We start from the raw sequence: 487,587 nt of genomic DNA, 5'->3' as shown, positions 1-487,587 counted from the left end.
ATCTGCCTGTACAGGAGTTGGGATCACAGGGCCCAGTATCTGTGTGTACAGGAGTTGGAATCACAGGGCCCAGTATCTGTGTGTTCAGGAGTTGGAATCACAGGCCCCAATATCTGTGTGTACAGGAGTTGGGATCACAGGGCCCAGTATCTGCCTGTACAGGAGTTGGGATCACAGGGCCCAGTATCTGTGTGTACAGGAGTTGGGATCACAGGGCCCAGTATCTGTGTGTACAGGAGTTGAGATCACACAGCCCAGTATCTGTGTGTACAGGAGTTGGGATCAAGGGGCCCAGTATCTGTGTGTGCAGGAGTTGGGATCACACAGCCCAGTATCTGTGTGTACAGGAGTTGAGATCACACAGCCCAGGATCTGTGTGTACAGGAGTTGGAATCACAGGGCCCAGTATCTGCCTGTACAGGAGTTGGGATCACAGGGCCCAGTATCTGCCTGTACAGGAGTTGGGATCACAGGGCCCAGTATCTGCCTGTACAGGAGTTGGGATCACAGGGCCCAGTATCTGTGTGTTCAGGAGTTGGAATCACAGGCCCCAATATCTGTGTGTACAGGAGTTGAGATCACACAGCCCAGTATCTGTGTGTACAGGAGTTGGAATCACAGGGCCCAGTATCTGCCTGTACAGGAGTTGGGATCACAGGGCCCAGTATCTGCCTGTACAGGAGTTGGGATCACAGGGCCCAGTATCTGCCTGTACAGGAGTTGGGATCACAGGGCCCAGTATCTGCCTGTACAGGAGTTGGGATCACAGGGCCCAGTATCTGTGTGTTCAGGAGTTGGAATCACAGGCCCCAATATCTGTGTGTACAGGAGTTGGGATCACAGGGCCCAGTATCTGCCTGTACAGGAGTTGGGATCACAGGGCCCAGTATCTGTGTGTACAGGAGTTGGGATCACAGGGCCCAGTATCTGTGTGTACAGGAGTTGAGATCACACAGCCCAGTATCTGTGTGTACAGGAGTTGGGATCAAGGGGCCCAGTATCTGTGTGTACAGGAGTTGAGATCACACAGCCCAGTATCTGTGTGTACAGGAGTTGGGATCAAGGGGCCCAGTATCTGTGTCTGCAGGAGTTGGAATCACAGGGCCCAGTATCTGTGTGTACAGGAGTTGGGATCACACAGCCCAGTATCTGTGTGTACAGGAGTTGAGATCACACAGCCCAGGATCTGTGTGTACAGGAGTTGGAATCACAGGGCCCAGTATCTGTGTGTACAGGAGTTGAGATCACACAGCCCAGTATCTGTGTGTACAGGAGTTGAGATCACACAGCCCAGTATCTGTGTGTACAGGAGTTGAGATCACACAGCACAGTATCTGTGTGAACAGGAGCTGGGCTCCCATTCAGTGGTCACGTATTTGCATCACACTTGATGCATGTGATGATACAGAGTAGATGTGCTTTTCTGTGCAGTATGTACAGCTGCCTGAATGAAGTGACAGAGGACATAACTGGAAGGCAGCAGGAGGAGACAGGCACAGAACGGGGAGCAAGGGAGGGACTAGAAAAGAACTGAACTTTGTAACTAGAATGGCTTTGGCTGAACATTCAATTTAGAATTTGCCTTATAAGGGGAAGGAAGACCTTGAACACATTTCTTCCCTTCCTGCCCTGCTCCCCCTCTCCCCTGCTTCCAGTGTAACAGCTGTGTTGTTTGAGGAAAGCCAGATGCTCATACACATTAAGCTCTGTCACCATCACCCCGGGTGAGCACTGATTTCAGTGCAGAGACTTGCGCAGGGATGAGAAAACCCTGTATTAGTGCAGGTCACTAGGTCAATGTGATGCTTGCCCAGCCTATCAGCCAGTGGATGATCTCCTGTGGCCCCACAAGCCCCGAAAATCACTAACAGCGCCAATAGATGAAGATTGGTGCACCTGCCAATATTTGGGCAAGATGAGAGGTAGATTCCTGCCTTAACAATCAGGCCATTGAACCTGATGTGGTAGAACTGATCCAAACTGGCATTGGTGGAGGGGTTGAGAGACATGGTCAGGAGTTCAGTCTGGCATCGAGGCCATACCCTCTTCAAGGTCGTCACCTGGCCAATCCATGACCCAGATCACTCTCCTCCCTCTGCTAAAGAGAATTTTCATGGTGTCCTTGTGGAACTGGGCCCATTTGATTTGCCTGTCACTGGCATACTATGATACATCAGTAAGATTTTATCAAACGATCAACACAGGTTAGTTAAACCTAGCTACAAAAGGACTCTGTCCCACCATCATTGGGTTCTGCCCAGTATTCAGAGTCACAAAGGGAAGGATAGGTGGGAACAGTGTCTGTCACAGTTCTGATGCCGAGGCTACTCGGTGTTGCAATGGCGCAATTCCGAATTGACTGGGATTGGGAAGCCTGGTCTATGACGAGTCCACCTTAAGAGAAAGTATCCTGTTCAAGGCTCCACATTCAGGGAAAGCACAATAGCAGAAATATCGACCGTGAGGTTGGGCCTTGACGATGCCAGGGATTAGACGTGGGTCTGCATCCGTCTCTGCAGTGGTCGGGTTAAGTCTGAGTTTTGGGAGGAGGAGTGGGAGTAGTGGGAGGAGGCTGAGGCCTTGCTGGCCTCATCGAACTGGACCGAGCTGTCCTGTTTGCTGTTGCTGCTGATGCTGCTGTTGCACTGGTTGTCCAGGAAGGAGTTGCTGTCACTCATGGAGCCTCTCTGGTACTCCCGCTCGCACAACTCGATGGAGCTGCTGCCATTACCCAGCACGAAACGCTGCCCATACTCATACATGCGGTTGGCTGCACTCAGTTGCGTGTAAAGGGTGGAGAATGACATGCCCGTGGGTACCCGTTGCTTCACACTGGACCTCTGGTCGGGCTGGCATCCCAAGGTGGCAGTGTTGGCAGCTGGCCGGAGGTCCGGGAAGGTCCGGACGCTGTAATAACCGTTGGTGGGATCCTGTGAGGAAATGGAAATGGAGCAGTTAAAAACAATTCTGGTTTGAACTGGTTGAGTCTGTTTGCCGTTTGAAGGAGTATTAAATCCTTCCAACACAAAAAAAGGGTCTATTTTTTAAGCGCAGAGGAGCTGATGATAATAAGGCTGGGTGTCCATTGTGCTAATGAGCATTGGTTGCCAGTTAACTAGACAAAAAACGCCAAAAGCCTACTCTCGGCTCTGTTTATCTAGCATGCCACAGTGTAACTGGTCAGAAGGGAGCACGCTGAGGGTGTGCGCATTGAGCATGCATTGAAAGAACTTTCATTTCTCCAGCTCCTTTCATGATCTCAGGACATCCCAAAGTGCTTTACAGCCAATGAAATACTTTCGAAGTGCAATTATCATTGTAATAAAGGGAAATGTGGCAACCATTTTGTGCACAGCAGGGTGCCACAAATAGTGATGTGATCATGACCAGGTAATCTGGTTTTGATGGTGTTGGTAGGGTAATTGTGATTCTTATTAAGGCCTCATCTTTTAATTGCAATGAGTCTGCCAGATCCTGTTGCATTTGGGCACTAAAGAAAAATTTATATTTGGGTGACACGGATCCCGTCACTGGGTTGGCCCTGCTTACCTCCTACTCAACCTCTGGGCATCAAGAAGGCTGATTTTCCTGCGGTCTCATGTGATTTCACGAAAACAGATTATCTGGTGATTTTCTCACCACTGTCTGTGTGCAAATTATCTGCCGCATTTCCTACATTACACCAGTGACAATACTTCAAAAGTATTGTCCGTGAGACACTTTGGGACAGCCTGAGATCCTGAATGTTGCTATAGAAATGCAAGTATTTACTTTTTTTCAATTCAAGGCTGAGATTAATTGGCTTTGTTGGGTAACAGTAAGGGTATCAGGGGATATGGAGCTAAGGGGGGTAAATGGTGTTGAAGTACAAATCAGATAATTGAATGATGGACCAAGCTGGAGAATCCCCTTCCATTCCTATGTTGCTTTTCACCCCTCCAATCACCAAAAATAGAAGGTCCTAACTTCACTGGTTCTCCTGTCCCTGTGAACATAGCACTCCCACAACACACCCTGAGTCATGCTCTGGGAACAACATTTTAATATTATAATGATATGACTTGTCATTATAAGGGCAGGGTCAGATCACATCTGGGCAAGGGCCTAGAGTGCCCCTGTAGGAGACAGAAATGCCTCATCAGTTCCAAGTATGCTGAGACCTTCTACTCTGCCCTTATTCTACACAAGTCTTTCCCTCCCCACCCCAGCCTGTCTCCTCTTTCTGCTGCTCAATATTCATCTTGAAAAAGGTACTTGGCCATAACTTGCTCAGGTTGTGTAATGGAGCGACGAGGATCACTCAGTCCTACTGATTTCTCAATTGGAGAGTAGGGCAGAAAGAACAGAACAAGAGTCAAGTCACCTCATTCTTTGACTTTGTTGAACCTGGTGAGATAAGACCCACAATATAGGCATCAACAATCATGTCTATTATATTCAGTTTTGAATTTGAGGCATTAACTTTGATGCAGTTGGTGCCAATTTTGGAAGATTGTGACGGGGAGGTGGTGTGGGGGGAAGAGGGTTCTCCTATCTTCAGGCTCTGCGTGTCCTCAGAAAGCTCTCAAAAAAACCCCAAGCTCTCCAGTCCAGCTCCAAACCCCTCACCAGGGAAGGGGAGGTCACTTCATTTGGGCACTCAGCGTCAAAGAAAGTGAGGTGGGAGAGGCAGGGATACCCGTCATTATGCAGGGACAGCTCCGTTCACTTGGAACATCAGATCTCTACATCCATTTCCCCTTTCCTGTGTCTGTGACGGTGGTTCAATGATCGCAACTACAGTTGAGTTTAAATCAATATAAATTGGAGAACTAAAGCTACATTGAGCACTGGAAAATCTATTGTAAGCTCTTCAAACCTTGATGTGCTGATATTCCTTCTCCTCTTCCTTGAGAACTTCCAGCTGTTTGAGCACTGGGTCCTGCTCAAACTCTCCTCTGTCAATCTATAAACAACACACAATCATCATGATCCCTTTTCCCTCTCACCTTTCCCCCCAATCCCACGCTGGAATTTTACGCCACCCCAGTAAGCCGGATGGTGGCGGAGGGTGGCGTAAAATTGAGCGGGAGGCTCCAGGAGGCCTTCCTGACGTGCTCCTGCCTCCGCCCCACTTTACGTGGGCCGGGTGGGGGGGGGTGGGTGGCCACTTAATGGCCTTCGCCCGCCTCCACGGGGATTTTATCTGTGACAAGCGGGCGTCCAGGAGACGTAAAAGGTGGCCCGTGAAACCTGGCGGCCTCTCAGCGCACTGGGTGGGGGGGGGGGGGGTTGGGGGGAGGGGTCCGGACAAACAGGCACTGGGTGCCCAATTGAGGGTTGTCCCTGTTTCCCCAACCACCTCCAGGACCTGAGACGCCCCCCCCCCCCCACCCCCACCTTCCCCTCACACAACCACCCTTGCCTCGCCGGGACATGACCGAACACACTGGCAAGGCAAACCAAACTTACCTGTAGTCCTGGCTCCATGCCCTTGGCTGGGCTACAGTCCCAGCAGTGGCCACTCCTGGTGGCCCTGCTGGGGCGAAGAACTGCCGGCCCGATGATTGACCGGCAGCTCAATGATGCGGGACCACCTCCCTCAAGCGGGTGGAAGTCCCCCCTCAGAACAATTAAAGCCCGTAAAATGCAGGTCGAATCCCCGGGCCGGGTGGAAGTGGGATCGCCTCCGACCTTTACGTCAGTGGTCAGCTCCTGTCTGCCCGGTGAAAAATCCAGACCCCAGTCCCACTCATCCGCACCCAAGTATTTCTCGGGAATAAGTTTCTGATTTTGCATTAACAAAGAGTCATGCCACACAAACACGGGAATCGTCGACCAATATTAGCTGTCTGGTGTTATCTACTGCACAAGAGGTCTTCAGTTTAATGGATGCCCCCTCTCATACCGCTTTCCTTTGAAGTCTTTCTTACCTGGGTTCATTATCTATGGACAGTGCTGAGACAGGTCATTTTAGATTGAGATTTGAAGAATAGTTAGAGAAGAGGGGGGTAAATTAGCTGAGAAGGTTGAAAGTATAGCAGGGATCACAAGATAATTCGGGATGAAGGAGGCCATTTTAGTTCACCCATTCAAATTAACCCTATCTTCTCCCATTACAGCATCCAATTGATCTTAAAATGCTTCCATGATCTTTCTTTCCATGATTCTATCCAGGATTGTATTTCCATGTGTTAATGACATCTGTCTGCAATGAAGAATTTCTTCATATTAGCACTATTTACCTTTTGCTAGTTTGAATCTGAGTTCCCCTATTCTTGCTCATAACTTTATCTTTCTGTACTGTTTATGATCTCGTATCCCTCAATAAGCTCCCATTTCAGATGCCTTCTTTACAGTTATTAAATAAGCATTTTTGCCCTGGAGTTTCCACTCAGTTGTGCTAGGTTTTTCAGTGCAATTCACTCAAAATTAGTGAAACTAGTGCAAAGGATTGCGGAGTTTTAACTGCAAATTGCAATCACACAGCTCAAACTTCCACAATTTTTTGCACCAGTTCAAAAAAAAAATCACTTTAGGAACTAATTCTGCCCAAAAACTGGCCACGCTCCCAAACTTGGTTTGTATTTTCTGGAGTATAGAAGATTAAGGAGTGATTTAATCGAGGTGCTTAAAATTTTAAAGGGATTCAATAGGGAAAATACGGAGAAACTATCGAGGCCGAGGGGACATAATCTTAAAATTAGAGACAGAGTATTCTGGAGAGAAATCAGGAAGTACGTTTCCACAAAAAGGGCAGGAGAAATCTTTAATTCTCTAGCCCAAAAGGCTGTGGATTAATTGGATCTTTCAAGACGGTGATCTATTGTGTTTGGTTAGGTAAGGGTATCAAAGAAATTGCATCAAAGGCAGCTAAATAGAGTTGAGGTGCAGATCTGCCATGATCTGATTGAATGGCAGTGCAGACTTGAGGGGCTGAATGGCCTCCTGTTCCTATGTTCCTAATGAAAATTGTGTTCAAAGCATGGAGAGTAACCAATGTAACATCGCAGTTCAAGAAGGGAGAGATGGATAAAACCAGATTAACTGTAGGCCATTTAGTCGTATGTCAGGTTTAGAAATTCTTAGAATCCATAATTCAAGAATATATCAGCATCCTGTCAGTTTGATGGAATAATCAAGAAAAGCCAGCAAAGGTTTGTTAAAGGGAAGTCGAGCTTGACAAATTTAATTGTGATGTTGGAAGAAAATGATAGATAAAATGGGATGTAGGTGCAGTGCATATGAATTTTCAGAAGCTGTTTAATAAGGTGTCTCTCTGGTGACTTGTTAGAAAAATTCAAGTGATGGATATAAGAAAAAATGCAGCAGCACAGGTAGAAAGCTGGTTGGCAGACAGGATACAATGGGTTAGGGTAAATGGGTGTTGCTTACAGCAGAAAGGGTTGGAAGTGCTGCTGACCCGGGAGGGGAGGTGGGGGGGTGGGGTGGTCAGTGCTGAGTTAATTTATGTTCTTGTTTGTTTTTTTCATTTGTTCAAAGGATGTGAGCATCACTGGCTAAGCCAGCATTTATGCCCATCCCTAATTGTGTTTGAGAAGGTAATGGTGAGCTGCCTTCTTGAAGCGCTGCAGTCCTTAGAGTGGACTTGCAGGTGGTGGTGTTCCCATGCATCTGCTGCCCTTGTCCTTCTAGGTGGTTTTGGAAGGTGCTGTCGAAGGAGCCTTGGTGAGTTGCTGCAGTGCATCTTGTAAATGGTACACACTGCTGCCACTGTGCATTGGTGGTGAAGGGGGTGAATGGTGAAGGTGGTAGATGGGGTGCCAATCAAGCAGGCTATTTTGTCCTAGATGGTGTCAAGCTTCTTAAGTGTTGTTGGAGCTAGACTCATCCAGGCAAGTGAAGAGTATTCCATCACACTCCTGACTTGTGCCATGTAGATGGTGGACAGGCATTGGGGAGTCAGGAGGTGAGTTATTCGCTGCAGAATTCCCAGCCTCTGACCTGCTGTTGCAGCCACCGTATTTATGTTGCTGGTCCAGTTCAGTTTCTGGTCAATGGTAACCCCCAGGATGTTGATAGTGGGGGATTCAGCGATGGTAATACCATTGAATGTCAAGGGGAAATGGTTAGATTCTCTCTTATTGGAGATGGTCATTGCGTGATGCTTGTGTGGCACAAATGTTACTTGCCATTTATCAGCCAAGCCTGGATGTTGTCCAGGTCTTGCTGCATCTGGACATGGGCTGCTTCAATAGCTGAGGAATTGTGAATGGTTCTGAACATTGTGCAATCATCAGTGAACATCCCTATTTCTGACCTTATGATGGTGGGAAGGTCATTGATGAAGCAGCTGAAGATGATTGGGCCCAGGACACTACCCTGAGGAACTCCTTCAGTGATGTTCTGGGACTGAGATTATTGACCACCAACAACCACAACCATCTTCCTTTGTGCTAGGTACGACTCCAACCAGCAGAGAGTTTTGCCCCTGATTCCCATTGACCTCAGTTTTGCTAGGGCTCCTTGATGCCATACTCGGTCAAATGCTGCCTTGATGTCAAGGGCAGTCACTCTCACCTCGCCTTTGGTGTTCAGTTCCTTTTTCCATTTTTGGACAAAGGCTGTAATGAGGTCAGGAGCTGAGTGGCCCTGGCAGAACCTAAACTGAGTGTCATTGAGCAGGTTATTGCTGAGCAAGTGTTGCTTGATAGCATTGTTGATGGCCCTTCCATCATTTTACTGCTGATCGAGAGTAGGCTGATAGGGCAGTATTGGTCAGGTTGGATTTGTCCTGCTTTTTGTGTATATGACATACTTGGGCAATTTACAACATCCACGGGTAGATGCCGGTGTTGTAGCTGTACTGGAACAGCCTGGTTAGGTGTGCGGCTAGTTCTGGAGCACAGGTCTTCAATATTGTTGCTAGAATATTCTCAGGGCCCATAGCCTTTGCAATATCCAGTGCCTTCAGCCATTTCCTGATATCACGTGGAGTGAATAGGATTGGCTGAAGTCTGGCATCTGTGACGCTGGGGACCTCTGGAGGAAGCCGAGAATCATCCACTCCACTTCTGGCTGAAGATGGATGCAAATGCTTCAACCTTGTCTTTTGCACTGATAAGTTGGGCTCCCCCATCGTTGAGGATGAGGATATTTGTGAAGCCTCTTCATCCTATTAGTTGTTTAATTGTCCACCACCATTCACGACTGGATGTGGCAGGACTGCAGAGCTTAGATCCGATCCATAATGATGGAAGATGACTGACTGCATAAGGGAGACCTGTCTCCCTCGTTTCTAACTTAGTCCAATTGAGACCCAGGACCGGTAAAGTCAGTAAGAGAGCAGAGACGTTCCCCAGGTGCAGAACAGGGGCCCATGTTAGCATTGTCGTGATGTAGATACATTTGGAACTTAACAATAACAACATCCTAGATCTTTCAGGAGAAGAGGGCCCACAACAGCAGGGAGGTGTCCTGCACCGGTGGTGCGGTGCCCTGTGACCATTGTCTTAAGCCGAAGAGGAGGTGCTAATTCACCAGGATCCAAGGAGCACGTGCCATATATGACGTTGAGCTCTGGGTCCCAGTTGAAGAGAGTGATTATTGCCAAACAGAGAATGAATTGAAATTACTGTCATGCTCAGCCATCACCTGCCAAGAATGAGGCACAGTAATTTTGTCATGAACATTGATTTTAAACTGTTACTGGAATGAAGGAAGGACTTGTTAAACAGATCAGCTGTGGTTGCAAAAAGGCATTTGCATATTAACTGACGGTGCTTGGAAAGACAAAGAACCATTCCCTGACACATTCAACCCACAATGGACCTTGATCACCAGGTATTGTGTGTAAGAGGAGCATTCCAGAGACTGCTAAGGTGATACAATCCAAGACGTTGTCAGACCAGTTAGTCACATGACTAACCTGCTTGGCAACCTGGGTTTTTCTGTATTGTACAAACAGTTTGAACTCAGAAAGACTGTTGTGCTGCTGGACTGAAAGGATCATTCCTATCTGCTCCCATCTCTTTCTCTGAATCCACTGAAGGCACATGAACCCCAAAAGAGAAAAGTCTCCTACAGTGAACAAGGTTTAAGAAGAATACTGGGCCCAAATGAAAAGCAATATCTAGCGACAACAAGGACTCTACAGTGAGCTCGAAGAACCATAACAAAAACTCTTCAGATATTGCCTCAAACTTTTCCACTTTATTTTTTGTCTTCTGCTCTTTTCTGTCTCTATTTGCATGTGTGTATCACGTATGCATGTTAGCGTGGACGCATCGTGTATCCGTAGGCGTTAACCGAATTAGAATTTAAGTTTAAGTTTAATAGATTTCAACTTTTCTTTTTTAAACATAAGAAAACCTGTTTGTGCTTGGTTTCTTTGCCTTATAATTGGAAAGCGGTGAGCAAGGATTCACCAAGGGAGAGCTAAAAACACGGTGTGTTTAAAATTAAACCCTGTTACAATAAGACCAGGTGAAGGCTGAAAGGGAAACCTAGACCTCTTTCTCACTGGGTTGTAACATTACATTTTGTAGAAAAACGCAATGCTGACGTTGGCACATGTGTACCATAACACCTAAATGTCTATTCTTTACATTGTATCTTGCAGGGCGCCACTCGCAAATGATTAAAGACAATGAGGAAATCACGACAACCTCTGAGGACAAGGAACGCTTAGAGAAGGCACCATCCCATGACTCTCCTGCACCTTCCACCAGCACAAATACTCTCACCTCAGTGGGTATCCAATCGGCATTAGATTCAGGGTCACAAGCTTGTGAGAGCACCACACATGTGCCCAAACAGCTGGCTGAGGTTGAGACAGCCAAGGCCTCTGACAGTCGGAGGACTGTGGAAGGCCAGTCTGTGCTGAGCCCCAGGCTGATGACAAAGAGCTCTGGTGTCGACAGCCCAAGTTATGCTGGAGTTGCAGGGAGAGGTAAGGCAACATCTGGTAGAGATGCCAGAGGCCATGCATAGCCATGAATGGATGATGGAAGAGTCCATCCTTGCCATGACTGCTGCCATGTCCTAGACATGTGAGCGCACGTCTTCATACATCAACAGGTTGGTGACGCTCTTGGAGAGCCACATTCCACAGATGTGCTATGATCTGCAAAACCTCGTCTGGGCCATGACTTCAGATCAGCAGTGGCAGGGCAAGAGAAGGACGAGGAACCTGGAGAGTTTTTCCACTCCTAGTCCTTCTCCAGAGAGCAGGGAGGTTCCAACGAGACTTGAGAGGGAGGAGGAGAGGCTGTGCTCCACATCAGGGGTCACCCTCAGTGTGATTCGAAGTGCTTTCTGTGGTCGCATACCAGTTGGACATGAATTGAATGAAACCCCTTCCTGTTTATGAAGCTGGCTGGTTGGTCTGCGGGAGCCTTGAGGGCCACATGCATGCAGTCAATCACACCTTGGATCTGTGGGAACCCTGCAATGGCCCCAAATCCAATGACCCTCTTGGCCTAACTCTCAGAGCCTGTCCTGAAGTGGACATATTTGCTGGCCCTCCTGAACATAGCATTGGTCACCTCCTTGATGCAGCAGTTAGCTGTGGATTGAGAGACCCCACATGTTGCCAGTGGATCCCTGGAATGATCCAAAAGGCATAAAAGTTTAGGGCCATGGTAGATTTCGAGGGCCACAGGCATAGGGTGACCGCAAAAACCCATTGTTCACAAACCATCGTTCAGCAGCCTGCAGAGGTCTGTGACGGCCTCACTGGACAGCCACAGTCATTTCTGGCAGTTGCACTGAGACATCTGCAAGTATGCCACCCCTGTCCTATGGACTTGCTGGTGTATCTGGGCTCTTCTTTGCCTTGGTGGCTGCTGCTACTCGCATCTAGAAGCGTCCTCTTGAGCTGCAGCTGCTTCTTGTGCCCGTCTCTGGAGGACTTGCCTCAACATGGCTAGGGGATCCAGGAAAACAAGGTGAATGATACCCATCTCTATCCTCCTTGTAAATTCCTTCAAAAACACAAGTACACCTATCTGGACAAAGATTTGTGTTAATTTTGGTTCTGCAGGATTCAGGTATGAGCTCAATGGTACGGATTGATACTGCTCTCACGTGACCGTACCAATACCATTTAAGTTACCTGCACTGGACCCCCGAGAAAAACAACCTATGCATTTGCAGAGTTTCACCCTCCCCCCACAACAGTATCCACTTGCAGAATTCCACCCGCCCCTTACATCTGCAGATTAAGCTTAGTGGCAATGTCTGATGTGAAAAAAATTCCACAAGATAACAATGGATAATTTACCTAACCTTTGCAGGCACCAATGACTCTCACCTTGGTGGCGCCAACTTTTCAAAGACGGGAAAGTGAAGGCACGTGTGTGCCGCACGTCATGGGTAAGATTGTGAACGGCTGGTAGGGTTGTGGTGAATTACAGGCAAATTCATGCAAAAGAGTATGCAACATATTTAAGTTACGATCCCGCCGTGTTGCGGCAGAGGTGCCGCCACGGAACCTGGCCGCCTCTGAGAAATTCAGAAACTGCCGTTGAGTTCTGTGGTAGATGACTCCATGCCCAATTTCTGGCACTACCACCCTCACACCCCCCGCTTTCTAACGGAGCATAAAATCCAGCCCATGTGTGTGTACTGTGGGTCTGTGTTTTCACACTGTGCCTACTGTGCGTTCATACTGAGTGTGTATGGTGATACCATGAGTACATGCTGATTGTACATGGCGGAGCTGTGAGCACTCACTATAGTAGTGATCAGAAGCAGGAACCAAGGCTGACTGGAAAGCTCTCTAGCCCTCGGATACTACTGACGTCAGTAGGAGCTGCTAGTTTAGCACAGACAGGCCTGGGAACTGGTTGCTGGACCGTGTGCTTCTTGTTGTCTGTTTCACATTGTATGGTCCATTTACCCACTGAGTCACCGTAACAACAGCTGAACGAGAAATCCTGAACTCACCATCACGTTTTTAATTGCTGTTTGTTCTCCTGGTTGCGGAGTTCCATTGTGGTCCTTGTGGACAATCTCTACCCGGATGTCATTCTTAGCAGAGACATCACCTTTACCATCTGGAAAACAGTCACAGCAGAGAAATCAAAACATCCCCTCCCTCAAACATTCACATTTACACATAAGCAGTGAGACACTGCAATAGGCCTGGAGTGTATGCTATTGTCTGGAATGATAACCAGTCGACAAACTCAGGCTCATCCATTGGGAAAGAACCTAAACCCCTTCCCCGTCACAGTATCCGACTGCTCCTTAAGCGATCCTGTGGATTCCTGCAGAAAGTTCTCTCCCTGTGTTGACCACTCATAGTGGGGTGATGGACTTCCTGACACCAGTTCTAAATTTACCTTAGCCTACTTTAACACTGTGACCTTTCTCCTATTGATCCTGGTTTCATTTGGTGCAGTGATATGCAATTTTCTTTTACCGAACATCTGCTATCTTGCATGTCTCTGTGAATTTGAGCTTGTAATCCCCATAATCTAGGATGACACCCTCACTGCAGTACTGAGGAAGTGCTGCATTGTTGGAGATGCCGTCCTTCGGATGAGACCTTAAACCGAGGCTCAGTCCAGCTCTTCTGATGGTTTGGATGGACGTTAATGATTCCATTGAAGAGCAGGGAGTTCTCCTGGTGGCCTGACCAACCTTTCTCCCTCAACCAGTCACACCGGAAAGAACACAGATAAACTGATGCTTGTGGGATCTTGCTGAGTATAAAATGGGAAAGATGTGCTAAGGTACTGTATAAGTCTTTCTTTCCATGAGATCCCTCTTAGACTACTGTCAGCCGGTAGAGACCAAGTTTCTCTAATCTTTCCTCATAACTCAATCTTCTGATGTCAGGGATCAGCCTTGTGGCTCCTCTGTGTGAAGCTTCCAGGGCTTGAATGTCTCTCTTGTGTCTTAGTGACCAAAACTGGACACAGTTCTCAATGTTTGCTCTGATCAGAGCAGATTTATTTTTTCATTCATTCTTGGGATGTGGGCGTCACTGGCAAGGTCAGCATTTATTGTCCATCCCTAATTGACTTTGAGAATATAGTAGTGAGCTGCCTTCTTGAACTGCTGCAGGTCGTGTGGTGAAGGTGCTCACACAGTGCTGTTAGGAAGGGAGTTGTAGGATTTTGACTCAAAGACAATGAAGGAATGGTGATATATTTCCAGGCCAATACGATATGTTACTTATCACTCCACCATTGCGGCCGTGTCTTCCACTGCCTTGGACTTGAAGCTCTGGAATGCCCTCCCTCAGCCTCTCTGCCTCTCTACCCCTCTCTTCTCCTTTGATACTCCTTAAAAGCTTCCCTCTTTGGCCAAGTTCTTGCTTAGCTGTCATAATATATCCATGCCTCAGTGTCAAATTTTGTTTGATAATGTGCCTGTGAAGCACCTTAGGACATTTTACTACATTAAAGGCCAAAGTGTTGTTGGAGGGGATCCTGAAAGTGATGGCACACCATGTACCCGCTGCTCGATTTCCTTCTAGGTGGTAGAGATTGTGGGTTTGAGAGGTCCTGTCAAAACCTTGGTGAGTTGTTGCAATGCATCCTGTAGATACTACACACTGCAGCCACAGTGCACCATTCTACAGTTGGAGCAGTTCTGGCACTCTAATGGTTCAGTGATACAGTTCTGCATTCCCTTTGCAACTTCTGACCTCTGGTCTTGCTGGAAGCCTGTTAAGTAAAGATCATAGGAAATAGGAGTAGGAGCAGGCTATTCGGCCAATCTAGCATGCTGCGTCATTTTAAACAGATCATGGCTGATCATCTACCTCTATGCCATTTTTCCCCACTATCCCCATATCCCTTGATGTTATTAGTATCCAGATATCTATCGATTTCTGTCTTGAACATGCTCAATGATTGAGCTACCACAGCCCTCTGGGGTAGAGAATTCCACAGATTCACCATCCTCTGAGTAAAGAAATTCCTCTTCATCTCAGTTTTAAATGGCCTGCCCCTTATTCTGAGACTGTGTCCCCTTGTTCTAGACTCACCGGCCAGAGGAAACATCCTATCCACATCCACCCTGTCATGCCCTGTAAGAATTTTATAAGTTTCAATGAGATCACCTCTCATTCTTCGAAACTCTAGTGAATATAGGCCCAATTTCTGCAATCCCTCCTCATAAGACAATCCTGCCATCCCAGGAATTAGTCTGGTGAACCTCCAATGCACTCCCTCTATGGCAAGTATATCCTTCCTTAGATGAGGAGACCAAAACTGTACACAATACTTCAGGTGCAGTCTCACCAATGCTTTATACAATTGAAGCAATATATCTTTACTCCTGTACTCAAATACCTTTGCAGTGAAGGCCATCATACCATTTGCCTTCCCAATTGCTTGCTGCACCTGCACACTAGCTTTTAGCAACTCATGAACAAGGACACCCAGGTCTCTTTGGACGCCAACACTTCCCAACCTTTCACCATTTAAGAAATACTCTACCAAAGTGGATCACTTCACACTTATTCACATTATATTCCATCTGCCATGTTCTTGCCAATTCACTTAGCCTATACCCCAGGGTTCTCCACTCACATCTGCATGGTTTATGCCTTCCAGCACAGTAATAATTGGCATGTACAAGGAAGTGTTTCCCAAATGTCTGGTGCCCTGCAAGTGAAAGCACAGGTAGTTAAGGATCTTAGCAGAACAGGAAGATGATTGACAGGGAATTGCGGGGGTAGTTGGGGGGGGGGGGGGGTGCGCAGGGGGTGTGTTGGTGGGAGGGGAGAGGGCATGAAATTAGAATCTAAATATTGCTTCAGAGCGGCCCACAGGTCAGTTGTTGCTACTGACTGAGAGCTTCTCTGATCCCTCTGTTAGTGACATTGTCAACATAGTGAGTACGTGTAGGTTTCCGATATTCGCTATTTCTGCTGCAACAACTTGCACTGATGGAGCACATTTAATGTCAGAAATAAAAACTGCCCAAAGCATTTTATAGAGGCGTGAGGCAACAATGAACAACAAGCCTTAGAAGGCAATATTAGGAAGTGTGACCAAGAGGGAGCAAGAGAGGTGACCCAATTGAGGTTTTGAAAATTCTGAAAGGTTTTGATAGAGTGGATACAGAGAGAGTTTCCAGTTGTGGGAAAGAGCAAAACTAGAAGCCAGCAATATAAGATAGTCACCAAGGAATGCAATAGGGAATTCAGAAGAAACTTCTTTCCCCAAACAGTGGTGAGAATGTGGAACTCGCTACCACAGGGTGTTGTTGAAGCAAATAATATTTAAGGGGAAGCTAGACAAGCATATGAAGGAAAAGGGAATAGAGGATGATGGATTTAGATGAGGAAAGATAGGAGGAGACTGGATTGAAGCATAAACACTGGCATGGACTTTTGGGCCGAATGGCCCGTTTCTGTGCCATATATCCTATGTAATCCCACGTAAAGCTTGGTACAAAAGTGGGGATTTAAGGAGGGTCTTCAAGCAGGATAAGACGGTGGTGAGGTGGAGGGGTTCAGGAAGGGAATTCCAATGCATGGGACCTAGGATGCTGCTGCCAATGCTGTTGTGAAGATAAAGAGTTCTAAAAGAATAGGAAGCAGAGGAGATCTCAATCTCTCCTCCGAGCCATGTGCTTTAATGCAGGAGCTCAGGTGAGCTGCACTGAAGTAAGCAGAGAAAAGTGGAATCATTACCATTGTATTCCATTCTTCAGAGTCAAATAATTATCCATGCAGCACAGGACACTTATTCCACCCATTATGTGTTTCATGGTTGCTGTCATTGTGAATCACTGCAGTGCTTCCTTTGTGCTGGTGAACTGTGACACCTAACTCACTACTTCTCAGTAATTCTGCTTCATGCTTATGGCTGCTAGGGTTGTGGTGACCACATATGTGGTTTGGTATGCACTCCTGTGGCACAGGGATGTTTTCTGGACTGGATGGGGCATTGGCCCAGTATATACCTATGCTCATACTGCTGGGCACTGCCTTAACATGTCCAGTGACCTCTCTAAGAGCATAACTTTGAGAAGAGGTGCAAGTCTGTGAATCCTTTGCTCAAGCCGGTCTCCAATCGCATTAATGCTTGGGATGTGGACGACAGTTGCAACGTTTCACATATTGCCCATTTTTAGTTGCTCTGGGACTGGTGTCCCAAGTACATCAAACCAGGGTAGGGATGGCAGGTTTCCTTCCCTGAAGACCATTAGTGAACCAGTTGGATTTTTATGACAATCTGGCAGCTTCTATGATTATTTTTTCCTGGTGCCACAGATTACCAGAATAATTTGATTTGATAACTTGCCATGGTGGGGTTTGAACTCATGCCCTCTGGTAGTTCAGTTCCATAAACATTCGGAGTCAATAAGGAGTCTGTCTGTGAAAATGGAGCTCAGGACTTCTTGGGCTAGCGATGTGAGTTTCGATGAGGGATGTTTCCACTGTGCCTATGATGTCCAGCTGTGAAGGCTCTGCTACAAAAACATTGCATTTGTCATGTTCCCCATGGTAGTCTGCGTTACAGACAATCATTCTCCAATACAGAGAAGATCTGGGTAACGGACCACACCACACTCTTCTCCAGTCATTGCATTGTGAATTCTACGGACACAACTGACTCATTTGGAAAATCCTGTGGAGACAGCAATCTCTGTTAGAAGGAGGGCTGAATCCCCAGATGCTGAACTGAGCCACAAGAACACAATACAAGAACACTAGATTTAGCAGCAGAAGCAGGCCATTTGGCCCCTTGAGCCTACTCCACCATTTGATAAGATCATGGCTATTTTGATTGTGGTCTCAACTCCACTTTCCTGTCTGCCCCCATAACCCTCGACTCCCTTGTCGATCAAAAAGTTATCCAACTCAGCACTGAATATATTCAATGTCCCAGCCTCCACTGCTCTCTGGGAAAGAGAATTCCACAGATGAACGATCCTCTGAGACAAAAAATTACTCCTCATCTCAGTCTTAAGTGGGAGACCACCCAATTTTTCAACGGTGTCCCCGAGTTCTATACTCCCCAACAAGGGTAAATATCATCCTCTCAGCATCCACCCTGTCAATTCCCCTCAGGATCTTATGTTTCAATAAGGTCACCTCATTCTTCTAAACATTTTTTGTAATTCTTTCATGGGATGTGGGCATCGCTGGCAAGCCCAGCATTTGTTGCCCATCCCTAATTGCCCTTGAACGGAATGGCTTGTCAGGCCATTTGAGAGGGCAGTTAAGAGTCAATCACATTGCTGTGGGTCTGGAATCACATGTAGGCCAGACCAGGTAAGGACAGTGGATTTCCCTCCCTAAAGGACATTAGTGAACCAGATGGGTTTTTATGGCAATTGATGGTAGTTTCATGGTACCATTACTTTCAATTCCAGATTTTTATTAATTAAATTCAAATTTGAACCCATGTTCCCAGAGAATTAGCCTGGGCCTCTGCATTACTAGTCCAGTGACATTACCACAATGCCACCATCTCCCCTAAGCTCCAATGAGTACAGGCCCAACCTACTCAAACTTTCCTCATAAGATAACCCCTTCATCCCAAGAATCAGTCGAATGAACCTTCTTTGAACTGCTTCTAGTGCAATTATATTCATTCTTAAGTAAGGAGACAGAAAACTGTACACAGTACTCCAGATGTCGTCTAACTAAGGCTCTGTACAGCTGCAGCAACACTTCCCTACTTGTATACTTGATTCCCCTTGCAATAAACACCAACATTCCATTTACCTTTCTAATCACTTGCTGTACCAGCGTAATAACTTTTTGTGATTCATGTACCAGGACATCCAAATCCCTCTGTACTGTAGAGTTCTGCAGTATCCCTCCATTCAAATAATATGCTGCTTTTCTATTCTACTTGCCAAAGTGGACAAGTTCACATTTTCCCACATATGCTCCATCTGCTAAATTTTTGCCTACTCACTTAACCTATCTATATCCCTTTGTCGACTCGTTCTGTCCTCTTGATAGCCTACTTTCCTTCCTATCTTTGCATTAGCACATTTAGCCACCAAGTCATTGATGTACCTTGTGAATAGTTAAGGCCCCAGCACTGATCCCTGTGGCACTCCACTAGTTACAGCTTGCAAACCTGAAAATCACCCATTTATCCCCACTCTCTGCTTCTTGTTAGCTAACCAATCCTCTATCCATGTTAATATGTTACCCCCTACAGCAGGAGCTCTTACTTTGTGCAGTAACTTTTGGTGTGGCACCTTATCGAATGCCTTTTGGAAATCCAAGTACACCACATCTACAGGTTCCCCTTTCACCACCTTGCTTGTTACTTCCTCAAAGAACTCTAATAAATTAGTCAAATATGATTTCCCTTTCACAAAACCATGTTGGCTCTGCCCAATTGCATTATGCTTTTCGAAATGTCCTGCTATTACCTCCTTAATGATGGATTCTAACATTTCCCTATGACAGATGTTAGGCTAACTGGCCTATAGTTTCCAGTTTTCTGTCTCCCTCTTTTCTTGAATAGAGGTGTTATATTTGTGATTTTCCAATCTGCTGGGACCTTTGCAGAATGTAGGGAATTTTGGAAGATTACAATCAATGCAACCAGTATCTCTACAGCCATTTCTTTTAAGACCTTAGGATGCAGACCATCAGGTCCAGGGGACTTGTCAGCCTTTAGTTCTAATAGTTTTCCCAGCACCTTTTCCATGGTGATTATGATTTTAAGTTCCTCCCTCCCTTTTATCGCTTGATTTTCAAGTATTCTTGGGATTTTTTTTTGTGTCCTTGACAGCAGCCATTTTGGACTAATGATCATCAGGTGCCTGGTCTAGACTAGTCATAAAGAAAGACTTGCATTTATATAGAACCTTTCAAGGTCTCTGGATGTCCCAAAGTGCTTCACAGCCAATGTACTTTTTGAAGTGCAGTCATTGTTGTAAAGTATGAAATGTGTTCATGGGTAGTTAATCTGTTTCAGTGCTTGGAATATAGGAACATAGGAGCAGGAGTAGGCCATTCAACCCATCGAGCCTGCCCTGCCATTCAATATGATCATCGCTGATCATCCACTTCAATGCCTTTTTCCCACACTATCCCCATATCCCCTTATGTCATTCTCTGCTTTACACATACTCAATGACTGTGCTTCCACAGCCCTCTGGGGTAGAGAATTCCAAAGATTCACAACCCATTGAGTAAAGAAATTTCTCCTCATCTCTGTCCTAAGTGGTTTCCCCCTTATTTTGAAATTGTGGCCCTGGTTCTAGACTCCCTAACCAGGGGAAACATCTTACCTGCATCTACCCTGTCTATCCCTTTAAGTATTTTGTAGGTTTCAATGAGATCACCTCTCATTCTTCGAAACTGTCGAGAATACAGGCCCAGTTTCCCCAATCTCGCTTCATAGGACAGTCCCACCATCCCGGGAACAAGTCTGGTGAATCTTTGTTGCACTCCCTCTGTGGCAATAATATCCTTCCTAAGGTAAGGGGACCAAAACTGCACACAGTGCACCAAGTACAGTCTAACCAAGGTTCTATACAATTGAAGCAAGACTTCACTACTCCTGTACTCAAATCCTCTTGCGATAAAGACTAACATACCATTAGCCTTCCTACTTGCTTGCTGCACCTGCTTTCAGTGACTTATTGACAAGGACACCCAGGTCGCTTTGTACATCTACACTTTCTAAAGTCTTACCATTTAAGAAATACTTTGCACATCTATTCCTCCTACCAATGTGGAAAAATTCACATTTTTCCACATTATATTCCATCTGCCACATTCTTGCCCACTCACTAAGTCTGTCCAAATCCCCTTGAAGCCACTTTGCATCTTCCTCACAACATACATTCCCACCTAAATTTGTGTCATCTGCGAACTTGGAAATATTACATTTGGTCCCCACATCAAAATCATTGATATATATTGTGAACAGCTGGGGCCCAAGCACTGATCCTTGCAGTACCCCACTAGTCACAGCCTGTTAACGTGAGAATGACCCGTTTATTCCTACTTTCTGCTTTCTGCCTGTTAACCAATCCTTAATCCATGCCAGTTTATTACCTCCTATCCCATGTGCTTTAATTTTGCTAACCAATCTCCTGTGGGGGACTTTATCAAAAGCCTTCCGAAAATCCAAGTGTACCACGTCCACTGACTCCCCTTTATCAATTCTGTTAGTAACATCCTCAAAAAGCTCTATCAGGTTCATCAAACATGATTTCCCATTCATAAATCTATGTTGACTATGCCCAATCAGATCATTATTATCCAAGTGTCCATTTATCACATCCTTTAGAATAGATTATAGCATTTTCCCAATGACTGATAGATCTGTAATTCCCTGTTTTCTCTCTCCCTCCCTTCTTAAATAGTTGGGTGACATTTGCGACCTCCCAATCCGCAGGAACCGCTTCAGAATCTATAGAATTTTGGAAGATGATCAGCAATACATCCATTATCTCCATTGCTACATCTTTCAACACTCTGGGATGTAGAATATCAAGTCCTGGGGACTTATCAACCTTCAGCCCCATTAATTTCTCCAATACAACCTTCTCACTGATACTAATTTCCTTCAATTCCTCATTCCCCCAACCCCGTGGATCTCTAATTCTGGAAGATTTCTTGTATCTTCCTCAGTAAAGACAGACACAAAGTAATCATTTAGCTTCTCTGCCATTTCTCTATTTCCCATTATAAATTTTCCTGACTCTGCCTGTAATGGACCCACATTTGTCTGAGCCAAATGTTTCCTTTTTACGTACCTGTAGAAGCCTTTACAGTTCACTTTTATGTTTTTTGCTAGCTTACATTCATATGCTATTCTCCCTTTCTTTATCAGTTTCTTGGTCCTCCTTTGCTGCATTCTAAAATCCTCCCAATCCTCAGATTTACTACTATTTCTGGCAACTTTATAGGCCTTTTCTTTTAATCTTATGTAATCCTTAACTTCCTTTGTTATCCACGGTTGACTGCCTTTACTTTTGGGGTTTTTGGGGCCTTGAAGGAATGTATAGTTGCTGTAAACTATGCAATATTTCTTTCAAGACTATCCACTGCCTATGTACTGTCATCCATTTTAATGTATTTTCCCAATCCACCTCAGCCAATTTTCCCCTCCTACCTTCATAATTTCCTTTGTTCAAATTTAACTCCCTGGCTTCAGATCGAACTACCTCACTTTCAAACATAATGTAAAATTCTATCATATTATGGTCACTTATCCCTAAAGGTTCTTTTACAATAAGATTATTAATTCGCCCTTTCTCATTACATAATACTAGATCTAAAATAGCCTGTTCTCCAGTCGTTTCCTCAACATACTACTCTAGAAAACCATCCCTAACGCACTCCAGAAACTCATCCTCCACAGCATTAGTGCTCATTAGGTTTACCCAGTCTATATGCAGATTTAAATCACCCATGATTACTGTATTACTTATGCCACATGCTTCCCTAATCTCCTGAATAGTACCATGCCCCATACTACCAGAACTGTTTGGTGGCCTATAAACAATTCCTATCAATGTTTGCTGTCCCTTGCTGTTTCTTAGTTCCACCCAAACATATTCCACATTTTCTTCTTCTAATGTGAGATCCTTCCTTACTCATGTACTGATCCCGTCCCTAATTATCAGCACAACACCACTCCTTTTCCTTTTTGCCTGTTCCTCCTCAGTGTCAAAGATCCAGTTCCCAGTCTTGGTCATTCTGTAGCCACATTTCCGTATGGCAAATAGATAAACCCATTTACCTCTATTTGGGCCTTTAATTCATCTACCTTGTTGTGAATGCTGTGTGCATTCAGGTAGAGTGCCCTTAACCTTGTCTTCTTGACATTCTAAGCCTAGTTGATGCTCACCTTTGTTTTGCCTGCCTTCAAATGTCATTTGCTACTTTTCTACCTCCTGTTACCAGCTTTACTTCCTTCCAATTTGAGCTACCCTTCAAGTTCCCATTCCCCTGACAAGCTTGTTTAAACCTCCTCAACAGCACTAGCAAATCTCCCTTGGGGATATTAGTTCCAGTCCTGTTAAGGTGCAGTCCATCCATCTTGTATAGGTCCAACCTGCCCCAGAACCGGTCCTATTGCCTCAGAAATTTATTGCCCTCCCTCCTACAGCAATTCTGCAGCCACATGTTAAATTGATCGATTCTCCTATTCCTATGCTCAGGGGTAAATATTGACGAAGGAGTATATTGATTATTGAGGGGTTAATATTGGCTAAGACACCAGGGAGAACTCCCCTACTTCTCCCTGTGTCTGCGTGGGTTTTCCCCGGGTGCTCCGGTTACCTCCCACAAGCCAAAAGACTTGCATGTTGGTAGGTAAATTGGCCATTATAAATTGCCCCTAGTATAGGTAGCTGGTAGGGAAATATAGGGACAGGTGGGGATGTGGTAGGAATATGGGAAAAGTGTAGGATTAGTATATATGGGTGGTTGATGGTCGGCACAGACTCGGTGGGCCGAAGGGCCTGTTTCAGTGCTGTATCTCTAAAACTCTAAAACTAAAACTCTAAAACTCTAAACTACTTCTTTGAATGGTTTCATGGGATCTTTTATGTCAACCTGAGAGAGTAGACAGGACCTTGATTTAAGATCTCATCCAAACGTTGGTACCTCTGGCATTGCAGCACTTCTTCACTGAACTGAAAATGCCAGTCTAGATTTTGTGCTTAAGTTTCTGGCATGGGGCTTAAAACCACAACCTTCTAATTCATAGGTGCAATTGCTACCGACTAAGCCACAGCTCTTCTTCACCCAAAAAACCTATGACTCATCTGATGCTTGCATCTCAGCCACCCTGTCTATAACCCTCGCTGTGTGTATTTGTGTGTACATGAAGGTTTGCTTCAGAGAACTGTGAAAGTACAAAAGGTAGTGAGGTAGAAGCAGGTTGGTCAGTTTGAAACTATGCCTACTGGAAGAGTTAACACCAACGAACAGCAGAAAGTTTACTGTGCATTCCCGGACAGCTCGCTGTCCAGGAGGTAGGTTAGGCTGCTGCCAACACCCTTGGGTAGGTCCAGTGGAGGGGGTTTCAGGGGGAAATGGGGTTGGCAGAGGCTCTCAGGAGTGCTGTGGAGCTGGAAGGAGCATCCCTCCTCTGCTTGGCTCTACTTCGTTAAGTATCTTTTAAAAAAATGTACCTTTTTGGAGGCAGCCTCCAGCAGAGCCATTAAGGGTTACTGTTTAGGCTTTATATAGACTATGTAATCAGTGCCTGACACTTTGGGGTGGGATTGAATGGTCACTCATCCCATATATTCCTTGTTTTCCTTCTTGTAACACTTCCTTAGTTTGCTACAATCCTTGGTCACCAAATGGCCGAGTGAGCAGCTGGACAGGGCTCCTGTGAGCTATTTCTAGGGTTTCTTAGTGCTGTTAAAGGGTGCTGGCTGTAATTATTGATCCTTATGCTCCATTGGATGCCCCAGGACATGTTACATCACAAGGAAGTAAATTGGTAAAAGTAAAGAATCATAAGCACAATACATAGTCACTGACAGTTTTAGCCATGCTGAGTGAAGCCTTTAATACCACACACACAGTCATCTATGGCCTAGATTGACTCTGCACACCAATTCTAATACAGAATTGCCAGTTAGTGTGCAGTTCAAAGGGAAGATGAATGCTGACAAGCTGTGACTGCCTGAACTTACTTTGATTGTGGTTCTTTGCTAGAATGCTCTGGGAATTTCAATTTTTTACAGACTGTCTGGAACCTTGTCGAATATGTGCAGATTCTGTGCTGTTGTGTTAATGGAGCTCTTGCTAACATTTGCCCAGAGCAAGAAAATTTTTGATGGATGTTAACCCACTGACCCTACACTCATGGTGGGTTTTCTTGTTAAAGGTTCTCCTGAAATTCCTTGGGTTTTTAACGAAGAAGGTGCTTTTTGCATCTGTTCAGGAGAAGTGGGAGGAACAGCATGGTGCACAAAGTCACCCAAAACACACGAAACAAGGGAAGCAGGGATAAGTGTGGCAAGAACCCAGCGGAAAAACACAGGCCGTGAAACCGGACAGGGTCTGAAAACGGGTGGTGAAATCATGAAGTGGGATTACCGTGCACCCATTGCTTCTGATGCGGACAGCTTGTAAACTTTGTTCAAATGATTGTAGCTTGCAGCCCAGTGCTAAATCCACTGTTGATTGGCTGAACATTGAGCACGGGGCATAAAATGACAGGCTGGCATAAGTTAAAACAAGCCTGCACCTCTTAAAGGGGAGGTACATTATGGCTGGAGGAGATGCTGACAAGCATTCTACAACTGATTATGACCTGTGAAAAACACAACAATGACACAACATGGCAGTGAATGGGCTCCAAGATTTTCTGATATTGCACTGGAGACCTTGGCACAAGAGCTGGAGGGGAGGAGAGATGTCATCATCCACAGGGAGCCTTGGTGAAGGCAGAGGGCCAAGGACTTTGGCGAGATGGTTGCAAGATGTAACGAGTAGTGCGCCACAGGGATCTGTGCTGGGGCCTCAACTATTTACAATTTATATAAATGACTTGGATGAAGGGTCTGAAGGTATGGTTGTTAAATTTGCTGATGACACAACGATAGGTAGGAAAGTAAGTTGTGAAGAGGACATAAGGAGGCTACAAAGGGATATAGATAGGTTAAGTGAGTGGGCAAAGATCTGGCAAATGGAGTATAATGTGGGAAAATATGAAGTTGTCTATTTTGGCAGAAAGAATAAAAAAGAAGCATATTATCTAAATGGTGAGAGATTGCAGAGCTCTGAGATGCAGAAGGATCTGGGTGTCCTCGTGCATGAATCGCAAAAGGTTAGAATGCAGGTACAGCAAGTCGTTAGGAAAGCTAATAGAATGTTATCATTTATTGCGAGAGGAATTGAATACAGAAGTAGGGAGGTTATGCTTCAGTTATACAGGGCATTGGCGAGACCACATCTGGAGTACTGTGTACAGTATTGGACTCTTTATTTAGCGAAGGATGTAAATGTGTTGGAAGCAGTTCAGAGCAGGTTTACTAGACTAATACCTGCAATGGGCTGGTTGTCTTATGAGGAAAGGTTGGACAGGCTAGGCTTGAATCTGCTGGAGTTTAGAAGAGTAAGAGGCGACTTGATTGAAACATATAAGATCCTGAGGGTTCTTGACAGGGTGGATGTGGAAAGGATGTTTCCTTTTGTGGGAGAATCTAGAACTAGGGGTCACTGTTTAAAAATAAGGGGTCGCCCATTTAAGACAGAGATGAGGAGAAATCCTTTCTCTCAGAGGGTCATGAGTCTTTGGAACTCTCTTCCTCAAAAGGCAGTGGAAGCAGAGTCTTTGAGTACTTTTAAGGCAGAGGTAGATAGATTCTTGATAAGCAAAGGGGTGAAAGGTGGTTGCGGGGTAGACGGGAATGTGGAGTTGAGGTTACAATCAGATCAGCCATGATCTTATTGAATGGCGGAGAATGCTTAAGGGGGTGAGTGGCCTACCCCTGCTCTAGTTCATATGTTCATATGTAGCCTTAGCCACAGGTCAATTCACCACATCCCCATCACTCAACTACCACATTCCATGTCAATCACAACTCATACCAAATGTAGCTTCACCTCACCCTCACATACTTTGTGCTGCTACAAGCCTCACACCCACATCTCACTGCACACACTGCCAGATATTCAACCATAACAGCCAGATCACCCAAACAGATTGCACCACACTCACTGACACACTTCCCTTTCTCGTGTAGGGCAAGGTAATGCACAACCAGAGGCAGCAGTAGCTAATCAGTGTGGGACAGGCACGACTGCATGTCCTTACCCCCATGGAGGAAAAGGTGCTCGCCACCATTGACGCGGCCATGACTGAGGCCGTGGTCAGTGGTGGGGCTAAAGCCATTGAAGATGCTGGTATGCTCATACCTAACTCTTTTTCTCACATGCCACTAACCCCTTATCCGACAACCTCTTCTGATTTACAAGCTGCTGTTGGTGCAGATTTATCATTTTCGATCCAAAGACAGGTGTCCTGTTGCACCTATAGGAGTATATGTTTGATTGGCATCTGTATTTTGCGAGGAAATACAGTTTTGAATCCTATGAATGGCTGATCAGATAAAAGGAGTTTGAGAGATACATGTTTAATGTCCTTTATTCCAAAATGATCGTCAAAGGGTTTTGAGGGTGTTTTGTGAACTGACATTCTGTCATCAGTCACTCTGCACCTGGTAGTGATGGATGCACAGCAGAGTGTCTGTGATACTGAGCAGTCACATAGCTACTGATCAGCTTCAAGTTGAGAGTTAGTACAGGAGACACATTCGATGTACTGAGAATAATAAAGTGTGTGATTACATTTGTATTTAATTCTGTTCATTTTTGTTTACTGTTCAATAAAATGAACAGCTAGTTTAAAGAAAGAATTTAAATTTAAACAGCAACTTTCACAACCCTAGGAGATTCCAAAGCACTTTACAGTTACCACTTTTTGAAGTGTAATTGCTGTTGTAATGTAGGAAACCTGGTGGGCAATTTGCGCACAGCAAACTCCCACAAACACCAATGAAATAAATGACCAGATAATTTATTTTTGATATTGACTGAGGGATAAATAGTGACCAAGACACCAGGGAAAACTCCCGTGTTTTTCTTCAAAATAATATCCTGGGATCTTTTACAGCCCTCTGAGATGCCAGAAAAGGCCTCGCTTTAACATCTAATCCAAAAGGCAGCACCTTTGACAGTGCAGCACCCCTCAGTACTGTACTGAAGTATCAGCCTAGATTTTGTGCTTGTGTCACAAAATGGGAACTTGAACCCAAAACCTTCTGCCCCAGAAGTACAAGAGCTACCCACTGAACCATGGCTGTCAGCTTTATAGCCTGTGCCATGCTAATTGGTGGTCCCTTTGGCCTGAACATATAGGAACAATTAGAAGTAATCTTTTACCTTAAACTCACTAAGTTTCTCTCTCTTTCGCACTGTCTTTCACACGCACAATTTGGTATTAACAAATTACAAACTTGTTCTGTTCCCAATTACTGGTTCTTTTTTCATTTCCCCCTGCTACTTGTCTCTTTCTGCAAGGTGACTTCACAGACGCTGTAAATCCAAGCTCTGGATTCTCTGATTTTGCTCATTTACTTTCTACTGCATTCCAGTGAAGATTTCTCCAACCTGCTTCCTCGTCATGCTGCCTTTAAAACCTTTTTGCTCAATTTTGCTTGCCCCTGAAGCTTATATTGCCTTTTCTGATTCTTTAATCAGGATCGGTCTAGTATTCAGAATCTGCTTCTTAATCCTCTGATTTCAGGTACAGCTCCTTCTCTCTGTGGAGCTCCTTCTAAACACTCATCACGCACCAGTTCCGGTCCTCAGACTATTGCTGCGAGGGATTGTCATTATTCTCTTAGCTCATATGTTTTTCAATTTTCTCAATCTTTTCTCTCTCCCTGGTCTCTGGTTATCCTAGGTTCCAGTGACATAAGAACATGTGACATAAAGTTGCAGAAAAGATCACTACAATGTGTTATGCCAATGTGCTTTGTTGAATGACAATTTTCTTTAATCCACTAACTGGAGATCTGAATTTGTATTTTTTGAAGGCATTTTAAAAGACATATAAAACAGGATGACTGCTAGCAGTTCAAGATGATCACCTAGTTTGCGACACTGTATTCAACTTTGCAAAGGACTGTGAGGAGCGAGACAAAATGTCTGTTCATTTTCCAACAAGAACCAAGACCCCAGAAGTTTAAACGAACTACCTGTTCTTTTCAGCAAGCAGAGAAATACTGTTAACTGCTATGTTTGGATCACTGAGTGACTGTCATGTGACAAGCCCCTCCCTATCTGTGTTTTTTTAAAGCTGGTGTATTTTCAGAGGAGCAGAGGAGAAGTAACTGGACTCTGACATGTGCCGACTCGAAGTGGGGTCGCTCTCTCTTTCTCCATTCCAGCTTGAAAGCTTTCAAATCCTGCCTGCTGACTGACCAACCAGAAACCTCCGTTGGAGGATATCATCTGCATCACTGTTTCCATGAGACCCACCAAAACAGTCATCTACCTCTTCAAACTAAAAGCCACAGGACCACTGAATTCAGCTAGAAGCCAGCCAAATCAACAAACTCCACAGACTGTATACCTTTTTATGGACTCTACCTCAACCAATCTACCTTGCCCCACTCTGTAACCTATTTGTGTGTGTGTAAACCTCTAGTGTGTGCGAGAGTGAAAGTTGGTGCATTGTTTATTATTTTATTAGTTTGGCTTAGGTACAGTAAAGTTAACCTATTTCTTTATTAACTCAAGAAAACCTGTCCGATTGTTTCTTGTTATGATCATAGCAAGTAAGTAATCAAACACCTACTGAATTGGCCAATACATCCACTTTAAGAAAGAATTAAATTTGTTGTGGTCAAACAAGGAGAGGGAGACGAGGGAAGCCCTTCAACCCCTCCTCACTTGACCGTAACAAGTGCACCAGTCAGTTACACTCTTCATGTCCCTACTGACAATCTGTTAAAAACAGGAGGAAGGAAACAAGAAAGGTTAAAATATTCAGAGTTGGAATTTAAGGCCTGCAGCAATAAAAACAATTTTCATTTGCATAGAACCTTTAACATAATACATTTCCCAAAGTGCATCACAGGAGTGTTATCAGACAAAATTTGACACCATGCCACATAAGGATATATTAGGACAGGTAACCAAATGCTTGGTCAAAAAGCTAGATTTGAAAGAGCGACTAAAAGGAGAGAGAGGTTTAGTGACATAATTCTAGGACTTGGGGCAGAGGAAGGTGAAGGCAGGGCCAACAATGGCGGAGCAAAGAAAATTGGGGATGCTTAAGTGGTCGGAATTGGTATTCCCTTATCTTATTGGATGTCTGCTCCCATCACAGGCATTAGATACACGTCCACAAAAGGCAAATCATCTGAATCTGGAGTAACAGGTGACTTCAGGTGTGTTACAGTCAGACACAATCCAACAGCGCATTGTCTGGCTCATATTAGGTAGGAAGGGGTGTTAAATCAGCCACATTATTGTGGCACAGAGTATATAGATTTAAACAGAGAAGTGATTCAATCAAAACCTCTTTGGGTTGAGGCGACAAACAACAAGGAACTGGTGTTAGAACTGGGAGTATATTGAACAATCTACACAGTTGGAAGGAAATTGAGGTTGACATTTGTCAACAAATTAGAGAGGTTTGTGTTAATAATAGTTTTAATGAGTAGTTATTTCGACTTGTGTGGAGCATGGATGTGTTGATTTGAATGGCCTGATTCTATGCTCTAAATGCTATGTAATGATATGAAATATTATAGTATTCCATGCCCTGTTTAAACCTGATGTTAACCTAACCATCCCATTGGGAATAGGGAAAGGTTCAAGTCCGATGCCTGATTTTTACGCTCCATTGAAATTAGGTGGGATATTCAGCAACAACAACAACTTGTATTTGTGTAGTGCCTTTAATGGAATAAAATGCCCCAAGTTGCTTCACTGAGCATTGTAAAACAAAATATGACAGTGAGCCACATAAGGAGATATGAGGGCAGCTTAGTCAAAGCGATAGTTTTAAAGTAGCATTTTAAAGGCGGAGAGAGAAGTAGAGAGGCGGAGAGGAAGGGAAGTCTAGAGTTTAGGGCCTTGGCAGTTGAAGGCACAGCCACCAATGGCAGAGCAATTAAAATTGGGGATGCTGAAGAGGCGGGAATTAGATGAGCAGATAACTCAAAGGGTGTGAAGCTGGAGAAGATTACAGAGATAGTGGAGGGGGGGTGGGGGTGGGGGCGGTGGTGAGTAGGTGGGGGGAAGGGGGTGGCAATGCCACCGAGGGATTTGAAAACAGTATGAGAATTTTAAAATTGAAGCATTGTTTAACTGGGCACCAGTGCAGGTCACTGAGGACAGGGGTGATGGATGAACGGGATTTGGTGTGATTAAAGTGACAGGCAGTCAGGGGTCCCACTGGGATGGATCGCTTACATTTAGGGCATGGCATACTGGAATATTTCATATCATTACATAGCATTTAGAGTATCTAATCAGGCCATTCAAACCAACACGTCCTTGGTCCACACAAGTCTAAGTAACTACCCATAGGAAATGTCTGTAGTGAGAATGTAAAGGGTTTTTGTTTATTATTCAGAGCTGTTTTCTCACTTAATGTGGCTAGTTCTCATCTGTTGGTCTAAATTTAGTTCTAAATTGCTTAGAATTGGAGCAAATCCCACCACCACTCAATTCTCCAGTTTAAACTTATTTAAATAATATTCAAATGCTTTGTTGGCCTTTATTGCAAAAAGATTTGAGTACAGGAGTCAAGAAGTCTTGCTGAATTGTATTGAACCTTTGTGAGACCGCACTTGCAGTATTGTGTACAGTTTTGGTCTTTTTACCTAAGGAAGGATATACTTGCCAGAGAGAGAGTGCAACGAAGGTTCACCAGACTGATCCTTGGGATGGCGGGATTGTCCTATGAGGAGAGATTGAGGAGGCTGGGCCTGTATTCTCTAGAGTTTAGAAGAATAAGAGGTGATCTCATTGAAGCAAACAAAATTCTTACAGGGCTTGACAGGGTGGAAGCAGGAAGGATGTTTCCCCTGGCTGGGGGGTCTAGAACAAGGGGACACAGTCTCAGAATAAGAGGTAGGCCATTTAGGACTGAGATGAGGAGGAATTTCTTCACACAGAGGGTGGTGACTCTTTGGAATTCTCTACCCCAGAGTGCTGTGGAAGCTCAGTCATTGTCTATGTTCAAGCCAGAGAATGATAGATTTCTAGATATTAAAGATATCAAGGGATAATGGGATAGTGCGGAAAATGGTGTTGAGGCAGAAGAAAAGCCATGATCTAGTTGAATGGCCGAGCAAACTCGAGCAGCCGAATGGCCTACCCCTGCTCCTAATTCCAATGTTCCTATGTTCACAACTCCAGGTGCAAACACAGCCAGGCCACAGAATTACAAGATAATTACAGTTCAGGAAGGCCATTTGACACATCAACACATCTGGAGTCGTCCATCTGTATGCCACCCACATTGCACATCTAACTGAATCTTAAATAATTCCAGGATTTTGTTTCCGTTACTCTATCTAGGAGCTCATTCCATATGTTTGCCCTGCTTTTTGCAGAGAATTAATTCCTGATAACAGCCCTAAATTTACCTTTAAATAGTTTAAAGCTTTGTTTTACACATACTGTCCATACTGTTTATCATCTTGTGTGCCTCTACAAAATCAACTCTGACATCTCCTTACAAGGCTGAAAAGCCAAAATTCCTCCCATCTTTCTTCATAACTGACATATCTAAGACTGGGATTAACTTTATAGTTCTTTTTCTGAACTACATCCAAAACTTGAAGGTCTCCCTTGCGTCTTGTTGACTAGAACTGGATACCATGCTGAAGGTGTGGTTTGGTGTGAGCACCATGAAGTTTGATTATGATTTGCCTTGACTTGTCTTTTACTGTTTTGGTTCTATAGGAAACATTACACTGGCTTTGTTGATTGCATCGGCTGGACATGTTGAACTTCAAGACTACTAAGGTCCTGGGTCTTTCTTGACTTGATTCTTAGTCATTTCGCCATCATTCATGGAGTATGTGCATTGCCCATTCCTCCTTCCTGTATGCAGTACATTACATTTGGCTGTCGTAAATTTCATCTGCTATTTCTCCACCTACCAGCGTATTTTATGCAACCTATTCTGTTATTTATGATCTTCCTTCGCCAATTAATTTGGCTACCTTCCACAGTTTGGCATCATCTGCAAATTTGACACATTTGCATTGGATTCTTGAGCCCAAACCATGACTGACAATTAGCAACCATGTGCTTCAAATACACCCAGATGCACCTTGCTCATGATTCCCACCCACTGACAAGTACCCATTGTTTTCTATCCTTCCACCATTTTTCATCATCTACACTGCTTCCTCAAAGCTTTGAACCTAACTGATGGCCTTTCATGTGGAACTTTGTCAAATGCTTTCTGGAAGTCCAGATACAACATGCTTTGTAGGGCTTGCACAGTCCAGAGAAATGCATGATAAGGAAATTTAAAGGAATGGAGACAAGTAAAGTGGAGAGCCACAAGCTCGAAGTACAAGCGTCTGGAGATGTGGTGACATTCATTATTTATTTGTTTCCAATCATCTTTCATCGTCATGAAAGCAGTCATTAGAATTCAAGCCAGGGCCTCTGCACCTACCTTTCCCATCTAACATACCCTCTGTCTGATTTTACACATGGGCTCTGTTTCAGTATGTTTCAGTGCCATCACAGTTCGTGAAGAATTCACTCCAGTTTAGGAGATCCCACTCTTAGACAACAGGTTCACTTGTAAGAGGTTGTGATAAATTGAAAACAAAGGGACAAAGAAGCAAGCACATGTTGGAAACACACAAATCGATTGAAAATGTTGGACTCCAACATTCGCTCATATTTCTCTGGCATCTCTTGGTGCTCTGTTTGTGGTTTTAGAATTGCTGATTACAAACTGGGAGCAGCAATGTTGGACTCCAATTTTCTATGTTATCAGAAAGTTCTTTTCCAGTGACAATACTCATGAAGAATTTAATCCATCATTTGTCCCATATTTTTCAGGGAGTTGTAAACAAAGTGTGTGCGGCTAACCAGAGGCTTGTAAACTTAAAACAAGGCACTATATTCTGGCCTGTGGGTAGGGATAAGGATACTCTACAAAAGCAACTGAGGAAAAAATCCCCTTCACCTCTGTCTCTCCCTCTCCTATTTACAGTGCATTCCCTCCTGGAGCTGTCCTGGGCTTTGTTCAATAGCTACAGGCACACTGTTTGTGTTTGTGTTTCATCAGTATCCCATTCACACCTCAAAATAGAGGGGCTGAAATAGTTCATCAGCAAGTAAAGAAAGCAAGAATCCGCATTTCTCTAGCACCTTTCACAACCTCAGGCCTTCCCAAAGTGCTTTGCAGTCAACAAAGTACTTTTGAAGTGTAGTCACTGTTGTAATATAGGAAATGCTGCAGCCAATTTGCACACAGCAAGGCACTACAAACAGCAATGTGATAATAACCAGATGATCTGTTTTAGTGAAATAAAAGCAGAAAATGCTGGAAATGCTGAGCAGGTCCGGCAGCATTTGTGGAGAGAGTAACAGAGTTAATGTTTGAGGCCTGTGACCACCAGACCTGAAATGTTAACTCTGTTTCTCTTTCTACAGATGCTATCAGACCTACTGAGTGTTTCTGCATTTTCTAGTTTTATTTCAGATTATCAGCATCCACAGTATTTTGCTTTTGTAATCTATTTTACTGATGTTGTTTGAGGGATAAATATTGGCCAGAACATTGGCAAGATATGCCAGGCTCTTTTTTGAAATAGTGCCACTGGAGTTTTTACGTCCACCTTAGAGGGCAGAGGGGTCCTCGGTTTAATATCCCATCCAAAAGACAGCACCTGCAACAGTGCAGCATTTCCACATGTCTGCCTGAAGTTTGAGCTTAAGTCACTGGATTGATGCTTGCACACACAACTTCAGAGGCAAGAGTGCTATTGACTAAGCCATGATTGACACTGCAATCTATGACTATTGTGCAGGCGCAACTAGTTTTCAAAGAAATTGAGGGGAGGACCACCAAGTTTGAAAGGAATAAATGAGAAAATAAAGTAACTCAAGATGTATTGGTTCAGTGATGTCAAGCACTGGTCTTAAAAACCTGTGAACTGTAGGGGCGAGGGAACACTGTGAGGAGCAAGGTGTCAAACAGTTTTGAGCTCTTGATAGAGAATGAGTATGAATTGGAGATGGTGCAATGAATCTTGACTTTCACAGAGTGGGGAGAAGAATGCAGGATGGTCTATTTGGAACATAGGAGGAATAATAGAGAAAAATTCAAAGGAACTCTACCTGTGACAGATCTGGGATTGAAGCATGATTTCTGACCATTGAAAAGGCCAAGTCAAAATCAATTCATGCTTCACATCCTTGAAGAATTATGCTTCTATTGAACATTTTTTGGTTGAGGCTTTGAGGTGGAATGGCGTGGATGCGAGATTGTCTACCTACGACAGAGGTTTGGGGAGCAGGATGGGGTATAGAAGGGTCTCGGGGAGGTAGCATCTGGTCTCATTGACATGATGAGAAAGAAGCTAGTCTACAGTCACGTGGTATGTAAGAGATGGGTTTGGGTAGTCATTACCTGAACTTTGTTTTCTGTTGATGAAAGGAAAGTGCTGTCGTCTCAATGGTTTAATCTCTCTCAAACAGTTAGTCTTTGTGAAGGATGGAAGTATACTCTTCACCTGACAATTGTCAATGCGTATACCAGATGGGATTTTCGTTATCCACCATGAATGTTTTTTTCGAGCTCTAATGAAGCACCCTGGAATATTAAAGTGAGCGGGAGTCCAATTAATCACCTGAAAAATCTTTAGCTTCTAATGTTTCTGCTCTAGTCTCCTTAAGGCGGCGACTTTTACTGGGATTCGGGCTGAGTGGGTGCCAGCAGCCCAATCAAGCATGAACCAATTGCGGATGGTATCAGCCAAGCCCAAACCCATCCTCTTCAGTTCTCTACAGACAGTTAAATACTTGGTTCAAAAGTACACACCCACCTTTGTACAACTTACCTTCTGCCCCTTTTTATTGGTCCTACACTGGTTGTAGTTGAAGGGCCTGGATGAATGGTAGGTGTGGGTGGGAGGGTGGACATGGTAGGTGTAGCTGGGATAAAGGGGTGGAGGGGAGGGTAACTATGAGGCTGTGGGTAGCTGGAAGGGTGAGCGAGTGCAACCAGGACAATGAGGCCTGGGAAAGAGGTAGGTGAGTTGGAGGAAAACATAGGAATATCGGAACAGGAGTAGGCCATTCACCCCCTTGAGCCTACTCCACCATTCTATTGGATCATGGAGATCTGCATCTCAATTCCTTTGACCTGCCTATGCTCCTTGATGCCCTTACCCAACAAAAATCTATCAATCTCAGTCTTGAAATCTCCAAGTGAGCCCCAGCATTCAGACTTCTGGGGGAGTGAATTTCGGATTTTTGTTTCCTTTTGTGTGGAAAAAGTGCTTTCAATTTCACTCCTGAACGGCCTAGCTCGAATATTAAGATTATGCCTGCTCCCACTTGATTCCCCCACAGAGGAAATAGTTTCTCAATATCTACCCTATTGAACATGTTTAACATTTTAAGCAACTTGATCAGATCGCCCTTTCATTTTCTACACTCAGTGAAATACAAGTCAAGTTTTTGCAACCTGTCCTTATAATTTAACCATCTAAACCGCGGGATCACTTTGGTGAATCTATGCTGTGCCCCCCTCCAAGGCCAATATTTCCTTCCTGGGGTGCAGTGTGCAAAACTGAATAGTACTCCAGATGGGGTCTGAACAACGCTCTGTATAACTGAATTGCAACTTCCATTCCTTTGTAAACCAGCCCTCTTGAGATAAAGACTTGACATTTTATTAACCTTTTGATTGCTGTTTGTTCCTGTCCACTAGTTTTAACTGACTTATGTACTTGGACTTTTCTACAGTTCTTAGTTTCACACCAATTATGAAACACAATAATTTATCTTTCTTAGGCCCAATGTGGACTCACTCACATTTGTCCACATTGAACTCCATCTCGCCATAGTATTGCCCTCACACTTAATCTGTGGGGTGGGGTTTCTTTACTTCTTTAACATAAGAAGCTCCCATTCCACACTTACTTCTCTGGGAGCGCGAGCAGCAGATGACTGTGATGGTTGCCAAGACGACAATGAATGCCACTCCAGCGCCAACTGCCACGCCGATGACGACAGCCAGCGAGAGCGCCTCTGTGGGAAACAAGCACAGGCCACATCAGAATACAAACATACGATTAGGAGCAGGAGTAGGCCACTCAGCCCCTTGAGACTCTCCGGCATTCAATAAGATCATGGCTGATCTGATTGTAACCTCAACTCCACATTCCCGCATACCCTCAAAAACCTTTCACCCCCTTGCTTTATCAAGAATCTATCTACCTCTGCCTTAAAAATATTCAAAGACTCTGCTTCTGCCAATTTTTGAGGAAGAGAGTGACAAAGACTCAAGACCCTCTGAGATAAAAAAAATTCTCCTCATCTCTGTCTTAAATGGGCGACCCCTTATAATTAAACAGTGACCCCTAGTTCTAGATTCTCCCACCAGAGGAAACATCCTTTCCACATCCACCCTGTCAATCAAGCTGCCTCTTACTCTTCTAAACTCCAGCGGATACAAGCCTAGCCTGTCCAAACTTTCCTCATAAGACAACCAGCCCATTCCAGTAAACCTTCTCTGAACTGCTTCCAATGCATTTACATCCTTCCTTAAATAAGGAGACCAATACTGCACACAGTACTCCAGATGTGGTCTCACCAATGTCCTGTATAGCTGAAGCTTAACCTCCCTACTTTTGTATTCAATTCCCCTTGCAATAAATGCTAACATTCTATGAACTTTCCTAATTATTTGCTGTACCTGCATACTAACCTCTTGTGATCCATACACTAGGACATCCAGATCCCTCTGCATCTCAGAGCTCTGCAATCTCTCACCATTTAGATAATGTGCTTCTTTATAATTCTTCCTGCCAAAATGGTCAATTTCAAATTTTCCCACATCATATTCCATTTGTCAGATCTTTGCCCACTCACTTAACCTATCTATATTCCTTTGTAGCCTCCTTATGTCCTCTTCACAGCTTACTTTCCTACTTTTCTTTGTATCATCAGCAAATTTAGCAACCATATCTTCAGTCCTTTCATCCAAGTCATTTATATAAATTGTAAAAAGTTGAGCCTCCAGCATTTATCCCTGTTGCACACCATGCGTTACATCTTGCCAACCAGAGAATGACCCATTTATGCCTACTCTCTGTTTCCTGTTAGCTAGCCAATTTTCTATCCATGCCAAAATGTTACCCCCTACACCATGAGTTTTTATTTTCTGCAATAACCTTTGATGTGGCAAATGCCTTCTGGAGATCTAAGTATAGCACATCCATCAGTTCCCCTTTATCCACAGCACATGTTACTTCTTCAAAGAACTCCAATAAATTGGTGAAACATGATTTCCCTTTCACCAGATTGACTCTGCCTGATTACCTTGAATTTTTCTAAGTGCCCTGCTGGAATGTCTTTAATAACAGCATCTAACATTTTTCCCAAGAAAGATATTAAGCTAACTGGCCTGTAGTTTCCTGCTTTCTATCTCCCTCCCTTTTTGAACAAAGGAGTTACATTTGCTATTTCCCAATCTAATGGAACCTTTCCCAAATCTGGGGAATTTTGGAAGATCAAAACCAACACATCAACTATCTCACTAGCCACTTCTTTTAACACCTTACGATGAAGTCCATCAGGACCCAGGGACTTGTCAGCCTGCAGCTCCAACAATTTGCTCAGTACCACTTCCCTGGTGATTGTAATTTTCTTGAGTTTCTCCCTCCCTTCCATTTCCTGATGTCCAGCTATTTCTGGGATGTTACTTGTATCCTCTGTGGTGAAGACCAATGCAAAATTCCTGTTCAATTCATCTGCCATCTCCTTATTTTCCTTATTAATTCCCCAGACTCATTTTCTATCGGACCAACACTCACTTTGTTACCTCTTTTCTTTTGTAAATATCTATAGAAACTCTTTCACTATATCTTTATATTTCTCATCAGCTTTCTCTCATACTCTAATTTTTCCCTCCTTATTAAATTTCTAATCGTTCTTTGCTGCTTTTTATATTCTGTCCAATCTTCTGACCAGTCACCCATCTTTGCACAATTATATGCTTTCTCAGCAGAGTGAGGGTGATCAATGGCAGTCAAAACATCGACACCCTACAGGATTTGATAGTTCAGTCAGTGCAGGCTTTGGGAATCAAGCTGTGAGCATTCCACTAAAGGACAGAACTTATAAATGTGACCTAGAAATTGGTCCATGTAGCTGTAGATCCCATTTTCCAGGCTTTCTGCAGCTTACTAAGGCCCCACGATGGCAGACAGGAAGGAAGCCCACACTTCTGCCCATGAATGCACTGACTGCTGTATTAGTTAAGGACAAACAAGGCATTCTTTAACCAGGCCTAAAGTCGGTCTTGGGTGTCCACACTCCCTCCAGTCTTTGCTGGTGGCACGTTGTTTTGTGCCAGTTCTATGATGATGAATCAGTGGCCCTCCAACCCACCCCTTTCTGAGTAGCAAAAATGGACACTCCTGAATTTCTAGTTGTGGACTCCAGTCAGGAGCCTTGTCCATCTGGAATTTATACCAGCATTTCATGCTTCCAGATATTTTACTGAATGCCCAGGAAATCACTGGACACTGTCAGGGACTTCAGTCCTGGAAGCAGTGCTAGGAACACTGCTTTTTTGACATATATAACTGACATGGATATTGGAATGCAGAGTAAAATTTCTAAATTTACCAATGACACCAAACTTGGAGATGTGGTCAACAGTGAGCATGATATCAATTGACTGCAACAGTACATATATAGGCTAGCAGAATGGGCAGACAAGTGGCAGCAGGAATTTAATACAGAGAAATTTGACGCGATTCATTTTGCAAAAGGGATTGGGAGAGGCAATATAGACTAAATGGTACAGTTCTAAAGAATGTTTGGGGGCAGAGGGACCTGGGAGTACATGTGCATAGATCTTTAAAGGTGGCAGGAGATACTGAGAGAGTAGTTAGCAAAGCATACGGGATCTTGGGCTTCGTAAATAGAAGCATTGAGAACAAAAGGAGGGAATGTTATGCTGAACTTGTATAAAGCTCTGGTTAGGCCACAATTAGAGTATTGTGTCCAGTTCTGGTCACCACACTTTAGGAAGGATGTGAGGTTCCTTGAGAGGGTGCAGAGGAGATTTACCAGAATGGTTCTGAGGATGGGGGATTTTAGCCTCAAAGTTAGGATGGAGAAACTAAGGTTGTTCTCCTTGGAGCGAAGGAGAGTGAGGGGAGATTTGATAGAGGTGTACAAGATTATGACAGGTTTGGATAGGTTAGACAAAGAAAAACTATCCCCATTAGTTGATAGTACAAGAACTAGGGGACATGGATTAAAGTTTTTGGACAAGAGATGCTGGGAGGATGTGAGGAAGCACTTTTTTACGCAGCAAGTGGTAATGACCTGGAACTCGCTGCCCACAAGGGTGCTGGAAGCGGAGATCATGAATGATTTCAAAAGGAAACTGGATGGGTACTTGATGGAAATAAACTTTCAGGGGGACAGGGATACAGTAGGGGAATGCAAGTGATTGTATTGCTCTACAGAGAGCCAGCATGGACTCGATAGGCCGAATGGCTTCCTTCTGTGCCCTAATGACTCCATGACTCTATGAGATGCCGAGGCCACTCGCACTGGTGAAGGCTGAAATGACCAAGCTCATTACAGACCAGACCTCCAAACTGGGATCTTCTTGGCCTTTGCAGCTCAGCACCAAACCACGTGGCACATAATCCACTCGACTTAGAGTGGGACTCACCACGTTCAGGGGTGTAGGTGCTGGGAAGGTGGGATAGGTTCACAAATCATGCACCCTGGTCAGCATCAAGCACAGCCAGCTACAGTCTGAAGCTGAGAGCAGCACTCCTTCAGCATTAATGTTTCCAAACCATTCCTCTTTGAGTAAGATTGCCAATTAAGGACAGCTTGGCACTTTTCACCTACACTCGTTCAGTGACACCTTCATCCCAGATATCTAAAATGGATTTGAACCTAAGTCCATAAGGGAAAAGACCAGTGTCTAAACCATCACCTAAACTACAGAGAGAGTTACTCAGTAAATGAAGCTTGGCATCTGTGAAGGTCTGATACAACATCAGAAAAGATAAATGAGACACAACTGAGAGGTAAGCGAGCCATAAGTCAGATAAATATCTGTTATCTGGGCATAAAGTGATTACAGCTAAAATAAACCAGCTGATGGGCTTGAGTATAATGGTTCAGGCTTGGAAGGTTTTGGGAATTTCAATTTCTGTTCACAAATATATTCACTTACTACTATTCACTGAAGCAGAGCTGACTGCACAAACTGGCTGTGAATGAAAATGACAACAAGTGAATGTGCATTTAAATAGTGATCCCATCAAAAGGATGGTGGGAGGGGGAGGTGGGGAGAGAGGCAGTAGAAAGGAACAGGATGAGACAGGGAGACTGGAAACACAGTCTTCGTCTTGGAATTCTAGGAATATCCTGAAGGCAGGAGGAGAGTAGTTAGGTGATGTGAGAGATCCATGGGACAGGGGCAGGGGATGGAATGGCCTCAAAGGTTGACCTCCAGTGAAGTGGGTAACTAGAAATAATCTAAAGTTAGAGGAATAGAGGGTGTAGACTGAGGGTGGGAGTAAGGTACGACTGGGAGAATTACCGAATAGAGTGGGACGAGGCATCTGAATATGAGAAGAGCTTGAAATGATACACTGGGACACAGGGTTCCAGTTGGAGTTGGTTGAGGATGGGGTGATAGCTATGGGGGATTCTGTGTGGGCACAGAGATTTGGATTAACTGATGTTCATGCTGGGTGGAAACAAGAAGGCCAGTGAAGAAACCATTGGCGAAACTGTCCCTCAAGGCAATGAAGACATGGATATGGGTTTTGGCCATGATGGAGTGAGACAAGAGCTCAGAAATTTGTACAGCAGGGCATCTCGAGGTGAGCTCACCTATTGGATTATTTTCTCTACCCTTCAGATTGTACTATTTCTGTGCTGTTACTTGCTGAAAATGTGAGCAGAGAACGGCACGGTGTGGGAAACAGGGCATCTGTGATTTCATGAAGGTTGGGTCCAATGGCCTATTTCCTTTACCAATTAAATTTAAGGAAAGAAACAGCAAAGGAGACAGAAACAGGGCGAATTTGAATCAAATTAGATACAGAAAAAAAATAGAGCAGGAAAGAAAGAATGGATTTAGAGATAAAAAAGAGACAGAAAGGAAAAGTGAGAAAATAATTTGAACAAAAACCTCTCAGAACAATTTACTACCTGCTGGAGTGAGACTCTGCAGTTTCAATTGTTCCATTCCTGGGCCTCCAAGGTTGGGTTTTATGTCAGGCCTATAAATCATCTCATTATCAGATTTCTTACAACATGAATTGCCAACTGTTTAGGTAATGCACAGACCTAACACGTTGGCTCCAGTGTGGCTAATGTTGAGCTGCAGGAAGTGACAACTCATCTGGGGCTTGATGTTGAGTTTTGGAGTTGAACAGTAGAGTAACAAACGTGAAGGGGTGGAGAGACAGGAGTTGGGTGTCAATGGTGTACACTTGGAAACTGACCCCAGGGTTGTAGATGAATCTCTTGATGAGTAGCATGTAAACGATGAAGATGAGAGAGAAAAAAATGGGATCTAGGCTCTTTTCAAGGTGACCAGATGGTTGTGGGAGAAGATACGGTTTGAGGACATGTAGTGATATAGTGTAATAGACAGCAATGGAGCCATGTGGGATCAGTGCCATGGATCTGGATCGTGGAAGAGAGATAACGGAGAAAAACAGATGGTCAACTGCGTTGAAGACAGCAGAGATGATGAAGGGGATGAGCAGGATAGTCACACAGAATCTATCAGATGACTTTAGTGAGGGAGATTCTAGTGAAGTGGTCTAGTGAAGTGGGTTAGAAAAGGCTATGTTAGAGAAATTTGAACAGGGGTGGTCAGTGATAAAAAACCATGGCGAGGAAGAATAGGTTAGAGGTAGCATGGTAGAGGGACCAGAGTGGACTTTTTAAGGAGGCAGTAGTAGGAATGAGCCAAGCACTTGAACTGGAAAAGGGAAGACTGACAATCACAACAAGCATTGACCAAGAAAGGGAAGTTGGGTGGCTAGTAGCCAGGTTAAAAATGGGTCAAAGTACAAGGTGATGGACCTCATTGAAGAAATCTTGCCAAACTTGTAACAAAACAGCAGTGCTGTATGGGGGTGAATGCTAGATTAGAAAGAATGGAAGAATGGGGAGTGAAGGGATGGAGAAGGCAGAAGGGTGGACTTCAATTTGGAAACAAAAAAAAATCCATGATCTCTTGACGTCTAGCTGGGAAATCTTGTCAGAGGAGGTGAAATGAGTTTGGAATTCTCCTCATGTTATGATCCTCTAGCTCATGGTTTGTATTGATATTTGTTTATAGAGGTCACTTTTAGTTTTCGGGAAATTAAATTGATAGATGTCAGGCAATTGAAATTCTGGAATTCAAAGGGTTGCCGGACCACCCAAGATATTTACACTTCAAAGATCTTTCCATGTGTATTAAAGAGTAAATGTTAGAGGGGTCAGACCCAAAAAGCAGCAGGTGGGCTCATTTAGTTGGGAAACAGATGCCAGTAAATCTGAAGAGAATTGTCCTGTCTTGGTGAGCAATGTGAATTATTCATGTGATTATCCAGAACGAAAGAGATGTTTTGGAGTTGGAGGTAGTTAGCTTGAATGTCTATCTGGGATTACTATGGGGATGGATTATCCAGGGAGATGCCGTTTGATCAGGTGTTTTAACGCTGTGTTTTGCTCACAGAAAATCAGTTGGCTTTGTAAGCAGCTGGACTCGGTAGTAAAGGGCTATTGGGAGCCAAGGGGTGTTTCTGATTTCAATGAAGCCCATGCTCAGGCTGGGGATTCGTGAGGTGTTGAAGGAGAGTTGAAGGGTTCGCCTAGCAGATGCTGGCGGAAGGACCCCAAGAAATCTCATACCTCGGAAAATAGCTGGGAAACTAAAGAGAATCGAAATGAATTCTTAAGAGCTGTGATACATTTTGGAGAAGTGAATGAACACCAAGACCCTCCAAGTATAGTGGTGCTCTTGGGTGGAAGGAAAAGTCATATGGGGAATGATCTGTTGAGATTTTAAGTTTAAAGTATAAGACTTTACATTTGGTTGAGATTTGGTGAGAGTTCACCGGGAAACAGTGAGGGAGGAATGGGCCATAAAGAGTCCGAGAGAGAGAGCGACCAGGAGAGAGTTCACCAGGAAACAGCGAGAGAGGAGTGGGGCATAAAGAGCCTGGGAGAGAGAGAGTGAGCGAGAGTTCACTGGGAATCAGCAAGAGAGAAATGGGACATAAAGATCCCGGGAGAGAGAGAGTGCGAGAGTTCACCGGGAAACAGTGAGATCAGAGCAGGGCTAGATGCTGCTGCTGCTGTTATCACTGCCGCCAGTCTGCCGGTGTTTGGAAAGAAAAATCGAGGTGTGACATCACAGAGAAGCAAGTAGGTGATTGTCTGGGTGAGACTTTGGAGCTACAAACAGCGCAAGAGGGGAGAGTGAGCGATAAGGCACAGGGAACTAGTCGGTGAGTATCTGGTGGGTATTTTCTTACGTCTTATTTTCATTTTCTGCTGATTTTTATTTCTTCTCTAACATTTAAATCTATCTACTAAGTAGAAGCTAAAATACCAAAAGTTGGTACGTGGTTACTCGTTTGTTCATTCTATTTATAACCACTTTATTGTGTTTATTTAACTTCCAATTTTAGTGCAATAAATAAATAATTTGAGGCATGACAAGGCTGTTCACACCTGTTGAATGCACACCTGACCCATGTTCTGGACAACTACAAGTGCAGAAAATACCACCAAATGCAAAAACTTGAGCATCGAATCTTGGAACTTGAGGAGCAACTGCTGTCACTGAGCTGCATTCGCGAGGATGAGAGATATATGGATAGCATGTTTCAGGAAGTGGTCACCCTGCAGCTTAAGAGAGCGCAGGCAGAGAGGGACTGGGTGGTTGCCAGGCAGACAAGAAGAACGAGGCAGGTAATGCAAAAGGCCCCGGAGGGTATCCCACTTTCTAACCATTCTGAGTACCAATGGAAGTGAGGGTTCCTTTGGAGAGTACAGCGAGAGTCATGACCAAAGCACCATGGGTGGCTCAGCTGTGCAGGGTGGGAGGAGAAAAGACAGGAGAGCAATAGTGATAGGGGATTCTATAGTTAGGGGAACAGACAGGCGTTTCTGTGTTTGCAGATGTGATTCTAGGATGGTATGTTGCCTCCCTGGTGCAAGGGTTATGGATATCACCGAGCGGCTATACAGAGCATTCTGGAGGGCGAGGGTGCACAGCTAGAAGTTGTGGTCCACATTGCTACCAACGATATAGGTAGACAGAGGGATGAGGTTCTGCAGGCTGAGTTTAGGGAGTTAGAAAAGGGATTAGCAAGCAGGACCTCAAAGGTAGTAATCTCTGGATTACTCCCAAGGCCATGTGCTAGTGAGTGTAGAAATAGGAGAATACATCAGATGAATGTGTGGCTGGAGAGATGGTGTAGGAGGGAGGGCTTCAGATTTCTGGGGCATTGGGACTGGTTCTGGGGAAGGTGGGACCTGTACAAGCTGGACAGTCTACACCTGAATAGGACTGGGATGAATATCCTTGCAGGAAGGTTTTCTGGTGCTGTTGGGGATGGTTTAAACAAGCTTGGTGGGGGATGGGAAACTGAAGGCAGTTTCAGATAGAACAAATTCAGAGCAGGGAATGGGAGGCAGAAAATGAGTGACTGCCTAAAAGACAGAAGAAGCAAAGGGTAAAAAGTGTACAGTACAAGAACTTGGCAGTGGTAAAAGGTATTTATTGAAATGCAAGGAGTATAGAAAATAAAACCAATGAGCTGAGGGCACAGATAGACACGTGGCAGCATGATAGCATTGCTACAACGGAAACTTGCCTTCTAGAGGGGCAAAAATGGCAGCTCAACATCCCTGGATATTGAGTACTCAGGCAGGATAAAGAGGGGGATAAAAAAAGGAGGGGGCATAGCATTATTAGTTAAAGAATCAATTACAGCTGTGAGGAGGGATAATATGCTAAATGAATCATCAAATGAGACCATATGGGTTGAGCTCAGAAATAAAAAAGGGGCAGCCACACTACTAGGAGTGTACTATAGAACCCTAAATAGTAAGAGGGAGATAGAAGAACAAATATGTAGGCAAATATCTGAGTGCAAAAACAATAGGATAATAATAGTTGGGGATTTCAACTACCCTAACAGTGTGAAGGGTACAGAGGGCAAAAAATTCTTGAACTGTATTCAAGAGAACTTTTTTCGCCAGCATCTAACAAGCTCAACGAGAGGGGGTGCAATTCTAAATTTTGTCTTAGAAAATGAAACTTGAAAAGTGGATGAAGTACCAGTGGATGACCATTTTGGAGAGAGAGACCATAACACAGTTAGATTTAGCATTATTATGGAAAAGGACAGAGATAAAACAGGACTAAAAGTTCTAAAACAGGGAAAGACAAATTTTACGAAGCTGAGAGGTGATCTGGCAAAAGTGGACTGGATACAGTTACTTGAAGGAAAATCAGTGGCAAACCAGTGGGAGGCATTCAAAAGCGAGATTCTACAGGCACAGTGTAAACATGTCCCGACAAAGAAAGAGGGTGGTACTGCCAAATCTAGAGCCCCCTGGTTATCTGGAAGCTTACAGGGTAAGATAAAACAGAAAAAGAAAGCTTATGACGATCACAAAAAGCTTAATACTTTAGAAAGCGTAGAGGAATATGAAAAATGCAGGGTGAAGTAAAAAAGGAAATTGGGAAAGCAAAGAGAGGACATGCAAAACTATTGGCAGGTAAAATCAAGAGAAACTCAAAGATGTTTTATCAGTACATTAAGAGCAAGAGGATAACTAAGAAAAGGGTAGAGCCTATCAGATATGTACTAGGTAACTTATGCGTAGATGCAGAAGATGTGGGCAGGATTCTTAATGAGTACTTTGTCTTTGTCTTCACAGAGGAGAGGGATGATGCAGACATTGTAGTTAAAGAGGAGGAGTGTGAGATATTAGATATGATAAGCATAATGAGAGAGGAGGTACCAGAGGGTCTGACATCCTTGCAAGTGGATAAATCACCAGAGCCAGTTGGATTGTATCCCAGGTTGTTAAAGGAAGCCAGGGAGGAAATAACAGATGCTCTGAAGATCATTTTCGAATCCTCACTAGGTTCAGGTGAGGTACCAGAGGACTGGAGGTCTGTGAACGTTGTACCATTGTTTTAAAAGGATCCGAGGGATAGGCCAAATAATTATAGGTCAATCAGTCTGACCTTGGTGATGGGTAAATTATTGGAATCAATTCTGAGCGGTGAGATAAACGGTCACTTAGAAAGGCATGGATTGATCAGGGATAGTCAGCATGGATTTGTTAAGGGAAGCTCGTGTTTTACTAACTTAATAGAATTTTTTAAGGAAGTAACAAGGAGGATTGATGAGGGTAGTGCAGTGTACATTGTCTACATGGATTTTAGTAAGGCATTTGACAAGGTCCCACATGGCAGACTGGTCAGTAAAATGAAAGCCCATGGGATACAGAGGAACGTAGCGGGTTGGATCCAAAATTGGCTCAGTGACAGAAACAAAGGGTAATGGTCGATGGATGTTTTTGTGAATGGAAAGTGGTTTCCAGTGGCATTCCCCAGGGCTCAGTGTTGGGTCCCTTGCTGTTTTTGGTATATATTAATGATTTGGACTTAAATGTGGGAAGCAAGATTGAGAAATTTGCAGATGACACAAAAAATTGGCTGTGCAGTTGATAGTGAAGAGGATAGCTGTAGACTGCAGAATGATATCAATGGTTTTGTTGAGTGGGCAGAAAAGTGGCAAATGGAATTCAATCCGGAGAAGTGTGAGGTAATGCGTTTGGGGAGGGCAAACAAAGCAAGGGAATAAACGGGAAGATATTGAGAGGGTAGAAGAAATGAGAGACCTTGTCCACAGGTCCCTGAAGGTGGCAGAACAGGTAGATAGAGTGGTGAAGAAGGCATATGGAATCCTTTCCTTTATTGGCCGAGGTATAGAATACAAAAGCAGGGATGTAATGCTGGAACTGTATAAAACGCTGGTTAGGCCACAGCTGGAGTACAGTTCTGGTCACCACATTACAGGAAGGACATAATTGTTCTGGAGAGAGTACAGAGGAGATTTACAAGAATGTTGCCAGGGGTTGAAAATTGTAGCTATGAGGAAAGATTGGATAGGCTAGGGTTGTTTTTCTTAGAACAGAGGAGACTGAGGGGTGACTTAATTGAGGTGTACAAAATTGTGAGGGGCCTAGATAGACAGGAAGGATCTGTTTCCCCTAGCGGAGAGGTCAATTACCAGGCAGCACAGATTTAAGATGATTGGTAGAAGGATTAGAGGGGACATGAGGAAAAACTTTTTCACCCAGAGGGTGGTGGGTGACTGGAATTCGCTGCCCGGTTCGGTGGTGGAGGCAGAAACCCTCAACTCATTTAAAAGGTACCTGGACCTGCATCTGCATCTGATGTGCTGTAACCTGCAAGGCAATGGCCCAGGTGCTGGGAGGTGGGATTAGAATAGGCGGCTAGTTCTTTCAGCCAGTGCAGACACGATGGGCTGAATGGCCTCTTTCTGTGCTGTAACTTTTCTATGGTTCTATTTTGGCTGTAAAATATAAGTGATTGCAAATTGTTGCATTATTGGTGCTTGCTTTTGCTCTTGTAAAGTTTTTTTGTTTAAAATGTGACATCTTGTGGCATAATTCTTTCAGTAATAACTGGGAGTACGAATTTCTTTTAAAAAAAGTTACTGGTCTCCAAGCAAATCATAACACACACTCTCAGGGATCAGGCTGCAGTATGGCTGTGGGGAGGGTGGCAGTACCACACAAAATGGGCAGTCAGATCTGGCAAAGGACACCAACCAATTGTATGTCACATGTCCCTGGTCATTGATTGACTGGAAGAAGTCTCTGTTGTTCTAGGGGTTTGGGAGACCATCTGGAAATTGTTGAGGGCCTAGGATATGTAATATTAGTTTAGATTGCAGACTGAAGAAGAGGCAGCTGGGAGTCATTAGTAATAGAGTTTGGGGATAAATCCTGGAGCAGAGAGGTTGGAAGGGTGGAAAGTAGGCACAGGAATGCCTCTAGGGACAATGAAGACATGGTTGCATTTGGCCCTATTGCAGATGGTGAGCTTGGAGATGGTGAGACCATTGCCATTGATTTCCATGGAGATTCTCTCAATTGTCCAACATAACTTCAGCAGAGGATCCGCTGACATGTTGGAGAAATGGCCCTTTCTCTACAGAGCTTCTGACATTTGGGGGACCCCCCAGTGGATATTCAACCCTGGGTGGTCCCAAATGTGGGTGGGATATTATACTTGGACGGTGGGTTTAAGGGAGAAAAGGAGGGCAAACATTTTGGAGTAGACAGGGCAGGTGAATTCAGGTGCAGGTTGATGGCGCCGAGGGCAGAAGCTAATTGTTTTCTTGTGGGCCCCACCTTGTTCTTTCAAGCGAATAATTTCCGTGTCGGAGCCAAAGCTGTTCCAGGCCGTGCAGTTGTAAATTGTCTGGAAGTCCGCACGCACGATGTTGCTGATGGTCAATGTGGAGATCACGCCTTCCTCCATGCTCACTGTCTCCACTGTGTAACGTCCTGAAGTCCCTGATTCTAGAACGTTCTCCTTCCATGACCAGGCCTGCGTGTATCCAGTGGAACAAAAGGACAGATTAGATTATCAACTGCTTTCGAAGAACATCAATCGTGCCAGAACATTCCTGAGTTCCACGAATGTGAAAGAGCTGTAACTGTACCTAATTTACTGTGAAGCACTTTGGGACATGCTCAGGTTGTGAAAGGCACTATACAAATGCAAGCTCTTTCCTTCTTACTGCAAATATGCAACACTGGGCCTCAAATTTGGGTTGGGATTCTCCTTGGGGAACACTGGGAGTACATAATGGGAGATTAATTTCCATGCACCAGGAGCGTGCAAATGGAAAATCACGCCTCTAGCAACATTAAAGACGAACTCATCAGAGACACTTTTGCTGTTTGAGAAAGATATTTTAAATATCCCCTTCCCTCCCCATTGGTAAACACACCAGCTGGTCACAGATTCCCAGGGAATTGGCTCTGGTGTCTCCAGGAAACAAGGGGAAATGCAAAAGAAATTCTGTCTGGTTCCTGATTCATTGCTATTGAGTGACCCCTGAAGGAATGCACACATCTGGACATCAGCATCAGCTGCCGTGCACTCCCACCTTGGTCGAATAAGCTACAGACAGTCCATTGACAATCGGAAGTCAGGTGATGTGCAGTTTGTTGACGTGAGCTCCCAGTAGACACGTTCTCCATGGGATTTTAATCACTCCACCACTGGCAGCCATGCCTTTAGCTGGCTATGCCCCAAAGTTCTGGAATTCCCTCCCTAAACCTCTCCACCTCTCTACTTTTCCTCTCCTCCTTTAAGACACTCCCTAAACTTACTTTCCCCTGTCTTAATAGCTCCTTATGTGGCTCGGTGTCAAATTTTGTTTGATTACAATCCCTTGAAGTGCCTTGGGATGGTCTGCAATGTTAATGGTGCTATATAAATATAAGTTGTTGGCAGGAGGTGGGAGACTCTCTCCCTCACTATCTAAGCCTTATCACAAAGAATGGTAGGAGAGGTAAGGGGTCAGTGGGTATCCGTATCTTTGGGACCATTACCCAGCACCATTGGACAGGCAGGGAACCTGGGCGGAGGAGAGGGGACATACCAAGTAAAAGATTGTTTGTGGGCTATATGTTAAGCTTATCACCAATGTAGGTGGTAATATTGAATAGGAATGCTCCCAGAGAATTTACTGACATCTCGGGTGCAGATCCTCTCTGCTGAGAATGCATATCTGGGAATTGGAGGTGCGGGGGAAGTGGGGTGGGGAGAGCTCCCTGTCATTTTCCAGGCTGTGGCTTGGTCCCTGCAAGAGAGGGTGCCAAAAATCAGCAAGAAAAATCAGGGAAATTGGGCAAAAAGATAAAATATTGCAGAGTATAAAAGCATAATTGAGTCCATTTATGGAGCCCAAAGTCAATCCACAGCATCGGATCCAGAGTGAACCTGGAGCATAGAGTCCAGAGTAAACACAGAACATTGAGTCCAGAGTAAGTGCTGAGCACAGGATACAGAATGAACACACAGCAGCAAGTCCAGAGTAAACCCTGAGCACTGTCCAGAGTAAATCCAAAGCATCGAGTCCAAAGTGAACACAGAGCATTGGATCCAGAGTAAACACAGAGCATCGAAGCCAGAGTGAATCCAGAGCCCAGAGTGAGCTGAGGGCACTGAATCACAAAAGGAGCCTCACTCATTATTCTGGGAAATCTCTCACTGGTCACTTCCACATCCTGACCAAACCAAGCAGCTGAAAACTGCAGCTATAAATCTTCCCATTACACAGTACATCATTAGAGAGGATCCTTCGGCAGGACTGACGTATGAAGAGAGGTTGGGTCGATTAGGCTTGTATTCGCTAGAGTTTAGAAGAATGAGAGGGGATCTCATAGAAACCTACAAAATTCTAACAGGACTGTATAGACTAGATGCAGGAAGGATGTTCCCGATGGCGGGGGAGTCCAGGACCAGGGGTCACAGTCTAAGAATAAGGGGTAAGCCATTTAGGACTGAGATGAGGAGGGATTTCTTCACCGAGAGAGTAGTGAACCGATGGAATTCTCTACCACAGAAAGCAATTGTGGCCAAGTCATTAAATATATTCAAGAAAGAGTTAGATATAGTTCTTAGGGCTAATGGGATCAAGGGATATGGGGAGAAAGCAGGAACAGGGTAATGAGATTGGATGATCAGCCATGATTGTATTGAATGGCGGTGCAGGCTCGAAGGGCCGAATGGCCTACTCCTGCTCCTACTTTTCTATGCTTCTATGTTTCCATGTTTCAGTAATCACTGGGTGAAGGCATCAGAGAAAACCTCCTAATTTTGACTTTCCACAGCGCTTCCCCCTGTTTGCTGTATTTCCCTGAGCTGATTCAATTAGAGTGACGATTTAACAGGCAGGTAATAATCGCACACAACAGTGGTGTTGTGTGTCGCTCGGGAGCAGGGATCCTCCTCGTTTTCACGCCCCCTCAAACTAATCAAAACAAATCTGAAACCAGTGCAGTGCATTGGAGACCTCCAGCAGACATTTGAGAGAATGGGCACCATCCATTCCTATTTCTGAAATGATTCATTTTTATTTCTGCTGATCCATAAAGACTTCTCACTGCAATAAAAAAAGCCATTAGCCGGGGAACTAATTAAATATTGAGCATCTGTACGGCTGTTGCACGTTGGTGGGCGTTCTACATGTCTAATCACACATTGTGCAGGCTGCACCAGATGTTTTTCAGTGATAGTGCTGCACTAGGCTGTGCACCCAGAAATTATATTGCTTTTTATCTCTTTCCCTTTTCTTTCTTGCAACCATGACCTAATTTTCTCTGCACTGCAGCTTGCTGCTAGTGGCTTGTGCTATTGGGAGGGGAGTGACCGGATGATTGGCCTTAGGAAGGGAGCAAGGAGGAAATTCCCAATATTTAGTGTACTGCATTTATATAGCACCTTTAATGTAGTAGGTAAGGTAACAGTAGCGTGATCAACGAGAATTTGACACCGGACCTCCTAAGGAGATGTTAGGACAAGTGACCAGAAGCTCGGTCAAAGAGGTAGGTTTTAATGAGCGTCCTCAAGGAAGAGAGAGAGTGGTAGAGGGGTGGAGCGCTTTAGGGAGGGAATTCCAGAGGTTTGGGCCAAGGTAACTGAAGACATGCCCACCAATGGTGGAGTGATTAAAATCAGGGGTGCGGAAAAGGGCAGAATTGGAGGAGGGCATTAATTCTCAGAGGACTGTAAGACAGTAGGAGTCTACCCCCTTCTTGAACATACTCTATACTTTCTGCTGATGGACACTCCAGTGCACCTGATAGTTCATCTTTCTTCTCACTTCTGCTCCTGAAGGCCCTGTCTCTCACTGGGGCACATTTCCTATCCATTCCCCACCAGCCCCATAATCCTGCCTTGATCCTGCCCCCACCCAGCTAATTATGAGGAAAGACATCCCGAGATGGGGGTGGAAGTGAGCTCAAAAGTAACTTTCAAAAGGGAATTGGTTGATTACTTAAAGGGAGGAAATTTGTAGGGCTATGGGATTAATTGGGAAACTCTTTCAAATGCCGACATTGGCGTGATGGGCCGAATGGCCTTCTTCTGTGCTGTATGATTCTATGATTCTAGTGTGTAGTTTCAGCCTAACGACTACCCACATCAGAAAACCTGCTCTTGACTTTCTGCTGATTAGCTTTAATAATTACAGTCCACATGGAGGTATCAATGAGTAGGAATGGCTGGTACAAAGGCTGCACTCCTGTAAGAGGAAGCCAGACCTTGCCAGCATCTGGGGTCCAAATCAGACAGCAGGGCACATTTTCATACAAGGAGTGCTAGAAACCTGGAACTCATTCCCCCAAAAGGCTGGGGGAAAATGAAATTCACAAGACTGAGAGTTGGATTCGGGGATTGAGAGACAGGGAGCAAGGCGGCTAAATGGAGTTAAGATACAGATCAACCATGATCTGATTGAATGACCGAGCTGAATGGCCTCCTTATGATTGGATCTCCTTTCTAGTAAATCATCAAGTGTGAGGCTTGTCTGCTTGCAGACTGTTTGAATGTCAGTATGTCCCCGCCAACCCACCTGCTTAATGCTTTAAGTACAGTTAGGAATCCCAGAGAGTGGAGGGGATGCATGCTCTAGACAGCAGAGGGGGATTGAGTAGAGAAGAATAGAGCTGCATGGCAAGGAAATGGGATGAGTCCATTAATTGAAATTCACTTGCTTGTTGCTTAGCAACTGGTACAGTCTGACAGATCACATGGTTTCCCCCCCCCCACCCAACATCCCCAAACACTTCTCACTGGACAGTGATCAGGAGCTGTGGCTATTTTCCATTAATCCTCAGCTAGTGATGCTGAGACTAATAAAAGTGCCCCCGTTTCAGTCAGTTGACTCAACGCAGCACTTCGATCAAATGTGGCTCAGTGAGTAGCATTCCTGTTTTTTTTTAGTCAGATGGCTGTGGGTTTAAGTCCCACTCCAGAGACTTGAGTGCAACAATCTAGCCTGATGCTACAGTGCAGTACTGAGGCAGTGCTGCATTGTCAGAGCTGCTCTCTTTCAGATGAGACATTAAACTGAAGCCCTGCCTTCCAGCTCAGGTGGATGTAAAAGATCCCATGGCACTGTTTGGAGGAACAGCGGATGAGTTCTCCCCGGTGTTCCAGGCAACGTTTATCCCCCAACAATCACCACTGTTGTTTGTGAAATCTTCCTGTGCGCAAATTGGCTTTCATATTTCTTACATTACAACGGTGGCTACACTTCAAAAATTATGCTATTGGCTATGAAATGCTTTGGGACGTCCTCAAGTTGTGGAAGGCATGATTTAAATGCAAGTCTTTCTTTTCCCTCATCAGCTGAGTTCAGCTCCTCACTTGCCAGAATTATTGAGACATTGGAGAGGTTTTCTAACAAGGCACTTGAACTGATATGACAAGTCAATAATGAGAGACAATAGGGCGGCCATTTTGTCGATGAGAGGAAGTGTCTGTTTCGCTGAGTCACTCACTATTCGGTCGGGAGGAGGCGTACTCCGGATGAAACACTTGATCTGCCCTTTCTTTCCCTGTAGAGCGTGCTGCATCTGTGTGCTGGAAATGATGGGGGGCCCTGAAATCCAAAATACAAACAAATCACGCAAGCACGCACACACACACAATTCATCAAACAACTTTATTAAATTAGACTCTTCATCCATCACAGCCCTCCTTGTAATACACCTTCTCCAAAGGAACAAGCAACACCGCACATAATTAAACTGAATATAATTGCTGTTTATTAGTGGTCTAATTAAAATAAATTTACATTTTAATGAATATTTTAAAGAGTAATTGCACACACAATGTGTAACAAACAAACTTGCAGCAATTCTCTTCTCAAAGGTAGCGAGTTTTTCCCCCCATTTGTTTAAGTTCACCGAGCAACAATTGTGGGAACATCAGCCACGATCTTATTGAATGGCGGGGCAGGTTTGAGGGGCCCGAATGGCCTGCTCCTGCTCCTATTTCTTATGTTCTTTCGTGAAAGGTGTCAAAAAAGCTGCCAAGAGTGCACAGGAAGTTTGATGTAAATATGTGCAACCAGCTGAACCGTACAGACTTCCCTCTGTGTTTCTGGTAATGTTTGATTTTATTCTCCAGGCATGTCATTATTTTTCTCCTGATTTAATTTGAAAGCAATTTTTGTTTTCTCAACCAAATTTGAGCTGTGCGACTTTATTTGTTTTTCTCTTCTTCTTCAAGGAGAATATTTGACCTCAGAGGATGCTAATTGACCAACATGTTTTCAGAAGGGGTTGAACACTGGATCAGTGATTCTGCAAATGAAAGCTAGAGTTTTGGGAAGGATGTCAGGGAGGAGCTATGAGCAGTGTGCTGAAATCAGCAATAGCACCATTGCTCATCTCACCGAGCCACAGACTCTTATCAAGCACTCTGTTCTTGGTCAATAACAATGTCCTGCTCATCCGAACAAAGCTTATATGTACTTTTATTTACAGTGGTATGCGTGTGTCAGTATATTGGTACACGTGTGTCTGTAAACCTACACACGAGTGTCTGTGGACATGTCTGCATGTGTCAATTGTGTGATTAAGTATGCCTGAATACTTAATCACACATCTGTTCCCATGCCTGTGTATATGTGCTTGTGTAATTAAGTGTATCTGTGTGTGCCCATAAGTGTGTGTGCATGAACATGTTTGTGTGTGTGCATGTCTTTATGGATATGTGAGTGCATGTAGCTGTATGTATGTGGGCGTGTGTGTGAGCATATGTGTGTGTGTGAACATGTGTGTGTGTGCATATGTATGTGTGTGTCTATGTATGAGTGTGCGTGTGTAAGCACAGGCTGACTCAGTACATTATAGATTTGTAAACTGGGATCAGAGGAGCATTTTACCGTTGACCGTCAGGCTGACCTCCCTCTCCCCGGCACCAACTCGCGGCACAACCGCCCTGCACACATACTTCCCAGCATCTTCCTGGGCGACGGCCTTTAGAGTCATGATGTTGTCATTGCTGAGAACCTAAAGGAGGCAAAGGGGAGAGGTCAGAGTTCAATGACAGGAGTGGTGCAGGGTATTCACCGCATTACAGGACAGTGGAAACACCAGCGGTAGCGCTCCATCGCTCCCTCTGGGGCACCTCCTGACAGCGATGGGGTGAGGCTGAAAGCTGTGTGTGAAGTTCAAACAGAAAATGCCGGAGAGACACAGCAGGCCCATAAGCGCCTGAAAGAAATCTGACAGATCGTGACCCTTCAGTGCCCTCAGACACCACTTCCTCATTCAGATGTCTGTGGATCCATCACCCATTTTCCACCTTTTCTGATTTTTTTATTCAGATTTCCCAAACTCCCATTTTTTCTTTTGAATTCTCATGGGCCTGTGGATGACGGTGCTGCAACATCACCACTCACCACCATGTGGTGCTGTTTACTCATGTTTCAATTCATCAGTGGCCCAGTGAAATGACTGAGAAAGGGACAGATGATTGCCAGTGTTCCAAGAGCACCAAGGGCCAGGTCACATGGTGGAGGGGGCTGGGGGAGGGGAAGGCTGCCATCTTTAGTGCATCCTGAAAGGTGCTGGCTGCCTCTCCCGGTTGTGTAAAGGACCCTGTCCTTGCTATTTGGGAGGGAGTTCAATATCCATGAGCATGGGCAACCAAGAGTTCTGCTCCACCATGTGTGCTAGTCAGTGCTGAACTCCATGCCTGAGTCCCAAAGGAAGAGATGGGCAAAGCTCCTTGGTTTAGTGTTAGCATGCTCACTTCTGAATCTGAAGGTTGTGGGTTCCAGTCCCACTCCAGGAGTTTGTGCATGTAATCTAGGCACACACTCCAGAGCAACATTTGAGTGATTGTTGTACTGTCAGAAGTGACGTCTTTCAAATGCAGCGTTAAATCCTATCGGGTCTCTCAGGTGGATATAAAATGTCACATGGCATTACTCAAAGAAGAGCAGGGGATATTCTGATCAATATTTACCCCTCACCCAACATCACTAAAACACATTATCAAGTCATTTATTTCACTGCTGTTTGTGGGAACTTGCTGTGCATTAAATGACTGCCATTTTCCTACATTAAAGTGATTATATTTCAAAAATACTTTGTTTGCTGTAAAGTTCTTTGGGGTGTCCTGAGGATGTAACAGTGGATACATAAATGTGGCAGGGCATTATATTGTAAAATTGATCTCTTAGAAATAGTACATAGAGAGACAAACTGCGCTGAGTATCAGGAACAAGTGACTCGCCATTTTTACCACTGTCTGCGTTTTATGGTATCGCGGGGTCTTCCTCAGCGGTTCTTGCAATTGGCCAAGGAGTATTGGTAGGCCATTGCACTACAGGGGGCATCGCAGATGGATCCTATGCGAAACTCACCCACTATCCACATACACATGGACGGTGATCAGAAGCAGGGACCCTGGCTTATTTTGCTCCCTTTTAAACTAGAGACTCCTTAAGTCGTTCACATTGCCCAACAACAGTTCCCAGCTCAAACCAGCCGACTCAGAGCACAGTGGCTTTTGTCAAAAGAAGAATCAAAGTGTGAAATAATTGGGAGCGTGTGAAGGATTAGAATGTCCCCCGGGGCTGCTTTCTTTGCACTGCATCCACAGGATCATAAATCATTGGTATAATTGGGCAGGACGATGAAACACAATGTACACACCATCCTGACTTGGCAATAGATTGCTGTTCCTTCATCATCGCTGGGGCAAAATCCTGGAACTCCCTCCCTGACTGCGGGTGTACCTACACCCCAAGGACTGCAGAGGTTCAAGAAGGCAACTCAAGGGCAATTAGGGATGGACAATAAATGCCAGTTGTGCTGGTTCAGCCAAATCCCGAGAATGAATATTTTAAGAAAAACTTATTGTACCAGCATCCCAGTTAAGGTGCAAAGATGGCAAAAGGAGGCCCCAAGACTGTGGTAGAATGAGTTTCTCACATCAGTCTCCTCATGTAGTGCCCCTGACCTCACCCACACTGGTGAGGAGGCTGCAGAATCTGTGGACAGACTACGTTGTGATGTGCCCGCTACCTGGCAGTCGCCAGTTACCATACTCACCACCCCAGAGCCTCGCTTCATCCACACTATGGTGAGGGACGGGTTTCCGGTCCAGGCACAGTTAAAGATGGCACTTGAGCCCAGGTCCACGGCCAGAGATTGTGGCTCGGAGGTCAGCCGGGGTCCAACTGCACAGGGAAATGGAGAGAAAGGGTGAATGGAGGTGAAGGACGAGTCTGTCTGCATTATCAGCAAAGCTAGGGCAGCATCCCAACAACAACAACAACATTTGCATTTATATAGCCCCTTTAATGTAGTAAAACGTCCCAACACATTTCACAGGAATGTAAGAAGACAGAATTTGACACTGAAACACATAGGAAGATATGACCTGACTCCTGGGAAACCTCTGCTGCAGCAGTGAATTTTAAATCGGGCTCCCACATAGCAATTGGGAGTCTGGTTTAAATATGCTAATGAGAGACCTGCCTCTCCATGGAGGGAGATGGCAATGGGCACGTGAATGGTAGGTGGGGGTCACATTTCGTGCATTTGATGGTTAAACCTAGGCCCAACCATCTTCAGCTGCTTCATCAGTGACCTTTCTTCAATCATTAGGTCAGAAGTGGGGATGTTCGCTGATGATTGCACAATGTTCAGCACCATTCACGACTCCTCAGATGCTGAAGCAGTCGTGTAGAAATGCAGCAAGACCTGAACAATATCCAGGCTTGGGCTGATAAGAGGCAAGTAACATTCGCGCCAGGCAATGACCATCTCCAACAAGAGAGTATCTAACCCTCTCCCCTTGACATTCATGGCATTATGATCACTGAATCCCCCACTATCAACATCCTGGGGGTTACCATTGACCAGAAACTGAACTGGAGTAGCCATATAAATACCATGGCTACAAGAGCAGGTCAGAGGCTAGGAATCCTGAGGCGAGTAACTCACCTCTTGTTCACCATCTACAAGGCACAAGTCAGGAGTGTGATGGAATACTCTCCACTTGCCTGGATGATTGCAGCTCCAACAACACTCAAGAAGCTCGACACCATCCAGGACAAAGCAGCCCGCTTGATTGGCACCCCATCTACAAACATTCACTCCCTCCACCACCGACGCACAGTGGCTGCAGTGTGTACCATCTACAGGATGCACTGCAGCAATGCACCAAGGCTCCTTAGACAGCACCTTCCAAACCCACGACCTCGACCAGCTAGAAGGACAAGGGCAGCAAATGCATGGGAACACCACCACCTGCAAGTTCCCCTCCAAGTCACACACCATCCTGACTTGGAACTATATCTCCGTTCCTTCACTGTCACTGGGTCAAAATCCTGGAACTCCCTTCCTAACAGCACAGTGGGTGTACCTACCCCACATAGACTGCAGCGGTTCAAGAAGGTAGCTCACCACCTCCTTCTCAAGGGCAATTAGGAATGGGCAATAAATGCTGGCCTAGCCAGCGACGCCCACATCCCATGAATGAATTTTTAAAAATCACCCTTGCTATGCCTCCCTGAATCTGTCAAGCCCATAATGGAGTGGGGTGTTTAATATTGTGATGGTAGAGGTGCCAATGAAATGCCCAGCGATCCAGCTACGGAGGAACTGGTGTGCAGCTGTACTCAGCTATCTTCCAGTTGGCAAACTGGGAAATGGCTCAGAGAAGGGAGACTGGAGAATGATAAACACGGGTTAAACATTCCTTACAGTACACATCGACGGTTCGGCTGATGTTCGTACTTCCCAATGGGTTGGACACGGCGCAAGACACGGGCTCCGTGAAGAAGGTGTAGTCCACAACTGTCTCGTACGTCTCGCCCAGAACTCCTCTCAGCAACTGGCCGCCCTTTGCCCATCTAAAACACACAGCAAATCAAACCCCAAAATTAAACAGCCTGCGAGTAAAGAAACCTGAATCATTGTAGATATCCCTCACACACTGTCCTCTCACTGGAACACTGTCATATAACCCACACAGCCCACTGTAACACCCTAATATATCCCACACCCTCACTGTAACACCCTAATATATCCCATTCCCTCAATGTAACACCTAGATATACCCCATTTCCTCACTGTAACACCCTGATATACCCCACTCCCTCGATGTAACACCCAGATATACCCCATTCCCTCACTGTAACACCCTGATATAAACTACACCCTTCACTGTAACACCCTGATATGCCCACACCCTCACTGTAACACTCTCTGATATACCCACACCCTCACTGTGACACTGTGACATAACACACTCCCGCACTGTAACACCCTGATATATCCCACTCCCTCACTGTAACACCCTGATATATCCCACTCCCTCACTGTAACACCCTGATATAACTCACTCCCTCACTGTAACACCCTGATATAACCCACTCCCTCATTGTAACACCCTGATATACCCCACACCCTTCACTATAACACTCTCTGATATACCCCACACCCTTCACTGTAATACCCTGATATAACCTAGATCCTTCACTGTGCCAACCTGATGTACCCCACTCCCTCACTGTAACACTTTCATATAACCCACATGCCTCACTGTAATACTCTCTGTTACACCCCTACTTATCTCTGATTTGGTGACAGTTTATGCACTGTTGCTTTTACTAGATGGAAACAGAATGTATTTTTCAGTACCGAGAGCTCAGAATACCTGCATCTATTTAAGCTGGCAGTATGTTATAAACGGATTGTAAAGGTATAATATGATAGACTGCTGGGTTGAGGATGGCTTAGGGGAGAGATTTTTATGTTGTAGTTGGGGATGTGTTGTGGGATCAAAAATAGACTCATACAGTTCGAAGTAATTCACAGAATGTTTCAAACAGCATTCAGTTGAAGAATTGCCGACCTTGATAAGATTTCGCTTTGTGATACGAGGAGTATTTCAACTCTGTGTCCATGGATTAAGAGACTTTGGGAGATGGTCACGATGATCAGATCATCCTGTGTAGGGCTGATATTTCAGAAGGTTCCCAGCCTCAATATTCCAGGTGATTAATCCTTTTTAGTCTGTATTGATCAGCCAGGCCCAGAGGGCAGTCAGGAGGCTTTGATCTGACAGCTCATCACAAGATCAAATCTCTGATCATTTTAGCACCTCTCTGGTAGGGTTAGAATAAGGTGAGAGGGTAACTAACTCTACAGCACTGTCCTGGAATCTCCATGAACTAAAGGTTAATCTCCTGACTCTGCTTCGAGAAAAAAACAGGCGAACAATTACAGGGGCATTAAAAAAAAAACGGTGCTTTTTTTCCAATTCTATGAACACTTTCGTTGATTAATTCCATAAGTACTGGAAATGGGGAAAAATAGCTGTTTGACTGACACATCAAGAATCATCCAATTGTGCGACCAAGAGCCTGTTCGCTTTCCAATCAGTGCAGGAAGGCGGAGCTCCGTGATAATGGACGTGTCGGGTGACCAATGGTGGGACGGTTGGAGGCTAGAGTTCATATTCGAACATCGTCGACATGCCGAGGCAGCGACCAAGCGCAAACAGTGGAAGGAGCATTCGGAAATTCGAGCATCCCGTTCACTCGCCTCACCAAACACCAACTATTCTGCCTGTGGTAGAGTGTGCGGATCCAGAACTGGACTATTCAATCACCTAAGGACCCACAACCCTGGAGTGGAAGAAAATCATCCTCGTTCCCGAGGGACGGTCTGAGACGAGAGTGTGATGGAATCTCCAGGAATACATCCAATCAGAGTTGCCAACTTGACCTTTTGCAGACTGTATGCTGTGCTGGGCCCATCACATGGAGTTACTAAAACTAAACATCCCGCAAACCAGGGATGGCTGGGAGTTTGTTTTCGCAAAGTCTAACACTTAACCCTGAACTGAATATGGGGAGCTGAGGAGAGAGGGAAATGGGTCATGGTATGAGCTCTGCTGTACTGGCGGTGTATATTCACAGTAAAGTTTAACAGATTGTCCCCTCTATATCACCAGACAGAAGAATGAGTGGCAGTAAAGATTTTTAAAGAAATTTGAATTTGAATCCCCCCAGAATGGATGGGTTTGGGTTGGGTGAGAAGCTAAAATTCTGTAAATTTCAAACCCGTCTCGAAGTCGCCGATCTCTGGCTTTAACAGAGGGGGAATGGGTGACCAATCTGTTCTCTGGAGGTGAGTCAGTCGGTCAAAGCTTTTAAGGAGGCTCTGCACCTCCATTTTAACACATGTTTTGTTTTTAACCCATTTTGTCAAGGACTCCCAGAACTCAGGAAACACGGCAGGTAAAAGGTGGTGAGAAGGGCTGGATCCATAAGGTAAACGTTTTTATACCGTTGATTATGGGCCTGCAGAAGCAGGACTGTCCATCCCATCCCAACAAACATACCTGATTCCAACAACACAATCACTGACTCTACCCAATCTAACCTCCCCCTCCCCAACATCTCCATGCTCTCATCCCATCCACGAGCATGATCTGCAGCACCCACCCCGCATTACAATTTGCCCTCCCAACCACCATCTCTACCCTGCCCCCGATCTCTCATCCCCATGACCCCTCACCCCATGACCTTTCATCACACGATCTCCCACACCACCACGATCTCTCACCCCCACGATTTCTTACCCTCGCAATGTCTCATACATACATATGAACATACGAACTAGGAGCAGGAATAGGCTATTCAGCCCCTCAAGCCTACTCTGCCATTCTATAAGATCATGGCTGATCTGTTTGTGGACACAACTCCACTTTCCTGTCTACCCCCGATACCCTTTGATTCCCTTGTTTGTCAAGAATCTGTCTTCCTCTGCCTTAAAAACATTCAATGACTCTGCCTCCCCCGCTCTCCGGGTAAGGGAGTTCCACAGACTCACGATCCTCTGAGAGAAAAAAATTATCCTCATCTCTATCTTAAATGGGAGACCCCTTATTTTTGAACAGTAATCCCTGGTTTTAGTCTGTCCCACAAGGGGAAACATCCTGTAAACACCCACCCTGTCAAGTCCCCTCAGGATCTTAGATGTTTCAATAAGATCACATCCCATCCTTCTAAACTCCAATGAATACAGACCCAGCCTGTCCAACCTTTTCTCATAAGATAACCCTCTCATCCCAGAAATCAGTCGAGTGACCCTTCTCTGAACTGTTTCCAATGCAATTATATCCTTTCTTTCCCCACAACCTTTCACCCTGCAACCTCTCCTCCCGCAACCTCTCCTCCCGCAACCTCTCACCCCGCAACCTTTCACCCTGCAACCTTTCACCCCGCAACCTCTCCTCCCGCAACCTCTCACCCCGCAACCTTTCACCCTGCAACCTTTCACCCCGCAATCTCTCATCCCGCAACCTCTCACCCCGCAACCTCTCACCCCGCAACCTCTCACCTCGCAACCTTTCACCCCCGCAACCTCTCACCCCCGCAACCTCTCACCCTGCAACCTCTCACCCCCGCAACCTCTCACCCCCGCAACCTCTCACCCCGCAACCTCTCACCCCCGCAACCTCTCACCCCGCACCTCTCACCCCCGCAATCGCTCACCCCCACAACCTCTCACCCTGCAACCTCTCACCCCGCAACCTCTCACCCCCGCAATCTCTCACCCCGCAACCTTTCACCCTGCAACCTTTCACCCTGCAACCTCACATCCCGCAACCTCTCACCCCGCAACCTTTCACCCCGCAACCTCTTACCCCGCAAGGTCTTACCCCGCAACTTCTCACCCCGCAACCTCTCACCCCTGGAATCTCTCACCCTGCAATCTCTAAACCTTGTGATCTTCTCTCCTTGCAATCTCTCCTCATGATCTCTCTCCCCAACAATCTCTCCCCGCAACCTCTCACCCCTGCAACCTCTCACCCCTGCAACCTCTCACCCTGAAATCTCTCTCCCCGCAATCTCTCCCTGCAATCTCTAACCCTCCCAATCTCTCACTCCTTCAATCTCTAAACCTCGCGATCTTCTCTCCCTGCAATCTCTAACCCTCCCAATCTCTCACTCCTTCAATCTCTAAACCTCACGATCTTCTCTCCCCGCGATCTCTCCCTCCCGCGTCCTACATGATCGGTCCCCCTATAATCTCTCTTTCTGTGATATCTCTCGTCCTGATCTCTCCATGCCTGTAATCTCTCCCCCCCCCCCCCCCCCCAAACCTCCCCCAGCCCCCTCCTCCCGCCATCACCTGATGATCTCTCTCCACTATGAGCTCCCCCTGGACCATAATCTTTCTCTGCTGCTCTATGCCCCCTGGCTGCACTCTTCTGCTGCAGATTTTCCTGGCTGATGAGGCAAGCAACAGGTTTCCTGTCTAGAACTTCACCCACATTCCATGCTCCAAATGTGAACAGGCTCCATGCTCCTGTCAGCATCGGAGCCTTGGAATCCAGTTTAATACTTTAGAAACTATTGACAGCACACCAGACAAAACACTGGACAGTCCTGTTCCAAACAGCAACAACATGAATCTATATAGCACCTTTAGCAACAAATATCGCACCTTTAATGTAGTAAAACATCACAATGTACTTCACAGGAGCAATTATCAAACAAAATTTGACACCGGACCACATAAGGAGATATTAGACCAGGTGACCAAAAAGGAGAGAGAAGGAGAGAGGCAGAAAGGTTTAGGGAGAGAACTCCAGACTTTAGGGCCTAGGCAGCTGAAGACATGGCCACTGATGGTGCAGCGTTTATAACCAGGGATGTGCAAGAAGCCAGAATTTAAGGAGCCCAGATATCTTGGAGGGTTTTGGCATTGGAGTTTACTGAGAGAGGGAGGAACGAAGCCATGGAGGGATTTGAAGAGAAGGATGAGAATGGCAGAGCCGCAGCCCCAGCGAATCATCTGACTCCAAGATCAAGCTCCAGAGGAATTTCTAACTCCTTGGGATTCACTTTCTGAGTGTGTACCAGCTACTGGGGAAAGCTTCAGGTGCGACTCAGGAAACTTAGGCCTAGCTCTCTGAGTGACGAACTGCTCTGCTAACTAAGCACAACTAAGGAGACCTCCTTCAGGCAGTGTTCCTGGCATAACCATAAAAACTGCTGCCTGTGTTCTAACTCGCAGCAAGTCCCGTTCACCCATCACTCCATATTTACTGACTTATATTGGCTTCCAGTTCGAACACAACTCGATTTTAAAATTCTCATCCTTGTTTTCAAACAGTAACTGGTGATGCATTCAAGGTTACAAAAGTGTATTTTAGCCTTGGTTTTAGCAGTTCAAGTCTTACTGAATGTCCCAGTAACACGTGTTGCGATCCCTTTTGTTGAAATGCTCTGCCCAGCTTTAGCTTCTCTGTTCCACAGTGTACCAGCGGTGATAGCGTCCACTACGAACGCAACTTCCCATTGATTTGTGTCTGATATTTGGAGATGGATGTGTCTGAGAAACAGAACGATTTAAATGATAGAAGATTAGGCTTTGAGAATCGGAGAACAGAACAGGGAGAGAGCTCCAGCCTTAAACAGTTACCAGTGACTTCTGGACAGGGGCAGACTGGGAATTTGGGAAATCAGGAGAATTCGCGAAATCAGGAGAATTCACAAGTGCCTCCATGAATGGTTTCATAATGCTGCATTATCAACGCCTCCCCTTTTCTTTAGATTCCCTCATTCTTTCAGATCTGCCCCAGTTACTGTAGTCATGGTTCTAATTCTCAATTGCTAACTTTTTAATCTGTCCTTTGCCTCTTCCCATCCCTCCTCCTGTGGCTGTCTGGTAAGGGTGACTCTGGTTTACAGAGTTATGCTCTCAGATCTTCATTCAATCTTATAACGATCAATATGAGCATTTATAGATGTGCCTTTACTACAGTAAAACAACACTTGCTTTACATCATTCTGAGTAGGACATTTATAGACACTCCCTTAAACAATCAATCTTTGGCAATGTTTCAATTAGCAGTTCCAGCTTGTTTGGCGGTCCATCATCTCAACCCTAGGGCGTCGCTGCAAGAGTTCCTCAGGGTAGTGTCCTAGGCACAGTCATCTTCAGCTGCTTCATCAATAACCTTCCCTCCAGCAAAAGGTCAGAAGTGGGGATGTTCGCTGACGCTTGCACAATGTTCCGTACAATTCCAACTCCTCGGATACTGAAGCAGTCTGTGCCTGCATACATTCAGCCCTGGAAAATATTCAGGCTTGGACTGATAAGTGGCAAGGCAACATTTGTTCCGCACAAGTGCCAGGCAATGAGTATCACAAACAAGAGAAAGTCTAACAATCTAAGAATGATAACACTGCCAGCACTGAGTCCCCCATCATCAACACGCTGGGGATCACTATTGAACAGAAACTGAACTGGATCAGACCTATAAATACTGTAGCTACAAGAGCAGGTTCAGAGCTGGGAATTCTGCAGTGAGTAACTCACCTCCTGACTCTCCAAAGCCATCTGTCCACCACCTACAAGGCGCAAGACAGGAGCGTGATGCAATATTATCTATTTGCTGGGATGAGTGCAGCTCCAACAAGAAGCTCAATACGGTGTAGGACAACATAGCTCACAGCCCACATGATTAGCAAACTGTAAATATTCACTTCTTCCACCACCGGCGCTCAGTGGCAGCAATGTGAACCAACTGCAAGATGCACTGTAGCAACTTGCCAAGGATCCTTAGACAGCACATTCCAAACCTATGACCTCTACCACCTAGAAGGAAAAGGGCAGCAGATGTATGGGAACACCACCACCTGCAAATTCCCCTCCAAGCCACGCACCATTCTGACGTGGAACTATATCGCCATTCCTTCACTGTCACTGGGTCAAAATCCTGGAACTCCCTCCCGGACAGAACTATGGGTGTACCTCCCCCACATGGACTGCAGCGGTTCAAAAAGGCGGATCATCCCCACTATCTCAAGGACAATTTGGGATGGGCAATAAATTCTGGCCTTGCCAGCGACACCTACATGCTGGGAATGATTAAATTATTATTTTTTTTAAAACACAGCCCTTGACATTATATGGCATTACCATTGGTGAATCCCCCCAACATCAATATCCGAGTGGTCACCCTTTGACCAGAAATTCAACTATAAATACTATGGCTACTAGAGAAGGTCAGAGGCTGGGAATTCTGTGGTGAGTTGCTCACTTCATGGGAATAATGCAAATTTCTTTCTTCTCTCAGCATTTTCTCTGGTGTCAGCTGTGGTTTAGGAGGTAGCTTTCCTACCTCTGAGTCAGAAGATTGCGGATTTATGTCCTACTTCTGGACTTAAACAGATGACCAAGGCTGACAGTTGAGTACTGCACTATCGGAGGTGCTGCCTGTTGGATGAGATGTTAAACCTCTCAGGGTGGATATAAAAGATCCCATGGTGCTATTTTGAAGAAGATCAGGGGAGTTCTCCCCGTTATCCTGGCGAATATTTATCCCTCACCCAATATTACTAAAACAGTTCTGGTGAATGATCACAGACCTGAAAAGTTGTGCTGAACTTTCTAAACGTTGAAAGTATTCAGGAGGCGGGATCATTTCCAAGTCACTGCCACAGCGTGCTCACCAGCTTAATTTTACAGGAGGTGGCCAATTAGTAGGCCATGTCTGCATTAGCTTTCCAATTAGAAGGACGGGCAGGTTCTGGAGGTGGGAGTGTATACAGAATGGCCCAGTGCAAAGGAGGCCAGTAGCCCTCACTGTGTCACCAGTGAGAGTGCTGCTGAGAGCCAAGCAGCAGGAATGGCAGGAAAGTAATGGGGTTGCCATCAGTATCAGGGGAGCATTCATCCCATGATGGTGAGAAACATCTCTCTCCAGGAAAACCTCACTCAATCGCAAGGCTGTCACATGGGAAGCCAGAATCCTTGCCATTTTCTGCTGGTAACCATGAAAACTCTGTCAGCTCTCATGCAGCTCCGACTGTGAGTCACCTCCACTTCGTTGCCGGGATGCGGCGCTGGCAAAATTGCCGTGTGGTGTGAAAGTTGCTAATAATTAGTCACTCGATTTGATTGGCATCCCACTGGAGAAGTGTGGATTGCCAGTGTCGGACCCAGCCTTCCCCTGGGAAGAACAGCCAGAGGTGGGAACTCATCGGCAAATCGACCCAGCACCTTTTTTTCCCAATTTTCTTCCCTCCCCCTACCCCCCACTGCCTCCATTCCTGCCTCCAAGGCCTGGGAAAATTCAGCCCATTAGCTCTCTGTCCACAGATGCTGCCAGACCTGCTGAGTGTTTCTAACATTTTCTGTTTTTATTTCAGATTTCCAGCCTCCACAGTATTTTGGCTTTGTTTCACAAAAACAAGTTATGCGGTCATTATCGGGGAAGATGGTGGTGTAGTGGTAAGTCACTGAGCTAGTGGTCCATGGGTTCAAATCTTGGAGTTTAAATTTAATTAATGAATAAAAGTCTGAAATTGAAAGTAGTAATGATGTCATGCAACTATCATTGATTGTCATATAAACCCATCTGGTTCACTAATCCCCTTGAGGGAAGGAAATCTGCAGTTCTTACCTGCTCTGGCCTACATGTGACTCCAGACCCAAGCCATGTGGTTGAATCTTAACTGCCCTCTGAAATGGCCTAGCAAGCCAAGGGCAATTATGGATGGCCAATGAATGCTGGCCTTGCCAGTGATGCCCACATCTCATGAAAGTACAAAAGAAAAAGTACTGAGTGTTTGTGGGAACTTGATGTCCACTAATTGGCTTCTGTGTTTCTTATAGTGGCTATACTTCAAACGTGCTTTTGAATGTCCTGACGTTGTGGAAGGTGCTATATAAATGCAAGCTGTGGTTGTGAAAGCAAGGCTTTATGCTGGCTCAGTGCTGTTCCATTGGAAGTGCGAACCAACACTGCTTATGTGGAGCCGCACTGGCAGAGAGCTAGACCAGAGATGCTGGTGCCCCATCACCAACCCCTTACGTTTTTTCTTCAATGTGTAAGACATGTTGGTAGTTGTTGTGCTTCACCACCACTCAGGCTCCCTCACCTTGATCAACTGTGTTTTGAGTTTCCACAACAGTGACTCCACTTCAAATACACTTCGTTGGTTGTCAGGTGCTTTGCAGCATCTTGAGGTTGTGCAAAGTACTATAAAAATGCAATTTCTCTCTTTCTATCTCTGACCTACGAGTGCTGAGGGCAGCTGTAGTAGTTCCTACTGCTAGCCAAGGTGAGATCAGCCAAAAGACTCTCCTTGTCTGTTTGATTCAATATTGAAGCAGGAAGTAGAAATTCCATTGAACTGTCCGAAGAAGAAAGGTGTCCGCTCTCAGCAGGTGAGGACTACCCGACAGGATGAACCCTGGAAAAAGGAATCACTGGCACCTCCACCAGGCTACGATGATGTGTCTGCTCCTCCCACAGTAATGGTAGATGTACAGTAGTCAATGAAATCTCTCTCACACTGTCAACAGAATAATGGGAACAATAATTCACTTTAATATTTGCTTGAATAAAAGGTCTGAATTATGGATGAAAGTGGTGTCTTAATAATTTTTCTAGGCCACACAGATTTTATTTGTATGAATTTTAATAACTGCTTTCATTAAAAAAAAACACAGAAATGCAATAACTAAACACAGGCCATGAATCTAAGGAATATGTCAGAAATCCCTCGGCAAGTGGCAATAAATTCAAATTATGCTGAAAAATGCAGCCTCCGTGTTTACAATATATTTCATGAATGTTTTAAATAAATGGATGTAATTCACTTTTTAGGAGTGAGACCTCGCCTGAAAGATAATAACTGAGGTCATAGTGTAGCAGGCTGGCAGGTAATGACAGTGCAGTCTATACATGAGGGAGGAACTGGAATCCATCACCTGGACGTCTCCCCCACCCTCGTGCGGTTAGTTGGCAAGTGGGATTGGAGACAGTGTGCCTGCACTTGCCAGTTTCCCCTCCCTTGCTAGTGAACAGGCAGAAAGTCACAGGCTAGTTGTTGTTGTAGTGAGTGTAGAGGTGGAAAAATCCAGTTGTAACAAGGAGTGGCTCAGCCATGGTCAGTTGATGGGATTATGGGAGTTCTGCACTGTTGGAGGTGCAGTCTTTTGGATAAGATGTTAAACTGAGGTCCCATCTGCTGATTCAAGTGGACATAAAAGATCCCATGGTACAATTTCAAAGAAGAGTTGGATGAGTTCAGCCTGCTGTCCTGACCAATATTTATCCCTCAGCCACCATTAAAAGCAGGTTATCCAGTCATTATCTCACTGCTATGTGGGAGTTTGCTGTGTGCAAATTGGCTGCCACAGTTCCTACATTACAATTGTGAGTACTCTTCATTGGCTGTAAAGCACTTTGGGACATCCTGATGTCATAAAAAGTAAATTTTCGGAGGAGCTTATCACACCTCTAAAATTCATTTTGATAGGTAGTTCTGCTGGCAGAAGCTACCTGAATAAAGGAGTAAATATGGAAAGCTTTCCTTGGCTGATTAGTTCAGCTTATGCAGTTCTACTACAGTAAGGCAGAGTTTCATGGATCCAAAGACATGCACTTCCATAAAATGCACCACATGACCTTTGGTATTATGGATTGAGAAGAATAGTTTTAAAGAAATGGTGAGAGCTAAGAAAGTATCTACCAATTGATTTTTGATTCTGTATAATTTTATTTCTTAATAAACTACACTCATATTTTATTTAGCCTGATGTGTATTGTCTGAAATCCTAGTGCCTTCTGTCAGTTCAGAGAGATCTGGAAGAGATCTATGCACCGATTATTATTTCCAAACAGTCAATCATAAACTGTGGGACTGAAGTCACCTGTAACCAAGACCACATAGTGATGACAGCTTCCTTTCACTGATGGGCGTGGGCAAACCAGTTAGGTTTTAGTACCAATCCCAGCAACTTTCATAGTAATTTTCTGGTGCCAACACACAAATTACCTGATTTATTGGATTTGACTTCTCACAAATGCTGGGATGGCAGTTCTCTGTTCATTTGATCTGAAGGCTCTGAATCTCACAGGGTGCAGTTCCATGGCAAGGCTAGGGTGGTACCCGACCTAAGTGATAATATGAACCTAACACTTGGGGCTTGTAGACTGTTTTTCTTTGGGAGGGGAGAAGCCAAGCTTGATTCTGTCTTCCTATGAGGTCAACTCAGAGTGATTCTCCAGCAGGTGTCACTGGACAGCGATCAGAAAGGGGAGCTCTCACTCATTTCCCCCTCCAGAGCCCCGGGATACAGAGACCAGCTGGAGCAGCTCAGTCATTGGCCAGGATCTGCTAACTCAGCACAGGCCAAGGATGGAAGCTGGTCTGCATGGCTCATTCCCACAAGGGAGGTTGTTTAACAGAGCAGAACCTCTGACATCTGTCAGAACCTGTGGGTACGTGGCCCTCTTTGAACACTTAATGTTAAGCACAGAGGACTGAGGGGCAATCTGATTGAGGTGTTTAAAATTGTAACGTGATACGATAGGATACATACAGAGAAACTAGTTTCTCTGATGGGGGAATGCAGAACAAGGTAACAATCACAAAATTAGAGCTAGGCCATTTAGGAGGGAAAATAGGAAGCAGCTTATTAGACATTTAAAAATCTTATTTGGCACAACTGTCAAAGAATATGGAGTGAAGACGGGTAAATGGAGTTAAAGGTACAGATCTAATTGATTGGTTGAGCAGGCACAAGGGGTTGAATGGCCTCCTCCTGTTCCTATTGAGGCCACTGAGTCAACCAATAAACTGCAAGTATCCTACTAGCCTGTGGTTGGGCACAAGAGTGTGCCTGTGTGGGGATCCGTGAGCAATATTACCCCCAGTACTGGAGCAGCAGGCAACAATTCCCTTCGAGTGCATGTTGTTGTAAGGTGACTGTTGTGGAGCATATGTTTATTTTTATACTCTTGATATAAATTGAAAGGTCTGCCGGTGCTTCCATGAAGCATTTAGCACCTGAAGCTTCTGTCGTACTCAGGAGTTGCCCAACAGTGCTTACCCATCACTGTGTGACTGATCCCAGGACACTGCTGACCCTGCAGGGAGAATCGATGTGGGAAGAATCGATGGAGGGAGAATCAATGAAGCTTACTTCAGGCGGTTGATCTGCTTTGCCTTGTTACTGCCAGCTTATTAATGTTGGAAGCTACCCCCACAATCTTATGCTAGGCTCGTTCACAAGATCCAAGGTCTCTGGGCTGTGAACAGCAGTAAACAGAACAATGGCTTCCTCTCTCTGATCATTTCTGATTCAAATGCAATCCAGCAATTTTTTAAATAAATTACGAAAAATGCAATCTGACTGCGTTACTTGATTTTTCCGCTGGATGTTTTATTCAAATCCTTAACCTGCGAGGGTTTCAATGATGTATGATATGAATTAATACTTTATTAATATCAATTTGCATAATTTATATAATATTGTGCTATTCTGCTCGGTTCTGGCTGAGGGAGATGTGGGACCTCCAAGAGAAGGGAGTTTGGCAGCACACAGCGATGAATTACAAGGTCATTGCTCACCTGTTGGAGTATGCAAGCTGTGGCTAATTGCCAGCCCACGTTTAAATGGTCTGGGCTTCAAATTACATCAGATTGTAGAAAATTAACTGCCTGAAGGACAAATGCCAAATTTGGTAATTGTCCCTTAGTTGTAGGATATATGAAGGATTTACACAGCTCTCACTTTTTAACCTCTTTCATTTTGTCCAGTTTATTCGAATCTGTTAATAATCTGGAAATTGGTGGATATTGCACTCCTTTAACAGGTGTAGAACAGGTGCCTAAGGCTATATGGTGGGTAGCATTCTTGTGTACTTTCTGTGCCAGAGGTACACCACTCGCCATATTGGTAAAGGCAGAAAAGAAGGCATCCAGTTCCTGCCCAATGCAAATAAGGGGCTTAACATCAGTTTGAATTGGGCTGTGTTGAATGCATTCAGTGTGGGTCAGCTGCATTCAGGAAAGCCAGGGCCTGCATGCGGCCTAACAAGTTTTCCTTTAAAGGCATCCCTGGAGGCTGCTGCCACCTCCTATTTGAGGGCTATTGTTGGGGATGCAGCTGTTGATTATTCAGGAGAAAACTCTCTATGATTAGAAGACAATTATTAATCCAGCAGAGAAGCAGAGTTAACGTTTCAGGTCAGTGACCCTTCTTCAGTTCTGATGAGGGGTCACTGACCTGAAACGTTAACTCTGCTTCTTTCTCCACAGATGCTGCCAGACCTGCTGAGTATTTCCAGCATTTCTTGTTTTTATTTCAGATTTCCAGCATCTGCAGTATTTTGCTTTTATATTAATCCAGCAGTGCAGTTGTCATGGTACACTGAGTGTGTGCAGAGAATCCAAATCCTGCAACATAATGGCAGTGATGTGAATATCAGCACTGATCAACAGATGATCATAGAATACACAAGTCTTATAGTTGTGGTTAACTATGGGTTCTGGGGCTTTGGGCCCCAGCTGAGCTCCGATCACTGTTGTACAATTCTCTCCTGGAAACCAATGATTGTTTAACCATTGTCGCAGGAATCTTTCACTGCCAGACAACAGCTATGTAAAGATATTATCTGTATTTCAGTTATCATAAAACAGAACTACTTGTTTTTTCAGATTAATTCTTGGGATGTGGGCGTCCCTACCAATGTCGGCATTTATTGCCCATTCTTAGTTGTCCTTGAGAAGGTGATGGTGAGTTGCTTTCTTGAACCTCTGCAGTCTGTATGATGAAAATGCTCCTGCAGTGCTGTTTCGTTGAGAAATTCCAGGATTTTGATCCAGTGACGAAGGAAAGTCGATATGTGTTCAAATCAGCTTGGAAGGGAACTTAGAGGTGGTGGTGCCCCTGTGTGCCTGCTGCCCTTGACCTTCTTGGTGATGGAAGTCAAGGGTTTCAGAGGTGCCAGTGAAGAAGCCATAGTGAGTTACTGCAGTGCATCCTGTGGTGGAAGGTGTGGTTGTTTAAGGTGGTGAATGGAGTACCAATCAAGTAGATTGTTCATATACCCTGGTGTGGAAGGCCAGACATGCACTGAATTTAATGGCAGAGATTAACTCAACATATCTGTTTTCTAATGTTCTCACTCCCCTTCTGAAGGTGCTGACTCTTGCTGGAGGAAAACTCCAAAGGCTTCAGTCACCCAGCAGCACCTTGTTCCAGTGGCCACATGTGATCACTCAAGTCTGGTTCTGCCCTGAACGAACACCCGCACTTCCAGGAGGCGCCACTAGTTAGTGACCAAGAGTGGGATCCCTGGTAGATTGTTAGCCCTCTAGCCCAGAGATACTGACGCCAATAGTAACTTCCCAACAGCTGCCCTGGCTGAGATTAGCTAAATAAATGCTTGGCCAGGAATTATACCAGGGGCTGTGCAGCACATTGGGCCATTGAGAGGTTCTGCTGTAATTACAATAACCAAAAAAGCCTAAAGTATTTAATTTATTCTCCACTAAATGTAGCAGTTGATGACTTTGCTGGGGAGCCACATGCTGTTAGACCCTTCTCATTCTGAATGTTAGTTAAAAAAAAATCAATCATTTAATAGGCAGCATCTGCTGAGCCAGACTGGGCAATCCACATTCAGTCTGCTGTATTAGTTTGAGTTCATCTCCTTGTTTCTTATTTCAAAATGAAAGCAGCTCCCTCGTAGTGACTTGCAACAGTTGAGATCGTTGCCTCCACGAACTAATAATCTGCTATTCCCGTATTCCAGTCCTTACTCTTTCACTCACCCTTGCATGGTGGCAGCTTTAGTTCTCAAGGAGATATGGGATGATCAAGACTCCTAAGGCCAGGTCTCCATCTGGGCATCTCAGACCCCATCCCAGGGAGACCAGTAAGACACTTCCAGTGTTACAGTCCCTGTGCATGCAGTGTACCTCAGACACACAGCTCAGAAACATGATAACAGAAGTGGGCTGTTCAGCATCTCGAGCCTGTTGTCCCATTCAGTCAGTTCATGTTTGATCTGTACCTCAAATCCATTGACCCGCTTTAGCTCCATATGCCTCGATACCCTTATATAACAAAAATCCACCACTTACAGTCTTACAAGCTTCAATTGTCCCTCAGCTTCCACAGCCTTTTGGATTTCCATTATCGTCTTGTGTAGGTAAAACATACTTCCCGATTTCCCTCCTAACTGGCCTAGTTCTAATTTTAAGGTTATACCCCCCCTTGTCCTTGACTTCCCCGCCAGAGGAAATAGTTTCTCTCAATCTATCCTATGGAATGCTTTTAAAAACTCCTTTTAACATTTTGGGAGTTATTTTGGTCAAAAGGTGCTAAATGGGTGCAGTGATAGTAAGACTAGCCTGTTTGAAAGTCTGGGTTTAGCACACAATTTTGGTCCTAATTGCTGATAACCACAATCTGAATTTGCCTACTAAAGACACCTACAAGTTTAGCACTCAAGTGCTGCTCAGACACAATTTCCGTGGAGTAGTAAATGTGGGGCCCTCCCATCCACCATCCACCTCCACTGAAGTAAATGTGGGGCCCTCCCATCCACCTCCACTGAAGGTGTGGAGTGCTCTGGCTGACACAGCGGCAGGTTGCGGGATGGCTCAGGAATCAAAGGAGAGGGCACGCAGGTTCTCAGATACAACACTGGAGGTTTTGGGGAGGAGAAATGTCTTGCACCTGCAGAGAGAAGGACACCACCTCGTCCTTCTGTCCCTCTCTCTGCCAGGTCTCATCTCCTCCTCCCATTTCTCATCCAGACCAAGGGGACCCCTAGCAAGATGCTCATTACCAAACAATTCCTTTTTCCTGGTGACTTCTATAAGGTGTCCAATAACTTGGAGTAGCATAGCATTCACTCTTTGCAGGTAAAGTCCTCTGACAAGTTCCGGAATAAATGGTGCTCGAGTGTTGGTGAAGTCTGACAAAGTGGCCCAGAAAGTGGACAGATGTGTTTCAGGGGTTCTCTTTACAGTTCCAGTATCAATGTGAAATGGTCAGCATCCCTTTGGGTGGCACACAAAATCGACATCAACACCGTGTTTACTCCCAAACAGCTGGTCGCTGTTAGGACAGGGCATTCGTTGAAGAGTTAGCCACCAGAATGCCTCCTTTATGAGCATTAGCAGGCATTTTAAGTGCCAAACAGCTGTTTACCAGCCTCTGGGCAGTCGTTCCTAGTGCTGGCTTTAACTGCTTTTCAAGGATTGTGCTAAACTCGGGCTAAACTAACATTTCATCTCATGACCCTATCTTGGCCATCTCTTTAGTGCCTGAAGTATTTGGTGAAAATCACCCCCCAGTGACTCTTGAGCATTGAAACTGGCAGAACCTAAAACACATTGTCCCACTCTTCCAGCCATCTGCTGACGTCACCCATTGATCAAAATCACTGCCCAGTCTCTGCTTGATGCTGTGGCCCAGTCAACAATTTGCACAGAAGTGAGAAGTGTACAAGGTTTTCTCACTCCTTCTCGACTGGGTCACTCTAATGTCCTTCAGTAAAGGGGGCCTGACACCTCTAGTATCAGGCCTACATATGACTCCAACCCCATAACACTTGGCCTCTGGAATGGCTTGGCCTTGCATGCTTTGCAGTTGCAAAAAGAAAGCAGCCCAGCATCACCCTGTCAGGCCAATGAGGGATGGTTAATAAATGTGGCCTTGCCATACCATAATTTTTTAAACACGCTGGCTCATTGTCCTGGTAACTTGGTCAGGGAACCAGGGCCCTGCCTACCCAACCTACAGCAATGCAATAGAAGGTGTGGTACAGCAGTTTATGGAGTCTTCCTCACTGTTCAAGCATGAATCTACTGCAGCTTACACTCAGTGCTAGATTTTGTGCCTTGCTTCCCACTTCAGTATTTCCCATTCTCCCAGCCCCCTTTCCCATTGGTCCATATGTGAGCAAGGGCAATGAGCACTGACAGACTAATTCCATGGCCTGGGGTTTGGGGGGGAAGAGGCAGGCTAACCAAATCTTGTCCTTAGCCCATATTTACTGTCCACCAAGTAGTTGTTGAACATATGAACAATACGAATTAGGAGCAGGAGTAGGCCCCTCAGCCCCTCAAGCCTGCTCCGCCATTCAACAAGATCATGGTTGATCTGATTGTAACCTCAACTCTACATTCCCGCCTACCCCCAGTAACCTTTCACCCCCTTGCTTATCAAGAATCTATCTACCACTGCCTTAAAAATATTCAAAGACTCTGTTTCCACCGCCTTTTGAGGAAGAGAATTCCAAAGACTCACAACCTCTGAGAGTAAAAATTTCTTCTCATCTCTGTCTTAAATGGGCGACCCCTTATTTTTAAACAGTGACCCCTAGTTCTAGATTCTCCCACAAGAGGAAATAACTTTTCCACAATGACCCTGTCAAGAACCTCCAGAATCTTATATGCTTCAATCAAGTCACATCTTACTCTTCTAAACTCTAGCGGTTACAAACCTAGCCTGTCCAACCTTTCCTCATAAGACAACCTGCCCATTCCAGGTATTAGTTTAGTAAATCTTCTTTGAACTGTTTCCAAAGCATTTACATCCTTCCTTAAATAAGGAGACCAATACTGTACATAATACTCCAGATGTGGTCTCACCAATGCCCAGTATAACTGAAGCATAACCTCCCTACTTTTGAACAGTGGTCATCAGCAGGAACTCTGCTTTAGTAAGCTTAATTAAGTCTGGTAACAGAGTGGTTACGTTATAGGGCCACATAAACCACAAGGCCTGAACTAGTGATTGAGCTATGAGTTCAAATTCCACCACCACTAGTGCAGGGGAATTTAAATTTGGTTATGAAGTGGGACCAGCAGGGCAACATTCATAGATTATTTAGCATTTGGATATGTTAACAGAATATGGAAAAACTGTAGTTGTGAGGAATCAGGGCATAAAGAGATGTGTGGCAATGGTCATGGGAAAAGTTGTACAACTCAGAGCCTAATTGCCTCTACATCTGTGTAAATATGCTGTCCTTGCTTCACTAATCAAAGAGATAAGGGTGCAACTGCAGGAGGGACATTTTGCCATAAACCATGGGAGATGCCAAGCTTCAAGACTGGGGAGGAGATGGCAGGGGAATAATTAGTGGGGCAATAAATCCAGTTTATTGATCAAGCTGTAGACTTGGAATGTGTCAGGGGTAGTGTGAACAAATGAGTAATGGTGATTGTATCCTATAAATGTGAGTTTTAATTTCTATTTCACTGAGAAGCTGTTTGGGTGACCGGAGAACTTCTCCCTTGCACGGTGCTTGATGATTAAAAACCTTTATTTCCTTTAATCCCGTGGACTTGAGAGTGGTTATTTTCTCCACAATAGTTAATTAAATGCATCTGCAATAAAAAGTCAGTGTCAGTATTGGAACCAAGAATCTACAAGATTGTCATAAAAACCCATCTGGTTCACCAATGTCCTTTAGGGAAGGAAATCTGCTGTCCTTACCTGGTCTGGCCTGTATGTGACTCCAGACCTACAACAACGTGGTTGACTCTTAATTGCCCTCTGAAGTGTCTAGCAAGTCACTCAGTTGCCAAGACGGTGGCTCATCAACACCTTCACAATGGCAATTAGGGATGGACAGTAAATGCTGACTTTGTCAGTGACACCCATGAATGAATTAAAATAATAATAGATCACCAACTCCAGAACTGTTCTGGTCAATATGGCTCAGTTTTACCCTGCACTGGTTTGTGAACAAGGTTAATCCTACACAGCAGGAGATGATGTGATACCTGTACAGGCTGACAGCAGGGTTTGCTTTCGCAGAGCAGCGGAATCTCACTGTGCTTCCTTCCAGGACAGGTTGTGGCTCCACAGTCAAGTTCACCAGAGGCGGGTCTACAGGGAGAAAAGAAAAGAGGTAGATTGTTGTCAGCTCCATATGGTAACTCTCACTCAGAATGAGCAAGTTGTTTGCAAAAGTGACTGCCATGCAGTATAGTGAATGCAAAATCAATTGAGATAGACTGTTAGGCAGCCCAGTGAAAATGGAGTTAGTTGGTATAGACTGCTTGACAGTATAGGAAATGTAGAGTCAATGGAGTCGGAAACTACAATTCCAACTTGCATTTATATGGTACTCAGATGGTAGCAAAATGTGCCAAGCTTTGCATTGGAATATTATCAGACACAAATTGTCACTCTGCCAAACCATGATCAAAGAGTTGGGTTTTAGGAAGGTTCTTAAAGGAGGAAAGAGAGGCAGAGAGGTTTACGGAGGGAATTCCAGAGATTGCTGAAGACACGGCTGCCAATGATGAGGCAAAGGAGTTGGGGGATGTGCAAGAGGAAAGAATTTGAGGAATGCAGAGTGCTTGGAGGCTTGTAGGGCTGGGAGAGCTTACAGAGATAGGGAGAGGTGATACCATGGGGAAATTTGAAAATGAGGATGGAAATTTTAAATCTGAGGCATTTGTAGACTAGGAGACAACATAGGGCAGGGGTGATGAGTGATTGCAACTTGGTAGGGGTTAAGATACAGGCAAAAGAGTTTTGGATGAGCTTAAGTTTGTGTAGGAGGAAAGTTGGGAGGCCTGCCATTTATATATATAAAGTCAATGGGTGTTGATTAAAATAGGAAACATGGGCCGATTTTCCTCCTGTCTACAGGGCGATAGTGCAATTAAAACAGCAATGCAGCATTTACTGCTCTTTTTTATTTTTTATATATTCTTTCATGGGATGTGGGCGTCGCTGGCAAGGCCAGCATTGGTTGCCCATCCCTAATTGCCCTTAACAATCGAGTGGCTTGCTAGGCCATTTCAGAGGGCAGTTAAGAGTCAACTGCATTGTTGTGGGTCTGGAGTCACATGTAGGCCAACCAGGTAAGGATGGCAGATTTCCTTCCCTATTCCCAACAAAGTCCAGATCACCAGCATTGTGGTTGAGGCCTTGAAATGGGATATCCAATTGCCTCCTGGTATTGGGTGGGCTCCTCATGGAGATCTATGACATCAATAGGACTCTGATGCGATTTTGAAATACCAAAGTGGGTAGTGTGCAGTGTGCAGACTCTGCCCATTGGTTGTTGGCATTGAGCAGTCAGACCATTTGTGCTTAAAGAAGCTGTTGCAGGCCACTCATAAAATTTTAAAACACAGGTTTACAAAGGACTTTTAGAGGGTCAGGAGAGCCTATATAGCCCTGCATTGAGATTGCCACTTTTCCCTGTTAATTTCTCTGAACCATCTGGAAGACCCGGTAAAGATAAAAACAGAAAACGCTGGAAACACTCAGCAAGTCTGGCAGCATCTGTGGCGAGAGAAACAGAATTAACGTTTCAGGTCTGTGACCTTCCAGAGACATTGGGTTTTAGGTCATCTCTGATTTGCAGGAAACCTAAACTCTCCTCCTGCCAAATGAAAGTAGTCACATGAAAATCAAACCCATGGAATCATTTGGGTTAGAGTGTAAATTAGAATAGGGAACATGGACTCAGTTGGTGAAGATGTTGACGTGTTAACTCGTCTTCTGATGGCTGAGGTTGCCTTTGCCCAGATGTAGGTGGAACAGTCGATGGCAGGGCTCCAAAGGCGTAGGCCAAGAGTCAGGGCAGGGAATGAGCAGCCTGTCTGTACCTTGCTGAAACCACATGGGATGCACCACATGGAAGCAGTGGGAAGCATAAGAGAAATCCCAATGGTAAATATATGGGTGTCTGGCAAAATGCTATGTTGCCACTTTTCCTTTTCTTATAACAACACATAAAATTTATTCAAAAGCAAAATACTGCAGATGATGGAAATTTGAAATAAAAACAGAAAACACTGGAAATACTCAGCAGGTCTGGCAGCATCTGTGGAGAAAGAAACAGAGTTAACGTTTCAGGTCAATGACATTTCATCAGAACTCACAATCAGGGCTCTGATGAAAGGTCACCATTTCCATGCCTTGCCCATTATTGCATCTGGAAGTGACAAAACATGCCGGGACCCATTGGACAGATGTGCAATGGATGGATAAATGGTTGAGGATTGATTTTTTTAATGAGTGGGGGAAAGAGGTGGTTATTGCTGGTGGTAAGAACAGACCACAGGATTTCATTAGTGACCGTTTTTCCTGTGTGAGTCACCTCCAGTTGAACCTTAGGGTATTCCTGGCACCCCAGATAGCAATATATGTGGTTAGTCTGGCAATTGGTGCCCAATTTTCATATTCCTCCTCTTCCTCTTTAATGCTCATCTTATGATGAGTGATGAGCCCCTTCATCTTCCTTCACCTACAACCCTCTGCTTTGCAGTGTTGAGCAGGATGCAGCACACCATTGTTATTCCAGAGATAAAGACAAGAAATACTCAGCAGGTCTGGCAGCATCTGTGGAGAAAGAAGCAGAGTTAACGTTTCAGGGCAGTGACCTTTCATCAGAACTGGCAAATATTAGAAACGTAAAAGGTTCTAAGCAAGTAAAGTGGGGGTGGGGCAAGAGATAACAAAGGAGAAGGTGCATATAGGACGAGGTCACAGAATAGCTGACCAGAAGGTCGTGGAGCAAAGATATGTTAATGGTCTGTTGAAAGACAAAGCATTAGTACAGAAAGAGCATTAACGGACTGAAAATTGAACAGCCGCAAGTACAAACATGAAAAAACGGTGGGTAAGCAAACTGAACAAACTAAGATGAAATAAAATAAAATAAACACAAAAAAAATATTAAAAAAGAAAAAAGGAAAAAATAACTAAAAATAAAAGTAAAATGGGGGGCCCGTCATGCTCTGAAATTATTGTACTCAATGTTCAGTCCGGCAGGCTGTAGTGTGCCTAATCGGTAGATGAGATGCTGTTCCTTGAACTTGCGTTGATGTTCACTGGAACACTGCGGAAATCCCAGGACAGAGATGTGAGCATGAGAGCAGGGGGGAGTGTTGAAATGGCAAGCAACCGGAAAATCGAGGTCCTGCTCGCAGACTGAGCGGAGGTGTTCCGCAAAGCGGTCACCCAGTCTGCGTTTGGTCTCCCCAATGTAGAGGAGACCACATTGTGAGCAGCGAATACAGTATACTACATTGAAAGAAGTACAAGTAAATCGCTGCTTCACCTGAAGGGAGTGTTTGGGGCCTGGGATAGTGAGGAGAGAGGAGGTAAATGGGTAGGTATTAAACCTCCTGCGATTGCAGGGGAAGGTGCCGCGGGAAGGGGATGAGGTGGTGGGGGTAATGGAGGAGTGGACCAGGGTGTCACGGACAGAACGATCCCTTCGGAATGCTGACAGGGGAAGGGAGGGGATGATGTGTTTGGTAGTGGCATCATGCTGGAGGTGGCGGAAATGGTGGAGGATGATCCTTTGGATATGGAGGCTGATGGGGTGGAAAGTGAGGACAAGGTGAACCCTGTCACGGTTCTGGGAGGGAGGGGAAACGGTGAGGTAGAGGTGCGGGAAATGGGCCGGACATGGTTGAGGGCCCTGTCAACCACAGTGGGGTGGAATCCTCGGTTGAGGAAATAGGAAGACATATCAGAAGCGCTGTCATGGAAGGTAGCATCATCAGAGCAGATGTGTCAGAGACGGAGAAACTGGCAGAATGGAATGGAGTCCTTACAGGCGACAGGGTGTGAAGAAGTGTAGTCGAGGTAGCTGTGGGAGTCGGTGGGTTTATAATGGATATTAGTAGACAACCTATCCCCAGAGATGGAGGCAGAGAAGTTGAGGAAGGGAAGGGAAGTGTCGGAGATGGACCATGTAAAGGTGAGAGAAGGGTGGAAATTAGAAGCAAAGTTGATAAAGTTTTCCAGTTGAGGGTGGGAACAGGAAACGGCACCGATACAGTCATCAATATACCGGAAAAAGAATTGGGGGAGGGGGCATGAGTCGGACTGGAACAAAGAATGTTCGACATATCCCACAAAAAGACAGGCATAACTAGGACCCATAGCAGCACCTTTTACTTGAAGGAAGTGAGTGGAGTTGAAGGAGAAGTTGTTCAATGTGAGAACAAGTTCAGCCAGGCGGAGGAGGGTGGTGGAGGATGGGGACTGGTTGGGCCTCTGTTCCAGGAAGAAGCGGAGAGCCCTCAAACTGTCCTGGTGGGGGATGGAGGTGTCGAGCGATTGGACGTCCATAGTGAAGAGGAGGCGGTTGGGACCAGGAAACTGGAAATTGTCAAAATGACGTAGGGCGTCAGAAGAGTCACGGATGTAGGTGGGAAGAGACTGGACCAGCGGAGAAAAGATAGAGCCAAGATTGGAAGAAATAAGTTCAGTGGGGCAGGAGCAGGCTGACACAATGGGTCTGCCTGGACAGTCCTGTTTGTGGATTTTGGGAAGGAGGTAGAAGCGGGCTATCCGGGTTGCGGGACTATGAGGTTGGAAGCTGTAGAGGGAAGATCTCCAGAGGAGATGAGGTCAGTGACAGTCCTGTGGACAGTAGCTTGATGTTCGGTGGTGGGGTCATGGTCCAGAGGGCGGTAGGAATCCAGAGGAGGTGTTATTCCAGAGACCCTGGGAGGCAAGTATTAAAGGCCAACTCCAAACCTTTCTAAGTACCTGAAGCGCATCTTCGGCATTCCAATGTCTTTCTCAATGATAAGTGGTTCACGTCGTAGCATTCCTGCACCTCACTGGTGGTTCCTCACTAGTGTCATGAGCCAAGTTTGAAGGGGGTATTCCTTGTCTCCTATGAGCCAACTATTTAATTTACATCCCGGAACAGAAAGGCCTGGGATGTGGGACTGCCGCAGTATGACTGCATCATGACAGCTCCCAGGGAATCTGGTGCAGACCTGCATAACCATCTTCTTGTGGTTTCATACCCACTGCACACTGATGGATGAACATCCCTTGTGTTTATAAAAATTCCTTGTGCTTGGATTGCCACGTGTGCTATCAATGGCACCCATAACTACTCATCCTGGCTATTGCCAACTCAGGAGAGTTTATATAACTCCCAGCTCTGGAAAACAATTCATCTGTCATCTGCCTTATCATTTATGTGCATCCGACTGGGAGGTCCTCGATAGAGCATGGCTACCTGACCCGAACACGATGTGACCCGATGACATTTGTCGGTTTTGGGTCCGGTCAGGTCGCTCTTCCGGGTCCGGCATTCGGGCTCGGGTCCAGCCGGGCCGGGTCGAACACACTCTCTCACCACCTCCGGTACGTGGCTCCAATCTTAATGTACTTTTTAAACAACCTTTCAAGTCCAGTTACAGTTTTTGTTGCTTATCTGCACAAGCTTAAAAAGCGAAAAACGGAAGATAGGTTAACTGAACATCCCGGTGGTTGGATCGGGTCGGGCCGGGCGCAGGAAAAAAATGAAAGGACTCGGGCCAGGTCGGGCTCAGGTTGGATGTGGTTCTGTCGGGCTTGGGTGGGGTTTCATTTGCAGACCTTTAGTCCTCAATTTGTCTCCAATAGCATCCTGGAAGGAACCAGAGGCAAAAACACTTAGGGGCATATTCACAGCCACTGGTAATATGCATCTGCCAGGACCAGCAGGGAACATATATTCTTCTAAGAGGCTGCAGATGTCTGCCACCATCTTACTTGGTGGCCATGCCTGTGAAAGCACTGCTCTTCAGAGAGGTCAAGAAAGCTGCACCTCTGTCTGCAAACCCTGTTCCGTGGGGAGGGCTTCCTGTGCTCTTGGCCCCTCTCCTGTGCACCTGCTGGTGCCAGCACAGTTAGGTTGGTGTATATTTTTTATTCAGTCATGGGATGTGGGTGTCGCTGGTAAGGCCATCTCTAATTTCCCAAAGAAGATGATGGTCAGCTGCCTTCTTGACTGCTGCTATCCATGTGCTGTAGGTACACTCACAGCCAACACTCCCCCTAAGCTATGCAGCTGCACAGTAACCCAAAAGTGCCCTTGCAGGCCACGCACAAGTTACCCCCTTTAACTTACAGTGGGTGCGCAGGTGCGCAAAAAGTCTGAAGAGCCCACGCACTTAAATAAATCACCTGCACGCTAAAAAAAAGTGTGTTGCTCACAGTGCAGTTTGGGAGGGAGTTCCAGGTTTTGACTCAGAGACAGTGAAAGAATGACAATATATTTCCAAGTCAGGGTTTGGTAGGTGCTGTTGAACGAGGCTTGGCAAATTGTTGCAGTGCATCTTGCAGTTGGCACACACTGCTGCCACTGTGTGCTGGTGGTGGAAGGAGTGAATATTTAAGGTGGTGAATGGGATGCCAATCAAGCAGGCTACTTTGTCCTGATGGTGTCGAGCTTCTTGAATGCTGTTGGAGCTGCATTCATCCAGGCAAGTGAAGAGTATTCCAACACACTCTGGACTTGTGCTATGTAAACGGTGGACAGGTTTTGGAGAGTCAGGAGATGAGATTGTTGGATAACATAGGAAATATGGCCTCAGTTAGTTTCGACTGTTTCATTGTGCACTGAACGTGCACTTAATTGAAGCAGTAAAAAGAAGTTATGATTTGGTGTACCAATAGCTTAGTTTCAATGCACAAGAGTTGTGACAATACTTTCAGGGAAGAGAGTCTAGTTGCCACACATAATTGACAGGCTGAGCAAGACTGGCGGAATGGGTTTTCCTTTTATTAATATAGCTTTATAAATTACTTAAATACCTCATAGAGAGTACAAAAATATTGAACTAATGTCTGTCGCTATTGTTTGGTAGGCTGTCTACTTTCATCCATCGTTAACCACTGCATCAGGGATTGAATGCCGTCTCAGAGGCAAAATCCAATGAATATTCATGTAGCACATAGACTGAGCCTGTTACTGCTGAAAAGATATTCTCAGTGTGAGAATTCCCACAGTGCCAGATTGGCCATAGGCTCTGCTCCTGTCTAATAGTCTGCAACTATGGTATGCTGCAGTTAGAGCTGCTCTTTTTAACTACGAGCCTGAAGCTAGGCGTTTTATAATTCTCTGGTTACAGCATTCGATCAAGTCAAAGGAATGGTTATTTCTGAGGGTGAGACACTCACCCTCATGCCAGGGTAACTGTTCCATGACTGAAATTTTGCACCCACATCATTTAAATTTTTTTTTATTTCAGTGACTCTTGTTTCCAAAGCTGAAGAATGGAATATTGGACATTTCAAATATACAGGCCTCGATTTTAAACCCATTCCCCACTCCCAACCCCTGACACACTTCCAGCTCTGTTACTCCACATACTGATCCATGCACTCTCCAAAATAATCCCCGTGCTCTAGAAACTTCCAAAACACCACTCTGGACACTTGATTTTAAATCTCCCATCACCCCCACCCCAGATAGCAGGAAAGGGTTGACTGAAGGGGTAAAATACAAAAAATGGAGCTCCTGTCTCCAAGTCGCTGTGCATCTTGTAGATGGTACACACTGCTGCCACTGTGCGTCAGTGGTGGAGGGAGTGAATGTTTGTGGATGGGGTGCCAATCAAGCGGGCTGCCTTGTCCTGGATGGTGTCGAGCTTCTTGAGTGTTCTTGGAGCTGCGCCCATTCAGGCAAGTGGAGAGTATTCCATCACACTCCTGACTTGTGCCTTGTAGATGACGGGCAGTCTTTGGGGAGTCAGGAGGTGAGTTACTCATCGCAGGGTTCCTAGCTTTTGTCCTGCTCTTGTAGCACAGTATTTATATGGCTGCTCCAGTTCAGTTTCTGGTCGATGGTAACCCTGAGGATGTTGATAGTAAAGATTCAGCAATTATAATGCCATTGAATGTCAAGGGGGTTGGTTAGATTCTCTCTTGTTGGAGATGGTCATTACTTGCACTTGTGTGGCTTAAATGTTACTTGCCACTTATCAGCCACTTATCAGCTCAAGCCTGGATACCTATTTAAAAGCCATATTGTGCTTTCAAATTAATATTGGTCCAACCCTGTACTCCCACACTGGTCCAGCCCTGTGACTCTCCATATTGGTCTAGCCATGCTGCTCTTCATAGTGATCCAGGCCTGCTACTCCCTAGCCTGGTCCAGCTCTGATACTCCTCATACTAGCTCAGTTCTCCAATTCCAGCCCCCTTACTCTACACACTGGTAGCTGCTCCCAACACTCCTGATGCCAATCTGAGCCTCCCTACTATGGATACCTATGTATCGACATTAAGTGAGAACAGCATTGTGCTGTGCTGTAATGCTACCCACTGTTGATTGGCCTGCTGGCAATCACTATCCACATTCCCAGGTGAAGAAAGGCCTGCTGAATGACAGACCAGGCCCCTGCTGTGGCCTGTGGAACTATATCCTAGCAAGCTTTGCTGAAAATTGGGTAAGAAAGTTTCAAAATAAAGCATTTAAACAAATGATTTCCTTTGAAAAGGCAATTATGCAAAGCAATCAGGTCTGATAGTCCTAACAGGTTAGGTCTATTCAACATCTATTAGAGAAGATCTACCACTTTATCACGACCTATATTTACAGCATTTCTAAAGGTGTCTACAGTACAATTCCAGATTCTTTGCAAGGAAGTGGCTTTCACACAGTATTTAAATTTTTTAGCTGCCAGATGGTTCTCTATCTCTCATCCCCGGTGGTCCTATTTGACATCTGTTTGCCATTAATATTAAACAGTTACTCAGAAGATAGATTTCCCCCTCTGATCACATAGCGACTCAGTGCAGCACAAGCTAATAATGTGCCAGGAGCCCAGCGGGCTGCACAGCCTCTGTGTCGTTCCACTCTGCATAATTGTTGCATAAGAATTTTGTTGTGGTACAGAGGAATGGAAGTAGGCATTCAACACTCACCAAGTTACTGTAACACATTCCACAGCAGCAACTTCATAACAGTGTGAAGAAACTTTAATATCAGCAACATGCTTTGGATGGAAGGCTGCTGCCCTTTCTGGGATTACTTCAGCGCACAATGATTCAATGGCAAGAACATCACCAACAACACCTTACATTTATATAATGCCTTTAACTGAGTAGAAGTCCGAAGGCACTTCACGGGAGCTTTATCCAATAACATTTGCTGTGGAGTTACATAAGCAATGATAGTATTTGGGTGAACAAGACTTTGTGCGAGTTCGGACATGGGCAGCAGAGTTTTGAAAGAGTTGAGGTTTACAGGTGATGCAAGGTGAGAGGCTGGCCAGGAGAGCATTGGAATAGTTGAGGCTAAAGGTAATGGATTAAGATTAATTTTAATAAACAGGCTGGCCATTATCAAAATCCTGGAACTCCCTTCCTAACAGCACTGTGGCTGTCCCGACACCAAATGGACTGCAGCGATTCAAGAAGGCAGCTCACCACCACCTTCTCAAGGGCAATTAGGGATGGGCAATAAATGCTGGCCTGGCCAACGACACCCGCATCCCATGAATGAATAACAAAAACTACAAGACCTCACTGTCATATCCTTATCTTGGTCAGTTGCAGAAGCTCTCTTTCTTGAAGGTTCATCCACAGTCCCATCAGCTCCACTTTGATATTCCACCTGGTCTTTTCCAACTGGCAACCATTCCATCATCTTCCGAGACACAGGTAAAACTTCACATTGTAATCCTATCACTGTAACACTCTCGGCTCTGAGTTAAAAGGACATGGGGCCAAGCCCCACTCTCAGACTTTAGCACATAAATTTAGGCTAAGCTGCAGTGCAGTACCGAGGGAGTGCTGCACTGTCAGAGGTACCTTCTTTTGGATGAGACATTAAACCAAGCCCCCATCCGCCTGATTGGGTGAATGTGAAAGATTCCAAGGCATTGTCTCGAAGAAGAACAGGAAGTTCTCTCAGTTTCATGGCCAGCATTCATCCTTCAATCAACACCAACAAGACAGGTAAATTGGCAATTTATTTCACTGTTTTTCCTGGGAACCAGCTATGTGCAAATTGGTTACCCTACATGACAACACAGGCTACACTTCAAAAGTAATTTGGTTTTATTTGTTCCGAGGTGTGGGCAATAGATGGTCTACTCCTGAGAGGCCTTCTCTATGAACCACTGGTGGTGTTCCCACCAACGTATTAGGTAAGGAATTTCAGCATACTGACCCAGTGACGATGAAGGAACAGCAATAAATATTCAAGTCAGTTTGGTGTGGGACTTGGTGAAGAGCCTAGAGATGGTGTTTCCCTGATATTGCTGCTTTTGTACTTCAGTATGGTAGAGGTTGGATGGGAGGGAGAGGCTGGTGAAATAACCTTAGTGAATTGGTGTAGTGCATCCCTGCAAATCATACATACAGCAGTCATAGTGCGCCAATGGTACAGGGGGTGGATAGTGAGTCCAGTGGCGTGAGGGTGAATCAAGTGAACTGTCCTGTTCTGAATAGTGTCAAGTTTTTTGAGTGGTGTTTGTGATTGCACCTGTGAGTGCAGAACATGCTGCCATGCTCCATCACAACTGAGTTTTTTGTAAGTTGGATAGGCTTGAAGGGCAATGAAGTGAGACACACATTATCAGCCTTCACTTTTGCCATTATTGCCACAATATTATTAATGATGGCCCAATTAAGCTTCTGGTCACTGGAGACTTTTTTCTTACTCATTCATGGGATGTGAACATCATTAGCAAGGCCAGCATTTATTGCCCATCCCTAATTGCCCTTGAGAAGGTGGTGGTAAGCCGCCTTCTTGAACCGCTGCATCCATGTAATGTAGGTACACCAACAATGCTGTGAGGGAGGGAGTTCCAGGATTTTGACCGAAAGACAGTGAAGGAGCTGCGATACAGTTCCAAGTCAGGATGGTGTGTGACTTGAAGAGGAACTCGCAGGGGATGGCGTTCCCATGTGCCTGCTGTTTTTCTATGTGGTAGAGTCAGGGTTCCCATCATGTGCTAGGGCTCCTTGATGTCACACTCAATCAAATCCTGCTTTGATGACAAGGGCAGTCACTCTCAGCTCACCTCTGGAATTCAACTCCTTTGTCTATGTTTGGACCAAGGCTGTAATGAGGTCTGGATCCAAGTGGCCTTGGTGGAACCCAAACTAAGCATAGGTGAGCAGGTAATTGCTGAGTAAATGCTGCTTGATAGCTTAGTCGATGACATCTTCCATCACTTTGCTGATGATTGAGAGTAGACTGATGAGGCAGTAATTGGTCAAATTGGATTTGCCCTGTTTTTGTGGGCAGGACATACCTGGGCAGTTTTCCATATTGTTCGGTAGATGCCAGTGTTGTAGCTGTACTGGAACAGCTTGGTTAGGGACGTGGCTAGTTCTGAGGCACAAATCTTCAGTACTACAGGCAGGATGTTGTTAAGGCCCATAGCCCATCCTAAGATGGTGATGGTGGGGGTTTCAGCCCAGTCTGAGATATGCAAACAAATTCCATCTTTACTTCTCTGGAGCTCTTCTGCCCAATTTAGCTTGTTCCCTTGCTCTCCTGGTGCTGCAATGCATACATCCTCCTCCCTGAGATTGGTGGTCTCTTACCTGGCAATCCATCTAAGAGCCTGTCCTATAATCCTGCTCCAGAACAATGGGTCAGGGTCACACTGGTGTCAAAATCCTAACCAAGCTTCCCATAGCAGGAGGGTGGAAATTTAGGGTCTATTCTCTCAATGCTTTCTCGTATCCCTCTTTAATGGGTTTTCCCAAATAAACCACATCTAACTCCTCGCAGGCAACGTCCACATTATTCCTTCCTTCAGCTTTCTGTGCCCCTCGTTACACTGTGCTCACAATCCCACACAATCCTTCATGGAGTTGGGGCCTAATCAATTTTCACCCGCTGACATTGAACTGAAGGCAACTTTGTTTGTTTCCAAATCAACACATTTCCCAAGTGCCCAAACTCACCAGGAATATTCCAGAAATCCATCAAGTGAAAGCAAATTGTGGAGCAGCTGGAAAACCAGCTCACATCAGAGGGCAAAAAGCAGATGGGCAGTCTGATCTCTTGTGTTCTGATCATTGGAGAGACTCACACTGCTGATCACTAAGTTCAGGAAATACAGTGCCCTGTGCCACATACTCAGCATCTGTTCCCATCATTCTTAAAATTCAGCTCAAAAATCAGATGAAATAATTATTGTAAAGTTTTAACAATAGCATCATTGGTAGAACAGTTTGGCAGGAACTGTAGAGTGAAAGTGTGAGGGAGCTGGATTGATGTCAGTAGAGGCACAGGGCAAAATCTTCTGTACCTGGAAGATTCTCAGGCATTAGGAGTATTTCTAGATACCGACCCCAATGGTTTTTGAGTCCCGCTCACCTGTGCTATCTTCCCGGTGGCTGCCAACTAACAGGCCGGCTCCGAGTTCACCATCTAGTTAGGGATAGCGGGCATTTTGCATAGACCGGAGGCCAATTGCACTGCCCAAGGCTGTGGATGGCTGGCAGCCCCACTGGGAGAGGTGGGCACTATCGATGTAGTTAGGAGACTGCTAGGGTGCCTCAAGATGGAGGTGCCCAGTAAATGCTTCTAGAATTTTACAAATTAAGTTTGTTCACAGTTACCAGGCTATCATTGTGGTGGGGGAAACCCCTCCAGAGGATGGCCTGCAGCCATGGCTATAGCCCTCTGATCTCCCCAGATCTGGGACAGGGGGACTTAAAACAGGCATCAATGGCCCCCTGGCCTGCCTTGTGGGGGGAGATGGGGGGTTGCCTCCAGGAACCTGCTGGACTTCTGCCTCAGCGGAATGCTCATCTGCCATCGGGAAGATCCCAGTGGCCTCATCAATTTACTGCCAAATGGGCACTTACTGATTAGCTAGTTGCCACTGCTGGATGGGTAACCAGTGCCAGTCAGACCCCATCTCTGACATGATTGCTCAGGGGAAGAATCGCTTCAGGGAGCCGCCCCAAATCAAGATTTTTGAAGTTTGCTCCCGGTCCTGCCTCAAGGACCTGTCTCTGCGGGAGCAGGAAGATTCCACCCATGCTCAGTAACCCAGGGTGCTGGGGATAAATGGGTTACCCCTCAGCCTGGGCTGTGTTGGCTGATCTCAGCCAGGGCAGGAAGTGTGGGAGTGATTTGTACGTTCATCTCTTCCTCTTCTTTTGGGACTCCTTATCTCGAGAGACAATGGATACGCGCCTGGAGGTGGTCAGTGGTTTGTGAAGCAGCGCCTGGAGTGGCTATAAAGACCAATTCTAGTGTGACAGGCTCTTCCACAGGTGCTGCAGAGAAATTTGTTTGTCGGCGCTGTTGCACAGTTGGCTCTCCCCTTGCGCTTCTGTCTTTTTTCCTGCCAACTACTAAGTCTCTTCGACTCGCCACATTTTAGCCCCGTCTTTATGGCTGCCCGCCAGCTCTGGCGAACGCTGGCAACTGACTCCCACGACTTGTGATCAATGCCACAGGATTTCATGTCGCGTTTGCAGACGTCTTTAAAGCGGAGACATGGACGGCCGGTGGGTCTGATACCAGTGGCGAGCTCGCTGTACAATGTGTCTTTGGGGATCCTGCCATCTTCCATGCGGCTCACATGGCCAAGCCATCTCAAGCGCCGCTGACTCAGTAGTGTGTACAAGCTGGGGATGTTGGCCGCTTTGAGGACTTCTGTGTTGGAGATACGGTCCTGCCACCTGATGCCAAGTATTCTCCGGAGGCAGCGAAGATGGAATGAATTGAGACTTCGCTCTTGGCTGACATACGTTGTCCAGGCCTCGCTGCCATAGAGCAAGGTACTGAGGACACAGGCCTGATACACTCGGACTTTTGTGTTCCGTGTCAGTGCGCCATTTTCCCACACTCTCTTGGCCAGTCTGGACATAGCAGTGGAAGCCTTTCCCATGCGCTTGTTGATTTCTGCATCTAGAGACAGGTTACTGGTGATAGTTGAGTCCAGGTAGGTGAACTCTTGAACCACTTCCAGAGCGTGGTCGCCAATATTGATGGATGGAGCATTTCTGACGTCCTGCCCCATGATGTTCGTTTTCTTGAGGCTGATGGTTAGGCCAAATTCATTGCAGGCAGCCGCAAACCTGTCGATGAGACTCTGCAGGCACTCTTCCGTGTGAGATGTTAAAGCAGCATCGTCAGCAAAGAGGAGTTCCCTGATGAGGACTTTCCGTACTTTGGACTTCGCTCTTAGACGGGCAAGGTTGAACAACCTGCCCCCTGATCTTGTGTGGAGGAAAATTCCTTCTTCAGAGGACTTGAACGCATGTGAAAGCAGCAGGGAGAAGAAAATCCCAAAAATTGTGGGTGTGAGAACACAGCCCTGTTTCACGCCACTCAGGATAGGAAAGCGCTCTGATGAGGAGCCACCATGTTGAATTGTGCCTTTCATATTGTCATGGAATGAGGTGATGATACTTAGTAGCTTTGGTGGGCATCCAATCTTTTCTAGTAGTCTGAAGAGACCACGTCTGCTGACGAGGTCAAAGGCTTTGGTGAGATCAATGAAAGCAATGTAGAGGGGCATCTGTTGTTCACGGCATTTCTCCTGTATCTGACGAAGGGAGAACAGCATGTCAACAGTCGATCTCTCTGCATGAAAGCCACACTGTGCCTCAGGGTAGACGCGCTCGGCCAGCTTCTGGAGCCTGTTCAGAGCGACTCGAGCAAAGACTTTCCCCACTATGCTGAGCAGGGAGATTCCACGGTAGTTGTTGCAGTCACCGCGGTCACCTTTGTTTTTATAGAGGGTGATGATATTGGCATCGCGCATGTCCTGGGGTACTGCTCCCTCGTCCCAGCACAGGCATAGCTGTTCATGTAGTGCTGAGAGTATAGCAGGCTTGGCACTCTTGATTATTTCAGGGGTAATGCTGTCCTTCCCAGGGGCTTTTCCGCTGGCTAGAGAATCAATGGCATCACTGAGTTCTGATTTGGTTGGCTGTATGTCCAGCTCATCCATGACTGGTAGAGGCTGGGCTGCATTGAGGGCAGTCTCAGTGACAGCATTCTCCCTGGAGTACAGTTCTAGGTAGTGCTCAACCCAGCGGTCCATTTGTTTGTGTTGGTCAGTGATTATGTCCCCTGATTTAGATTTGAGAGGGGCGATCTTCTTGATGGTTGGCCCAAGAGCTCTCTTCATGCCATCATACATTCCTCTGATGTTTCCGGTGTCTGAGGCCAGCTGAATATGACTGCATAGGTGTTGCCAGTAGTCGTTTGCGCAGCACCTGGCTGTTCTCTGTGCAGTGCTTCTGGCTGCTTTAAGTGCTGCGGATGTTAAATCGCTGAGGGCTTTCTTGTAGTTCAACAGTGCAATGCGCTTAGCGGCTATGACAGGTTCCAGCTCTTCATTATGAGATTGAAACCAGTCTGCATTTCTCTTCGCACTTTTGCCGTAGGTGGTCAAAGCTGACTCATAGATGGCGTCTCTGATGTGGGCCCACTTGGTCTCAGCATCCCCTGTGGGAGTGTTTTGAAGGGCTGTTACAAGTGAATTTAGAAAATTTTTGTAACAGCTGTGGGTGAGAAATTCTGCTAGTGTTGATGCACGGGTGGCCCTTCTGCTTGGAATGATGCAACTTCTTTGGTCTGAGTCTCACCTTGCTGCACACCAGGGAGTGGTCGGTGTCACAGTCTGCACTGTGGAAGCTGCGTGTGATTTGAACACTGTTTAAGGCAGCTCGCCTTGTGACAATGAGGTCTGGCTGGTGCCAACGATGCGATCTTGGGTGCCTCCATGAAACCTGGTGACAGGGTTTAGTATGAAAGAACGAGTTGGTGATGCAGAGGTTATGATAGGTACACAACTCAAGCAGTCTCTGCCCGTTCTCATTCATCCTTCCAACGCCATAGCGCCCAAGGCAGGAGGGCCATGAGTCATGGTCGGCCCCAACCCTGGCATTAAAGTCCCCCAGCAGGAATAGGTGTTCGGTGTTGGGGATGCTGCTAATGATGTTATGGAGTTGCTCGTAGAACTGGTCTTTAGCTTCAGGTGGGGAGCAGAGTGTTGGAGCATAGATGCTGAGTAGGTGTACTGGACCAGAGGTGGTGAGCAGTCGGATGGACAGTATGCGTTCCGAGCCATTTGAGGGAGGCCCTATCATGCTGAGCAAGGAGTTTCTGATGGCGAAGCCCACTCCATGCTGTCTTGGTTCTTCAGGATCCCTGCCCTGCCAGAAGAAGGTGTAGTTTTGCTCTGCTAGAGATCCACTCGCGGGGAGGTGTGTCTCCTGAAGTCCTGCAATGTCTACATTGAGTCTACTGAGCTCGTTGTTAATGATGGCGGTCTTCCGAGAATCGTTGATTTGTGTAAGGTCTTCCGACAGGCCAGGACACATAGTTCTGACGTTCCAGCTTGCAAAGTGAAGGGCTGGTACCTTCTTTCCTTTTTTCGTGTTGTTTGGTGCGGTGTATCAGTCCACCTTTCGGGCAATGACCCTGAGCTCCAAGCACCCATTGAAGCAGGTAGACTGTGGCGGGACAGAACTTTATTGACCGGGGGCTGCCCGGTTTGAGGCGGGCGGTAGCTGTCCAGTGAGGTGCAATGACCTCTCCCACGGACAAAGGCAACCCGTGGCTCCCAGTTTCTACGCCAATTTATCTGGACTTATAACCCGTAACTGCTGCCTTCCGTGTTGTGTCAGTCGCTGTGAGGCAACTATGGAGTGACCTCTCCATGGCGCATGCCTGGGCAAATTTATGGAGGTTGAGAGTTTCCCAGTCGTCAAAACCCCCCTCTCGGCCTTTCTGGTGGGGTCCAAAGGAGTGCAGTGCACGATGTTTGGCACCAGTATGGCTGCAGGAACTGCCGGAAACATGCCAAAGGTGACACATTGATCTTTATGTCGTCATTGTCGACAGGAATAGTGCCGGAAGACTGGAGGATAGCAAATGTTGTCCCCTTGTTCAAGAAGGGGAGTAGAGACAGCCCTGGTAATTATAGACCTGTGAGCCTTACTTCGGTTGTGGGTAAAATGTTGGAAAAGGTTATAAGAGATAGGATTTATAATCATCTTGAAAAGGATAAGTTCATTAGCGATAGTCAGCACGGTTTTGTGAAGGGTAGGTCGTGCCTCACAAACCTTATTGAGTTTTTCGGGAAGGTGACCAAACAGGTGGATGAGGGTAAAGCAGTGGATGTGGTATATATGGATTTCAGTAAGGCGTTTGATAAGGTTCCCCACGGTAGGCTATTGCAGAAAATACGGAAGTATGGGGTTGAAGGTGATTTAGAGCTTTGGATCAGAAATTGGCTAGCTGAAAGAAGACAGAGGGTGGTGGTTGATGGCAAATGTTCATCCTGGAGTTTAGTTACTAGTGGTGTACCACAAGGATCTGTTTTGGGGCCACTGCTGTTTGTCATTTTTATAAATGACCTGGATGACGGTGTAGAAGGGTGGGTTAGTAAATTTGCGGATGACACGAAGGTCGGTGGAGTTGTGGATAGTGCCGAAGGATGTTGTAGGGTACAGAGGGACATAGATAGGCTGCAGAGCTGGGCTGAGAGATGGCAAATGGAGTTTAATGCGGAAAAGTGTGAGGTGATTCACTTTGGAAGGAGTAACAGGAATGCAGAGTACTGCGCTAATGGGAAGATTCTTGGTAGTGTAGATGAGCAGAGAGATCTTGATGTCCAGGTACATAAATCCCTGAAAGTTGCTACCCAGGTTAATAGGGCTGTTAAGAAGGCATATGGTGTGTTAGCTTTTATTAGTAGGGGGATCGAGTTTCGGAGCCACGAGGTCATGCTGCAGCTGTACAAAACTCTGGTGAGGCCGCACCTGGAGTATTGCGTGCAGTTCTGGTCACCGCATTATAGGAAGGATGTGGAAGCTTTGGAAAGGGTGCAGAGGAGATTTACTGGGATGTTGCCTGGTATGGAAGGAAGGTCTTATGAGGAAAGGCTGAGGGACTTGAGGTTGTTTTCGTTGGAGAGAAGGAGGAGGAGAGGTGACTTAATAGAGACATATAAGATAATCAGAGGGTTAGATAGGGTGGATAGTGAGAGTCTTTTTCCTCGGATGGTGATGGCAAACACGAGCTAACATAGCTTTAAGTTGAGGGGTGATAGATATAGGACAGATGTCAGAGGTAGTTTCTTTACTCAGAGAGTAGTAGGGGCGTGGAACGCCCTGCCTGCAACAGTAGTAGACTCGCCAACTTTAAGGGCATTTAAGTGGTCATTGGATAGACATATGGATGAAAATGGAATAGTGTAGGTCAGATGGTTTCACAGGTCGGCGCAACATCGAGGGCCGAAGGGCCTGTACTGCGCTGTAATGTTCTAACTTCTAACCTCTAACATGACCGCCTACGGGGTTCCGCTCCGGATTATCTGTTAGGGTTTACTCCCTTAGCTTTGGTCTCTCCCGAGACGCCCACAAGGCAGTGGGGTTGTTAGGGCCCCTACACAGGTGTAGGATGGTGCCGGTGGGAGGAGGGGATGTGAGGGGGAGGGGTGGAGGGAGGTGGGGTGCGAGGGGGAGCTGGGAAGGGGGCTGTAAGAGGGTGGGGGGGGTGCAGGGGAAGGGGGTGCGGGGGGAAGATGGTGCGAGGGGGGGTGGCGGGCTGGGACGGGGTTGTTGGGGGGTGAGCTGAGAGGGTGGAGCAGGGAAGGGGACGGGGGGAGGATGGGGGAAAAGTGGGGGGAGGAAGGGGGGAAGGGGGCGGGGGGAAGCGGGTGCAGGTAATAAGGTCCCTAGTGCCCACCATCGACGTCCGGAAAGCTCATCCATGTCCTTGAGGAGGTGAAGCATCTTTTGCAGATTTACAGAGGTGATTACATTCACTAAGGGTTTTTTTTCCAGTGGTTTAAATAAAGGCATGCAGCATTGCCGACAGTGCGCTGCAGATGCTCTCCGAGCCATCTCCCGCGGGCTCTTTGAAGTTGCCGTTCGTGGATTTTTTGGGTGATCGGGGCACCTTTTCTCAAGACTTCTCTAGGGTCCCGCTGCTCCTTCTTCACCTCAATGGACTTACCGCACGCCGTGGCTGCAGACGCTCTGGGCGGTGAAGACAGCAGGATCGGAGATTAAAGTATCGGCAGCTGTGCTCGTCAGTTTCGTCCGGATCAATTTCATTAACAAATAAGTTCAAATATAAAGCGTAAAATACAGGTCTGCAGTAAATCTAGGACAGTCGTCTGCTAATTGAATATTTTAAAAAAGGAACCAAAAGAAAGCCTTGCATTTATATTGCACCAATGAGATACATTTTGGAGTGTAGTCACTGTTGCAATATAGGAAATTTGGCAGATGATTTGCACATAGCAAGATCTCACAAAGCTGTTTTGCTATTGTTGGTTGAGGGACAAATATTTACCAGGATACCAGGAGAACCCCCCTCCGCCCCCCGCTATCTTTGAAATAGTGCCACGGGATCTTTCAATTCATCTGAGAAGCCAAACAGGATCCTGATTTAATGTCTCATCTGAATGACAGGACTGTGGCTCCCTCAGTCCTGCGCTGATTTGTCAGCCTGGATTTTATGCTGAAGCTCTGCAGCAGGAATTGAACCCACGATTTCCTCACCCATGGGTGAGAATGCTACCGACTGTGCCTTGGCTGACACCCAGTCTGCAACTCCGACATTATAAATAGAAATGAGCAGAGACTCAACAGCTATTAACCCAGGGCATGAGCTGGGTGCAGATTAATTAAAAGCAGAAAAAATATACTTTTCAAAAAATACTGAAATGAAAAGAAGCTTTTGGTCAGCTAACAAGTTTATAATGTGAAGAGGCCGTGACGGATATATCGGGAGATCCTTCAATAACTGGTGCTCAAAAGGAGCAATTTAGAACTCTAAATGGAGTAGCAGTCCTCCAGGTAGAGAAAGGTACTAAAAGCAATCACTTTGAACAAGAAAATGTATTGAGATAGCTGAAGTGAATCTAGCAAGGCAGATAGTGGAAAATAGGACAATGGGAAGGCATGTTTTGCTTATGTTACGAGCCAAAGCTCAACGATGGAATAAGTTAATGGTATTACCAGATGGCCTGAGGATGGCTATAGATGATGTTAGAGGCATAGCAGAAGATTTGAGTAGATAACTGAGAAGGTTAGATATGGCCTTTGCCGAGCAAACAGGGCTTAAATCCAGATAGAGTGCTTGAAATTAAAAGGGCTCAAGGTAGAAAAATTATTTAGTTTATTGTAGGGTGCTAATGGGAATGGCCAGGGTTTTATATCATGCCCAAGTGGAAATTTTCAGCAGCTCACTGTGAACTGAGATAGTACCTCAGGGTCGAAAGAGGTTGAGGATCTTAAAGTAATTAATATCAATAAACAGTCCTGGATAAATTAATGTGACTCGAAGCTGACAAATCCCTGGAATCTGACGGCCTACATCCTAGGATTCTAAAAGAGGTAGCTGCAGAGATAGTGGATGCATTGATTAGATTAGATTAGAGATACAGCACTGAAACAGGCCCTTCGGCCCACCGAGTCTGTGCCGAACATCAACCACCCATTTATACTAATCCTACACTAATCCCATATTCCTACCAAACATCCCCACCTGTCCCTATATTTCCCTACCACCTACCTATACTAGTGACAATTTATAATGGCCAATTTACCTATCAACCTGCAAGTCTTTTGGCTTGTGGGAGGAAACCGGAGCACCCGGAGAAAACCCACGCAGACACAGGGAGAACTTGCAAACTCCACACATGGTTGTGATCTTCCAAAATTCCCTAGATTCTGTTCCAGTGGATTGGAAGGTGGTAAATGTCACATCACTATTCAAGAAAGGAGGGAGAGAGACAACAGGGAACTACAGGCCACTTAGCCTGACATCAGTCATCAGGAAAATGCTGGAATCCAATATTAAGGAAGTGGTAACGGAGCACTTACAAAATCATAATATTGTTTGGCAGAGTCAACATGGTTTTATAAAAGGGAAATACTGTTTGACAAATCTATTAGAGTTTTTTGAGGGTCCAACTGTACAGTACAGTGTTTGTCCCTTGTAGTCAAAGATGACCATGACATCAACTAGAATTCATTGAGATAAGTTTCAGGCGCAATGTGTTCAAAGATGACTAATCAGTCCAATTTGAGCACAAAAAGATCCGTTGCATGTTGTTCACACATCTACTGTTGGTGTGGAAGATGTGCTTGCGATTTTAGACATGCAAAGCTCACCTTTCCATGAGGCCAATGCAACTCTGTTCTGTTCATAGAAGGTGGTGCCTTTGCTGCTGAGACTGTGCCATATAGAGCAATCCTGTGCGATGTTCTCCCATGTCTCAGGAGCGATGTTGAAACATTTCAGTGACACCTTCAGGGTGTCCTTGAAGCGTTTAAGTGTTTTTTCTGGCCTCCATATGAACGTGTGCCTTCAATTAGCTCATCGTAGGAGAGCTTTTTTGGCACGTGCTCATCCGGCATTCTGGCAACATGTCCTGCTCATCTTATCTGAGCTCTTTTCAGCAGAGTGTGGATGCTGGGCATACCAGTCAGGGAGACAATTTCAGTATGAGGAACCTTGTCTTGCCATCTGATCCTGAACAGTCTCTGCAAGCAGGTCACGTGAAAGTGGTGTAGCTTGTTTACGTGCCTGGAGTAAACTGTCTATGTCTCACAAGCATACAAGAGAGTGGGAAGGACAATCACTCTGTATGTCTTCACTTTCGTTGAAAGAATCATTCTTCTTCACTCCCAGACAGTTTAACATAGCTTGCCAAAGGCAAGACAGGCCTTAACTATTCTGTTGACTGCGTTGTCAATGTGAACTGCTCTAGAAAGGAGCCTGCCGAGGTAGGTAAATTTGTCGACTGCTTCAAGCCTTTGAGCATTGACTGTAATAGTTAGCTTCACATACTGCTTTTGTGGGCCAGGCTGATACATGACTTCAGTCGTTTTGGTGCTGTTGGTGAGACCGAAGCTATCACATGCAGATGAGAAACGAGCCATATTGTGTTGCCTTTCTTGTTCTGAACAGGCATTTAGGGCACAGTCATCAGCGAAAAGGCAAGTCACAAACCACAGCTTCATGCATTTCGGTTTTGGCTTAGGGTGTCCTCAAATTGAAAACTTTACCATCTGCACGCTATCTAATGTGGATGACACTTTCACTAACACAGAATGCTTCAGAAAGCATGGCCGAGAACATCATACTGAACAGGGCAGGAGGCAATTCACAGCCCTGCTTCACTCCATTTGTGTCTGGGAAGGTGTCGACTATCCAGGGCACGAGCAAGCTTGCTGTCATGGAATTGTCGTACCAGAATGATGAATTTTTCTGGACAACCAAATTTTGCCATGACCTTCCATCGGCCATCATGACGAACTGTGTTGAAGGCTTTAATCAGATCAACAAATGTTGCGAACAAGTTGCAGTTCTGCTCTTGGCATTTCTCCTGGAGCTGTAATGCAGCAAACACCATGTCAACTGTACCATGACATTTTCTGGAATCACATTGACTCTCTGGTAGAAGGTCTTGTTCCAGATGCAGTGTCATGTGGTTTAGCAGGACTCTTGCAAGCATTTTCCTATCAATGGACAATAGGGAGATTCCTCCTTTTGTAAAGGTAGACAATTGATGCATCTTTGAATTCCTGAGGAATGGCTTCCTGCTTCCACATTATCTGGACTAGTTTGGTGAGTTTTTCAGTGAGTATTGTGCCTTCTGTCATGTATATTTCAGCTGGTATTGCGTCTGGCCCTGCTGCCTTGCCGCTGTACAGGAGACTGATCGCTTTTATGATCGCAGCTTTGTTGGTGGGGGGATGTCAACAAGTGACATGTTGACTTCAGTTTGGGGCAAGAGGGCAATTGCCTCATTATTGATTGTTGAGGGTCAATTCAGAACATTGTCAAAATGTTCTAATCATCTCTCCAGGATTCTGGTCTTGTCTGTAATCAGTGCGGTTCCATCAGCTCCTACGGACCGTAGATTCTCCTCAGAGCATCATAGAAGCTTTTAGTATCATTTCTGTCCGCATCTGATTTTTTCTCTTCAGCCTGTTTGCGTAGCCAGCAATCCTGCATCTCTCTAAGCTTTGATTGGATGATTTTATGAATGTTGTTGAAGGTGACTTTCTTTGAAGCAGACAGACAGTCATTTTTGGTAGGCTCGAAGGAGATGGTATTTTTCATACAACAGAGTCTGAATGTTCTTTTTTCTTTTTATTCATTCATGGGATGTTGGTGTCGCTGGCCAGGTCAGCATTTTTTGCCCATCCCTGAATACCCTTGTCGATTGTTGTAAAAATCCATCTGGTTCACTGATGTCCTTTAGGGAAGGAAATCTGCTGTCCTTACCTGGTCTGGCCTACATGTGACTCCAGACCCACAGCAATGTGGTTAACTCTTACATGCCCTCTGAAATGGCCTAGCAAGCCACTCAGTTGTACCTAACCACTACGAAGCCAATAAAAAGGAATGAAACTGGACGGACCACCTGGCATCGAACTAGGAACCCGAAACAACAACGGCAAACCCAGCCCTGTCGACCCTGTAAAGTCCTCCTTACTAACATCTGGGGGCTTGTGCCAAAGTTGGGAGAGCTGTCCCACAGACTAGTCAAGCAACTGCCTGACATAGTCATACTCACGGAATCATACAATGTCCCAGACACTGCAATCACTATCCCTGGGTATGTCCTGTCCCACCGGCAGGGCAGAGGTGGTGGGACAGTGGTCTACAGTAGGGATGGATTTGCCCTGAGAGTCTTCAACATCGTCTCCGGACCCCATGAAGTCTCATGGCATCAGGTCAAATATGGGCAAGGTAACCTCCTACTGATTACCACCTACCGCTCTCCCTCATTACTATCAAGCCAGGAGACCAACCCTGGTTCAATGAAGAGTGCAGGAGGGCATGCCAGGAGCAGCACCAGGCAGACCTCAAAATGAGGTGTCAACTTGGTGAAGCTACAACCCAGGACTACTTGCATGCCAAACTGCATAAGCAGCATGCAATAGACAGAGCTGAGCGCTCCCATAACCAACGGATCAGATCTAAGCTCTGCCACATCCAGCCGTGAATGGTGGTGGACAATTAAACAACTAACTGGAGGAGGTGGCTCCACAAATATCCCCATCCTCAATGATGGGGGAGCCCAGCACATCAGTGCAAAAGATAAGGCTGAAGCATTTGCAACAATCTTCAGCCAAAAGTGCTGCGTTGATGATCCATCTTGACCTCCTCCTGAAGTCCCCAGCATCACAGATGACAGACTTCAGCCAATTCGATTCACTCCACGTGATATCAAGAAATGACTGAAGGCACTGGATACTGCAAAGGCTATGGGTCCTGCCAATATTCCGGCAATAGTACTGAAGACCTGTGCTCCAGAACTTGCCACACCCCTAGCCAAGCTGTTCCAGTATAGCTACAACACTGGCACCTACCCTGCAATGTGGAAAATTGCCCAGGTATGTCCTGTACACAAAAAGCAGGACAAGTCCAACCTGGCCAATTACCGCCCCATCAGTCTACTCTCAATCATCAGTAAAGTGATGGAAGGTGTCATCAACAGTGTCATCAAGCAGCATTTACTTAGCAATAACCTGCTCAGTGATGCTCAGTTTGGGTTCCGCCAGGGCCACTCAGCTCCTGACCTCATTACAGCCTTGGTTCAAACATGGACAAAAGAGCTGAACTCAAGAGGTGAGGTGAGAGTGACTGCCCTTGACATCAAGGCAGCATTTGACTGAGTGTGGCATCAAAGAGCCCTAGCAAAACTGGAGCCAATGGGAATCAGGGGGAAAACTCTCTGCTGGTTGGAGTCATACCTAGCACAAAGGAAGATGGCTGTGGTTGTTGGAGGTCAATCATCTCAGCTCCAGGACATCACTGCAGGAGTTCCTCAGGGTAGTGCCCTCGGCCCAACCATCTTCAGCTGCTTCATCAATGACCTTCCTTCAATCATAAGGTCAGAAGTGGGGATGTTCGCTGATGATTGCACAATGTTCAGCACCATTCGTAACTCCTCAAATACTGAAGCAGTCCGTGTAGAAATGCAGCAAGACCAGGACAATATCCAGACTTGTGCTAATAAGTGGCAAGTAACATTTGCGTCACACAAGTGCCAGGCAATGACCATCTCCAACAAGAGAGAATCTAACCATCTCCCCTTGACATTCAATGGCATTACCATTGCTGAGTCCCCTACTATCAACATCCTAGGGGCTACCATTGACCAGAAACTGAACTGGAGTAGCCATATAAATACAATGGCTACAAGGTAGGTCAAAGGCTAGGAATCCTGCGGCGAGTAACTCACCTCCTAACTCCCCAAAACCTGTCCACCATCTACAAGATACAAGTCAGGAGTGTGATGGAATACTCTCCACTTGCCTGGATGGGTGCAGCTTCAACAACACTCAAGAAGCTCGACACCATCCAGGACAAAGCAGCCCGCTTGATTGGCACCCCATCTACAAACATTCATTCCTTCCACCACCGATGCACAGTGGCAGCAGTGAGTACCATCTACAAGATGCACTGCAGCAATGTACCAAGGCTCCTTAGACAGCACCTTCCAAACCCACGACCTCTACCACCTCGAAGGACAAGAGCAGAAGATGCATGGGAACATCACCACCTGCAAGTTCCCGTCCAAGTCACACACCATCCTGACTTGGAACTGGATCGCCGTTCCTTCACTGTCGCTCGGTCAAAATCCTGGAACTCCCTTCCTAACAGCACTGTGGGTGTACCTACCCCATATGGACTGCAGCGGTTCAAGAAGGCAGCTCACCACCACCTTCTCAAGGGCAATTAGGGATGGGCAATAAATGCTGGCATAGCCAGTGACGCCCAAATACCATGAATGAATTAAAAAAAATTTAAATGGTGCGAAACTATTAAATGTTGGTGTTCAGAGGGATATGTGTGTCCTTGTACATGAATCACAGAAAGTTAGCATGCAGGTATACCAAGCAATTAGGAAGGCAAATGGCATGTTGACCTTTATTTCAAGAGTAAGGAAGTTTTTCTGTAATTGTATAGGGATTTGGTGAGACCACATCTGGAGCACTGTGCACAGTTGTGGTCTCCATACCAAAGAAAAGATGTACTTGTCTTAGAGGGGGTGCAAAGAAGGTTGACTACATTGATTCCTGGGATGAGAGGGTTGTTTTATGAGGAAATATTGAATGGGCCTATACTCTCTGGAGTTTAAAAGAATGAGAGATGATCTCATTGAAACATATAAGATTCTGAGAGGGCTTGACAGGGTGGATGCTTCTCCTGGCTGGAGAGTTTACAATTAGGGGGCACAAACTCAGGATAAAGGATTGCCCATTTAGGACTGAGCGGAGGAGAAATTTCTTCACTTAGAGGGTTATGAACATTTGGAATTGTTTACCCCAGAGAACTGCGGATGCTCAGCTGTTGAGTATATTCAAGGTTACTCTTAAGTGAACCAAGTGATATGGGGGTTGGGTGAGAAAGTGAAGTTGAAATCGAAGATTAGCCAAGATCTTATTGAATGGCAGAGCAGGCTCAAGGGACCATATGGCCTACTCCTGCTCATTTTTCTTACTTTCTATGTATCAGCTCTTCAAAAAACTGGATCAAGTTTGCCAAACATCACCTGCTTACAGAATCCATGTTGGTAACCTCCCAAAACACTCTCAAAACCTTCCATTAACCATCCCAGAGGTTGCATACTGAGCTGTAGAACCAGGATTTTACTTTAATCACAAGTGATTCTCTCTACCCTTTGGTACATAAGAACGTAAGAAGAATGAGCTGGAGTAGGCCATATGGGCCCCTGAGCCTGGAGCTCTGGAAATATTTGAAGGGCAAGTGGCCCTCGTGGATAGAGTTTGCAGTTAAACAGAACACGGGCGAGGGGTCCATTGGGGTACAGCATTGGGAAGATGCGAGTACCCACCAAGCCAAATGGGCACCTAAGTAAGTGAAAGCTATTGCTATAGCGTCTTGTCTGAGGGAATTAGATGAAAAGGAAAGGGAGAATGATAGGTTGGAGCAGGAGTTACAGAAGTTAGAAAAAGAAAAGAATGAGTGGCATGATGGTTACAGTCCTTGGGATGTCCACCATCAAACTGCTCAAACTCCCAATCGAGCCTTCGGCCCCCACCCTGGCCTTATCTATGGCCCATTAATAACTGGGCGCCAGACGGCTCCATAACTAAGTTTCTGGCAGAGAGACATAAAAAGACTATGTTTTAGTGAAATTTCAAGTGAGTAAAAACAAGTTACTGCATCTTTTGATTCAAATGTGTGAATGTTGGAAGCTTTCACGAATGAAATGAATGTCCTTGGGATGTGTTCTGTCGAACTTACAGTCATTAACTATTTGTTGTCTAGCCTCAATGTTGAAAGCATGAGTCTGTTACTTGTATTTATTTTTACACGCGTATATTTTGTGGGAACCTATTTTGGTTGTGAACTAGTTGAACCTGTGTGTTCCTTGGCATCGGGACAGGGAATTTGACACAGATTTTGGTACTTTGAATTCATAACCCATTATAGGAATCAATTTTCTAAGTTGTTTGGAATTGAATGAGTGTGAAAATGATCGTTGAGTATTTAGTTCAATTTAAGATTGTGCACAGAAATGGGATAAAAACTTGGATTATATTTTAAGTTAAAGTTTTATTTTTATTTTAAAGATTGGTTTTGCAACTGTGAAAAGGCAATGAACAATTTTCTAAGAGATAAGCTTCAGCCTTGAAGGTCTGATGATGTCTGGCAGAAATCCAATTTGAAGCTTAAAACACTGTTTTAATTGGAGTTCCAGTTTAAAATCTGTTTTTTTTTTGCAGTTACTGTCTATTTAAATAGCAAATGTCAGGAATTGGATATTGGTTTAAGGGAGAGAAGGATAAACAAAGGAGATATGGGAAAGATTCTGTCTGTTTAAAGTTTGTTTAAGAAGCTGGTGTTAAATCTTTTGTTTTAAGAATGTTAAATAACTTTTTCTTTAGTTTTTGGTTTAATTACAGTCATTTGAAAAGGCGCCTGAAGAAAGAACATAGTGTTAGGGCGGCACAGTGGCGCAGTGGTTAGCACCGCAGCCTCACAGCTCCAGCGACCCGGGTTCGATTCTGGGTACTGCCTGTGTGGAGTTTGCAAGTTCTCCCTGTGTCTGCGTGGGTTTTCTCCTGGTGCTCCGGTTTCCTCCCACAAGCCAAAAAACTTGCAGGTTGGTAGGTAAATTGGCCATTATAAATTGCCACTAGTATAGGTATGTGGTAGGGAAATATAGGGACAGGTGGGGATGTGGTAGGAATATGGGATTAGTGTAGGATTAGTATAAATGGGTGGTTGATGGTCGGCACAGACTCGGTGGGCCGAAGGGCCTGTTTCAGTGCTGTATCGCTAAACTAAACTAATCTCTAAACTAAAAAATGATGCAATTTACCATCTTTACAAAAAAAAACACGTGCTATTTTGTTCTGTGTGCAGTTCATAAGTATTATAAGTTAATAAGTCTGAATTAAGTTTATACTATTAAGGTTAATGGAACTGTAAAGTTGAGAAAACTGGAAATTTCATTTGTGGCCACAATGAACTTTCAAGTTTATTATGTCAAGTTTTGGGGGACTCTTTAGTTCCGGACATAAGACTCATTCATATAACATTGGCAGTTTTGATTTTTAAATATTTATTGCAGTGAATTGGAATTTGGAATCATCTTTGTTATATAAGATTAGAAACCTCTCACAAAAGATGCTAAAAGTTTGGAAACAATTGGAGTTTAATCTAAAATGCTGTCTTTCCTGATGGAGATGCTTTCCTTTGAAGTTGATAATGTTACTAATTATTTTGTTGTTTTCAAACTCTAAGGATACCAAAAGAATAAAAAAAAACAGTTTAAAATGGAGTGTAGTGCTTTTCGATTCGAAAAAAAAGTTATGTAAAGTGACGCAGCTTAGAAGGTTTTGCTCCGCCCCCTTGGAGACAAGCAAAAAATTAACCCTGCTGAAGCTATTGTTTTTCCATTTAATCCACCACACAAGTTTTGCATTGCTGAGAATAAAATTTATATATATTGGACATTATCAAATTTTAAACTTCTAAATTGACAAGATAGAATTGGACATATTCACCCATTGGGCTCAGGGGCAAAGTGACAATGGATTCTTTCTGTTTTTTTTAAGCAGGTAACGGTAGGTTCCAAGGCCACATTAGAACTGATGCCACAACAAGAGATCCAGCAGCTTTAAGAATTTAAAAACTTAATTGCAGACATCAAATGTTACAGCATCTTTATCAATGAAACAAAGTGCTTGAGAAGGAGAGATAGTTGCAAGCACTTCTGTCTTTAATGTAAAAAAAAATGCAATACCACCAAGTTTGGACATAAGAAATTGGAATCGATAAACACAATTTAATTGATATGAGTGATTATTTAAAGCACTCAAAGGGAAATTTATCTGACATTTAACAGGACAAACAAAGTTTTAGAAAAAAAAAACAAGAACTGTCTAAGTGCGTTTACTGTGTTGGACATTAACAATGGGTTCTGGTCCATACTGCTGGCACAAAAGTGTCAATATAAATTTGCGTTTACGTTCCAGGGACAACAGTACACCTGGACGTGTCTCTCCCAGGGATTTCATTATAGTCCGTCGATATTCCACCTTCCTCTGGAAGGTCGGAGCGAAAGTTAACCCTAAAAAGGCACAGATAATGAAGGAAAAGTTTTCCTATTTGGGAATAGTAAAAATACAGGGAAAGCATGAGATAGAGCAGATGCGAGTACAGACAATCCTCAAACACCCCCTATCACAAGATATTAAGGCTCTGAGTCATTTTTCGGCCTTGTTGGGTATTGCAGGAACCATATGGATGGATTTGCCTTAAAGGCAGCCCCTTTATATGATCTCCTAAAAAAGAACAACTACATGCCTGGCGGACAATTTAATCTACCAGGCCGAACCCCATGAGTGTCAGGTTTTGACAGCAAAGGCCCTCAAAGGACCTTTTGTGTCAAAATCATTGGGGGCTGTCCAAGGGAAGGAACCACCAAGCAAACCAGCAATTAAAATTTTTGTTGACGTTTCCTCTACAGGGGAGGACGGGATTAGGCAGACGGGGTTTGGGTTACATATACAGGAAGATGGAAGTCCCAGACTCAGGGACGAATTGCAGTGGGTCTTTCTTGTAAATGTTACTATCGGACAGTGGGTATGTGTCGGATGCCCAAAAGTGACCACCTTAAGGGACCCACCAGGGGGTCCCGAATTCCCTGTATGGCAGTGCGATGATAAAGACTGTAGAAACCAATCAATATATGTAAAACCACACAACGATAGTGGCTATAGGCTCTATTGTGTTGGGAAAAGTAAAAAAGGACAGTTCCTATTCCAGGTCGTGAGATTAAATGGACAAGAAGCACCAACCACCTCAGTTATCCCCACATCCGAATTACCAACGAGTAGGGTTACGACCCAGCAGCCACAAGTGACTGATCTCCCTTGCCCTCTCTTAACTGCAGGACCAGAAAATGGACTTGCAATAATAAAAACAAATAAAATGGTATATGATAATATACAGCATGAGTTGGTACCGGTAATATTGAATATCTCAGATATCCAGCTGCCTGACTGGTGCCCTGAGAAGACCCGAGAGTTGTTCAAGGTATTACTACAACAATTGCTGAGACAAGAATTCGGTGATGAGGGAATAATAAAGGGAAAGAGGCGTAAACATAGTTTAGTGAATGACGCAGCTACAAGTTTTAATATGGGAACTTCAATTGTCAATACCATAGATTTGGAAAATGTGGACCAGAAGGTTAGAACTCTCAGTCAGATAGTGAAGGATAGTTTGAACAAGGAACAAAAGAAACAGAGTTGTGTAGCTAAAGTAGGACAGGATTTGAGGAACACAGTGGTAAGAGTACTAGAAGGTCATGCTCATACTATTAATGATATAATAGAAAAGGTAAAGGAGATCCATGATATTTCAAATAATGGAAGTGTTTGCAGTATATACGGTTCGTGGCTGTTAGAACAAACTCGGGAAAATCTGAGGCAAATTGATGCAGGACAGGTGTCAGGTTGGATAAATGACACCCAGTTGGAGTACTTACTAGTCACACAAATGATAAAATTACCAGGTGCCAACTCAGAAAGCTTGTTAAGGTATGGAAAGGTCAGGAGTGTGTAAATACAAGATCTATAAGTATTGGAGTAGTATTGGGAATACCTGTAATTCCAAGAAATATGTTAGGGATGCAATTATGTGAAGTAGAAAATATAGGGGTGATAAGGGAAAAAGATTCCATAAAATATTATGATATATTACCCTATGTTGTGGAAATTGGAAAAGAGATAGTTGGAACAACATTGTCTGAGTATAGTCTGGAAAACCAGCTGGTCATATGTCCTCATCCTTTATATAAAACAGCAGAGTCAAAATGTAGATTTAATGCCACTGTAAATTGCACCATGGAAACTAGGGAAGCATTGTCAGGGCTAACCCATGTGGCCTATATGGGAAAGGGGAGATATTGTTTAACCACTTCGGCGAAGGAGTACCAGTATGGACATAATCTGACGTGTCCGGTGAGCAACAGTACGTTTTGTTTCAACCCACAAATACCAACCAGAGTAGGAAAGATGGAGTTGGTCGACATACATAAACAAAAGACAGAAACGATAGCTTTGATAGAAAGTATTAAGGAGCACTTGATAAATTACCTCTGGGAATATGAATATACTATTCAGCCATTGCCCACACGCTTGGGTAATGAGAGACAGCAGTTAGAAGCCATTGCTGTAGTGTACTACAATCTGGAACAACAGTCAAAGAAGCTACAAGATGAGATTGACGAGATAAATGATTCTATCTGGTGGGAGGACTTATGGAACTGGGGATCAAACGTGGTTTAGAATTATCTCCCATGTCCTGATAGTGGTTTTGAGTATCCTGGTGTTATATGTGATATACTTAATTTGGAAACTTAAGAAATTGATTAAGCAATGTGAGAGGATGTATGAACACAGGTTGGACAGCTACCTTAAAGGCAATCAGTATTTGAACTTGCCCTATAAAAAGATAGACAATTGATTATGTAACACAAGCATAATTGTATAACCTATTGGTGGATACTTAAAATGAATTAATGAAAGTTCAATGTACTCTAAAATGAAGTTGCGACTGTATTATGTTCACAGAGGTGATTGATTATGTAATAGTGATGCTTAAATTGTGCTTTCTTTAACATTACACTGTTTATGCTTTTGCTTTGAAAATGAAATTGTAATTGCACAAGTGTATTACCTAAGAGACATAAGAGTGTGATCCCTTGGGCATAGCCCTGCAGGATCAAAGGGGGGACCGTAGACTCAGTAAAAATACATACAGTAAAAACGCATACAGTAGAAACACATATAGTAAAAACACATAAGAACTTAGTTGAAACAAAGGGGCTAGTCACACAACAATGAACAGTGTGTTGAAGCATAGCGGGGGCTGGGTAGAAAGGGGCCATAGCACACAGATGGCTGAGGAATTGTAGACAGTATATAAAAGACATGTTGAGGATCCCAGACACTGTCCTTGCACATACCAGATAAAGGTGCCACTATGGACACCAGATATGATTAGACTCATAGTAGACAATGGGAAACTGTAAAGAAATGACAAAGTGCAAACCAGGTTCTCACTGAGCCAAATAAGGAATTATCATTATGTCATTAAACCAGACCCCAGTAACTAAGAGGGGAGGGTCTTGGAAACAAGATTTAACCCCTGACTGAAACTGGGGAAGGCATGAGAACCCTGGGGAAGAACACTCAAGAAGATACCCCTGAGCCAAGGGCTCAAAGAACAGAAGAGCAGCCCCAAGTCCGAGACTGATCACCTCGTGCCTCGACGGGTAGTATACTGTGCAAGTAGTGAGAGCTTGTACTTGATGATTCTTGATACTGTGCAAGCTAGTGAGAGTTTGTATTTGATGATTTAGTGTGTGAATAAAATATTGATATACCTTTCATCAATTATATTCTGTGGATTCTTTAAGAGTAAGTGTGTAGTAGGCACAACAGGTACCCCAGGGTTCAGTGCCAGATTCCCTTCTGTTCATTATATTATGAATGACCAGGAGGAGGGTACTGGCTGCACAATATTACACTTCCAGATGACACCAGAAGCAGAAGGCGATAGAAGAAAGATATAGAATGCAAATGTATTTGGATAGACTTGGAGGTAGGACAAGATTGGTATTTAATATATTTCGTATAGGTACATGGGCAGTTCTGCATGTAGGTACACTTAAGGACATGGAATAGAACAGGACTGTGTGCCAATTAAATGTAACTGGCATACACTCCAGTTCTCCTGATTAATTATTGATCAGTCCATCAAGGTTTGAGTGCAGTGCCAGGAGGCTGTGGCTAAGGCAAGACTGGACTATTCATTACAAAACAAGGGCCATATTAACAGGATTATATAGAAGGCTTTGGCCAGACCTCGTCTGGAGGTCAGTTTTGGTCCTCTCAAATGAAGGATATAGTAACTCTGCAGCAGGAAGGGCAATTAGGGCAGCCCCTAGCCTGAGAGCAATGAGCTATGAAGATAATCTTAGGAGTGATCATGGATTACGGCTTCAAAGTTTTACTGCAGTGTCAGAAGCCATGATGAAGGAAAACAGGGTCCTGGGCTGCCTGGACCATTCACTAAAACACAAAGGCCGCAAGGTTATATATCAGGCTTTGCTCAGACCTCATTTGGAGTACTATGTCCAGTTTTGATCACCTCACCTCAGAAAGGACATTATGAGTCTGGCGAAGGTACAGGAAAGGACACTAAAGGTGATCCATGATCTGAGAGCAATGAGTTACGAAGATAGAAGTGATGCCTTAGATTTTTACTCACTGAAAAGATGAAGATATGGAAGGTGTAAGATAATTCGCTGCTTGGCGTAATGTCTTAAAATGTATTGTCATGGTCCTATAGTTTTTTGGGGGGAATATGTGGTTTGTTTTTAAGTCTTGCAAAGGAACAGTATTGCTTTAAGAACCAGCAAGCCTCAGGAGTTATAGGAAGGTGCATTTTCATTGCCTTAGAAACAGCCATTTGGAAACTGTGATTCAAAGGGTGCATTCTTGTTACCATAGATACAGCCACTGGGAGTGAGTATTAAGCGATACATTTGTTACAATTCAATTTTGAACTGGCTTTTTAGTTGAAGACAGTTTCTTTTAACAGAACACAGACTGGGGACACGGCTGTGGTGTCAGCACCTGGAAAAAGAGCTCTCAACTATTTAAACTGAAGGAATAGGAATTTAATCTGTTTAATTATTATCTCTCAAATTCTAAAACATCAAGCCAAAACAGAGATCTCTGGTAATTTAAACTGAAGGGAGGGAAGTTAGACTGTGACAATCTTTTATCCTTCAAAAACTCTAAAGTCGGATTGATTCTGTTGAAGGTGTTTGCAAGTCGTTATTTGTTGAAATTCGCTGGAGAAGGAAAGCATCACCTGGAGTTAGACTACGGACTGTTCTACTGTGGAAGAACCTTTTTTCCACATCAGACGACTGTGAGGACTTCAAGCAACATTCTGTGAGGACTTCAAGCAACATTGGACTGTACATTTGCAAGGACTCTAATTTTTCTATTTTAAATGTTGTTTATATCTTCACAGTGTTTAAGAATTTAGTTCTTCTAATTAAAGAGTTGATTTAAAGACACCTGGTTTGGTTAGCCTCATTCGAGGGTTAGTAGTTGGTACAATTTGGCAGGGTCTTTCTTTAATTTGGAAAGTTTTAAATGATATGTTAGGCAATCTGTGGAGTGACGGAATTGAATTATCAGTGCGTTTCTCCCACCACAATCAGAATCGTATATTTTGATTGGGGGCTTTGACTGGAGCGGTCAGTCGTAACAGTATAAGCTTAATTAGAAGTGATTATGACAAGTATTAATGCTTTAAAATATTGTTAAAGTAACGACAATATGTGTAAACTCCTTTAAACATGGTATGAGGCTAAAAAGCAAGCCTGATGCTGAGTCAAGGTTATGTTAAAAAAAAACTGGCAGTGAGAAACAAACCTTGAGTTAAATATGAAAAGAATGTAGTGGTGTGTTTGAAACTAACAGATAATGAAAAGCAGAATATTAATTAAGTTACAATTAAACAGAAGGTTTAAAGCTTCTAAGATCTGTTATCACTAGAGTAAAAGACATTGCTGTAACTCATGTAACAACTGTTTGTATGAAGTTTCTAGATAAGGAATAACTTAAGTTGCAAGAAAATGGAACAAAGTGATACCAGAAAATTAAGCATAAATTTAATGTTAACGTTTAAAAAAAACTATGATTAAACAGAATAAGTGAGCTAGTCCAGGCAATTGTCAGTTTAATGTAAGCTCGAAGAGGAAAAGGGGGATAAAAGAGCAACTGTTGAACATGAGAAGCAACACAAAAAATCCAGAGGAATAAAGAAGAGAATTTTCAGTCAACAGGACACAGCAAGAGAAAGAGAGAGAGACCACACCACAGTCACTCGGAGGTCTACTGTCGAGGTTCTGAGCAACAGACTGTGACTAATGTCTTTGTTAAGTATTACTTCTTTGTACTGAATGTAAACTACTTAATAAATCTGCTACACTTATAGCCAACATATACATCTACCCATAGTGGTTTGTTAAAGTCAAAGACAAGCCACTCTTGTTAGATTAAATTGAATTCTGAAAGTAGCAGGAAAGCTATAAAGGGATCTGATGCAGGAATTTTAAGGTATTAAAGGCTAGGACAACATGCAAGAAGATACCATGCATGAGGTTTTGGAGCCTGCCCATCACCTGCGAAAGCAGGAAGTAAGGTTGGAAGGCTGAGGTCCAGTATAAGGATGGAGAGTTGGGGTTGGAGGGTGGGAGGAGGGGTATGTGGTGGTGGTGACAGTCTAAATCAGTCATAGTTATCTTCAGGACAGAAAATTGAAGGGGCAAAAGTAGCCATACTAACCCTGAGAAAAGATTATTTTCATTGTAGCTCTCGCTCATGTCACTTACAACTGCACTTTAAAATTGCAACTGTCCAGCCTTTGGCTTTCCATTCACCATGACATTTCTGCAGCTATTGTTCTGTTCAATCATGTCATCACCACCACCACTGATGCTTATGTCCCCACTGAAACCATTACACTCTCTCATCCTGGTTGTTCCCCCAGAACGGGCTTCATCTCCACTCCCTTAAATACAAGGGACGCAGACTTGAAACTTTATCACCGTCACTACCTGGCAATCAGGTTAATAACCCCCCAAACTCTATTCCTGGTTGCTGCCCCTTCCTCACTTGCCTAAGCAGCTGTTGTAATGCCAGCAGGGCCCAATCTGTGATTGTACGTTTCCATTGTTCTGGACTGCTCACTACCTCAGTGTAAATGATGTGCCTTGAGCTGCATTTGGGCATGGGGATCGTTCCCTGTGCCCTATCCAAAAATGGACGTTCCCCAACTTCCAGGCCATTGTTCGACTCCTGAGGCGCCATCGTAAACAACCAAACAGCTCACAAACTCAAAACATTTGGACACTCTTGCTGTATAATGTAAGTCTAAACAGCACACACTCATGTAAATTGGGATTCTGTCTTCATTGGAGATAAGGTGTTTGCTTTTCAACATATCTGCCAGGTGTGAAACTGGCAGTGTTTCAACTGCCCATTATAGAAACTTGTCAATTTTCATCTCTACTGTTGTCAATGGCTAATGCACAGCAAGATTTATACCCTTGGGGCATACTGAAACTCTGCCCCAAGAGGTCCATCAGATTTGATGCATTGACTATGGGCAGAAGCTGTAATGTACATGAAAGGGTGAGATACTAGAATGGCACTGGTTTAAATTCAAGTGGAAATGATAACTCACGTTGGATATCAATCGTGACCTCGGCCTCTCTCCCCTCCGGGACCGCTGCGTTCTTTGCTCTGCAAATGATGCGCTGCCCATTTTCGATTTCAGATGGTGGGATGTGCAGGCTGCTGATGATGCTCTCTCGCTTCCCATCCTTTAAGAGTCTCTGTGGGAAACAGTGCTAGTGTGTTATTTGTGGCTCAGTTGGTAGCACTCTGACTCCTTACCTCAAAGGTTATCAGTTCAAAACCAACTTGAGCACATAAATCAGCAATTCTAAGGGTTTAGTACACTATGTTTCAGTGAAAGGCATGTAATATAACATTCCATTTTGAATATTTATCAGTGATAATCAGGATCCCAAACATATTGGGATTGCTTCCTTTTTTCATTTTATTAAGCTCAGGATACAAGTTGATATCATCAAGCTCCAGTCCAGAAACTTCAGCCTATTATTTAGGCTGACATTCTGGCGTTGTACTGAGCCCCATCGTCCACCTCAAGTGGACGTAAAATATCCCATGGCACTATTCCAAAATAGAGCAGGGGAGTTTCCTGGCCAATAATTATCCCTCAATCAACACCACTTGACCAGATTATCTGGTCATTTATTATTTTGCTGTTTGTAGGGGCTTGCTGTGGTCCAATTGGTTGCTGCATTTCCGACATTATGACAGTGACTACACTTCAAAAAGTACTTCATTTGTTTTAAAGTACTTTGGGATGTCCTGAGGTCATGAAAGGCACTACATAAGTAAAAGTTTTTTCCTTTTTTTCCTTTATGATGTGTGCACTGAGAAACTCTGCAATATCACGATAATTATGTTTATACACATTGTGAATTTGTGGATGGAATGGCAGAACATTGCTGAGGATCAGAGACAAGTAATGCAAGTGAGGAATGCTGAAAAATGCAGAGCTGGAGATGTTTTGCCTGGTTTAGGACTGCTACGAGCTTCAGTATAATGACTGACTGTTCATCATCCTTCGTCCCAATGCTATTAACTTGCTCACTCAATTCAGACAAAAATACTCAGAAAGAACCTAAAATCTGGGAGGACTACTTTTGTTCAAAGTCATAACAGTTTAGGTGTAAATAGATTCATTATCTGTCCGAGATTACATCAGTATTCACTATTCAACCTCCGCTTTGTGCTGCACTTGATGACTGAGCCTTTGATTCTTTCCCATTCTCTTTCTTCTCCATATCAATGGCCTCTTTCATTCATCATCTAACCCTTCCCACTCTTTTGTTGGTGATCCATTCTATATTCATTAACTATCTTCAGATAGCGCATCAGTGTTCTCCTCACAATACAGTGGCTAAGTCACGACATCTTGATCTCCTCCATATGTCCCATGTCTCTTGCAAGTCCAAGCAACAATGACCAGCTCTTTGCTCTTCTTAAATTGACATTCTTGTCTTTACAATATCATTTGGTCTCAAGTTGAATCCACATCTGCTCCATTGTTGAAGAAACTTTAGGTTGGAAATTTCCTTAGAGGCCAAAACATTGTATGTTTTCAAGAAGGAGTTAGATATAGTTCTTGGAGCGAAAGGGATCAAAGAATATGGGGGGAAAGCGGGAGCAGGTTACTGAGTTGGATGATCAGCCATGATCATAATGAATGGCAGAGCAGGATTGAAGGGCCGAATGGCCTCCTCCTGCTCCTGTTTTCTATGTTTCTTTGTTTCTCCCACTTTGAGAATAAAACTTTGCCGGAAGTGCAGTTGGAAACCTGATCATTAAACATTTGTGTGAAAGAGCTTTAAACCTCCGTGGGTTCATGTCTCACTCCGATGCTTGAGCCCATAATCTAGGCTACGAGGTACGTGTTTGAGTTTTTGATAGGGGGCCTGAGGTGGGAAAGTGTTCTGTTCTCCAGCAATACCATCCCCTGCCCCGATGAGCACTAAATTCATGACGAAGGAAAAGCTAAGAAGAATGTAAGTTAATTTAATTCTAAAATGAGTTGGTGAGAGGGCTGCTTAATCATTTATATTTAGCTATGTCTGCCTCACAACCTCACCTCAGATATGATAAATTCACAAACAGTAAGAAAAGACAGATGCTATATTAATCCACAGCAGTTGGATTGTGAAAGAGGCTTCCAATTTTCAGTACTTCTACCTATATTGTGATTGTTGCAGAATCCAGAAATATATGTTGGCAGAGCGATTTGATCAGGCACTCTGTCCTTTCTGAGGTTGCTATGGGTGACCTATTATATTGTTAGAACCCCCCAGCCCACCCAAATGTACCTCTCCCGACCCAGTCCCACGCAACCATACCCCACCCTACCGCACTCAATCCCGCCTCACCCAACATACCCTACCCCACCCATGGCACCTCACTCCCCATCTCACCCTCCCAATGCCGTCCAACCCAACCCACCACAGCCCAACCCATTAAATCTTACCCCACACCACCCTATCTCACTCATGGTCACCCAACCTAACCCCATCCCCGCCCATCCGGGCCTACCCCAAACCACTATATTTTCCACCCCAACCCACTTCATCCCACCTCACTCATCCTTAACCAGCCCCACCCTATTCCACTCCAACCCACCCCACCAAACCCCACTCAACCTCACCCAATCACCCCATCCTGCCCTGTGCCCGACACCACCCCACCACACCTCACCACAAACCAGCCCAACGCATTACATCCCACACCACCCTATCCCATCCCACTCAACTGACCCCACCCCACCTCACCTCACCTCACCTTTATGTAGGTGGCCCCACTTAGGGGCTCTCCATCTCGTATCCAGGTGATGACGGCAGCTGGCTTGGCGTTGTCTGCACGACACGTCAGGTTCAGGGAGTCTCCAACTTTCAGGCTGACGACAGGCCCACTGCTGATCACTGGGCTGTCTGGAGGTACTGCAACAAACGGAGCAGAAATACAAGAATGAAACTACTGACCATTGACAAGGGCATCTCAGCTACCACAAGATTAGTAGTTGGGGTAACTAGAATTCTCAATATTATTATAGCCTTGCAAATCAGTCAGAGTTCTAAGGTCCACTAAACCTCCTGCCAGTCCTCTATTACCCACTGTGTCAATCAGTGCCAAATCCCCCATTATCCTTTGTGTCATTCAATGCCAATCCCTCTATAATCCTCTCTGTCAATCAGTGCCAATCTGTCTATTACCCTCAATGCCACTCAGTGCCAGTCCCTATAACCGTTTGTGTCACTGTCAATCCCTCTATTATCCTCTGTGTCACTCACTGCCAATTCCTCTGTTACCCTCTGTGTCACTCACTGCCAATCCCTCTTCCCCTCTGTGTCACTCACTGCCAATCCCTCTTCCCCTCTGTGCCACTCACTGCCAACCCTCTATTACCCATTGTGTCAATCTGCGCCAAACCCTCTGTTACCCTTTGTGTCACTCACTACCAATCCCTCTATTACCCTCCATGCTAATTATTGCAAATCCCTCTATTACACTCTGTGGCTTTTAATTTTGGAAAAGAGGCATCTGCGAGCTGATCTGATGTAAAACACTATTTAGTTAAACCATTCAAAATAGCTTCAAAATCATGAAATGTAATTTTAGTATTGATATCAGGAAATTCTTCATCACACAGAAAATAATCAACATATGAAATAAACTTCCAGATAAATGTTTATTTGCAAAACAATTGTTGAACATTAAGATATCTCTGGATGGATAAATTAAGATAGGCCAAACGCCTTACATCAGAATTGCCAGACGAGAAATAACCGAGGTGTATCTAGTTCACCCATCTACTATCCTGGTTATCACATGATATTGAGATTATATTGTTGACTAATCATAGCAATCAATCTCTCTATCAATTAGTCTACAACAGGCCCAGACATGACTCGAAGTTGACCCCAGTGTGGAAGCTTTGGGAAACATAGGTCCAAACTCACCTGTTTCTCCCAAGCATGTTAGACTCACCACATGTCATGCCTCAAATTACTCATATACTCGATTCCAAAATATGGCCCATTCCATCTATTGTTGTGATCTTATGAAACCAACAACTACACCCCACTACAAGCTATTAGGAGAAACCAAGTGAAGAAAGGCAACAGTCACAGAAAGGCTAAGTCTGCACAAGAGATTTTAGGGTGGGGGGGGGGGGGGGAGGAAATATATAATAAATATTAAAGAAATAGTTTTTAAAACATCTTACTCACAAATCAAGCCATCCATGGATAAACAGTTTAAAATTTGCTGCCTGAGCTCGTTTTGAAAAGACAAAATTTTCATGAAATGGGAAACAATTGGCGTGAGAATGTTCTGTTATGGAGAAGATTAGTGTGATATTTTAAGAAATCACCTAAAGCTCCAATATGTTCCAGTGCTGGTTGTATGATTATGTTAGGCTGAATTTGTATTCATTTATGCACTCTGATCTGAAATTGAGCTCACCAGGGCAATTGTGGGAAATAGACACCAAACACTTCAAGATATTAACTTCGACTCAATGTGTTAACTTCATAGCACAGCTGTTAACATCAGCCAAAGCCTGAGGGCGAGACTCTCAGACGCGAGCCATACCCTGAGGCATCCCCTCAGCAAAACGTTCCATGGTTAAATGCAACATGCTGCATCTGTCGCATTGGCTGCTGGAACACGCAAGCAGCATTAACAAATTATTCCTCTTTCCTCTTTTTCCTGTCTTATTCTTCTTTTCTTTCTCTATCTCATACTTAGCTGTGGAATTTTCCAAAGCAAGTTATGGGGTAAGACTATGCCAACATTCATATTTCTGCTGAATCGTTTGTCATTTCGTTTTAATAGAGGACTTTCACTGTTGCTATGCATCCTGGGACATTCTTGTCTCCATAGGGTTTCTCGCTTTCTCTCATTCTTCTGAAGATAATGTGTGAGGAATGCTGGAAGTTATCAGCATAGTGAGTACATGTAGGATATCTCAATCTTCAGGTGAGAAATTGAAATGGTTGTGTGTGAGATCCTGATCTTGAGGCAGAGACCTCAATCCTCCAAGCAGGAGATCCCAATCCACAGAAGAGAGATCCCAGTCCAAGCAGGACATCCCAATCAGCAGGTGGGAGATTCTGTTCTTCAGGTGGTTGTTCCTGGTCCTCAGATGGGAGAACAGGTCATCACAACCTCAGTGTGACATTCCTGTCGATCGCTGGAGTGTTGGTGGATCTTTTTGGTGTTTCATAACTACTGATAGGCTAATGTCCACTTTACCTTATTGCTCTTAGGACAATTACGGTGCCTGTAAAAGACAGAGATGATATAGGGAGTGGTGTGAGAGCTGTGTGTCATGATATATTTACTTTCTCAGAAAACAAAATTAATTGAGTGTGCCAAAAATAAATCACTTTTGGCTGTGGTATTCATGGTATTGACTTTTATCTTTCTGTTATGGTACATAAGTGGTTAAAACCAGATGCACTGACAAAACTCGCCAAGTTAATTTTAATAAACAACAGCCTCAGAACATAAATATTTCATCAAATCAGGTTGTGGAGAGAGGGGATAGGTCATTCAGTCAAATATGAGAATCTTGTAAGATTTGTTTGTATAAATGTATGATTGCTCTTCCTTTTGAGTTTTGGAGACGCATATTTTAAATTTCCCTTGTCCCGATCATTTTTCAAAAAATAGTTTTTCTCAGGCTTTCTTGTTTCAATTGGGACGTCTGTCCAAAGGTAACTGTCTATATTGCAGTTTAGCATTGCAGATACAATTGATTTTCTTTTTTACCTTCCAAGGAGATAAGGTTAATTGTGTAACTATTGTAAATCTACAATGTGTCTTTGCTTTCGTTCATATATCGATTTACCATTTAATAAATCCACCTGGAAATTTTTAGCCTAAGCCTTGCTCTAGTGAAGTGTTAACTGCTTCCTGAAGTCCTGGGAGATCATGTGATATATCCAATCAGCCAAAACACAGTAACGAGACGTTTCTGCTCAATCCCCAGGTTTCTTACACAGAGCCGCATAGCGGGCAGGAAGAGGAACATCCAGCCTTTGAAGAGCAAGTAGGATTGCCAACCTTCCAGGATTGTGCTAGAGTTTCCAGGAATTGAAAATTAATCTCCAGGACACTGTGACAAGCCACCCAGGAGGAAAATCATAGGGGCATTAGAAGAAACAGCATTTTATAAAAATGCACTTTGAACACATCTGTTTACTAGTTATAAAAATATAGCACATGAGGAAAAGGCTGTTTGATTAACAGTCAAGAATCATCTAATCAGGTAGTGAAAAGTCTTTTGATTTTCCAATTGGAAAGGGAAGGCGGGACATGTCAGGTGACCAGTGGTGGGCGTGTGGGGGGTGGGAGGTTTGAGGCAGGTGGTCATTTGATGAAACTTCCAGGAATACATCCAACCAGAGTGGGCAACCCTAGGGGCAAGGAGGTCACCAACGGGAGCCCAAAAAAAGTATAAGCCTCAAAAACATAGCACTGAAGATTGAGATTAACACATGAAAGGGCAATTACAGCAAGTGTTCCACAATGCCAATAGAAGTGTTAAATTAATAGTACTGTAGAAAATAATGAAACCCTCCTGATGGAAAATATTTGTCCTGTTTTACTGTAATCTTTGAACATTGTAATTACACAGCTCACTGACTGCTGCTATTAGCAACTTCTATTTCTCTCTGATGATCCACAAGTTCCTCAATGGCCTGCAGACAAATGCTTGATTTTTATTTTTGATATATCCCAGTGGCATCTCCAGACCCTCCTTCATTCACTTTGTACTTTTCCTTCCCCTCTCAAATTCCCTCTTTTATTCACCTGAAGGTGCTGGCTCATATTGGACCCTGGGGTTACCAATTCTGATTGGACCTATTCCTGGACCTCCCACCTTCAACTACTTCACCCCCATGCTCCTGCTACTGGTCATCTGACATGTTCCTCCCAAATTGGGGACATGGTGGTGTAATGGAAATGTCACTGAATTAGTAATCCAGAAGCCCAGGCTAATGCCTGGGGACACAGGTTCAAATGGCAGCTGGTGGAATTTAAATTCAATTGATTAATACAAATCTGGAATTCAAAGCTAGTCTTATTCATGGGGCCATGAAACTATCATTGATTGGTGTAAAAACCCATCTGGTTCACGAATGTCCTTAAGGGAAGGATCCTTATCTGGTCTTAACTGCCCTCTGAAATGGCCTAGAACACCACTTTGTCAAGGATAATTAGGGATGGACAACAAATGCTGCTTGCCAACAATGCCCACATACCATGAAATTAAAAAAAAATGGAAGCACACAGGTTCTGATTGCATAGGGTTCCATCCTTCGTCTGGGCCTTGTTAAACTGGCCATTCTCCACATATGAGACTAGACAGCAAGGCCTTGAAATTCTGCCAGTGCTCATCCCAGTCTCCTGCCATGAGCCCCAGGGAGACAATGGGAGATTGGACAACTGGATTTTAGGGCAGAAGTGTTGGCAGAGTGTGGGGTGATGCAGATGTTTGGGATTAAGAGTCTACCTTTCACTTCAGGGACCTGGGCTCCAATCCATTGCCGACAGATGAGAAGCTTCTAGATACAGTTCCCACCACTTACAACATCCCCCCTTGTCCCAGTCAGTCACCTGCATCAGGAAAATGGCGCTAACCATTTGCTATTATCATATTCGTCAAATCCAAACTGCCTAAGGCAATTCTGAAGAACGGTCACAGACCTGAAACGTTAACTCAGTTTCTGTCTCCACAGATGCTGCCTGACCTGCTATTTCCAGCACTTTCTGTTTTTATTTCAGATTTTCAGCATCTGCAGTATTTTGCTTTTATTTTGCCTGCTGTGTGATTGCCTTTAAGAGTAATATCCCTTTAAGATCTTAGTATGCTAATGAGCTAAGTGCCAGCATGCAGTCAGGTGAGTACATGCCAGTAGGGCTCTGCTGCTGTAACACCAAGAGGCAAGTCCTGTAAATAGATCACTCTGCCATGTATATACTTGTTAGCTGTTAATAAACCTGTTTGAGATCTTCAATCAACTGAACTCCAAGAAACTAATTTATGTTGCATTAGAAACATAAAAAGCTTCTCGTTACAAAACCGTATTAAGCACAACGGCTATTCAAGCGGCTGTTTGGACCTCCTTAATGTGCAATTACCTGCCATTAAGTTCTACCACCATCAGGTGAAACTTACCAGACCATTATCTCTCTCGCTCTCCTCTTTGGATCATTACTGGTGAAGTGAGACAGAGCAAAATGTACAAAGACACAGGATGAAGATTCCATCTGCGCCTGTTAGAAATTTCTAGTTTACGCAAGCCACTGCATAAAGTGGGCAAATTGCGTTGACACCAATGGGCCTGCTATAAGCGATGAGGACTGTACAATGAGTCCACAAGACTACAGCTATAGAACACTGGAGCCCATGACGCCAGAATGGCTGACCTTCCTCCTGCGACCATTCGAAATTAAATTGCCATAGATTTTTTCCCCTGTTTGGGTTATTGTCCTGGCACAGGATGGTTGCAGTGTTTGCCGCCATAACACTTCAGAGTAAGTAGCTGTGTGTGAAGTGTGTGGGCATATTCCTAAGCGATGCGATAAGATGCTATTACGAATGCAAGAATAATTTTCTCATGAAATATATTTCAAACTGACAGTATTGCAACCTCCTTCTGTGCAACTCAGGATCTCTGAATACTAAATCCTGCACCTTATGGACAACATTCTGGTGTTCACCAATCAGAAGTGGTCTTGTAAGGCATGATATCATGAGCTGGATGGGCAAGAAGGGTTTCATTGCTGTCAACCCCACAACTTCCACTCAGAGCAGGGCCAAATACTGAAGTGAGATAATAAAGTAAATATAAGGGGATTAGCACTTTAAAGAATGTAATTTTAATAAGAGACCCAATGCTAGACTCGGATGGGTGACCTCGGGTCAGTTTTCTGTTAGGAATGTTAAGGAACTATTTAATTTCAGGATGTCAGGTGAAATAAATTTTAAATTGTCTCATTAAATGTTCCCGGTGGACATGAACTCACAGCACAAAATTGTCCACAGTGAGAAACTAATTGGCAAACCTCCCTCAGAAAGGATAGGGGTTGGATATGGAAGGAACCACAATCACTGCTCTGGGGCAGTTTTCACAACAGACCCTCATCTCAGATCACTAGCTTTCTGTCAACATTCTCATTGGTGTTAGTAGGCCCAGCCTGAGCAACAGAGAGGATCAGCACCGTCTGCATTCAGCTCAGACTCAATCACGAACGGTAATTAAGACGTTGCTTGTCTGAATGGATATTAGACAGCTTCAGCAGTGGTAATCTTTAGGATAAATCATCAGAAACAGCTTTCAGAACCTGACATCACCTGATCACTACCCCCTGACTTACCCAGTTTCCTCTCCAATCCTGTTCACTGTTGCTGCGGGCCCTGCACTGTGGGTTCCTGAATGCCTCGATTTTTAAATTCTCATCCTTGTTTTTAACTCCCTCTATAGCCTCATCACTGCCCACCACCCCTCCATCTCTGTACCCTCTTCCAGCTCTACAATCCTCCGAGAGCTCGGTGCTCCTCCAACTCTGGCCTCTTGTCCATCCTTCATCTCCTTTGCTCCACCATTGGTGGCCGTGCCTTCAGCTATCAAACCCCTTACCCCTAAACCCCTCTGTCTCTCTAACTCTCTCTCATTTCCTTTAAGATACTCCTTAAAGCCAGCCTCTTTAACCAAGCCTTTTGTCACCTGACCTAACGGTTTCTTCTTTGGTTTGGTGTCAAATTTTGTTTGATTAGACTCCTGTGAAGTGTCTTGGGACTTTAAAGTGTTATGTAAATTCAAGTTGTTGTTGCTGTTGATGTTGTTCTCTTAAATTCGCTACACATTGAAGACAGCGCTCAATGGCTCAGTGTATGAATATACCACCTGGTGTGTGACTGAGACATGAGCACTCTGTGTCGACTGATGTCAGCAAAGCTGGTGATGGGAGGACTCTGTCTAACCTCAACATCCTGGATCAAGGAAGGGAATGATCAGCTTCTGCTTCTGATCCCTATCCAGGGATCCCTGCTGGGATGTGGCAAAGTGTTAACATTGAGTAAGAATGACATTGGGACCAGCTGTAATGCCCTTATAGTCAAAATAGAGTGTATGGATTGCACATAGTTCACACAGAGGCACTTTTTGGAAAGCTGTCATGATTACCCACTATCTATGCTGTAAGGGTTCAATACATATTGACTACAAATCTTAAAGTAATCTGACAACTCAATGTTATTTGAAGGTAATTTTTTAACTAATTCTTGGGATTTTGGCATTGCCTGCAATGCTGGCATTTAATGTCCATCTCTACCTGACCTTCATCTTGAGCTGCTGCAGTCTACGTGGTGGAAGTGCTCCCACTGTACTATTACGGAGGGAGTTGCAAGATTTTGACCTGGCAACGATACTATTCTTTGTAGCTGTTTATAGCTTATTCAGCCACTTCATAGGACAGTTAAGAGTCAACCGTGTTGATGTGGGACTGGAGTCACATGTAGGCCAGACCAGGTAAGGAGGGCAGATTTCCTTCCCGAAAGGACCGAGTTGGATTTCTACAACGATGCTTTTACAAAATGTAACAAACAGAGGGAGTGAAATTGGTCTTAGACAGTAATGTAGAATGGGTGATAACAACTCAGCAGCCCATTTTACACCTCGCCTGATTTTCTTTTGATCGCAGTCAAGCCCATCAATTTCGCACCTAGAATCCTTTGAGAGCTTTCCAATACAGCGAGCAGTATGATTCAGTTTACCCTGTGACAAGATGAGAGCTGAGTGAAGCCTTGATAGCACAGGGTTATGGCTCATCTGGAGCATAAACACGAGCATGGACCTGTTGGGCTGAATGGCCTGTTTCTGTGCTGTAAACAGTATGTAGAAGTGAACTATTCATCCCCCTGAACTTGTTCCACCATTCAATTAGATCATGGTCGATCTATAGCTGATACTTCAACACTCCCACACATCTAGCACTTCCTCTTTCTCATCTCTGGAGAAGCTGCCCCCACCCCCCCCCCCACCCCACCCCCCCAGTCCCAGGTCCAGTCTCAGGCCCAGGGATCACATTCTCCACAGCAACCCCTGTCCAATATTGAAAGCCCACAGAAGTGCTCTTCAACCTGTCCTCAAAGTGAAGAAACAAAAGGATAGGGGACAAAAAAATCTGGGACTTGGGTGACAATCGGAGGCAGCTGGCTCTTCATTTTCTGAGGTCTGACGTTAAAAAATCATCAAAAACCTTATTGGCCTCTGTAACTAATGCCTCAGCATCACTGAATGAGGCAGTGAGAAAAATTGAGTTGTATTTTCTGAAAAATAGATGTTTTGTGTCTGGTTTAGCTTTTAGAAATTTTCAGTTGCAATCCTCAAAAAGTGGACTATTTGGTCCAAAAATTGGATGGTGCTTTCACATCCAGGGTTGTGCTGGTGGAGGTCTCAGTCCCTCCTTCAGAACTTTGGTTATGTATAACTGCAGGCCATTGCTCAGAATAAATCTAGGGAATAAAGCTCACATTTCTATCACGCCTTGTAGACGTGCTCAAGCTCCCCCAATGTACTGTGGCGGTGAATTGCTTTTGGACAGCAGTAATTGTCATTACGCAGGGAAATAAATGAATCTGTCGGGCTTCGATTTCCTTGTGGAGACCTATCGCATAAACCATCTGCTCGAGCATGTGAGGAGAGCTGAGTTCTATTTTGAAACGGATTAATTCAGCTGAGTAAATAAAAGCTTTGTGGAAGTGATGGACACGTTGAACTGGCAGCAGAGCACAGGCTGGTGATTTGAAGCCTCTCTCTGATCCATTGTGCACACACACAAGTGACTGCCTGATGTGAAGCTTGGGCTGCAACATGCAGACTGTTAGAAGTCAGACAGACTGTTTATTTTTAGGACAGAAGTTGGGGTGAGCTGTAAATCAGCTTCAGTGCTCTTATCAAGCATTCTGGCAAACTGTCATTCACGTAATTTATTTCAGCAGACTGCAGGATGCAAATATTGAGGGTTCCACCCACTTAGAGACAGGAGCGAAGAGAGGTACATCCAGAGACAGAGATATACACACAGATACACACAGAGACAGAGGTACACACACAGATACACCTAAAGACAGAGATACACATACAGCCACAGAGCTATACCCACAGAGATACACACAGTGACAGAGGTACACACACAGATACACGCAGAGGCAGAGATTCACATATAGCCAGAGATATATACACACAGATAAGTACATAGATACACACAAAGATAGAGATACACTCTCACATACAGAAACAGTGATACACATATGCAAAGAAAGATATATACACACATAGACAGAAAAATACACATAGATACGCATAGAGACAGATACACACAGAGATAAACACATGCAAAGACAGAGATATAGACACATACACAGAGACAGAGATACACACAGATACAGAGACAGGCATATACACAAATACAGCCAGACACAGAGAAATACAGACATGCAGAAACAGAAATACACACACATACCGGGATATACACACACAGGTATACATATACATAAACACACACAGAGACAAAGATATTCACATACGATTGGAGATATACACACAAATACTTAAAAGAGAGATACACAAACACATACAGACACAGAGATATATACACACAGAGATAGACACACACAGATATGCACAGAGTCAGAGATACTAATATACAGACAGAGATGTACACACAGGCAGAGGCAACAACAATAACAACTTGCATTTATATAGCACCTTTAACATAGTAAAACATCCCAAGATGCTTCATCAGAGCTGCATCAGACAAAGTTTGACTCTGGGCCACATAAGGAGATATCGGGACAGGTGACTAAAAGCTTAGTCAAAGATATCGCTTTTAAGGAGCAACTTAAAGGAGGAGACAAAGTTTGTGAGGCAGAGAGGTTTAGGGAGGGTTTTCAGAGTTTAGGGTTGTACTATCTTGTCAGTGTGCTGTATTGAATGAGGAAAGTAGACTCAGGATCAAAGTAACAGGAGTGTATTTATAGATGGCTTCTTACTAGAGCATCCACATGAACACCGAGCAGCACAAGGTCCAGTTTTGTGACATCACATCCTGTGATGATGCGTAAGGTCTCGATCATAATCTACCCAGCAACAGCTTTGTACATTATACTACATCTCCAGCAAAGTCTCTGACTTCATTCATCAGGTCTGTACACGGTGGGGTTCTCACGACTCTGCCATAGTGTGTTCTTCTTTCACTTGTTTGGGGTATTGAGTCTCAGCTCTTTTTCCTCACTTTCCTGTGAGTGAGTGGAACTATCGGATGACTCATGTTCTCTGTCTTCACTTTTGTCTGGGTGATCTGTTGTTGGTTGTGTCACCAGTTCATCAGCTCTCTCTGTAGCTGATCCCCTTGATCGTTCATTAATTCTTTATTCATAGATGCCTTTACCAGAGATCTTCAATTTCTCCTTATCTATCCTTGGTCTGTCTGGACTATCGACTATGACTGAGGAGAAGGAGATTTCTCCATCACTTCCCCATATCGACATGGTCTTTAATCCAAACCAGATTTCCAGGTTGTAGGTCTGTTTGGTTCTTTGCTCTGTAATGCCAATCATTATTCTCTATCTTAGATGATCTTTCTTTCTTTTCTCTCTCCCTCACCCTTTCCTGGTCCTTAGCACCGACACATGGCTGAAGGGTGCTGGGGAGTGTGGGTAGTAGTGTCCTCAACCTTCTACCCATTAGCAACTCACATGGAGTCAGCCCATTCTAACCTGACCCCCTCTGAATTTGCCGCACTCCATTCTCTCAGGTCTAACCCCAACATTTTCATCAAACCTGCAGACAAGGGTGGTGCTGTTGTTGTCTTGCAGAGGCTGAGTGCCAACTCTCAGACACTTCTTCCTACCTCCCCCTAGACCATGACCCCATTACCGAACATCAAGCTACTGTCCACAGGACTGTCACTGACCTCATCTCCTCTGGAGATCTTCCCTCTACAGCTTCCAACCTCATAGTCCCGCAACCCTGCCAGCCCGCTTCTACCTCCTTCCCAAAATCTGCAAGCAGGTCTGTCCCGGCAGACCCATTGTTTCAGCCTGTTCCTGCCCCACTGAACTCATTTCTTTCTATCTTGACTCTATCTTTTCTCCCCTGGTACAGTGCCTTCCTACCTACTTCACTGACACTTCCTACGCCCTATGTTATTTTGACAATTTCCAGTTTCCTGGCCCAAACCACCTCCTCTTCACTATGGATGTCCAGTCTCTCTAAACCTCCATCCCCCACCATTATGTTTTGAGGGCTCTCTGCTTCTTCCTTGAACAGAGGCCCAACCAGTCCCCATCCACCACCACTCTCCTCCGCCTGGATGAACCTGTTCTTACATTGAACAACTTCTTCAGCTCCACTCACTTTCTTCAAGTAAAATGTGTTGCTATGGGTACCTGCATTCCTTGTTCCAGTCCTAATCAGGCCCCCTGCCCCAACTCTCTTTCTGGTACATTGATGACTGTATCGGTGCCATTTCCTGCTCCCACCAGGAATTAGAAAACTTCATCAACTTTGCTTCTAATTTCCACCCTTCTCTCACTTTTACATGGTCCATCTTCGACACTTCCCTTCCCTTCCTCGACTTCTCTGTCTCCATCTCTGGGGATAGGCTGTCCACTAATATTCATTATAAGCCCATCGACTCCCACAGCTACCTCGACTACACTTCTTCATACCCTGCCTCCTGTAACGACTCCATTCCATTTTCCCAGTTTCTCCATCTATGACGCATCTGCTCTGATGATGCAACCTTCCACGACAGTGCTTCTGATCTGTCTTCCTTTTTCCTCAATCGAGGAATCCCCCCCACTGTGGTTGACAGAGTTCTCAACCATGTCCAGCACCTCTATCCTCACCCCTTCCCCTCCCTCCCAAAACCATGACAGAGCTCCCCCGTCCTCATTTTCCACCCCACCAGCCTCCACATCCAAACAATCATCCTCCGCCAAATCCAACATGATGCCACTACTAAATGCATCTTCCACTCCCTTCCCCTGTCAGCATTCTGAAGGGATTGTTCCCTCCACGATCACCCTCATCCACTCCTCCATTACCCCCACCACCTCGTCCCCTTCCATCGCAGGAGGTGTAATACCTGCTCATTTACCTCCTCACTATCCAAGGCCCCAAATACTCCTTTCAGGTGAAGTAGCGATTTACTTGTACTTCTTTCAATTTAGTATACTGTATTCGCTGCTCACAATGTGGTCTCCTCTACACTAGGGGCAATTTATAATGGCCAATTTACCTATCAACCTACAAGTCTTTGGCTGTGGGAGGAAACCGGAGCACCCAGTGAAAACCCACACGGTCACAGGGAGAACTTGCAAACTCTGCACAGGCAGTACCCAAAATTGAACCCGGGTTGCTGGAGCTGTGAGGCTGCGGTGCTAACCACTGCACCACTGTGCCACCCATGTTTGTGCTTGGGTTCAGGGCTGTTCATTTTTCTATCAATTCACACCCTCTCTGTAATAACACTTTGTCTTTCACCACACCATCAACATACCACTCGCCTTTGCTGCATGACCTTCTGGTCAGTTATTCTCTGTGACCTTGTCCTGTCAACACCTCTTTTGTTATCTCTTGCCCTACCCCCACTTTGTTTGCTTAAAACCTTTTACATTTCTAATATTTGTCAGTTCTGATGAAGGGTCACTGACCTGAAACGTTAACTCTGCTTCTCTCTCCACAGATGCTGCCTGCCCTGCTGAGTATTTCCAGCATTTCTTGTTTTTATTTCAGATTTCCAGCATCTGCAGTATTTTGCTTTTATATTTGTCTTCTATAGGTTTCAAATTTGGCATAACCTTTGAGCAGTTGCCAGCAAATCTTCAGTTATAGCTAAAGCAAAGACTTCCATTTCCTCCAAGATTGAGACATCTCCCAGTTCAGGTAGATCACGTGAAGCTCTTGATAATGTGTCAGCTGTCACCTGATGCTTCCCTGGGACATATTCACTTGTGTCATATCTCATTCGTTGTAGTCGTAATCTCTGTACCCTTGGGGGTAATTTTGCTAACTCCTTGGAATTAAGCAACTTTACTAGTGGCTTGTGGTCAGTTTCGATCTTGACCTTGAGGCCCAGTATGTAGTGTAAAAATTTTTCGCACGCCCATGTTGCTGCTAATGCTTCCTTTTCAATCACTGCGTACCTTTGTTCTGTCTCTGACAGCAAAAGGGAGGCAAAGTACACACGCCCTGCATCCTCCATCTTTTTAAACCTGGAACAGGACTGCATCTAATCCTGTTGATGATGCGTCTGCTGAAATAATGGTCACTAGTTCTGGATCATAATGTGCCAAAAACTCTGGTGAAGTCAACATTTCTTTGAGCTTCTCAAAAGAATCTTTCTGGCTGTCTCCCCAGCACCAGGCATTGCTGTTCAGCAGTTGTCGTAAGGCTAGATTGGGTAGAAGTTTCCCTACCCCGTTAACCATATCCATGAATTGCTGTAGATCTGTTATATTCCTTGGCTCTGGGAAATCTTTTACTCCCTCCGTCTTCTGTGAATCTATCAAGTTTCCAAATCTATCAATTACGTGGCCAAGGAACCTCACTGTTGACTGTGAGAAAACACGCTTGTCATTTAATGTGAGCCCTGCCTCTTGTAATCTGTCTAATTCAGCTCTTACCCCTGCGTCATGCTCTTCTTGGCTTGCTCCATGAATCAGAACATCATCCATGTGGCAGATGATTCCCTCCAAGCCTTCTGGGATTGTTGACATTGTCTGCTGGAATACCTCTGGTGCCGACGCAGTACCGAATGGCAGCCTCTTGAAGCAGAATCTGCCGAAGGGCGTGATAAAAGATTTGGACTCCTCAGCTAAAGGCAACTGCAAGAACCCATAATAATTGTGTCAAACTTTGTGAATATGGAGCTTTTCCCAATTTGGTAAGGCTGTCGTCAACTGAGGCCATCGGGTGAATTTCTCTCTCTACCACTTTATTGATTTGGGTAAGGTCTACACAAATCCTTATAGACCCATTTGGCTTCCTTACTGGGACCTTCCCAGAGCACCTAGTGGGTTTAGTTATTGTGGAAATAATTCCTTGGTTTAGCATGGCATCAATTTCCTTTTTCACCTTTTCTAGGAGTAGGTGTGGGACTTTTCTCAGTGTGAACAAACTTAACAGTTCTGCCTCTTTATTGTGGGTAATATGGAACTCTGTTTTTCATTTCCCTAAGCCCTGGAATAGTTTGGGAAATTCTGCTGTAAAATCGCTAAGCTGTCTCTCCTGTCCCTTGATCTCTTCCACCCTGCACAACAGCTAGAAGGCTAGGCACGCTTTTTTACTAAGGAGCAAACAGGCCTGGTTCCTAATAATATATAGGGTTTTCGAGAGCATGTTGTTTCTCTGTGTTAAAGTTGTCTGCATTTCTTCCAAAACCTTCAACTGAATCCCTCCTGGCCCGTATAATATTCTTGTTGGTTTTTCTAAGCCTTTTTTTCTTCAGCCAAGCTGTTTTATCAGGCAGGATAGAAGTCGCTGCTCCTGTATCTAATTTGAATGTGGTTTTATTTTCTCCCACTAAAATTTCTGCTTCCCAGCAATCTTTGTTTTTTTCCCTGCACTGCCCCTAGAAAGCAAGTATTAATTGTTTCACCCTCCTTTATTTCCTCTATCTTTTTGCCCATCTGCAGTGTTTGTTTTCTGCTATGACCGACCTACTGAAAGTGCATCTTTCTCTTAAACCAGAAACATTCAGCTTCCCAGGCTGAGCAATTTTCTTGCTGGTACTGCTCCCGGCCACACCTACAGCAATTTAATGTTGCTGTCTGTAGGTGTCTTTCCAGCCTCTCGGGCTTTCTGGCGCCATTACTCTCTGCCTTCTGAACCGACCTGACTGATTCCAGAATTTTCGAAGCTGCACTCCCCCGAACCCCCTGAACTAGTACTCGATTATTCTTCCGTATTTCTGCCTGCCTGCTTAATAAAATTGTCTTTCTAGAAGTCCAATCTTCTTTTGACTGAAGCTCGTCTGACAGTGCTTTGTCTCTAGCTCTGACTACTATTCTGTCCCAAATCAGTTCCTCTTGCAGACTCACATAGTCGCAATCCTCCAGTACTTTATACAGATCATTAATAAATGACTTGATACTTTCACTGACTTTCTGGGTGTGCCTGTTCAACTTAGCTCTCTCCACGATTACATTTTTCTTGATCTGAAAGTATCCTTCTCAACTCGCCATATGGGATTTCTTTATCACCGATCCCCGGGGTAGTCAGAATGTCATCCGCACTGTCTCACATGGCTTAAAGCAAAACACTGACCTGTTCTTTGTCTGATCGTACTGTTAAACTTGATGCAGAACGGTATCTGTCAAATCTTCGAATCCATCTTGGCTACACTTTGGCCTGGTTGGGCCCCGCCGCTCACCTGAAGCTTTCTGGTAATGGTATTGATTTTTCCACGTTTCTTCAAAGTCTTCAGTCGCTTCTGTTTTCTTTTGCTGGAAAAGTCGCTTTTACTGCTGCCACCATGCACTATCTTATCAGAGTGCAATTAATATTGAATGAGGAAATCAGACTCTGGGTCAAAGTAACAGGAGTTTATTTACAGGGGTATTCTTGGGTATCTACATGAACACTGAGCAGCATGAGGTGCAGAACTGTGACATCACAACCTGTGATGATGCTTAAGGCCTATATACATAATCTACCCAGCAACAGCTTGCACAATGTACAATGTACATTATACTACAAGGCCTAGACAACTGAAGGCACAACCAGCTATGAAGGGGCGAAGGAAATCGAGGGGGTGTACAAGAGGCCCAGATTTGGAAGAATGCAGAGATCACGGAGGGTTGTAGGCTGGGGGAGAAACAGAGATAGAGATGGGCGAGGCCCTGGAGGAATTTGAACACATGGATGAGAATTTTAAAATTGAGGCATTGCTTAACAGGGGGCCAATATAATTCAGTGACTACAGGGGTGATGGGTGAACAGGACTTGGTGCAAGTAACGATAGGCATAATAGAGTTTTGGATTCGTTGAAGTTTACAGAGGGTGGAAGTTGAGCATTCAGCTAAAAGAGCATTGGACTAGTAGAGTCTGGAGGTAACAGAAGCGTGGTTTAGGGTTTCAGCAGCAGATGAGCTGAGACAGGCACACAGACAGAGACACACATGCACACTGCTACACATACAGATGCACACAAAGAAGGAAAGACTTGCATTTCTATAGCATCATTCATGACTTCAGATGGAAGAGTTACGGGACTAGTGAAACAGGCTTTAATGAGACAGTTTGTGCATTTGACAGATGGGATTCAATGAGGGGGACAAGGGAATGAGAGTAAGAGTATACTAGTGTGTTGGCTTCGGTGGGATTGAGGGTACTAGGTGGATGAGGTTCAATGGATGGAGAAATACTAGAGGGATGGGTTTCAATGGGGGAGTGGGTACTAGAGGCATGGTCTTCAGAGAAGATAATAGAGGATTGGGCTTTGTTGAGTTCTTTTGTTGTCAATAACCCTTTCTATAATTAGAGCAAATGCTGCAGAGAGCAGAAACATCCGAATCTCTGCTAATTCTTGAACCGTCTCTGCGCTGAGTCCTCACATGGTTAAACGAGGACAGGTGATGACAGGAACACTCTCCCACTCTGTGACTGCCCCCATTCAGTTAGAAATTGACTGATGAATGGAAATGGCTGCTGCTGCAGACACACACCTCATTTTCAAACTGGAATTACATTGCATCAGATAAGTGAGAAAAGATTTAATACAATTTTCTTAAAATTGCAGAGTTGTGAAGTATGATTCTTTCACTGCTCAGGAGGCTGTCTGCTGCTGATTAAGTGAATGTCCCGTGATTGAAATTCACTTCTGATTAGCGTCTCACTCCTGCGCCTCATCCTGATTTCATTGCAATTCTCTGCTCTGCATATCACTGATAAGTTTTGTTTGAACTAATCACAGAGCTTGTCCTGACAGCTGGAATTCTAATGAAGCAGTGAGGGGCCCCATGTTTTCATGGATTGCTGGAGACCATGCCCAGCCCATTAAATCCAAACATTGTCCATGATGCTCCCACTTCCGAATAACTTTGGGATAGAGCTCAAGCTTAGTGAAAAACAGGTGACCTAGAGTCTCCAGCCCATTTTACACAGTCCCATCACTCCCCATTATAATTGCTATTGGGCTCAATTGAAATAAACATCCATTGATGGGAGATTTAATAGAGGGATTCAAAAATAATGAAGGGTTTTGATAGAGTAAATAAGGAAAAACTGTTTCCACTGGCAGGAGGTCAGGGATAAAGATTCAAGGTAATTGGCAAAAGAACATAAGGGGAGTTGAGGAGAAATACCTCTACTCGGTGAGTTAGCGTGATCTGGAGTTCACTGTCAGAAAGAGTGGATGAATGAGAGTCAACAATAGCTTTCAAAAGGGAATTGGATATATACTTGAAAAGGAGAAATTTGCAGGGCTGTGGGAAAGAGCTGGGGAGTGGGACTAATTGGGTCGCTCTTTGAAAGAGCCAGCACAGGTGCAATGGGATGAATGCCCTCTTTATGTGCTCTAGGTATCCCTGATAACGCTATCAAAGCTTCATTGATTACTGCAGGCTTTGGGGCCTAAGTTAGGCAGTTTTCTGCAGATGGTGGAGGAATCCAACAACAATATGCACATTGGAAGGCAATGTAACAGCAGTTCAGTCCAGCTCAGAGTGTATAATAGCTGAAAGAGGGATGGGCATCATAGGTTTCCATGCCAAAGGCTCTAAAGGCAGTCTTTGCTTCCTCAATTCATTGTCAGACTACTAGCCTAGAGACCAGATTAGGAAGAGCTGCCTCTTCCATCTCTGACAAAGGTGAGACCTGAAAAATATCGCGCAGGGTTTCACTAATCTCAGTAGAACCTTTGTCCTGGAGATCAGCTGTCATGCCCAGAACCAGTGTCATGGCTGGAATGTGCATTGATGATGGTGCTATCTCTCGGGATAGCAGCACATGCGTTCCCTCCTGTCTGGCCTTCCCAATATCTGGACTTGTAACTAAAAGGGAATTGGGATAGCTCAGTCCATACAGCAACACAAGAGGTGCGACTTGCAACAGGTCCATCTCAGAACTTAGTTGCTGTAAGATAAGTCCTTCTCAGCCCTAAGGGGCTTCTCCTGACAAACGACAGCCATCTATTTCATGTTCTTCTGTCACTCTGGTAGCACCTGGGAGATGAACCAGCCTTAAAAGTTCATACTTCCCACAAATTATACCGAGAGGCTGGTTCTCCTGGCTGGAGAGTCTAGAACAGGGGACATAGTCTCAGGACAAAGGGTTGGCCACTTATGACAAATGAAAAGCCAAGTTTCTTCACACAGAGGGCTATGAATATTTTGAATTCTCGACCTCAAAGGGTTGTGACTGCTCAGTGGTATCAATGGATGCCAATGGTATGCCTAATTATGACTGCTGGCTGCAAGGACCTCAGTGTACTGATGCCCAGGTCAGTCCCTCGAGGTGAGATGACAGTGACTGCCCTTGATATCAAGGCAGCATTTGGCAGAGTATGGCATCAAGGAGCCCTAGCAAAACTGGAGCCAATAAGAATCAGGGGGAAAACTTTCTACTGCTTGGAGTCATACCTAGCACAATGGAAGATGGCTGTGGTTGTTGGAGGTCAATCATCTCAGTTCCAGGACACGACTGCAGGAGTCCCTCAGGGTAGTGTCCTAGGCCCAACCATCTTTAGCTGCTTTATCAATGACCTGCCTTCCATCATAAGGTCAGAAGTGGGGATGTTTGATGATGATTGCACAATGTTCAGCACCATTTGCAACTCCTCAGATACAGAGCAGCCCGTGTCCATATGCAGCAAGACCAGGACAATATCCAGCTGATAAGTGGCAAGTAATATTCACTCCACACAAGTGCCAGGCAATGACCATCTCCAACAAGAGAGAATCTAACCATTTCCCATTGACGTTCAATGACATTACCATTGCTGGATCCCCCACTATCAACATCCTGAGGGATTAACATTGACCAGAAACTGAACTGAACTGGACTAGCCACATAAATACTGTGGCTACAAGATCAGGTCAGAGGCTGGGAATTCTGTGACATGTAACTCATCTGCTGTCTCCCCAAACCCTGTCCACCATCTACAAGGCACAAGTCAGGAGTGTGATGGAATATTCTCCATTTGCCTGGATGGTGCAGCTTCAACAACATTCAAGAAGCTCGACACAATCCAGGACAATGCAGCCTGCTTGATTGGCACCCCATCCACCACCATCACCATTCATTCCCTCCACTACCGATGCATATTGGCAGCAGTATGTACCATATACAAGATGCATTACAGCAACTCACCAAAGCTCCTTCGACAGCACCTTCTAAACCCGCGACCTCTACTACCTAGATAGACAAGGGTAGCAGATGCATATGAATACCACCACCTGCAAGTTCCCCTCCAAGCCACACACCATCCTGACTTGGAACTATATCGCCATTCCTTCACTGTCATGGGACAAAATCCTGGAACTCCCTTCCTAACAGCACTATGAGTGTACCGACACCCCTAGGACTGCAGCGGTTCAAGAAGGCTGATCATTGCCACCTTCTCAAGGGCAGTTAGGGGTGGGCCATAAATGCTGGCCTAGCCAGCGATGCCCACATACCACGAACGGATTAAAAAAAAATCACACATGTGTTCTCAGTCATGGCCACAGAGGATGGCCTTGATCTCCTTGAGGCAACCCTGAGACTTCCCTTTCAGAATGGAAGCGTGCTGGATTTCCTGATAAGGAAGCCATTCCGGCAGATGTCAAGGAAGTGAGCACTCACTTGCAATGACCTAGCACTGTTAGTCAGACATTGAGAGAGTGCCATTCCTACCCATTGACATAGGTGGGGACACTGGATCAGGGAGCACGTAGGCCCAAGTGGGTGCAACTTATGACTCTGTGGGCCTTCAGGAGTCCTGTCACTGGGAAATTGCAGTACCTTATTAAGCTGCCACTAACTGGGAAATTGGATCAAATTGCTTGCTCTATCTAACAATCGATGACTTGCTTAATGCATCTGTGCAGAGCTGATTGACAAATATCAGTGACACCTCCAGTGGCAGGCGAGAGTAACCCTGTAACATGGAAGTTCAGGGTAGTTGTGACTGTTCTTTTTACATTTTCTTAACCTTTGTTGTTCACTCCAGTTATTCTTTTCCTTCTGTATTTCAGACTGCTCTTGCAAGTGAATCCTCACTCATTTTGTCTTCCAGCAGATTTACATTACCCACATAAAAATAAAAACAAAATACTGCAGATGCTGGAAATCTGAAATAGAGTCATAGAGTCATAGAGTTTTACAGCACAGAAACAGGCCCTTCGGCCCAACGTGCCTGCGCCGATCATCAAGCACCCGTCCTAACTAATCCCATTTCCCCGCACTTGGCCTGTAGCCTTGCATGTTATGGCATTTCAAGTGCTCATCTAAATATTTCTTGAATGTCGTGAGTGTTCCTGCCTCTACCAGTCTTTCAGGCAGTGTGTTCCAGCTTCCAACCACCCTCTGGGTGAAAAAATTCCTCCTCAACTCCCCTCTAAACCACCTGCCCCTTACCTTAAATCTATGCCCCCTAGTTATTGACAGATTTAGATGTGAATATAAGAGGTATGATCAGTAAGTTCGCAGACGACATGAAAATTGGTGGTGTCGTAAATAGTGAGGAGGAAAGCCTTAGACTACAGGACGCTATAGATGGGCTGGTAAGATGGGCGGAGCAGTGGCAAATGGAGTTTAATCCTGAGAAGTGTGAGGTGATGCACTTTGGGAGGTCTAACAAAGCAATGGGATATACAATGGATGGTAGGACCCTAGGGAGTACAGAGGGTCAGAGGGACCTTGGGGTGCTTGTCCATAGATCACTGAAGGCAGCAGCAAAGGTAGATAAGGTGGTTAGGAAGGCATACGGGATACTTGCCTTTATTAGCTGAGGCATAGAATATAAGAGCATGGGGGTTATGATGGAGCTGTATAAAACGCTGGTTAGGCCACAGTTGGAGTACTGTGTACAATTCTGGTCGCCACACTATAGGAAGGATGTGATTGCAATGGAGATCTCCACAGATGCTGCCTGACTTGCTGAGTATTTCCAGCACTTACTCTTTTTATTACATTACCCACGTTTCTAGGTAAGTAAAATCACATGCACAGGATAGCGAGCAAAAACCTTTTTGGATCACTTTAGCTATCAGTTCTACCCTGTATTCCCACAGGAAATGGAGGAATTGGCAGAATAATACAACTTCAGATCTTGCCTCTGGCTTCATCTCCAAATGAACTGTATGAGCAATAAATGAAGAAGTAAATAGATAGGTATTTTCATTAACTCCTCTCATCAGAAAAAATAATAAATACCTCACAGCTCTCTGGAAAATTAAATAAAACCAGCTCCTTATGAAGCAATTTTTTCCCTCTTCAAATGAAACTGTAAGAATTATCGCTCAAGTTACAGATAGCCTGCCTTGGAATGCTCCAGGTAAAATTCTGTGGAAAAAAAAAGACTTGCATTTATGTAACACTTTTTATGACCAACAGATGTCTCAAAGTGCTTTATAGCAAGTTAAGTACTTTTGAAGTGTAGTCACTGTTGTAAGGTAGGAAACATGGCAGCCAAGGTGCGCACAGCAAACACCCACAAACAACAATGTGATAATCTATTTTTTGTGATGTTGATTGAGGGATAAATATTGGTCAGGACACCAGGGATTGAGTATGCAGGTGCAGCAGGTAATAAGGAAGGCAAATGGAATTTTGGCATTTATTGCTAAAGGAATAGAGTATAAAAGTAGGGAAGTGTTGCTGCAACTGTACAAGGCGTTAGTGAGACTGCACCTGGAGTATTGCATACAGTTTTGGTCCCCTTACTTGAGGAGGGATGTAGTTGCATTGGAGGCAGTTCAGAGGAGGTTCACTAGATTGATTCCAGGGATGAGGGTTTTGTCTTCTGAAGAGAGATTGAGCAGTTTAAGCCTTTACTCTCGAGAGTTTAGAAGAATGAGAGGAGATCTAATTGAGGTATATAAGATGATTAAGGGGATTGACAAAGTAGACGTAGAGAGGATGCTTCCTCTGGTGGGGCAATCTAGAACGAGAGGTCATAGTTCTAGGATAAGGGGTAGCAGATTTAAAACAGAGATGAGTAGAAATTATTTATCTCAAAGGGTTGTGAATCTGTGGAATTCACTATCCCAGAGTGCAGTGGATGCCGGGACATTGAGTAAATTTAAGGAGGAGATATACAGATTTTTAATTAGTAATGGATTGAAGGGTTATGGAGGACGGGCAGGAAAGTGGAGTTGATGCCGAGATGAGATCAGCCATGATCATATTGAATGGCGGAGCAGGCTCGAGGGGCTGAATTGCCTACTCCTGCTCCTAGTTTTTATGTTCTTATGATAGCTCCCCTGTGCTTCTTCAAAATAATGCCGTGGGATCTTTTACATCCAAGCGAGCAGGCAGATGGAGCCTCAGTTTAGCATCTCATTTCAAAGATGGCACCTCTGACCGTGCAGCCCTCCCTCAGTACCACACTGGAGTGTCAGCCTTGATTTTTGTACTCCAGTCTTGGAATGGGACTGGGATCTAGAACCTTGTGACTCCGAGGCAAGAGTGCGACCAAGTAAGCCACGGCTGACACAAAAGTACTATAAAATAAATATCCTGAAACTCTCATTGGGACTTTACTGAATTTAAATGACTATCAGCTGAGTACAAAAAAAATGATTGCCAATTAGTCATATATCTGAACAAATGAGTCCAGAGGCTGGATTTTACCAGCCCTCTGGAGATGGGCTGGGAGGCGGGAGGCTTTGGAAAATGGCAGCAGAAGACGTCAGAAGGGGATCCCAATGTTTTCCTGCCACCATGGGAGACCACCAGTGGTGGGAGCCTCAGCAGCACAGCCGCCCGCCGACTGGAGGCCGGTAGTCAAATTAAACCAATTAATTGCCCAATTAAAGGCCAATTGCTGCATTCACCGGCATCAGGAGGAGCCATCGCCACATGGGAAGATGGCCAGGTAAATCCTGGTGGCCTCCCAGTGGTTCCCGGAGCTGGAGGGCGAGCCCTCCTTTAAGGCTGCTCCATGGCCCACAGAGGGGCCACCCAGCAGCAATGGCTGCCCCTGCGGCTAGGTTCACTGCTGGAGGGTGCACACCCTGATCGCCCTGGCCTGCCTGCCTGGCCCTGGCTCGATTTACAAAAAAAACTTAGCTTGCCTTCAAGGGTGCCTTAGCATGGATGCACCCTCTCCTTCTTCCTGTTGCCTCAGCAGTGCCCGCCTGTATTGGTGGTGCTGCCAATGCTGCTGAGGCTGCTGAGCTATTGGCCCTCTGATTGTGTTGACAGCTCTAGGAAGCGAGTTGCCATGCTCAACTGGACAGCAGTCCCGGCGGCGGTCTCTTAATTGGCCACTGCTGGCAAAATACCGCCCAGAGTCCTGCTGCCCACCTGCGCGGGGTCAGGTCCTGCATTCGGTCTTGGCAGTGGGATAACCTCTGAGGTGAGAAAATTCCGGCCCCAAGCAAACTGAGTGAAAAACAACTGATGCTGAGTTCGCAGGCAAATGATTTCTGAGTGAACCTGCTTTTTAACTCCTAATGTACCATGATTGAATTAAAGAAGGTAACATAAAAATTCTTCTATCTTGTCACAGTGACCTTGACTGTCACCAGCTATATGATGCCTGTGGTAGAGGAAGGCTAACACTCAAGTTTCAGCTTTCTTTCTACATGGAGCTTTCCACAAACAGAGGAAAATAGGAACATTAAGAACAGGAGGAGGCCATTCAACCCCTCAAACCTGTTCTACCATTCAATTAAATCTTGGCTGCTCTGCACCTCAACTCCATTTTCCTGCCTTTGATCCCTATCTCATGATATCCACATCCAACAAAAATCAAAAGTCGTGAAAGCGCCAATTTTTGCAACATCCACAGCTTCTTGGGGGAGGGAGTTCCATAATTCTACTAGCCATTGTGTGAAAAAGTGCTTCCTGATTTCACTTCTGAACGCCTTAGATCCCATATTAAAAGTGTTCTTGATTCTTCCGTCATAGTTTCTATTTATCTCTATTATCAAATGTTTTGAACATCTGAATGAGTTTGATTAGATCACCCCTCAATCTTCTATACTACAGGGAACATAAGCCAAATATTGGCACTTGTTCTCAGGATTTAACCCTCTAAGCTTCCAATATAATTCTGGTGAATCTGTGTTGCTCCCACTCCAAGACTAATAATTCCTGAAATAAAAGCAAAATACTGCAGATACTGGAAATCTGAAATGAAAGCAGAAAGTGCTGGAAATACTCAGCAGGTCAGGCAGCATCTGTGGAGAGGGAAGCAGAGTTAACGTTTCAGGTCTGTGACCTTTCATCAGAACTGGCAAAGGTTAGAAAAGAATTAGGTTTTGAGCAAGTGAAGGGGGTGGGTGCGGGGTTGGTGGGGAGGAGAACAAAAGGGAAGGTGTGTGATAGGGCAGAGGGCAGGAGAGATTAAATAACAAAGCTGTCATGGGACAAAGGCAAAGAGTGTGTTAATGCTTGTGGTGAAAGACAAAGCATTCGACCAGAGAGAGTGTTAATGGCAGAATAATGAGCAGCTCCGTCCACATGAAAAAACGGGCACACGGTTAAAAAAATTAAAATAAAATAATAAAAAAAATAGAAAAATAGAAAAAAAGGCCAGTCATGCTCTGAAATTGTCGAACTCAAGGATGAGTCCGCAAACTGTAGAGTGCCAAATCGAAAGATCAGCCTCTGCTCCTTGAACTTGCATTGATGTTCACTGGAATACCGCAGCAGGCCAAGGACAGAAATGTGGGCACTGGGGGCATTCTGAAAGGATTGGTCCTTCGCGACACCCTGGCCCACTCCTCCATCAGCCCCGACACCTCGTCCCCTTCCCACGGCACCTTCCCATGCAATCGCAAGTAGTGTAATACCTACCCTTTTACCTCCTCTCTCCTCACCATCCAAGGCCTAAAACACTCCTTCCAGGTGAAGCAGCGATTTACTTGTATTTCCTTCAATTTAATATACTGTATTCGCTACTCACAATGTGATCACCTCTACACTGGGGAGACCAAACACAGATTGGGTGACTGCTTTGCGGAATACCTCTGCTCAGTCCGAAAGTATGACCCCAAGCTTCTGGTTGCTTGCCATTTCAACACACTCCCTGTTCTCATGCTCACATTTCTGTTCTTGGCCTGCTGCAGTGTTCCAATGAACATCACAGCATGCAGGGGGAGGTGGTGGTGTAGTAGTAATTGCACTAGACTAGTAATCCAGAGCCCAGGCTAATGCTCTGGGGACACAGGTTTGAACCTCACCATGGCAGATGGTGAAATTTGAATTCAATTAATACATCTAGAATTAAAGAGCTCATCTACTGATGACCATAAAGCCATTATCAATTATTGTACCAACCCAACTGGTTCACCAATGTCCTCTGGGGAAGGAAATCTGCTGTCCTTACCTGGTCTGACCTACATATGACTCCAGACCGACAGCAATGCGGTTGACTCCTAAAAAAAACACTCTGAAATGGCCTAGGAAGCCACTCAGTTCAAGGTCAAATTAGGGATGGGCAATAAATTCTGGCTTAGTTAGCAACACCCACAATCTACAAAACAAATAAAATAAAAAAAAAGTGGAGGAGCAGCACCCGATCTTTCGATTAAGCACTCTACAGCCTCGCAGACTCAACCTTGAGTTCAACAATTTCAGAGCATGACACTATTTTCTCTATTTTTCTATTTTTTATTATTCTATTTTATTTTTTAACCATGTGCCTGTTTTTCCATGTAGACAGAGCTGCTCATTATTCTGCCATTAACACTCTCTCTGGACTAATGCTTTGTCTTTCACCACAAGCATTAACACACTCTTTGCCTTTGTCCCATGACAGCTTTGTTATTTAATCTCTCCTGCCCTCTGCCCTATCACACACCTTCCCTTTTGTTCTCCTCCCCACCAACCCCCCTCCCACCCCCTTCACTTGCTCAAAACCGAATTCTTTTCTAACCTTTGCCAGTTCTGATGAAAGGTCACAGACCTGAAATGTTAACTCCGCTTCTCTTGCCACAGATGCTGCCTGACCTGCTGAGTATTTCCAGCACATTCTGTTTTTATTTCCAATAATTCTTTGCCAAAAACTGAACACAGTCCTCCAGCTGGTCCGACCAAGGATCTGTAGAACTAAAGGACTGGAAGACTCTAAAACACGTGGGAACACCACCACCTGCAAGTTCCCCTCCAAGCCAGATACCATCCTGACTTGGAACTATATCAGTGTTCCTTCAGTGTTGCTGGGAAAATCCTGGAACTCCGTCTCCAACAGCACTGTGTGTGTACCAACACCACGTGGATAGCAGCGATTCAAGAAGGTGGTGCACCACCACCTTCTCAAGGGCAATTAGGGATGGTGAACAAATGCTGTCCTTGCCAGCGACGCTCACATCCCATGAACGAATAAAGAAAAACACCAACCAGTATGTTTTGTGCCTCTCAATTGCCAGCTACCAGCTCCTCCATTGTTCCTCCATTTCTTTGCCCAAAAAGCAAAAGCGAGGGGATTTCCAATAGGAAATCCACTGTTACCCCATCTGAAATGGGAAAGGTGTGAACGGCAGCCCCACACTTTAGTTGAGGGAAAGGAAAACAGTCAAAGATAAAAGTACTTGCATGGATAGAAGCAAATTTGTTAAAGGCAACTTGCCCAGTTCATTTGGAAAGAAGCAATAGGTGGCCAGTGGGAAACTCAAAGACGGATGAAAGTAGCTGAACTAAGGCTAGACTTACTGCATAGGAAGAAAGGGAGTGGAGCAAATGCAGGACTTCCTTGGACGAGAAGGACATCGTAAGTCCAGGGATAATCATACAGAAAAAAATCTAACGTAGTTGGGACAGTATAAAGGGGAAACGCATAAAAAATAAAAAGACTAAGATTAATCTGAAGACAGAGTGACAGGAAACATAAAGGGAAATATTAACAGATTTTATAAACACTTAAGAAGTTAAATAAAGATTCGGGCTGAATGGAGATGTGTAAGATTTCCTTGTGACAAAATGAGGGTATGAAATTAGTATTTTGCCTCAGTTTTCACAGAAGAGTGTTATTGTGAGATGAACTTATTTCTCACTTAGACAAGATATGGTTAAATTAAGAACAACCAGATGGATTTGTAGAAAGCAAAATGTGTTGACAAATTTAATTGAGTTTTTTGCAGGAAATAACAAAGTGCATTGATCGACGAAGTGCAGTGAATGCTAAATACACACCATTTTAAAAAAAAATTAAAATTAAGATGCAAGGTATTAAAGGGACCATGACAGTCTAACCACCCTTCATTCTCATTCTCCTCGAGAAGACAGTGGTAAAAAGGCATCCCCATTGGGAAACCCAACTTGTTTCCTGTCTGAAGGGGTGAGCAAGAGATGGGAGTCAGTTCCACGGCAAATGGCAGAAAAGCGAAACAAAAGCGGTGGGCATCCAAGAAACGATGGCCCCAAAGGAAAGGAAAGGTGAAAAAAGAAGCGGGTGGTGAAGTTTCCCAGTGGAATCTTGCGTTGGTTGGTCAAGTCATGGTGAGCAGGTGGGGTGGCTGGCCATTCAGTGGCCAGAGGCGGGGTTTTCAGGTGGTGGCCGTTTCATCACTTGATGCAGAAGAAAGTGCAGACGCCATGTTTAAAACCCGAGTCCTGATGCGGATGTCCATTACTGCAGCATTCCTCCCAGTAAGTATCCTCTGCAGATTGAGGCTTGCAGCATCCTGCGACCAGCAACTCCTCCAGCATCCCGCAACCCATGACCCCTCCAGCATCCCGCTACCAGTGATCCCACCAGCATCCCACTACCAGTGACTCCTCCAGCATCCCGCTACCCGTGACCCCTCCAGCATCCTGCTACCAGTGATCCCACCATCCTGATGCCCATGGAGGTGGAGGGTCTAGTGCTGGCAGGTTCTCATGGCAGCTGTTCCATCATGCACGGTGAGGCCGGAGTGCAGCTGCAGGAGGGTGCGTCGCCTCATCAGTGGGCATGAGGGAAGCCTCAGGTAAGCATGAGGGATGGTGTTCATGTGCCCCCCAATGTATAGACATCAATGTGGGATGCAGGCAACTCTGTGGGCTCCTGTCTGGAGGGGCGAGAAGCGCTGACCATTCTGTTTTCTCTCACAGGTCAACCACAAGAATGGAGAGCTGTCATCTCCAGGGACAACCTCTGAGGAGGAGGAGGGGACATCAGAGGGCAAAGCATCACATCATTCCCTTGCACCCTCCGCCAGTGCAGATACTTTGGTGGGTATGTGTTCACGAACAGATTCGGGGTCAAAACCTGGTGAGAGCACTACACCTGCGCCTTACCAGCTGTTGGAGGCTGCAATAGCTGAGGCCACTGATACTCAGAGGAGTGTGGAAGGGCAAGCCCATGCTGAGCCCAGGTTGATGATGTGCCTCTGGAGGCATCAGCAAGGTGGCACATACTGGAAGTCCAGCGTGAGGTGCGTGAAGATATGGCGTAAATTCCAGAGGGTATGCGCACCCTGGCTCGATGCTGCGATCTCCCACTCGTCTGAGTGCGTGGCCTCCTCCATCAATGGATTGGCTCTGACGGAGAGCCACATCCAGTTGGTCAGTCCGTGGATGTGTGCAGAACTGCATGCCATCACTTTGTCCATAAGCTGTAACCAACAGTGACAAGGTGAGAGAGGGAACGAGGCAACTGGAGTCTTCATTATGTCCTTGTCATTGTCAGGTCAGCAGGGAGGTGCAAATATGCCTTGCGAGGGAGGAGGAGTGGCTGCCTTCCGCATCCGGGGGCTCCTCTCACGGCTCTCCTGCTGTGGACTGCGCCTCCTCAGCCTCTCTGCCAGTGACATGAGCGCCTCAAGTTGCCGCGACAACAGAGGCAGTTCCTGCACCCTCCTCAGCATGATGGGCCAACAAGGCCTGAGGCAGCGAGAGGATGGCCAGCAAGGTCATACCAGACTGTAGTGTTGTCGTGTTTTGAAATTGCAATTGCATTGTGCATTGTGTACACTTGCAGCTGCTGTAGAACACGCACACTTGCAAAGGAAAAGTGAAAATAAAACAGAATAAAAAAGAAGCCTTTGTGTTTAGCAGTCTCTGTCTCACATATCTTATATCAAACTCGGCTAAACCTCACTCCAGTCCCGAGGACATCACACTGGCAACAAGGTGAAAAGAAAAAGGATGGTGATAAACAGGAAACACTGCTTTCAGGTATGACATTTTTGGAAGGTTTGTGTCTGCTTTTCTGAAGACAGTTAAGTTGAAGACTGTGTTAGAATGACACACAGGAAGCTTGTGCAGTGTATACACACACTGATCTCTCCAAAATAATATCCTATTAAAAAATATGTAATCTCGGATCATTGCAGAGAATTTTCCTCTGAAAGGAACGTGATCCCGGATCCTTGATCATGCACAATTGCTGTTTTGCTGATCAATATGCCCAATATGCCCAATCTACCACCTTTTGATGTGCATTCAGAACCATCAGCTATATCCCCATGTTGGCAAAAGTGGCTGCGACGTATCGAAGGCCGAGGGCAGGTTTTGCAATCACAGACAACACAAGGAAAAAGGAGGTGAAGAATTAGAAGGTATCTTTGAGACACTCATGCCTGAGTGCAATGACTATGACTCAGCAAACAATGCCTTGAAAACCTACTTTATGCCTAGAAAAAAACATATATGAAACCATTGTCTTCCGACACACTAAACAAGAATCAAACGGGACAATTGACCAATATTACAGCGATTAAGGCAACTAGCAACCAAATGTGACTTTGGTGATGTTGAACGTGTTGAATGAGAAATCAAAACACAAGTAATTAAAGATTGTCTCTCTAGTCAACTATGCCAAAAGGCACCCGAGAAAGACAGAAAGTTGCTGGAGTTAACAAGATCATTATCAGTCTCAGAAGCTCGAGCTACTGAAGTTGAGGCTGCTAATGGTAACTATCATACTCCAAGTTCAACTCCTGTGAACATTGATTATTGCACAGAAAACCATCTGTAAAGCAACAAACAGAGCTGCCACTTATCCAAAGAATGTTTCCACTGTGGCGATACTTACCCGCATCAGACAGAGTGTCCTGCTACTGGTAAACAGTGTAAAGCCTATGGAATACCCAACAACTTTACTCATGTTTGTCGCTCATCAGCAAAATCGACAACTAAGACCAATACCAACAGAAAGGTGTCACATATGCGTACCACAGCAAAAGGGCAAGAGAATGTGGCCAATGAAGAGGTGATTGACCCTGAATATACTTTTTAGCTCTCTCTGAGACACAGCAAACAGCCACGTGGGGCAGTGACCATTGGCTGCTCAGACATAGATATTCTCATAGACACAGGAACGCCTATTGAAGTCATGGGAGACAAAATGTTCAACAAACCTCAGGATTGTCCATTCTCTGCAAACCAAGGAATATGATATTTTCCTTTACAACAGCGACAAACTGCTAAAAATCCTCAGAGCTTTTAAAATGCCAGTCTCATTCAAAGATACTAGGAAATAAGCTCTATTCTATGCCATATCTGGAGAATGCAACACACTTATCAGGTTCCACCTCGCAATAGATCTGTATGATTGCAGTCACATATGTGATTTCTGCGCATAATAAAAACATCTGTGAACTGTATACTTTTTTTTTATTCATTCATGGGATGTGGGCGTCACTGTCTATGCCAGCACTTATTGCCCATCCCTAATTGCCCTTGAGAAGGGGGTGGTGAGCTGCCTTCTTGAACCGCTGCAGTCCATTTGGGGTAGGTAGACCCACAGTGCTGTTAGGAAGGGAGTTCCAGGATTTTGACCAAGCGACAGTGAAGGAACGGCGATATAGTTCCAAGTCAGGATGGTGTGTGACTTGGAGGGGAACTTGCAGGTGGTGGTGTTCCTCTGTATTTGCTGCTCTTGTCCTTCTGGTTGGGAGAGGTCGCGGGTTTGGAAGGTGCTGTCTAAGGAGCCTTGGTGCATTGCTGCAGTGCATCTTGTAGATGGTACACACTGCTGCTACTGTGCGTCGGTGGTGGAGGGAGTGAATGTTTGTAGATGGTGTGCCAATCAAGCGGGTTGCTTTGTCCTGGATGGTGTCGAGCTTCTTGAGTGTTGTTGGATCTGTACTCATCCAGGCAAGTGGAGAGTATTACATCACACTCCTGACTTGTGCCTTGTAGATAGTGGACAGGCTTTGGGGAGTCAGGAGGTGAGTTACTCGCCTCAGGATTCCTAGCCTCTGACCTGCTCTTGTAGCCACACTATTTATATGGCTACTCCAGTTCAGTTTCTGGTCAATGGTAGCCCCTAGGATGTTGATAGTGGGGGATTCAGCGATGGTAATGCCATTGAATGTCAAGGGGAGATGGTTAGATTCTCTCTTGTTGGAGATGGTCATTGCCTGGCACTTGTGTGGCGCGAATGTTACTTGCCACTTATCAGCCCAAGCCTGGATATTGTCCAGGTCTTGCTGCATTTCTACACGGTCTGCTTCAGTATTTGAGGAGTCACAAATGGTGCTGAACATTGTGCAATCTGATCGCTTCACTAGTATTGGAAAGCTGAAAGGTGTTACATGCAAGCTGCATGTTGACTCTAATGTACCCCCAGTTGTGCATCAACAGCGATGAATACCATTTCATGTCAGGAAACAGACAGAGAAGGAACTTCAACACCTACATAACCTTGACATTATTGAGAAATTTGGGGATGAGTCCACCCCTTGGGTCTCACCCATACAAGTCATCAAGAAACCCAAGAGTGAGAACCAGATTAGATTCTGCGTTGATGTGCAATCACCAAACTAAGCCATACAACGAGAAAGACACGTGAAACCAACAATCGATGATATCGATTGGTGCTCAACACTTCACTAAAATGACCTCAATGCAGGCTACCATCACATTGAACTTGCAAAAGAATTGAGATATCTTACTGTATTCTCTAGTCACATCAGACTTTATTTATTTATTTAGAGATACAGCACTGAAACAGGCCCTTCGGCCCACCGAGTCTGTGCCGACCAACAACCACCCATTTATACGAATCCTACATTAACCCCATATTCTCTACCACATCCCCACCATTCTCCTGCCACCTACCTACACTAGGGGTAATTTACAATGGCCAATTTACCTATCAACCTGCAAGTCTTTGGAGGTAGGAGGAAACTGGAGCACCCGGCGGAAACCCACGCAGACACATACAAGAGGCACAACTTTGGAGTCAGTTCAGCATCCGAGGTATTACAGCATTCGATTCAATTTGTACTTCAAGGACTTGAAGGCACGCTGAACATCAGTGATGACATTCTCATCTGTGACCGCACTGAAAGGGAACTCGAGACATACCTACATTCATGCCTACAATGTCTCAGAGAATGTAACTTTACCTTGAACAAAGAAAAATGCTTGTTTAATGAAAGCAGAATTGAATCCTTTGGTCATGTGTTCAGTGATGAAGGAGTATCACCAGATCCATGGAAAGTTGAAGCTATTGTAAGCACTTCAGATCCTATAAACATGCAGGAAGTCTGGAGTCATCTAGGACTCATCACATACTGCAGTTGTTTCATTCCTGGCCTTGCTACGCTAGCTGCCTCTCTATGCGATCTGACAAAAGTGATCACCAATTGGGAATGGACTAAATCACTCAAACAAGCGGTACACCAGATCAAACAACATTTATCAGCAAGTTGCACAAATGCTTACTTTGACCCTGAAAAAACCACCCAGCTAGTCATGGATGCAAGCCCAAGTGGCTTAGAAGCAGTTCTCATTGAGAAAGACAAGACAGGTAACCCATCAATCGTTGCAATGGCAAGCAGATTGTTAACACTGTTAGAGCAACGTTATTAGCAAACAGAGAGAGAAACACTCTCAATCACATGGGATATTTTACACTTTCATCTCTACTTCTATGGAAGTGAGTTTAAAGTAATAACCGATCATAGACCACTAGTGAGCTTCTTCAACAATCCACATAGCAAACCACCCACTCAAATAGAACATTGGACACTCAAACTACAAGAGTACGAGTTCCAGGTTGAGTATCAGCCAGGCAAGCTTAACCAGCAGACAACCTTTCACGACATCTGTTGCCGACAGTTAGTCCTACTAGTCATGAGGAAAAGTTTGCCAAATTTGCTAAAACTTGCTGACCTCAAAGTAGCAACAAAACAAGATGAGGCTTTATAACTGTGTATGAAGGCTATGGAATTATGAAACTGGAAAGGCGTGATCGAGAAAGTGTCTACAAATTACATCGCTCACACAATACAATGTTTGAAATGAGCTCACTGTTATTACAACCACATCTGGTCTTGTATTATGCAACAACTGTATTGTCATTTCACACTCATTGAGGGAATGTGTTATCGATGTAGCACATGAAGGACACCAGGGAATAGTCAAAACCAAACAACTCCTTAGGGAAACGGTACGGTTCCCAGGAATGGACCGCATGGTAGAGCACTGACTAATTAGTCAGTGTTTGCCGTGTCAAGCAACCACAATGTCAAATCTTCACGATCCTCTCAAGCTGTCCAAACTCCCTCCAGGACCATGGATTGAAGTCAGCAATGACTTCGCAGATTTGCCCAGAGGTGAACACCTGCTTGTAGTCATTGACGATTACAGCACATTCCCAAAGTTATGTCAACAGCAACAAAAGCAGTTATACCAAAACGTGACCAGATCTTCACTTTGTTTGGGATCCCTCAATCGGTAAGAAGTGACAATGGACCCCCATTCAACAGCAATGAGTTCAGTAATTTCGCGAACTACCTAGCGTTCAGTCATAGGAAAATCACACCCCATTGGTCAAAAGCTAATGGTGAAGTCGAAAGATTTATGCAAACCTTGAAAAAAGTGATATGTACAGCTACAGCTGAAAACAATTCATGGAAGCACTTTCTTCATAATTGCAGAGCGACTCCTCACTTGAATACTGAAAAATCTCCAGCTACACTCACCTTTTCACCTCCTGTGTGCACACCTCTTCCTGAGCTACTCTTATAAGCTAATGATCAACATGGACGTGAACGCGATCGAGAACAGAAGGTTCGAATGCAGATCGAAACATGAAACTTAGAGCTACACCACATAGCCAGGAGATGGAGTACTTGTGAAAAGTAATGGTCATGTTGGAAAGCAAACAATCTCTTATGACATTCAACCATTTGTTGTGACCAACACGAAAGGATCAATGATCGCTGCTAAGCGCAGTTCACAAATCACCAGAAGAAATGCGTCATTTTTCAAAGCACTGAAAATACCACTTGTAAGCATTGAATCCGATTCCAACATCGACATCTCAGATGCTGAATGTGATTCAAATTAATCTACTTCTGATGTCAGATGACATCCTACTCATGAGAGAAAACGCCCACCATATTTAAGTGACTATGTTACAAAGTAAGCTATTTATGCTCAAGTTTATTGTTACATTTTAGAAACAAATCACTGAAACATGCTGTGTCTCTCATTTAGCAAGAAGGGAAAGGGTGCAGTGTTGTAGTTTTGCATTGTGATTGTGTACACTTGGAGCTACACATGCTAGCAAAGGGAAAGTGAAAGCAAAACAGAATAAAGAAGAAGCCTTTGTGTTCAACAGCCTGCTTTCTGTCTCACGTATATTATACCAAACCCAGCTAAACCTCACTCCAGTCCCAAGGACATCACACAGACCACGGAGTAACAAATCTGCAGCCTGCTTCCACCACAGCTGGCAGCAAAGGTGGAGCACCACGTAGGAGCATTCATAAAATAATGAAGAAAAAAAACACGAGATGCACTTGGGTCTCACAGATGAATAGATAGTTAAAGATTTTCTGCTTGTGTGTGATGATTTATGGAATAAATGTCAGATTTGTTTTCCATCCTTTGTTGGTGGCCCTCTGGCAGTGGCATGGGCCAGCCCAAGGGCTGGCTGGGAGCAACATTGGTTTGTGTGTTCATCCTTTTCATATTGCAGAAGAACCAGGTGCCAGTGGCCGAGGGGGTCTGGAATAAGAGCAGAGGTGAATGAGATTAGTGTTGGTGGAATGTAGCTCCTTGTTTGGCTGGTTGACTGCAGTGGTAAATGTCAGCCGAAATGAGTGAGTATAAGAGCCTCCCGAGCCTCCCTTACGCCTGTCATTGTGCCCTCCATTTGGCCCCTCATGTTTTTCAGGATGCTGCAGCTCGTCATCAGCTTCCTCACTTTCCTCCTCTTCTGAGAACTGCTTGCACTCCACTAAGTCCTCAGCGGCCAAAGCCTCTCCCCTCTGCAGTGGCAGGTTGTGTAAAGAGCAGCAGACCACCACTATCTGGGAGGCCCTTGCTGGGCATCTTGAAGTGCCCCACAGGAATGATCCAGGCATCCTGAATCTCATCTTGAAGAGACCAATGGTCTGTTTGATGGTGGCACGGGTTGCCACATGACTCATGTTGTGTGTCCCTCAGCTTCTGTCCTGGGGTTCCTCATAGGTGTTAGCAGCCATCCTTTCAGTGGGTTTCCCTTGTCAAAGAGTATCCATCCTTGAAGACGTGCAAGGGGGTGAAAAACTGAGGCACCTGGGAGTGCCAGAGAATGTAAGCATCGTGGCTGCGCCCAGGGTACCCTGCAGGATCTGTTAATGGGCAGAGATCAGTTGCACATTGAGTGCATGAATTCCCTTCCGGTTAATGAAGGCCACTGGCTAGAGTGTGGGAACCTTGATGGCCACATGGATGCAGTCTAACACACTTTATGCCTGGAGGAATCCTCTGGCTCTCTCAGCCGGACTATCTGCATCAATTCGGTAATGTTTATACTAGCTGGACCTCCTGAAGAGGGCATCTGTCACTACCTTGATGCGACTGATTGGGCGATGCCACACATGTCTCCAGTGGGCCCCTGGAATGAAGCTGAGGCATAGAAATTCAGGGACAAAGTGATCTTGATGGCCACTGGCACTGGATGACCATCACTGCAATCAAAGCTCACCTCCTCGACCATCATGGCACTAAATGCAGTCACGGCCTCTCGAGAGAGGGACAATCCTCAGTGACATTGGCTCTCTGACATCTGGCGGTAGCTCTTCCACTGTCTGTATACCCTTGCTGCAGGGTACCTTTGTCTCCAAGCTGGCACCTGCTCACGGTCCCTGCTCGGGCCTTCTGCCACTTCCCCAGGCGAAGGCGGCTCCTGCTGGTGACCAGGAGGTTTCTGCTGTCCCAAACCATATGTTCACGCCTCCCCCGTCTCAGCTTCTCCTCCTCGCTGGAGGATCCTCCTCCGGAATGAAAGATGCCCATGGCACTTAGGCACTGTCTGTCTGACTGGCACATCTTGCTGGTCCAATGCTGCCCAACCTCCCCCCTCTCTGGACCCTCTCTAGTGAGCCCCCTGTCAAGAACACAATCTCATCAAGGGGGCCCCAAAGCAGTGGCTGGCCAACTGCTTTCAACCAACTGAAGAAAAAAGCCTCACTGCACGGTTGATGCCCTTGAAAAGCTGCTGAAACTCCGATGCCTGTGTCTCCTGTGCGCTTACCGTTAAATCCAGAGGGGCCTGTCAAATCACGGTCAATTGCCTCATTAATGAGCTTGAATGCCTGTCAATTGCTACTTTGGAAAACGTAAGCGGGATCTTCCCTTCCACCGCTTGTAAAATTAAAGTCTGACGCAGGGGGCTGAGCTGACACCATCCCATGCAATTTTACAGCCCCCCCCCCCCACCACCCACTGCCTCCATTGCTGTCCGTTTCTGCAACGTCCCAGCCAAAAAACAAATCTAAAATTGGTTGGGAAATAAAGCCTCTGCAAAGCTTTCAATTTTGAGGTGTTCCCATGTTCTTGCTGCCCTTGTCTTTCGAGGTGGTAGAGGTCGTGGGTTTGCACGGTACTCTCTAAGGAGCCTTGGTGCATTGCTGCAGTGCATCTTGTAGATGGTACACACTGCTGCCACTGTGTGCTAGTGGTGGAGGAAGTGAATATTTAAAGTGGGGGAAGGGCTGCCAATCAAGCGGGCTGCTTTGTCCTGGATGGTGTCGAGCTTCTTGAGTTGTTGGAGCTGCACTCATTCAGACAAGTGGAGAGTATTCCATTATACTCCTGACTTGTGCCTTGTAGATGGTGGACAGGCTTTGGGGAGTCAGGAGGTAAGATAACTGCCACATAAAACCTAGACTCTGATCTGCTCTTGTAACTACAGTATTTGTGTGGTTTGTCCAGTTAAATTTCTGGTCAATGGTGATGTTGATAGTGGAGGATTCAGTGATGGTAATGCCATTGAAAGTCAAGGGGAGATGGTTAGATTCTCTCTTGTTGGAGCTGGTCATTTCATGGCACTGTGTGGCTCAAATGTTACTTGGCACTCATCACTCCAAATCTAAATGTTGTCCAGGTCTTGCTGCCTGCAGGCACGGGCTGCTTCAATATCTGAGGAGTTGTAAGTGGAACTGAACATTGTGCAATCATCAACGAACATCCCTACTTCTGACCTTAATTTGGAGGTAAGTAAGTTAATTGATGAAGCAGCTGAAGATGGTTGGGCCAAGGACACTGCCCTGAGGAACTCCTGAAGCGACGTTCTGGGCTAAGACGATTGACCTTCAACAATCACAACCATCTTCCTCTGTGCTAGGTATAACAGCCAGTGGAAAGTTTTCCCCGTGATTCCCATTGACTTCAATTTTGCTAGGGGTCTTGATGCCGCATTCCACCTTGAAGTCAAGGGTAGTTATTCTCTCTAGAATTCAGCTGTTTTGTCCGTGCTTGGACCAAGGCTGTAATGAGGTCTGGAACGGAGTAGTTCTGGCAGAATTCGAACTGAGCATCAGTGAGCAGGTTATCGGTGAGTAAGTGCTGCCTGATAACACTGCTGATGACACCTTCCATCACTTTTCTGATGATTGAGAGTAGTCTGAAGAGGTAGTGATTAGCTGGATTGGATTTGCCCAGCTTTTTGTGGACAGGTCATACCTGGGCAATTTTTCTCTTCTGTGTCTGACTCTAAATTTACTTCCACCTTTTATCCATAGACATATTTATATATATATATTTTTTTTTTATTCATTTTTTTTTAGAGAAACAGCACTGAAACAGGCCCTTCGGCCCACCAAGTCTGTGCCGACCATCAACCACCCATTTCTACTATCTGTCTTTATATTTCTAGCTAGCTTTCTCTCGTACCCTAATTTTACCTTCCTTATCAAACTTTTAGTCATTCTTTGCTGTTCTTTATATTCTGTCCAATCTTCTGACCTGCTTCCCATCTTTGAGCAATTATAGAATTGCTCACTGATTCAATTAACAGAGATTGGGCTGGGCAATGGTGATCCATATCCTGTCGGGGTGGGAGACAGCACTACACCCTGCCACCACACCACTCCACCCCCACCCCTCCCACCGAGAGCTTTGAAATCCACAAACACAAAAGTGGTTAAACCGGCTGTACACATGACTAACCTGCTGGTCCAAGCTTTCTGAACTATACACAGGACAGTTTGGGGTCAGACGGCAGCTTGCAACTGAACCTGGAACAAGACAGCCTCTCTCCTGGCTGGCTCTCTCTTGCTTTCTCACAAGCCTCCGGACCCACTGAAGACACGTAAACCTCAAGAGAGAAAAGACTCCTACATCGAAACAAGTTTTAACGTGTTCACTGGGCCCCAACCAACAGCAAGACTTAACGGCAACCAAAGACTCCACATCAAACTCAAAGGACTGTAACTACAATCCATCTATTACTTCAAACTTTTCCCCTTTATTCCTTCTACTTTTTCTCTCTCCATCTGTGTGCACGTTTATTGCGTATGCATGCTAGCGTGGTCGTGTCGCGTACTCGCAGGCGTTAACCGAATTAGAGTTTAAGATTAATAAACTCCCACCTTTCTTGTTTAACTCTCAGAAAACCTGTCTGATTTCTTTGTCTTACAATTGGAAAGTGGCGAACATGGATTCACTGAGGGGGAGCTAAAACATGGTGTTTTTAAAATTAAACCCTGTCACACTTAGACTAGGCAAAAGCTGAGAGGGAGCCCCTGGACCCATATCTCACCCGGTCATAACGCAGCCAATTCCCACAAAAAAACAATGTGGTAATGATCAGATAATCTTATTTTATGATATTCATTGAGAGATAGATATGGGCCAGGACACTAAGGAGAACTCCACTGTCCTTCTCTGAAATAGTGCCACAAGATCTTGTACTCCCTCAGTACACAACTGGAGTATCTGCCTAGATTATGTTCTCAATTCTCTAGAGTGGGACTTGAAACCCCAATCTTCTAACTTGCCAGTAAAAGTGCTACCCACTGAACTATGGATAACACCTCCCTATCTCACATTCAGCTCAGGCCTGATGCTGATCTGTGGAACGCCTGTCAATGTTTCCACAGCATTAAAGACTCAGGCTTTTAGATGTTGTGGTGCAGGGGAGAGAAGCGGGTGAGGGGTGGTCAGATACCGAGACTCTGAATGGAAAATGGAGGATCCCCTGTGTAAGTTCAGGGCCACTATATAAATGGAGGCTGCTGTTAGGAAGACCCAGATTAGTATCATAGGAATGGCGATTCAGAACATTGGCAGTGAGTGAGTGTGTGTGTGTGAGTGTGTGTGTGTGAGTGTGTGTGTGTGTGAGTGTGTGTGTGTGAGTGTGTGTGTGCATGTGCATTTTCCTCAGAAAATGCAAGTTTTTCAAATTCCTGCATTTTGGAATTAAAATAAAGCTATAGGCTGGGAAATTCCTTGGAGCTGCTTCCAGTCTACTGGTGTTACTTCACTCTTCACTGAGATTGTGGAGACGACCGAGTGGGGTTCCTGCTGCATTTTCTGAAGGGTTTTAGTGCTAAAACGCATGATGGAAACAAAGAGGAAGAAATTTGAAGCAAGCCAACCCCCTTCCCACCACCCAACATCCCCCCCAACCCAATTGCACAGGCTACCTACCCTGCTGACAAATGCTGAGATCCAAGCCGTCCCAGATATTGGGCCTCAGCTTTCATTATATTGAAGATGGTGATGCAGGAGGAGGCCTGAGCGGGTAAGTGGCAGCAGCTCACAGGTAAGTGATGGGGCTGTGTTTGTGGAGTTTGGGCCTAGATCAGGTGGCTCAAGGAAAGAGACATCAGGAACTGGATAGGCATTGGGGACAGGGTGCAGGTGGTGGGGGGGGATTAACATCAGTGAGTGGGGATGAGGGACAGTGGAGGTCAGAGAGGTCTGGAGTTTGGGGATCTTGGGTTTGGGAGTGGTGGCAATCAGGTTGGGCAGTGTGGTAAGTCCGTACTTTTTTAAACACTGGTGATGATTAAGGTTGTTTTTTTCCTCAGCAGGTGGCACACTTCCATTGGAACTATGTACACATGTCCTCCCCAAAATTTAGGGGAAAACATCCTAGTTTAATCCACATTTCTGTGAAGAATTTTGAGTGTTGTGATATGGGATTTTTGGTACCTGCTCTTAAGGAGGACCCTAGAACAATAACTGTCAGGCTGACACTCGACTGCGAACTGTGCAATGGATAAAGGAATAGACTTGATACCCTGGATTAGCTGAGTGAATACTGGATAAAAATATGAACAGCAAAATAAGGATAAGTCATGAGCGGCCAATACAATAGAAACCAAATATCAGGTAGGCTACCGAGGAGTGACTCTTTATATCACAACACCAATGGAGCAAAGGCCTCTGGGTAGTAATTACCAGCTTGGCCAAAATCAGAGGGCACTATGGACTTGTTATGGCTCAAAGCTGCTTGAAAGTGCATGTACTCACTGTAACTGACTGTACTTTCCACTGACTGCTGACAGTGAGAAATAAACAAGGGAACAAATACGACAGCTGTTCTGCTGGACCGTGAGTAAAGGAAAACAAACAAGTCTGTTCTGCCCAGCGGGAAAGATACAAAGCAGCATTCGAGGGAGTTGTCAACAAAGAATTAATCCACTCAACTCTCCCAAAATAGGGTCTTGATCACCCATGCTTCTGAGGTGTGCTCACTGGATAAGGTTGCGTGACATCTTAATGTGGAAAAACTGTTGGGTTTTAATGCCAATATAATTAGAAAAGAATTCTCAGATCTCAGATGAATCTGTCAGGCCTGATAAGAAAATCCTACAGCTGATTTTGGCATGCAGTCACGTGGGAGGATGGAGCAATATAATCCCACGGAATTTGCCATTCTGTTGCTGATCCTGCTTGCGATGGAGATTGATCTGTGTCCTGTGATCACGGTGTCTGCTGCAGTTCAGTCTGGGATCGAACATGCTCCATCTCTTGGCCCAGCCCCACACTCCAGTCTATCCTACATTCTGGACTCCAGCCTCATGCTCTGCTCTCTTTGGCTCCCAATCTCGCACTGGCACCACTTCACACAACACGGTCAACAACAACTTGCATTTATATTGCACCTTTAACATAGTTAAATGTCCCAATGCATTTCACATGGGTGCTATCAGACAAAATTTGATACTGAGCCAAAGGAGGTGTTAGGAAAGATGATAGGCAGGTTTAAAGGAGGATCTTAAAGGAGGTAGAAAGGCAGAAATGTTTAGCAAGGAAATTCCCGAACTCAGGGCCGACACAGCTGAAGGCAGAACCACCAATTGTGGGGCGATGATAATCAGGAAGGTACAAGTGACCAAAATTAGAGCAACATCAAGTTTTCAGAGGATTTTGGTGGGGCTGGAAGAAGCAGGGTCGAGAGCATGGAGGGATTTGTATACAAGGGTGAGAATGTTAAAATAGGGACATTGCCACATGCATGCCAATAAAAGACAATGAGCACAATGGTGATAGGTGAACAGGATTTGGTGCTCGCTAGGCTATGGGCAGCAGAGTTTTGGATAAGTTTACATTTATGGAGTGTGGCAGATGGGAAGTTGGCTAGCAGAGCATTGGAATAGGTGAGTCTGGAGATAGCAAAAGCATGGATGAAGGTTTCAGAAGCAGATGGGTTGTGGCAGAGGCAGAGAAAGGTGCTGGAGAAGGAATAAGAAGAAACTGCAGTTGGAGCTTCTACAACATTGGGGCAAAATCAATAAGGATTTTAAAATCAAATTCCATGGATTTCTCCTGGTCCTGGTCCTGGTCCTAACTATAATTGGAAAGTGTCAAAAATGTATGGAACAGGTTGGCACCTGAGCTGCAGAAGCCTTGGAGAGTCCTGTCAAGGAACTTAACTATCCATTGCAAAGAACGTAAGACACTTACAGTCACTTAGATATTCCAAGGTGCAACCCTGTGACACTGGTACCTCCATTTTCAGGCTAATTAGGGAACCTTCTCTTGAGCCTGGAATATTCCAAGGGGCCAGAAGTGAGGATTCCCAGTGGGCACATAATTTCTGGGACCGCTATTCAGCACTGTAGTTAGCAGCATGAGGTGCCCCTTAGATAACAGCATTCCATATGTGTTTTGTGTTACTTAGCTCTTCCACTCCCTCAGCCTTATTTACTTCACAGCCTCCCTCACCTCTGCTAATGGCCCTTTCTGCTAACAGAAAGAAACAATAAAAGCTGCACAGACATAAATCCGAGAGATTAAAGTGGAAGGGAGTTCTGATCACCTGATTGATTTTCAGTAGGGGAGCCAGCACATTGTCCGGCAATATAGTCCTCGCTTTCTCACACATGATTCTGTGAGGGGAGGGTGGTGTCAGTGGGTGTCAGTCACTTCAGCTCAATAGGTATTTTGGAAAGGTGACAGATACATCATCAGGGATAAGTCAGTCTTGGCCTTTGATGCAGCAATGAGATTTATCTGACACAGGCTTTTTTTTAATGCAGGTTCCATCATTGCTTTATAAACATCAGGGTTGGGTAAACACCTCATTCTACACAATGCAACCATTGCTGTGGGGCTCACATGGCTGGAAGGTGCTGACTCAGGACCAGAGCTGCATGTCATAACAAATTTAATTCCTTTTGGCTTCAGTGCTTCCCTAGAGAAGTGCGGCTGTTTATTCTGTTTGTTCAATTTTACTGCCCCAATCATAACAGGAACTATCAAACATTGGACAAAATGACAGGACTGAGATAATTTTCTTGCATTAGATTTTTCTGTGACATACACCACACACTGCTTGCCCAACATCCAGTACTGGATGAGCAGAGATTTCCACCAATTAAATATGTCCCTGCCATATACTCCATTCCCTCGCCAGTGGCTCCATCCCTCTCCCTAGCAACTATCTGAGGCCGAGCCAGTCTGTTTGCAACATTAGAGTCATATTTGACGCTAAGATGACCTTCCGACCTCACATATTTGCACCGTCACTAAAACCGCCTATTTCCATTTCCATAACATCGCCTGATTCCACCCCTGCCTCAGCTCATCTGTTGCTGAAACCCTCATCCAAGCTCTTGCTACCTTTAGACTTGACTATTCCAATGCACTCCCGGCCAGTCTCACATGTTCTATCCTCCATAAACTTGATGCCATCCAAAACTCTGCTGCCCGTGTCCTAACTCACACAAAGTCCGGTTCATCCAGCATTCTGTGCTCTCTGACCTACACTGGTTCCTGTATAAGCAACTCCATGATTTAAAATTCTCATCCTTGTTTTCAAATCCATGCCCTTGTACCTCCCTATCTCTGTAATCTGTTCCAGCCTTACAGCTGTCCAAGATAACTGTGTTCCTCTAATTCTGGCCTCCTGAACATCCCCCATTTTAATCACTCTATCATTGGTGGCTGTGCCTTCAGGTGCCTGGGCCCTTAGCTCTGCAATTCCCTGCCCAAACCTCTCCACCTCTCCACCTCGCCTTCCTCCTTCAAAACACTCCTTAAAACCTACCTCTTTGACCATCTTTTCGCCATCTGCCCCAACATCTACTTATCTGTCTTGGCGTCATATTTTGTTTTAAAATGCTTCTGTGAAGCACCTTGGGGTGTTTTATTATGCTTTATAACTCCAAATTGTTGTTGTTATTGTTGGATATGGGGATAGGGCAGGGGGGTGGGACTAATTGGATAGCTGGGATGGTGGGATTGTCTTATGAGGAGAGATTGCAGAAACTGGGCCTGTATTCTCTAGAATTTTGAAGAATGAGAGGTGATCTCATTGAAACCGACAAAACTCTTACAGGATGTGACAGGGTAGACGTGGATAGGATTTTTCCTCTGGCTGGTGAGCCTAGAACCGGGGGACACAGTCTCAGAATAAGGGGCAGGCCATTTAAGACTGAGATGAGGAGGAATTTCTTTACTCAGAGGGTGGTGAATCTGTGGAATTCTCTACCCCAGAGGGCTGTGGAAGCTCAATCATTGAGCATGTCCAAGACGGATAGATTTCTGAATACTAACGACATCAAGGGATATGGGGATAGTGGGGAAAAATGGTAGATGATCTGTTGAATGGCAGAGCAGGCTCGATGGACCGAATGGCCTACGCCTGCTCCTATTTCCTATATTCCTATGTTGCTGTGATAGCTCTTTCAAAGAGCCAGCATTGCTGCCATGGGACAAATAACTTCTGTCCTGTATTATTGTATGTTTCTAACTTGCACAGGCCTGTGTTAGACTGCATTTGGAGTATTGTGTAGAGGTTTGAACAACCATTTATGGAAACGATAGAAAGAGAATGGAACAGGTGCAATTTAGATTCACCAGGATGTTCACAGAAATGAAGAGTTTCAATTACAAAGGGGGCTCTTTTCTTCAGAGTTGAACATTTCAAAGGTTGATTTGATAGAATCTCCTAGATTATAATAGTGTTTTCACTAATTAGAGAGACAGTAACAAAAGGACACAAATTTAAGAGAATCATAAAAAGAACTAAAGGGTAACTTAGAATACAATTGTCTTGTCACAGATGGTACTTAGTGCAATTTTCTGTCACAAACCATTGTTGAAGCAGAGCCCATAAATTATTTTAAAAGGAAATGCAATAGTTCATTGAAACTCAATATTGAAGAGCGTGGGGAGTGAACAGGAGTGTAGGTGGCTCATATGAAGAAAAAGCACTGGCATTGATTTAATGGACTGAGTGATCTCTTTCTGTGTTGGAATAGTCTCTGGCCCTGCGATATGGTGCACTAAATGCTGGCCAAAATCCAAAATTGGCTTCCAGTTTGGAGAAGAGTGCCGCTTTTCCAAGTTGAACTTGAAGCCTGGTCTAGCGCGAGGAGTATGTATTTCTCATGGCGTCTTTTAGCTTTTTAACAAATCACACCAATTCAGATTTTGCCATTAGTCTAGGACAATAGTACCACCCCAGTGTTTGGCCGTTGATGCTGAAGATATCATATAAAGCCCTGCGATCCCAGCGGATCCCTTGATCACTCACACCAGCATGGGGCTTCAGTTATCTTGACTCTCGCCTGAGAGCTTGCCCAATCAGTTAAAACTTGAGCTATTCTATTTTGTATTTGACTTCCTGATTTCTACTACTTCTGTTCTGGACACTAGACTGGACTCACACTGGAAATAACTTTCACAACATAGATTCGCTTGTCCAGCTCCAGGATCACTAACATTTCCTGCCCTGAGTCACTGGATCACCCTTAGTACTGTCCATCCTCCCCAACCTGGGTAGGGCTTGGTGCCAGTTGAAGGGTTAGGAAGCTGAGGCACGGCTTTAGGGTACCTTAGGCCTTTAGCTGCCTCTTGGGGTTCAGAGAAGATGATGGAGATCAGCAGCCAGAAGATCATTTTAGTAAAACATTCTCAGTGTGAGGGAGGGGGTTAAAAAAGTTTTAATACATCCCTTACCTGCAGTTTGTCAGTAGGTGGGAGTCTAAGTACAGGCCACTGTGCCATGTTCTTTGGGTGCCCCTGCTCTAGGGTGTCCAGCCAACAAACAAACTGCAGAATAAGGAAAGAGTCAGCCTTATCTACAACACTGTGCTGTATTTCCTGACTTTTGCACCTGAGCATTCTGAGGGGGCAAAGATCAGGACAATTTTTCCATTCTTGTTCTACCAAATTCTCATCTTTGGACATATATATGTAACAACTAACTAGTTACGATCCTCTTTGGGAGGAGAGGTCAGTGCAATCACTTTGGAGTTCAGGTGGCTTCAAAATGATCTTGTGGTGACGTAAATTTGCAATCAAGTCAACATTCTGTGTCAGAATTGGTAATTTAATACATAAACCAAAATGTGCACCATGTCAGAGCAAGGCTAATTATTAGCAAGAAAAAACCAGTGGAAAGGTGAGAAATCATTTTTTACATGGTAAGTTGTTAAGATCTGGAGTGCACTGACTGAAAGGGCAGTGAAAGCAGATAAAATAGTAACTTGCAAAAAAAATTAGATATATACCTGTAAAGGAAACATTTGCATGGCTTTGTGGAAGAGCAGGGGAGTGGGATTAATTGGATAGCTCTTTCAAAGAGCCAGCACAGAAATGATGGGCAGAATGGTCTTCTTCTGTACTGTATTATTCCATAATTGACCAATCAGCCTGGCTTATTAATAGAGGGGTAGGACTAGCATTGTACCCTTGGACTCTTCCTACTCAGCTCCTGATAACTCTGCAAGTCCAAGCCTCAAAAGGTAGGGTATGGTAGGTCTGGCTACAGAAGAAATGGGAAGCTGCTCTGGTAAAGCGCAGGGTTTTAGCTGATTAAACTACAGCAGCACTCTGCTGCACAATTGGGAATCCCAATCCCTGATTCAGTCAACCTGCGTATCAGCTGATAGGTTTCAGGCCAGTGTGATGTGTTTGTGAAAGATGTCTTTTCACTGCATTTTGAAAAACAAAATCCCCACTAGTGGTTGCAGATTTCTCAATAACTTGAATTAGAAACTCTTAAAAATGGTGATGGGATTCTCTGTATACCTGCCACCCAGATACTAAAAAGAAGACAGATATTCAATTAATCTTCCATGTACATCGAAGGAATTGTATGTTGGTCTCAGAAAGATATTGGTCCGTCGCGGTAAAAGAAAGACAGATTTGCATTTATATAGCAACTTTTAACACCACGGGATGCTCCAAAGCACTTCAGAGCCAATTAAGTCATTTTGAATGTAGTCACTGTTGTAATGCAGCGAAATCTGACAGTCAACTTGTAAACAACAAGATCCCACAAATAGTAATGAGATAAATGACCAGGTATTCTGCTTTAGTGATGTTGGTTGAGGGATACATGTTGACCAGGACACCAGGAGAATTCCCTGCCTTTCTACAAATATTTCTGTGTGATCTTTTATGCCCAATTGAGAGAGCAGACAGAGCGTCAGTTTAATGTCCTATCTGAGAGATGTCACCTCTGACAGTGTAGCACTTCACTGAAATGCCAGCCTAGAATGGGCTTCAGCTAAAGCCTGGCTCGGGTATAAAATTAAAATCCGACCCGGGCCCAGCCCGACCACAGCCAACCTGAACCCAACTCGGGCCTGAGTCCTTTAATTTTTTTTCGCGCCCGACCCGACCCGACACGAATATCATTCATCCGTTCCGGCAGCAGGCTGTTCCTGCAGCTGGAGTTGTGGGGAATGATGGGTAAACTTGATCCCATGACTTCCCAGAAGCAGCAATGTCCAGCCTGACGTGACCCGAGCCCGAATGCTGGACTCGAAATTTCGATCTAACCCAACCCGACCCGAACCCGACACATGTAGTCGGTTCTACTCGGGTTCGGGTCGGGTAGCCAGGCATCAGCTTGAGCTGATGACCTGTGTCAGATACAAGACTGCTACCAATTGAGTCAAGACTGACACTACAGTATTGGCTTCTGCGGTTCAGTCTCTAGTTTTTCAGATCCTGAATGTTAAATTCAGGCTGCTTCCCAGAGATATTTATCCATATTTTCTCCAAAAGTGGACTTGCATAGAAAAGGCTAGGAGCTGGAACCTGACCTTATACAATTGTGTATAATCTTTGATCATTGGGGAATACAGCAGAAGGAATATGGCCATCTCAATATGTTCTCCCAACATCTTTGAAATAATGGCAAACACCATGCTGAGAGACCATATAGACCAGGCTAAAAAGTAATTTACATTTATTAAAAAAATACAATTATGCAAAACACTGATTAAATGATCAGACTACAAAAGTAATATTGTCCTCATTTCCCACTGTTGCTTCCAAACTGTCTTTCTCAAACCAAATTAAAAACCAATCCTTTGACAACATTTTTGCATTAAGTATGAACCAGATTGCCTAACAGTATGTGAGCTGCATACACAATGGAACTAAACATTGGAATTAGGGGAAGTTTGTTTTATTGATCCACAAATTCCGTCAGTTTCTGCTTACTGAACTGTCAATGAAGAATCACAATAAAGTCACACTGAGAGGAATTAGCTCTCACACTGTGCTGATTGGCAGTGACGTCTTGGACATATATCAGCATTCCTTCATGGCACCGGGTCACAATTCTGGAACTCGCCACCTAACAGCACTGTGGAAGTACCTTCACCACACATACCGCAAGAAGGCAGCACACCATCACTTTCTCAAGGGCAACTAGGGATGGGCAATAAATACCAGACTTACCAATGATGCTCACATCCCAATAATAAATTTTGAAAAAAGAAGATATGGATTGTGGTACAGTTCCTATCAAGCTTCTGAACAACAAAGCTTATGTTTGATGGTTTCATTGTCATCTTCTCTCCCAGTGACAACTGTATCTATACTTACATATTACAAGCCTGCCTCATTGGGTCCAAATTGACAAGCAACATGAAGACCGATCTGCCCCCATTGTTTCACCCCAACAACCCCACCCAACCGCACATCACCATCAAACCATCTATGTGTTCTCTGCTTTAGAAAAAAACTGCAGGGATCTCTTCTTGAAAGCAGTCCCACAGCCATTCTTAAATGGCTGCAATAAATGGTCACAGATTCCTGTAACAATCCATGTTGACGCAGGAAGAATACTCACTGAGGTCAATGGAATGATTGCCTCACCCAGTCCCTCTCAATCTTGAAATTGAATGGGATGTTACTAAGAAGCAGTTTCACTGGGATTGGAAATGCTGGTCAAACTTCTTATAATTCAAGTAAAAACATGTATTTTTCTGCAGACTCTCTGTCTGATTCTGACTTACTGCCTGCAAACATCCCTTGTTTTGACACATGAGGCCCTTCGTAACCCTGGCAGGGCACATCCATCTGGAGTGATGAACAGTCATACTTCAGCTTGCAGTTTGTCACTGGCTTTTCCTTCTCTTTATGGCATTAGCTTAGAAGGGATTCTTGCCAGGACTGCTTTTGGAGGCTGATCTGATTTTCTCTCCACTTTTGCCTAAGTGACATTTGCTTTCCAGTCAGCAAAGTTGCCCTTGCTTTTTAAGAAATTTGTTATTCATTCTTGGGATATGTGCATCTCTGGGATTTATTGACTATCCCAAGTTGGCACTGAGTGGCTTGCTAGGCCACTTCTGAGGGCATTTAAGCATCAACCATAAGGCTGTGAGACTGGAGTCACATACAGGCCAGACCAGGTTACAATGGCAGGCTTCTTTCCCTCAAGGGCATTAGTAAACCAGTTGGGTTCTTGCAACAAATCGAACAGCTTTACGGTCAGCATTACTGCTACTAGATTTTTATTAGGAGGCATTTTAGACTGAATTCACATTCTTAAATTGCCATGGCAGGATTTGAACATATTTGTTTGATTATTAGTCCATTAGCTTAGCCACTACACCACTGTACCCTATCGGGCTATCCTGCTCAAATGGGCAGCAACTCAAGCATAAAATAGTCAGCTTCAGTGGTGAGTGCCCCTCCATAGCTCTTATAATAGAAGTCAGTCATAATTATAAGTGATTCTGAACTGTCCTCGGCACTCTCACATCCTCTTAGAGCAAGACTCAAATTAGGTCCGATGTCAATCTCAGTGATGACTGCACACTGTCCACATTCAGGCTTCATGGGATACATGTGTCATTCAGACAGGAACAAGCAGGCTTCTCTCCATCCAGTCCTGGTTCTCAGTCTCTGAGTTGATTTCCTCTGGTGCAAATATAATGAATGACCCTTTTGACAGCTGATGAAAGATATTACCCACATGAAGTGTACACCCATCGTCAGACCACAAATCCGACAACTAGTCCTTCCAACTCCTGTAACAAGACACCGGGGAATCAGTCTGCTTATTGCAAAATCTCAGCTGAAAGATGTAGGTAAATTGGCAGATTCTGGCCAGGGGATTGGAGTCTGGCCAGCACTGCACCCTCTGTTGACCAGAGAGAAATACAAGAGTCTTTCTCTGTATACTGTTACAGACAGGTGGTAAGGGGTGTGGGTGGTTCCCACTGTTCACCTTCCAACTGACTGCAATTGTGTTTTGTTAAGTTGATATGTTAGCCCCTGAGTGTATTTAGAGTCATATAAACAGAAAAATGGCAAGTTTTCTCACAGGTTAAAAAAAAGATAACTATTAATTTTTACACAATTGCTGGGTTTTTCCCTCTCCCCTTTTTTTGAACAGCAGTGTAAGATTTGCATTTCTCCAACCTTTTGGCATAACTCTGTATCTAAGGAGGTTTGGAAGATTGGGGCCTCTGTGATTTCCATCCTAACTTCCCTCAGAAACTTAGGATGCTTCCCACCCAGACCATGTGACTTTTCTACTTCCGAGGGCAACTTTTCTAGAATTGTTGACTGATTGAGGAGTAACTTTGAATCACAGATTCATGCAGCACCAAGGGAGGCCAGTCAACCCATCGTGCTTGTGCTAGCTCTTTGAAGAAGGGGCAGAGAGTTCAAGAGCAAGGAAGTTATGTTGACCTTGTATGAGACATTAGTTTGGCCTCAGCTGGAGTTTTGCATCCGTTTCTGGGTGCTGCACTTTAGGAAAGACATGAAGGCATTGGAGAAAGTACAGAAAAGATTCACACAAATGGTTCCAGGGATGAGGAACTTCAGTTGTAAAGATAGATTGGAATAGTTAGGACTGTTTTATTGGAGAAGAGAAGACTGAGAGTTGATTTGATAGAGGTATTCAAAATCATGAGTGATCTGGACAGAGTAGGTAGAGAGAAACTGTTCCCACTCGTGAAAGGATGGAGAACGAGAGGGCACAGATTGAAAGTATTTGGGAAGAGAAACAAAAGTGACATGACAAAAGCTTTTTCACGCAGCGAGTGGTTAAGGTCTGGAATGCACTACCTGAGAACGTGGTGGAGGCAGGTTCAATTGAAGCATTCAAAAGGGAATTAGACAGTTATATGAAAAGGAAGAATGTACAGGGTTATGGGGAGAAGATGGGGGAATGGAACTGAGTGAATTGCTCTTTCGGAGAGCCAGTGCAGACATGATGGGCCGAGTGGTTTCCTTCTGTACTATGACGATTCTGTGATTCTGTGAAGCTATTCAATTAGTCCCACTCCCCTCCTCTTTCCTCCAATCCCTGTAAATCTTTCCTTTTGAGGTATATATCCAATTCACTTTTGAAAGCTACTATTGAATCTGCTTCCACTGCACTTTCACAATGCATTCCAGCTCATAACGACTCGCCATGTGAAAACAAATTGCCTCATCTCCCCCTGGTTCTTTCGACAATTATCTTAAAACCATTGTCCTCTGGTTATAGACCCACCTGCCAGTGCAATGAGTTTCTCTCTATTTCCTCTTCAGACACCACAAGAGCCCATTCAATATGAATCTCATTTAGTGATGAGAACCACCATTTCTTTTCTCATTACCATTCTCCTGAGGTCTCTGGATCTTGTGGGTGGAGTGATGTTCTGCTGATGTTGCCTCTATCTCACCAAAGTGGTCATTATATTCCACAAAGTCCCAGATTGAGCTCCTGACTACAATCATCATTCAACACAAACACACCTGAGCTCTTACTGTCTGTTTATATATGTATATATTGTTATATTATCTGTAAAGTGTTAGGAACTAATTAGCTAGGAACTAGTTGTTATGTGTAAGTGTTCCAGTGGGGGGCCTCATTCACAGCTGCACTGGGGAGTCATGCTATATGTAACACAAGAACCAGTTGAACCAGGTTCTACAGCACAAAGCCTGGTGCTGAAATAAACAAGACAGACTCCAGCTTTTCCAAGATTAAAGTGTGATTCTTTCCAACATCTGGGAATCAGAAAAAAACATAACGATGAAACATGGTGGCAGCGAGTGGCTGTGAGTAAACCTACAACATTTTTAAAAGCATCAGATTGAGAAAAGTGACCCAAATTAGTGCCAGAGAGAGAGAGACAGAAAAACTGAGTGACTCGTGCAAAAACTCTAAAAAAAAAGATTGAAATGTCAGCTGGGACAGGAATGAATGCATTGCTACAGCTCATCATGAATTGGGGAGCTGATGATGTCATAGAGGCATTTGAGAAGTTTAAACAAAAGTGCAATTTGGCATTCAATAGTTTCCTAAAAGGCACTAGTGAAGAGGAGAGGGTCAGCTATATTCTTCTGTGGGCTGGAGATAAAGGATTAAATTTATTTACCACCTGGGACCCAAGCGAAGAGGACAGCAGAAACCCAGACAAAATTTTTGAAAGATTCAGCACCCAAATCAAATCATCGGATATACTGATATGAATTTCAAGACCTCAGACAGGAACTAGATGAGCCTATTGACAATTTTGTTGCAAGATTGAAAAATGCAGCCAGAAAATGTAAATTTAAGGACACAGATGAACAGCTGATAGATCAGCTCATTTGGGGTTCTGAACATCCTGAAGTACAGAAAGCTCTAATCGGACAGGACAAGCTCACAATATCACGGGCTGTAGACACGGCCAGAGCATATGAAGCTGCGAGCAGACAGATGAAGAGTCTGACCTCCTAAATGGCTAACCTTCAGTTAAGCCAAGAGACAGGCAGCAGGGTCGATGCAGTGAAACAACAACTAAAGAATGTACACCAAACATAGAGAAAGACATGCAGGAGCTGTGGACGACCACATGAATTGACAGATAGAAGGAAATGTCCCACATATGGATCAATCTGCAGAGCTTGCGGAAAGACCAAACACTGGGAAAAGATGTGCAGAACAAAGCAAAAAGGTGGTAGACGAGTCATCAGATCCAGAGTAACAGGGCGAATGAGTAGTGAAAGAAACCAAAACATCCATACCCTGGAATATGGCGATGGGTTTGAGAACATGATAGACATAGGAACCATAGAATTACATGAAATGTCTGGATGTGATAGTTCCCAGAGAAAAGAAATTCACACAACCATTCCCATCAGGAAGAGGCTGAGAAATAAACCCACAATGATAAATCTGAAGGTGAAGATTGATACTGGAGTGCAGAGTAACATCATCCCACTCAGACTATACCAGCAGATCGTCCCTGAAAATTTGGAGAAAAATGGTTATCCAAGGGAAGCTGCTCTGAAACCAAACAACGTCATGCTAACAGCATACTGGGGAACTGAGATTCAACAGCTAGGAACAGCCCAAATCAGAGGGACACACAAAGGAAAAGATGTTAACTGTATGTTCTACGCCACAGAAACAGATGATCCCGCTACTCTGGGGTTGAGCAGTTATGAAGAGCTGCAGATTATTTCAGTAAACCATGAGGTGAAGGTGGTGACACTGAAGGTTGAAGATAGTACACCCGTTGATAAGCACCCTCCGATAAGAAGCAAAGAAGATCTGGTACAAATGTACCCAGAATGTTTTGATGAGACACTTGGATGCTTCGAAGATTTTGAGTATCACATCACTATTGACCCAGCAATGAAACCAGTGATTCATCCCCCAAGTAAAGTAGCAGTAGAACTAAAAGGAAAGCTTGAAAGAGAGCTCCGAAAAATGGAAAAAAAAAAGGTGATCGCCAGAGTTAGAGCCTACAGATTGGGTAAATTCCATCGTGGTGAGAGAGAAGCCAAACGGATGGCTAAGAATTTGCCTAGATCCCAAAGATCTTAACCAAGCAATAAAAAGGGATCACGACCCTATTCCAACACTGGAAAAGATCACACCAGTACTGGCAGGGGCAAAAGTTTTCAGCAAGCTTGATGTCAGAAATGGCTACTGGAATGTGAAACTAGATGCAGAATCTTCACTGTTGACAACATTCAACACACCCTTTGGACAGTACAAATTCCTGCGTCTAACTTTTAGCCTTAAAGTGAGCCAGGATGTGGTCCAACAGAAAGTAGACGAGACATACAGGGGATGCAAAGGAGCAGTCGGCATAGCTGGTGATATTCCGAAAGATAGTGTAGATGGAAAAGATCATGACAACCATCTACATGAAGCCATGGAGAGAACCAGGAAAGCTGGCATTAAGCTAAATGCAAACAAATGCATTGTGAAAGTGACAGAATGCCAGTTCTTCGGAATAGTGTACACACCTGACGGAGTTAAACCGAGCCCTGAAAGAATCTCAGCCATCTCGGGGATGGAAGCCCCAAGAGATAAGAGAGAGTTGAGAAGTTTCCTTGGTTTGATGCAATACATGAGCTCCTTTATTCCACACATGTCGGAACACACAGCAAACCTGCGCGAGCTGATGAAAGAAGATGTAGAGTGGCAGTGGTCAGAGTCACATGACAGAAGTTTCAACAAACTCAAAAAGGTAGCATGCAAGGAGACAAGTCTGTCATACTACGACAGAAAGAAACCTGTCACTCTGCAAGTAGATGCTTCCACAAAAGGACTGGGAGCAGCCTTGGTACAAGAGGGAAAGCCAATTGCATTTGCATCCAAAGCTCTGACATCAGCTGAGACAAGATATGCCAACATAGGAAGAGAGCTTTTGGCAGTCGTGTATGGATGTGAGAAGTTCCACACATATCACGATGGAAGTTCACAGTGGAGAGTGATCATCGTCCACTGGAGCAGATCTACAAGAAAAATCTATGTAAAGCACCAGCAAGACTGCATAACTTACTCTTGAGACTTCACAGTTACGATTTCACTCTGAAATATAAGCCAGGAAGAGAAATGATGCTGGCAGACACCCGATCTCGGTTGTCACCACAGGGAGAAACCCGAGATAGAAGATCTAGGTATAAAGATTCATCACCTACTGAATGTAACACCACCGAAACTGAGTCAGATTAGAGATGAGACCAGCAAAGATGAGTTACAGATGCTATCTCAGCAAGTGATCCAGGGATGGCCTGATAAGATACAGCATACACAGCTAGCAATACAGCAGTACTGGTCTATCAGACGTGGTCTCTTCGGACTACTAGAAAAGATTGGATGTCCACCAAAGATACTAAGTATCATCACCTCATTCCATGACAACATGAAAGGCACAATTCAGCATAGCGGCGCCTCATCAGACCCCTTTCCTATTCTGAGTGGCGTGAAACAGGGCTGTGTTCTCGCACCTACATTGTTTGGGATCTTCTTCTCCCTGCTGCACTCACATGCGTTCAAGTCTTCAGAAGAAGGAATTTTCCTCCACACAAGATCAGGTGGCAGGTTGTTCAACCTTGCCCGTCGAAGAGTGAAGACCAAAGTACGGAGAGTCCTCATCAGGGACCTCCTCTTTGCTGATGATGCTGCATTAACATCTCACACTGAAGTGTGTCTGCAGAGACTCATCGACAGGTTTGCGGCTGCCTGCACCGAATTTGGCCTAACCATCAGCCTCAAGAAAACGAACATCACGGGACAGGGCGTCACAAATACCCCATCCATAAATATCAGTGACCACACTCTGGAAATGGTTCAAGAGTTCACCTACCTAGGCTCAACTATCACCAGTAACCTGTCTCTCGATGCAGAAATCAACAAGCGCATGGGAAAGGCTTCCACTGCTATGTCCAGACTGGCCAAGAGAGTGTGGGAAAATGGTGTACTGACACAGAACACTGAAGTCCAAGTGTATCAAGCCTGTGTCCTCAGTACCTTGCTCTGCGGCAGCGAGGCCTGGACAATGTACGTCAGCCAAGAGCAACGGCTCAATTCATTCCATCTTCGCTGCCTCCGGAGGATCCTTGGCATCAGGTGGCAGGACCTTATCTCCAACACAGAAGTCCTCGAGGCGGCCAACATCCCCAGCATATACACTCTACTAAGCCAACGGCGCCTGAGATGGCTTGGCCATGTGAGCCGCATGGAAGATGGCAGGATCCCCAAGGACACATTGTACAGCGAGCTCGTCACTGGTATCAGACCCACCGGCTGTCCTTGTCTCCGCTTTAAAGACGTCTGCAAATGCGACATGAAGTCCTGTGACATTGATCACAAGTCGTGGAAGTCATTTCCCAGCGATCGCCAGAGCTGGCGGGCAACCATAAAGGAGGGGCTAAAGCGTGGCAAGCCGAAGAGACTTAGCAGTTGGCAGGAAAAAAGTCAGAAGTGCAAGGAGAGAGCCAACAGTGTAACAGCCCCGACAACCAATTTTATCTGCAGCACCTGTGGAAGCGTCTGCCACTCTAGAATTGGCCTTTATAGCCACTCCAGGTGCTGCTTCACAAACCACTGACCACCTCCAGACACTTACCCATTGTCTCTTGAGACAAGGAGGCCGAAGGAGGACAAAGGAGGTCTATCAGAGATGACATCTCACGAGAAGATGGTCGGATCCAGAATAATCATTCCCAAAACAATGCAGGAAGAAACTCCAAATGGTACACGAAGGCCACATGGGAATGGAGAAGTGTAAGCTCAAAGCCAAATCAGCTGTGTACTGGATAGGCATATACAAAGATATCGAAAATATGGTGTCTATATGCAATGTACGCCAGAAGTACAGAAACTTACAACAGAAAGAGGAGATGATAGCTACTGAAGCACCACCCAGACCATGGAATACTGTAGGATTCGATTTATTCACACATAATCAAGAATGGTATCTCATAGTTGCAGACTACTACTCAAAATTCCCTTTTATCCAGAAGGTGAAAGACTTGAGAGCCACAACAATAATCTCAGCAGTACGAGTTCTGTGCGCTGAGCAAGGGATTCCTGAAAGGTTAATATGTGACAATGGCGCCCAATTTACATCCAGAGATTTTAAGGAATTCGCTGACCAGTGTGGGTTCAACACCATCACCTCATCACCATACTACCCACAGGGACATGGATTTATAGAAAGACATGTCCAGACGGTCAGAAAAACACTTGTGAAATGCCAAGAGCCGAATGAAGACCCAAACCTGGCCTTATTGTCACTCTGATCCACACCTCTCAAGGCTGACATGACATCACCTGCAGAGTTGTTAAATGGAAGAAAATATAAGACAACTCTGCCAAGTAAAATACATCCTTCAAATGACCAGGAGGAAGTGAGACAACAACTCACTGAAGCACAGGTAAGAGGAGAGCAACACGTCAACAAATATGCTAAATCCCTACCCGAGCTGAAGGAAGGACAAACTGTACACATACAGGATCCAATCATAAAAACCTGGAGCCCAGCAAAATTTGTTAGTGAAGTTGAGACTCCAAGGTCATATATCATTGAGACCGAAACTGGTAACCAAGTGAGAAGGAACAGAATCCATATTCGACCTACACCTCAGCTAGCACTGCAGCCTCACAGCTCCAGCGACCCGGGTTCGGTTCTGGGTACTGCCTGTGCGGAGTTTGCAAGTTCTCTCTGTGACCGCGTGGGTTTCTGCCGGGTGCTCCGGTTTCCTCCCACAGCCAAAGACTTGCAGGTTGATAGGTAAATTGGCCATTGTAAATTGCCCCTAGTGTAGGTAGGTGGTAGGAGAATGGTGGGGATGTAGTAGGGAATATGGGATTAATGTAGGATTAGTATAAATGTGTGGTTGTTGGTTGTCACAGACTAGGTGGGCCGAGGGGCCTGTTTCAGTGTTGTATGACTCTATCTATCTATCTATCTAAAAGACCATCAACAACACCGGAACCAGCACTATCCCGTAACTCCACATTATCAACATCACCAGCAAGTGACACAACATCGCCTGTACAGCGTGACAACTCACACTGAGAGCAACAAATGCCAAATCTATAAGATGGAGGCACAACATCTTAACACCCAAGCGATACCGTGAATAATTTTTTTAAAAAAGAATACACGCTATCAAAGACTCTAAAAAGGGGTTCAGATTATAATGATAATCTGATGATAATCTTTATTTATATTGACAGTTATATTGATATAGGGGCTTTATGTTTTAAAGAAAGAGGGATGTTATTTCTGCATATATTGCTGTACTATCTGTAAAGTGTTAGGAACAAATTAGCTAGGAACTAGTTGTTATGTGTAAGTGTTCCAATGGGGGGCCTCATTCACGGCTGCACTGGGGAGTCATGTTATATGCAACACAAGAACCAGTTCAAATAGGTTCGATAGCACAAAGCCTGGTGCTGAATAAACAAGACTGACTCCAGCCTTTTCCAAGATTAAAGTGTGATTCTTTCCAACATCTGGGAACCAGAAACAACATAAAGGCGAAACACTGTCACCAGGCTTTTCTTAACTTAATTCTCAAGATGTAGGCATCGCTGGCAAGACAAGCATCTATTGTCCACCCTTAATTGCCCTTGAGAAGAAGGAGCCTTCTTCTTGAACTGCTGCAGCCTGTAAGGATTATAGATTTTCATCCGGGTTTTGAGACAACTGAGTAACCTGCTAGGCCATTTCAGAACATTATTATGGGCCTGGAGTCACACGTAGCCAGACCTAGATGGGTTTTTATGTCAATCCGGTAGTTTCATGGTCACCATTACTGATACTAGCTTTTTATTCCTTTAATTTAATTTCCCAACTACTGTGGTGGGATTTGAACTCACATCTCTGGATTACCAGACCAGTAACATACCCATTCTGTCTCTATGAGAAGTCCACACTTCTTTCAGCAATGACAGGACAATGATTAGGAACTGACATTGTCAGATTTCCCCTCTCACCCAGACCAACTGCAGCCCTAACAGTTCCCCTGGCTGACATTGGAACAAAAGATTGAAGTTAGGCCCTCGCTGGTCCGTCCCACAAAGTGCCATGCTGAGTAGGGTGTTTGAACACACATGTGCTATTGGCCTGTATTCACTAGGCACTGGTTCAAAGCAGTGATTTGCCTTGACAGCTTTTAGACAGCACAAGTCATCAAGCAGAATGGGTTCAATTCCATGTCCCAGAGATGAGAGAAGTATCTTAAACCTTCACTGTGTTGTTCCATGGATGAGAGACATCAGATACATGGATAGATTGGAAAAGCTGGGACTGTACTGCTCAGAGAAGAGAAGGTTGGGAGATTTGATAGAGGTGTTCAAAATCATGAGGGACAGAGTAGATAGGGAGAAACTGTTCCTGTTGGTAGAAAGATTGAGAACCAAAGGACACCGATTTAAAGTGACTGTCAAAAGAATCAAAAGCAACATAGGGATAAACATTTTTACACAGCACTTGATACAATCTGGAATGCACTGCCTGAGAGGGTGGTGGAGGCAGATTCAATAGGGGCTGAAGGGAACAGATTTGCAGGGCTATGGGGAGAGGGCAAAGGAGTGAGACTAGCTAAACTGCTCTTGCAGAAAGCCAGCACAGACCCGGTGGGCCGAATGACTTCCTTCTCTGATTCTGTGTATGTTGCTCAGGCTTCCTTTCAACAGTAGTGTTTCAATCTGTCCACATTTAACATTGCAATGGTGCAGACCAGAAATCGGGGGAATGAGCAAAGCTAAACAGGCTATTTTTACATATTATTATGCACTGTTTCTAGTCTTGTTGGAAACACATTATCTGTTGCGTTTGTGTTTTGATAGCTTTAACTGCCTTATTCCTACACTGAGCTGTCATCTCTCAGATTTCTTTCCGTCTTTATGTAGCATTGAAAACAAATGAATCCTTCTTATGGAAAGATCGTTTGCAGGGACACTCTGCTTTGGTTCTGGGAAACTGCTCAGAGTTCAGGTACAGCATGCATGTGACGGCATTTCAGTTGTGCTGTGGTCAGTTGTCAGCTTAGATTCAAAGAATTCAGGCAACCTGCTTTCTTTATCGGTGTCTGATTAGATTTAAAGTAGAATATTCCAGATCAGCAATAAAGGAGGGAGACAAACATAACAATGAGTGACACAAAAATAAAAGCAAAATACTGCAGATGCTGGAAATCTGAAATAAAAAACAGAAGGTGCTGGAAATACTCAGCAGGTCAGGCAACATCTGTGGAGAGAGAAGCAGAGTTAATCAGGTCTGTGACCTTTCATCAGAACTGGCAAAGGTAAAAAATGAATTAGATTTGAAGCAAGTGAGGGGACGGGGTTGGGGGGGGTGGTGGTGGTGTTGGCAGGGAAGAGAGCAAAAGGGAAGGTGTGTGATATGGCAGAGGGCAGGAGAGGTTAAATAACAAAGCTGTCATGGGACAAAGGCAAAATGCGTGTTAATGCTTGAGGTGAAAGACAAAGCATTAGTCCAGAAGGAGTGTTAATGGCAGAATAATGAGCAGCTCTGTCCACATGAAAAAACAGGCACATGGTTAAAAAATAAAACATAACAATAAAAAAATAGAAAAAAAGGCCAGTCATACTTTGAAATTGTTGAACTCAAGGTAGAGTCCGCAAGGCTATAGAGTGCCTAATTGAAAGATCAGGTGCTGCCCCTCGAGCTTGCGTCAATGTTCACTGGAACACTAAGCAGGCCAAGGACAGAAATGTAGGCATGAGAGCGGGATGGTGTGGTGAAATGACAAGCAACCAGAATCTTGGGTTCGTGCTTTCAGATTGAACTGAGGTGTTCCGTAAAGCGGTCACCCAATTTATGTTTGGTCTCCCCAAAATAGAGGCAACCGCATTGTCAGCAGCAAATACAGTATAGTAAATTGAAGGAAGAACAAGTAAATCGCTGCTTCAACTGGAAGGAGTGTTTGGTGCCTTGGATGGTGAGGAGAGAGGAGGGAAAAGGGCAGGTATTACACCTCCTGCGATTGCATGGGAAGGTGCCGTGGGAAGGGGACAAGGTGCCGGGGTGATGGAGGAGTGGACCAGAATGTCATGGAGGGAATGATCCCTTCGGAATGCCGACAGGGGAGGGGAAGGGGGAACGTCTTTGGTGGTGGCATCACGCTGGAGGTGGCGGAAATGGCGGAGGATGATCCATTGGATATGGAGGCTGATGGGGTGGAAAATGAAGACAAGGGGAACCCTGTCACGGTTCTGGGAGGGAGGGAGAAGGGGTGAGGGTAGAAGCGTAGGAAATGGATAAGACATGTTTGAAGGCCCTGTTAACCATAGTGAGTGGAATCCTTGGGTTGAGGAAAAAGGAAGATATGTCAGAAGGTTGTATCATCAGAACAGATGCATCAGAGATGGAGAAACTGGGAGAATGGGATGGAGTCCTTACAGGAAACAGGATGTGAGGAAGTGTAGACAAGGCAGCCATGGGAATCGGTGGGCTTACAATGAATATTAGTGGACAGCCTATTCCCGGAGACGGGGACAGAGAAGTCGAGGAAGAGAAGGGAAGTGTTGGAGCTAGACCATGTAAAGGTGAGAGAAGGGTGGAAATTGAAAGCAAAGTTGATGATGCTTTCCAGTTCAGGGTGACAGCAGGAAGCGGCACCAATACAGTCATTGATGTATCTGAAAAAGACGTGAGGGAGGAGGGCCTGAGGAGGACTGGAACAAGGAATGTTCGAAATATCCCACAAAAAGATAGGCATAACCAGGGTACTCATAGAAACACCTTTTATCTGAAGGAAGTGAGTGGAGTTGAAGGAGAAGTTGTTCAATGTAAGAACAAGTTCAGCCAGGCGGAGGAAATTGGTGGTGGATGGGGACTGGTTGAGCCTCTGTTCAAGGAAGAAGCAGAGAGCCCTCAGACTGTCCTGATGGAGGGATGGCAGTGTAGAGAGATTGGACATCCATAGTGAAGCGGAGGTGGTTAGAACCAGGAAACTGGAAATTGTCGAAATGATGTAGGGCATCAGAAGAGACTGGACCAGGGGAGAAAAGATAGAGTCAATATAGGAAGAAATAAGTCAGGGGGCAGGAACAGGCTGAAATGATGGGTCTACCAGGACAGTCCTGTTTGTGCATTTTGGGAAGGAGGTAGAAGCGGACTGTCTGGGGTTGCAGGACTATGAGGTTGGAAGCTGTAGAGGGAAGATCTCCAGAGGAGATGAGGTCAGTGACAGTCCTGTGACAATAATGCTCTGTGGTGGGGTCATGGTCCAGGGGGAGGTAGGAAGAAGTGTCGCTCAGCCTCTGCAAGGTAGAGGTCGGTACACCAGACAACAACAGCACCACCCTTGTCAGCAGGTTTGATCACAATGTTGGGATTAGACCTGAGAGGACAGAGTGCAGCAAGCTCGAAGGGAGACAGATTAGAATGAGTGGAGCATTTGAGACGGCCGATGACACACCGACAGTTCTCAATGAAAATATCAAAAGTGGGTAATAGGCCAGAGGGAGGGGGTTCAGGTGGCGGGAGAATACTGGAGGTGGGCGAAAGGGTCCACGAATCGACTGGAGAACTCCTGGTTAAAAAAGTGAGCCCGGAGGCGAAGACAACAGAAGAAGATCTCAACGTCATGCCGAGCGTGAAATTCATTGAGGTTGGGGTGTAAGGGGATAAAACTGAGTCCTTTGTTAAGTACAGATCATCCAACATAGATGGGAAGGTCAGAGGGTATTGTGAATACACGGCAAGGGGTTAGATTAGGAGAAGGGATAGGGTCAGAGGGAAGTGTAGGGGAAGAAGCATCTGGAGGGTTGTTGGTACCCATGAGCTGTTGGAGCTTGTGTTCCTTAACACCTGATAGGAAGAGAAAAGTTTTTTGTTAATGTGTCGGATAAGACGAAGGATGAAATGAAACTGTGGAGCATAACAGCTTTGAGATAAGGTGAGTCAGTGCTTGTTTCAGTTCTACTCAGGCTCCCTCCCTCACATCTTTTTCCAGTACATCGATGATTGTATCAGTGCCACTTCCTGCTCTCACCCCAAACTGGAAAACTTCATCAACTTTGCTTCCAATCTTCACCCTTCTCTCACCTTTACATGGTCTATCTCTGGCACTTCCCATCACTTCTTTGACTTCTCTGTCTCCATCTCTGGGGATAGGCTGTTTACTAATATTCATTATAAGTCCACCGACTCCCACGGCTACCTTGACTACACTTCCTCACATCTTGTTTCCGGTAAGGACTTCATTCCTTTCTCCCAATTTCTCCGTCTCCGACGCATCTTTTCTGATGATGCAACCTTCCACAACAGCGCTTCTGATATATCTTACTTTTTCCTCAACCAAGGATTCCCCCCCACTGTGGTTGACAGGGCCCTCAACTATGTCTGACCCATTTCCCACACTTCTGCCCTCACCCTTTGCCCTCACTCCCAGAACCGTGACAGGGTTCCCCTTGTCCTCACTTGCCACTCCACAAGACTCCACATCCAAAGAATCATCCTCTGCCATTTCCGCCACCTCCAGTGTGATGCCACTGCAATGATAAGCTTTTTATGTTGTCTGATGCTACATAAATTAGGTGCATGGAGTTCAGTGGATTGAAGATCTCAAACAGGTTTATTTACAGTTAACTATTTACAGGGTTTGCCTCTTGATGTTACAGTAGCAGAGTGAGACTGGGACATAGTCACATGACCACATCCTGGTACTTAGCTCATTAGCATACTTAGATCTTAAAGGGACACCACGCTTAAAGGCAATCACACCACATAATTTTCTTTCCAAAGATAAGTCTTGTATCCTGAAAGCAAGAAGCACACAAAATTAGATAACATCAAAATTATTTACACACAGATAGAGATTACAAAATTCACAAATATGGAGGCTCAAAAAGTCCATGTATCATCTCGGTGGTTTGACAACTCTTAACGGCGTATTTGTGTCTCATCTGTTGCTATTTTTTATGACGTTTCTCCCCATGCATTCAGTTTCTCCTGCTCTGGTTTCAGCCTGTTAACATACTTCGTTGCTTTTCTGAAGTTGACCACCTTTGAGGTCTTGTAATTCTTGGAAAATTCTGGCACCTCATCTCAAAGAACCAACAGACAATGCTTCAACTCATTCCTTCTCTGCCTCTTCAGGACATTGCGTGCCCTTCACCTCTCCTCATGCTCCGTATATGAAGGCTTGGGGCTCATGGTCAAGGACTTGTTGGGGGAGGAGTACTTGGTCTCATGGAGATACCTGTCCGTTCTGGCTCGTTGTGGTGCTGGCAGTTCTCTAGAGAGCAGAATTGAAGGCGCGGCATAGATATTCTGTTGCTGGGTTTCCAGACTGCACCCGTATGATGTTGGTCAGAGTCTGCGAGCGGGTTCCGGACCTCGGTGATTTCCTCTTGGCATTGCTGTTGTGGATAGTTGTGATTTTGAGGTCCTTATACGCTGGTAGTCCTGCTACTGTTGGTCCATTCATGTCTACTAGGTAGAATGGTTTCCATGCCGACTTGCCATAGCTGTATTGCATTGTTAATGTGCCACTGCACAGGATGGGTGACCCATTATATGCAGATAACTTGGCAGTTGTCTGTTGTGTCATTGATCTCCAATGACTCCAGTACATATCTTTGAGGATTCGGACTGGAAGGATATTTGCACTAACGTTGGTGTCAGTCTTGACCTTGAGTGTATGTTTGTCAGCTTTTTTTGGGCACATGATGTTCATAGTGGTGAAAGCTTGCAATTGTTTGACTTCGTCAACATGATGTGTACGATTCACGATGTGGAATGCTTGCACGTCTTCTGACGGAAAATTACTTCTCTCTGAGTTTTGTTTCAGGTCCGTTTTGCTGTGGACTTCATGTATTGGCTTGTGCTTATACAGGTCTCTGGCACTTTCTTTGCTGCTGTTGCCCTGTTGTCTGTTTGTTTGTGACCATGACTTCTGGCTGCGTCACTGGAGCCAGAATTCTTGCACAGGTGGGCCGAGTATCCTTTTGCACCACATGCCTTGCACAGGTCACGAAATCTAGGACAACTTCCCCATGAGTGGGACCAACCACACTTACTACACAGTTTGCTTGCTCTTTTCGACCTGGTTATGGTGCCGATATTGTTGGCTGCACCTGGTGCTTGTAGGTGCTGGTGTCCATCTACAATGGCTTCGTACTTCCTGCCATCTTCCAGAAATGCATCGATGCTGTAACCTGTCTTTTCCCTAAGTGGTCTTTCTGAAATGCTTCAATGGGTGTTGATAGAATAACCAGCTCCATTATTCGGTCTGACAGCTCAGCTTCTGAGAAATCGCATTTAATTGCCCTTACTTCGGCATGTACTGATGAATATGTCTGTTGATTCCAGTGGCTGCTGCCTGTAGGACATCAATTCCAGGTGATGAATTTGAAAATTCACTCTCAATCGGAGTTGATCTTCCAGCACTTTCCATGTCTTTGCGGGATCTTTCTGGTGCTGTTCAGATAATTCAGAGGTATTGATTTGTGCAATCCCTCATTTCCAATCGCTCTCATTATTTTTACAGCCTGTTTTTCTGGTTCTACAATTACTTGGTCTGTAAAGCATAATTGCAATCTTTGTTGGAGTAGTTTAAACTCGGATAGGATATCCAAGGATTTCCAGTTTATGCTGGGAAAATTGGTATCCATGTTCTCACTGTTATTTTGCTTTGAATCTTGTTTTAAGACCTGGTTCTGTGATTTTACTGCTTTCCCTTTAAAAAATTCTCTGTTCTGCAGACTGGCTGGTTTGAATGACAGGAGCAGTTTGTCTGTTTATCCAACTTCCAACACTCTAGCCTCTCTGTTTATACAGCTGTGCAATAGGCACTTCAAGTGACTTTTTTTTACTAGAGTTTGTTCAATAGGCAATTCATCACACTTGAGTGGTTTGTGAGTTTTTTAAAAAACTCTGGCTGAGTGAATGAAAGCCCTTCAGTGTTTGAGTGATTTAATGATTTCTTTTTAATAGCTCTAGCTGCGAGTTGTGTGAATGGAGGATCCCGCGCTTTTTGCTGTCATGCGTCTCCTGTAATGGTGCCTACCAAGATTAGTATAAGAAAGGGATTGGGTCTTTGCCATTTTTTTACTCCCCCTGGGAGCTTTGGATAGAAAAACATCAATTTTTTAGGGACTTTCAAGGCTTCTCTTTTGTTTAAACTGGGATTTCTCTACCAACATCTCACAGCCTGACCTGATCACAGTGATTGATTTACAGCCTGTTGTTCAGCGCGCTGTCTTCTGCAGATGGAAGTGAGTTTTTTCCTTTATACTGCTTGGGTCAGTATTTTGGTCAGTTGTGCTTTTGGACAGAGCTGCTCATTATTCTGCCATTAACACTCTTTCTGGACTAATGCTTTGTCTTTCACCTCAACCATTAATACGCTCTTTGCCTTTGCCCCATGACATCTTTGTTATTTAATCTCTCCTGCCCTCTGCACTATCGCACACCTTCCCTTTTGTTCTCTTCCCCACCACCACACCCATTTCACTTGCTTAAAACCTAATACTTTTCTTACCTTTGCCAGTTCTGATGAAAGGTCACAGACCTGAAACTTCGGCCGGAATTTTCGTTGGGCGGGAGACACCGTGCACTGGCCGAAAAGTTGGCGGCGAGCTCGTCTGGAGAGCCAGACCAGAACTGATCGCTCCCCAGGCCTTTAATTCTTGGGCAGAACTTCCACCTCCTTGAGGAAGGAAGTCCCACCTAATGGAGCTGCTGGCCAATCAGCGGGCTGCAAGGTCTTAGTCCCAGCAGCACCACCAGGAGTGTAGCCACAGCTGAGACTGCAGCCATCACAAGCAAGGTGAACAATGGCCTTGGAACTAAGATAAGTTTTAAGGCCTCGCCTGGGACAATCGGTCGGCCCCCAGCAAGGCAAGGTGGGAGTTGGCTGGGGGAGTGGGGGAGTGTTGTGTGTTGGGGGCTGGTGGTGTTTTGGGTCCGGCCCTCCGTGGGACACAGGATGCCCGATCAGGAGGGCCACGCACAAGCCCGCAAGAAGGCCACTTGGTTTCACCAGGCAGGCTTTTTGAAGTTTCTGCCAACTGGCTGCCAAGGGTAAAATACCCATGTTGGTGGGTGGAGGTCCTTAAGTGCCAGTTAATTGGCCACTTAATGGCCTTGATTGGCCAGGGGCATACAACCCATTTTTCACTGCTGTCGCCCCGCAGAAAATTGCAAATTGCAGCAGGAGCGGGGGGGTGGGGGGGGGGGGGTGGGGGGTGCGGGGTGGTGGGTGGATGTGTCGGGAATGTCCCCTCCCCTGCCTCCCACTCAATTTTACGCCCCAACCCCGCCACCAGCCTGCTCTTTTGGGGGGGTGTAAAGTTCTGGACGTTAACTCTGCATCTCTCTCCACAGATGCTGCCTCACCTGCTGAGTATTTCTGTTTTTATAACAATGAGTGTCTACTGAGTGCCGATCTCCGAGGGCTTCCTCGCTACATGTGACTGCGTGTGTAAATGTGTGTGTGTGTGTGAATGCCTGTGTGTGTATTTGTGAGTGTGTGTGTGTGTCACAGTGGAAATATTACATTAATTCATTTCGATAGAGTCAGTTGGTGAAGGAATGGATTGAGTGCAAGTGATAATTAAAAATCAAAACCTCTCCAGAAATCCGTCAGGGAATTGGCATGTCTGATGCCAAGAGCAGTACAGAGCTGGTGTTACATTAACACAAGATACTGGTAGATGGATTTAAGGGTTGGGACAGCACCAGCCTCTAGGTGAGCCACCTTTCCACCAAGTGGCGGACTCCAAGGTGGACAGAAAACCATCCGCAACCTGGAAGAATAGTAAAATAAATTACAATTAATGGACTGTGTCATATTCACTGACGTCCATGAGACAGGTTCTTGCTTTGCCACACACAAACCAGCACAGCTGGTACAGAGTAAAGTCTCCACCCGCTACTCTTTCCATCTTCCCACTCTAATCTTATTTCCCCATTTTTTCCATATATCCTTTTACATAGAATTTACAGAAAAATTGAAGTCATTCGGCCCAACTGGTCGACACCAATGTTTATGTTCCATTTGAGCCTCCTCTAATGTTATCAATATATCGTTTGATTCCTTTCTCCCTCATGTATTTATCTAGCTTTCCCTGAAAAGTTTCAACACTATTCCCCTGAACTACTACACATGGCACTAAATTCCAATCTAGCCACTCCTTGGGTTTTATTATTCTTTTATGGGAGGTGAGCGTCATTGGCAAGGCCAATATTTGTTCCCCATCCCTAATTTCTCTTGAGAAGGTGGTGGTGAGCCACCTGCTTGATCCGCTGCTGTCCATAAGTTGTCGGCACACCCACAGTGCTGTTAGGGAGTTCCAGGTTTTTGACCGAGCGGCAGTGAAAGAACAGCAATATAGTTCCAAGTCAGGATCGTGTGTGGCTTGGAGGGGAATTTGCAGGTGGTGGTGCTCCCATGCACCTGGTGCCCTTGTCCTCCTATGTGGTAGAGGTTGCAGGTTTGGAAGGTGCTGTCGAAGGAGCCTTGGTGAATTGCTGCAGTGCATCTTGTAGATGTTACACACTGCTGCCACATTGCACCAGTGGTGGAGGGAGTGAATGTTTAAGATGGTGGGTGGGGTGCTGATCAAGCGGAGAGCTTTGTCCTGGATGGTGTTGAGATTCTTGAGTGTCGTTGGAGCTGCACCCATCCAGACAAGTGGAGAATATTCTATCACACTCCTGACTTGTGCCTTGTAGCTGGTGGACAGGCATTGGGAAGTCAGGAGATGAGTTACTTGCAGCAGAATTCCAGCCTCTGACCTGCTCTTGTAGTCACAGTATTTTATGTAGTTGGTCTAGTTAAGTTTCTGATTAATGGTAACCCCCAGGATGTTGATGGTGGGGGATTTAGCAATAGTAATGCTGTTGAACATCAAGAGCAGATTCTGCCAGGTTGCTGGCACTTGTGTGGCATGAATGTTACTTGCCATTTATCAGCCCAAGCCTGAATGTTGTCCCGATCTCGCATATTGTGGACACAGGCTGCTTCAGTATATGAGAGGTCTCTAGGCTGTTCAGGCCTCGGACTCTACCCTGAGGAATTCCTGCAACCATGTCCCAGGACTGAGCTAATTGGCCTCCAACATCTTTCATTGTGCTAGGTATGACTCCAACCACTGGAGAGTTTTCCCACTGATTCCCATTGACTTCAATTTTGCTAAGACTCCTTGATGCCACACTCAGTCAAATGTTGCCTTGATGCCAATCACAGTTACTCTCACCTACTCTCCAGAATTCACCTTTTTTGTCCATGGTTGGATCAAGGCTGTAATGAGGTCAGGAGCCGAGTGGCCCTGGCGGAACCCAAACTGAGCATTGATGAGTAGGTTGTTGATGAGTAAGTGCCACTTGATAGCAATGTTGATACCCTCCATCGCTTTGCTGATGATTGAGAGTAGACTAATGGGGTAGTAATTAACTGGACTGGATTTGTTCTGCTTTTTCCAATGTCAGGTAGATGTGAGTGTTGTAGCTGTGCTGGAACAGCTTGGATAGGACTGTGACTTGTTCTCCAGCACAAGTCTACAGTACTACAGTTGGGATGTTGTCGGGGCCCATAGCCTTTGCTGTATCCATTGCCTTCAGCCCTTTCTTGATATCACATGGAGTGAATCAAATTGGCTGAAGACTGGCCAATTCCTGCCCCATCAGTTGACTCTCAATCATCAGGAAAGTTCTGAAAGGTGTCATTGACTGTGGCACTTACTCAGCAGTAACCAGCTCATCAATGCACAGTTTGAGCTCTGCCAGAGCCACTAGGCTACAGATCACATTACACCCTTGGTCCAAGCACCAGCAAAAGAGCTGAATTCCAGAGGTGAGGTGAGAGTGACTGCCCTTGACATCAAGGCAGCATTTAATTGAATGTGGCATCAAGGGACCTTAGCAAAATTGAAGTCAATGGGAATCAAGAGGAAAACTCTCCACTGGTTGGAATTATACCTAACACAAAGGAAGATGGTTGTGGTTGTTGGGGGTTAATCATTTCAGCTCCAGAACATCACTGTGGGAGTTCCTCAGGGCAGTGTTGTAGGCCCAACAATCTTCAACTGCTTCATCAATGACCTTTCCTCCAACATAAAGACAGAAGTGGGGATGTTGGCTGATGATTGCATAGTGTTCAGTTCCATTCGCAAATCTTGAGATACTGAAGCTGTCCATGCCCGCATGCAACAAGGCCTCCTTCTAGGCTGTAAAGTTTATGACCTGGAAAACATTCAGGCTTGGGCTCATAAGTGGCAAGTAACATTCATGCCACACAAATGCCAGGCAATGACCATCTCCAACAAGAGAAAATCTAACCATCTGCCCTTGACATTCAACAGCAATACCATTGCTGAATCCCCCATCAGCAACAGCCTGGGGTAACCATTTACCTTCTGATTCCCCAAAGCCTGTCCACTATATACAAGGTACAAGTCAGGAATGTGATGGAATACTCTCCACCGGTCTGGATGAGTGCAGCTCCAACATCACTCAAGAAGCTGAACACCATCCAAGACAAAACAGCCCACTTTACCGACACTCCATCCATCACCTTAAACATTCACTCCCTTCACCACCAGTACACAGTGGCAGCAGTTTCTACTATCTACAAGATGCATTACAGCAGCTCGCAAAGTGGCCTCCGCTAGCACCTTCCAAACCCATGACCTCTACTATGTAGAAGGACAAGGGCAGCAGATGCATGGCAACACCATCACCTGCAAGTTCCCCTTCAAGTCACATACCATTCTGACTTGGAAATATACCAGCATTCCTTCACTGTCACTGAGTCCAAATCCTGGAGCCCCCTTTCTAACAGCACTGCGGATATACTTGCACCACATGGACTGCCGTAGTTTTAGAGGGTGGATCACCACCACCTTCTCTAAGCCAATTAGGAATGGGCAGCGAATGATGGCCTTGGCAATGACGCCCGCATCCCATGAATGATAAAAAACCCTGAATAGACCACATACTACTGACTATGTGCAATCCCCAATAATAGTCTTTCTCCATCCTCCTTAGATTTACTGTTTTTAATCCTCATTAATTTATATTCCATAACATACTTTTTTTTATTCATTTGTGGGATGTGGGCACCACTGGCCAGCATTTATTGCCCATCTCTAATTGCCATTATTGGAGAACCTAGCTAGGCCATTTCAGAAGGCAGTTAAGAGTCAACCACATTGCTGTGGGTTTGGAATCACATGTAGACCAGACTGAGTAAGGACAGCAGATTTCCTTCCCCAAAGGGTCTTAGTGAACCAGATGGGTTTTTATAACAATCGGCTATGGTTTCATGGTCACCATTAGACTAGCTTTTTATTTCCAGATTTATTTATTTTCACCATGCATCATGGTGGGATTCAAACCCATGTCCCCAGAGTATTACCCTAGGGGTCTGGATTACTAGTCCAGTGACATTGTCACAATGCCACCACCTCCTCATTATACTATGCTTAATACTCTTTCATATACTTTCCACTATATCATTACATTCACATTCTATTCTTAATTCTCATAAACCTATCATCAACATATCCATTTCAAATTATTTTTCCTCCTCAATTTCCTGTCATAAAAATTACTTATGCAGGCTGGTAAGAAATCCATATACTGCTTTTTAATGACATATTCTGTACGGGTTGTCATACTGTAATTGAATAATCCCTAAGAATTGATCAATTCTGGCATGTGATTACTGCTCGAGATACATATAATAAAAACACTGAGGCAAACTTGAACTACCCTCGACACTAATATTATATACTAAAGTGATGGGGAAAATTGTGCATGCATGGACAGACACAATGTGAGGCGAGTGAGCACGTGCAAAGACACCTTCACGTCGCCGCCAGGAGTTACAGTGAAAGAAAATATAGTGCTTTTCATGACTTCAAGTTGTGGCAAAGTGCATTAGAGCCAATAAAATACTTCTGAAGTGTAGTCACTGCTATAATGTAGGAAATGCAGTAACTGATTCCAGATGTGATAATAACCTGATAAGCTGTCTTTTTATGATGTTGGCTGAGGGATAAAAATTGGCCAGGACAGCAGGGAGAACTCCCCTGCTCTTCTTCGAATGCTGCTAGTCATCTGAGAGGACTTTGATTTACTGCCTCATCCGAAAAACAGCACCTCTGACAGTGAAGCTATCCCACAGTACTGCACTGGAGAGTCAGCTGAGATTTTGTGTTTAAGTGTTTGGATTGGGGTTTGAACACACAATCTTCTAATACAATACAGAGAGTGCTACCAACTGAGCCATAGTTAGACAGGGCAATGACACAGCAGGTATTGGTTTGTGAAACATGCCTTTTCTGCTTTCAGTATCTCAGCCCTCCCTATAACTGTGGTTTCCCATCTCTGGCATCATCCTGGTGAATCCCTGCTGTATGTTCTCCCCAGCGATAATGACCTTTCCATAATAAGTGCCCAAAATTGCATTACTCTAATTGTGGTCGTGCTGATATTTTCTTCTAATGTATCTTGTTCCTTCACTCTTGTATTCTACGCCCAAATGTATAAAACCCCAAATGCTGTTGGCTTTTATTATTGCTTTATCCACCTGCACTCTCACTGTCAGGGAATTATGTATTTCACAAGATAATTACACATGAGGAAAGTGATTTGGCCCATCTTAGTCCATCCATCGAGATGAAGTCTCCACTTTCCCCATTGCAGCATTAAATTCTTCAGTGTTTTCTGCTCCAGCACTCCACTGTGAAGGTGATTTTATCACTGTGCATGCGAAACCTCCTGATACCAGCCCTAAGGTTAGCTTTTACTAGTTAGATCCTGTGTTTCCTTGTCCGAGTCCCACAATTTAATTTACATTACACTCGGGATATATCGTTTCCATGTCATTTATGATCTTGTATTTTTCTATAAAACCATCACGCTTCCTTTCAAGTCTCTGTTATCTTTCCTTGTAACTCAGACCCTCTGATGAGCCTCCTGGCTCTTGCCTGCCCTGCCCCTGGAGCTTGAATGTCTCCCCTGTGTCTCAGTAACTAGCACTGGACACACAGCCCAAGGTGTGTGCTTGACCAGAACCCTGTATAGTTTGATCATGACTTCCAGAGCAATATATCCTGTAAAGATAAACAGTGATCTGCTATTGCTCTAGCTTTTAGGTAAATAATTTATCTCCAATATAAGGCACCAAACATGGAAATTAAAAACAAAGACTTGCATTTGTATAGCACCTTTCATGACCTCTGGATGTCGCAAAGCACTTTTCAATCAATGAAGTACTTTTGAAGTGGAATCACTGTTGTAATGTAGAAAACACAGCTCCAGCTTGCAGAAGTTTTCTTTCTTTCTACACTATTCCAGTGTGTGGATTGGTCAGTGTGATTAAGAAACCCGTTATCCTCTCTTACACTGCAGACTGGGGCTAATTGCCGCTTCAGCACAGAGATCCTGTGCTCCAGAAATTCAAAGGTCTGACAAATAAGACCATAATAATGGCCCCAAAAAACCACTGTAGTTCATTTCCAGAGGGCTAGAACTGAAAGTCAGAGAAGTTGAGTTAAATTTGTATTGAACCTTGGTTAGATCAGACGGAATACTGTGTAGAGTTCTGGTGTCCATATTACAAAAAGGATATAGATGCCCTGGAGAAGATCCAAAAAAAAAATTTACAAAAATGATACCATCTTCAGCCAGAAGTGCCAGAAGAATAATCCATCTTGGCCTCCTCCCCACCATCACAGATGCCAGACTTCAGCCAATTAGATTCACTCCACGTGAGCACAGTGGATACAACAAAGGTTATGGGCCCCGATTACACCCTGGCTGTAGTGCTGAAGACCTGCGCTCCAAAACTCGCTGCACCCTTAGCCAAGCTGTTCCAGGACAGCTAGAACACAGGCATCTAACCAACAAAGTGGAAAACTTCCCAGGTATGTCCTGCTCACAAAAAGCAGGACAAATCCAATCTGGCCAATTACTGTTGCATCAGTCTACTCTCTATCATCAGCAAGTTGTGGAAGATTGTAATTGACAGTGCTATCAAGTGGCACTTACTCAGCAATAACCTGCTCACCAGTGATCAGTTTGGGTTCTGCCAGGGCCACTCAGCTCTGGATCTCATCACAGCGTTGGTCCAAGCATGGACAAAACATCTGAATTCCCAAGGTGAGATGAGAGTGACCGCCCTTAACATCTAGGAAGCATTTGGCCAAGTGTGGTATATACTTGCACTGGAGGCGGTGCAGTGGAGGTTTACTAAATTAGTCCCTGGGGTGAGGGGATTGTCCTATGATGAGAGGCTGAGTAAATTAGGCCTATATTCTCTGGAGTTTAGAAGAATGAGAGGCAATCTAATTGAAACATATAAGATTCTGGAAGGGATTGATAGGATTAGAGAGATTGTTTCCGCTGGTCGTGGAATCTAGAAGGTGATGGCACAGTCTCAGGATAAGAGGCCGATCATTTAGGACTGAGATGAGGAGAAAATATTACACTCAAAGGGTTGTGAATCTTTGGAATTCTCTACCCCAGAGGGTTGTGGATGCTCCATCGTTGAATACATTTAAGGCTGGGATAGACAGTTTTTTGGTTTTGAAGGGAATCAAGGGATATGGGGAGTGGGCAGGAAAGTGGAATTGAAGCCCAAGATCAGCCACGATTGTATTGAATGGCAGAGCAGGCTCGATGGGCCATATGGTCTACTTCTGCTCCTATTTCTTGTGCTCTTGTGTAAGGATGGCAGATATCCTTCTCTAAATTGCATTCGTAAATGGATTTTTAACAGCAATCGAGTAATTTTAAGGTTACCATTATTACTAGTGGCGTTTAACTGCAGATTTATTTAATTAATTGAATTTAAATTCCCCAGCTGTCATGCTGGAATCTCCAGATCATGAGGCGAAGCCTCTGTATTACTAGTCCAGTAACATAACCACTGTGCTACCGTGCCCTGGTTAATGTAACACTCGTGAACCTCCCTTGGCATTGTTTGTGGTTATTTGAATGAAATGGTAAGTTTTTTAGCTGTGTGTTGTAAGAGGATAAAATGACACTGGTTTGAATGAAATGGTAAGTTTTTTAGCTGTGTGTTGTAAGAGGATAAAATGACACTGGTTACTCATACCACAGCGCCACTAGTGGTAGGAGGACTGAATAATTGGCATTAACAGTAATAACGTATAAGAAGTAATAAAAGCATCAACAGCAGCAACTTTTATTTATATTGTGTCTTTTACATAGAAAATGCACATTACAGATGAGGAAAACAGACACAAAGCCAAAGGTGGTGATATTGAGAGGTGACTAAAAGCTTGGTCAATGAGGTAAGTTTTAAAGAGGTTCTTAAATGAGGAAGGGGGAGATGGAAAAACAGCAAGGATTTAAGAAGGGAATTCCAGAGATTGGGAGCCTTCTGGGTGATGCCACAGTCACTCATGGGGGAGGGGTCTGCACAAGTAGCCAACATCAGGGGAACCGAGATTTTGGAGGGGAGGGATATTGGGCCTGGAGGAGGTTGTGGACATAGGAAAGGGTGAGGACTTCTCTAAAAACAAATAGGAAAATTGAGGTATTCGAGGATTGGAAGCCAATGTGATTTATTGAAGATAGGGGTGATGGGTGAGCAAGACAATCCAGTATAAGATAGAATACAGGCAGCAGGAGTCTGGATGAGTTAATGCTTACAGACAGTATTGGGTGGGCGATATTATTATTGTCTTTAGGCATCACCTGGAGGTTTTAACAATGCCATTAAGGCATAACCAAATCATCACAACAGGAAATAGGTGTGATAAATACCTTAAGAATTAGATATTTATATTTCTTTTGGAGTAGGGGGGCATATCCTGATTAAAGGACATATTCCCTCGATCATCTTTCACAATGCTAGTTTCCGTAACCAGGTTATACCAGCTTATTCGGTAGTGAGCCTTATATGGCGAAGGCTTTTTTGGGTTCGCATAACTCATCGATGAGGAGGGGGCCATCCACAATCACAAGAAAAGAGCAATCTACTGGATGCCAACCCAGATTTCAGATCTAGAGCTCTGATCTCTAATCACTGTGATTGTCTGGAGCAGAGCTCACACCTTGCACCTACTGACACCAAGGTGGGAATGATAGGATTTAGGGCATAGGCTCATTATCACTCTCTAAAACAGCCCCTGTTTGTACTCTGGCAATATTCAGATTCAATCCTCTAAGAAAGTACGAGTGATCAGTTCCACACTGAAGTGTGTGTTGGGCATCAGCTGGAACTAGGGAGGGTTGTGAGCAGAAGTGAGAGTGCAAGACTCACTAAAATATCATTCTGTTATTGAATTAATTACCAAACCTCTAGCTGCAGCCCTGAGATTCTTTGTAAAAGACTGAGTGAACCATTGTGCAAACGCTCGTTTCCCGATTTAAGGCAAAATATTCCAATGAGTCAAAAACTGCCTTTCAGGAGATTGTTTTTAATTTAAACTACTGAGTGAAGCACATTGTACAAGGACTATAAAACGCTTGATTTTATTGTTCCCACAAGCACTGATTCAAAAGCTTCTGCAATTAAAATAAAATGAGAGAATTCAGAGGGATTTTTTCCCCCGATTATGTCTTTAATCAATTTCAGGTACATTTCATTCATCCAACTATTGAATTTTATCCAATCAAGAACATTGGTAAGTGAGGGGGCTATGAGGTTATTAACGACTGTATTACATGTTAAATAATCTGAAGTAATAATAACACTGCTGGTTTAATTGCAGCAGATTCCTGGAGCTTTGAGAGACTGTTCAGTGCAAGGCTCAGAACGAGGAAGCCCATGACCTCGGCAAAAGTCTTTCAATTAAAAAAAGAATAGTTTTCCTTTCCTGGCTGTGCTAATATTGCAGTGAGGAGCTCTCCTTTTGAAAAGTTATGGTCTCCAGCTAATAGCCATCCAGGAGTGAGTTTTTTCTTCTCCATTAAACACATTGAATGCTGCTCTATTATTCTCAAACATATTGGATTAGCGAGGCTTCAAATTAAACGACATGGAAATGGGGTTCCAGCAAGAATAGACTGTGATTGTGCGAGTCACCAATATAACTGCTTATCAGCCTCTCAGCCCACTTTTTATTCACGCTGTGATGAATTATTGATTGACTCACGTCTCGTTAAGCATGAATCAGGAGCTGAATAGCGGCTCAGTTGCCATTTTAATGGGCGCAGATAGAACTAGTCTACGTTTCTGCACTGGGAAATGAGAAACAGTGAGAGGAAAGCAGTCTCCTCCTTATTAACCATTAATCAGGGGTAAGGCAGAACATTAGTTTCTGTCACCTGAATCCAAACTAAAGGTTCAGAATGGGTAGCCGATACTGATCAACTTCTCAAAGAATGAGGATCCCATTTCTTATTTAAATCTTTGCACTGATAGGAGCACAGGAACAGAAAGAGGTCATTTAATCCTTTGAGCCTGTTCCACCATTCAATGAGATCATGGCTGATCTGTGACCCAACTCCACATACCCACCTTTGTCCAATATCTCTTTCTACCTTTGGTTAACAAAAAATCTATCAATATCGGTTTTAAAATTAACCATTGCTCTAGCATCAATTGCCATTTGCAACACAGGTTTATACAGGACACCAATAGTCACATTCTGCCAATTAGACTATTATCCCAATCTCTTTCTCCTGCTACTCAGCCAATTTCCTAACCAGGTCAATAATTTGCCTTCAATTCCTTGACCTTCAACTTTATCTCTTTATAAAATGCCTTCTGGAACATTTCTTTGTGCACCACTTCAGCGACCTCTTCAAAACATTCAATCAGATTTGACAGGCATGACCTACCCTTCACAATTCCATGCTAACACTATCTGATCAGCTGAAAAATGTCAATGTTTTCAGTAGGTATCCTTAATTACAGACTTCAGCAATTTCCTGACAACAGATGTTAGGCTAACTGATCTACAATTTCCTGGTTGCCCTCTTTCGCATTCTTATATAGCAGAATGACATGCATAATTTTCCAATTTAAAGGAATGGTTCCTGGAATCGAGAGAATGTTGGAAGATTATAGTTAGATTGTCTGTAATGTTCTCACCCACTTCCTTTAAAACCCTGGAATGGAAACCATTTGGTCCTGGGATTTGTCACTCTTTAGTGCCATTATTTTCTTCATTACTTCATTAATTCTATTGAGTCCCAGTCCCTGATTCAGTATTAGTTTCCTAATGATGAATGGCATAATGACTTCTTCCTCTACTGTCAATACTGACACTAAGTAATTATTCAGCATGTCCAACATTTCCTTATTTTCATTGATAATATCACTGTTATCAGTTTTCAAGAGGCCCACCTTGCTCCTGACCACTCTCTTTTTCCTAACATAATTGTATGAATTTTTTGTGCTGATTTTGCAAGTTTCTTTTCTCATTCCCTTTTTCTTAGCTCTTACCTTTGGATGGGCTATAAAAGTTGGGAAGTCTTGCTACAACTGTACAGGGCATTGGTGATACCAAGAGTACTGTGTGGAGCTTTGGTTCCTTATTTACGGAGGGGTATACTTGCATTAGAGATAGTTCAGAGAGGGTTCATTAGGTTGATTCCTGTGATGAAGAGATTGTTTTATGAGGAAAGGTTGAGCAGGTTGGGCCTATACTCATTGGAGTTTAGAAGAATGAGAGGTGATTTTGTTGAAACATATAAGAATCTGAGGGGGCTTGATGCTGAGAGGATGTTCCTCCTTGTGGTGGAATCTAAAACTAGGAGGCACAGTTTCAGAATAAGAGATCTCCCATTTAAGATGGAGATGAGGAGGAATTTCTTCTCTGAGGGTCATTAATTTTTGGAATTCTCTACCCCAGCAAGCAGTGGAAGCTGGGTCATTGAATGCATTCAAGGCTGGGTTAGACAGATTTTTGATCTACAAGGGAATAAAGGGTTATGGGGGCAGGCAGGAAAATGGAGTTGAGGCCACAATCAGATCAGCCATGATCCTATTGAATGGCAGATCAGGCTTGAGAGGCCAAATTTTTTTTAAAAAATTCATTCATGGGATGTGGGCGACACTGGCCAGGCCAGCATTTATTGCCCATCCCTAATTGCCCTTGAGAAGGTGGTGGTGAGCTGCCTTCTTCAACCGCTGCAGTCCATTTGGGGTAGATATACCCACAGTGCTGTTAGGAAGGGAGTTCCAGGATTTTAACCCAGCGACAGTGAAGGAACGACGATATAGTTCCAAGTCAGGATGGTGTGTGATTTGGAGGGGAACTTGCAGGTGGTGGTGTTCCTATGTATTTGCTGCCCTTGTCCTTCTAGTTGGTAGAGGTCGTGGGTTTGGAAGGTGCTGTCTAAGGAGCCTTGGTGCATTGCTGCAGTGCATCTTGTAGATGGTACACACTGCTGCCACTGTGCGTCGGTGGTGGAGGGAGTGAATGTTTGTAGATGGGGTGCCAATCAAGCGGGCTGCTTTGTCCTGGATGGTGTCGAGCTTCTTGAGTGTTGTTGGAGCTGCACCCATCCAGGCAAGTGGAGAGTATTCCATCACACTCCTGACTTGTGCCTTGTAGATGGTGGACAGGCTTTGGGGAGTCAGAAGGTGAGTTACTCACCTCAGGATTCCTAGCCTCTGACCTGCTCTTGTAGCCACGGTATTTATATGGCTACTCCAGTTCAGTTTCTGGCCAATGGTAACCCCTAGGATGTTGATAGTGGGGGATTCAGTGATGGTAATGCTGTTGAATGTCAAGGGCAGATGGTTAGATTCTCTCTTGTTGGAGATGGTCATTGCCTGGCATCTGTGTGGTGCGAATAGCCTACTCATATAAACTTTTTACAATTTACATAAATGATTTGGATGAAGGGATCAAAGGTATGGTTGCTAAATTTGCTAATGACACTAAGATAGGTAGGAAAGTAAATAGGGAAGAGGACATAAGGAGGCTACAAAGGGATATAGATAGGTTAGATGAGTGGGCAAAGATCTAGCAAATGGAGTATAATGTGGGGAAATGTGAAATTTTTCATTTTGGCAGGAAGAATACAAAAGAAGCATATTATCTTAATGGTGAGAGATTGCAGAGCTCTGAGATGCAGAGAGATCTGGGTGTCCCAGTGCATGAATTGCAAAAGGTTAGTATGCAGGTTCAGCAAGTAATTAGAAAAGCTAATAGAATGTTATCGTTTATTGCGAGGGGAATTGAATACAAAAGTAGGGAGGTTATGCTTCAGTTATAGAGGGCAATGATGTGACCACATCTGGAGTACTGCTTCTAATTCGTATGTTTGTTCGTTCGTATATGATTGAGTTCAATGTAGTGTTTGAAAGGGAGAAACATACAACAGCTACTGACATTCTAGATTTAGGTGAGACTGACTTCAATGGGATAAGACAGACTGTACATAGTAAACTGGGTAAAATGACAGAAGATCAATGGGAGATGTTCAAAAAACATTTAATGTGATATTGGATCAGTTTATACCCCTGATGGGACAAGATCTCTACTTGTCAAAGAAGACAGTCATGGATGACTAACGAGGTCAGAGTCAACATAAAACTGAAAGAAAAAGCATACACAATGCAAAGAGTAGCACAGATCCTAGTGACTGAAAAAGATACAAAGAACAGCATCAGAACTTAAGAAATATTATGATGGCTATTAGGTAAATGTTCATGCATTGTTAGGCTGTTAATTAATTCTGCCTCATTGCTAATATGACATGCCCCCTTACAAGAACAAACTACTGTGGATGCTGGAAATCTGAAATAAAAAGTGTTCCGAGGAAGGGTCAGCCACCTGATACATTAACTCTGTTTCTCTCTCCACAGATGCTGCATAACCTGCTGAGTATTTCTGACATTTTCTGTTTTTATTTTCTGGTATGCCCCCTTGGTGGTTCTCGAACCTACTGTAGCAAAAAACTATTTCGGACACATTCAAGGAGTTCACTATGTTTCTGACTTGTGCTTCTGCTTGTCCCAATCTATACGAAAGTTAAAATCCCCCAGTAAAACCACACTAGCTTTGCTACATGCTTGTCTAATCTCTGCATTTATATAATCTATCAGTTCACAGCTGCTACCGGGAGCTTATTCTACCTCTAAAGACTCCACTGCCTGCTCACCTCTTATTATATCCTCTCTTATCATTGAAGTGATTTCATCTTTACTCTTTAACGGGCGGCACAGTGGCGCAGTGGTTAGCACTGCAGACTCATAGCTCTAACGACCCAGGTTCAGTTCTGGGTACTACCTGTGCAGCGTTTGCAAGTTCTCCCTGTGACTGCGTGGGTTTCTGCCAGGTGCTCTGGTTTCTTCCCACAACAAAAACTGAAGACTTGCAAGTTGATAGGTAAATTGGCCATTGTAAATTGCCCCTAATGTAGGTAGGTGGTAGAAGAATTGAGAGAAGGTGGGGATGTGGTAGGGGACATGGGATTAATGGGTGGTTGATGGTCAGCACAGACTTGGTGGGCTGAAGGGCCTGTTTCAGTGCTTGTATGACTCCCCCTCACTCTCTACCATTTTCCTTATCTTTCCTGTAGACCTTATAACCTGGTATATTTAGTTCCCAGTCCTAACCATCTTGCAGCCATGTCTCAGTAACGGCTACCATATTATATCCTTCAAGTTGAATTTGTGCCTGCAATTCATTCAATTTGATCCTTACGCTCTGTGCTCTGTGCATTTGTATAAAGAACACTTCTTTGGGCCACATACCCTAACCTGCCTTTCTGCTCTCATGTTTTACTCACATGTTTCTAATTTCTGCCTCCTAGTTTAATGATTTTACATCTTTTGCTTCCCCTTTACCTCAAGGCCTAAATCACTAACTGTTACTTTACTCTGTTCCCTTTTGTTTCTTTTCAAACCAAACTATTATTCAAACTACCTTTTCCACTTGAGCATTCCATCACCACCCCACTGCACACCCCACCCCCGCAAAACCAATTTACTAGAGTAAAGTCCTCATGACCACCGTACTTCTCTTTTGTACTAGGTCCCAGCCTGGTTCAAATGGAGCCTGTCCCAATGTTACAGTTCCTCCCTGTCCCAGTACTGGTGCCAGTGTCCCATGAAATGAAACCCCTCTTTCCTATGCCTTTCCTTCAGCCACATTTTCATCTCCTTAATCTCCAGATTATTCCCAGTGTCAGGTACTCGTGATTAGAGAAATAGGAGGATAGAGCAGATGAATGTATGACTGGAGAGATGGTGCAGGAGGAAGGGTTTTAGATTCCTAGGACATTCGGACTGATTCTGGGATAGATGGGACTTGTACAGGCCAGATGGGTTGCATCTAAACAGAGCCGGGACCAATGTCGGGGAGGTGGTTTGCTATTGCAGTTGGGGAGGGTTTAAACTAGCTTGGCGGGGGATGGGAACCAGGACGTAACATTAGAGAGGAGCACCCAGGTGCACAAAGAATTGGGAGAGACAGATAGCACTAGAGTAAGAAATAATAAGGCATTCGGTGGGGTCAGAGTAAGAGGGGATGTAATAAGGTCTAAATTAAGTTTACTGTGCACACATGTGAATGCTTGGAGTGTAGTAAATAAGGTTAGTGAGCTGCAGGTGCAGATAGCCACGTGGGAATATGATGTGTTGATCATGGATACCTAGCTCAAGAACGAACAGCCTCTGCCTCAGAAGGTGGTGGAGGCGGGGTCATTGAATATTTTTAATGTGGAGGTAGATAAATTCTTGTTAGGCAAGGGAAACAAAGGTTATCGGGGGTAGATGGGAGTGTGGAATTCAAGACACAAACAGATTAGCCATGATCTTATTGAATGGCGGAGCAGGCTGGCAGGGCCAAATGGCCTACTTCCGCTCCTAATTCGTATGTACGTATGTACGTAGGATTGGGCACTAAATATTCCTGGATACAAGGTTTTCAGGGAAGATAGGGAGGGAAAAACTAGGAGGGTGGCAGTTTTGATTAATGAGAATATTACAGTGCTGGAGAGAGGGGATGTCCTGAAGGGGTCAAGGACAGAATCTATTTGGTTAGAGCTAAGAATCAACAGAGATACCAGTACACTACTGTGTGTATTCTATAGGCCACCAAACAGTCAAAAGGATATAGAGGAAGAAATTTGCAAGGAAATTACAGAGAGATGCAAAAACTATACAGTAGTTAGAATGGGGGACTTTAAATGTCCTAATGTAGACTGGGATAGTTATTGTATAAAGGGCAGAGAGGAACAAGAGTTTCTAAAGATTGTTCAGGATAATTTTCTATGTTAGCATGTTTCCAGTCTAATGAGGAAGGAGGCATTGCTGGATCTGATTTTTGGGAGTGAGGTGGGTCAAATGATCAAATCTCAGTAGGAGAACATTTCAGGGACAGTGATCATGATATCATAAGGTCCAGGTTAATTACTAAAAGGACAAGGAGCAGTCCAAGGTAAAAGTAATTAATTGGGGGAGGGCCATCTTCAATGGGGTGAGAACGGATCTGGTCCAGGTATATTCGAATCAAAGATTGGCAGACAATACTGTAATTCCAACAATGGGCTGCCTTTAAAGAGGAGATAGGTCGGGTACAGTTGGGGAACTTTTCCATGAAGGGGCAAGGTAAGATAGATAAAGCCAGAGCTTCCTGAATAATGCAAGAGATAGAAAATAAGATGAAGCTGAAAAAGGGTGTCTAAGGCAGATGCCAGATTGATAATATAAGTCAGAACCAGAAAGTTCAGAAGGCAAGTGAATAAAGAAATGAGAAGCAATGAGAAAGCATGAGAAGAGACTGGTAGCTAACGTAAAAGGGAATACTAATGTCTTCTATAAACATATAAATAGTAAAAGTGTGGTAAAAGAAGGAGTGGGGCCAAAATTAGAAACCAAAAAGGGGATTTGCACATGGAGTCAGAGGGCACGGCTGAGGTACTAAAAAAATATTTTGCACCCGTCTTTATCAAAGGAGTAGTGACAGAAGAGGTAATTGGGATACTGAATGGACTAAAAATTGAAGAAGAGGAGGTATCAGATAGGCTGGCTGTACTTAAAATTGACTGGATGAGATGCATCCAAGGTGACTGAGGGAAGTAAGGATGGAATTTGCATAGACATTGGCCATAATCTTCCAATTGTTCTTAGATATAGGAGTGGTGCCAGAGGACAGGAGAATTACAAATGTTTTACCCTTGCTCAAAAAAAGGTGCAAGGATAAGCCCAGCAACAACAGACCAGCCAGCTTAACCTTGGTGGTAGGAAAGCTTTTAGAAACAATAATCTGTGACAAAATTAACAGCCACTAGGACAAATGTGGATTGATTAAGGGAAGACAATATGGATTTGTTAAAGGCAAATCATGTTTAACTAATTTGATTGAGCTTTTTGATGAGGTAAGAGAGTAGGTTGATGAGGGCAATGCAGTTGATGTGCTGAACATGGACTTCCAAGAGGTGTTTGATAAAGTGCCACATTACATGCTTGTCAGCAAAGTTGAAGCCCAGAAAATAAAAGGGACAGTGACAGCATGGATGCGAAGTTGGCTGAGTGACAGGAAACAGAGAACAGTTGTGAATAGTTGTTTTTCAGACTGGAGGTATATCGTGGGGTTCCCCGGGAACATGTTACAACCCCTGCTTTTCTTGATATATATTCATGACGTAGACTTGGGTGTAGTGGCCACAATTTCAGAATTTACAGATGACACAAAACTTGGACTTATTGTAAATGGTGAGCAGAAAAGAGAACATAGGCTGGTGGAATGGGCGGACACGTGGCAGATGAAACTTAATGCAGAGAATTGTGAACTGATGCATTTTGGTAGGAAGAATGAGGAGCGGCAATATAAATAAAGGATACAATTCTAAAGGAGGTGCAGGAGCAGAGGGACCTGGGGGTATATGTGTACAAATCGTTGAAGATGGAAGGGCAGGTTGAGAAATTGGTTAATAAAGCATATGGGATGCTAGGCTTTATAAATAGAGGCAGAGGACAAAAGCAAGGAAGTTATGCTGAAGCTTTATAAAACACTGGTTTGGCCTCAACTGGAATATTGTCACTAATTCTGGGCACTGCACATTAGAAAGGATGAGAAGGCATCAGGGAGGGTGCAGAAAAGATTTACAAGAATGGTTCCAGGGATGAGGGACTTCAGTTATGTGGATTGGAGAAACTGGGGCTGTTCTCCTTGGAGAAGAGAAGGTTGAAAGGAGATTTGATAGAAGTGTTCAAAATCATGAGGGGTCTGGACAAAGCAGATAGGGAGAAAATGTTCCCATTGACAGAAGGGTCGAGAACCAGAGGACACCAATTTAAGGTGAATGATAAAAGAACCAAAGCTGCCATGATCAGCGAGTGGTTAGGATCTGGAATGCACTGCCCCAGAGGGGGGTGGACGCAGGTTCAATCGTGGCTTTCAAAAGGGACTTGGATAAGCACCTGAAGAGAAGAGAAAATTGCAGGGCTAGAGGGAAAGGGCAGGGACTGGGACTAACTGAGTTGCTCTTGCTTGGAGCCAGTATGGACATGATGGGCCAAATGGCCTCCTTCTTTTCTGTAACTCTTCTATGATTCTAAGCTGCTTATCGCAATACCAATTTGCAGGTGGTTTGAGTATAATCCAGAGTTTATTATCCTTGAGGTCCTGTTCATTTATTTAGCTCAGACTTCCTAGTATTCTTCAAATGAGACCTCTTGTCTACTCTCCATTGTGTTGTTAGTTCCAACATGGATCGCAATGACTGGATGCTCCCCCTCACTCTCCAATATTCTGGTTTGAGATGTGCCTCACCCTGACTCCCAAAATGATTTTGGAGGAGGTGGTGTGATGGTGATGGTGATGGAAGATGTCAATGTCAGGGCTCAGCCCAGCATGTGACATAGTCAGTCAGGAAGATGGCGGGTGGCAGCCACCGTCCGCACTCCAATACAGGACTTGGCTTCAGTGACCCCTGTGGTAGAGAGAGAGAAGAACAACCAAGGCTCTCACTCCTTATCACTGTCAAGTGACACTTGCCGTAAAGTGGATGTGTATTGATGACGGTTGAGGAGAGGATCAGCCTCGGCTGTGACACCCCCACAGTTGAACAACATGTCTGTGCACCCTGCTGTACAATGGGCATGCAGATGATCTGTATCTATGGAATCGTGCCCACCAAAGGGGAAGCACCTCCAGGATCAATGGGACGGGGGAAGGTATCAGTTTTATATTGAATGAATGCTCAGTTCTGACTGGTAAAAATCATTGAAGGAACTGCCAGCCATGGCGGGAGTCTTGCCTCTGAGTCAGAAGATTGTGTATTCAAGTTCCATTCCAGGAATTGGAGTACATAAGTTAGGCAGACATTCAATGAAGTATTAAGAGAGTGCTACATTGTCAGAAGTGTCATCTTTCAGATAAGACATTAAACTGAGGCCCTGTCTGCCCTCTCAGGTTGACATGAATAGTCCTATGTCACCATTGGAAGAATGGCAGCAGAGCTGTCCCTGGTCTCCTGGGCAATATCTATCCCTCAAACAAAACAGATGATAGAATGGGCAAAAAAGATGTGGATGAAATTCAATGCCAGTCATTCTGAGGTGGTACATTTTGGTTTTAAACAAATTTTAAAATTATATTTGAATGGGAGAATGCTAGCTGATATGGAAAAGCAAAGCGATTTGGGAGTTTAATATCAGGAACTTAAAATGAGAATGTCAGTGGATGAGGCCACAGAAAAGCTAATGGAATACTGTGTTTCATGGCAAGAGGTATAGAATGTAACAGTCGGGATGTGATGGTGAATCCTTAGTAAGGTCACATTTGGAGTACTGTGTGCAGTTTTCAACTTCACACGATAGGAAGGACGTTGAGGCAATAGAAAGGGTATGCACAGATTGACTAGGATGTTGCACAGTATGAGGAAACACAAATGCAAAGAAAGATTAGAAAAATTGGGGCTGTTCTCATTAAAGAGAGATTATGAGTGATTTGATGGCGATGTTTCAAATTGTGAAGGGATGGGACGGAGTAGGAGGAAACAAATTGTTTGCAGTGATTGAGGGATCTGAAATGTAGATGTAGATTGACAAATAAGAACATAAGAAATAGGAGCAGGAGTAGACCATTCGGCCTGTCGAGACTGCTCTGCCATTCAATATGATCATGGCTGTTCTTGGGCTTCAACTCCACTTTCCCACCCAGTCCCCATGTCCTTTGTATCCCTAAGAGACCAAAACACTTTCTGTCTCAGCCTGAAATATATTCAATGATGGATCATCCACAACCCTCTGGGGTAGAGAATTCCAAAGATTCACAACCCTTTGAGTGAAAATTTCTCCTCATCTCAGTCCTAAACGATCGGCCTCTTATCCTGAGACTGTCCCCCCGCGTTCTAGATTCCCCAGGCAGGGGAACATCATCTCAGTGTCTCCCCTGTCAAGCCCCTTCAAAATCTTGAATGTTTCAATGAGATCACCTCTCATACTTCTAAATTGCAGAGAATACGGATCCAATTTACTCAACCTCTCATCATAGGTTAATCCCCTCATCCCAGGTACTAATCTAATTTAATATGAGAGATTTAGGACAGAGAGCAGGCGAAAAATTTTTTGCACAGGGTTGTGAGGCTGTGGAATGCATTATTGGAATTTGTGATTGAAGCAAATACCATGTCGACATTTAAGAATAGATTAGATTAGATTAGAGATACAGCACTGAAACAGGCCCTTCGGCCCACTGAGTCTGTGCCGAACATCAACCACCCATTTATACTAATCCTACACTAATCCCATATTCCTACCAAACATCCCCACCTGTCCCTATATTTCCCTACCACCTACCTACACTAGTGACAATTTATAATGGCCAATTTACCTATCAACCTGCAAGTCTTTTGGCTTGTGGGAGGAAACCGGAGCACCCGGAGAAAACCCACGCAGACACAGGGAGAACTTGCAAACTCCACACAGGCAGTACACGGAATCGAACACGGGTCCCTGGAGCTGTGAGGCTGCGGTGCTAACCACTGCGCCACTGTGCCGCCCTAAATTAGATAGGCGGCTGAAAAAAACGAGCATAAATGAGTAAGGGAACTGGATGGGGAAATGGGATTAGGTGCTGCTCGTGTGAATGATAGATACCAGCATGGACTGGATGGGCTGAATAGTCTGCTTCTGTGTTGCAATGTGTTGGTCGGCAAATATAGAACTCCCTTCTCTCCTTCAAGTAATGCCGTGAAGCATAGAGGCTGGGCAATTGGTTTGACGTAATCCAAAGGATGGCACCTCTGACTGTGCAGCACTTCCTCAGTATAGTACTGGGAGTGAGCCTTGAAACCATTAAGCGGTCAGAGTACAACCAAGCTGATATTATAGCTGAAATTTTGTCAGTATTAGTTGGTCACCCCCTACTTTAGACCACAACACTGGGGGCATGCTGCCTACGATTGTTTGTTGTTCTTTAATTTAGCTTCTAATTCCTGGTACTCTCCAGGCAGGACCTCTTGCCTACTTTTCCCTATGTTGTTGATCCCAACATAGATCACCACGACTGGACCTTTCCCCTCCCTCCCCAATATCCAATGGCAGATGACAGTGTTAGGGCTCAGCCCAGCATGTGACATAGAGAAGAAGGGGCAGGTTTCAGCTACAGTCCGTTCTCCATAACAGGATTTGACTTCAGTGACGCCTGTGTTAAGGAAAGGGGAAAACAGCCAGTACACCAAGGAGTAGGCTGGGCTCTTCACTACCACCTCATACTTGGAACCTTTTCCCTCCAACCACCTACCCCTCCCCCCAAATTTTGAGTTTGTTTATTAATTCAATCCTTAAACAAGGTGCAAGGAATCACTCATTGTTAGAAAGGTTTTCATATTTTGCTTAAAATCAATAGTTAGTACTTTGATTGCCGACGTCTATTTCAATTATGTATTAACCTTCCCTTCCTGACAGTAACTTAAAACCACACAAATCAATATCAGGCCTTTTGCAATTACTTCTTACATTCAGAGATTTCCGTCTCCTAAAAACTTCCAGCATTGATTAAATGTTCCAAGTTTCCATTTTTAGTTTGTATTTCACTGTCAAGTTACACATTTCAATTGGACCCTGTTAGGTTTATGCTTGGAAAGACAGAAAGACTTGCATTTATTTGGCGCCTCTCACGACAACCGGATGTCACAAAGTGCTTTACAGCCAATGAAGTACTTTTGAAGTGTGGTCACTGTTGTAATGTCGGAAACGCAGCAGCCAATTTGTGCACAGCAAGCTCCCACAAACAGCAATGTATTAATGACCAGATTGTTTTATTTTGTGAAGTTGATTGAGGGATAAATATTGGCCAGGACTCCAGGGAAAACCTATCTGCAATTCTTCAAAATAGTGCCATTGGATCTTTTATATCAGAGGGCAGGCAGAGCCTCAATTTACTGTCTCATCTGAAAGATGACACCTCCAACACTGCAGCATTCCCTCAGTACTGCATTGGAGTATCAGCCTTGATTTTTTTGCACTCAAGTCATGGAGTGGGACTTGAACCCACAACGTTCTGAGTTAGAGACAAGAGGGTTACCAACTTAGTCATGGCTAGAACATACAAGCATACGAACTGAAAGCAGAAGAAGGCCACTCGGCCCCTCGAGCCTGCTCCCCCATTCAATAAGATCATGGCTAATCTGTTTGTGTTTTGGATTCCACACTCCCATCTACCCCCGATAACCTTTGATTCCCTTGCCTAACAAGAATCTATCTACCTCCACCTTAAAAATATTCAATGACCTCGCCTCCACCACCTTCTGAGGCAGAGAGTTCCAAAGTTGCACAATATGCCCAGCAGTAGTTTCACTTTTTGCCCACGCACCGTTATCCCCAGAGCCTTCCAGGGATTTATCCTTGGCCCCCTTCTCTAATCCTCATCTACAGGCTGCACCTTGTTGATACCATATACACACATCAGCTTCCTCCATTATGTATCCAGCTCAATCTCTCCACCACCCTTCTCAATCCCTTTGCTGCCTCTATGTTGGCAGACTGCTTAGTCAATACCCAACCTTGAATGAGCTGCAATTTCCTCCAATTAAATGTTTGGAACATTCAAGTATGTCTTCAACCCCCATCAGCAATTATTTTGCCACTGATCCCATGCCACTCCCTGGCCACAGTCGCAGGTCGAACCAGACTGTTCACACCTTGGCATCTGATTCCACCCTGAGCTGAGTTTCTGACCCCGTATCCTTGCCATCACTGACACTGCCTCTATAACATTTCCCATCTCCATCCTAATGTAGGCCCTCTGTTGCTGAAAGCCTCATTTGGACCTTTGTCACTTCAGTACTCAGCTGGCCGGTCTCCATCCTTCACCCTCTGTATACTTCAGCTCATCCAGAACCTGATGCCCATATCCTATCCCATACCATGTCCTATTCACTCAATCATCCCCTGTGCATAGCAACCTACATTGACTCCCGCTCCTCTAATGTCTCATATTTAAAATTCTCATCCTTACATTTCAAACACTCCATGATCTTGCCCCTCCCTATCTCTGCAAACAACTCCAGCCCTGCCGTCTGCCCCTCCCCGCTGTAATGCTGAACTCTCTATTCCTCTGATTCTGCCTTCTTATGCATTCCCCCTTTGCTTCACCCCACCAGTGGTAGCCATGCTTTAGCTGTCTAGACCCTGTGCTCTTGAAATCCCAACTTAACCTCTCCAGCTCCTCCTCTTCCATTAAGATCGCTGTTTGAGCATATCTCTTTGACTAAGCTTTTCATCATCCCTCCTAATATTCGTTCTTTGATTCAACATTTAATGTTCTTCTTATACCTTGGAGGAGCACCTTGGCATGTTTCTTCTATGTTTACGGCACATTATCAATGTAAACCTTTGTAGGTGAGATGAACCCCATGCTTATTTTTGTTGTTATCATGTTTGGTGTTTGAAACATTAAATGTTAAGTCCTGAAAAATTACAATGAAACAGGAATATCAGTCTAAGACTATAGAAAAATGGGGTGTGCCAATAGGACAGCATGCCTTTGTAGGAGGTACATGCAAGTAGGACTCGGACACTAAGGAAGATAGTGAGGAAGAGACCCTCATACTGGAGGGAGAACATGAGGAAACGAACCTCACAGCGAGGGAGGGCAAGAGGAGGAGACCCTCACATCGATGGAGTGAGTGAGGAGGAGGCCCTCATACTGTGGGCGGCACAGTGGCGCAGTGGTTAGCACCGCAGCCTCACAGCTCCAGCGACCCGGGTTCAATTCTGGGTACTGCCTGTGTGGAGTTTGCAAGTTCTCCCTGTGTCTGCGTGGGTTTCCTCCGGGTGCTCCGGTTTCCTCCCACATGACAAAGACTTGCAGGTTGATAGGTAAATTGGCCATTAGCAATTGCCCCTAGTATAGGTAGGTGGTAGGGAAATATAGGGACAGGTGGGGATGTGGTAGGAATATGGAATTAGTGTAGGATTAGTATAAATGGGTGGTTGATGGTCGGCACAGACTCGGTGGGCCGAAGGGCCTGTTTCAGTGCTGTATCTCTAAACTAAACTAAAAAAAAAGAGGGACCGAGGAGGAGCTCCTCACACTGAAGGAAGGAGTGAGGAGGAGACCCTCACACTGGAGGGAGAGCATGAGCTTTTGAATCATTGAGAATCCATCTCACAGCTCTCAGACTGTAAATAACCAACGCTGAACATTATAGGACAGAGTTACAGACAGTCACACTCTTGGCATTTCCACTGTGTCGCTCTTTGTACAATCCAGAGGTTTAACCGTTTGGACCGCCACAAACCTAGATTTATCACAGCACTCTCCTTATGCCACTCTCTAGTCTCCTGGTAAGAGGGTGGGCAGCACAACTCCCAGGCCTCTGTTAGTGATACCAACCCTCCAGGAATTAAAAGATTAATCTCGCGGGCACAGCTGCGAGCAATCCAGGGAGAAAATTCATAGGGGCAATAAAAAATTATTTATTTTCATTTTCTTTGAAAACTTCCATTTATTAATGATAAAAATACTGAAGATAAGAAATAGGCTGTTTGGGCAGGGCAGTTGTTGTCAAGCGATCATGTGATGAAGCCTCCAACAATACATCCAGAGTCGGAAACTCTAGCTGCTGCCAATGCAGCTGTGACAGGGGCATGGTGGGACTGGCCCTCTGGTATTTCCCTCCTTAGTTGGGACCATGTGTCCTCTCAGCACTTCCTAGGTCAAGAAAATTTCATGTAGTAAAAACTGCAGATAGATCACCCAAATCCCAATACTCCACAAAATGTTATTCACGAGCTGCAGATCCTGGTTTACTCCAGCAATTTGCCCAGGAATGCATTTTCAGGGCAATTGTGGAAAAGGGAGATTGAGTTGCACCGAAGGACTGCCATTCTTCTGCCCTCCAGATCAACACTAGCACTGGTGAGGGCTAGCGTGCCAATCAGCTGCACCTTTTCTCCGCTGTGAAAGACACATATGTTGCTTTTTCTCCTTGGTTGAGTACAACTAGATGCCCTCTGACGTCTTGCTGAACTGGTCAGTTATAATCTGTCTTCTTTCGGGTTCCTTTTTGATCCATGGTTTCAAATTGCTGAACTGCTTTAAGAGCAGTAAAGCTTTAAATGCAGCATTTCCATATTTACAAGGTCTTCCTCTGTCCACCAGGAGTGAGCTTTGAATAGTGATTGTCGGCAAGATATTCAACTGTAGGGAGCTTCACACCTGAGCCTGATCCTCTCCTCGCCTGTTCTTAACATACATATACTCTGCAAGGACAACTGAATAGTGACTGTTATAAACAGTCCTAAATACATCAAAAGTCTTTGGGTGTTATAAATGATAAAATCACTGCACAGTCCTTGTTCCAACAAAAATCTCTTAGTCCCACTCTCATGTCTGGATACTTACACCTCTCTCTTCCTTTAAGATAGACTGACAACATGGGGCAGATTTTCCTGTTTCCCTATACCTGGATGTAGGAGGTAACCTGAGAGCAGCATATCAAGGAAAACAGGTCTACTGTCTAAAATGTACAAACTATACATGAAAAGCAGCTTGCAGACATGAAACTTATCTTAACTGACTTTGTGAGGTCAATAAACCTCATTCTGCATTGAAAAGGCGCCCTGGGGTTCATTACCTTGCCACTTCCTTCAATAGATGGCCCTCTCTGCTGTATTGCAGGTCTCTTGCCAAGTGCACCCATTATTCTCTCCGCTGGATTTTACTCAGAATTATATTCCTGTCACTCTATGAGAAGCCTCAGCCCTTCTTCTTTCTGCTTCCTTTTTGATTCCATGATTGGGTTTGAAATCAGGATCCTGGAATCTACAGCGACTTGAATGGATGGAAGTCAAAGATACATTGCTGTTGTTGGCTCATTGCCCCTTACTGAATTAATAGTGTGCTGTTGTGGTGAGATGAACGAATACGTACTATGCTTTCCAGCATTGCGTACAGTAGGATCTGTTTCACTGCATAGTGATCTGTTACCACTGGCTATATCTCTGTGGATGTGTAACAGATTGATGGTTGGAATACTGACTGCACCGGGAGAAGTGATTTGACTTCCCACACATCTGACTTTTTTTGCCAATTGCTGAACAATCCCCGGTTCAAAAGAAGAGTGTGCATATCTGTCGCATATTTTACAACCTCAGGATATCCCAAAGCACTTTACAGTCAATGAAATACATTTTAAAGTGTAGGCATGATTATAATGCAAGAAACGGAGCATCCAGTTTACGCACAGCAAGCTCCCATGAACAGCAATGTGATAATGACCAGATGACCTGTTTTAGTCATGTTAATTGAGGGATAAATATTGGTCAGGACACCACAGAGAACTCCCCTGTGCTTCTTCATATAGTACAATGGGATCTTTTACATAAATCTGAGAGAGCAGATGGGCCATGTTTCAATGTCTTACCTGAAAGACGGCACCTCCAACAGTGCAGCACTCCTTCAGTACTGCACTGGAGTGTCAATCAGGATTATGTGCTCATGACTCTGGAGTGGGCCGTGAAGTCAGGGGCAAGAGTACTACAAACTGAGCCACAGCTGACAGCTAGCATCACAGATTGATACTACAGTAATAACACATGTATGGAGGTGGTCTGTTTTGCCACAGTGTGAAATGATTTGCACTTGACAGTTATACAATTCATATCAATTTACTGCTTGGTTTCCACATCTGCTGCCAGACATTCAGCCAGATCGAATACTCTACAGATTCCCATCCAAGATGCGCACTTCCTCTAGCTTGAAGTGGCATAAACTTTTAGATGAACATTCTACACCAATCTGTGGTTTGATTGAATGATTTGCACCAGTGAAATTACATCTCGCGGCTTGTCAACATAAGTGTGTGAAAAATGGCATCGACCGATTCATTCTTGTGTTTCTCAGGCAATCAAAATGTGATTGACTCATCAGTTGTATTTCACCCTGAATGAAATGATCAGTGAAGATTCTCAGCCTCCTCACAGTCTCCAACACGATTGTGAAAATCTCCCACAAACTGTGTCCTGGCCAGCCTCCCACATTCTACCCTCTGTGAAATTGAAGTCATCTGAAACTCTGCTGCCCGTGTCCAAACTAGTTCCAAGTCCTGTTCACTCATCACTGCTATGTTCGCCGAGCTACACTGGCTCCCGGTCAAGCAATGCCTTGATTATGAAATTCTTGTCCTTGTTTTCAAATCCCTCCATGGACTTGCCCCTCCCTATCTCTGTAATCTCCTTCAACCCCGCAAGCCTTCAAGATATTTATTGCCAGCAATTCTGGCCTGTTGAGCATTCCTGATTTTTAGTGACTGTGCTTTCAGCTACCAAGGTCCTAAGCTCTGAAATATCCTGCCTACACCTCTCCACCTCTCGATTGTGGGAGGTGGTGGTGTAGTGGTAGTGTCACTGGACTAACAGCCCAAAGGCCCAGGCTAATTCTCTGGGGATATGGGTTCAAATTCCACCACAGCAGATGATGAAATTGGAATTCAATTAATAAATCTGGAATTAAAAAGCTAGTCTATTGGTGACCATAAAACCATTGTCGATGGTTGTTAAAAAGCCATCTGGTTCATGAATGTCCTTTAGTGAAGGAAATCTGCCATGTTTACCTAGGCTGGCCTACTTGTGACTCCAGATACACAGTAATGTGGTTGACTTTTAAATGCCCTCTGAGATGGTGTGGCAAGCTGTTCAGGTCAAGGGCAATTAGGGATGGGCAACAAGTGCTGGCTTAGCCAGCGACGCCCACATCCCATGAACAAATGAAAAGAAACCTATCCTCCTTTAAGGCACTCCTTAAAAAACAAGGATACAACTAATTCTTCTCTCATTGTTGCAATCTTAATCCAATTGGCTCATCCTGAAAGGGTTAAAGTCAGGGCATTGTACAGCAGTACATGAGGCAAGCACAAGACCATGTTATTGGTCGAACTTCACTTGAACTCTGAGATACAATATTTGGAGATCTGGTTAGTGATTCATTCTTAGACACAATGACAAATTGCCTTCATACAGCACCTTTAGCATAATAAAACATCCCAAGAAGCTTCACAGGAGCGTTATTGAAAAACATTTGACACCAAGCCACATAAGGAGATATTAGGGCAGATGACAAAAAACGTGGTCAGAGGTAGCTTTTAAGGGGTGTCTTAAAGGAGGAGAGGTAGAGAGGTGGAGAAATGTAGGCAGGGAATTCCAGAGCTTCGGACCTTGGCAGCTGAAGGCACAGTCACTTAAAATCGGGAATGCTCAACAGGCCAGAATTGGAGGTTATAACTATCTTGGAGGGTTGTAGGGTTGAAGGAGATTACAGAGATAGGGAGGGGCAAGTCCATGGTGAGACTTGAAAACAAGGTCGAGAATTTCACAATGAAGACATTGCTTGACTGGGAGCCAGTGTACGTCAGTATGAGTACAGGAGTGATGAGTGAACAGGACTTGGTGCGAGTTAGGATACAGGCAGCAGAGTTGCGGATGTCTTCAATTTCACGGAGGGTAGAATGTGGGAGGCTGGCCAGGAGTACATTAGAATAGTCAAGTCGAGAGGTAGGAAATGCATGGATTGAAGGTTTCAGCAGCAGATGAGCTGAGGCAGGGGCCGAGTCAGGCAATGTTACAGAGGTGAAAATAGGTGGGCTTAGAGATGGTGCAGATGTGTGGTTGGAAGCTCATCTTTGGGACACCAAGGTTACAAACAGTCTGATTTAGTCTCAGCTGGGAAGGGGAACATAGTCAGTAGCTAGGGAATGGAGTTTGTGGTGGGGACTGAAGGTAATGGTTTTGATCTTCCCAATATTTAGTTGGAGAAAATTTCTGCTCATTCAGTACTGTCGGTCAAGCAATTTGACAATTTTGAAACAGTGGAGGAGTTGAGAGAGGTGGTGGTGATGTGGAGCTGGGTTGTCAGCAGACATGTGGAAACTGATGCTGTGCTTTTGCATGATGGCACTGAGGGACAGTATTTAAATGAAAAACAGCAGAGGGCCAAATTTGATCCTTGCAAGACAAGAGCTAATCATGCGGGAGTGGGAAGAAACATCATTCCAGGTGATTCTATGACTAGGATTAGACAGATAAGAATGGAACCAAGAGAGTGTAGTCCCACCCAGCGAGACAACAGTGGAGACATGTTGGAGGAAAATGGTGCAATAAACCATGGCAAAGGCTGCAGACAGGTAGAGGAATAGTTTACTGTTGTCATAGTCACAGGGGTGATGATTGCAGCTCTGAAGGAGAGGGGGACAGTACCTAAGGAGAGAGAACTATGAACAATATCAGCTAACATGGGAACCAGGAAAGGAAGTTGTGTGTCAGCAGTTTAGTGGGAATAGGGTTGAAGGAGCAGGAAGTTGATCCGATGAGCAAGGTGAGCTTGGAGAGAATGAGAGAATATGGGAGAAACTAGATAAAAATATGAGTTCAGGGCTCGGCAGGGAGGAACCATAGAGGAAGTTTGGTCTGGCGGGCGAGGGGACAGGAGAGACGCGGCAGAGGCAGCTGATCTCAATCTTAGTGACAAAGAAGTCCATGAGCTCCTCACACTTGTTGCTGGAGGTGAGGATGCAGGAGATAGGGAGTGGGGTTTAAGCAGTTGGTTTGCAGTAGAGAACAGAAGCCAGGGGTTATCTTTGCATTCCAGGTTGAGCAGTTTTGTCAGATGAGAGCAGGATCTGATATGTGGTCCAGCCAGATCTGGTGAGGAATGGCTAAACCAGTTGTCCACCATATCCTTTAGGTCTGCGTCCCTTGGAGTTAAAGGAGTAGAGATGAGACACATACCAGGCAAACGATCAGGGTGAGATTGAGAGAGTAATGGTTTTAATGGGGACTAGGGTATCAGAGGTGGAGGTGAAGGTGTGGTTGAACAGATTGGTAGTTACAGAAGTATCACGGTGAATAGAAAGCCAAAGGCTTGACAGTTGGGATTTTGAAAGTGCAGTAGTAAATGAATTGGGAGTAGGAAGTTGGGTTGGGAGGGGAAAGGGAGGTGTGGGTGGTGTAAACTTCAGGAGTTAGTTCATGGGATTCCTCTTACACTGATTCCTAATTCCTGCTTAATCATCCACAAACCTCCCCTGAATACTCAGCAACCATGCTCATTGCCAAACTACCATGCATGTCTTTATAAATGGTGATTATATATTTGCAGAGATGATCATGATTATCACACAGTCTTTGTTCCAGAAGACAGCTCCTAGTTCCTACTCTGGTGTCAATTAAATACAGGGCAGTGATCAGGAGCATAAAACTTGGCTGTTCTTCCTATTCTTCATACAGGGGTCATTCAAGCTGATTACAGCAAGCCTTGTTGCCATTACTCAGATCAGCTAACTCAGCTCCACCTGAAGTTAAACCAGAGGATTTCCTGTTGAGTACAGTGCAGCAGGATAAAAGGCAGTATTCTGGTAGAATATACTTGGCCTTGGAGGGGGTGCAGCCCAGATGCACTGGGGTTAAAAGGGTTAAATTATGAGTTGCATAGACTGGATTTTTATTCTCTTGAGTTTAGAAGTTAAAGGGGTGATCCAATTGAGCTGTTTAAGGTCATTAAACGATTTGACTGGGTGGATGCAAAGAAATTATTTTCTCTGGTGGGAGAGTTCGGAACAAAGAGGCATAATCTTAAAATAAGAGCTAGTCTGTTAACCAAAGTGTAGTGGAATACCGGACCTCTCTCCCTCAAAGAGAGTAAATTGGACATTTCCATAAACTGAGATCCATAGATTTTGTTAGGTAGGGGTACTGAGGAATAGAGAACCAAGGCAGTTATGTGGAGTTAAGGTATAGATTAACTCTGATATAATTGAGAGGGGGAACAGGCTTGAGGGGCTGAACGGCCTTTGCCTGTTCCTATGTTCCAGTGCTGTTTTTGTACTGTGTGACAGGCTGATCTGTTCCATTGGCGGTCCTGCGTGGAGGGGAACTGCATTTGTTGTTGTACTGTGAACTGACTGACTGTAGACAACACTCCTGTGCTGTAGTTTAGCGATTCCAGCCTCTGATTTTCAATTTATGCAGGACCAGTGTTTAAATTACTTGAGCTCTCAATGTGAGGATCAACATACCGATCAGACTCCTGTTGTGTCAGCTAAATAGTTCTCTACAAGAGAGAGTAAATCCTTCTAATTTGTTGCTAACGATACAGAATTTATTTCATGCAGGTGCTTGCGTAGAATCTGAATTCTGGGCTATATGTGGTCACTCCGACTGACAGCTGATACTAGAAAATGTCAGATCCAAACCTCCCAGCATAAAACTAGCAAATGAAGTCCCTTTCACTAAAGGTTGGGGTCACAGGGACATGTCAATCACTTTAAAACATTGTTTTATGCACCATTTCTTTGCCACTGTAAGCAACCCCCACAGAGAGCAGGGGAGGTGATTTGATGATTAGCTGGTGCTCAGAGCTCCCCTGACTGACCAGCTCCATTCAAACTGTGACATTCCCAAAACATGCAGCATTTACTGAACAGCAGGACTTTCAGCAAAATGGGAGAGCCAATCACAAAATGACAGCAATGTTCAGAGATCACCCACGGACAGCCAGGAATTTAGGACAGTTTGACTCCCTACCCAGGAGAGCAGACTGCTGGTTAATGATCAGGCCAGTTTTCCACATTTATATCACAGACATTCGGCTACTCAGCAGCTGATGAAAAACTAACAGCACTGGTATCACCAGGGCCCCTCGGTTTAAGGTTCGACATACTCTGTCACCAGGGCCACCTACAAGGCCTTAAAAACTCAAAAGCTTGTGAGTGCATGAGACGGAGATACTGTGGGCTGAATTTAGTTAACCTGTCGTGGGTTCCGGTTCTGCTTATCACGTGTGCCGTGGGCTCACCAAGATCATAAGGTGGGCAGCCAATTAGAACCATAGAATCATTGAATCAGAGAAAAATTACGGCACAGAAGGAGGCCATTCAGCCCATCGTATTATAATGGAGGTGCAGGACCTGTCCAATTATGCGATGGGGGCAGGCTTCAAGGTGTTGATTGCAGCGTCAGATGACTCTGGAGCAGGTGGTGGCGCCACATCTAAAGTCCTGCCAATCATGCTTGCATTGCTGCCTTTGAGTCATTTTCTACATACAAACATATGAAAGTATGAATTAGGAGCAGGAATAGGCCACTCAGCTCCTTGAGCCTGCTCCGCCATTCGTGGCTGTTCTGATTGTAACCTCAACTCCACATTCCCGCCTACCTCCAATAACCTTTCACCCCTTTCTTATCAAGAATCTATCGACCTCTGCCTTAAACATATTCAAAGACTCTGCTTCCACCGCCTTTTGGGGAAGAGAGTTCCAAAGACTCATCACCCTCAGAGAAAAAATTTCTCCTCATCTCCGTCTTAAATGGTCGACCCCTTATTTTAAAACAGGGACCCCTAGTTTTAGATTCTCCTACAAGAGGAAAAATCCTTTCCACATCCACCCTGTCAAGACTCCTCAAGATCTTATATGTTTCAATCAAGTCATCTCTTACTCTTCTCAGCTTCAGCGGATACAATCCTTGCCTGTCCAACCTTGCCTCATAAGACAACCTACCTGTTCCAGATATTAGTCTAGTCTGTTTGCTGTTCACTGCTGAAACTGGTGTTGGAATGATTCCTTGACCCCCCCCCGCCCCTCCACCCCGCCCCAGCTCCTGGAAAAGGATGCCACAGTATGGCAGAGGCAAGACATCAGGTGGCCCCACAATTTAGCAATGCCTCCATGGAGATTGTCCTCCAGGCTGCAAGGGAAAGGCAGGAGGCCCACCAGGGATGCCAAGAAGAGGTCCTCCCACCTGACGAAGCAAGCCTGGATGAAGATCACAGAGGAGGTCAGCAGCCGTGGGGTCACAACCCGAACATGGGTGCAGTGCAGGAAGAGAGTCAATGACCTCCTCCGTTTTACCAAGGCGAGTGTTCCATACCTCTCTGCTCTTTGGGGCTATGTGAGAGGCAGTGCGACATGGGGAGGGAGGCACCACAAAGGTGATAGCAAAGGGGGTTAGGCTTTATCACATTTTGTCAGATGCATGGTTGCATCTCGACCACAGATCACTATTATACAAAGGTCACCTTCATTTAATCCAATGAAAGCTGATGTGGGGATGAGCCATCTAGGAAACCCCAGTGGGGGACGAGGGGCTACTCCTAGCAGAGCTGCTCTCTCGCTCTTCCAACGAGCTCTTACTATCTCCCTCTTGCTGAACAAGAGGGTCCATAACAACAGGGAGACCTCAAGGACTGGCGGAGAAATTCCAGACATACAGCCTCTCTCTACAGCTGAGGAGGAGGCACTGGAGTTAATGGTGGCCCAGGGTGGCTGTTCATTAGTGGATGATGAGATGCGAGCAAGAGAGTGAGGATTGTCTTCAATCAATATCCGACACACTTCTGGAGATCCACATCATGCATGGATATCATGATGAGTTCTGCACAGCCTAACCCACAGATGTTTTTGTTTTCTCATGCAGGTCGGTGACCTTAGGTCACTCCATCAGAAGGGGAACTGCCGTCAACCTCTGAGGAGGAGCAGTCAGAGGATGCCCCGTCACATGAATCTCTTGCACCTTCCACCAGTGCTGATAGGTTCACCTCAGTGGGTTTACACTTGACTGTAGAATCAGGGCCACAGGCTGGTGAGAGCAACACATGCGCATGTGATCAGCTGGCTGAGGCTGAGACAGCTGAGGACTCTGACAGTCAGAGGACTATGGGTGGCCAGGCCCATGCTGAGCCCCAGGCTGACGACAAGCCTTTGGTGTAGACAGCACAGGACGTGCTGAGGTTGCACAGAGGTAAGGCAACAACTGGCGGAGATGCCATGTACAGCCATGAGCGGACAATGGGAGGAGTCTATCCATGCCATGAGTGCTGCCATGTCTCAGGCGTGTGAGCGCATGGCTTCCACTTGAAGAGCCAGATCCCAGAGATATGCGCAGGCCTGCACATTATCACCTTGGCCATGAGTTCAACACAGCAATGATAAGGTGAGAGAAGGACTAGGTGCTTGGAGACTTCTCCAGGTCCTTGTTCTTCTCTGATCAGCAGAGAGGTTCAAGTGAGATTTGAAAGGGAGGAGGAAAAGCTAACCTCTACAACTGGGAATTCTGCTCAGGGCACTCCAAGTATGGACAGCGGCTCCTCAGCTCCTCTGTCAATGAGCCCAGCTCCTGTAGCTGCGATGCCTGAGGAGAGTCCTCCAACTGTGCAGGAAACCGTCAGGCAGCCGGGGCCTTCCAGACCTCAGGAAGCCAGAGAACGGCTGCCAAAGTCATCACAGGCCAAGGGGCAGCCTGATCAGCAGCCCTGCCTCCAGCCTAGTTACTATCGCAGGGATCACACCTCATAGAAGACTCAAAAACGTATAAAGAAAATTATCTAGACACACTTGGAGTTTCACGAATGTCTGATATTTACTATTTGTTTTCTGCTATGAAGGTTTCTTGCTATTCAAGTGAGCATTCATTGTATAAATGCTTATATTTTCATGCCTTATTTGTGAGATGTTGCCTTCACCCTTGCTCCCTCATTGGGCTGCCAGTGTAGGCACAGCCCTCCTTTGGTTAGTGTCTCAGATGTGCCAGAGTGCATGGATGAGCTGGGCGCTAAGCACGGAATCCAGATAGAAAGGAGGTGACACACTGAATGCATTGAGGTGAGAGTTTATTGATTTTATTTTGAGAGGCCTTCATGGTGGCTGGAAGCGGATAAGTACGAGACTGTCTGTTGCCTCCTGGGCCCGTTGCTCAATGTGCCTGGACTCTAGTCCAAGAGGTTCCAGTGCTGTCGGCTCATCACCCTCCTCTGCATTCTCCTCGTCAGTTGAGGAGTGACAATCAATCATGTCCTCTTCATGCAAGGCTTCCCCCCTCTGCAGTGCTAGATTGTGCAGAGCACAACATACAATACACGAGACCTTCACTGGAGCATGCTGCAGGACTCCACCGGATCGATTGTGGCAACAGAATCTCATCTTCAGCAGCCCAATGGCCTGCTTGATGGTCGCTCGGGTGGAGCAGTGGCAATTGTTGTACCTCTCCTCTGCTACAGTGCGAGGGTTCCTCACAGGCATCAGTAGCCATGTCTTCAATGGGTAGCCCTTGTCCCCGAGAATCCATCCCTGAAGACGAGCGGGGGGGCCTGAAAAGCTCTGGTACCTGGGACTGTCAAAGTATGTAGGCATCGGGTCTACTTCCCGGGAAGCGGGTACACACCTGCAGGAAACAATATCAGTGCTCACAGACCAATTGAATGTTGATTGAATGGAAGCCCTTCCTGTTGATGAAGGCAGCTGGCTGGTCCGTTGGAGCCTTGATGGCCACATGTGTGCAATCTATCATGCCTTGGACCTGGAGGAATCCAGCGATGGCCCCGAATCTGATGGCCCTCTTAGCCTGTCAGGGTTGGTCCAGTAGCGCACATAGTCGCTGGCTCTATTAAACATGGCATTGGTCACCTCCTTGATGCAGCTGTGGGCTGCTGCCTGAGAGACCCTACATGCCCCTGATGAATCCTTGGAATGACCCAGATGCGAAAAAGTTAATTGCCATGGTGATCTTTAGGTCCACTGAAATAGGGTGACCACCAAATCCCATAGGTCACAACTCATTCTGCAGCCTGGCACATATGTCGGCGACGGCCACGCTGGAGAGCTGCAATCTTCACTGACAATGCCGCTGAGATATTTGGAGATAGCTGAATCGAGTCTGGTACACTCTCTGATGCAGGTGGGCCATTCTTGGCATGGCCGGCTGCAGTTGCTCTTGTTGTGGAGCTTCACAGGTAAGCGCAGCTGCTTCCTGGTCCTGCATACATTGGAGGCACTGCATCACTCCATGGGCGTCCTCAAATATAGGGTGTATGTGGCCCATACCTGGTGAACAGAAGGCCTCCATAGCGCTGTCCTTGGAGAGACAAAGTTGCCTTGGCACCTTGGCTTCCTTGATAATGGCCTTCAATGCCCATCCTTGCTGAGAGTCAACTCTCTCACCCGATTGTATGGCCATTTGTGCAGATCACTTGGCACCAAGACCACCTGTGCAGATCACTCTGCACCACGCCTACCCGGTACTGCCAATGGTAACACGCCTACCTGGTACTGCCAACGGCACCACAACCGCGCAGCAATGCCACCCAGCAACACGCCTACCTGGTACTGCCAATGGCAACACACCCATCTGGTAATGCCACCCAGCAACACGCCTAACTGGTACTGCCAATGGCAACACACCTACCTGGTACTGCCAATGGCAACACACCCATCTGGTAATGCCACCCGGCAACATGCCTACCCGGTACTGCCAATGGGAACATGCCCACCCGGTAATGCCACCCGGCAACACACCCATCCAGTAATACCACCCGGCAACACACCCACCTGGTAATGTCAACTGGCACCATACCCACTCAATAATACTACCCAGAAACACGCCCATCTAGTAATGCCACCCGGCAACATACCTACTTGGTACTGCCAATGGCAACACACCCACTTGGGAATGTCACCTGGCACCACACCTACCCAATAATGCCACCCGGCAACATGTCCACCCAATAATGCCACTCGGTAACACGTCCACCTATGCAGAATGCACAGCACTGCAGGCTGACAATGGCATCCCCTCCCCCCTGTTCCCCTATCCGCTGATGGTCATGGCTGCTTTCCTGTCACGGCATTGAGGTCTCGCCTCGGGTGCCACCACCTTTCAATAGCTGAGAATCTGAAGGCACGTGAAGCCGCCTGTCGTCCACTTAATTCCAAGCCCCCATTGAATCACTTTCAATTGCCTGCAAATGTATTATATCTGTCACATCTGATTGCCAGGCAGGCGCGTCCGGCGCTGATCTCAGGCCCACCATGCCTCGATTCCTGCTCCAAACGGCCTCACTAAATTCAGCCCCATGTGTGTCTGAGAACAAGTTTGCATGTGACTGAGTGTATCCATTTCTTTGACTCTCTCTCTGAAAATGTAAATGTATGTATCAATGTGTCTGTGTTAACTCAAACATTGGCACAATAAAAGGCTTATCAATTTTTCTTTGTTGATTCTTCTGTTAAATAAGGAAGCTGGTCCCTATTTCAGCAGCACGAGAACACGAGAAAGAAGGAACATGAGATCTGGGGGGTGGGCTATTACTTCAGTAAGTCAATGCAGTGATCAAAACACAGTGCTACAGAGGATTGAGATGTTGCCTTCATCTCCGTACCAGTGACATCAGCCAGGTTGTTGTTTAGTGACTAACAAGGGCTTCTGCAAAGAATGGGAGAAGAGATCAGAGGGAGAGTTCCTCTCTCTCACACCTTACAGCAGCCTGCTCCCAGAAATGCTGAGAAAAGGTAAAGAACAGAGACCCTCTCTGTCATCATAGTGGTTGCAGATGAGGGACCTTCCCTAGTCCATGGGCAATCTAATTCACCATGGACAGTAACCAATTCACTTAATCTGCCTCAGGAAAGGATCTCAACGTTTTCATTTCAAGTTAAGTTAAACTCCAGGATCTAACCCTATGTTTCACAGCCTCAGCTGACATGACATCTTCATCTTGCCAGCATGTTCCACCCAACATTTGACTATCCCAAACCTGCTCCGTTTTATTTATTTAGGGATACAGCACTGAAACAGACCCTTCAGCCCACTGAGTCTGTACTGACCATCAACCACTCATTTATACTAATCCTACATTAATCCCATATTCCTACCACATCCCCACCTTCCCTCAATTCCCCTACCTATACTAGGGGCAACTTATAATGGCCAATTTACCTATCAACCTGCAAGTCTTTGGCTGTAGGAGGAAACCAGAGCACCCAGCAAAAACCCACACAGAGAACTTGCAAACTCAGCACAGGCAGAAACCAGAATTGAACCCGGGTCACTGGAGCTGTGAGGCGGCAGTGCTAACCACTGTGCCACTAACATGCTATCTCATTAATAAATGGATGTTCAATCAGGTTTTTTTAATTTTAAAAATGCATTAATAGAGATTCTATCCCACATACCCAGTACTGTGTGGGGAGATTAAGTTCCTTCAGATCTCCAGTTTTGCCTTAAAGTTCCTTCTGTTGTTACTGCATGTCCCGTAGCTCTGTGCTCGCAGCCCAGGTTAAATACGCGACACACGTCGCAGTTTTGGTATTTTAAAGAACTGGATTCTGTCCCTGCTTAAACTTTTTTTTTCAAATGAAAGCAAGTTCAGTTCCTTGAGTTCCGCCTCATAACACAATGTCCTGAGATTTGGAATCATTCTTTCTACTCCATTTCAAACCCTTCTTCAACACACAGATGGCCTTAGTCAAGCACCAGTAGTAACTGTGCCCTCATCTGTAGTCTGCATAGGATAGAATAACTTCTAGAAAGAATTAGTTCCCTATATTTTAGATAAATATTTGATGTAAATTTAATGAGCTGTGACCTTGTCCATCACAAGGCGAAGTATTCTGCGAGTTAGTGTACCTTTCCAACACTGCCCAGCAATATCATGTCATTTATATATCAGGCTTTTACCTTAACACATCTGCAGCCTCTGGAATCAAGCACAAATCTCCCCGATAATCTCTCTGGCTCAATGCACACTCTGAATTTCTGCAAGTGGAGCAGATGGTATGGTTCAATGCCAACAAAAGATACACATCGATTAAGTACATGTGTGTTGACATGACACGGTAGAATTGAATTGAGCTATGGTGTCCTGTCCAACACAGAATCACAGAGTCACAGAATGGCTACAGCACAGAAGGAGGCCATTTGGCCATGTCCATGCAGGCTGTCTGAACGAGCAACGCAGTAAATTCCACTCGTCCGCTCTTTCCCCATAGCCCTGCAATATTTTTTTCTTCCGGTATTTATCCAATCTCCTCTTGAAAGCCCTGATTGAACTTATTTCCACAACACTCGCAGGCAATGCCAGGTCTTAATCACTTGCTGCATAAAAAAGGTTTCCTCATGTCGCCGTTGCTTCTTTTGCCAATCGCCTTAACTCAATCTACTCTGGTTCTTGCTCCTTCCAACAATGGGAACGGTTTCTCTCTATTTACTCTGCCCAGACCTCTCATGATTTTGAATGCCACTATCAAATTTCCTCTTAACCTTCTCTTCTCTGAGGAGAGAAAACCCCAGCTTTTCCAATTTATCTCTGTTACCGCAGTCCCTCATCCCTGGAACTATTCTTGTACGTCTTTTCTGCATCATCTCTAAAGCCTTCACATCCTTCCTAAAGTGTGGTACACAGAATTGGACACAATACTTCATTTGAGACCAGACAAGTGTTTTATTAAAGGTTCATCATAGAGTCATTTACGGCATAGGAGGAGGCCATTCGACCCAGCGAGTCCATGCTGGCTTTCTGCAGAGCAGTCCAGTCAGACCCACTCCCCTGCTCGATCCGAGCAACCCTGCGAGTTTATTTCCTTCAAGCGCCCATCTGTCATGCTACGCCCCCACCTGCCAAGAATGAGGTACATTAACGTTGTCATGAACATTGATTTTAAACTGTTACTGGAGTGAAGAAAGGACTTGTTAGACAGATCAGCCGTGGCTGGAAAAAATATTTGCATATTAACAGACGGTGCTTGGAAGGACAAAGGACCATTCCCTGACACATTCAATCCACAATGGAACTTGATCACCAGGTATTGTGTGTAAGCGGAGCATTCCAGGCCTTGCTAAGATGATATAATCCACAGAGCCTAGACGTGGTCAGACCAGTTAGTCACATGACTAACTTGCCTGGCAACCTGGAGTTTTCTGAATTGTACAAGCAGTTTGAACTGAGAGTGTCTGTTTGCTCCTGGACTGAGAAGATCTCTTCTGTCTGCTCCCATTTCTTTCTCACAAGCCTCTGAATCTACTGAAGACACAATGAACCCCAAGAGAGAAAAGTCTCCTGTAGCGAACAGGTTTAAGAAGAATACTAGGCCCCAATGAAAAGCAGGATCTACCTACAATACAATCACCTACAGTGAGCTCGAATAACCATAACAAAAACTCTTCAGATATTGCCTCAAACTTTTCCACTTTATTTTTCTTCTGCTCTTTTCTGTCTCTATTTGCATGCGTGTATTGCATATGCATGCTAGCGTGGGCGGGTCGTGTATCTGTAGGCGTTGACCGAATTAGAGTTTAAGTATGAGTTTAATAAATTTCAGCTTTTCTTTTTTAAACTGAAGAAAGCCTGTTTGTGCTGGTTTCTTTGCCTTATAATTGGAAAGCGGTGAATGAGGATTCACCAAGGGAGAACTAAAAACACGGTGTGTTTAAAATTAAATCCTGTTATGGTGAGACCAGGTAAAGACTGAAAGGGAATCCTAGACCTCTTTCTCACCTGGTTGTAACAACATCCAATTTCCTTTTGAAATCATTGATTGTCTCCCCTTCCACCACCCTCTTGGGCAGCGGGTTCCAGATCATTACTACCCGCTGCATTAATAAGTTTTTCCTCATATTCTCCCTGCATCTCTTGCCCAAAACCTTTACTCTGTGTCCCCTAGTCTTTCTACCACCAGTTAATGGGAATAGATTTTCCTTGTCTAACTTATTGAAGCCTGTCACAATCTTGTACACCTCTATCAAATCTCCCCTCAATCTCCTTTGCTCCAAGAAGAACAACCCCAGATTTTCCAACTTAATCTTGAAAGTAAAATCCCCCATCCCTGGAACCATTCTGGTAAATCTCCTCTGCACCCTCTCACGGACCCGCACATCCTTCTTAAATTGTGCTGACCAGAACTGGATTCAATACTCTAGTTGTAGCCTAACCAGAGCTTTATAAAGGTTCAGCATAACCTCCCTGCTTTTGTACTCTATGCCTCTATTTATGAAGCCCAAGATCCAACATGCTTTGCTAACCACTCTCTCAATATATACTGCCACCTTCAACTGCACATGCACCCCCAGGACCCTCTGTTCCTGCATACTCTCTGGAACTGTGCCATTAATCTGTATTGTTTCACCGTATCCCTTCTGCCAAAATGCATCGCCTCACACTTATTAGTATTAAATTCCATCTGCCACCTGTCTGCCCGTTCTGCTAGCCTATCTATATCCTCTCGCAGGTGCTTCCTCATGGTTTGCCTCACTTCCAAGTTTGATATCATTGGCAAATTTGAAAATTCTACACTGCATTCCCAGATCCAAATCATTTATATATAACAAAAAAAGCACTGACCCTTGGGGAACACCACTGACTACCATTCTCCAATCGGAAAAACAGCCATTTAACTTGACTCACTGTATTCTGTCCTTAAGCCAATTTTTTTTATCCAATTGGACACTGACCCTGCTATTCCAGGAGCCTCAGTTTTGTTAACCAGCCTTTTATGTGGTACTTTATCAAACACTTTCTTAAAATCCATATAAACAGCATCCACCATATTCTCTTCATCTTCCTTCTATACTACTTCATCAAAAATTTAATTATATTCGGCAAGCATGATCTGCCTTTTACAAATCTGTGCTGGTTATCCTTAATTAACTGAAACCTCTCCTTGTGCCTGTTGATTTTTTTCCTTGATTGTTATTTCTAAAACCTTACCCAGCACTGATGTTCTACTTGTGTCCGCCAAAGGATACATGGAACTCTACAGTATTGTTATGACCGATCGCTCCAGTCAAAGCCCCCAATCAAAATATATGATTCTGATTGTGGTGGGAGAAATGCACTGTTAATTGAATCTCGTCCCTCCACAGATTGCCTAACGTATCATTTTAAACTTTCCAAATTAAAGAAAGACCCAGCCAAATTATACCATCTAGTGACCCCCGAATGAGGCTAACCAAACCAGGTGTCTTTAAATCAACAAATAAACTATTTAATTAGAAAAAATAAATTCTTAAACACTACGAAGATGTAAACAACATTTAAAATAGAAAAAAATTAGAGTCTTTACAAATTTACACTTCCAGATGAACAATCCTCTGATTAAAGTCCACGCGCAATCTTCCAGGATCTGATGAGGAAAGGAAAACAGTCCATCACCTGAAGTTTCAAACTCCTCTTTCTTCCAGCGATGACCACAGTAGATCAACAACTCGTAACCATTTTCAATAGAATCAATCTGGCTTTAGAATTTTTGAGGGATAAAAGATTGTCACAGTCTAACTTCCCTTCCTCCAGTTTAAATTATCAGAAATCTCTGTTTTGGCTTGACTTTTTAGAATTTTGAGAGAATAATAAATAAACAGACTAAATTCTCTTCCTTCAGTTTAAATGGGCTGAGAGCTCTTCTTTCAGGTGCTAACACACAGCTGGCTGGCTGTGTCATCTCTTAGAACAGGCTGTTTGCACTATAAGCCAGTTCAAAATTAAATTGTAACAAATGTATCACTCGATGCTCAGTCCAAGTGGCTGTATCCAAGACAACGAGAATACACCTTTGAATCGCAGTCTCCGAATGGCTGTATCCAAGGCAACAAGAATGCATTTTTTGACTCAGTCTTTAGAGCTTGCTGCCTTGAAGCAGTACGGCTCTTTTTCCAGCCTTAAAGGCACACTGCATTCTTCCCGGAAAAAAGAACTACAGGATCATAACAGTATGGGTGGTTGGAATGTCAACATGGGAAACCGATAACCCTTTAATCTATCTGTTCTCTTATGCAGGCTATGCTCATGGACAGCAATAAAGAGCTCGAGAGACTGGGGGACACCTGGCTGCCTCTAAGGAGGAGGAGGGAGCCTCAGAGGGTGCACAGTTAAATCATTGCCCCACACCCTCCACCAGCGCAGATACTAACATGTCGGAGGGTATCCAGTCGCAGCTAGATTCGGGCACATAACCTTGTAAGCACATCAGATACATGCCCGAGCAGTTGCCCGAGGCTGTGACAGCCGAGGCCGCGACAGTCAGAGGACTTTGCAAGGCCAGGCCCGTGCTGAGCCTCAGGCTGATGATGTGCCTCTGGAGTCGTCGGCAACACAGGAGATGCTACAGTTGAAACGAGAGATAAGGCAACATCTGGCAGAGATTCCAGAGGCTTTGTATACCCAGGGTGTAGATGATGGAGGAGTCCATCCAGGCCTTGGGTGCTGCCATGTCTCTGACTGGTGCACGCATGGCTTCCTCCATCGAGAGACTGGCGACTGTCATGGAGAGCCTGCTCCAGCAGACCACTCAGTGGCTGCTGGAGATGTGTGCAGACCTGTATACCCTCGCCTTGTCCATGAGCTTGGTGCAGCAGTGGCAAAGCGAGAGGAGGACGAGGCACCTGGACTCTCTACCAGCTCTTCATCCATCTCAGATCAGCAAAGAGGTGCAAGTGTGCCTTACAAGGGGGGAGGAGCAACGGCCTCGCACATCTGGGGTCTCCGCTCAGGGTGCTCCTTGTGTTGGCAGCAGCTCCTCAGCCCCTCTGCCAGTAACACCAGTACTACTATCTCCCCACTGACAGAGGAGGGTCAAGCACCTTTGTAGGAGGTGCTCAGTGTGCTGGAGACCTCTACGCCCCAGGCAGCCAGAGGACGATCACCAAGGTCATCCCAAGCCACGGGACAGCCAGGTTAGCAGCTTGCCTCCACACAGCTGACAATGCAGAGGCAGCAACCCATAGGAGCACTTGGAAAAGACTTAAAAAAAGAACTTAGATGCACTTAGGGGTTCACGGGTGAAGGTACTTACCCGAAGACAGAAGGTGCATTTGGTGTCACGTGAAATAAAGATATGCGTTGTTCTCACTATGCTTCCTTCCTATTGATGATGTCTGTTGCGACTTTATGTAGACCCTGTCTCTCAAGGGGTTGGACATGGGTTCCCAAGGCGCAGCTACGCCACACTTCAGCCTTGCCATTGTGCAAAGTGCAGCTAGACACTGGAGTGCAGAAGGAAGAAGGCAACAACAGGGCTATTTAATGGTAAGGCTTTATTAGTGCAGTTCCAGAAGGTGGTAAGGGTCATAGGAAACGTGAATGTATCAGGGCATCTCGAGTGTCCCTTGTGCATACCTCATGGCGCCTGCCCACTGTCCCTGTGTCCTTCATCCTGCAATGCCAGGGCAACATTCTCCTCTGCATCCTCACTGGTCAACACCTCCCTGCTCTGCAGTGTCAGGTTGCGCAATGGACAGCAGACCACCAGAATAGGAGAAACCTTTTCTGGGGCATACTGATGGGCTCCGCCAGACCGATTCAAGTAACGGATTCTCATCTTGAGCAGACCAATGGCTTGCTTGATGGCTGCTCACGTTGACCCGTGGCAGGTATTGTACTTCTCCTCTGCATCTGTGTGTGGGTTCCTCATGTCATGTCATGTCCTCAGTGGGTAGCCCTTGTCTTCAAGTATCCAACGCTGATACTGTCACTTGGTGCTGGCAAAGTATATAGGCGTCGTGGCTGCTTCCTGGGGACCTTGCACAGACTTGCAGGATGCTTCTGCGGTGGTTGCAGACCAGTTGCATATTCAGCAAGTGATGCTGATGAAGGTTGCTACCTGGTCTGTGGAAGCTTTGATGGTCACATGTGTGCAGTCGATGACACCCTGCACCTGAGGGAATCCAACGATGGCCCTGAATCCTATATCCCTCTCAGCTTGACTGTTTGAATCAGTGCAGAAAGGCACATAGTCACCGGCCCTCCTGAACAGGGCATTAGTGACCTCCCTGATCAGTGATGCACCACAGATTCCGCACATATCTCCAGTTGAGCCCTAAAATGATCCAATGGCATAGAAGTTCAGTGTGAAGGTGACATTCAGCGACACTGGCATTGGGGGTCCACCATGTCCCATGGGTGTGCACCATGGCACACAGGTCAGCGATGGCCTCCCTTGAGAGGTGAAGTCTTCGGAGATCAGCAGGTAGTTGAGGCTCAGCTGGTAGACCCTCCTTGAAGGGTAGCTTCTTCTGCGCGCAGAAGGCTGTTGACGTGTCCCTCTGCATCCTTCTCCAGCCTCCTGTTCCTGAGGCTGGCCTCCTGTGGCTGCCCAAGTTGCTGGTGTACCACTGCCCATCCCTGTACCTCCCTCCCTCTAAGTTGCTCCTACTCCTCAACCCAAGCCAGGGTGAATGAGGCCCATGACAGGTTGGCTGTTCCTGAGCGTAAGGTCCTCACAACAAACTACCCCCTCCACACTTCTCACATCTGCTGAGATGGCACTTCCCTGATGACAGCCTGTTATGGCTCCCATACAGTGTTTGCAGCTTTTCCCCCACTCCTGACAGCAATTCGCGATGCTATCCCTCCTCCACCTTCACTCCCATGCTCGGCTGCCACTCCCGATGGCTTTCAGTAAAGCCAACACTGAGATGCCGTTTCCTTCTCACCTCTTTTAGAATTAAAATTAGAATTAGAATTAGAACATTACAGCGCAGTACAGGCGCTTCGGCCCTCGATGTTGCGCCGACCTGTGAAACCATCTGACCTACACTATTCCATTTTCATCCATATGTCTATCCAACGACCACTTAAATGCCCTTAAAGTTGGCGAGTCTACTACTGTTGCAGGCAGGGCATTCCACGCCCCTACTACTCTCTGAGTAAAGAAACTACCTCTGACATCTGTCCTATATCTATCACCCCTCAACTTAAAGCTATGTCCCCTCGTGTTTGCCATCACCATCCGAGGAAAAAGACTCTCACTATCCACCCTATCTAACCCTCTGATTATCTTATATGTCTCTATTAAGTCACCTCTCCTCCTCCTTCTCTCCAACGAAAACAACCTCAAGTCCCTCAGCCTTTCCTCGTAAGACCTTCCCTCCATACCAGGCAACATCCTAGTAAATCTCCTCTGCACCCTTTCCATAGCTTCCACATCCTTCCTATAATGCGGTGACCAGAACTGCACGCAATACTCCAGACAAGGATCTGAAGCCCAGTGGTTACCGTTCGCCATCAGTTAAATCTGACCCTGTGAGTAAAATTGCTTTCAATTAGGCTCTTAAATACCTTAACTGCCTTCCCACTGCGTGGATGTGTGAAATCCACACTCCACGTCGGCTGCGGGCGGTAAAATGCGGAAAGGATGCAAGACATCGGACTTCCCGTCCAACGTCTTCCATCCCAATTCTATGTACCCCCCCCACCCCCCTCCCCCCCACGTCTCTGTTCCCATTTGCATTGGTTTCTTAAAATTCATCCCTGTGCTTCTATTTATAAAGCCCAGGGTCACGTATGCCTTTTTAACCACTTTCTCAACCTGCCTGCCACCTTCAATGATTTCTGCCTATAAAGCCCCAGGTCTTTCTAAACCCCCTTAGAATTGCACCCTTTATATTGCCTCTCCTCATTATTCCTACCAAAATGCACCACTTTGTACTTGTCTGCATTAAATTTCATCTGCCACCTGCTCACTCATTCCACCTGCCTTTCTATGCTCGCTTGAAGTCGATCACTATCTTCCTCACAGTTCACAATACTTCCAAGTTTTGTGTCATCTGCAAATTTTGAAATTTTGCCGTGTACACCTAAGTCCAGATGATTAATATATATCAGGAAAAGCAGTAGTCCTAGTTGTGATCCCTGGGGACCACCACTGTACACCTTTCTCCAGCCTGAAAAACAACTGTTCACCTCTACTCTCCATTTTCTATTCCTCAGTTAACTTTGTATCCAGGCTGCTACTACCCCTTGTCTTCCACGGATTCAACTTTGCTGGCAAGTCTATTATGTGGCACTTTTCAAATGCTTTTTAGAAGCCAAGTACACCACATCAATCGCATTACACTCACCAATCCTCTCTGTTACCTCATCAAAAAATTCAAGCAAGTTAGTTAATCACGATTTGCTTTTAACAAATCTGTGCTGGTATTGCTCAATTATTCCACACTTGTCCAAGTAACTTAATTTTGTCCTGAATTATCGTCTCTAAAAGCTTTCCCACCACCACTATCATTCAACTCCCATCACTGAAAAAAAGCAGATTATCTGTTCATTATCATTATCACATTGCAGTTTCTGGGAGCTTGCTGAGTGCAAATTGACTGCTACACTTCCTACATTACAATAGTGACTACATTTCTTTAGCAGTGCTTCATTCATTATAAAGTGCCTTGGGATGTCCTGAAGTTCTGTAAAGCTCTTAAAAATCCAAGCTCTTGCTTTCTTCATCACTCATTGAATGGCTGGCTCCACTTCCAATGACATACAGTCATTAATTGGAGAAATCAGACTACATTGCTGATAGGAGATCTCATGATCTGTGCTTCTCCATTAGCTCCACTTAACTGGCTGGAGGTGAGAGAAGAATCATTTTGTCTTTCCTCCTTGATGTTTAGTGTCATTGAGAACACGTTTAGCATTTAATAAGTACGGGCCACAGATTTACACTGACCAAGTAAATCAAATTTCAGTTACACACAATTCTGGAATTGCCAGTGTTTTGGGGATTGCACAAACCCCAGATTAGTGGCCTTGATACAAACGCCTCTCCAGTTCACAGGTAGCACTTGAGCCTTCAGAGCAGACACTCCTATTCAACTTGATTGAAATAAATGAACTATCTCTGCCTCTCAGCCATTGCTCTTTAGAGACACTAGTTTTCCCATTGAATTAATGGCCACTTGTAGCTGGCTTTATGCAGCATCCATTCTTATATAGGCCTTATAATTACCATTAGCTTCAACAAGAGCATTAAAATTCAAGATTTACCACCTTATTCAAGAGCAACTTAAGCAGTCGATTTGGAGTGCCGGCTATGTTAGCAATTCTCCACCATACAGAGCAATAAAAGGAGTCGGCACAACTATATTTTACAAAAGAAATACGGCACCTCCTTGGCAGGGGCCTGTCCATCACAATAACCCTCTTGCATGGTAAAACACATCATAATACCACCCTGACAGCAGTACCAAACTTCGAGAGCGACTGAATGTTGCAGAGAAAGGTTCTGCCAGGCCATGTGATGCAGCGGTGATACACATCACAGCAATAGATCCAGATCTGGCAGCATGTTTCTATGGCATACCAAGGCTGCTCTATATTTTGAGAAGGGAACTCTATCTAACTGTACCACTCTGGTAATGCTCACTTTACTCAATTTCCAATTTCAACCACTTCACAATAGGGAGATGCTCACTGGAGGTTAAGAAGAAAAAAAATAACTTGCATTTCTATAGCACCTTTCACAAACTCAGGACACCTCAAAGAGCTTTAGAGAGAATGAAGTACATTTGAAGTGTAGTCACTGTTGTAATGTAGGAAATGGGGCAGTCAATATGCAAGACAGCAATTCCCACAAACAGCAATGAGATAAAATGACCAGATAATCTGCTTTTTAGGTGTTGGTTGGTTTAAAATAATTGTCAAAAGAAGCCGGAGGGAGATAAAAAACTTTGTTTATGCAGTGAGTTGTTATGATTTGCAATGTATTGCCTGAAAGGTTAGTGGAAGCAAATTTAATAGCAACTTTCAGAAGAGAATTGGATAGCTCTTTCAGAGAGCTGGCACAGGTACAATGACCTCCTTCTGTGCTGTATGAGTCTATGATTCTATGATTAGCACGGACAACTTGCGAAATGTCACAGAAAGATCATAGAGCACAGAGAGGGATAACACATGCAGTTACACTCACAAAGGGCACCTTCTGTGATTTGGACAGTTTCTGTGCTGGGAGAAAGGGAGTTTTGGGAGAGAAGCACCTGAAGTTGGGCGGTTCAAGGAGCATAGAGCAGTGGGAAGTGAGAGAATGAAGCTGTAGTAAGAGCGAATGAACAGATCAAAGGTGGGCTTTCTAAAGAGGACAGTGGCGGTCAAGCTGAACATATGAGCAATGACCACGTGGGTATAGACTGGAAAGTGACCACCGAGGCACGGGCTGTAGAATAGCCACAGCCTGCATAACTACAACCGATCAAGAGTCAGAACCTTCCAAAGAGGAGGGCAAAAAAACTGAAGGGAAACAGATCAGGAAATGAGTGCATGCTGAAAGGTGGGTCACTCCGTTATATTTATTGTACCACGAGGCATTTGACTCCAGAGCAGCAGATGCGGGAGGAAGGTCGCCATACCATTGCCATATAAGGGGAATGACACATGACCCAAGAGGGACAGACAAATGATCCCTGAGTAAAAGCAGCACTGAATAAAATTAATCAAATGGGTGGGAAGGGCAGGAATGGCAATGAAATGGTCAGGAGAGGATGGAGAGGGATTCAAAGGAACTGGAAGTGCCTCTTATGGTAACCTCTTACTGGTTTCATAAATGAACAAGGCAGATTCCAGTCAACCAATGGAATTCAGGGTTATTAGAAATACCCCGAGTGAGGACTAAATGGACCGAAGGTCTTCTGTCAGAAACTGCTATCATGTTACAATGTAAGACTTCTTTTTAAACAAATAGCAGTAGGCCTATTGGATGTGAAAGGTTTAATGCTAACAGATGATCTTTGACAGAACTTAATTAGAGAATTTCAACTGGCAGTCACCGGTCTGGGGCATGAATCTCACAGGGACAGATGCTGGAACTTTGCTCCTTCCATATCTTCTCGGAGCCTCGCCCCATGCTTCCCCCACCCCCAACTCCATGATTTCACTGGCTGTTGCTGCAGAAAAGCCTCTGGTTCAGTGACCATCCCCTACCCTCACCATCATGGACAGACATCCCCCATTTAAGGATGACTGGAAATAGGATTGGCTGGTGGAGAAACCGCCAGGAGTTTGGGGAAAGATGGGGTGAGTTTCTGAGTGTCAGCAGTATTACTATTGATTATTGAAGGAAATACAGTCAATTATTATTAGTTACTGGTGGAATCCAAGTGCCTGCCACCTCTGGTCTGCCCCCTTCACCCGCTCACGGGAGCCCTCCTGGTTATTGGAACTTCTGGTACAATCTAATGTGAAACCATGAGCAAAGGTTCTCACCAATAGGGGACCCAACCTTTATGAGGCAAATGCAATGACATTTGTAGACACCACGTAAGCAAACCTCAGGAAATTCATCCAAATTCTGTTAACATTCCGAAGCTCAATCTTTCTGATTGAGGTGGTGCCTGGGACCTGTGCTGGAGTCAAGCAAAGTTTCACCGAAGACAGGAAATTTAAAATAAACCAAAACAAAAGGCCCTAGGGAAGTAATGGTGGCCTTAGGGCTGGAAGTAGTCGCTGGGACTGCATGAGGAACACAAGAGCATTGGAGAAGCACAGATAGTACTGAGGGAAGCCTGGGGGAGCAGAGTAACACTTGGGATTACCTCAAGGGTGCAACACTAGTCTCATGAAGGAAACTGTTAACAGGTGAATATTGTATCAGACATTGCCAACATCACACGGAAATTTTTCTGCACAGCTGAAAAACAAATGAACTACAAGTGAGAGTGTTTCATAAACACATCGCCAACATAAATAGCAGGGCTACTCGCCAGATGGACGACAGCCAGCTATCTGCCTGCTGACAGCCCTCTTTGATGTGTGACCCCATGTCTGAAGGTCCCAGACAGGTCTCAGGAGTGAATGTGTTGCACAGAGCTCCAGGTAAACTGGGGTAAGTGGGAACTGCTTTTCACCTCTGCATAAATAAGCTGTTCAGAGACAAAGTCAGAAACGCAAGAAAAGATAATTGTTTGGAGAACTACTGAGATTTGAAAGAAGGTGATCTGGAGAGCCATATACTTTGGCCAGAAATTTCCTCGAACTCGAACTCACTCTGCAGCTTTGTTGGAAGTGAGGTGTAAACCCTTACGGAGGAGGAGCAGGAGCAGCTCTGAGGAAATTCCAAGTCTTTGTTGCTAGTAAAAAGAGTCATTGATATACAGCCTGATCACATCTCTCAGAAAGTCCCATTGCCCTTCGGATATAACAAATCAGATTGAATCGCGGTGTTGATGTCATGTGGGAACGTGCAGAAGCCAACTAATGCACAGCAAGAGGCCACAAAGAATAAATGAGATGAATGACCAATCAATCTGTTTTTTGGTGGTGTTGGTTGTGTGAGAAATGTTGTATCTGGACACTGGGAGAATTCCCTGCTCATCCGGTCGTGTCATGAGATTTTTTACACCCAGTTCAGCCACCAGGACAGACAGATCGAAGCCTTGGGTTTAATGTCACCAACTGTGCAGCACTGCCCCAGCACTGCACTGAGGTGTGAATCTAGATGAAGGATTCAGATCCTGGTTACAAATTTTGGACCCAAAAATGTTCCGACTCAGTGGCTCCCAACTGAGCCAAGATGAAGGATTCAAGATGGAGCCATTATATTACAACAAGGAGTAGAAACTGGCTGATTTCCAGCCCACCACCGTCCAAACACAGGCATCGAAAATGAATCCTTCCTGATCCATGTGGTTCAGTTCATAGAATTATATGGCATAGAGGAGGCCATTCCACCCCTTGTGCCTGTGCAGGCTCTTTGAAACAGCAATCCAGTTCGTCCATTCCCCTGCTCTATCCCCACAGCCGTATAATAATTTTTTCCTTTTCAAGTATTTATCCAATTTCCTTTTGCAGCTACTATTGAATCTGCTTCCGCTATCCTGTCAGGCAGTGCCTTCCCGGTCATATCAACTTGCGGCACAAAAAAGCCCCATTCCACCCTGGCCGTTTGGGATGCCACTAAAGGAAGTTTTTTTTAAATTAAATATGGCAGTGTAAATAAAGTCTGTTATCAGAAAACATAGAAGGCAACAACTAACTGGGTGAACGTCTAATCCAATGCTTGAATTTGGGGCTTCACCATAATCATCTGTTCACAGGCTGCGATATTCCACAATGCACTCCCAATGGGCCCCATTTTCTCACTGGGAGGGTTGGATTGTCAGAAGATTGGTGTAAGGAGAAGTAATCATTGGTCACTGCGCTTATTCCTTAGCTTTATCGCCAGTGTAGGAGAATAGGCAACATCGAAGGAGTTAAAAGCACTCCCCATAAAATGGTCAGGCAACATTACGGATGCAGCAGCAAGGCAGATTGCTTGAAGGCGATAAGGACAAGCAGCCTCATAGAAAACCAAGAGGGAGCCAATCTGGGAGGCAGCCAAGTGAGGAGAGGCAAGCTAATTAAGAGTGAAGGGTCAAGAGAAATAGATTTGCCTCTCGAACCAGGAGGATGATCTCTCAAACAGAAAGAAAGGGAGGAAGGGTCACTACAAGAAGAATGACAATGTGTTTCTTTCTCAGTCCCTCTCCTTTGTGTTCAGATGGCTGCTATCCTGCCATCTACACCTTATGCAGACACATCTGTTATTTCTTTAATAAAAGCAAAATACTGCGGATGCTGGAAATCTGAAATAAAAACAAGAAATGCTGAAACCACTCAGCAGGTCTGGCAGCATCTGTGAAAAGAGACGCAGAGTTAACGTTTCGGGTCAGTGACCCTTCTTCGGCTTTGTACCATGAATCTTTTGCCATTTAATGTCTCCTGCCCTCCACCCTTTCTTCTTCCACCCCTCCCCCCTTTCACTTGCTCAAAACCTATTACACTTCTAACCTTTGCCAGTTCTGAAGAAAGGCCAACAACCTGAAACGTTAACTCTGCTTCTCTCTCCACAGGTGCTGCCTGACCTGCTGATTATTTCCAGCATTTCCTGTTTCTGTTTCAGGTTTTCAGCATCTGCAGTAATTTGCTTTGCACAATGTGTAGTGCTGCTTCCTGAGAAACACACGCCATGCCTAATGAGGAAATGCAGAGTACATATATACATAATAAAGTCTTGATTAGACCAGGGTGGATTTCACAGGGTTACACTTCCAGCTTTAGGCACCGACAGTGCGAATTCTAGCTGGAATTCCATCCTGGAAATTCATGCTGACCTCTGCCGTTCGAATTCCCGGGTATGTGCTCCCGACACCTTTGGAAAGCAAGTGCATCAGATGAAGTCAGTGAAGGTTAAACTGAGGAAGAAATTACAGCATAGCCTGTGCACACAGGAGGTCAGATTTCCTGGTTGCATCTACAAAGGTAACCCCAAAGAAAATTAAAGAGAGTCACCCTGGCATTCTGAGATGGGAATGAACTAAATGTATTAACTGACACCAGCCCCTTGGCTAAGCAGGGCACTGGAGTGAAACTGAAGTGGTCTTCGGTAGGAAATCAGATCAGATCCAAAGCAATAACATTTACAAATAATCCTACCCAATGTTACAAATAGCATTGCGCTGTCTTTCCCCTCGAGAACCGTCACAGGGTTGCAGTGATAGATGAGTCAAGGCGATGCACTTAACCAGAAGGGAAGGAAGCCTGAGTCTAGTCACAGAAAGAAAGAATTTGCATTTATAAATCCCCTGATCACAACTTCAGAACATCATCACTTTACAGGCAATTAACATTGGCTTCTAGTCACTGTTGTTATATAGGCAAGCACAGCAACTGACTTACACAAAGCAAGATCTCATTGACCGTAAAGGGACGAATGACCGTTGAAGCTGTTTTTGGTGACATTATCTGACGAAGCAACTTTTTCTAGTTACCCTGAGGTGATGGTGGGCCTTCTTGCATAGCGCTTGTTGAGTGACTTGCTAGGCCACCTCATTGGGCATCAGGATTAGTTGTAGGTCAGGCTGGGTAGGGCTGGCTTCTCCTGAAGGAGTCTCCTGCACCAACTAGGTTGTTACAATAATCAGCAGCATTCAAGTTCTTCAAGATCTCAATCCTGCCCCTCTTTGTGGGAGGCTCTCGTGAAACCTCTCTCACACTCCTGGGTAGAATGAAAAGGAGCCCATCAAATGACTGATGATACCTCTCTCACCTCCAGACTCCAACCTTTTTCTCTCTGTCCTAACATAGGGACATACACTTATGAACATATAAAAATGAGGGACAGGGGGAGACCAGCTGGTCCATCAAGACCATCCCATACCATTATGGTGCTACTTAACACCTTGACTTTCATCACCACAGCACTGCCCCCAATAGCCTCATAATTTCCTGAGAGAGTTAAAAAAAGGGAAAAAATCCTGACCCAATTCAGGAAGAAAAGCTGGGAACTTCCTCTTTGACCATTGAAAGGGATCCAACAAGTTCCAGGAGACACGTCCTCCAAAACTCCACCAACATTTGTGCACTGTTATCTACAGGTAGGAACTCATCCAATTACCTTCCTTGCCTTTCTCTCTTTCATCAATACTATGATGCTCATTGCTGATTGCAACTTAGCCCTTCCAACCCATTCAGGTCCCTCCTCCTCCTCTGTCTCCCTACAACCTCACAGTTAAAATCCAGACTCATCTGACTATCTTCTACATAAACACAATCATTCTCAACACCTTAGAACATTGTGGAACCATTTTGCTCCTTCCTCCAATACTCTATAAGCTTTTAAATTCCAAGCTTGGTGTAAGCTAAATGTCCCTACTTGATTTATCTTGTCACACTTATTCGATTTCTTTTTAATCTTGCCAGAGTCCTGAATACTGTTTCTAGTTTGCTTGCTCAAGTTACTTAATTTTCTTTCTTCCAAAAGCGGGATCCAGCTTTGGGCCTTGGCCTTCGCTGGAGTGGTAGTCGGGTGTGGAGAGGGTACAATTTGCCATTGTGTAATGATATGGTCCCCGTGGAGACCACCAACAACTAAAGAATTAAATCAAACATGAAGCAACAGACAGATCACGGTCAATATATATATTATAATTTACACCTCAACTATCAGATACAACAGAGATGGGTCTCACTGTTTCACTGGGCAGCCCACCCAGCATATATGGCAACAATTACAGTCACACAGTTCTTCACAACTTTAAAGGTCCTCAGGTAGATTTTCAGCTCTTTTCTTTAAGGATTTAGCTGCTGTTCTTCTTCCAACAGCAGTTCCCTCTCAATCAGAACTCCATGGGTGCGGTCTTCACCACAAAGCGCATTTCTCCAGAGCCTCCTCAGCTCTGCTCACGACAGTCTTGATGCTTGGATTTACCAGTCTTCCCTGAATCGAGTTCTTTAGTGACAACCTGCACACTATATGGCTGAGTCTGGTTAGTTGGCTACTTTAAGTAACAGAAACTGCTCCAGGATTCAGTCTTCACTTTCTTCTGCTGAACAGTACTACGCTCTTACCTGATCAGCCTGGTCTGTCTCCTTTTATCTGGTTCCAATGTGACGTTTTTCCGGCTTCTGCTTCAGTTTTGGTTTCTGTTTCAATTCTAGTTTCCATCTCATTTAGGGTCTTAAAAAAAAACAAGCATTGCAACCATGGACTCCACCACAGTACCCTGAGAAAAGCAGGAGAAAAATATATCTAGGGTTCCTATTTCTGATCATCATCCCTCAACTGTCTTGCTGCAAAGTGTAGGTATGTGGAAGTTGGGTGAAAACAGGATCATGCTCAGCAATGAGGACTCCCACAGTCAAATTGCGTGATGACTCTTAGGTGAGGTATCTGAGGGTTTTCTGTGCCTAAAGAGCTAAACCTAAATGCCACCTTCAGGAAATGAAAGGGGAAAATTGTGGGGAAAATAACAGATCTGGTATGAAATCATTGGGGGACATCTGAAGCTGTCCTGATCCCCAGTAATCACCCAAAAAAACAGAGGGGCAATTTCCTGCAGGGATCAGGATAGCAAGCAAGGACACTGAGGCTAACTGGGGCACTCCCACTGCTGTTCTAGTTCAAATCAGCTAACTCAACACAGACCAGGGCCAAACCTGGCACCTTCCTATTTCAAGGTTCAGAACCACATTGAGTCATCAAGGGGTTTTTTCTTGACAGAAATGATGGCACGTGCCAAAGAATCTGCTGGGAGATCTGTACAGAGAAACCAGATCTCAGACTCCAGTGACAACATCTCCATTTACAGACATAACACGAGCGTTGAAACAACACTGGGATTTACTCATATCGGCAGCGCTAATGGATTCATGACAAGCTGCTTTGCCCGCTGACAAATTCCTTCCTAATACCGCAACACAGTTTCTGCACAGTGTTATTACAATTTTTAAGCTTTTGGGTCCACTGACAGGAAACAGTCCTGACAGTATTAATGGTTCATTCTTAGAGGTTTGCTGCTACTTTGTACAACACAAAACAATGAACAATGTTAGTGCTGGTTACTAACCAGCAATTACAGTGAGACTCATGAACTAGCACTTGCTGTGAGGCTCCCTTGACTAACTAGCACTCACTGTGAGGCTCCCTTGACTAACCAGCACTCACAGTGAGGCTCCCTGGACTAAGCAGCACTCACAGTGAGGCTCCCTTGAATAAGCAGCACTCACTGTGAAGCCTTCTTGACTAACCAACACTCACTGTGAGGCCCTCTTGACTAACTAGCACTCAATGTGAGGCTCTCGTGACTAACCAGCACTAACTGTCAGGCTCCCTTGACTAACCAGCACTCACTGTGAAGCCCTCTTGACTAACTAGCACTCACTGGGAGGCTCTCTTGACTAACCAGCACTTAATGTGAGGTCCCATTGACTAACCAGTACTCACTGGGATGTTCCCTTGTCTAACTAGCATTCACTGTGAGGCTCCTTTGACTAACTAGCACTCACGTATGGCCTCCTGGACTAACCAGCACTGACAGTGAGGCTCCCTTGACTAACTAGCACTCACTGTGAGGCCCCCCTGACTAACCAGCACTGACTGTGAGACTCCCTTGACTAACCAGCACTCACTGTGAGGCTCCCTTGACTAACTAGCACTCACTGTGAGGCTCCCTTGACTAACTAGCACTCACTATGAGGCTCCCCTGACAAACTGGCACTCACTGTAAGGGTCCCCTGACTAACCAGCACTGACTGTGAGACTCCCTTGACTAACCAGCACTGACTGTGAGACTCCCTTGATTAACTAGCACTCACTGTGAAGCTCCCTTGACTAACTGGCACTCATTGTGAGGCTCCCTTGACTAACCAACACTCACTGTGAGGCTCTCTTGACTAACTAGCACTCACTGTGAGGCTCTCTTGACTAACCAGCACTCACTGTGAGCCCCCCTTGACTAACCAGCACTCACTGTGATGTTTCCTTGTCTAACTAGCATTTACTGTGGGGCTCCTTTGACTAACTAGCACTCACTGTATGGCCTCCTGGACTAACCAGCACTGACTGTGAGGCTCCCTTGACTAACTAGCACTGACTGTGAGGCTCCCTTGACTAACTGGCACTCACTATGAGGCTCCCTTGACTAACCAGCACTCACTGTGTGTCTCCTTTGACGAACTAGCACTCACTGTGAGGCCCACTTGACTAACCAGCCCTGACTGTGAGGCTCCTTTGACTAACCAGCACTAACAGTGAGGCTCCTTTGACTAACTAGCACTCACTGTGAGGCTCCTTTGACTAACTAGCACTCACTGTGAGGCTCCCTTGACTAACCAGCATTGACTGTGAAGCCCCCTTGACTAACCAGCAATCACTGAGGCTCCCTTGACTAACTAGGTCTCACTGTGAGGCTCCCTTGACCAACCAGCGCTCACTTTGAGGCTCCTTTGACTAACCAGCACTGACTGTGAGGCTCCCTTGACTAACTAGCAATCCCTGTGAGGCTCCCTTGACTAACTAGCACTCACTGTGAGGCTCCCTTGACTAACCAGCACTCACAGTGAGGGTCCCTTGACTAACCAACACTCACTGTGAGGCTCTCGTGACTAACCAGCACTCCCTGTGAGGCTCCCTTAAATAAGCAGCACTCACTGTGAGGCCTTCTTGACTAACCAGCACTCAGTGTGAGGCCTTCTTGACTAACTAGTGTTCACTGTGAGGCTCTCGTGACTAACTGGCACTCACTGTGAGGCTCCCTTGACTAACTGGCACTCACTGTGATGCTCCCCTGACTAACCAGCACTGACTGTGAGACTCATTTGACTAACCAGCACTGACTGTGAGAGTCCCTTGACTAACTAGCACTCACTGTGAGGCCGCCTTGACTAACTAGCACTCACTGTGAGGCTCCCTTGACTAACTAGCACTCACTGTGAGGCTCCCTTGACTAACCAGCACTCACAGTGAGGCTCCCTGGACTAAGCAGCACTCACAGTGAGGCTCCCTTGAATAAGCAGCACTCACTGTGAGGCCTTCTTGACTAACCAACACTCACTGTGAGGCCCTCTTGACTAACTAGCACTCACTGTGAGGCTCTCGTGACTAACCAGCACTAACTGTCAGGCTCCCTTGACTAACCAGCACTCACTGTGAAGCCCTCTTGACTAACTAGCACTCACTGGGAGGCTCTCTTGACTAACCAGCACTTAATGTGAGGTCCCATTGCCTAACCAGTACTCACTGGGATGTTCCCTTGTCTAACTAGCATTCACTGTGAGGCTCCTTTGACTAACTAGCACTCACGTATGGCCTCCTGGACTAACCAGCACTGACAGTGAGGCTCCCTTGACTAACTAGCACTCACTGTGAGGACCCCCTGACTAACCAGCACTGACTGTGAGACTCCCTTGACTAACCAGCACTGACTGTGAGGCTCCCTTGACTAACTAGCACTCACTGTGAGGCTCCCTTGTCTAACTAGCACTCACTATGAGGCACCCTTGACAAACTGGCACTCACTGTAAGGGTCCCCTGACTAACCAGCACTGACTGTGAGACTCCCTTGATTAACTAGCACTCACTGTGAAGCTCCCTTGACTAACTGGCACTCATTGTGAGGCTCCCTTGACTAATCAACACTCACTGTGAGGCTCTCTTGACTAACTAGCACTCACTGTGAGGCTCTCTTGACTAACCAGCACTCACTGTGAGCCCCCCTTGACTAACCAGCACTCACTGTGATGTTTCCTTGTCTAACTAGCATTTACTGTGGGGCTCCTTTGACTAACTAGCACTCACTGTATGGCCTCCTGGACTAACCAGCACTGACTGTGAGGCTCCCTTGACTAACTAGCACTGACTGTGAGGCTCCCTTGACTAACTGGCACTCACTGTGAGGCTCCCTTGACTAACCAGCACTCACTGTGTGTCTCCTTTGACTAACTAGCACTCACTGTGAGGCCCACTTGACTAACCAGCACTGACTGTGAGGCTCCTTTGACTAACCAGCACTAACAGTGAGGCTCCTTTGACTAACTAGCACTCACTGAGAGGCTCCTTTGACTAACTAGCACTCACTGTGAGGATCCTTTGACTAACTAGCACTCACTGTGAGGCTCTCTTGACTAACCAGCACTCACAGTGAGGCTCCCTTGACTAACCAACACTCACTGTGAGGCTCTCGTGACTAACCAGCACTCCCTGTGAGGCTCCCTTAAATAAGCAGCACTCACTGTGAGGCCTTCTTGACTAACCAGCACTCAGTGTGAGGCCTTCTGGACTAACTAGTACTCACTGTGAGGCTCTCGTGACTAACTAGCACTCACTGTGAGGCTCCCTTGACTAACTAGCACTCACTGTGAGGCACCCCTGACTAACCAGCACTGACTGTGAGACTCGCTTGACTAACCAGCACTGACTGTGAGGCTCCCTTGTCTAATTAGCACTCACTGTGAGGCTCCCTTGACTAACCAGCACTCACTGTGAGGCTCTCTTGACTAACCAGCACTCACTGTGAGCCCCCCTTGTCTAACCAGCACTCACTGTGATGTTCCCTTGTCTAACTAGCATTTACTGTGAGGCTCCTTTGACTAACTGGCACTCACTGTATGGTCTCCTGGACTAGCCAGCACTGACTGTGAGGCTCCCTTGACTAACCAGCACTGACTGTGAGACTCCCTTGACTAACTGGCACTCACTGTGAGGCTCCCTTGACTAACCAGCACTCACTGTGAGGCTCTCTTGACTAACCAGCACTCACTGTGAGCCCCCCTTATCTAACCAGCACTCACTGTGAGGCTCTCGTGACTAACCAGCACTCCCTGTGAGGCTCCCTTAAATAAGCAGCACTCACTGTGAGGCCTTCTTGACTAACCAGCACTCAGTGTGAGGCCTTCTGGACTAACTAGTACTCACGGTGAGGCTCTCGTGACTAACTAGCACTCACTGTGAGGCTCCCTTGACTAACTAGCACTCACTGTGAGGCACCCCTGACTAACCAGCACTGACTGTGAGACTCGCTTGACTAACCAGCACTGACTGTGAGGCTCCCTTGACTAATTAGCACTCACTGTGAAGCTCCCTTGACTAACTGGCACTCACTGTGAGGCTCCCTTGACTAACCAGCACTCACTGTGAGGCTCTCTTGACTAACCAGCACTCACTGTGAGCCCCCCTTGTCTAACCAGCACTCACTGTGGTGTTCCCTTGTCTAACTAGCATTTACTGTGAGGCTCCTTTGACTAACTAGCACTCACTGTATGGTCTCCTGGACTAGCCAGCACTGACTGTGAGGCTCCCTTGACTAACCAGCACTGACTGTGAGGCTCCCTTGACTAACTGGCACTCACTGTGAGGCTCCCTTGACTAACCAGCACTCACTGTGTGGCTCCTTTGACGAACTAGCACTCACTGTGAGGCTCCTTTGACTAACTAGCACTGACTGTGAGGCTCCCTTGACTAACTAGATCTCACTGTGAGGCTCCCTTGACTAACTAGCACTCACTGTGAGGCTCCCTTGACTAACCAGCACTCACTGTGTGGCTCCTTTGACTAACTAGCACTCACTGTGAGGCCCACTTGACTAACCAGCACTGACTGTGAGGCTCCTTTGACTAACTAGCACTCACTGTGAGGCTCCTTTGACTAACTAGCACTCACTGTGAGGCTCCTTTGACTAACCAGCAATCACTGAGGCTCCCTTGACTAATTGGATCTCACTGTGAGACTCCCTTGACTAACCAGCACTGACTGTGAGGCTCCCTTGACTAACTAGCAATCCCTGTGAGGCTCCCTTGACTAACTAGCGCTCACTGTGAGGCCGCCTTGACTAACTAGCACTCACTGTGAGGCTCCCTTGACTAACCTGCACTCACAGTGAGGCTCCCTTGAATAAGCAGCACTCACTGTGAGGCCGCCTTGAGTAACCAACACTCGAAGCGCCCTTGCAAGTTTTTGTTCACTGCACTATCTTTCTTCTTTTTTTTTCTGTCTTTTCTTTTGGGCCTCCTTATCTCGAGAGACAATGGATACGCGCCTGGAGGTGGTCAGTGGTTTGTGAAGCAGCGCCTGGAGTGGCTATAAAGGCCAATTCTGGATTGACAGGCTCTTCCACAGGTGCTGCAGAGAAATTTGTTTGTCGGGGCTGTTGCACAGTTGGCTCTCCCCTTGCACCGCTGTCTTTTTTCCTGCCAACTACTAAGTCTCTTCGACTCGCCACAATTTAGCCCTGTCTTTATGGCTGCCCGCCAGCTCTGGCGAATGCTGGCAACTGACTCCCACGACTTGTGATCAATGTCACACGATTTCATGTCGCGTTTGCAGACGTCTTTATAGCGGAGACATGGACGGCCGGTGGGTCTGATACCAGTGGCGAGCTCGCTGTACAATGTGTCTTTGGGGATCCTGCCATCTTCCATGCGGCTCACATGGCCAAGCCATCTCAAGCGCCGCTGACTCAGTAGTGTGTATAAGCTGGGGGTGTTGGCCGCTTCAAGGACTTCTGTGTTCACTGCACTATAAGCTGAACTAAACTGAGATTGTCTTGAGTGCAGTCGTTTATGTTTAGGGGTCCATGCAATTAACGATTTCACAGAAATTGCGAAATGCAGGATTCTCCAACAAGTTAAAAAATTACCCTTCGAAGTATCATCCTAAATAAAATGTGAATACTAACAATATCATTTTGTTTAAAACTTTTCTGTGGCGATCGTGATGCAAAATCACATTACTTCCTTCTTTATGTGATCATGTGACAATGGTTGAACAAGTGTGCATATATTTATGACGCACAGCACATTTTGGTTGAAAGCAAATGCATCGACAATGAACGCGCTGGTTACTTGGCCTTCATCAGCGTGCCGGGTGTTTTTAAAAGTGACTGAGCTTTGGGGCAATTTTTCCAATCGCTTTCCCTATCTCTCCAAGTTGGCAAAGTGCTGCCTTCCAATTCCAGTAAATTCCATGGATGCAGAATATGCGATTTTAAAGTAGAGTCAAGTATTTGCACCCCAGAGGCTAAAGATGTTCAGCTGCAACTGCTGGTAACATTCAACAAAGAAGACAGCCGTTTTCTGAAGGTAAGCATAAATGTGTACGTCTAAACTTTTGCGGTGAAATATTAATATACTTTTGTGTTTCTGTTGTATAAAGGTAGCCGGGAAACATCTGTGAATTTTGCTACTTATGCTGTGGCAGACACTCGAAAAGTGTTCAAATCCTCCATGATTTAAGTAGACTCCTACTTAGTTTTGTATCTATTTGCAGCACTCAGATTGAATCACAAAATATAATTGAAAGACAGCTCAGTGAAAGAAGGAACAGCCACGAGTACGTGTGCGTGCACATTCGTGTGTGTGCCTGTTTGTAGATATGTGTGCATGTGAGAGAGTTTGTGTGAGATATGCGTTGACGATATTTTTAAAATTAGACTGAAATATGTAGAGGATAAAAAGACTTATGTTTATAAAGTGCCTTATCAGGTTTTTCAGACAGGTCTCCAAGCAACTGAGCAATAAATTACTTTCAAGTTCTGTAACGGTAGGGAACTTGGATCCGATGCTTCAATTTGGATTCTTAATACTGCCTTTGAACTCCTCCTGACTAAACAGCAGGCTACTTACTTATACTCTGCTCCAGCATACAGCAGTCTGCAGCTAAACATAACGCACGTGCACGCAATGTGTTTGGAATTGTCATCGACTTACTCAGTACCGTCAGCCGAGCTGGCTGGGATCGCAGGGCTGCGTGTGTTGCTTGACATTCGTACACCGCATCATCAATAAGCTCTGCTTTCTCGATCCGGAGGCTATATTCACCAGCTGCATGGTCTCCCACAATGGAGTAACGCGGAAAGCCTACAAGAGGAAAGGAACAAGCAAAATGACTTTCAGTACAGCTCTGGGCATGGCTCTACATGTCCTGGGGAATGTTTAGTTCATGTCATGAGTTCTTTATGTTGACTGATGCAATATAAATGAGATGCGTGGAGTCCAGTTTTCTGAAGATCCCAAACAGATTCATTACAACTAAACTGTTATACAGTACAGAGCTAACTATTTGCAGAACCTTACTCTGGGTGTTACAGTTGCAGAGTGACTTTGGCTTCACGTTACATGACTAGATCCTGGTACTTAGTTCATTAGCATACTGAGCTGTTAAAGGGACATCACTCTTAAAGATACAACATCCCACTTCTTTCCAAAGATAAGTCTTGTGTGCTAAAAGTAAAAACACGTAACATTAGATAACATCAGAATTAGTTATACGGAATACAGATTATAAAATTTACAAGTATAGGGGCTCAAAAGTCCATATATCGTCTCGGTGGTTTGACAACTCTTGCTCGGGCTATTTGTGTCTCATCTGTTGCTGTTCTTTCTGAAGTTTCCTCCTCTCTGCATTCCGTTCCTGTTGCTCTGCCTTCAGCCAGCTAACATACTCTGTTGCTTTTCTCAAGTTGACCACTTTTGAAGCCTTGTCATTCTTGGAAAGTTCCTGCACCTCATCTTGAAGATCCAACAGACAATGCTTCAACTCATTCCTCCTCTGCCTCTTCCGGACATTGCGTGCCCTTTGCCTCTCCTCATCCTCCACATCTGCAAGTCTTGGGCTCAAGGTTGAGGACTTGTTAGGGGAGGAGTACTTGGCCTTATGGAGATACCTGTTCGTTCTGGCTCATTGGGGTGCTGGCAGTTCGCTAGGAAGCAGAAGTGAAGGCGCAGCATATTTGTGCTGTTACTGGGCTTCCAGACTGCACCGTTTGATGTTGGTCGGAGTCCGTGAGCAGGTTCCAGTCCTTGGAGATTTCTCTTTGGTCTCTTCTGCAGTAATGGGTACCTTGGTGACCTCATGGATGGTTATGAAGGTGAGGTCCTTACACGCCGGTAGTCCTGCCACTGTTGGTCCGCTCGTGTCTACTAGATAGAACGTTTGTGGTTTCCATGCTGACTTGCCATAGTTGCATTGCATTGTCAGTGTGCCACTGCAAGAGATGGGTAACCCATTGTATGTAGATAGCTTGGTAATTGTTAGTTGTATCATTGATCTACAATGACTCCAGTACATATCTTTGAGGATTCGGACTGGAAGGATATTTGCACTAGCGTGTCAATCTTGACCCCGAGTTTAAGCTTGCCAGCTTTCTTTGGGCACATGATGTTAATAGTGGCAAAAGTTTCCAGTTGTTTGACTTCATCAATGTGATGTGTCAGGCTCATAATGTGAAACGCATCTGGCTGAGAATTACTTCTTGTTGAATCTTGTCTCAGATCTGTTTTGCTATGTACTTCGTGTATTGGCTTGCATTTACACAGGCCTCTGGCGCTCTCCTTGCTGCTGTTACCCTGTTGCTGCGCCTGTCTTCTGTTTGCCTGTGTCCTGTTGCAGCTTCTGGCCATGTTTTTGCAGCCAGATTTCTTGCATAGTCGGACCCAGTGTCCTTTTGCACTGCATGCCTTGCACAGTTCACGAAATGCTGCGCAATTTCGCCGTGAGTGGGACAGACTGCACTTACCACACAGCTTGCTTGCTCTTTTCAACCTGGTTATGGTGCTGATATTGTTGGCTGCACGTAGTGCTTGCAGGTGCTGTTGCCCAGCTACAGTGGCTTTGTATTTCCTGCCATTACCAGCATCGCATCAATGCTGTGACCTTTTTTTTTCCCCAAGAGATCTTTCTGAAATGCTTCAATGGATACCAATATGATCACAAGCTCCATTATTTGGTTTGACAGCTCTGTTTCTTAAGATGGCATCTACTGATGAACTGGCCCATTGATTCCTGTAGGTCCTCAATTCCAGGCGATGAATTCTAAAATTCACTTGTAATCGGAGCTGATCTTCTAGCACTTTCCATATCTTAGCAGCATCTTTCTGGTCCTCTTCAGATAGTCCAGAGGTATTGATTCTGTGTAATCTCTCATTTCTAATTGCTATCATTATTTTTACAGCCTGTTTTCTGGTTCTACAATTAATTGGTCTGTAAAGCATAATTGCATTCTCTGTTGGAACAGTTGGAACTCAGACAGAATATCCAAGGCCTTCCAGTTAATGCTGGGAAATTTGGTATCCATATTTCTGCTATTCTTTTGCTTTAAAACTTGCTTTAAGATTTGTCTCATGATTCTGCACTGTTTCTCCTTTAAGAGAGTCTCTATTATTTATGCTAGCTGCTTTGATTGATAGGAGCAGGTGTTTGCTAGTGCTGTGTGTTAATCTTGTTTCCAGCACTTAAGCCTGTTCTGTTTACACAGCTGCTCACTAGTTACTAGAGTTTGTTGATGTTCTTCATGCTAGCCTGGTTTTAATGGTTTTTTGTGGCTTCGTGAATAGAAGCTCTTATTCATGCTTGAGGAGTTTAATGTTTTTTAAACTTTGGCTGCGTGGATGAAGGCTCTGAAGTGATCTGGGTTTTCCTGCATTTTTTCTAACGGATGCCTCCTGTAATGGCGCCGACCACGATCAGCTCGGGAAAGGGGTTGGGTCTTTCCTGTTTTTTCTACACAGAGCTTTTGAAAAAAAAAAGATCTTTTGAAGGACTTCAAAGCCTTCAAAGCTTTTTTTTAAAGCAGTATCCTCAACTGTCGGACCAATGACTCACCCGATTTACTTGCAGCCTGTCGTTCTGAGCTCTGTCTTCTACAGCTTGAGGTGAATTCTTTTTTCACTGTTTGAGCCAGAATTTTTGTCTGACTTTCCCTCTACCGGCTGTAGGAAAGGTCGTTTTCAGAGCTGTTTTAACCACGGTCATCAACCTCAAACTTTGTCTTCTCCCCATGGCTACCACCATGTAATGGATTCTTTATGTTGTCTGATGCAACATAAATGGGATGCATGGAGTCCAGTTTGCTGAAGATTTCAAACAGGTTTATTACAGCTAAACTATTATACAGTACAGTACCTTACTCTGGGTGTTACAGTTGCAAAGTGACTCTGGCTTTGAGTCACATGACTGTGTCCTGGTACATAGTTCATTAGCATAGTAAGATCTTAAAGGGGCATCACTCTTTCAGGCAATCATACAACAGTTCACAAGCAGCAGAAAACCTGAGTGTAAATATCAGTTAGAAGGGTGCAGCAGAGCGAAATGTGCCAATATCTGCTTTCCAGCACTTGGTGCGACTCTGCTGTATAGTCTTATCATTGACGGTTTCTATTGGCATTATTCAGTCCTGCAGGGTCATAATGTTAGGCAGAAACTGCAAACTGCCCTAAACACTAATTAAAATTTGTTGTTTTAATAGGAATGATTACTAAGTCATCGATTATTGGGCACATCAGGCAATGTGTGCCTATTAAAAAGGTTCACATAGCTGGAGGATTTGTTTAGAGTTCTATTACTGTGCTACTGGTTGATTCTCCCTAACTTAAGCTATTGCTGATGTGTTACCCTATTCTGTAGTCATCCCAGTTTGACCTGTAAACTCTGCTCATTTGATCGGGTCAACCTCAGCTTTATTGGCTGTAGGAACTGCACACCCTCCACCCCCTCGTCATCTCCTACAATACCCCCTTCCCACTGCTTCATTCAACTCCCCCTTTTCCAGAGGGTTGGCATGTCCTGGACTCTCCTAAATAAAGCTTAATCTCCTGGTCATTACTGTGACCAAACCGAAGGAGAAAACTCATATGGCATTGAAACATGGCGTTTTATTTTCAATTTCTTTAAATATTTATTTATTAATGATGAAAGTATTGGCAATGGAGTAAAGGCTGTTTGAATGACAATCAAGAATTACCCAATCGGGTAATGGCAAGTCCCTTTACTTTCCAATTGGCGTGGGAAGCTGGTGCCCTGTGAGGATGGACATGTCAGGGGAAGGTGATGAAACCTCTAGAAATACAGCCAACCAGAGTTGGCAACTCTACCGCCCCCTCATTGTTCCCCCGGGCTTGGGATATTTTTCCCTCAGGAAACTCAAATGTGGGTGAGTCGTGAGCAGGATCCCAAACACACAACACTTTATGATCCGCCGCATGCTAACATTCCACAACAGTTCATCAACTCAGCAGAACTGTCTGGATCAGTTCGGAGGTATGACACTCTGGATTACTGACTGTGATTGGCTGCAGCTGAATGTCATCTTTCAGTAGTTAGCACCTTACTGTGCCATGTAGGTTCGGTGCCCGATGCCAGTGTGAACTCCTTACCTGGCAGCTGCTTCTCGACCCCCAATCCCAGGCCGTCCTTTGTCCACAGAACAATCCCATGATACCCTGCGACCGCACAGGACAGTGTGACCGGGTGACCTGCGACCACAACTCTGTCCTCAGGTTGCAGGGTGAACGAGGAAGCATGGCCTGATGGGAAGAACAGATAAAAACATTGTTTAAAAGTGAAAGAGTTTTCATTCTGACAATTTCTCTTCATGTTTCACAACCTAATTCAATTCCTCTCCCCTTTTCTCGCGCACATTCACAGACCCACATAAACATACAACCACAAACATATCCACATACATCAGATGGTATTATCATTGACAACTCTGGTCCCGTGTATTCCTGGAGGTTTCAGCATTTTGATTCTGATGCGAATGCCAATGCATTACTGGAGAAGGTGTATCAAGGCTGACTTTCTCACGTTGTCACAAAGCATTAGCTCTCCGGCCCCTGGAACCCTCTTTAAATTTTAGCTTTCGTAGATAAAATTAGCCAAAGTTGGACTTGGATCCTTCCCCAATCCTTTGATCACATCTCCACCACTGTCCTGATAATTCTATATTCACTCTGATTTAATTATGAATTGAGGTTGAAACTCGGAGCTGGACCAAGTACGGATACCATGCTCGAGATGGGATCCTGCCAACCTTTCACCCTAGTTATGCTCGCCTGTGATCCAAAATAATGCTCATCCTTAGCTTAGGGAGTGAGGGTGCTATGAGTAAGGTGCAGGCATAAGGATCAAAGTCGTTCACAACTTATAAGAAGTGATAATAAAAACAAAGTGCTGGAAATATTCAGGTCTGGCAGCATCTGTGGAGAGAGAAGCAGAGTTAACATTTCAGGTCTGTGACCTTTCTGAGTATTTCCTGTTGAGTATTTCTAGCACTTTCTGTTTTTATTTCAGATTTCTAGCATCTGCAGTATTTTGCTTTTATTATAGCAAGTGTTACTTTGCCCAGCTACATATTCTATATGGATTGTTTATGTGTGATTTTGTTATATCATTAAATCTTTGAGAATACTAGGAGCATAGAATCATACAGCACAGAAGAAAGCCATTTGGCCCATCCTGCCTTTCCTGGCTCTTCCAAAGAGCTATCCAACTGTTCCCTCTTCCCTGCTCTTTCTCCATTGCCCTATACATTTTTCCTTCCCAGGTATAAATCCAATTTCCTTTTGAAAGCTACTAATGAATCTGCTTCCACTACTATTTCAGGAAGTGCATTCCGAATCATAGCAGCTAGCCGCATTAAAAAAAATCTCCTCATTCATCCCCTGGCATTCAGCCTATTACCTTAAATCCGTGGTTACTGACTCTCCTATCATGTCTGTCAAAACTCTATGAATTCATAGTTTTGAACACCTATATTACAATACATTCCAATGCACCATTTGAGGTCTAACCAGTGTTTTATGAAGCTTTAGTATAATGGCCTTGTTTTTGCACTCTACACCTCTATTTATAAAGCCAGTGATCCCATACGCTTCCATAGTAACTTCATCAACTTGTCCTGCCACCATCGATGATCTGTGTACATACACCTCCACGTCTCTTCGTTTCTGCAGCCCCTTTAAAATGTTTAATTGATATTTCCTCTCCTCATTTTTCTTTCTAAGATGCATCACTTCACACATCTATGCATTAAATTTCATCTGTCATGTGTCTGCCCATTTCACCAGTCTGTCTGTGCCCTCTGAAACTATTCTCCATGTTTACTACATTTCCAAACATTGTGTCATCTGCAAACTTTGAAATTATGCCCTCAATAGCTAAGTCCAGGTCATGAATATTTATGAAAAAGACAGTGGTGCTGATACCAACTGCTGGGGGACAAGAATGGGATAGATAAATCCTGACTACTACCTTAAAGGAAATTGCAGGAGTGAACTGAGGACACAAGTTCATACTAGTAAAAAGTAAATTCAGGAAGGTTTCCTTCCCAGATAGAGGAGTGGAAAGAAACACCCTGGAATCATTTAAGAAATAACTGGAAGCCTCAATGGGTATGTTAGCAATGGGGGCCTTAATTATCTTTTGATTATCTTATGATGACAATCCATTTTCAGCTTGGTGTGTGAGTGGAGGTGAGAAAACTGTTGGCCCCGCCCTTTAACTCAACAGCTGGTTGAAGTGGCACAGTGTGATCTGGAAGAAAGGCACAGAAAGACTTGCATTTATATAGCACCTTTCACGACCTCAGGATGTTCCAAAGTGCTTTACAGCACTATTGGAATGTAGGAAATACAGCAGCTAATTTGCACACAGCAATCTCTCATAAACAGTAATGTGATAATGACCAGATAATCTGTTTTAGTGAAGTTGGTTGAAGGATAAATATTGGCCTGGACATTGGGGAGAACTCCCCTGCTCTTCTTCAAAATAGCACATGGGATCTTTTATGTCCACCTGAGAGGGCTGACAGGGATTCAGCTGAATGTCTCATCTGAAGGAGGGCACCTCTGTCTCCTTCAGTATTGCTGAAGACTCTGGAGTGAGGCTCAAACCCATGACGTACTGACTCAGAGACAATAGAGAGCACTACTCATTGAACCAAGGTTCACAGCCAATCAAATCAGGATCTCCCAGATGCAATTTCTCCACTGTCTATGATGAGTTTGATGATCCCAGTCATTATGGCAACACAACTGATAGCACAATTCCCAGGGTAGTGATTGGAAACATTCCTGGGGTTCCCATTTTTTATCACTGCCCAGTAAACCCTGCTGGGAAGTCCGGAGATGAAAACATCAGCTGAGGACAGGATTGAAATTGGTTGTGATGCCACACACGACCAAATAACCTGCTCACCCCCACAATTCAGTGTACCATGTGAAAATGACAGAGGGAACTGACTCCTGTTCTTCAGGAGAGGAGTAGAGTGGAGAAAGTCAGAGAGAAAACTAAATTGAATCCCAAACCATGGAGTCAAGATAATCAATTACTTATTTTATTTCCATTTATATTGCACTCGTTCTTCACTTGTCACCTGTAGTTCTACTTTCACACATTGTTGCTGGAATCGACAACTCTGTACTTTAGAGATACAGAGAGATGGAGTAAATTTCAGTATATTTTATAGCCCATACATGGGGATCCCTTGTGTGGCTGCCCATTGCAGCAGCGTTCATGTTCCTAGCATGATTTTGGCTGGGTGAGAACAACAGCTGTGGAGTAGGCATCCGTCTATTTGTTGCCCAGGTTACATGTTTACCTCAATTGGTGCATGCATGTGCTTGTATGAGAGGAGTATTTTTAAGAGTTTGTGGTATGTGTGTGTATGTGTGTGTGTGTGAAAACATGTGTGTGCACTCATGTGTCTGTGTGCACATGTGTGTTTGTGCATGTGTGCACGTGTGCTTGTGTGTGTGCGGACATGTGTTTGTGCACGCTTGCTTGTGCGTGGCTGTGTGTGTGTTTGCATGGCAACTCTCACATGGACTCCTCAATTCAATTCAGAATGTAGCTGTGAGTATCCTAATTGACAAGCTGAGGTTTCTTAAATATTGCTGCACAAGCACAAATCATCCTGCACTAGCTCGTGCCACCCCCTTCCCTTGTGACCTGTTTTAAGTAATGACCTGGTCTTGCCCTAATCCCCCCACACAACCTTGTAATGTTTCTCTCTCTATTGTTCCATCAATACGATGTTTGCCCTTTCAACAAAAGCCACAGCTCTAAAATCTTCCTACAGAAAATCAAACTGTAATTAAAGATGCTTATCCTAATTTCCCAAGCATTATAGAGGGAATCAGAGGACAATTTGCTATATTAATAATTATAGCTGAGCCACAGGCTGCAAGGTCACTTTACTACAATTATTCCCTTTGATTCTTTCTTCTTCCCCTTTCTCCTTCAGCCAATTTCCAGCTCTCTCTCCTCCGAAGGTATTAACTTCTGGCTGTTCTATACTCTTCCTGGACCCTCCAATATCTTGCTTAGGTGGCCTTCCTTCCATGTCAGCGGGCTGTTACATCCATGCATTTCCCAGTGTGATCAGGAGCAGGAATACTATCTGATCCTCTTGTCCTCAGCATGTGGGATGCTCAGGTCAATGGTAGTGCCTACACCATCCTAAACCAACCCCTTACGCACCTGTGACTAGCTTACCGAGCACAGAAGGGCAATGAGCCTCACCACATGCGTCACAAAGTCTGCCTGGCTCACACCAGGCAGAGGAATTCTATGCACAAATACACACTGGTCAGCTATGGCTCAGTGGTAGTATTCATGCCCCTGCATTAGAAGCTCATAGGTTCATGCCCTAAACCAGAAGCTTAAGCAAATAATCTAGGCTGACACTCCAGTGCAGCGATGCACTGTCAGAGGTACCGATGTTCAGATGAGATGTTAAACTGCTCTCTCAGATGGATGTAAAAGATTCCATGGTGCTCTCTCGAAGAAGCACAGGGGTATTTTCCCAATGCTCAATCCAATATTTATCCCATAACCGATGTCACTCAAACAGATTATCCGGTCATAAACAGATTGCAGTTTGTGGGACCTTGCTGTGCACAAATTGGCTGCTGCTTTTCCGTACAAACAGTAAAATGCTTTGGGACATTCTGAGTGGTGAAAAGTGCGATACAAATGCAAGTTTTTTTTTTCTTTGGTCTACAATTTATTCAGCTCCATTCAATCATCTGAGTGACAATCTGAGTTGAGGGACCATTTGATGATTGCCAACTCTAATTGGACCACATGGAATAGGAGGGTCAATGTCCAATTTGATACAAAAAAAATTGGCTAAGGACAGGAAACAGCAAGTCATTGTAAATGGTTGCTTTTCAGACTGGAGGATAGTAGACAGTGGTGTTCTCCAAGGGTCAGTGATGGGACCACTGCTTTTTTTGCTTTCTTGTGTTCTTGGAAGACAGAGTAGAGTCTCAAAGTTTGCTAATGACACCAGACTTGGAGGTGTGGCAAACAATGAGGATGATATGAACCACCTGCAACTGGACATAGATGGGCTAGCAGAATGGGCAGTCAGGAGGCGGAAGAAATTTAATACTGACAAATGTGAGGTGATGCACTTTGGCAGAAGGACTGGGGAGAGGAAATATATGCTTAATGGCATAGTTCTAAAGAGTGCGGAGGAACAGAGGGGCCTGGGGGTTGTTATGACCAAGGCAGGTGTAATGCACTGTTAATTCAGTCCCACTACTCCACAGATCACAGAATATTAGTAAAGTTTCTCACCCACCAGAAAATAGCCAAATTAAACACTTTATTTATCCCTCAGAATAAAGCACACCAAACCAGATTTCCTTAAACAACAACAAAATTAACGATTTATTGATAAACTAAATCTTAAACAATAATGGGATAAATTTACATATATGAAACGATTTTATAACTTCTTATTCTTCCTAACCCTCATGCACACACATATACATTCAAAAACCGGTTAACTGTGGAAAAAGGCTTGCTGGTGTTCAACTGCTTCTTAGGAATAATAAAATAATTAATTGTCACGGTCTGGTAGGATATTTCTGGATTGGTGAGGTTTCCCAGAGTCGAATAGTCAAATGCCACTTGAAGTCTCTCCAGGTGAGATTGATGAACAGTCTATGATGGGTAGGCGTTTAAGGCAATTCGTCTGCAGCAGGCATCACAAGGTCTTCCGTCGGGGTGCAGCAACAGGTGTCAGTTCTCACATTCAATGCAAAAGCCCATTTTTTTTCAAAAAAATGCGTCTTCTGCCAATTCAGGACTTATTCAAACACAAGAGGCAGCTTGATGCAGAGACTCAAAGCTTAATGCAAAGGTTCTTCAGAGATCTGAGGCAACAGTAATCAGCAACACACAAAATACAAGGCTTCATCTCTCCAGGCAGACAGAGCAACAGGGGTTCAGCTCCCATACACTTGATATGCAACTCCTTCAAAGTTCTTTTAACTTCATGAGAAAATTAGAATTACACTTGATACAGGAATTATTTTCAAGAGAGAGATTCTGGGCTGACTTTCTGGCAGGTCTGTAGCAGCAACTGAACTCAATCCAAAAGTGAAACTAGCTTTCAACAGTCAAGTCATAAGACAGTCATAAATATTCCTGGTTGCTTGGAAACAGGTCTTGCTGTCTGCACTGTTCAAACGCCAAGTTTCAGCATTCAATGTTCACAGAAAATCCCTTTTCCCAGCTTTCAACAAAAAAACTCTTATGACTATATTGGATGTGCATTGATCTTTGAAGGTGGCGGACATATTAAGTGAGTGGTTAGTGAAGCACAGGGGATCTTGGGCTTTATAAATAGAGACATTGAGTACAAAAGCAGGGAAGTTATGCTGAACCTTTATAAAGCTCTGGTTAGGCTGCAACTGGAATATTGTGTCCAGTTCTGGTCACCACACTTTGGGAAGGATGTAAGGGTCCTTGAGAGGGTGCACAGGAGATTTACCAGAATGGTTACAGGAATGAGGGATTTTAGTTACAAGGTTAGATTGGAAAATCTGGGGTTTGTTACCCTTAGAAAAAAGAAGATTGAGAGGATATTTAATAGAAGTGTACAAGATTATGACAGGCTCAGATGAGTGAGACAAGGAAAAACTGTTCCCATTTAAAAAATGGTAGAGGGACAAGGGGACACAGAGTGAAAGATTTGGGCAAAAGTTGCAGGGGGAATATGAGGAAGCACTTTTTTTATACAGCGGGTGGTAATGACCTGGAACTTGCTGCCCGTAAGGGTGATGGAAGCGAGACGATCAATGACTTCAAGAGGAAGTTGGATGGCCACCTGAAAGAAATAGACTTGTAGGGCTACGGAGATTGAGCAGGGGAGTGGGACTGACTGCATAGCTCTGGAGAGCTCACATGGACTCGATGGGATGAATGGCCTCCTCTGTGCCGTAAATGACTCTATATTCTTGGAGGTTTCATCACATAACCTCCCACCTCCAACCACCACGTCCACATGATCCCATCATTGATTGGCCAATAGGTCAATCCACGCAGCAAGCAGGCAATGGTGATGGCTACAATACCCACAATCCTTTGCACACCAGAATTCGCTCTATCTATCACATGGTGTTACTGGAGTGTGCATGCAGCATGGCCGCATTGCATCCTGGGCATGTTGCATCCCTGGCGTTTGTTGTGAGTCCATCTGGAGTGAAATTGGAGAATCTCCCAGGTCACTTACAGGAGTCTCTGGGAGAGTAATCCTTAATCCTGAGAGACTACTGGACAATCCAGGAAGGTTGGCAACTCTAGTACATATCCGAAAATACAGAAATTACAACATTGGCAGACAGATGTTCAGCGTGCTTTCAATTTGCATTACTTGGTTATTTTAAGTGGTTAATGTATCTGCTAAAATATCAGATCGAGGAATGGCAAATTGTGGCAGATGGAGCTCGATGTGGAGCAAGTGTGAGGTCTTCAACTTTGGATCCAAGAAAGACAAATTCGAAGATTTTCTTAATGGTGAGAGATCAGGAACTGTCAGGAAACAAAGGGATTTGGGTGTCTATGTAGATAGCTTAATAAAAACCAATGCACAAGTTCAAAAGGAGTTCAATGAATAATGCACGGTTGGCCTTAATCTCAAAGGGGAGGATGTTATGCTTCAATTGTACACAGCTAGACACCATCTGAAGCGCTCCATTCAGTTCTGGACATTGCACCACAGGAAGAATGGAGGGGGTGCAGTGCAGATTCATCAGAATGATACTGGGGCTAAAAGCATCAAAATATGAGGATAGATTGCATAGATTAGGCTTGCACTCCCTTGAGTTTAGAAGGTTCAGGAGAGATTGAATTAAGTTTCTTTGTAAATGGTAAAGGGAAGAATCCAGAACAAGAGGCATTATCTTAAAATTAGAGCTAGGTCATTCAGGAGTGAAATCAGGAAGCACTTTATCATACAAAAAGGGTAGTGGAAATTTGGAACTCATCCCCCAAAAGTCTTTAGATCCAATTGAAAGTTTCAAAATTGAGATCAATACATTTTTTGTTGGGTAAGGGCATCAAGCGAAATGGAGAAAGGACAGGTAAATGGAATTGGGGTAAAGATCAGCCATGATTTGATTAAATGGTGGAACAGACTTGAGAGGCTGAATGGGCTCCTCATTCTGATGAATGCAAGAATTGTCTGTCCTTAGTACCTTAACCAATAATTTCTAGTTTTTTTTGGAAAAAAAATCCTTTCATTTTACCCAAAACAATATTAGTTTTGAAAGCTTGTGCTCTCCAGCAACACAATAAGGAGGGAGAGGTGAGGGAGGGTCACGGACAGTGCCAGGATATAACAATATCCAAAGGCCTGCCCATGCACAAGCACTGTTGCTAGATCTCCATTCACTGATGAGGCCTGCAGCCCATTTCCAAATCCAACCCAAAAAGACAACTTCGAAAAATGTTTTGCTTGTGGTTTGAATCTCATTTTGAAGTGTTACTTTCTGCCTTCTGTTCATAAATGCTCCTTCAATAAATGGCAATATGCAATTATCATAATTGTGTTTAAGCAATCTTTTGCAGCTCTCTGAATTTCCCTAATTCTGCTGCATAATTATTTTAATTGATTCTCAGGATGTGGTTTTCACTGGCAAGGCTGCCAATCATTGCCTTTCCCGAGTTGCCCTTTGAGGAGATGGTGGTCAGTTGCCTACTTCTTGAACTTGCTGCAGTCCGTGTGGTGAAGGTGCTGTTAGGGAGGAAGTGCCAGGATTTTGACACAACAACAATATAATATTCACCAGTTACAATTTTACAGGAATTATTTTTTCCACGCATTGTTGTGTGGTGGGGTGAAGGTGTTGTGGATTGGAAGCAATGATGGCTTCTGTCAGGGAGGATCAGGTCCTGCACTGAATTAATTAGACCAGATTGAGTGGTTGAATGCAAAAGTGGGCACTGTTTCATGAGTGGTACTTGTATTAAAATATCACTGATTTAACTTGGTAAAACATTGCTTAGCTGCAATGAAGAAGGGTCTAATCTCGAAGGGATTAACTCTCTTCAATCTCCGAGCCTGGAGCCCTCCTGTTGAACTGCTATTTCCAAGGGGCGTTACTAAGACATCAGTTGGGTTGAAATCCCTATTTTAACAATGGGACAATGATATCTTTCGCTGTAATTAGCAAGAGCACAGGAATCACATAACAGGAATTAAATTCAGGAAAAGACAAGAATTGTTCTGATTTTTAATTAAGGAGGAATTTCATTTTAGCGTGTCAGAGAGTGGTTACAGATGGAAAGTGTCATTGACAGTGCTATCAAGTGGCACTTGCTCAGCAATAACCTGCTCGGTGATGCTCAGTTTGGGTTCCACCAGGGCCACACAGCTCCTGACCTCACTACAGCCTTGGACCAAACATGGACAAAAGAGCTGAACTCAAGAGGTGAGGTGAGAGTGACTGCCTTTGAAATTGAGGCAGCATTTGAACAAGTATGGCATCAAGGAGCCCTAGCAAAACTGGAGTCAATGGGAATCAGGGGAAAACACACCACTGGTTGGAGTCATACCTAGCACAAAAGAAGATGGTTGTGGTTGTTGAAGGCCTATCATCTCAGCCCCATGATATTGCTGCAGGAGTTCTTCAGGGTAGTATCCTAGGCCCAACATCTTCAGCTGCTTCATCAATGACCTTCCTTCCTTCATAAGGTCAGAATTGGGGATGTTTGCTCATGATTGTACAATGTTCAGCACCATTCACAACTCCTCAGATACTGAAGCAGTTCATGCCCATATACAGCATGACCTGGACAACATTCAGGCTTGGACTGATAAGTGGCAAGTAACATTCCCACCACACAAGTGCCAGGCAATGACCATCTCCAACAAGAGAGAATCTAACCATCTCTCCTTGACTTTCAATGGCATTCCCATTACTAAATCCCCCACTATCAACATCCTGGGAGTAGCCATTGACCAGAAACTGAACTGGACCGGCCATATAAGTACTGTGGCTACAAGAGCAGGTCAAAGGGAGGGATTCTGCAGTGAGTAACTCACCTCCTGACTCCTCAAAGCCTGTCCATCATCTACAAGGCACAAGTCAGGAGTGTGATGGAATACTCCCCACTTCTCTGGATGAGTGCAGCTCCAACAAGAAGCCTGACACTATCCAGGACAAAGCAGCCACTTGATTGACACACCATTCACCACCTTCAACATTCACTCCCTCCACCACCAATGCACAGTGGCATATGTACCAGCTACAAGATGCACTGCAGCAACTTACCAAGGCAACTTCAACAGTACCTTCCAAACCTGTGACCTCTACCTCTTAGAAGGACAAGGGCAGTAGAAACATGATGATGCATGGAAACACCACCACCTGCAAGTTCTCCTCCAAGCCACACGCCATCCTGACTTGGATCTATATCACCGTTCCTTCACTACCACTGGGTCAAAATCCTGGAACTCCCTTCCTAACAGCACTGTGGGTGTACCTACACCCCAAGGACTGCAGCAGTTCAAGAAGGTGGTTCACCACCACCTGCTCAAAGGCAATTAGTGATGGGCAATAAATGCTGTCCTAGCCAGCGATTCTCACACTGGGTGGAGTGAGTTAGACACTGGGTGGAGTGAATTAGACACTGGGCAGAGTGACTTGGATACTGGATGAAGTGAGTTGGATACTGGGCGGAGTGAGTTGGATACTGGGCGGAGTGAGTTGGATACTGGGCGGAGTGAGTTGGATACTGGGCGGAGTGAGTTAGACAGTTATGAAACTGGCAAAATGAATGTGTTATGGAGTGACTGTCCAGTGTAACAGTCCTGCTACTTAGGCTCCTACAATGGGAATGCAACTTATAAATTTAAACCGAGGTCAGTGTGATGTAAGATGCACACTGGTTCTATTTGCATGGTGTCTGGGTCATGGGATTCATCATGTGATTCCTAATTCCTTTGTATTCTCTTTCTACTCTCATGTGATTTGGTTAGCAGCAAACTCTTGTAGCTCCTGGAAATTACCGTAAGTTTACTTTTATTTTACATATTGTCATGCAAGGCCAAGATTGTGGCACATCAATTTTGTCATGAACATTGATTTGTAACTGTTGTTGGAGTGAGGAAATGACTTGTTAAACTGATCAGCCGTGGCTGGAAAAAGGAAATTGCATACTAACAGGCATTGAATGTGAGGAAGCGCATTCCAGGGCCTGCTAAGGAGGGTACAATCCATAAGGACCAGGACTCGTTAGACCAGCTGGTCACATGACTAACTGGCTATTCCAGGGTTTTCTTTTGACCTGGCCACAGAGAGCTTGAACTCGAGAAAGACTGTTTGCTCCTGGACTGATAAGATCTCTCCTATCTGCTCCCACTGGGCGGCACAGTGGCGCAGTGATTAGCACCGCAGCCTCACAGCTCCAGGGACTCGGGTTCGATTCTGGGTACTGCCTGTGTGGAGTTTGCAAGTTCTCCCTGTGCCTGCGTGGGTTTTCGCCGGGTGCTCCGGTTTCCTCCCACATCCAAAGACTTGCAGATGATAGGTAAATTGGCCATTGTAAATTGCCCCTAGGGAGGTGATAGGGAATATGGGATTAGTATAGGGTTAGTATAAATGGGTGGTTGTTGGTCGGCACAGACTCGGTGGGCCGAAGGGCCTGTTTCAGTGCTGTATCTCTTAAAAAAAAAATCTCTTTCTCACAAGCCTCTGAATCCACTGAAGACACATGAACCCCAAGAGAGAAAAGTCTCCTACAGTGAACAAGGCTTAAGAAGAATACCGGGCCCCAATGGAAATCAAGATCCACCTACAATCAAGGACTCTACAGTGAGCTTGAAGAACCGTAACAAAAACTCTTCAGATATCACCTCAAACTTTTCCACTTTATTTTTCTTCTGCTCTTTTCTGTCTCTATTTGCATGTGTGTATCGCATATGCATGCAAGAGTGGGGCACGTCGTGTATCCATAGGCGTTAACTGAACTAGAGTTTAAGTTTAATAAATTTCAACTTTTCTTCTTTAAACGTAAGAAAGTCTGTTTGTGCTGGTTCCTTTGCCTTATAATTGGAAAGCGGTGAATAAGGATTCACTAAGGGGGAGCTAAAACACACGGTATGTTTAAAATAAAACCCTGTTATGGTAAGACCAGCTGAAGGCTGAGAGGGAACACTAGACACCTTTCTCACCAGGTCATAACAATATGTAGATAAAATATTGATACCATTTATAATAACTCATGCCTGTACCTTCTCTTTAAAGAGGTGTCGACACATGATGGTGGAGTTGGTAATGATTGGTTAAAGCATTTTTCACTATTTTGGCGGACAGCTCAGTAGCTGGCGCTGGTTTTAAAGTCACTTAAAACTGAAGGGTGTGCACATTGGCGTTGGGAAGTGCTCTACTGCCACCTCGGGCTCTCAAAATTCACAACATGATTGTTGCAGAGAAGTGGAAAACATTCGAGTGAGCCTGGAAGTCTTATGCTGTGGTGATAGAATTTCAGTAGAAGCCAGAATTGATGCAGGTGTCGATGCTTCTCACAGTAATAGTGAAGAAGCACATGAAGTCCACTCCACGTAGTCAGACTGGGCCGAGGTTGGAGACAGACACAAGATGGAGCCAGTGCTGGGGAGTTCACTCAATACTGCCAGATGAGCACGAACATTCCCTTTGAAAGATATAAGTTCAACAGCAGAATGGAGGATTCTAGTCGCTCCAAAGACTTGGCGAAGGGTGTAAATTCCACCATATAATGCTGGAAGAAATACTCCGAGACCAACTCATGTTTGGAATTGTGGATTCGAGGGTGTGAGGGAGGCTGCTTCGAGAGGGTAATCTATCCTTGGTGAAGACGGATGAGACTTGTCACACAACTGAAAGCATTTATGGTGCACCTTAATGTAATCAGGGAGTCAAATGGACAGAACGTGAGTTTAGCATGACAGAGCCAAGCTTCAGGACAACATTAAAGAAAACCCAAAGACTAATAAGTGCTGGAACTGCGGCAATAAACAAGCAGGGTTGTGTTCTTGCACCGACACTGTTTGCCATTCTTCTTTTCCTGCCTCCTCTTGTATGCTTTTCAGGATAAAGATTTTAGAGAAGGAGCATTACCATGCACAAAATCAGATGGAAGACTGTTCAGCCAGTCCAGATTGAGAGCAAAGTGAGCCATGTTCCAATACTTGAACTCCTGTTTGCTGATCATGCAACTTTTGTAGCGCATTCATCTGAAGGTCTGCAAACAGTTCTAAGTGCTGCAGAAGAATTTGGGGCAGGACCAGACCACAAAAGTGACAATGACTCAAAGTGGTCAGTCCAAAGCAGAATTACAACTAGGCAATACTGAATTGAACAATGTAGACAAATTTTGTTGCCTGGGGTGAACGGTCTCAAGTGAAATGAAGTTTGATGAGGAGATATCAGCTCATATTGGAAGTGCTGCCCTGGCATTTGGAAAGCTTCAGGCAAGAGCCTGGAAAAACTCCGAACTCACAATTGCCACATGACTAAGAATCTATAATGCCTGCGTATTAAGTAGGCTGCTGTATGGCGCTGAAACTTAGACTACATATCAGAAACAGGAACACAGATTGAATTTATTTCATATGTGTAGCTTGAGAAAGATCCATTGGCAGTATAGAGACCTCAACACTGCAGGTTTCTAATTCACGAAGTATCATAGCAATGCTCATGCAACATCAACTACGATGGCAAGGCCATGTTGTAAAATGGATGATGGTTGCCTACCAAAAGATGCACTCTAAGGAGAGCTTGATGATGCCAGTAGACTCATTGGGCGGCCAAAGCTAAGATACAGGGACTCATGCAAGCGAGACATTATTTCACTCCAGATTGACTTAAACAGCTGGGAACAGTTTGCACATGACTGAAGCACTTGGCACCAACATCGCCACACTGGAGTACAGAAATTTGAAGAACTATGTCTTCAGATTGTCACAGAAAAGTGCCATTGCAGGAAGGAGCCTGTACCAATAGCCCCTGCATCAGCGAGTTATGATCTACGATGCCTCCAATGCAACAGGCACTGCTTTGCTTAAATTGAACTGTATTCCCACCTTAAGACTCACAACAAATGAGTGGTAGATGTGAATCATCGGGCAACACGAAAGCCAAAGAGAGGTATGCAGGTGGAGGGCATTAATTGGGGTCTCACCTGAGCACAGAAAAGAGACACTTACTGAAACTGTTGGGGGAATGGGGGGTTGGGGCGCAGGGGATTGAGTTAGGAGGTATATGCTTATAATGTTTCACCCTGTAAATAAATATAAGACTGAGCAAAGATTGGCCCAGGTAACATCCTTCACCAACTGGTTTTCTGGATTTTAGCATGGTAGCAGAGAATGGTTGCCTAAAGGTGAAGGTTGGAAACTAAGAAAAAAAACCAGCCAGAAGATTATGACCACTATAAGAAATGGCAGAAAGCGAGTGTAAATTGTTAGGGTATGATTACCCTCTGATGTTCTCGGAGTCTGAACCATATGACCAGTGGAAGAATGAAATGGTTTTTTGGATACGGGCTATGTTCCTAACAAAGAGCAAACAACAATATGGCCTTGGCATTGTTGCTTCCTACCAGAAATAAGGTATTTTTTGAGCGCTGTGCCCAGGTTTGGATCTTCTATTAGAGTTTTTGGATGAAATTTACAAGAAAGATGATCTATTAAATGCCTATGAGGCATGGTCAGAGATTGATAGATTTCCGAAAACAGATGGTATTCAATAGAGGAATAAATCATGGAATGTAACAGACTGTATAGCAGATTAAGGAAATTCAATTTAGCGATCCATGGTTCAGTGCCAGTATTTTTAAATTTCTGGATTGTGCTAAGGTGTTGCATTTGGACAGGCTCCTGGTTTTAACTGGAGTTCAATTTTTGGAGAGAGACTTCCTGTTGGATCAGATGTCTGTGCCTTGAAAAGATTCCTGGGGAACAGTCATTTCCTGCAGTCTTAGTGGAACAAATGGGACATTCTGTGGTGACATAAAGCATAGAGGACTCAATGATTGCTGGATTTTTAAATAGTCCAGATACTGGAGGCAGGTGTCAGTACAATGGAAGAGATACCGACAGGTGGAATAAGGATGAAAGCACCTTTAGCAGGTTTTGGCTATTACAACAGAAGACAGAATTGGAACAACAATAATAGACAGTTGAATCTCAAAAATGCTGAAGGAACAGTTACTCAGTGCTTCAGGTATGACTCAAAGCATCATTATGCGATGAACTGCACAAAGCAGAGAGGCAGGCTCTTTGAAATGACACATGACACAGAGAATTCTGAGGCAGAAGGTGAATAAAATGATGGATCTGAATGAATTGTACTAGTCACAAAGAGTTTTAGTGCTGTGAAGTATGCGTTAGTTGCGGACTTATTCAACTGTGCTGTGCTAGATAGTGTTTGCACTTCAACAGTATGTGGAACAGATTGGTCAGAATGTTACCTAGATTAACTCAGAAGTGAAGCTTGATAAAAGATTAAGGAATACAAAAGTGGTGATGACAACACATTGAGGTCACTAAAGAGAGTTGTAATTCCATGTAAAATAGCTGGAGTAAGCCACTTTATCAGGACTGATGTGGTCTTTAGTGAGATACCTTTGCTGTTGAGGAAACTTCTATGAAAAATGCACAAACGAAACTTGACATGGAGTATGATGAAGCAATTATTTTTGTAAAGTCAGTCAATCTGCAGTTTACCAAATCAGGGCATCATTGCATCCCCTAAACAAAACCTGATGTTTTTCATCAGAGTGTTTAGAGAAGTATTAATGGAATCAGGTGATAAGAATCAAAGATAAAAACCAAATTGTCTTAAAGTTACACAGACAATTTACTCACCCTACTTGTCAAAAATTAAAAACCCGGCTAAAGGATGCAGCTGTAGTTGATGAGAATATACAAGGCTAATAGAAGAGATTAATGAGAAGTGTGAAATCTGTAAAAAGTATCGGAGGATGCCATCATGTCCAATTGTAAGCCTTCCATTGCCACGTAACTTTAACAAGATAGTTGCCATGGATCTAAAGATGTGGAACAAAGACAGAAATAATTTATTTCTGCATTTTTTAGATATGGCAACCATATTTAGTTTTTCTACAATAAGTCATAGCAAGGAAAAAAAGGGTTTATGGACAAAATCATAGAGAAATGAATAGGGAATGTACTTAGGGCACCAGCTAAGTTTCTGACTGATAATGGAGGGGAAGTTGTCAATGACAAGTCATGTGTGAAAACATGAATATCGTGGTCATGAATACCACAGCTGAAATTCCTTTATGCAATGGACTCTATGAAAGGAATCATGTGGTGATTGATGTCATGCTGCATAAAATCGTAGCTGATCAACCAAATTGCAAGTTGACAACCACCCTGGTATGGGTGGTTCATGTAAAGAATTCACTCCAGATGGTTAGAGGGTATAGTCCCTATTAATTGATCAATGGGTTGTTATGACCGAGGCAGGAGAAATGCACAGTTAATTTAGTCCCACTTCTCCACGGTTCACAGCATATCAATAAATTTTTCCACCTACTAAAGAACAGCCAATTCCATACTCTATTTGTCTCCCAGAATAAAGCACATCAACTAGGTTTCTTTAAGCAACAACAAAATCAACTATTTATTAATAAACTAAGTCTGAACCAATAATGAAACAAATCTATATACAAAAAGCTCCTTATTTCCTTAGCCCTCATGTACACACACATACATTCAAAAAGAAACTGGTTAACCAGGGAAAAAGGATTTTGGGGTATATAGTTATTTCATAAGAATAGAAGGAATAATAAAAATAATTCAGTTTGTCACATTCTGGCAGGAAATTCTTTGGTTTGGTGAGGTGTCCCAGAGTGGAATAGTCACATGCCACTCAGTCTCCCCAGGAGAGGTTGATGAACAGTATATGGTCAAGGCAATTCAACTGCAGCAGGCTTCACGTAGGTCTTTTAGCAGGGGTATAGCAACAGGTCTGTTTAGGTCTTAAAGCAGCAGTCTAGCAGTAGAAGTCTTCTTCAGATTTCAGGATTTTTGAAAACACAGGAGGCAACAGGAACCACATTTGATGCAGGGATTCTTCAGAGACAGGAGGCAATAGGAATCTGTTACCTCTGATATACAGGGGTTGCTTCTCAAGAGATGCAGGCTTCCTTCACAGAGAGTGGTAACACTTTTTCCTGGGTCTTCCTCTCTGGTCTCCAGGCCAAATTTCAAATACCTGCCCTTGTCCAACTCACTTTTTTTTTTAAAGGGCCCAAAGTGAAAGCAAAACCTTCCTGAGCAAATCACATGACCAGACATAGAATCTCCCCTGTCATTCAAAGTGTTGCTCTGAGGAGATCAAAACTCCTTGCTGGTTTCCTTGAAATTGCCTGATTTCCTATTCTTGTATATAAAGTACACATCTAAAATTTTCAGCTATTTGCAGATGTCCACTGAAAAATCCTTTTTCAGGTTTTTTAAAACACACAAAGTTCTAAGTTGTTAGTACAAAAACAAAATCCTTGTAACAGGGTGAAATCCCAAATTGCATCCTGTGCTGTGTGATAGTCCTCCTACTCTAGAAGATACTACAATTAGTTCCATTTTGTTCTGCATATTTGAATGCTTTTCATGCAGGGAGATGGGCTTTCATCAAGGCTGAGGTCTCGGAGAAAGTTTGGAGAGTTCTGAGGCATCATATAAGACCATCTTACACAGAAATTAATTTAGGACACTTGGTGTATTCTAAAAGAGAGGGTCATAGGGAATGGAAAGGCCCTGGTAAGATAACAGGTGATAATGGTAAGACAGTGCTTACCAAACATGGTAATCAAACTATTAATGTTCATTCTTCATGATTAATTGAAATGAATTACAAAATCTCAGATTCTGAGCAGCTGATAGAAGTGTATGAGGCACCTTGCACCTCAAATGTTCATGTGTTTTGTGATGAAGGTCCAGAGGAACAGAATATGGTAGATCAAGGGTTGTATAATAATGTAAGTGATTATGACACATAGGACAGAGCTATCATATCCACAGGCCAATTGCCCAGAGTGGGTGCTCAAGTGACATATATTCCAGAGGGGTCTAATGAAGGAAGGTTGCAACAATTGTGGGAGGTGCAGGAAAAGTCACTGGCTGGTTTAAATATTGATTGAATGTTCAGGATGATGGCCAAGAAGCGAGGTCCACGAACTGGCAGAATGGGGTGAAAGTGTGGACAGTAAGAAAGTGCAATGGGTCTGGAAGTGTCTCTTGCATCAGAAAATGATCATGTACTGGGGAAAGACTCTCCGATAGTGCAAGAGGGAGATCTTACAGTAGTATTCCCAAAAGATATCAAAGTGCAAATAGAGACCACAGCTTGAATATATTACACAATGAAATGAAGGCTACAGAGTAGTTTTGGAGCAGAACTAAAAACAGAAGTACTCATGACTGGTACCAGATATGGGGCAGCCTGCCTTGTCACATAGCTGGGTTTTTATTAAAAACATACTTGCAGATAAGGATAAAGTGAGGTTTAACAAAGGTTAGAGTGTATTCTCCCATAGCTGGAAAAGTAATCCTGAAAATCTTTTTAGCCCTTTTGGCCACATATTCATGAGAATGTTAAAGTAATGTTTCTGTAGGGCATTACTTTTCAGAGAGAAGTATTTCTGAAACTATCCAAAGAAGCAGCAGATGCAGAGGAAAACTATAGAAACTAAACAATTGTGTCTATGGCCTGAATGATGTCTCCAGGGTGTGGTATTTTTTGGTGAGATCTGTTTTGTCGAAAATAGGTTGTGATCAACTAAAAGAAGACCCCACAATGTTTTATTGATATCATAAAGGTAAACTTTCAGGTATCTTCATGATGCATGTTAATGATTTCTTATGGGGTGGTACTGCGGAATTTAAGAAATTTGTTTTTAATAAGATTAGAGTATAAGATTGGGAGTCAGGCTTCTAGGGCTTTTAAATATATTGGTTTAGATATTAATCCTATTTGGAGAGTGTTACTCCCATGCCGGTTACTGGGTCATCACAGAAAGATGATGTTATATATAAAGAAGGGGCAGAGCAATTGCAAAGCTTGATTGGTCAGTTGAACTGGTTGTGCACTCAGCCTAAACCCAATACTAGTTTTGATGTGTTGGAGTTAAGTATGACGATGAGAAACCCTAAAGTCGAGAAAGTTTTAAGGGCAAATAAAACATTGAGAAAATGAAATCTGGAAAAATACATATTTAAGTTGATCCAAAGAACATGAAACTAGTCATTTTTAGTGATGATTCACATGCTAATCTTCTTGATGGGTATTTGTGTGCAGCTGGTTTATAATATTTCTTATGGGTGAGAATGGGAAAGGTTATCCTTTCATTTGGGAAGCTAAGAAAATGAAAAGGTTGTTAAAAGTACTTTAGCTGCCAAAACATTGGCTCTCGTGGAGGCAGTGGATATAGGATTTTATTTGTCAAATATTTTAATTGAGATTCTATATGAAGGGCATACAGAAGATAATATACCCATTATCTTATTGAAACATATAAGAATCTGAGGGTGCTTGGCAGGGTGGCTGCTGAAAGGATGTTTTCCCTTGTGGGAGAGAGTAGAACTAGGGGACATAGTTTAAAGTTAAGGGGTCACCCAGTTTAGACAGAGGTGAGGAAAAATGTTTTTCTCTCAGAGGGTTCTGAGTCTTTGGAATTCTCTTCCCCAGAGAGTGGTGGAGGCAGGGTCATTGAATATTTTTAAGGCAGAGGTAGATAAATTCTTGACTAACAAGGGATTCAAAGGATACTGGGGGTAGGCGGGAAAGTGGAGTTGAGGCCACAATCAGATCTTACTAAATGGTGTAACAGGTTTGAAGGGGCTGAATAGCCTACTCCTGCTCCTAATTCGTATGAATGTTATGTAGATAATCATTCCTTGTGGGATAATGTACACTCTACAAAAAGTGTGAATGAGGAAAAAGTTCCGCATTGACCTTGCTGGCTTGAAACAAATGCTGTAGAGAAAGGAAATCTCCAAAATTAAATGGGTAGGTGTAAATCATCAACTATCTGATTATTTTACAAAAATGGAATATTTGTATGAAGAAATTGTTAGGGATCCCGGACGAGGAGCTTTTTGCAATGCAATGCTTTGGGAGTTGTTTTTTTAAAAATTTGTTTTGAAATGCTGCTTTTGCTTAATAACTCTAAGTTTTACTTAAAGAGAAAGGAATCTATCAGTTGCATATCAATTGTGTTTAGTTATATGTAGGTGGAGGTCATTAATTGGGGTCTTGAGCACATATAAAGAGACACTTACTGAAACTGTGTGGGATATTCTGTTAGGAGATATAATGTTTCACTCTGTAAATAAATATAAGACTGATTAAATATTGACTCCAGTGTCACCCTTCACCAACTGGCTTTCTGAATTACAATATTTAATTCTGAAACATCCTTGGGCATTCAGTGATGGGCTAGGACAAGCCTCAGCTTATATCCAATCAAGCTCAACAAAGCAATGGATCCAATCCTGCATGTACCAGTGGCTTTAAGGGATAAGCTGAAGAAAAGCCTGGATGGTCTGTTCAGATAGGACATCATTGCTCCTGCAGGGGAAGGACTGTAAGGGATAGAGGTCATTGCAGGTGATGTTCTGGTGGTTGGTTTTGGAGAAGCACTTGAAGAAGAGATTCAGGACCATGATAAAAATTTAAAAGATTTCTTAACATTGATGCAATGATCATGGTGTGGTGCTAAACACTGACAAATTAAACTTTGTAGGCAAGAACTTCCTTGTTTAGGGCACGATGCTACAGGAAGTGGATTGTGTGGCTTCGAGCCAAAGTTAAAGTGGTTATAGAGATGCTGATGCTCACTGATGTAGCAGAGATCCACTGACTGCTTGGACCTCCTCAATTTCTGCTTCAGTTTCTCCTGCATCTGTCAGACATACAAAACCACTCAGAGGCTTAACATAGAAAGGATTAGAGGCAGCAGCAGCAGCAGTGTACATTCCACAGTGTATTCCAAATAAAAGCAAGGAGTGACATCACAGGGCCACAGATAATTGAAGGGTGACCTGATTGGAGACACCAGCAATGGCGGAGAATAAAAGAGAGAGAATAGGGGAACAGTGTACTTCCAAATAAGCAAGGAGTGACATCAGAGGATAGCAGGTAGGTGATTTGTTGGTGAGTATTAGGGGTTTAGTTAAAAAAAAATCTAGGGCAGTGGTTTAAACTAGGACCGGTAATCTATAAAGTACTGTATTAAGTTTCGAGCTTAACTAGTTAAATTAATCGATAAAATTTCAATCAGAGTAAAAGTATAACAGCAAGGGAAATAGTATTGAGTATTAGCACAGAGCAGCTCTGGAAGCATTAATTAAATTTAATAGTTTATTCAAGGTTCTAAATTGATTAGAAAAGAGCGAAAGAGATTTTTTCTTAAATCATGGATGGGCAGCTAAGACCTGTTGCGTGCAATTCCTGCACCATATGTTAACTTCAGGACACTTCCTGTATCTTGGGGGATCACATGTGTAGGAAGCGTCTCCAACTGCTTGAGTTCAAGCTCAGGATTTCCGAGCTTGATGGGCAGCTGGAGTCACTGCGGAGCATCAGGGGAGATAAGACTTTCCTGGATCGTACGTTCCAGGACATGCTCACCCCACAGGCAGTGAGAGTTCAGAATAGTAGAGTGTTGTGTGATTGCCTTGAAGAGTGATGCCCCTTTAAAATCTTAGTATGCTAATGAGCCAAGCACCAGGATATAGTCATGTAACTATGTGCCAGTCTCTCACTGTACTGTAACAACAAGAGACAAGGCCTGCAAATAGATAGCTCTGTACTGTATATAGTTAGCTGTTTAATAACCCTATTTTCAGATCTTTAACTATCTGAACTCCACATATCTCATTTATGTTGCATCAGACAACATAAAAGAAGCATTTCATTGCAAGGAGTGAGCCAGAAGTTGTAGTATATGTGGGTATCAATGACACAGAGAGAGTAGGTATTGAGGACCTACGGTCAGATTTTCAGGAGCTAGGGAGGAAGCTAAAAAGTAGAACCCGGAAGATAGTAATCTCTGGATTGCTCCCAGTGCCGTGCGCTAGCAAGAGTAGAAATAGGAAGATAGGGAGGCTCAATGTGTGGCTTGAGACATGGTGCAGGAGGAACAGCTTCAGATTCTTAGGTCATTGGGACCAGGTCTGGGGCATGAGGCACCTATTCAAGAGGGACAGGTTGCACTTCAACAGGACGTGGGGTGATTCACTGCTGTTGGGGAGGGTTTAAACTAAATTAGCAGGGGGATGGGCACCAGCATATAGAAGTAGACAAGAGGAATAAGGTGACTAAAGGAGTGAGAGTGTTGGATAATACTAAAGAAGGAAGTCATACAATATTAGATAGGAACAGACTAAGAAGGTCTATGAGGAATACAGGTTTACAATGCATGTATGTAACTGCACAAAATGTGATGAATAACGTTCGTGAGCTACAAGTACAAATAGCTTGCGGGAATATGAAGTAGTGGCAATAATGCAAACATGGCTTAAAAATGTTGCAGAATGATTCATTAATATTCAAGGATACAAAATGTTCAGAAAAGATAGGGAAGTAAGAAAAGGAGGTGGGGTGGCAGTACTGATTAGGGAAGACATTGTGGTGTTGGAAAGAGAGGATGTCCTTGAGGGGGCAAAGACAAAATCCATTTGGTTAGTGTTGAGAAGTAAAATGGGTATGATCACACTACTGGGAGTATTCTATAGACCTCCAAATAGTGAGAGAGAGATAGAGGAGCAAATCTGCCGGGAAATCACAGAGATGTGAAAGAACTATACAGTGGTGATATTGGGGTACTTTAATTATCCAAATCTCGATTGGGATAATGTTAGAGTAAAGGGAAAGGAGGGGGAGGAATTTCTAAAATCTGTTTAGGAGGATTTCCTTAACTAGTATGTTCTCACTGCAACTAGGAAGGAGGCATTGCTGAATCTAGTGCTGGGGAATGAGGTTGGCCAAGTGTCTGTGGGCAAACACTTAGATAATAGTGATCATTGTATCATAAGGTTTAGATTAGTAATGCAGCAATCTACAGTAGGACTTTGAAATTGGAAGAGGGCTAACTTCAATGGGATGAGAGGGGACCTTGCCAGGGTAAAATGGAACCAAAAATTTGTAAGGCATTTTAATATCTCTTGTATTTCTGTTTACAAGTAAAATGTAACCAGTTGTGGCGTGGACCAGCATGTGGAGCTGACTGAGTGGCAGGAACATGAGTGCGGAGGATATCGGGATGAAAGAAGTAAAATTCTGACTGAAGACACCATCGCTGGGGCTCATATTGGACTTTTAAAAATAAAGACAGTTTTAACAGAACAGGCACGCGCACACACACACACACACACACACACACACACACACACACACACACACACACACACACACACACACACACACACACACACACACACACGTCATTAAGGTCGTGGCCCAGACTAATTACAACCTCAGACACTCTGTCTATAACAACTCTCATAGACAACGGCCTCTCTGGATATGTGTAATAGCTTTCTTCCTGCCTTATCAAGATGAAGATATCACAATCATTGCCAGTATGCAGCTGGAGGCACCCCTCCCCGCAGCACCCACCCCGCAATCCCCAACTGCTGAGAACAGGAAATGACATGGTGGGATTGATAAAACACTGAAACCTGATTGGATGACCTGATTCGAGATGTTCCCTTTTTCTGTCAAGGGGCCAGAGTCAGAAAGGGATATAAAGCCACAGCCCACAAGGACATTGTTGCTGCAGCCAGGAAGCGTGACTTGGGCAGTCACAGGAAGTCATGCAGAAGAATGCGTTCAGTTGACTGACCACCTTTGAGCTCCTTCGCGTGTGTCTAACTAAGCGACTGGTGTTGTAAGTATACTATTCCTTAGTGGGTTATTAAAGGTGTTTCCCAAGTTGTTGTGTGCTGTTGATATCCAGAGTAAAGGCAAGAAACTTTCGACCAGAGAGGGCCTTACAGATTGACAGGAAAAACTGTAATGGAACAATAAGAGATCTTTACGGAGGAGATGTTTCAGCTACATGATAGGTACATTCCAACAAGGACAAAAGGTAAGGGAACCAAAGCCAGGGCTCCTCGGATGATGAGAGAGACAAAGAATATGATGAATCAAAAAAAATGATATATGATGCAAGGCAGGTGAATTCTTCAAGCGAAAACCAGGCCAATTACAATAAGTTGAGAGGGGAAGTGAAGAGAAAAATAAGACTGACAAAGAGAGAATATGAGAATTGAATGGGAGTTAACATAAAAGGGAACACAAAAATCTTGTAAGCATGTAAATAGTAAGCAGGTAGTAAGAGGTGGGATGAGGCCTATTAGGGACAAAGAGGAACATATATGCTTAGAGGCACAGGGGAAGGGTAGAATACTTAATGAGTACTTTGTATCAGTGGTTACTAAAGAAGAGGATGCTGACAAAATATAGGTAGAAGTGGAGATGGTAGAGGTAATAGATGGGGTGAAAATTGATCGGAAGGATGTACTGGATAGGCTGACTGTGCTTAGAGTGGATAGGCTGCCTGGTCAGAAAGGCTTGCATCCCAGGTTGCTCAAAGAAGTTGGGCTCAAGATAGTGGAAGGGCTTGCCATAGTCTTCCAATCTTCTCTAGATATGGGGGGAGGTGCCAGAGGCTTGGAGAGTGGCAAATGTGACAACCTTATTTAAGAGAGGGTGTAAGGACATTTATAGTGACTACAGGCCAGTCAGTTTAACATCAGTGGTGGGTAAGGCTTTAGAAAAAATAATCAGGGAAAAAAATCAACAGGTGCCTGGAGAGGTTTGCATTAATTAAGGAGAACCAGCATTGATTTGTAAAAAGTAGATTGTGCTTGACTAATGTAATTGAATTTTTTGATTAAGTAACAGAAAAGGTTGATAAAGAGAAAGTAATGCATGTTGCTTAGATGGATTTTAAAAAAGCCTTTGACAAAGTATCACATAAAAAGCTGGTGAACAGAATGGAGGCTCATGGAATAGGAGGGTCAGTGTCAGCTTGGATAAAATATTGACTTAAGGACAGAAAACAGTGAGTTGTGGTAAATGGTTGTTTTTCAGACTGGAGGATGGTAGGTAGTGGTGTTCCCCAAGGTTCAGTGCTAAGGCCACTGGTTTTTCGATCTATAAATAACTTGAATATTGGAATATGGAATAAAATTTCAAAACTTGCCAATGGTGCCAAACTTGGAGGTGTGTAGGCAGTGAGCATGATACCAATCAACTGCAACAGGACATTGATAGGCTAACAGAATTGGCAGAGAAGTGACAGATGGAATTTAAAACAGAGAACTGTGAGGTGATATATTTTGGCAGAAGGGGTAGGGAGAGGCATTATAGAATTAATGGCACAGTTTCAAGCGTGTACAGTGACAAAGGGAGCCAAGGGTGCATAGATCATTAAAGGTGGCAAGACATATTGAAAGAGTAGTTAACAAAAGATATGCAATCTTGAGCTTCATAAATAGAGGCATTGAGTACAAAAGCAGGAGGTTATGCTGAACCTATACTAGAGTATTGCATCCAGTTTTGGTCACCACACTTTAGGAAGGGTGTGAGGGCCCTTGAGATGGTTCAGAGAAGATTTACCACAGTGATTCCATTGACAACCTCCTTAGACATGAGGTTAGGTTGGAGAAGCAAGGTTTTTTTCTCCTTGGAGCAAAGGAGATTGAGGGGAGATTTAACAGAGGTATACAAGATTATGATAAGATTAGATAAGGTACATAACGAAAAGCTGTTCCCATTAGCTGATGGTACAAGGATTAGGGGACACAGATTTAAGGTTTTGGGCAAGAGATGCAGAGGGGATGTTAGGAAGACCTTTTTTACACAGCATGTGGTAATAATCTGGAACTCTCTGCCTATGAGGGTGATGGAAGCTGAGATGATGATTGATTTCAAAAATAAATTGGATGGTCAGTTGAGGGAAATAAACTTGCAGGGCAGTGGGAATACAATGGAGGAATGGGACTGATTGGATTGCTCTGCAGAGAGCTATCATGGACTTGGGCCAATTGGCCTCCTTCTGTGTCGTAATGACTCTATGGCTCTGTGAACGCAGAAGTTTGGGGATAGTTGCAAGAATTAACCTTGCAATTACTTAAAGTAGCAGTCACCAGCATGCCAGTCCTTAGGGATTATCAAGGAAGAAGTCACTGTACAATGTGATGCATCTCACTTGCACTTGGGGCAGTATTGATGCAGAATTGACAGCGAGTCACATATGCATCAAGGGTTTTGCCAGCAGCAGAGATGTGATATGCACAGATCGAGAAAGAAATTCCAGTGATTGTGTTTGCCTGTAATAAATTTGAAGCTTGCATCTTTGGCCGGAATGTGAATATCGAAACGGCTCACCATTCATTAGAATCAATAGTTCTCAAGCCACTAAACAACCAGCCTAAGAGACTTCAAAGAAAGCTGTTAAGATTCCAAAAGTTTTGTCTGAAAATGTTTCATAAGAAAGTAGAAAAGATGGTCCTAGCAGATACACTGAGCAGACCATACCTGCCAAATGCAAACACCTGTGATTTTACATCTGAGCTGCAAGAAATTGATCATTGCCAATCCCTTCCAATTGGTGATTCATGCTGGCAACAATTGAACTATGCTGCAGCAGATCATCCAGTTCCAAAGCAACTGCGCATTATTATTCGGCAAGGCTGGCCTGAAGTTAAGCCAGAAGTGCTTGACTCACTCCACTATTACTTTGACTTTTGAGATGAACTAACTGTCCAAGGGGATTTGATATTAAAGGGACAGTGAATCATAGTACCAGCTGCATTGCATAATGAATTACGTCAGTGGCTCATTCAGCATACATCAGCATAGAAGGTAATATCTGTGAGCCTATGACAGCCTCTATTGGCTCAGGATGTCAACAGAGTTTAAAAATACACAGCAAAGTGTGATAGCTGTTTGGGTCATATCAGAGTTCTCCAAGTAAGGAACCACTACAACAGCACGAGATTGCAGGTAGGTCTTGCTCAAAGGTTGGGACTGATCTTTGTGAGTTACATGGCCATACCCTGCTCATTGTGTGTGATTATTACAGTAACTTTATCATGGTAGTCAGTCTCACTTCTGTTACTGCACATGGTTTTCTGAGAGATTTGAAATATTAGATACTACAGCAATGGAGAATGGTCCACAATTTATTTCAGTGGAATTTGCAGCATTTGCCAAGAAGTGGGGTTTTAGACCTGTGATGCCATCATTTTACTACCCACAGTGCAATGACAAAACTGAGAATACCTTCAAGGCCATTAAATGAAATGCAAGGAGTCCATTCAATCAGAGTTTTTAGCTCCATTAAATTGGCACAGCATGGCAAGTGGAAGTATAGGCTCTGAACAGAAACTTATGGGTCATAGGTGCAAGACCTATAGCAGGATCATTCCTACAGCCTAGATATTTAACTGAGGAAGCCACTTGTGTACATGAAACAACATCAGCAACATTACTATGACAGGACTGGTAGGCCACTGTGATACAGTGTGAATGAAACTCCCTGGCCAGAACACTTGGAGTGCTGGAACATGCACATATGTGTTGGGTCCTAGAAGTTACGACGTACAAGTCATCGTACTGCAGGAATCGGTGTCAGTCGATTTATACCTGTAAGTAAAGCTCCTGAGTTTGAGGACTTCTCTGAAACGCGGCTTCTCAGCAAGTCCTCTGAACTGCACACAGCCTCCAAAGAAAGAAATAGCACTACAACAGCTGAAACTCCTGATAGACAGATACAAATCACCAATTGCAGATCTGGAAGACAGCATCAACCTCCATCTCGATTGAAGGACTATATGTTGTGCCACTGCCTTCTAGACTGCACTTGCAGAGAGCCTGCATGGGCTTGATGGGTCCAACAGCCTCCCTCTGTGCTGTAACCATTCTATGATTCTGATTATAAAAGCAAAATACAGCAGATGCTGGAAATCTGAAATAAAAACAAGAAATGCTGGAAATACTCAGCAGGTCTGGCAGCATCTGTGGAGAGAGAAGCAGAGTTAACGTTTCAGGTCAGTGACCCTTCATCGGAACTGACATATATTAGAAATGTAAAAGGTTTTAAGCAAGTAAAGCGGGGGTGGGGCAAGAAATAACAAAAGAGAAGGTGTTGATAGGACAAGGTCACAGAGAATAACTGACCAGAAGGTCATGGAACAAAGGCAAATGGTATGTTAATGGTGTGCTGAAAGACAAAGCATTAGTACAGAGAGGGTGTCAATTGACTGTAAAATGAACAGCCCTGGCTCCAAGCACAAACATTAAAAAAAAAACAGTGGGCAGGCACAGTAGAAACAAACTAAACAAACTAAAATAAAGTAAACAAGTAAAAAAGAAAAACGAAAAAAATAACTAAAAATAAAAAGTGGGACCCGTCATGCTCTGAAATTATTGAACTCGATGTTCAGTCCGGCAGGCTGTAGTGTGCCTAACCGGTAAATGAGATGCTGTTCCTCGAGCTTGCGTTGATGTTCACTGGAACACTGCAGCAAGCCCAGGATAGAGATGTGAACATGAAAGCAGGGGGGGTGTGTTGAAATGGCCAGCAACCGGAAGCTCGGGGTTATGCTTACGGACTGAGCGGAGGTGTTCCGCAAAGCGGTCACTGAATCTGTTTTTATACTATGATTCTGATTGATTTGGTTACGTTTCAGAGCTCCTCTATGTGTGTTTTTTTTTAAATTCTGAAGTGGTATATTCTGTTTTCTTTGACGGGAAAGATGTGATGCAAGACGGACATTGGTTGTTAGTGCGTGGCATCTGAGTCATGGGATTCATCATGTAACTCATCATGTGATGAGTCAGGTGCTTCCTTTGTTTTCTCTCCTCTGGTGTAATATGGTAAGCAACAAACAGTTGTAGTCCCTGGAAATTACTGTAAGTTTACTTGTAATTTTATATCTGTAATTAAAATGCAGATACTCTTTTTTTTTAAACTTGCGGCTATGTCTACTGTTTGAGAGGTATTGAAAAAGTCAAAGCAGAAAGAGACAGTATGAGGATCGTTAGTGAGTAGTAGCTATGTGGATTCCAGGAATTGCTTTGTGATCCATTGTGGAGAAATAGTTCAGGTTCACATCCGCAGTGTGTCTGGCTGCATACTTACTGATGTAATGAAATTTTGATTCATTAATCATTTTATCCACATGCATAGATTTAAAGTACAGGATTAATCAGCTGTCCCAGAAGGTAACTGTGGCTTCATCCATAGCCGAAGACCCCAGGTTCAATCTTCGAAGCTGGCATTTCGGTGCAGTACTGAGGGAGTGCAGTACTGTTGGAGGTGTCATCTTTCAGGTGAGGTATTTTAAACCAAGGCCCTGTCTGGCCCTCAGGCAGGTTCAAAAGATCTTCAGCTCCTGGTCAATATTTATCCCTCCAACAGTATCATTAGAAATAGATGATTTGTTAATTATCACATTACTATTTATGGGATCTTGCTGTGTGCATATTGGTTGCCACATTTCCTACACTTCAAAAAGTATTTAATTTGTGATAAAGCACTTTGGGACCACCTGAGGTTGTGAGAGGTGCCATAGAAATAAAAGTCATTCTATTTTTCCTTTATTACTTATATTATTGATGATCTTTATCTCACCTCGCCCTTATCACACCTCAGCCCCTCTCTTTGGAAAGGTATCCAATGTATCAAGCTGTTTTGATGAAGGATCAAAGACCTGAAACATTAACTCTGTTTCTCTCTCCACAGATGCTGCCAGACCTGCTGAGTATTTCCAGCACTTTCTGTTCTTATTTCAGAGTTCCAGCATCTGTAGTATTATATTCTTATTTAAGATATCCAGTTGGATCTCAAATCCATTTACACTATACTGTTGTAAGGTGACAGACTGAGCAACCATTTCCCATCATTGTGTAGAAAAGTGTTTATGCAACATTGAGGTGGTTGACAATAACAGCAACCAGAGTATGTTCTATGCAGAAGCCATCTGGTTTCCTCAATTAGATTACTTCCTACAATCACCGACTGCCAGCACTTGTTTTCTCTTACACAATGCAGGAACGGGCTGAGGCCCTCGATTAGATTGCAGCTCTTGTAATTACACCCAGATTGCTATTATTCTCGGTGTAACACTCACTGCTTGTTCCTGCTGACTAACTGGATATTATAATTCAATAACCAGCAATGATAAGAGTCTGACTGCGATATTATCATTTTATCAGCTGTACAGAGTGCATTTAGTATCAGTGTCTGCCCAAATCCTGAAACCAGCTAAATAATAGATTCATACATCAATCATAGTCCTCCCGAACTTGAAGAAAATCTTACATTTATACAGCCCCTTATCATTTAGAATGCTACAGTTTTAGAGCACAGATTACAACCTATGAAGCACCTTGAGATGTTTTATTACGTTAATGGCGTTAGACAAATATAAGCTGTTGTTATTTACCCAGTAAGCCTGGGTCAGCTCTCTGAAAGAGCTATCCACCCTTTTCCATTCCTCTGGCCTGTGCCAATATCCTTACAGCATTTTTCTTTTTCAAAGGACTTACATTTCTATAGCGCCTTTCATGACCACACCACGTCCCAATGGACTTTACAGTCAATGAAGTACTTTTGAAGTGTAATCACTGCTGTAATGTCCAGAAAGCTGCAGACAATCCCATAAACAGCAATGGAATCATGAGCAGATCATTTGTTTGAGTGATGTTGGTTTAGAGGTTAAAAGTGACCAGGACACCAAGGATAACGCCCCTGCTCTTCTTCAAAAAGTGCCATGGGATCTTTTACATCCACCTGCAAGGGCAGACAGATCCTCGGTTTAACCTCTTATCTGAAAGACTGCATCTCTGACAAGTTTAGCACTCCCTCTGTGCAGCACAGGAGAGTCAGCCTAGATTATGCGTTCAAATTCCTGGAGTGGAACTTGACCCCACAGCTTCTGACTCAGGTGAGGGTGCTACTCACTGAGCCACTTTCCTTTGAAAAGCTGCAGTGGATCCTGCTTCCCCCACTGTTTTTGGTAGGCCATTTCATGTCCTAACAACCCTCTGCATAAAAAACCTTCTCCTAACATTTCCCCTCTTTAATTTATTCCCTCTGGTTAGTGACTTGCCGAGCAGTCTCTCTCAAATATCTCAAAGAGGTTCACAAACAGTAAATTAACACGCAGCGACTCGTTAAGGAGGCAATGTGGCAGCCATCTTGTGCATCCCATAAACAGCAAGGAGAGGGAAGAGCAGTTAATGGGTTTTTGGCAGTGGTGGCTTGAAGGCAAAATGTTGGACACGAGGAAAATACCTTCCTGTTCCATGAATAGAGCCTTGGGATATTTAAGGCAATTCTGAATTATCAGGAAGACAATAAGCCACTCCAAGGGTTGTTATCACTGTATGTAGTGTATCTACCAACAGACATACCTCTATATAATCAGACCTCTGACACATAGGGCTGAAATTTATGTTGACGCCGCCTGTAAACTATGGCGTTCCGCCCACGATATTAAATACGGCAGCTCATTTAAATGGCCAGTGTGGACCGCCCCATGATGTGGAGGGGGTGGGCGGTCCATCTCCGGCAACAGCGTTAGGCGCCATTACACAGGCACCAACAGCATTTTTAAAGGGCTTCAAGCCCTTCAATTTAGTTTAAATATTAAAAGAGATAGGCCTTTTAAATTTTATTTAAACATAAACATACAATTTATTCCTTGCCCTGTCCCCACACAAAATACCTAACTTGTGTACCTGACCTTCCCTCCCCCCCCCACCCCCGTAAAATTTATGAACTTTTCATTTCAACCCCATTCCACCATCCCTTATAACAATAAATGTCTTTGCCCCCACTCCTCCAGCCCCCCACTCTGCACAGAAATACTTACCTTCTCCTCCCTCACCACCAGTGTCCCACATCATTTCTCCTGCCACCGGCGTCAATATCAGAGTGGGACGGATGGCGGGAGTGGGTAAGTGATTAATTCTTCAATTTGCATATTTAAAATATTTAAATTCTGCTCCTGTCGCCGAGCAGCGGGGGGGATGGGGGTGCCGCCAGGAGGCCTCGTTGCTGCTGGCAATATGGGGCCGGGCCTTCCCACCGTCGAGGCCTGTGGCGTCATCTGCCAGAGACATTTTCTGGCCCCCCCACCATGACCCCCGACATCAGGGGGGGCTGTAAAATTCTCGCCATAGTGTAGTTTGCTCAAAAGAACTTGATATTTTGATAGCCGTGTTAGGAACTTGTTGTAATCATGCACCTTAATACTGTTTGGCCTAGAATCTCCCAATGGATGAGTAGGTAAAAGCACTCCATAGTTCATGTTTAGCACAGTACGGAATAGAATGTTTGATTCCTACTCTGTATGCGTTTAGTCAATTACAGCTAGGGCCGGAGCTGAAGACAATTGTTGGAATAAGGTTGGGCATACTGGGCTAGGGAGGGGAATTAGATGGACCTGCATTCTTGCCTCTGGTCATTATCCAGTAATCCTGCTAGAATGTGTGAAATATGTATATGGTCGGACTTGGCCATGATGCCCTATGCAGTTGAATGGCTTGTAGCCACAGAAAGGGTGAGTGTCATGGTGTGCACTGCCGGCATCATATATTGGAACCGTGGGTGTGGAATATATGGAAAATCATGAGCAGGAAGGCATCTCACCAAGCGTGCCAACTGAAAAAAGGAAATAGCCCATTGTGTTGTCTTACATCTGGAGAAGGGTAACCTGAGGGCAACACTGAAGGGAGCCTGGTTCTCTTGCATCCTACCCCAGCAAGCAGCCAGCAGTTTCAGAAGCAGAACGAACTTTACGGGGTCAAGTTTCTGCTTGTTTGCACCAGTTATATCTGCTCAATCCATGTGCAGTTGGCCAAATCAGCACAAAAGATCTCAGAATTTTAAATGCAAGTGAGCCGCACCCAAATCCACTTACACTTGTGTTTTCCGCGCTCCTTTATGCTGGTTCAAGATTTAATCGGCCCAAATCAAGGCCCTGTCCACTAAATGGCCCCACCCTGGAGTCAAAATTGCAAGATTTCACCAATTGTGCTGGTTTGGGAAAACTCAGCCTGCCACTGGCCTTTGCAATATGGTATGCCTTAGTTTTTGTCTTTATGTTATCCTTAACTTCCTTGCTTAGCCATGGATGTTTTTTCCCCCTCTTACAGTCTTTCTTCCTCTCTGGAATATATTTTAGTTGGGAAGTATTTATGGTATATATTAATGATTTAGCCTCAACGTAGGGGTCATGATGAAGAAGTTTGCAGATGATGTGAAAAGTAGCTGTGTGGCTGATGGTAAGGAAGAAAGCTTTAGACTTCAGGAAGATATCAATCCACTGGTCAGGTGGGCAGAACGGTGGAAAATGGAATTCAGTCCGAAGAAGTGTGAGATAATGTATTTGGGGAGGGCAAACAAGGCAAGGGAATACACAATAAATAGTAGGATACTGTCATGCAGGCCCCCACCTGTCAAGAATGAGGCACATTAATTTTGCCACATGGACATTAAATTTCAAATTGTTGCTGTGAAGAACAGCAGGCCCATTACAAGGGGTTGCCCGGCCCCTGGCTGGAAGGACATTTTTGCATATTAACAGACACTCCTTGGAACAAAGGAGCTATCCCCTGCTCCAACATGGGGCATATGAATTAGTACCCGAAGCCTATCGCCAAACGTTTAGAACCCTCAAGAAGCAAGCTAATCAAATTTATCAGGAGTTTGAAGGAAGTAAGCGGCTGGCTTTTGACCAATGGCTGAGGGCTCTTAAAGTACAGCTCAGCTGTGAAAATCTCAGAGAAGTAATTCTGTTAGAGGAATTTAAACAGTCTCTTCCACTCTCCATAAAGACCAATGTAGAGGAGCAGAGGTCTCAGAGAGCCTGGCAAGCGGTTGTTCTGGCCGATGAGTTTGCTTTAGTTTATAAGTTGGTTTCCCAGGGGAGAACCTTTCCTAATTACCTCCAGAAATCCGAAAAGGACAAAAGGTGGGAAGGTCATATCCACCCAGGCAGTCCTGGGAAAGAAAGGAAAGCAGGAGGCACAGAGGGCCCTCCTCGAGCCAAAAAGGAAGTTGCTGTGAGCGAGAGTGAAACCCGGAGACCTGCGTGATTCCATCATAATAAAACTAGGCATTTAAAAACTAACTGCTGGAAACTAAAGGGAAAATTGGTAGGGTAAATCAGGGCACACCTGCTCAGTGAAGAAGAGAGCCTAATGGAAAGCACAGCAGAACAAGCTGTGGCTTTAACTGCAGTAAGAGTGAAATCCAGGAAGTCTACCGGTGCAAGTGCAGGAAAATTTAATAGGATTCCTGAGGGTTAGCAAGATTTTCTGTCTGAAGGGAGAGTAACCCCAGACTCCTCGAGTGGCGCCAGCAAGCCCATAGTGATTCTCAGGACCACAGAGGCCACTAGATCCCTTTTACTGGGAAAAGGCCTGACCTTTCCCCCAGAGAGGGCAGTGAACAGCAGAATGGTGGTGAATGGTATTGGAGGACAGTGTATGCCTGTACCTGTACACCGGGTGCACCTAGAGTGTGAACTAGTTTAGGGACCAGTGACCGTCGGGATGATCTGGCAGGGGTGAAGGTGGTAGCCCCCCCCCCAGTAGTGAAAGAAGGACTGCAGGAGGTCAGAGCGACAGGGCAGTGGCAGGAGACGGTCCCCTGCAGTTTCCCTGAATGTCTAGTGGATCAGGCCATGATCAAACCAACTCCCCCAGAGGAGACTGATTTGGCACAGCAGGCAGATGAGCATGAGGTCTACCTGTCTGAGACTTTCTTTGGAAAGTTAGTTGATCCAGGGAATGAATAAAATGGATTTTCCCTAGCTGAGGCTCAACGAGCCGACCCAGTATTGCGAGAGTTATCACAGGCTGCTCAGACTGTAAGTGAAGCAGAGGGAGTCCCTGATTGCTACTATTTAAAAAGATTGAGGTACTGATGAGGAAATGGAGTTCTCCTCACAGTCCTGAGAGCAAGGAGTGGACAGCAGTTCACCAGTTAGTGGTGCCACAAAGGTACCAGAGAGAAATATTAAGAAGGGCCCTCAGGACTACAGTGGCTGTACATGCTGGTATCTTCTTTGGCCTCCTTATCTCGAGAGACAATGGGTAAGCACCTGGAGGTGGTCAGCAGTTTGTGGAGCAGCGCCTGGAGTGGCTATAAAGGCCAATTCTAAAGTGACAGACTCTGCCACAGGTGCTGCAGAAAAATTTGTTTGTTGGGACTGTTACACAGTTGGCTCTCCCTTGCGCTTCTGTCTTTTTTCCTGTCAACTGCTAAGTCTCTTCGACTCGCCATACTGGCAACTGACTCCCACGACTTGTGATCAATGTCACAGGACTTCATGTCGCGTTTGCAGACGTCTTTAAAGTGGAGACATGGACGGCCGGTGGGTCTGATACCAGTGGCGAGCTCGCTGTACAATGTGTCTTTGGGGATCCTGCCATCTTCCATACGGCTCACATGGCCAAGCTATCTCAAACGCCGCTGACTCAGAAGTGTGAATAAGCTGGGGATGTTGGCCGCCTCGAGGACTTCTGTGTTGGAGATACGGTCCTGCCACCTGATGCCAAGTATTCTTCGGAGGCAGCGAAGATGGAATGAATTGAAACGTCGCTCTTGGCTGACATACGTTGTCCAGGCCTCTTTGCCATAGAGCAAGGTATTGAAGACACAGGCTTGATACACTCGGAATTTTGTGTTCCGTGTCAGTGCGCCATTTTCCCACACTCTCTTGGCCAGTCTGGACATAGCAGTGGATATATACAAAAGGCCAAAGCCCGCATAAGACAGCAGTTTGACTGGCCAAAACTCCACAAATTTGATGGAGTGGAGTACTGCAGAAGTTGCCACATGTGCCAGGTTGAGGGGAAACCCCAACCTACAGTGAAACCTGCACCCCTAATTCCTGTACCAGTGTTAGGAGGACCCTCCAGCAGAGGGCTGGTGAACTGTAAGGGACCCCCGCTGAGAACAAAAAGGGACAGGCAGGCACTAGGCTGGAAAAAATTTAGAAAGAGAAGGTGACCGAGAGGGCAGGTTAAAGGAAGTACGGGAGGAAACCTGGATGAAAACCCCGACTGTCCGGTGAGCCAGCCTCGAAAAATGTGAAAATTTAGTCCCCATATCTTCCGATGTAAATGCAGACACTAGAAGCACCCCACCAGAGTTGCTAACAGCATTTACAGGAACCTGCAGAGACAAAGAAAGACCTCAAGGGGGCAGAGAAACTGTGAGGGTGATGCCTCACCTAGTCGAAGTGCCACAGGAGCGTGCAGCAGAGTCTGCACAAATACCGGCAGGCAGGATTGTCCCAGAGAACAAAGGAAATATTAGTAAAGAACCTTCCCCCACAGCCAGAGAAAAAGGGAACCACCCATCCCCTGAAGTCAAAAGCCTTTGCATGACTCAGCAAATCACTGAAAGAGAGTTCAGGATAGACCCGCTCACCACTAACTCTCCCGAAAAATAAACCTCAACAGAAACAAAGACCCTAGGCCATCATGGCAATGGGCAAACTGAAGAAAAACTTCCCCAAAGAACCACATGGTTACTGGGATGCCAAAAAGGGGAAATTAAAGCAGCACTGGCACCAAAAAAAGGCAGTTTTAGTAAGTTTTAGGATTCATTAATGAATGGAAATGAATGACAGAAATGCATGGTTTTCTGTACCTTATATATTTTCTCACAACCCTTTTTAATGAAGTGTGTCTTTTTCTCAAATTGCATTTCATTCCCCTGGGTGTGGAGGTGTCATGGAGGCCCCCACCTTCCAAGAATGAGGCACATTAATTTCACCATATGGACATGAAATTTCAAATTGTTGCTAGGAAGAACAGAAGGCCTGTTACATGGGGCTGGAAGGACATTTTTACGTATTAACAGACACTGCTTGGAACAAAGGAGCTACCCCCTGCTTCAATACAATACACAAAGCTAGAAGTGGTTATACCAGTCGGTCACATGATTACCCTGCTGGCCAACCTGGGGAGTTTTAAATTGTAGAGACAGTGTTTGAACTGGCAGAAAGCTGTTTGCTCCCGGATTGAAAAGACCTCTGCTGGCTGGCTCACCACAGCCTCTCCTGGAACTCCAAAAACAGACTGAAGACACATGAATCCCAAGAGAGAAAAATCTCCTACAGTGAACAAAGTTTAAGAAGAATACTGGGCCCCAATGAAAAGCAAGAATTTACCTACAATCAATGAGCTTGAAGAACCGTAACAACAACTCTTCAGATATTGCCTCAAACCTTTCCACTTTAATTTTTCTTCTGCCCTTTTCTGTCTCTATTTGCATGTGTGTCTCACATATGCATGCTAGTGTGGTGTGCAGCGTATATACGTAGCCATTAACCGAATTAGAGTTTTAAGTTTACGTTTAATAAAAAAAATTCTTTTAACTTATGAAAGCCTGTTTGTGCTCTTTACCTTGTGTTTCTTTTGCTTATAATTGGAAAGCAGTAAACAAGGATTCCCCAAGGGGAACTAAAAACACAGGGTGTTTAAAAATAAAACCCAGTTACTGTAAGACCAGGTGAAGGCTGAAAGGGAACCCTAGACCTCTTTCTCACCTGGCTGTAACAAATCATTTTCTTAGGCGCACAGGCACGTTTTAATTTACTAAGAAGCTGACTAGTGTGCACCAGTGAAACTATAACAAGGTTCATTGTAGTTTATTTGGTATTTTTTAATGATTTTAAAGTTTTCTCCCAGGCTGGGGACTGAATCCACTTATTTTTCGTGAGAAACCCCTTTGCAGCTGTATGAATAAAACTGCACCAGATTACCATTCTTAAATATATCAAAGAATACCTTTAAATGGAAAGTGAAGAAAAATAAACCATTCATTTCTATTACACTGTCTGATTAAACTGCCTCATGGACGATTTTACACCAGAATGGAACAAAAGCTTATCGAGCTGAAGTGTTAACTTCGTTTCTCTCTCCACAGATGCTGCCTGACCCGCTGACCGTTTCCAGCATTTTCTGTTTTTAATTTCAGATTTCCAATAGTTGCAGTGTTTGGCTTTTGTTACAGTCCGAGAGACACTGATTCAGTTTGGATTTCACAGAAAGCTTTTGCAATTTCACACTGGTTATTTTCCCTGCCAACCAGTTGGAAACGGCTGCAGCTTGCAGCCTGAATGTGATAAATGGTATTATTGCTTTGTGTAAGCAGCCAGCCGAGCTCGCAGCCTTAAGTCAATTCCCCAGCCCGTGTAATCACCGGTGACGGGTAATCAGATAGAAAAGTTTAGTCAGGTGGAAAGTGAGATGCACAGATCTATAGCATTAGTGATGGGCTACTGCTTCTGAACAGCATGTTGCCTATTGGGTAGGGTTGCCAACTCTGCTTGAATGTATCCCTGGAGGTTTCTTCACATGACCTCCCATTGCTAGCCACCCACCATTGGCCTCCCAACACATCCATCCTCACTGTGTCCCATCTTCTCCCTCCGACTGGGAAACGTAAATACTCTTCTTGATCTGATTGGATGATTCTTGACTGTCAGTCAAACAGCCTTTCTTTCCCATCTCCATTATTTTCACAACAATAAACAAAAAAGTTCAAAAAATGAAAAAAAAAATTAAGTGCTTCTATGATTTCACTCGCAGGTTGTCCTGGAGATGAACATTCAATTCCTGACGACTCCAGGCCGATCTTGGCAGGTTGGCAAGCCTGCAAGTTGGTGAAAAGAGGAAGGGGATTAGAAGGGAGAGTACAGAGAACGACCTCAGTGAGGGTGATTTGTTGCCATGTCATGCACAGGAATGTCCCTTCCCTTTGCAAAGTGTGGGAAAGGGGAAACGTGCTTGTCCATTCCTGCCGACACTGCACCTTCTCCGTGCATCCTGTTTCGGGAATGACAGTTGCTGCCGCTCTCCGCTGGGAGCTCATGATTGGTAGATTGTGTGTTTTCTCGACTGTGGAGATTGTACCCACTTTGGAGTCTGCATAGGAAACGATAATCAAAGGAAACTTGGCTCCTGCAACACTGACCCAATATATCCTGCTCTCAGATATCAGCTCCTTGACATTAGTGGACATATACCCAGAATACACAGGAGCTGACAGATGCAGATTTGCTCAGAGTACCAAGATGTTGACCATGACAAGTTATTTCACCTTGTCCAGAATGGTGGAATCAGAGGACACGGCCTGCGCCTGAATGGGAGTAAATTCAAAACTAATCTGTGGAAACAATAGCTCAGTGAGCAAGTGGTAAATCTATGGAAAAGGTTTCCTAGAGAGGCGGTGGAAGCAAATAGTGTGACTCATTCGAATGCAAATGAGATAGATTTCTTTCTGTAAACAATATTTTGGGATACAGTAGCTGAGTAATTTGAGGTATGACATTTGGTAAGTGTAGCATGTGTGGGAGGAACAGATGATTTTGGAACTATATGGTTCCCAAGTGTCTTCACCAGTAGTGCTTTCCTCACCCCATGTCTGGGTCTGCTGTTGACTAATTGATAGAGATTGATTGCCGTGATTAGTCAACAATTCCATTCTCATTGTATCATGTGACTACCAGGATGGTAGGAGATGAACTAGATGGACTGTGATCTTCTTTTGTTCAGCAATCCTCATGTCCCAATGGGCACAGAGCGACAACATTGTAGCCTTGATTCTGTGCCCTTTGCTACTTCTTTGAGCCTGGGTTTAAAGAAAGAACATTGAGGATGTCAGTATGTTCCTGCCTTATGCCCCTTCTCAACTCCCAGCCTCATCTTGCTGATTGGCTGCGCAAACTGTTAATGGGGTGACCATAGATTTCTTGCTTCTAATCCCATCTACCGAGTCCCGCAACTTCCATCACACCAACCTTCCCTTTTTGAGTTCCTGCTTTCAGACACCCGAGAACTGCTGCCTGCCCAGACATAGCAGCCCAAGGAGAAAGTAACAGCATAGCATTGGTGAAGAGGCCTCATCACTTGATTTGACACTCACAGCCACAAGTTCAGACACTCGCACTGCACGTACCTTGGAAGCTAGTATAGAATTTGGATCAGCATGTGGTGGGTCATCTGGGCATGCATAGGTTGCAACCAGGCCAGGGGAAAGGATGATACACTTGCCAGCTCACCAGAGGGTGAGGTCGCAGAGAGGTTCTGCTGCAGAGGACTCAAATGAGGATCTCGATGGGGTGGAATACATGACAGTGCTAAATGAGCATGCACACTGAGATGCTGGTGCATTACCTGGCCAGCCAGACAGCCTCCTGTCACTGTCAAAGAGCATGGAGGAGTCCAGCTCAAACATGACAGAGGGCCTAGCACAAAGCTTGACCTCTCTGCAGTCTCTGCTCCATCTGCCTGTCATCCTGCAGACCCAGAGGCACTGCAACTACTGCCTCCACACCTGTTGGAACCTTTGTGCGGGTAGCTCATTTACTCCTCTGTCCCCTACCGCCAACACCCACCCCCAGTGAGGATGTGGCAAATCCAGGAATTCACCACAATACCTCCAAAAAACACTCCAGAATCCTTCCAGACACTTTGCAATAGAAAACGTTCCAAAATTTACCTTGCCTGTAATTGGGGTGCCTGATCCTTTAAGTAACATTAGTGCAGGGCCCATCTTGTAGCTTCACGCTCGTTGTTAGTGGAGTGAAGAACGGAGACGCTGCGTACTCACACACTGGAATTTTAGTATCACATCAGCCGGTTGGACTGTGATGTCAGGATAGTGCCGATTCAAGGCCTTCTGGCGCACACTGGGGTTGCACCTGTGTGCACCCTTCTCCTTCAGCAATGCTGCACGGGTTGTGCAGAAGTTGCCCAGTGATGCATGGCCCTGTGCACCCCGACCCCCCATAATGGGAAGCAGTGGTAGGTCTCCGTAGCATCCCTCAATGCAGTGCTCTGCAAAGAAATTTCTAGCCCAGAATGTTCCCTGGATGGGGTCGTCATCACCAAGGGTGGCTTTGTAGCACCACTACTGACCAAGCCCTGGATGTAGCTGCCAGACTTGGCCTGTGGCAAATGATGAAAGAACCAACACGAGGGAAAAGCCTACTTGACTTCATCTTCACCATTCTACCTGTCGCAGATGCATCTGTCCATGACAGTATGGGTGGGAATGACCACCACACAGTCCTTGTGGAGATGAAGTCCCATCTTCACATGAAGAACACCCTCCATCGTGTTGTGTAGCACCACCACTGCACTAAATAGGATAGGTTCCGACAGATCCAGCAGCTCAAAACTGGGCATCCAGGCATCAACAGCAGCAGAATTATATTAAACCATAATCTTTAATCACATAACCTGGCATATACCTCATTCAACCATTACCATCAAACCAGGGAACCAATCCTAGTTCAATTAGGAGTATAGAAGATCTTGCCAGGAGTGGACAATTAGCAACTAACTGGAGGAGATGGCTCTACAAACATCCCCATCATCAATGAGGGTGCAGCACATCACATTAGTGCAAAAGACAAGGCTGAAATGTTTGCAACCACCAGCCAGAAGTGCTGAAGTGGATGACCCATCTTGGCCTCCTCCTTATGTTTCCACCATTAGAGATGCCAGTCTTCAGCCAATTTAAGTCATTCCACATGATATCAAGAAATGGCTGAGTGCACTGGGCACAGCAAAGGCTACAGGCCCTGACCATCTCCTGTCATACTGAAGACTTGTTCTCCAGAAGTTGAGTCTGAAGGCTGTGGGTTCAAATCCCACTCCAGTGACATGAGCACAAAATCCAAGTTGACATTCCAGTACTGAGGGAGTGCTGCACTGTAGGGGGTGACGTTCTTTCAGATAAGACATTAAACTGAGGCCCAGACTGCCCTCTCAGATGGGCATAAAAGATCCCATGGCACTATTAGCAGAAGAGCAGGAGAATTCTGCTTGGTGCCCCGACCAATATTTATCCCTCAACCGACATCATGAAAACATATTGTCGGGCCATTATCATGATGCTGTTTGTGGGATCTTGCTGTGCGCTAATTGTCTGCCCTGTTTCCTGCATTACACTTTAAAAGTACTTCATTGGCTGTAAAGCATATTGGGACATCCTGAGTTCGTGAATGGCACTATATAAATGCAATCGTTATTTGGAAAAGAAAAACCCAGAAGAATATTGACACATGCCAGGGTATTGAGACTCAGTGGATTATTCTTTTCGCGAGATGACACAGTGGTTGTATTCTGTGCTGTAAAACTGTACTGTTATAAATGATAAGGAGCAATATTAGAGCAAGATTTTCTTTAAGTTCATGGCTTTCTTTCTTTTCTCAGTGCCTCCCATCTCAAAGATGATTTAATTATGACAAAGCTTCACGGGTTAATGAGTGGGGTAGTGCCACTTTAACAAAAGTGCCAGTGACTTGATTTTCTCTGATGTGACTGATGTGTCAGTGCTGACGTGCTGTTAAGTGGCATAAAATAAGGCATTTCCACCCTGATTAACACAGTGGTCCATCAGCTGTCCCCAGTAAGCAATTTTGTCAATCTTTACCTTCAAGGCTTTTCACCAGTGTTTAACTCAGAAAGACATTTCTGGTAAAGGACCAACACTCCTGGAGAATGGCCTTTACTGACAGCTGTCAAATATTCAGTAATTATATTTTCAGTCAGTGTGTGGGCTGATGGGAAGCCCCTGAGCACCAAAGCCAGGTAGCAGAGCCCTCTCTCTCTCTCACTACAGACAATCCAACAAAAACATTGTAAATCAGTATTGTACTTGGGAATATGTCCTTTTCCTTTCCTCACATTACCTTTGCACATTCTCTCATTCTCCACCGTACCATTTAATATTTTCTGATTTAATTCCTTGAGCAGTCATAGCAGAACCTTGGTGATGGCCGTTGGTATATGCCCCGGAATCCCATGCCAACCACAGGCACCTTTTGATCTAAAGGATGGCACGGTATCTGCTTATGCTCAGTTTTCTCATATTTCTTTTATAAGCCTTTCACCATGGCGATCCTTTACAGAAGAGGGAGTCAGCCAAACAGGCCCTGTAGGTGCAATAGGTGGGGAAGGGGGAAGGGATTGATTGGCAGCTCAACTGGTCAATTCCTGGATATGAGGAGCGAAGACGACTGAGAGGTTTCTCATTTAACTAAGAGAAAACATAGAGGGAAAGTCAATAGACAGTCTCCTGAGATCAGGTAAGGAAAAGACCAAGAGGGTGAAAGCTTTCTCCTTAAATTAATGCCAATCTTTTTCAGAGACAAGACAGGTCAGAAAAGAGCGCTTAGCTCACCAACAGGGACAATATTGTAAAATAATTCAGCTTTTATAATTGGCCTTGGCTAAGTATTATTGTACATTTGTTCACCTTTCAGAGGACAGGACATACACATGGAACCATGTGTGGATTTTCAGTAATGAGGATTTTTTTGTCATTCCAACTCCCAGGCCTTACTATCCTATGACTAAATATTGGGCAGTCTGGGTAAACTCTTGATCATAAGGAATACGGGATCCAATTATGTGAAAGACCAGTAATGCTGATTTCAACTGAATATCTAGTGCATACCAAAAATTTTAACACAAACCTACTGTATGAATAATGCTGAGCTAGGTAAAGGTGAAAGAGGGATATTAGTGGTCTCATCAGTTAAAGTATCAAGCTATTGTGGCCAATTGGCACAGCAAATAGAATGTTGAAATGCAATGCTAAATTAGCACTGTGCAGGTCATAGGATCTATGCTGATACTATACAGAGATCTGGTCAAACAGCATCTTGAGTGCAGCATCCAGTTTTATGATCAGAAACACATTGGAGATATTCAAGTCCCAGAGATGGTGCAGAGACGAACTGCAGACAGGTTGCTTATGGCAAATGAATGAGTTACGAGGAGAGACTAGAGAAACCGGCCTTGAATTTCCTCGGTAACCACGTTGGAAGTGAAGCAGGAAGTCTGAGGAAATTGAGGGCCCGAATTTCTGCAACTGTGAAAGAGGGCGGGAAAGTGGAATTAATGTAAAAGATCAGCCATGATTTTATGAATAGCAGAGCAGGTTTAAGGGGCTGTATTGCCTACTCCTGCTCCTGTCTTCTTACGAAGGAGGATCTTGTCAATGTTCCCCTACCTTACAACAGTGACTACAGGGAAAATAAAAAGTCCTTAATTGACTGTGAAATGCTTTGGGATGTTCTGCAGTTGTGAAAGCTGCTATAGTAATATAAGTCTTTCTAAGATGGTAGGACAAGAGGACAACAGGTTGAAACTGGCAAACGGTGAATTTCAGGCTGATGTTAAGATTTTCTTTGTGCAATAAGCTTGTGCAAAGCTTGTAACAGATAAACTCATTTAAAAAAGAACAGGAAATAATGAACACACTGAGCAGATCAGGAAGCCTCTGTGGTGAGAGAAACATAGGATTTACATTTCAGAATGGCCATCTGTTTTGAAGAAAGGTCATCAGCCTGAAACGTTAACCCTCCATTTCTCTCTGCGCAGATGCCGCCTGATCTGCTGAGCATTTCCAGCCTTTTATGTTTTTATTTCTGATTTCCAGTACCTCTGGTATTTCTGCTTTTCATTTAAGAAACAGTTGGAAGCTTCAATATGGAGGCTGTGGGATTTTCCAAATGGATAATTGAGGATGGGTCGAATGGCCTTGGTTGTCTGAATTTATCTGTGAGCCCTCAGGGCATTGTTGAAATGAATGTAAAGTGCACTGGGGTGAGGAGACCCGATGAACCGACAGATGCAGCTCAGGTGTGCTGAAGAGATGCTTCAGTGGGTCTCAGCTGTGCTGTCTCGTCTCATGTTTACACACCGATGACACTGCAGAGCCTGTCAATATGAGCAGCATCTGCCCTGCGTGCGCTCTTTCAGTCTCAAAGCAGCCAGAAATAATCAAAGTGTTTAGTTGAATACAGCGAGAACACGAGCTGGGCCACCAGATAGCCATGACTGCAGAGAACCTGGACACATATTAGAAGCATGCTCAGCACAGCAAGATGACTTCAAACCCAGGTAACAGATAAAGCTTTTCACACCATCCGCAACCTGTTTTTGTTTTAGCCAGATACAACAAGCCAGCCTGCTGACGTTCATCATCTGTGACATGATGAAGACTTCCCTTCCCCAACACTTGGAAACACAAACTATTCCTACAGATGATCTATCCCAGATAAGTGCAGCTGTTTCTTTTTGTGCTTGGTCCAGTTCATTCACTCACCATTACTCAGAGATCTGCCTTCGTCACAATTATGATCTTCACTTGTCACAATCTGTATAATGGGAGAGGGACAGAGATTGGGAAACTCAGCTACAGACCCGACACTGGCCAGGACTCAGGAAAAAGACAGATAACCTATGTCGGACTAGGTGTGAATTTAAGAACTGTGATCCAGTGATACTCGGAGTAATGTCAGAAGCCTTTAATGATGAGACAACACTGCATAACCAGAACCCCACCATTCACAGCAGTCACATCACCTCCTTCACTGGTCTGGCACGAAAATGGACTTGATTCCATTCCCCTCACCCCTCAAAAAAAAATGATGCGGCCGAGCTAATTTTTGTTTCTGAGAACAATGCCAAACCAGAAATGGACGATCTGCTCAATCTTCTGAACATTTGGGGAGTGAAAATGGGCTCTCTCTTTAACTCCAGCTCCTATATCCACATTCCAAATACATGCACCATGACTCAAATGATGTCTTTCCAAGCTGTTTGATTCTGTGATCTTGAACCAGACATATCAATGACATTCTGCCAAGCACATGGCATCCAGCCTCAAATTGGGCCAAAGACTAAACTGAAGCACTCCCCAGGAAAGAATTTGCTAGAGACTGGCTAATATTTGGAGAAAATTTGCTAATAAGTCTCTTAATCAAGGTACCAGGCACTCATCAGGAAATGAATCTTCAAGTTTGATTCTCCCAAATATTTCCTCTTCCAGCCGGGTCCCATGCCTTATGAGGAACCACAATCTACTTGAGCTTTATGAATGGCACTGTGGGGTTAGAGAGGATTTTCTCAGAGTTTTTTCCGAAAGGTTTTTTTTATTCTCTGACATTGGGGAGGAGTTTAGGATGGGTCAATGTACACAAAGCTGAATCATGTCTGGGGTGGGTTTGATGGATCCGTAGAACTTTTCCAAATTTTCTTCAATTCTTCTATTGCAAGGCACATCCCACAGTTGAAGCACTGTAACTAACATTCCATACACTAGTCAGACTGAGAATAAACCCATGAAACATGGGTTGCAGGTCAACTAGTGTTAACCAGTTTATCCTAGAACTCCCTTCCTAACAGCACTGTTGGTGTACCTACACCCCAAGGACTGCAGTGGTTCAAGAAGGCAGCTCACCACCACCTTCTCAAGGGCAGTTAGGGACGGGCAATAAATGCTGGCTTAGCCAGCGATGCCCACATCCTCCGAATGAATAAAGAAAACCAAGAACAATGCTTTCAGATATAGGAGGATGCAGGACAGGGTTGTAAAGGAAAAGTTTAGAACAGATGTCAGGAAGTATTTCTTTACAAAGAGGGGATTTTCAACGCAGCAAGTTAGCCAGAAGATGGGTCGGAAATGGGACTAATTGAAGAAATTGTTTGATGTTGTAATGTGGAGATATTAGAAGGATGGGATCAAGTGGAGCAGAGAGTTTTCATCACCCGAACAACCTTATACTCTTGTGAGCACACGGTTGCCACTCACTAGGCATTAACAGGTGAGAAATAACACATCAAGTGAGATGGCCAATGATTGTGGGAGCCAAATCAAATGTGTAATACAATAAATTAGAGTGCAGAAGAATGGAATTAAAAACCCCATTTTCAAAAAGCTGCATGTCTACGATTTCTTGCGGAAGGTTCCCTGCAAGTGCTGCATTGCAGTATTACCCCAACAATGTCATAAGCAAAATGTCCCCAGCTATGTCCCATATCCTGTTATTAGAAGTGTGTCGTTGGCTGGAGATGGTACAGCTGTTCGGACTTCACCAAACAGGAGCATCTGGAGGCTACATTTTCCTCTTGTGCATTCCCAGAATATAGCCTTTCTCTCCAGGAGTCAATCAGGGAGTATTATTCCAGCACACTCCAGAATTTAATGTTTGGAAAACCATGGGCTGCGATCTGTGCTCGATGGGAGCACTCTGCCTGTGGAAAACTTACTCTGGGCTGCAGTGCTATGGTCTACCAGCTAGATCCATCCCACTAACCCGAGGCAACTCATTTGTGTTTATATTTCTTACTGGTTTGCCTTGTTTGAATTTTCTGTTTGAAGGTTTGGAAAAGGTTGTTCACGACTCGTTGCTTCACTGACGGATAAATCTTCAATCGGAACGTCAAACTCTATTAGCAGTCACAGATTGAGATAGAGGCTAATTAATGGATTTAAACTTTGTATGTGACTATGAGGCTCCAAGCTATGGACAAGGTTGAAGAGCTTGGACACTACTGCATTTAACTGTCCCTCAAAGCAAAGACTGTACAATGGCAGGTCCTCATCTGTATGGCACTAAAACCATGGCACATGACAAAAGCTACACAGGAGCAACTTGATATGTTCACCAACAAGTGTTTTCTAAAGATGCTGAGTTGGACAGGCAAAGTGATGAGCAAGGGTTTAAGAGAGAGCAAGACAGCTTGTGAAGAGTTGGCGGACAATATGCTTTGCATGCACGACTTCAGAACATGATCCCAGGGTATGAAATGGCAGCCAAATGGAAAGGGCAGGTGTGGAAGTCCAAGTGCTACACATCGCTGTATGGTAGGTCCTCTGAGAATCTAATATTACCTGGTGAGAGGACAGCCGCTAGCCAAATACAGGTCAGGATAGAAGAGACTGAAGTTGTCCTTGTGTATCCAGGGCACTACATGACCCAGAGGAACCTTTGCTCTTCAGATTTACAGAGTTCCTGGTTGAGCTGTAATTAATCGATCAACTCTTCTTATTAGCATACTCATGCGTTATCAGAAAAGTGTAATAAGCCAGTCCATTTCATGTTTTCTTTCTCAATTTCAGCCTGTCTTGTAGATAATGACACTCACATCTCTATCTCATTTTAATTTCTGGACTATCCAGATGCTTTATCATTAAATAATTTTCTTCAGCCGCTTCTGCTGAGCCACATGCAATTGACATTACACAGGCCGTAACGTGAGGGGAATAAGCAATGTAAACAGATCTTGAATACTAAGGAGAAAGTAACCAGCCCAAAATTGCCAATGAAAGCGAGTTACTGATGGAACGATAGAAAGAACAAAGAAAGAACTTGCATTTACCGAGCACCTTTCACAAGCTCAGGACGTCCCAAAACAATTTACAACTAATCAAGTACTTTTGAAGTGTGCAATGTAGGAAATGGTGCAGCCAACTAGTTCGCAGCAAGATCCCACAAACAGCAATGAAATAATGACCAGATAACCTTCCTTTTCTGTGATTCTATTTGGAGAATAAATGTTTGTCAGGACACTGGGGAGAACTCCCCTGCTCTTCTTCAAATTGTGCCATGGGACCTCTTACATCCACCTGAGAGGGCAGATGGGGCCTTGATTTCACATCTGTTCTGAAAGATGGCACCTCCAACAGTGCAGCACTCCCTCAGCAGTGCACTGAGGTGTCCGCCTGGCTTATGTACTCAAATCTCTGCTGCAGAAGTGAGAGCCCTACCAGCCTCTGTTTGGTACCTGCAGTATAACTCAGGACAACTGGTATCAGTTCTGAAGAAGGGTTACTGACCTGAAATGTTAATTCTGCTTCTCTCTCCACAGATGCTGCCAGACCTGCTGAGTATTTCCAGCATTTCTTGTTTTTATTTCAGATTTCCAGCATCCGCAGTATTTTGCTTTTATTATTATGGTATCAGTCCCAGGCTGGTATCTGCAGTATAACTGACCTAAAATATTCAGTAGGGAGTACAAAGGCTCCCAAATGCTTCACTTACCTCTCAGTGTTGCTGCTTCTCCATCACTGAACATGTCTGTAACTCAGTGACAATAATGTTAAGGAATGATTCAACCAGATTTGAAAAGTGTCAGCTTCAATCCTTTACTGGTTCTCCCGGAGCCGAAGAACAATTCCTTAGAGGGAAGCTGTTCTCTGGACTCCGTACTGCTGGTAACCTTCATGGTTTTCATTGAGATTGGCTGAAATTCCAAACACATTCTTTCCATGTTCCCATTTTTATATGGCTCCCGTATCCTTTTTTTTGATGGATCAGTCCAAACATATGAAAGAAAGACTGGGAAAAGATCACCTGGTCCCTCGAGTCAAACTTAGCCAGATAATGCTACTATCACATGTTCCACCACCTGCTAAATCACACAATCTCATGGGAAAGATACAAAGATCATATGGCCAATCAAGGAAAACATTCCTCTCACATTCTGTAACAGAGTCAAAAAAAAAACTGCAGGAGACTTTAGAGAACCTATAACTCCTCATATACATAGCGAACTAGCAACCGAGAACTGGAAATGTGCTCCATCATTCCAAAGGGCCTGCAATTCTGATATATAGTTCCTACTGACATCTATGTACGGATATCCCCCCAGCGGCTCACTGTGGTATACATGAGTAGCTCCCAGTTTCAGTTCCTGGTTGGAGCTGAGTTAGGTGACCACAACCAGCTCACAACTGCTTCACTGCAATTGGCCTCAGTTACCTGGGCTACAGAGGAGCTGCTCCAGCCAGAATTCCAGTTTAGTGTGTTGGTGATGGTGAATACAGGTGCAGTCTTGGTTTGTCAGTTATGGTGAATACAGGTACAGGCTCAGTGTGTTGGTGATGGTGAATACAGTTACAGGTTCGGTGTATTCGTGATGGTGAATACAGTTACAGGTTTGGTCGAAGCATTGTCTGATAACAGGCAATTAGCCTGCAGACAAAAATTATCCAGATGCGGTAAATCATAAAGTCCTAGAATCATAAAGCTTAGAACGAGGCTATTCAGCCCATCATGATGTGCTTGTATTTTGGAGGAGCTGCTCAATTAATCCCATGCCTTGTCTTTCTCCACAGCCCTGCAAATCTTCCCTTTTCAAGTATTTATCCAATTTCCTTTTGAAAATTATTACTGAATTTGCTTTTGCCACCCTTCAGGCTGTGCATTCCAGATTAACACAACTTGCTGCATAAAAAAAATTCTCCTCATCATCCCCCTGGCTTTTTTCCAATTATCTTAAATCATTATCCTCTTGTTACTGATCCTCCTGCCAGTGGAAACAGTATCTTCCCATTTGCTCTATGAAAACCCTTTTATAATTTTGAACACCTCTATTAAATCTCCCATTAACCTTCTTTGCTCTGAGAACAATCCTAGCTTCTTTTCAATTTTCCACATAACTAGAGTCCTTCATCCCTTATACAATGGTAGCAAGTCTACCCTGTAGCTTGACATCCTTGGAAACGTTCCCCAATAGATGTCATCACCTTCAGTCAAAGGGAGATTAACCCTTCAACAAATAGCATCTCTACAGATGCGGTGTGCATCTATCGCTCCACTTGTTTTAAACCCATAGAAGAACCAAAATTGGAGTCAAAATGATTGCTGATGATATGATTCTAATGAAGGCATTAAGCACCATTAAAATGGGGAATGGAGGGAGGTCAAGCCAATGCATTTAGTGCTTGCACATTAAAATTGGTAACTTTAATTGCTGTCCTATTTATAGCTAGTTGTGATACTAAGCTGCTCCAAGTCTAAATATTGGATAGTTTACCTTCAACAAAGCTTGGGGTCTCCAGTGAGCACTCGCACGATAAACAAACACAAGTGCACAGCCATACAACACATTTATTGTGTCCACTCACAACTATATGGTCTCCCACCTTTTGTGCACCATATAACAAGAACACATGTGCACACACACACATATGCTCAGACACACAGATGTACACATACATTCACATGTGCACACACGCATATGCATTAGTACAAGCACAGAAGCACTGGAGCAGTGTTTTTACAAGGCTCACAGAAACGTAGGAATAGGAGTCAGTCATTCAGCCACTCAAACATGTTCCTCCATTCTATTAGATGGTGGTTGATCTGTGCCTCAACTCCATTTCCTGCCTTTTCTCCATATCCCTTTACCCTTACCTAACAAAAATCTAGCAATTTCAGTTTTGAAAATTTCAGTTGTCCCTCATCATCCACAGCTTTTATGTGGACAGAGTTCCAGATTACTAACCTCTGTATGGATAAAGGACTTCCTGATCTCACTGCTAAATGGCTTGTCTCTAATTTTAAGATTACGCCTCCTTGTTCTTAATTCCCCCATCTGAGGAAATAGCTTTTTCTGTATCTACCATATCAGATCCCCTTATCATTTTAAAGACCTCGATTAGATCACCCCTCAATCTCCTAAAATGAAGTTGAATTATGGCTGCAACAAATCGTAACACTAAGTTGTATCTCCCTTGACCTGAGACTTATACACGCTCTGCCTCCCTCGCAGACAACGAGGAAGTGATGTTGGAACTCAGTCAGTGCAGCCAAAGGAATTGGCTCACGGATCTTTGGGGGAGAGAAACACTGAAAGATGGCATCATTTGTGATGTGTCTTACCACAGCTGTGGAATCGATGAGCAGGAATGCAACTAATGAGGCGACAGCTTGGTTTGACATCACCCATCTGCTGCCCATCTCCCTGCCATTACCTGTCGTATAAGGGTTTGAAAGGGGTACTGTTTGAGACAGTATGAGGAACACCTCCCACCATGATGATGTGAGAGATCACATGTGAGAGAGACTGGAAGGGAAGCAACAAGCCTTTAAAGGAGTCACACAGAATTATGCAAAGCTGTATATAGTTAAATGAATTAATGTTAAAATCACTGAAGATTCAGTAATTTCTCCTAGCTAGATGTACTAAACATACAAAGGTTGGCAGCAGACTAACCAAACATACAACATTACCCATCAGCCACTGCGGGTCAGGGCCTAGTGATGGCAGATAGTATGTCTACTTCAGCTGTGCTGCTTACACCCTTGGCAATCTGGGACAGAGATTGGGAGTTGGTAACTATTAAACAGTCACAGCTGGGATTCTGATAGTGCAAACTATTATCCATGGATTCCTTCTGAAATAATCACAGCAGCGTTTTAGAAATTAGGACATTTAAGCACTCATAAAAGCATAGTGTCATTATTGCAACCCTTTGAGGTTTGGGGAAACAATTTTGGATCTAAATCAAACAGTATGAATGGGCTTATTTATTACAGTAACTCTTATTCAGAAGTGTTAGGGTTCTTTGAATTTCCATAATGTTATTTTAAGTTACTCAGCAATTATAGTCAAGCCAAACATGTTGTCGGTAGAGATAGAACTACCCAGGCTAACCTCATGCAGGTTCGGCCTACTTACGAGCAGCACTACTACAGGCCTTGAAGTAAACCCTTGGGTTCAGAACAATGCCTGGCAGTGTGGTGGGAGGCTTGGGGTGGTTTAGGGAAGTTTTTTTTTTAGTTTTAATAAACAAAACACTTTAGAGCAGATGTTACTGGGATTGAAAACAAAACACTTAAAGGAGTAATGATAGGAAGGAAAGCCGCCCCTAATGACTTGAGCAGCTAATAAATGAAGCAAAGAGCCCAAGTTCAAGCTCTGCTCTGTGTTATTTTTTATTTATTTATTTATTTATTTTAATTTATTTTTTTATTTTAGAGATACAGCACTGAAACAGGCCCTTCAGCCCACCGAGTCTGTGCCGACCAACAACCACCCATTTATACTAACCCTACAGTAATCCCATATTCCCTGCCACCTACCTACACGAGGGGCAATTTACATCAATTTACAATTGTTGAGTTAGATGATCTCAGACTGGTCAGCAGTAGGGCCACTGTTGCATTATTCTGTACCCAGGAGTCCTGTTCTAGGCATGCAGTAGTTCTATCATGAGTAGGCCTGAACCTGCAAGAGATCAGCAAGGGTGATCATACCCCTATAGAGAGCATGTTTGGTCACTGTTCATTGCTTGCCCTTAATGCCTAACTATAATTACTGGTGTTTTAAAGTAACACTGGTGGAATCATACCTGAATGTAAGTCAGCATTTTCAGGGTGGAGAGAAAGGAGGTTTGGGGGAATTATGTACAAACACTGTGGTGAGCTACTTACGTCAGAATATGGGAGAAATGTTGGCCTGCTTTTTTCCTACAGGTTCTGCTGCTACTGCATTATACAGCAAGGGTTCAATCCCATGAGTCCACCTTAAATATCAGCCAAGGCTCAGTGGTAGCAATCTTGCCTCTAAAGAATTTAAGGCCCACTCCAAAGATTGAGCACATAAGCTAGGCTGACACTCCAATGCAGTACTGAGGGAGTGCTGCAATATCAGAATTGCCATCTTTCAGATGAATCTAGGCCCCATCTGCCCTCTTAGTAAAAGATTCCATGGCACTATTTTGAAGAAGAGCAGGGGAGTCCTCCCCAGTGTCTTGGCCAATATTTATCCCTTAGTCAACATCATTGAAATAGATGAGCTGGTCACTATCTCATTGATAAATGTGAATCTTGCAATGCACAAATTGACAACCGTGGTTCCTACTTTACAACTGTACAAACATTTCACAAGTACGTCATTGGCTGTAAAGTGTTTTGGGATGTCCTGAGGTCATGAAAGCTGCTATATAAAGCAAGTTCTTTCTTCCTTTCTATTTTACCATTAAAACCATTGCACTACTATATCCATTGAACCAGGACACTACCATATCCATCCATCATGCCAGGGCCAAATGTGTAGTAAGTCCATTTGACATTCTCCAGCCCGCTATTGCTTCTCTGACCATTCAAACACACCAAGCATTGGGCACTTGTAATAGGAAATATGTGGGGGTGGGGGGTGGGGGTGCTGGGTTTCCTGTTCCCTCAACCAAGAGGAGTCCACGAGTCTGGAACAAGGGAACCGGACTCAACTCAGAAAAAGAAACAAGCAGACAAGAGATCTCGGAGCATCATCTCACACACCAGGTTGTAAATCCGTCTTGCGCGGTGACATAAAATAGGCTGTATTGCATTGGCCGCCTGTTATACATCCAGCCTGATATTCGCCTAATCCGATATTAACTTCAATCGGATGGGGTGTATAACAGGCAGCCTACTGCCTGTTTTACACGACCATTCAAGATGAATTTCTTCTCCACCAATTTTAATTCTGCCTGGTATTAAATGTGACGAAAAATGTTGGCGAGGAACCTTTCAGAATTGGAAACAGATCAGTTCATTTCTCCTCTTCAGTTTTCTGTTCTGAAGACAGTAGCCTGGAAATTAATGTTGGCAATAATAGCAGCCATTCATTTAACACACTGATATCACATTTAACCTTTAGCCAAGCACAGTAATAAGAAAAATAGATACCCATGGTTCTCATTAGACCCCTGCCACGAAAGAAGGCTAATTCAAACAGAAACAAATGGTATCAGATACAGTTCAACTCATCACTCATCACCTTGTTTTCACCTCTAACACAAATGGTCTTCCCTCCCTCCTGCTATCTACAGGCTTTGAAAATCCAAGCTTTTCATCAGTCAATCACTAATTAGTTATCTCATCTTCTATCCTATTTTCCTGTACAATGGACCTTGGCCTTCACTTGGTTTGTTAAGAACATAAACAGTTTCAAACATGCTTTTCATTTGGTCATCTTGTTTGTGCTGTTATACATAATTAATGTTCACAGCATCAGCGTCAAACATTCCCAAGGGTAAGTACAGCGTGGGTTAGATACAGAGTAAAGTTCCCTCTACACTGTCTCATCAAACCACTCCCAGGGTAGATACAGCATGAGTTTTACACAGAGTAAAGCTCCCTCAACATTGCCTGATCAATGTGTCAGCCCCAACCTCTGGAGTACACTACCATCAAAATTATGTGTTCTCCACACCTGATATCTCTGTCGCGCTCTCTGACTGCGATCATCAGTTTGTGTGAATTGGGAAAAGTTTTGTATTGTGAGTCCTTTATCTGGACTGTGACAGCTAAAACTCACAGTGAACACTTACATCCATGGGAAACAAAGGACTTCAATACTATGAAGTAAGTTCATAAGAGGTAACAGGGCAGCATGCTGCTAGCAAGCAAAGTCCACGGCGCATGGGTGCCGCTAGCTGTCAAATATACAGGTGTTTCAGACACTGACTCTGGAGCTGAAATATGCAAATACAATTTGGAGAAGAAAAAAGACTTGCATTTATATGACATCTTTCATGACTGAGGACACCTCAAAGTGCTTTACAGCTATTGAGGTATCTTTAAAGTGTTGTCACTGTTGTAATGTAGGAATCACTGCTACCAATTTTTGAACAGCAAGCTGCCACAAAAAAGCAATGAGGTGAACACCTGATAAACTGTTTCATTGATTTTTATGGGGGGATAGACATTGACGAGGACACGGGTAAGATGGTGGTGTAGTGGTATTGTCAATGGACTTGTAATCCAATGGCCCAGGCAAATGCCTTGTGGACTCAAGTTCCACCACAGCAGTTGGTGGAGTTTAAATGCAATTAATTAATAAATAAAAAATGTGGAATTGAAAGCTAGCCTATCAGTAATGGTGCCATGAAACTATTATTGATTGTCATAAAAGTCCATCTGGTTCACTTATGTTCTTTAGGGAAGGAAATTTACCATCCTTACCTGGTCTGACCCTATGTGTAACTCCAGTCCCACAGCAATGTGGTTCATTCTTAACTGCCCTCTGAAATGGCCTGAAAGTCACTCAGTTAACTTCTCAAGGGCAATTAGAGATGGTCAACAAATGCTGGCTTTGCCAGTGGTGCCCACATCCCATAAAAGAATAAAACTTCCCCTGCTTTTCTAGATATAGTGCCATGGGACGTTTTACAGACAGGGCCTCAGTTTAATGGCTCATGTGAAAGACAGCACCTCTGACAGTGCAGCATTCCCTCAGTACTGCACTGGAGTGTCGGCCAGGATTATGTGCTGAAGTCTCAAAATTTAAGGAGAGAGTTCCAAAATGGATTTGTTTCTCTCAGACTTGTTCCTAAAACACCGTTGAATGATTTGATTATGCTGGGACTGGCACCGTTAGACCATCTTTCACTCAATACAAAGTTAATTAAGGTGAAAGCTGCTGGTGGGCGTTGTATTTTGTACCGCAGCAGCATTTCCTGTATTGGAGCTCGAGGGCAATCCTGGCGTGATTCAGAATAATTACAAAGTATATCTTACACCTTTGTATCGATTATGAAACTTGTAGTTGTGCACTCATAAAAATAAACACATCTCTCTTATGATCCAGAACAGTACTGGAGAATTTTAAATTAAAAGCAGAAAACCTGCCAATAAACAGATGATAAGCTACTTAGCTTTGTTTGAGTAAGCAGGTCAGCAGGTCAGCAGGTAGGCAAAATGAAAGGAAGACTTGCATTTATATTGCACCTTTCCAGACCTCAGGATTTTCCAAAGTGCTTTACAGCCAATAAAATACTTTGAAGTGTAGTCACTGTTCTAAGATCAGATTTTGACAGCCAATTGTGAGCATAGCAAGATCTCACAAACAGCATTGCAATATTGAGCAGATAATCTGTTTTAGTGATGTTGGGTGAGGAGTAAATATTAGCCAGGGCACCAGGGCACCACTCCCTTGCTCTTCTTTAAAATAGTGGCATGGGATCTTCTAGATCCAACCGAGAGAGCAAACGGGGGCCTTAGTTCAACGTCTCATCTGAAAGACAGCACCTCTGACAGTGCAGCCCTCCCTCAGTACTGCATTGGAGTGTCGGCCTAGATTTTGTGCTCAGGTCCCTGGAGTGCGACTTGAACCCATGGCCTTCTGATTTAGAGGTGAGAGTACTACCATAGTTGACACTAGGGTGAACACTGTTTCCAATTCACAAGCACCGACACAGGAGTGCTTGTACAGGAGCAAATAGTGAGGGGAAAGCTAAGAAGAGAGAGGCTAACCCTGAGAGACTAAGACAAGCTCACTTGTTACAGAATGGCACTGAAGGAAACGAAGGACTGGGATGTGTACAGGCCCCGTAGAACACAAGAACACAAGAAGTAGGAGCAGGAGTAGGCCATTCAGCCCCTCGAGCCTGCTCCGCCATTCAATAAGATCATGGCTGATCTGTCCCAGGCCTCAACTTCTCTTTCGGGCCTGTTCCGCATAACCCTCGACTCCCCGAGATTTCAAGGCCTCGCTGTGTGTGGATGGGGGTTATAGGACTCCTTTCAGCACCAGACACTGATTTTCTATCTCAATCTAGTCACAAAACACATGGAACCGGAGGGCTGTTAGGCAGTGGACTGAATCCAACTCTGGGCAGACAGCGCTGGACAGCTCCACTCATCGAGGGATCATGCAGCTGCAGTTCTACACACCCAACATCAATCTTCTCATTAGAACCATACGGCCTACACCAGATGGGAAAAAAAACCACGCGACAGTAGAGGAATGGATCTTCCCCTGGCCAATACTGCATTGGCTGAACTTATCTGTGGAAGGTGAAGAAGGGGAGCAACAGTAAGGGTGGTCCATGTCCCCGGGTTAGGGAGTGAGAAATCAGGCAGGACTCTTGCTCCTTACAGCTGTTCAGCAAGAATTGCTCAAGGTGGAGGATGGAGCAGGCAAGGGGGCATGTGGGGGGAGGGGGGATTGAACTCAGCTATGTTGACCCATTCACTGCCAAATAGCCTTTGCAAGAGGAAGGGAGCAGATAGACACGAAAATTAAAGAAAAGGGGAATACTTCATTGATTTCAGAATCATAATTGGTTTTAAACAAGCTAATTTTGTGGAATATTTATGTGAAATAAATGTATCCTCAAAACAGAGAGCGAGACATTAAGGAGAAAATGCTGAAGGCTAAGCAGAATCTGATTGGTTTCTATTGGTTTTGAAAAAAACAATTTTAAAATTATGGATTTTTTTTCATAAGTAGAGCTTGTAGCCAAATCTTGGGAGGAGGTGTCTGTTACAGTTGATGGTAGAAATTGCCCTATCTATCAAGGTTTTCATTGTAATTAATGTTGACTCAGGTATCACCGATGTTGGAGAATAGCCACTGTGCAGGTGTTAATCTCTCTGAGCACCCCATCAGTAACTGGGCTTAATGGCATTACAGATATTGCAGAGACTCTTCAACAAGTCAAATTGGAATGAGGCCAAGGCTTCCACTTCCATGGAATGCAACCTGTGACTACTGCAGGGCATTTTCACATCAATGTCACAATAAATATTTAGATATCTACTCAGCTCAACCCTGGCATTTCTGAAGCAGTGTGTAGCTCTGTTTGCCGTGTAGCAACTGACTTTAGCACTGTCATCAGGAGTACGAGGAAGTGAAGGCATAAATCCTTCAGCCCCAACACTTTCTGGGACAATCTGACTTCCTTTTTTCCCACTTGCTACAATTTAGTTTCCAGGCCATTGGCTCAGAGACCGAAAGGAGTTGCTCCCTCCCCCGGGCGGGACATCAGTTGTGTTTTAATCGATCACCATCATGCAGTCAGAGTCTGCAGCAGGGTCCGAAGTTACCACATGCCACCAAGCTAATGTGCGAATTCAGTGACCTTCCTTTTGCCCCTCCACTACCATTCAGCTGGTTAGCATGACCAATTCCTATGGGCTGATCAGTCCCACATCTTCCTTGTGATTTCTCGAGCTACTGAGCATTTTGACGCCATCACAAGGGCTTTCGGAGCTCCTTCCAATCTTTGTGGGTTAATCAGTGTTCCAGATTTTAACATTTCTTTGAAGAACTCTCGCAACAGGTTCTGGCATCTGAGCATTAACTGGCTTCTCAGTGAGGAGGGGGCACAGATGGTCTGTTGGTGGCTGTGGGCAAGGGATGGCATATTGGGTATAGCCCCCTCAGTGGAACACACTTCTGAGGGAGTGGGTAGTAGATCCAATGTTGCTCTGAAGATTTGAGTCATTCTCCTTTTTTCACTGCTGGCGGACTAACTGCACATGTGGCTGCAGTTTCCGGACATGCCTGACTCACATACACTGTGCAGACAACCAAAGGAATGTAACCGCAAAATTGGAGCTAAGTTCAGGGCTGATGTCAGGAAGCACTTCTTTGTACAAAAGGAATTGGAAATCTGGAACTGTCTCCCCCAAAAAGCTGGTGAGGCTGCAGATTATTGGAAAATGTCGAAACTGAGATTGATACTTTTTTGTTCGGCAAGGCTATTAAGGGTTACAGAACCAAGGTAGCTGAATGGGTTAAGATACAGATCAGCCATGATCTAATTGCTACTCCAGCTACTATGTTTCTAGATGGGATTCTTATTTGTGTAGGTCAGCTAATGTGAACATAATGATGCAAAGAACTCTTATTTTACTATAATAAAAACAGACAATTCTGGAAATACTCAGCAAGTCTGGCAGCATCTGTGGAGAAAGAAACAGAGTTAACGTTTGAGGTTGATGTCCTTTCATCAGACATGTTACCGGGTCTCCTTGCTCCCCCAGGAGACTACTGCCATGTCAGGCAGTCTGCAATGTGATATCAGGAAAGTGATAATACGAACATACGAATTAAGAGCAGGTGTGGGCCACTCGGCCCTCGAGCCTGCTCCACCATTCAATAAGTTCATGGCTGAACTGATTATTTCACATTTCCACCTACCCCAGATGACCTTTCACCCCCTTGCTTATCAAGAATCTATCACCCTCTGCCTTAAAAATATTCAAAGACCCTGCTTCCACTGCCGTTTGAGGAAGAAAATTCCAAAGACTCACGACCCTCTGAGAGAAAAGGTTTCTCCTCATTTCTGTCTGAAATGGGCGACCTCTTATTTTTAAACGTTATTTTAAAAGTGACCCCTAGTTCTAGATTCTCCCACAAGGGGAAACATCCTTTCCACATCCTCCCTGTCAAGACCCCTCAGGGTCTTATATGTTTCAATCAAGTCGCCTCCTACTCTTCTAAATTCCAGCAGATACAAGCCTTGCCTGTCCAATCTTTCCTCGTAAGACAACCCGCCCATTCCAGGTGTTATATATATATATATATTGTTATACTATCTGTAAAGTGTTAGGAACTAATTTGCTAGGAACTAGTCGTTATGTTTAAGTGTTCCAGTGGGGGAGCCTCATTCATGGCTGTAATGGGGGAGTCAGGTTATATGTAAGACAAGAATCAGGCTCTACAGCACAAAGCATGGTGCTAAATTAAACATGACTGACTCCAGCCTTTTCCAAGTTTAACTGTGATTCTTTCCAACATCTGGGAATCAGAAACAACTTAAAGGCAAAACACCGATATCAGTCTAGTAAACCTTCTCTGTACTGCCTCCAACGCATTTATATCCTTCCTTAAATCAGGAGACAAGTACTGTACACAGTACGCCAGATGTGGTCTCACCAATTCCCTGTATAGCTGAAGCATAACCTCCTTACTTTTGTATTCAATTCCTAATTACGTGCTGTACCTGTATTCTAATCTTTTGCAATTCATGCACTAGGATACCCAGATCTCTCTGCATCTCAGAGCTCTGCAATCTCTCACCATTTATATGCTTCTTTTTTATTCTTCCTGCCAAAGTGGACAATCATGAAGCTTGTAACACTTTTTAAATTTCTCCTATGAAAAAGTGGCATTTACTAGGCCGGAAGCACTGTCTTCACTGAATGGCAAGTTTCTCTTGGGTGAAAAGAGTCACACATTGACCCCCAAGAGTCTTCATACCTTCAGGAAAAGATAGGGTCTACACTTAATTTATAGTCAACTTGACCACATAAATATCACCAGGTACACTAAGTGCTGGGACCTCTATTTCTCTTTTCCTTTCTATTTACAGAAACATTTTGGAGACAAAATGATTGGGGGGAGGCAGTGTCATAGGTCATATCACTGGACTAGTAATCCAAAGGCCCAGGCTAATGCTCTGTGGACATGGGTTCGAATCCCACCATGGCAGATGGTGAAATTTGAATTCCATTAATAAATCTGGAATTAAAAGGCTAGACCAAATGATAACCAGGAAAGCATTGTTGATTGTTATAAAAACCCATCTGGTTCACTCAGGCCCTTTAGGGAAGGAAATCTGCTATGCTGAACCCGGTCCAGCCTACATGTGACTCCAGACCCATAGTAAGTGGTTGACTCTTAAAAGCCCTCTGAAATGGCCTAGCAAGCCCCTCAGTTTCTCAAGGGCAATTACGGACGGGCAATAAGTGCTGGTCTTGCCAGCGACGCCCACATCCCTTGAATGAATTAAAAATAATAAACACAAGAGGAACAATATCAAAGTTTGCCTATGACACCAAACCCAGGGACATAACAAACTGTGAGGAAGAACACAGGAGGACAGTGACAGGTTAGTGCAATCGTTAGGTACATAATGCCCATTCCTGGGCAATGAACTGCAGTTGCTACTCATTCGATGGAATGCATTGTCAGAGTGGCTATTGGGGAAGAGAGTACAACATTTTAAAAAAGGAAGTGGATTAATACAAGAGAATGTGGAGAAAGGGAAGGGAAATGGGATGACAGCAGATTTCTCCAGTTATACAACTAGCTCTGGGACATGAGCAGTGAGTACTGCATGTCCTCCTTCAGTGTTGTAATTTCTTTCATTGTCTACAGTCAGGAAGCGTGAAGCATCTGTGCTTACTTTTGCCTTCCCCCCCTCCCCCGCCAAATATCGGTATTCACGGATAATGGAAATCACACCATGTGAATCTCCTTTGTCCTTTCTCTGTAATAAGATGCTACTGTACATGACTTACGTACAGAGAGAATATCTAAACAATAATTAGGTGAGATTCTTCTCTGTCAAGACTAAAGTACAATATGTTAATACACCTATCAAAGGCAAGTGAAGATAAGGAACAGCGTGAACTTGTCATTTTGAATTCTAAGGCAGCCACAGAAATCTATTTCAAAGTCATTTCTCCAGTAGCCTCACCACAGTAGCCTTGAGGTACTGACTCTTCTGATCAAAGGCCCAACATTAAGCATCAAAACCCATCTGTCAACATGTAAATCAGCAATTAAAACTCAAACTGGCAAATGTCAATGGTAACCTAAAGCACAATAGAACTGAAGACAAGTCCAAACAAATAAAGTGATAATTAACATGTTGATGTGCACAAGAGATTAATTACTTGACAGTCCTTAAACTGTATGATTACATTTCCACAAAAAAAATGCTTTTCACATAAATCAGGGCTGAGGTTCAATTTCCAACCTATACCACTAACCTCATTGTCACCGTCTCCTACATCCTCTCACATCTTGATATCTAACAGTGTAAAGGAGCATGTGTCAGAGCCGAGGTCCAATGTACAGGCAACTATTGGTATTCTCGCAGTTTGACCAGTGAGAGATACAAGGAGTGATGAACTTATAGCTGGAGGGCTCCAGCTTCCCATGGACCTTCATCAAAGCTCATTCAACCTCATTGGGACAATTTCTCCAGTGTTTGGACAGGTTACTGCAGGGAATACTGTATAACAGCAGGAGACACTTTTCAAAGTAGATGAGACAGGGATAATGCACATTAGATAAAAACAGCCATGAAAACATACGAAACCTCAATCTTTCCAGAGACTGAGGACACTTTACACGATCATGGATTACAGTATCAGGGTGGAATCCCATTTGTGCACATGAATGGGGTTTACGTTACACTTTTGGGTAAGTTACGACACACAAGTGGAAGCAGTTCCAGGAAGTTCAGCTGCTATTGGTTCCGCTCAGGCTAGATCTAGTGCTATGAAAACTCAATATTTTGTTCAATTCTGAGCTGAGCTTAAACAGACCCCCTTCCGCAGAAAGTCAGTTCATTTCTTGGGCATACCTCTGCCACCACTGGAATATTGCATGTCTACTCTCCTACCTCACCTCCCCTCTGCCTCATCATCCTGGAGGATGATATTTTCCAATGATCTCCTCACCAGCCTGCCACCTTTCACAAACTTAATCTGATTTAGAAATGCCAATGAAGAAGACTAAGAGGGAGTTTGAGGGAAAAAAATGATGATCAACGTCAAGGGAATCAGCAAGGGGCTTTACACAGATTAAGAATTGATAGGGAATAGCTTAGTTCTCAAAAATAAATGCTGAAGTGCAATGGTAGGTTTACCTGTATAGAACACCAACTAACCATTACTGGAGATGAATATTCAAAGGGAAACAGTATTAAAGGCTCAAAAGATAAACCACCCTAAATATCCATGCTCTCCATCACCAGTGCACTGTGGCTGTAGTATGTACTATCTGCAGGATGCACTGCAGCAACTTGCCAAGGCTTCCTTGACAGCACCTTCCATACCAGTGGCCTCTACCGTCTAGGACAAGGGTGGCAAGTACAAGGGAACATCATCACCTCCAAGTCACTCACCATCCCAACTTGGACATGCATCTTTGTTCCTTCATTATTGCTGGGTCAAAATCCTGGAATTCCTGTCATTCCAGAATACTGAGGAAGGTTGGCGAGGGGATAGAAAAGGTACTAACCATAGTTTTTCTAAGATCTATGGAAATGTCCCAAAAGATTAGAAAATGGCAAATGCTACACCCTGTTTAAGAAAGGGCAAAGGGGTAAACCAGAAAATTAGAGATCAATTAGTCTCACCTTAGTGATGAATAAATGTCTGCATCCATAACATTGGCTGAAAACAGTGAACACTTAAAGAGATCTGGGCCAATCTGGAACAGTCTGCAAGGTTTATAAAGGGCAGGTTGTGCTGGAATAATTCAACTAAATTTATGGGAAATCGTATAATGTGTAGATAAACAGAATGTGATGCATGTTGTATATATGGGCTGTCAGTAGGTATTTGACAAGGTGTTACATACGAGACTAGTTGCAAGAATCAAGTGCAAATGAAAACTATGTTTCTGGCGCTGCCTGAGGCAGCTAGCCAGACCCACAGGCTATGATATGGGGACAATATTTTTTGATATGCCAGACCCTGAGGATTTAACGGTCATGAAGGATATTCTGACTTATTTTGCAAATAAAGAGCCTGACCCATCTTCTCATAGATCTCCACTACAATTATTGCATCAGCAGACTGTTGCATTGGGCTGGAGGGTGGGACTTTATCACAAGAATCACCGAAACAAAATTAAGAATTTATAATAAAAGCAAAATACTGCGGATGCTGGAAATCTGAAATAAAAACAAGAATTGCTGGAACCACTCAGCAGGTCTGGCAGCATCTGTGGAAAGAGAAGCAGAGTTAACGTTTTGGGTCAGTGACCCTTCAGTTCCGAAGAAGGGTCACTGACCCGAAACGTTAACTCTGCGTCTCTTTCCACAGATGCTGCCAGACCTGCTGAGCGGTTCCAGCATTTCTTGTTTTTAAGAATTTATGAAACTGATCTCTAGCTCTTCTTTCCTTCTCTGCTTTGCAGCATATATTGTTACTAAAGAGCACCCGAGACTGGCCAAAGAGTTGTGAAGGACGATGTCTGGATAAATATCTTCCCTATCTCTCCACTCACGACATGTCTGCCCTCCAGTTGGGAACTTCCTGGAGTCAAAGCGCTGACATTGGCTCATACAGGACTACAGGCCCTGAACCTGCTCCATCCTACTTTGTGCTGCAGCAGGCCCAAGCTCCAGTTAATTATTGGTGAGAGATTCTTGGTTAGAGGGAAGTTGACAAGGCTTCAGCCCAAGCAAAAGGTTCCCTGTCAATTAGCCTGTTAGTTACAGCTGAACTTTATGCTCTAAAGAAAGGCTTTAGTTTAGAAACCACCTAATCATAATAAATCATGTCTCTCAGAAATGTCTCAAAGTTCTTCATGCACAGCACAATACTTTGAATTGCAGTCACTGTTGTTGTGCGGGCGAACACAGTAGTCCAACACTATCCCACAATGTCATTGAGGTAAATGAAGGTTAATTTATTTTCCATGATGTTGGGTAAGCAAACAATACTGGCTCTGACTTTGGGAGAACTCTTAGTTAGTGCTAGAGGGTGGTGAGTGCCTGGAACTTGCTGCCGGGGGAGGTGGTGGAAGCAGGTACGATAATGACATTTAAGAGGCATCTTGACAAATACATGTATAGGATGTGAATAGAGGGATACGGTCCCCGGAAGTGCAGAAGGTTTTAGTTTAGGCAGACATCAAGATCGGCGCAGGCTTGGAGGGCCGAATGGCCTGTTCCTGTGCTGTACTGTTCTTTGTTCTTTGTTCTAGTTGGTGCCAATTTTAATTGTTTACCAGAGCCACCAGAATAGGCAGATAGGGCCTCAGTTTGTATCTGACACCTCTGACAATGCAGCATTCCCTCATCACTCACTGCAGTGTCAGTCTATAATGCGGTTTTAACTGACAATCTTCAGATTTTGAGGCGAGAGCTGGTGCACAGTTTAACCAGATGTTTGAAAACAGTTCTCTACATGTTAATGTGTGACAAGTTCTCATCGGCATGGTTTTCCAAAGCACCTTTCTCATGCTGTCGCCACTCATGATCCACTCGTAGATCCCTGACAATTCAACAAATGAAAGCATTAACCAGCGAGTTGGTCAGAGCTGGTTGTGTAACAGACCTGATGCAGATGAACACAAATGTAAAAGCAGAACAATCTGAGGCTCTCTGGCCCTATTTTCACAGAGTCTAGGCTGATCATCTTTGGGATATGGGTCACTGTCTTACTGTCTATCATATCAGCTCCTCGAGAAGCATCACAGTGTAGGCACTGAGAGCCTGGTCTTGAGACAAATAAGCAATTGTCTTGAAAAGCATTTACTTAACCACCCAACTAATAATTCTGGATAGATTTTCTAACTCCTTGCTTCTGAAGAATGATTAAATGATTCTATTTGTCTGGGAATCAGGATATATCTCTTTTTTTAAGCATCTTACAGGCAGCAGCGATTCCCTCATAATCCCGGACTCATTCATGAACTCGTGACAGCCAGGCCCACCCTGTGGAGAAGATCAGTTTCACAGTGGATTTGCACTCCTACTCCTGTAGAGAAATGCCACTGAATTATCCAAAACCTGGAGTTCAGCTGAGATTAGAGGGCTCTCCATGACCCACTGAGAGTAATGGGGCTTGTGTACTCCCAGAAAGACTTTGTTTCAGCTCTGAATCCCAGGTCAAGTGCAGCTAAATGTGCCTTCAGTCACCTTTTGATGGTAGCAAACTGGTTGAATTTGTATTTAAATCAAGCCCTACAGAGAGGTCAAGAAATCTCCTTCAGGTAGGGTGGCACAGTGGTGCAGTGGTTAGCACAGTGGTGCAGTGGTTAGCACCGCAGCCTCACAGCTCTAGCAACCTGGGTTTGGTTCTGGGTACTGCTGTATGGAGTTTGCAAGTTCTCCCTGTGACTGCATGGGTTTCCACCAGGTGCTCTGGTTTCCTCCCACAGCCAAAGATTTGCAGGTTGATAGATAAATTGGCCATTGTAAATTGCCCCTAGTGTAGGTAGGAGAATGGTGGGAATGTGGTAGGGAATATGGGTATATAGGATTAGTATAAATGGGTGGTTGTTGGTCAGCACAGACTCTGTGGGCCAAAGGACCTGTTTCAGTGCTGTATCATTCTATGACTCTAGGTAGCACAGAGGGAGAAAGAGATTGAGTGGAATGCCACATTGCACCACTGTTCATTTACTATTCAGGAACTGGTTTCAAATACAACCCAGTCAGAGAATGAAAGGTTCCTCTCCTTTCACTTGGTGCTATGGGTTCAGACTCTGTCCAGTTGTCAGTTAAGAGACCTGTGCAGTGCAAAGCACTTTGGATGATTGTCTTTGGCATTGGTGATTAAAAAGGAACAGAAAATGCTAGCAGTGCCAGGTATGGCTCAACAGTAGCACTTGCCTCTGCGTCAGAAGATTCATAGTCCCACTTCAGAGACTTTAGCACATAGGCTGGCACTTCAGAGCAGTACTGAGGGAGTGCTGCACTGTTGGGGGTGCCATCTTTCAGACGAGATGTTAAACTAAGGTCCTCTCAAGTAGATGTAAAAGATATCATGGTCCTCCTGGAAGAAGATCAAGAAGTTCTGCTGGTGGCCTATCTCTCAACCACAAACCAAATGATCTGGTCATGTATTTAATTGCTCTGTGTGTGGGAGCTTGCTGTCCACAGATTGGCTGCTATGCTTCCTACACCACAACAGTGACTACACTTCAAAAGTACTTCATTTACTGTAAAGCATTTTAGGATATCCTGAGGTTATGAAGGATGCCATATAAATGGAAATTCTTTCTTTAGAAATATATACCAGTCTAGCCAGAACCAGTAAGGATATATATATATACTATATATACACACACATATATTTGAGATGCTAACAGACTTGCCTTGTATTTCCAACATTTTCTGCTGTGATTCCATGTTGACATTAGTTTCATAACCTCACACAGAGACATTTTTATATGATGCTGCTTGATCATACTTAGATCCTTGCATTCAGAGAGTGATTCAGAACAGCAAAGCAATGAACATCGGCTGGGATCTGAATATGCAGCAGGTGCCCTCAGGGTTCTCCTGCATTTGAGGCTCCACAGTCCATTGGTTCGTGTGGCACCAGGACAGTGACACAAGGGTATAAATCAGAAGATGGCATCAGGTATGGTAGCATAGTGGTTATGTTAGTGGGGTGATAATCTAGAGGCCTGGACTAATAATCCAGAAATGCAAGTTCAAATCCCACCATCGCATTTGGGGAAATTCACCAAGGCTCCTTAGACAGCACCTTCCAAACCCGTGACCTCTACCAACAAGAAGGACAAGGGCAGAAAACACATGGGAACACCACCACCTGCAAGTTCCCCTCCAAGTCACACACCATCCTGACTTGGAACTATATCGCCGTTCCTTCACTGTCGCTGGGTCAAAATCCTGGCACTCCCTTCCTAACAGCACTGTGGGTGTACCTACCCCAAATGGACTGCAGCGGTTCAAGAAGGCAGCTCACCACCACCTTCTCAAGGGCAATTAAGGATGGGCAATAAATGCTGGCCTGACCAGTGACGCCCACATCCCATGAATGAATAAAAAAAAATTCAGTTCATGAAGTAAATCTGAAATTAAAAGCTAGTGTCCACTGGATTGTCATAAAAACTCATTTGGTTCACTAAAATCATTTAGGGAAGGAATTCTGTTGTTCCTACTGGTCTGGCCAATATGTTACTCTTGACCCACAGCAATGCAGTTAACTGGCCTCTGAATGGCCTAACAAACCACTCAGTTATATTCAAGAAGGCAGCTCAGCACCACCTTCTTAAAGTCAATTACAGATGGGTGATAAATGCTGGCCTTGCCAGTGATGCGCACATCCAGTGAATAAATAATAATGTCTCTCCACTCAACTGCACCCAGCTAACAAAAGGTCCCACCAGTGAAGTGATAGCAGTGATGATGGATTTCAGTAATGTGAAGAAATTAGAGTAGCTGGGATTGTTTGCTTAGAGCCCAGAAGGTTAAGGGAAGACTTAAGGGATATGTTCCAAATGATGAAGGATTTTGATAGGGTAGATAGGGAGGAATTGTTTCGAGTGGCAGAAGGGCAGCAACTAAAGGAAACAGAGTTAAAATAATTGGCAGAAGAACCAAAAAAGAAATGAAGAGAATTATTCCTCTGTAGCGAGTTGCTATAATCTGAAATGCCTTGCCTGAAAGGTTGGTGAAAGCAGATTCAATAGTGACATTCAAAATAGAACTGGAAAAATACTTTAAAAGAGAAAGCTTGAGTGCTAAGAGGAAAGAGCAGGGGAGGGGAACTAATTGGATATCTCTTTCAGAGAGCCCGCAAAGGTACAGTGACCTGAATGTCCATCCAAAATCTGTAACTCCTTTAATTCTGTTTCTTATTCCACTTGTTTGATTCCTGCTCTTTCTTCTTTTCTCAGTTGGGCAGAGAGGGAGAACTGCACTGTCGGAGATGCTATTTTTCACAATGGACATGAAAACAGCTCGCTTCTGCTTGTCCTGTTGGTTCAGATGAATCTTAATAATTATGTAGTATTATTCAAAGAAGAGTTGAACAACATTCTCCCCTGAACCAGCACCGCCCAAAACTTGCTAACTAGGTTCTGCCTGGGCCATTGGACTCCAAATTTCATTACAGCCTTGGACAAAACATGGACAAAAGAGCTGAATTTCAGAGCTGAAGTGAGAGTGATTGCCCTTGATGTCAAGGCAGCATTTAACCAAGTGTGCATCAAGGTGCCCGAGTAAAATTGAAGTCAATGGGAACCAGAAGGAAAACTCTCCATTGTTTGGATTCTTTCCTAGCATAAATGAAGATGGGTGTGGTTGTTGGAGGACAATCATCTCAGCTCCAGGACATTGCTGCAGGAATTCCTCAGACACAACCATCTTCAGCTGCTTTATCAAAGCTGCAACTTCCCCTCCAAATAGCACACCATCCTGACTTGAAACTATATCATCGTTCCTTCACTGTCACTGGGTCAAAATCCTGCAACTCCCTCCCGATGAGTATTATGAGTGTATCTACACCACACAGACTGCAGCGGTTCAAGAAGCGGCTCACCTCCTTGAGAGCAATTAGGAATGGGCAATAAATGCTGGCCTTGCCAGCGGTGCTCACATTCCATTAATGAATAAAAAAACTGGCCATTCATCTTGTTGCTATTGGTTGGACTTTGCTGGGGGAAAATGGCTTCCGCATTTACCCACATAGCAACAGCAACTGTATAGTGTTGCTTCGAAATATGGGAAGGTGCTACGTTCAGTGCCAAGCCTTTTCATGTTTCTTAGATCATTGAAGTGCTGCTGTACTGAGAGGTTTAGATCCTGGGGCGATTTTAACTCTCAACTTGAAACTGATTTTGAAAATGAATTTTGCCACAGTGACTATGTCACTGGTTCTCCAATGGAAAACAGTTTGGAGCCACCAGTGATTAGGTGTGGAACTTACATAATGGTTTCCTGGTCGCTCATTCGTATACCCATTGGAGCTGTGATTGGAGGGAATTCCAGTGTAAACTGGGTGTTATTTTCCAGTTCCAGCTAATACTGCAGCAGCAAACTGGGTAAGGAAGTTACAGTGCTTGGCTCACTCACTTAACTCTCAGAGAACTTCACTGTGTGTCTCATCGATATTCTTCTCATACTTTTCAAGAACACCTACAGCAGAAATCAATGGAAAATGTAACCAAACAAGTCAGCAGAGCATGGCACTGGGTACAGAAGACGACAGAATTCTTCTCACTTGGACCTTTATGCTGTCCTTGAAGAAATTGAAGTAATGAGGCACAAACTCCTGGGTGTGCTGCCAGGTATATCATCTGTGCCACCTGGATGCAGGTAATGAGTGCCAGCTCTCTCACCCCATATTGCCAACCATAATCCAGAAAGTTCAATGTCTTTACCAGGGCAGGCAAGCTAACAGATGCTCTTCCTTTTCTTCCTTGTCCACCCTGAGAACCACCCTCTCAAAGCACAATTAACGTTTCACACTGCAGTTTGATTAAGGATAGCTCTAATTTGATATCTTGTGATGTAGCTTCCAAGCTTTAATTACAAGCACAACCCTTAAAGCTCTTCCCTCACTTTATCTGGATCAAGTTTCCACAATTCTGCCATGCCCCTGGCACATACTCCTCAGACGTTAGCCTTCCCCTTCTCTTCTTGAAGGAGAAACTGCTGCACAATGCCTATAAGATGCAAAGCACTAGAGGGGACATCCCTATCTTTATATATCCGATGCTCTAAAGGCAGAATGCCATGGAGCCTGGGGGAGGCACTCTGCCCTTGCTGTGGGAAAAGACAAGGCCAGCAGCAAATTGCCAGCACCAGATTAATGACTGAACACCTACAATGTCACCCTAACACCCCTGTGAAGTACCACACTGACACAACCTTCCATCCACTTCTCTGTTTCCTTATTCCCAAGGGAGTAATGCTCACCCATTCATAGCTTCTATCCTCCATTCCTGCAGATCAAGCACAATAATAGGGGGCACAGAAGGCGTGCCGTCTACATGGTAACAATAATAAATTGGTTTAGTTCAGAGTATGTGGCCGCAAATCCAGATTAGACTTCAGTATAAAAGAGATAACTCTTGAGTAAACCAATGAGACCCAGAGCACAGTTTACCACTGACCGAAAGGAAGGTGAGTGCCGCTAAACTGGCGTGGGATCGGATGTAGGGAGTGGGGTGGGGGCTGGGTTTAGTACATGGGAGACAGTGGGCAAAGAACATTGGGAGGAGTTTTAGGATTGTGGCTGAGGATGGGGTTTAAGACACGAGGGGGTGCAAGATGGCCCTCAAATCACATGGGAGGGGGAGTGGTATTTCGAGGATGGGAATATGCAAATACTTGGTGTGAGTGGAGTCTGGGAGCATTGTAAGAGGCCTCTGAGAGTAATCAGGGGTCTGGGGCACTGGTGGAGGGTATGAAAGCAATGGGAGAATTTGCAGTCTGGAAATACAGGAAGGTGGGAGCTAGCAGCAATGTGAGAGAGTCAGAGTTAGAACTGACCAAAAATGCTATCCTCGGGGCATATGAATGAATACCCGAAACCTACCGCCTAAAGTTTAGAACCCTCAAAAACAAGCTAATCAGTCTTATCTGGAGTTTGAAAGAAGTAAGCGGCTGGATTTTGACCAGCGGCTGAGGGCTCTAAAAATACAACTCAGCTATGAGACTCACAGAGAAGTAATTCTGTTAGAAGAATTTAGAAACTCTCTCCCACTCTCAATGAAGACCCATGTAGTGGAGCAGCGGGTTCAGGGAGTCCGGGAAGCGACAGTTCTGGCTGATGAGTTTACTTTAATTTATAAGTTGGTTTCCCAGGGGCGAACCTTTCCTAATCACCCTCACAAATCCAAAAAGGACAAAGGGTGTGAAGGTGATCTCTGCCCAGGCAGTCCAGGAGAGAAAGAAAAGCAGGAGACACAGGGGGCCCTCCTTCAGCCAAAAAGGAAGTTGCTGTGAGCAAGAGTGAGACCCACAGACCTGTGAGCTTCCATTGTAATAAAGCAGGGCATTTAAAAGCTGACTGCTGGAAACTAAGGGGGAAATCAGTAGGGTCAATCAGGCACACCTGCACAGTGAAGCCAGGGACCTGATGTAAAGCAAATCAGTACAAGCCATAACTTTAACTGCAGTAAGAGTGCAACCCAGGAAGCTTACTACGGCCAGTGCAGGAAAAGTTAATAGGATTCCTGAAGATTTTGTGTGTGATTGGGGCAAGCAAGCCCATAGTAATTCTCAGGGTCACAGGGGCCACTAGATCCCTTTTACTGGGAAAAGGCCTGACCTTTCCCCCAGAGACTGCAGTGAACAGCAGAATGGTGGTGAATGGTATTGGAGGGCAGTGTATGCTTGTACCTGAACACCGGGTGCACCTGGAGTGCGACCTAGTTTCGGGATTGCCCCTAGTTTGCCAGTGGAGGGGTTGACCTGCTCTGAGGTAATGCTGTGGCAGGGGTGAAGGTGGTAGCCGCCCCAGTTGTGAAAGAAAGACAGCAGGTGGTTACAGAGACAGGGCAGTGGCAGGAAACAGTCCCCTGCAGTGTCCCTGAATGTGGCGTGGATCAGGCCATGATCAAACCAACTCCCCCAGAGGAGACTGCATTGGCACTGCAGGCAGATGACCATGAGGTCTGCCTGTCCGAGACTTTCTCTGGAAAGTTAGGAGACCCAGGAAATGTATTAAATGCATTTTCCTTAGTTGAGGCTGAGCAAGCCAACCCGTATTGTGAGAGTTGGCACAGGCTGCCCAGTCTGAAAGTGAAGTAAAGGGCATCCCTGATTGCTACTATTTAAAGAATGAGGTACTGATGAGGAAATGGAGTTCTCCTCACAGACCTGAGGGAAAGGAGTGGACAGTAGTTCACCAGTTAGTTCACAGAGGTACTGAGGAGAAATATTAAGGGCCCACGAGACTACAGTGGCTGTACATGCCAGTATACAAAACACCAAAGCCCGTATAAGACTGCATTTTGACTGGCCAAAACTCCACAAAGATATAGTGGAGTACTGCAGGAGTTGCCACATGTGACAGGATGAGGGGGAACCCCAACCTACAGTGAAACCAGTACTGCAACACCCCTAGGTCCTATACCGGTGTTAGGAGGACCCTTCAACTGAGGGCTGGTGAACTGTAAGCGACCCTTGCTGAGAACAAAAAGGGACAGGCAGGCACACGGCTGGCAAAAGTTTAGAAAGAGAAAGGGAAAAAGTGACTAAGAGGGCAGGTTAAAGGAAGTCCGGGAGGAATCCCGGATGAAAACTCCTACTGTCCAGTCAACCAACCCCGAAAAATTTGAAAAGTTAGACCCCACATCCTCCTATGCAAATGCAGACTCTAGAAGCACTCGACCAGAGTTGCTAAAAGCATTGACAGGAACCTGCAGAGACAAAGAGAGACCTCTACGGGGCACAGAAACCGTGGGGGTGATGCCTCAGCTAGTCGAAGTGCCACAGGAGATTGCAGTCAAGTCTGCACACATACCTGCAGGTAGGAGTGTCCCAGAGAACAAAAGGGAGATTAGCAAAGAATCCTCCTCCACAGTCAGAGGAAAAAGGAACCACGCATCCCCTGAAGGCAAATGCCTTTGCATGACTCAGCAAAACACTGAGAGAGTGTTCAGGATAGACCCACCAACTACTCACTCTCCTGGGAAAAAAAATGACCTCAACAGGAACAAAACCCTAGGCAGTCATTGGCAATGGGCAAACTGAAGAAAAGCTTCCCCAAAGAACCACATGGTTACTGGGATGCCAAAAATGGGAAATTAAAGCACACAGAAAAGACAATTTTAATATGCTTTAAGAGTGATGAATGAATGGAAATAAATGAGAAAAGTGCCCTTTTTTTCTGTATCTTATATTTCTCTCAAACCTTTTAATGAAATGCGCCATTTCTTTTCAAATCGTATTTCATTCCCTTGGGTGTGGAGGTGTCATGTAGGCCCTCACCTGCCAAGAATGAGGCACAGATAGTTCACCATATGGACGTTAAATTTTAAAATTGTTGCTGGGACGAAAAGAAGGCCTATTGAAAGGGGTTGCCAAGCCCCTGACTAGAAAGACATTTGCATAGTAACAGACAGTGCTTAGAAAGGACAAGGGGGCCACTCCCTGCTCCAATTTAATCAGAATGGACTTTTGATTACCAGACATTGAAGGTGGAGAAGTTAACTGCTAAGATGGGCGAATACACAAACAGACTTGGTCAGACCAGTTTAGTCACATGACTAACTGTTGGAGTTTTTGAATTTGTACTTGCCACAGAGAATTTGAACTCAGAAAGCTGTTTGCTCCTGGACTGGAAAAGACCTCTCTCCTGTCTGCTCATCTCTTTCTCACCAGCTTTGGAATCCACTGAAGACACTGGAACCCCAAGAGAGAAAAATCTCCTACGATGAACAAGGTTTAAGAAGAATACTGAGCCCCAACAAAAAGCAAGAATTACAAGCAAGAACTACCTACAAAAGGACTACAGTGATCTCAAAGCACCATAACAAGAAATTCTTCTGATATTGCCTCAAATCTCTCTACTTTATTTTTTGTCTGCTCTTTTCTGTCTCTATTTGCATGTGCCTATTGCATATGCATGCTAGCGTGGGGCGTGGCATGTATTTGTAGGCGTCAACTGAATTCGAGTTTAAGTTTTAATAAATTTCACTTTTCTTCTTTAAATCTAATAAAGCCTGTTTATGTTAATTTATTTGCTTATAATTGGAAAGTGGTGAACAAGGATTCATCAAGGGGGAGCTCAAAACACAGTGTGTTTAAAAATTAAATCCTGTTACAGCAAGACCAGATGAAGGCTGAAAGTGACCCCGAGACACCTTTCTCACCAGGTCGTAACACTGTTCATTGACCTCCGTGCTTGACACTGCCCAAGCCAAAATAAAATGGACGACCCAAAAGGAGGCCATTCGTGCTATCATACCTGTGCTGGCTCTTTGAAAGAGCTATGCCACTCTCCTGCTCTTTCCCAATAGCCCTGCACTTTTGGTCCTTTTCGAGGATTTATTCAATTCCCTTTTGAAAGTGACAATTGTATGTGCTTCGACCACTCTTCCAGGCAGCACATTCCAGATCATAACAATTCGCTCCCCTTGTTCTTTTAAATCTGTGCCCTCTGGTTACTAATCTTCGCTACCGAAATGCTTCAAACCATCGAACGCCTCTATTACATCTCCCTTTAACCTTTTCTCTTCAGTTGGTTTTTTAAAAAAATACTTGTGGGATGTGGACAATGTATCATTTATTGTCCATCCCACATAATGTGAGACTGGAATCACAGACAAGTTCCCTCCTCTGTATTTTACAGTTGGATTTTTATCACAATATGGCAGCTTTCATCAGCATTTGTTCTGTTGAGTGAGACCGGCAGAGTTTAAAAGTGCAGCAGCAGTGGGAAGGAGCGAGACTGAGTGAGACCGGCAGAGTTTAAAAGTGCAGCGGCAGCGCACCTGAGTTTTGAAAAAAAAAATCCAACAGTGATGTCACAGGAGAGCTGCAAGGTGATTGGTTGGTGAGTCACTGCTGTTAGGGAATAGCTCTAAATAGCGGTATAAGTATCTCAGGTAAGAAAAGTTTAAAGTTTATTTCAAATATAGTAAGTAGTTTTTTTTTAAGGGAGTCCTGCGGTAACGAGAACCAGGGAAGAAGGGCCCTAGAGTAACTGATATTATTGGACATTAAGATCTTCCAGAAGGTTTAATTTAATTTAAAGGGTTAAGTCATGGCAGGAGAGCTCAAAGCTGTGGTGTGCTCCTCGTGCTCTATGTCGGAAGCCGGGAACATTTCCAGTGCCCGGGACCAGCATGTGTGCAGGAAGTGTATCCAGCTGCAGCTCCTGGAAGCCCGGGTTTCGGAGCTGGAACAGCAGCTGGGGACACTGTGAAGCATCCACGAGGTGGAGAGTATCGTGGATAGCACATATAGAGACGTAGTCACACCGCAGGCTCAGACCCCACAGGCAGGAGAGGAATGGCAGAGCAAGAGGACTAGGCAGGCAGTTCAGGAATCTCCTGTGGCTATTCCCCTGCAAAACAGGTATACTGCTTTGGATATTGTTGGGGGGAATGGCCTCTCAGGGGAAAGCAGCAATAGCCCAATTCATTGCATCACGGTTGGCTCTGCTGCACAGGGGAGGAGTAAAAAGTGTGGGAATGCAATAGTTATAGGGGATTCAATTGTAAGGGGAATAGATAGGCATTTCTGTGGCCGCAAAAGAGACTCCAGGATGGTATGCTGCCTCCCTGGTGCTAGGGTCAAGGATATCTCAGAGCAGTTACAGGACATTCTGAAGGGGGAGGCTGGTTGTGGTAAACATTGGTACAAGCTACATAGGTAAAAAAAAGGATGAGGTCCTAAAAGCAGAATATAGGGAGCAAGGAAGTAAGTTGAAAAGTAGGACCTCAAAGGTAGTGATCTCAGGATTACTACCAGTACCACGTGCTTGTTGGAGTAGAAATAGCAGGATATATCGGATGAATACGTGGCTGAAGAGATGGTATGAGGGGGAGGGTTTTAGATTCCTGGGGCATTGGGACCGGTTCTGGGGGAGGTGGGACCAGTACAACCTGGACGGTTTACACCTGGGCAGGACCGGGACTGATGTCCTAGGGGGAGTATTTGCTAGAGTGGTTGAGGAGGGCTTAAACTAAAATGGCAGGGGGATGGGAACCTTTGCAAGGAGTCAGAGGAGGGGGGATCAAAGACAAGAACAAACGACAGTAAGGGGAATAAGAAAAGTGATAGGCAGAGAAATCAAGGGCCAGAATCAAACAGGGCCACAGTGAAAAATAGTGGGAATGGGACAAGTAATGTTAAAAAGACAAGCCTTAAAGCTTTGTGCCTTAATGCGCAGAGCATTCGCAATAAACTGGATGAATTAATCGTGCAAATAGATGTAAATGGGTATAACATAGTCGGGATTACGGAGACATGGCTGCAAGGTGACCGGGGATGGGAAATGAACATCCAGGGATATTCAGTATGAAGGAAGGACAGACAAAAAGCAAAAGGCGGTGGAGTTGCATTTCTGGTTAAAGAGGAAATTAACGCAATAGTGAGGAAAGATATTAGCTCTGACAATATGGAATCTGTATGGGTATGCTGAGAAACTCTAAGGGGCAAATAACGTTAGTGGGGGTTGCATATAGACCCCCAAACTGTAGTGGTGATGTTGGGAATGGCATTAAACAGGAAATTAGAGATGCATGCGATATAGGAACATCTGTAATTTTGGGTGGCTTTAATTTGCATATAGATTGGGCAAATGGATAGAAAATTGGTTGGCTGACAGGAAACAAAGAGTAGGGATAAATGGGTCTTTTTCCGAATGGCAGGCAGTGACTAGTGAGGTACCGCAGGGATCGATGCTAGGACCCCAGCTATTCACAATATACATTAATGATTTAGATGAGGGAACTAAATGTAATATCTCCAAATTGCACAAAACTGGGTGGGAGGGTGAGTTGTGAGGAGGATGCAGAGAGGCTTCAGGGTGATTTGGGCAAGTTGAGTGAGTGGGCTAATGCATGGCAGATGCAGTATAATGTGGATAAATGTGAGGTTATCCACTTTGGTAGCAAAAACAGGAAGGCAGATTATTATCTGAACGGCTATAAACTGAGAAAGGGGAATATGCAGCGAGATCTGGGTGTTCTTGTACACCAGTTGCTGAAGGTAAGCATGCAGGTGCAACAGGCGGTAAAAAGGCAAATCGTATGTTGGCCTTCATAGTGAGAGGATTCGCGTACAGGAGCAGGGATGTCTTGCTGCAATTATACAGGGCCTTGGTGAGGCCACACCTGGAATGTTGTGTGCAGTTTTGGTCTCCTTATCTGAGGAAGGATGTTCTTGCTCTCGAGGGAGTGGCAGTGAAGGCTTACCAGACTGATTCCTGGGATGGTGGGACTGACGTATGAGGAGAGATTGAGTCGGTTAGGATTATATTCGCTGGAGTTCAGAAGAATGAAGGGGGATCTCATAGAAACCTATAGAATTCTCACAGGACTTGACAGGGTAGATGCAGGAAGGATGTTCCCGATGGTGGGGGAGTCCAGAACCAGGGGTCATAGTCTAAGGATGCAGATTAAACCTTTCAGGACTGAGATGAGGAGAAATTTATTCACCCAGAGAGTAGTGAGTCTGTGGAATTCGCTACCACAGAAAGCAGTTGAGGCCAAAACATTCTTTGCTTTCGAGAAGGAGTCAGATATAGCTCTTGGGTCTAAAGGGATCGAAGGATATGGGGCGAAAGAGGGAACAGGCTACTGAGTTGGATGATCAGCCATGATCATAATGAATGGCGGAGCAGGCTGAAAGGGCTGAATGGCCTACTCCTGCTTCTATTTTCTTCGTTTCTCTGTTTCTATGTTCCCAGGCCATAAATTGTTAGCTGTATTAAATTCAATAAATAGTCATTGTCAGTTTATCAGCTCATGATATTATGTTGCTAGGCAACACTAGGCCACCTTTGGATTCTTCAAGCTGTCTTTCCATTGTTAATGCCATGCCTGTATTGCAAAAGGCACAAATATTTCGATTAATTTCTTTCCTTACATTCAGGCTATTTCAATGTATAAGTGGTCACATGTTATTTCTTTCCCAATCTTTCCGACAGTATTGATATTGCTGATTGCTGGGCTTAGCTCGTGTAGAGCGTGTTTTCTAGTCACTAGCAGTCTGTTACAATTCGGAGGTGGGGATAACTTTGCAATGTTCAGAGAGGCCCAGATAGCCACTGCTGGCATAGAGTGTGACTGCACAACAGACTGGCAGAGCTCAAAGATTCTCAACTTTGCAAACTCAGAGCTGTAAACCTCTAAATGGAAACAAAATGTCTGCAAAGGTCCCTTTTCTTTGGATAAGTAAGAGCTAATCCTAATTGCAAATGTAAATGTTTAGTGCAGAACTTGGTGACCTTTCTTATGGCCTCCTTCATTTGATTTGCACATGCTGTCAGTTCTTACTGCTCGTGAAGTTCTTTGGGGCTTTGCTCTGTTAAAAAATGCAAGCTTATTCTGTCTTTTTAAAAAATCTTCTTCAGGTCCTGAGCCCTCGAGTTCAGACTGAAGCCACTCTCTATTCCTTAGGAGGCTGTAGAGATGATTCAAAATATGAACGAAATTCATATATTGTTGCCACAGAATGTTACCTTTTAACCTTTTGCTGCTGGCCTATGCCAACCTTTCTCACTCAACCATACAGCTTCCTCACGACATCTCATACATACACACACTATAGCAGGGCATGTATTGAAGCTGCAACTTACAATTGAAAGCCTTGGCACATTTGTATCCTCGCAGAGCTTCACACATCGAACAACTGCAACACGCTCACTTACTGACACACACGATGGACGTCAGCCATCACTGACATGCTGCACTCTGGGAAATGGGACAAGTTGGGGGCGTTGGGCAACTGCTAACCATTGGAAAAAGTGTTGAAAGTGCAGGTCACGCTAACCGATGCATCAGCTTATTGTTTGATCTGTGAAGGCCACATTAGCTGATATTGTAGCTTTACAACAATAAGGACTCGTATAGTGACTTCAATAAACGATACGCCCCAAAGTGCTTCAGGGGTAAGGTGAACAGCTGGGAGAGGGAGATTAGAAGGGGTGATGGACAGCTTGGTCAATGAGGTGGCGACGCCTAGGTCCCAAGTTCCAAAGAGTAGCCTGAGGCATCTGAATGGGGTGTCACTAATGCAGGGAAAAGGAAGGGAGAGCTTCACCAAAGGCTGGAGACAGCAGAAGCATTTGGGAGGGGATATCAGACTGGAGGAGGCAGCAGAGAAAAGGTAGAATAAGTCCACAGAGGGATTTCCAGACATAGACTGACCAGCAATGAGCCACAGGTGTAACAATTAAAGGCAGGGCCGCTGCTTTGTGGTGGTTTGTCTGGAGGAGTGTTTGCTGCAGATTGTAAAGATCTGCAACAGGCCCCGATTGACCCCCAGGATACTGTGGCAATCATTGGCAGGTAGATATATCAGCACAGGTGGTCTGGGGCTGTTCTGACATCACCTGTCATCCTGTACCACCAAACCCATGAAGAATTGTATTTTGAGCCACTTTAAACAAACTTACAAATAGCTGCTTCCCTCTAAAAAATTGTTCTGAAATAAATATTCAAAACATGGAAAAATCTGTCATAATAGTAACATTGCACTAAAATGCACTGTAAAATGAAAAATTAAAGACATTAAGAACTTCTGCTTGCTCAGAGCTTCCTTTGCTTCAAGTCATAATGAGCGCTAAGGGAAAAACTGCACAGCCAGCAAATACTATGGTATGATGATTTGTGCTCTCTTAAACATTTTTGCATGAAATCTGGGAAAACTGCCTAGGATTGATGCAGCTGTCCACCTCCTTCCTTTCCAAAGCACTTCCCCCTGCATTAGACTGCTTTGAAGACTGTAGGAACACACTAGGCCTCAGGCATCTGGCCCAGGTAATGAAGTGAACCAACACCTGTAACACTACTGAAGCAAGGAGCTTCATCGGCCCTAAAGCAGGTTGCAAGGTCTGTATCTATGGTAACCATGGAAAAATCAAGGGGCTCATTAACCTGTCCAAAAATGCAGTTACTGAATTATTGTAGAGTATCTTTTTAACATTTTCTGAAACTTGATTTTTTTTTAAAAGAATGTTGCTTGAGTCTGATTTTAATCTACAGGAAATAGGAGCAGGAGTAGGCCATTCGGCCCATCGAACCTGCTCCGCCATTCAAACAGATCACAGCTAATCCTCTACCTCAACGCCATTTTTCCCCACAATCCCCATATGCCTTGATGTCATTAGTATCCAGATAACTATCGATCTCTGTCTTGAACATGCTCAATGATTGAGCTTCCACTGCCCTCTGGGGCAGAGAATTCCACAGACTTATCACCTTCTGAGTAAAGAAATTCCTCCTTATTTCAGTCTCAAATGGTCATCCCCTTGTTCTGAGACTGTGTCTCCTGGTTCCAGACTCACCAGCTAAAGAGAACATCCTATCCACATCTACCCTGTCATGCACTGTAAGAATTTTGTAAGTTTCAATGAGATCACCTCTCATTCTTCAAAACTCTAGAGAATACAGGCCCAGTTTCTGCAATCTCTCCTCATAAAATAATCCCGCCATCCCAGGGATTAGTCTTTAATCTCCTTTGCACCCCCTCTATGGCAAGTATAACCTTCCTTAGATGAGGAGACCAAACCCGTACACAATACTCCAGGTGCAGTCTCACCAAGGCTCTATACAATTGTAGCAAGACATCTTTACTCCTGTACTCAAATCCCTTTGCAATGAAGGCCAACATACCATTTGCCCTCCTAATTGCTTGCTGCATGTGCATACTGGCTTTCAGTGACTCTTGAACTAATCTATGTGGCTGGTGGGAACAGGAGGGGTTCAGAATCAAACACTCATTTCACACTGCATCAATTTTATGCTCCTTTGAAGTGAATAGAATATAAAATTGGGCGGGGTATAAAATGGTCATATGACCCCAAACACACTCCATTCTTGCTGGGGAAGTGGGAGAGGTGGGCTTTGGTTAGAATCGGGGCTTAGACAAACCCAATGCCTTATCAGTGCAAACTCGTTTAGGTAGGGAGGCAGGAGAGAGAAGCAGCAAGTCTTCCAATGGGTGTAGTTTGTATAGTGCAAGTTTGGCTCAGTTGATTGCATGTATGTCAGCCATGGCTCAATTAGTAGTACTGTCTCCTTTGACTCATGTAGTATGGATTCCAGTCTGATTCCAGCGCGTAAGTGGGCTATTGAGACTTTTGAGCAGTACTGAGGGAATGCAGCGCTTTCAGAGATGCTGTAATTGAGACGTTAAACCGAGGTCCTTTCTGCCTTTTTACATGGATATAAAGGATTCCACGCTGCTATTCAATAACGAGCAGGAAGTTCTGGTGTCCTGGCCAGCATTCCTCCTTCAAGTAATACTACCAGAATCAGAAGAAGTGGCTGTTAATCTCATTTACTGTTTTTGGGACTTTGCTCTATGTAAATTGACTGTCACATTTGCCTACATAACAACAAAGACTATACTTCGAAAGAAAGTCATTGGTTATGAAGCACTTTGGGATGTTCTGAGGATGTGAGAGGCACGTCTACAATGATACAAGCTTTACTTTTCTATTCTTAAGAACGTTTCAGCTACTCTGCTACTGAGGTGCACTGGGGCCTCAGGATAGCAATTGTTTGAACAAGAGTTTTGTAATAATAAGGCTTGTTATCCTAAGGCTGAGTCTTCAAAAAGCCATTTTCAGAAGTCAACAATACCTTCCCAGGACACAAGAATAAAAATCACAGCTGGGACTACTGTCTTTCCTGTGGAGCATCTCAATCGGATGGAGATGTGAATCACAGACTCTGTACAACTCCTGAGTGAAGACGTGGACTAAGTTTGCAGTACATGAATCTAAAATCATTTATGCTACTCAAGTGCTAAGCCACTTTGTGACAACACTCCTTCTAGCTGAGAATACACGTGGGGGCTGAATTTCATCTTTACAACTTGAGGGTTTAAGCTTCACCTGGCCACACAGCAAGAGGGAAAAAAGTAACTGGGAGGATCCCAGGCCACTGACAGAACACATCAAATTTTCCTCTCACCAGCTTCAAGCATGCCCACCAGATGTTCCTTTCTTGTGCGTCCCGATGATGCTTATTGTCTAGGTACTGAAGCCAATAACTTAAACCATGCTTTTTAATGGAACCCATATAGTTGGGGTAGTTTATATATAAAATAACAGATACCTGAGTGTCAGGTAAGCCCCCTTCCTGCCAAGACTGAGGCACGCATTATTTTGCTCCATGAACATTCAAACTTATAATTGCAAGCCCTTGACTGAAAAGAATTTGCATAGTAACTGACAGTGTTGGAACAAGAGACAAAGGACCATGCTCTGACCCACTCAACCAACAATGGACTTTTAATTACCAGACGTTGAAGGTGGGGGAGCTAGCATTCCAGGTTGACTGCTAAGACAGCAGAATCCACAAACACAGATGTGGTCAGACCAGTGTTTAGTCACATGACTAACTGGCTGTTGCAGAGTTTTGAACTGAGAGTTTTAAATTGGAGAAAACAGTGTTTGAAGTCAGAAAGCACTTTTTCCCTGCACTGAGAACACCTCTCTCCTGTCTGTTCTCATCTCGCTCTCGCCAGCTTCGGAAACCATTGAAGACACACGAACCCCGAGAGAGAAAAGTCTCCTACAGTGAACAAGATTTAAAAAGAATACTGGGCCCCAACGAAAAGAAAGAACTGTCTACAATCAAGGACTCTACGGTGAGCTGGAAACACAGAAACAGTAACAAGATACCCCCTTTAGAGACTGCCTCAAACCTCTCCATTTTATTTTTCTTCTCTTTTCTGTCATTATTTGCATGTGTGTATCGCATGTGCATGCTGGCATGGGCGAGTCATATATATGTAGGTTAACTGTATTAGAGTTTAAGTTTAAGGTTAATAAATTCCGCTTTTCTCCTTTAAACCAGACAAAGCCTGTTTATGCTCTTTTCTTTGCCTTATAATTGGAAAGCTGTGAACAAGGATTCACAAAGGGGGGAGCTCAAAACACAGTGTGTTTAAAAATAAACGCTGTTACAATAAGACCAGGTGAAGACTAAAAGAGACCCCTTGACACCTTTCTCACCTGGTCGTAACAGAAATCTGGGGGCTCGTCTGGGATTTTACCCACAGACAAACAAGTGAAATTGGAAGTGGGAAGCCAAATTGTTCTCAATCAAAAAGAGCAAAATTTCAATACAGGTTTTCATGGGGTTGTGTGTGATTGAATACTAACATGTCTGCAACTGAAGCGAGTAGCTCTCCAAGCCAGGCTGAAATAACTTGGGATAAGTTAAAAGCACTGTCTATGGAGGAGTTGAGAAAAAATTGGCTGAACAATGTGGGATCACTATATGTGGCAAGGCTAGGAAGTCTGAACTCCGAAAACTAGTGGCCAACCATTTTTCCCTTGAATCTGAAGTTGCAGAAGAAGAGTTAGAAGCAGACCCAAAGAGGGTATTGTTAGCAAAGTTACAATTGGAACAAAGGAAACTTGAATAAGAGGATAAAGAAAGAGAGAGACAGGAAAAAGAGAGGCAGGAGAGGGAGAAAGAGAGAGCCTTCCAAAAGGAATGTGAACAGAATGAAAGGCAGGAGAGAGAGAAAGAAAGAATATTCCAGAAAGAATCCGAAGAAAGAGAGCTGAAGCAGCTTGAGTGAACTAGGGAGTAACAGAGTAACCCTAGTAAAAGCATGGCCAATCTGGAGCAGCAGAATTCAGGGCTGGGTACAAAATTGCTAAAACTCAGTCAATTAATTCCAAACTTCAATGAGGAAGATGTGGAAGCATTTTTCGCGTCTTTTGAGAAACTGGCAAGGCAGCTAAAATGGCCAGCTGAGACCCGGTCTCTCTTATTGCAAAGCAAACTAACCGGAAAAGCCCATGAGGTTTAATCTTTGTTGCCAGTTGAGAATTTATCAAATTATGAACTGACCAAAAATGCTATCCTCGGGGCATATGAATTAGTACCTGAAGCCTATCGCCAAAAGTTTAGAACCTTCAAAAAGCAAGCCAATCAAACTTATCTGGAGTTTGAAAGAAGCAAGCAGCTGGCTTTTGACCTGTGGCTGAGGGTTCTTAATATACAGCTCAGCTATGAGACTCTCAGAGAAGTAATCCTGTTAGAGGAATTTAAAAACTCTCTCCCACTCTCAATAAAGACCCATGTAGAGGAGCAGTGGGTTCAGGAAGCCTGGCAAGCGGCTGTTCTGGCCGATGAATTTGCTTTAATTTATAAGTCTGTTTCCCAGGGGAGAACTTTTCCTAATCACCACCATAAATCCGAAAAAGACAAAGGGTGGGAAGGTGATATCCTCCCAGGCAGTCCTGGAAGAGAAAGGAAAGCAGGAGACACAGGGGGCCCTCCTCTGCCAAAAAGGAAGTTGCTGTGAGCAAGAGTGAGACCCGGAGACCTGTGTGCTTCCATTGTAATAAGGTAGGGCATTTAAAAGCTGACTGCTGGAAACTAAAGTGGAAATCGGTAGGGTTAATCAGGTCACACCCGCTCAGTGATGATGAAGGCCTGATGCAAAACATAGACCAAGTTGTGCTTTAATTGCAGTAAATGTGCAACCCAGGAAGCTTACTAAGGCCAATGCAGGAAAAAGTGAATAGGATTCCTGAAGGTTATCAGGATTTTGTATTTGAAGGGAAAGTAACCCCATCCCTTCAGGTGGGGCCAGCAAGCTCATAGTGATTCTCAGGGATACAGGGGCCGCGAGATCCCAATTACTCTTCTCTGGCCTAAGAAGACCTCTCTCCTGTCTGTTATCATTTCACTCTCACCAGCTTTGGATACTATTGAAGACACATGAACCTCAAGACAGAAAAGTCTCCTACAGTGAACAAGGTTTAAGAAGAATACTGGGCCCCAACGAAAAGTAAGAGCTGTCTACAATCAAAAACTCTACGGTGAGCTGGAAACACAGAAACAGTAACAAGAAACCCCCTTTAGAGACTGCCTCAAACCTCCCTATTTTATTTTTCTTCCCTTTTCTGTCCCTATTTTCATGTGTGTATCATGTGTGCATGCTAGCATGGGCGAGTTGTATATCCGTAAGCATTAACCATATTAGAGTTTAAGCTTAAGGTTTAATAAATTTCACTTTTCTCCTTTAAACTGACAAAAGCCAGTTTATGCTCATTTCTTTGCCATATAATTGGAAATCTGTACAAGGATTCATAAAGGGGGATCTGAAAACATAGTGTGTTTAAAAATAAACACTGTTACAATAAGACCAGGTAAAGACTAAAAGGGACCCCTAGATACCTTTCTCATCTGGTCATAACACCGAGAGTGAATTACAGGCTGGATTCTAAACGAGAGGTTCAGCTGGGTTATATATAAAACAACAGTTACCCAATGGTGAGCTACAGGCTAGAATCTAATTGAGTGGTCTGGGTGCTTAATCTGTAGAATATTGGATAACTCAGTTGTGAACAATTGCTTTTGCTTCTCAGAAAATTTTTGCAGTATTCGTGCACTTAGAAAGTTTAAGAAGTGATAATAAATTGAAAATTAATTAATGGGGAGTCTGAAATGATTCCGGGCTCTATGCCGTTTAAAGACAGTGTGGCAAGACTGGTGCTGTGTCCCCTCAGTGTACAGCAGCTGGTCACTGAGATTAATTTTCTGTGGCAGTCCCAGTGTCACACTATCCAAACAAATACATCATATCCTGTCAGAGTGGCTGTTGACTGCTCCCCTTCCAGTACAAGTCCTGCAACAGAAAGCTATGGTGACTGATGTGTTTACAACTCCCCTCAGTTCTTTGTTCTGAAGTATCACTGTCACCTTGATTCTAGCGGAGAACTACCCCAGATGGCCGCGATCATGTCTGATATTGGGGAAGGATAAGAGCAACAGGAGGACAAGTGTTCCACTGGTTACTTGCCCACACTTTTCCCTCCTCCCATAAAGGTGCAGCCTCTTTCCAAGGTACAATTTCCATTGGCACTGGTCACCTACTGCTCCCTTACCCCTGATGGCTACTTGACTGCTCACCGATGGGTGACCCAATAGCTCTGCCCAATTCTGTTCTCACTGAATGCCAGCACACATGCATTTCCCAGCAGAGGTGAATGGATGGTGATTAGGAACAGGAACTCCGCCCGATTTCCCCCCTCCTAAGCCCAGGAACAATGAGGTTAATTATGGCCCTCCAAAATGTCACTCCTCTTGATATCAGTGGGCTCAGTTACAGAGCATGGGATCCTCCTCGTCGGTAGTGATTAGTGCTATATAATTGGCCCGTAGTATTCACATTATCTGATCATTTATTTCATTGCTGTTTGTGGGAGCTCGCTGTGCACAGTTTGGCTGCCATGTTTCCTACATTCCAACCGTGACTACATTTCAGAAGTACTTAATTGGCTGTAAAGCTCTTTGGGTTGATGTCCTGAGGTTGTGAAAGGTGCTATAGAAATGCAAGTTCTTTTTTCTCTTTCACGCATATTACATGAACCAGGAGGCTGATGTTATCGTCGTGGCTTTGGTTGTTTCACTGTCCCAGTGTCATACTGTATCTCTCTGCTCACTGCTTTCAATTGTCACTCACCACTAAGACTGTCACTGGTTCTGACTGTCACTTGTAACCTCCCTGACCCTAATCGCAGCTTCATGCCAAAAGTCAGTCTTAATTTCCCCATCATCCGTGGACTACTCATCCCAGCATGACAGAACAATCCGGTCTCACTGATCAATAATGGATTTCAGTTCTATCACATTGCAGTGATCTTTCTATAATTCCAGCACCAGTGCACATGAATAATTACTTCATCATGACTACTGATTACTAGCGTTGTCAAGTGATTAGTGATAGGTTCAAGCAAAAGGCATTTGCATGCGAGGTTTGGGATGGATTTGGAAAGGAATGGAGTGAGAAGTGTGCAATAACCCATTATAAAGGACAGGCTCATTTGCAACTTAACTGTCAGACCCACAGGCAGCACTCCTTTCCTTCCTCACACTACAATCGATTGATCGATCAATCGTAAGCCCATTGTGCTGCTTATTCCTGGACTGAGATTAGAAGACAACGTGTCTGGGTTTCTCACTTGCACAATAAACAGCTTGCAGACATGTCCTTGAAGACTGCACTGAATTGAAAGAAAAAAAATAAAGGCAAGTTCAACTTTTCTTTATGAAATTCTTTATCAAATCCTGCCTCAAAGACATTAACGCTCACTAGGGATGGTTCCATGGATACACTCCACTGCCTCCCCTTTCTTGAGGGGAGGGGGGATGGAGGTCAACAGCCATCAGGAGCAGGAATTCTGGCACTATTTCCCCTCCTGCAGGACTGAGGGTGATTGCAGTACACTTACTGCTGCTCTGTTTCACAACTTTTCAAATGCGTGAATCGACACTCTTTTAAAGTTGTGTTCATATTTTAACTCTCCATTTCCTTCCTTGTTTCAGTTCCATTCACCAAACCAACCATCTGAGGTTAAAATGTCCCTGGATCTCCTTGCCCCCATTAACTTCGTATGAGAAGAGGCAATGGCTGCTGTAGGCACATTCCATCTGATGACTTAATGTTAAACCAGATTGAAAATGGAACACTTTCCAACTTCAGTCGCACAGGGTCACCACCACACACAATCCCCACACGGGTTAAATGTGCAGTAAGGTTCCCCCTACACTTTGTCATCAAACACTACCAAGGCAGGTATAGCATTGGGTAGACACAAAGCAAAGTTCCCTCTACACTGTACCATGAAAGACTCCCAGGGCAGATAAAACACAGATTAGATACACAGAAAAGCTTCCTCTACACTGTCCCATCAAACACTCTCAGGTCATGTACAGCATGGGTTAGATACAGAGTAAAGTTTCATCTATACAGCCCCATCACAGAGCTGGGACAGCACAGGTTAGATACAGAGTAGAGTTATCTCTACATTGTTCCATCAAACATTGTCAGGTCGGATTCAGCACAGGTGAGGTAAAGTTTAAAGTTCTCTCTCACTGTCCTATCAAACACCCGCAGGTCAGGTATGACATGGGGTAGATATAATGTAAAGTTCCCTCTACACTGCCCTGACACCATGTTTTAATTCAACTTGTTTTGCACCAAGCATGACATTTCCATTTCCCACACCAGCTGTCCTTTTGACCTCCGTCAACATGACTGACAAGTTAGAATGCATTTATGGACAGCTTGCACCTTGGATTGTCATCCCTTGAGGACTGCGGCTGGTTTTCACCAGGGAAAGCGTTATACCTGGACCAGATCCCACCCAACAACCTCCACACTCGGCTGTCATTTAGTCTCTGATCCTGACAGCCCTGTTCTGTCAGAGAAGTCGCAGACAGGAGCCGTTGACAGGCCTAACTATGTGGTATTAGCCTGTCAGGAGCTGAGAAATGAAGACAGTTGCATGTTATTAGTGCCTTCATTGCATGCACTCCCTCACCCAACACTTCAATCTCACCACACTGCAGAGAGCAGAGTAGAGCCACTAAACTTTTCATGAGCTTCTGTTAACTCCTTGAGGACCACAGTGTACCAAAAAATTAAACCACTACATGCTGGAGATTTTGACTTTCAATGTTCTCCCTTCCTCTCCTTGGAAGGGGTGAATCTTGGGGCAAGACTTTCCAATGTGCCACCCAGAGAGAGAACTTGCCAATGTGGATCAGCCGTTTGTTATAGAAAACGTAGACAGCAATAAGTAACTGGACGCCAGGCTGATTTCTCCCTATCCTAATCCAGGGGCACTGAGGCCAACTGTAGCATCCAGTTTGCCTTACTCAATCACCTAAGGTTGCAGGGAGCTAGGAACTGGACCTGAGGCCTGCCTGCTGCAAATAACTCAGTTTCACCCTGGATAGCGGCAAATATCAGAGGAGCAGGAGCATGTCATTCTGCCCCTCCAGCCCGTTCTGCCATTCAACTAGATCACGGCTGATCTGTATCCCAAACTCTTTAACTGCCTTGGTTCGATATCCCTAATACCATTACCTAACAAAAATCTATCAATTTCAGCTTTGACATTTTCAATTGAGCCCTTGCCTCAACAGCTTTCTGGGGGATAGAGTTCCAGATTTCCTTTGTGTGAAGAAGTACTTTCTGCCATCACCACTGAACAGCCTAGCACTAATTTTAAGGTTACGTCCTCTTGTTCCGGACTCTCCCACCAGAGGAAATTATTTATTTCTGTCTGCCCTATCAAATCCCCTTTCATCATCTTAAAGACCTCAATTAGAGTACCCTTAATCTTCCATACGTGAGGGAATATAAGTCTAGTCAATGCAACCTGGCCTCATAATTTAACCCTTTCAGCCCCAATATCATTCTGATGAATCTGCACAACTCTTCCTCCAAGAGCAAAATATCCTTCTTGAGATGTGGTTCCAGAACTGAACAATTCTCTATATAAGGTCTGACCAGAGCTTTATATAACTGTAAAACAACTTCCTTCCTTTCGTTGTCATCATGCACCCCATAACATTTTGGGCAGATTCAAAATAGAAAACATTTCTTGCCTATCTGTTATTTCAGCTCCAGGATGGGTCACTTAGTATTTGCTGAAATTGGAGGAAGGAGCCTATGTTTACATAGAGCCTGCTGTGCCCCAGAAGACATCCCAAAGAACTGAGCATACACTGTTTGAGCCAGTTTTTTTTAACTTTCTCTCGAGTGGCTGTAAAAAAGTCGTTTTTAAAGCTGTTTTACCTTCAACTTAAGACTTTTTTTTCTCACCACAGCTGCTGCCATATCACTAGTTATTTTTATGTTGTCTGATGCAAAATAAATGAGATGCATGGAGTCCAGCTGGTTGAAGATCTCAAACAGGTCTATTACAGCTAACAAGTATATACAGTGCAGAGCTAATTATTTGTAGAACCTTGCGCTGGGAGTTACAGTAGCAGAGTGCCTCAGGCTTCGTGTCACATGACTACATCCTGGTACTTGGCTCATGAGCAGACTAAAGGGACATTATTCTTAAAGGCAATCACACAAGTCTCAGTAATGGTACCGTAAAACCATCATCAATTGTTGTAAAATCCCACCTGGATCACTAATGGCCTTTAGGGAAGGAAATCTGCTGTCCTTACCTGGTCAGGCCTACATTTGGCTCCAGACCCACAGCAATGTGGTTGACTCTTAACTACTCTCTGAAATGGCCGAGCGAACCAGTTATTTGTCAAGGGTAAATAGGGATGGGCAACAAATACTAGCCTTGCCAGCGATGCTCACATCCCATGAAATAATAACAAAAAAGCACGACTGCCCTGCTGCTCAGTGTGATTCAGTGATTCAACAAATATGTTTGGCATTTACAGGGAATTTTATCTCATCTTTGTCATCGTGAACCCTGTAGTAGTCACCACCACAAAGTCCCCCTACCACCACCAACCCCCCCTGCCGTCCCCACTAACCACCTAATAAGTGCTTCCCACTGAGTCAAACTGTCAGAGTAAATTGTAGTTAGCCAATTTCATTGGGGTATCAGCAAAGGCCTGAAAGGCCTTGGCTAACTTAACTATTCTCGAGCGAGGCAATGTCATGGCTTCTGAGCTGGACAGAGTATTCCTGGACAGGGGAAGGGGGCCAAAAATCAAGCAGGATTTCCAGTAGATTACTGTTATAAGTGGTTAGGTTTGTTCATCTTTACCTCTTGAAACAGAGGGTTACATGTTCACCATAAACGTCCACTCCCAACACCATTGGCATACCATGGCTCGAGTGTGTACTATATACATGATGCACTGTAGTAAGTTGCCATGGTTTTTTGACAGCACTTCCTCAACCTCCACCACTTAGAAGGACATGGACCTGGTCCCCTGATCCGGATGGATTGCATTCAATAATATTAAATGTAGTTAGGGAGGAGATAGCAGAGGCATAATTATATATATAAAATTCATTAGAAAAGGGAATAGTACCAGAGACCTGGTGGATAGCTGCTATGATTTTTATATATAAAGAGTGAGATAGAACAAGTCCAGGGAAATACCGACCAATTAGCTTAATGTCAGTAGCAGAGAAGATAATAGAATTCCTACTCAAAGATGTAATAGAAAAGCACCTAGAAACTGAAAATATAATCAGGAATAGTCTGCATAACTTTCAAAAGGGAAGGTCATGCTTGACAAACCTTATTGAATTCTTTGAAGAAGTGACAGAAAGAGTAGGTAAAGCTGATGTTGTGGACAGAATATATTTAGATTTTCAAAAAGCCTTTGATTAGGTACCACATAGTAGACTCATGATTAAGTTAAGAACATGTGGAGTTGAGGGGCAAGTAGCAGAATGGATAGCAACAAAATGGAAAACATGGAGTAGGAGTTAAAGGCAGTTACTCAGATTGACAAATGGTGGGAAATGGTGTTCCACAAGGATCGGTAATGGGAACAATGTTGTTCATTATTTCTATAAATGATTTGGACTCTGGAATGGGAAGTACAATTTCAAAATTTGTGGATGACACCAAATTGGGGGATATAGTTAATACAGTGGAGAACTGTAACAAAATACAGGAAGTCATTAATAAATTAGCAGAATGGATGTGCATTTGGGAAATTAACTTCAATATAGGTAAGTGCAAGGCAATACATATTGCTGGGAAGAATAAGGGGGCAACATACACCTTGGAAAATAAGTGTAGAAATGAGGTAGAGGAGCCAAGGGATCTGCGAGTACAGATACACAAATCACTAAAAGTGCTGATGCAGGTTAAGAAGGCCATAAAAAAGTAAATAAAGCACATTCTACAGCAATAGAATTGAGTAGCAGAGAAGTTATGTTAAACTTATACAGAACTTTAATTAGACCACATTTGGAATACTGTGATAGTTCTGATCTCCATACTATAAAAAGGATATAGGGATACTGGAGAGGGTTCAAAGAACATTTACTACTAAGATACCAGAACTAAGAGGTTGTATCTATCAGGAAAAATTGAACACACTGGGGCTTTATTCTGTAGAAAAGGTAAAACCAAGGGTGTGACCTGATAGAGCTCTTGAAGATCAAGAAAGGATTTTAAAAAATTCATTCCTGGGATGTGGGCATCGCTGGGTTGGCCAGCATTTATTGCCCATTTCTAATTGCCCTTGAGGTGGTGATGAGCTGCCTCCTTGAACCGCTGCAGTCCATGTGGGGTATGTACACCCACGGTGCTGTCAAGAAGGGAGTTCCAGGATTTTGACCCAGCAACAGTGAAGGAACTGCGATATAGTTCCAAGTCAGGATGGTGTGTGACTTGGAGGGGAACTTGCAGGTGGTGGTGTTCCCATGCATTTGCTGCCCTTGTCCTTCTAGTTGGTAGAGGTCGCGGGTTTGGAAGGTGCTGTCTATGGAGCCTTGGTGCATTGCTGCAGTGCATCTTGTAGATGGAGAAGGGAGTGTATGTTTGTGGATGGGGTGACAATCAAGCGGGCTGCTTTGACCTGGATGGTGTCGAGCTTCTTGAGTGTCGTTGGAGCAGCACCCATCCAGGCAAGTGGAGAGTATTCCATCTCCCTCCTGACTTGTGCCTTGTAAATGGTGGATAGGCACTGGCGAGTCAGGAGGTGAGTTACTCGTGGCAGGATTTCTAGCCTCTGACCTGCTCTTGTAGCCACAGTATTTATATGGCTACTCCAGTTCAGTATCTGGTCAATGGTAACCCGAGACTGTTGATAGTGGGGGATTCAGCAATCGTAATGCTGAATGACAAGGGGAAATGTTTAGATTCTATCTTGTTGGAGATGGTCATTGCCTGGCACGAATGTTACTTGCCACTTATCAACCCAAGCCTGGATATTGTCCAGATCTTGCTGCATTTCTACACGGACTGCTTCTGTATCTGAGGAGGCGTGAATGGTGCTGAACATTGTGCAATCATCAGCGAACATCCTCACTGCTGACCTTATGATTGAAGGAAGGTCATTGATGAAGTAGCTGAAGGTTATTGGGCCTAGGACACTACCCTGAGGAACTCCTGCAGTGATGTCCTGGAGCTGAGATGATTGACCTCCAACAACCACAACCGTTTTCCTTTGCACTCGGTACAACTCTAACCAACAGAGAGTTTCCCCCCTGAATCCCATTGACTTCAGTTTTGCGAGGGCTCCTTGATGCCATACTCAGCCAAATGCGGCCTTGATGTCAAGGGCTGTCACTCTCACCTCACCTCTGGAGGTCCATGTTTGAACCAAGGCTATAATGAGGTCTGGAGCTGAGTGGCCCTGGCAGAACCCAAACTGAGTGTCTCTAACCAGGTTATTGCTAAGCAAGTGCCGCTTGATAGCACTGTCGACAACACCTTCCATCACTTTACTGATGATTGAGAGTAGACTGATGGGGCGGTAATTGGCCGGGTTGGACTTGTTCTGCTTTTTGTGTACAGGACATACTTAGACAATTTTCCACATTGCAGGGTAGATGCCAGTGCTGTAGCTGTACTGAAACAGCTTGGCTAGGGGCTTGGCAAGTTCTGGAGAACAGGTCTTCAGTGCTATTGCCAGAATGTTATCAGGGCCCACAGCCTTTGCAGTATCCAGTGCCGTCAGTCGTTTCTTGATATCACACTCAGTGAACCAAATTGGCTGAAGACTGGCATCTGTGATGCTGGGGACTTCAGAAGGAGGCCGAGATGGATCATCAACTTGGCTCTTCTGGCTGAAAATTGTTGCAACTGCTTCAGCCTTATCCTTTCCCCTGATGTGTTGGGCTCTCCCATTATTGAGGATGGTGACATTTGCGGAGCCACCTCCTCCAGTTAGTTGTTTAATTGTTCACCACGATTCATGACTGGATGTGGCAGGACTGCAGAGTTTAGATCTGATCCGTTGGTTATAGGAGCGATTAGCTCTTGTCTATCGCATGCTATTTACGGTATTAGGCATGAAATTAGTCCTGTGTTGTAGCTTCACCAGGTTGACACCTCATTTTGAGGTATGCCTGGTGCTGCTCCTGGCATGCCCTCCTGCACTCTTCATTGAACCAGGATTGGTCCCCTGGCTTGATAGTAATGGTAGATTGGGGGATATGTCAGGCCATGAGGTTACAGATTGTGGTTGAATACAATTCTGTTGCTGCTGATGGCCCACAGCGCTTCACAGATGCCCAGTTTTGCATTGCTAGATCTGTTCAAAATCTATCCCATTTATCACGGTGGCAGTGCCACACAATACGACGGAGAGTATCCTCAATGTGAAGATGGGACTTTGTCTCCACAAGGACTGTGCTGTCGTCACTCCTATCCATACTGCCGTGGACTGATGCATCTACGGCAGGCAGATTGGTGAGAATGAGGTCAAATATATTTTCCCCTCTTGTTGGTTCTCTCACCACCTGCCACAGGTCTTGCAGCTATGTCGTTTAGGACTCGGTCTGTAGTGGTGCCACCGAGCCACTCTTGGTGATGGACATTGAAGTCCTCCACCCAGAGTACATTCTGCAGCCTTGCCACCCTCAGTGCTTTCTCCAAGTGCTGTTCAACATGGAGGAGTACTGATTCATCAGCTGAAGGGGTTGTGGTAGGTGGTAATCAGCAGGAGGTTTGACCTGATGCCATGAGACTTCATGGGGTCTGGAGTCGATGTTGAGGATTCCCAGGGCAACTCCCTTCTGACTATATAGCACTGTGCTGCCACCTCTGCTGGTCTGTCCTGTGGTGGGGCAGGACATACCCGGGGATGGTGATGGTAGTGTTGGGACATTGTCTGTAAGGTATGATTTTGTGAGTATGACTATGTCAGGCTGTTACTTTACTAGTCTGTGGGACAGCTCTCCCAACTTCAGGACACAAGCCCCCAGATGTTAGTAAGGGGAACTTTGCAGGGTCGACAGGGCTGGGTTTGCTGTTTCTGGTCCATAGATCGATGCTGGGTGGTTTGTCTGGTTTCATCCCTTCTTGACTTTGTAGTAGTTAGATACAACTGAATGGCTTGCTAGGCCTTTTCAGAGAGCAGTTAAGAGTCTGTGGGTCTGGAGTCACATGTAGGCCAGACTAGGTAAGGACAGCAGAAGAAGATTTTCTCCCCTAAAGGGCATTAGTGAACCAGATGGGTTTCATGGCCATCATTAGACTAGCTTTTTAATTCCAGATTTTTATTATTTGATTAATTGAAATTAAATTCCACCTTCTGCCACGGTGGGATGCAAACCCATATCCCCAGAGCAATACCCTAGATATCTGGATTATTAGTCCAGTGACAATACCACTATGCCACTGCCACCACCTCCTCCTAATAGGATAGACATAGAGATGTCAAGAAGATGTTTCTATTTGTGGTCAAGACCAGAGCTAGAAGCCATAAATATAAGATTGTCACTAATGGGATTATTAATAGGGAATTCAGGAGAACCTTCTTTACCCACACTTACAATGTGACACTCGCTACCATATAGAGTAGTTGAAGTGAGTAGCATAGATGCATTCAAGGGAAAGCTAGATAAGCAGATGAGGGAGAAAGGAATAGAAGAATATGTTGATAGGGTGAGCTGAAAGGTGAGAGGAGGCTCCTGTAGAGCATAAACACTGGCATGAACCTGTTGGGCCGAATGGCCTGTTTCTGTGCTGGAAATATTATGCAATACTTTGCAATAGCAGGCGCATGAGAACACCATCACCTTCAAGTTTCCCTCCAAGTCACGCAGGATCCTAACTTGGACATATATCACCATTCCTTCATCAGCACTGGTTCAAATCCTGGAACTTCCTCCCTGACAGCATTGTGGGTGTACCTATACCACCCAGATTGTCGTGGTTCAAGAGCAAGGCCCATCACCACCTCCTCAAGATCAACTAGGGATAGGCTATAAATGCTGGCCTTGCCAGTGATGCCCCCATCCTGAGAATGAATAAGCAAAATAAAACCCAATCCAGTATATGGGAACATAATAATCTAAACTGACATTCCAGCCTGGTAATGATGGAATGCTACGTGCCTGGAGCTATTATCTTTTGGAAGAGACACTAAACAGAGGCCCAACTGAGGAAAAGCCGAGCATATTCATAGTGTCTCAGCCAACATTCCTTCATCAACCAGCACCACCAGCAACAGATTAATTTGTCGCTGGTCTCATCCTTTGTCATGCACTGAGCAGTGGCCGGCAGTAGATCAGAGGTGACTGTTCTTATTGATCTGAGTCGGGAAGAGTGAGCTTGCTGGATCCTCAGACTTTCTGAAGTAATGCCATGAGAAGGGGATAGTCTCCCATGTACTGTCTGAGTTGACCTTGTATCTAAACTGCTTTCTGTTTATGTTTACACAACTTTACACTTCAAAGATTCATTTGTTGTCTGTGGAGCACTTTGGAATGTCTTGAGGATGAGATCGGATGCTATATAAATTCAACTTATTTATTTTGTGTCAAATAACATTTCCTGGGTACAGGGGTAGACAAATCTGGACTGTGCGTTGGAGTCCACTCAATCAAAGTCCACGTTTGGTTATTTTATCATGGGCTCTACCTCTATAACCTTGATCACTGATTTTTTATAGTCACCACATTCCTTCCCCCAACTTGCCTGAAGAAAAGTATCAAGCCAGTATTACTAATGATTGTTTCATTCTTATCCTGTGTGAGTTTGGCTGTGGTGCCCTCCACAGGACAATAGCCCACTGGAACCCATGGTCTAGGCTCAGATATAAAGAATGGTCACGGTTGAGTTACTGCAGGGCGTGTGCACTTGTGAGATCATCAATCATTAGAGAAGGGAGTGGGGGAATGATACAGATGGAGGACAAACTCGGTCAACTAGAGGCTCACTTCAACTTTTCTATTTATGTGGGGAAGTGTGAGAGAGATAGAGAGATGGGACCAGGAATCTAACCTCGGGTTTGTTCACTCACTTCACACGCCAATGTTCAGTTGGTAGTCCTCTCACCTCTGAAGCTGTGCCTACAAGTACCATTCCAGAGACTTGAGCATAGAAATCCAGGCTGACACTCCAGTGCAGATCAGAGGGAGTGCTGCACTATCAGAGGTGCCATCTTTCAGATGAAACCCCATCAGCCCTCTCAGGTGGACATAAAAGATCCCATGAAACTATTTTGAAGAAGAACGGGAATTATCCCTGGTGACCTGGCCAATATTTATCTCTCAATCAGCATCACAGAAAACAGATTATCTGATTATTATCACATTGCTCTTCATGGGAGCTTGCTGTGCAGAAGTTGGCTGCCTTGTTTCTGACATTACAATAATGACTACCCTTCATTAATTGTAAAGCATTTTGGGATATTGTGAGGTTATATAAATGCAAGTCTTTTTTCTTCTTAAAATGGTTCACAATTTACAATCAATTTCTGGCTGTACCATGATCTCCAAACATACTGGGAATGTTTCTCTGAGAATATTCTGCGATTGTTACATCCTATCTAGCTGCTAACACCCGCAGATTCAAAATGAGAGCCGCTAATATCAGCGTAGCTAGAGAACCCATTAGCACCTCATCAACTCAGACTGTACACGAGAAACTATTGCCTTCTCATGGCATTGCTTCAGAAAGTCTGAAAATCCAGCAGGCTCAGTGTTCCTGACTCGGATCAATAAGGACAGTCACCTCTGATCTACTGTCAGCCACTGCTCAGTGTGTGACAGAGGCTCAGAGGCTGGTTAAGGCAAGTGGAGCAGAAACTGGCGAACCTTGGGAGCTGAGGAACAAACTGGAATCATCACAAAAAAAAGCTCCCTTTTTTGTTAGCCATGGTTCTCTTGTCTCTGATTCAGAACGGTGTGGTTTCCCCACGACAGAGAAGCTGACATGCCAGCATAGTACTGAGGAAGTGCTGTACTGTTGCAAGTGCCATCTTTCGAATGACAGATTAAACTGAGGCCCTGTCTGCCCTCTCAGCTGGAATAAAATATCCCATGGCACTATTGAGCAGAAGAAGAGGGGAGTTTATTGCAGGAGTCTGGTCAATGTTTATCTTTCCACCAACATCACTAAAAAAAAAATTACCTGATCATAGAAATCAAAGTAACTTACAGTACAGAAGGAGGTAATTTGGCCCATTGTATCCATGCCAGTTGATAAGTAACCATCCAGCCTAATCCCTCTTTCCAGCTCTTGGGCTGTAGCCATGTAGGTTATAGAACTTCAAGTGCATATCCAAAGTAGTTTTCAAATGCTATGAGGGTTTCTACCTCTGCCACCCTTTCAGGCAGTGAGTTCCAGATCCTCACCACCTGGCTGAATAAATGTGCCCCCAAATCCCCTCTGAACCTCCTACCTTTTACTCTAAATCAATGCCACCTGGTTATGGACCTCTCAACCAAGGGGCATAGTACTTCCTATCCACTCTGTCGAGACCCCTCATAATTTTATACACTTCAATTAGGATCCCCTCAGCCTCCTCTGTTTCACAGAAAACAACCCTAGCCTATCCAGTCTTTCCTCATAACTAAAATTCTCCAGTCTAAGCAACATCCTTGAAAATCTCCTCTGTACCCTCTCTAGTGCAATCACATCTTTCCTCTAGGGCGATGACCAGAACTGCACACAGTACTCCAGCTGTGGCATAACTAGTGTTTTATATAACTCCAGCTCTTATATTCTATGCCTCAGCTAATAAAGGTAAGTATCCTGTATGCATTCTTGACCCCCTTATCTACCTGTGCAGCCACCTTCAGGGATCTGTGGACATGAACTCCAAGGTCCCTCTGTTCCTCCACACTTCTCAGCATCCCTCAACAACAGCAACTTATACTTATATAGTAGTTTTAATGTGTAAAACATCCACAGGAGCATTATAAAAGATAACACTGAGCCACATAATGAGCCATTAGGTCAGTTGACCAAAAGCTTGGTCAAAGAGGTAGGTTTCAGGAGGAAAGCGAGGTCGAGAGGCGGAGAGGTGTAGGGAGAGTATTCCAGAGCGTAGGACTAGGCAACTGAAGGCGTGGCCGTTGATGTTGGAGTGATTAAATTTGGAGATGCACAAGAGGCCAGAAGTAGAGGAGCGCAGAAATCTCAGAAGCTTGGAGGGCTGGAGGAGATTACAGAGATATGGAGGGCCGAGGCCATGGCAGGATTTGAAAACAAGGATGAGAATTTTAAAATCTACCATTTAATGTGCATTCCCTTGCCTTGTTCACCTTCCCCAAATGCATTACCACACACTTCTCCAGATTGAACTCCATTTGCCACTGTTCCGTACCTTGACTTATCTTCCTGCAGTCTACAGCTTTCTTCTTCACCATCAAACACACAACTAATTCTTGTATCATCTGCAAACTTCTTATCATACCCACTGCAGTCAAGTCCAAGCCTTTGATATATACCACAAAAAGCAAGGGACCTAGTACTGAGCCCTGCAGAACCCCACTGGGAACAGCCTTCCAGTCACAAAAACACCCATCAACCTTGCTTCCAGCTTCTGAGCGAATTTTGGATCCAACTTGTCACTTTGCCTTGGATCTCAACGGCTTTTACTTTTGCGACCAGTTTGCTATGTGGGACCTATCAAAGCCTTACTAAAATCTATATAGACTACATCAAATGAACTACCTCATCGACTCTTCTTGTTACCTCCTCAAAAAAAATCAATCATATTAGTCATGACCTTCCTCTAAATCTGTGCTGACTGTATTGATTAATTCGTGCCTTTCCAAGTGAAGATTTATCCTGTCTCTCAGAATTTTTTCCAATAATTTGCCCACCGAGGTTCGGCTGACTGGTCTGTAATTACTCGGTCTATCCCTTTCTCCCTTTTTAAACAATGGTACAATAGCTGTCCTCCAGTCCTTTAGCACCACACCTGTAGCCAGAGAGGGTTGAAAATTATGGTTAGAGCCTTCGTTATTTCTTCTCTTGCTTCCCTTAACAGCCTAGGACACATTTTATCTGGGCCAGGAGATTTAACCACTTTCAAAGATGTGAAATCCCTTAATACTTCCTCTCTCACTATATGTTAATTTCATCCAATATTTCACACTCCTCCTCCCTGATTGTAATGTCTGTATCATCCCTCTCTTTTGTGAAAACAGAGGCAAAATATTCATTAAGAACCATGCCAACATCCTCACACAGGTTATCCTTATGGTCCCTAATAGGCCCTGTTCTTTCTTTAGTTATCCTCTTGCTCTTTATGCATTTGTCAAAAATCTTCGGGTTTTCCTTGATTTTACTTGTCAATATTTTTTCATGCCTCTCTTTGCTTTCCTAATTTCCTTTTGACTTTCACCGCTGCTTTTTATACTCCTCTAGGTTTTCTGCAGTATTGAGTCCTCGGTCTCGGTCATAAGCTTCCTTTTTTTTATCCTCCTCTTTAAGTCATTATGACCTTATTGTTTGCGGGAGCTTGTTGTGTGCAAATTGGCTGCCACATTGTCTACATTACAACAGTGACTACACTTCAAAAGTTCTCATTAGCTGTGTAGTGCTTTGGGGGTGGGGGGAGGTCCTGAGTCCATAAAAGGTTCTGTGTAATTGTAAGTTCTTTCTTTTTTCTGACTGCCTTGTCAGACTAATATCAGCCAAATGCAGTGCTCCCTTTTGCCAGTACTTTCACAACCATTGTTTGTCAGCTACCTATCAATGCTCCCACTGACAGTAACAAGCCTTGGCCCTGACAGGCTGCTTTAAGGGGCAGTCAGTATGAAGTGTGATTAAGATCCTGCAGATGCCTAGGCCTACAAATGCACCTCATCTTGCTGTAGGAAGACAACTCGCCTCTCGTGTGAAAGGCCAACACAGTGGTAGCGAACAATAAAATAAATTTGTTTTAAACTGCTGATTCAGGACAGGGCTGCACCTCAGCATAAGGAAATCAAAGAAGATAATTATCAGTTCATTCCTACAGACGAATGCCTATAGTGAAAGGTCAATGAGCTGAAACTGGGACATTTGGCTCGTGGCAGGGCAAAGTGAAGGAGGTGGAAAAGAGATTCCAAGAGATGCACAGGCTGTTGGACTGGAAGAATTGCCAGGAGGAATTAAGTTTGCTGTTTCTTTGAAGATGTTCTGCCAGTTCTGATGAGAATCTGGAGCAGAATAGCTTCATCTGAGTTGTTTATCTTTCTTCCGACAGCTGTGGAATCGATGAGTGGGAACGCAGCTAATGAGGCATCCACTTGGTTTGACTTCACCCATCTGCTGCCCATCTCCCTGCCGTTACCTAACAACCACAGCAGGCCGCGGCCCAGCGACTGCAGCTAGAACGGTTTGCTGATTCCATCGCTGGCAACTACTGCAACCCAGGAGAGAGAGAGAGTGTGGGAGTCAGTAATGGCTCGACAGTCACCATCACAGCTGGCCCTCTGGCAACATGGATCATAATCCAGCACACTGCAGTTAGTGGTCCGTCTCTTTACCAGGCAACAAAATACACAGGATCACCTTTGTGCTAGGTAACAATCGATGGGCTAGATACCAAATTAGTCCAAATTGCAATCATGAGTCAGCTGAAAGATTGCGTCCATTTCAGGTTTACTGAGAACTGGTATTAGAAGCTGTGGATGCAGAACCAGAGCTGTACAGGAGGATACCAGGTGGGAGGAACATTGGAATTGCCAGTTGAAGAAAGACTAAAATTAGTTCTACCATCCTGGTATTCACATGATTCAATGATAATGGAGTTGTTGACTAATCATTGCGATCAATCTCTAATAATTAATCTACAACAGACCCAGACATAAGGTGATGGACAGATTTGAAAATCATAGGTTCAAAGTCACCAGTTCCTCCTAAGCTTGTTACACTCACCACGTCATGTCTCAAATTACTCATACACTATATCCCAAGTGGGATATTTTCCACAAATGGTAATGTACTTATGGCACAAAAGAAGAGACATCTCTGTAGTATAGGATCTTGAAATCACTGCCACTGGTCCTCTAGGACACATAGGTGACACTCCCATTGCTTGGGTTTTCCAGTCTCAGACATCCCTCTCTCAGGGGATGCAGTCCATTCTCATTTGGTGCTTGTCACAGAGCAGCAGATATTGCTTACAGTCTTCAGGTGATATGTAACCAGGGATACTGGCCAGCAAAGAGTGATGCCCATCCAGGACAACATCCTGTTCCTGAACCCTGGGCCCTAGACTAATTGTAGGATGGTGATTGCCAACTCGATGAACTAAGTCAGCTGGCTGTTGGAATGGAACCTGTGACTCTCCTGGCCTGAATGGCTCAGTTGCATTCTGGGAAGGGCCAAGTAAAGCATTGGAGAGCAGCAGTCTGACATTTGCCCTGTAGAGAGCGCTAGAGGAGAGAGAGAACATATATCACAGGCTCTGGTGATAGCACTCCAGTGTCAGATTTCACAAAGCATTTTCAAACTTATTAGCAACATCGGAACAGGAGTAGGCCATTCAGTCCCACAGATCTGTCTGCCATTCAGTTAGATCATGGCTGATCTGTAGCTTTAACACTACCCCTTGTGTGAAAAAATGCTTCTTGACCTCACTTCTGAAAGGTCTAACTCAAATTTTAAGATTTTAAAGGGGCTAAATTGAGTAACCCCCCAAAACAGGGATGCTCATATACCTGTTCAACACAATGCAGGCACTCCAACATTGCGTTGGTTTCTGTGTGCAGCCAGCACTAACCATGTTATTGATTGGCTGCCCACATCAGCATGGGGCCTAAAATCACAACTTGCTAGCATTATCATAAAAGGTGCAGAGGGCGTAGAATTCTTAAAGTGCATTCAGAAAATGAATGAACCAGAAAATGGCTGCCATGAATGGCTGGTTCATTCCTCAGAGCAATGCCTTGACCAATCAGAGTCAAGCTGCCTGGTGTAAATTTCAAACAAAGTTAACAGTTAGTCACCGTAAACCGGTACATTCTCCATGGCAGCACCTCTACCAATCACAGTTCACTTGCTAACCAACCAACACGCCCTTCGTAGGCAGTATAAGTTGTTGTTTTCCCTTACATTGGAAATTCGTGCGGATTGTACTGATGAGTGCAAGACGAAAAGCTTTGACAACATGTCTCTATTTTCAGCAATACACAGTTAGATTTAGAGTTATGGAAAAAGGTTAAAGATAGACTAAGAGTACAAGTTTTGACTTGGGCAAAGGCCAATTTTACTGAACTGAGATGTGATTTGGCAAAAGTGAATTGGAAACAGCTTTTTGAAGGTAAATTGGTGTCACAGCAGTGGCAGGCATTCAAGAAGGAGCTAAAGTGGGTTCAGAACAAACATGTTCCCATAAACAAAAAGGGTAGGACTCCCAAATATAGATCCCCTAGATGTCAAGGAGAATACAAAGTAGGATAAGGCAAAAAGGAAAGTTTATGTCAGATAATGAGGAGCCTAGAGGAGTATGGAAAGTGCAGGGGTGAAATTAAAAAGGAAATTAAAGTCAAGGGAAACCCAAAGATCTTTTATAAATACATAAAGAGCAAGAGGATAACTAAGGAAAGAGTCAGGCCTATATAGACCTAAAAGGGTACCTGTGTGTAGAGGTGGAAGAGGTGGACATGGTTCTAATACATACTTTATGTCTGTTTTCATAAAAGAGAAGGTCGAAGCAGACATTAGATTAGATTTTAAATTAGAGATACAGCACTGAAACAGGCCCTTCGGCCCACCGAGTCTGTGCCGAACATCAACCACCCATTTATCCTAATCTAATCCCATATTCCTACCTGTCCCTGTATTTCCCTACCACCTACCTATACTAGTGACAATTTATAATGGCCAATTTACTTATCAACCTGCAAGTCTTTTGGCTTGTGGGAGGAAACCGGAGCACCCGGAGAAAACCCACGCAGACACAGGGAGAACTTGCAAACTCCACACAGGCAGTACCCGGAATCGAACCCGGGTCCCTGGAGCTGTGAGGCTGCGGTGCTAACCACTGCGCCACTGTGCAGTTAAGGAGTGTGTGACATATTGGATGGGATAAACGTTGGGCTGAATTGGCCACATGCCAAAGAGCTTCCGCGATTCCAAGCGCGGTGGCTCATTAAATAGCTGGGCTGGGCCGCCCCACCCTCCCAATCACATGGGGAGGGCCGGCTGTCCGTCTCCGGCAATGGTGTCAGCTGCCTGCGTGCAGGCGTTGACGCCATTTTTAAAGGGCTGTCAGCCCGATTGGGAAATTTAAATATTTAAAGGGAAATTGAATTTAAATAAATAAAAACATCTCTTTTGCCCCTCCCCCTCCAATAACAATTAAATTAATTATTTGCCCTTCCCCCCCACTAAAACACATACCTTTACCATCTGGCCTTCCTCCTCCCCCCTCCCTCAACCAAACTGCACAAGATTTCAACTTCAACCCTTCCCACCATCCCCTACACCCATGACTTTAATTTGACCACATTCCTCCCCCTCCCCCCACCGCACTGATAAACTTACCTCTTCCCCTCCCCACAAGTGTTCCGTCTCGTTTCCCCGGATGGGGATTCGTAGGCGCAGCAGTGCCGACTGCCACGCCGAAGATCGTAGCGGGACATCAGGAGGCGACGTGAGATTCATTAATGCAATTATTTTAATTAATTTAAATATTTAAATTGCGGTCTTGTCGCTGAGCAGCAGTGGGTGTTGCCACGAGGCCTCGCTGTTGCCGGGATTATTGGACCAGACCCTGCTGGCGTTGAGGCCCATGACGGGCCTCATCCGGGGCCATCTTCAGACACCACCCCACCCCCACCTCGCTACGGATCCTGGCGCGCGAGGGTTCCTTAAAATCCAGCCCATAATGTGGGGGGAAATATTAAGAAACAAAGTAAAATTGACATCACAGAAGGATACCATTCGGCCCATCATGTTCGTGCCAATGAAGAGTTATCCAGCCTCAACCCACTTTCCAGCTCTTGGTCCATAGCCCTTGCAGGTTACAGCATTTCAAGTGCATATTCTAGTGCTTTTTAAATGTAATGAGGGTTTCTGCCTTCTACCAGCCATGCTGCAGCCACTGGACCACAATCACTGTGTAGGAACATTAGGACAGACAAAGGCACACAGAAGACGGGCACTAAAGAAATGCACATGGGTAATTGTTTAAGTTTATATACAGCATGGAATGATTTCAGTTATAAATTTGGTTTGGAATGTATATTTTGAATTGGCCTTCATTTTTGCATTGTACCAAGAGGACAATTTGATGGTCAGTGACGGACGGAAGGTAAGGAGTATGGGTTTGTTGGTGAATGGGGAATTGGGGTTGAGGTTATTGGTATCACATTTAAATTAGTTCCTCACATACAGCCCGAGCTGAAAGCTTTCTAGATTACTACATCCCTTCCTCTTTCTCCTCTTCAACATCCTCCCCTTCTTCCTCCTCCACCTTGTTCTCCTGCTCCTCAGCTTCTCGTCTCACAGCTGGTGGCAAGGGCTGTTCCCTCATGATGGCGAGGTTCTGCAGAATGCTACATACTATCACGAATCTTGAAGCCCGCTCAGCCGAGTACCATTACTCCTCAGAGTGGTCCAGGCAGTGAAATCAGTGTTTTGGCATGCCAGTGGTCTGCTCTATCACATTTTGTGTGACAGCATGGATCCCATTGTGTGTATGCTGCGCATGCGCGCATGGGTTACCAACTGGAATCATGAGCCATGCCGTCAGCGGACAGCCCTTGTCGCACAGTAGCCACCCTTTGTTTTGCCGTGGTGGTTGCAATACAGCTGGCACAGCGGACTGCTGCAGAATATAGGCATCATGACTGCTTCCAGGATACGGGGCATTGATCTCCTTGATGCTCTCGGGTCACACACGGGCTGCACGTTGAGGGAGCGGAATCGCTTTCGGTTCAAGCACATGACAGAGTTGACTTGTGGCATCTGCAAAGCAATTTGTGTGCTGTCAATGGCACCCTCCACCGTGGGAAATCCTTCAAATCTTACAAGTCCTTGTGCTCACCCTGCCTGCTTCTCTCTGGCAAGAGTAAAATTGAATGGAGTTAATATCTCTTTAAATAGAGAGCCTTAATCTCTTATGCAGAAGTGTGCTGTAAACTGTAGGATGTTGTTAATATATCCAACAGCATCTTGAAAAGAGCTGAATGCAGAAAAGATCACAGCTACTGGCAATGTGGTCCTTGCCTTCCCTCTTGGAACTTTGGCTGCAGCTGGCAGATTTCAGTGATGACCTCCTTCGTGAAGCACAGGCTTCTCAAACATTTGTCATCGCTGAGGTTCAGGTAGAAGAATTGCTCCCTCAGTACCCTGGAAGGATGTACTCTTTTGCTGAGAGTTCTTCTCCCCGTCCTCCCTCCTTCCTCTTCCAGCAGCTTGTCCTGCTCTACATGAACTCTGCTCATTCTCCCAGTCATGCTCGATTCCAAGATGAAGGCCCACTTTTGCACCCAACTTGAAGTTAGCAAAAAGTCCTTCAGCATCTGCCACACCACTGCCTGTACAGTATTGAAACTTTCACCAGCTACAGAAAGCACACAAAACTCATAGAATTGTAGCAGAAGAAATCTACCAGCAACTAAGCAGTAAGAAGTTGATGATTGCTTTAGCTAGCAATGGTAGGGGATCCTCCGTGCTGTTTAATGTGTGTTCAGCTGTGCAAGGTTAAAACAGAACATCGGCTCCCGCATGGAGATTCACAAATGGTAGCACTGGCATTGAATCAGCATGCACACTAACTGGACATCAGAAATCTGCATATTTCTGGGGACGTGCTAGCGCCTTTAATAAGGCAGCATCTGGCACACATTGCCTCAGAATTGTGTCTGACCACGAGCATTATTTTGGATTCCTAACAGCACTCATAGTGCTCAAACATGGGACGCTTCTGAGACCGATTTATCTCCCTATGTTCTGGATTCCTCCACTAGAGCAAATAGTTTCTCTGTATCTAGCTTATCAAATCCTTTTATTATTTTAAATACCTTGATCAGATCATCCCTCAACCATCTAAACTTCAGGGAACACAAGCCAAGTTTATGCAATCTGTTGTAATAATGTAACCCTTTAAGACCCAGTGTGTTCCCTGAGCAGCTGAGTTGAATTTTACCACTGGCTTCGGGACCCCGACCTCAAGGTCAAACGGGGGTCCCGAGTTTGCACTTGCAGGTAGTGGGACCGGCTCGGCAATTTTACCAGAGGGGACCTCCTAATTGGCCACCGTCCAATTAAGGACGATGGGCGGGCTTCTGCTGTCCACCCAATCAGAGGGCCGGCAGCTCTGAAACCTCAGCAGTCTCACAGGGAGAGATGGGCACTGCTGAGGCAGGTTGGAGACCTCGAGGGCATCTCAGAATGGAGGTGGCCTCGAACAGGTAAGTAGCTGTAATAAATTCAGGATGGTTGAGGGCAAAAGGTCCCGTCGTCCCCCAGGCTGCAGTGAGACCGCCTCCATGAAGCAGGCGGCCTCCCCATGCTGTGGTAGGCCGCTCTGCAAAATGCTGGAGGCCCTGTTTAATAACCCCTAATTATGCAAATTGATGCCTGCTTCCATGGAGTGGGCAGCTAATCTGCATTCCGGTCCCACCTTCTGCCCAGTGCTGTGAAACTTCCTGGGGGCAGGACTGCATCAGGGAGCCATTCCAATGAGGCTCCCTGCTATTTTACCACCCCCTCCCCCTACCTCACCACCCCCCTACGCCCACTTTCCCCCTGCTCCACCTCTGTTTCTGCCACCTGGGGGCTGGTGAAATTCAAGTCACTGTTTGCAGAATTTGTAGACTAGATTTTGGGGTGGTGGGGAGGGGTATGGACGGGGCAATTTTCCCCTGTACTTTAGGCATTATTGCGCCTCCAAAGTGGTCAAGATGGGGTCTTAAGCTGAACCACCGATTTAACCCTTGTTTAGCGCAAGACACCACCTTGGTAAAGGAGTTGAAGCAAGCGTTTGGAATGGCCACTCGGAGGATCCTTTAGGGGTTAATTGCTACTTAAATTGCCTGCCCGTGCTCATTAAAGCAGCTGCATGGCATTTTGGTGGCTAGCACTTGACCTACCACCCTCTGCTAGCAGCAACCAGCCTCGTTACTGAGGATTTCGAGTGCTACTTAAAGGTATATCACCTTTTACTGGCTGCTTGCTACTGGGGGTTTGAAGAGGACTTTTGAAACGCATTGGAAGACTTTCTGAGCCCCTTTGTCAATCATTCACCAACACTTTATCAATATTTATTCGCAAATTCTCTGAGGACTTCACCTAAAAGGACTAAGTGCTGACCTACTTGACCTGATTGTCTGGATGAGGAATGGGAGGAGTAGATGAGGCCAGGCAAAGCAATACCAGCCATTGCAGGAGAGGAGGACAGGAGTTTGGGGAGAGCGAAGTGGACTGCTTCCCTCTGCGGGTACAGGATATCCTTCTTCCTCAGGGCCTCTTCTGCCAGGACCTAGCCATGCCCTCCCACTTGTCCCTGAGCCATTCTGAAACCTGTCACTGTGTGTAAGTGGAAGTGGATGAGTATGAAAATTGAATCTAACCTGTGCTTGAGTGCTAATCCTGCAGCTGGCCCACTCAGGCGAGTAAAACGAGTCTAGGAAAGCACAGCAAATAAATGCACAAAAAGATAGATTATTTTAAAAACTGCAAACATTGTTCCACCTCAGCTAAAAGCCCAACCAACAGAAAAGAGAAGGCTGATTGGTGATCTGATAGAGGTCTTCAAGATTATGAAAGACATTGATAGGGTACATGTAGAGTTGGCCTGGATTTAATGCGGAGGCAGTGGCTCCCCCATTGGCTGGAAAGTCGGGGGCAGCCCTAGAAGCCACAAAGCTATCTTGCGTGGCCCAGGCAATTAATTAAGGTCCTGACTTCTGCCCGTCTGAGGCAGGAGGCTGCGCCTCCAAAAGATGTTGGCCAATCAGAGGGCTGCCACCAGGACAAGCCTGTGATGGAGGCCGGAGAAGAAGGTGAGTGATGTGGGCTCGTGCGGCCAGCTGGGCAGACCCCAGTGAAGTGTTGTGGGGGGCGAAGGTCAGCGTTCGAGAGGCCAGGGGGGTCATCAAGTGTGTGCCTGATCAGGATGGATCCCCCCACTCTGAGCACCCAGGGAGGCTGCCAGGTTTTACTGGATGGCCTCCCCAGATGGCAAAATACTCGTGGCGGTGGGAAGAGGCCCTTAAATGGCCATTAGTTTGTCACTTAAGGGCCTCAATTGGCCTAAGGGCAAGCAGGCCGCCCATCTCCTTCCCCACCGCTGGTAAAATACCAGCAGAGCTGGGTAGGCAATGGGCATGTCATCACACCCGATTTTACACCATCCCATGCAATTTAGTGACCCTTCACTAAACTGCCTCCAGTCCAAGTATATCCTTCCTCAAATGTGGAGACCTAAACTGAACACAATACTCCAGATGTGATCACATCAAAACCCCGTACGATTGTAGCAAGACTTCTTTATTCCTGTACTCCAAACCCCTTGCAATAAAGGCCAACATACCCTTTGCCTTACTAATTGCTAGCTGTACCTGCGTGTTAATTTTTTGCACTCCTTGTACGAGCATACCTAAGTCTATTTGAACAGCGACACGTACAAGTTTCACACCTTTTAAAAAATGTTCTGCTTTACTATTCTTACGACCGAACTGAATAACTTTACACTTCCCTACATTATACTCCATCTGCCAACTTGTTGCCCACTCACTTAACCTGTCTATATCTCTTTGCAACCTCTCTGTGGACTCCCCACAGCTTACCTTTCCACCTCGTTTTGCATCATCAGCACATGTAGATACATTACTCTATGTCTCATCATCGAAGTCATTGATACAGATTGTAAATAGCTGAGGCCCCAGCACTGATTCTTGTGGCACTCCACTATTCACTGCCTGTCAAATTGAAAATGCCCCATTTAGACCCACTCTTTGCTTCTTGCCCATGAAAGGCGTTATATAAATGCAAATCTTTCTTTTTTCAGTTTGATTCTGGTGTAACTAAAATTGGTAGATTTCTGAAATAGAAAATCTGCAGCAATCTGCCACGGTGATGTGCCCACTGCAGGAAGCTATGCCAAGGAGCTGCCTAGGTATTGCTGGATAATGAGCTGAATGCAGGTTTCCGGCTGTTTAAATATCCTGGTGGGTTAGTTACATATGATTTGTCAGATCTGCTCACAAAAACACAAAGGAAACTATTATAGTATGCAAATTTTTTAGTTCATCCGTAATTATAGGCAGGGGTGAGTTGTCCTTTCAGAAGCAACATGCCGATAATCACAAGGCTCTTTAATCCTATTAATCCACCATTATGGCCAAAAACTAACCATTGCACTGCTGGTATAAACCAAGCTAATGCCATTTCTATTATAATGATGCAAGGATAAATACTTATTGATTGCAGTCAAGGTTCAGTGGGTAGCACTCTCTCCTCTTTGTCAGTTCAAGTCCTACAACCAGAAATTTAATTACAAAATCAAGGCTGACACTCCAGTGCAGTACTGAGAGAGTGCTGTACTGTTGGATATGCTGTCTTTCAAATAAGACATTAAAACTGGGCCTCATCTTCTCTCTCAGGTGGACATAACAGATCCCATTGCACTATTTTGAAACAGCAGGGAATTCTCCCCATTGTTCTTGTGCATATTTATTTATCCCTCTGTCAACATCAGTAAAATAGATTATCTGGTTATCTTTGCATGTGGGCTCTTGATGTGTGCAAATTGGTTGCCATGTTTTCTACATTATAATAGTGACTAGTCGCTATTAATATTTCACCAATTGTAAAGTGCTTTGGGACGTCTTGAGGTTGTGAAAAGCACTATATAAATGCAAGTGTTTCTTTTATTTTGAGAAACCTAAGGGAAGGTGTAGGAGACCAACAAAGGTTGTAAAGAGCAGCAGAGGAACTTAGGTAAATCAAGAGATGCTTATTGGGTGATACCCAGCTTGCATTTTCAAAGCCTGGAGAATGTAGGATGAAAGGGGAGACTGAGGGAGGTTGACATTTTTGAGATTCTTGGAAAGAATTAGAGTGGAACGTGGCAGAGTAAGTCTTCATCCACAGAGCAATGATGAACAGAAGAGTGTGGATTTTGTGAGGAACAAGTTTAGAGGATAACCCACCACAGTGATGTTAATAAAATCAAGGAATGAAGAAAAAATATGACAGAATGACAGAGAGGTTGTCGGATAAAGCCAGAGGACCACAACCTATCACAGTATCATCCAATCAAAATTAGTGAGCAACCATAGATGAGGCTACAGCAATGCCACTTTTGTCACATTCATGAATTTTAATACAAAACACCTCCCTCACACCCATGCATGTAGGTAAATAGAGTATATTGAGTTAACAAATACCCACCACCATTCAGTCACCAAGGAAGTAAAGCAGCCACAACAATCAAGAAACACTTGCACACGCTACCATTTTATCAGCAAAGGTTAAGGTTCACATGCGCACTTCTTGTATTATCAGTATTGGGATCACATGACCAACAATGGCATCTGTTAATTAATTTTTAAATTACTAATTAGCTATCCAATTAACCACACCTGGGTTCCTAAGTAGCCACTTTGGCTAGTGCCTAATATATTGGACCAATCAGAAACAAAACAAAATACTGTGGATGCTGGAAATCTGACACAAAAGCAGCAAATGTTGGAAAAACTCATCAGATCTTGCAGCAGCTGTGGAGAGAGAAACAGAGAGAATGTTTCTCTGTCCACAGATGCCGCCTGACCAGCTGTGTTTTTTCAGCATTTTCTGTTTTTATTACTGAGTGATCTGACGTGACTCTGTCATTGAACTTGGCCCTGGAATGAGCGAGGGGACTGGAAGAGCTCCCAGCAAGATTCAAACCTTGTCTGCACTTGGGCTTCAAAGCAAGCTAAAAGTTTTTGAGGGAAAGTGAAAGCATTTAAGATATAAAATCTACGAGAATGTTTACTGAAAGCATCAGATACAAGGTCAAAAGCATTGGCATAGTGTAGAAAATACAGTCAACCCTACTGTTGTACAAATGTTTACTGCACTCGAACCAAATTTGTATCTCAGCATCGACTCAAACCTGTGGAATTGGGGAGTTGTCCTCGTGCCCTGAGCAACATTTATCCTTCAGCTAACAGATTATTTGGTCATTTATTTCATTGCTGTTTGTGGGAACTTTCTGTGCACAAATAGACTGCTGTGCTTTCCGACTTGACAGCAATGACTACACTTCAAATGAACTTCATTGGCTGTGGAACACTTTAGGATAGCCTGAGGTTGTGAAAGGCTCTATTTAAATGCTTGTCCTTTCTTTCTATAAGAACAGCATCACAGTTTTCATTATGATATCTGCGGCATTCCACCCTGACTGATGCATGTATCATGGTATCAGATGTCTGATATTACTCAGTGAGTCTCTGGCACAAGCTAATCTCCCAGCTGAATATGTGTGCCGCTCTGTAGCGTGCTCAAAAAATTACAGATGAGGGTTTTCCCCGTTCACTGGTGACTGCATGTTAAATAGGATCACAAGGGCTTAATAATTTGTCTACTCAAGCAAAGATACAATCAAAGGCTGCCAGAATCTCAGATGGTTGATGACAATAACTTGACATCTGCACAGTTACAGGGGGGCTGAGAACATTACATAACTGTACACAGCCATGCTGCACTGTGAAGCATTTACTGAACCTAAGGGTTCTCTCTGAGCTGGCCTTACTCTAAACACAAGGCCCATCTTTTTCTCCTTCCCCACTTGGTGATAATCAATTTAAGTAAAAATCGCTCAAAGTGTATAACAGGCAAATGGTCCTCTCACCACTGCACTGCACAGTAAGAGAAATTGACCCAGATGTGATCATTACACTTCAATAAGAGGTTATATAGATCAGACTAGCACTGGCGCTAAAATACGTCCCTCACGTACTTCTCATGCACATCACCTGTTGATTGTTTCCAAGGAAAAAAACCGCAGCAAATCAGAATTGAGGAGGTAAGCAAATTAATTCATCAGGAATGTGAACTTCCAATAAGAAACCACCAATGATAACCATTCCTGAATGAACAGGCTGAGAATCTACTTGGAAAGAAGAAAATGAATGAATCGAAACAAGAGCTACATAGGTACACTACAGCCTGCTGGACTGAACATTGAGTTTAATAATTTCAGAGCATGACGGGCCCCCCCATTTTACTTTTATCTTTAGTTATGTTTTCTTTTTTCTTTTCTTTTTTGTGTTTATTTTACTTTAGTTTGTTCAGTTTGTTTCTACTGTGCCGACCCACTGTTTTTTTTTCATGTTTGTGCTTGTGGCTATTCAGTTTTCAATCCATTAACACCCTATCTGTACTAATGCTTTGTCTTTCAGCGCACCATTAACATATTGTTTGCCTTTGCTCCATGACCTTCTGGTCAGCTATTCTGTGACCTTGTCCTATCAATACCTTCTCTTTTGTTATCTCTTGCCCCACCTCCGCTTTACTTGCTTAAAATCTTTTACATTTTGTATATCTGCCAGTTCTGAAGGGTCACTGACCTGAATCGTTAGCTCTGCTTCTCTCTCCACAGATGCTGCCAGACCTGCTGAGTTTTTCCAGCACTTTCTGTTTTTATTTAAGATTTCCAGCATCTGCAGTATTTTGCTTTTATTATGCAAGAGCTACATTTGGTGGGTTTTGGTCAGTATTGCCTCGAGTACATTGAAACTCAGTGCTGGGAGTGATGGGAAGTGATCACTGCTTGGAAATTGGGCGACTGCAGCAATTTAAAGGGCCAGGCATTCTCTCAGATTGCAATGGTGCCTCCGATAAATAAAATAAAAAAGACAGATTTGCATTTATATTGTCCCTTTCACAAACTAAGGAAGTTCTAAAACACTTTACAGCCAGTTTGATACTTTTGAACTGCAGTCACTGTTGTAACGTAGTGGCAGCCAGTTTGCACAAAGCAAGATCCCACAAAAAGGAATGTAGTAGTGACCACATGATCTGGTTTAAGGATGTTAGTTCATGGATAAATGTTTACCAGGCCACCAGGGATAACTCCACTGCTCTTCATCGAATAATGCGATGGGATCTTTTATATCCACCCAAGAGAACACATTGGCTCTCAGTTTAACATCACATCCAAAAGACGGCATCTTCAAAAATGCAGCACTCTTTAAATAAGGGAGAATCTGCTGCTGTGGAAGTGGTTGATGGATCATCAATTTCACTGACCGATGCAGTAATTACATTTTTATAATGCTTTACACATTTCCCAGGACTATTGTGTATAATCATCAGTAACATTACATGCCACTGAAGCATCAATGTCAGAAAACGTTACACAGTCATTACTGTCTTACATGAATAGGTTGTCCAATCAAACACCCATAGAGAAGATACAATGCAGGATAGATACAGAGTAAGACAGACTGCACAGTCCCATCAACCCCTCCCAAAACAAGTACAGCATGGGTTAAATACAGAGTCAATCTCCCTCTACACTGTCCCTTCAGGCACTTGCAGGTAAGGTACAGTACAGCATAAATGCAAAGTAAAGCTCTTTCTACACAGTCCCATCAAATTCTCCCAGAACAGGTACAGCATGGGTTAGATACAAAGTATAGCTCCCTCTACACTATCATTTCAAAGACTCCAGGGCAGGTACTGTGTAGGATAGTCAAAGAGCAAAATTCCCTCTACACTTGCAGCTTTCTGCCAATCTGGCCATCGAAATGCAGGGGCTCAGTACTAATTGCACTTAATGTTTATAGGTTGGTTTGTCTTGCATGGACAGTCCTGCTGTCCACAGGGCTGGTTACATTCCCTATTGCAATGATTGATCACTCAGTCTTGTTATACATATGGCTGGACTACTACAATCTTTCTCTGTCCCACACTGAGTCGATTACACAGAATGGTGATTTATTTTGCATGATGAATATAAAGCAATGCAGATTGAGACAAGGGCCATGTGTTTCTGTTTGCTAATGAGTGTGATTATTGAGTGTTCAATTAATGTGGTGTTGTTACCAAGAAAACAAAATGTACACTGTGATGCATCTCAAGGGTCCTTATTGCAGTGGAAGGGTCTTTAATGGATCTCAAGGGTCTTTACTATATCTTATGGCTATTTAACCATATAGCAAAACAAGTCTTTTGTTTAAGTGGGTGATAAAATCCAGAATACTTGGTGCAGTTGAGAGGGAATTAGGGAATGTTTTAGCAAGACTTAGTTGATTTATTTTTTTATTATAATAGTCTTCTAAAGTTTTACATTTAAAGGGTTTAGTCATGGCAGGAGAGCTTAAAGCCATGGTTTGCTCCTCTTGCTGTATGTGGGAATCCGGGAACATTTCCAGTCCCTGGGACCAGCATGTGTGCAGGAAGTGTGTCCAGCTACAGCTCCTGGAAGCTCGGGTTTCAGAGCTGGAACAGCGTCTGGAAACACTGTGGAGCATCCGCGAGTCTGAGAGCATTGTGGATAGCATGTTTAGAGAAGTGGTCACACTGCAGCTGAAGAAGGAAGGGAATGGGTGACCACCAGGCAGTCCAAGAGAAACAGGCAGGTAGTTCAGGAGTCCCCTGGGGTCCCACTTGCAAATCGGTATTCCATTTTGGAGGCTGATGAGGCTGGTTCCTCCAGGGAGTGCAGACAGAGCCAGGCTTCTGGCACCACAAGCAGCCTGTCTGCACAGGAAGGGGGAAAGAGAGGAAAAGCAATAGTAATAGGGGATTCTATAGTCAGGGGAACAGATAGGCGCTACTGTGACCGTCAACGTGACTCCAGGATGGTGTGTTGCCTCCCTGGTGCCAGGGTCCGGGATGTCACTGAACGGCTGCAGGGCATCCTGAAGGGGGAGGGAGATAAGGCAGAGGTCATGGTATATGTTGGTACCAATGACATAGGTAGAAAGAGGGATGAGGTCTTGCATCAAGAATTCAGGCAGGTAAAGCAGGACCTCTCGGGTTGTAATCTCTGGATTACTCCCAGTGCCACGTGCTAGCGAGTATAGAAATAGGAGAATAGCACAGATGAATGCGTGGCTTAAGAGTTGGTGCAGGAGGGAGGGTTTTAGATTCCTGGACCACTGGGAACGTTTCTGGGGAAGGTGGGACCTGTACAAGCGGGACGGTCGACATCTGAACCAGAGGGGGACTAACATCCTTGCTGGCGGGTTTGCTAGTGCTGTTGGGAGGAGTTTAAACTAATTTGGCAGGGGGCAGGGACGCAGACTCCTCGCAGAATAGGGCACAGCTAGACACAGGAAAGCAAACAAGTCAGAGGGAATACAGCGGAAGTAAGTTTCAAGGGAGGAAGACCAGGATGGATGGCCTCTACTTTATTGCCAGGGGTATGACAGGTAAAACAGATGAGTTAAGGGCAAGGATTGACACGTGGAATTGTGATATAGTAGCCGTCACGGAGACATGGTTGAGGGAGGGGCAGGATTGGCAGCTCAGTATCCCGGGATATAGAATCTTCAGGTGAGACAGAGGAGGGGGTAAAAGAGGAAGGGGCATTGCAATATTAGTTAAGGAGTCAGTTACTGCAGTAAGGAGAGATGATATCTTGGAGGGGGCATCTAATGAAGCTTTATGGGTAGAGTTTAGGAATAAAAAAGGGACAGCCACATTGCTAGGTGTTTATTATACACCCCCAGATGGTCAGCGGGAAATTGAGAAGCAAATATGTGCGCAATTTGCAGAGGTGTGTAAAAATAATAATAGGGTAATTATATTAGGTGATTTCAACTTTCCCAACATTAATTGGGATAGTCATCGTGTTAAGGGCTTAGATGGCGTGGAGTTCTTAAAATGTATACAGGAGAACTTTTTAGCTCAATATGTAAAGGATCCAACAAGGGAGGGTGTAGTGCTGGACCTAATTCTGGGGAATGAAGCCAGACAGGTGGTTGATGTGTTGGTGGGGAAGCATTTTGGTGATAGCGACCACAACATGGTACAATTTAAGCTTGTTGTGGAGAAAGGAATAGACAAGTTGCAAAAAAAGGTTTTGGATTGGGGAAGAGTGAATTTTAGTAAAATAAGGCAGGATCTGGCCAAGGTAGACTGGAAAGAGTTACTTGTCGGGAAATCTATAGAAGAGCAGTGGGGGGCATTCAAAAAGGAAATGGGGAGGGTACAGGCCCAACATGTTCCCTCTAGGGTAATAGGTAGGAGCAACAAGCCCAGAGAACCATAGATGACCAGAAACATTCAGGGTACGATGAGAAGGAAAAGAGAGGCTTTTAGCAAATACAAGGAGAGCAAATCAATGGAAGCATTCGTGGAGTACAGAAAGTGTAGGATGGAGCTTAAGAAAGCAATTAGGAGAGCAAAGAGGGGATATAAGAAAGCTCTGGCTGGTAAATGTAGGGAAAATCCCAAGATATTCTTTAAGTATATCAATGGGAAGAGGATACCAGGGAAAGAGTAGGACCCATTGGGACCAAGGTGGAAAGCTGTGGGTGGAACCAGAGGACATTGGTAGGGTGTTGAACGAATACTTCACATCTGTCTTCACCCAAGAGAATGAGGATGTAGATATGGAACTCAGAGAGCGAGACTGTGAGGTTCTTGAGAAAATTGTCATAGGGAGTGATAAAGTATTGGAGGTTTTGGCAGGCTTAAAAGTGGACAAATCTCCAGGTCCGGACGATTTGTGTCCCAGGATGCTGTGGGAGGCAAGGGTGGAGATTGCAGGGGCTCTGACCAAAATTTTTAATTCCTCTCTGGCCACGGGAGAGGTGCCAGAGGACTGGAGAACAGCTAATGTGGTCCCACTATTTAAGAAAAGTTGTAGAGATAAGCCAGGGAACTACAGACCAGTGAGTCTCACGCCAGTGGTAGGGAAACTATTGGAGAAAATTCTGAAGGAGAGAATCTATCTCTACTTGGAGAGGCAAACTTTAATTAGGAATAGTCAGCATGGCTTTGTCAGAGGGAGGTCATGCCTAACAAATTTGATTGAATGTTTTGTGCATGTGACCAGGTGTGTAGATGAGGGTAGTGCAGTTGATGTAGTTTACATGGATTTCAGCAAAGCCTTTGATAAGGTCCCACATGGGAGACTTATCAAGAAAGCAAATGCACATAGGATACAGGGTAACTTGATAAGGCTTAGCTATAGAAGACAGAGAGTGATGACAGGTGGCTGTTTTAATGACTGGAAGCCAGTGTCCAGTGGCGTACCACATGGATCTGTGCTGGGTCCTCTATTGTTTGTCATTTATATAAATGACATAGATGACTATATGGGGGGTAGGATCAGTAAGTTTGCGGATGACACAAAGATTGGCCGAGTGCTTAACAGTGAGGTTGAGTGTCTTGGGTTACAGGAAGATATAGACGGGATGGTCAAATGGGCAGAAAAGTGGCAGATGGAATTTAACCCTGAAACGTGTGAGGTGATACACTTTGGAAGGAGTAATGTGACACGGAAGTATTCAATGAATGGCCTGACACTGGGAAGTTCCGAGGAACAAAGGGACCTTGGCGTGTTTGTCCACAGATCTCTGAAGGCAGAAGGGCAGGTTAATAGGGTGGTGAAAAATCATATGGGACACTTGCTTTTATCAATCGAGGCATAGATTACAAAAGCAGGGAGGTCATGTTGGAGTTGTATAGAACTTAGATAAGGCTACAGCTAGAGTACTGTGTGCAATTCTGGTCACCACATTATCGGAAGGATGTGATTGCACTGGAGCGGGTGCAGAGGCGATTCACCAGGATGTTGCCTGGCATGGAACATTTAAGCTATGAAGAGAGGTTGGATAGGCTTGGTTTGTTTTCGCTGGAGCAGAGAAGACTGAGGGGTGACCTGATCGAGGTGTACAAGATTATGAGGGGCATGGACAGGGTGGATAGGGAGCAGCTGTTCCCCTTAGTTGAAGGGTCAGTTACGAGGGGACACACGTTTAAGGCGAGGGGCAGGAGGTTTAAGGGGGATTTGAGGACAAACTCTTTTATCCAGAGGGTGGTGATGGTCTGGAATGCACTGCCTGGGAGGGTGGTAGAGGCGGATTGCCTCACATCCTTTAAAAAGTACCTGGATGAGCACTTGGCACGTCATAACATTCAAGGCTATCGGCCAAGTGCTGGCAAATGGGATTAGGTAGACAGGTCAGGTGTCTTTAATGCATCGGTGCAGACTTGATGGGCTGAAGGGCCTCTTCTGCACTGTATTATTCTGTGATTCTGTGAATTTGGAGTATTGTATTTAATTTCATTAAAGGCTTAGATTGGCAGTAGATATGATGAGAGTTTAAACACAACAAGGTATATATAATGCTCAAGTAATCAAGCTGTTTGACTTGAACAGCAATCATACAAAGGAGAAAACAGAAAAGAGTGAAACATAGGAATAGGAATAAGCTATTTAGCATTTGCAACCAGCTTCAGACAGAAGTGCCAAGTCAATGATCTATCTTGGCCTCCTCCTGAAGTCATAAATGCCAGTCTTCAGCTAATTCGATTCATTCCCTGTGATATAAAGAAACGGATGAGGGCACTGGATATCTCGGATTACATAGGATATAGGGCACAGGAAGAAGCCATTTGGCCCAACCAGTCCATGCCACCGTTTATGCTCCACTCAAGCCTCCTACCATCTTTCCTCATCTAAATCTATCATCGTAACCCTCTATTCCCTTCTCCCTTATCTGCTTGTCTAGCTTCCCCTTAAATGCACACATACTATTCATTTCAACCACTCTCTGTGGGAGAGTGGTAGCGAGTTCCACATTCTCACCACTCTTTGGGTAAAGAAGTTTCTTCTGAATTCTGTATTGGATTTGTTGGTGACTATCTTATATTGATGGCCTCTATTTGTGCTTTCCCCACAGTGGAAACATTCTCTCTATTCACTCTTTCAAAACCTTTCATGATTTTAAACACCTCTATTAGGTCACCCCTCAGCCTTCTTTTTTCAAGAGAAAAGAGATCCAGCCTGTCAATCCTTTCCTGATATGTATACCCATGCATGTCTGGTATCATCCTTGTAAATCTTCCTGCTTCCTCTCTAATCCCTCTCTCTCTATATGGTGACCAGAACTGCATGCAGTAATAAGTGTGGTCTAACCAAGGTTTGATACTGATTTAGCATAACTTCCCTACTTTTCAATTCTATCCCTCTAGACATAAAGCCTAGTGCTTGGTTTGCTTTTTTTTTAATGGCAGTGCGAACCTGTGGCGTACCTTTTAGTGCTCCAGGCGCATATCCATTGTCTCTCGAGATAAGGAGGCCCAAAAGAATACTCTGAGATCCTTTTTTTCCTCTACCCCACCTAGATTTGCATGTGCAAGTAATAAATGACCTCCCTATTCTTCCTACCAAAATGTGCTACCTCACATTTATCTGTATTGAACTTCAATTGCCAATTATTTGCCCATTCTGCAAGTTTATTAATGCTCTCCTGTAATTTGTTGCAGTCCTTCTCAGTATTGACTAACCCCCGCAATTTGGTTTTACTGGCAATTTTAGAATTTGTGTTTTTGATGCCAAAGTCCAAATTGTAAATGTAAATTGTGAATAGCAGTGGTCCCAGCAATGATCCTTGTGGAACTCCATTTCCCAGCTTCTGTCACTCTGAATAACTACCCTTTACTCCCGCTCTCTGCTTTTTGTCTTGAAGCCAGCTAGTAATCCATTCTGCCCCTTGTTCCCTGACTCCATATTCACTGACCTTATTCATTCTTCTATTATGGGACACCTTACTGAAGGCCTTTTGAAAATCCAGATACATTACTTCTACTGCATTACCATTTTCTTTATTTCTATAGGGATAGAATTGAAATGTAGGGAGGTTATGCTAAATCTGTATCAAACATTGGTTAGACCACACTCTCTGTTATGCTGGTCAAGCAAGATTTTCCCTTTTCTAGTCCATGCTGACTATTCATTATTATATTTTTCCTTTTCTAGATGTTCTTCTATTCTCTCCTTTCGTAGGAATTCCATTATTTTTCTATCACTGATGTTAAGCTAACTGATCTGTAATTCCCTGGGCGCGTTCTGTCCCCCTTCTTAAATAAAGGAATTACATCAGCATTCTGCCAGTCTTCTAATGAATTATTAAATATGTGTAGTAATGCCTCTGCTATCTCTTCCCTAGATTCTTTGAAAATATGTGGAAGCAATCCATCTGGACCAGGGGTTTTCTCCTCTTTAACTTTGATTAGTCCCTTTCTAAATTTTAAATACATCTATCTCATTGCTCATCTCTTCATTCAATATCATGTCTACCTGTTCTATCTCCATGGTAAACATGAAGAAAAATAATTGTTAAATATTTCTGTCATCTCTCTATCGTTATCTCTGGTATTATCCTGTCTAACCCTTATGGTCCTATTCCCAACACACCCTTCCTTTCTCATTGCAATTTTTTTTTAATGTTCCTTGATAATTTAATTTCATAGTTTCTCTTTGCCTTCCTAATTTTTTTTTGGACTTCTCTCCTAATCTCTTTGTATTCTCTCTTATCATGCACTCCTCTGCTGTCTATGTACTTAACGGAAGTCTCTTTCCTAACCCTCAATGTTCCCTTCTGTCTTTATTCATCCATGGAGTCTCACCAGTGTTTAGTTTGTTCTTTCCTTTTCGCTGAATATATTTCTCTTGTGCTCTGTTGAACACTGTTTTAAATGTTTTCCATTGTTGTCCTCCCCCATTGTTTGCCAATATTATTGCCCATTTTATTTTCCCAAGTTCTATTCTCAGCCTCTCAAAATCAGCTTTTCTCCAATCTATTCGCTGTTTTTGTCATGCTTATGTCCTTCTTTATCATCATCTTAAAACATATATCATGGCCATGATTGCCCAGATGTTTCCTTACTTTTACTTCTCTTATCTGCTCTGGTTCATTCCCATTACTAGATCCAAGAGCGAATCTTCCCTGTTGGGCATTTTACCTATTGGGTTAGGAGTCCTAAACAGCAAAGGCTACGGGACCTGACAACATCCGAGCTGTAGTACCGAAGATGTATGTTCCAGAACTAGCTGCGTGCCTAGCTAAGCTGTTCCAGTACAGCTACAACACTGGCATCAGCCCGACAATGTGGAAAATCAATCAGGTATGTCCGGTCCATTAAAAAAAGAACAAATCCAATCCAGCCAATTACCACCCCAACAACCTACTCTCAATTATCAGCAAAGTGCTGGAAAGTGTCATTGACAATGCTACGAAGCACTTACTCATCAATAACCTGCTCACTGCTGCTCAGTTTGCATTATACCAGGACCACTCAGCTCCAGACCTCAGTACAGCCTTGGTCCAAACATGGAGCTGAATTCAAGAGCTGAGGTGAGCGTGACTGCCCTTAACATCAAGGCAGCATTTGACTGGGTTTGGCACCAATGATCCCTAGAAAAACTGAAGTCAATGGGAATCAGGGGGAAAAAATCTCCACTAGCTGAATTCATACATAGCACAAAGGAAGATGGCTGTGGTTGTTGGAGGCCAACCATCTCAGCCCCAGGACGTCGCTGCAGGAGTTCCTCAGGACAGTGTCCTAGGTCCAATCATCTTCAGTTGCTTCATCAGTATTCAGTTCCATTCACAACTTCTCAGGTACTGAAGCAGTCTCTGTCCGCATACAGCAAGACATGCACAACATGCAGGCTTGGGCTGATAAGTGGGAAGTAACACTTGTGCCACACAAGTGCCAGCCAATGACTATTGTTACGGACAGGTGGGAAATGGCATGGCTGGCTTCCATTTTTCACCTCTCCACTGACTGCAGATAGTGTTTTTCTTAAACTAGTGTTTCAGCCCCTGTATTTTGTTTGGCAAATGAACAGACAGTGACAGGCTTTCTCATAGGTTTAGAACAGAAGATTAAATATATATTGAACAATAATCACCTATAATGATCACAACACTACCCGCTCATACATTCACACTCACATGCACACTCAAGAAAAGATAGATAGAAGGTAAAGGGTAAGAAGCTTTAAGAGTTCAAGGTGTAAATGTCTGCTGTTTTCAGAAAAAAAACCTGCGGGATCCTCTTGGAAGGTAAGTTTTTAAAGTTGCAGGCTTGTTTGCTGGTTGTCTTGTACTTGCTGAGTTGCTGAAGTCTTCTGGCATTCAATACTTTGGTTTGATGACAGTGCTGGTGTTTCTTGGTTCAATTTTCACAGATAGAGGAGTTGTTTAAAACCCACTCTCTTATTTCTCCACTGCTGTTGGTTGCAAATTCATTTCAGCAGGGTTCAACTGTCTTACTGGCAATCAATCGCTCTCACTCTCTCTCTTAGTCTTCTGCTGAGATTGAAAATGGCCTTTCAATGTTGTCTCTGTGGCTGGAGATTTCTGGCTGATGTCCTGATGCTTTTTTTTGTTCATTCATGTGATGTGCGCGTCGCTGGCTAGGCCCGCATTTATTGCCCATCCCTAATTGCCCTTGTGAAGGTGGTGGTGAGCTGCCTTCTTGAACCGCTGCAGTCCATGTGAGGTAGGTACACCCACAGTGCTGTTAGGAAGGGAGTTCCAGGATTTTAACCCAGTGACAGTGAAGGAACAGTGATATAGTTCCAAGTCAGGATGGTGTGTGACTTGGAGGGGAACTTGCAAGTGGTGTGTTCCCATGCATTTGCTGCCCTTGTCCTTCTTGTTGGTAGAGGTTGCGGGTTTGGAAGGTGCTGCCTCAGGAGCCTTGGTGCATTGTTGCAGTGCATTGTGTAGATGGTACACACTGCTACCATTGTGTGTCAGTGGTGGAGGGAGTGAATGTTTGTAGATGGGGTGCCAATCAAGCAGGTTGCTTTGTCCTGGATGGTGTTGAGCTTTTTGAGTGTTGTTGGCGCTGCACCCATCCAGGCAAGTGGAAAGTATTCCATCACAGTCCTGACTTGTACCTTGTCGATGGTGGACAGGCTTTGGGGAGTCAGGAGGTGAGTTACTCACCGCAGAATTCCTAGCCTCTGACCTGCTCTTACAGCCACAGTATTTATACGGCTACTGCAGTTCAGTTTCTGGTTAATGGTAGCCCCTAGGATGTTGATAGTAGGGGATTCAGCATTGGTAATGTCAGTAAATGTCAAGAGGAAATGGTTAGATTCTCTCTTGTTGGAGATGGTCATTGCCTAGCACTTGCTTGGGGCAAATGTTACTTGCCACTTATCAGCCCAAGCCTGGATATTGTCCCTGTCTTGCTGCATTTCTACACGGACTGCTTCTGTATCTGAGGAGTCGTGAATGGTGCTGAACATTGTGCAATCATCAGCTAACATCCCCACTTCTGACCTTATGATTTGAAGGAAGGTCATTGATGAAGCAGCTGAAGATGGTTGGGCCTAGAACACTACCCTGAGGAGCTCCTGTAGTAATGTCCTGCAGCTGAGATGATTGACCTGCAACAACCACAAGTGTGCTAGGTATGATTCCAACCAGTGGAGCCTTTTCCCCTCTGATTCCCATTGACTTCAGTTTTGCTAGGGCTCCTTGATGCAATACTCGATCAAATGCTGCCTTGATATCAAGGGCAGTCACTTTCACCTCACCTCTGGAGTTTAGCTCTTTTGTCCATGTTTGAACCAAGGCTGTAATGAGGTCAGGAGCTGAGTGGCCCTAATGGAACCCAAACTGAGTGTCACTGAGCAGGTTATTGCTAAGCAAGTGCCACTTGATGGCACTGTTGATGACACCTTCCATCACTTTACTGATGATTGAGAGTAGACTGATGCGGCGGTAATTGGCTGGGTTGGACTTGTCCTGCTTTTTGTGTACAAGACATATCTGGGCAATTTTCCACATTGCCGGGTAGATACCAGTGTTGTAGCTGTACTGGAACAGCTTGGCTAGGGGCGCAGCAAGTTCTGGAGCACAGGTCTTTAGTACTATTGCCAGAATGTTCTAATGTACTCTTTGTTCTCCAAAAGGTTTGCCTTTAAAGATAAAACTCATTAAGTGTTAGTTTTGCCCATGTGGCTTAGGTTTTGGTTCCTGAGGGGCTATACAATAGCTTCTGATTGCAGCCCATTTTGATAAGATGTGGTACTTTCACACTTTATTGTAGTGATTGTGGCTGGAGACAGGGCATCTGATAGTGCCTTTGTTTTAGCTTGTTTTTGTAGATAGCTCACATCCATGTCTAATTAGCTGTTTACACTTTCAATGCAGATGGGGTTAATGAGTTTTAGTTCTCACAGACATGAATGTGCATTTCAGTACAGGCGAAGGTAGATGTCATGTGACTTTGTCCTCCATCTTGTTGAAGGAACGTGTACCAATCTTTTAAATTGGTTTTTTATATAATTCTCCAGTTTATTTTTGTATTTCCATTGCTGCACTTCCTATGACTGTGACACCATCTCCAATAAGAATGAGTCTAACCACTGTCCCTTGACATTCAATGGCATTAATATTGCCAAAACACCCACCATCAGCATCCTGGGGGCTACCATTGACCAGAAACGTAACTGGACCAGCCACACAAATATTGTGGATACAAGAGCAGGTTAGAGGCTGGAAATTTTGCAGTGAGTGACTCATCTCCTGACTCCCCAAAGTCTTTCCACCACCTACAAGGCACGAGTCAGGAGTGTGATGGAATACTCTCCACTTGGATGAGTGCAAGAAACTGAACCCCATCCAAGACAAAGCAGCCCACTTTATCGGCATTGCATCCACCACCTGAAACAATTACTCCTTCCACCACTGACACACAGTGGCAGCAGTGTGTGCCATCTGCAAGATGCACTGCAGCAACTCACAAAAGCTCCTTTGACAGCACCTTCCACACCTGCAACCACTACCACCTAGAATGACAGGGGCAGCTGGTGCATGGAAACACCACTGCCTACAAGTTCTTCTCCAAGTCATGCATCATCCTCATTAAAAATATATCACCATTCCTCCACTGTCGTCGGGGTAAAATCCTGGAACTGCCTCTCTAACAGCCCTGTGGGAACACCTTTATGACATGGATTGCAATGGTTCAAGAAGGTGGCTCACCACCGTCTTCTGAAGGGCAATTAGAGTGGGCAATAAATGCTGGCCTTGTCAGTGATACCCACGTCCTGTAAATGAATAAATAATAAATGATCATTGAGCATATTCTGCCATTCATTGAGATCATGGCTGATCTGTGTCCTAATTTCATCCACCTGCCTTGGATCTATATGCTTGTATACTCTTGGCCAGCAAAAATCCATCAATCACAGATTTAAAATGATTAATTGAGTTACCAGCTACTGCTTTTTATGGGGAGAGTTCCGCACCTCTATTACCCTTTGCATGAAGAAGTATTTGCTAACTTCTCTCCTGAATGAACTGCCCTTATTTTAAGGTTATGTCTCCTTGTCCTTCCCCACCAGTGCAAAAGTTTTCTCTCGATCAACCTTATCAATTCCTATCAAAATACTATAAACCTCAATCAAATGATGCCTTAATCTTGTATATTCCAGGGAACACAAGCCCAGTTTATGCAATCTCTCATCATAATCTAACCCTTGAAGCCCTGGTAACTCTCTGTGCTACACTCCTTCCAAGACCAATAACACCGTTCTATGGTGTGGTGTGCTGCACTTTACAAGTACTCCAGATGTGCTTTAACTAGGGCTATGTATAGCTGTAGCAAAACTTCCTCCCCTTTACATTACAGCCCTTTAGTTATAAAGGCTAATATTCCATTATTATTATGATTATTTTTTGTACATGATAACTACATTTTAGTGATCTGTGTACATGGACCCCTCTATCTTGTTGGACCTGCAGTGTTCCTCGCCTTTCACCATATAAATAATCAGATTTATCCTCTCAGTCCAAAATGGATGTTCTCATATTTAACTGCATTGAAATCCATCTGCAATAGGATTGCCCACTCACTTAATTTATCAAAGTCTCTTTGTAATTTTATGCTCCTGGCTATCCTATTTACTATACACCAATCTTTGTGTCATCGGCAAAGTTGGATAATTGGCTCTCTATTGCATATCTAAGTCATTAGTAAATATAGTGAATAGCTGAGGCCCCAAAACAGACCATTTTGGGACACCACTAGTCACTTCTTTCCAATTTGAGTACCAACCCATTATCCTTAGCAGGCTAGTTACAAAACAGAAAACTGAGAGTAGGGGTTAAGGGCAGCTACTCAGATTGATATAATACCCCTTATCTCCTTGTCTCCCGCTTGACCTGCATGACAGAAACAAAGACATGTAAGGGTCAACGGCCTGCCAACCCTCCATTGCAGACACAATGCAGACCCCTGTGTGCACCAGATGCCTGATGAGCAACATGGCTCCTTCATTGCAGATACAACATTGTGCCCCATGTAGATCTTATTTGCTATCTTGGGAGGATGCCCCTGTCTGTCCATCTGCAATGCTCCTTCCATCCTGTGGTCCAGCAAGCTCCATGGCTTCCTCCACCATTCGCATGCAGCAAAGGCAGTGCAGCCCAGTTTTCGCCTGCTCCCTACAATTATGTGATATCTTCTCCCGCAGACAGAGGGAAGGGAGATTTTGGAACCCTAGCAACATCAATCCCTACACATGGGCTTCTGGCAATGCAGTTTCCACTGATGGGGGCACACAGATGCCTGCTGTATGTGTTCCCCTCCCAGGCATCTCACGAGACTTAAATATGATAGGGGACCTGCTTTCAGGGCCACAGTGACAGGCAGCTGGCAGACATGTTGCATCCCCTGTCCCTTTGCCCATGTCTGGGGGTGGATCATTCTCATCCCAATGCAACATCCTACTTCAACAGACGTAAGGCTCAAGAGGATGAAGGGACTAAATGATACTCACTTCCGCAGCCTGGATGAGGTCATTGAGCCGCGTGCAGCATTGTAACCATGTGTGTGGGGTTACACCACGGCTGCTGAGCTCCTCAGCGATCTGGAGCCAGTCCTGCTTGGTTTGGCTCACTGGTCTCCTCCTCCTGATCCTTGGGAACAAGATGTCCCTCCTCTCCCTGACAGCCTGTAGTATCATTTAGAAGGAGGCATTAGGAAAGCTGAATCGTATGCGGCCGGCTGCTCCATTCTCCAATGTGCCTTGTACCCGACTCCATGCCCGACAGCAGGACCGGTGTTCAATGCATAAAATTCAGCCCCCCTGCCGAATTTTGTGCCATGGGATCTTTTACATCCACCTGAGAGGGTAGGCAGGGCATTCGTTTAAGATCTGATCTGAAAGATGGCACCTCCAACACTGCAGCACTCCTTCAGTTGTGCACTGGGAATGTACTCTTGGATTTTACGCTCATGTCTCAGGACTGGGACATGAACCTACAATCTTCTGACTCAGAGCTCTGAGTGCTATCAACTGAGCCAATATATGATATCTGAAATACCACAGATAAGGTTATGCCAACATAGTACTGCAAAGTAAATCACTAAAGCAGAACTAAAAGAAGCAAATGGAAATTTCTGAAAAGTAAATTTGAAACGGATTATCAGGAAGAGTGTTTGGAATAATTTGTCAGGGAGAAAAAGAGAAACCAAAAGAGTGGGATCTTTTGGTTAGATGTTGGAGGCAGCAAGTTTGAGACGGGAGGCAATGTGCTTCAATGGCCTAAATGAGTGATTTTTCAACCCTAAAGCTTCTCATTCTCCTCCATTAAGAATAGAATGGACTGATATAAACCTATATAAAAAAACAAGTTAGGCCCCAGCTGGAGTATTATATCCAATTCTGGACATCACACTATAGGAAGGATGTGAAGGCTTTGAAGAGAGTACAGAAGAGATTTTCTAGAATGGTTACAGGTGTGAGGGATTACTGTTATGAGGATAGACCTGAGAAGCTGGGGTTATTTTCCTTAAAGCAGAGAAGGCTAAGAGGAGATTTGATAGAAGTGTTTAAAATCATGATGGGTTTAGATGGCGTAAATAAATAGAAACTGTTTAAAATGGCTAACGTGTCAATAACTAGAGGAGACATATTTAAGGTGATTGGCAAAAAGAACCAGAGGCGATATGAGGAAAAACATTTTTATGCAATGAGTTGTTAGGATTTAGAATGCACTGACTCATAGGGTGGTGGATACAGATTCAATAGTAACCTTCGTAAGGGAATTGGATGGACAATTGAAGGATGAAAAATTGCAGGGATATTGGGAAAGAGCAGGGGAGTGGAACAAATGGGATTGCTTTTTAAAGATCAGGGCTGAACGGCCTCCATTTGTCTTGTACTATCCTATGATTCGAGAGGGTGGGTTTACAGGCATGGATTCTCCCCATTGGAGGCTTGTGAGTATAGCTCCTGGTATTCCTGTCCAGTGGGTGAGGTTCTAACTGTAGGAGTAATTTAAATTTGAGCTGAGATCTATTTGACTGCTGTTATTTCCATCTGTTTTGCTGCTTATTTTCCCCATTAGGGCCTGATCCCTGGCAAATTGTGGTCATTCCTTCTGTTGATTTAGTTATTAATTGGACCCCCTGCCAGTGCATATAAGCTATTTGCAGCTAAAGTAGGCAGAATTTAAATATATAATTACGATTCAGCATTTGCAAGCTTTCTGCTTCAAAGTGGAAAAAAAAAGATTTCCACTGGGTTCTGATTCCTGGAGGAGGCGACAAAAAGTAATGCTGTGAAATGATAAAATATTATCTACTTGTTGTCTCATGGAGAGAAGGGGGTGGATTTTCAAAGGGCCGCAAGGTTGGGACCTGGTGCGGGCACCATTTGATAATCACGGTCCCGGAGGTTGTCCCAGGATCCTGACGCCTCCGGGACAGTTTCGAATTTTCAAAATGCTGGCCGGGGTGGGGGGGGGGTGGTGGGAATGGGGAGCACAACGCTGCCAAGTAATAGCCAATTAAATATCTTTATGAGCTCATTAAGGGGCTGGGGCATTGGGTAAGGCAATTTTTAAACTTTAATTCATTGATCCCGACTAGTCTGGTACACGTTAGTGCACAGTGGTTGGGTTGGCTGCGTGGCAAGACAAAAGTTTGTTTCTATGTGTGTTGTAATGCAATTTGAGCGGCCAACTAGTGCCAGGTCAGGCGTGGTGTACCTTCACTTGGCGTCCATGGCCACTTTCCACCATCTTTATCGTCTTGGACCTTTCATGAGGTGTCTGCTCTCCTCAGAAAGGCAGCGACACCCCCAACATGGCTGCCACCTGCCTTTGTCGGTGGCTCCCGCCTCCTGGAAGCGCTCGGCTCCTCTAATTGGGCGCTGAGCTCGCTTCCTGCTCAATCAGAGCATTAGCATTCAAAGATCATGTTGCAAGAGCGACGCAGCTGAAGTATGAGGTCAGCACCCAGAATTCATCAGCAGTCTACCGCTGCCTTGCCAAGGAGAGCAGGCAGCTCATGAAAGGACCAGGATGATAAAGACGGTGGAAAGTGGCCATGGATGACAAGTGGAGGTACAGCGCTAGACCCAGCGTGAGTTGGCCCCTCAAATTTCATTACAACACGCATAGAGACAACCTTTCTCTTGCCCTGCGGCAACCACAACCGCTGTGCACTAATGTACCAGATTAGTCGGGGTCGCCGAATTAAAGTTTAAATCAGGTTCTGATGAAAGGTCACAAACCTGAAATGTTAACTCTGCTTCTCTCTCCACAGCTGCTGCCTGACCTGCTGAGTATTTCCAGCACTTTCTGTTTTTGTTGCAGTGGTGTAGCTGTCATCCCCAGTGTTGCTGTCAGCCCCAGTGTCAGTCCCAGTACAGCAGTGTTACTGCCAGTTGCGGTGCAATGGTGTTGCTACATTCTGGTAATCTTTCTGACTCTTGACTCTCAGTCAAATCTCCAAAAGCCAGCGACACATTTACTAACTGCTGTGTTATTGGCACTGAATACAAATGTCACAGAGTCAATTTTAATAACTTGACTGAAATGCAATATTTTTACAAAAGTAAAGTTGATTTATAAGCATATCATTCGGCAAAATGTGGACCAAGGAAGGGTGGGGCCGATCAGGGCCCAAAAAGATCTTATGGAGGCAGAGGGCACAGCTGATGTACTAAATGAGAAATTTGTATCTGTCTTCACTACAGGCAAGAATGCTGCCAATGTAGCAATAAAGGGGGTAGTAGATTGACAGTACTCAAAGTAGGAAAGTCACCCAATCCGGTTGGGATGCATCCTAGGTTGATGAGAGACGTAAGAGTGGAAACTGCAGAGGCTCTGGCCATCATCTTCCAATGCTACAGTGGCGCCAGAGAACGGGAGGAATGCAATTGTTTACCCCTGTTCAAAAAAAGGGGAGAGGTATGAACCCAGCAGCGACAGACTAATCAGCCTAACATTGGGTGAGGGGGCAGATGGTAGGATGAGGACACTTTTAGAGGCAATAATCTGGGGCAAAATTAACTGCCAAAAAATATCAACTAGTAAATGATAGGCAGCACAAATTTGTTAAAGGAACATCATGTTTGACTAATTTGAATGAGCTCCTTGATGAAGTAACAAAGATGGTTGATGAGAATGGTGTAGTTGATGTGTTTATGGATATGGACTTACAAGAGGCACTTGATAAAGAACCACTTGGTAGATTTGTTAGCAAAACTGAAGCCCATGGGTCTAAAGGGACAGTAGCTGCATGGATTCAAAATTGTCTCAGAGACAGAAAGCAGAGTGAAGTGGTGAATGGTTGTTTTTCTGACTGGGGGCGGGGGAAGTACACCACTGTTCTTTTTAGTATATATTCATGACCTAGATTTGGATATTCAGGGCAGAATTTCAAACTTTGTTGATGACACAAAATTCATCAAAGTAGCAATTAGTGAGGAGGATCGCAACAGACTCCAGGAGGATACAGGCAGACTGGAGAAATGGGCAAACACATAGCAGATGAAATTTATGGCAAAGAAGTGTGAAGTGATTCATTTTTGTAGGAAGAATTAGGAAAGGTAATATGAACTAAATGGTACAATTTTCAAGGGGGTGCAGGAACAGCAAAAACTGAGGCTGTATGAAGACAAATCTTTGAACGTAGCAGAAGAAGTTGAGAAGACTGTTAAAAAGGCATACAAGATAGAAGTTTAAAGTAAAAAAAAAGCAAGCAAGTTATGCTAAACATTTATAAAACACTAGTTAGGCCGAAGCTGGAGTACTGCAGTCAGTTCTGGGCACCACACTTTAGAAAGGATGTCAAGGCCTTAGAGAGGTTACAGAAGATGTTTACTAGAATGGCACCAGGGATGAAAGACTTCAGTTATGTGGGCGGACTGGAGAAAATGATGTTCTCCTTTGTGCAGAGAAGGTTAAGGGGAGATTTGTTAGATATGTTCAAAATCATGAAGTATTTTGATAGAGAAAATAAGGAAAAGTGTCTCCAATCGCTAATGGGTCAGTAACCAGAGGACATAGGAATATAGGAACAGGAGTAGGCCATTCAGCCCATCGGCACGGGCCGCACAGTGGCTCAGTGCTTAGCACCGCAGCCTCACAGCTCCAGCGACCCGGGTTCGATTCTGGGTACTGCCTGTGCGGAGTCTGCAAGTTCTCCCTGTGACCGCGTGGGTTTCCACCGGGTGCTCTGGTTTCCTCCCACAGCCAAAGACTTGCAGGTTGATAGGTAAATTGGCCATTGTAAATTGCCCCAGTGTAGGTAGGTGGTAGGAGAATGGTGGGGACGTGGTAGGGAATATGGGATTAATGTAGGATTAGTATAAATGGGTGGTTGTTGGTCGGCATAGACCCGGGCCGAAGGGCCTGTTTCAGTCTGTATCTCTATGACTATGAATTAGATCATGGCTGATCATCTACCTCAATGCCACTTTTACGCATTATCTCCATATCACTTAATGTCCTTAGTATCCATATATCTATCAATTTCTGTCTTGAACATACTCAATGACTGAGCTTCCACAGCCCTCTGGGTAGAGAATTCCAATGATTCACTACCCTCTGAGTGAAGAAATTCCTCCTCATATCAGTTTTAAATGACCTACCCCTTATTCTGAGACTACGTTGCCTTATTCTAGACTCAACAGTCAGGGGAAACATCCTACCTACATCCATCCTGTCAAGCCTTGTCAGAATTTTGTAAGTTTCAATGAGATTACCTTTCATTCGTTGAAACTCTAGAGAATACAGACCCTGTTTGTTCAATCTCTCCCCATAAGACAATCCCACCATCCCAGGGATTAGTCGCGTGAACCTCCGTTGCACTCCCTCTATGGCAAGTATATCCCTCCTTAGATAAGGAGACCAAAACTGTACACAATACTGCAGGTGTGATCTCACCAAGGCGCTATACAATTGCAGCAAGACATCTTTACTTCTGTACTCAAATCGCCTTACAATGAAGGCCAACATCCCATTTGCCTTCCTAACTGCATGCTGTACCTACCTGCATGCTAGCTTTTAGTGACTCATGAACAAGGACACCCAGGTGTCTTTGGACATCAACACTTCCCAAGCTCTCTCCATTTAAGAAATATTGTCTTTCTGTTTTTTCGACCAAAGTGGATCACTTCACACTTATTCACATTATATTCCATCTGCCATGTTCTTGCCCATTCACTTAGCCTGTCCTTGAAGCCTCCTTGCATCTTCCTCACAACTTACATTCCCACCTATTTTTGTGTCATCAGCAAATTTGGAAATATTACATTTGGTCCCACATCCAAATCATTTGTATAGATTGTGAACAGCTGTGGCCCCAGCACTGATCCTTGCAGTACCCCCGATTCGGATTTAAGGTAGCTGGGAAAAGAATCAGAGGAACAGGAGGAAAAACATTTACACAGCAAGCTGCTGTGATCTGAAATACACTGCCTAAAAGGGTGGTGGAGGCAGATTCAAGTGTAACTTTCAAAAGGGAATTGGATAAGTACTTGAAGAGGGAAAATTTGCAGGGCTTTCGGGAATGGGACTAATTGGATAGCTCTTTCAAAGACCCCACACAGGCAGGATTGTCCAAATGACCTCTTTCTGTGCTGTTCATTCTATAATTGCTGCACATTAGTTACAGGGAGAGGAATTGAATTTTTGTGCTGGACAATTGAGGTTTTCTGTGCTAGAAATTAGACACAGAATCAGTATCAGACACTTGCACAGTTAGATACAGAGTAAGCCAAGTATTTTCACTCTCAGAAGACAGCTGCCTGATGTACTAGTGCTATATTTCCATTTCCTTCAACTGCTGTCCTAATGACCTCTAAACTGGCAAATTATTTTTCGTCATTTAGCATTAAATCATTTGCAGTTTTTTTTTTTGCTGTGGACTTGAGCCCTTTAAGGACCTTGAGAATCAGCAGGAAGTGGAGAACGTCATTCCATTAATCTGGGCCTTAATTTGATCCTGTGCTTTAAACGTGAAAGGACAGTGTGCTGACCCACTGCATAAAGGTTACCTGTCTTGTGTACATGGCAAAGAAGTATTGTATTTGCTGATTTATTGGCTTCTCCTGCATTTAGGCTGCCTCCCTAATCTGAGCCCTCTTCCTCTTAGGAACTAAAACTGATTGTAATTGATGAGGCCCCTCTTGAAGCTTGAACAAAGTGGTGCAGCCTATATCAGAGTAAATAAGGCACTGGGCATAGCAAATCACCCTGGATTGATTGGCCTCGAGGTGCCAATACCTGGGCTCTGGGGCTGGTCTCCCTCCAATCCCCGTGTTTGTTGGGTTTCCTTGTGGAAGCCTGGGAGCTCAATGAAGTCAGCTTTTAACAGCAGTTCCTCTATCTCGGTGAGAGGCAACAGCATCAACTGAGTGTAACAAATACAACATTCAAAACAGGATTTCTGCAAGTTCTTGAAACGATGTAATGTGCCACCTACAATCTGCCCTGGAATATTTCACAGCTATTGATTCTTAAGTCCCTATAGGTTTAATTAAAATCTTCCTGGACCTCATTAAACCAACATTTGGGTTTTGCAAGACCAGATTGTCCAAAATGTCAGAAAAACCTTAAGCCCCAACTGAGGATCTGGTTAGAATAGAATTTACTGCCTCATTTGTTTTCTCTGACATTGTTTCCACTTTGTCTTCCTGCTTGACTTTCTCTGATCCACCAAGGCCGCAGGTAGCCAGAATGTTCTGGAACCTGGACTTCTCTTTGTCCATTGCTGGGTTAATGGAAAGCCCTGGGCTGCATTTTACAGATTCCACCCCTATAGGATTGGGTCAGGATTACTGCCCATCATTCCATCTTGCTATGACCTGACCTGACCGTGACTCGACCCTGCTGCAACCTATCCCCACCGTGACTGTGACCTGACCACGCTACAACCTGACCCCATCGTGACCTGACCCTGCCGCAATCTGACCCTATCATGACCCAACCCCATCGTGATCCGACCCCACGTTGACCCAACCCCGCCGAAACATGACCCCGCCACAACCTGACCCGACCATGACACAAATGCAGCATTATCCAACCCCAGCATGACCGACATTGAGGCTATGAAATGGCGGTAAGCCGTGCCAGCCAATTTCTCTGCCTATTCCACTGCTATCCTGCTAAATTTTAACCATAAGGGTCAGGTTTAAGTTCTCTCCTATCATGGAATGCTCAGAAACCAGATTGGCTGGGTTGGCTGACAGTGGCGGGAACAGGCTGGAGTTCTGGGGTGTGAATTTAATCTCTGCAGCATTACTGGAGATGGCGCAAGTGAGGCCTAGTGCTGTTTTGCTGAGTCGCACGGTGCCCTATTGAGAAGGGTGCCCGCGCTGGCATCCCCAGCGTGCGTCAGAAGGCTGTGAAGGAGCATTATTTTAAAACATTTTTATTTTAGAGATACAGCACTGAAACAGGCCCTTCGGCCCACCGAGTCTGTGCCGACCAACAACCCCCATTTATACCAATCCTACATTAATCCCATATTCCCTACCACATCCCCACCATTATCCTACCACCTACCTACACTAGGGGCAATTTACAATGACCAATTTACCGATTAACCTGCAAATCTTTGGCTGTGGGAGGAAACTGGAGCACCCGGCGGAAACCCACGCGGTCACAGGGAGAACTTGTAAACTCCACACAGGCTGTACCCAGAACTGAACGTGGGTCGCTGGGCTGCGGTGCTAGCCACTGCGCCACTGTGCCGCCCGATGTCACACTGCCCAACCGGATGATGCAGTGCCAGGATACCTTATCTGCACCATGCAGGTCCAGCCAATAAATTTGTGCATCACTCTGCAAACAACAAGCGCTAAGCTGTGAGATGGAGCCCGCACTAACATTCCGTAAATGTCCAGGAACCTAAATTGCTGGGAAGGTTCTCTTCAAGAACATCAGGTGTCTGGAAGTACTGTGCACTGTTTTTGGAGGTGTTGGGGTGAATTCCTGGATTTGCCGCAGAGTGTTGTTGCACTCTCAAGAGAGAATGGAGGATTTGTGACCTGTCCACAAAAACTTTGCAACAGATATGGGGGCAGTGGAGGCAGTGCCTTGGGTCTGCAGCACGAAAAGGAAATGAAGCAAAGGTTGCAGAGAGGGCAAACTCTGCACGATACTCCCTGCCAACTTGGAACTGTAGTCCTCCATTCTCCCTGACAGTGTCAGGAGGTGATCTGGCGGACCTGCCAATGTGCCCAGCATCTCGGTGTACGTGTTCATCAGCGTTCTCCAGTATGCTGCCCCATCGAGGTCCTCACCTGAGTCCCTTGCAGCAAAACCAGTCTGTGATCTTGCCCTCCTGTGAGTTGGCAAATGAACCATCCTTTCCCTCGGCCTGGCTACAGCTAACCGGTGCCCAGATGCCTTACCATCTGCTGATCCCAACTCTATGCCTGCCTCCAAAGTACATGAGATGCCAGTGTCTGAGCTGGTGCCTGTGAGTGTCGGATCAAGTGATGGGGCCTCTTCATCAGTGCTGTGCTCTTGCTCTCTCTTTCTCCTTGGGCTGCTATGGTTGGGTAGGCAGCAGTTTCTTTTATTCGTTCATGGGAAGTGGGCATCGCTGGCTAGGACAGCATTTATTGCCCATTCCTAATTGCCCTTGAGAAGGTGGTGGTGAGCCACCTCTTGAACTGCTGCAGTCAATGAGGGGTAGGTACACCCACAGTGCTATTAGGGTTATTGGGTGTCTGAAAACGAGAAATCAGAAAGGGAAGGTTAATGTGAGGGAAGCGGGGTGAGGTAGGAGGTCAGGAGCCATGGTGACACCATCAGCAACTTGCTCATCATGCCCGACAGCAGGATGAGGGTGTGCTGGGAGTTGAAAAGGGGAATAAGGCAGGAACACACCATCATCCTCAATGGTCTCAGCAACATGGAATGCCACGGGCTTTGGTGCAATCAAGTCCCATGATGTTTCGAGCCATCTCCTCCATAGGGCTTAGGACTCGAAGGCATCCTTGCCCCTGCCAACTCTGCTCTGCTCCCTTCTATTGTGTGCCACCTTCTCCTGCAGGAGAGAGAGCAAAATGTTAGTGATTGTGTAGCACTCTGTTTGGGTGTTGTGCATGCCATAGCTGAATAGCTGAAGGTATGCAGAGGCAGTGAGAGGTGGGTGCGAGGCTGGCATCACAGGTAGGTGTGTGAGCGTGAGGTGAAGTATCTGGATGTTACGTGTGAGTCCTGAGTGCCAGTGAGTGCTGCTGGGTGAATGATGGGGGTGTTGTGCATTGAGCAGCGGGAGAGTTTGGTGGTGCCGTGGGCAGGAGATGTCATGTGATGATGCATTCTCTGACTTGTGCACCTGTATGTGGTCATTAGACTTCTTGTGGCACTGCTGCCAGGTCTTCAGGTTCAGAATCTGGGTGTTGAACTCCCTGGCTCCCTGCTCCCACTCCCTTCTCAGATTGGTCCTCGAGGGCCTCCTGACTTCCTGCGTAACCATGGCATCTCTCCTTCTGCCCACCTCCACCACTAATGCCTCCAGCACTACATCCATCACCCTGGAACCTGCTCTCTGCCCTGGCGTTCCATTTTCCATGTTTTAATTTTCAGTAACATTATTCAGGGCAGCTTTCCTTTAAGAGAGACAGCCGCTTTTAAGAAGAGCAGGCTGGCTGCACTATGTGTTCTCAGTACAACACAATTCGGCCCCCTATTCAGCGCAGAGGCAGCTGGCAGCATGAAGAGGAACCCAGTTGGCCCTGTGCTAAAATCAAATAAATGAGGTGGGAGCACCAAGTTTACATGTTGCTCAACTCCAACGGAACAACCATCCGCAGGTCGCGAATCACGACACCCGCAGCCAATAAATCAGGACAGACAAATCTTTAGCCCTGGTGCCCAGATTTGTGGATTATCCTGACACCCAAACCCACAACCATTTGGCACTGGAGTCAGAGAAAACTGTTGTCTGTCTTGGGCAGGTGTTAGGGATTTGAAGGGGATGTCAATGAAACAGCAACACAGAATCCCTTTATGACACACAGAAACTGAAAGGACCACAGAATCTTATAAGAGAAGGAGATACAGTAATGTAATGCACATTAATCCTTTGTGAAAGCACTCATAAAAAAAAAGTTATGAGCAGGTGAACCCCAGACCAACAAATTGAGGAGTGGTGTTGAAGAAATGTGAAACGTTGGGTTAACAAACATCAAAAGAAGGAAGGGACAGACCAGTTGAATATTTCAATTTTTCATCACATATTTGACTTCTTGCCTCCACTCTTTATGTTCTCCCTCCTCCTCATCCTTTCCCCCATCACCACCCCCCCACCTTCATCTTTCCCAGCTATGATATGTGGCCTGACCTTTTTGCTGCTGAAAGGGTTTATTTGACATTTTCCTCACAGCTCGATGCCATTGATACGATCGTGTGAAGGGGATGGTCCTTCCTAAAATTCTGGCATTGATTATTGTGCCCTCTCTCAACTCCACTGCAAATAAGAGAAGTTCTCCTGATTCACCCCCATCCAACTCTTTATATGTACTTACACCTTAGATTAACATTGAACGACAAAGGTTAAGATAGGAGGCTGAGTTTTCCTCATCTATCCAACCTGAGGTTTTGCTGGATAACAGAGGAAGCAGCAAAGAAAATTGGGCAGCAATTACATCATTGCCTCTCTGCCCTTAGCTCCATTTCCCTTCTCCCTCCCCTGCCAGGATCACTGCCACCTCCCCTTCCCTGTCAGACAGCTGGAAATGCCAGTGGGGGAGGAGTAGGCCCAGCCTTCCACCCCATTTCCTGCCTGCCCATTCCTCGTACTGCCAAGTGGAAGGTGGCAGTCGTCCCAACAAAGCAATAAAGATACCCAGTTGCAGAAATGGAGGGAGAAGGTCAAGTATATACAAACATACGAATTAGGAGCAGTAGTAGGCCACTCGGCCCTTCGAGCCTGCTCCACCATTCAATAAGTTCATGGCAGAACTGATTACTTCACATTCCCACCTACCCCCGATAACCTTCCACCCCTTGCTTATCAAGAATCTATCTACCTCTGCCTTAAAAATATTCAAAGTCTCTGCTTCCATTGCCTTTTGAGGAAGAGAATTCCAAAGACTCACGACCCTCTGAGAGAAAAAAATTTCTCCTCATCTCTGCCTTAAATGGGCAACCGCTTACTTTTAAACAGTGACCCCTAGTTCTAGATTCTCCCACAAGGGGAAACATCCTTTCCACACCCACCCTGTCAAGACCCCTCAGGATCTTATGTTTCAATCAAGTCGCCTCTTAGTCTTATAATTTCCAGTGAATACAAGCCTAGCCTGTCCAATCTTTCCTCATAAGACAGCCCGCCCATTCCAGGTATTAGTCCAGTCAACCTTCTCTGCACTACCTGCAACGCATTTACATCCTTCCTTAAATAAGGAGACCAGTACTGTACCCAGTACTCCAGACGTGGTCTCACCAATACCCTGTATAGCTGAAGCATAACCTCCCTACTTTTGTATTCAATTCCCCTGACGATAAATGATAACATTCTATTAGCTTTCCTAATTACGTGCAGTACCTGCATGCTCACCTTTTGCGATTCATGCACTGGGACACCCAGATCCCTCTGCATCTCAGAGCTCTGCAATCTCTCACCATTTAGATAATATGTTTCTTTTGTATTCTTCCTGCCAAAGTGGACAATTTCACACTTCCCCACATTATACTCCATTTGCCCAGTCTTTGCCCACTCACTTAACCTATCTATATCCCTTTGTAGCCCCCTTATGTCCTCTTCACAAGTTACTTTCCTACCTATTTTGTGTCATCAGCAAATTTAACAACCGTATCTTCCGTCCCTTCATCTAAGTCATTTATATAGATTTTAAAAAGTTGAGGCCCCAGCACAGATCCCTGTGGCACACCACTCGTTACATCTTGCCAACCAAAAAATGACCTGTTTATGCCTACTCTCTGTTTCCTGTTAGCTAGCCAATCTTCTATCCATGCCAATATGTTACCCTCTACACCATGAGCTCTTATTTTATGCAATAAGCTTTGATGTGGCATCTTATTAAATGCCTTCTGGAAATCTAAGTACAATACATCCATGGGTTCCCCTTGAGACAGCACATGTAACTCCTTCAAAGAACTCCAATAAATTGGTTAAACATGATTTCCCTTTTACAAAACCATGTTGACTCTGCCTGATTACCTTGAATTTTTCTAAATGCCCTGCTATAACGGTCTTCAATAAGAGCTTCTAACATTTTCCCTAAGTAGAGGGTTCCTGGGTGCAATTGGCTGGCATTCGCTTGCTGGCATTAATATGTAAGGACAGGTGTCTAGCAAACTAAGCCAGGGCCATGGCAGGACAGTGGGTGGAAGATCAGTCCCAAAACTGGAGTGTTGGTGGAGGAAAATCTAACCTGTAGATTAATCATGGGAGGGGGACAATAAATCGACAGACTATAAAAATGAAGTGACAAAATATCACAGCAGGATTAGAACATACAGAATGAAAATCTTTTTATGAACCATTCCTTTACAAAAACAACTGATGTTTATATAGTGCTTTCAACGTCATAAGGAGCATTATACAACAAAATATGATGCCAAGCTACATAAGTAGATATTAAGTCAGATGACCAAATGTTTGGTCAAAGAGGTAGTTTTTAAGGAGTGTCCTAAAGGAGGTAAGTGAAGTAGAGAGGCAGAGAGGTGTCGGGAGAATATTCCAGAGTTTAGGGCCAAGGCAATTGAAGTTGTGGCCACCAATGGTGGATGATTAAAATCAAGATGCTCAAGAGGCCAGAATTAGAGGAGTGCAAATATCTTGGAGGGTTGTGGGGCTGGGGGAGATTACAAAGATAGGCAGGGGTGAGGCCATGGAGGGATTTGAAACCAAGGATGAGAATTTTAAGACCAAGATGTTGCTTGACTGGGAGCCAATGTAGGTCAGTGAGCACAGGGGAGTGGGACTTGGTGCGAGTTAGCAGCCATTTGGATGACGTCAAATTTACAGAGGGTAGCATGTGGGAGATCAGGCAGGAGTGCATTGGTATAGCCAAGTCAAGAGGTAATGAAGGCATGAATGAGGGTTTCAGCAGCAGATGACCTGAGACGGGGCGAAGTTGGGTGATATTTCAGAAGTGGAAATAGGCGATTAGTGATGGCGTGAATATGAGGTCGGAAGCTCATCACGGGGTCAAATGTGACACCAAGGTTGTGAACAGACTGGCTTAATCTCAGACTGTTGCCAGGGAGAGGAATGGAGTCGGTAGCCAAGGAACAGAGTTCCAAAAGTTGCACAACTATTAATCTATGTTTGTGCAGGATGGTGGGTGGATAGCTTCATTTTCTCAGTGTTACCACCACCTTATTCCACATGGAATACTTTCAGAGAAGCAAAGCTGAGAATTCCAAGGCTATGAGTAGCCTGTTCCCAAGCATTTGTCCTGTAGTGTATCATTTTCCTTATAGTGGGGAGATTATTTCTAAATCTATGTTATACACGCCTGTTCCTGGGCACTTTAGTGATTTATCTTTCAAGCTTTGGACATCTCTCTTTGACTGGGACTGACAATATGAACTTCTGAACAACTTATCATCATGTAGCCTCTACCAACATTGTCTTGATGACTTTCCAGTTTCCTCTCAAATCACTCTATATTCCTCTGGATGGCTCATCTTGAGTCTCATTTTCCATTTCCTCAGATGTTCCCATGGGGCTCTACTCCCTCTCCCACTCCATGGAGGAGACCCACTCCATTGTACCTCTAACTCGAGCCACTTTCTGGTGATGGTTCACCTCTGCATTTATCAACTTCCTTCAGATCACAGTCAACATTTGCTATCTTCATTGCCTCTGAGAGTGCATTGATTGAATCTTGACCTCCTATATATACTCTTCAGTAAGGGAAATCATAAATAATAGCTTCTATTTATTTATATGGAACTTTTAATGAAGACAAACATCTCAAGATACTTCACGGGGGGAGGGGGGGGTGTGGGTAGAAAGAAAAACAGGAAGCAAACGGGAACTAACACCAAGCGATATACAATAGTTTCTCTCTATCATATCTATTTTCCTCCGAAGGGGCAGTCCAGAACCTCAAAAATTAGAGCTTGGCCATTCAGGGTGTTGTTAGCAGGAAGCTCTTCTTCACACAAAGGGTCGTGGAAATCTGGAACTCTATCCAAAAAAAGCTGTTGAGGTTGAGGGTCAATTGGATTTTGAGATCGATAGAAGGGTATTAAGGCAGGTAGATGGAGTCAAGATACAGAACAACCATGATCTAACGGAATGGCAGAACAGGCTCGAGGGGCTGATTGGCCTCCTCCTCTTCCTATGACAGACAGATTAGAAGGTGTAACTGAGAGACGAAGAGAGGTGGTGTGTTTAGGAAGCAAGTTCCAATGAACAGGGCTACTGTGTCACCAGTTACTTTAATGTTTTTAAGGACGCAATTTCTCCAGGACTCAAGTCCAATCAAGAACTCCCATCTCTTATGTTTGATGGGTTCACCCTTAGATCCTCTTCCTTTATTGATGCGTGTAGTCTCACTACCTCACTCTGATAGAGCCCCCACACCTCGTGCTTCGGTAAAGTTGCACCCAAGTGGTGTAGAGACTCTTCTGACACCTCCCTGCCTGGGTAGAATACGAGAAAGTATTCCTCTTCTAACCTTTCAAGATGTTAAAAGCCTTCTTGATTTTACCTTGTTTTATGGTCAATGTTCTTTTCAAAGATTCCCTGCTACATCCTGCACACTCTCTCTTCCCTGCAACCATGCTGAGGGCATGAAATAAAATTGTGTAATGCTGCTTGGCCTAGCTGGCTGCCCCATGGAGTAGGCTGTATCACGGGAGTTACCTATGTGGCTACATGGTGATCTCCTCGGATATGGGCACACACAGCATGCACCCGAACATGCTGAATTGACATAATCCTGATGTCACATATCCTGACTGGCTGATGTGATGCCTGGATTCCAAATTTGGATGACCCAGGTCCTAGCAACACCTGTGTTGCCACTCTTGAAAAAAGTGAGAAGCTGCAAGGCAGGCCTTGCAAGAACATTATTTAAAGGGCCAGGCACCCTGATTACTGTAAGTTAAATTTTTGAACTTTTTCCCATTGCAAAGTATCTGGGGGTACTTTGGAGTGTTTCTGTATTTGCATTGGAAGCAATTCAGAGAAGGTTCACTAGGTTGATTCCTGGGATGAAGAGGTTGTCTTATGAGGAAAGGTGAGCAGATTGGGCCTATATTCATTAGAGCTTTGAAGAATGAGAGGTGATCTTATTGAAACATGTAAAATTCTGAGGGGACTTGACAGAATAAATGCTAAGATGTTTCCTCTCATGGGAGAATCTAGAACTAGGGGGCAATTTCACAATGAAGGGTCTGCCATTTAAGACGGAGATAAGGAAAAATTTCTTCTCAGAGTGTCGTTACTCTTTAGAAGTCTCTACCTCAGGCAGCAGTGGAGGCTGGGTAATTAAATATATTCAAGGTTGAGTTGGACAGATTTTTAATCTACAAGGGAGGCTGGCTGGTAAGTGGAGTTAAGGCAACAATCAGATCAGCCATGATCTTGTTAAATGGCAGAGCAGGCTCAGGGGGTCAATAGTCTCCCCTGCTCCTATTTCTTATGCTCTTAGGGAGTAGTGTAGGCTCCTGCATCTGCCAGAGACCATTGCCTCATCCTCACAAAGATGGCAGAGGAGTCGGTGACCTGTCCACACAAAGGTTGCAACAGGTGCGGGGGGGAGGGGGTGCAGTTGGGGGGGTGGGGGGTGGTGAGGCAGTAGTTGCAGTGCCTCTGGGTCTGCAGCATGACAAGGAGATGGAACAGAGGCTGCGGAGAAGTCAAGTTCTGCATGATGCCCTCCGCCAGGCTGGAGCAGAACTCCTCCGTGGTCCTTGACAGTGACGAGAGGCTGTGTGGCAGGCCAGCCAACGCACCCAGCATCTCGGTGTGCATGCCCATTCGACATTCTTTTGTGTGCTGCCCCAATGAAGTCTTCATCAGAGTTCTATACAGCAGTACTTGTCTGCCACATTGCCCTCCAATGAGCTAGCGAACAAACCAGCATTTCACAACCATCTTTTCACCCGGGCCTGGCTGTAGCCACTCATGCCCCGGTGTTTCACCATGTGCAGTGTCAGAGTCTGAGCAGGTGGCTGTGAGTTTCAGATCAAGTTGACAGGCTTCTTCATCGGTGCTGTGCTGTTGCTTTCTTTCATCGTCCTGGGGTTCCTGTGGCTGGGCAGACATTAGTTTGTGGGTAATAAAAACAGAAAGTGCTGGAAATACTCAGCAGGTCAGGCGGGTGGAGCGAGAAGCAGAGTTAACGTTTCAGGTCTGTGACCTTTCATCAGAACTGACAAATGTAAGAAAAGGTTTTAAGCAAGTGAAGGGGAGCGGGGTGTTCGTGGCAGTGGGGAAGAGAACAATAGGGCAGAGGGCAGGAGAGATTAAATAACAAAGATGTCATGACACAAAGGCAAAGAGCATATTAATGGTTGTGGTGAAAGACAAAGCATTAGTCCAGAGAGAGTGTTAATGGCAGAATAATGAGAAGCTCTGTCCAAAAGCACAATGTGAAAAACAGACACATGTTTTAAAAACATTTTTTTTTTAAAGATATAAAAATAAAAAAAATAAAAAAGTCATGCTCTGAAATTATTGAACTCAACGTTGATTCCACAAGGCTGTAGAGTGCCTAATCGAAAGATCAGGTGCTGCTGCTTGAGCCTGCGTTGATGTTCACTGGAACACTGCAGCAGGCCAAGGACAGAAATGTGGGCATGAGTTCAGGGGGGCAGGGGGTGTTGAAATGGCAAGCAACCGGAAGCTCAGGGTCATGTTCTCGGACTTAGCGGAGGTGTTCCGCAAAGCGATCACCCAATCTGCGTTTGATCTCCACAATGTAGAACCGACCACATTGTGAGCAGCGAATTCAGTATACTAAATTGAAGGAAGTACAAGTAGATCACTGCTTGAAGGCTGTTTTTCATGTTTGTGCTTTTAGACAGAGCTGCTCATTATTCTGCCATCAACACTCTGTCTGGACTAATGCTTTGTCTTTCACCTCAACCATTAACACACTCTTTGCTTTTGTCCCATGACATCTGTTATTTAATCTCCTGTGCCCTCTGCCTTATCACACACCTTTCCTTTTGTTCTCTTCCCCACCACCATCTCCCCTTCACTTGCTTAAAACCTAATACTTTTCTTACCTCTGCCAATTCTGATGAAAGGTCACAGACCTGAAACATTAACTCTGCTTCTCTCGCCACAGATGCTGCCTGACCCGCTGAATATTTCCAGCACTATCTGCTTTAGTTTCTGATTTCTAGCATCTGCGGTATTTTGCTTCTGTACTAGTTCCTGGGTGTCTGAAAGCAGAAAATCAGAAGGGGAAGGTTGTTGTGAGGGAACAGGGTAGGGTGGGTAGCAAGAGGACCATGCCCTCACCATCTGCAACTTGCTCATCATGCCAGATAGCAGGATGAGGGTGTGCTGAGAGTTGAGCGGGGCCATAAGACAGGAAGATGCTGTAATCAATGTTCTCAGCAGTGTTGGATGCCAAAGGCTGTGTTGCAGCTGATATCATGATGCAGAGAACCGTCTCCTCTGTAGACCTCAGGAGATGCAGGTGCTCTTGTCCTCTGTTGGTTCTGCTCTGCTCCTTTCTCTTGTGTGCAACCTTGTCCTGCAAGAGAAAGGGAAGAATGCCAGTGATTGAGTAGCATTGTGTTTGGGTGATGTGCCTTCCATAGCTGAATAGCTGAAGGTACATCGAAGGTGGGTGTGGGGTGGCAGCATTGGTAGGTGTGTGAGGGTGAGGTGGAGTATCTGGATGTTAGTTGTGAGTCCTTGGTGCCAGGGAATGCTGCTGGATGAGGGATGGGAGTGGGGTACATTGAGCAGCTTGAGAGGTTGGTGGTATGGTGGGTAGGAGATATCATGCAATGATGGATTCATTGATGTTGACCACCCGCATCAGGTCATTCAACCTCCTGCGGCACTGATGCCAGCCAGGTCCTAGGGTCCAAACTCCAGGAGTTTATCATCCTGGCCACCTGCTCCCACTCCCTTCTGATCCTTGATGATCTTCTGGTCCCTCAAAGGACCATGGCGTCTCTCCCTCTGCCCACCTGCACCATCAATGGCTTCAGCGCCTCACCCATCAGTCTGTCTGTCCTGGTGCTCAGTTTGCAAGAAGTCAATTGCAGCAATTTTATTTTGCAGCTTCCCTTTAACAGGCAGCCTACTTTAAGTAAGAGCAAGCTGCCTTTGCCACAATGCTGCCGGGGCCTCCTGCTGTGTGAACAGCTTGCCGGCAGCGTTGAGAAGGAGACAGCAGTGCCGGAGGTGCACCAACTAGCGTCAAAATCATTCAGATGAAGCAGGTCGATGAACTTTGTGTCTTACCCACCTCGATGTGAATGGGTGCGAGCGTGTCGCGAGTTGTGCCCTCAGCCCCCATAAATCAGGGCAGATGAACGTTGTGCCTTGTGTTTCTCGTCAAGACTTGTTGCACCGTCTCCAACTCTCACTTATTGCTTCCCTGAATCACAAACAATGGCCCTCCTTACCTTGCCCCTCGGCTTTTCAACTCAAACTTGATGCCCCCTCAGGAATTGCTACTTGATGTGCCTCATCTCTCCTTGTTAATGTTGTACTTTGTGGACCTTGGCCGAGGTAACTTAATTTTAAAAAGTACAAGGCAGGGAGCCTTTACTTTGTATGTATTCCCCTGCCTTCCTCAAAGATGACCCAAGTACGAATGACTTGCTGTGTAAAAAATTACCCTGGAAATAACGTATACATCACTGTTTGCACTGCGACCTTGCAAGTAGTTTGAAATTTAGGAGACCTTCAGGGAATAATCTCCATCAAAGCAAAATTCAATTTGAACACATTTCACTGTGAACAATAATTTACATATGTACAGTGTGTAATGGATAGCCCATAAACTGTAGTCTCACAGCCCCACAGGCAGAGAGCTGGTAGACAAGCACACTTCAAAGATCTTTGAATGGAATGCAGCACTGTAGGAATTAAGACACAATGATTAATAGCAGTCCTAGCATACAAGTGTTAGCAACTTGGGTAACGGATGATGGATTCCGAAATGATTGCCACAAACAACATACTGTTAAATTAAAAGGTTTTGTATTGTCCTGTCTAAATCAATGGCCTCTGGAGGTTTCAGTAACCTGTACCTTCATACATTGATTTTTCTCATTCATCTGAAGAATTAACTGAGCTCAAAATAGCTGCAATGACAAAATGTTCTTCAATGAAATGTGGGATGCATCAGCCGAACCAGAGGAGCTGTTATATAGACTTTTATGGACAGGTTATAGATAAAATTAGCTTGTGCAAACAGAGGCCATTCAAATATTGGTTGCTTAAATATATTCGCATTCTTGCAGGTTTAGAGGAATCAATATTACATTCATTACATTCCTGTTCCAGACTATAATATTCTTTTGCACTGTTTCACAACAGGTTGCGTTTTGTTTCATTCACAGGGTTTGGTTTCTCTATTCTTCACCTGTTTTCTTGAACCTTTCCATGTCACATACCCCCCATCAGCTGAGCAGTCAGTCAGCCTTTTGCCTCTGATGTGTTATACTTCGTCACTGTCTAGGAGGTACATGCATTTTCTCTTTGGTTTTTCCTCCCTCTGCCTGCCTGTAGGAGCTAAATCCCTTTTACCTATCACCCCTGTGCTCCCTTGACATCCATTGGCTCCCAGATTGGCAATGCCTTGATTATAAAATTCTCATTTTTGTTTACAAATCCCTCCATGGCCTCGCCTTTCCCTATCCTTTTCCAGCTCTACAACCCTTTGAGATCTCTGCATTCCTCTAATTCTGATCTCTTGAGCATCTCCAATTTCCATTGCATCATCATTGGTGCCTGTGCCGTCTGCTGCCTTAGCCCTAAACTCTGGGGCCCATAAACCTCTCCGCCTGTCTACCTCTCTCTGCTCCTTTAAGATGCTCATTAAAGCCTACCTCTTTGATCCTGTCCTAGTCTCTCCTTATGATACTCAGTATTACGTTTTGTTCGATAATGCTCCTGTGAAGTGCCTTGGGATGTTTTCCTGCATTAAACGTGTTATATAAATGCAAGTTGCTAATGTAAGAAGGAGGCCAACCTTTGCTTGCAGCCTCAGCTGTGCTTCTGAGATTGGGGGAACTCACTAAAATATTGGGGGAAATGGGGGAGGGAGGGGAAAGGATCAAATCAGATTGCTTCCTATTTTCCCCATGGGCAACACAATCCCCATGATTCAGTAAATGATAAGAGTAAAATTAACTATTTCAGTGCTGCTGGCTTCTTAAAAGGTCTAATTTCTGTCCCTCTCCCTCTGTCTGTTGGCCAGGTGCCATCCTCAATCGGGGAGACAACCAGGCTGCTGACAAGGAGCACCCCACCCTGGCCTTGTCCTTACCCTCTTGTGGAATTCATAAGGGCAAGACCTTATATATTGCCAGATCTGGAGAGATGAAGAATTACTCTTTCAAAAAACTCTGTGCTACCTCAGGAATACTCCACTCATGGCGAATATTTATCCTTCGACAAACATCACTAAAACAGATTATCTGGCAATTTATCTTATTGCTGTATGTGAGATCTTACTGTACGTAACCTGTTGCAGCACATCCTACATTACAACAGTGATGACACTTCAAAGAAGTACGTCATTGGTTGTAAAACACCCTGTGATATCCTGAGTTTGTGAAAGACGCGAGATAAATGCAAGTTTTTCACTCTCTTAGCCTTATGCTCTTGATTAGTTTGAAGGTAATGAAGGAGTGTTGTGGAATAACTGAGGGCTTTTAATTGAAGGTTTGGCTGGAATGTGACTTTCAGCATCTGCCAGAAACTTTACCAAATCATGATTTTTTTTAAATGATAGTAAAGGCTGGGGATGACCCCTGACCTGTGCCCGGTCTGCCATTGTAACCTTGTTGGACGTGCAGCAGAAACCTATGCTTACTCGCTCACATAAACTTGTTTCCATTGCACTTCTGGTGAAGTTATGGCAGTGCAGTGCGAGCAAGTCAGAGATCACCCCGACCAAATATTTATTCTGGAGCAAGCTCAAGTCCATGAAGGCACAACTTTACTGCCTTAGACTCCATCCCAGAATGAATATCAAGGCCAACAATTAGAACATTGCATTTACAAATGAAATACAGTAAGATTAGAACACTGAACAATTAGTCAGGGTCTCGACCTCAACTACTGAGCGAGGCTGCCAATTTTGTGTCAAAGTGTGCCACACTATGGACGCATGCCAACCAAGAACTGGATCAAAGCTATTCCACTCTCCTTTCATGTAGACAAGGGGGGAGCTTTCACCCCAACAGCCTGAATCTGAACTCATAACCCAAAGGGGAGAGGCCACCAGCAGAGTTCTCTACCCCACTTATTCTGCCTAGGATAAGGTTCAGTTTGGTGTTGGATTCAGGAACTCTGCTTAGAGCCAAGGCTCTGTCAAGACTGGAGACATGATCTCATTGATGAGGGTTGGACTATAAATCAGGAAGCTTCGTGCCCTCTGTACAGTACAGAATAAGGAGTATATTACCCCTTTTCTCCTGATAACACTGGCTGGGATTTTACAAGCCCCCCTGAGGCAGGGCCGGAAGCAGAGGGATATGGGGTATCGTGATGGGTGGCAGCGGTGCAGAGGGCTCGTCACCTCCCCCTCACCCAGCAATCTTCCCAGGGGTGGGATAGGCTGACATAGCTTTCCCGCCCAGAGGCCAATTGAGGCCCTTAAGTGGCCTAATAACAGCTAATTAAGGGCTTTTTTGCGCCGCCGCTGGGATCTTAAGAGCAGTGGGGTGGGGGATGGGAGATCCTCTGCCACATGGAGAACAAGACGCCCTCTCTGTGGGCTTGGGGTGGTGATCCCTCCTTCGTGGGCAATTTGTGGCCCATGGAGGACCCCCACTGGGAACAATACCCCTCAAAGACCCCCCTCCGACTTGACTGAATGACCACCTCCTCCCCCCCACCCCCCCCCCCCCCACATCCACCCTCACCAGGGCCTTCTGAACTGGCCCCAGAGACCCCGCCTCACCTAATAAGGGCCTTCTAGACTGGTCCCGGAGACCCTGCCTCACGTAACTCTGTTCCTGGGTTCCAGCGCTGAGCCTGGGTCTGAAGCCTCTGTAGTACCAGCAGTGGCCACTGCTCCCGGTGGCATCTGATTGGCCGGCAGCTCTTGGAGGCGGCATCACACCCCTTTCAATCTTTAAAGGGATGTGGATTCTGCCTCCTAAAACTTTGACTCAAAGGGTGGGGGAGTGGGAGGTGGGAGAGGACACAAAAAGGTAGAGGCGGGGTTCCCCCCACCTTTTTGGCCTGGTGCCAGGAGCCCCGCCTCCAGCACAAAATCCAGCCCACTGTTTCTGTCAACAGTTCACAATAATCCATAGAATGGTTACAGCACTGAAGGAAGCCATTTGGCCCATCATGTCTGTACTGGCTCTCTGCAAGAGCAACTTACCTAATTCCATTCTCTTGCCTTTTCCCTTTTCCCTGTAGCCCTGCACATTTTTTCCTCTTCAGATAATTATCCGTTTGTCTTTTGAGGGCCTCGATTGAAATCTGCCTCCACCACACTCTCAGGCAGTGCATTCCTGATCCTAACCACTCGTTGCGTAAAAAAGTTTTTCCTCATGTCACTGTTGTTTCTTTTGCCAATCACCTTAAACCTGTGTTCTCTGGTTCTGGATCCTTCAGCCAATGGAACAGTTTCTCCCTATCTACTCTGTCCAGTGCCCTCATGATTTTGAACACCTCGATCAAAGCTCCTCTTACTCTTTAAGGAGAATAGACCCAGCTTCTCAAATCTACCAACATAACTGAAGTTACTCATCCCTGGAAGTATTGTCTTGAATCTTTTCTGCACCCTCTCTAATGCGTTAACATCCTTCCAAATGTGCGGTGCCCACAGGAGTATGTTACCCTTTTACTCTTGATAACACTGCTATTTAATTGTCTCTGGAGTTACCTCTCTTTGTTCTGTGTGCATCCATCATCATCTATTTCAGATTTCTCATAATAAAGGGATTGTTCTGCAGTTTCTCATCTCCCTCTGATTCCAGATGCTGCAACTGATTGCTAGAAGCAGTTTGTCTGGGCTAATCTCTGTTATGGTCACACTATATCAATTTCATGTACTGATTTCAACCTGGTAATCTGTCCTTTCTGCTTGCATCAGTTTTAATATATACAAATTAAAATCAGATTTTCATACATTGTGATAAACACCTGGAATCCCATCATCCAAACATGTTCTGTTTGCTGCTTGTTTTTGAGTTTAATCTTTTTCTTGTTCCTAAACTTCCATATCTCCCTCCACATGCAGACGTAGATAAACCTCTGTAAATAACAATGGAGTAAAATATTTGCCTGACACCAAGTGATGTGCTGGTGAATGATCTCTGATAGCATAACACTCAAACACCTTTAGGAAAAACTTTCAGAATGAGACAAGGATCAGCTCAATCTGAGTGTTGTATAAACACAACAAATCCACATCAGCTGATGGCTTATTTACTGTGAGCAAAGGGTGAAAGCAGAGCCTGATTATTCCTCAAACTTGACACGTACTACTCTTGATTTAAGCCAAGTGCACACTGGACTGTGGAGACAAACAGTCCATCGGAACAAAACGTTGTGTTTGTTGTGTTTGTATTAGTAGCGTTGTCGGGTGTTTTAGAGAAAGTTTTAGACTCTGGTAAAGGTTAGCTAACAACTTTTTATTATTTACAGTTACTATATACACTCTCGGCAAGCCACATAAACTAGCATCTTTTGTGCTGCTATAATGTCTTCTCCAACCTATCTCATGTGACTGTTACATCATCACTCTTACAGTGGGAGGGGTCTCTCACTGTCTTTGGTAGTAACCCTTTACATTCTTATACATCTCCCCCCAAAGCTTTATCCAACAATTTCCCTAGCAGATATACATTTATGACATCTCAATGACGGTCTGTCCCCCCCAAGTTTCTGACTTTACAGATTTGGTCTCATTGGAGGTTTGACAACTCTCCCCAAACTGGTTTTAATCTGTCTGGGATGATCAGTAGCCTTTGTAGGAAGTCTGGGTGGCTGACCTGGTTATTCGTTTCTACGGGTTGTAGTACAATATTCCCATTGTAATTCCGGGTTTGTTTCCTCCTGTAGGAGTTTTCTCTTTCTCAAACTTTCTCGTAGTCTTGAGTCTTCAATCCAGGAATTAATTGTTGAGGCAATACTGGAAGCTGTGTTCTTAACTTTCTTCCCACTAGAATTCTGCTGGTGATAATCTGCACAGCAGTGTTGTTGAATGATAAACTAGGAGTGAGATAGGAAGATCTTTATTTTTCTTGAGTAAAGATTTTATGGTTCTCACACCTCATTCTGCCTCGCCATTGGACTGTGGATACCTCAGTGAGTTCGTAAAATGCTGAAAGCCCATCTTCATGGCAAACTGGGCAAAACATTTGTTCTCAAACTGTAGTCCCTTGTTTAGTTTAGTTTAGAGATACAGCACTGAAACAGGCCCTTCGGCCCACCGAGTCTGTGCCGACCATCAACCACCCATTTATACTAATCCTACACTAATCCCATATTCCTACCACATCCCCACCTGTCCCTATATTTCCCTAACACCTACCTATACTAGGGGCAATTTATAATGGCCAATTTACCTATCAACCTGCAAGTCTTTTTGGCTGTGGGAGGAAACCGGAGCACCTGGAGGAAACCCACACAGACACAGGGAGAACTTGCAAACTCCACACAGACAGTACCCAGAATTGAACCCGGGTCGCTGGAGCTGTGAGGCTGCGGTGCTAACCACTGCGCCACTGTGCCACCTAATCTTAAAAAGTCTTGTCGATCCCTTGTCAAACAATTACGCCATCTGCATTCACCCCTACTGAATATAGAAGGGTGTTCACTTGCTCCACTTCAGATTTTGTATGGAGTTGTGAAGCAATTCTAAACCTTAGGAACCTTTTTCTCCATGATAGCCAATTTTGAATCTGATTGGGTCCCTCTTGATTCTGGAAACTCTCAGACATTCCCAATTTTGGATCCTTATTGTTCTCTTAATAGACTTTTTAGGGCATTCCTCTTTCTTTAAGAAATCCTGCTTGTTTGTTTTTTTTTTTCAGGCTTGGCTGCCTTCGTGGAGGTGGCCCAGCTGTTTTCGAGAGTTCTTTGCTGTTTTATTAGGCTTTTTATTTTATTTTTTTATTTTTATTTTTATTTAGAGATATAGCACTGAAACAAGGTTTTACCCTTTCTTTGAGAAATGCAGTTTGTTTGTATTTTTGGTGAAGAAACATGGTGTTTCTTCCAAAGGTAAGATCTTCAAATTCTCCTGTTCACTTTCACCACTGTTTGTCATTGTTTTACCAATGCCACCATGTTGGTTTGTTGGGTTTGTATTAGTAGCATTGTAGGATGTTCTAGAGAAAGTCTTAGACTCCGGTAAAGGTTAGCTAACAACTTTTTATTATTTACAGTTACTGTATACACTCTCCACAAGCCACCTATGCTAGCATCCTTCATGCTGCTATACCTTCTCCTTCTCAAGCCTATCTCGTGTGACTGTTACGTCATCACTCGTACAGTGGGAGCGGTTTCTCTCACTGTCTTCGGTATTAACCCTTTACATTCTTGTACTACACAAAGGAAGAGGAGGAGGCCATTCAGCCCCTCAAGCCTGCTTTGCCATTGAATTAGATCATAACTGATCTGTATCTTAAATTTATCTATGAGCTTTGGTTCCATATCAACAGCAAGAGCAATTTACATTTATATAGCACCTATTACACAGTTAAATGTCTCAAGGTGCTTCACAGGAGAATTATCAGACAAATTTGACACTGAGGCACATAAGGAGACATTAGGACAATTGGCTAAATGTTTGTTCAAAGAGGTAGGTTTTAAGGAGCATCTTAAAGGAGGAGAGAAAAGGAGAGAGGCAGAGAGGTTTAAGGAGGGAATTCCAGAGCTTAGAACATTAACATCCTTGCCGAACAAAATCTATCAATCTCAATTTTAACATTTTCAATTGACCTAGCCTCAAAAGCTGTTTTGGGAGAGTTTTCCAGAGTTTGAATACCCTTTGTATGAAAAATATGCCTCTTGACAACACACTGAACAGCCCAGCTCTACTTTTAAGGTAATGCCCTCTTGTTCTAGACTCCCCCAACAGAGGAAGTAGTTTCTCTCGATCTACCCTATCAAGTCCTTTAACTTAAACACCTCAACCAGATCACCCTTAATCTTCATTACAGGAGAATAGAGACCCAACTTATGCAACACTTTTTCATAATTTAACCCCTTTAGCCCCAGCATCATTCTGGTGAATCATTAACCATTGCACGAATGTTCCCCTATATTGTTGCAGCTAAAGCTAGAAACCATGCTTGAACAAACATTCTGTCAGAATCTTTGTTGAAAACTGGGGTTGAGTAAAGGTCACAGATAAATTGAAAAAAGTCTGCGCATCAAAAGATAATTGCTTAACCTCACAAGATGAATTCCTTTGTCCTGTCATTAAATACATGTCCTGGAGGCTGACACAGCATCACCAACTGAGTACCGGAGAGAGAGAGAGGGAGTGTGTCTCGCTGAGGGTTTCACACAGAGAGAGAACATGGGTGAGAAATTGGATCATTTGTTCACCTGTTTTTAGGGTGCTATGAGTTCCTTTAGGACTTCAAAATGGCATCCGTGGCACAGGTGTATACTTTTGGGGTGAGTGGCAGCGGACGCAATATTGGCACAGCACACGCTGAATGACTCGAGAAGGTATGCGGAGCAGGCGGATCTTGACGTCAATCAGGGTACAAAACTGATCTGATGCCAGTGGTGCCATTTTGGAGCTCACACAGCTAAACAGACATTTAACTGCTTGAAGGAGCTCTCCCGCCAGCAGTATGTATAGAGATCAGCAACTACTTACAGGTTAGCTGCTGGTTGATTTCTTCTGTATGTTGCTTTAATTCTACAAATGTTTGGTGCTTTCTATAGTGGTTTCAAGTTGCAAGAGTTTACAGGGACTGGTATGGCAAGTGCGGAAGGCTTTTTTGCTAACTTTGAGATTTCTGCACAAAACTGTTGCACCCAGACATGGGTGCACTGGTAGGAACTCCCCTTGGAAAACAGCATGCCTTGGAGAATGAACATAGGACACGCAAAGCAGGGCAAGCTGCTGGAAGAGGGAGGAGGAGGGGGAGAAGGTCTCTCAGCATTCCCTTAGTGCCTGTCTTCTGTGTGTCTTTGCCTGACCTAGTGTCGCTATGCAGTGCTACCCCAGTGGTTGCTGAATGGCTGGTGGAAAGCTGTTGACTTTCAGTGAGGGAGACTGTAAATGGCCTTGCAGGATGCCCTCATGCAGTTCTGGGTGTGGTAGGGTGGCAGTAGTCTGTGCTGGCTGGCTGACAGGCAACAGAAAGGGCACTGGCAGAGTGGCAGTGGTAGGCCGATGAATGCTGCCAATTTGAGAGGGGACAGCAGGTTGGTGCTCCATGACTCCACTGCCAGTCCCCTTGGCCTGTGCCTCAACAATCCTCATAATCTGTTGCAGGAATTGCTGGACTGCTGTGACACCCTGCAAGTCCCTTTGCACACTGTAATCCATAGCCATGGTGGCAGAAGTCTGAGCTTGTACTCCAACAAGCTGACCTTGCATGAGAGCAGTCTGACCTTCCACTCAGAAACTTAACTAGACCAGCCACACAAATTCTGTGGCTACAACAGCAGGTCAGAGGCTGGGAATTCTGCAGCGACTAACGCACCTCCTGACTCCCCAAACTGTCCACCAGCTACAAGGCACAAGTCAGGAGTGTGATGGAATACTCTCCACTTGCTTGGATGGGTGCAGCTCCAACAACACTCAAGAATCTCGACACCATCCAGGATAAAGAAGCCTGTTTGATCATCACCCCATCTACCATCTTAAACGTCCACTCCCTCTACCACCAGTGTACAGTGGCAGCAGTGTGTACCATCTACAAGATGCACTGCAGCAACTCGCCGAGCTACTTTGACAGGACCTTCCAAACCCATGACCTCTACAACGTAAAAGAACAAGGGCAGCAGATGCATAGGAACACCACCATTTTCAAGTTCTCCTGCAAGCCATACACCATCCTGACTTGGAAATAAATCATTGTTCCTTCACTGTTGCTAGGTCAAAATCCTGGAACTCCCTCCCTAACAGCACTGTGGTCGTACCCACAACACATGGACTGCAGCAGTTCAAGAAGGCGGGTCATCACCACCTTCTTAAGGACAATTATGGATTGGCAATAATTGTTGGCCTTGCCATCAAAGCCCACGACCCATAAGTGAATTTAGAAAAAGAACCCATATCTACCCAGAGTGTTCAGAGCAATTCTCCTACCCGAAACTCAGTGAGAAACAATGTGTGTGATGTCCTCATTGAAATCTGCAACCTCGGAGCAGGGCAAGGACCACATTGTCCGTAGCTGTGAAGCTGACCGTGGTGATGATCTTTTATGCTGGAGCTGGAGATATCAACAACATCTCACAATTTGCTATCCATTGTTGCGTAAGGGAGATATCTGAGGCTCTCTATTCATTGAGAGCTGACTATATTTCATTCCCTTTCACCAGAGTCAAGAGGGCAAGGTGAGCAAGTGACTTCACTAGGACTGCAGGTTTTGCATTGTGCAGGGTGCCATTGATTGCATGAACATCAGGTTTGGGGAACCGCATGTGAACTCTGCCCTATATGTAGAGTCAAAGAGTCATTACTGAACAAAAGGAGGCCATTCAGCCCATTGAGTTCTTTCCAGCTCTCTGTAATGCAAACCAGCCTGTCCCATTCCCTCGTTCTACCCCCGCAACCCTACAAGTTTATTTCCCTCAAGTGCCCATCCAATTTCCTTTTGAAATTATTTATCACCTCCACTTCCACCACCCTCGTAGGCAGCGAGTTCCAGGTCATTACAACCCACTGTGTAAAATAAGTTCTTCCTCACATTTCTTGCCCAAAGCCTAAATCTGTGTCCCATCATCCTTGAACCATCAGATAATGGCAACAGCTTTTCTTTGTCTGCCTTATCTAATTCCATCATAATCTTGTACACCTCTATTGAATCTCCCCTCAGCCTCCTTCGCTCCAAGAGAACTGGCAGAGATTCCAGTTCCTCAACATCCAGCTGGTGTGTGGCCATGCAGGCCACTGCCTGGTATTCTGGCAGCAGTCATGATGTCTTTATTCTTTGGCAGTCCGCTGTGCCACCTGTATTTGAGCTGCCACAGTAAAGCAAACAGTGGCTACTGGGCGACAAGGGATACCCACTGACGACATGGTTGATGACTCCACTGCATAACCCACGCACATGTGCACACCCTTTGTACAATCAAAGCCATGGTGCCACACAAAATATGAAAGAGCCAACCACTGGCATACTGAAATAACACTTTCGCTGTCTGGACCACTCTAGAGGAGCCCACAGTACTTGACTGAGCCGTTCTCAAGATTCATGGTGGTCTGTCGCGTGCTGCAGAACCTCGTCATAATGAGGGGACAGCTCCTGTCACAAGCTACATAGCAAGCAGTTGAGGAGCAGGAGCATGAGAAGGAGGAAGGGGAAGAAAAGGAAGGAATGAGGCAACCTATACAGCTCCTTTCTGGCCGGGCTGTCATAATAAACTCATCCATATAACTGCAACCCCAATTCCCCAATCACCAACAATCCCACTTCCTACCTTCCATTCTGCTATCACAGCATCTGCTTGACTTCAATGCAAAAATAAAAGCCACCACAAAATAAACATTCCAAACCAAATTTATCAATGAACTCATGCTATATTGCATACAAAACACTGTCTTCAATGAGCTTTTGCCTGCCCTAGTGCTCCTACACAGTGCTTGCCAAGTGGCTGCAGCCTGGCTGTTAGAAGGCCTTTCAGTGGGGACGTCTGCAGATGTCCTTGCTGGACAACCTCATGCAGTTCTGGGTGTAGCTGGGCGGCAGCAGTCTGGGCTAAAAAAAAAATTGCTGGAAATACTCAGCAGGTCTGGCAGCATCTGTGAAGAGAGAAACTGAGTTAACATTTCAGGTCTGTGACCTTTCATCAGAACTCAGCAGTCTGGGCTGTCTGGCTGACAGGTAACACTAGTGGAGTGGCCATGGTGGGATGGCCAAGAGAGAACAGCAGGTTGGTGCTCCATGGAGCCACTGCAACTCCCTTTGGCCCATGCCTCAACAATCCTAGCAATGTGTTGGAAGACAGATTGCTGCATTGCTGTGGCCACCCTGCAAGTCCTTTGCAACGCTGTAATCCACAGCCATGATGGCAGCAAGCTGGCCTTACATGACAACAGTCTGAACTTCACCTGCAACACTCAGATGTTGGATGGCTGCTGTTTGTGTGACATTGGCCATCAGATGTTTCATCATGGTTGGGTCCACAAGTGTGCAAACAGAGTTAGCTACCACTTCCATGCTGCTCTGCATGAAACCCTGTGCTAAGTTGATGCTGGACCTCTACATGCCCCTTGACATTACCTGTAGGCTTTCTGTCAGTCTTCCCAATGCGCTAAGCATTTCATTCTGTACATCCCTCAGCTGCCTTCTTTAGGCCGCAGCATCGAAGTGCTCATCTGGCTCCTCTGCAGCAGAAACCATGTGCGACCTTGCCCTCCAACAAGCTGGCACCTGTGCTACCCTTTCCCCCTGCCCTGGGTTCAGCCCAGTCATATCCATTATCTCAGCACATCTCAGATCCTGCTTCTCACTGTCCTCTAAATTACCCATAGTGTCAGTAATTGAGTTGGTGACGCCCAAGAGTGAAATGGCGTCATGGGGCATCTTCATCATCACTGTCTTCTTGCTGTTCCTCCACCACCTGACTAGGTTACATTTCTGGGTATCTGAAAGGAGAAAGGCAATGGGTAAGGTTTTAGGACAGGGATAGGGTGGGAGGAAAGTAAGAGGTTTCTACTTACCCCATCAGATGAGATTGTGGGATGGTGGGGAAGTGGAAATGGGAGGAGGATTAGGTATGAGGACACTGTCATCTATAACGGTTTAAATCCTGCCACTGTCTATGGCTATTCCAATAATGATCAATACCATCTCCTCCATTGGGTGTAGTACATGTAGGCTGTCCCCCTGCGGTTATCTCCTGTCTCTAGTTATGTGCCATCTTGTCTTGCAAGAGAGAGGGAAGTGTGTCAGTGAGTGTTGTGCAATCAGTTGGGGTAATGTGATTGGCATGATTGAATAGCTGGCAGTGTGTGTAGGCTGCAAAATTTGGGTGTGAGTACGTATGTGAGAGTATGGTGAAACAATGAATGGTGGGTATGAGTCATGATTGATAGAGACTGTTGGTAGGTGAGTGATGGGGGTGTGGTGCTTTGAGCAGTGGTTGAGGCTAATGGTGCAGTTGGTGGGATATGGCATTTGAAGATACATTCACTGACATTGACCACTCATGCAAGATCATTGAACTGCTTGTGACACTGCATTCAGGTCATCGTGGCTTGACTGCTGGCATTGACCGCCATGGTTATCTGCTTCCACTACCTTCCGAGTGTGTGTTTGAAGAGTCTCCAGGCCCACTACGGATGCAGGACATCTATCCTCCTTTCCACATCCTCCACGAAGGCCTCCAATGCAGTCTCTGAAAACCTTAGAGTCCGCATTGTGCCATTCTTCAATGTTCTCCATGTCTCAATGACTTTTGGAACAACTTCCAGCACCTGCTCCAACCACAATGTGCCTGCCCTTTTTCAAGATGCAGGCTAGCTTTAAGTGATGTTAGTCAATCATGATATTGGCCTCTTGCTGATGCATCCAGACAATAAACAGTGCGGTTAGCGCTAGCTGGACACTGAAATCATTGAAATAAGCGGGCAGCATCAAATTGGCATGCTGCTTGCATTGCAATCACTGGGAGTGGGTTAATCATGCATCACGATACCTGTATCCATATTCAGGCACTAGTGAATGAGGGAATCAGAGAGAGAGAGGAAGATAAAAAACATGTCACACTCCTGGTATGAGAGGTGCGACAGAAAGCAAGCAAGAGTGAGGGACAGGGAAAGAGAGAGAAGGAAAGTCTCCCACTGAATGTATCAAAAGAGAGAGAGAGAGAACATCTCCTTCTATAAATGCAAGTTATAGTGGTGGTAAACAACTCAAATTCCACTTTTCCCTTGAAGCTCAACTTATAGTTCCACACTAACTCATTCTCTCCCTGGGCCTGTGAACTCCTTATTCCTATTGAGTTTTCTTCTTCCTACAATCTAGGCACCACTTCATTTCCTTTCTTTTCTCTCCTGTTCTTTTCTGCCTGTACAATGCCCTGCAATCAGAACCTGGACCTTTTACCTGGGTCTCTCAAGGCTTCTGGGCATGTTAGGTGTCAGCCTTGGCTCAGTGGTAGCACTCTCACCTCTGAGTCAGGAGGGTATAGTTACAAGCCCTACTTTAGAGAATCAAACACATAGGGGGGATTTTTATGCACTCCCCGCGTCAGGTTTGGAGGTAGGGAGAGCATATAATCAGGCAGGATGGTGGTGGGGGGGCAGAGGTGGTATCCTGCCACCTTCCCGTCACCTTCCCACCTCCACCCAAATGAAGGCAAGTGAATGGTTTTCCTGCCCCACCACCAATTGAGGCCCTCAAGGCAATTAATGCCCAATTAAGGGCCTCATTGTGCTACCGCTGATATTAGCCCAGTGGCAGGCGGGCCTGTCGCTGCAGACGGAGCCTGCCAAGCAAACTTGTGTGGGTTGTTTGCCAGCTCTGGCTGGGGGTGGGGGGGTCCTCTCATAAAAGGCACTTAGTGCCTAAATGAGGGACCCAGCATCAGGAAGGAGGCGACCTACTGAGAGCTAAAGGCTTGCTCGGGTCTGCAATTGAAACTCGACCTGAGCCCGACAGAACCACATCTAACCTGAGCCCGACCCGGCCCGAGTCCTTTAATTTTTTCCCGCTCCCGACCCGACCCGACCCGACCCAACCCAACCCGACCACTGGAATGAAGTTGATTATAGTAAAGAGGTTGTGCTCTACCTTGGATGGAATCGCTCACTGCAGATTAGTGTGGAGTCCAGATGCACGTTTCCCGCCTTGACATCCTGGCTGTCACTGTGTCTGACCCGGCCCGACCCAACCCGAGCCCGAATGCCGGACCCAGAAGAGAGACCTGACTCGACCCGACCAGAACCAAACCCGACGCATGTCATCAGGCCTGGTCGGGTTAGGGTCGGGTATCCATGCTCTACTGGAGCCACCCTCTGCCCTTACTGTCAGCACCTCTACACTGCTTTCCCCTGAGACCCCCACCCTAAGAAACCCCTCCTGCCCTGACCTCCCTCTGGCCTGGTTCTAGTGCCTCAGGTCATTGCTCTACCAGCAGCAGCACCGCCTGCATTAAAGAATTGCTGACCTCTGATTGGCCGGCAGCACAGAAAGCAGAATATGTCAGCAAATTGCTGAGAGGTGCAAAAACAATAGGGCGATAATGAGGGTTTTCAACTATTTTAATATTAACTGGGATCATATCAGTGTAAAATGTATAGAGGGTGCAGAATTTTTAAAATGCATTCAGGAGAACCTTTTAGCCAGTAGATAGAAAACTCAACAAGAGAAGGGACAGTTCTAGATTTAGATTCAGGGAATGAAGCTGGGCAGGTGGAAGGGGTATCAGTAGGAGAACATCTTGGTGGTAGCGATCATGATTCAGTTAGATTTAAAGTAGTTATGGAAAAGAACAAATATAGACCAAGAATAATAGTTGTCAATTGACGAAAGGCCACTTTTACTAAGCTGAAATGTGATTTGACAAAAGTGAACTGGAAACAGCTACTTGAAGGTAAATCAGTGCCAGAGCAGTGGGAGGTATTCAAGGACAGGATAAAGAGGGTTCAGAACAAATATGTTCTCACAAAGAAAAAGGGTGGGATTCCCAAATCTAGACCCCCTCCCACCCCCACTGGATGTCAAGGAGCATACAGGGTAGGATAAGGCAAAAAAGGGAAGTTTATGTCAGATACCAAGGGCTCAGTATTACAGAAAACCTGCAGAAGTATAGGAAGTTCAGGGTGAAATTCAAAAAGAAATTAGGAAAGCAAAAAGAAAGGCAATTAAAATCAAGGGAAACCCAAAGATGTTTCATGAATACATAAAGAGCAAGAGGCTAAGTAAGGAAAGAATAAGACCTACAGAGACGTAAAAGGGAACCTGTGTGTGGAGGTGGAAGACGTGGGCATGTTTCTCAATGAACATTTGCATCTGTCTTCACAAAAGAGTGGGATGAAGCAGACATTGTAGTTAAGGAGGAGGAGTATGAAATACTGGATGGGATAAACAATGTGAGAGAGGAAATATTAAGAGGTTTAGCATTTTTCGAGGTAAATAAATCACCAGGCCTTGGTTGAGATGTATCCCAGGCTACTAAGGGAAGAAAAGTACAAAGTAACACAGGCTCTGACCATCATTTTCCAAGCCTCTCTGGTTACAGGCACGGTGTCGGAGCACTGAAAGACTGCTAATATTGTATTGTTGTTTAAAAAGGTAGGAAAGGATAGACCAAACAATTACAGGCCAGTCAATCTAAACTCAGTGGTTTGCAAGTTATTGGAAAAAATTCTGAGTGACAGTAAAAATCGTCATTTGGAGAGCCACGAATTAACAGCAGTCAGAATGGATTTGTTAAGGGAAGGTTGTGTCGTACTAACCTGACTGAATTTTTAAGGATGTAACAAGGAGGGTCGATGTGGGTAGTGCATTTGATGTAGACTATGTGTACTTTAGTCGGGCTTTGACAAGGTAGACTGGTCGGAAAAGTAAAAGCCCATGGGATCCAAGGGAAAGTGGTAAGCTGGATCCAAAATTGATTCAGTGGGAGGAAGTGGTAATGGTTCTGATGAAAGGTCACAGATCTGAAACGTTAACTCTGCTTCTTTCTCCACAGATGCTGCCAGTCCTGCTGAGTATTTCCTGCATTTTCTGCTTTTACTTCAGATATCCAGCATCCGCAGTATTTTGCTTTTGTGTTATGGTTATGGTCGACAGGTGCTTTTGTGACTGAAAGGCTGCTTTTAGTGTGATTACGCAGGGCTTAGTACTGGATCACTTGTATTTTACATAAGAACATAAGAACATAAGAACTAGGAGCAGGAATAGGCAATTCAGCCCCTCGAGCCTGCTCTGCCATTCAATACCATCATGGTTGATCTCATCTCGGCCTCAACTCCACTTTCTTGCCCGTACTCCATAACCCTTCAATCCATTACTAATTAAAAATTTGTCTATCTCCTCCATAAATTTATTCAATGTCCCAGCATCCACCGTACACTGGGGCAGTGAATTCTGTAGACTCACGACACTTTGAGAGAAGTAGTTTCTCCTCATCTCTGTTTTAAATCTGCTACCCCTCATCCTAAAACTATGACCTCTTGTTCTAGATTGCCCCACCAGAGGAAACATCCTCTCTACATCTACTTTGTCAATCCCCTTAATCATCTTATACACCTCAATTACATCTCTTCTCTTTCTTCTAAACTCCAGAGTGTAAAGGCCTAAACTGCTCAATCTCTCTTCATAAGACAAACCCCTCATCACTGGAATCAATTTAGTGAACCTCTTCTGAACTGCTTCCAATGCAACTACGTCCCTCCTCAAGTAAGGGGACCAAAACTGTATGCAGTACTCCAGGTGTGGTCTCACTAATGCCTTGTACAGTTGCAGCAACACTTCCTTACTTTTATACTCTATTCCTTTAGCAATAAATGCCAAAATTCCATTTGCCTTCCTTATTACCTGCTGCACCTGCATACTAGTTTTCTGCGATTCATGCACGAGGACACCCAGATCCCTCTGCACTGAAGCACTCTGAAGTTTCTCTCCATTTAGATAATAATTTGCCTTTCTATTCTTCCGACCAAAATGGATAACCTCACACTTATCCACGTTAAACTCCATCTGCCAAATTGTGGCCCATTCACCTAACCTATCCATATCCATTTATAAATTTCTTATTTCTTTATTGCAACTCACTATCCCTCCTATTTTAGTGTCATCTGCAAATTTGGCTATAGTACCTTCTATCCCTGCATCCAAGTCATTTATATAGATAGTAAATAGTTGGGGTCCTGAACCCTGTGGCACCCTACTAGTTATATCTTGCCATCCAGAAGAGGACCCATTTATCCCGACTCTCTGTTTTCTGTTGGTTAGCCAATCCTCTATCCAAGCTAATAAATTACCCCTAACCTCATGTGATCTTACCTTGTGTATTAACCTTTTGTGCGGCACCTTATCAAATGCCTTCTGGAAGTCCAGATATACTACATCTACAGGATCCCCATTATCCACTTTCTTTGTTACATCTTCGAAGAACTCCTGCAAATTAGTCAAACACGATTTACCCTTCATAAAACCATGCTGAAAGGTCTGATGAAATGTCACTGACCTGAAACGTTAACTCTGTTTCTCTCTCCACAGATGCTGCCAGACATGCTGAGCATTTCCAGTACTTTTTGTTTTGATTTCGGATAGGCTGGGGTTATTTTCTTTGGAACACGGGAGTCTTGAGAGTTTTAATTGAGGTGTATAAAATTATGAAGGGGCCAAGATACAGTGCATAGGAAGGCCTTATATCCCTCAGCAGAGTAGTCAATAACCAGGAGGGTTGGATTTAAAATATTTGGGAAAAGGATTCGAGGCAGTTAAGGAAATTTTTTTTCACCCAGATGGTGGTGGGGATTTGGAACTCACTGCTTGAAATGGTGGTAGAGGCAGAAACCCTCACTGAATTTAAAAAGAACTTGGATATGCACTTGAGGTGCCATAACCTACAGGGCTACAAACCAAAAGGTGGAAAATGGGATTAGGATGGATAGCTCTTTTACATCTGGCACAGAGACAATAGGCCAAGTAGCCTCTTTCCATGCTGTAAATCTTTCTCTGTCTCTATGTCAGGCAGCTGATTCCCCTGGTACATATCTTAATCTAACCCTCCACAACCTGAGGCTTTGCCTCCTTGCCCTGCTGTCCTGATGCAGATGACAGTATTACTTTGGGTCTACTTTCTGTGACCCTCTCAGTATCTTCAGCATCTCTGTCAAGTGCGCTCTGAGACATCTGTTTTGGAGGTTCATGAGCTCCAGTTTACTCAGTCATCCATCTTAGCCCAGACTGTGTGAGTTTCTGGACAGGTAAACTACATTGTGGTTTGTGGATAGCTAATGCAGTTAATATTTAACCCCTATTAACAGCTTTTCAAGATGTCAGAAATCACTGAGAGAGATGGAGAGTCATACCCTAATAAGGAATATTAAAGCATTTGTTGTCTGTCAACAGGCCAACAAAATAAAACTAAATAAAAATCAATAGCTGGGCAATTTAACTCTAAGATCATTCATTCAGTATAAGCTATGAGGGGATAGCAAAATGGGAAGTTTATGATTATAAGTCACTCAAAACTTTATTGCACTTGAGTTAGCGATTCTGCCACAATCGATGAATGATCATTTTTCACTCCTCCCAGGGCTCAGCCACAATTTATTAGAGAATATTTTTTGAAAAACCGACCATGCAGTAATATTATATATTTAAAACAAATATTGAGAAAGAAGTAATTTATTGCTTTTAAAAAAAAAATCTATTACTCATGGCACACTGCCAGAATAAGATAGGAATATTATAGTTATATTTTTCAGATACTTCCTTAATTTGAATGACGATAGCTTCTATGTTCTTTCTCACTATTGGTGCAGTATAAATCTTCAATCAGCTTGCTGGTTTCTTTGCCTGTGAAATTGCATGGTGAGATGTCTCTATTTTAAACTGGTTAACCCGGTCATTAAAATAGGGGAATGGAAAGAGGGTTTCTGGGCAAACGTGTTGTGCTTGCACATGAGCTTTTCACCGAGCAACTTCAAGACTTTAACATTGTGATCTTCAGGAGTCTTTTAATGTGTGGACACACTCCATGCTAAACCAGATTTTCCTCTTTCTAAATTGAAGTGGGGTGGGGAGTGGTGGTAGGACAGTTGTTGATCACCTGCACTGATGCCCTGATCAGTTAACTCAGTGCAGAGTAGAGGTCCAACTTGGGACCTTCCACTCACTGGATGAAATATAAAGACTGGGAATATTCAATGCTTGGTCTGTGTTGAGTTAGTTGATCTCACCTAGAGTTGGGGTAGGGGGTGCTACAATTGTACCCCACTGACCCATGAGTTGGGAGGAGAAATCAGCCAGAATTCCATTCTTGATTCCCATCCTGTGACCCCAGTTTCAAGACCACATAATAAAGAAAGAACTTGCATTATATAACAGAGTTCATGACCTTATGGCCTCCCAAAAAGGCAGTGGATGCAGAGTCTGAGAATATTTTTAAGGCAGAGGTAGATAAATTCTTGATAAGCAAAGGAATGAAAGGTTATTGGGGGTAGGCAGGAATGTGGAGTTGAGGTTACAATCAGCTCAACCATGATCTTATTGAATGGCAGAGCAGGCTGGAGGAGCTGTGTGGCCTACTCCTGCTCCTAATTCGTACGTAAAATGCTTTACAGCCAATTAAGTACTTTTGAAGTGCAGTCACGGTTTTAATGTAGGGAAACTCAGCAGTTAATTTACACACGGCAAGATCCCACAAACAGCAATGCAATATTGACCAAATTTTTCAGTGATGTTGCTGAGAGATAAATATTGACCAGGATACCAGGGAGAACTCCCCTGCTCTTCTACAAAATACTGCAATGGAATCTCATGTGCACCTAAGAGGGCAGAAAGGGTCTCAAGGGGTCTGGCAGTGCGGCACCCATTCAGTTCTACATTGAAGTGTCAGATTGGATTATAGGCTTGAACCCACAACCATCTGATTCAGAGGTGGCAGTGCTATTCACTGAGCCACAGCTAACATCGAAGTGGTGTGGATGTTGGATGAGAATGGAATTGGATTGGCTAGGATGCCCCTACAAGTAAATAGCCTAGCAACAGTAACCAACGAAGGGAGTCAGAGTGTGCAGTGTCATGCACTGCCGCCTGTAAAAGGAAATCACACGTGGCCTTGCATGATTTTTGTTCCCGTAATTCGTATTCAGAAAACCACCTCAGCACCAGTGGAAATGGGTCATATTGCAAGAATAATCAGCACGTTTTCAACGAGGGGAGTGGGAGAAAATCAATAGGCAAAAAGGAAACCAAGCTGTACGTTGTGATAACATATGTTGTTTATGGACTGGATCACTGATAGAAAAATCTTTTGCAATCCTCTGCTGCTCATTCATATGACATTTGGCCAAGGAAAAACCAAGTTTCATAATATAAAAGGAGCACTTCACTGATTTTCAGTTACAGATGAAGTGAAGCCTGTCGTTCAGCCAAGGTTTATCCATGAACAGGTCATCCAGCAACAGATGGTTTCACCTCAAAGTGCATCACAAACCATGTTAGCAGCAGCTGCGACTTAAACTTCTCCTTTGACTCCACTCACTTCCTCCAAATAAAAGGTGTTGCTATGGCAACCCATATGGGTGCTAGCTATGCCTGCCTTTTCGTGGGATATGTGGAACATTCTTTGTACCAGTCCTGCTCAGGTCCCTCACCTCTTTCTCTGGTACATTGATGACTGTATCAGCACTGTTTCCTGCTCCTGTCACAAACTGGAAAATTTCATCAATTTTTGCTTCCAATTTCTGCCTTTCCCTCGCCTTCACATTGTCTATCTCTAACTCTTCCTTTCAGTTCCTCGAGTTCTCTTTCTCCATTTTTTGGGATAGGCTATTGACCAATATCCACTATAAAACTACTACTCCTACAGATACACATTCCCACTCCACTTCCTGTTTGGACTCTATTCCATTCTCCCAGTTTCTCCGTCTCTATTGCATCTGTTCTGACAATGCCACCTTCCACACCAGTACTTTTGATATGCCTTCCTTTTCCCTCAACCAAGGACTACCCTGCACCATGGCTGACAGGACCTTCCACTGCGTTTGTTCCATTTTCTCAGTCACCCCCGACATCCACTCTCCTTCCCTCAGCACCTTCCCATGCAAGTGCAAGAGATGCATCACCTGCCCTTTCACCTCTTCCCTTCTCACCATCCAAGACCCCAAACACTCCTTCCAGCTGAAGCAATGATTTACTTGTATTTTTTTTCAATTTAGTATCCTGTATTCGCTGCTCACAATGCAGCCTGTTTGACATGGGGAGACCAAACACAGGTTGGGTGACTGCTTTGCTGAACACTGCTGTTCAGTCTGCAAGCATAACCCCAAGCTTCTGGTCACTTGTCATTTTCATTCTCTGCCCTATTCCCACTCTGACCTCTCCATCCTCAGCCTCCTGACATGTGCCAATGAAGCTCAAAGTAAGGTCTAGGAACAGCACCTCATCTTTTGACTAGGTATTTCACAGCCTTCCAGACTCAATATCCAGTTCAACAATTTCAGATCATAACCTCACACAGCGGCTGTTGGTGATGATTCACCTTTTCCCATTTACTCCTACTCTAAACCAACTTTTGTTTCTTGTCCCATTACCACTCCCTTTGGCCTTGCACCATCAACTCTTTTGTCATTTAATCTCTCCTGCCTTCCACCCTACCACAGACCTTCCCTTTTGTTCTTTCCTCTCCTTCCCCCTTTTCCCTGCCTCTGTACTTTCTTAAAACCTGTTATATCTCTAACTTTTTCCAGTTCTGAGGAAAGGTCATCAACCTGAATGGTTAACTCTGTTTCCCTCTCCACAGATGCTGCCTGACCTGCTGAGTATTTTCAGAATTTGTTGTTTTAATTTGCATCTTAAATTCATTGGCCAGCAACAATAACTTGCATTTATATAGCTCCTTTGGTGTAGCAAACCATCCCAAAGGACTTCTCAGGAGCATTGTCAGACAAAATTTGGCTCCAAGCTACATACAAAATATTAGGGCAGATGATAAAAAGATTGATCAAAGAAGCAAGTTTTAAGGAGCATCTTAAAAGGGGAGCGATAACAAGAGAGCAGGAGAGGTTTAGGGAGGGAATTCTAGAGTTGAGGTCCTAGGCAATGGAAGCCACTGTCGCCAATGGTGCAGCAAGGAAAATCGGGATGCACAGAGGCCAGAATTGGAGGAGTGCAGTGATCTTCAGAGAGGCCACTAGCCACTGCCAATGAACTCACTAGGATAAGTACAGTATCCTATCTGAATGAGAAATGCCAGTCAAGACTATTCCTGTGAAGCTCAATCTTCTTATGTACCAGTAAATATCTCTGGAGACAGGTACAAGGATGGTCTGAATCTCTCTCTCTCTCTCTTCCCCTCTGACTGTTAACAGTACACAGGGTTAAGTTATATGTTACATGCTTAGGTTTTCACATTTGATTTGTTGCTTTAATTCAGAGTGACTCTCTGCCTATCTGATATCAAGATTAATGATACCAAGCCACTGTATTTGATTACTGGATATGTCATCTCCCACCAAGTGATTGCCTTGCCCTTTGAATATCCTTTCAACCAAACCAAGGATTAGGCTATAAATTAACAGGTGAACTTATTTAACATTAAACAGGTAAATGAACAGTTCTCAATATAACTCAGTCAGCGAGAAACTGATGGAAATGGATCAGTTGCCAATTTTACACTCAACCTGATTTTGTTTGTTACTGTGGTCCTACTGCTAAACTTGCGGAGCCCTGTTATTAGGCATCCCAGGCAGATGCCTAAAACAGGCCATTTAATTACATAAATTAGGGGTCTAAGGACCCCATCAAGAAATCTGTCAACGATGAGCCGGTCAGGCTTTCGGCCTATCCAGCTCAGGATTGTTCAACAGCCTCTGTAGCCACCAATGAAAGGTGTGTGATTTTTAAAAAAAATGTCCTTATGGAGCTGGTATCGTTGCGATCAACTCCTTGACAATCCTTCCATAGCCCCCTACACAACCCCTTCCAACACCTCTTCCAGATACCATTCAACACATAGCATCATAAAATAATACAGGATAGAAGGAGGTCGTTCGACCTATCATGCCGATAGGACTCTTTAAAAGAGCTGCCCAATTAAATCCATTCCCCTCCCCTTTCCCCACAGCCTTGCAAATTTTTCCCTTTCAAGTATTTATTCAATCCCGTTTGAAAGTTACTACAGCTTTGAAAGCTATTGAAACTGCTTCCATCATCCTTACTCACTATTCACTGAAGAAATACTAAAATGAAGAGCATTAGCCAACTGTATCCCTCACAACTATCTTAGAGTAATAACCATTTGTAGGTTAACAATGAACTTAGATGTTTGTTCCAATGCACTGTGTATAATCTGTGGTAACTGATAATTCATACATTGTTAAACCTGCTATTAAGAACACTACTCAGCTGATTGACACCACTGATTCTCTATTCAACTGATATTTTCCTACTAAGCTCTCTTTTGTTGAGCGGAAACAGAGTCTCTGGCATATTTTGGTGCCTTTGGCCCACTAGGCTGTAATTTATATTCCTGCAGTTTCTAGAAAAAAGACAGCAGACAATAACATTAATGCTGTGTGCTTTGCACGGCACAACAGAATCTGAAAACTGATCTGCAGAGAGAGAAAAATGTTTTATTTTTCATAACATTACCTTGGAAACTAGGGTGGAGCGCTGGAGAACAGCCACTGTCTACGGAGAAGGAAGAAACTTGCATTTCTGTTGTGCCTTTCATGACCTCAGGACATCGCAAAACACTTTACAGCCAATTAAGTATTGGCTGCTGTGTTACCTACATTACAACAGTGATAAAACTTCAAAAGTAATTCATTAGCTGTACAGCACTTTGGGACATCCTGAGGTTGTGAAAGGTGCTATATAAATGCAAATTCTTTCTTTCAATTAGGACAGGGTTCAGAGCACACACCCTTTCAAGTGCAAGGGCGAGCCAATAAAGAAAGAAAACTGGGCACTGAAAGGGTAATATTCCCTGTACAGGCAGAGAAAAATATGTCATGTTTTCAAAGCAAGAGCCTTTTAAAGCACTGATCCAATGTTATCTGATGTACAGGACTAGTTCTTCAAATTGAATGAGTAAAGGAATAGAGCAGAGCCTGATTACTTGGATTTATTTTAATGTGCATGGCACTCTCCTCAAACAAGGAGGTTAAAAAAAGGATTTTTTTTTTACCTGTTTCATGAAAAGGATATTTTCCTCTTGAGAATTATGGCCCTTTAGTCAGGTTTCTTGAGAATTATGGCCCTTTAGTCAGGTTAAATTTCAATAACAGCAAGACTTCATCGGTTGGAATACTATACTTTGACCTGAACTATTCCATTCAGAATGTTGAATATTTGACATCCAGCGAGGTGTTGTATTAATTTTGTTGCTCTGTGCCAATAATGCCCAATTTGCCTGGTAGCACGTTCGAATTGGCCAACTGTGACTGCAGATACTGAAGTGTTAAACGAGTTATTCCTGACAATGTGAGTTTACTATCTCATTAGCATTCCTTGGAGATTTCTTCATCACTTTGTGGTTGTAATTATAAGAAAATCACAAGAATCTGCTACTCTCACATGTCAAAACATCATTCTGTCTTTGATCATGATTGATTGACAGCTCATTTTAAAAGCCAGTGAGGATATGAAACACGAGGAGTTTTTTTTATTACTTGATTTCCATCAACAATGTACATATTTCCATGTAGGAAGTAACGAGCTAATAATTCTGTTGCTGCACTCCCGTCACTTGCCAAGGGGATATGCTGCAGAACTGGGCATGACAGAAGCATGGAAAAGGATTAGGATGTTTCAAAAGACTGAAAGCAAAGCTGAAGAGAGTCTGACATTTTGGAAGGACATTGACACAGCATAAATTTCTGCTTGCGCTATAATCACTTTTGAGCTGTGTTTAACCCTAACCCTAAACCTAAGCCTAACCGTGGTGGTGGCAAACAGGCTGTAGCTGGCCATGATACATCCTGCCTAATTGTCCACTCCACTGACTATAAAAGGAAATGAAAATCGGGGCAGGTGTATGACAAATGGCCAATGCACCAATGCCTGTTTCCACCATCGCTGAAATATCTGTTGTGCTGCGAAGTACTTAATTGGGAATCAGCCATTGCAGTTATTGCAGCCTGTACAACTTAATGTAACACGTGAGGGCCAACTTTCATGAGCCTGTGCTCCCAGCTGAATATTCACCCAGCGGGAGGGCATTGTGGGAAATAGTGAACATGGTTCCCCACCATTTTGCAAGCCAGGGAGCCCATTCTCCGCCGGAGGTCTGGCAGGACATGAATGGCGTCCCCTGATTGTGAACGCTGACCCCACTGTGATTTCTTGTAGCACTCTTATTTGAATAATTTGGACAAGTCCCGGTCCTTTGATTAGGACCATGCCCATGGGGCGATGTAGTCTTGTGCAGAAGAATTGCGAGTATTGAAACAGCTGGATTGTAAGCATTGTTTTGGCTACATAAACTCAGGGAGGTCTACCGGGCACACCCCTCCACCCCTAACCCTGCTTTCTGGATGTGGATGTTGAAGTGTTGCTACAGGACATTCAGCAGAGAAAGGAGTTTTTTTGGACCAGCCAAATGGAGATCCCAAGAAGAACAGTTCAGTGAGAGTCTTGTGGAACCCCAAGGGAATTCGGTGCTAATAATTTTGCACAGGAAAGGAAAAAGATGTAGACAGGAAGTTAAGAGAAGGCTGCCTGCATGAGAATGACATGAATGCCTCTTGCAGCAGCCAGCAAGTTGTCCTCCACTTCCTCTTCAGGCTATTGCTCCTTTGGCTAATTCTGTCAATGGGTGGCTTGCTCCTTGAAAGTCTCCACGAGGAGGCCTCTGTGTAAAGCAAAATTTTGCAACAAGCAGGACACAGCCTTGATCTTTGAGTTGTCAGCTGGGCTGCATGCAGGGCACCCACAGATTGATCCAGGCAGTGCTGATGGTCACAGACGAAGTGCACATTGAGAGGATGGAATCTTTTACTGTTGGTGTAGATGCTGGCATTGATCAAGAGAGCATGTAAAGACCGGCCTATAACTCTTTGGACCTTGGGCCATTTGGTATCACTGTCTGCCCTTGGACAAATGGCTGGAATTGCTCACTCTAGCAAGTAATTCAGCCATCTGCAGTGCAGTGCAGTGATTCAGTGCATCTGCACTCAGCTGATTGGCTGATGTTAGTGGCAATCCCAGTTGCAGCTCAGCATAAAGGATTAGGGTGATTGTGATCTTAACTGCCACTGGCAGTGGAATGGTTATGGTGGCGTTGGGCTGTGGCTGGGTTGCAACATGTGGTATAACAGGATTGGTATCTTTGTAAAACATAGTCTCCCCAGGACTGCTCCTGGGACAATTGGAGGTTGGAGTGTCTCTGCATGAATATTCTGCTGTCGGGGTACACTGGTATTTGTATCCAAAGGTGCTCAACCAACCTGGCATTCCTTCATTGCTCCTCCTTTCACCAAAAGCACAGGTACAGGGGTATTCCCAATAGGAAACCCATTGTACCCTCTGTGCAATGGAGAGACAAGGAATAGGTGGTAGCTTTATAGCAAATGGCAGAAAGGCAGATGAAAAATGAATTGGTCACAGCAAAACAACAAAAGCACAATTCAGAATGAAAGTACCTCTAAATCTAAGGAGTAACTGATGACCTCTTTAAATTCCTTTCCAGCATTCTTTTATGGATCTGCAACCCGAGATGCCCATTTTTTTCAGAAAAGGATATGACCAAAAGAGACCTCCTCGTAGAGTTAAAAGGAAGGAAAGAAAAATGTGCATTTATATATCGCCTTTCACGACCTCAGGACCTAGCAAAATTTATAGCCACTAGGAACAGAGGAACATAGGAGCAGGAGTAGGCCATGCAGCCCATCGAGCCTGCTCTGCCAATCAATACAATTATGGCTGATCATCCACTTCAATGCCTTTTTCCCACACTATCCTCATATCCCCTTATGTCATTTGCATTTAGAAATTTGTCAATCTCTGCTTTAAACATAATCAATGACTGAGCTTCCACAGCCCTCTGGGGTAGAGAATTCCAAAGATTCACAAACCTCTGAGTAAAGAAATTTCTCCTCATCTCTGTGCGAAGTGGCTTTCCCCCTTATTTTGAAATTGTGTCCCCGGTCCTAAACTCCCCAACCAGGGGAAACATCTTGCCTGCATCTACCTTGCCTATCCCTTTAAGTATTTTGTTGGCTTCAATGAGATCACCTCTCATTCTTCGAAACTCTAGAGAATACAGGCCCAGTTTCCCCAATCTCTCTTCATAGGACAGTCCTGCCATCCCAGGAACAAGTCTGGTGAACCTTCGTTGCATTCCCTCAATGGCAATAATATCTTTCCTAAGGTAAGGGGACCAAAACTGCACACAGTACTCCAGGTACAGTCTAACCAAGGTTCTATACAATTGAAGCAAGACTTCACTACTCCTGTACTCAAATCCTATTGCGATAAAGGCTAACATACCATTCGCCTTCTGAATTACTTGCTGCACCTGCATGTTAGCTTTCAGTGACTTACTGACAAGGACACCCAGGTTCCTTTGTACATCTACACTTTCTAATCTCTTACCATTTAAGAAATACTCTGCACATCTATTCCTCCTACAAGAGTGGAGAACCTCACATTTTTCCACATTATATTCCATCTGCCACGTTCTTGCCCACTCAGTAAGTCTTTCCAAATTCCCTTGAAGCTGCTTTGCATCTTCCTCACAACACACAGTCCCACCTAGCTTTGCGTCCTCCGTGAGCTTGGAAATATTACATTTGGTCCCCACATCCAAATCATTGATATATATTGTGAACAGCTGGGGGCCAAGCACTGATCCCTGCAGTACCCCACTGGTCACAGACTGCCAATGCGAGAGTGACCCGTTTATTCCTACTCTCTGTTTTCTTCCTGTTAACCAATCCTTAATCCATGCCAGGATATTACTTCCTATCCCATGTGCTTTAATTTTGCTAACCAACCTTTTGTGGGGGACTTTATCAAAGACCTTTTGAAAATCCAAGAATACCACATCCACCGGCTCCCCTTTATCAATTCTGTAGTAACATCCTCAAAAAACTCTAACAGGTTCGTCAAACATGATTTCTCATTCATAAATCCATGTTGACTGTGCCCAATCAGATCATTATTATCCAAGTGTCCATTTATCACATCCTTTAGAATAGATTCTAGCATTTTCCCAATGACTGATGTAAGGCTAGCAGGTCTGTAATTCCCTGTTTTCTCTCCATTGTAGTGTAGGAAATGCAGCAGCCAATTTTTTTTTTTATTCGTGCATGGGATGCGGGTGTCGCTGGCAAGGCCAGCATTTATCGCCCCTGAGAAGGTGGTGGTGAGCTGCCTTCTTGAACCGCTGCATTCCACATGTGAGGTAGGTGCACCCACAGTGCTGTTAGGAAGGGAGTTCCAGGATTTTGACCCAGTGACAGTGAAGGAACGGCGATTTAGTTCCCAGTCAGGATGGTGTGTGACTTTGAGGGGAACTTGCAGGTGGTGGTGTTCCCATGCATCTGCTGCCCTTGTCCTTCTAGGTGGTAGAGGTTGCGGGTTTGGAAGGTGTTGTCTAAGGACTCTTGGTGCGTTACCGCAGTGCATCTTTGTAGATGGTACACACTGCTGCCACTGTGCATCAGTGGTGGAGGGATTGAATGTTTGTGGATGGGGTGCCAATCAAGTGGGATGCTTTGTCCTGGATGGTGTCGAGCTACTTGAATGTTGTTGGAGCTGCACCCATCCAGGCAAGTGGAGAGTATTCCATCACACTCCTGACTTGTGCCTTATAGGGCACAAGGGCGGCATAATGGCACAGTGGTTAGCACTGCAGCCTCACAACTCCAGCGACCTGGGTTTGGTTCTGGGTACTGCCTGTGCGGAGTTTGCAAGTTCTCCCGATGGCTGTGTGGGTTTCCACCAGGTGCTCCGGTTTCCTCCCACAGCCAAAGACTTGCAGGTTGATAGGTAAATTGGCCATTGTAAATTGCCCCTAGTGTAGGTAGGTGGTAGGGGAATGGTGGGGATGTGGTAGGGAATATGGGATTAATGTAGGATTAGTGTAAATGGGTGGTTGTTGGTCGGCACAGACTCATTGAGCTGAAGGGCCTGTTTCAGTGCTGTATCCCTCTTTCTCTCTCTACATGATGGACTGGCTTTGGGAAGTCAGGAGGTGAGTTACTCGCTGCAGGATTCCTAGCCTCTTACCTGCTCTTGTAGCCACGGTATTGAGATGGCTACTCCAGTTCAGTTTCTGGTCAATGGTAACCCCCAAGATGTTGATAGTGGTGGATTCAGTGATGGTAATGCCATTGAATGTCAAGGGTTAGGTTCTCTCTTGTTGGAGATGGTCATTGCCTGGCACTTGTGTAGTGTGAATGTTACTTGAGGCTCATCAGCCCAAGCCTGGATATTGTCCAGGTCTTGCTGCATTTCTACATGGACTGCTTCAGTATCTGAGGAGTCACGAATGGTGCTGAACAATGTGCAATTATCAGCAAACATCTCCACTTCTGACCTTATGATTGAAGGAAGGTCATTGATGAAGCAGCTGAAGATGGTTGGGTCTAGGACACTACCCTGAGGAACTCCTGCAGTGATGTCCTGGAGATCAGATGATTGATCTTCAACAATCACAGCCATCTTCCTTTGAACTAGGTATGACTCCAACCAACAGAAAGTTTCCCTCCGATTACCATTGACTCCAGTTTTGTTAGGGCTTCTTGATGCCATACTCAGTCAAATGCTACCTTGGTGTCAAGCGCAGTTACTCTCACCTCACCTCTTGAGTTCAGCTCTTCTGTCCATGCTTGAACCAAGGCTGTAATGTGGTCAGGAGCCGAGTGGCTCTGGCGGAACAGCATCTACACCAACAGGAAAAGATTCCATCCTCTAAATGTGCGCTTAGTCTGTGACCATCAGCACTGCCTGGATCAATCTGCGGGTGCCATGATGTGTAGCCTGCCTAACAACTCAAAGATCAAGGCTGTGTTCTGCTTGTTGCAAAACTTTGCTTTACAAAGAGACCTCCTCATGGAGGTTATCAAGGAATTGGTGCAAAGTAAGGCCCCTCAAACAGATGGGGGCCTCTGTTTAATGTCTCCACCAAAAGACAACACCTCCGATAGTGCAGCACCCCCTCAGTACTGGCACTGCAGTGTCAGTCTAGATTATGTGTTCAAGTTTCAGGAGTGCAGATTGACTGAGCCAAGGCTGAATGCTCATTTGATGGCCCAAAAATGCACTTGCCCTCCCTGACAGAAATGAAGTCAGAAAATATAGTGGGCACTAAAGTGGGAGGACTTCTGGCACAATAGGTCTCCCACCCATAATTTCCATTTCCATTTTCAGCTACCCTATTTACACAGCTATGGTGGGTGGGTAGGAGCAGAAAATACAAGCCACTAAACATCAAGCTGGCTGCAACCAGCTGTCACTCACCTCTCTCACTAAATTACATACAGAATCCAAAACCACAATGGGACCTAAATTCAAGAACTGCTGAAAACTGGCATGGGGATCGCAATGCGTGATGCGTTCACGGGTGTGATTACAATGCACGCAGCACACCCACTTTAGTCTGCCTGTACATTTCAATGATTTCAGCATCCAGCCAGAGTGAGCCACGATGTTGATTGGCTGGATGCAGCAGCAAGGGGCCAACATGCAAAGTGCTATTTCCACTTAAAAATGACCTGCACTACTTAAAGCTAGCCTCACCTCCCAAAGGGGAAGTGCAATGTTACTAGAGCAGGTGCTGGCAGTCATGCAGGAAGCAAGTCTGACCTGGGAAATATTGAAGGATGGCACAATGTGGGAGAGATCAGAATCCAAGGTATTCTGATGCTGCACTGGAGGCTTTGCGGAGGAGCTGGAAAGGAGAAGAAATGTTCTGTACCTAAAGGGGGCCAGGAAGCCCTCCAGACAAACTCTCAGAAGGCAATGGGAGCACCTTGCTGTGGAGGTTAATGCTAAGAGACAAGCCATGAAGACCTGCATGCATTGCCACAAGAAGTTCAATGATCATAGAATCATAGAATGGTGATAGCACAGAAGGAGGCCATTCCACCCATCGTGTCCATGCTGGCTCTCTGCAAGAGCAACACAGCTGTTCCAACTCCCCTGCCCTTGCCTCGTAGCCCTGCATATTTTTTCTTTGCAGGTTCTCATCCAATTCCCTTTTGAAAGCCATTATTGAATCTGCCTACACCACACTCTTAGGCAGTGCATTCCAGATCCTAACCACTTGCTGTGTAAAACATTTTCACTAACCATCTTAAATCAGTCTCCTCTGGTTCTCGAAACCTTCGTTAATGGGAAATGTTTCTCTCAATCTATTTTTGATTTTGAATACCTCCAGCAAATCTCCTCTCAACCTTCTCTTGTCAAAGGAGAACAGCACCAGCTTCTCCAATCTATCAAATAACTGAAGTTCCTCATCCCTGGAACTATTCTTGTAAATCTTTTCTGCACCTTCTCTAATGCCTTCACATCTTTTCTAAAGTACTGTGCTCAGAATTGGACGCAATACTCCAGTTGAGGCTGAACCAGTATTTTACAAAGGTTTATCATAACTGCCTTGCTTTTTTAATGTATGGGGGGAATTCTATGCTCTCCCCCGCAGTGGGTTTGGAGGTGGGGAGAGCATAAAGTCAGGTGGGATGGTGGTGGTGACAGGGGGCGGTGGGGGGGAGGGGTGGTTCCTGCACCTTTCTGCCCCGCTGCTAATTGAGGCAGAACTAGGCAATTAATACCCAATTAAGGGCCTCATCCCACCTGCTGCCAGAATTAGCCATGCACTGGGTGGCCCTGTCGCCGCAGGGAAAGCATGGCATGAAAAACCGTGCTGGCTGCTTCCCAGCTGTGGGTGGGGGTGGGGGGGGGGGAGGTCCCTCATTAAAAGGCACTTAGTGCCTGAACGAGGGGCCCTGCATCAGGAAGGGGGGTCACTGAGAGCCATCCCCTTGCCCTTTCTACCGACCCACCTCACCCCTCCCCCATGATTCTCACCCCACGTGACCACTCTCGCCCTGACCTACCAGTGGACTGGATCCAGCGGCGCTCCTGAGCCTTTAGTAGGTGCTCCTCTGGCAACTCTCTGAGGGCGGGAGGTTTGGCGCCGGGTCCTTGATCGCATTGAAGGCCTGCCGCTGTCCATTTAAGTGCCGGATTGGCACTTGATTTGGCCAGCCTTCCGGAGAAGAGGTGATGTGGGGTCCTTAATGTTGCTTTTTCCAGACATCGAGGCCCCCATCGCCATCATAAAATCCTGGCCTATGGCTCTATTTATAAAGCCTAAGATCCCGTTGGTCTTATTAACCACTTTCTCAAATTGACTTGCCACCATCAGCAATTTGTTCCCTTAAACCCCCAGGTTCCTCTCTTCCTTTGCCCCCTTTAGAATTGTACCCTTTAGTTTATATTGCCTCTCCTCATTCTTCCTACCAAAATGCATCATTTCATACTTCTCTGCATTAAATTTCTTCTGCCACGTGTCTGTCCATTCCACCAGCCTGTCTATGTCCTCTGGCAGTCTATTACTATGCACCTCACAGTTTACAATACTTCCAAGTTTTGTGTCATTAGCAAACTTTGAAACTGCGCCCTGCACTTCCTTTCTCGAAGCCCATGTACACCACATCAATCGCATTACCCTCATCAAAGATGGACAAAAGTACTGAATTCCAGAGGTGAGGTGAGAGTGACTGCCTTTGACATCAAGACAGCTTTTCATAGAGTGTGGTATCAAGGAGCTCAACCAAAATTGAAGTCAATGGGAATCAGGGAGAAATACTCTTGGGGTTGTTGAAGGCCAATTATCTCAGACATCGCTGCAGGAGTTCCTCAGGGTAGTGTCCTAGAAACAACCATCATTAGCTGCTTCATCAATGACCTTCCCTCCATCATAAGGTCAGAAGTGGGAATGTTCACTGATGCTTGCACAGTGTTCAGTGCCATTTGTAGCTCCTCAGATAATGAAGCAGTCCATACCTGCATGCAGCAAGAGCTAGACAACATTCAAGCTTGGGCTGATAAGTGGCAAATAACATTCGTGCCAGGCAATGTCCATCTTCAACAAGGGAGAATCTAACCATCTCCCCTTGATATTCAATGGCATTACCATCGCTGAATCCCCACCATCAACATCCTGGGGTTACCATTGACCAGAAACTTAACTGGACCAGCCATATAAATACTGTGGTTACAAGTGCAGGCTGGGAATCCTGTGGCAAGTAGCCTACCTCCTGACTCCCCAAAGTCTGTCAACCATCTAAAAGGCACAAGTCAGGAGTGTGATGGAATACTCTCGACTTGCCTGGATGAGTGCGGCAATGACAACACTCAAGAAGCTCGACATCTTCAGGGGAAAGCAGCCCGCTTAATTGGCACCCCATCCACAACCTTTAACATTCACTCCCTCCACCACTGACGCACAGTGGCAGCAGTGTGTATCATCTACAAATGCACTGCAGCAACTCACCACACTTCCTTTGACAGCACCTTCCAAACCTGTGACCTCTCCCACCTAGAAGGACAATGGCAGCAGGTGCGTGGGAACACCACCACCTGCAAATTCCCCTCTAGGCCACATACCATCTTGACTTAGAACTATATCGCAGTTCCTTCACTGTCACTGGGTCAAAATCCTGGAACTCCCTTCCTAACAGCACAGTGGGTATACCTACCTCACATGGACTGCAGCGGTTCAAGAAGGCAGCTCACCTCCACCTTCTCAGAGGACAGTTATGGATGGGCAATAAATGCTGGCCTTATCAGCGATGTCCACATCCCAGAAGCGAGTAATAAAAAAACCCTGTGTTACCTCATCAAAAAATTCAATAAAATTAGTTGAACACTATTTGCCTTTAACAAATCCATGTTTGCTTTCCTTAATTAATCCACATTTATCCAAGTGACTCTTAATTTTGTACTGGATTATTGTTTCCAAAAGCTTTCCCACCACTTAGTTTAAACTGACCGGCCTGTAGGTGCTGGGCTTATCTTTACAACCTTTCTCATATGAGTGGTCAAGTAGTGAAGGCATCTTCAAATACCACATCCCACCAACTAACACTGCTCAATTCACCAAATCCCCATCACTCACCTAACAACAACCTCTATCAATCACCATTCATACCTGATTTTCATCTGCTCCACCATACCTTCACACTTCGCACTGCTACGAGCCACACATCCACATCTTACAGCTTGCACACATAGCCAACTACTCAACCATGACAGCCACATCACTGAAAGAGATTGATTGACACTCAGTCACACAATTCTCTCTTTCTTGCAGGACAATCTAGGGTTGGAGTCAGCAGGAGTAAAATAGAGAGGGAGATGCATGTTTGTATGTCCTAACTCCCATGGAAGAGATGGTGCTGGCCATTATTGGGAAGGGCCATTGCTGAGGCCATGGTCAATGCCAGGGCTAAAACCACGAAGATGATGGCATCCTTATACCTAATCCTCCTTCTCACATTCCACCTCCCCTTCATCTCGTACTGTGTTCTGATTTACAAATTGCAGATGGTGTTAGCACGCACCTCCTACTTTCCCCTGCTTCCCTCCCACTAACCCTTGATTTCACAATCACAGCCATTAGCTCACATTATGACAGTGCACTTAATTTAGAGGTTAGCATGGAGGCAAGATCTGCACCTGGTGAGACACAGGGCAATGGGCAAGGATAATGAAGGTACCAACTCACCAGAAGGCAAGGTCGCAATTTCTATTGCAGAGGGCCCGGATGAGCACTCTGCAGGGACACCCTACAGAAGAAAGCTGATGTACATGCACAACAAAGTATTTGATGCATTGAGCTGCATGTCAGAAAGCCTCTGGTCAATGTCAAGCAGCATGGGGGAGTCTAGCATCAACTTGGCCCAAGGCTTTCACAGAGCTCGGAGCTCACCCTTTCCAACATCCTTTCTCCAGGAGAGTGGGATTGGTTCCATGAAGCATGAACCTGCTGTCCTCTCTCAGAAAGGCCGCATTCATCCTCCCACCCTTGCCACTTAGCCCGTGCCCTGTTCTAGCCAGTCAGCCAGCCAGCCCAGACTGCTGCCGCCCATGCTGAGATGGTGCAGTCTGCAACTGGACCTTCTAGGCACAGAGCTGTGTGGGACAGTTAGTGAATGGGGAATTGGGGCTGTGGTTATTCGTATACTGGATGATTTATTTTTCCCATACAGTCTGACCAGAAAGGGCCTGTCTATGTTGTCTTCTTTCTTCCTCTTCCTTCTTCTCCTCCTCATTCTCCTGCTCCTCAACTGCTCATGGCATAGCTGGCAAGGTTGTGCAGCATGCTGCAGCCCATGATGAATCTTGACACCTACTATGCCAAGTACTACAGGGTTCATCCAGAACATCCAGGGAGTGGATATGTTGTTTTCGCATGCCAATGGTCTGCTGTATCACATTTTGTGTGACAGCATGGCTCTCATTGTATGCATGCTCTTTATATGTGCATGGGTTGCACACTGGGGCCATTAGCCATGTCGTCAGCGGATAGCCCTTGTTGCCCAGTAGTCACCCTTTGTTTTGGTTCAAATGCAGCTGGCGCAGCAGACTGTTGTAGAATGAATGCATCATGAATGCTGCCAGAATATCGAGCATTGATCTGCATGATTCTCTGCCTATGGCCACAAATCAGCTGGATATTGAGGGACTGGAAACCCTGCCAGTTCAAGCATCGGGCAGAGTTGACATGCGGAAGCTCCAAAGCGATATGCATGTGATCAATGGCATGCTGCACAATGAGGAAACCTGCTGAGAGCCTTTACCTCCCTCCTCTTCCCTCTTCCAGCAGTTTGACCTGCTCTGTGTGGCCTCTGTTCATTCTCCCATGCTATGGTGATTCAACCAAGGCTAAAACCATGAAGATGATAGTATCCTTACACCTAATCCTCCTTCTCACATTCCACCTCCCCCCTCATCTCATACTCTGTTCTGATTTACAAGTTGCAGATGGTGCACAAGTCTGGGAGCAACTGGCTTGTGCGGAAGCCTAGAAGTCAGCAACAGCACCTTCAGAACCTACCACACCATTCGCTGTAGATAATTGCAACTGGAAACATCTATAGAAAGCACCAAACACTTGTAGAATCAAAGCAACATGCAGAAGAAATCAACCAGTAACTAACCTGTACGTAGTTAATGAACCCTTTAAACAGTGCTGGCGGGGAGTTCAGCTGTGTGAGTTTAAGAGATGGCATTGGCTTGAGCTTGACCCTTGAACTCCAAGATGGCATTGTTGACATGAAATCAAGGTTGTATGCTGATAAATGTCATGTTCTGGCTGCTTTGCAAACATCTGGCGGCTGTACACTGCATGCGCTAATGCCCTCACCAATATGGTGTCTGCCACGATTTGCCGTGGACACAATATTAGAGGTATAAGGGCACTCACAGTGCCTAAAAATGGGTGCAAATAATCTCAATTTTACCCCCAATGGCTTTGGTTCCCTGATCCCTTGAGTGAAATTTCAGTAGGGTTTGTGGTTTTTGATGAAACAAGGTTGCATCAAATTAAATGCTGCTGAACTCAATAAGCACTTTCTGACAGAAATTGGATTTGAGGTGTTTCATCAAGCAATCCTTATCACCTAGACATGCAACAGATAATGCAGATGAATGTGCTCTCTGGAGCAGCTGGGCTGTGATGTTTTTATTTTCTTTACTTTGTTTCTCCCTCATTTATCAAACTCACTCCTCAGCCCTCTCTCTGTCACCTAACCCACCCCTCACTTCTCTCATCATCTTCCTTCACATTGGTTCAGGCAAGAATGTTTAACCTGGATTTCAGAATGCAACCCTGACTTCCAGATTTTTCGTTTGCGAGAACATAAGCATTTTCTCCCCGATCTTCCACTCCTTCTAAGATGTCAGAAAGTTGTACAGAATAACATTAGCAGCTCATCTTGAACTGAACAGGTACAGTCTCTCAAACCTAACCCTGGTCCTGTGACTCTCTTTCCCCCCTGAAGCATGTGGACCTCTCCAATCTTGACCTCCCCAAAGACAGTGCTGTTTCCATGGCTCACTGCTGCTCTCCTCTGTGATGATGGTGCTGTTGCTTATTCTGCACTTTCTGAGGAACTGGTTTGCTCCATTGCTCCACACCCTTCTGCAGTTCAAAGTGAGGATTCAAACTATACCAAAAATTTGAGAATGTAAGGTTAAAGGGCCATTCAGCACATCCAGCCCACTCCTTTCATGGTTCACGTAAACTCACCTCAATTGTGGACTCCCATCACAGCTCTAAGATCTCCACACTCTCTTCCTATGTGAATCTATTTGTGTACTAACATACACAAGGTCATTGCTCTTTGGGGCAGCTGTGTGTTCAAGCAGATATCTGCATTTTGGATGTGGAGTTGGGGGTTGGGGGGTGGATGTGGGAGCTTGCCTAGGCTGCCAGCAGCCCACAGTACTTTTGTGGAGCTGGGAGGGGCAGTCCTGCTCCCCCTGGCTCCAAACATATAATGTCTTTGAGTCCTAGAGTCATTTATGGCACAGAAGGAGGCCATTTGGCCCATCAAGTCCATGTCGGCTCCCTGCGGAGCTATCTATCCAGTCAGTCCCACTTCCCTGCTCAATCCCTATAGCCCTGCAAGTTTATTTCCTTCAGGTGCCCATGCAATTTCCATTTGAAGTCATTAATCGTCTCCACTTCCACCATCCTCATGGGCAGCGAGTTCGAGGTTACCACCAGCTGCGTAAAAAATGTTCTTCCTCACATTCCTCCTGCATCTCTTGCCCAAAACCTTCAATATGTGTCCCCTAGTCCTTGTACCATCAATTTTTGGGAGCAGTTTTTCCTTGTCTAACTTAACTAACTTGTCATAAACTTGCACACCTTTATCAAATCTCCTCTGAATCTCCTTTGCACCCTCTCAAGGACCTCCACATCCTTCCTAAAGTATGGAGACCTGAACTGGTCACAATACTGTATTTGGGACCTAACCAGAGCTTTATAAATATTCGGCATAATTTCTCTGGTTTTGTACTCATTGCCTCTATTTATGAAGCCCACGATCCCATATGTTTTACTAACCACTCTCTCAATATTTCCTGCCACCTTCAAAGATCAATGCACATGTAGCCCCAGATCCCTTTGTTCATGTACACTCTTTAGAACTGTGCCATTAAGTCTATATTACCTCACCCTATCCCTTCTGCCAAAAATGCATCACCTCACACTTGTCAGTATTAAATTCCCTCTGCCACTTGTCTGCCCATCCTGCTAACGTATATATGTCCTGGTGCAGAGCTAAAGATTTTGGGGCCATTATTGGAGGGACCAGCAGTGGTGCCTGTAAGGATCACTGGTTAAGCTGCTCAATGCCAGGATACATGTATAGACCATGCACTTTCATCCCTGTGTCCCTTGCAATTGCAATTGGGTCGGAACTACATCAGGGTACTGTGATTTTGGTTAGTAAAGATGCCTACATGCATCGCCCACTGGAAGGCCCCTCTAAAAATGGTGATAGGCAGAGCTTTAACAGTAACAGCTACTGACAGCATTCTGAGGTCCTTATTGCTCCTTTAACACTATTTTTTTGTTTTCATTTCAGTGCTTTGTACAAGTTCTTTATCATATCCTGCGACCTACACTCTATCGCTCAGGCTCTCATTGCTGCAATTGTTTGCTGTATTAACTACATCCTCACACCGTGCTGAATGTTTTAATGGCTTTCCCATAAAGTATCTTCAAAATTCCTCTTCTGTCCTGCGTCCTGTTGACCATTAGCATTCAGCTTATCTTCCCACTGGTCCTTCCCCACTCTCATCACTTTGTATTATCCGTATTAAACATCACCTGCCCGGCCTACTCCTGCTCCTAATTCATATGTTCGTATGTTCATATTTCAGCTGATTACAATTCTCCCTGCATGAGGAATGGAATAGGCTTCAAGATAGCATGGGAACCATCATGGCTCATGGAATCTTTGACCACACCAGTTTACATTTCTCTTTGCATCCTCCAGTCCTGCCCCCATAAGTTGTTTATCCAGCTCCGTGTCCGCCTTCACTCAAACCAATTTCACGATCCAAGTGATTCAGACCCTGAACTACATCAGAAAAGCACTGGAGAGGATCACTAATAAATGGGAAAAGCAAAGTTTCATCTCAGAGATGGAGAAACCTGCATCAGAGGCTCGGTAACCATTACATTGAGAAGAATGTGAACATTAATTAACTGCAATTCACTAGCAGTTGAAATATGGCTTTCTTTCAGGTGATTGATAGTGTCGCACCTGCCAGTGGACTTGCCCTGTCACTACCATTGCTGATCTCCCTTATAGTTGAATTGTAATAGTGTTATTGAGTAGTGATTTCCGGTTTGAATCGAATTGTTCTGTATTACAGAGCGCGTACTATACCTAGGATTGCCAATCCTCCAGGATTGACCCGGACTGTCTAGGAATTGAAGATTAATCTCCAGGATTCTTTTGCGAGCAACTGGGGAGAAAAATCATAGGGGTATTAAAAAAGATTGTTCGTTTTAAATTTTCTTTTAACACTTCTGTTTATTAGTTACAAATATATTGGAGATGGGACAAAGTCTATTTGACTAACACTTAAGTATCATCCAATTGGGGAACAAAGACTCTTGCATTTTAATTGGCCTGGAAAGGCGGGGTGCTGGGTGGTCAATGGCGGGAATGTGAGAGTGGGTCATGGTGATAAAACTTCCAGCGCTACATTCTACCAGAATTGGTGACCCTTCTGTACTAGATATGTGGCTCGGTGACTGGAACACTGGACCTTCAGATACTTCTTACTTGGTGACATGAGCTGCAATGCCATCTGCGGCTGATAATCACAATGAAGAGCTCTCATCATGCCGATCTCAGCTAGGCTATCATGGTAATGAAGGAAATATAGGCACAGCAGGGTAATATTCCTTATGGCAATGGTAGTCATTCTCATGACAGTGTCAACACCATAGGATGGTACATGGCTACCAATTGAGCTTTAATCGTAGGTCAGTGCAAAACATATTTTTAATTCATTCTATACGGTTTATTGCTCCACAGATCACATTCTTCCAACTATTGGGGCACTTTTGCCATTGTTTAAATCTTCAATTACAACTTCATCATTGCAAATGCTCCATTTACTGGGCCCTCTCCATGTTTCCAACATACTAAGTCTTGTACACCCATAAGTCCTGGTTTCTCCCAGCTCCATTGGCTCGCAGAAGCCCAGTGAATCAGCTTCAAGAATTGGAAATACCATGGAGCAAGCAATAGGGATCGGGATAGATTAGCAAATTGTGCTGAGAAAATGGCAGGTGATGTTTAATATGGATAATACTGAGAGTGGGGAAGGAGCAGTAAGAAGATAAGCTGAATGCTATTAGTCGACAGGACGCAGCCATAGAAGAAGACTTTTGAAGATACCTTATAGGAAAGTGATTAAAACATTCAGCACAGTGTCAGCAAGTAGTGAAACAGCAAACAATTTAAGGAATGAGAAACAGAACGATTGAGTGTAGGTCCCAGGATATGATAAAGAACTTGTACAAAGAACTGAAATGAAAACAAAAATTCTGGAAACACCCAGCATGTCAGGCAGGATCTGTGGAGAGAGAAACAGATTTAACATTTCCGGCCCGCGACCTTTCATGATTGACAGTTCTGACGAAAAGCCATTGACCTGAAACATTAACGCTATTTTTCTCACCACAGATGTTGCTTGACCTGCTGAGTGGATCCAGCATGCGATCACAGAATCTTACAGCTATTCAGCCCATCATACCTGTGCCAGCTCTTTGAAACAGCTATCCAATTAGTTCCACTTTCCTCTTTCCCTATAGCCCTGCACATTCCCCTTTTTAAGTATTTATCCAATTGTTTTTTGAAAGTTAGTCTTGAAACTGCACAACCCTTTCAGGTAGTGTATTGAAGATCATAACCTGCTGCATAAAATACATTCTCCTCATCTCCCCTCTGATTCTTTTGCCAATTGACATAAATTTTTGATCTCTGGTTGCTGACCCTCCTTCCAGCAGAAACAGTTTCTCCCTACCTACTCTATCAAACCATCATCCCCCACCATACTTCTGAGCACCTCTATTCAATTTCCCCCCAACCTTCTCTTCTCTAGGGAAAACCATCCCAGATTCGCCAGTCTCTCTACATAACAGAAGTCTCTATTCCTGATACTATTCGAGTAAATCTCTTCTGCACCTTCTCAAGGCCTTCAAATCCTTCCTATGGCATTTTCTATTTTTGTTTCAGATTTCCAGCATCTGTAGTATTTTACTTTTGTTTGATGCACAATACACTGCCTGTAGTACATTCTAATTACTGCACAACAGTGGGGGATACAAAGAGAGAAGTTGGTACCTTGTTACATTTCTCAGAAATAGCCCAAAATGGTTCACACACGTGAATCACAGTTATTCTTGTTATTCCGAGAAGTGCAGCAACCATCTTCTGCACAGAATTGGCATTGAACAGGGTACAGCAAAGGGCAACCAAAGCTGTTAGGAGATGCTACACAAACTGGGAATGTTTATATTGGAACAAAGAAGGCTCAGAAGCATTGGACCATATAGGAACATAGACCAATAAGCCCCGAGAACCTGTTCCACCATTCAGTTAGATCATGACTGATTTGTATCTTAACTCCATCTATCAGACATGGTTCCACAACACTTAATACTCTTATGTCATGCCCAGTAAAGACATATCATATTCCTAACTTTTAACATACAAACTTTAGTCAATGTTTACTTCTTTGAAATTGACTTATCCTCTAAAAAACAATTGGACAATGTGCTGCAAAGATAGCCACTGAAGGTCAGATGACCTGGCCTGTGTATTCAAAGACTGCCTCAGTGTCTCAAAGAACAAAAGGATATGTTCCAGACTATGAGGTGTTAACTACACCCATTCAGAAACCATCAAGAAACTTTGCTGAATTGAATGGTTTTTCTTCTGAGACAAAGAAGGTGTGAAGTAGCCACATCATAACAGAATAGTACCCCTCCAGGCATCCATAGATAGCCATGGATTCTACACCCTGGTACATTTTGTGGTCATACCAGGGGAGAAGGCCATGCATCAAATAACAGAAATGCTAATGTCATGAATTTTTACCTTAACAGGTAACCCTCTGGAGAGAGAGGGAGAGATCAAGCCACATCACAGAAAGCAGTCTAGCCAGTGTTTGTAGGAAAAAGTCCGGCCAGGCAAGGAAGGAGCCCTGCTGCTAATTCTACATTTTAACTGTTGCAAGAGAGAACTGAAAGTGACTGCCACCTCCAGTCTGAAGTCCTAACCACCAGAAATCTACAGCACCTCACCAAGTTCAAGACGACAAACACCCAGGCCTGCACCTTTAAAAGAGACTGTCCTTCCAAGAAGATTCAGCATGATTACCATAAACCACGAACACCTACCTCGATTTAAGCCGATTACCCTTTTCCCTCTCTATCTATTTATTCTTGTGTATGTGTGTCTGAGTGGTGTTGCAACATTTTGAGAATCATGTAAGAATAGTTATCTTTTGTTTAACCTATGAGAAAACCTGTCATTTTTCTGTTTATTTGACCCTAAAAATACTCAGGGGCTAACTCATCATTTTAAACAAAACACAATTGTAGTCAGATTGAGAGATGAACAGTGGAAACCCCCCATACCCCTTACCACCTGTCTGTAACAAATACCTAACAAAAATCTATCAGTCTCCATTTCAAAATTTTCAATTGACCCCCAAACTTAACAGCTTTATGAGAGACAGTGTTCAAAATTTCCATCCCCTTTGTGTGAAGATGTGTTTCCTGACATTACCCCTGAACAGCCTAGTTCTAATTTTTAGGTTACAACCCCTTGTTTTGGACTCCCCCCAACAGAGTTTCTCTTTAACTAGCCTAAAAAAATCCTTTAATTATCTAAAGCACTTCAATTATACCATCCTTTAGCCTTCTATACTTGAGGGAATCTCTCAAGGAGATTTAAGATTCAAAGGGATATAAATAATTTAAACCCTAATAATCTGTTTTATATAATCACAAGCTCTGCAGCTGGGGGCAATAGACTCAAACTCAGAAGAAGATAGGTGTACAGTCAGTTTCAATTTAACGACTTTACGCAGAGAGGAGAGAAAGTGTGGAACAGATGGAGGAAATGGAGATGGATAGCATCTGCAAATTCAAGAAGACACTTCATTTAGCAAAGAAAGGGATTAAGAGGTAAGTAGGTATAATAATGTATGGTATTTTCAAAATAAGCCAGACAGACACTGAAAGTTTTTCCAGCTGTACATTTCCATGATTCTAACATTCTCTTCCTCATTCTCAATTCCCTCATACTCTTTGACCATCCCTAATTGAGTAATATCCCTGCTTTTCAGCCTCTGAGCCCTGCACTATAGCACTGAAGGCCAACCTGTAGCCATTCTGACCCTCCTCCTGGAACATGCTGAGCCGTCTGTTTGAGAAGCCTAAATGTTTATTGTGCTGAGCTGGAATTAGGCATTTTTCCAGCAGGTAAGAACCCTGGGACATACATCCTGCCAGCCTGCCCTGTTTCCGCTGGCGGGTAGGGTTTAAAACTAGCCCCCACATTTTATCCAAATGAGTTGACAGTATTTGTCTGATCTAAATAGGTGATTGCACAGAATGTGCAGGGTAAGTCCCTGCACCACAATACCAAACCAATGTATCATAGAGATATGAAAGACATGCCCATTACCAGAGCTACAGCGACCTGACAGGCCTGACACTTCATATCATCTTCCGAAGGGCTGATCATGGCAGATCCCAAAACTGATGGACAGATTGATGTCAGTCTTTGAAAACATCAAACACAATTTCACAAAAAGCAACAAAAATGCCCTAGACTGGATTATTATAAATTGTTATTGTCTGCATTTTATTTTTGGGAGCGGAATTAGTCCTGTCAGTAAAGCATCACTACAGATAACCAAGGAGCACGATAGAACAAAGAAAGATTTGCACCAATACAATGTATCCTCCAGTCTCTGACAAAGATTGCAAGACAAAGAAAGACTTACATTCATATAACCTCATTTCAATGCACTTCACATCCTATCAATTAGCTGGAAGTACTGTCACCACCGTTATTTTGGTGAATGGTTTGACACACAGCAGGATCCCACAAACAGCTAATGAGATGAATGACTGGCTAAATTATTTTTAATGCTGTTTGTTGAGGGAGGAATGTTGACTCGGACATTGGGAGTATTCCTTCCTCTTTCTTGAATATATTTAGGCTCTGGATCTGGCAACATGGGGAGCACATTTGTCTGTGGCCCAGGCGCACACAAGTCGGGAAAGACAAGGATTGACTTTGTGGAATGTTCTGAGGCAAAGCTCCCTCCATTTCTTTATAACGGGCTACTTTTGTGTAGAAAATATGGGCTGGGGACTGAGGTCTGGAAGCGGGGCAAGATTGGAAAATTAGGCAAGCCAGCTGCTCTCAAAGGGCTGCTGCTCATCCTTAAAGGGCAGTTACCTGTAATTGTTCAGTGAAAGGGAATAACCAAGGAATGGAGCATCGTGTGTATGCTGAAGACAGCATTAAACATGTTTGCTTTTGATGACGCTGCCCCAGAGTTGTTGATGCAGGAAGTGCAGTGAACCAGGATGTCCCCGTCTTGTGCTGAAAGTCATCTACACAAGCTGTGTGGACAGAGGTTGCAGAGCAAGTGAGACTCCACCACATCCCAACACTACAGGCAAGGCCTACCTTCAGATGGGAACAGGAGGCATTTCCTACATCCTCAGAGTCCATAATGAGCAGCAGAGTATGTGTGTCGGCACACTGTGCAGGAGGGATTAATTCAAATGCATGATAGCATGGTGCGAGCAGCATCTCCATGATCATTGACAAGAAACCCAAAACAGTGAGGGAGCAATCACAGAAGTACTGAGTGCTTCCATTGAGAGCTCAGACATGCAGTAGGGAAAGTGGTCACTGCCAACAAACCAGACTGGGTGTTTGTTTAACAAGAGTCTTGACGAGCGGTTTGTATGCATATTGAAGACAATGGATGTAAACAACCCCTTTATGATGTCTTTGAAGCTGAAGACAATGGACTAGATTTCCATCTGTACCACCTGGGCAGTAATCTAGCAGTCAATTACCCAGCCGTTATAGATCATGTGCAATGAAAATTGGGTAGCTCGACAACACTGGGCAGTGTGCACTGCCAGATTACTGGCCAGGGAATGAAGACCAACTTCTACAAATCAGTGACAGTGTGGCTGATTGGTAGCACTGTCACCTCTGAGTCCAAAAGTCTGTGGATGGAAGTCTCACTCCAGAGACTTGAGCAGAAGTTCTTGTTTGACATTCGACTGCAGTACTGATGGGGGGTGCTGTACTGTTGGAGGTGCCGTCTTTTGGATAAGACATTATACCAAGCCCACAACCATGTAACAAAAGATCCTGTGGCGTTATTCGAAGAAGAGCAGGGAAGATGAGCTGGCCAATATTTATAGCCTTAGTCAGCATCACTAAAACAGATTCTATGCTCATTATCACATTACTGCTTGTGGGATCTTGCAGTGTATAAATTGGTTGCCTTCATTAGAACAGTGACTGAATTTCAAAAGTCCTCCATTAGAATTATGGAATCATAGAACAGTTACAGCACAGAAGGAGGCCATTCGGCTCATTGTGTCTGTGCCGGGTCCTTGTGAGAGCAACTCAGCTAGTCCCACTCCCCTGCCTTTTTCCTGTAGCCGTGCAAATCTTTTCTCTTTAGATAATTATCCAATTTCCTTTTGAAGGGCACAATTGAATCTGCCTCAGCCACACTCTTAAGTAGTGCATTCAGATCCTAATCACACGCTGTGTAAAATAGGTTTTTGGTGGTAAAGCATTTGGGGCACCCTGAGGTCATGTCAAGCACGATATAAATGCAAGTTTTTTCCTTCTTCTACCTCAGCATGTCCTTGCCCAGTTTATTCAGAATTATGGGAACAGCCAAATGGTTCCCAGTCTTCCAACTTTGTTGGGTAGAACTTGCGCTGCTGCAGGAAGAGCCGAGATGTCAATTAAATGAATTTAGCAAACCAAAAGCTTCAAATAGCAAAGAACTAGCCTTAAACACTGCTTAAGAGGCACTGTGAAGCAGGCCAAGCCTGTTTCTGTCAGCTGGTAACAGCAGGCACAAAACAAACTGCTTTGTGAGGTAAAGGGCTCAATTTTCGAATCCATACTCTACCATAGGCTGAAAGTTAGCAAATCTGGGCTTCAAAGATCATCTGAACTCGTTGGCAGTACCTTAGTTTAATAGCTCACCTCAGTACTGCACTGCTATACTAGCATAAAGTGATGTGGGGCTTGACCCCACAACCTTTAACTCTGAGACAAGAGTCAATCTCACATATAAATTTAACAGCTTATGAAGTTACGACCTCAGTAAGACTGCTAAGGTTAAAATATCAGATATGAACTCCCAGACCAACTTAAAGAATTACACAAAAAGATTTCATGTTTTGAGACTTTTATTATAACAACTAAACTCAAAGAAATCCCCACTAACTAAATAGCACTTTCTAAGTACCTGATACCCCAAATTACAAAGAAAGGCATTTTCTTTACTAATTGAAACACTTGAAAACCTCACACTACACAGTCCTCTTTGATGGTGAAATCTTTGTGGTTAAAAGTCCCAAACTCCTCCCAGTTGCAATGGGTTGGATCTCCCACACCTTTCTCAAAGTCAATGTCCTCTTCGCTCACTTCACCGAGCACTTTTGACCTGGCCGTCTGTGAATAAGGTAATCCCTGGTGATCATGTTGGTCATCTCCTGCTCCACAAACAGTCAACACAGGTTCAAGTCTTTGTAGCCTTTTGCTGTATATCTTCTGAGACCAGGTGTTCCCTCTCTCTCTCTCTCTCTCCTGAGGCTGCCATCACTGGTCATTCCCCTAAAAGCCTGCACTGAGGGTGCAATCACTGGTCTTCTGTACGTCTGCCTTCAGAAAATCTGTTAAACTTATCTGGAAGAAAAAGTCAACAGCACATTGACCTTTTCCAATATGAAAAGTCCAGAAGTCTGGCTTCAGCAGAGCCACCCAGGCTTTCCATTGTTTCCAGGCGTTAGTAGCTACCATGCACAATTGAATTCTCAGAATCACTGACTCCTTGTTTACGATCAGAAAGTCTGGGAAGGTGAAGCCCATTGTTCTTCAGGTGGTATACACCTGCAGTTTCTGTTTTCAAAAATGTCTTTGATCTTGGATCTTTGTTGTCCTAGTAACCAAGATTTCTGTCTGGTCTTTAAGCAGAGCTGATGTGAGGTCACCTGATTTCTCTTAAACATTTAAAAATCACAGTTTTTAAAACATAATCATGTTACAAAGTCCACCGTTCATAACAATACTGAAACAATTCTTATTAAAGACATAAATGACATCTCATGAGACTGTAACAAAGGCAAACTATCCCTTCTTGTCCTTCTCTACCTGTTTGCAGCCTTTGACAGAGTTGATCACACCATCCTCTCCAATGCCGCTACATGGTCATCCAGCTGGGTGAAACTGCACTCACCTGGTTCCATTCTATCTAATTGAAGCCAAAGAACCACTATCGATGGCTTCTCTTCCCACTCCCACATCATTGTCTCTGGTGTCCCCAAAGGATCTATCCTTGGCCCCCTCCTATTTCTTATCTAATTGCCACCCCTCAGCAATGTCATCCGAAAACACATCAGTTTCCATATGTACATTAGCACCCAGTTTTACCTTACCGCACCTCTCTCGACCCCTCCACTGTTGCTAAATTATCAGACCGCTTATCCATCATCCTGTATTGGATAAGCAGAATTCTCCTTCAAATAAATATTGGGAAGACAAAAGCCATTGTCTTTGGTTTCCCACCACAAACGCCATTGTCTCACTATTGATTCCATCCCTCTCCCTGGCAACTCTGAGGCTGAACCAGACTGTTCACAACTTTGGTGTCATATTTGACCTCAAGATGAGCTTCCGACCACATATCCTTGTCGTCAGTAAGACAGCCTATTTCCACCTCTGTAACATAGATGTGGGCAGGCTTATGGCTCTTCACCCAAGGGGTTGCTCTTGGTGTGGAAGCTTAGACAGTGAGTGTGGGTGTACTATTTGCTTTTGGAGAGCATCACGATTTGAGCTCAAACCAGTTTTCATCCAATATCCACACATGCCGTCAGCAGAAAGTAAATCAAGCAACGTGTAAAGCAGTCGACCGATCTGATCCACTTTGCCACCAGGTGGGTTTGGCTTAAATTGCCCGCACACCTTCCGAAAAGATCATAATTAGGAATGGGAAACCTCAGATGATTTCTCTCCTTTCTAGTCCAAGGACACTGAGGCCATTGTAGAGTTTCAACTGTTAATTCAGCACTGGGCAGAGTTTGACCCAAGACTCTGTATAGCTAATTCTGTACCAGGTTGTACCCTTTATACAATGAGTCATTGGAAGCTTAAATTCCATATTTTCCAACTCTGACCATCACCATCCATCGTAAACCAGAACTGCCCGCATGATAGTCAACAACAACAACTGGTATTTATATAGCACCTTTAATGTAAGAAAACGTCTCAAGACGCTTCATGGAGTGTTATAAGGCAGCTGAAGGCATGGCCACCAATGGTGGAGCAATTAAAATCAGGGATGCTCAAGAGGCTAGAATTAGGTGAGCGCAGGTATCTTGGAGGGTTGTGAGGCTGGAGGAGATTACAGAGATAAAGAGGGGTGAGGCCATGGAGGGATTTGAAAACAAGGATGGGAATTTTAAAATTGAGGTGTTGTTTAACTGGAAGCTAGTATAGGTCAGTGAGCACAGAGGTTTTGGGTGAATGGGATTTGGTGTGAGTTAAGACACAGGCTGCAGAGTTTTGGACGACCTAAGTTTACTGAGGATAAAATGTGGGAGGCTGACCAGGTGTGTGTTAGAAAAGTCAAGTCTGCAGGTAACAAAGGCATGGATGAGGATTTCAGCAACAGAAGACCTATTTCCACCTCTGTAACAACACATGACTGCATGTGTGGATATTGAGTGAAAACAGGTTTGAGCTCGATCGTGATGCTCTCCAAAACCAAATCGTACACCCACACTCACTGTCTAAGCTTTCACACCAAGAACAGCCCCTTGGGTGAAGAGCCATAGGCCTGCCCATGCCTGTGGTACCATATCCTGGTATGAGTAGGCACATGGTGGGAAGACGCAATAAAAAAGACTTCTGATTTTGGATAAAAGCAACAACCATCTCCCTCTCTTCTTCAGGTCGTTTGTACCAAGCACCATGCCTGCCTGAAAGAGATCCCCAATTCAGAGGCCATTGCTGAAGAGCCTCCATTACAGTTCCCCATCCCTTCAATTCTCTTCTCTCTATGAAGGGACTGTGCAGATTCTACTTTGCACCTCTCCTAGCTGACAATGAAAAACCACTGTTTTCAGCCTTGGCTTAGTGGTGACACTCTCACTTCTAAGTCAAGGTTACGGATTTAAACTTCACTGCAATACTGCAGGAGTGCTATACTGTCAGAGGTGCTGCCTTTCTGATGAGACATGAACTCTGTTTGCCCTATCAGATGCTTGTAGATCCCATGACATTTGAAGAAGAGCTTGGGAGTTCTCCCAAGTGACCTGGTCAATATTTATTCCTCAATCAGCATCACCAAAACAAATAACCTGGTTATTCATTTCAATACACATTGTGGGAATTGTGTGCAAATTACACAGGTACTGGGAACTAATGTATTTAGAAAAGATAGAGAGGGAAAAAGGGGAGGTTGAGTAGCTGTACTTATTGCGGATAACATAATGGCAACAGAAAAAAGTGACCCAGCTATCAGCAAGGCAGAAATACAATGAATATGCTGAGAGACAAAAAATAATAAAGGATCAACAACACTAATGGGGTAGTCCACAGACCACCTCATAGTGAAAGAGAGGTGGAGGAAGAAATATGAAAACAAATAAGAGAAATGAGTAAAACACATAGAATAATAATCATGGGTGATTTTGACCACCCTGATATTAATTGGCCTGAAGAGGGAGGTAAAGAGGATAAGGGAATGGAGTACCTAGAATATGTACAAGATTCCTTTCTAACCCAATAGGTAAGAAGCCCAATATGGGAGGAGTCACGACTGGATCTAGTATTGGGGAATGAACCAGAGCAATAGTGCTCATAATATAATATTCTTTAAGATATTAATTGAGAAGGACATAAGTATGATCAAAACCAGGTTAATAGATTAGAGAAAAGCTGATTTTGAGGGGCTGAGAATAGAACTTGGGAAAATAAAATGGACAACAGTATTGACAAATAACCATGTGGAACAACAATGTGAAACGGTGTTCAACAAAATCCAGGAAAAATATAACCACTAAAAAGCAAGGAGAAACTAAACACTAGTGGGACATCATTAATACAACCATATGACCATATGAATTAGAAGCAGAAGTAGGCCATTCAGCCCATCGTTCCTGCTCCTCCATTCAATAAGATCATGGCTGATCTGTTTCTGTCTCGAATTCCACGCTCTCATTTACCCAAGATAATCTTTGATCTCCTTGCCTAACAAGAATCTATCTGATGAATAAAGACATAAGAAAAAATTGAGAGTAATGAACGAGACATACAAATGGACAGTAGGGGAGAGCATGACAGGGGGAAATATAAAGAATTTAGAAGAAAATTCAAGAAAACAATTAGGAGGACAAAGAGGAACTATGAAATTAGATTATCAAGGGACCTAAAACAAAATAGTAAAATATTTTATTGGCATCTCAATAAAAAAGGAAAGTCATGATGGGAGTAGGGTCACTTAATGATGGACAGGATAATAATCACAGGCAAACATAAAGAAATTGGAGAAATATTAAATAATTACTCTTCCTTCAGTATTAGAGAAACAGGACAGGTGGACATGAGATCTGATGATGAGATTAGAAATGGGATAACTGCATTCAAAATAAAAAGAACTAAACTAAACAAAGTTAAAGAGGACAAAATCCCTATCAGCTTAACATTGATGTAGGAAAAATAATGCAATCCCTATTAAGAAGAAAATAAGAGAACATCGAGAATCAAATAATAGAACCATGGCATGGTTACATCACAGAACGAGGCTATTCGGCCCGTCATGTCCATGCCGGCTCTCTGTAAGAGCTGCTCAGCTAGTCCCACTTCCCTGCTCTTTCCCCATAGCCCTGCAAATTGTTTTCTCTACAGATAATTATCCAATTCCCTTTTGAAATCCACGATTGAATCTACCTCCACCACACTCATAGCCAGTTCATTCCAGATCCTAACCACTCACTACGTAAAACTGTTTTTCCTCATGTCGCCTCTGCTTCTTTTGCCAATCAACTTAAATCTGTGTCCTCTTGTTCTTGACCCTTCCACGAATGGGAACAGTTTCTCTCTATACTCTGACCAGACCCTCATGACTTTGAACACTTCTATCAAATATCCTCTCAACCTTCCCTTCTCTAAAGAGAACAGCCCCAGCTTATCCAATCTATCTCCATAACTGAAGTTTCTCATCCCTGGAACCGTTCTCGTAAATCCTTTCTGCACCCTCTCCAATACCTTCACATCCTTCCTTAAGTGTGAAGCCCAGAATTGGACACAGTTGAGGCCGAAACTAAAAATATAATAATAAAAATAATTATATTATTATACAATAATATAAGTAATAAATCTGAGCTCCAAGACATCACTGCAGGAGTTTCTCAGGGTAGTGTCCTAGGCCCAACCATCTTCAGCTGCTTTATCAATGGCCTTCCTTCAATTTTAAGGTCAGAAGTGGGGATGTTCGTTGATGATTGCATAATGTTCAGCACCATTCGCAACTCCTCAGATACTGAAGCAGTCCGTGTAGAAATGCAGCAAGACTTGGACAATATCCAGGCTTGGGCTGATAAGTGGCAAGTAACATTCGCGCCACACGTGCCAGGCAATGACCATCTCCAACAAGAGAGAATCTAACCATCTCCCCTTGACATTGAATGGCATTACAATCACTGAATCCCCCACTTTCAACATCCTGGGGGCCACCATTGACCAGAAACGGAATTGGAGTAGCCATATAATTACTGTGGCTACCAGAGCAGGTCAGAGGCTAGGAATCCTGTGGTGAGTAACTTAGCTCCTGACTCCCCAAAGCCTGTCCACCATCTCGAAGGCACAAGTCAGGAGTGTGACGGAATACTCTCCACTTGCCTGGATGGGTGCAGCTCCAACAACACTCAAGAAGCTCGACACCATCCAGGACAAAGCATCCCACTTGATTGTTACCCCATCCACAAACATTCACCTCCTCCACCACCGACGCACAGTGGCAGCAGTGTGTACCATCTATAAGATGTATTGCAGCAATGCACCAAGGTTCGTTAGACAGCATCTTCCAAACCCGCGACCTCTACCAACTAGAAGGACAAGGACAGCAAATGCATGGGAACACCACCACCTGCAAGTTCCCTTCCAAGTCTCACACCATCCTGACTTGGAACTATATCGCCGTTCCTTCACTGTCACTGGGTCAAAATCCTGGAACTCCCTTCCTAACAGCACTGTGGGTGTATCTACCTCCCAGGGACTGCAGCGGTTCAAGAAGGCAACTCACCACCACCTTCTCAAAGGCAATTAGGGATGGGCAATAAATGCTGGCCTAGCCAGTGACACCCACAGTCCATGAATGAATAAAAAAAATTAGTCAGCATGGATTGAAAGGGAAATCTTTCTTTGACCAGCCTCATTGAATTTTTTGAAGCGGTAACAGAACGAGTAATGAGGCTAGTGCAGTAGATATCATTTATCTAGATTTTCAAAAAACCTTTGATAAGGTACCACATAATCGACTATTGAATAAGGTCAGAGAATGTGGAATCAAGAGACAAGTAGTAGATTGAATAGCTAGCTGGCTTCAAGACAGAAAGCAGACAGTAGGGTAAAGGGTAGCTATTCAGAGTGGCAGAAGGTGGGCAGTGGGGTTCCACAAGGATCAGTGCTGGGACCACTGTTGTTCACAATTTATATTAACGATTTAGACTCTGAAATCCAAAATATGATTTTTAACTTTACGAATGACACCCTATTGGGAGGATAGTCAATAATGAGGAGGATGGCGACGAATTACAAGAAGACATTAATAAACTTGCAGAATGGACATCTAATTGGCAAATGAATTTCAACATAGATAAATATGAGGTAGTACAGTTTGGCAAGAAATATAAGAAAGCTGCAAATTACTTGGAATATGAGAATCTAAATGGTGTAGAAAGAGATCTGTGAGTACAAATACACAAATCATTAACATTAGCAATACAGATTAATAAGTCAAAAAAAAAAAGCAAAGCAAGCACTCAGCTTTATTTCTAGAGGGACAGAATTGAAAAGTAAAGAAGTTATGCTAAACTTGTCTTGAACATTGGTCAGACCAAACCTGGAGACCTACATACAATTCTGGTCACCATATTATAAAAAAAGATATAGAGGCACGAGAGAGGTTATAAAAAGACTTACCAGGAGGTTATCAGAAATGTGGGGTATACCTATCAGGAGAGAACGAACAGGCTGTATCGCTTTTCTCTTGAGAAGAGAAAGCTGAAGGGTGTGTAATCGAGGTCTTTAAAATTATGAAAGGTTTTCATAGAGTAGACACAGAGAGAATGTTTCCACTTGTGGGGAAGAGCTAAACTAGAGGCCATCCATTTAAGATTGTCACCAAGGAATCAAATAGGGAATTCAGAAGAAACATCTTTACCCAGAGAATGGTGAGAATGTGGGACCTACTACAGGGAGTGGTTGAGACAAATAGTATAGATGCAGACAAGCATATAAAGGAGAAGGGAATAGGGGATGATGCTGATAGAGTTGAATGAGGAAAGGTGGGAGGAGGCTTCAGAGGAGCCAAAGCGATGGCATGGACTGGTTGGGCTGAATGGCCTGTTTTTGTGCTGTATACCCTACATTATCCAATGTAAATTGACTGCTGTATTTCCTACATTATAACTGTGTCTACACTTCAAAAGTATTTCATTGGCTGTTAAATGCTTTGGGATGTCCTGCTGTCATGGAAGGTGCTATGCAAATTACAAGTGTTCCCCTTCTTCCTGTGGGAACCAGTCATGTCTGCACAAAGAGGAGAAACCTTACAGCAAGGTGGAATGTATGGGGAAGGTGAAAGTGTTCTATTTGTTATAATCCGGTTAAGAAGTTGAAAAACAACTTGAGGCCTGGACTGCACAAAACCTTAGAGGGGCTGCAGGTTGTTCTTCTAATTGTTGCAAGCCAGTGACACACCTCCGGTCCTGTCAAACCTTCACAGGGAGAATGTGCAGAATGCTTTTGGAGTAAAGCTTCAATGGAAGGAATTTAAAAAATGGAAACACATCACCATTTGTTCATCATCATTGGATCAAAATCTCTGCTTAACAGCACAGGAGTACCTTCACCACACCAACTCCAGCAGTTCAAGAGGGCCCACCACCACCTTCTCAAATGTAAGAACGAATTAAAAATAATTCGTTGATGCACCAAGTTCTTTAACGTGCAACAATTCCAACTGCCCCTGTCTTTTATTTCAAGGCAAGCTCAAGAAAACTCGAGAAAACTATCACAAAGGGAATAGAATAAACTTTCATCAGAACAGACCTTTCATTGACCTGAAATGTTAATTCTCTTCACAGATGCTGCCAGACCTGCTGAGTATTTCCATCATTTTCAGTTTTATTTCAGGTTTCCAACAAATGCAGTATTTTGCTTTTGTATCATGAAGGAAATACAAGAATTCCTATCCATCCTTGAACTTATTCATAAGTTTGTCAACAGAACTTCAAATGAAATGAATCTGGTAATAAGAAATGATGTTACTTCCACCTTTAAATATCAATTAAAAATCAGAGAAAAGATCAAACATAGGATATCAAAGAGTGTTTCCCTCAAGGATGGGAGTCAAACTTGCAGCACAGGATTCTATCTGTCAGATTCTCTGGCTGCTAAAGTTATAAAGAGAAGGTTGCTGGAAGTCCAAACAGCACAATAGGAACACCTTCGCCACACAGACTGCAGCAGTTCAAGAGGCAAGTAATGATGGGAAACAAATGATGGCTTTGCCAGCGATTCTCATATCCTGGGATTGAATTAAAAAATATTATAATTGTATTGCACACATTTTAGGGCCCAAATGGGGGTAAGAGATTTTTCAAGAATGAACTTGCATTATTGTTGTTGAGTGCCATAAAGGCGATCATTGACCTGGTAGCATCAGTTGGTCCCTGGGACATTGCATTCCAATAATACATAAGTAAGAGAAGGCTTGAAGTTAAGGCCACAAGTCTACTGGGAACCAAGGTGAGGAACCAGTGCTGCTTTGCTGACAGTACAGAATGTGAACTGTGTAAAATAGCTTACATAATGAAGCTTCCTGAGTGGTTCCACCACTGCACACCCAACATTGGCAGCGTTCATTCCTTTAGCAGATGAGTAGTATAGGCTCCCATTGCCAATGGTCCATTTTTAAATGGACCAGACCCTTTCTCAGAGGTCCGTGTTATCATTCTGGCTGTGGGAAAAGTGGAATTTGCAAACAATGGCAGCATTGTAGGGTTGGAATTGGTAGCAAGGTTAAGGGAAGAAAGTGCGAGGTGTTGCACTAAGTGAATATGTTAGAATTTCCCACAGATTAGGAACATTTAGGGCAGGAGGAGGCCATTCAGTCCCTCTACCATCCAATTAGATCACAGCTGATCTGTATCTCACTCCATTTACTGGCCTTTGATAACCTGATCCAACTGAAAGCTATTGATCTCAATCTTGAAACTCCAATTGTCCCCAAGCATCCACAGCCTTTCCAGGATAATAGTAATGATAAGAGTTTAGGTCAGGCTGAGCTTTTTCTCTCAATTTTAAAATGGAACACCATATAAGGACAATTTGTCAACTTTCATGTTCCCAGTACCTGCAGCTCAACACAGCAAGAGTTTAAACTTTCTATTAAATGAAGCAGCTGCCTGAACTTTGGCTCAGCTGAAACTTCGCCTGAGTCATAGATCTTTATTCTATTCCCAATGTTTCTGAAGAGTTTCTGACAGGATAATAAGCACCCTCACATGAATTTGGATTAGTACTGTGCACTCAGAGCTTACATCGTCACACCTTATAATGTGGAATACCCCACACAGCTACCACATCCGTCTTATCTCTACTTAAAATATGTTGTTTTCTTCCTTCAGCAACCAGGGAAGTTATGCTATTTATAGTTGTATTTGCATAAACATGAAAAATATGGTAATTAATGCAAATATATGTACATAATTATTTTTCGTGTTAACTATAATTTGACAATAGTTGGTCTCATTTGATTTCCTTTCTCTCTTGTTCTGCCTTTTGTTGAAGATTATAAAGGAAGATTTGTCTTTTCTCTCACCCACCCTGTTGCAGTGACAGCCCAGAGATGAAATAGGGTATTTAAAGGAGCAATGTCATCAACTGCTGGACCTCAATGACATCTTCAGAATTATCAAGCATTTGGTGTTTTAAACACAATCAATCAGGTTCTGCATGTCTCCATTAGGTGTGAAAATGTTATGAAAAAATCCATGCCACAGATTCGAGGATAGAGATATAAGGCTACAGTGAGGATGAGAGCTGGGTCTTTTTCACCAAAGTTGTAAAGGTTAAGAAGGAAACTGATGGAAGTCTTTCAGATTATGTTAGGGGGAACTACTGATAGGATAAGGATGATCTTATGAATACTAATGGCAGAAGCCATGGGAGCGCATCTGTTGTTCACTGCTAAGACCATAATTTGGTGAGAAGGGTACTGGTCGGTGAGATCGCAATGAAAGGGCAAGATTGGAGGATGGCCACAAAAAGTGCAAGAGGAAGGGTTAGAAACAAATTCTGCACAAGCCATTATTGAATCAGAGCTCATCAATTCTTCTAAAAGGGAACAGTTTCTCAAGATGTTAAGGTTAGCGAGCAGGAGAGCAGGATTAAACTGGATGTCTCATGTGGAGGATAACACCTGCACAGACTTGATGGGCCGAATGGTCTGTCTCTGTGTATCAATATTCTGTGATCCTGTGATTCTATCTCTAGGCCATTAGATTAGCTGCACCTTGGATAGGTTGCTGTGACACTCCAGAGATGAAACAGGGTTTTTGAAGGGGCAATGTCATCATTTTTGTAACTGCCAAATCACAATGGCATCTTCAGAACTGCCAAGCATTTAGTGCTTCAAACACACTTGGAATCATGACTGCAGCTGTGGACACACCAGGAGTCATTTTAATGGAAGCCGGCTAGTGGGAGGGATGATAGGATTAAGACAATTGCCTGTTTATACCCACCATGACTTCAGTGGAGAGCAACATGGGCAGCAGATCTGATCCCGTTAACTCCCTGCCAGTGGGTTAGGTTTTAATTACCCCCACTATCTACAAAAAGGCATCAGTGTGTTCGAGAGTTTTGACAACAGGTTTGGGGATTCCAGGACTTAGGGCTCTCTGTTATGAGTCAAGATTCACAGAGCTGAACTTGGTTTCTTCAGAGAAAAACAGAGTGAGAGGGGATGTGATCCAGGTATTTAGAACAATGGGAAGAGTAGGCAATGCAGATAATAAGCAGAGTATTTAACCTGTTCTGTGAGCACTACATTGGGAGACCCCAATATAAATAGATGTGAGAGGGGCAGTCAGGATAAAGCCAGTAAAATTTCCATGGCAAGTAAATTAACTTATTAAGATTCGTAGAAAAATTTGAACATTCTTTCAGAAATGTATCCCAGCATTCCGGAATACGTTACAGTTTCAAATATTACAAAAGGGAGGGAGTGACGGAAGAATGGAGTGAGGAAGAAAGGGCAAGAGGGAAGGAGTGAGGGAGGGAAAGAGGGAGGGAAGGAGTGAGGGAGGGAAAGAGGGAGGGATGGAAAGGAGGTAAGGAGGCAGGGACAGAGGAATGGAAGGAAAGAATGGGAAGGAAGAAGTGAGGGAAGAAGGGAGGGACTGAGGGAGAGAGCAAGGGCGAAAGGGAGTGAAGGAGGAAGGGAGTACGGGAGGGAATGAGAGAGCAAGAGGGAGTGAGGGACAGAGGAAGAGAGGGAGAGATAAGAGAGGGAGCGAGAGGGACAGAGGCCGAAAGAGAGAATGAAGGGGCTGAATTTATCAGCCCTCCAAGGATGAACAGGTGCGAAGGAGTCAATAAAATAGTAAGTGAAGGCGGTGGATGAAGTGCCATCGCCTTCCAGACAACATTAAATTTTCCCGCTCAGAGGCCAATTGAGGCCCTTAAGTGGCCAATTAATGGACACTTAAGGGTCACTTCCCACTGCCATTGAAATTTAACCAGCCACATGGGGAGGCCATCCAGTAAAACCAGGTGGCCTACCAGCGGGCTTGGTGGTGGGGGCGGAGGCGTGCTCTCCTGCTTGGGCAATCTGTGGGAAGGAATGGCAGAGGGAGGGAGGGAGGGAAGGAGTGAGGGGAGGAAGGAGGAAAAGATGGAGGTTCAAATGGACTTAGGTATTTAAGTGTTTAAGTTCAACCACTTTTATTTATAGAGTGCCTTCAACATAATAAAACATCCCAAAATGCTTCACAGGAGTGTTATAAAAACAAAATATGATACTGAGCCACATAAGGAGATATTAGGTTAGATGACCAAAAGTTTGGCCAAAGAGCTAGGTTTTAAGAAGCGTCTTAAAGGAGGAAAGTGAGGTGGAGAGGCAGAGAGTTTTAGGAAGTGAATTCCAAAGCTTAGGGCCGAGACAGCTGAAGACACAGCCGCCAATGTTGGACCAATTAAAATCAGGGATGCTCAAGGGGCTGGAGTTAGAGCAGCGCAAATATCCCGGAGGGTTGTGGGACTGGAGGAGATTACAAAGATAGGGAGGGGCGAGGCCATGGAGGGATTTAAAAACAAGGATGAGAATTTTGGGAATCGAGGCATTGCCTAACTCGGTGCCAGTATAGGTCAACAAGCACAGGGGTGATGGGTGAATGATATTTAGTGCGAGTTAGGACATAGCAGCAGAGTTTTGGATGACCTCATGTTTACAGAGGGTAGAACACGGGAGGCCGGCCAGAAGTACATTGGAATAGTCAAATCTAGAGGTAACAAAGGCATGGATGAAGGTTTCAGCAGCAGAAGAGCTGAGTCTGGGGCGGAGACGGGCAATGTTGCAGAGGTGGAAATAGTCTTTTATGGACAGGTGAGGAGGTTTTTTTTTTAATATTCATTCATGGGATGTTGGCGGCGCTGGCCAAGCCAGCATTTATTGCCCATCTCTAATTGCCCTTGAGAAGGTGGTGGTGAGCTGCCTTCTTGAACCGCTGCAGTCCATTTGGGGTAGGTATACCCACAGTGCTGTTAGGAAGGGAGTTCCAGGATTTTGACCCAGCGACAGTGAAGGAACAGCGATATAGTTCCAAGTCAGGATGGTGTGTGACTTGGAGGGGAACTTGCAGGTGGTGGTGTTCCCATGCATTTTCTGCCCTTGTCCTTCTAGTTGGTAGAGGTCACGGGTTTGGAAGGTGATGTCTAAGGAGCCTTGGTGCATTGCTGCGTGTATCTTGTAGATGGTACACACTGCTGCTACTGTGCGTCGGTGGTGGAGGGAGTGAATGCTTGTAGATGGGGTGCCAGTCAAGCGGGCTACTTTGTCCTGGATGGTGTCGAGCTTCCTGAGTGTTGTTGGAGCTGCACCCATCCAGGCACGTGGAGAGTAATCCATCACACTCCTGACTTGTGCCTTGTAGATAGTGGACAGGCTTTAGGGAGTCAGGAGGTGAGTTACTCGCCTCAGGATTCCTAGCCTCTGACCTGCTCTTGTAGCTACGGTATTTAGATGGCTACTCCAGTTCAGTTTCTGGTCAATGGTAACCCCTAGGATGTTGATAGTGGGGGATTCAGCGATGGTAATGCTGTTGAATGTCAAGGGGAGATGGTTAGCTTCTCTCTTGTTGGAGATGGTCATTGCCTGGCACTTGTGTGGCGCGAATGTTACTTGCCACTTATCAGCCCAAGCCTGGATATTGTCCAGGTCTTGTTGCATTTCTACACGGACTGCTTCAGTAACTGAGGAGTCCCGAATGGTGCTGAACATTGCGCAATCATCCGCGAACATCCCCACTTCTGATCTTATGATTGAAGGAAGGTCATTGATGAAGCAGCCGAAGATGGTTGGGCCTAGGACACTACCCTGAGGAACTCCTGCAGTGATGTCCTGGAGCTCAGATGATTGACCTCCAACAACCACAACCATCTTCCTTTGCGCTAGGTATGACTCCAGCCAGGGGAGGGTTTTCCCCCTGATTCCCATTGACTTCAGTTTTGCTAGGGCTCCTTGATGCCATACTCAGTCAAATGCTGCCTTGATGTCAAGGGCAGTCACTCTAATCTCACCTCTGGAGTTCAGCCCTTTTGTCCATGCTTGACGCAAGGCTGTAATGAGGTCAGGAGCTGAGTGGCCCTGGCAGAACCCAAACTGAGTGTCATTGAGCAGGTTATTGCTAAGCAAGTGCTGCTTGATGGCACTGTTGATGACTCCTTCCATCACTTTACTGATGATAGAGAGTAGACTGATGGGACGGTAATTGGCCGGGTTGGATTTTTCCTGCTTTTTGTGTACAGGACATACCTGGGCAATTTTCCACATTGCAGGGTAGATGCCAGTGTTGTAGCTGTACTGGAACAGCTTGGCTAGGGGTGCGGCAAGTTCTGGAGCACAGGTCTTCAGTACTATTGCTGTAATATTGTCAGGGCCCATAGCTTTTGCAGTATCCAGTGCCTTCAGGCATTTCTTGATATCACGCGGAGTGAATCAAATTGGCTGAAGTCTGGCATCTGTGATGCTGGGGACTTCAGGAGGAGGCCGAGACGGATCATCAACTCGGCACTTCTGGCTGAAGATTGTTGCAAATGCTTCAGCCTTATCTTTCGCACTGATATGCTGGGCTCCCCCATCATTGAGGATGGGGATATTTGTGGAGCCACCTCCTCCAGTTAGTTGTTTAATTGTCCACCACCATTCACGGCTGGATGTGGCAGGACTGCAGAGCTTAGATCTTATCCGTTGGTTATGGGATCGCTTAGCTCTGTCTATCGCAAGCTGCTTATGCAGTTTGGCACGCAGATAGTCCTGTGTTGTAGCTTCACCAGGCTGACACCTCATTTTGAGGTATGCCTGGTGCTGCTCCTGGCCTTCCCTCCTGCACTCTTCATTGAAGCAGGGTTGGTCTCCTGGCTTGATGGTTATGGTAGAGTGGGGGATATGCCAGGCCATGAGGTTACAGATTGTGGTTGAGTACAATTCTGCTACTGCTGATGGCCCACAGTGCCTCATGGATGCCCAGTTTTGCATTGCTAGATCTGTTCGAAATCTATCCCATTTAGCACGGTGATAGTGCCACACAACACGATGGACGGTATCCTCAATGTGAAGGCGGAACATCGTCTCCACAAGGACTGTGCGGTGGTCACTCCAACCAATACTGTCATGGACAGAAGCATCTGCGGCAGGCAGATTGGTGAGGACGAGGTCAGGTATGTTTTTCCCTCGTGTTGGTTCTCCCACCACCTGCCGCAGACCCAGTCTAGCAGTTATGTCCTTTAGGACTCGGTCAGCTCGGTCAGTAGTGGTGCTACCGAGCCACTCTTGGTGATGGACATTGAAGTCCCCCACCCAGAGTATATTTTGTGCCCTTGCCACCCTCAGTGCTTCCTCCATGTGATGTTCAACATGGTGGAGTACAGAGTCATCAGCTGAGGGAGGGTGGTAGGTGGTAATCAGTAGGAGGTTACCTTGCCCATGTTTGACCTGATGCCATGAGACTTCATGGGGTCTGCAGTCGATGTTGAGGATTCCCAGGGCAACTCCCTCCCTACTGTATACCACTGTGCCACCACCTCTGCTGGGTCTGTCCTGCCGGTGGGACAGGACATACCCAAGGATAGTGATTGCAATGTCTGGGACATTGTCTGTATGGTATGATTCCGTGAGTATGACTATGTCAGGCTGTTGCTTGACTAGTCTGTGGGACAGCTCTCCCAACTTTGGCACAAGCCCCCAGATGTTCGTAAGGAGGACTTTGCAGGGTCGACAGGGCTGGGTTTGCCGTTGTCGTTTCCGGTGCCTAGGTCGATGCCGGGTGGTCCGTCCGCTTTCATTCCTTTTTATTAACTTCGTAGTGGTTAGGTACAACTGAGTGGCTTGCTAGGCCATTTCAGAGAGCATGTAAGAGTTCACCACATTGCTGTGGGTCTGGAGTTATATGTAGTAGAGACCAGGTATGGACAGCAGATTTCCTTCCCTAAAGGACATTAGTGAACCAGATGGGTTTTTACAACAATCGACAATGGTTTCATGGCCATCATTAGACTAGCTTTTAATTCCAGGTTTATTAATTCAATTCAAATTCCACTTTCTGTTGTGCTGGGATTCGAACCCATGTCCCCAGAGAAATACCCTGGGTCTCTGGGTTACCAGTCCAGTGATAATACCACTAGGCCACTGCCTAACCCCTAGGTTGAATAGCTTCCCTCTTTTTCCCTCTCCATGTTTGACCACAAAGGTTTAATTCTTTTTTAAAGTGTATGTACTGGTTAATTCAGTAGGTATTTGATTATTTACTTGCTGTGATCATAACAAGATCCAATCAGACAGGTTTTCTCAAACAAAGAAAGAGGTTAACTTTATTGTACTTATATCAAACTAAGTAAAATAATAAACTATGCTCCAACTTTCACACACACACACACATATACACACACACACAAATAGGTTACAGAGTGGGGAAGGGTAGATTGGTCAAGTTAGAGTCCATAGAAAAAAGAGTATACAGTCTGTGGAGTTTGGTAACTTGGCTGGCTTCTCGCTGAATTCAGTGGTCCTGAGGCTTCTGATTGAAGATATAGATGACTGATTCAGTGGGTCTCTAGGAGACAGCGATGCAGATGATTTTCCCCAAGGAGTTTCTGGTTGTAGCTGGAGCATGCAGAGGTGGTCAGTCAGCAGGTAGGGTTCAAAACTTGCAAGCTGAAATGGAGACAGAGAGAATGGAGGAACCCCCACTTGGGTCTGTACTTGTCAGAGTCCGGATACTTTGTCAGCCTGCCGCAGAAAAACACCAGCTTCAAACACAGTTGGAGGCGGGGGGGTGGGGGGGGACCTTGTCACATGACAGTCACCCAGTGATTCAAGCATGGTAGTTAGCAGTGTATTTCTCCTTGCAACTACAACAGCCCATGTCTAGGGATTTCATTCTCACAACCAGGGTCCCATTGTTCATGTAATAGTCTTGATACCTTGTTAATGGGAACAGGCAGTTCCCTTAAATTTCCCAGGTCTTGGTTCTTGCTGGGATGGGGCAGACTCTTTGTCTCCAACCTCACAGGCCTTGCAATGTAGGATACAGTGTTGCAAATTAGGTGACCATCTTAAACTGCTAGCAAAGTCATCCTTTATCTGTTCCTTTTTAAAATTTCTTCAAAGAAATATAAATTCAGGTCTCCAGCCGGTAGATTAAAAAAATAATCATTCAACATAGCATGTTGGTGTGACAAGGCGGTCTTAGTGTTAGTGCAGATATGTGGTCAGAAGTTTATCTTGGGCTTAAATATGGCACTGAGGTTGCGAACTGTCTGGTTCAGCCTCAGACAGTCACCAGTTGTTCTGGTTTCAACTCTGAACAAAGATAATTTCTAAATTCAAATACACCTCAATATCCAGTCCTTCCCACAGCCCCACACATAACACAATGACCATCATTTTCCAGTCCTCACTGGATACAGGTGCAGTGCCGGAGGATTGGAGAACTTCTAACATTGTACCTTTGTTTAAAAAGGGAGTGAAGGATAGATCGAATCATTACAGCCCAATCAGTCTAACCTCAGTAGTGGGCAAATTATTGGAATCTATCCTGAGAGACAGGATAAACTGTCACTTAGAAAGGCACAGGTTAATCAAAGATAGTCAGCATGGATTTGTTAAGGGAAGATCTTGTTTGACCAACTTGATCGAATTTTTTGAAGAGGTAACAAGGAAGATAGTTGTGGATAGTGCAGTTGATGTGGTCTACATGAATTTTAGCAAGGCTTTTGACAAGGTGCCACACGGCAGACTGATAAAAAAAATCCCATGGGATCCAGGGAAATACAGCAAGGTGGGTACAAAATTGACTCAGTGGCAGGAAACAAAGGGTAATTGTTGACGGGTGTTTTAGTGACTGGAGGGCTGTTTTCAGTGCTGTTCCGCAGGGCTCAGTATTGGGTCCCGCTTTTGGTACTATGTATTAATGATTTGGACGTAAATGTAGGGGGCATGATCATGAAGTTTGAAGACAACAGAGACTGGCTGTGTGGTAAATAGCAAGGAGGATAGCTGTAGGCTGCAGAAAGATATTGATGGTCTGGTCAGATGGGCAGAAAAGTGGCAAATGGAATTCAACCTGGAGAAGTGTGAGGTGATACATTTGGGGAGGTCAAACAAGGCAAATGAATATATGATTAATGGGAAAATACTGAGAGGTGTAGATGAAGTGAGGGACCTTGGAGTGAATATCCACAGATCCCTGAAGGTAGCAGGACAGGTCAATAAGGTGGTTAAGAAAGCATATGGAATCCTTTCCTTTATTAGCCGAGGTATAGAATATAAGAGCAGGGAGGTTATGCTGGAACTGTAAAACTCATTGGTTAGGTCACAACTTGATTACTGTGTGCAGTTCTGGTCACCTCATTATAGAAAGGATGTAACTGCACTAGAGAGGGTACAGAGGAGATTTATGAGGATGTTGCCAGGACTGGAAAAATGCAGCTATGAGGAAAGATTAGATAAGCTGGGGTTGTTCTCCTTGGAACAGAGAAGGCTGAGGGGAGATCTGATTCAAATTAATACAAGTTTGAGGGGCCTGGATAGACTGGAGGTGGTCTATTTATCTTAGCAGAGAGGTCAGTGACAAGGCGGCATAGATTTAAAGTGATTGGTAGAAGGATTGAAGGGGAAATGAGGAAAAACCTTTTCACCCAGAGGGTGGTGATGGTCTGGAACTCACCGCCTGAAAGGGTAGTTGAGGCAGAAACCCTCAACTCATTCAAAAGGAGTCTGGATATGCACCTCAAGTGCCGTACTCTGCAGGGCTATGGACCAAATGCTGGAAGGTGGGATTCAAATAGGTAGATCATTTTTAGGCCAGCACAGACACGATGGGCCAAGTGGCCTCTTTCTGTGCCTTAAAATTTCTATGATTCTACAACCACACACAACCCCCCCCCCACAAACCCCACACACCCCCACACACACACCCAGACATCACAAATCCCCACTCATCCCCATACACCCGCACACCCCCACACTCACACACACACACCAATGCACCCACATATTACACACACAGCCCACACATCATACACATTACACACACACATCAGACATCACACATACAGAAGCCATACATCCTACATACACCCACACGCACCCTCCATCCACCACAACATTGTTACAGCTACCAATCTGCTCAACCACACCATCATCTCCACCTTTGATGACCTAGCCCCCATTATAGCCATTACTCTCTCACACCCTGGCTACACTGCTGGGTTCGGCCCTCAGCTCCATTCCCTTAAGTCCCAGGGACACAACCTTCATATGGATATGGCAGAAACTGGTTTGGCTATTAACCACCAGATCTATCTGCTCCACAAAAAGCACTATTGGGTCCTGCTCTTGTCTGCTAAAACTGCTCACTATTCCTGGAATCATTTATCCTGAAATGCAAAGATAACCCCCAGATTCTTTTCTCGATGATAAGCCATCTTCTTGAACCCCTCCTCCTCGATCTCCTCTATCCTCAGCTCCAAAAACAATTGTGAGGAACTCATAGATTTCTTTGTCACAAAGATTGGGACTATCATTGGGACAGCTATTGGGACAGCTGCCTCTGCCAACTTTCCTCCTTCCTTTCCCCAAAACCACCAGGCTACATTTCCTCAAGGTTCTCCCCTGCCCTAGCTCTGAACCTTCCCTAATTTCTCTCTTAACTCCCCTCATGCCTCTTGTGAGCTCATCTTGTCCATGATACCCATCAACTTCTTCCTTGACCCTATTCCTAGCAAATTGCTGACTAAAAAACCTTTCTCTCCTGTCCCCATGTTAGCTGATGTTGTTAACGGTTCTCTCTCCTCAGGTACAGTCCACCTTTGCTTCAAAGCTGCCATTATCAGCCCTTTCCTCAAAAAACAACCCTTGATCAATCCATCCTTGAAAACTACCGCCCCATCTCTAACCTCCCTTTCCTCTCCAAAGTTAATGAATGTGCTGTTGCCTCCCAAATCTTTCCCAAAACTTCATGTTTGAATCCCTCCAATCAGTATTCTGCCCCTGCCACTCAACCAAAACAGCTCTTATCAAAGTCTTTAATGAAATCCCATGTGACTGTGACAACGGTAAACTATCCCTCCTCATCCCTCTTGACCTATCTGCAGTCTTTGACAAGGTTGACCACACCATCCTCCTCTAATGCCTCTCCTCCATGGTCCGGCTGGGTGGGACAGGACTCCCCTGGATCTATTGTTATCTATCAAATTGTAGCCAGAGAATCACCTACAATGGTTTCTCTTCCCACTCATGCACTGTTACCGCTGGTGTTCCCCAAGGATCTATCCTTGGCTCCCTCCTATTTCTCATCTACATGCTGCCCCTTGGCGCCATCATCTGAAAACACAGCATCAGTTTCCACATGTACACTGACGACATCCAGCTCTATCTCACCGCCACCTCTCTTGACTCCTCCACTGTCTCTAAATTATCAGACTGCTTATTGACATTCTGTACTGGATGAGTCAAAATTTCATCCCTAAACCTCTCTGCCTCTCTACATCACTTTCCTCCTTTAAGACACCCCTTAAAACTTCCTCTTTGACCAAGCTTTTGGTCATCTTCACTTAATGACTCTTCATGTGGCTTGGTGTCAAATTTTGTTTGATAACGCTCCAGTGAAGTGCCTTGGGACATTTTACAATGTTAAAGATGCTGTTATTATGACCCAGTGAGAAAGAGGTCCAGGGTTCCCTTTCAGCCTTCACCTGGTCTTACTGCAACAGGGTTTAACATTAAACACATTGTGTTTTTAGCTCCCCCTTGGTGAATCCTTGCTCACCGCTTTCCAATTATAAGGCAAAGATACCAGCACCAATAGGCTTTCTTAGGTTTAAAGAAGAAAAGTCAAAATTTATTAAACTTAAACTTAAACTCTAATTCAGTTAACGCCTATGGATACACAACACGCCTCCCGCTAGCATGCATATGAGATATACACATGCAAATAGAGACTGAAAAAAGCAGAAGAAAAATAAAGTGGAAAAGTTTGAGGCAATATCTGAAGAGTTGTTGTTATGGTTCTTCGAGCTCACTGTAGAGTCCTTGATTGTAGCTAGATCTTGCTTTTCATTGGAGCCCAGTATTCATCTTAAACCTTTTTTGCTGTAGGTGACTTTTCTCTCTTGGGGTTCATGTGTCTTCCATGGATTCAGAGGCTTGTGATAAAGAGATGGGAGCAGACAGGAGAGAGATCTTCTCAGTCCAGGAGCAAACAGACACTCGAGTTCAAACTGTTTGTACAATTCAGAAAAACCCAGGTTGCCAAGCAGGTTAGTCATGTGACTAGCTGGTCAGACCATGTCTTGAATTACAGCAGTCTCTGGAATACTCCTCTTACACACAATGCCTGGTGATCAAGGTCCATTGTGGGTTGAATGTGTCAGGGAATGGTCCTTTGTCCTTCCCAACACAGTCTGTTAATTTGCAAATGTCTTTTCCAGCCATGGTTGATCTGTTTAACAAGTCCTTTCTTCACCCCAGTATCAGTTCAAAATCAATGTTCATGACAAAATCAATGTTCCTCATTCTTGGCAGGTGGGGGCCTAGCATGATGCTATATAAATACAAGCTGTTGTTGTCACACACACCCACATCCCACACACTCACACACCCATATATTGGACCCTCCCTTCACATCATAGACACACACATCGCCACACACACACCACCCACGCTCACACATCTACCCACATACCACGTACACACCCACCCAACTCCCACACACACATCACACAAACTTTCAAACACCCACCGACACAGTATAAACATCTCACACACACTCACTCTCACACACCCACACACACACTCACCTATGCACATCAATTACATCCGCACATCTCACCCACCCACACAGACACATCACATACATCCTCACACAAACATCCTTACACCAACCTACTCAATGCCCCATGTGTCACACCCACTCACACATACAAACATACAGACACCAGACCCAGATGGCCCCAGGTTTCATCACCGGTCTGTGTTATGCTGCTTGATTACTCATAGAGCAACAATAGGGTTGCTACAGTTAGTCTTTGTGCCTCTATGCTGGGGAATGAGGATTAAAATTGGTCAGGAGTCCCTCTCCCGATTTGTATCCAGTGTCTTCTTTTGGACACTACACACATGGGGATGCCTGTGAGGTCGGGATCAGGTTTGCTGGTGATGCCCCAGTCAGTGGAATAGCCTGCTGGCACTTACTGGTCAAGTTGGGAGAGGTGGGAGCAGGAAGTTGCTTCTGCCTGTAGAGTTGCAACCTATCCTGAGTCCAAGCATGGAAGAAGGAAGGAGGGAAAAAAAAACTGAAGCTAAACAAAAGAAATCAAATCCACACATGGGGCTGATTGCATGGTCCAAATCCAGGGGACAGCAAAACAAAGTCACAAATAAGCTATCGAATCGCCAGGTGAAATGTGCCACTGGCATGACATGATGTCCAAAAAAGTATTATTTATACAGATACAGATACATTCCCATTATGGTTAAGGAAACAGCAGGTAATGATTTCTGAAAACTTTAAATACAGTCTTTGTAAGACTACAAAAAGGAAGGTGTCTCTTAAAAAGCTTCCTTTTCAAAGAACTGAAGGCTCATCACAAAGCTCCAATGCATCTAATATGTATTTATCTAAACACTCAAGTAAAGCATAATAGCAGGTTGTGGGGAAGTGAGGGAGAGCAAACCCACTGGGCTGTCAGTAAAGCGCTGAAAATAGAGCCAGAAATAAGCAGGGTGTTTGAAGTGGTGCCTTGGAATTCCAGTCCTGAGCTGCCATTGTATTGCAATCGAGCTCAGAGCAGCACTTCATAAAGGAAAATTTGCAGAATAGACGCTTGCTGTTTCTTTCAACAGGTTTTCATTTCCTGGAGGCTTGTAGTTCTGAATCAATTTTAGTTAATATGATTCCCTTTCCCTTCAAGATTTCTTTTATTTCTCTCCTCTATTTCCACCCCGATTCACATAGATCTGATTCCATTATTGCCAGTCTCCCTCGCTCAAGAGTGCATTATTTATGCATGTGCCCCGTCAGTGAATGCGACAAGCTATTTGACTGTGTCAGGCGCCACCAGCAAACGATTAGACTCAGCCCAAGCGGATAGTCTATTTGAGCTCTAAGGGTGAGGGAACACCATGATTAATAGATTTTTGGTAGTTATAGGGACCAGAGGCAGCTAAAAGGAGGTGCAGACCAGTCATGATGTAATGGCAGAGCAGGTCTGAGGGCCTGAATGGCCTACTAAAGTTGCTGCACTGTTGGAGTTGCCATTTTTCAGATGGGGTGTTAAACTGTGGCCCGATCTGATTTGTTGGATGCCAAAGATCCCATGGTATTTTTGTGGGAAATATTGCTGGATTAACTAGAAGCACTATAACTGGTTACATTTCTCAATGATTGGTTTTGCTGCTGCTGCTGTTCTCTCCATTACAGCACTGATTAAGGAGGTAATTTTAACTTAACCGTAAATTCAATGAAAGGTAAATTCCGGTGGGGTGTAAATAGCACAGCTGATCTGAGGTTAAAATTACCCCTGCACACTTCAGAATTACGTTGTTGACTTTGACATGCTCTGAGACTCCTGAGGCTCTGAAAGTTACTTTATAAATGCGATCTCTTTTTTTCTATATTATGGTTAGCACTCCTGTGAACTCTCCTATCCTTCCTGCGATACAAATATGCCTTCCTACACACTCCTACTTCCTCCATGGGTTTCTCAACAAACCTTTATTTCTAAGAAATATATGCAACCTGGAGCTCCATCTCTCTCGATAAACCCTTGACATGTTGGAAGGTTTATCCAGGAAGTGTTCGACCTCATTCCATCCTGGAGATAGAATAATATCACATCCTTCAATGGATCAAACTTCCTACAGACTACAGCAGCCTTTGAATCCCTGACAAGGTCTGTGTTATAAAGCTGCTATAATTTATCTCTTGCTCCTCTTTATGAGATAAATGGAGCTGTTCTTCTGCAGTTACATCACCATAATTTGTGGGAATAGTAAATCGACTGAATGTCGAAATTGTCAATTTAATAATTAAATTTAGCGCAGAAACACTGCAGCCTCCCAGTGAACATCAATAGGATGAAATGATGGAGAGAGTGGAGAAGGCTGATGCCACAGCACACACACACACTCCACTCCGTACAGCAGATTGCGTGATTAGCAAACACCAATGAATAAAAACTCCAGACCATTTCAACCTCTGCTCACTTAGAAACAATATTTTTGTTATCATTTTTTAGAAAGTGGCCTGCACTTAAAAGAAAATTCAAGAAAGAACTTGCATTTATCTATCACCTTTCACTATCACAGGACATCCCAAAGTGCTTTACAGCCAGTGAAGTACTTGTTGGATTGGAGTCACTTTTGTAATGTAGGAAACCCTGCAACCGAACTGCAGACAGCAAACTTCCATTTTTAGTGATGCTGGTTGAGGGCCAGTGGCACGGGGAGAACTCCCCTGCTCTCCTTCAAAATAATGCTATGGGATCTTTTGCATTACGTCCATTGAAGGGGGCAGATGGGACCTCAGTTTAATGTCTTTATCTGAAATACAGCAGCTTTGACAGTGCCATACTCTCTCAGTAATGCACTGGAGAATCAGCCAAGATTTTCTGCTAATGTCACTGGACTGGGACTTGAAATCACAAACATGGCAGTACTAACACTGAGCCACAGTAACACATGTCAGGTGAATGTAGCATGAGGATGTGATTGAGTTGGCAGTACAACATACGGGACAAGGTCCTACAATACAGCAGTGGGACTGCGTCCTACAAAAATACAACAAAGGGAACTGGACCTTCTGCAGCACTAATACAGCATGTAGGAGTGATCCTTCAGCATGTGGATTGGGTCCAACAAGATATTAATACAGCACTTTGGCCTGGATATAACACTGCATCAGTACAACACAGGGGACTGGTTCCTGCATTGGGTCCTACATTGCACCAGTAACACACATGGGGCTAGGTCTTACACTGCAGATTATAAAGTGCACCAATATAGTACATTGGACTGGGCCCTACATTGCACCAGTATGTCATTGGGACTGGGTCCTAAACTGCAGAATTACAACTGATGGGAGTAGGTTCTACGGTACACAAATACAGCTGTGGTACTGAGTTCTACATTGTATCAGTATAACATGTAGGAGTGGTCATACACTGCACCAATACAACATGCAGGACTGGGTCCTTCGCTGCATCAGTACAGCATGTCAAAATGGATCCTGAATTTCACCATTTAAGCAAGTTGTACTCGGTCCTACACTATGCCAATGCAGTATTTTGGACTGGGTCCTACTCTGCATCAATACAGCATGTTGGACTGGATTCTGCTCTGCTCCAATATAACACATAGGACTGGTTCTTATGCAGCACCATTGCAAGAAGTGGGATCAGTTTTTATGCTGTGCCAATGCAACACATGGGATTGGATCCTACTCTGTATCAATATAACATGTATACCGGTGCCCTCCTGCACCAATACAAAATGCGAGACTGGTCCTACAATGGAGCAATAACACATGTGGCACTGGATCCTACACTGCACCAATGCATACGGAATGGGCTCCTACACACTACCAATACAACGAGCTGGATTTTGATGAGGTTATTAAGACCTTGAAGTCAGAACCATTTATGGGTCCCGGCCCCACTTGAGGTCAGAGTGCGACATGCGTTAGCATTTTGTGGGAGGCAACCAATTAGTGGGTCGCTTTCCTGACATCCATCCAATTACAGATGGCAGGTGCAATCAGGAGGCAAGAGATAGAAGTGGCGGCCCCATTTAAAGGGTGCCCATCAGCCTTCAAAGTGGATACAGCCAGAGAGTGTGAGCCCTGAGGGAACATGCTTTCAGAGCATTAACATGGCAGCCTATCGTGAGTTTGGGAGGATGGTCATGTCTGCTCAGGGACAGTGCAATGCCAGCATCATCACTTCTGGTTGTGGATCATGATGGTCAAATGGAAAGGCTAACTTCTGCTGAACTCTTTATCCTCACATTGCAGGAGAAAAAATCGCACAACGCAGGTGAGAGGAGCCATTCAGGGGGTAGAGTGGCCAACCTGTCAATATTGATGCCCAGGGAGGAGGAGGCCCTTGGCCTTGGCAGGGTTGCCGCAGCGCAGGCAGTCAGTGACTATGAGATTTGTGTCTGGCAGAGAGAGGATGAAAGTTTATTGAATGCTCCCAAAATGCATCTTGGAGTAGCTTCTTACTTTGTCAAGTCGTATCCAGCAGATCCCATTTGCTGTGCTGACAGATGTCTGATGACGTAGCTGCTGAAGTGAAGGAGTGCAAGTAACTGAAGTTTTCTCTCTTACACAGGATCGATGCTGGAGCATCACCAGCAGTCAATTGTGGAGTCCGTGGTGACCTCAGAGAACGATTTGCACTCTGAGGAATGACCATCGCAGGAGCCAAGCGCACCCTTCGCCAATGCAGATACACGTACCTCTTTGGGGTCTCAGGTGACTTTAGAACGGGCAGCACAAGATAAGCACTATATCGATGTGAGCAGGAGCAGGAGATGGAGGCACAGGCAGCTGTGTGGGCAGTCCCTATTGGAGGACGAAGGACAGCTCCAGCCATGCTTACCCGGCTGGAGATGCTCAGCCTCGGGAGCCATATACAAAGCGGGTGCTTGTGGAGTAGCAACGGGAGATGTGTCAGTTTCCTGAGATAGTGCAGTCCCTTGCGCAGATAATGGAGGAGTCCATTCATGTCATGAGCACCGCAATGTCTCAGGCATGTGAGGGCATGTACTCCTCCATTGAAAGAGTGGCCGCCCTCATGGAGAGCTATCTGCGGCAGTCCATCAAATGGTTGCAGGAGCAGTGAACTGGCATTAAGAGATTGTATGATGCATTCAGTAGCATTAACTGGTCTGTTGCAATGATGGTGCATGGATGTATGCAGGTCCAATCAGGTATTCTCCCACACCTGGTGAGTGCAGACATGCGGGTGGGCCATAAAAGGCAGGAAGGGATGATGTTGATGGTGCCACCAGCCAAGGGACCCCATCTTCTGAAGCCAACCCCTCCATCCCACTGACTGAGATGCATGATAAGCTTTACGCCCCAATGCCCCTGCACAAATGCAGCTGGCACAGCCTGTTGCAATGCCCTCATGTACACCATGACGCCAAGGAAGGGTGCTACAGGCATCTCAGCTGCCAGCACACCCTCTTCAGCAGCCTGTCTCCACATCTGCTCCAGCCACAGTGGGGAGCACCACATAGGAACCTCGCAAGAGGGCACAGAAGCTGTGGTAGCATCACAATGGCTTACACCTGGGTGCAGATTAGAAAGCTTTGTTCAATGTGTGCACTTTAATGTAATGAAAAGGGCTGTGGCTGAAACCTAACATGTGAAATATATTTTGTTTTGGGAAATTGCAACCTCAACATAAGGTCCTGTCTGTATGTGAGCTCTGAGAGTGTCATGTGGCAATGTGCACTCACAGGAGACTTGATGCATCATGAGTGCTAAACCACATGAGAAGTGGATGTGACATTAGACTCTGGATATGGGATATATAAATTGGATTTATTACATGCATTTGAGGATCTGCCACCCTCAGAAGAAGCATTCCTGGATCAGGATGTCCTGGGCTTCCCTGCCATCCTGGTCAATGTGTTGCTGCAGCAGATCCATCTCTGCCATGCTGCCGGCTAGTCCTCTTCAAAATCCTCATCCTACGAGGTGGCGAGCTCTTCCCCTTGGACCTCCTCCAGGCCTACTCCTCTCTGTATGGCCATGTGCTGCAGAGTGTAGTAGACCACAACAATGTGGGAAACCCTTGAAAAGGCTGTGCTGCAGGGTGCACCCAACCACACCCCACCCCCTCCCGAACCAGTCAAGACACCAGAACCACATCTTTAAGAGGCCAATGGCCTGCTCAGTGGTGGTCTTTGTGCTGAGACAGCAGCAGTTATATCTCTCCTATGCCTCAGTTGTGGGTTTTCACACAGGGGTCAACAACCATCTCTTCACTGGGTACTCCTTCTCAGCCAGGAGCCATCCATGGAGGCTGTGGTGAGATGAACAGTGACTGCCTCAGGATAAGTGCATCATGGCAGCTGCTGGGAAACCTTGCACACACCCGCAAGAACCACTTGCGATGGTCGCACACCAGCTGCACATTTACTAAGCAGAACCCCTTGCTGTTGATAAGTGATGTGGTCTGAGGCGACGGGGATTTGATGACCACATGGGTGCAGCCGTTCATGCCCTGCACCTGAATGAATCCTGCCACTAAGGAAAACCCTACAGCCTTCTATGTCTGATTGGCCGCATCTAAGCTGAAGGTGACGATGTTCGATGCCCTCTCAAAAAGTGCATTCATCGACTGAGAAATGTTGTTGTGGGCGGCATTTTGCGAAATCCCACACAGGTCGGCTGCCGACCTCTGAAATGATTTGGATGCTAGAAAGCTCAAGGTCAATATCAGCGTGACAGCTACTGGCAGTGGGTGTCTGCGTACACTTTGTGGTCGAAGGTCGTCCTTCAGGAGTGTGCAGAACTCAGCCACCATCTGCCTGGATTGGGCCAGCCATCGGTAGAACCGCTGCACCAACATAGGAAGTTAATCCTCTGGCAGTACAGTCGATCCTGTGGGTATTGTCTTCTGGTGAGTCCCACTACTCAACCAGCACCTCTGCATCCCTCTGCACCAGGACACAGTCTGTGTTACTGCACATGCTGCTCCAGCCCACTTCTGAGTAGGCAGCCCCCATCTCCCGATACAACCACAATTGGAAGCTCCATTGATGGCAGAAGTAACCTGACACCTTATTGTGAGCACAATTAAGCACGTCCAATTACCTCCCTCCCTTTCAGCACTCGCAATATGACAGCTCAGCTTCATCAGTGGTAAGTATGTAGCTATTCATGGTCTTCTCTTTGTCTCTTCCTCCTTTCAAACAAAAAATTAAATGATGCTTCATTCAATGGCCTCCTGCTGTGCAGCTGCCTCATCTGCTTGGACTAGGCTCTGACACAGCATGGAGCCAGTGTACTTCTGGAGAAATTGCAGATGTGAGGAAATGGTCCACTGGATTGATAATGGGCCTAGTTGATGTCCCACCAGTGCGGGCAGCTGTCCTCCTCGAGATTCCGCCTCCAGAAAATGAAGGCCGAATTGATAACACGTCGGGCAACAGGCATGCCTTTCTCCAGGGTGAACTTGGCAGCTTGCCCATCGCCTAACCCGTCTCCATCTCTGTGGCTTCTATGCTGCACCAATGCAATCCAGGGAAATAGGACATACACTGCACCAATACAGCACCGTGGACATGGCCTATACTGTACCAGTACAACACAGTGGACACATCCTACACAGCACCAATACAACACTGTGGACATGTCCTACACTGCACCAATACAACACTGTGGACATGTCCTACACTGCACCAATACAACACTGTGGACATGTCCTACACGTCACCAATACAACACTGTGGACATGTCCTACACGTCACCAATACAACACTGTGGACACATCCTACACAGCACCAATACAACACTGTGGACATGTCCTACACGCCACCAATACAACACTGTGGACATGTCCTACACTGCACCAATACAACATGTTGGACATGTCCTACACTGCACCAATACAACCCGGTGGACACATCCTACACTGCACCAATGCAACAAGGTGGACATGTCCTACACTGCACCAATACAACACTGTGGACATGTCCTACACTGCACCAATACAACACTGAGGACATGGCCTGTACTGTACCAGTACAACACAGTGGACACATCCTACACAGCACCAATACAACACTATGGACATGTGCTTCTTCTCCTTCTTTGGCCTCCTTGTCTCGAGAGACAATGGGTAAGCGCCTAGAGGTGGTCAGTAGTTTGTGGAGCAGCACCTGGAGTGGCTATAAAGGCCAATTCTAGAGTTACAGACTCTTCCACAGGCGCTGCAGATAAAATTGGTTGTCGGGGCTGTTACACAGTTGGCTCTCTCCTTGCACTTCTGTCTTTTTTCCTGCTAACTGCTAAGTCCCTTTGACTCGCCACTCTTTAGCCCCATTTATGACTGTTATGACACATGCCACACTGCACCAATACAACACGGTGGACACGTCCTACACTACACCAATACAACACTGTGGACATGTCCTACACATCACCAATACAACACTGTGGACATGTCCTACACTGCACCAATACAACACGGTGGACATGTCCTACACATCACCAATACAACACTGTGGACATGTCCTACACATCACCAATACAACACTGTGGACATGTCCTACACTGCACCAATACAACACGGTGGACATGTCCTACACATCACCAATACAACACTGTGGACATGTCCTACACATCACCAATACAACACTGTGGACATGTCCTATACTGCACCAATACAACACGGTGGATACGTCCTACACTGCACCAATACAACACTGTGGACATGTCCTACACTGCACCAATACAACACTGTGGACATGTCCTACACTGCACCAATACAACACGGTGGATACGTCCTATACTGCACCAATACAACACGGTGGACATGTCCTACACTACATCAATACAACACGGTGGATACGTCCTGCACTGCACCAATACAACACTGTGGACATGTCCTACACTGCACCAATACAACACTGTGGACATGTCCTACGCTGCACCAATACAACACTGTGGACAAGTCCTACACTGCACCAATACAACACTGTGGACATGTCCTACACTGCACCAATACAACACTGTGGACATGTCCTACACTGCACCAATACAATACGGTGGACATGTCCAACACTGCACCAATACAACACTGCGGAAATGGCCTATACTGTACCAGTACAACACAGTGGACACATCCTACACAGCACCAATACAATACTGTGGACACATCTATCACTGCACCAATACAACCCGGTGGACACATCCTACACTGCACCAATGCAACAAGGTGGACATGTCCTACACTGCACCAATACAACACTGTGGACATGTCCTACACTGCACCAATACAACACTGTGGACATGGCCTATACTGTACCAATACAACACAGTGGACACATCCTACACAGCACCAATACAACACTGTGGACACATCCTACACAGCACCAATACAACACTGTGGGCATCTCCTACACTGCACCAATACAACACTGTGGACATGTCCTACACTGCACCAATACAACACTGTGGACATGTCCTACACTGCACCAATACAACACTGTGGACATGTCCTACACTGCACCAATACAACATGGTGGACATGTCCTACACTGCACCAATACAACACTGTGGACATGGCCTATACTGTACCAGTACAACACAGTGGACACATCCTACACAGCACCAATACAACACTGTGGACACATCCTACACAGCACCAATACAACACTGTGGACACATCCTACACAGCACCAATACAACTCTATGGACATGTTCTTCTTCTCCTTCTTTGGCCTCCTTGTCTCGAGAGACAATGGGTAAGTGCCTAGAGGTGGTCAGTGGTTTGTGGAGCAGCACCTGGAGTGGCTATAAAGGCCAATTCTAGAGTGGCATACTCTTCCACAGGCACTGCAGATAAAATTGGTTGTTGGGGCTGTTACACAGTTGGCTCTCTCCTTGCAATTCTGTCTTTTTTCCTGCCAACAGCTAAGTCCCTTTGACTCGCCACTCTTTAGCCCCATTTATGGCTGTTATGACGCATGCTGCACTGCACCAATACAACACGGTGGACACGTCCTACACTACACCAATACAACACTGTGGTCATGTCCTACACTGCACCAATACAACACTGAGGAAATGTCCTACACTGCACCAATACAACACTGTGGACATGTCCTACACTGCACCAATACAACACTGTGGACATGTCCTACACTGCACCAGTACAACACGGTGGATACGTCCTATACTGCACCAATACAACACGGTGAATACGTCCTACACTGCACCAATACAACACGGTGGACATGTTCTACACTGCACCAATACAACACTGTGGACATGTCCTACACTGCACCAATACAACACTGTGGACATGTCCTACACTGCACCAATACAACACTGTGGACATGTCCAACACTGCACCAATACAACACTGTGGACATGGCCTCTACTGTACCAGTACAACACTGTGGGCATGGCCTATACTGTACCAGTACAACACAGTGGACACATCCTACACAGCACCAATACAATACTGTGGACATGTCCTACATGGCACCAATACAACACGGTGGACACGTCCTACACTGCACCAATACAACAAGGTGGACATGTCCTACACTGCTCCAATACAACACCGTGGACATGTCCGACACTGCACTAATACAACACTGTGGACATCTCCTGCACTGCACCAATACAACACTGTGGACATGTCCTACTCTGTACTAATACAACACTGTGGGCATCTCCTACACTGCACTAACACAACACAGTGGACATGTCCTTCACTGTATTAACGCACACGTATACACCAATACAACATGTGGGACTGCATCCTAAACTGCGTCAATACCGCACATGAAACTGCATCATAAACTGCATCAATACAGCACTGGTGACTGGACTCACACTGCACAAATAAAGAACCTGGGCTTGGAGCCAACTCTGCACCAATACAACATGTGATGTTACACTGCACAAATACAACATGCATGATTGCATCATATGCTGCACAATGGGGCTGAATCCATTGCATTGTACAACATGGGGGAATTGGCCCACGACAACAGGAATACATAATGTGCCACTGAGTCCTTCAATACAACACTAACACACATGGCACTGGGTCCTACTCTGCGTCAATGCAACATGAGGGTGATGGTCCCAGCCTGCAACAATACATGGTACTGACCCTACTCTGCATAGGATCATAAGAATAAGAAGAAGTAGGCCATTTGGCCCCTTGTGCCTCCTCCACTATTTAATATGATCATGGCTGAACTTCTATATCAACTCCACCCACCCGATCTCTATATCTCTTGATTCCCTTAGTTCCCAAGAATCTATCAATCTTGGTCACGATTTTATTCATTGACTGAGCATCCACAGCCCTCTGGGTAGAGAATTCCAAAGATTCAGAACCCTCTGAGTGAAGAAATTTCTCCTCATTTCAGTCCTAAATAGTTGGCCCCTTATCCTGAGACTATGATTCCTAGATCTAGACTGTCTAGCCAGGGGAAACATCAGTCAGCATCTATCCTCTCAAGTCCTGTAAGAATTTTAAATGTTTCAATGAGATCAACTCTCATTTTTCTAAACGCCATAGGATATAAGCACAATCTATTCAATCTCTCACCCCAGGGATTCCTGTAGTGAAACCTTTGTTGCACTCCATCAAAGGCAAGTAAATCTTTCCTTAAGTAAGCGGACCAAAGCTGTACACCGTATTTCAGGTGTGGTCTCAATAAAGCCCTATATAATTGCAGCAAAACTTCCTTACTCTTATATTCCAACCCCTTTGCAATAAGGCTAACATAACATTTGCCTTCCTAATTACTTGCTGTACCTGCAGGTTAGTTTCCTGTGATTTGATTACAAGGGCACCCAATTCCCTCTGAATCCAACATTTACCAATCTCTTGCCTTTTAAAAAATATTCTGCTCTTGCATTCTTCCTATCAAAGTGCATAATTTCACACTTTCCCACAATATACTCCATCTGTCACATTCTTGCCCAATCATGTAAACAGTCTCTATCCCTTTGCAGCCTCATTGTGTCCTTATTGCAACTTACTTACTGGTGGCGTAGTGGTAATTCGGGTCCCTAGGCTAGTGCTTTGGGATATGGGTTTGAATCCCACCATGCCAGATGGTAAAATTTGAATCCAATTCATAGATCTGGAATTAAAAGTTAGTCTGATGGTGATGATGAAACCATTGTCAATTGTTGTTAAAAACCCATCTGGTTCACTAATGTCCTTCAGGGAGGGAAATATACCATCCTCACCTGGTCTGGCCTACATGTGACTCCAGACCCACAGCAATGTGGTTAACTGTTAAATGCCTTCAGTGGGCAAGAAATGCTGGTCTAACCAGCAATGCCCACATCCCATGCACAAATTTAAAAAAACTGTCCCACCTAGCTTTTTGTATTGTAAACAAACTTGGATACATGACACCCAGTCCCCCCAACTAAGTCATTGATATAGATTGTAAATAGCAGAGGTCCTTGCAGTACACTGCTAGTTGCAGTCCACCAACCCAGACAAATCATTTAGAAAGCCAGACTTAAACCTTCCATGACCTCAGAATGTCCCAAAGCACTTTGCAGCAAATGAGCTACTGTTGTAATGTAGAAGATGCAACTGCCAATTTTTGCACAGCAAGCTCCCACACTCAGCAATATCTCAGTGATATTAAGGAATAAAAGCAACCAGGACATCAACAATAGCTACACTGGTCTTCTTAGAAATAGGGCCATAGAATCATTTATATCCACTCAAGAAAGCAGACAGGGCCTCACCATAACATCTCATCTGAAAGACAGTAACTCATACAGTGCAGCGCTCCTTCAGTACTGCACTGGAGTGCTAACCTAGATTTTTGTGCATAAATTTCTGGAGTGGAATGTGAACCCATAATCTCCTAACTCAAGAGATGAGAGTGCTACTAACTGAGCCACAGCTAACAAATAAGTTCCTACTTGCTATTTTCTGTCTGTTAACCAATCCTCAATCTATGCCAATATATTACCTCCCATCCAGGAACAGTAACATAGTGGTAATGTTACTGGACTTGTCATCCAGAGGCCAGGACTAATGCTCCAGAGACATGAGTTCAAATCCCACCATGGCAGCTTGGAAATTGAAATTCAATTAATTAAGAAATCTAGAATAAAAAGCTAGTTACAGTAATAATGATCATGAAACAAACTACTGCATTGTCATAAAAACACATCTGGTTCACTAACGTCCTTCCCGGAAGGAAATCACCAATCTACCTGTCACAGATGCATCTGTCCATTACTGTACTGGTAGGAGTGACCACCTCACAGTTCTTGTGGAGACAAAATCCTATCTTCACACTGAGAACATTCTCCATGTGTTGTGTGGCACTACCACTGTGCTAAAGGGATAGATTCAGAATAGATTGAGCATCCATGATGTACTGTGAGCCATCAGCAGCAGAATTGTATTCAACCACAATCTGTAACCTCATGGCCCGGTATATCCTTGACTACCATTACCATGAAGCTGGGGGACCAAACATGGTTCAATGAAGAGTGCGGGAGAGCATGCCAGGAGCAGGAACAAGCATACCTAAAAATGAGGTGTCAGCCTGGTGAAGCTATAACACAGGATTACTTGCGTGCCAAACAACGGGAGCAGCATGCAATAGACAGAGCTAAGTGATCCTACAACCGATGGATTAGATCAAAGTTCTGCAGTCCAGCCACACCCAACCGTGAATGGTGGTGGACAATTAAACAACTAACTGGAGGAGGAGACTTCACAAACATCTCCATCCTTAATGATGTGCTCCAGAACTAGCTGGGTCCCCAGCCAGGCTTTCCCAGTATAGCAACATCATTGGCATCTACCCGACATTGTGGAAAATTGCTCAGGTGTGTCCTGTCCACAAAAAGCAGGACAAATCCGATCCAGCCAATTACTAAACTATCAGTAAACTCTCAATCACCAGCCCATGGAAGTGATGGAAGGTGTCATCGACAGAGCTATCAAGCAGCACTTACTCAGGAATAACCTGCTCACTGATGCTCTGTTTGGGTTCCACCAGGCCCACTTGGCTCCTGACCTCATCACAGCCTTGGTTCAAACATGAACAAAAGAGCTGAATTCCAGAGGTGAGGTGACTGCCCTTAGCATCAAGGCAGCTTTTGACTGAGTGTGGCATCGAGGAGCCTTAGCAACATTGAAGTCATTGGGAATTAAGGGGAAAATTCTCCACTAGTTGGAGTTATACCTAGCACAAAGGAAGATAGTTGTGGTGGTTGGAGGCCAAACATCTAAGTCCTAGGACATCACTGCCGAAGTTCCTCAGGGTAGTGTCCTCGGTCCAATCATCTTCAGTTGCTTCATCAATGACCAACCCTCCATCATAAGGTCAGAAGTGGGCATGTACTCTGATAAGTTCAGTGTTCAGTGCCATTCACAACTCCTCAGATACTGAAGCAGTCCATGCCCGCATGTAGCAAGACCTGGACAATATTCAGACTTGTAACATTCACACCACACAAGTGCCAGGCAATAACCATCCCCAACAAGAGAGAGTATAAACACCTCCCCTGGATGTTCAGCAGCATTACCATTGCTGAATCTCCCATCAACAATATTTTGTGGGTTACCATTGACCAGACAAGTCATAAATACGGTGGCTACATGAGCATGTCAGAGGTTGGGAATTTTGCAGGGAGTAACTCACCTCCTGACTCCCCAAAGTCTGTTCACCATCTAGAAGGCACAAGTCAGGAGTGTGATGGAATACTCTCCACTTCCCTAAATGAGTGCAGCTCAACAACATCCAAGACAAAGCAGCCCGCTTGATCAGCACCTCATCCACCATCTTAAACGATCACTCACTCCACCACCAGCACACAGTGGCAGCAGTGTGTACCATCTATAAGATGCACTGCAGCAACTTGCCAAAGCTCCTTTAAAAGCAACTTCCAAACCTGCGACCACAACCACCTAGAAGATCAAGGGCAGATGACAGGTGGGAGCATCACCAAGTCACACACCATCCTGACTTGGAACTATATCGCTGTTCCTTCATCGTCCTTCCCTAACAGCACCGTGGGTGTACCTACACCACATTGACTGCAGCGGTTCAAGAAGGCAGCTCACCACCACCTTCTCAAGGGCAATTCGGTATGGGTAATAAATGCTGGCCTTGCCAAAGATGCTCACATCCCATGAACAAATAAAAAAAAATCCGTTAAGCATCAATAACCACACATGATTGGGTCCTACAATGCAACAATGTAAGAGGTGGACTGAATCCTACACTGTAAAAATATAACGTACAAAATAGGGTCCCACATTACACCAATGAGAATGTTGGATTGGGTGCATACTGTAACAATACAACATGTGAGAGTGGGTCCTACACTGCACCGATATAGCATACGGGTCTCAGTCCTACAATGCACCAGTACCATGCATGGGATTTTATTCTGCACTGCACCAATATGAAATTTGGAACTGGGAACCTAAACAGCATAAATACAACACGCGGGACTGGGTTCGACACTACACAAATACTGCTGTGCGACTGGGTCCCACACTGTACCAATATAACATATGGAAGCGGTCCTGCACTGCGTCAATATAACATGAAGGAGTGATTTGGAATGGATATAACATTGTGCCAAAACAACACATTGACCTGGGTCCTACACTGCACCAATACAGACATGGGACTGGGTACTATGCTGCACCAATGCAGCATGTTGGACTGGATCCTACACAGGAACAATACAACATCTGGAAATGTTTCCAATACTGTACCAATACAACAGAGGTGACTGGGTCGTACAGTAGAGCAGAGGCACTGGGTTCTAAAATGCACAAGTACAGCAATGGATCAGATCCTACACTGCATCAAAACAACGCGTAGATATTGTATCCTATACTGTACCAATACAATCCGGGGGATTGGTCCTACACTGCACCAATACATGTGTATTGCATGTGTTACTGTGTTTGAGAATGCAGAGGATTTGAAACAGGTAAATTGGCTAATCCTACTGAGTGGTGATGAGACCGTGCAGAATACAAATAGAAAGATCTAAAAGAATAAGATCAAAAATATGAAAGACAAATATGTACTCAAAGTCAAAAGAAATGAGTGTGGTAAGAAAAAGCCAAGTAGTTGGCTGGTTATGTACAAAGACAAATAAAGTGTTTACAGAAATGGTTCTATAATTTAAAGACATCTAGCACTCAACAAAACAGAGTTTGGTACAAAGAACAGCAAAAGAAAGTGTAGGATGCTATTAGATCAGCTAAAAGGCTAATGAAAGTGCATCGTAGACAATTGTGGAAGTAATAGGAAAAGCTATTTCAGTTATCTGAAGAGTCAGAGAACTGTCAAAGACTATATAAGGCCATTAATGGATGTTCGAGGACAGGTTACAAAGGACTTACTGGGTAGGCGGAAATATTACTTTGCATCGGTTGTCTCTCTTGAAAATGATGCTTGACCATTAGAACCGAATAATTTTAATAATAAAACCAGAAATATTAAATTCGATGAACATATTACTTTAGATAGAATTAAGAACTTGAAAACAGATAGAACAGCCAGGCTGGATCATATCTACCCAAGGACCCTCAGGAAGATGGGACATTTGCTGTGTGAACACCTAGCTTGTGTTTTTAATAATTCACTACATTTTGGGATGTTTCCTATAGGCTGGAAGGAGGTGGATGCAGTACTCAGCTTTAAAAAAGTTGACAAGCCAGACATGGGAAATGATAGGCCCATCAGTTTAAAATCAGTAAAAGGAAAGAAGTGTGAAAGAATCAATATATGATTGCTTGCATAGTAAGGAACAAATTAGGGGCACTCTGCATGGCTTCATAAAAAGGACATGTCTTCCAAGGCTGATTGTATTTTTGACCAAGTTGCAAAGGTGGTGGATGAAGGAATGCCAGTTGTTGTTGTATACTTAGACAATAACAACAACTTGCATTTATGCAAAACGGCCCAAGGTGCTTCACGAAAGCTTTATCAAACAAAATTTGACACTGAGCCACAAGAAGATATTAGGGCAGATAACCAAAAGACTGGTCAAAGAGGTAATTTTCAAGGAGCACCATACAGGAGAAAAGACAGGTAGAGAGGCAGAGAGGGAGGATAATCTAGAGTTTAGGGCCCAGCTAGCTGAATTCACAGCCACCAATAGTGGAGCAATTAAAATTGGGGATGCTCAAGCGTCCAGAATTGGAGAAGCGCAGATATCTTGGAGAGAGGGAGGGGCAAGGTGATGGAGGGATTTAAAAACAAGGATGGGAACTTTAAAATCGAGGTGTTGCTTATCTGAGCGCCAATGTAGGAGAGCGAGCATAGGATTAAAAGGGGTACGGGACTTGGTGCGATTTCGGTCATGGGCAGCAGAGCTTTGGATGACCTCAAGTTTACAGATGGGAGTAGATGAGAGGCTAGCCAGTAGCATATTGGAATAGTCAATTCGAGAGGTAACAAAGTCATGGTTAAGGGATCAGCAGAAGATGGGACACGAGTGATCCGGACGATGGTATGGCGATGGAAATAGAAGGTCTTAGCGATGGTGCAGATATGTGGTTGGAATCTCATCTCACAGTTAAATAAGACACCAAGGCCAGGATTTTATCCAGGTGACAGGAGTCTCGACCTCCGGCAAAAGTGCCGGCGAGAACCCTGCATCCGCCCCCACTTCTGTGGGAGGCCCACTGAATCAAGGGCCAATTAGGCACTTAACTGGACAGCGGCAGGCCTTCCACTGGACCAAGGACCTCAATGATGGAAATCCTGCCCTCCGAGAACTGCCGGCCAATCAGAGGCCAGCAGCTGTTTGACTGAGCAGCGCCACCATGGAGATGGTGGCTGCGGCTGGTGGAGCACCCACCCGAGGCCAAGGAGCAGCAATGGACCCAGGCCACAGGCAGGTCAGGGAAGGAGGGGTCTCGTGGGGTGAGGGTTGCAAGTGAGGGAGTTGTGGAGCGGTTTGCAGCAAGGGCAGGGGGTTGCTCTCAGTGGGCACTCCCACTTCCTGATGCCGGGTCCCTTGTTCAGGCAAATTGCCTTTGAATGAGGGCCCCCCCCCCACCACGGAGCAAGCAAGCAACCCGCATGGTTTTCCATGCGTGCCTGTGCAGTGACACTAGGCTAATTGCGGCGGTGGGACGAGGCCCTTAATTAGGCATTAATTGTCCACTTAAGGGTGTCAATCGGCATCGGGGCGGGAAGGCCATTCCCAGGCTTTCCTGTCCCGGACTTAATTTCAGTGGAGGCAGCAAGGTGGCGGGTTTCCCCCCCACCATCATCCCACGTGATTACATGCTCTCCCTGCTTCCAAACCCAACGCGGAGGAGAGCGTAAAATTCCCCTCCAAGTTTGTGAGCAGTCTGGTTGAGCCTTAGACAGTTACCAAGGAGAGGGATGGTATCAGTGACCAGGGAACGGAGTTTGTTGTTGGGACATAGAAACGTAGAAACATAGAAGATAGGAGCAGGAGTAGGCCACTCGGCCCTTCAAGCCTGATCCACCATTCATTATGATCATGGCTGATCATCCAACTCAGTAAGCTGTTCCCACTTTTCCCCCATATCCTTTGATCCCTTTTGCCCCAAGAGCTATATCGAACTCCTTCTTGAAAACATACAATGTTTTGGCCTCAACTGCTTTCTGTGGTAACGAATTCCACAGGCTCACCACTCTCGGTGAACAAATTTCTCCTCATCTCAGTCCTGAGAGGTTTACCCCGTATCCTTAGACGATGACCCCTGGTTCTGGACCCCCCACCTTTGGGGACATCCTTCCTGCATTTACCCTGTCAAATCCTGTTAGAATTTTATAGGTTTCTATGAGATCCACCCTCATTCTTCTGAACTCCAGCAAATATAATCCTAACCGACTCAATCTCTCCTCATATGTCAGTCCTGCCATCCCAAGAAGCAGTCTGGTAATCTTTCGCTGCACGCCCTCTATAGCAAGAACATCCTTCCTCAGATAAGGAGGTCAAAACTGCACACAATATTCCAGGTGTGGCCTCACCAAGGCTCTGTATAATTGCAGCAAGACATCCCTGCTCCTGTACTCGAATCCTCTCACTATGAAGACCAATATACCATTTGCCTTTTTTACCGCCTGTTGCACTTGCATGCTTACCTTCAGCGACTGGTGTACGAGAACACCCAGGTCTCATTGTATATTCCCCTCTCTCAGTTTATAGCCATTCAGATAATAATCTGCCTTCCAGTTTTTGCTACCAAAGTGGATAACCTCACATTTATCCACATTATACTGCATCTGCCATGTATTTGCCCACTCACTCAACTTGTCCAAATCACCCTGAAGCCTCTCTGCATCCTTCTCACAACTCACCCTCCCACCCAGTTTTGTGTCATCTGCAAATTTGGAGATATTACATTTAGTTCCCTCATCTAAATCATTAATATATATTGTGAATAGCTGGGGTCCGAGCACCGATCCCTGCGGTACCCCACTAGTCACTGCCTGCCATTTGGAAAAGGACCCATTTATTGCTACTCTTTGCTTCCTGTCTGCCAACCAATTTTCTATCCATCACAATACACTATCCCGAATCCCAGGCGCTTTAATTTTACATGCTAATCTCTTATGTGGGACTTTGTCGAAAGCCTTCTGAAAGTTCAAATAAACCACATCCACTGGCTCCCCCTCATCAACTCTGCTACTTACATCCACAAAGAATTCTAGTAGATTTGTTTAAGCAGGATTTCCCTTTCGTAAATCCATGCTAACTCTGTCCGATTCTACCACTGTTCTCCAAATGCTCTGCTATAAAATCTTTGATAATGGACTCTAGAATTTTCCCTACTACCGACGTCAGGCTGACTGGTCTATAATTTCTTGTTTTCTCTCTACCTACCTTTTTAAATAGTGGGGTTACATTATCTACCCTCCAATCTATAGGAACTGTTCCAGAGTCTATAGATTCTTG

General features: G+C 44.6%; 1 protein-coding gene across 1 annotated transcript; it reads right to left on the bottom strand.

The window, feature by feature from the left end:
• Nucleotides 1-1,594: 1,594 nt before the first annotated feature.
• Nucleotides 1,595-253,888, bottom strand: LOC137381558 (kin of IRRE-like protein 3). The gene is made up of 16 exons (XM_068054252.1): nt 253,708-253,888; nt 252,242-252,391; nt 247,799-247,948; nt 117,854-118,011; nt 115,137-115,287; nt 78,370-78,475; nt 59,501-59,649; nt 57,842-57,969; nt 55,663-55,789; nt 54,272-54,372; nt 49,103-49,301; nt 36,566-36,673; nt 35,049-35,216; nt 12,889-12,998; nt 4,859-4,945; nt 1,595-2,930 (listed from the first exon to the last, which is right to left on the bottom strand). The coding sequence occupies exons 1-16, from the start codon at nt 253,886-253,888 to the stop codon at nt 2,490-2,492; spliced, it is 2,514 nt and encodes an 837-aa protein (XP_067910353.1). The 3' UTR covers nt 1,595-2,489.
• Nucleotides 253,889-487,587: the final 233,699 nt, after the last annotated feature.

This window comes from Heterodontus francisci, chromosome 22 (assembly GCF_036365525.1).
Source record: "Heterodontus francisci isolate sHetFra1 chromosome 22, sHetFra1.hap1, whole genome shotgun sequence".
Taxonomy (NCBI): domain Eukaryota; kingdom Metazoa; phylum Chordata; class Chondrichthyes; order Heterodontiformes; family Heterodontidae; genus Heterodontus; species Heterodontus francisci.
This window is presented reverse-complemented; position numbering and strand designations above follow the sequence as displayed.

Bases quoted from the DNA above. Each gene is read 5' to 3' on its own strand.
- LOC137381558 (XM_068054252.1), bottom strand. From the start codon at position 253,888: ATGTGTGAAGTGATGCATCTTAGAAAGAAAAATGAGGAGAGGAAATAT. The intron at 57,970-59,500 runs GTAAGGAATGTT...TTCCCTGTGCAG, and splicing joins CCGAACCGTCGATGTGTACT to TTGGACCCCGGCTGACCTCC. The intron at 35,217-36,565 runs GTAAGTGTGGAA...GCTTCATTAGAG, and splicing joins CTGCTCGCGCTCCCAGAGAA to CTCGAAAAAAACATTCATGG.